Here is a 487,587-nt window from a genome sequence, read left to right as displayed (position 1 = left end):
CTTTACTTGTATTTAATAATTATGCATTCAAATATACGCGTTTTGCTAATTACTTATTTAACTTTACGTAATTTGCCTTTCATCTTTTTTTTCCCACCTTTTGTATATTCCTGAACTATACATATCTATATTAAATACAAATGCCCAAAGAATGGGAGAAAAGGAGAAGGTCATGCTAAGCTGTGAATTGAGTAGCAGCAATTCTGGCATTGACCGAAGACCGGATTGATCGATAAGTGTCGACATTCTATTACACGCGTGTTTTTCGGTACGTGACCTACTGCACCCATTCCCAAAATATCCATGTTAAGTTATTTTATTTACTAAGTTACTCTCTCTTTACGTTTACGAGTCAGCAGGTGAGAGGTTTAGATTAACGGTTAAATTCGAATATTTCATACATGAGTCAGTGAAACCTATGACTTAAGGGATTTACTTAATTCTCTCGAGATATACATATTTCGAAGGAGTTAGCCCAGGTGCTTTTCTTAAGGTTGAGCAGTTTCATGTTTTCGATTAGGCTCTTTGGTATTATTCTTGTTGTTGACACAATAGTTGGAACTGTCCGCACTTCTACTAGATCCTTGTACTTAACAATCTTTTCATTATGTTTCGCTTTTAGGTTGTTATTATTAGGAATCAATAAGGGTTGCTTTCCTAGAAATGTTATTGATTAGGATTAGGTCAGGCCTGTTGTTGTTACTTACTCGTTGTTCTGTAAGTACAGTGCGATCCCAATACAATTTGTATTGCTCATTTTCAAGAACTGTATGGTTCCGGCTTATAGTTATAATATGGTACCTTGGCTGCCGATAAGAGGTTTAGTTTTTCTGCGGCATGTAATTGCATGTATCTTTGCAACTAGATCATGTCGTTCCTTATATTCCGTTGGTGCAAAAGTTTGACATCTGATTGATCTTTTAAATCTGTCACTTTATACCGCCGGATACCACGACTTCACCTACGACAAACTTTAAATAGTTTCTTGTTGGTATTACTTGATCTTGGATAAACATAAGAAAACCCTTCAGTTTTGGGGAAAAGCTGTCCCAAAGTCAACCAGTAGTTCGACACCGCCATGTCGCCATACTCTTGTTGTTTCTTACTCAGTGCGATGGTGTACGGGCAGCTTAAGCTCCTGTAGTTTAAGTGGTGTTGAGTCGTCTGCTCCTTATATGGCACGATGAATGTGTAGTGTTTCAGCCTTTGGCTTCTCTATTTCGGCCTCTTCCTCCCATATGTCGAAGTAGCGTAGTTCGTTCTACGACACTCCGCGGATGATGCTTATTGGCTTTCGTTAGGAGTGCTCTAGCCTTTCTTTGCAAATATCCTTTTTAGTCCATCCTATAATACCAAAAGAGGAAGGTAATAAACTGACTCTATATCTATTAACAACTTTAAATAAGTGTCTGCTGTTAAGACTTGTTTTAGGAAGTCGTCGCATTCTTATAGTGAACTTAGTAGTCAGTTCATTCTTTATAGTTCTATGGTCTATTCTTTGCGCCTGCTTTATACCTAGATATTTGTAGGATTCTTTTTCCTCCATAACATTAATTATCTGACCGTTTTTTGTTTGAAAGTTACCTGGTTGTAGTTTACCCTTAATAATGTTTACAGTTCGGCACGTATCCATTCCAAAGATCATTCCTATATCATCAGAGAATTTTTCCTATTTTAAGCATCTGATCTAGTTGATTTCGTGTTGCTGCAAGAATTTTTAAGTCATTTATATAAAGTAGATGGTTAACTCTTGTTAGTTCTCTATTATCATTTTTTAGACCAAATCCATACCTAGTTGAATTGATTCGACTAGAGAGTGGATTATTATATATTTTAATCAAAAGTGGATATCGACCTTAAAGTAGCTCATACGTGATGCTACATACTAAACACCAGTGAAGAAGATGTGAAGTGTAACGTCAAATTTACGAAAAGAAAAGAAAAAAAGTGTGGTTAGGCTAAAAAGCATTTGGATTTGGAAAATAAAGTTTTTAAAAAGTATATAAATACCCCAAAAGTAGGAGCTATAACGTTTTGAATTCCTTTGGATAAAATATGGCTCTACGAGGTGCCGTAATTACTGTCAATAGTCGCTTGCTGCAGGTGAGCATTTGATTATAACAAAATACCCATTATTCCTTCTCTTCTCCTTTCTTAATGCTAAACATAAATTTAAGGAAAAACTAGCAGGGCTCTTGGCTCCAACTATCCCAAATCTGAACAGCCAAATTGTTAGACATAGACGGACAAAACACTGGGATCCAAAATGGAAGCTTCTCAGGCGTTTAAAAGTTTTTAAGGTTGAGCTGCCCAAGTTCAATGAAAATATAAAGGACATGTCTGAAGAAGAAGTTAGGTCCAAGATGAAGGAACAGGGCTTATTGCCGCCCAGGCCCTGGATGGAAACACAATATTACATTTCATCTACTGGTGCAGTGTTTGAACCTTACATCCCTCCAGAGGGAGATGGAAAGGTGTCTCCGGTGTCTAAACAGGTTGGTAATATTAATAAAAAAGAAACAATTGTGTGTGTGTGCTTTAATGTCTATTTATTTATTTATATATCAATTGAATCCATTCACATTGTACTTCTAGAAATATATAATAAATTACACCTAACTTTAGTGAAAAGTATCACACTCCATATCACTCTATCTAAAAACTCCATATCATATTGCTCAAAATCACAATAAGCAATAAGTACATCATTGAAGACAAATTAGTAACAAGACCAAGCATAAGACTATGATTGAAGAAACAACAATTTATGAAATTTGTTTTAGTTTTTACTTGAATGTGTACGGTGATATCAACTTCTAGATGCAGCAATTCTCAAAAATTTATTCTGGGCTTTTCCAAGCTGCTTAATGTAACAATTGTAAGATGGAGTTCAAACAACTGACCCATATTCCAAAATTGGTCTAACAAGGGAGTAATGAAGTATTTAATTCAGTATATTATGTTAATTAACCAATTTACAAAATAAATATAGTTTAAAAATATTCAATAAGTCAAGATATAAAATTATATTGCACTTAAGCAGATTTTAAAATTCATTGAAGTGAACTCAGAGAACAATGAAACAAATCTATACTGACACTATTTAAGTTAATTATCATTTTCTCCACTGCACAGTTTTCACTATACAGTGTATGATGTTGTTTAAGAGGGAATAATCTAGTCTGTCTAAGCACTGTACTAGGAGGAACATTTAAATTAAGCTGGCACAACAACTGAGAAGACTGTATTACATTGTTAAGAATCTTGTTGTTTTGTCAATATTGCAGTTTTTACGTCAAGTCTCCAACTTTTGAATGTTCAGCAATCTATACATTTCATTGTAATTAATATCAATACAAGGAATATTAAGCTTGTAAGCAATGTATCTTATGAATTTATGTTGAACTTTTTCTAGACACATTATATATTTAGCATAATAAGGTGACCATATACATGAATTCAACTCAAGTTGACTGCAAACCAATGAAAAATACAGAAGTACAGAGTACTGATGGAATGGTGGACTAAAACTCCTGGTAAATTGAATATATTTGCATTTTTTAGCATTTAGAACCATTCTATTGTTCTTGCACCATAATTAAAATTTGCGATTATCAGAACAAAATTCATAATGTGCCAAGTTACTGTCAATAATTCTAAAAATCTCAACATTATCAGCAAAAAGTAAGACATTACAATAATCAAAACAATGAACAACATCATTAATAAAAGGGTTAAATAATAAAGGGGCAAGATTGGCACCCTGAGCAACCCCAGAAGTCACTAGAATAAAAGTTATTTATCTTTACAATCTGTGACCTTCCAGACAACCACTGATGCCATAGAGTGACAATTTTGTAACCAGGAGAGAATGATTAACCCTGTCAAAGGCCTTCGAAAAGTCAGTATATATGGAATCAACCAACATACCATTCTCCAAGGCCACCAGCAAAGCTGTTTGGTAAAGCAACAAATTAGTGGTAATGGACCTACCCCTGACAAACACATGCTGCTTAGTTGAGATTCTGTTTTTAAATTTCTCTGATAAAAAATCTGTGACAAAACTTTCAAGAGCCTTTGCAAAGTGACAAGCCAGAGAAACAGGACGAGAGTTTTTCACATCATCCCTCTGACCAGTATTCTTAGATATAGGTGTCAAATAACTTAACTTCCATGAGGTTGGAAAACTACCTGTCTTGAAAGACAAATTATAAATCATCCCTAGTGGATGTGCCAAAGCAAAAGCACAGTGTTTTATGAAGACAGCTAGAATACAGTGAGGCGCAGGGCCCATATTAACATTGACATTGGGTAACTTTTCAGACTTCAGATATTTGTACATGCATTTCATTAATATCAAAAGAACATGCAATATCAGGCTGCGTAAATTTTCAAATATCAAAATCACAGGAGAGTAGACTGAAGAAAAATATTGTGCAAATAAAGATGCTATTTTGCAACAGATTAAAAATTAATATAGACAAAACCAAATATATGCTCTTCAAACAAAAAAACAAACAAGTAGGTAATATTCAACTGAACATAAATGGGATCAACCTGGAGAAAGTTGCTTTTATAAAATATCTCGGTCTGAATATTGATCAGTCATTGAATTGGCAAACTCATATAAACAAAATAACATCCAAAATAAATGCAATGATACCCTGTCTATATAGAAGCTGAAACTACCTAACAGATATTACAAAAATGAATATCTATAATGCCTTTTTCTTGTCCCACCTCAGATATTTGTTGCCTATATGGGGAACCTGTTCTAAGACTAAATTTGACAATGTCCAAATATTGCAAAATGGGGTCCTTAAAATATTATTTCAGTATGATATACTTACGAATACAAAATCGCTTTATAGAGAGCTTAAAGTTTTTAAATTAAATAAGTTAATGGAGTTTGAAAAATGTAAACTCATGTATAAAATTATAAACAAAAAATTAAAATGTAATACAACTGTTATATTCTCAAATGACATTCATAGACACAATACCAGAGGTCAGTTAAATTTACATGTCATGTATAATAGGACGATAATTGGATTGAATAGCCCCATGTACTCTGCATGTAAAGCATTTAATAGGCTACCAAATAATTTGAGAAATGTTCAAAATTTTTAAACTTTTGTAATAAAACAAAAAAAATACTTTTCTATTTAATCGGATTATTTTTGTGGCTACTTTTTCTAAAATTTATTTATAGTAATCTACTTACAATTTATTTGTATATACCTAACTATGATTTTTGTGTACACTCTTTTTGATTGTTATTCTTATTTCTCGAGGCCAGCGCTATAAGCACTGTTTAGTGTAAAAAAATTTTATGTAATATTTTTGAGTAATATAAAAGTGTTTTCAAAATTTCATGGCCATTTTCACCCACTGCATCTAAATATTTCACAGTAGATGGAATACTATTGTTTTCTGTCTTATCTCTTATATATTTCCAGAAATATTTAGGGTTACTGGAAATAGAACATTGGGTTTGTCTGAGTAGCACTGATCGGCCTGATTTTTACAGATTGCTCCTAGATTACTGAACATTTCATAGTCTTCAACTGGTTTAGACTGTTTATATTTTGCAAGTGCCAATCTTTTTTGCAAGACATTTGATTTAAATTCTGCGCTGAACCATATTGGAAACTTGAATTTATTGTTAATTTTTATGATAGCTACAAAATAGGTGAGAGCGTTGCTCAATGCATTCTACAAACAGTCCACATTAGCATTAACATCAGATGAGAATAACTATCCCAATCCGTATTAAGAAGGTAGCTGTTAAGAAAGCAAACAAGTCGACACTTGACCTTTGAATAAAACTAAGTAACTTCACTGTCCTATTTGTTACATGATTGATGTGACCCTCCAATAATAATTTTTAAATCCATCCTGATTCCCAAGTCTGACACTTCTGTTTTAAAGCCTATTGGAAGATTATTTATTACGTAAATCAAATTTATAGGTTTTCTCTGCCTTAAAAAAGTAATTGTAAGGCATTTATTAATATTAAGTGACATTCTGTTAAAATCACACGAATTAAAAAATGAGTGAAGATTCTCTTGTAGAAGAGCAGCATTATTAAAAGACTCAATACTTTGAGTTTTTCCTTGAAAAATTCTGATATCCACAGAGGGACAGGATCTGTAATACCTAAAACCTTCACATTATAGGGTAAATGAATATGGCAGATGTGTTTTGAGGAAAATTTTGAAAAAAAAGTGTAATTATTGTAGAAAAAAAGTAGTTGAGGTTGTTCAGTGTGCAAATTGCAGGAGTAGTTACTAAATTAGTTGTTCAGAACGGCAAAAAAAAATTCGATTACCAATGTAAAATTTGCCTGTTGTCACGACGCTGAAAAAAGTGAGGTTAAACAAAGAAAACAAACTGAAAAATCAGAAAATGTACATTCGGAAATGGATAAAAATAAGATAAAAAGTATTTTGAAACAGTGTTTCCGACAATATTTTTCATCAGTTGAGAAGAAAATGAACCAACAACTCAATAACCTGGACCAGTTGGCACAGTTTATGACCAATGCTTTCGAACAACAAAGAAAGGCTTATGAAGATGCTCTTGCTGAAATTAAAATGCTTAAAAAGGAGAACAACCAACTGAAAAGTAGGGTCCAGCTATTGGAAACTTCTTTGGATACATTAGAGCAGCAGGAAAAGGCCAATAATATTATTATTGTGCCAAAATTGTGTGCTCAGAGTGCCAAAGCAGACTGAGTCTAATTTACAAATAGTTACAAAAAAAATCTGTACTGCCTTGGATATAGGATTGGACAATCAGGACATTAAATAATGTTATCCATTGGAGAAGAGTGACAGTCGGAGTATTTTGATGAAGCTGGAAAGTCTTGTGAAAAAGAGGCAGATTATGGCACGAGTCAGGCAACTGTAGGGATCGACTGTGAAGGGGTGTAAACTGGAGGGTCAAGATGGGAAGATTTATTTTAATGATGATATGACGAGTTTTTAAAAGACAACTTTTTCAAAAAGCTTGGGAACTAATATCCAAGTTTAGTTTCAGTGCAGTCTATACATCAAATGGAAATATTTTCTTATAAAAATCTGATACTGATAGGCCTATTAGGTTGAAAACTGAGCAAGATCTATGAGACTTGAAAATAACTTAAAGTAGTTGTAAAACTTATGGAAAAGGGTAAGATTTCTGTTATGTACAAAAACTTGTTTTCTCTACTCTATATTCTGTACTTGATGAATATAAAAGGGCAACAATTTGTAAGATATAAGAAGGCAACAATTTGTGATAATCTTTCTCTTGTTCGTTTTTTGCCTGATTAAAGTCTAAATTTAATACACGTAAATATACAAAGCTTATATAAGAATTTTGACAATTTTTTGGTTTTTCTAGGGTCAATTGGGCAAAAATTTGGTATAATTGTTATGTCAGAAACGCATAACATTATTTTAATATTCCGGGATATTCTGTGTTCTGGAAGGAGAGTCTGTTAAATAAGGTTGACGGATGTGTAATTTATGCTAAAAGAGACATATATCAAGAATGTCATATTGTTGAAGTTAATAATGTTAAATGTCTTAAAGTTACAGTATCAAAATTATTAACGTTTTAATTAATTATTTACTTAATTAATCCTAACGATTTTATAAATAACTTAACTGATTATTATTTTGCAGAATATTAATGATAATAATAAACCCATGTACCTCTTTACTGGGGACATAAATTTAGATATATCAGATTCTAATAGGGGTACTGGATATAACTATTTAAGCTTGCTCTATAGTCATGAGTTCTCTAGTGTTATAAATGCACCTACCAGAGTACAAGGAAACTCAGCAACTTGTATTGACCATCTGTTTGTAAAATGCAGAAGTGAAACATATGAAAAAATTAACTCTTTTATTTTAAAAGAGATTTTACAGACCATTACCCCCATATTGTTCTTTATGAAAAAATGTTAACTACATTACCAAAAAATAATATACAAAGGGTTAATTATATCAAGCTGGGAAACTCATTGTCACAATTAAAATGGGATAATATATTAATAAATTCTGATGTTGAGTCCTGTACTTTGAAATTCGTGACTGTCTTGCAAAATCTGATAGTCTTGCACCTATAACTGTAAGATTAGTAGGAAAAATTTAAGATTGAGGACATGGATCACTCAAGGTCTTTTTATTTCAATCAGAAACAAAGAGACAAATATAAAAAACAATGTACTTTAAATCCAAATAATATAGAAATGCTAAACAACTATCAAACCTTTAGAAATAATCTAACAAAACTTATTAAAAAAGTAAATATCTCTATTAAAAAACAAAAATTTAAAATTGTAAATATGACCTTAAAAAGACCTGGAAAATTATAAGAGAAGTCATCAATTGTTGATGAAAGTAACAGAACCCTGACTGATCCTACCTTGATTGCAGAGGAGTTTAACAGTTATTTAAGTAAAGTAGTACAAAAGTTGGCAAGTAAAATTAAAAGGTCCAGTCCAAATTACATGGAGAAAACTAAAAATAATCTAAATTCTTTCTATTTCACACGTTTTACAGAAAACGAATTAATAAATCAAATTAAAACCTTAAAAAATAATACAGCAAGTGAGGATGACCTAATTACTTCTGAGGTTATAAAAAAATAGTCACAGACACCTTATAGTACCTCTTTTACATATTATTAATTAAATTTTTTACATCATTTCATTTTAAAGGGACAAAATATTTATCTCAAGTTTATTTTTAGGGTGCTAAACAGGGTTTACAATTCATAGAAAAAAAGACCAGAAGCATGATGAGCATCAGAAAAATCCGTCAGTTCGATGAGGACTTTGAATCCGCCCAATTCTGTAAGGAGGCAACACAGATTTACATCAAGATGCATGAAGCCATGGCAAACCAAGACGAGGACGGTATTATTAAGTATGTAACGGAGAGGGCCTATCCAGAAGTCATGCATAACATTAAAAATAAAACTATCCATTGGAAATATCTCAAAGATGTTGAGCTGCCTAGAATTGTCCATGCCAGACATACGAATATTGTTACCGACGATAATTTTTTTGCACAAATTACTGTGAGGTTTCACACGCAACAGGTATAATCACTTCATGTTTTATTAGTATAAGTTGCACACGAATCGATAAAATCGGAGTCCGATCCGGTAAGTTCCTTAATCGAAATCGGAAGAACGGAACACAGTTTCCGTATTGGCAAACCGATACCGGATAATAAGCTGGTAAAATGTTGCCAATTTGGGCAATACTGTTTGTGAAGTCATTCGGGTAAAAGCAGAATGCGTTTCGCTAAAAATAAGTGTTCGCAGATCTTATATTTACTGTATTTACGTAGAAAACATCGTTTAGCACAAAATAAAAGAGAATATTGGATTCATCCGTTACTTCAAGTGCGTTATGTAGAAGGAGCATTCTATATTTTATTTGAAAAACTACGTTTACATAGCGACCATTTTTTTCATTATTTCAGATTGAGCATTACCACGTTTGATTTCATTCTAGAAAGAATAAATATGCGTATACAAAAGCAAGATTCAGTTATGAGATTGTGTGTTCCTCCTAATGAGATGCTCGCAGTGTCTTTAAGGTAAGTAAAATAAAATATTTAAATAATAGTACATTGTATGCCTAGTACGAAAAGACGAACGATTTCTCCAAGGTTTTTGATTGTGTAAAGCATAACATCTTAATTGACAAAATGAATCACTATGGGTTCAGAGGAACGCCCCTTGAGTGGTTTAAATCGTATCTCAGTTACAGAAATCAGCTTGTAAAGGTTGATACGACGAAGTCTTCTTGCAAATCAATAGAATGTGGGGCACCTCAAGGTTCAGTCCTGGGCCTTATTTTGTTTCTGATCTTTATAAATAATGACATGGCCAATTTTAACATCAGTGGCAAAATCTGTCTTTTTGCTGACGATACTAGCTTTACATGGAGCAATCCGGATGCTAGGGCACTACATGCTACTATTTCTAATGACTTAATTACCATTAAATCGTGGTGCGATTCTAATCTTCTGTACCTAAATGTCTCAAAAACTAAAGTCTTATCATATAAAACTACTATTCAACCCTTTGTACTTAAAAACACCAGTTTGGACGTCGTTGAATCTGTGAAGTTCTTGGGACTTAATGTTGACTACTCCCTAAAATGGGACTTGCATATTGATGCCTTATATAAAAAATTAAGTTCAGCATGTTTTGCCTTAAGATCAGTTTCCAGGGAATTAAGTTTTCAAACATCAACAACAGTTTATTATGCCCTTTTTGAGTCACATTTACGTTACGCCATTCCATTCTGGGGCACATGCGGTGTGACTCAATTTGAGCGCATCTTTAAACTCCAAAAGAGAGCAGTTCGGTATCTGCTTGGACTTAATAGCAGAGCTCACTGTCAAGAAATCTTTAAAAAATATAAGATACTTACTCTTCCCTCTTTATTCATATTTGAATCTATTTGCTTAGTACGCAAACATAAGTCAGAAATGCCAAGTAGCCGTCTCACAATTATTCACTTCGCAACGCAGTGCATGATCTTTATCTGGAAACCCCTCGGTCCGAGTTAGTAAAAAGCTCTATTCTATACAGAGCCAAAAAGATGTATAATCATTTGCCTTTGGAAATTAAATCAATTACTTCTTTTCCTCGATTTCATAATGCTTTGAAGGCGTCCTTTTTGGAAAAAGCCTTGTACGCAGTGGAGGATTTTTGTCTAGGAAAACTTTTTGGGTATCACACACACACTGGCTCTTTTTATATCTTAAAATAGAGAATATATGAGTTTTTTTTTTTTTTTTTAGTAAATTAATTGCACTTTCATTCTGTATTTAATTAATTTACTGTTATTGGCTATTGTGTTTATTTTTATTGACATTTTATACATCATGATATATATTGACCAGGTACATTGTTTTTGTACAGTTTTGCATGTATTTATTTTGTTTGTATATTTATTTTTATTTTGTGTGTTTTGTTTTTATATGTTTTTTTTTATTAACTTTGTCTACAAAATTTTGTAATTTTTTGACAATAAAGCATATGATTGATTGATTGAGAAGGACGACCGTAAAAATTGCCTGTCAAGGTGCAAGCTGAGAGTGGGAATACAGAGTCCTAGAAGGTGGCTTTTCCTACGAGGCATACATACTATTTTTCAGAAAATTACTCAATTTTCGAAAACTCTTGTAACGTTGTTATATTTGACATTATAATGACAAATATAACTTCAGATCAAACCGTGGAAAAAATAATTTCCCACGGCTTGGTCTTCATTTCCATACTGTCTAAGAAATGCACGTTTTTGAAAGCTAGCTGCGGATGCGAAATATGTTCCTTTAGTATCTTAAAAAACAGACTTTATATCATCTAGATTTTTAAATTTTCATCTAAATATATATAGAGACAATCAAGACTTTATTTCACTTTTTTATTCAAAAGCGATACAAAGAAAAAAGCAGTGGCGGCTGGTGACAGTTCAGGGAGGTAGGGCCAAACCTTCATCTAATTTTATCATGACCGAACGAGTGATCGAAATGATTACATTTTATTATCAAAATCATAACGCAATAAGTTTTCTATTTTTTTTTGTAGATAAAAATATACATTTTAAAAATTTTGAAATTTAAGGCAATGAACTTACAAAAACTACGTGGAATGTCAATACTTCAAGTCACAGGCAACATACAGTTTTCCATATTTACAGTAAGGTACACAAATAAGTAATTTTTTTGTTTTTAATAACTAAAAAAAAAATTCGGGGCCTGGCGCGACAACTACGTCTTCGATTTCGCATTAGCGAAATTTGCGGAATCTTGCACTGGCTGCGTTCCAGTATTTTAATTTTATAATTGGTATTAAATGTTAATATACAGATATTTTTTTGGACTGAAGTAAAATTTAAAAAATAAATTATTTTTTTTATTTTCAACGTTTATTAGGTAGAGCCATGGCACTGTGGCTCTACCCCAAAAGCCGCCACTGGAAAAAAGTAAGAAGTATCATTAAATTTAAGTTAACATAAATTAATTAAGTCACCCAATAATATGGATTATCCTGTCTTGTATACATACAGTTAATTACGAATTTGTAGTACATGAACTGTATGTATACTGACGGGTCGCAAAAGGGTACTTGAGTCTGCGCAGGTTGCAAGACATGTAACGATGAGCTTAGGTGGCTGATTGTCGCTGAATTTGAACACTCCGGAACATTGTACGACTGATGGTATAGCTCGCTTGATGGGGTCGGTGGGTTTGAGTATTGAGAGATGTATGAATGAGGTGAATGCGGTTGTGACGTGACTGAGTTGGAGCTGGAGCCTACATGAATTGTTCATTTTGATTGTTTCCAAATTTCCTGAATTTTTTTTAATGACAGTAATGCGAAAATCAAACTTCTTCTAGTTCTAACAGTGGGTAGAAGCGAAGAAAAAAACGATTCATCTTCGTCTGGTTTTTCTGACAGTGCTTTTATTATGTCAGTTTCCAATTTATCAGGTTGGGTTTTCTTTGCCTTTTTTTAGGATGATTTATGTGACTCTGTGGTGTTTCAAACGGAACTTGTGTATCTGTCTCATTAGACATTCCTTCAATTTCTTCATGTTCGGTTGCAGGAATACTAGATTTAGTTTTGTCCTTTTCAACAAGTTTCATTAGAAATTGAAGATTTTCGTAATAAATGTATTTCTTTTTCGAGCCTTGCCCGCTCGTTTGTTTGAGTGATCTAACAAAGGCATCGCGAAGATTGTTCCATTTTGAAGTAATCAAATCACCTGAAAAAAAAAACACTAAATATAGATACCTAAGTTCTATATCTTTGTATCGTATTCATAATCTTTCCCTCCTCAACCCCCTTTGGTGTGTTAGGCAAATTTGGATAGGTAAAGTAGGTAGTGGCGAAAAGCCCAAAAAAACTTGTAAGCACTAAATATAATTGTTACTAATAATAGGTTACATTTACAAGTAAATGAAATTTACTAAATTAATACAAGGCTTTTTCCAGTCAGAGTTGTAAATAAATAAAAATAAATAGGCATTGTACAAAATTATAAGTTAATTAATTAATTTTTTTAGGTACCTAGCTAGTGGAAACACATTTCGAGACTTGCATTACACGTACAGATTGGGAGAATATACTATCCGAAATATTGTAAAATTGGTATGTCGCACTATATGGGTAGCATTCCATGAAGAATATCTTCCCCTGCCAAACCAAGAAAAATTTTTAGAAATAGCTGATGGATTCAGGAAGACAGCACAATCCCCTAACTGCATCGGTGCAGTAGACGGGAAACATGTACGTGTGAACAAGTTTTCTGGTAGTGGATCAATGAATCTGAATTATAAAGGGTACTTTTCAATAGTTTTAATGGCAGTAGTTGATTCAGATTACCGTTTTACTTTTATCGACGTCGGGGCCTACGGTAAAGACTGCGATTCCTCGGTATTTCAAGAAACCAACTTTTGGAAGTTCTTACAAAGAGGAGAGCTAAATATTCCAGAACCTCGACCTCTTCATCATACACTATCTGAAACTGCACCATTTGTCGTAGTAGGAGACGCAGCATTTGCTTTAAACAAAAATTTGTTGCGACCGTACGGTGGATATTCTTTGAGCATTGAGATAAAAGTTTTTAATTACCGTTTGATACGCGCTCGTAGGTTCGTCGAATGTGCTTTTGGCATCCTAGCCAACAAGTGGAGGATTTTTCACCGACCTATGAATGTTTCTAAATACTTCTGTAGAGATATAGTTAAAGCTAGTATAGCTCTTCACAACTTAGTAAGATTAAAGGATGGATCTAGAGTAGCAAATGATGATATATACAGTACTCCATCCACTGAATTGAGATCACCGTCAACCAAACGATGTTAGAAAAAAATTTTCTGAGTGATGTTGGTAGCTTGCCATGGCAACTAAACAAAATTTAGACTTAAAAAATACTACAAAATATGTTTTGCTTATCGTGCCATAATTTTATTTACTTACCTATCTTTTTCTGATCTTTTCCTGTTAAATTTTCGAAAGATTCTTCTAAAAATATATGCACTTCCCTCCACATTTTTTGTTTCTCTATTTTGTCTTTATAGCTGTCTAGACCTCCTTCGACCAGCTCAATTAATGTAAGCTAATCATATTTAAAAGTCATAGCGGTAGTACTCTTTTAAACACACACATACGACTGATCATAGACAAAAGGACTGACTAAATTAAAAAAGTCTACTAACAACAGCTACAACGCAGCCAGACGAGATCGGACTTGTTTTATCGAAAGTTGTGCGAATGCGCTATAAGTTCAAGTACATCTAGTGGTACCTCCGACTGTCGGATTATTTTGTTATGATCGAACTGCCACTTCCGACGTTTCCGACGGATCACATGGCGGTCCGATTTTTTATTCGGATCGGAAGAAGTGTGCGCATCTACATTTCGATGTGTTGAATTATCGTATATCCGATGACAGAATCGGAATCGGATCCGATTTTATCGGTTCGTGTGCAACGGGCCTAAAGAATTTTGTGTTACACTATGTCCCATTGTAGTTGCAGAAACTTTCTCTTTACTATTAAACTCTGCCATTTTTGCATCAAACTCTTAATGTCGCAAAGGAAAATCTTTTTTTGTTTCTACTATAAAAGATATAGGGCAGAAACGTTTTTAAATGATAGTTTTGAAAATAATAGGATTTTTGAGTAGTTAGGTTATGAAAAAAAGATCTGATTTGATATTAACCAGTCGCTTTAAGTCTGAAATTTCTTAGAAATTTAAAAAAAAGTATTGTAAGAAAATAGTTGAATACAAGTCCATATTTTGTAGGAGAATGTGTATATAAAGATTACAAAATGGGGAAGTCTTTATCTCCAAGAAATCTTTCTTTTTTTTAGTGTTTACTAACTGTTTTGCCAAGTTGTTTTTGGTTTTAATATACAGTGTGCTCCGTCTATAACGTACATGGGATGTCCACCGTGTAACGTACTTCCGGTTATTACGTACTTATAATTCGGAACCCGCCCAAATAGTCTTGTCATTTTACTGGATATAACGTACTAACTACGAGGCATGTCCAAGTAAGTGTACTGAGCCTGTCACGGCGGCAGGGAATTGTTTTTCCACATGTTGGCTGCACTGCCGCATAGCGTGATTTCTCCCCTCCACAACAAGACCGCTTCGAGGTCAGTACGTTGAGAACTATAGACGCAGCAACACGTTTAGTGAGAAATGTCAATCCAATCTCCCGCCAAGTGTGAAATACGCGGCGTTATCCGTTAACTCGTTTGGAAGGGATTAACTCCGGTTGAGGTTTGTAATGAGGTACAAACTGCATATGGTGATAAAGCTATGAATCGTACAAGTGTGTTCAAGTGGTGTCGCGAGTTTAAAAATGGTCGTACATCTGTGCATGATGATCAGAGGAGCGGAAGGCCTTCAATTGTGACTGAAGAAATTTTGGAAAAAATCGAAAATGCGATCCGTGACGATCGCAGATTGACCGTGGATGAATTTTCTGCAATGTTTCCACAAATCTCGAGATCTCTGGTACACGAAATCATCACAGAAACCCTCGGATATCGGAAACTGTCGGCGAGGTGGGTCCCAAAACAGCTGACAGACCAACACAAATTGAATAGAGTTGAGGCCGGGCAAGAGTTTTTGAGACGCTACACACTGCATGGCGATGAATTTCTCCGCTCCATCGTTACTGGAGATGAAACTTGGGTTGCCCACTACACACCAGAAACCAAAAGGCAGTCTCAACAATGGCGTCACACCTCTTCACCCTCTGCCAAAAAGTTCAAAACGACAATTTCATCCAAGAAAATCATGGCATCCGTGTTTTGGGACTGTCAAGGCATAATTCTTATTGAATATTTGCCTCAAGGGGAGACCATCAACGCTGCAAGATACTGTCAGACCCTAAGAAAATTACGGAGGGCAATTCAGAACAAGAGGAGAGGCATGCTGACAAAGGGAGTCTGCCTGCTGCACGACAATGCCAGACCACACACAGCTAACGCCACGAAAAACCTGCTCGCCTCGTTTAAATGGGATGTCCTGGACCATCCTGCGCGTTCCCCTGACCTAGCACCGTCAGATTACTACCTCTTTACCTCCCTGAAGCTGCACATGGGTGGAAAAAAGTTTTCAACCGACCAGGAGGTGAAGGAGGAGGTGGAGAAGTGGACGAAGGGATTGGCGAGAAACTACTTCGAGGAGGGCATCAAAAAACTGATACCCCGGTACACCACCTGCATTGAGAGGAATGGTGACTATGTCGAAAAATAGTTTAGATATGTACTAATGTAAACAGATATTTTTTTTGTTCAAATAAAAAAATTTATAACCTATAAAAATTTAGTACACTTATTTTCTGGACATGCCTCGTAAAATTTTAACTCCGGCTATAACGTTCAATATTTTTGCCCGATTGACAGTAATTTTCTGGTTGTTACGTACAAAGGTACGTTATAAGCAGAGTAATTTTCCACCTCTGTCGGGGATTTCCATTAATCGATACTGAGAAGTTTCTCTTTCGTCGCGCGTTGGCACCGAGGCCGCCGGGGATTTCCAGTTCTCGACTCTGAGAATTTTTATAGAACATGCAAAATGAGATGACCGGTAGTTTTAGATTGGACATTGCAGATGACCGGTAGTTTTAGATTGGACATTGCGTGTTATTGTGCGAGTGCGAGTTTTAGTAGTTTTTTTGGTAAAATGACGGATAAGCGCAGAGCTATAAATTTGAAAGAAAAAATAGACATCATTAAAAGTATTGAAAGTGGCATTAACAAATCGGAAATTGCGAGAAGGAAAAATATGGCAAAAACAACAGTTTCTACAATTTGGAGCAATCGTGAAAAAATCAAGCAAGCAAGTGAAAATAAATCGCAAAGAATTAAGAAAATTAGGAATCCCGTACGCCCAGATGTGGATCAAGCTCTTATTCGATGGTTTGAGGTGAGAAGAACCGAAAATATTCCTATAAGTGGACCACTTTTAAAAGCAAAAGCGGAAGATAAGGAATCTAAGGGATTACACGGTGGAGATTTTAAGTGCTCTACGGGTTGGCTCGAGCGTTTTAAAGTTCGTCACAACATCAATGTCGGCAAAGTGTCCGGTGAAGCAGGAGATGTTAGCAGGGAAGCTGTGGTGAACTGGTTAACCGAGAAATGGCCAGGTATTGCACAAAATTACAGCTGTGAAGATATTTTTAATGGGAATGAGACCGGACTATTTTACAAGATCACTCCAGACCGTACACTGAAATTTAGAGGAGAAAAGTGTGTGGGAGGCAAACAATCAAAGCTAAGATACACCGTTTGGGTTTGTGCAAATATGACAGGTAGTGAAAAATGTAAACTTCTTGTCATTGGTAAATACGAACGACCGAGGTGCATGAAAAATATTAAAAACCTGCCTACTATTTATAAATCGAATAGACGCGCATGGATGACTTCAGACATTTTTATTAATTATTTGAAAGAGTGGGATGAAAAACTAAGACGTCCAAAAAGGAAAATATTGCTTCTAGTGGACAATTGTGCAGCTCATCCAAAGAATGTAGATCTGACAAATATCAGATTAGAATTTTTGCCTCCCAATTGCACTTATGTCATACAACCAATGGATCAAGGCATAATAAAATGCCTGAAAACCTATTACCGTATATATTTTATGTATCGCCAAATTCAAGCATTGGATAGTGAGGAAACGTTCAATCTAGACTCGATAAAAATAATTGCGAAATCTTGGAATGAGGTTTCACAAAAAACGATTCAAAACTGCTTTTGACATGCTGGTCTAGTGAAATCGATCGAGGAGTTTGATTCAGATGATGACTTGCCTCTGAATCAGTAGTACGAGAAATATAAAAGTGTTGATGATGATGACTGGGATATTCCGCTGCTAAGTTATTGGTTGCAAAATCACTGCCAAGACGTAACTACTGTAGAAAAATATCTTCCTGAACTAGATAATTTTACGACCATCGACGATAATCTGGTAGCAACGGAGACGTTAACGGATTGCGACATTATTGCGGAAGTTATAGAATCAAACTGTTCAACGAATGATTTAAGTTCCGATAACGAAAGCGGCGATGATGATGGACCAGTGAACGAACCCATTCCAAGTTATTGTGAAGCACTTTGTGCTATTAAAACTATTACGAATTTCTTACAATATACTGATTACGGATCTGATGATACAATTTTACAAGCCTCGTTAAAAGATGAAAAGCACATCGAGAATTTCAATTTGTGTAAAAAAAATCAGCAAACAAAAATAACACGTTATTTTTTTTGAAAAATCGTAACTAATAAATAGTACAGATTTATTTTGATTACATATGTATATATATGTATTCTATTTGAATGTTATATGTTACATATTAATATTATATCTTTTTTTGTATTTAATACTTAGAATGTATTTTTTGTTAATTTAGTCCTTTAATTAAAACAAATAAATCTTTACATATTTATTTTTATGGGTTTCTTTTATAGCGTACCTCCGATTATAAAGTACTCATTTTATTCACCGTAGAGGGTACGTTATAACCGGAGTTCACTGTATTAGGTTTAGTGACAAATTCATTGGACTTAAAACACTGTGCAACACTAGAAGAGACGTTGCCAAAGTAAGTAATAGATGGATAAGATCCCAGGGTGTTGGGTTCACCGAGCAATGGTTTATTAAAAAGTTTTATTATTAATAACCTAGTTTGTTTATTAAAAATTAGTAAGTTGTTTGAAAAAATGTAATTATTGTGTCTTAATAACATTTATAGGATATCCATTGTTTCGAGCGATTTGTAAAATTATATTATATTCTTTTTTGAAATTAATATCGTTTAGTGGAATATTAAACAATCTGTGAAAAAAACAATTAAAAGCGGAAAATTTTTGGCTAAAGGGATGATTAGAGGTAAAGGGCATTACTGTGTCTGTGGCTGTAGGTTTACGATATATTTGAAATTCAAAATGATTATTGTGATTAGTGATTAAAAGGTCTAAAAATGGTAAACTTGATTCTTTCTCTAATTCATAGGTAAACTGTATGTTGGAATGAACAGAATTAATGAAATCAACAAAGTTTTCTAGGTCGTCAACGTAGCGAACCCATGTTTTTATATGTTTTTAAATAAATGGTGTAAGATAAGTTATTGTAAGAAAATTTAAAAAAATATAAATTTTTAAATTTTCTGTGCAAAGTTTATTTTGCATTCAAAGCAGTTTAAACAAATATTGTCATTTTTTAGTAGTAGGGTCTAAGCTCTAAGCTAAGAAGAATGTCTTTTCTAAAAGTGTAAAAATATTTCTATGAAGCAAAAAACAGAATCAAATCTATAAATGTTATGTTTAATCCAAACCAATTTGAATAACGATTTCAGAAATATTTGCATTTATGAAAATTTTAAAAAAAATTGTATGTATTAAAATTGATATTATGATATTCTTTTTTAGATTTATTGCTTTTGTTAAGCTTTTTTCTTATTAATTTTAAAATACTTTTATGATTTTTTTTCCTATTTTAGAGTTTTTATGAAAATTAAAGAAAATATTAAAATTTGTAGGGCTGGGCCAGCTTTCAGATATCGATACCGATACTTTCTACACCACCTTAGTCAATGCCGATACAATATACAGGGTGTCAATGTGAAAAATTTCAATGCGATTATCTCTCAAATTAACATAGTTAGAAAAACTAAATTTGGTACAAATGTTTTATAGCTAGGGGGAAGAACTACCATATAAATCATGGATTGAGCAACCCCTTAGGCTTTATGCTCCCCAATCTCTAAATCTACTAGTCCATACGCTAGGTAAGATCCTGTGTTTTTGAGAGCTCCCCGCAATGTTTTTGCATAATATTGTTGTGATATGAGTACTTATTACGAATCGGTTTGTTACCACGCCCAAATTTGGCACATTACGTTTTTATACAGGGTGGTCCCCTAACTACAGTCTAAAATTTTGCAAATAATATGGTTTGGCATATATAAAGTTTTTAGTTGCGATATAACTTTTATTGTGTCTTATAATTATTGTGAAATAGAGTGGACAATAATATATAGCAAAACAAATTTAATGATACAGGGTGGCCCAAATTTTAGAAAAATATTTGCAGTTAAAATAGTTTGAACACAATATACTTTTTACCTTTATTTATTTATTGTACGGATTTTTACACTGGTTTATTCCTCCTTTACAATAACAAAATGATCAACACTAACCCAGCAGCCCTACAACGGCAACTATTTTGCTGCGAACATTTTGTGCAATTGCAGCTTGGTAAAAGATCGTCACTCGGGGGAAAAAGGTTAGTTACTGATTTTGGTAAGAGGCAACCATTCTCGATCTTGTATTCAAAACAAAGCGGATCAAGCAAAGTGGTATGTTACAATGTATTTAAACAAAAGTTTTGATTATAAACAATAAAAAAAGCTCTTAAAATATGAAATCTAATATTTGCACTAGTTGGGGGTAACTTTTCTAAAGAAACATTTTTTTGGTGATGGTAAATCCAATATCTCAGTTCATTAAAATTTTTACACGAACTGTCCTTGCGGTATACTTTTACCAAAAACTCTTCTGCAAGCCGAACAGAGCTTTCAATTTCACTTTTGGTTAAACCTAAAAACAAAATAAATAAGTGGTATAATTTTATGGATTATAGTGGTTATATATTACACACATCGGAAAAGTCTAGGGATATTTTTATAAATTGACCTTATTTTTTTTTTAATTGTTCTGGATAAATAATAGCCGAATTATAGTAATTAAGACTCTTTTACTATTCTAAAAAAATAACCAAAATTACAAAAATAAAGAACTGCCTGTAACTAAAATTAAAAAAAAAGTCTACAATTTCTTTAAAAATTTATTGTTTTGTATAATGAAAAAAAAATGTTTTTTAAATTAGATACAAAAAAAAATATTTATAAAAAACGCAAATTAGTACAAAGTATGACCTCCACGCTGGTTTATGACGGCTCGATATCTATTGTTCATAGACAAAATAACGTAGTCGACGTTTTGTTGGGGTAAGTTTGCCCATTCCGCTATCAGTCGCTCCCGGAAACGAAAGGCAGTGTAAATGTCACCCATCTGTGGAGTCATTCTTCGTTGGAGCATATTCCATACATGCTCAATTGGATTAAGGTCAGGAGATTGTGCTGGCCATTGCAATACATCAATCCCCTCGTTCTCCAACCAGTCTCTCACTACGCGTGGGACATGTGGACGCGCATTATCATGCATTAGGTGGAAGTTTCGGCCAACAGCGCCAGCAAACGGACAAACAACAGGTTGAAGAATGGTATCGATGTACTGCTGAGCTGTAAGGAAGCGATCTGGAAAAACAAGGTCGATTTTACCGCCCATCATTATTCCAGCCCATACCATAATTGTACCCCCTCTGTATGTATACACTTCCTGGACATGTCTTAACCGTTCTGCATTTCCAGATCGTCTCCATACCCTCACTCGACGTGAATCTGGATGAAATTCAAATCTGGATTCGTCGGTGAATAAAACTGTAGCCCAATCATGTTCATTCCAGTTTTGATATTCTTGGCACCATTCTAATCTCACAGCGCGATTGCCTCTGGAAAGAGGTGGACATCTAAGTGGCCTTCGATTGTGGAGGTTGGCTTCATGGAGACGATTTCTTATAGTATCACGGTCTACGGTAATATTGTGTGCTCTCTGCAAGTTGATAACCAATTCAGGAGCTGTAATGTTAGGTTGCCTTCTAGCAGTTAAAACTAAAAATCTATCTTGAGCAGCTGTCGTAGCGCGGTCACGTCCTGGATGTTGTTCAGCTGGATTTCCAGTTTCACGAAAACACCGCCACAATCGACTTATAACGCTCTGAGAGACTTCTAGACGCTCAGCTACATCAATTTGCCGCATGCCTCCTCGAAGAAGTCCTACAGCTCTATTCATCCCGTCCAAAGTTAAATGGTGTCGTTCCATGTGTTACAGGTTAAAATTGGCATTTTATACTCTTTATTAAAAGCACTGATTACAGTTATATTTTCAAAATAGATATTTTACAAATATTAATGATTGATACTAGTAATGCCCTCTCTGTAATAGCCTCCCAAGTAACCCATAGTTCTGTTCTCTAGCCATTTCAAATTACAGTATTCTTTTTTTTTAATGACACATTTAGTCTTGTACATTTCAGCTTCATATTGTACTGGTTGTTAATGAAATTTTGTTTATACTCTTATAAAACCCGGTTCTGGACTAAAGAAATATTTTAGAATTTAAATTATATCCCATATTGCTTATTCCATACTTTATTTAATTATTTTATAACGAATAATGATTAATTGGGCATGTACAATTATTGTGTATGTTGTACTGTTCATAGTACAATATCTGATTTTGGCTTGACCATACCAGATATGCTGGTTGATTTTAGTCCGACTGACCTATCTAATTTTTGTCTCTTTTTATCTAATGTAAATATTAGTTTTCTTGGAAGATCGCAGGAAGTTGCTGGTCTAGGCAAAATCGAAATTGATTGTCATAGTGACACATATTTTCATTGCCAACTTCCTTGGGCCACAAATTTTGTTATTTATTTTTTATAAAAGGTTTTATGGTACTTATAAAAAAAGTTAAGTTATTTTCGATTGGCAATAAATACACTTTGTGCGTGATTGCTTAAATACGGGTTTGACCTCTGCGGTCGTCCCTTTTCCCAGACCGCCATCATGAAGTGAAAAGTGCTTTAGTTCTTTTTGAAATTCGTGTGAATTTTACCCATATGGGGATATAATTGACTAAATGTGGTGATAGTAAATCAACTTTTTGGGCGTAATGCTGTAATTTGTTGTTTTGTTGAATTTACTGGCCTTTATGGCGATTTAAAACCTAATAATTTTTCACGTGCCCTCGAACATCGGCAAAATAGCGGTTCTGATTGGCATTGGCAGCGGACAATTTAATTAGCAAAGCTACATAACATGGATTTTGAATGGATTTTTTTTGTACGGACCTGATTTCTTCATGCCACGTGGTGCTTTCGTTTTGGGGTTATGTACTCTACTGGCTCTAATCTAGAGGAGATTTTAAGCAACTGTGCGCTAACGTCTAACCTATACCACTACCAGAGCTTGTGAAGTGGAAGAGGTGAAGCTTGGAAGCCTGCAGTTTTTCTTTGACTGGGAATTGGATGTCTGGGAGAGTCTCGAATCTGAAGTAGTCTGCTGTGTGTGGAGCTAGGTGACACAACATAACATTTTTTTATTCACTTATTTTATTTTATTTTTATTATCACAACTTTTATCTATTGAATTGAGATACATACATATAGGACTTTACAATCTGAGCGGGGTGAAGCCGAATTGTGGTGGTTAGCGGATGTAATTATTTTTCTCATTCAAAGGCTGGATATATTTATATTATTCTGATAATCCAAAGACCCACCAGGTTCGACTGTACTTTGTCTCAGAAGTTTATTTAGAATTATATTGACATTATTTGATCGATGCTATTATAATTGAATATTACTGATAAGAGTACATATATATGTGATAAGTGACTCCTGTGAGGTAAGACGCAGCCGGCTTCGTAGTACTACGAGTATATACTTGGGTTATATTATTTATTTTCAGACTACTCCTAAGATGTCAAATTTTCTCAGATTAGCTAGTAAATATTAGAGTAAACTAATATAAAGGGTCATTTTGATTGGGGAAGCTTCAACAGTTAGGGTTGACATTTTTTTTTTGCTTAGGTCAATGTCCGTGGCGGGATATACCGGGCCATGTAAATTATTTTTTTTAATTCAAATTGAAGCTTCATTCCCCAAAAGGTTTGGGTGTAACATAATTTATTTTATTTTGACAACCACATTTTGATTGTGTTTTTTTTTTGTGTGATGTTGTGGTTCCTTATTACCAACTTAAATAATTATTCCTCTTAACGATAAATAACATAACATAATTCTCTGTGATAATCAAGACTTAAATAAATTGTTATTTTCTGTTGTTAATTTGTTTTTCACTTGAGTTGAGTAGGTTGGAATATCATAGGTAATTTGGAAACAATAGTGTATACTGATTTGACTTTGATCTTGTTTTCCAAGTTTCGTTTTGAACTTGCCTAAATAAATTTTGATAAATATTGGGCGTCCTTTGGGATTATATAAAATCCAAAACTTGGTGGCGCCATACTGATTTTGACATTTAGTTGGGTAACTCTTGGGTAGTTACTACCTAAGAAATTTTGGTTCATTTGGTTGAGAAAGAAGCTAGAACCCACATCGGCTTGAGCTAGCAGCATTGTGAAGGATTCCTTCTCTGAGCGTTTCGGTAAGAGGGGTTAAGTTCCTCCGGGCATCAAACAACTTTTGGAGACCCACTTAAGGCCATAAACCTTTCACTATTTTTAGTACTTCTTTTCTTTTGATTAACTTGGCATTCATCGCTTCACCATTATCAGTTCACCATTTTATTCATTTTAGAAAAAAAATATAACACATGATAAAACACAATTTTTTTATTCACTCTGCAAAGCAGTAACTCTGTACCATGAACGAAATCGAGACTACTAGAATATTTATTGCAATATAAAAACCATGGTTTTTTCTGTTTTGTGAAAAAATTCCTAAAATATTTGTTATCAGTGTTAAGATTCTGTTTGTCTCACAGAAATCTACAGGATGAGTCAATCTTCAAATTTGATTTAAATTGATCACCAAAAAAAATTTTTTTTTATAATTTTATTATTTTATAAAAATATCCTTAGACTTTTCCGATGTGTGTATTATACCTTGTGCAAGGTTCAAAAGATACTTTTCTAGTTCGGCTTGAAAAGCAGCACGTTTTGTGCCAACTTTGCTCGTATAATCCGCTCCAGTCAAGTGGTAAAGTGCAGGAAGTACCAAACAGGTTTCTGTGCCACAACGCAATGCCATAATATGTATTGCGATGTCTCGTTTTGTAGCCCCTGTTCCTGCTTTTATCCATAGTTCCTGATAAAGATTAAATTTAATATTTAAAACCAATAGTGTCGATAAAACCTTTACCTTTAATCCAACAGATTCAAATTTTCTAAAGTGATATAATGTTATGATTATAATGTCAGTATCAGATGACAAAATACATATTTTCTTATGATTTTCACGTGCTGCCTGAGCTATGTGAATCATTATTCTCATATCAGCTTCCTCAATCTCTCTTCTTTCCAACATATTTAACAAATCAGGAGAAGATGATGTTGATTGAAACGGTTCGGTATTTGTAGCACTACAAACCAGTTGAACGCCAAGCCAGAATTGGTAACCATTTTTCAAAATAAATAAACGCAGAAAGGATTAAAGTCGAATTTTATTTTTAGTAGAGCCCCAAAACTTTTTTTCTTGGACTGTAAGTAAATGTAAATTCCAGTCTGCCATGCGATCTGCTCGAATTAAACTGCATACCAATCCTATTAAAACTAAAACATTATTCCAGTAATTAAAAAGATTGGATTCATCGCATCTTTTAAGAATAAATGTTTTAAAATCTACTAAGAATTTTTCATTAATAGCATGTGCTTCGTCCAAATTTTTTTCAAGAAATGTGTCTTGTAAGTTTTGAATAAAAATTATTTCTTCTTCGTAATTAGATGAGTCATATTCTTTAAAAAATGCTTCGAATTGTAAACGTTGCAGCACTTGTTTGCGTGTTCGGGAGTTAAAGAAACAAAAGTCAGGTCATAGGCGCAGTTAAGTTATTAGACGAAGTAAAAATTTAATGTTAAAATATATTTTAAACATAATATATTAATTTAACACGTTAAATTAAAATTTAGATGTTAAACTCTAAGCATAATAATATGTATAGAAATTTGGTCTGTACTTTTCGCATATTTCGGCTTACGTTTCGCATTACTCTGCACACCCTCACTTAAAATGCACAAAATGTTTTTTAAATACTATTAGAATCATTTACAAACTTATTTAGAATTTAAACTACGGCCCAAATTAAATTTAAAGCACATAACATGCAAGTTTAATGCATCAGATTAAAAACGTCCATATAAAATGCATTGAAAAGTTCGAAAAACTTAATGTGCCAGAATCTTGAGAGGTAACAAACCAAAACATGCTTAAAATGGACTAAAAAAACATTATCAATTGTAATATTGCGGGGAGCTCTCAAAAACACAGGATGTTAGCTAGCGGTTGTAATATACTTCACTTCTGATACCACAAATTAAAGGTCTTTTTAAGTAGTATTCTTCTGCACATTTCTTTTTTAATTTAATATTAATAGGATCAAAAAAATAGATTAAAAAAAACTTAATTTTTGTAAAATACTGTTTTATTAAATAAGATGCTCAAAATGCCTCCATTTCTCATTTCTAACATTTTGTTCTCGGAATAGATGCACATTCTGTTATAATTCGTTGCCAAATATCACGACATAGACCTTTCTGTGCCAAATATTTAAACAACAAGAAATGTAGCAAAAAAATAAGCACGTTTGTTCCTCTACACTTTACGCTACTGGCAATTAAAAAAAAATTGTTTGTGAAGATTATGTCTAATGCAATTCTTTTTCCGTTTGCCATATTTCATAATATTGTGACGGTTAGTTCAAGAATTATGAGCAAAAAATCACTTTACCAGTGCCATCTTTAAATGGTCGTATCTTCCTTAGGAAAAATATATACTTGTCTTAAAAAACGTGTATGTTACGCCCTCTAAGTAGCGGCCCGGACTTTTGTAATATCCCTGTATAAGCTCATAGGCGGTTATGTTTATTACCCAAAAATAAATCATATTACTAAATTTGAAAGCATTTTCGATACCTATTTAAGCTCATATACACATTTCAGATCTTGGCATTGTATGACAGATTTGGTAGATTAATGCACGGCAGCGAGATCCTGGCAAAGGATGTCCTAGAATATGTTGTCTTTGAAAAACACCTTTCAAACCAGTATGGGATTTGGAGGGTTCATGCTAAGATAATTCCTTCATGGCTTCCCCCTAAAGAGCCTTCCAAGCGGACTTTCAAGGAGTTACCGGAACCAGTAGTTGACAGTACCGTGGTGCCTCATGATGAACCTAGCCAAGATTCAACTGCAAAGTTACCTGCTTGAGAATCGTAGATGTTTTTCACTTTGTAAATAAAAAGATTATATAGAGTATTTATAGTTGTTTTTTGTTTTTTTTCTATATTATAATATTATTACGAATAATAATAATATTTGTTAGAAATGCTCTTAAATAAATGAACGCCAATGAGTCTTGACTCAGTTAGTATTATTAATAGTCTACTAGTTTGTTTTTTATCTGCGGGGTAACAAGAAACCGTGCTATTTTTGGACTTAGGCGATACGATTTCGCCTAGACACATTCAGACGACATGCAGTTGCTCCACCAAAGATATACGCGTTTCATGTTTCCTACGTTAAGTTGTTCAGTTTAGTTCAAAATGTCATCGAGTGAAGACGAGGTTGTGGTTGCAATGTATTGGTATTTGCGGAATAGAAAAAAAAAATAAAAAGGCAAAAAAAAGAAAATAGTGGGTGCATACTTTTATTGAGAAAAATTTAAAAAAAAATGTTTGTTGCTGCTAAGAAGCTGCACAGACATCCATTAAAATCCAGTTCAGCATTTCGTTGTGTCATAATAAACAAAAAAACAAAACTTCGATAAATGAAAAAAAAACGTCAACACACACAGCTTGACACGTCCAGTCTCCCGGCAACACGAAGGCCACACGCATTTGGATGTGTCTTCGGCGCAGCGTTGGTGGGGACAAAATGATTTTAAAACATGGGTTCGACACGAAAGATACACGCTGGCGACATCGCGGCGATGTGGCGTCGCTGTCGTGTATCTTTGGTGGGACGACAGCCTTAGTGGGCTTCACCGGTTTAGTTCAAAACACATTAGTATTATTTTGTCGGGCGTATTTTTAAGTTATCTATATTATAAGTATAATAAAATTACCGTCGTGCAGTGTTGGGCACGAGTAAAAAAAAATGAATTCGTATAATGTACGAGTACTCAAAAAAATGTATTTGTAAGTATTTTACTCGTAAGTAACTTTACACACGCAGTCTACGGATACGGGTAGTACGAGTAAAGAGTACGAATACTTTTAAAAAACTGGAAAATGTAAAAAGATTTTGAAAAATAAACAAAAAAAAAATATCTTTATTTGCCATAGTACAGGGTGGCCAAATAAGAATGCGAGGTACTGTATCTGGGAAACTATTCATCGTAGAAGCTTGCGATAAAAAAATTTATTACTAAAATGGCCAAGAGAATGACCTGGAAAATATTTTCAAGTTTCTAAAATGGCCGCTAGTGGGCGCAACTGCAATCTTGAATCTAGAAAACGATGTTTCTGTAAATTTTGCTGAATTAACCTTACAAAAAAATAGCTGATTATTAAAGTAGAGACTAATCCGAACCTTTTTTATTTGAATAGTTTTGCTGTATCTTTAAAAATAAAGTGGTGGGGGGTGTTCAAAAGTTGGTTTAAAACACACCCTGTATACTAAAAACGCCTTAGCCGATTTTATCAAACTTGGGCTAGTTGAAAAGAGCTATTATTAAGCTACGAATATTATTATATTTCATGTTTTTTTAGTTTTACATCTCGCCGCTAGAGGGCTTTTTTCGGCTTTCTGACACAAATGACTAATTTTCCCAAAAAACTTAAATGCGTTGATATGATTTTTTTTTCATAGAAAAATAGCTAAATGACGTCTAAATAATCTTGCGAAAACCGCAACTCGATATCTTGTTCCTAACCTAAAATATAGGCCAAAGAATATTTTATACCCTTAAATTTTAATTTTTTTATACTAATTATTTTGGAATTTTTTAAAATTCACTACTTTTGAAAACAAAATTTACCATTTTTGAAAATATTACGTAATATCACTAAAAGGTAAGTATTAATAATGCTTATATCAAAAATCAGACCTATTTTATGTTATATATTCACTATGGATATAATACGAAAAAAATTATTATTAGAAAGCAGGCCATGGAATGCAACAAAACAAATGTCTACTCAAATTATAAACATTCCTCAAATTGTCAATAGTAAGTTGTCAAAAGTTTTACGTTACTTGAGCATTTTTTGTTTTTGCAAAATGCGTTTTACGAACGATGAAGCTGTTGATTTGCTTGCGCTTTATTTTGAATGTCTTCAAAATGCTGCAGTAGCAAAAAGAGTTTATGCTGCTCGTTATCCAAATCGAAGTCCTTGCGATGTTAGATTTTTTCCCCGATTAGTGGCGAACTTACGAGCCAATGGTAGTTTTCGGCCTAGGTTTCAACGGCCAAGAATTAGAAGAAATGTGGACAATATTAACAGCGTACTGGGATATATTGAAGGAAATCCTCATGTTAGCACAAGAGCATTATCCCTTGAATTAGGCATATCAAGAACAACGATTCAAAATATTTTGAAGGACAATAGGTAAATTCTAATAGCCATCGCCATATATGGATTTATTTAAGTTCAGCTTTTTTTTTAATATATTTATAGAATGCACCTATATCATGTTAATTTACATCAGGCATTGGAAGAAGCAGACTTTGACCGTAGGTTGGACTATTGCCATTGGATATTAGGCATGATACGCGAAGACAGAGATTTTTTATTTAAAATTCTTTGGACCGATGAAGCTACATTTAATAGTGACGGTAGAGTCAACCTGCATAACATGCATTATTGGTCTGCAGAAAATCCGCATTGGTTGCGTGAAGTTCAGCACCAAGGCCGCTGGAGTTTAAATATGTGGTGTGGTATACTTGGAGGCGACATTATTGGACCATATTTTTTTGAGCAATCTCTAAATGGCAATGTTTTTTTCGACTTTTTGGTAAATCAATTACCGTTGTTGCTGGAAGATGTGCCACTGGAAGTCCGGCAAAATTTGTTTTTGCAGTTGGATGGTTGTCCAGCACATTTTGCTAGGACTGTGCGAGAGCATATTAATAACATTTTTCAACAGCGGTGGATTGGAAGAGGAAGCCTGTTTCCAAGGCCTCCGCGATCCCCAGACTTAACCTGTCTTGATTTCTATTTATGGGGGCGGTTAAAGGACATTGTATTTCAGACTCAGCCTACGACTAGAGAAGATATGAAAAACCGCATTCGTAATGCAATGCATAGAGCGTGATGGTCAGCATTTCGAGCATTTACGGGGGCATTAAAACCCTTTCTTTTTAAAATCGGTCCTTTATAGGGCCACAACTTACATTATAAAAGAAATTTGAAATAAATTATTTTGTAGTTTTTATAAATATTAAGGGATTTCCATATAAAATTTTCTTTGGCCTAAATTTTAGGTTAGGATGAAGATATTAAGATGCGGTTTTCGCAAGCATATTTAGGCGTCATTAAGCTATTTTTTTGTATAAAAAAATTTATACCATTCAGTGGCGAAGCGTACGAGTAGACAAGGTAGACACTGTCTACCCAAAATTATCCAGTTATTTGTCATTCATTTATTACGTAATTATTTCATGTAATTGTTGAATTAAAATTTTAAAAAAATAACACAGAACGTAGTCGCTCTCCTTACTATTATTATATAGTATCTAAACGGCTATAATATCTATCTATCTATAATATCTAAGGCGCGCCCCGCCTGACACACTAATTAAAATAAAAATGCAGGGCTGACACCCAATTAATGTATACGAGCCCCAGGAAAACACATTGATATTTGTCTTCCGAAATTTGGAGCATTTAATCGAACCAAATATGCATCAAGCAGGTGACGGAGGTCCGGCCGCATCAGTATTCAGCCTATTACGTATGCAAAATTTACTCGCAAAAAGACATTCGAGCTTTTGTCTATCGAAGTCGACCAGCTATTTTATTATGCTGTTGAAGGTTATTGTTTATGAACACGCTTGATCTGGTCGACCGCAATACATCTCCGCATTTGGTGGGGCGCGTGCTATAGTAATTTAATAAATAGTATTTTTATTTTTGGATGTATAGAAGGTTATTTTATGAACGACTGTTCGATATTGGCAATTGTATTTTAGTTGTGTTTTTTTTGTAAGTAGTATTTATTTTTATCTATCTATCTTTTTATGCTAGTAGTAATTATTTTTTTCTTTTTTATATCACTACATAATTTTTCTCTTTGAGTTAATATTTCATGCGCATTCATTCTCTATTTTATTAAAGTGAATAATATTGAATACACATTTTTTTCTAATTAACGATTTTTATTGTTTGTCTACCCGAAAAAAAAGTTCACGCTTCGCCACTAATAACATTGCATTTAAGTTTTTTGAGAAAATTAGTCATTTGTGTCAGAAAGCCAAAAAAAGCCCTCTAGCGGCGAGATGTAAAATAAAAAAAACATGAAATATAATAATATTCGTAGCTTAATAATAGCTCTTTTCAACTAGCCCAAGTTTGGCAAAATCGGCTAAGGCGTTTTTAGTATACAGGGTGTGTTTTAAGCCAACTTTTGAACACCCCCCACCACTTTATTTTTAGAGATACAGCAAAACTATTCAAATAAAAAAGGTTTGGATTAGTCTCTACTTTAATAATCAGTTATTTTTTTGTTAGGTTATTTCAGCAAAATTTACAAAAACATCAGTTTTGTAGATTCAAGATTGCAGTTGCGTCCCCTAGCGGCCATTTTAGAAACTTAAAAATATTTTCCAGGTCATTCTCTTGGCCATTTTAGTCATAAATTTTTTATCGCAAGCTTCTACGGTGAATAGTTTCCCAGATACAGTACCTCGCATTCTTATTTGGCCACCCTATACAAACAGCTTTTTTTTACACAGCACATAGTTTTTTTAATAAACATTATAATTTAACAAAAATAAAACGAAAATTTTTTTTCTAAAAAAACTAAATAACGTTTATTTCTTAAATAACAAAAATATCACAACTTTTTGGGAAAGTTAGGAACTTGAAAACTATATAAACATAAATTCTTAAAATTAAACATTCGTAGAAAATAAGCACACTTTTGTATAATGGATTGCACAAACAAGTTATTCTTAAAACTAAACTAAACTTTTTAGTTTCTTTATAAAATAAAAAAAAATATCAAAAGCCTTTTTGGCAATACAACTACCTAAAAAACTAACAACGAAACATAAAATCCAAGCTAAACATAGTTCTTTAAAACGAAAACTTTTTCAAAATTGCCATCAGATAAAGCATGCCTCCTTGGATTATTAATTATTGTGGCAAACGAAAATAGTCTCTCAACGGGTGCGGAAGAAGTAAGTGGAGTATTAAAACATTTTTTTTATTGTCGGGTAATCTTCAAGCATATTTAAATTTGTTTGCGAATCACTAATATACCTTAAATACTCTAATTCGGCTTGGTTTTTAATTAAATTTGCTTTTTCCGAAAAACTGGATTCATTCTGAGGATAACTTGTCCACGGAACGTTCTCAGCAGCATCAGGTGCTTCAGAATTATCAAAGTCAAAAAAATTATGTACAGACTCACAAGCAATCCTTTTAGAATTTTCATCTATATTTTTTTTAATATCAATAAAATTATTTGCTTGGTTTACCACCATTTTTTCTATTGATGTTAAACTTGGAGACAAAGGGTATATTTTACTAATAACATTATACCAGCGTAATTTAAATTGAGGGTGTACAACCGAAGCTATAATAGCGCTATGTACTTGTTCGTCTATTGTAAAAAAAAGTTTAAACCTACTTTGCAATCCATCGAGGCATGCCTTAACTAACGGCGATGTGAATTTGAAATTGTTTTTTGCTTGTCTAGTTTATTTTTTAGTGAAGCTAAACATGGGAGCAAAAGACCATAAAACGTATTACTTTCGCCTTGCAACACATTTAAAGCAGCTGCTAATGGTTCCATCACTTGACAATATTCTTCCAAATATAAAAGTTCGTTTTCAAAAAAATAATTCTTTAAATTTAACCGTTTAAACAAATCAATCATTTTGATTTTGTCGTTTACAATTTTTTTAATGGAATCATAGTACGAATTCCAACGTGTGGCTCCAGGAAAAGAAAGTGTATGCCCTAGAATTTCTAAAATAACCTCTGAAGATTTCGGAAATGTCGCTTTCTTCCATAATGAATTGCATTTGGTCAATGCCTGCGAGTGTCTTAATTTTAAAACAGAGTTGCCATTTATAGCTTTATTGCAGTCAGTAGTGCAAATTAAATTAATAGTGTGACTTGCACAGCCTCAATAACTTCACCGTCATACCCAATGATTTCAAATGTAATTTCCTCAGCGTCTTGATCATCAAAATTCTTTTCATCAGACCCACTCCCACTACCTTCATTAATTTCGGTAATATCAAAAAAACTATCTTGCATATCAATATTAAGCATACCAGGTAGTGTAACTCCAAATTCTTTAAAAGACTTAACAAAATTTGACCCATTATCGGTGACAGTTGCAACGATTTTATTTGTGTCTAATCCGTATCTCATATGTATATCTACTAAGATACTAGCGATTCGATCGTATGAATGAGTACCTTTAAATCTCTGACAGGCCAGGACCACTTATTGACGGCTAAAGTCTTCATTTATCCAATGGCAGGTAACCCCAATAAAACTTCTTTTTTTTCCTGACCATATGTCAGCTATGTCAGCCGTTGTACAAACATATTGAATATTCAATAATTTGGATTTTAATTTTGCTTGCCTTTCTTTGAATAGTTCTGAGATACGTCTAGTCAAAGTGTTTCTGCTACCCAATTCAAGATTAAATCCATTAAATAACTGTCTAAAACTTGGATTTTCTACTATTGATAATGGACTCATGGTGTTAATTACAAATCTAATCAGTCTATTTTCGAATTCTGTTTTATTTATTGTTTTTGGCCCTTGTTGTCTTGCAAAATATCTTTGCAAAGTAGTTTGCTGCTCAGCTGCAGAACTAGTTATTGAATTTTTTAATTTATTTTCCTTTTTGTTTTTATTTTTAATTTTATATTTAATATACTCTGTATAGGCATTCTGATGAGTTGTTCTTAAGTGTTTGACGAAGTTGGTTGTGGTTATTACGGAACCCTTTATTTCTTTAATTTTTGGTTGGCAACTTTTACAAAGCGTCAAATATGGTTAAAATCTATAATTTGTTTGACCTAGAGAATAATTTTTATTTAAAATCATAATGCTCAAAAATAAAAGTAGTTCTTACCTCAAAAAATTTCCCGTCCAGAATGGCATTTTTTGCAATTCTTTTTCGGATGTTTTGCAGATTTATTATTAATACGACGGCGTCTTGTTAATAATAAACTTGTAATTCAAATATAAATGTGTAAAACTTGGAACTAATAATGTTAATAAACTGTTTTATTATTCGAATCGGATAGGTTTTTTACATCGTGACACAAAAATATTACTAGTATTATTAACACGTACAATTGTAAGCATGAGTTAAAAGGACTCTGAATTATTTATGAATATAAGTGGTTTTCATTGTCAAAAGTGTTATGGACACGAATTTATCTATATTAGAATCTGATTTTGTTTCAATTGTTTGAGTGTGGTCAGTTTCCCTTGGAATATTAGTCGAAGGACAATTGGATAAAAATCAATTCATATAAACTGCATTAGTATAGCCCATTGTAAAAGGGAACAATCAATTCTATTCACTAATTCTACATTTGTCTCCTTTTTATGGATTGAGGCTAATTTAACCATGCAGCCAGTTGCATTCTTGTATATATTAACATCTATTTATCTATTTTATTAGTTAAATTCGATTCAGAATAAACCTTCATCCATCTTTTAAAGAGTTGTAGCATAAAACATTTTTATTTGCTTCAATCTACAATCACCATATAATTAATTATGATTACTAGCTTCAGTCTATTTTAACATAAATGAGACAAGAGCACACTCTTTAAGCCGGCAGAGTGAGCTTTTTAATAAGACCCAAAGGAATAGACCACGGATAGATTTATAGGATAATATAAGATGACTTGGGATAATATGAGGTAAAAATAAAAATTCAATTTAAACTAAATACTGTAGCGTTTTTCCCGTTCGTTAGGTGTAAATTAAAACAGTCAACCACGATACACTCACACTTGTGAGTGTATCGTGCAGTCAACTAATTTATTTACACACTTCACGAAAATGTGATCACTCGCGACTACTTGAGATATCTATTTACAACTATTTAAATCTCGCGCCAATATTCCGACCTTCACTGAACCGGCGATCCGGTCCTTATATATTCGACAGAGCGCTGTTCTGGGAGATTTCCGCTAAGCTTCGAGAAGTCGTGCGGTGTACCACTTGTGTCATTCCGGAATGACGGAGAATCGGCTGGTTTCTCGGTGCTGGGACACTGCCTCCTCCTTAAGCTCATTTCATCCCAAAATTATTTCAAAAATATCGATCTCGGCAAAAGGTTTCTCTCATGCAACTATGGACGACATTGGGGAGTATAAACAGCACGCCTGTAGAATCATCCTCCAGTCCAGGTTCGACATGACCTGCGAGTTTTCTTCCCATCACTATTTGAGTCAGAGACTCCTGTGCTTTCAGGGAAAATTTCCTAAAAAAATAGTAAGTAAATTTTTTCCTTAATAAACATAAGCAAAGTCTGTGCGTATTTGTTTCATTTTAATTGAATACCAAATTGTAACCTAAGTTTTAAGGAAAATTGATAACTTTGACAACACTGTACATTAATTCTTAGATCAGTAAGCTTATGGCATAATTTCTCTCGAAAGACAAGGGGCTAGGTTGCAACCCTCTTGTGTCGATGTCAAAATTTCATGGCTGCACAATGGCCGTATGTCAAAATCATGAACCCTAGAAATTACGACGTTCGACGCTTATACTCGGCTCTGTATACAGCGAGTCGAAAATGGGGGCGCACGATCGTTTCCCCACTCGTTCTGTAGCACTCTACTGCACTCTTCTGTAGCAATATTATGTTTATAGAGAAAAGCCATTTTCAGCGTGGAATGGTTCTTAGCTTATATAGGAGCATCAGAGACTATACAGTGACGTCTCCTGATCAGCACCAAATGTTCGCTGTTTTTATGTCAAACATGCAACAGCAATTCATGCAGTCATTCTCCTCTGCTCCGCAACTCGCTTAATGGCTAACGCCCCACGTTTCAAACCATCGATCTTAAAAAACGCCTTTGTCAATATCAACAGTATTTTCAGAAAAAAGGCGGAAATCCAAAGGTTCCTCGAAGATCACGCCCTTGACGTTCTTCTGATTCAAGAGACGTTCTTAAAGCTCCAACACCGTTTCTCCCTGGCTAATTAAAACGTCATAAGGAATGACAAGCTAGACGAGAGAGATGGGGGGGACTCTAATAGCTATCAAAAAATCAGTCCACCACTTTCACTCCCCAAACCCAGATCTTGAAGAAGGCGACTTGAACGCCAAGCACCTTGATTCCGGATGCAGGCGCCAAAATCCTAAGGGTCTCCTCATACAGGAAATGGCAGAAACCATTCCATTTAATGTATGGCCCTACTCACGTCTCAACAAATGGTGCACCAGATATACTCGATATGTTCTTCTATAAAAATATTTCCATACCTACGCAAGCGCGGTCCCCCCTATTAACGAGGGCGCGTTACGGCCTTCGTTCTTTTCCAAGAGTAAAAAAGCACCTGCCGGCCATCTGAAATAGGGAACCACCAATCTCGGCTGGTCCGCTCAGGCCCGTTATTTAGGTATAATTTTAGACCGGAATCTGACCTGGAAAAAACACGCCAAGGCCCAGACTGGCAAGGTCAAAGGCCAGCTATCATCCCTATACTCCCTCCTCCACCCCAGGAACAAATTGTCACGAAAGACCAGAGATTCAGATCTACCAAATGTACATGCGTCCAATTATCACCTACGCCTCCCCCACTTGGGCAGACATCCAACCTCGCCACATGCAGAGGCTCCAAGCAGTGGAAAACAGGCCTTTCTGGATTATGTCAGGCGCACCATGGTACGTGCTCAACACTTACATCCTGCGAGATCTCCAAGCTCAACCCTTGGTAGATCACCTGACGAATTTGAAAGACAAGTACCTGACTACTGCTCTGGAGCACCGCGACTCCCTGATCCCTTCTTAAAAAAAAACATCTTCATTTAGATATATGTACAGAGGGACGTTTAATTTTGTATTTGACAAAGTTCTGTTAATCACCACCAGCTAAACTCACTTTTATATATCAAATGGAAACCCTCTTGTAATAGCTGGGTACTTAGGGCAAGTAAAACAAAGAAGATTCCTCATCTAAAACTGTTTATTGAATGAATTGAAAAATATTTCCATACAAAAGCAATTGAACAGCGTCACAGTTACCTAATTAGACACGAGCCGCGATATAGCTTATTTTGCAAATAGCTGCTATACTAGGTCGACTAATTATTGCAACCAACTATTAATGTTTATAATAAATAAAATGTAACCTACTTTGCTTTTAAAGAATTTAATAGCTTTGTTGTTAACAGCTGTGAACTCTCTCCTTTAATTTTTAAACGCAAAGTGTTTATAATTTCTGTAAGGGATGCTTCGGTAGTTATTAAACCTCGAGCCTTACTTGTAAGTCGTGTTTTAACGTAGGCTACTGCGTTTGCTCCATGATCGCCCGAATTTTCATTAAGCAATGTAAGAGCATCTAAAAATGATTGTAGCCTGTCATGTGAGCCATCAAACTCCTGAGGTACTATTTTCCCAGCTAAATTAAAAAACTCTAAATTTGACAAAGGCATATTTATTTCCTCCTCGTCGCTCGATGATATATAATACTCGTCCAAAATTAACGGATCAATTTTTTCTATACAACTTAATGGTACTTTATATGGAACTTTTAATATCTCAAATGCCCTAACTACTTTATCTCTAATAAAAAGGAATACGTCCTTAGTTTGATTCTTTTGCTGATTATCTAATTGCACCCAAATATCCTTAATAAAGGCTGTCGTTTCATTGAATAACTCTACTAAATTGTCCGTAATATCGACTCTTGTTTCCGGATTTTTTGGTACGGCCTTTTTTATAGCCCTTTTGGAATTATTTATAGCCCCTTGTTTAAATTCCAGTAAAGTTTTATTAGTCCTTTCCCAGTTTAAAGACATAGAACCCAATATTATTAGAATAGTTTGCTTAGATGCATAATATTGTCAATTAAAAAATATATAAAATTCACACGCATAAAATAGCATTCCCTTTTTTTCTTAAAAAAAAACAAAAAACATAAAGCATCACTAGACACACCCGTCTAGAATTATAAAAACAGGAATAAAAATAAAATTGAAAATTATGGCTTACTCAGTAGATTATCCTTGGTTGTCCGATAAAATTGCATTCGTATACCCGCACTACTATAGCTGCATTCGATTTACGCGCACTATTTTAGTCACTAAAAAAAAACTCGTGTCGTTTGTCGTTGGACTGGTTAAGGGTTAATAATAGGGTTTAAAGCGGCAGCATCTCTTCTTAACTGGGCCAAGTTAATCGTAGAAACAGCAAGCTCACGAGTTATTTGCTTCCTAATATGCTTCTTGTACATTTGAAAGGACTTTATGATCACCATCACAATAAGCAAAATAACTATTATGTACAAAACTGCTTTGACGTCTTTTGTAATGTTGTATTCTTGCTCCTGCACTACAAAGTTTGAATTGACTACCCCATTTTCTGTCAAATCTTGGTGAGTGGATTTGCTTTGCCCCATTTTGTTGATTTGCTTATCGCCAGTACACTGTATTTGGAAAAATGAGTAAAAAAGAAACACTTTACTTTTAATCGAGCCCAGAATAATCTTTTTCCTCAACAAAACTTATTATTTCTCCATGATTCGACTGGCCAAGGGTCGCCATGTAATAGCTGGGTACTTAGGGCAAGTAAAACAAAGAAGATTCCTCATCTAAAACTGTTTATTGAATGAATTGAAAAATATTTCCATACAAAAGCAATTGAACAGCGTCACAGTTACCTAATTAGACACGAGCCGCGATATAGCTTATTTTGCAAATAGCTGCTATACTAGGTCGACTAATTATTGCAACCAACTATTAATGTTTATAATAAATAAAATGTAACCTACTTTGCTTTTAAAGAATTTGCCTAATATTATAAATAATTCCTTTACACTCTTCGTGTGACACATCGTTGCAAGCGGCATTAAAATGTCTATTCTACCGCGTGAAAAAAATAAATCGGTTAACATACCAGCGAAAAGTGACCTAAAATGTCTAAAAATTATAAATATTTTATTGACGCCATACTTATGTCAAATGGCTATCTGTCTATAATGCTAATCTTATAGTGTGATACATAATTTTAAAGGGCATACGATCTACCACCTAACGGTGAATAAAAAAATGTAAGTTTATCGTTTTATAAACAGTAAGGGTGGAAAAAGGTTTAAAAAATAAACAATTTAATCAATTGACTTCATTTATTTTATTAAGCGCTTAAAATGTTCTCCATTATTTGCGAGTCAATAATAAAGTCCGTTTTGAAATTCCTCCCGAACATTGGCAAGTATTTGTCTGCTGATATCTTTACACTCGCGAATAATTCGATCCTTTAAATCTTTAATATCTGCAGGTGGGGTTTTATAAACTTTGGCTTTTAAATAGCCTCAAAGGAGAAAACTTTGTTGTTAAGTCTGGCGATTGTGCGGGTGGTTTAATTGCACCACGCCTGCCAATCCACATCCCCGGAAACTGTTCATTAATAGCTACTCTCGAACTGTCAAAGCGTAGTGCGGGGAACCTCCATGTTGTTGGAAATACAAATTATTTTCGTTTCGTATCCCAACATTCATTCATTCACTTCGCTTTCCAAGGATTGGACGATTGAAGGATATTTTATATTTTCGAGTAGATATAGATCAATTTGTCAAGTTACATTTTTTCCAAAAAAAAATGGCCCGATAATTTCGTTACCATAAATTTCTGTTCATACATTATAATTTTTTCAGGATACTGAGTATGATTCTCTCGAAAAAGGAGTGGATTTTTCTTATCCCAGTATCTACAGTTATGCCGGTTTACCATTTAGAAAAAAAGTTAACTCGTCACTGAAACAGACGTTCTTTACAAAATCGGGGTCCTCGTCAATTCGCACATTAGTCCGCAAAATTCAATTCTCCTCTCCAAATCGTGTTCTCCTAGTTGTTGAAGAGTTTGAATTCCTCGATACTACTTTTTTGCTATTGGCTGGAACTGAAGTATTGTATTTGATGTTTATGCAATGTATAAAATTTAATTTTTTTGAAGCTACGTTACCTTTGAAGGGATTTTCTGCAAACCTTTTTAAATTCGTAACTTAGAACTATATAAATACATTATGGTTTTTTAAAGTATCTTACCCCAAGAAGTAATCCTCTCTTAAATTTTGGCCCTTCGACTAATCAGATCTATTTACACCTGATAATTTTTACGTTTTGTAATAATTCCTTTCAAGCTCAAAAGTGACAAGACCTAAACATTCCAAACTAGGCTTGCATCTTATTGCTCTTGCCACAGCCGACTTTATTCAAGCTGCGAAATAACAGTTGGCAACGTGGCACCACGTGGGACATTCGGATCCGTTTTGGTGAATCCGTTTACGCTTTGAAAGCGCCGCTCTGCCGATATGGACGTTCAATTTTGATTTTGCTTTATTTACAAATGAGAATATTTTATTTATGTGATTGATTTATTATTTGAAATACGTATAGGCGCCGTTAAAAATTATATAATTGCATTATTAGACTTTTCCCCCTATAGTCTAGTCTTTTAGTTATATAAATTTCATCAATTAATAAATTACCAACTTTCTCAGTCAGTGCTAAAGAAGTGGATACAATGTTTAAATAATTAATCGATCCAACGAACTTACCTGAAGTGAAGTTCGATCGTAATTATACGAGGGTCCAGTCCGAAGACATCACTATAATTTGTTCACTATGTAGTCCGCCTCTGGAGTACTAATCGCGCACCAAGTTTAAAGAAATTCGTCTTCACCCACCCGCCCGGCCGGTCCCCGCGCGCCTCCGTGTTATGCATCATTTAGTTAAAAGAAAAGAGTGCTTGCTCGCAACTTTTGGGAGGGTTAGACTAAGGGTGGGAGTGATGTCTTCGGACTGGACCCTCGTATAATTACGATCGAACTTCACTTCAGGTAAGTTCGTTTGATCGATTAATTATACTTTGGGTCCAGTCCGAAGACATCACTATAATTTGTTCACTATGTAATTGTTTAAAGACAAACAAAGTTGCGAGCTATCTTATTCTATGGCAGCGTATGCGGCCAGAGAATAAATAAGTCTAACAGTAGCATATAAATGTTTATTATATAAGAAATAAGGCAACTTCTTGCAAAGGGAAAATCCCAAAATAATATTAACATTGTATTAATGCTAAAAAGGCAAACTTATATAAAAAGAGTTAGGATACTCTAGAAACAGAAGGGCTTATTTGCAGAATTGCGGGCTTATTTTCGACGCACGACAGTGGGGTGATTTATGTCTGATGAAGAGGAAGTCATTGTCCGGTTGTCTTAGTGACGCAGTTGTTTTGACGTATTTTTTTAAGGTGTTAACCACGCCGTTTCTGGCTTGGCATAAAGACCCAGGGTCTATAAATATCGATACTTTCACGATATCCTGGAATGAATATTATTTTTATGCCTTCGCTCCATTTACACTGATCCTTCGAACTTTACAAAAAATCGTTCAGGATAAGGCTGTTAGAATCTTAGTGGTACCATGGTGGCTATCACAACCATGGTTTCCATTTTTTCGCAAACTTATTGTTGACCAAGAAATATACTTACACCCTTCTCCTAATCTTCTCTCTTCTCCATTTTTTAGGACACACCCTTTGGCAAAAAGCCTTACCCTGGTGGGAGCGAAATTGTCAGGCAGGCATTTTTATACAGGGATTTTCCGGAATCGGCAACAGCTACTATGATTTCCTCAATTTCCAAATCTACATTAAGTCAATATGACAGCACATACAAGCTATGGTGGGCGTTTTGCATAACTAGCAATATCTTAATGTTTAAACCGACGACCAAAGACGTATTATCGTTCTTGCAAGAACTAATGAAGAACAAGAACCTTTTGTATGGAACGTTTAATTCCCATACCTCCGCTCTATCGCTAATTTGTGCAACTGATCTAGGCTCTGACCCAATTATAAAACGTTTCAAAAAAGGCATTTCTCAACTTCGACCCTCTAGGCCGAAATATACCTCCACCTGGGACCCAACACCTCTCTTAAGCTATCTTGAAAACTTGCCCCCTCCACTCAGCCTTCAAACTTTGTCGCACAAACTAGCATTTCTATTAGCTCTTACTACTGGCGAAAGACTTCAAACAATTTCACTCATCCGTCTCTCAAACATTACACATGGACCCGGAGAAACTGTTATCTACATATCAGACCCTATTAAGACAAGTCGTTTTGGCCATCCGCAACCCAGCCTTTACTTTCCCATTTTTCAAGAGAAACCTCTTCTTTGCTTGGTTAACACCTTAAAAGAATACGTCAAAACAACTGCGTCACTAAGACAACCGGCAATGACTTCCTCTTCATCACACATAAATCACCCCACGGTCGTGCGTCGAAGGATACCCTGAGCAGATGGGTAAAACAAATACTTGCCTCTACGGGGATTAATACAGATGTCTTCAAACCCCACTCAGTAAGACACGCAGCAACTTCTGTGGCCTTACGAAAGGGAGTGCCTGTCGACACTACTTGCAAAACGGTTGGCTGGACACAACATTCCACGTTTGCCAGGTTCTACAACCGCCCATTATAAGAAAACAATTGTCTTTTTAGCATTAATACAATGTTAATGTTATTTTGGGATTTTCCCAAGAAGTTGTCTTATTTCTTATATAATAAACATTTATATGCTACTGTTCATATAATAAACATTTATACGCTGCCATAGAATAAGATAGCTCGCAACTTTGTTTGTCTTTAAACAACTACATAGTGAACAAATTATAGTGATGTCTTCGGACTGGACCCAAAGTATAATTAATCGATCAAACGAACTTACCTGAAGTGAAGTTCGATCGTAATTATACGAGGGTCCAGTCCGAAGACATCACTCCCACCCTTAGTCTAACCCTCCCAAAAGTTGCGAGCAAGCACTCTTTTCTTTTAACTAAATGATGCATAACACGGAGGCGCGCGGGGACCGGCCAGACGGGTTGGTTGGGACGAATTTCTTTAAACTTGGTGCGCGATTAGTACTTCAGAACTTCCGAACATAGTGAACAAATTATAGTGATGTCTTCGGACTGGGCCCAAAGTATAATTAGCGATGTCGTTAGTTTTATTTAAGTCAGGGTTTGGTGACACATCAAAGCAAGAAGAAAGATATTGTAAAATTATAGGTACCTCTTGGTGGGTAGATTAAAATAATCTCCAAGCAATTCATATGCGCAAGGGGATATATTATATAACATAAAAGACATTACTATAGTTGATGACCAATAACGTTTTTGCTTTAAAATAAGTAAAGTTATTTGGTCTATTAAAAGTACTACTCGATTACGAATGTCACTATCTTTTTCATCCTCTAAGTTGTGTGAATCAGAACTTTCCAATAAATTTAACGCCTGTTTTAAGAAATCTGAATTTTGGTTAATGAAGTCATGAAACTTCTCTAGAGATGAAGAGTATGGTTTATTAACCTCACAATAATTAGAAGACTTATACCTAGTTAATAGATTTTCGAGTTAATTTCCACCTACTTAATTTCAATTCGAAAGTAAAATTCATTTTAGGTCATTTTGGCACAACTCATTGTCTTTTATTTTTATACTCATTTGACTTTAACATGTAGGTCGCTATCTATTGATATTTTATTAATAATGTTTATCCAAGCATCATTTAAGTTTAAAGTATAGAAATCCCTATCAATCCCTAATATAGTATCCCCAACAATTTTTACATTCCACAGGTCAGATATTAGAATTTTTTGAGAATAATTACTCATAAGATCTTGAAAATTTGTTATAAAATGAAGTTGCTCAGAGGCTTCATCGGTAAGTTCTTTATGTTTTTGTTGTTCACTATTTCTTTCGTCTGGACTTTTTTTAGGAAGAGGCATTGTTTTTGTTAAATATGCAGGTAAATTTGGAAAAAAATGAGGCACTGCTTAGCAAACTAATCTTGCTTTAACTCTAATCTTAGTGAGAGGGCCATCAGGTAAAGATAATCATCTTCACGGATAATATCATTTGGGTCAAAATGCTTGGCACAAACCACAGAATATTGAGTAGAAGCACAATTATCTCTAGCTATGGCTTTTAGCCATTTAAATTTAAGTTGTTTATCTTTGAAGAAGCCAAAAACAGAAATACTGCCTCCCCTGCTTTTCAACTACTTTTGTAGTTAGATTTACACTCGGGAAGACAGTCGTGACTTGGCATGTTTCAAAAGGCAAAAAAAATCTTCAATGAATTCCTATATATAAATAAAGCTTATAGATTGACCTATACTTACTATAATACTATATACTATAGCTATTCCTTACCAGATTTCCTCCAAATATAATTATAAATAAAACAAAACCTACATTTTTTGATGTGAACTAACCCTGGCTCTTAGGCATAAGTTTCTAGTTTTAGTGGGTGGTTTTCTTGTGTTTTAACACAAGATATTCACAAAAGATCCGAAATCACACAAATAAGAGCACAACACAAAAATCTTAAAAGTGATATGTAAAATAAACTTGAAAATCGATAAATAAAGCACAATGACCCACTTAAGAAGCCGGCCGGCTCCACCTGTTTCTGTTTACAAAGAAGGTAACCATTTATCACTGTTTTTATAGTATATAACTCACCGACACTGGCTGGGAGATATTACTAAAAGTTAGTAAGTTCTTAATAATAACTACGTTCACTTTCCTTTCCGAAATTTTACTTAAAAACTCAAATTTAAAAGAGGAATTCAAACGATCTCCATTAAGTTCCATGAGAACTGAAATACAAACTGATCTGAAAGCCATGTTGCCGATGTTATCATTTCGCGGCTTGAGAAAGTCGGCTGTGCTCTTGCCTCCACTGTTTGGAACTTTCCCACTCGTCAATATCGATACTGTACCTACATCCCTATATGACCTCGACGATCAAATTCGACACCGGTGGCGGTGAAGAAGAAGAAGAAGATAATCCGCTATCTGTCAATGAAGTCAATTTTTGTTTCTTATTCATTTCTTTACCTTTTGGACAGGTTCCACTCGTTCCAGGTTTGAGATTTTTTCCCACAACGAGGAGTTATTCTGCTAATCTGGTTTAAAATGTTGTTTTTGTCGCATGAATCAACAAGTATTTTCTTCAGGTAATCAATTTCCAGGCACATATTTTCCATTTTCAGCTTAATATTCGAGTTCGCATTGTTAACCTCATCACCACCGGTACCTGTTAAATTTACCGGCGCGGCCACAAACGATTTTTGTTGTATGGATTGTTATAATATTACCAGCCCGTTTTATTTAACTATTCTGATAAATAGAACATGTTATACACACGCATACACTGCAGCTATTCTTAGTACAACATTTAAAACCACTACTTTTTGGATCGGGTCCGGTAAAGTTAAAGAGACGGCTAAAAACCGTTTTTTTTTTTAATTTTTACATAGAATGTTGAGTATGGTCAAAATATTGATGAAAAAGTGAGGATGATTAAAAAAAATACAAAACTTTGCAAATTATGAACATTTTTCTGCATACGCTAAATACGTATTATTGCCGATGTGTGTGAAGCTAGCGTCCGATCGATATCCAGCAACTAAAATCGAGAACGCAGCATATGTCGGTTGCCAGCGACCAATTTATAGTCCGCGCTCCCTGTAATTTAATCAATATAATACCCGTATCTCCTGAAATTCCCACGGTATTTTAATAAATTTTTGTCCAGATATTCACAATGAATACCTAAATCGACTTACGATGGTCTCAAACCTCTACAAACTAAGGTTTTGTTGTGAAAATTAATTAAAACGTGAAATGATAAAGAAATGAAAAAGGCTCTAACTTGCAAAATTCCCAAAGGATTTAGATAAAACTTTTTTCTATAAAAAATAATAAATATCTAAATTGATTTTAGATGGTTGCAAACCTCTACAAACGAAAGTTTTTTGGTAAAAAACTGTTGAATTTTTAGATGTACCGGGTGGCCAACTAAGAATGAACGTCGGCGATATCTTAGGCCCTAATAGTCGTAGCGCCTTGAAAAAAAAATTTTTGTAATAAAAGTGGCCAAAAAAAAAGTTGGAAATTATTTTGAAGTTCATTGGCCAACCGCTAGAGGGCGCCACAGCTTCTTTAAATCTTAAAATTGCATTTTTGCCAAAAAACCTCCAATAACGTACACCTCAAAATATTATATTAATATTCTAGGAAGATTTCCTCACAAAAAAGTTTCTACAAAAATTTCTGTCAGTTGTCAAATAAAGTGGGGGGGAGCGTATTTAGCTTGAATAAAGAAAACAGCTGAAAATCAGCTATGACTGGACCGATTTTTTTTAAACATATTTTTTTTTAAGTCCATTGTTGCCTTATTTTTTCAACCAAAAAAAAAATGTTAAATTACTTTTCCTAAAATCCGCCAGAGGGCGTTGACTTGTGACTAACTCTTTCTGACGGATTATTTCAAAAAACTGAAATGCAACTATATATATTTTTTTTACGTCATTTAAAGCGGGGACGAAAACCAAAGAAACTGGTGAAAACGGCACTATGTAATGTAAACATCTGACTTTCGTGGGCGCTGCGTCGTTTGGCGACAAAATGTCCCAAAATATTACGTGAAAATCCAGGCATTTTTAAAATATTTATTCTAATGCGGGTTTTACAGACATGACAATGTGTAAAACCCGCATAGAATTGTAATCTTAAAATGTTTAATATGCTGTGTTTTGCATAATGAAAATTAAAGCGTTATTCTAATAAAAAATAAAATATCAACTCTGATAAAAATATAATAAAAAATCAGAAATAAAACTCTAATAAACAAACTTAACAACATATCATTTTTTAAATAAAAGGCTCAAATAAACCGCCTTCTTTCGCTAAACAAAAAACTTAACCTATCGTAAAAGCTATTTCGCACCTCCAAAAGAGTTTCGCGTAAAATGGAATTGGCACCATCGACAATTTTATTTCGCAACTCCTCTAAATTTGTTGGCCTACTAAATTCATGCTTGTAAATGGTCTGCTTAAGGTAACCCCACAGATAAAAGTCATTTGGAGACAAATCTGGAGATCTAGGAGGCCATTTAATATCGCCAGTCCCACTAATAAGGCGGTTAGGAACAGTATTTGTTAAAAATTCTTTTACCCTAGCCGCGTTATGAGCAGGACAGCCATCTTGCTGAAAATAAACCGATCCCAGGTCTACATCAGGTAGGATTTGAATGGCAGGAAGAACTTGGATTTGCAGCAACTGAAGGTACTTTTGGGCGTTTAAAGTGCCATCAATAAAAAATGGCTCTATAACATTGTCGCCCAAAATACCTGCCCAAACATTCAATTTCTGAGGATACTGGGTACGAAACTGAAAATTTCTATGCTCGTTTTCCTGAGACCAATAACGAACTATGGAAGGATTGTGTTTCCCATGTAATGGAAAAGAAGATTCATCAGAAAACAAAATATTTAAAAAAAAATATTCGTTTTCATTTGCCTTTTTCATTATGGTTTCACAGAATTCCATTCTTCGCCACTGGTCTTCAGGAAATATTTCCTGAGTTTTTAAATACTTGAAACATTTGTACCCATATTTTTTCCAGATACGAGCAACAGTTTTATTGCTCATTCCCAGTTCCTCTCCAACACTTCTAGTGGACCGTGTCGAATCAAGTTCTAGGGTACTGCAAACCATTTCTTCCCACCGTTCTATATCCTGGACCACTTCAACAGGTGGTTCTTGACGTTTTGTGTGGCATTTTTTACAATCTTGAAGACAAAAAGATGTCTCAAAACTTGTAACTACATTTAAAACCGTTTTTGTACAAGGAATCGGTCTATTCTCAAATATCATTGAAAACAAATCTCTACATTGTACTGCCGAATTGCCTCCATAAAACCATTTAATTAGTTGAACTCTTTCGGAAGGGGTATAAACAGCCATAGTGAAAAAAACACGAAAATAACGCTCAAAAGTTATTAATGCAACGTGCAGTAACACAGCAAGTAAGGTCTGCTGACTCCCGGTTCAAAAAATAAAAACGAAAAATTCCGCCGCCTCCAAGCCGCAACCAAGCGGTGTTGCCATTATTACGGGTAATACGTAGCTCACGATAACACGATCTATATATATATATATATATATATATATATATAGACTAGACGAACTAGACGAACTCAAAGAACGTATTAGGCAAGAAATCCGACAAATATCTCCAGAAGTGTCAGAAAATGTCAGAAACGAATTTTAATATCGTCTTGGGCTTTGCCAACAAGTAAATCGTGCTCATTTTGAGCATCTTATACATTAAACGCAACTTTTTAATAATTTATTGGTTTTTATTTTTTTTCGTATTTCTCCTTTAGATAATCACAAAAGTAAATAGGGCAATTTAATCAAGAAAAAGGGCTCTTTTCAATGAGAGTTTAAAAAAAGTGGCTTTCCATTTGAAAAAAAAAGTTGGTGTTAATTTGGACCCCCCCTGTAGGTGAAAAAATACAAAAACTATCTTGAAATGTGAAAAAAAATAGACAAAAATCGACGGGTCTCAGGAATTTTGCGAGATAAATTTTGATTAGTTTTAACTGAATTTATTCCAGATAAAGTCACCACACTGTATATTGAGGCAATTTTGAAACTTTTTGGGGGCTAAAATTTTAAATTGATATGTTTTTTTATCGCTTTGTATCCCTAGAATTACATATTTTGTAATTTACATACACGAAAAATAAAACGACAATCTTATTAACAAAAATGGGAGTGGCTTCAGTAAGTCCCCAGTAGTATGTTTTTGTTTTGTCTGGGGCACTTTTTAATTGGGTGGATTGGCTGTGGACTCAATTTTAGATAATAAAATCATAATATAGTTAGATTTTACGTTATTTTGTGAATAAAACACATTTATCAGGTTTTGAAAAATATGTATTATTTGATATTTTATGTAATTTAATAAATTATAAGTATAAATTTTAAAAAACATTTAAGATCATAACGATGAGGTTAAATGTATATAATATATATATATATATATATATATATATATAGATATATATCTATATATATATATATATATATATATATATAGATATATATATATATATATATATATATATATATATATACAGTGTGGTGACTTCAACTGGAATAAATTCAGTTAAAACTAATCAAATTTTATCTCGCAAAATTCCTGACACCCGTCGATTTGTTTATTTTTTTTCACATTTCAAGATAGTTTTTGTATTTTTTCACCTACAGGGGGGGTCCAAATTAACCCAAACTTTTTTTTTTCAAATGGCAAGCCACTTTTTTTAAACTCTCATTGAAAAGAACCCTTTTTCCTGATTGAATTGCCCTATTTACTTTTGTGATTATCTAAAGGAGAAATACGAAAAAAAAAACCATTGAATTATTAAAAGTCTCGAAATATTTTGTGTTGGTAAATTTTTGCGTGTTTGTTTATTTTATTGGTATCGAGACATTTCCTGACATTGTTGTAGTGTCACTGTTAAAGTGAATTTCAACCAGTTGTTAAATAAGTTAACTTATATTGAAAAAATGCCTTATTTATCCGAATCCCACAAGATTGAAATCTTAATGATGATTGGTTATAGGGACAGAAGTCGTACTCAGCTAGAGGTTGTCCACTTATTCAGGCAGAAATCTCCAGATTTGCCACCTATTAACCAAGGTACGGTTAGTAAAATCGAAAGCAGATTTCGAGAAGTTGGGCATGTGATAGATGTTTCAAGACAAAGGTCTTCTAAAATCGATGAAAACACCCAATTAAATGTATTGTTAGCGATGGAAGAGAATCCGGTAACTGCAGTCAGAAGAGTAGCTCGCGAAAACTCTATTCATCATAAATCTGTGCTAAAAATTTTAAAAAGTGCAAACAAACGACCTTATAAAATGCAACCCGTTCAAGAGTTATTGGAAGAAGATCCAGATCGCAGAGTTCAGTTCTGTGAATTAATGATGAACGCCATTGACGAAAATCGCATATCTTCGGAGTGGATCCTTTTTTCTGATGAGGCTACATTCACCCTAAATGGCCATGTTAATAAGCAGAACTGTCGCTACTGGTCTGACGAGAACCCACACTGGCTAAGGAAAACTAATACACAATATCCCCAGAAAACTAATGTTTGGGCTGGCATAATTGGCAGGCAAGTTATAGGGCCATATTCTTCAATGATACTTTAACTGGGGAAAGATATCTAGAATTTCTTGAACATGAACTAGTTCCAGTCTTACGTGCCTTATATCCGAGTCAGTTTGTTTCAGATTTGTTTATATCACGGCTTAGGAAATGATAAATTAGGTGGGACAGTATCTGATTAAACTATTTATTCGTAATACCCAATTTTATTTAAAAAAAAATTAAAAAACTAAACAATTTTCAAGTGGCTAAAATTAAATTGAGAAATTCAAAGCTTACTAAAGTAAAAATAAGTATAGAAAATTTAAAAGGTTTTATTTAATAATGCGTTGCATAGCCTCTATTTCTTCTCACTTCCACCAACCTTTTGGGCATTGACCTAATTAAATTGTCCATATAGGACGTGTCAATGGATATCCAGCATGCCTTCAAAGCTTCAAAAAGTTCTTGTTTATTTTTGAAATTTTTACATTGGATGTGACGATCAATGTAATCCCAAATGTTCTCGTTCGGATTTAGGTCCGGTGACTGTGACGGCCATTTGATAACATGAATTTTTTCTTGGGTCAACCATTGCTTAACGACCTTGGATGCGTGTTTCGAATCGTTATCATGTTGAAAGTAGTGGTTAAGTGGCATAACTTCATCAGCGTAAGGTACCATAACATCCTGCAGTATGTCTTTATACATGAAACGATCCATCGTGCCTTCTATCAAGTGTAGTGGACCCATCCCATAACCCGAAAAACATCCCCACACCATCACGGAACCACCTCCATGCTTGACTGTGGACACCGTATATTTGGGATCATACCTTTGGTTAACAGCACGCCTAACATATCTTTTGCCATCCGAATTAATCAAATTGAACTTTGATTCATCACTAAAAATAACCTTTTTCCATTCGGAGACTGTCCAGTGACTATGTTCTCGAGCAAGGCTCAATCGCTCCCGTACGTTTTTTAAACTTAGCAGTGGTTTCTTTGCAGGGCGTCTTGTTTTGAAATCACTATATTGTTGACTGAACCCACATCTTCTTCTTCCAAATGCAGCTTGATTTCTTTTGAAGTTGCGAATAGGTCAAGTTTTGCTTTTTTCAAAATTAATTTATCAACACGACTAGTGGTCTTCTTTGGTCGGCCAGTTTTTTTTAGAGGAACAACACTTCCACGGATATTAAAATGTTTTATTATTTGACTTACCGTTGCTCTCAAAAGAGAAAATTTTCGAGCAATATCCGCCTGTTTAACCCCTTTCCGGTAATCATCGATTATTCGCATCTTAATATCGATCGATAAAGTTATACCACGTGGCATTGTGAATATTTTTCAAAACTAATAGTAAGGAAAGTCAAATCAACAGAAACCAACGCATAAAACTCAGAGACTGAATAAATATGTTGTTTGTCAATCCAATTTTGGCCACCTAGCAGTCAAACAAAATTATTGGAATTTGATAAAAAAAATATTGAGAAAAAGTGCAAGCAATAAAAATATATGGAATTTGTTTCTTCAAACTATCTTGTTTACATTTCTGTCACACTAATAAGCTTAACACTAATAAACTATTTTGTTTACATTTCTGTAACACTAATAAGCTCAACCGGTTTTTCCTTTGCTTCAGATAAAATATATCCATAAAAATGGAATTTGTCAATCTACTTTTGGCCACCAGTGTATATCCAAAATTATAATCTAATGATTAAGCTATGGAATTAATTTCTAACTATTAATTGTTATTAACTGTTGTTCTATATACATGTCTAAAAGAACTTATATTGTACTAAGAAAATAAAATTAAGTAAATCAAATAACTTATAATCTATAAAATCAGGATTCACAAAAAAAATTGGCAAAGCATCATTTAAAAATTAAAAAAAGGGTAGATTATAGGACATAACGTCTGGCTATTTGCACTATTACGACCTGAAGAAGTTTTTCCATATCTCTGAAACCATAAAAATTGGCCATTGTATTCCGCTAAAAATGGGGAACTCATGACTCGACCTACGAAGAAACTTGCGATGCGCCCAATGTCCCTCTATAAAATTTGTGCAAGCCCCTGTTTGGAACTCCACAAAATTTCTTGAGTGATTGACTGTTTTGTAAACGTACTGTGAAATGTATTGAAGGTCCTCTATATTCTCTCCAGCAGCCTGTCCAGATTTCAGTGCCTGGCTTTACATGTCCTATAATCTCCCGCTTTAACGTTTTCTTCGACCTATCAATAATATACACAATATACGATCTTTTTGTTTGGACATGTATCATGGCCCAGTAAACACTTTTCCCTCACATAGCGACCCCTGTAGTATTTTTAGTATCGTCTTGAATTCAATGAAAAGTAAATGACCACTACTAGGGGGCCGCCATTTTGCGTGATTGTGTCCTTTCGATGTTGGTCACTCTGACAATTTTAGTTGTGCCAACTGTAGGGAAACAAAACAATTAAAGTTTTGGAGAGGTTATGTTTACAAAAATACAAAATAGAAAATTACATATAGTTAAGAATTTAAGATAGTTGCGTTAGATCTGCGATTTTTCTGGTACTTCTTTAAAAATTTCCTTAAAATTTATGAAAGAAAGTAATCCTCCTAAAATGAGACAAAGTTTCAATCAACTTGGAATAGATGCATGCACTTTAAAATATTTGTTTTATTATTCTAATAATCTTGAATCTTCAAATTCAGTTAAAAACACCTATTTTCTTTCTATTTTTACTATTACGACTTTTACTTTCCTTCTATGCACAGTATTTCCACATTAATAAGTAAAACCATCTATAAAAATCAAAATATAGATGACTTTATGAGGGTTTGTAATTAGCAAGGGTTAGTGTTGTAAAATGCTCGAGAATTTATTTTTTGAGAACGTTCCTCGAGCATGAACGAGCACGAACGAGAATTTTCAGCACTATAAATGAAAAAAATGCAAAGGAAGCATATTAGGAAAATATCTGAAATTAAAAATGTTTGTGTTTATTTATGTTCTATTTATTAAGTTAAACTTTCAAACAACCTATTTAGGAAGTCTCCTCCGAACTATCCTAGGATAAAGGACCGTTACTGCCGAAAACCGACACCAAACATTAACGCTATGGGAACGTTCACATTTTTAGGGAACGTTCCATTGCTCACAACACTAGCAAGGGTTTATATAGTAAAAATAAATAACTTTATATATTATTCTATCATAAACAACACAGACAGACAATTCACAATTATTCGGTTTTGAGTGTGACTGAACCAAATACATTTAAATAAGGATGGTGATACATTATCCACGTATTAAATAAGGAGGAAGCTATGGCGGCCACCATGCAGTGGTCATTTTTGGGTATCGTGGCCCTATGCATTAGCAGTCCAGGTATATTTATAAGTTCGTGCATTAGGGTAATTGGAATCCTCAAGATTACGTGACTAACGAAGCGGACATTACGCATCTCCTGTAACTCGTTCATGGTGGCATAGATCTAGGTTTCCCTTGTGGCAGTCAAAGTAGCTTGCTTATGCAGGCACCCTTGGAATTAGGCCGTCAAACTCTCTCGAGCCGCGATGTCTGGAACATCGAGGATCTGTCAGAATCCATCTCTCGATTGTAATCGGATGGCGTCGCGTCGAAAAGAACCTAAGCGCACACCAGAGGTCTGACTCTGGTGTCTGGCGAGTGTCATGTTGGTTCTGTAATAACTTATTCCGCTTGACTAAATATACAGATTGGCGGATGGATCACTACTCAAATAAAGTTCCTAACAGGCGTGATGTTGCAACGCCGCCGCCGCGACAGTACGCTGGTGTTCAAGGTTCGAGCTCGATTTTTTAAAATTTTATTTTAGTAAGCGTCTGACGTCGATGGGGCAAAATTTAAAAAAATATTACGCGGCATTGGTATAATATTTTTCTAATGCAGAAATTAGATGTCGAAATCCACAAATATTTGCAAATCCAATTTTTTATGCAGTGAACTGCATATTGCAAATTAAAGCGGTGTTCTTATTAAAATAAAATATAAACTGTTATAAAAATATAATGTAAACATTATAAAAAAAACAGAAAATAAAACTCTAAATTAACCTAACAAATAGTTCTTTAAATAAGAGGCTCAAAAATACCTCTTTCTTAATCTAAACAAAAGGTTAGCCTATCGTAAAAGCTGCTTCTTACTTCCAAAAGAATTGGAGAGAAAATGGAATTAGCAGATTAAACAATTTTGTTTCTCAACTCCTCTAAATTAGTTGGCCTATTATTATGACGTTAATAAATAGTCTCCTTAAGATAACCCCAAAAGTCATTTGGTGTCAAATCGGAAGATCTTGGAAGCCATTTAATATTGCCAGTCCCACTAATGAGGCGGTCAAAAAAGTATTTGTTAAAAATTCTTTTACTTTTGCCGCATTATGATCAGAACAGCTATTTTTTTATATAACAGGAAGGAGTTGAACGGCAGGAACAACTTTGACTAAGACAACGTTAGTCTTTAAAATAAAATTAATTGTGCCCCATTTTGGCCAAAAATTAAAAAAAAAATTGAAGGCTAAAGTAAAAAACCGGAAAAAATCTAATAAAAAAGGAAAAAATATATTACTCTTTAAATTTGAGGTAAAACAAAAAGGTACTATGCGTTTTAAATAGCTAGTAACCTCACCTATTCACCATTTCCGTTTGGCTACTCACCTTCCGACCACCCTATTTTATTCAGTAAACTTTGCTAAAATTCACGTTTGTTTTCAAGGGTAATGAATAAGATGAATAATAAGATGTTGTGATGGGGTGATAAATAAACAGAATAGTAAAAAAAAAAATCAGTTTGGGGGAAATCTGTAAATTCTTATAGGGAACTTTTTTTCATCTGGCAACGCTGTATCAATGTCAAGTGTCTAATCTAACTGTCTATGTCATTAGGAAATGGCGGTCATTTATTCATTTGGCTTATTATTGTTGATGTATTGATTATTGTTGATAAAATGAAATAAAAAAATGCTTTTTCGTAATTTTAGTTTATTTGACAAAATCGTAACATCCGCTTATCGTAATTATGTAAATAGTTAGTGAATTTATATTTAGGTCTTAAAGGTATTACATGTATTGATGGTAAACAAATTCCTTAATACTAAACTTTTCAGCATTTAATTGCAATTTATTAACTTTTTAGGTAACGGAAATAATGGAAGAAAAAAACATAGAATTTGCTGCTATATTGAAGCAGTTTGGCTTAGATGTGAGTTATATGACACTACAGTTCAAGAAGGATATAGACAAGAACATCAAGCAGTTAATTAATTTGGATACCCAGAAATTTTGTAGTGCCTTAGCTGATCTTTTTTATGAGTTTTCCACTAATACTGTATTATTTAGTAAGAGTTTAGAGGCAAAAATCATTGGTAAGTACCTACGATGGATGTTCATTTTAAAGTTACACTCAGTGAATAAGCAAGTAACACTTGAGCTTGTTAGCGCTTAATCATTTTACGCAAAGGTTTTAAAAAGAAGTTTTTATATTAATATTAAAAAGTTTTGAATAATCATTTTAGAAATGTTTAAATTATCTTATTCAGTGTCCAAAACAATTGTTAAGATTTTTTTTTTATTATTTCAATATTAAATTTCATTCTACAAACTATGTCTGTAATAACCTTTTCAAACCAATTACTAAAGATTGGTTAGAAAATTACTACTAATTTTCTAACCAATCTTTTTTGGCTAAAAAGTTACCTAAGCAAGAGAATTCAGTTTGTTTATATTAGGGGTTCACTCTCAATTCCAATTTTCATAACATCAGGGATCCCACAGGGTTCCCATGTGGGTCCTCTCCTTTTTACCTTATTTATTAATGACATTCATAGAATTTCCTATATTTATTATTTGCTGAAGATATAAAAACTATACTTACAAATTTTAAATTTATCTGATTGCCATAGAATCCAGGAGGATCTTAATTCACTGTGCAAGTGGTCACTATCTAATGGCTTGTATCTCATTAGAGATAAATGTTTTGTTATCTCCTTTATTAAATTCAAAACTGTTATTGCTTTTGACTATCATATTAATACATTGGTTCTTTTGAGGGTGACAGAAATTAGGGATTTGGCTGTACTGTTTGACAACTCTTTGACATTTATTCCCCATATTAATAATCTGTTATATAAAGTCGAAATTATACCCATTTGTAGTTATGTCATCAAGGTGAGAAAAAACGTATGGCATAGATATTTTTGCCATACATTCAAGCAATTCCTGTCTAACCGTATTTATATATTAATTAATTTATTAAAAATGAATCGTAATTTCAAATGCTGTCAAAAAAAGGAGTTTTCAAATTATTGCTGCATCTTTTGTATGTCTATATTCCACCCAAGTTGTTTGGATAGAAATTCTGATGCCATAAAAATGGGAGGCTACAAAATTTTATGCTCAGAAAAATGTCAAATAAATTTTAATGAAAATGAGAATGAAAAGAAGTCTTACGAGCAGAAGATTCATGAATTATTGATTGAACTAAAAGAAAAGGATAGGCATATAGAAAGAATGAGAAGAAACAGTTTGGTGTTTGAAGATGAAGTGTCAGAGGCCGAAAAGAAGTTTTCTTCCTCCCTAGATACCTAGGCTTCTTTTTGTGGGTGGAAACTGTAGTAGAGTGTTCCTGAAGAAATTGCGTCTGAAGTTTGAAGCTAACTACAAAGTCCAGTGTTTCCTGAAGCCAGGAAGTACAAACAATGAACTGATTTATACTGCATCATCTATGGTTAAGGAATTTACAGAAAATGATATGTTGATTTTAATGTTAAATGGTATTTGCTCATCATTCGATATTTAAAAAAAATTTATACATTTACACAGCAATAGTTTAGTGATGACAAGCCCTTACATGTATCCAAACCATAATGTAATTTATAATAGCAATAAGGCTCTCTATAGAATATTTCACGCCAATAATATTAATCTAAATAGAATTTTAGAGTCTAATCATGCCAGCAACTTTGGATCAGATTTGGCATTATTACTGTATACCCATATTTTAAAACATTTCAAAAGTAGCATTTCATCAAAAAATGTGTCCACAATAAAACCAAGTAATCAATCTGGACTTCTAGATACTGACTGTGATAGGGATTCTTTTTTATAGATAAATACACAGAAGATGAAGCTCACTCACATTCTATAAATAACATTGAAAATAAGCATGTGAAAAGTTTCAGTAGTTTTATTTTAAATATACAGTCTCTAAGAAATAAAATGGACGAGCTTCATCTTTTACTTGATTCATTTGATTTTCCTGATATTGTATTACTAACTGAGCACTGGTTAAAGCCTAACGAATGTTTCTTAATATCTGATTATATTCCTATATCAATTTTTTGTCGGCAACACTCCATACATGGAGGAACAGCTATTTTAGTTAAACAAACAATTGAAGCTTTTTTCTGTAAAATTAATAAGTATGATAGCTTTCTGTTGGAGAAGGTTTTTGAATTCTCCCTTTGTTTTTGTAAGCGATTTAATTTATATGTTCTTTGTGTTTATAGACCACCCACAGGAGATATTGGTATGTTCCTGGACAAACTTGATTCTCTATTATCCCAATTGTCTTTACACTCCATAGTTATATTGGCTGGTGACTTTAATATTAACTTCACTGATGTAAGCTTGCCATCATATCATACATCCCTTTTAAGTATATTGGAATCTTATGACTACAAGTCATAAGATGCATGTTCTTTCACCCACACGTATAACATCCTCATCTGCAACTACTATTGATTATTTATGTACAAATTTAAATGATGTGTCATGTAGAGTACTCTCATCTGGTATTTCTGACCATGAAGCCATTCTCGCTAGGATTCCATGCAACACTGTATTTCCTTCATCTCATTATATAGGAAGAATTTTCAGCAGAGCAAATTTTAATGCTTTTTCTTCTACTGCAGCTTTGGTTAATTGGAATGCAGTTGAAATGGCTCCTGACTCGTTTACTTTGTTATTTCATGTGCTATGTGACAAGATCAATCAGTGTTTTCCTAAAAAGAGGCTTAAAATGAAAAATAGGAAACCATGGGTCACAGCAGGCCTCAGAACTTCAGCTAAAAACCTCCGTTTTTTGGCTAAGCTGTGCAAGTTTACAACTAATGCAAACATTATTCTTTATCATCAGAAATATCGTAGTCTATATAGAAAGACGATAAAAGCAGCTAAGGTTAAATATTATAGTGACCGCTTGAATATGTCCTCAAATAGGCAGAGAGAATGTTGGTCAATTATAAATGACTTCAGGCATTCTCACAAGAAAGTTTCAGAACCAGAAGTAAGACCAAATAGTTTAAATGATTATTACTGTAATATTCCTCATTTATTGCTCAAGGATGTGAATACTAATATTGATCCATTGCATTATATTCTGTAAGTGTCAGTTCAAAATTCTTTTTTCTTTTATCCTGTTAGCCTTACTGATGTTAGAGATGCAATTAAAAGCTTAAAAAACCATAAATCAGCTGGAGCTGATGGAATATCATCAAAATTACTACTCCTTTTGCCTGACTCAGCATTGAATGCCTTAGCTTCTGCCATAAACAATTCCTTTCATAATGGCATCTTTCCAGCATGTTTGAAGAAGGCAGTGGTTATCCCTCTTTATAAGGGTGGAGATGTGAGTGAGCCTTGTAATTTCCGTCCAATTTCTATATTATCTACCCTCTCCAAGATAGTTGAAAATCTTGCAAAAATCAGAATTTTATCTTTTTTGCAACATAATTGCATTTTATCTGCAAATCAGTTTGGATTTCAAACGGGAAAAGGGACTCATGACGCTGTTTTCGGCTTTTTGGAGAGTGTCTATGTGTCCTTAAATTCTGGAGAGTCCGCGGCGGCAGTGTTTTGCGATTTATCCAAGGCATTTGATTGTGTAGATCATGGAATACTGCTGTCTAAGCTCAATAATTATGGCTTTAGAGGTGTGGCATTGCAATGGCTAGAATCCTATCTGTCTAATCGTACCCAAAGAGTTACAGTATTTGGATGTTTATCCGATTCCAGATCCCTTAAAACTGGAGTACCTCAGGGTTCAGTGTTAGGACCACTATTATTTTTGCTCTATGTAAATGATTTGGGTTCATTAAAACTGCAGGGCAAAGTGGTTCAGTTTGCTGATGATACCACCATTTTATAGAATCATAGAGATTCTGATAATGTAGAGCCCAGGTTTTTGAGGATCTTAAGATTTTATCGGAGTGGTGTGCTGCAAACAGGCTTGTATTTAATGTGAGCAAAACCTTTATTATGGGATTTAAGTGAGACGTTCAGGGCCTTATGTTTAGTGAAAACTCCCCCTTGCAAAACAAAGAAAGCTGTAAGTTCCTTGGTATTACCATTGATGGTCGCCTTCGCTTCAAAGATCATATCCTAAATCTTGCATCAAAATTATCCTCTGGATGCTTTGCAGTAAGAATGGCGGGGCATGAGCTGGGAGGGGTAGTTGCACGTTCTTGTACGTGTACTTTTCTCTTATTGAGTCCCACCTTCGTTATGGCTTGCCTTTTTGGGGTTTAAGCAACAAGGGATTATTAAACATAATTTTTGTGATTCAAAAAAAGGCAGTTAGATACCTATGTTCCGCTGGGTTAAGAGATTCTTGTAAACCTCTCTTTATATCTCAAAAAATCCTAACTCTTTTTTCTCTTTTTATCTTAGAAACAGCTACTCTTATTCATAAATGTCCTAAACCTCCCTCTAACACTGGTCATATGACTCGCCAGGTTAACGATTTTCCCTTACCAATCCCTACATCCTCCCTCACCAAGAACTCACTTATATACCTTAGCAAAAAAATTTACAACCATGTTCCTCTATGTATCAGACAAATTTTAGAAGTTAAGAGATTCAAAAAGGAATTAAAATCACTTTTATTATCCAGGGCATATTATAGCCTTGACGATTTTTTCAATGATACCTTTTAACCTGTGCTTTGACATCATTTTAGTGTTTGAGTTTTGTTTCCTGTTAAATAATTTAATTTACTTCTTCTAAATTCTGTTTTATTGACAGCTTTACTTATTTTTTAATGAAATTTATCAAAAAGATGCTTTTTTTTTTCTCAATCTGTTTTGTTATGATTAATTTTGGTAATGTGTGTAAATGTTATGGTAAAGTGTTTTAGATGTTATGTTTGTTTGAAATTTGAAATTTAAAGTAAATTTGGAATTTTTTAGTTTTTAGGATGCTTGTACACAAGATTTTGTTGTCTTACGTAATATAGCACATTTGCTTTCTTTCTTTCTTTCTATTAGGTTAGAAACTTTACCATCGCCTGCAGAAATTAATAGTCTGCTATGTATTTTTATACATTCAGAAATTAACAAATGATTTATTTTAGCAGAATATTATTATATTTTTATATTCGTGTATATACTTTCATTCCCAAAAAATTAAAAAAAAATCTTGTATTGTAGTATTTATTGTATTATTAACAAACTTAACAATTAACAAATATTATTATAATTAATCATAAATAATGGGACATAAACAACAAGTATGAAACGGAATTGTCAGAATGTCATAGGCATCACACACTTGTATTGCCTCCCAAGCCTTTTCAATTACCTTTTCTGTATGAAAAACATATTTTTGCCAATGATCTATAGAAATTTTGTTTATTACCCTTTCCCATGTAGTCAAAACTTCTGAAGGTGACCCCTTAAAATTGGAAATATATTGATCATATTTTCATTTACATTCCGACCATACCATTTTAATTGCATTAAACTGGCAATGATATGGTGGCAGTCGCAAAATTTTGTGTCCTAAAGGTTTAACATATTCATCAAGGAAGTATTTTTTTTCACTAGGGCAGTTTCTGCGTGCAATACTCCATATTTTATCTTTCATCTCTTCTTTTAGAAATCATTCTTCCAGAACATAAATTTAATATAATTAATAAGTAATGTTCCATGCACATACGAGTAGTGTATGGAGTTAAATTCCCTCATATTGTCTTAGAGAGAAATTATATGAAACTATGAAACAGATGAAATTATGAAGTTAGAGGGCCCTTACAAGGGCAATAGTTTTTATTAAAAAAAAAATCTAAAAAGATAACCAGATAATTTTTACCTTCACTGTTTTTCCTTGAATCAGTGTGCTTGGTGTCATCTTTATTTTATTATTTTTTATTATTATGTTGACAATAGCAGGCGGTGAGACCGATGAAGCTATTTTTTCTTCCGTATGTTTCAGGCTTGAGTAGGTGGACCTGCTCACATGCAGTAGTGGATCATTCTCTCCGAATTTTCTTGATTTTCTCGATTCTTGAAGATATTCGTATTTGGGGCCGTCACCGTTTCCTGATTTAACGAGTTCCACAAGTGCACTGCACGACTTGTTACAAAGTTTTTTCTGGGAAATTTTGCCGTTCTTTCTTTTTCAAACTTCCTTGTATGTCCTTGGAGATGAAGGTTTTGGCTATAGTGGAAAAGGTTCGCCAAATTGCACTGGTAATAATCACTGGTAATCTTGTAGATTTCGATGAGATCGCCTCTATGTCTTCGCTCTCTGAGAGTGGTCAAACCAAACCTGATTAATCTTTCTGGATATGGCACCTCACTTAATTTGCAAGGGATTTTTGTTACTTTGCGCTGTAATTTCTCCAATTGGTCTATATCTTTAATATAATATGGGTTCCATACAACAAAGGCATATTCTATTTTTGGTCTTATGTAACTTTTGTATAGAGTGGATATCATTTCAATAGAATGGTCCCTAAAAGCTTGTTTTATCAGATAGACTAGCAAGTTTGCTTTTTTACAAATTCTGGTTATATGACATTCCCATTTTAGGTCTGATGTTATTAGGACTCCTAGATCATTTTATTCGTTCACTGATTTCAAGGCACATCCATCCAGAAAATATTCATTATCAGGATTATCTGGACCGATCCTCAACACTGTGCATTTGGATGTGTTTAGTTTCATACCCCATTGCCTTGACCACATCTCAACATTTTGCAGGTCTGCCTGGAGCAGCTGGTTAGAGGATTAGCATATATTTTGCAGTCATCTGCAAACAGACTTGTGTCCATCTTTATAAGTCCAACTAGATCAAACAAATATGATGTAAAAAGCACTGGGCCAACTACCGATCCCTGGATAACGCCGCTGCTCACTCGATGTGGACTGGACAGCTCCCCATTGACTATAACCTGGTAGAATCTCTCATTCAGTAATGCCTTGATCAGATCAAGCAGCTTTCCTCTGACTCCAAAATGCTCCAGCTTTGCCATTAAGAGCTTTTGCGGGACTTTATCAAATGCCTTTTCATAGTCAGATACATTATGTCTGTTGGCTGGCCATTGTCGTGTTTTTGCATGCATTTGGCATGCATTCCTGCATTGCCCCCGAAAGCAAGGGACTGAGGGAATTTCTGCAATTTTGAAGGAAATTGGGATTTTATCTGGTCCTGGGCTTGAGTCCCTTTTCATATTTTCAAGCGCTTCTTCGACTTTCTCTTTTGTAAAATGAATAGTTACAATTGAGGGTTGCACCCTGCTGTGAGTAGGCAATAATGGAATTGGATATGAATCCTTCGTGAATGCTGTATCAAACTGTTCTGCGAATGTTTCCGCCATGGATTTGCTGTCTAGAAACTGCTGGGTTGCTATATCTTTTAGCGTTATGGTTGAGATTTTCGAGTTTAAGTTGCGATTTACATATTTAAATAGTTTCTTTGGCGAGGCCGAGTTTGCAAGACCATTTTCATATTTCTTTCTGGCGTCGACCAACTTATGTTTGGTAATATTATTTTGGCACATATAGGCTTGATATTTGTCCTGAGTTTTGTTTGTTATATACTTTTCCCATAGTTTCCGTTTTTTGTTAATTTCTTTGAAAATATTTTCATTTATCCATGGTTTTTGGGAGTTTGTTTTCACACGTCTGGTAGGAATGTATTGTTCGATAGCACCATTCACAACATTTTGAAAGTTTTCGAAGATCGATTTGTTTGCATGCGCTGGTTGTAGTTGAATGAAGTGGTTGATTTCTTCATAGTTTGCAGGGTAAAAGTTCCTTCTTACAATTGTTTATGTTTGTTTGGGTGGAATTTTTAGTTGTGTTTGTGTATTTGCTTTTATTACGACATGGTCGCTGCGGCCAATGGGCGGTTCTGAGCAAAGATCAAAGATGCTTTTAGGATCGTTGGTTATGAAGAGGTCCAAAAGGGACCTTTGGTCTTTTCTGTATCTTGTTGGGAAATCAATCAACTGCTGGGCTCCTATTTCTTGATACATGTTCATAAAATCCTGCGTCTTTTTGTCTGGTGGTGCAATTGAGAGACTTTTCCAGTTAATGTTGGGGTAGTTGAAGTCTCCCACAACAATTGTTGGACATTTTGATGATGTGTATGCCTTTTTTATAGTATCTATCATGTGGGTATTGACCTCTTCGCTAGTAGTTGTTCCCGGTCTGTATAAACAAGCAACAGACAAATTCACTTCACATATCTGGACATCCAGCCATACTGCATCAATTGGTGTTTGGAATTTGTGACTATCCGAGAAAATGCAATTTATTTTAAAGCCATTAATGTTTTCCTTGGCCAGAATATATACACCTCCCCCTTTTTGATTTTGACGGTCTCCGCGGTATGTATTATATCCATCTATGCTAATCAGGCTATCACTTATGCCGCCCTGCAGCCATGTTTCTGTCAGCATAATAAAAGTGGGATTCGCTGTTGCAACTCTTGCTTTCCATTCATCTTGTTCACCACCGAGTTCAAATTACTATACCAAAACGAAACATCAACTACCCCAGAGCAATTTAGTTTTTTTCGGCCTTTTCGATAATTGTAGGTATACCATTTAAGTACTTTATGATTAAATTGGTCCTTCCTTCGGCCTTTTGTTCCTCTAAGTCGGCCAGAACCCCCTTCAAGAACGTTCTCTGGGCCTCTGCTTGATCGTTTTTTATGTAAATGCCTGGTTGTTTCTCCTCAAGTAACTTCCTACTCTTTAGTGCCTTCAGAGCTTCTTCTTTTGTTGGCAGGATCACTCTAAGGGGTCTTCGTTTATCCGCAGCTTCTCTTCCCAACCTAAATAGCGACAGAGGCGAGATTCATGGTAGAGCGAGATTCATCGCCAAAAAAAGACCTGTTACCTTTTGTAGGTCATCTGTTGCTTTTTCTTGAGTGTTATCCTTGTTCGATTCTTTAACACCAAATATTAGGACGTTGGTCGCTCTTTGCTCTCTTTCCTTCAATCTCAAACAAGGTCGGTTCAATGCTTACTTTAGCTGGTGCTTTCATAGTATCCACCCTCTTCTCGAGTTTTTTTAAATTCACTCATATCATTTCTTACTTTTTTGATTTCCTTCCTAACTTCTTCAAATTCTCTTTTTCTTCTTTCCATGGAACCTTTCAGGGTATCCACCACATTCTTAAGCAAGGCCAGGTTCTCGGCCGTTTTGACACCCTGTTCCTTAATTGCTTTTAACTCAACGTCAGTCCTATCTGCTTTACTTTGTATTTGAGGTAGCTTTCTGATGGAATCCTTGCATTCCGGGCAAAAGTCCATAGTAGCTCGCACGGCACTGAGAATTACTCTCACTTCCTGTGCCATTAAGCCGGTACACTCCCCACATATGATCCTCTTGCAAAAATTACAAGGATACCCAAATAGTTTCTCCTTATTCTTCTTCAGAACGCAATGCTGATTGCATTTATAGCAATCATGCGACATTTTAAGCCTCGGTTTTAAAATAGAACAAAAAGTGTAAATAATATGCGGAGTCACCGTTCTTGTTGTTGTGCTACTACGAAATGATCCTTTGCTAAAAATCCACGTCTCGTCAATGAAAACTGGAGTAAAACCTTCCGGACCTCCATTTCTATTTTTGATAAACTCCCTTAAAAAATTGATTCTTTTATGAACAATATTTGGCAAGTCCATCAAATATTTTCTGTTATTTAATTTTTTCCAATTGAAGCCTATACTATTGATCCATCTTCTTAAGGAGTCAATGAAAACTCAAAATATTCAATTTCTTTCCTGAACTTTTCTCTTATTGTTGCCAATATTACATATTCTTTTCTGGCGTACATAGAATAAATTGTGTCCCGAAGTCTATGTTTCAAATATGTTGTAATTTTGGTTTTTGCTGTCTTTTGCTTGGAAGATATACGGGCTGCGTAATCCTGATCTGATTTTATCCCATTCTTCTTTATATTTGCGATCGTTGTTGTGCTCAATTTTGTTGCATCTGCGGCTCGCTGTATCACATTTTCAATTTGAAGTGCAATTCCGTTTCTGACTTGTTCCTTGAAAAAAAGCCAATATATTTAAAATGATCAGCTGCGATTGTTCATTATACCTATTATATCTTTTTTTAGGCATTATCTAACACTTTTCGAAATAACTTTCAAGAACAAGTTGACAAACCAATATTTTTGATTGACAGTGACGGATATTTTACATAACCTAGTATATAAAAGATGAATAATCATCAGACACCAATTTTTTTCAAAAGTTTGTTGTCGCCGCTGTTTGGAATATGCTAAACAAAGATAAACAAAAATGACGTCATTACAAATGGGTATAATTTCGACTTTAAAGCCTCTTGCATTCTTGGTTTTATTACAAGGAATTCTCATGATTTTTCTGACTCTGTATTTAGAGTTCTGTGTATTACTATTGTTCGCAATATTTTATCTTACTCTTCTGAAGTATGGTCCCCCTATTATTTAAACCACATTCATAGCCTTGAAAGAGTTTAAAATAGGTTTCTCAGAACCTGTACTTGGAGGCTAAATTTAATTTCACATGAGAATTATAGGACCAGATGTGATTTACTTGTTTTCTATAAACTTCTTAATGGTAGTATTAATTGTCCTGAATTATTAAGACTTATTGCTGTGATAATTTTGGTTTATAGACTGATTTTATCAAATTTCTTTGTTTTTTTTTCATATAAACAAGAATATCTCCGTTATATTCTTACCACCACAAAAAATATAGATATACCATCTGAAAGAGAATAAAATTTGCTATAAGATAGGTATATTTAAGTTTTTGAGTAATTTTTTATACTGGGTGTTATCAGGAGTAAAATGTAACATTTGGGAAATGTGCAAAATTAGTGGTATCTTCTTCGTTGTCGTTTTTCTAAAATTTGGTAAGTATTATCAGGAAGTATTACAGGCCCGAAAAAGCGACTTCTCATTAATCCTATCCATAGTTGACCCTTATCTCATGCTGATAATGTGAAACAACAGTTGCATGAGGGTTTTCTGTATGCCATATATGGTTATTTCTTAAATTCATTATTCCGGCTCTTGTAAATGTTGCTTCATCTGTCCAAAATATTTGATCTGTTCCCCACTCTTGCAACTTATTCAACTACCACCTACAGAATTCAAGCCTCACCTCACCATCCACTGGCAATAAATCCTGGACTTTTTTTAAATGAAACGGATGCAAATTATTTTTTTTTAATGTACAGTGGAATGGTGAATCCTTAATGCAGCACCAATGCGGCGAGTACTTCTAGATCTATCTTCTGTATCAGCTCTCATAATCGCAGGTTCTTGTCTCCAGCGTTGACCATTTTGACCACCTTCTCTAATTCGCAAACCTCGAAAGGAACCAGTTTCCCCACAGCGTCTGAACACTTCTGCAAATTTACTTTTATGGGGTTGCCGTCTATTAGGAAAACGAAGCGCATACTCCCTTGCTGCCTCCCGCGAGTTTTCATTTGCGACACCGTAAATAAATAAGATGTCCCGATATTCAACGTTTGTGAAACTAGGCATTATTTTTTTAAGCTTATTTAACTACTTTAAGTCGAAGTGAAAACTTAATGACAGTTCTTGTCAAATTGTAAATATCTATGCTTTTGTTTTAAAATCAAGTAATACATGGTTTGTGAATTTCCTTCTTTGCCATTTATAAAAGAAGGAAAACCTGCCTTTTTTCTTAAAGAATGAATATCGCGATATGTTATTTGTTTACGGCTTTTCTAATGGAAATTTGTGGAGTTATTGTGTTAGGGAAGATAGATCTACAAGTACTCACCACATTGGTGCTCAAAAGATCAAGAAATATAAAATTTGAAAATTTGAAAATTTTTGTGGTTTTCTTTCTTTTGCCCATGATATTGCTGTGAAAACATATAGCTATCACAAAAGTAAGTATATCATTGGAAAGCATATTAAATGCAGTAGTTTTTGCTGAAAAAAAAAACATGTCTCTATTTACCAAATTTTAGAAAAACGACAACGAAGAAGATACCACTATTTTACACATTTCCCAAATGTTACATTTAACTTCTGATAACACCCGGTATAAAAAATTACTCAAAAACTTAAATATACCCATCTTAGATGGTATATCTAAATTTTATGTGGTGGTAAGAATAACGGAGATATTCTTGTTTATATGAAAAAAAAAACAAAGAAATTTAATAAAATCAAAAAATGTCAAATACCAGAACTAACAACTTTTCGAAAAAATGTTATACGACTTTTTTGTTGCAAATGATTTGTATAATCACCTTAAAGTTTGGCGGTTTTTATAGTAGACACCCTGTATATAGTGATAAAAAGTGAAGCAAGTACTTTCATTTACAGTTAACTAAATCTATAAAAATTAAAAATTTTAAGTTAAAAGAAAAAATATTGGTGTTATTAACTGAAAATATTGGCCAGCCAGTTTTTCAAACATCCTAATGTATTTTTCACAAACATTTTCCAAATGTGAGGGCAAACGGGCAATGGTTAAAGTCATCATTGACGCATGGACCTTGCTAGAAATCGTTATTGGCCGATTTAAATCAATCAAGATCGGAAATTTAAACCATATTTTTTCCTGGACACTGTATTTTACCAAAATACGTTTTTGAATATTACAATATTCATAAACGTATTTTGGATAATTGACTTATTTTAATATATAATTTGTTTCCAGAGAGCGGCAATGAAGAAACTTACAAAGACATTATTTTGAAATTGCAAAAGCTTTCCGCTGATTATAACTGTACTTGTAATAAAGAACAACGTACTCCGATAGAACCTGATAGTTCAGCTCTAGACAAGGACACCCCTTCGACAGGTAAATGTACTATAAATATCAAGATTATTTCACTTTATGTACTTATTGTTACGGATTTCCCGTGGATTCAATAAATAGGCACACTAAACACTAAATTTTTATTCACTTACAATCACTTCTATTTCTAATCACTTATTGATTATTTGGCGTACTCAAGTCACAACTATAAACTTAAACTTAACATCGAATCAGGTCTCTATATACCGGGTGACAATTTGAAAACGAACAGCATTTAATATTTCCGCTACCAATAATGTACGAAAATTAGGCGAAACCCGTCAACTTACATATCAAGGGGAAGAATTTTAACAGTACCATGAAACAAAAATGTTTACGATTTACTGTACTGACCCATCTAATAAAGATTAAGTTTACTCAATGGGGAACCTTGGTCCCATTGATTCAGTTATGCCAACAATCATCAATATAGATACTTGCCATTCTGCCATACGATGCCATTCTGTATCTGAATAAATGCAAAGTACATTTGTATAAATGAAATTATTCAAAAAAAATTATAATAATTAATTTTTGTGTCATCTGTCATTCTGTCGTGATAATAATAATAATAATAATAATGAGACTTAATGAGAGGTTTATTTGTCACCAAGATATTACACCAATTAAGGACAAAAAATACTAATAGGTAGGTGTATTAACTTTATTATAACAAAATTTCAAATATTACAAAATTCCACTAAATATTGAGTATTTCATAATTTAACGCTAACAAAAAAAGATAGAAGAATTTCTAACTAAATAAAAAAGCTAATAATGCAAGGTGACCAACAGGCCATAATATGCAGATTTACAGAGATATCCCTTACACAAAAGGCTAACTGAATTCTGTTGAGGCCAAAAAAAAATTTTTAAAAAAAGACAATAATTTAAAAATTTAATAATAAATCTTCTACTGAAAAAAGGAAGAACATACCTTACAGGAGCATGGGAAGAGGATCAGGATATGAAAGAAAATATGAGAGGAAGGGAAGATGAGGAAATATAGCGATTTATGGTAACGTTTAATGCCTTTCAGGAACAAAATCATGAACAATATTATTCACAAAAACAAAAACGTTAAAAAAAATTCACTCATACACATAATTAACCAAGGAGAAGCAGCTTAATGTTAACTTTAAAAGTTTTTTCTGTCAATGTAACATCATTTATTTTAAACCTATTTATATAGTGTGAAATCAAGTATGAAATTGACTTTTCAAATAATTCCTTATTGTAAGATAGTCAGAGAATTTGCAGCAGTACAGCTTCAACATTACAAATCGACCTTGCTAGCCACAATGCAAACATTGCATCAAAGTAGAAAAACAGTAAGGTGTGGCATATACATATAAGAAGTCTTAAATTTGAGGCTAGTGGAGGATGGAATGTTAATAAGACAAAACGCGAAGACCAAGATATATCAGCAATTCTTCCGGAGAAGGAAAACGGCAGATCAACAATTTTAATTTTCTGAGAAAACTTGAAAGATACTTTAATTCCTTAGAGGATATTGAAAAAACGACCCTAAACACTTGGTCGTATTAAGTTTTGTGCCCTGGGGAAGCTGAAATATTAGACGAAACTTCAGTCAATTTAAATACATTTGGACATTTGTTTATAATTATAACAGCCTGGAAAAACTAGGAATGACTTCAATTGCCTGGAATAAATAAAGAATTACGTTCCCACCAAAAGTGTAAAGATTTTAATTACGAAAAGATCCCACAGGTTTTTTTCTCAGAAACCCCTTGTTAATTTCATAAGAAACTTTGATTTATATCAAATTTATAATGATCTACTAATAATTATTTTTTTAGACACCCCTAGTTCGTTTCATGATAAACTATTTTTAACCCACTTTGAATTATCTTCAATGTATGATGGATGATCTAGTCATTTCTTTACAAACCCCTAGTTTATTTATTCACACACTTATAAGGATCTTTAAGGAAGGAAAAAGTAGAAGTGCGTAATAAAAGATGTAAGAGTTCATAGTGCAATGATGTATGTAACTAGAATGATTTTTTTATTAAAATGTGAGTTAAGTTAATTAGTTATATGATCCTGATCCTCTTCCCATGCTCCTGTTAGGTATGTTCTTTCTTTTTTCAGTAGAATATTTATTACAAAATTTTTAATTTATTGTCTTTTTTTAATTTTTTTTTTGGCCTCAACAGAATTCAGGGAGCCTTTTGTGTAAGGGATATCTCTGTAAATCTGCATATTATGGTCTGTTGGTCAACTGGCATTAAAAGCTTTTTTATTTAGTTACAAATTCTTCGATTTTTTTTTGTTAGTGGTAAATTATGAAATACTCAATATTTAGTGGAATTTTGTAATATTTGAAATTTTGTAAAAGTTAATACACCTACCTACTTTGTGACCGTCGTCAATATCGTCAATAACGATACACGATGGTGTAAACTTATTTTATTTTATTTTTTTCTTCTTTTATTTATGTTAGTGTGAGTCAGTCTGTTTTTTAGATAGGTCTGATGATGCCCTAATGCGGCGAAACGCGTAACCTTTAATATACGGTTGATTTATGAGACTTGGACTTTGAGTTTACTTTCTCCCTCCTTTAATCATATACTTAAGTCTCTTTGAGAGAAATAGATGAGTATTTTGAATTACATGGTCATGAATGTCTATCGAAACAATAGCGCATTGTTTTTAAAAAGACCACGACAGAATGACAGATGACACAAAAATTAATTATTATAATTTTTTTTTAATAATTTTATTTATATAAATGTACTTTGCATTTATTCAGATACAGAATGGTAACAAAGAAAATTTTGAAAAATATGATATGCTAGTTTGCTACATAAGATGTAATGAAAATTCCCTCCAGGCGGCAGACTTATATTTTAATAGGTACCTATAATTTTTGTATCTAGTATATCCCTACTTATTAACGGGTTGCATTACCTTTTATATTTATCCCGAAAGAAGTTAACCTTTTCCCAACAGGTTTTTTAAACTAAAAGAAAATTTATGTAATCATGGTGCCTTTTCCAAACCAAGATCAAAAAGAGAATCAATCAAACACACAAATTTACCCTTACAGCGACGTTGAACCATGCTTATTTTTCTGTAATTGGTATATTGCCCAGACACAACGGAACATTAACTGGCCGATTTGTAATATGGAGCAATGAAGCCTATCTTTCATCAGATGGAATCTTTAATAGGAATAATAGCAGACATTGGCAACAAGAAAATACTCATATTACTCTTGAACGTCGTCGGTTTAGCGTTGCGTGTTTCATTTTGAGTGGGTAACTAATTTTTAGAACGTTTGCTAAAAACTAGTAGAATGGGTGCTAAAAGCAGATCGGTATTTAAAGAAGTTAATATTGAGCTTTTAGAAAATTTTCTTTTGGCCAATTTAAATAATATACAGGGTGTTTCATACTTAGTGGGACTAGTTATGAAGTTTGAGATACAGGGTGATACAATTTTAAGAAAATATGTTATTTTTAACATTAACAATGGTAAAAATTCACTTTCTGGTACCGAATTCCTGATAAAAAGCAAGTAATTTTTTTTTCTTATAATAAATACCGTAAATATTATCAAAAGGATGAAACTAAAAATTTAAATTTTAGCGAGAAATAAATTTCGAATAATGGATTTTATTTTCTTATGCAAAAACGGTGGAGAAAAAAATGCCAGGAGACGAAATTTACTCTAAATTAAATGAGGATTTCAAAAATATTTTTTATTTGAAGAAAAAATAGTGGCGTGCCATTTTTTTTTAAAGAGTTTACTAGGTTCTAGCCCGCATGGACGCCACTGGTCAAATAAAAAATTAAATTTTGTATTAAAAAATAGTACTAGATGCTTAACTACCTAAATAAAAAAAATAAATAAAAATATTGGGATTATTAGAGGCGTTCCGTTAAAAGCCGACTTTTTTTAACTTTAAAAGGCTATATAGTTCTGAATCTATTTAATTTAGAAAAAAACGATTTTCACTTTGCTGTTTTAACTTTGTAAGACCTTTTCATCGACCTACATTTTATTAAATTCAGGTGTCAAATTTTTGACAGTTATTTTGGCAAATAAAAAAATTTAATGTACATCATCCTAAAGTCTAAAAGATAAGATAGGAAACTGAAAACCGTTTTTTTCTAAGTTGAATAGATTTAGAAGTACAGCCTCTTAAATTCAAAAAAAGTCTATCTTCAACAGATTTTTTTTTACTCTGTAGTTTAGCCTTAATATTCTGTTTAGTAGGTCGTGAATAGCCCTGTATATGTATATTTCTTACTTCATCCTGTATTAAATTTAATTACATGCAATAATAATATTTTACCAAATTTTTAAGGCTGCTGTTAAATGTGTATACTTACGACATGGGTGCCTGCCTTTAAAGTAACTAAATAAATATTGTAGTCGTGGTACTTCAAAAAAAGGGGGAGGGTGGTTAGAGGGTGGCTGTTTTATACAGGGTGTTCCATTAGTGTGATAACGGACGATAGCTCCTTATACAGTGATACAAAAAAAAAAATTATACAAAGTTACTTTACTGTCTAAGGTGCATAACATAAAAATATTTTGGATATACAGGGTGATTCATAAATGTGATATGATACACAACTTTTTTAATTTAAATGGAACGCCCTATATTTTATTGCATTTTTGGATTGCTTTAAAAATTCTGCATACCTTTTATCAAGCATCGTCTATACCAAAACTTGTTAAAATTACCCGACAAAACTTACCCGTTTTGAGATATTTAATATTTTATCAAAAAATCGACGTTTGCAAGTCTCCACAAAAACAAAAATAATTCACTCATTTGGGATCCTACAAGCCAAATCTTTTGTAGGTTGTTAGTGCATACTTACACTTACTTTATGGTCCTATGAGAATTTGATAATATTCTACAGGGTGTTCGCAATACTCTATCCAAAACCAAAAAATGTAAACAACCATATCTTATTTTTTTCAAATGGAATGACCCATTTTTTTTATCTTAAAATGTTCACAATGTGATAAGCTTTCTTTTTTGTTAAGTAAGTTCCTATACCTATCTGTAATAGTTATCGAGTTTTTTACACTTTTTCCTAATTTCGCCCTTAAAATCCACAATAGTCGCGTTTTAATTTAAAAGAAGTTTGCTTAGTTGGCCATTGTAATAACAATTGCACAAAAATCAAGCAATTACTTTGACAGAAGATTTAATGTTGTCAGTTTATCACTAAAGCGAAACATTTTTGCATTAAAAATGAATTTTTCGAAAGAGGATATGGTGAAAATGATTTACTGTTTCAACTGTTTGGATGCAATTGAGGTAACTTTACTGTTTATTGGCAAGCACAGTTAGATAATTCAAAAATCCACTGTTAACAGAATCACATGTTTTTATGTAGGTACCTACAGATTATGCAAGAATTATCTGATAAAGATTTTGCTAAACGTTTAAAGACGTTTGAAAAAAACAATTTATTAAACCTTAAACTTTAAAAATAGTAAACGGAACGGATTGAAAAGCATTTTTAAATTTGGCATTTTATTAAATTACAACAAATTTAATGATACCAAAATATACAGAAAAGAATTTTTGTTTAAAATTTACCAAATAATAAAATCTTAAAACTAATCGAAAAATCAACAAAAAAATATTCCTTAAATAAAAAAAATTAAAATTGTGAACAATAACAACAACAAATGACTAAACCAAAAAGGTATGTACATTAAACTATAAATAATGTTCTACATATGCTTTTCAATCCGTTCCGTTTACTATTTTTAAAGTTTAAGGTTTAATAAATTGTTTTTTTCAAACGTCTTTAAACGTTTAGCAAAATCTTTATCAGATAATTCTTGCATAATCTGTAGGTACCTACATAAAAACATGTGATTCTGTTAACAGTGACATTAACAGATTTTTGAATTATCTAACTGTGCTTGCCAATAAACAGTAAAGTTACCTCAATTGCATCCAAACAGTTGAAACAGTAAATCATTTTCACCATATCCTCTTTCGAAAAATTCATTTTTAATGCAAAAATGTTTCGCTTTAGTGATAAACTGACAACATTAAATCTTCTGTCAAAGTAATTGCTTGATTTTTGTGCAATTGTTATTACAATGGCCAACTAAGCAAACTTCCTTTAAATTAAAACGCGATTATTGTGGATTTTAAGGGTGAAATTAGGAAAAAGTGTAAAAAACTCGATAACTATTACAGATAGGTATAGGACATGCTTAACAAAAAAGAAAGCTTATCACATTGTGAACATTTTAAGATAAAAAAATATGGGTCATTCCATTTGAAAAAAATAAGATATGGTTGTTTACATTTTTTGGTTTTGGATAGAGTATTGCGAACACCCTGTAGAATATTATCAAATTCTCATAGGACCATAAAGTAAGTGTAAGTATGCACTAACAACCTACAAAAGATTTGGCTTGTAGGATCCCAAATGAGTGAATTATTTTTGATTTTGTGGAGACGTGCAAACGTCGATTTTTTGATAAAATATTAAATATTTCACAAACGGGTAAGTTTTGGTATAGACGATGCTTGATAAAAGGTATGCAGAATTTTTAAAGCAATCCAAAAATGCAATAAAATATAGGGTGTTCCATTTAAATTAAAAAAGTTGTGTATCATATCACATTTATGAATCACCCTGTATATCCAAAAATATTTTTATGTTATGCACCTTAGACAGTAAAGTAACTTTGTATAAAATTTTTTTTTTGTATCACTCTATAAGGAGCTGTCGTCCGTTATCGCACTAATGGGACACCACGTATATGTAAGGTATAAATTCTTCAAAACATAGTAACTTCTACTGTTTTCATTAAGTTGGGAGAAAAGCAGGCCGAGACTTTTTTTGCGAGCTACCATAACACCATTTATTTAAATAAATCTATTTGCAATTAATAAAGTTTTTGGAAAAATACGAAAAAAACGCAAATTTTGAAGAGTTTTGAAGAGAAACATTTTTGAAGAGTTTATAAGAAAAAAATTACAAAACAGTTTTTCAGAGTTTTTTTGTAATCTGGCAATTTTGTAAAAAATTGTCAGTTTTTATAAATTTCTTTCTATACTGCCGCTGTTCCACTAATAACTCAAAAAAATCACCTTAAAAGAACACTTACTTATAATTGAAAATATTATTCAAAACTAAAAGCCTTAATATAAACAAAAATATTTTTCTTTATTTGGTATTTTTTTCTCGTGGAATATATAAATAAAAAAAATAGAAAATACTTTTATCGTCTTTTATAGGTGTTTCCCTAAACGTAACGCTATAAAACTTTAAAAAATCTGTACTGTAAATTTTGAATTTTGTCCATTGTACAAAACATTGTGCGTCGGTTCACCTACGATAAACTTTAAATAATTTCTTGTTGGTATTACTTATTATTTCTACTGGGAATTATTATTATTATTATTAATTTTAACCTAAATACAATAAATTATTTACTAATATTTTTTTCAGGTTGCACTAGAAATTGTGATTTAGTTTCTCAATTATCCGAACCAAGTAGTATTCATATAGAAGGTAAACATTTTTTTTTTTTAAACTTTCATATTCAAAGCTTTTAAGTTCCAATTAGATCTAACGGTCTAACAATTAAGTTGCAATTTTAATTTTTTAAATTAATTTTGGGTTTTTGTTTTAGATGTGAAGGACGAACTAGCCGCGGAGATATCAAATATCCCTGCTGAGTCTCAATCAGGTAATCTATTTTTTTTTCATTTGTACATCACTTTTCGTTTAATGTTTCATGAAACCTTTTACATTCACACCAACACCAAATCCCCTAGTTTTCATAGCAGACGTTTATACTGTTTAAATACATTTATAAATAAAGAAGACGCAATAATTTAATTTGTTTCTTCATCTTCGTCTCGCTTAATTTGTGTCTTTAACCTAACCACAAACTTTCAGGATCTCATCACTCTACAGTTGAATCTACTTCATCTACGGTCATCTATGACTGTAATTCTGCAGAGCTAATACAGCACGATCAACAGTCGACATCCCAAAATGACCAACTAGATATATTTGAACAACGCACAGTTCCTAACTCTCCTGTAAATGAGATCCAAAATGATAACAATAAACTTACGAATCTTAATGAATTGGTAGCAGCTAATTTAAAGGAATTATCCCAAATACAGAATGAAGACCCAGAAAACAATCAGCAAAATAGCAGTCCTAGGTCTAGCAAGGGGAAATTGTCCAGTATCGATGAGTCTGATGACTCCGATGTTGAATTTGTTCAGAATGATAAAGATTCTGGAAAAGACAAAAATGATAAGGCTGTAGCAAATAAGGAGCGAGAAGGCCCCTTAAACTGGGACTCTGATTCTACCATGGAAAATTTACCTAAAAGCAATGATGTCCAAGACACTAATAAATTACTAGACTCCGACTCGACTGCTGATGGTCTTTCTCCTGCCAGCAATTATTTAAGTGAAGATCGGGAAAATATTAAAAGTCCCGTTGAGGCAAGCCAGCAATTTTCTTTAAATACTGGAGTCATTTTTGATGCAGAGACTGAACCAAATATAAACACTGAAAAACCGCCAAACCAAAATTCAAATACTGAAAGTAATCATGAGAGTATTTTCGATGCGGTGACCCAAGTTAACGTACCTGAGAAAGTTAATGAAACAGATGTTTTTAATCAAGCAACGCAGGTTGCTACTAAAGAAACTGATGCCAATAAATTGGATACCAGTGATCATATTTTTGATGAAATGACTCAGTGTATCGAAAAGGAAAAGCTGTTAACCAAAGAAGCAATAGCACAGCCAACTATTTCAAATGAATTTAATCGAAATACTGATTCTCCTGATAGTTTTTCAAGTGACCCGGTCATCGTCACTGAGGCCGAGTTTGATAATTTTACGCAAGAAGTTATGGCTAATATTCGAACAGAAGGCCTAAATAGGCCGGACAACAGTGAGAGTAAAGAAAATGAAAGTAACACTAATAATACTGAAGATATTTTTAATGCGGCAACACAAGCCGTTTCGAATACAGGGGGAACAACTGATATCTTTGATGAGGAGACACAAGTTAACTCGTCTAAATCTGATAACCACGTTGCCACAACCGATATTTCTAAAGTTACCGATAACGTCACTAACCCAACCTCTTTGATTAATCCTACAGATGCTGAAAATGAGGACAAATCTGACGCCACAGACAATGAACATGGTACGGCGCCCGATGATGGTAAGTAGGTTTTATCTTGATTATATTAATTTTAGCTAGCTTCAACTATTTTTGAGTAGGGGGGGCCGGGGTTAGTTGAAACAATTTACAGAAATAATTTTTTTGTAAAACACTGAAAAAGGAGAAAAAATAATCAAAATGCATAAAGAATTGTAAAACCCTGTTTTATTAGAACACGCCTCTCGTTTATTAAAATATTTATTTTCCTACAAAATAACGAAAAAACTAAACTCGGGGTCAGTTGAAACTGGACTGGGGTTATTTGCAACAGTAGGTTTTATTAACCTATATTATTTTCTATAGATATTAAAAACTAAAAAAGGAACTGATAGGAATATAATACTTAAAAACATACAAAAGGACAAGACTAAATACGTTCTGTAGTTAGTCTGCAATCTACATGTCATCATCGGAGTCGCAATTCTGACATACGAAAAATGGCGTTTTGTTAGTACACTCCTCATGGGCCCAATAATGGCACTGAGTGCACTGCACCCATTTTTCTTTGGGGCGAGAATTATTAAAAGACTCGCCACAAATTAGGCAAAATGTTTCCTCTTCCTCCTCCTCTGAGCTGCAGGGTGCCTTCGATTTTCGAGAAGGGCGGAATTCTGTTGTAGTCTCTGATTTCGATATGTTTCTCTTTACATTTTTTTTGTTTTTCTTTTTATCTTTTGCTCATGTATAAGTTCAAGCTCTTGCTTATTTGGTGTGTCGGTCCAAATGGCGGATTTGCCGCGCTTTCTGCCTTTTCTTGTACCAGTGCGTTCTGCAGCCTGTGGAGTGAGTCGTAAATCTTCTGGAGTAAACCGATGCTTCTGAATACTAGTGGATGGACCAGGTTGTTCTATAACTTCTAACTCATCGTTGTTTGGAGTCTTCTCAGGAGTCTTTTCAAGGGTAACAAGAAGTGGGGGCAAGTGAGTCTGTGCTTCCCCATTTTCTTCTACCTCATGGGCAATTACCAGTGGTCGGTCACTAACTGCAGAAGGCAGAAACTCGTCCTCACTAAAGATATGCCCATTAAAAGGGTATATTCCCGATACTTTAAATCCAGCTTGGATGTTGCTCGGTGTTGACGCTAATGGTAATGCTTCTTTTGCAATCGCAGGAATGTTATATATCGTCATTGTATTGCCTGGATTATTTCGCATCTAGGCATCACTGGCAGCATTGACATATTTTTTTAAAGGCCCGTAGACAGAGCGGTCTAGTGGCTGTAATTTGTGGGAACAATGCGGGGGCAAACTAACCACTATTATCCCATTTTCTTTACAAAAATTAATATCGTTTAAGGATAAATGGGATTCGTGATTATCCAATAGCAGCAAGACAGGTTTTTCCTTTGTGGCTCTAGTGTGTTTTCCAAAATGTTTTAAGAAAATAACAAACTCAGTTTCTGTCATCCAGCCGGAAGGATTGGCTGCTCCAATACATCCAGGCGGTCCATTATTAACAAAATACTTCCTGTAGTTTTTTCTAGGGAACAAAAACATTGGAGGAATTGAGTTTCCATTTGCGTTAACTGCAAAGCAAAATGTGACCAGAGTCCCTCTTTCGGCCGACGTCATAAATCCTACTTGTTTCGTCCCACGTTTCGCAATTACCCTGTCCAGCTTTTGTACGGTCGTCATGCCCATTTCATCCACAGTATATAGTATATCTTGGGGCTCAAATGTATAGCGGTCCAAAACTTCCTGCAAAAGGTCAAAAAACTTTGCGACATTGTGTTTATTAAAGCTCGTTGCACGACTAAGGCTTGTTGCTTCAGGACACCTTAGAGATAATGTGGGATGACGTTTAAGGAAAGCCGACAGCCAATCTGTTGACGCCATATGATTATCTTTCCTATATGTTCTTACTTCTATATTATTGTGAACGGCATATTCATAGGCCAATCTGCGAACTTCGCGGGATGATAGGCCAAAGTATAATTTCGACTGTTCGATCAAATAAGATGCCAACTCTTCCTCCATGTCGTCAGGCAAAACCTGACGGGGTTGTTTGTATCCAACATGAAGCGGTATATCTAAATCTAAAAAAAATCAGCCGTGAAGACAAGACCAAAAAAAATAATCACTGGACAACACAACAAAACATTAAATTAAATATTCTTATTCTATAGGTAATGATTTACCTTCTTCATCCGTCTGCTGTTTTCTTTTGCAAAAACGTCGTAAGGTCGAATAATTAATGTTAAAATCAGCAGCCGCTGTTCTGAAAAATTTTCCGTTGTTTATAAGCTCATGGGCAGCCTGTTCAAAAACATCCACAGGCGTCTTCCCCCTTTCAGGTTTTCGCTTGTAAGTTCGCATTTCATACCTTAAAAAAACACATAAATTGTTGTGGGGAACATGCCAAAAACAGAGCTTCTGACGGTGTTAGTCTGCGACCCGATAGAGCTACAAATTTGTTACGCGCGCGATGAATATCGGTAATATCTCTCATGTGTATTATTCGTTCTCTCTATGTTTTATATATATATATATATATATATATATATATATATATATATATATATATAACGTACATACAAAATCGTTTGGGGGTAAGTTGAAACAAGTGTCAACTTATCCCCACAGGACGGCATTTTATTATATTTTTCATAACTAAAACTAAACCGAAAAAATCATGCATTTGAGAGTAGAATATCATAAAACATACCTTCGTTCACTATTTATCCAAAAATATTAATAATCCTTAAGGTTTTTACACTGTTATGAAAGAAAAACTGCGTCGCACTTTATTTACTCGACCAGCTTAATAACATAAAATGTGTGCTTGCTGTCACAGTTGGTAGCCGACTGATCTACGGGTACACTCGAAGGTAGAGGGTCCCAAGGCGAGCTAAATCGATATTTTTCGATACTCCTGCCATCTACCGTTTTCGCGTGAAACCGGATGTTTCAACTTGCCCCTGTGTCAACTAACCCCAGTCTCCCCTAAACCACTCTCAGCTTTTTTAGACTGTGTACTGTGCATAATATAATACATTTACAAATCTATTTTTCCTTTAGTTAACCTTTCGATACTCTCCACGTCATTTTCAGGGCTAAACAATTTATTTATTTATTTAGAAAATGTACAGGGTGTCCCATTTTGGGTACTTTTGCGGGATATCTCCGTTATTTTTAGAGATAGAGAGTTGCAGTTTTCGCGAGACTGCTACTTTTTCGTAAAATTAAAGATGCTGTTAACAAAATTTTCATAGCCCTTTTATTTTTTAAGATACAGGGCATTTTTGAAATTTTTGCATTTTGGGACTCACCTCGTATCTCCGTTATTTTAAAAGTTTTTGTAAAAGTAAAAACTCATTCTTATAATTTTTTTTTAGTACAATTTGGTGCTGTAGATATATATATTTTTTGATTAATAGTTTTTGAGTTATAGCCCAAACTTATGTTTTTTTAAATACACAAATAACTAACAATTTTTTAAACTAAATGCATAATTTAATAGTAGGTCATGAATAACAATAATAGACAAATAAAAAATTACAAATTAATAACGACGAATGGGGAATTGCATGGCAAAAGTTGCTCTTATAACTATTCTATCGATCTACCAAATTTCATTTGTTTATCTTGAAAAGTAACAAAGTTCCCTTTTTTCTGTGTCACCCGGTATTGTAGGAGTTACCCACATCAGATGAGCTGTTGGAATTTCAGCAGCCATTTTTCCCCCACATTTGCAAAGTACTTGTTACAGGTATTGGTTAGTTCCAGTTTGTCTGCAATTATTACGTCTAAAAAGTTTTAAAAAACTTATAAGCCAACTCTGCGTCCTGAGCAACTGTTACATGTTCCCAGGTTTCATTTTCCAGTGAATTAAGAAATTGATCATCATTATATGAGATATAGTTTTGATGGTCAAATGTTGGTGTTTGTTGGTTTTCATCTATGTCAAGCCATATGTTCAAATAAAGCGGAAAGTGGTCTGTTAAATCAGTTTCCAGTACAATACCATTATAGTTAATATTGTTAGTCCTTAATCAAAAAAGACATTTTAACATATCATATACAAGGTGATTTATTGGTAAATGTATGTACGTACCTTAACTGCTTATACCGATTATGTGGATGCTTCCAAATCAACCATATTAGTTCAATAATACAATACAAGGTCAATAATGCCTTTTTACGAAGATATTGTGTGTTTTACTGTTTTTACCCAAATTGATAATTGGTCCTATCTTTTGAAAAATTAAATTTAATGTATTGAGCCTAATCGATTAATTTTACTGATTTGTTAATCAATCAAATAAAAAAAAACAAAATGATCAAGACTAAAAGAACGGACCTTGTTAATACATCAGCCTGTATATCAAAATTCTGACAATATTTAGTAAGATTTTGAGAAAGCATAAAAATTAGTCAAATAGTAAATAATTACGTTTTATCATTAGCGGACGTCAAGAAAAAACACATAATTTTTCTTTAAAATTTTAAATAAAGTACAATGGCCCTCTTTTATTATATAAATAATTAAAAAAAAAACAGAAATCAATAACAAAAATTTCAGATCTAACGTTTAATTAATTTTTTTTTTGGGTCACCCTATCCCTATAAGATCATGAAAGTTTTCTAGAAAGAACAACAATAAAATAAAAATGTATTCTGTTTGTAATTTAGTTTTGGCAGATTTGTCCATTAATTTTATCTGGCTTATTAATCAATTCAAATTCAAAATATTTGATTTGCCTATAAAAAATGCAATTCTTATTACGTTTAGCAAACAGTACGGATTTGAGAGAAAAAAAGGAACGAATCACGATTATGAAAACCGATGCCACCTTACTCAAAGAGAAAGGCGGTGATACTACCCTATATCGTATGAAAGATATCGTAAGCTTAATATAATAATAATAAACAAAATTTATTACTTTTCATAAACAAGTACAAAATACAATATAAAAATTAAGAAATACACAATGTCTATGAAAAATAAAAGGCCGTGTTACGTCAGTATTCTGGTACGCAGACCAGATACTGTTCAAATGATGTAATTGTTAAGGAATTCAAGCTGGAAGCCAAATTATATGAAAAGCTTCGTTTAAGAAGTTCTTTTCTGTGTCGAGGAATAGTAAGAAGATGTAAATTGCGTAAGTAACGATTATTGTTGTTAATTCTAAAATCTGCTGATCATACAAGTATTGGGGAGATTTAAATTTTATTACCTTGTAGCCCAACGAAAGAAAGTGTAGTGTTCTGCGGTTATACATATTAAGCCAGCCGATGTCTATAAGCTTATGAGAGATCCAATTTCTGCGGCGTATCCCAAAATTAAGGCGAAGGCACGCATTTTGTACTTTCTGAATTCTACGAGAATCAAACTGATCCAAACATGGGCCATATACTGTCCCACAGTGGTTAAAGTTGGATAGCACTAAGGAGTCACATAGATGTTTTTTTAATTTTTGATTTTTTCATTGAATTTTCTTTGATTATAAATAAGTTTAAGAGCACCATAGGCTTTTCGGAGCTTTTCTGTGACATGCTCATGAAACCGAAGATCAGAGTCAATAACAAGTCCCAATGATTTGGACGTGTTAGTTAATGGAATGGTGACGTTATTAATTTGTATATTAAGCTGGTTGCTAACTCTCAATCTATTATTTTTATCTCCTCCGAATACAGTAACGGATGATTTTGAAGGGTTTATCTTTAGATCGTGACACGTTGAGATTTCTATTATACTTTTTAAATCCAAATTTATATTTCTATTGGCAATTTCTGTATTATTTGGGTGAAAGTGAAGATAGAGTTGGGTGTCGTCCGCATACAAATGATGGTGATGAATTTTAAATGGTCTTTAAATCGACATGTATAAATTGTGTACAACAAGGGCGCCAGGATACTTCCCTGAGGAACTGATAAAGGTGCTGAGTTAGATTTTATACCATTCAAAACGATCTGCTGGCTACGATTACCCAAAAATGATTTAAAAAATGGTATTGCATCTCTTGAAAATCCTATATAACTTAAAATTGATAATAAAAGCCTATGATTAATTAAGTCGAATGCCTTTAAGTAGTCAAGTAAAATTAAAGCAGTAAACTCCCCTTGATCCCACGCTCGGAAAATGTCAACATATTAACAGAACAAGAAAAATATAATAATTAATATTAAAGTTTTTCCCACAAACAGAATTAAACTTATAATTCTTAGGATTCTTGTAACGACAAGAACTTGAAGCGTTCATTTTTAATAATAAATCAAAGTAAGTAATAAATCTAAGTCAATATAAGACAAAATCATGGTAACCCAGCACACATTTTTTAATTGTTTCCGCTCTCCATTTAAGCTCAAGTGTTTGTGCGCACTTTCCCGTCCACACTGAATGCAATGCAACGTTGCACAACGTTTTGCGCGGTTCGGTGCACCCGGTCTGGACGCACCTTACCGATAAAAGGCAAGTGACAATATTTCCTGATGACACCACCATTTTATGAGAGGCATAAGAGGAATTTGACAGATTTCGAAATGACAGTAAAAACTGATCTTGAAGTAATTAAGGAGTGGTGTGATGCAAATAATTTTTGTTTTAATGCCTCAACAACAAACGTGTTGAGTTTTAAGTGCTCTATGGATAATGTTCTGTTAAACAATAAGCCTATTTTAAGGCACCATCCTAGCAGATTTTTGGGTTTTACAATTGAGAATGGCCTTAAATTTTAAGATCATAGTACCAAGTTATGCAATAAAGTTTCTTCTGGTTGCTATGCTCTTAGAGTAATTTTGAGAAAGTCATATACAACCGCATGTTTCCAGCAGTTCATAGACTCATCGCCACTCAGCAACATGGATTTATGCCCCAACGTTCTACAATGTCTAATCTGCTTCAATTTACTCAATTTTTAAGTCATGCTATTGATGACGTCGGCCAGACTGATGTAGTTTACACAGACTTCTCAAAGGCCCTTGACTGCATTGATCATTTTACTGTACTTAAAAAACTATGCTCTTTTGGATTTAGTCCATCACTTGTCTCTTTTTTCAGATCATATCTTACTTCAAGGCAACAATTTGTTTCTTATAACGGCTTCAAGCCTGAGTTGTATTTGGCTTCATCTGGGGTGCCTCAAGGATCGAATTTGGGGCCTTTACTGTTCTTTGAAAAAAACAAAATTGTTGTGTTACTACCAATTTTACAGCACCAAACAAATCACATAAAAACATTTTTCTTTCTAATGCTCTGTAGCGTAGTATAGTATGTAGTGATAAATAAGCGCATTTGTCAACTACATATTATACTGCAGTGCAGAGCCGCCGAGTTCTATGGTGCTCTGTGCTGTAGTATAGTATGTAAATACGCCTCCGGGTACTTATTGTTAAACAGATCCAAGACTTCGGCCTGTGTTCGAGTCTTGTCGCCATATCCTACCATCATCAAAATTTCAATTCTTTGTTTTTCAGTTAAACGCGCCATACTTTTAAACTTTGCAACTGCACTTGACATTTACGTAAAGTAATACATACTGTTTCCATGCGATTAAATGGTGACAAGTTATCAACAATCAACAATATACCTGTTAAAAAACTATGAAAAAACATGTTTGAATATGCTCAAATGACCCATACAGTTGCAAATTTATTAATAATGTTAGTATTAGGTATAAGACATGGTATACAAAATATACTTAAAATTCTATGCAAAATTTAAAAATGGAATAAAACATAGATGTTTCCATTTAAAAAATTGAAGTTGATGGTCGTTGCTTATTTTTGGTTCACCCTGTATACCTGAATTCATCATCAAAAAAATCACCAAAATTTATGCCAACCTGCGCGTCCTCACTGTATAATTAGGTTGTATTATTTTTTATGTATTTTAATATCGTTGAATTTTGAATGTATATTATACACACCTCTCATTTTTATACTCAAGAATATCGTTCTGTACTCCGTGATATTTTTATTTTATTAGGATTAATTTAGCTCATAGCCAGGTTTATTATCACAGAGTTGCTGATTGCTGACGCAACTCTGTGATAATAAAGCTAGTTTTTGAACTTGAATTGAATTTGAGTTTTTAAATTTGTTTCCTATTGGACTACAAAACTTTGAATTTAAATATATGTCTTTAAATTACACAACATTTCTGCTACTACAAGTTTATTTTTCGTTTTTTTAGGTGACGTTTCTGGCTCGGATAGCTCAGATGGTAAGAACTATTAAAGAACACGTTATAAGTTATATTGCTATGCATAATTTTATCGTAGGGAATTTAAATACTAGTAAGTCTAAGAAGAAACTGAAGGATAAGGATCGAAAGGCGCTTTTTAAGGTGATTCAACAATATTACATGAATCGAAGAAAAGAGAAGTTACAGCAATCTAAAAACATCGAGGATAGTCAAAGTAGCAGCGACGAGACAACCGTTGTAAAACCTATCCGCAAAACACCCCTTAAACGAGATAGAAAGTCGCCAAAAGGAACTTCAAAAAGCAGTGAGAAAATGGTCAAAACTACCGAATGTAAACCTGCAGATAAGGTCAAAAAATCCTTGTTTGACCATAATTCTGACACGAGTATTGCTAAAAAGAACATTGATTTTGCGTCAGAAAACTCAGACGATATGTTTAATGCCCCAACCCAGAAAGCTGATATTAGAGTGCTGAACAAGTTAAGCATAGAAGAAGCAGAGAAGTTAAGTGAAAGCGATAGCAGCCAGTCAGTCATTCTGAAGCGAAAGTCAGTTCGGCCATTATCAGAAACCCAGAGTGATTCAGATATGCGGCCAGATAGCGATGGTTCTGACGTGGCAAGTCCATTCAAGAAAAAAGCAGTACGACCGTTAAAATCCACGCAATCTGATTCGGAACCAGAAATTGAAGAAAAGGGAGGAACTAAACGGCTTCTAAGTGATAATGAGGTTGAAATTCAGGAAAAAGCAGGGTCAAAGTAAGTAAACAATAATCTTATAATTCATTAATATTAAGCTTATATTATCCGGATTATTAAATGATAATGCTATAAATATTAAATACAGTATTCAGTTCAAGATCCCAGGAAAAAAATAGGCTAAGTCATATTTGTCAAATTTTTCAGAAAACGAAATTTAAGCTAATTAAAAAAACTGTAATTTCAAAACGCTATAATTTTCAAAATGTTCGCAACATGCTCTTTTTAAAGCTTGTAAGTAAAATTTACTATACCGGGTGGTGCGTCGCCGAGCGGAACATAGCAAATCCCATGTAAATTTTAAGGGGGCCAATTATTGGCTTCCCTGTACCGGGTGGCCAACTAAGAATGAACGTCGGCGATATCTCAGGCCCTAATAGTCGTAGCGCCTTGAAAAAAAAATTTTTGTAATAAAAGTGGCCAAAAAAAAATGCTGGAAATTATTTTGAAGTTCATTGGTCAACCGCTAGAGGGCGCGACAGCTTCTTTAAATCTTAAAATTGCATTTTTGCCAAAAAACCTCCAATAACGTACACCTCAAAATATTATATTAATATTCTAGGAAGATTTCCTCACAAAAAAGTTTCTACAAAAATTTCTGTCAGTTGTCAAATAAAGTGGTGGGGGGCGTTTTTAGCTTGAATAAAGAAAACAGCTGAAAATCAGCTGTGACTGGACCGATTTTTCTTAAACATATATTTTTTTTAAGTCTATTGTTGTCTTATTTTTTCAACCAAAAAAAAAATTCAAATTACTTTTCCTAAAATCCGCTAGAGGGCGTTGACTTGTGACTAACCCTTTCTGACGGATTATTTAAAAAAACTCAAATGCAACTATATATATTTTCTTACGTCATTAAAAGCGGGGAAGAAAACCAAAGAAACTGGTGAAAACGGCACTTCGATATCACTTGTTAAACTAAACTTATTAACAAAATAGTGTCCATTCGAAAATAAAAGTGATAAAAATGCCCATAAATTACTATTTGCTTACACAAGCTGAATAAACTCGTATTAACTAAGTATTTTTAAAAAGAAACAAACTCAGTAGTGTTTTAGGAAATCCGAGTTATAGAATTGATCGTTATACGTTTATTTATTACAGGGTGTTAACTAAATAAAGTTGACCAAATTGGCCTATTTTGGGAAAACTGTGCATACAGTTTATAGTTGTTCTATAGGAAAGTTTTAAAAATTTGGCACCATACCATACCATAGAAAAGTTAATTAAAGATACAAAAATAAAATAATTTGACACTTTTAACAATTTTGATGATACCGGATGTAGATGAAAACTTGCTTATTTTAAATAGAACACTCTATAATATGTTATTTGATATTTAAATTCTACATACAATTTTAAGAAATCTTAGGTGGTACAATAAATAATATGTTATACATATAATTTATTTAGTGCCTCCCCAAATGTTAAAAATGCATTCCATCATTTTCTATGCACTGAAACATCTTTTGTTCGGTAGACAAAGCTGCAGTCTCTACCTCAGCAAATGAGAGAGTCTGCATGCAATCCCTAATCCGGCCAATCATATTTTGTCGCGTCGTAGGTCTTGTTGCAAAAACAATTTCTTTAACTCGACCCCATAAATAAAAATCCAGGCACGTTAGGTCTGGTGATCTAGCCGGCCATGGAAAGGTACCGCCCCGTCCTATCCATCTACCAGGGTAGGTAGCATCTAAAAACTCCCGAACATTTCGGGCGAAATGTGCTGGACAGCCACCGTGCTGGAACATCATTCGTTGACGAATTTCAAGTGGCACATCCTCTAATAAAATTGGCAATTCCTCCCTTAAAAACTGCAAATAATTTGCACCATTTAGTCCGTTGTTAAAAAAAAATTGGCCGATAATTCGACCTCCTAATATTCCTGCCCAACAATTTAAAGACCAACGGCCTTGATGCTGGACTTCTCGCATACAGTGCGGATTCGTTGGTGACCAGTAATGAATATTGTGGAGATTCACGTCTCCATTGCTGTGAAATGTAGCCTCATCTGTCCACAATATGTTTGAAAGCACCTGAGGATCCTCTACAATCATACCCAAAAGCCAGTGACAATGGTCTAGCCTTCGGTCAAAATCTTGTGCACTTAATTCTTGATGCAGGACTAAATGATATGGATGAAACCTGGAACAAGATGATGACTGCTGATTCAACAGAATAGACCAATCTGGTGCTTTTCGTGTAAAAATTAATTAATTTTACATTTAAAGCATCATCATCAAAAAATGAACTCTTCTTAGGAAAATTAAGTCTCATCGCGTATAGTGAAGATTAATATCCAAAAGATCGCTTACCTGTACTCCTTAAGAATATTCTGAACAGTAGTTCGATTTACTCCCAGGTCGTGCGCTATTGTTCTAGTACTTAAGTGAGGATTAAACTCGACGTAGGCTAAAACATTTATTATGTTGTCTTCGGTGCGTCCCCTGCGTTGTCTCCGAAACACGGGCAGCCGAACGTTTCCAGTCGTTCGCAAACGATGTATGGTCCGAAGAAAAACTTTTGCAGTAGGATGGCGTCTATCAGGATACTGATGCGCATACACCCTTGCAGCAACTGTGGCATTTCTCATACATTAAAAATAAGTACCTATTATGTCAAACGCCTCTTCGTTTGTGTAAAGCATTGTTAAACAAAGCAATACGAAAAACAGAGATAAAAAGTTAAGGAACAAAAAACTTGAACAAAACACAAAAAACTGGAACAAAACAGGAAAAACTGGAACAATACGAACAACTGGCACAACACGAAAAACTGGAACAACACGGAAAACTGGAAAAACAAAGTTCACAATACGGCGAACTAACAAGAAAACTATTGGATGTTATTAGCGAGACTTAAAAACGCTTTAACAATCGCAAGAAGAGATGCTAAAATGACATTTAACTGAAATATTTACATATTTTGCTTCCATGGTTACCTGCCACTTTTGTTTCCATAGCCTACTAACTCAACTTTCCTATGCACAGTTTTCCCAAAATAGGCCCATTTGGTCAACTTGGTTTAGTTAACACCCTGTATAAATAAACGTATAACGATCAATCCTGTATGTCGGATTTTCTAAAAGAGTACTATGAGTTTGTTTGTTTAAAAAAATACTTATATAAATGGAGTTTATTCAGTTTGTCTAAGCAAATAGAAGTTTATCGCCATTTTTGTCATTTTTATTTTCGAATGGACACTTTTTTTTTATAACTTTTGTTTAAGAAATGATATCGAAGTGCCGTTTTCACCAGTTTCTTTGGTTTTCTTCCCCGCTTTTAATGACGTAAAAAAATATATATACTTGCATTTGAGTTTTTTGAAATAATCCGCCAGAAAGGGTTAGTCACAAGTCAACGCCCTCTAGCGGATTTTAGGAAAAGTAATTTGAAATTTTTTTTTGGTTGAAAAAATAAGGCAACAATAGACATAAAAAAAAATATGTTTAAAAAAAATCGGTCCAATCATAGCTGATTTTCAGCTGTTTTCTTTATTCAAGCTAAAAACGCCCCCCACCACTTTATTTGACAACTGACAGAAATTTTTGTAGAAACTTTTTTGTGAGGAAATCTTCCTAGAATATTAATATAATATTTTGAGGTGTACGTTATGGGAGGTTTTTTGGCAAAAATGCAATTTTAAGATTTAAAAAAGCTGTCGCGCCCTCTAGCGGTTGACCAATGAACTTCAAAATAATTTCCAGCATTTTTTCTTGGCCACTTTTATTACAAAATTTTTTTTTGAAGTGGCTACGACTATTGGGGCCTGAGATATCGCCGACGTCCATTCTTAGTTGGCCACCCGGTACATTTTACAGAAAAAATGTATGATAACTTTTTGAAGAGACCAATCTGGCAAATCCTTGTGCAAAGTTTCAAAAAGTGTTAATAAGCGAATCTTGAATTATTCAATTAAATGTAATTGCAAAATTAGCAAATTTTCGGTTCAAGTAAAACCAGACACCAGACTGTGACTTGTTTGGCACCAACTTGCGGAGATTTTTCAATTTTTCAGCCGATATCGGTAAATCGTCTAAACAAGGGATATCAATAAAAAATTTAACTATGGTCGTTTATAGTAAAAAATTCTTACCATCGTAAGTAGTTGCTTGATTATTAAATTGGGAAGAGGAGGTCTAGTAATTTGTTTTCTTTTAGGTGGTAGGGGAGACCGGTGTCAATTGTAACAAAATATGCTTTTTTATTTTTCGTTGGTTAATCTTGCGCTCTAAAAAAGTAAATTTATTTTGCTAAGGATATGTTCTACGTTCGATAAAACTTGTCGGAATTTAAACTCATAAAATGTATACTAAAATAAAACTATACCACTTTTTAGGAGGCTATGACAACTGTTACAATTGGCACGGCACCTATCTGGTGTCAATAGTAACAAGCATAGTGTTAATTGTAACAACCATCTATACCGACGCAAAAAGTAAAGAAGGGGTTATAGTAAAATACTTCACCTTAAAATAAGTTTATTTTTTACGTAAAATAGGAAATATAAAAATATTAATCTTATAATTCATCATCAGAATTACAGTTTACGCAAACATAAAATGAGTTTTTATCTGTGCGGGTTTAATGCGCCCATTCTCTGCAAGTTCTACATTGTATCCATTCTTCTGAGCTTAAGGAATATAATCCAGAACACACTAAACAGAAAGTGTCATTATTAGAAGAATCTGAAGAGTAATTTTCCACCGGTTTTTTCTTAACTGTTTTATTCACTTTCTTCCTCTTATTTTTATTTGTTTTGGTGGTGTCATCTTTGGCAATTTGCCGTTTTACTGAAACTTTCTTCTTAGCAGTTTTTCTTTTCATTCGACCCCCTTTTTTCGCTTTAGAAAGATCGGCTTTGGGCAAAGGTGTAATAAATGCTACCGGTTGTAGTTGAGGCGAAGAAGTGGTGTCCCTGACAGTTGATGGTCCTGGCTGAGGTGAAGAATTAGTGTCTCTTGTCGTTGATTGTTCCAATTGACTTTCAGCTATTTCGGCAGGTTTAGCTGTAGGTGATTTTGCTGTAGATTGAGTTTGCTGTAGGGTTTCATCTAGTGGTCTATCAGTTACCATTGATGGTAAAAAATCTGAATCTTAAAAAATTCCACGGTTAAAGGGATAAATGCAGGTGCAAGAAAATCCTGATAAAATATTTGTTGGTGTAGTGGCTAAAGGTAAAGATCTGGATTGTTCTTCATCCATTGATCGGCGTAGTTGTTGAAATACTTTTTAAAAGGACCATATACACCACGATCCAGTGGTTGGAGATAGTGGGAAGTGTGTGGTGGAAAAGACAACAATGTTATGAAATTTGCTCTGCAATAATCTATTAATGAAATGGATACATGTGAAGAGTGTCTAATAAAACCAAAACTTTATTAGTCTCGCTGGGTTTAGCGTGTTTCACAAAGTGTTTAATAAAGTCAAGAAACTAATCATCTTGCATCCACCCGGACTTATTTCCTTTTCCTACGCATCCAACAGGTCCATCTCTAATAAAATAATCCTTGAAATGCAACCGGGGAAATACAAACATTGGCGGAAATGCACCAACAGCGTTTACAGCCACACACAGCGTAACAAGTGTTCCACGCTCCTGACTTGCTACTGATCCTACTTGCTTGGTTCCTTTTTTTGCAATGACCTTGGTTGGCTTTTGCACTGTGGACACACCAGTCTCGTCAATATTGTAAATATTTTGTGGCTCAAAATTGCGTCTTTCCATGGAAAAATTTCCATTGGAAAGTTTCCAAGACACTTGCCAGTTTATCAAAAAAGTTGAAGACATTTTCTTTGTTGAAATTCATGGCTCGCGCAAGACTTGTTGCTTGGGGTGTGCAAAGTGTTAAATGAGGATTTCTTCTCAGGAAAGCTACAAGCCAATCTTCACTAGCCTGTTCTACTTCATTCCATTTTTTAGGATAGTTAAGCCGATTGGCAGATGCAAACTGAAAGACTAGTTTACGAAGATCCCGTGTAGTGAGGCCAAAGTACAAATCGACAGTTTTTTCACAGTATTTGACTAGCTGTGACTCTTGCTCAACAGTAAATACCCTGTTGTAAGGATTGTACCCCACCTTGGGCTGTAAATTATTACGTAGAGCATTTACAAAGCGATTTAATGAAACATGGCACATTCCAACTTTTAGCCACTTTTCTCAGACTGCTCATTATCAATAACCTTTCTTGCTGCTTCTTCATAAATAACTTTAGGTATCAGTCCCCTGTCGGTCTTTCATGGTCTCGGTTTCGCCATTTTTTATAACTATAAAGAAGCAAATATTTTTTAAAGAAATCGTTAAATATTCTAAAAGACACTTAATAATTATTTGTTGTCGTATTGGCTTATAACAATAAGACAACAAATAATTTTGCCATATAAGGAGTCAACAGATAAATAAATAAAATCGGCATAAAGTTAAAAAACAAACTTACACGTACTAGTACGTGTTACAATCGACACCTGATCACACCCTTCAAAAGTAAAGTGTACATTTCTGTTTACTTAAGAAAAAACAGCCAACCGCTATCCACTAAAAAATAAAGCAAAAGCTTTATCAAAGTCTACCCTTACCTTAAAACATTGTCAATCTTAACACTTTGGGATTCACAAACAAAAATGTGACGACACGTTTATCTACTTTTTCGGCAGTTTATTAAAATTTGCCTACAGAACGAACGGCACGCACGAAAGATATATTCAAACTAATTACGGGTCAGCAGAACCGCATTTTGCTTTGGCCCATACGCGTGTTTCCATAAAATTCAAAAAGATGGCGCTGTTGTCGGTCGTGTTACTTTCGACACCTGTTACAATCGACACCGGTCTCCCCTATTATCACTGATGATTCCCATGAACTATTGTAGGAATTTCGGTGAAATAATAGTCGGGGATGTTTTTTGTCCACCTTTTACTTCTTGATTAGTCTTGTTTTAAAATGACATTTTTTAACATACATTACTGGAAAACATTCGTTCCACTTTCTAATTAAAACTCTGTCAGCTTTCTCAACTTTAAACGGTGCAGCTTTCACTCGAGCATTTTCAATATGATAAAACCAGTTTTCTGGAACTTCTTTTCGAAATTTTCCATTTAATAGCCCCATATCCTTATCGCACTCCATATAAGAATGTTTATGAATAAGAAATATTACTGTTACAGATTCATGTTTGGACATACCATCCTATGAACAATATCATGCAAAAATTTTAAAAACGTGTAATTCTTGTTTTGACTTGCGCAGGAATCACAAACCACTTTAAATGTTTAACCTCTCAGTAGGTAATTTATTGATTGTGTAGTCAAAGAAAAACAAGCTTACTTCATTGGTAGCTTTTTTTCCAACATTTTCTTGATATAAATAAGACAATACCTCAGAATCTGACAATCTATGGATAATGAACGAAAATAATGACAACTGAGGATTACTAGGACTATGTACTGCAGGTATCACTGCGTGGATAGCCAAAGGCAAAATTGAATTTGGTACAAAATATATGACGGTAACTTTCATAGCTTATATTCACGTCAAGATGTAGGTCTTTGAAAATTTGATGCATTTTTTTTACATTAAGTTCAGCAGGCCTTAAAAGATTTACTGCCCTTAAAAGATTTAGTGTGTTTAAAAATAAGTGTTTTCACAGCGTTGCTGAACTTGTTTTCCCTGTTTAAATTTTTACCCCTTTTATCCACAGGAGCATTTCTAGAGATCTGCATACCGCGCTGTATTGTTTCAATCCTTTGTCCAGTAATTCCATGCAGCGATATAAAAGCCTTCTTACAGACATGTACTTCAGTTGCCAGGTTGTAGAAGAAAGACTGCTTTTTAAATTTTCTTCTTCTGGCTGTCTTGGGCGCCTTTAAGAAATTGGACATAGTGAAATTAAGCTAGTAAGATAAGCAGATTGTGCATTCTAACAATCCATTATTCTTATTCCGAGATTTTACACTCTAAGGCATATTTTAAGTAAAAAAAATCTTACTAATGGTTTACAAGGCGTTGGTGGTCTGTACGACAATTCCCTTAAACAACTAAACGTAGTACAGAACTATATTATTAAAGTTATCTTAAAGAAGAACAAAAGGTACTCCACATCTCTCTTGTATTCTGAAGATGTTCCAAATATTAGAACTGTGTATATTTGTTCTGTGTGTCTACTTATTTATGCCAAGCCATCCTCTGCTGTAACAGTTCCATAGAACTAGAAATAACGTCAATAAACATCTTGTTATACCAAGCAGTAATTCTAATATTAATTTAAGATTCTTTAATTACCTCTCTAATTACCTACCTAGCCCCTAAGTTCTACAACTTGCTGCCTGTCAATATTAAGAACATACATAGAAAAAAATATTTTTAAGCAATAATGTTTACATTTTTTAGTTGAAAATTTAAATTTGTTTCTGGTCCTACTGCAGTTTTTGTTATACTGAATATATTTAAACTAGTTTTTTCTTCTCATTTAAACATTCACTGATTTTAGTTAAATTAGCTACTAATTTTAGAATGTATAAATCTATATAGTGATTATAACTGCACATGCAGATATTTATATCTATAAATAGATGTAGTGTAGATATTAAGACAAATGTAATTAATTCTAGAATTACCTATGTAACATATTCTAAATTATGTCAGTAATATATTCATTCATTCATTCATTCAAATTATCGGAAAAACAATGGCAACAACAGGCCAACATCAAAAATGCCAATATCTGATTCCAATAAATTGCTTAAAAATTTAAAACGAAGAATAGCTAACGCCATCTAGAAGCTCTTATTTTTTTACAAGGTCATTTACGTACTTTATACTAGATGTCGCGTGTATCAGTACTATTTTCATACAATATTAAATTATTACAAAAAAAATAAAAACACTACAATATTTTAGTCATCAGAATTTTATATTGGAAGATATTGTTAAACAATTTTTATTTTTTCATCAAAATGGTATTCATAAAAAAATTGATTAATATTCGGCTGAAGATGTTCACTGTAAAATTTATCTGGTTTCACATTTTAGACCTTCTGTAAGTACGCAGCCTTGACTAAAATTAGGGCTTACTTGAAAATTAGGACTTACTTCATTTACCAAATTGTTACTTGCAAAATATCGAGTAGAGATTGAGAGTATTGTGTAATGTGTGTAGCATTAGTGACTAATTGCTCCATTTTAACCAAGGAAGGCATAGACTTAAAACAGTTTGTAGGAGTTGCGTTTGCATCAAGAAAGTTAATATAACATCTCCCATACATAACACATTTGAGCTATGTGACATTGCAACTGTCAGCGACGCTTCTAACCAGTCTATAAAGATTTAAATAGTAAAACCCGTTACATGTTATTATTATAAATAAATTTTCGAGATCATCACCGGCATCCATTATTTCAATCTTAAAATGATTTTTGATAGATCTTTCTGATTTGATAGATCTTTTCTGACAACAGAATAACCATCAATATTAATTTACTATTTTGAATGTTACCACTAAGCCAGTTTCAGATATTCCTAAAATATCAAATTGTTTAAGAGAATTATTTTGTATAAGATACTGTATATTTAAGTGAAGTTTAACTAAGTTATTCGTATTACTATTACTAGTTACGTAATCATCAACATATTACAATTAGATTAAAAAAATAAGTACAATAATACACTTATTGAAAAACATTTCTCCATTCCGTTTTCAGTTTTTGCAAACATAATCAGCTAAGCCCTTTCGTTGGCATTTGTTGTGGCTAGTGACAAAAAATAATATCGAATAGAGACAGTTTTTGGGCAATTGCCTGTTTGTATTTCCAAATAAATATAAATAAATATAAAATCAATATTTTTACATTTTTAATCTTAACATAAAATTTACGTATTTAAGGCTCTTGGAAGGAACTGATTCCAATTCAGATACCGCCACCCAGCCTGTTAAAAAACGAAAGATGACACCTGGGAATCCTGAAGGTATATTTTAATTATTTCTTAAAGAAGTTTTTTTTTAACTATTCTTTTTCCACAGGAAATGGTCTAAATGAGAGCTTGGACCTTTTAGATATGCTTGAAGAACACGCAAATATTAATCACCCAAGTAGTCAAAATATTTTAAGCGTAGAACCAGAAGACAAACACGAGTCTAGTAAGGAATCGAGTCAGTTTAAGATGGGAGATGCAGATAGAGATTGCTTGCTAAATATGTTGCTAGAAAAAGAACGTGATAGTGATAAAAAAGAAGAAAACATGGAGGTGGATAGAGGTACAACCTCGAAACCGAGTAAACTGGATAAGGAGAGTTATGCAATTGATGATAATAGTTCAAATGACCAATCGGATCAAGCTGACAAAATGATGGGTAAGTTAATTTTTAAAATATATTCTTTTCAATAAATAGGGTAAAATTACAAAGTTTGAATAAAACATTTGTCATAATCTTACATCCATATTATTTGCAGACCTGATTGTTGACTCTCCGAGCTGACGTTAGGTCACGTGACTAAAGCCCACTCGCGCCATCTTTCTGTGTTATTTTAATTATGTGTATTTATACACAGTTTGTTGTATATTTTTTATCTGCATTATTTATTTTTATTATCTGGAAAATAAACATTTTGCTTGCAAATTGGGTTTTATTTTTTAACTGAATTTATGGTTTTTAAAGTAACTTTTATGGCGGTTTTGGCAAGTCATGTGACCTAAATGCTCTAATCTTTTATTACTCGTATGCTTTTATACAGCAATTTTTGCTATTTTACGCAAAGTTAAAAACGTTGTTTTTCTTCTAATACCTAAGAAATAATAGGGAAACATTTGTGAGACACCCTATGGCGTACCCATAAACAACAACAAACGTAAATATAAGCAATTTTAAACTGTTTCTTATCTATTAAATGAATTTGAATCTTTTCTTAAGATGTCAACCACTTAATATACAGGGTGCCTCCGATTAAGTCGGCCCTATTGGTATCTTTGTTAATATTTAAGATACAGGGTCTGCTAAATAAGCAGGATAGTAAGGATTTTTTCTGTTGATTAAAATGGTGAAAACAAAAAAGAAAATGAACATGGCGATTTCGAGAAAATGTGAAAAATTACATTTGTTAATTGGAATCTCCTGTATATTTTTACATAAATCAAAAGATAATATTTTTCTTAATAAAAAAGCTTATTTACATTATTAGCCTAAACCTAAAAAATAACAAAGTTATAGCGATATTAATAATTTTACCATATTGGCTTTGAAATATAAAAATAACATAATAGTGGAGTAAATTCTGGGGTCTAGGGTGTCATTTTTTTTTTTGGAAGTACAACCGGGTGAAACATGTTGGGTTTCATTAAGTATGTTACCCGGCATATGAAATAGTGTTTTACGACATTTTCCGGTGGTCGAGATGTTTTTTATCCGGAAAAATTCAAAAAAATTGATTTTATGAAATCCACGTTTTTTGTGTTTCCATCGCTCTATCTCTGAAAGTACTTGAGCCATCAAGTAAATTTTTTTTTTAGATTATAGCTGTAACAACAGCGCTTTAAACAACATCTCACGTTTATTCAAATTTGTTTTTTTTTTTAATTGGTAAATAATAGGAAACTAAAACTTGTTATTTTCAGAAGCATAATTTTGAGCAATCAACAAAAAAGTTTATTTATGAAAATTTGTCTATACATGCTGCGTATGAAATGAAGCCAATAGTTAATAAAAGTTTTTGAAAAAAACATTTTTCATATATCTTTGATAGTATTGAGTCAGTGAATTTTATTTTATGGGCAAAATTGGATTTGGGCACTTAGCGCGGCTATCATGTCGAGTCCGCTGCAACGATTGGGTATCGAAGTAATTGACGCATGATGGCGCAAAGTTTGTAATAATAAGTACGTACTGATGTGTTTCATTTTAAATATTTAGTTAGCTTTGTATATGTATAATATACCCATATATATTTACATAGGTACCGATCTATATATTATAATAAATAAGTGGTTTATCATTTTTAAAGTAAATTAAAAATAATAATTTACTGCTAAATAAATAAATGGATTAATTGCCTCACACATAGGTACATACCTACTTACATGTATTATTGAAGTAACAATGAGTATAAACAAGTTTTGCTGAAATAAAACTCTTATTTGGATAAATAAATATAGCTAAATATAATGGTTGTTTAATAAACGCTACATTAATAATATTCTAATTCGTTGTTATCATCCGCATCCATCTCGATATTTTCAAGAACGTTACTACAAAAACGGCATTTGCACTCGATACAACATTTTAAACCCTCTTTGATGCAAGTACATTTTTTATTGTTACAGTTTTTATCAGAACAATAAATATTTAATGATTTTCGAACAAAATCTGGAATTGGCTTATCCGAAAAAACTATTGTTTAGTACATACATCTTCAGTTAAATTCCATCCTGACGCGTTTGTATTTATACTTGGCATTGGGATATCACTGCTATAGCATATTCGAAGTTGATACATACACCTGCAGGAAATTTATGCATATTAAATTATAATATATATTATTATTCCTTAAAAATTTGTTTACCTAAAAAAATGCATTTACAATATAAGGTATATACGAATTTATTAAAAATAAAACTTTATATTTATTTAACTATTTACCTTAGCAAATAATTTTGTATCTATAATCCATGACACAAACAGGAGTAAAATTTGCGGAACATCATTTTCAAAGGCATTTACATTGATATCATCAGGTGTTGGAAACCTAGTTTTCTGTTCACATGAAACCGTCATTGCAATACGTAATATGGAGGCAGCTCTTAATAAAATTTGATTATCAGTCATTTCCTTTGAAAGTAAAAGATCATTTTCGTTATCATCACTAACACTTTCAGATGAGGTAGACATTGACGAATTATTTTCGTTATGGTAGTACTGACAACTGTTTTTTTTTCTCGGATTTTATATTTCTATGACTTATATAGAGGCTATAACATAGCTTATGATATTTCGCATCGAATGCAAATAAATCTTCATAGTCACTTAATTTTCATATCATTTCAATGTCATTTCTACTTTCAGCAGCTTTAATAATTTTGTCATAGGTAGATTTTCCATTGCCTAAAAAGATTGAACTATTAGGTATAAAATAAATAACGCAACCTAATTTGTTTTACTACAAAAAAAAAGAGGTATAAATAAGTACCGTTAAAACATCCTATAAATAACTAAAATAACTTATAGGTGCATAATATTACCTGTTTGAACGGCAACCAAGTTTTTCTTTTTTTAGTTCCACTACTGTTGCAAATAAGGCACATTTTCCTAACATCAAAACCATCGGACCTAAAACGCTTAGCGGAATAATTCGAAGGACCGGCACCACTTTCTAACTCCCTATTATTACTATTATCAATATTTTGAAAACTCATGTAAGATTTACGACAGTTTATATGATATTTTACTGTTAGTGGGCCATTTAAGATAGATTTTTTTTTGCCAGAATTTCTTTTCCAATATTATCTTGCTCTTTTTCTGCACTTGATATCAAAGACAGCAAACCTTGTATTCTTGGGTTTTGTATCACAGATTTGTCACTATTATACACAGTTTTCTTATATATAATGCACTCGATTGTCTCGGGCAAAAGTAAATAATAACACAAACATGAAACAACTCAGTCTAGTAGAAATTACTTCCGATTAATTAATATTTATAGCCCGCCGCCGCGCCGCCGACAGCGCTAAAGCGAAGCGCTCAAAAACACAACTCTGGCCTATAAAAAAAAATTCGCTGACTGAATACTATCAAAGATATTTGAATTTTTTTTTTTTAACTTTTATAAACTATTGCCTTCATTTCATGTGCTGCATGTATACACCAATTTTCATAAATAAACTTTTTTGTCGATTGCTCAAAATTATGCTTCTGAAAATAACAAGTTTTAGTTTCTTATTATTTAACAAATAAAAAAAAAACAAAATTGGGTAAACGTGAAATGTTATTTGAGGTGCTGTTGTTTTGACTTTAATTAAAAAAATATATAGCTTGATAGCACAAGTACTTTTAGAGATAGGGCGGTGGAGACGTAAAAAAACACGTTTTCTTAAAAAACGTTTTTTTTTTATTTTTGCGAAATAAAAAACATCTCGACCACCGAAAAATGTAAAAAAAGGTTTCATACGCACAATTACATTATTAATGGATTCCACCAAGTCTCCTTTGGTTGTACGCCGTTTTTTTTTTCTCAAGAACTAAGCGACTTTTCTCACCAAATTTACTCTACTATAACGTAAACCTACTTAATTTACAATAAATTAGCGAAAACATCCCCATCTTGTTCAATACATTTCTGAGCACACTTAAGCACGCGTCTTGTAGCTTTTAAGATTGATCTTCTATCTATTGATCCAATACAGTGCATCCCAAAAGTTATGTCTAAATTCATTTAAAATTCAGGGGTGTGTTCGAAAAAAAAACGCTCGGACCTGTCGATTTTTATTTCAAGCTGCGTATTTTGGTACGTGAAATTTTTATATAGGTACAGGGTTGCTCCAAAATAAATTACGACCATCAATTTCATTTTTTCAAATGAAAGCACCTTTTTTTATATTTCATCTTTGAATTTCGCGTGGAATTCTACGTATGTTTCATGCACCATGTCCTATACCTAAAGTCAACAGTTATCGAAAAAAAGACGATTCACGTAACAAATAAAAAAAGAACAAAAATTAAGTTAAATGTTCAAAATGGTTGCCATTCACGGCTTGACAATATCTCGTTGCAAGTCTCGTTGCACATTTTCAATCATTTCCGGAGTTATGGCGCGCACTTCTCTCTTTCAAGTCGTCTAGATTATTTGCAAATACCTTTGCAAATAACAAATACCTTTGACTTGAGGTATCTCCCACAAAAAAAAGTCCATTGGTGTTAGGTCAAGCGACCTAGCAGGCCATTAGATGAGTCCTTTCCTTCCTATCCACCGATTGGGAAAGGTTTGGGATTTGGAAATAAAGCTAGTAATGCTGGAACTAATTCAAATTGGAGAAAATCGAGATACACTTGTCCCATTAAAGTCTGTTCAAAGAAAAAGGGACTTATTGTTTACCTCCATCATCCAATGCGAATTTTCTGTTGCCCAATATCGACAATTTTGTCTGTTCACACTACCATTCAAACAGAACGTGGCTTCATTGGAAAAAATAATATTTGTTACTAAATTATTATTTAGATTGCACATGTTTTGTAAGCGTTCACAAAACTCATTTCGCCTATCGAAATCGTCATCAAATAACTCTTGCACAGGAATAACTTTGTAGGGGTGATATTTGTGCTTTTTAACTATTCAGTGAACTATAGATTTCGCCATGTGTAAATTTGCCCCAGTCTGCGACAGAGGAGTGCATGGATTTTCTTTCAAAGAAAGCAAAACGTCAAGTTGTTCATTTTCATCTCGAGCAGGACGCCCAGATTTCGGCAGATCTCTAACATGACCGAATTCTCTAAATTTAGCCTCTATTCTACTCACCACCTTTTGACATATCGGAGGACGATCAGGATGGATTTCATTGAATAATTGAGCTGCTTCTCTTTGAGTTCGTGTTCTATCACCAAACCCAACCGTGCACAGAATTTCTATTTTTTCTCGTTCTGTTCACTTTACCATTGTGAAAACCGCAACTTTGCTCGTACACCTCACACTTGACAATATATGTTTGGCGTACAACTGTCATACAGTTTCTATGAAAATACACGTCACCAGCCAACAATAAAAATACACGAATTAATGGAATTTTGCTCTGTATAAAAATTCTCAGAGATAAGGTGAACTTCAATAATAATGTTTGGTCGTCTTTTTTTCGACTGTTGACTTTAGGTATAGGACATGATGCATGAAACATACGTAGAATTTCACGCAAAATTCAAAAATGAAATAAAAAAAAGCTGCTTTCATTTGAAAAAATGAAGTTGATGGTCGTAATTTATTTTTTAGCAACCCTGTATATACAAACTTCACGTACAAAAATGCGCAACTTAAAATAAAAATGGACGGGCCCGAGCGTTTTTTTTTCGATCACAACCCTGAATTTTAAATGAATTTAGACATAACTTTTGGGATGCATATACATAGATGCAGATGTATATAGATGCAGATATTACTTATCCTACAAAAATAGATTTAATATTTATAACTCTTATTTTTTCTTCTTATTTATAGCTTTAAAGTAATGAAAACACTTACAGGAATAATGTCTAATAATAAGCAATTTACAATATTTAAAAAAAACCCTAACTTGGCAACGCAGCACTCAAATTGAAAAAATAAGGTGCCAAAATGTAGAGAATAAAAAGTTCTTTCAAATGAGGTTTCAGTTCTTTCAATCACTCAACCCCTGTTGCCATTTAAAATTTTCGAGAGGGGGGGTTCTGGGGGTAGGGGCTTGAAAGAGGCAAAGTGATTTCTACATAAAAATTGTTCCCCCTCGATAATAAAATTGACGATTTAAAATTGAGCGATTTTATAGAAACCTAAGAGATACCCTCTAAGATACCTCGAGATAATAGGTGGCGGGAAGTTTTCAAACTGACACCCTGTTTACAATGTTTGATTTATCTAATTTATTGTAGTAATTAAGTACAACTTTCCTACAGTCAATGTAAACACTGTCTAAATAAAATTGACGAAAAACAAAGAAAAACACAAAGTCACGGTCTCACAACATGTAATTAAACGGGCTACACGTGTTTAGCTCTAGTTAGAGCATCATAAACCAAAGGGTTTATTTATGTACTGTGTAGTGTGTGTATGGCTTCTAAAGGCCTGATGATGCTCTAACTAGAGCGAAACACGTGTAGCCCGTTTAATTACATGTTGTGAGACCGTGACTTTGTGTTTTTCCTTGTTTTTCGTCAATTTTGTATATAGGTCTCTTAGAGAATAATGGATGAGATTTTTGGACTGTCTAAATAGTTTATTGGTCTTGAGGCCAGAGCTATCAAAATCACTGCTTTGAGATTTTAAAAAAATTAAATGTTTAATATTATTGAATCAATAAAATTTAAATAAAGTTAAAGAAAACCGTCTGCACCCTTCAGTAAGGACTTAAGTGTGGCGAGCCAGTATGTATTATTTTCTAGCATTACTTCTACTGCTATTTTTTAATAATTTAAATACGCATAAAAATTTATAATACAGTTTACGGACTATTCATAAAAAAAACATACATAAAGTTTTTAATTCATACATAAAGAAATTTTTTAGCGAATTTTGAAATTTTCTGTTATTAGATAAAAAAGCGCTCTAGCGACATTACTAAGAATTAGACATATCACAGATAGGACGGATTTGATGAAGCAATAAATGTTTTTTCCAACGAGACCAAGTTTGTTAAAATCCGTTCAGTCGTTTAGGGAGTTACAGCTGTTTATTAAAAAAAAAAAAACATGGAATTACCCTCCCACCACTTTATTTTAATAGATAAGTCACAAAATGTTAAACAAAAATTACTTGAGTAAAGCTGAGCTTTTAAAAGCATATATTTTTTCATAACATTTACTGGGTAGATTTCAGTGAAAAATTACTTAAAAAGTTTAAGATGGCGGTTACGCCCCCTGGCGACCATCTTGGAAATCTGAAAATATTTTCCACGGTATTCTTTTGACCACTTTAGTCATAAAATTTTTTACCGCAAGTCTCTACGACGAATAGTTTCCAAAATACAGCACTTTGCTTTCTTATCTGGCCACCCTGTACAACTAAGGTTAAAACTTAGTTCGTTGTCAAAGTTTTGTTACAACCGTAGTAATATTGGTCGCGTAGATCGTTTTTGTTTTACATTTGTTGTGTATAGACACTACTACCAGATCATTTAATATTTATGTTGGCATTTGTCTTTATTTTCTAGAGAATGGCAAATCCGACTCAAATCAACCTAAGTCCACCAAGAAGAAAGCATCGACTAAAAAATCTCAGAAAATATTTAAACTGGACGAAACTGAAAAGGACGAACTAGTTAAAATATTGAGCGACCACTTGAAAGAAAAGGATACTGACAGTAGCAAGGAATCTTCAGATTCTGAAAAAGAAGTTAACGATCAGGTAGGCCACAAGAGGAAATCATCAAAGGAAGACAACACAAAAGATAAAAAAAGAATGAAGAAAGAGGTTGGAAGGGAGGAATTGTTGGAGCTAGTCAAGGATTTTGAAGAAGCTGTAAATAAGGAAAAAGGTATGACCTAATTTTGAATACTACTCTAGTCTTTTGAATAATATATTTTAACTTCCTGCTAACGTGATATTATTATTAGAGCGAAAAATCGGGACCCGAAGGACAAAAGTGCTTATAACTTTTTTTCTTATTAGGGTAGAGAAATCATTTTTACCTTTTCGTATTATAGATATATAAGACTTGGCCATTTACAATTCTTCATTTGTTTTTTTGTTTAGGAGGGGGAAGCCTTAGAACTGGAAAAAGAAATTTGTTCGATTTTTTCCGCGTGCTTCGATACAGGTCGCAACGGTTCTTTGAATTTTATTAAATTTAACGGGTCGATTAGAACTCATCTATAGATGGACTGTATACTAGGGTGGGTCGAAAAAAAATTTTTTTTTTGTTTATTTCCTAATAGCAAAATTATGTTGTATTATCATTTCAAGAGCAACCATTTAAAATATTATTGAAATATTTAAACTCTAAGAGCCCGCGCAAGGCCGCCGCATTATCGTCAAATTTGTAAAATAAGGTAATACCTTGCAAGACACTGCAAGTCTTCCTATATTCTAATTTAAGACGTTTGCTTTACAGTTAATTTATTTTATTCTTTTACAGACCTTTCATGACCTTGCATCTATTTTTAATACGCAATGCATGCTGTTTAGTCACTGCAGCCAATCGCGCCGCGGTCACTATAATGCTACATTTAGTGTGAATTAATCTCTGAACGCGTACGGTCCTGGTTATCTGTTTTGTTTATCAGAGCTTTACTTCGCGCTAATTTCTTACCAAATAGTATGGAAAGTAAAAGAATAAAGTACAAGTGTCCCATATTTGGAACTATTGGTGAACTAAAAGAAAATGTGTTACCAACTTTCCAAGATGTAATGAAGTTTTACGAATGGACGAGAATACAATTTAAAATTCAACAAGGAAGTAACAAAGAACCGTCTTTTTCTCAAATCGCAGACATAGTGGCTCAAAAAATTGACGATATTTGGAAAAAATCATCTATTCCTATGGTCTCACACACACGAACTATTCAGATTTTAAAAACGTACCACGGAAAGTGCAAAAATCACATCAAATCTCTAAAAAGGTTGACAGAAGAAAAGAAAGCCTTGTTTTTGCGCCAAAGTGAAGTTTTGTTTGATATTTGTTCCTGTAAATGTAAGGATCTTCTTCATCTCTGTAAATGCTCGCGTGAGTCGAAGGTACCCAAAGAAGAACACGCATTTTTGCTTGACCAGAGGGGCGAAAGAAAAATGCTTATCGGTGGAGTAGATCTTGTGCGCACTTTAGAACTGAAAAAAAAATTGGAGAGAAAACGTAAGAGTTTAAAGCCTTTTAATAAACTCATTCCTAGTTGTGATCAACCACAAAAAGAAGTGTCTTCCTCTGCTTTTACGGATTTTGAGGAACGTTATGTATCGCCCGTAAAACACAACGTAGAAGATTTGCCATCCACTTCACAAACCTCCAAAAAGGAATCTGTAAAACGTAAACGTTTTCCGACGCTATCGAAAACCGCTGACCGTTATGGTGTTTCTGATAGAGCGGCGGCTGCAATTGCTTCGGCGGTATTACATGACATATCTTCTGATGTAGAGGTAATAGATAAATCTAAATTAAGAAGGGAAAGACAAAAGTTACGGGATACGCTTTTGCAAGAACAAACCAATTTGCAGCTTCCCGCGTTGTACTTTGATGGGCGCAAGGACAAAACTTTAAAAGTCATGGCAAAAGCAGGCAAAAAATACAGAAAGGTGATAGTTGAAGAACACATTTCTGTCCTGAAAGAACCCGGTTCTTTGTATGTAGGTTATACTACACCATTACATGGTACTGCCAAAAGTATTGAAAGGTCTATTAGTGCACTTCTACAATCAAAACGTATTTGTTCTGACGAATTGGTGGCTATTGGTTGCGATGGGACAGCAACTAATACTGGAAAGAACGCAGGTGTAATTAGAGTGTTTGAGAAGAAGCTTCAGCGACCACTACAATGGATAATTTGCATGCTTCACTTAAATGAGTTACCTCTGAGGCATTTGTTCAACAAGCTAGATGGTAAAACAACTGGTCCACATTCGTATAATGGTCCTATTGGAAAAAAGTTGGAAAAATGTGAAATAAAACCCGTTATTGAGTACGAAATAATACCAAGTCAGCTACCAGTAATTAAAACAGAAGATTTAAGCATGGACCAAAAGTATTTGTACGCGATAACCACAGCCGTAATCACTGGAAACTGCCCCGCCGACTTAGCCCATAAATCGCCAGGGAAAATTTACCATGCTCGCTGGTTGACTACAGCCAATAGAATATTGAGACTTTATGTTGCTACAATACATCCGACTGAAAATTTATGTCACCTAGCGCAATTTATCGTCAAAGTATATGCCCCTGTATGGTTTCAGATAAAAACACATCCTTGTAAAGATGGGTCCCGCAATTTATGGAAATTGATACAAAATTCTCGATATCTATCAAAAGAGCTAAGAGACGTAATAGATCCAGTCATTCAACGAAATGCATATTTTTTCCATCCAGAGAATTTACTCTTAGCCATGTTAACAGATGAGCAAAAGAATATTAGGGAATTAGCTGCCAGAAGAATATTAAAGGCACGAGATTTATTGGCACTAAGAAGGCAACTATGTATATTTGAAGTACCGGCAGTAAATTTTAATGCTTCGTCTTATATTGATGTAATAGACTGGCAAGAAAATAACAACTGTGATCCTCCAATCCTCCGAAGCTTCTCAAATGATGACTTAAAAAAAATTGTTGCATCAAATGGTGACGAAGATTTAATTTTCATTAGACTACCATGTCACACACAAGCGGTAGAGCGGACGGTCAAATTAGTGACAGAAGCATCAATGTCTCTGTGTGACAAGAAGTCAAGGGAAGGCCTGATTCATGCTAAACTCTCATCTAGGAAAACAATGCCCAAACTTGAAAGTAAGCAAGATTTTCATGCATAATGGCATGTTATTAACAAGACTTTAGTTGTAATTTTGTGTGTTTTTTTATATTTAGCATTAACGATATGTTTCTACCATTAAATTCCTAATGTTTATAAAACTTATTATAATTAAAATTCTGGATTCACTATCGTCATGCCCTGAAACTATTTTGTCTTTTTTATCAAAATTTCAAAATTCATGCGCGGGCTAAAGATAAAAGTTAAATTAACTTTTTTTTTTCTTTTGTAACTTGTTTTTGTGCAATGCAACATAATACAGCTATTAGAAATTAATAAAACGATTTTTATTTTTTCCCTATATAAAGTGACCCACCCTACTGTATACTGTTTGGTTATTCTCAGCATACGGAAGGATTTTTTTTACCGTCCAAAGTTTCAGACATGTGTGATATTCTAGCCCCTCTGACGGCATAACGGTATCTTTCCAAAAATAATGACTCACAGAAGATATGTTCGCCCAATCGAGAACTACAATCTTTATTAAGGACTTTTTAAAAAAAAATGTTTTTTTTGGAGAAAAATAAAAAAACCCTTAAAAAATTTACTTTTTTTAGTTTTTTCTATGTAAAATTTTTATGGTGCAAAATTAAAAAAAAATATAAAAAATAGACTTTACGATAGCCCGAAGAAATAAAATTCGCTATTCAATTTGTTTAAAACAATTTATTAACCACTAATTTATAAATTCACAACATTTAACAGATACATATGTATGTATGTAGTACCTACACCAGTTTTAAGACTTGAAATAATCTGTGATTTTACTCTGTTTCTTTGTTCGAGTATCATAATAGATGAATTCATTTTTTTTATCTAAATTATTAACATGGTTTACCAATATTTCGTCCGATGAATAGCTTGTACAAAACAAATTTTAATAGTATTAGTGGCTTGAAGAGCTTCTGCTGCAGATGGAGGTTGAAATTCTTCCCCTTCTGAACCATCATCTTCGCTTTCCTCTTTGTCCTGAGAGAAGGATAAGATGTCGTCTACAATTTGTTCTTCACTTAGATTGTCGCATACTTCCAAACTATTTTCTGCATGTAAGAACTCGGTCCATTGATCATCTGACAATGCAGCAGACTTTTTTATTACAGCCAGCAGAACCTCATCTTCCTCTTCAAAATTACCATTAATTAATTTAGCCAGTGGAATGTCATCTTCTTCATCAAAGCTATCATTTCTAACATCCCCACTTTCTACGAAGCCTCTATGTCTAAAACAGTTGGCATTTGTTTTTGATGAAACTCTATCCCATACTTTAGCGATCATTGATACTGCATCTAAAAGGTTAATACAACACTCTTTGCCTTGTTCAGCATTTTCTATGATTTTCATTAAGTGAAACTTTTTAAAATGCACTTTTAATGATCGAATAATCCCTTGGTCGATTGGCTGCAGAACAGAGGTAGTGTTTGCTGGCAAAAACTCGAGTTTTATGTTTTTTAAATTATCAACTTTCGGATGAGCGGGACAGTTGTCTACTAAAAGTAAATTTTTTTTCTTGGTCTTCACCAACTTTGCATCCCATTCACGAAGAAAACTGAGAAATAAATTAGAAGTCATCCAGGCCTTTTTGTTGGACTTCTACACGATAGGTAAGCTCTTGATATGTTTGAAACATCGTGGATTTCTCGACTTGCCGATCACAATAAGTTTAGGTTTATCCGATCCTGTCATATTGGTAGCAACTAGGACTTTAATTCGTTCCTTTGATAATTTTCCGCCAGTACAAGTTTTACCCTTGAATTTTAATGTCTTATCTGGGGTCAGTTTATAAAAAAGTCCTGTCTCGTCGCCATCATATATTTCGTCATCCTTATATCCTTATCGTATTTCAAGCCAGACAGTTGTTAACCAGTTTTCACGTACTCCTTGAGGCACACTGGCAGCTTCGCCACTTATTTTCCCAAACACTATTCTGCCGTCGTAAAAGAGAGTGCCGTATCTGCAAAATGTCTGTTTTGAGAAAACGGTTAAAACGCGTATTCCTCTATAATGGCGTGAATTAAGTCCTAATGATTTCTAAAATATATTTTATTTGTTAATTTTGTGATAAAAAAATGAATAGAAATAATGTTAACATTCCTGAATTTTAACAGTAAGCTTAAAATGCACTTACGGCTTTTAAAGTTAATAAAGCAATATTTTTTAAGCCGCTCATTGTAACCAAAAAAGCTTAACTGCAAAACAAATTAATTACGGTATTTAAAGGTACTATATTCTATAAAAAATAGAAATTATTTTAGCTTTAAATCTTTCTTTGTAGTAAATATATATTTTTTTGCACCAATGAAATAAAATAATTTGTCTTTTTTAAAGAAATGCATTTATGTTATGCTATAACGCCTATAACATAGAAAAAACACAGAGTCCTTATATAAACTTAACTCTTACAAATTTGCCAAACAAAAATAATAATCGAAGAACAAACACATTCATCCTAAATTTTAATGTGGATATTAACAATCAGCTTTATTCAAAAGTTTCAATGAGGTCATTGGACGCATCAGAAATTGGAATATCCTCCCAAAATTTCAGTCTATCTTTGGGCATAACAGAAGACACATTTTTTAATATATTATCACGTTTTAACGTAGATATCCCCCGATTTTTTGTGTATTTCAGGTTCTGGCATTTGCTGCCTATTTTTAGCCAAAGAAACTTTTAAAAAATTTAGCTCTTTAAATTCCTCGTTCATAAAATGATCTTTGTATTTTAAGTGAAGACAGCCGCGTTTTGCAACTACTTCTACAAGATCTGCTATATACACTCTGGGCCTCAATCTATTCAAAACTGCCTTTGAGGAATGATCTATCCAATTAAAAAAATCAGAAAAATCCATTGATTTTGTAATAACTTTTTCAGAGTTCGCTTTTGATACTGCAGTTTCAAAATCTCGAAAGTCGTATGTTTTTTTTTGCTTTTTTAAGGAATTTTCTACCTGGTGGTGAAAATGGTCCGCAGACATGAAAGTATGTACAGGTTCAAAATATTTTAAGGTTATTCTTTCAGTTCTAACATGGTCTGAATTTATTAGGTACACTAGAAACGAAAACAACGCCCAGTTCTTGTTTTGTCCACTGCAATTGTCAAGCCAAAGCACAATGTCATTCTGATCCCGATGGTACAGAAAAAACTGAAAATAGGCGCTGATTATTTCCTCTTTTTTTCGGCCTGCAGTGGCTTCATGCCATATTACTGCAAAAGGTTTTTGTCTAGAATTTTTTCCGATTGGCACAAAACTTTCATTAAAAGCAATAATTCGTTGAGTGAAAAGAACACTTTTGAACATGTCCAGCCTAGGTAACATTATTACTTTCTGTAAGTCTGCGGAAAAATATAATGTTGTAGACTCGATGGAATTTTGAACATCATTTCTATACATCTGACGGGCAATATTGGGTTTTTTAATATGTTTGTCCCATTGTTGACAATTTTCGCAATCCAAACACAAATTTTCTTTTGAATGTGCTTCATTATGCAACTTATAGCATTCACATATTTCACATTCCTCGTGGCCGAAATGTGCAAATGAAATATTTTTTTCTTTAACCACAACATTTCTATAAAGTTCATATGAACATTCAATAGTGGGATTATTTTCAACAAAGTCAGAGTGCATTTGTTTAACTGTTATATCAGAGGGTAAGTATAATTTATTTGGGGCGTGTTCTCGCCTGTAGTGTGACACGCTTGGATGATATTTTTGAATATGATCATATATGGCTTGTCGATTAACTTTTTTGTGTTTTGGATGTAAGCCTCGTTTGTCTTTTTCTACTGACATAGCCGTGGAATTACACACTAGCTTTATAATTGTGTCATTATGACTGTTATACCCTAATGTTGACAAATAAAATGTCTTACATACTTGCAAAGAATCTCCTTTATCATCTTTCAGATAAAAGTTTATTGTTTTATTTCTCCTTGAGTCTTCTTTTAAGGTATTTGCCGTCCTTCTTTTTACATCTATTTTTTTAGTAGTGTGAAGAATAAATAACCTTCTTGGTATCCATTCTTGATTCCAAAATTCTTCGTTAATAACCTCTTGTCTAGCCGTAGTTATTTTTGTGGGACATTTTCTTATGCAAGTGTCTTTGCAGGGTGGTCTAACTTTATGCTTCTCTTTATTTTTTTGCTTTTTTTTTGCACATACTACATCTTTTGTTTCCCTTGCTTGCTTCATTTTCCGTTTTCGTGGTTTTCCTTTTTTTGTAACTTCCATATTTTCTACCTTGTTTCCATCACCGGTGTTTACGTCTGATTGCAGTTCTTCTCCATTTGTAGCTAAAGCTGTAGCTGTTGTTTTAGTAAATACGTCATTCGATTCAGTTATTGCTTGAGTGTCTTGGTTTTTATAGTTGGCTTCGGAATTTTTATCAGAAATAGAGTCAAGGTCAAACAACATATTTGCTGATTCAACTTCCGAGTTTGAAAATAATTCAATAGCTCCCAATAGGCTTGCATCGGTTAAGTCACATTTATCTTCTTTAACTATCTCAATAATAATTGGTATAACTTCCTCATCTTGAAAATTTGATGACTTGATTGGTGAAAGCCCGGGTGAGAGTAGGGCCGTAGCTTCCGGGTCACAGGTACTTAAAAACAGCGCTGATGGAGACATCACATTTTGCTCTTCAACAATTGGCGGTACCGGTAATAATGTTTGAAATATCTGTGGCTCTGCTTCACTATCTGAATTAGCAGGTTCAATAGCGGATGATGCATCTTGAATTTGATTAATTTTTCCTGGCTCAATGTTAGGTCTATTATGCTTGACAATTGTCGTATTTGAAAATTTAACATTAGAATTACCAGAAAGTTCCACTTGGTTTTCATTTACGAGGCGTAGGATCTTTTTAGTTCTCTGCATCTTTAAACGTCGCTGTCGTTGGTAACTGAAAAAAAAACAACAGCATTAACTAATAGCTAGCTACTTACTTTTCTAGCATCATAATATATTGTAGGGTGGTTCGTAATAAATGCGATTTAGAGTATTATATACGTGCAATAATAGATATAGTGAATAATTTACAAATGAAAAAATTGCAGCAAAAAAAGGGATTAGTGATGAATTCATTTCTAAGCAGTAAATAATTCATATCTAAGAGTCCTAATTAAAATTAATTAAAATTAACCTAAATAAAAACTAATCCCCTTTTCGCTGAAATTTTTTCATTTGTAAATTATCCACTATATCTATGGCGCGTATAATAACTGGCAATTGTTTAAGTGAAAAAAAAATGAGATTTGGCTAAATTTATATAATCCGAAAGTGACGATAGAAATATGTACTTACCGAGATACAGGTCGTCGAAACTTTTTAAAATTCTTAAATATAAATAGTTAATTTTTTAAATAATTTTTTTTAATATCTGATATCTAAAAAGTTTAATATCTTATAAATGCACCCAAACCAAAAATTTTAATAAGTTGCATCGATGCCGAAATTTGAAAATATCTCGAAAACGATCATATGTAGCTGTTTTAAAATTGGGTTGGGTTGGTACCTTTAAAAAAGATGTAGGAACGATAACAACTCATTAAAAATATCAAAAGATTACTGCCAAAAAAGTTAGAGCCAATTAAAAAGAAGAATATAGCGTACGTAGCGCCCTCTAAGTCTTACGTGAAAATTTAGTCCAAATTATGATTTCTCACCTCAAAAAACCCCCAATAATTGTCAAATTTTGGGTAAAAATTGAATTTTGTGTTAATTTTATGTTAAAAATTCGAAAATAGAATTTCATTTTCAACTCCCTGTATCTCGGTAAGTATCGACTTTTGGATTATAAACTTAGCCAAGCCAAATCGATTTTTTTTAACTAGAAGAATCTCCCGAAACTCTATATGTCGCATTCATTACAAACCATCCTGTACACATAAATAGTTACTTACCAGCTAATTTTTGGTATTTATTATTGTTTTTAAAACAAACTGGCACAAAAACTTTTTTCCAAATAACACAAAAAAATACAGATATATGTATAGGTAACATATATCGAAAGCTGATTGCTGCACGTGGTTTTTCTATTATTATTATGATTGGAAACAGCGTATGTATATCTGCACAGCTCGGTGGTCAAATTAAAATTAATACTAAATTATCCAAATTATCCTATCACTGGTAAATTTAAATATGGAACTGTAGCCTAAAAAGCCGTAACTGTTTTGCGCCAATGCAGTTGCGGTTTTTTAAACTAGTAATCCGCGTTACATCTTTCTAAGCTACAAACGTCTAATATATATTTGCGTTAACTGTAAAGTAAAAAGGTAAAAGTTTTAGATACGGGAATGTAAGCAACATTTGCTAGTTAGGGTTGTTTAAGTTATGAAATCGGAAAATTACGTCATTTTGTAGTAATCGTATGTACATTTAAGCAAACTTGCGATGCAGATACGCGTTTTTAAGGTACATCAATCGATTCCTCATGCCTCAAATACCCATATGCAGATACGGCTCTCTTTCTTACGACGGCAGTATTTTATGTCTTTGACGAAAACGCTTAATTCAACTTAAAGAACATTTAAAATCCACTTTACCCATAATTCTTCCAAAATCATTTGCTTTTGCCTGTAATATTGGACCGCTTATGGGAGTTCCACGACTTCGCTGACTTTTGAACCACTTGAGTAAGGCTTGATCGATATCTGCGTATTGAGATAACTTGAGTTTTTTCTTGCCTAATAAATTTTCGTTGAACGCTTCTTTAACTTTATCCTTGTTCTTCAAAATTGTGGATACACTTAAGTGAGATAAATCAAATTCAGTAGCTACAGTAGCATTACTTTCACCAGATTCGTCTTGCGATAATAAGACCTTTTTCTTCAATTGAAAGAACTTTTCTTTTCTTTGACACCGAAGCCATTGTACAATGTCTGTAATTACAAAAACACAATCAAAGCACATACGAAGATAAAACAACAATAAAAAGCAACATCAACCCTATGTAGGAACTGTTAATCCACGCTGGACTGGAATAAACTAAGCACAATACGTTTACGTCTATCATGCAGATGTTCAGAAATAGGGTATCCCCCGAAAACAACTCCTGTATTTCACCGCGGCGAGTCGTTGCTCGTCGGTTGTCACAGTAACCGGTCTACAAAATCCAAATTCAGCGAAATGAAGTCGTTAAAAGCGACTTTGTCACTATAACCGACGAGGCTATAGCCGGACTTTTTTACTATTGAAAATATAGAAATCCAACCAAGATACGGGCGTTTGGTCATTATATGCGACATTTCGTTATAAGCGACTTCGTTATTGGCGACTTTCACTGTATTAAGTTTAACGCTATCATTAATACAGGGCGAGCAGTGCTGAGTCGAAAATCCCCTTTTTCACACTTTTTTTTCCAGCTTTAATAACTTTTTAGTGGCGCCACCTAGAGTCAAATGGCTTATGGATGGTTTGTAGCGTGTGACAAGGAGAACATTTTGCAATATCAACTGTACTTCTAAGTAAAACCGTTTTTGAGTTTGAAATTTTTTTAATTTTTTGACTTTGGAAATTAATTTGCGCACCCTGTATGTGAAAGATAAACCAAAACCAATCGAGCAGATGCGCCATTGATTTTACTATAATATACTAAAATGTAATTTTTTTGCTATTTTTACAAGTGAAGGGTCAGGGGAAAAAGCAGGTAAGTCAATTGTTCACGAAACTGAGAAAACACAATTTAATGTTAAAAACGGTACAAAATCAGCATAAGAGCTTATCAAAAGACTGTTTATAAAAATAACTACAGTATTATGTTCTAAGAAAGTAAAAAGCGAGTTTCCATGATGTCGGTTGTATCCAGATTGATCCAGACCTGAAAAAAAACCACATCAATGTAAGGTGATTGTAATAAATTATATTTTAACTTGCATTTAATTAGTCATGGGGTAGATTGAGAAAGAACTTGACAGCAGAGGGGCTACAAAACTTCATTAAACTTTGCAAATCGTTGAATTTGGCTATGGAAATTGGCAGGAGGCCTAAAAAAATAAGATTTTGTTAAAACTAAGGAATATTTATTTACCTAGCTAGTTTGAAAAGTAATATTTTTCCACGCGATGCTGGTAAAAAAATATAATATTTAATATAACATACCATTGTAAGCTGGAGAGAGAAGCTCAAACAACCCCTTTGGTAATGACTGATTATGCCGCAGTGCTCTAATAATACCTGTCAGCATTTCTCCAAAGTACGTCGTGCGATATAGCCGTTTGTTGGCTATGGCTAGAAGAAGCTTGTATGACTTTGATAGGCTGCGTTCTAAAAGGGCATTTAGCGGCATATTTTGATAGCAACATTGTCTTTCAATACAATTCTTTTAGTAACACTGACCACAGTAAAAGGGGATGGTTTCGATCGTGATATTGTCACCATTTCTTCGAAATCTTTTGCTATTTCCATTGGTACTTTTATGTTCGAAAGACCAACATTTTTATCGCACTCCAAGTATGAGTGTCCACGTATAGGAAATGTAATTTTAATGTCTGTGAGGCCATGGATGCGATTGTTCGTTAAGTAATGAATGAATCTAAATATCGTGTAGTTTTTGTTCTGCCCTCCTGCAGAATCACGGAAAATTTCCAATTCCTGAACTTCGTCATTCAAATAGTTCCTAATAAAATGAAAAAGGAATGAGGCCACTTCGTTCGGTCCTTTTTTGGCAACACTTTCATCGTACACGTAAAAAATGGACTCGCCAGTTGCAAGAACGTGGACATTGTGGGAGTACATAGAAAGTTGACGTTTATAATATACATCGTTGGTAGCTATCTGCGGCAGGGAGACATTTTTAGCAAAACCTATGCAAATAGCTTCTTTCTTTTTATTTTTTCTTTCCTGGATTTTGGCTTTCTTCTTATGGTTGTAAAAACATTCCGCCCTCTTCTTATGAAGAATATTGTTTGTTGTTAGGTGTTGAATTTGTTGTTTATCAGTTTCCGCAGAAAAGCTTTAACTTTTGCTGTATATTCATCACAAGTTGCACAAGTGTCCGTGCGGGGATACCCAAAAGAAATATTAAATTTCGCGTTGAAAATCATCCGGTAAGTATCGTAAGATACCACTGCTGCAGGGTGTAATTCTTAGAATAGTTTATACATTTTCTTTATGTTTAGATTTTCTGGCAAATAAGTTTTACCTGAATCTTTAAGGCTTATGACTCTGGCGACTTTTAAAACTTTTGATATGGTTCTCAACCAGAGCTGCAGTGACCCTATTTAGCTGTCTGTGTTCCTTAGAATACTTACCCCTTCTATCCTTAGGTGCACAACCTATTGGTTTTAAACTTTTCTGCACATAGTAAATCTTATTTTAGCTAATGCCATGTAATGAGCAAAATGCCTTTGCACATACAGTAATATCAACCTTATTTCTCGCCTCGTCGGTGACTCGAACTCTATACGAAAAACTAGCATCACGCAACTTCGCCTCCTCTTCTTCCTTTCGAGGTCGTCTCTGTGCCACGTGTCCTACAGTAACTAGCCCAGCCCGGTACATATTTTGTTCATCGTGGGATTGTAACTGGTTAAAGTAGCGTAATATCTCTTTTCTGTTATGTTCAGAGATTGAATCATAACACTTAAATCGTTTACAATGGCAAGGGGGACCAGCTTTATGTGTCGCAAGTCTTCTCAATTTTTTATTTACATCAGACATCCGACCAGTTTTCTTCCTTTTTTTTTGGCTCACTATGAAGTTTATTACTTTCGTCCGAGCTTGACATTACGGTATAGTCACAAACACAAAGCTAAACAGATGATACAAAACTAACGAAACAATAGTAAACGAAAAACAATCTAACGGCTTTAAACGCTGTTGACACACTAATAATGCGGTAGCAGGAACCGTGCCAGGTGGCAATGGCGGCGGCGGCGTTTCGTAATAATTACTGACTTGCCTGGTTTTTTCCTCTTTTCGCTTGACTTACTTGCTTTTTTTCCCTTATAGTAAAACTTTGAAGCCGTATATCGACCGACTAGCCTGCTTTTTATTCAGTTTAAGTGTTTCTAAAGATACTTACGCTAATTCTGAACTGAATGCTCCCAATATCTCAATATATCAAAAAAATTGACTTACCTGCTTTTCTCCCCTAACCCTTCAAGTACCCTAAAAGTATTTTTTTTTTCAAAAAAGTCCCAAGCACGAAAAATCGCAACAAATCACCCTGTATATTGACTGACTATTTCTCAAAGCCACTCATGGCCGCTTCTCCATGGCAACGAAAACGGCGATTTTCACCGAAAAAAGACCCTTTTTATAATCGAAATTTAACTACTAAAACCAATTGGAATCGGTTCAGAATTGATGTCGTTCCTAAGGCTTTATACTATACCTTTTTTATACCCTAAAACATCGTCTGAAAATGGTCGATTTTGACGTCTACCAACACCCACTCAAAGACAAGGCCTTAGTGCTTGGCGCGTGACGTCATCGATGTGGGCCACCGATTTTTAAAAACCAAGGGATTTCATATGCTAATATCTCAATATTTGGCTTATTTTAAAAAATGCTAGGAATAGAATAGATTTCAGGAAACATTCAAAGGTATGTTTTAGTTCTGGTTGAATGTCAGGTTAAATATTATGGTGTAATATTAAATGCAGACTTCCAACTCCCCTACATCTGCGCCAAAATTCAACATATGTATTTAGGTATTTTTTATTTTTTTATACCATCAAGTAGTAAAAAATGTTATTATATACACATAAATACATATATTGACTTTAAAAGCTTAAAAAGCTTAGGTATACTCCAGTTCATGTAATTTTTTAATTGCAGAAAAAGAAGCACATTTTTTCTTTGAGGTGTAAAAATCAGGAAAATAAAATTTTTGGTCTGGTTTAGAGTTAAGCCAATTATTAAATACACATTTAAGTAAGTGAACTGTGTCAAATAGGTAAAATAATGGTCTCTGATTATCTATGGGATCAGGATAAACAATGCTAAGTTGGTCTGCAGTTGAAAAATGACTAATGGCTTTCCCGTTAATGGCATTATTATCACACTATTAAAAAACTATGTACCCAATCTCCTCTAAATTTTCAATAAATGTCTTAATAAAATTATGAAGTATGTCTGATGTAATTTTGGAGATGAGAGCTATATGAACTACTTCCTTAAAGCTGGAACACACACTTGTAATCATAAAAGTAAATGCCGAGGAAGCTAGAGACTTATTATTGACTGATGTTCCAGTGATATTACCACCTTTATAGTCCATGTAAGGGTCAATATGAATTTCATCAAAAAGTAGTGTCACAAATCTCTCATGATCCTTTAGTAAACTAAACACATTTCGGCATAAGTTAAAAACATTTTGTTTTCATCTATGTGGGAATCGGTCATGTGTTTGTTACAAATACCCATTATAGTTTGAGGATGTGATAAAATTAGGGATCCATAATCTCTTAAATACTTGTACGCATGAGGACTAATAGTATAGATTATAGAAGTCAAAATTATTGTACTACTTGAATATCTGTACCTTTCCTTTGCAGTTGCAAGCAAAGCTAATTGTTCACAAATAAAATCTAAAGAATGCACTATTTTGTTGTCTTCAATGTTTTTAAAACTTTTTAGTATGTTTGACACAAAATCGAACACACGTTTCATTTTATTTATGTCATTTGATGGTTTGACATGATCGAGAATAGTATTGCCAAGGGTATTGGTAGCAGTCTCGGTAGCAGTATTTGGATTTAAGTCACAGTCAGGGTTGTCATTATTGGTAACATTTTCCTCCAAAGGCAGGGTAATAATAGTAAGGTCTATTGCTTCAAGTATTGCATATAAATCATCTAAACTATGGGAAGTATATGGAGTTTTAAATTTTCATGTTAAAACACAAACTGGCTCGCTATATAAAAAAGTTTCAAAAGTTTCAGCCATGGTTTTAGTAATTCTATTGTAAAAATTTTACCTCTGTTGGAATCTTGAACTTAATATGTATAATAAAACATATAATAAAGTACTCTTTATTATACTACCTTCAGGAAAATGAGCTTCACATACTTTGGTGTTGTTTGTGGGCTCAAAGTCATCTTTGTGTATGGCTTTTACCCATTTTCCCCTTAGATTTAGGTATATTCTTAGGAAAACCGAAGACATGCACTTTAGGTCCGTTTTTATAGTTTCCGATACAACCCGGAACACAACACTTTTGAGGCATATTTACACTCTGGTATTAACTGCAAGGCGAACTAGGAGAAAAACATTAAATTAAACACGAACTAAAGTATTAAAGTTTGATATAAACAAATAAAACCGCGACCGAGAACCGGTTTTTCCGAGGATTTTTCTAGTCCGAAATTACGATTTTGCGATTTAAAAGTACGCGAAGAGTTTACATAAATATAACATACAGGTTTCGCGGAAATAAACAGTTCCGATTTTAGAAACACAAAAATGAGCTAATATTTACTGCGGATCCCGTCAGAAATACCGGCAACCACAGAACATAAATATAAACAACCTAACCTCTCGTTTCATCAGGTGGCACAACTAGTAGTGCGCCGTTGTCAGATTTATATAGAAAGAACTTCTATTGGCAAGTAACAAGGTATTAGATAAATGATAAAATTTGAAAAAATGGAAGTTTAAATTCTAAAAAGAGAAATAAGGATGCACTCTTTTTTTTAACTAAATTGTAAAGTAAGAGCAGTTAAAGATATAGATGTAATTATTTTAAGATAGTAATACATCATCCTAACGTTCACGGCAATCTGCAAAGTCTGGCAGCGTTGCAGGCAGCCTTCCGCGGACGAACAACGGCAGCGTCAACAGCTGAATTCACGCGAAAATCAACCTGAAGTGCATGGCCCAAACGTGTGACGTCACGAGCAAATTTTTTTGGAGCGCTTTGTCCTTTTGTAGAGGTGTTATTTTGCGTCTACGCGTGATTTTAATGCCGACTTTTACGGCGGTTTTGACAAAATGGCGTCAACGTGGATGAATCGGCTCTGTCTTGCTTCCTAATTTGATTAATAAAATGCTTAAAATAGCTTAGAACTTCCTGAAATTGGTATGGAAATATTCAAGAGACTCTGGACAATCCGAATATATGCATATCTTTTACCAAATCGGGTTCCTTTAGCCGTGATAATTCGGCAAAGTTTTGACGTTTCAGAATTTACAGTGTGCTTTTATGACACAGTGTCTATACAAGGCATTTTGCTAGACAAAAATTACAACACAGTGGGTCCTAATGATGAAAAAAATCTAATCGGGATTTAATGGGTATTATTATTTTATGTGGAATTTTTTTTTAACTTTTTTGTTATTTTGCCCGATTTGAATGAAATTTGGTATTTGGGTTTGGCTTAGGGTATAATTATTAATTTTTAAAAAAAATTTGAAATATTGACTTTTAAGGTTACGTGACTAACAAAACTTTTGGTAGTCACGTAACCAAACTAAATACGAAGCTCGTACTTGTTTATAGAATTGCTTCGTACATTGAAATATACAATTCTTTATGATAAAATTCATCAAGAGAATAAAAGGCCTTGCCTAACAATACTTTCTTGACCTATTTATTAAAAAGTCTCTCACTATCAAAATTTTTCGATCGACATTTCCAGAGGCAGATGGTTAAATATTTTTATTGCCTCATACATGATTGAACTTTTAGTAAAAAAATTTTGTGAAATGGGTAATCCCAAATTATTGTTTCCAAATCTTGTTACCATCAATGGCATTATTCTGCTATTTAGTGATCCTTCGTATTTTTTTAAAACCATATTTGCAGTCCTTAAGATAAAAAGTGAAGTCAAAGTCAATATTCTTTCGCGAATATACAGAGTCCTGAAAAATTTCCAGTTTACACTTGATAACGGTTGGAGATACTTACCAACCGAAAGGTCGTGTTACATTAAATAAATAAGACAATGCAAGTTCGACAAGATGTTTTCACTGTACCATTGTAGACCACCTTCAAAAACATACAGAGTCCTGCAGTGCTCCCGAGGGTCCACCTTACACAAGTAATTCAAAGCCCGTTTTCGTTCTTCAAAGTGAATCAAATGATTGCATGCAAAACTCCAAAATTGTATTTCATAAGTGGGACTCTGTTAAGGCAAAATACACTTTTCTTGAAACATTATGTCCCAAATTATTTTTGCTGCCCTTACCGCAAAGGATAATGTAAATTTTTTCTGAAAGATCTGCATATGGCCATTAAACATTAAATTATTATGGGATCAAAAACATCCCTGGCTCCCGCACTATAAGCAACTGTGATACTAAAGAATGCGGAATACTTATTTATATTTAAATACCAGTTTTAGTCTAAATTGTCCGTGCCAAACAAGAGCCTTAGGTCGTGGTTTTTAAAGTTGTTTTTACATTCAAATTTTCATATCGAACGGGAAGAATTTGTAAAAATACCGGTATTATCGGAAAAACTGAAAAGCGAGTGTAGAGTATTATTATATTTTATTCAATATAATAGTAGACAAAATATAATAGAGTGATAAATTAGTGGCTAGAATTGGTATATTCACTATAAAAATCCATTGTAAGCTGATGTTTCCCAACAACTGACATAAACATTTTCTCAAATGAAATAAGAAATCCTAAATTACTTTACGCACCATGGATACAAACAACACCGAAAGATTTTTAATAAGCTAAAGATTTTAACGTATAATAAATTCATTCATTTAAATATTTTAATACAAATGATATCAAATATTACTCTTATAAAAACCAAAACCGATCTGTCTACTAACCAACTAACATTTAAAAGAATAACGAAATATACAATTTTGCATGCAAATCGAATAGTATAACGACTATGCCAGGCATAGGAACAAGCAAATTTTTAGAACAAATTGTATCATATTGCAATTTTCTGTTTTTTCTTATGGATTTTTCAAACACAACCTTGTTAATTTTACTATGTTTATCAGAGCACCATGTTTCTTATGATTTGTTTTATTTAATCAATCTCCAATACTTATCACATACTTGTTGCTACAACAACTTATTTTTCCAGAATATTTTCATAACCTTGCTCCATAGTTCATGTTGATAGGCTTTGCAATATGAATTGGTATCTGTATTTTTGGTTAAACCCATTACAAGATCGATAAAGAGAAGTTTATAAAGATTTGTAGTGATTCAAGATAGAATTGATAGGAACAAAGAAGTTTTATCTGACTGAGCAAGTCTGCAGAGTCCATCTAATTATTTACTTATGTACCTATACGTATCTGACTCTTGTAGGGAGAAAACCATACTGTTAAGGAGTTGATGAGTTTGAATTGACAGATATATTATTAAACAAACTAATTTATTCGATCTGGTGTAGAAGTTCTTGAATTTGATGAACTTGCAAAAGCATTAACTATTATCTTAAGCGAGTTAAGAACTAAGCCATTGTATATAATCTATTCAATTACTAACAAAGTTTAATTACTAACAGAGCCCTTAAAAGTGTGTTTATTCGGTATACTACCAAAGGCTTTCATAGGGTTTTTAAAAGACCTAGATCTAACAAAACCTTCGGCCAAGTTAAGAAATCTTTTAGTAAACCCAAAAGATAAAATGACGACCAATGAAAAGTCCGGGATTTAAAATTAGTAAAACCAGTTAATAAAAATCAAAAATTAGATGCCTACGAAAGCTTCGAAATATTGAAAAATCAAAAAACGTTCTTATTAATTACATTTTTAGTATATAAAACCATTTATAAGCAGTTTTAGTTTAATTTTAATGTTCTCCCAAAGGTGGTAACATTAAAAGATCTTGAAGTGTTACATTACCTCCACCAATATTCTATTTTTTTTTTATTTTATGATTTATTTGTCAAAAGTGGTGCTCAAAGGCTCCGCCAGCGGCACCTTTGGTGATAGAAGACACCGCAACATAAATTGTCGTTGATAATAATTATACTTAGTTCAGTAGCGGATCTAAGGGAGAGTTCCGCCTCAAAAAATGTAATTGTGCTCAAATAAAATATAATGTTGATTACTGGTATATCGGTGGATATCCATAAACTTATATTAAACATTAATATTTTTTATATTTCTAAATATTTTCTTTGTTCAAGTTTCCCTTTGGACCTTTTCTTATGTCCATGACTTACGTAACTAAAAGGCAAAAAAATGCATTACTTAAGTAAGAACACATGGTATGCATTTTTTTTTATGGCATTTAACCATGCAGCCAGTTACAATTTTTATATTTTATTTAATTTGCAATTATTAACGTATCGCATATTTCTAACTATTCTGATAATAATTGATTTAACAATATTCTTTATCCTTTATGTAAATTATGCCTACATAAAGGATAAAGAACTACAACCTTGTATTTGTTTTTTTTTTTTAATTTTATTTATTATAGATAATTTGATATCTAGATATATCTAATTTATAGGACGGTTTTTAGCTATATTATCCTATCCTATAACATTTAAGACAGTGAGACACACTTCACGCCGCTGGGGTCTGTCAGGGCGACTTAATACAATACAAGGGATATTGACCACAGAAACATAAGGGAATGAGACTTGGAACTAGAATAACTATTCTAATTAAAAACCTAAACTAAATACTAAGTCTTACATTTTTGAGGAAGGTAATTGGATAATTAAATAATTTTGCATTTTCTAGTGCCAATAAATGCAAAATATTAAATGGACTAGCCACTTTATATTCCACTCGTAAATTAACCACTAGCATCTCGATTTCTTGAGTATATTTTTTACATTCAAAATATGTAATTTAAGTCACGTGTGACATTACAATTTGTGCACAGATCAGTAGGTAATACTTTAATTTTGTTGAGGTGTGCTGGGTAGCAAGCATGTCCTAATTTCATACGAATTATAGTTTTAATTACGTCTTGGCACGTTTAGTTCACTATGCCAGTGTGCAGAAGGTATTTTTGGAACTAATTTGCAATAACTTGTTGGCGATTCTTTGCAAATATTTTTCCAAATATCATTTGTATTTTTTCTACTTATTGCGTTTATATCAGTAAGACTAGGAAGATCAGGTATGTAGTTGCCGACGGCAATACTATTTTTGGCTAACAAATCTACCAGCTGATTACCTTTAATACCAGTATGAGCCTTAACGCATAGAAATGTTATGGGGTTAACTTTATAAAACCAAGCATACCTCCTTTCAATACCTCAGAAGTAAATATGCTACAATTTTTGTCAATTTTAAATTGATATTGAATGTCACGGATGTATATTGTGTGCTCCATTGCCTTCTTCAATCTTTGATGCATCTATAGTTAAAAAATATCCTTCGTTTACAGTAGCTCCATATTAAATAAAAACATACTTAATACAAAAATTCCTAAATACAGATCTTCTATATGACGTAAACAAATTAAACATTTAAGATTTAACATAAAGTATTGAATACATAAAAACTCCCCTCCATTTTGTGAGGTTTTTCGGGAGATACCGCCAATGTTAGATCTAATTGTAGCCTTTGAATTAACAAAATTTGAATTTTTTATCAATGTTGAAACGTGTAGTTAAAAAATATCCTTCTTTTACAGTAGCTCCATTTTAAATAAAAACATACTTAAATTGGAATTATCACAACATGATATATATATATATATATATATATATATGCTACTGTAAAAGAAGGATATTTTTTAACTACACGTTTCAACATTGATAAAAAATTCAAATTTTGTTAATTCAAAGGCTACAATTAGATCTAACATTGGCGGTATCTCCCGAAAAACCTCACAAAATGGAGGGGAGTTTTTATGTATTCAATACTTTATGTTCAATCTTGAATGTTTAATTTGTTTACGTCATATAGAAGATCTGTATTTAGGAATTTTTGTTTAATAAGGAACTTAGCACTAAGCATGCTTTTGCGCAAATAAAGAAAAGGTTCCAATGCTTCAAATAACTTCTTGCAATATAACACTTCATAATAACTTCTCAATGCTTCAAATAGCTTCTTGTAACCTCTTACTTTCTAACCTAATTTAACTTAAATTTTATAATATTCTAAATTTTAAGTGCCTAAAATTCCAGAATACAACAAATCATTCCAATGGAAAATATATAAATATACTAATCGTTATTACAATTTATAATCAATTACAAACCCTCAAAATTGGGCAAAATTGGGCATTTTACTGCTTTTACGTAAGGTAATCTAATATCATTCGTGAAGGAAACATAACTGATGGTTAGGAGTATTGTGACGTGTATACATACACTTGATTTTTTAATAGATATTTTAAAACCATTTATGACTGACTTCCTAATAATATTAAACATGTCACACAAACTGTTCAAACATTGGTCATATTTTTTAACAATACTGTATATACAAAAATCATCAGCGGACTGTACTAAACTATATTTACATAATAAGGTGTGTAAGTCGCTAGTGTACATGGTATGCTGTCTTTTTAGATTTGAACTTTTATCTCGGTTAGATGGCAAATCTGTTTTGCCCTATTTCAATCAAATTTTAAATCCCCATTTGTCAAATTTAATATCACGAGTCTCTTAAACCTTTATTTCTTATGTAATTAATTTTTTTTATTTTTGACTTAATGCATTTGCGTTTTAATTGTAATTTAATGTAAATTTTTTTAAATTAAGATTCAGATGCAGACTCAGTATTACTGGAAGTTCTAAGGGAAGAACCTTTGGAGCAAGATAAAACGAGTGGCGGTGATATATGGAATATTTATGATACACTGATAAATGATGATAAGGAATTGGTTGATGGATCGGAGTAAGTAATTGCATTTTTCTTATTAAATTTCCGTTAATAAACCAGAGTTTGTTACTGTAAATGCATATTTTTTTATAGATCAAATTTATCTGACGCGGAAGTGGAAAGGCTGTGCCTTTTCGAACGAGAAAAACACAAAAAATCCCAAAAACATCGATATATTGAATTGCGAAAACAATTCGGAATGGAAAAAGAGTTGTATGTTAAGGTCACTCGAGAAGATTTCTCTGAGTATGATGGGTATGAAAAGTTTAAACGTCGCAGAACCGGTTCTACGACTAAAGGAGTTACTAAAAGAGATGAAATAGAAAGGTAATTCAATATTTGTAAACCTAGCTTTCTTAGAACTTATTAAGAACACAGGAAAAAATGTGATTTCAATATTGCATTTTTTAAATACAGGGTTATTGTAGCCACCACATCTCCAAGATTCTGATTGATCTCGCCCGCTGGCGCCACCATAATACGGTCGTTTTAGAAGTTTGAGCAGTGTTTAATTCATGTATTTAAATGTCAATATATTCATCACTAAACTCAGCTTACTACCCTAAAGTATCTGAAAAAGCGATTATATAAAACAAAAATTACATTATTTGAAAAAAAACTTTTTGTGATAATTTAATGAGTCCCGCGCTCCAGTTAAACGCGAAATTTCACCGGACTAAGACATGAGTTTGCCCGCATCTAAGGGCAAACAATCCGCACCTAATTTTCCAAAAGAATTTCACTGTTTATTTAAATTTTATATAATTTGATATATTAATATTTATAATATGGACGAAAAAGAGTTTTTAGCAAAATATCATCAAATATTAGAGGTTTAATCGAGTTTAATCAGTTTCATCGAGTTAAACTAGATATGTAAATCCTGTGTCAATTTTTTAAATGCCGACATTTTTTCCCTTTTGAAACAAAATCGTAAATGATATACGTATATTCTACAGTTTAATAAATATATCTCGACCATATCCAGTTGATAAATATACCAAAAATTTACTAAAAAATCGTTGAATAAACATATATCTATATATATCTAACGATAATAACATATGATGTGTGTATTGCATGTATTTTGTTTTATAATAATAACATAGGTGAGTTTTTAAACCAAATTGTATTTTAAATTAAATTTCATATCTGGAGAATGAAATGATCTTTATCTTACAAATACTTGAATATTTGAATTCCTAATCTAAAATATTGTATAACGTTAAAACTATGTCCCATGTAAGTTTTACAACAATACATTTAATAGTATAAATTCTAAATCTGTTAAACCAAAAAACATATTCAGAACTGATAAAAATTTAATCAGATCAAAGCATTCAAAGTATTGAAAATATTTAGATTTTAGATTTTTTTATTATATTATCCAGCCGCTTTATAACAACGGCCTCTGACATGACGGTGGCAGAGTTCAATATATTTTTTGCGGCAGTTTAATATTTGGCTCCTTCAAGTAAAAATAAAAGGACTGTACAACCACCGTCTATAGATTACAAGTTGTAATATTACAGGTTTCTAGGCCTGCGAAAAATCTCCAGTATTTAAGGATGTATTGATAATATCCAAAAGACGATCACCTACAAAATAAGCAACATCGCAAAGAACCTGCTTAGATATGCCACTCTTCCCACCACCAACGTTTTTTAGATTTTATTCAACGTCTTTTAAGTATTTCCTTCGTTTTAGTCATAGAAACTTTAATAAATTGTGTCAAGGTATTATGGACTGCAGGTAGCCCAATGAAATATGTTTGCCCATTTGATGCTGGTGGAATATTTCAAGAATAAGATCAATCAAAAGAATATAGTATTTTAGTGGAGTATTTGAACCTTCTGATACACCAACTTTAATTAAGCCTACTCAATGTCAAGAATGTTTTGTAGTTAACAATATTGATATAAATGACATTAAATCCGCAGTTTCTATGGATCCTAAAAAGGGACCTGGCACAGATGGATTTCCTTCATTTTTTTTGAAGTCCTGTCCTAGCTTGTGCGAGCCTTTGCATATTTTGTACAATCAATGTTAATCCAGCGGCATGTTTCCCAATATTTGGAAAACGGCTCAAATTGTGCCAGTATTTAAGTCTGGAGAAAAAACTTTTGTACGGAATGACAGGCCTATTTCCCTACTTAGTCACTTTGGTCAACTATTTGAATCTTTGCTGTTAAAACAATTATTCTTTAAGTCAAAGAAGCTATTGATACCAACTTAATACCATTTATTCAGAGTATATACGAAAGCATGGGTAGGGGTCTGAAAACTTGTGCCGTGTACACCGACTTTTCCAAGGCTTTTGATAAGGTACATCATCCTACACTTTTCGTTAAGTTGGAGAATTTCGGTGTGCACGGGGCTCTACCCAAACTCATTATAAATTTTTAATGAATCGCTCTCAGTACGTTGTCATAAATAGAGTAAAGTCTTCTTGTACAACCGTAACTTCAAGAGTACCGCAAGGTTCTCGTTTGAGACCGATTTTGTTCTCAATCTTTTCAAACGACATTGGCAATGTTTTTCTATCTGTAAATATCTTGCATATACAGATGACCTAAAAATCTTTACATACTTACATTTTTTTTATATTGACCAAATTGAAAGGGTACAACGCAAATTTGTAAATATAGTAAATTTCCGATTTAATAGACATTAAGACATTTTTTTACTTACTATGATAACTTAAAGTTTTATGGTATGAATCCTTTAGAGAGTCATAGAAACAATTTGATTGATTTAATGTTGATTAATAAAATTATTAATAATTTAATAGACTGCCCTTTCTGTCTGGAAAATTTTCATATCAACGTTAATCCTTATATTTTGCGTAATAGACCTTTAGCATCTCAAGATATTCTTCAAACTATTTGTCTAACTCTCCATTGTTCAGATGCGCCCGTAGTTTTAATAATTTTCAAGAAACTAATTTGAATATTAATAGATTTTTCTCCAGTATGGCTTCATTTAAGCGATACTTAAGAAATTCTCCCTAATTTTGTATACAGGGTGTTCATTTGAAAACTTCCCACCACGGATTTATCGAAAACTACTGTTAAAAAAAAAAAAAAAAAAAAAACGTTACAAGGTTTGTCAAGGGGGACAACTTTCTAACCTAAAATTACTTCACCCCCTTTCACCCTCACCCCCCAGGGTCATCCCCTTAAAAATTTTAAATGGCAAGGAGTATCGAGTAATGGCTTGTTTAAAAGGTCTCTCGAAGTCTTTTATTTTGACGTTTGATTTTTTTAAATCGGTCGATTCGTTTTCGAGAAAATTAGAAAATTATTTGTTTATCTTAATTTGTTCTGATAGAAAACAAAAACATGAAAATATCAGTTTTTATTTTTATAAGTGTTCAAAATGTTGCCCGTTAGGGTTTGCCAAATCTACAATTCGTTTATAATTTAAAACGGAAACTACCAACATAAACAGCATTTCCGAAGATTAGACGTGGAAAAAACTAAATAACAACATGAATTTGTTCCCACATTCTTTTCATCAACACAGATATCCTGGGCGAACTGTACTTATTGTTATACATGCTTAGTTATTTATAGTTGCTAAGGAAAATACATAATTTATTTTGCCGTCAGTTACATTTGTGACAGTCTTGGAATAGTGAAAATTTATTTGTTGAATTAACGATTTTACTTCCAAAATGGTTTACTAGCCGAAAGGAAATTATTCTAATTTATGGTGCCCAAAATCAATGTGCTCGGCAAACTGCCGTCACGTTTAACGCCAGATACCCGGAGCAGACAACTTCGCCTAGGTATGTTTTGGACCTTGTTACTAAGTTTACTGAAACTGGATCTGTTGCAAATAAAAAACGTGATATCATCGGCGAATTTTGAATGAAGTCGCTCAAGTTGAAGTTTTGGGTCATTTTGGAATAAATCCTAATACTGCATTACGCAAAATTGTTGCTGCCAATGGTATTTCATTAGGCTCTGTTCACACAGTTACCAAACTCATAAATTTCATCCATTTTCATCCAACCGAAGACGATTTCGATAGGCGAGTTGAGTTTTGTGAAAAAATGACTGAAGCGAATAATGGTAATACTATTCATGTAAAGAATATCTGCTTCAGCGATGAATGCACATTTCATCTAAATGGATTTGTTAATAAGCATAACTGTAGATATTGGAGCAATGAAAATCCTCATGCATTTGTAGAAGGGCATGCCTAGTACCCTCAAAAAATTAATGTATGGGCAGGAATTTTAGAAAATAAAGTGATTGGGCCATTATTTATTAACGGAAATTTATATGGAGACATTTATTTGGACATGTTGGAAAATACCATCAATATCACTGAATCCATCGAAAATCAAATCGATAATGATGGAAAACCTATACTTGGTGAGGCTGAAATATATTTCCAGCAAGACGGCGCTCCTCCTCACTATGTTTTTTCCCGTTCGGCAATGGCTAGACGACGAATTTCCAGATAAATGGATAGGGCGAAGGGGGCCTTTAGAATGGCCTGCTAGATCTCCTGATATAACGCCCTTAGACTTTTTTCTATAGGGTTATTTGAAATCTATTGTGTTTACTCCCCAACCTGAAAGTTTGGATGAACTTCGTCAACGCATCATAGACAGCTGCCATGATATCCCACAACATGTTTTTGAAAATGTCCGTCAAGAATTTGAACATCGCCTATATCATTGTTTGGCCAAAAACGGGCAACATTTTGAACACTTTTATTAAAATAAAAACTGATATTTTCATGTTTTTGTTTTCTATCTGAACAAATTAAGATAAACAAAGATTTTTATAATTTTTTTGAAAACGAATCGACCGATTTAAAAAAATCAAACGTCAAAATAAAAGACTTCAAGAGACCTTTTAAATAAGCTATTACTCGATACCCCTTGTCATTTAAAATTTTTAAGGGGATGACCTTGGGGGGCAGAGGATGAAAGGGGGTGAAGTAATTTTAGGTTAGAGTCGTTGTCTCCCTTGACAAACCTTTTGACGTATTTCGGCGTTTTTTTTTTAAACAGTGGTTTTCGATAAATCCATGGTGGAAAGTTTTCAAATGAACACCCTGTATATACTTTTTTATTGTTTATAAGAGATACTATTAAATAGGTTAGTTAGGTTTATATTACTTGGTATATTTGTTAGGTTTGGTGAAAATGTAATGTTTGGCAAAGCGCTTACTTGTATTTCAATTCATAAGATATTTTGTGCTTTCCTGTTATTGGATTGCTTAGTCTATCTGTAGGAGGGCCTTGTGCTTAAAGAAATAAATACTGTTCACGAAATAAATATTAAATCTATGTGCAATATCAGCCTCCTGTATAATTATTTGATTTTCAAACTATTTCATTGGGCAAGCTTTGATTTTTTCCTAGCAAAAAAGCCTTCAGAATTTTCCAGAGTTCTTTTTGGTTATTTTTATTTAAATCTATGGTCTGCTCAAAAAATCTGTCCTTTTCCACTCTTATCTTGCTTACTATGTTATTTCTTATAGCCTTATATGCATTCCAAATGTTGTCGTTATTTTCTATGAGACTCCTTTTAAATAGTCGATCCCTTTCCTTTTTTCCTTCTTGAAAATAATATAATATACAAGGGGTACTGTTTATACAACCATGACTGTATATCTTGTAATAACCCATCGTAATAATCAGCACTTCCAATAACCTCAAGCCTTCACTATTAAGCTGCTGAGTTACTGTCTACAATCTTTTTGCTTAAATTATAGCTAACTGTAAAATTAGAAGCCACAACTTTCCAAACAACGTATCGTGTTGACGAAACTTGATGAAAGAACGTTGACATCTACATCTGTTATAACCAGAAATGGCAAAACTATCAAAATATTTTATTTTTTTGTTGCCAAATCTTCGATATTTTTCTATTTATCATTTTCCCACTCTATATTACCTTAACTGCAAATATAACTTTAGTATCTCTTTTTTATTTTTAGACTGTGTGACTTAACCGCATTGGAAAGGAGACATAAAAAACGAGTGCAGTCTAACCGAAGCTCCAGTTCCAATTCTACTTCTTCCAGTGACTCTGATAATTCTACTAGTTCAACAAATGCACCTAAATCAAAAGCCAAAACTCGTCGTCGTAAAGATTCCATATTTTCTGAACTGTCATGGAGTTATAATGAAGACTCTTCTCTGGAGGCAAATCACGGTTCATCTACGCATCTCAGTCCTTCAGTCCATCTGCTATCGGACAACGATGATGAATATGATTTGGTTCAAGCCTTAATGGACAATATTAGGGATAGTTCAGTGGAAAGAGATGATTCGTATAGCGATAATGCAGTTAGTAGTGATGATTCGCGTAAGAGAGCGGCTAAAAAAAGGAAGGAGAAAAGAGAAGCCGCTAAATTACTACAATCTGAGGAGTCCGCGGAGGGAAGTAATAAATCGAATACAGAAAGTGGAGACAGCAGTGGCAGTGATGACCAAAAAGAGAAAAAAACAAAGGTAATAAAGAACTGATTATTGAGGGATGATAACTGTATTAATATCTTAGAACATTGAAAGACTCGAATCAGTAAACAACAACTTTGTTTGAATTTAACATATTCTTAGGGGCAAGTTGGTGTTTTGTTAAAAAATACAAAAATATTCATCGATTCTCTGTTGTCAAGTTTACACACATTTTCAAAAGAGGACATTTTCAGCTATATATTAACACATATAACAATTTTTTTTTTATAAAAGGTAAAAAACACGAAATTTACAGCATCACAAATACATTTAATAAAATAACGAAGGTTACATGTTTCGTTACGTCGGCCAGTCTGGTAGGAAGATTTCTACTAGGATTAGTGAACACAAGACCCAATACAATAAATTTAAAAATACCGAAATCACAGTGACCAGATCAGCTTTTGCTAATCACCTTCTTGACTCCAAACATGATTTTCTCGACAGCCAAAATATAAAAATATTGCATCAATGCAACAAAAGTAAAAAACTAGACTTGTTGGAGACAATGGAGATTAGTAAAGCTTTCAAAAGCCCAGATCTGTCCTGTGTTAATGAAAGGTTTGATTTTGATGACCACCTAGTTTTTAATAACCTCAAGTGGTTCTAGACTCTTAAATGATGGTTAGATTTCTAAAATGTATAAAGTAATTTGATTGTTTAGTTGAGTTCTTTGTACATAGATAGTGCCACTTTATTGTAATCTTTGTTTACTTAAATATTAGGTATTTTGTGTATGTTATGGTAAGTTTTTGTTGAATTCTCCTTTTTTCGGGTTACATAATTTTAATTATTGTTTAGGTCTGATGATGCTCTAGTCGAGCGAAATATGTAACCTTCGTTATTTTATTAAATGTATTTGTGATGCTGTAGATTTCGTGTTTTTTACCTTTTATAAAAGTGTATGACCAGCATCTTTGGGATAATGGATGAGTTTTTCGAGTTACATATAACAATGTTAATTTAACTTTTATGTATTGGATTTTGCATTAAAAATAAAAAGTAGCAATGTGCCAAAACAAAAAATCATTTTTCTAAAATCAAAAATCGACGGGTGCGAGCGTTTTTGTTTTGTAAATCAAGAACCTCTAAAAACTAACGCTAAAAGTATTAAATACGTTTGAATTGCAATTGAATTCACTTTGCACTTTATTTATGTAGAATACCAGAATAAATGGTTAAATTAGATAGAAGGTCTTCTATTTGTAATTTTATTGGATATAATAATAATATTATAAATTTTGACTGATCAAATGCATTCTAATATTGACCACTAAATAAATGATGATCCATGTGAAAAAATAACCGTAAAAAAGTGTTGTAAGTAATTTTTTTGAAAATCTGCCATTGCAAGATTTTTCGTACTTGTTGGTTTCAACTTGATGAAACCCCGCCTCACTGTGGAGCAACAGCGTAACAAGAGAACTGCACGACATAAGCGATGATAGATGGTTTAGGCGTATGGAACTTTGGGATTGACCAGCAAGATAGCCAGATCTGATACCCCTTGATTTTTATTTGTATTTTTTGCCATACGGACTTTTTGCCATTTTAGTAAATGAAATATATTATTTTAATTTTCAATGGCTGTAAAGTTCTGATTAAATCAGGCTATGGGAAGTTAATCAAGATGATGATCTTTTAGAGTGATGTTTAAAAGTTAACCTTTTTAAGAACTTAAATAGCTAAGAAAGAAACAATTAGTTATTCCTCTGGTTTAAAAAAAAACACGCAAAATTATTTTTTTTCTCGAAAACTAGCTAGAAATAGGTATAGAGAAACATTATTAAAAAAGAAAACGACAAAACGAAACAGGGAATAAAAATGTCTAAAAATTTATAAGGTGTTCCATTTAAAAATTCAAAGATGTTGCCATTTTTCTTTATAAGCGGCAACGCTTCAGGGTTGCAAATATTTGAGAGCCATTGTCTGTTACCATGGCTACCAAATTTTCAGAAAAAGGCTACGTTCCGTTTTCCATATACGGCTAACGTACCATCGGTCGTCAATCACCCTGTAAATAGCATAAAAATCTTAATAAATAATAAATAAATAAATAAATAATGACTTTTATTAAAATAAAAATCTACGCAATGAATAAATGATAATACAATACCTCATTTCTGTTTTAATGCAGTTTAAGTCTGGCGCAAGTTTTGTTTAAAGCTACTCAACTGAACCAGACATAAACACTTTAATAATAATTATTAGGAGAGCTAGTGAACCCTCCGACTAACGGTCTTCCTGTAAGGCTAGAAATTTGTGGAGTGATGAGTCATAGTACACCAAGGCCAACAACAATGACCTGGCAGGCATCAGCCCTGCACGCCATTAGCCCTTTTATTTTTTTAAATGTAAAATAAATAAGATAAAAAAACTTACTTCTGTAAGCTTCAAAATTTAATAGTTTGTTTATTGATAATTGTGGAAAAAAATTGACAGGCGATTTTAGTAAGCAAAAGTATCTACCAGGTGAATTGAAAGGTGCATAGTTTAGGGGGTGAAATAAACTTTCTCCTGTAAAGTTGAAATTTAAGTATGTGTTTGAGTAAGTCTTTTCAAATAAATGTGTACAATGACAGGCGATTGTGAACAGCATAAGACCTTGACAGGCGAGGGGAAAGATGCTGAGAGCGTGCGAGTAAGAGGCGTAACGTGAATGCATATAGTGTGAATGTCACTAAATAAAATTAAAAATTATAGATGCAATATTTTTTATTAATTGTTTCGTAATCTACATTATTTTTTACATTAATTATCATCATCATCTGACACTTCTTCACTACTACTTCTTCCATCATAATCCGACTCTTCGATATCGTTTTCCTCCTCTGAAAAGAAAAAAAAAATTAATTAATTAATAATGTTATTAAGAATTGAATATCGCGCTCAATTATGTAAGACTGTATATTGAATCTTATTAAATCAAATAACTGTGTGTTACCTGAAATGTAATCTTCAGTTTCAGTTGACTGTGCTTTGGCAGTCTCAGCATTAGTAGGGTCTTGTAAAAGTATGTCGTATACAGACGCAGGAACTGTATGTCCCTCAAACCAATTGAAATCGTAGTGACCATCGATTAAGTTCCAACCATTATTTTCACGTTGGTTCCTTTAAATGACTAATCCGCCAGATATTTGAAATATATGCAGCTCTTAATAATTGTTGTTGCAGTTCGCGTTGGCACGGAGGTAGATTTGATGAATCATAACTTATTATTTTTTGCATAAATATGTTGATATTTTTCGTGTCATATGTGGCAAGGAACTTCTCATAACGTGCGTTATCCAATCTTTGACATTTTGATCCGTACATTTGGCACACAAATTTCTCAAGTATTGAAAAAATATCTTCTTTCTCCTCTATTATTTCTACACTTCCTAACGCTGCAAATGCCTTTTGATACTGATGAGATTTTTCTAATATTTTAAAAGGTCTTCTTTTTCCTCTTCTTAAAACCGACGGGTTAAAATCACAACCGGTCAATGCATGAAATCCTGGTAAGCTTTGATATACCGAGGGTCATAATTTTTCATACAATTCAGAAACATTTATCCATTTTTTGAAATTGTTGGTGCCATATTCCATGTAGATTTTTAAATGATTATTGCGGAGATGGTCCATGTTGCCGAGCATAAGTATTAAAATGTCTGTGTCGCACGTTTTTATTAACACGTCGGATACATCTTCATCCATTTGGCATATATGGTATATTATTTTTGTATCGGCTTCCTCATGATGTTGGCATGATAAATTTTCGTTGACATTGAAGATAACAGAGTTGTTGTGGACACTAAAAGTATGGCATTCTTTGTAATTTAAATTTATTATGGTATTCCCGATGAATGTTGTCATTTCAATAGAGCTCCAGTGTGTAATTAAAAAATCCACAAAAGCTTCTTTGAATTGTACATTGCGAAGTTCTTTAATGAAATCAACAGGTCTAACTTGTTCTGGACCAGTAATTAAATAATTTTATTCCGTACTTCATGGCGTTGGGCTCATTCATAATCTTTAATGGGCGACGAAAAATATTGGTCGAAAATAACATCAACTCGTGAAGCATGTGTAGCTGTTAATATCGACATAATTTTTTTCGAAATACCACTGATCGTTTTTGGGATATTTTTAAATGTATGCAGCAAGAAGAATCCATCGAAAATAACAACATCAAAACGTCCTGGTACTTCGTCACTGCTAACGTTTGCCTTCAAATCTTTAACCATTACTGATTTTTGAGTTTTATGTATTGTTCCATCTTCATGACACAGTAACATTGGAACATGTGTAATGGGGTATGATAATGTTTTTTCTACATCGATCTCACATTTCATTGACAGCGCTAGCAGACGGCCAAATAAATCACGTTGGACGCGGATTTCATGAACCTTACCACCTGCTTTGATTTAGTTCTTCTTTTTTTCAGAGGCAAAATTCATAATTTTCACCTGTTTAATTGTTTCTTCAAATCTTTTTCCATTCAGTGAACATTCGGTAATAAACTTTTTTTTCCACTTTTCGCCTGATTCTATAAAATTTAATAAATAATCTTGTACTGCGATCGAAGCTACTGCACCATTGCCAATATTATACAAACATTCTTTGTCTAGATTGAAATTAAATGGATTCGAAAATCTTTCGAAAGTATTTATGAACTTCCACAATTGAGCAGAATCTCTTTTTATTGCATGTTCTTCTAGGCCCGCTGATACATCATTTTTCCTTTGTAAACCTGTAATGTCCATTGTGTGGGATATTATTGTTGTTCTTATACCGTGACTTCTAGCCCATCGCTGACGAGCAGAAATAGAATTTGTAAACTAAATCACACCGGTTAATCTTCTGCCTGCGTCAGCATTAATGGTTTGTTCAAGGGCTAAATCTGTTGGCTGTCTAGAGAAAGATTTATCAGTTCGTTTGACTCCGAGGTATCCTTCTTTCATGAATTTTTCAATTGATGGGTGTGTAAGTCCCACTTTCAACAAAGTATCGTGATATTTTACCAATCATCGCGAATAATTGGGTTGATTTGTAACAAAAAATATACTTGCTATTTTTGACAAAATATATTTGTACAAAGAAATGTTTCCAGCCCTTATGCTTTGACTCAGTAACTGATAGTAATGAACAAGATCCATATAAGCTACATAAACTTAAATTACATTAAAAAAAATTAAATTTAACTTGAATGAATGATAAATTTAAATATAAATTATAAAATTTTATTGTTTTGATAAAAAAATTAAACAAGGAAGGATATATTTTACAAAATGTACCCGATTCAAGGTAATTTGACTTGAAATGTACCTTTGTACCATTAAAATAAAAATGTACCGAATTGCTTACCATTAGATAAACGGTCTTACTCACACTATGTGCATTCACGTTACGCCTCTTACTCGCACGCTCTCAGCATCTTTCCCCTCGCCTGTCAAGGTCTTATGCTGTTCAGAACCGCCTGTCATTGTACACATTTATTTGAAAAGACTTACTCAAACACATACTTAAATTTCAACTTTACAGGAGAAAGTTTATTTCACCCCCTAAACTATGCACCTTTCAATTCACCTGGTAGATACTTTTGCTTACTAAAATCGCCTGTTAATTTTTTTCCATAATTATCAATAAACAAACTAAATTGTATTGAATTTTGAAGCTTACAGAAGTAAGTTTTTTTATCTTATTTATTTTACATTTTAAAAAATAAAAGGGCTAATGGCGTGCAGGGCTGATGCCTGCCAGGTCATTGTTATTGGCCTTGGTGTACTATGACTCTCTATGACAAATTTCTAGCCTTACAGGAAGACCGTTAGTCTGAGGGTTCACTAGCTCTTGGACTAAATTTAGATATATCTATTAGCTAAACTAAAATAAGAAATATATAAATTTTACCTAAATTACTACACTATTAGTTCATTGATTCTTTGATTACACAGAAAATATATTAAAAACAATAATTTTTAGATAAGAAAAAAAAAATATATACATGCAAATATTCCAATAATCTTAAGGTTAAAGAAATGTTAATATTATTATTAAATTTGGTTACTTTGATTTAATAAGTAAGTCTTGTACTTTCTCTTGAAATTTTTAGGGCTTACAGTAAAATAACATTCCGGTATTGAATTGTATTGCGTTACAGCGTTATATGAAAAGGATCGCCGGAAAATTGCAGTGCTATGCAGCGGCATAGCAATTTTTTTTACATTTCTAGTATCAACATTGTGAATGGTATTTCGAATTACTAAATGCTCTTTTATTGAATTGCGAGAAGACAGATTATTACATATTATTTTGTCTTTAACCACCCAAGGTCCTTATATAAGTGTGAAATATGATCAAATTTGCGCAAACCACAGATAAACCTCAAGCAAGCATTCTGCACCTTCTGTAGGCGATTTTTGCTCTCCAAAATCCAAAGCAAAACCATAAATGTAGTCACAGTATGTAAAATTAGATAACACAAGAGTTTCACATAAGCTTTTTTTAAGGGATTTACTTAATATGTGCCTATTAGGGTATAAAATTTTCAAAGAAAAAAATGATTTTTGTATAAGTTTTCTTAAATGTTCTTGAAATCTTAGTTGAATATCGGTAACAACCCCCAAGTTTTTAGTACTGTGGATAAATGTTATTTTGAATTATTTATAAATATATTTAAATTATTCTTGAAAAACTTTTTTTTTGTTACCAAAAACCATAACATAAGATTTTTCCAGATTAAGCTTTAAATTTTTTGATGAAGGGGCCCAAAATTGATCTCTGGTGAACGCCAGATGCTATAGCTGCTCTATCAGAAAAAAATATTATTACAGCACAGCGATTGGAATCTGTTGGATAGATATTTTATACGCATACAAGATTCCTTGTAAAATCCATAATATTGCAATTTGGCCACCAACAGATCGTGATTTACAGTGTCAAATCCTTGTCAAATGCCTTCGAAAAGTCCAACAACACCAAAATTGTCATAATTTTTTATCTTGTGCTCTAAATATATAACAATACTAATAATAATAATAATAATAATAATTTATTCAACATAAGAAATACATGCTTAATACAGGACAGATGTAAACAAAATTAATTTGTAGTACCAATACAATAAAGTACACCTAGGTGCAAGCACCTGTATGTGTATAACTTAAAATTAATTATATTACTATACAATATAATTATATTTACTAGGGGCCCCATACCACTAATTTACATAAACCTGAGGGTAGTGCATTTAAAACACAGGTAAAACAACTATAAGACACAAATATTAAAAATTTCAGAAGAAAAGGAAAACGTTAATAGTTATTTATAGGTCAATTAAGGCATCATAACTTTCATAGATAAATCTTTTACAAAGTTCTGAAAATGTTTGGTCCTTTTACAGAATTACATCTTTGGCTTCCATCGAATCTGCGAAATGGTACATTAAAATGTCTTTCAGTTAGTTGTCTGGTTTCATGGTGGTGACTTATGTAGTTTTTATTTTTAAGTTTATACCAGAATACACAACTGGAGTATAGATATAAGGATCTGATATTAAGTATTTTGGTATCATACAAGAGCGAGGTGGGGTACAATCTGTCTTTTTTATAGATTATTTTGATAATATAATTTTGAACAGTTTTTAAGGATTCAAGAGCATTATTGTAGAGTCCACCCCAGGTCACTATACCATAGCATATCAGAGATTCCACAAATGATTGTTACAACATTATTAAAGTTTTTTTATCCAATATATTTCTAATAAGAAAAGATTTATGAATTAAGCTTTTCAGTTTAGATGTTAAGTTTTGAATGTGTGGTGTCCATTTTAATTTTTTGTCTATTATTATACCTTGATGTTTAGTGTTTTCTATTTATTTTATAAAAAAGTTTTGTTGTTCATCAATAAATATTTCCTTAAAATTTGGCCGATTTGCGTCTGTTAGAGAAAAGGCGACATAAACAGTTTTTAAGATATTTAGAGACAATTTATACTTGTTTAACCACATCTTTACCTTCCTCATGCCATTTATGAGTTTCGTTCTTACAAGAGTCCAAGTAACATCCTTAAATACAAGAACTGTGTCATCTCAGGGTCACTCAGGGAATCTCTAATTTTTACCATTTGCTTTCTTTCTTGTAGATAGTTGTTAAAGAGCCCCAACACTACACCCCTAATTCCATATCTTTCAAGATCATGAAGTAACTTAGAATGGGGTACAGTGTCGAAGGCCTTTCCTAGATCCATAAAAACCGCAACACATTTTTTTCCCTGCTCCACTCCATATTTTGTGTTTTCTATTAGACTATAAATTGCATCATTTGTACCAGTTTTTTTTTGAAAACCAAATTGATTTTTGTTAAGTACGTTATTTTTATTTAGGTAGTCATATAATCTTTCTTTTAAGCATTTTTCAAAAATTTTTCCAAATGTATTTATTAAGCTTATTGTTCTATAGTTAGAAACATCACTCTTACTTCCTTTTTTGTAAATTGGTGTAATAATTGAAGTTTTGAGTTCTTCAGGTATCTTTGCTGATGAGAAAATAAGGTTAAATATATATTTAAGTGGTTCAACAGTATATGGATGACACAGCTTTACCATCTCAGAAGTTATGCTATCTGGACCTGGGGAACTGTTTTTCTTTAAATTAATATGAAGTATTAGTTAATTTTTTTGTTATAGGCTTTAACGACATGGAGTTTAAGAAAGATGGATAATTTAGATTAAGCTTTGTGGTTGTATCAGGAATTTGACATGCCATACTAGTTCCTTTTAGAGAAATATTCATTACAAAAATTGGCCATCTCTGTGTCATTTTCAAAGTTTTTATTATTTAGATCTTTTATATAAATGTCTCGGTTGAATTTAACTTTAGTTTTTTTATTTTCTCTATTTCCTGTTGTGAGGTACATTTGATGATTATTCCACCATACTTGATGTTGCGCGTAGCTTTTATGCCCACTTGTAATTTAGCCGGGTGGATGTTTTTGTCGAGTTCTGCCCGTGTTGTATTCGCATCTTGAGTTCCCCTAGGCTTAACTATAACTGCCGGAATGTTTTTTTCGAATGATTTTGGTCTGGTCACATTGTTTTTTCCCTGAACGACCTCGGAAAAGAGGGTTTGTTTTTGTTTACTTTCTAGGTTATGTAGTTTTTCCTTAAGAAATTGTTTTTTTTCCTGTAGTAAAGAGTTTTTATCCTGTGTTTCTTTAATTAACTCATTTAGTAATGTCACTTCCCTTGTTTTGAAGTTGAGTTCTTTTATTAGATTTGATATACAGACTAGGCTTTATTAGATTTGATATTATCCAGTATATTTATTAAAGCTACCGATGTGTAATGTTATTGTTCATGCAATACCCGTACATTTACTCATACAGAATTCTTTCAACAATTTTTGACAAAGCCGGAAGGATACTGATAATGCGAAGTTTATTAAAGCCACTGGGATTTGGTGTTTTCGGCAGCGGTTTTCATACAGAAATTTTCCATTGATCGGGAAAGTAGCCAATCTCTATACAGCAATTTATGATATGGGTTATATACATATCAATATAAGGACTGCAATATTTCAGCATTAGTGGTGATACTTCATCTACTCCAGTAGCATTACTCTTCATATTATTTAATATTCTATGAACTGTCGATGCATCTGATACTCTGAAATTAAATTTTAAATTATTGTCGTAAAAATTATTTGAATAAAAGTTAATTTTATTTGTGCAGTTCGATTGATTTTGTAAGTATGTGGCAAAATAGTTATTGATATAATTGGGATTTGTCAAATTTTGTGATATTTCAAAATTTTTATTTGTGCCAACCTTTAAGTTTTTTAAGGCTGCCCAAGTTTTCTTTGAATTGCCACTCATCGAGTCCAAGTACTTCTTCTTTTCTTTTCTTATTGCAGCTAGAGTAAAATTTCTTAACTTTTTGTATGTTACCCAGTCCAAATCGAGTTTAGATCTTTTAAATTTTTGTAACGCCTTATCCCTTAAATATTTTTAAATTTTCATTTATCCATGGAGCCTTAGGTTTGGTTATAAGAGACTCTTGACAGGCGCACGATGATCAAATAAGGTTAAAATTAATTTTTTTAAAATAAGTGTTTTCGGGTCAATATTAGTTGCATATAATATGTTATCCTACAATTCCTTATATTAATGATTGGGATATAATAAAACATAAGTAAAATCTGTATTGTTGTGACGAATTCATAATGAGTTACTTATTATATTGGGTATTACGTCACTTATAGCAAAAATCAATTTAGAAATTTTTATCTCACACACTCAAAAATTGAAAAGAAGAAGAAAATAGACTTATTCACGTATTTAAAAGAAATATGAACTCAAATCTGTAACGATACCGTTCGATATACTTAATTTAATTTAAGTTCAATAAGTTTTAAATACAATAATTTAATTGAGGTATAATAGATTTTTTATATACCTAGGAGCTGAGGTTCAATCTATTAATCTCTGAGCTCGTTTCTTCTTTTCAATATCCTACCTAACTTTGTTATGAATATTAAAATTAAAAAACAACAAGAAGACCTACTTTTTTAAAATATACCTAATTTGAACCAACGTTTCGGTAGTTATATCTACTACCGTTATCAAGATAATTAAAATTAAATTAAATTAAAAATAAAAAATACTTATTTTTCAAATTTTCAGCTATGTAGTATCAGCAAAATTTCTTCCTAATTCGAAAATACTTTATATACTTTTTTATATGATTTATTAATAGTTTGACCAACTAAATTGAGTAAACAAACTAAACTAATCAATTTTTGAGCGTGTGAGATAAAAAATTTCTAAATTGATTTTCGCTATAAGTGACGTAATACCCAATATAATAAGTAACTCGTAATAAAACATTTAAGACTATATTTAATAATCTAAGAATTTATTACGTGACATTATCCAAAATGTCATAATTTCTTTCCTTATTAAAGTAATATTTTAATCGTTAAAGTATTTGGTTTTAACTTTTTTTTTCCAGGTAGTCGATCTGGACTCGAGCGATGAAGAAGATTTTGTGGGAGTTCGAAAATCTAGGCCAGCTTGGAAACGCGATCCTCTTTTAACGGGCAAACTTACAAGCTCGAGTGATAGCGAGGACGATTTTTCGAAAGAGCCAAAAAGGAGGTGAGTATTTTTCTGATAAAATCTTCTATTTTTGTGTCATGATATTGTTTTAGGACACGGAGACTTCGTCGAAAAAAAAATAATAGTGGTTCGTCTGAGGATGAAGAAGGGGAAGAAAACCCTGCAAAATCTAAAAAGAAGATTTTATTCTCAGATTTAAATGAATCCAGTGATTCTGATGATTCGGATATGTAAGCTTATAATATATCATTTTATATTGATGATACTTTATGAATAACTGTTTTCAGACCTGAAAAGGACAAAACTCCACAGAAACCGATCTTGATTACGGATGATGAAGATACACCAAGCAAAAAAGGTAAGCTAATTTGACTCAATATCAAAGCATTATGAATTGCATAAAATCATGTTTATTTTCTTATTTAACATTTTCTGCTGTAATTTTTGAGATTCCTGCACTAAACATAAAAAATTGACCCTGTTTATATTATATTACTTTGTATTTAGTTTTTTTAATTTTTTATCTATACAATTTTTTCTATGTTGATATAATATTATTCAGTGAGTATTTTCTAATTTGTGAAAAGAATTAGTAAAAAACGGCCGGAATTAAAAAAAACCTTCGTATTGAAATGTCAACGTTTCGACTTTTATAGGCTTCATTGCATAATTTTTTTCTGTTTCTTAAAAAAAATACAGTATAAATATTAATTTAACTTATTTGTATTGGATTTCGCATTAAAAATAAAAAGCAGAAATAAATATAATTTATTCTAAGAGCAAAAATAACATCTTCAAACCAAAAAAAAAATTAACTTTTTTATTCCTAAAACCGCTTCTAAAAAATTGGAGTGGCAACACCGCAAGCAATAATAGCTCAGTGATGCGCGAAATGTCATCTTGTCGGCTTACACTCGGCATTTATGAAGTTCTGTATTTTTTCTTTAGTTTTTGATTAAAAAAGGAAAAAGGTTGCGATGGTAAAAACTTGTGTCACACCATGGAAAAAAAGACGATTTAAGTCGATTTTCTCGCAAGGAAATACCATTACTGTCATAACATCATATCAAGGAAGAACCATCATCATGTTACAATATGAATCTGGTGTTGAAGATGTTGGAATTTCTGATCATTTTCTGACATATTGCAATATTAAAACAACTAAAAAAAACAAAAAACCTGTATGTTTTCAGTCTTAGAATTATTAAATGAGTTTTTAAATCTTACGCCCTTTCATAATATAATTTATTTACAAACTGTTAATGAAAAGGTTGCGGTTCTTAATAATAATTTTTTAATTAATATATTTGATGTTTTGGCGCCTGTGGTTCAATTTAAGTTTAAAAAACAAAAACCACCATGGTTAACTTTTACTATTAGAAAAATGATAACCTTAAAAGGCACGGCATATAAAAAAGACCAAAAGACAAAAACTGATGCAAACTGGAATTCCTACAAACAAATTAAAAATCAAACTAATGTTGCAATTCGTCAAGAGAAGAGACAGTATCTTGGTCATGCGGTGTCCTCTAGTTTTAATAACAAAAAACTTTTTGGCAAAACCTTAAAAAACCTTAACATTTATTCTAATAATATAGCCAGCCAAATACCTGAGCATTTAAATATTTCTAAGAATATAAATAATCATTTTTTCAAACATCAGTACAAAATAACCCAATAGATGTAGAACTTTTAGAGTTTTACAGAAACAATCAAAAACTTGAGATGCCAACAACTAAATTTAATTTTCGTGTCGTATCCACCGATGTTGTGCGAAAGTATTTGTTTGAAATAAAGTCGCTTGCTACCTTATCGGATCAAATAAATCTTGGTATGTTGCTATTGTGTGTGGATACGATTTTGCCGTACATAGTTCATATTGTCAATTCTTGTATTTTAGAAAATTGTTTTCCCGATGTTTGGAAGGTGTCAAAGATTTATTCACTTTTGAAAAAACAAAATATTAATGATTACAATGATCTTATGCCCATAAGTATATTGCCAGTTTTATCCAAGGTTATGGAGAAGATAATGAATGCTCAGATAAGGGAGTATTTTGATTCCCACAAAATCTTACCAGAATATCAGTCAGGGTTTAGATCGGGGTTTGGCTTGTACAGCCAAACTGTACGATACTTACGGAACTGTTGCTGTATACCCATATTTTAAAACATTTCAAAAGTAGCATTTCATCAAAAAATGTGTCCACAATAAAACCAAGTAATCAACCTGGACTTCTAGATACTGACTGTGATAGGGATTATTTTTTATAGATAAATACACAGAAGATGAAGCTCACTCACATTCTATAAATAACATTGAAAATAAGCATGCGAAAAGTTTCAGTAGTTTTATTTTAAATATACGGTCTCTAAGAAATAAAATGGACGAGCTTCATCTTTTACTTGATTCATGTGATTTTCCTGATATTGTATTACTAACTGAGCACTGGTTAAAGCCTAAAGAATGTTTCCTAATATCTGATTATATTCCTATATCAATTTTTTGTCGGCAACACTCCATACATGGAGGAACAGCTATTTTAGTTAAACAAACAATTGAAGCTTTTTTCTGTAAAATTAATAAGTATGATAGCTTTCTGTTGGAGAAGGTTTTTGAATTCTCCCTTTGTTTTTGTAAGCGATTTAATTTATATGTTCTTTGTGTTTATAGACCACCCACATGAGATATTGGTATGTTCCTGGACAAACTTGATTCTCTATTATCCCAATTGTCTCTACACTCCATAGTTATATTGGCTGGTGACTTTAATATTAACTTCACTGATGTAAGCTTGCCATCATATCATACATCCCTTTTAAGTATATTAGAATCTTATGACTTGAAGATGCATGTTCTTTCACCCACACGTATAACATCCTCATCTGCAACTACTATTGATTATTTGTGTACAAATTTAAATGATGTGTCATGTAGAGTACTCTCATCTGGTATTTCTGACCATGAAGTCATTCTCGCTAGGATTCCATGCAACACTGTATTTCATTCATCTCATTATAATATAGGAAGAATTTTCAGCAGAGCAAATTTTAATCCTTTTTCTTCTACTACAGCTTTGGTTAATTGGAATGCAGTTGAAATGGCTCCTGACCCGTTTACTTTGTTATTTCATGTGCTATGTGACAGGATCAATCAGTGTTTTCCTAAAAAGAGGCTTAAAATGAAAAATAGAAAACCATGGGTCACAGCAGGCTTCAGAACTTCAGCTAAAAACCTCCTTTTTGTGGCTAAGTTGTGCAAGTATACAACTAATGCAAACATTATTCTTTATCATCACAAATGTCGTAGTCTATACAGAAAGACGATAAAAGCAGCAAATGTTAAATATTATAGATATAGTGACCGCTTGAATGTGTCCTCAAATAGGCAGAGAGAATGTTGGTCAATTTTAAATGACTTCAGGCATTCTCACAGGAAAGTTTCAGAACCAGAAGTAAGACCAAATAGTTTAAATGATTATTACTGTAATGTTCCTCATTTATTGCTCAAGGATTTGAATACTAATATTGATCCTTTGCATTATATTCAACAAGTGTCAGTTCAAAATTCTTTTTTCTTTTATCCTGTTAGTCTTACTGACGTTAGAGATGCAATTAAAAGCTTAAAAAACCATAAATCAGCTGGGGCTGATGGGATATCATTAAAATTACTACTCCTTTTGCCTGACTCGCATCAGTGGCGAAGCGTACGAGTAGACAAAGTAGAAAAAAAAAATACTTTTATTACCATTCAAAATTATTAAACATTATTACAGAATATACGAAACTAAATTCCATGAATATACAAATAATTCAAAATTACAACAATTTGTTTGGTAATCGGAGTGCAACGCGATTTTTATAAAAAAAAAACCGATACACATGCAAATACATAGATTACTTGTACATGTGCTGTACAACCCGTGTTCCTAAATAAACTATTTTCTAAAAAACGTAATATGTATTTACAATAAGGTCCATACCAAAATCAGAAGGGACAATATATGCATTTTACAATGAACTAGCGAGTGGCTATGAAGCTGGGCAAAAAGAAAAACAAAAAAAAAAACAAAAGAATCCAAAGACGAGCGAGAACGGTATAGGGGCGGGCACGAAGGGTAGATAACAGGCGAGTGAGAATTTAATTTTAATGTAAATATTTGCAATTAGCAAGATCAGGTGTGCAGAACATTAATTAAAACAAAAATACCATTTTATAAAATACGGTCACATTAGGTTACCATAATTTGCGTGTTTAAGAGATATTTTTTTAAGTTTATAATAAATTTTTTAGGCGAACATTCCTTTATATAAATAGGTAGTTCATTCCACATCCGAATGCCCATATATAAAAAAGATTTTTTAAAGGTTGCTGTTCTATGTAAAGGAATTCTAAGCAAATGGGGATTTCTTGTATTATAAGGAATATCTTGATTAAAAAATAAATTTCTTAAATTTGCAGGCTGTCCGGTTTTCATTATTTTATAAATTAAATTAAACATATGCTTCTATTGTTATATCAATCAAGCAAATATCCTTCTATTGCTCATATTCAGAATTAAATTAGAATTTAAATATGGAGTTATGCGGTTTCTAGAGGCAATATTAAATGAATATCTCATGCAACTATTCTGAAGTGTTTGTATTTTGTTCGATAAGTAGTTAGTTAAAGAATCGCCGTATATAATATCCCCATAGTCAAGTAATGAAAGAACTAGTGTATCACACAGCCAATATTTTATTTTTGAAGGCAACATTTTCTTATACTGATAAAGGCCCTTTAATCTGATGTAGGCGGCTTGAAGTTTGACTTTAATATGGGAAGTAAAGTTAAGATTTGAATCAATAATTACACCTAAATTACGTTTTTCAGTTACTACTGGAACAGACTCGCCTTTAACAACTACTTTAAATCTGTTTGAAACCTCTTGCAGCTGACTCTTGTTATGTGTTACAAACATTACACACGATTTTGATGCGTTAAGTTTTAAGTTGTGATTCTCAGTAAACACGGCCAAGCTTTGTAGATCAGTATTTATTTTATTTTGGGTCTCATGCAGACCTGGAGTATCAAAAGCAATATATACCTGGGAATCGTCAGCATACTGTTGGAGTTTTGAATTTTGAAGACACTTTTCCATATCAGCCACATAGAGAGAAAACAGCAACGGTCCTAATATGGATCCTTGTGGAACACCCATGGTAAGAGGCAAGAAGTTGGAGAACTCATAATTTGACTTTTTGATTACCCGAACGCAGTGAGACCGACCCTCAAGATAAGATTGGAAAAATATAATGGCATTTGTAGACAACCCAAAATAGTGTAATTTAGCTAATAGTAATTTATGATCAATGGTGTCGAATGCTTTACTAAAATCAAGTAGGGTTAAGCAAGTTATCTGTTTTTTGTCTTCTTTAACTCTAATATCATTAATAAGGCTTATGAGACTTGTTGTAGTACTAAAAGATTTTCGAAATCCCGACTGACTATCAGGAATTATTTTAAACTTATATAAATATTTTGAGAGTTCATTATAAATGTGACGTTCTAATATTTTTGATATAACTGGTAAAATGCTTATTGGTCTTATGTCTTTAAATTCTTCAGGGGAGGAAATTTTAGGTAAAGGAATAAGAATAGCTTGTTTCCATTCACTAGGATAAATTTTCTGCAAAATACAACTATTAATAATATTAACTAAAGCCTCTAAACAATAAGGAAGACATATATTTAAATCTTTAATACAAATTCCATCAACTCCCATTGCATTACTTCCAATGTTTTTTATAATATTCGCAGTTTTTTCCTCATCAATTAAATTGATATAAAACTCTTCCTGATTAACATTTAGTTTATTATTTTTGTAGAAGTCAATTTTTTCATTTGAGGTTGATTTTGTAAAAGCCACGGAGTTAGAAAAAAATGAGTTTAGGTCAACTGCATTATTTAGTGTTTCTGGTAAAGGATTGGTTTTAGTTTTTGTAAAATTAAGTTTTTTAGCGGTATTCCAAAAATCTTTACCTTTTTTTAAGGAAAATTGTTTGAAATATGCCGCTTTCTCTCTACTTATGGCATGTTTAGTGAAATTTCGAAGCTGTCTGTAGTAATTTAAACTCCCAGGAGTTTTCTGTTTTAAATATTTGTGACGTGCCTTATCTCTAAGTTTCATTAAAAATTTTATATTGCTCGTGATCCAGGGAGTAAAAGGTTTTTCTTGTAATATTTTAGTTTTAAAAGGTGCATATTTATTAATTAAGTAAGTAATATTATTTTTTAGTATTGCAATTTTTTCACTAATATTATAAGTATAATATATATCATGCCACGGGAGTTGTTCTGCCTCATTTTTAAAAGCTATGGTATTAGTTTTAGTCACGATATTTTATAACTTTTTTGTATGCTTGATATTTAGGAATATTTAGCTCTATATATGTTAGGTTATGATCAGTTACACTCTCTGGCATGTATACAGATTTGGCATTTATGTATTCAAGGTTATCACTAATTATTATTAGATCCAAAAGGGTAGATGTATTTGAGGAAATATTTATTCTAGTTGGATCCATTATTTTCTGAGAAAGATTAAACGTTTCTAAAGTATTTTTAAATTTTTGAGTAATTGTAGTTTGTTTTAATAAGTCTATATTAAAGTCACCAAAAAGAATTACACTATCATAATATGGTACAGAGACACTTAACATGTCCTCAAAAAAATCAAGAAACCTAGATGTATTCGTAGAAGGAGGCTTGTATAAGTTTGTAACAAGGATATTTTTTTTATTTAACGTAAATTTAAAACTGAGATATTCAAAGTCATCTGTGGCATCTTCAAATGTGACTAACGAAAATTTTATATGTTTTTTTACGTAAATGCCCAAACCTCCTCCACGAGAACACCGATCTTTTCTTAAAAAATTGTATCCTGGAATATTAAAATATAAAGTGTTATCCTCAGGAGTAAGCCATGTTTCTGAAATCCCCAATATATCAAAATTAAAGTCAGAGGCATAATTTACAAATTCATCAAAGCCTGTTTTTATAGAACGTATGTTTACGTGACTAACACTGAACACAGTGTGCACCTGCTGATCTTGCATGGTACTATCATTCGCCATCACAGAATAAATACCCCAAACCACCCCACCGACCGCGCTCGCCAAAGTTTCCGCCCATTAAAAGCCATATAGAAAGCCAACCACTCCCCAAATGTAATACAAAAAATAAAAAATATATATTTTTTATTTTTTGTATTACACTATCTACCCAAAATTATCCAGTTGTCATTAATTTATCACGTAATTATTTCATGTAATTGTTGAATTAAAATTTTAAAAAAAATTAACACAGAACGTAGTCGCTATCTTTACTAATATTATATAGTATCTAAACATGATTAATCCGAAGGCGCGCCCCGCCTGCCGCACCGATTAAGATAAAAATACAGAGCTGACACACAATTAATGTATACGAGCCCACCGAACATAAACTAGAATAGAAGGATCACTCTAAGCGCCGCCCAAAATGTTGCCTTTCTCACTCGCTTTCTGATGCTACTCTTTTTTGCTGCCCGGTGGCGACTGCGTTATACAGGGGCGTCTTCAATATTAGAACTATAATAGCGTTGTGCGGAAATTTTGTACTTTAAAAATGCCGGCGATATGTTGCGTAGATGGCTGCAGGAGTAAAAGTGGATATACATTTTTTTAAAAATAAAAATGGATTAGTTTACAGAAAAAAATACACGCTTTTCTTCAGTATTTCTTAAATATCTCGGAAAATTGAGATCCTACAAAAAAATCTAATAAACAAAAGTTGGTTTAAAAACAAAAGATTGGCTTTTGTTTGATTTATCTAGGTGCTATAGGCGTTAAGATACAACTGTGTGAACATAACCCCTTTTTTTAGATAACAAAATATAATGACGTAAAATAATAACGTGAAATAATTTAAAAAAAAAAAAACGTTTTTTAGACAAATATCCAGCACATTTTTTCAAGTATGTACTATCAAAAACTTTAAAAATAAACTTGATTGTAGTCATTAGCATAAAAATTAAAAAAGTTAGGAATAAAAAAAAATAATAATAATAATAAAATAAAAGCAGTTTTAAAAACATTTATCATAAAAAATTATGTATTTATTTCAAAAATTAAAGCGTAGCCTTCTACAATGGACTATATATAGGTACTAATAATATGTTCAAAAAGTGTCAGCGATTTAGAGTACATATTTTTTTTAAATCGTGATTTTAACCTAAAAAAATGCAAAATTTTTGGTAATATTCTGTTATTAGTGGTGGTTTTTAATAGTGAAAGCTATCCGATTTATTATTAGTTGCATTGCAATCATTTGAATGATATAAATTTTAGCCACTTATACCGTCTAACCATACTTAAAACTGCATTTTTTTCGTCAGTAAGGGTGGTTTTTAAGGGTTTAAGTTTCAAAATATTGATGTGTACTATAATCCCCAATATTTATTTTGCATATTTATATGAATTCTAGGTTGTAAAACACCTATTTTCGTTTTATTTTAATTTTAGTGGTTTGTTCTTTCATCCCCTATTTAAAAAGCAAATAATTAGGCATTTATTAAGTTTTTTTTATTTAACTGCCTTTTTATATTTCACTGTTACCGAGTTCCATATGCTGAGTGTTGTTATCACATTATTATGTAAATTTTATTAAATATTTAAAAAATGGGCATATTAACGAAGTTATTATTAATTAAGTGTATGTAATATTAGGTAGATAGTTTCTTGGTCAGTTAAGAAAAGAGCATGAAAGGAACGTAAAGCTAAGATTTAATTGTGTACATTCTAATAAACTTAATTTTAAAGCTATCTACCAAGTGTTTTTCTTACAGTTATTTGTTCAAAAGAGATACTTAATAATATTCTTTCAATTTCATTTTAACAATAATACAAAGTGCCTTTAATTTCAAAAAATTCCATATATTACACGCTGCCCGCCGCGATGTACGAAAATATTCCTTATTAAAAATGTTTCAAACACCCCCCGTATCGTAAAGGATTGCCGTCGAAACTAAATAATGATTTACGACCGCGTAAAAAAAGTCGGCACTGTTTAGAAGTCCCTACTTCAAACGGCCGCAAGAGAGTAAAGGTTGGGACACACATATCCGGACCGTGCCAGGACCGAGACACGGCCGGGTGTCGGACGTCACCCGCTTCTGAATTAAAACAATTAAAATATATGGAAATGTTCACACATGATTGTGACGTATCCGGGTCACGTCGCCGATTCGTGTGCGGACCGGGCGGAATATCGTTAGTTTAATTTTTGACGTCCGGTGTATCGGAACGGAGCTCGAGTGCATTAATTTAAAGCTGTGTTTAATATGGACATAGAGAGGTTAATAGAAGAAGTACGAAAATTTCCTGTACTTTACGATCAAAAACATGGGAAATATAGGAATACTGAATATAAGGAACGAGTTTGGAAACAAATTGCAACAGACTTGCAAGTTAAAGGTAGGTAAACAAATTGCTTTTGAGATGACAAAAATATACAGGATGTTTCTTAATAATATGCTAATATTTAAGGGGGTAATTCTTGAAAACATTGGTTGGTGTATGGCGTTTATGTATGAAAGAGCATTTCTTGACCAAATACATTTTTCGAAAGCATGTTAAATATTATTAAAAAATATAGCCAATTCACTTTTATTATATAAGTGGGTAGATATCCTAGTTTTACTTAATACTACTTAATTTTTAATTTTACAAAAAAAAAAACAAAGTACGGTTGTGTAATTAAAGTCTCAACGCTACCTCCTCTTGCCATTCTACACTCCCTTCTGGTGAATTCAAAAAGGTTTTCAGTTGCTCTCGCACATCAAATGCAGCATCTGTAGATCTACCACGAAGCCGAGGTAGGTTTTGAAGATTTGAATATCTGTCAGATTTTCTATCTGCTTCACTTTCGTTCAACACCTGTTTAGAAACCTTATAACCTTCGATTTTTCGAATAAAGTTGTACAAAATACATGCAGTCATAACGATGTTTGTTAGATTTTCAGGATCTCCTTGGAGGGTTCTATTAAATATTCTAAATTTCTGTTGCAGGATACCAAAAGCATTTTCCGATATTCTTCTTGCCCGACTCAAACGATAATTAAAAATAGCTTTGTCATTTGTCAAGCCCCTTCCTGGATAAGGTCTCATTAAATATCTTTTCAGAGGAAAAGCTTCATCGCCAACAATTACCATTGGAAGTTCAATATTAGTGTTAGGTAATGCTTTAATTTTTGGTACATTAAGTTTGTTATTTTCTAATGACTTTCCAAGATTTGAGTTTGCCAAAATACCTCCATCTGAGTTTTTCCCATATGCTCCCAGATCTACTGCAATAAAGTTGTAGCACGGATCAACAAAGGCCAGCAGCACAATAGAATATGTCTTCTTGTAATTCCAATAAAGACTTTCTGAGTTTTTTGGAGCTTGTATTACAACATGCTTCCCATCTATGGCCCCGATGCAATTTGGAAACTGCCATTTTCTCCAAAATTCTTCCGCTATAGGATTCCATTCATTTTCTTTCGGTACAGGCATAACCTCATCTAACAAAACATTGATTATTGCTTTAGAGGTGTCATGGATAATGGATGCAACTGTTGATTTTCCCAGCCTGTAGCTAAAGAAAATGGTTTTGAAAGAATCTCCTGTAGCAAGGAATCTGAAACAGAAAAACGAGGTTAACCTTAAATTAAGAAATCTAGAATTAGTAACGATAACAATGTTTCACAATATTTGACATTCAACATTTTGTGATTTTCAGTAGGTAATATTTTTTATATTTTGTTGCAGGTGGAGTCGAGGAATGCAAGAAAAAGTGGACATCAGTTCGTGATCAGCTACGGGAGACTTTGCAGAAAAGGAAAACCAGCTCAGGACAAGCTGCTGTGCGTCAGCACAAATATAAGTACGAAGACCTCTTAATGTTCTTGCAACCCCACATTGCAGAACGAGAGACAATTTCCAATGTTCTATATAATCCCGAAGGAGAGGAGGGTGAACATGAATCTACTTTAGAAGAATCTCAAGACGAGGATTCTAATATTCAAGATTTTGCGCAAAAAAATAGTGGAAATGAGGAACCTATAACTGAAAATCAGGACAGTGAAACACAAAGTGGAATAACTGCTCAGTCTTCGCAAATGCCCCCGGCAGGGTCCTCCCTCTCTTCCAATAATAAAAACAAATTTGTAAGGCCGCCGTTAAAACGAAAATTTCAGCATGAGCGCCATCTACAACAATCACCGTCAAGCCAGCTCATGACTTATATTTTAGCAGTAAAAAAAGGAGCTGAAAAAGTAGCTAATAAACGTTCAAGAGAGAGGGAAGAGCAACATCCGGTTGATGCTTTTTTAGCGGGTATAGCACCAGCCCTTAAATCGCTGCATCCGATACTTTTCAATCAGGCGAAAGGAAGCATTTTTTCAATTGTACAAGAGTTTGAATTAAAGCAACTCACAAATAATAGTTACCCTCAGAATCAGTATATTCCTCCGATTTCGCCAGCATCTTCGTCGCTAACTGTTCCAACGCCAGAACCTTCACCTGTACAATCATTGTCTAGTCCTACATACTTTGAATTTTAGGCAAAATGCGGAAAAATATGTCACCACTACTAACGAGCCTTTTTTAAAAGTTTTTTGCTATAATAATATAATTTGTTTATTAAATATGCGCGTCTTTTAATTAACTAGCAATATGAAAAACAAATACATACCCTTAAATTAATTTTACTTACCTTAAAAATACAGCCAGGCGTTGTGTGGGAGAAATTGATGGACTCCAAAAAGTATCATTTTTTTTCAATTCTGCTTCAAGTTTGTTTAGTAGTTGATGGAATGTAAACTGTGTCATCCTGAAATACTCGTAAAATTTTGTCTCATCATCGATGAGAAGAGGGAATAGCGTTCGAAACTCCCCTTGTAGAGATCTTGTCTTCCATGCACTGTGAACCCATATATTTCTGTTACTTGGCTTTCTCATTCTTGTTTCATTCTCTTCCTCCTCTAAAGCAAGGGCTATCATGCCCAAGTCACTATTTCGAAAACTACTAAACATTTTAACTATTAAAAAAAAAATAAGACGACAGATATTTCAATGTCACAGTAATGGAAACGAACGGAACACTGGCGAGACCCGGAAGAGTGTGGCTTGAAGACAAACGTACCGAGGGACGAGCGCCACCCGGCCGCGTCTCGGTCCTGGCACGGTCCGGATATGTGTGTCCCAACCTTGAACCTACTCTCTTCTTCTTTATACTGTGACGAGCCCCAGGAAGACACATTGATATTTGTCTTCCGAAATTTGGAGCATTTAATCGAACCAAATACGCATCAAGCAGGCTACAGAGGTCCCGCCGCATCAGCGTTCAGCCTATTACGTATGCAAAATTTACTCGCGGAAAAGACATTCGAGCGTTTGTCTATCGAAGTCGACCAGCTATTTTATTATGCTGTTGAGGGTTATTGTTTATGGACACGCTTGATCTGGTCGGCCGCAATACATCTTCAGTTTTGTTTCGTTTTGATGAATCTGCATTTGGTGGGGGCGCGTGCTATATTAATTTAATACTTAGTATTTTTATTTTTGGGTGTATAGAAAAGGTTTTTTTAGTAAAAAATTCAATATCACTAAAATATCCAATTTTAGTGGTTATTTATGAACGACTGTTTGATATTGGCAATTGTATTTTAGTTGTGTTTTTTTGTAAGTAGTATTTATTTTTATCTATTTATCTTTTAATGCTAGTAGTAATTATTTTTTTCGTTTTTATATCACTACATAATTTTTCTCTTTGAGTTAATATTTCATGCGCTTTCATTCTCTATTTCATTAAAGTGAATAATATTGAATACACATTTTTTTCTAATTAACGATTTTTAAGGTTTGTCTACCCGAAAAAAAGTTCGCCACTGCTCAGCATTGAATGCCTTAGCTTCTGCCATAAACAATTCCTTGCATAATGGCATCTTTCCAGCATGTTTGAAGGAGGCAGTGGTTACCCCTCTTTATAAGGGTGGAGATTTGAGTGAGCCTTGTAATTTCCGTCCAATTTCTATATTATCTACCCTCTCCAAGATAGTTGAAAAACTTGCAAAAATCAGATTTTTTTCTTTTTTGCAACATAATTGCATTTTATCTGCAAATCAGTTTGGATTTCAAATGGGAAAAGGGACTCGTGACGCTGTTTTCGGCTTTTTGGAGAGTGTCTATGGGTCCTTAAATTCTGGAGAGTCCGCGGCGGCAGTGTTTTGCGATTTATCCAAGGCATTTGATTGTGTAGATCATGAAATACTGCTGTCTAAGTTCAATAATTATGGCTTTAGAGGTGTGGCATTGCAATGGCTGGAATCCTATCTGTCCAATCGTACCCAAAGAGTTACAGTATCTGGATGTTTATCCGATTCCAGATCCCTTAAAACTGGAGTACCTCAGGGTTTAGTGTTAGGACCACTATTATTTTTGCTCTATCTAAATAATTTGGGTTCATTAAAACTGCAGGGCAAAGTGGTTCAGTTTGCTAATGATACCACCATTTTATGGAATCATAGAGATTCTGATAATGTTGAGCCCAGGTTTTTAAGGATCTTAAGATTTTATCGGAGTGGTGTGCTGCAAACAGGCTTGTATTTAATGTAGGCAAAACCTTTATTATGGGATTTAAGTGTGACGTTCGGGGCCTTATGTTTAGTGAAAACTCCCCCTTGCAAAACAAAGAAAGCTGTAAGTTCTTTGGTATTACCATTGATGGTCGCCTTCGCTTCGAAGATCATATCCTAAATTTTGCATCAAAATTATCCTCTGGATGCTTTGCAGTAAGAATGGCGGGGCATGAGCTGGGAGGGGTAGTTGCACATTCAGTGTACTTTTCTCTTATTGAGTCCCATCTTCGTTATGGCTTGCCTTTTTGGGGTTTAAGCAACAAGGGATTATTAAACATAATTTTTGTGATTCAAAAAAGGCAGTTAGATACCTATGTTCCGCTAGGTTAAGAGATTCTTGTAAACCTCTCTTTATATCTCAAAAAATCCTAACTCTTTTTTCTTTTTTTATCTTAGAAACAGCTACTCTTATTCATAAATTTCCTAAACCTCCCTCTAACACTGGTCATATGACTCGCCAGGTTAACGATTTTCCCTTACCAATCCCTACATCCTCCCTCACCAAGAACTCACTTATAAACCTTAGCAAAAAAATTTACAACCATGTTCCTCTATGTATCAGACAAATTTTAGAAGTTAAGTAATTTAAAAAGGAATTAAAATGACTTTTATTATTCAGGGCATATTATAGCGTTGACGATTTTTTTGATGATAGCTTTTAACCTGTACTCTGACATCATTTTAGTGTTTTAGTTTTGTTTCCTATTAAATAATTTAATTTACTTTCTCTAAATTCTGTTTTACTGACAGCTTTACATATTTTTTATCAAATTTATCAAAAAGATGCTTTTTTTTTCTCAATCTGTTTTGTTATGATTAATGTTGGTAATGTGTGTAAATTTTATGGTAAAGTGTTTTAGATGTTATGTTTGTTTGAAATTTGAAATTTAAAGTGAATTTGGAATTTTTTAGTTTTTAGGATGCTTATACACAAGATTTTGTTGTCTTACGTAATATAACACATTTTCTTTTCTTTCTTTCTTTCTTTCTAAAACAGCACTTCTGAAAATTACAGATGATATAATTGAAGGTGATCGTGGAAAATTTACTGCACTAGTGCTGTTAGACTATAGCAAGGCATTTGATCGAATCAATCACAAACTGCTTTATGCCATTTTGAGCCGTGTGGGGTTTGACTATAATGCACTTTCTCTCATTAAAAATTATTTAACAAACCGGAAACAGTTTGTTGAAACCAGCAAAGGTGTATCATCCGAAGGTAAACTGGTGTGTGGGGTACCACAAGGCTCTATCCCATTTTGTTTTGCATTTATACTTGTAACCTTACTAGTTGCCTAAAATATTGCAAAGCTCATTTGTATGCAGATGATACACAACTATATTTTTCATTTTTTCCTGAGCAAAAAGTGCTACCAGCCAAATTAATAACGATCTGGAACGATTGATTAGTATTTCTATTAAACACAATTTAGTGACAAATGCATCAAAATTCTTAATTTTTGGTAAGGATCGGAGAGCACTTAAAGAAGATCTAATTTTAATGGCTTCTGCGGAACGCCTTCCGCATTCTGATTGTTCTCGTAATAGTAGAGGATCTCACCATACTACGACCTTCACCCATAACGTTACGGGATGAAACGTATATTTTCATAAAATGTAGTATATCTTAAAATGTATTCCGCAAAGGTTGCCTGAAAAATCTTGTGCAAAATATTAATTATTAATGATTAAAAATTATTATTTTTTAAACATTGCACTCATTCTGTTACGCATTAAATTATGTACTAATCGGAAGTACGTAACTTGTGAAATATGCATCCACTGGGTTGCCTTCTTTTTTCTTGTGCAGTTACTACGCAGCCAGGTGCGCGGAGGTGATTCGCAATAGTAATTTGCACCTATTGAGTTACGCAATAAAACATTATATTAAATTAAAGTTAATTTTATTGCAAACAATATGGCATAGGGTTGCTTGCGAAAAACCTGTGCATAATCCCGGTTGCCGATTTTTAAAAAGTTCAAATTCTCGCGCGGCTAATAATTCTTGGCTTGTATCTAATAAAATAATATAATAATATATAAATAATACTTGTCAAAATAAAAAGTTTCCATACATTTTTCCACCACCCTACTGACTTTCTACATTCACAGGGAATTTGGTATATGCAGTTCTTGGTGTCCAGGCATTCTGTAGTAAAATATCTAAAATAGTTTCAAAACTATTAATAAACTTGAAAACTGATTTTTTTTGGTTTGGTAGCCGAAACTGTACGACCTTGTATTTTTTTTTTTACAAAACAAAAACATATACATTTTTAAAATGTTATGAAGACAAACAATTACGACTCTTACATCCTAAAGATAATAGTAATAATAATAAGGTTATTTCCAAAATTATAAAATTTAAATACAAAATACTTATTCTACTTTACGTACAAGGAAGAAATAAATGATTAGTACCAAAGCTGCTCTATTTAGAAGCTTGTTGGTACTTTTTCTTTAGGGATATGTATAGTCCAATTCGGGTTTAAAGGTCAATATCGGGTTTTTCTTGTCTTCTGCAAAAAGCAGAATCTTGTCCTTTTTACATCATAATGGCATTTTGTCTGCAAATCAGTTTGGATTTCAAGCCGGTAAAGGGACTCATGATGCTGTTTTTAGCTTTTTGGAGAGCGTCTATGTGTCCTTGAATTCTGGAGAGTTATCGGCGGCAGTGTTTTGTGATCTATCCAAAGCATTTGACTGTGTGGATCATGGAATACTGTTATCTAAGCTCGATAAATATGGTTTTAGGGGCGTAGCGTTGCGATGGCTTGAGTCCTATCCATGAAATCGTACTCAGAAGGTTACAGTGTCAGGGCGTTTGTCTGCTTCTAGATCCCTAAAATGCGGCGTTCCCAGGGTTCAGTGTTGGGACCACTGTTATTTTTACTGTATGTGAATGACTTGAGTTCATTGAAACTGCAGGGCAAGGTGGTTCAGTTTGCTGATGATACCACCATACTATGGAGCCATAAAAATTCTGATTATATTAAGACTTGTATCCTTGAAGACCTTCAGATTTTATCAGGGGGTGTGCTTCCAACAGGCTCGTGTTTAATGTAAGAAAGACGTCTATTATGGGGTTTAAGTGCGATGTTCAGGGTCTGATGTTTGACAAAAATTCCTTCTTGCAGAATAAAGAGTGCTGCACGTTCAGTGTACTTTTCACTTATTGAATCTCATATTCGGTATGGCTTGCCTTTTTGGGGTTTAACCAATAAGGGGCTACTTAACATTGTCTTTGTTATTCAAAAAAAAGCAGTTAGATACCTGTGTTCTGCTGAGTTAAAAGATTCTTGCAAACCCCTCTTCATTTCTGAAAAAATTCTAACTCTTTTTTCACTCTTATCTTAGAAACAGCTGCTCTTATTCACAAAATTCCCAAACTACCCTCTGACACTGGCCATTTGACTCGTCGTGTAAATGATGTTCCCCTACCTATTTCTACGTCTTCCCTTACCAAATCTCATTGATTTACATAAGTAAAAAACTTACTAAAATTTAAGTAAAAATATTACAATCATGTTCCTCTATGTGTTAGACATATATCGGATGTTAAGAAATTTAAAAGAGAATTAAAGACGCTTTTCTTGGCTAAGGCATATTATAACCTGGATGACTTTTTTAATGATAGGTTTTAACCTTGGACATGTTGGAAAGTTTTTTCCTTTTTTCCTCTCTAGTTTTTGTCAACAAGTTTACCTTTATTAAGTAATTGATTGTTTTATTTAGTTATCTTTAATTCAAGTATGTTCAAAGAGTTTTGTCTTCTTGTGTTTAATTTTGTTCATTGTTTTGTCAATTTTTGAAATTGTATTTGTGTTTTGTTTTTTTAGCTTGTAGGATGCTTGTACACAAGATTATTCTTACGTAATATAGCACATTTTCTTCCTTTCTTTCTTTCTTTCAATTCACGCACACAGTAGCACATAGGAATCAACAAAAGAACATGGGAATTATCAAACGTTTAATTAAAGTTATCGCTCTGTTATTACAAAAATAATAAGAACAAGCTACAAGTTATTCACCAAACGATGAAATATAGCCGCATCGAATCCATTGCCTTACATAAACTTTAAACGTTGCTGTAGACATTTTTTCCTATATAGGTGGTATAATATTATAAAGTTTCGGTGCTAAATATTTGAAATGACGCTGACGATTATTTTTTTTGTTCTTATCAACACGTGCATTTTGATTAAGCCTATTTCTTGTGGGGTATGTGTGCAATAAAGTTTCAAGAATATTTTTTTTTATATATATTTATACTTGCATTGAAACAGTAAAGTTTCCTCATGTCCATTATTTTTCTTTCCTTATAAAGTAAATTGGTTGGAAATAGTCGATTTTGTTCAAAATAATTCTAGGTCTACAATAATACCCAAATATTTTATTGACGGTGATGCAGAAAATGCAGCAATTGACAACGATTGACTAATTTCTAAAGCCCCTATTTGGGAAAGATTTCTGGTAAAAAAGTAAAACTAATATATTTTGTTTTTTGCCCATTTAATGTTAGTTTGCTTTTCTTTAACGAATCGGCAAATAATTGAAAATAATTTTCGGCTGTTTGTTTTAGGGCTTGCCAGATCTCTCCTGTGTAGACAACAACTGTGTCGTCGGCGAAACTTATAATTCTTATAAAATAAGAAGAAACTTATAATTCTTACTTAATAAATAAAAGTAGTCTTATTACAGTGCCTTGGGGTACTCCACATTTGATATCTCTCATTTCGCTATAACTGTTGTTAACTTTTACCACTTGTTTCCCACCTGTCAAACAACTTTCGATAATTTTATTGGCTACGCCCCGAATGCCGCAACTTTTTAATTTTTTTAAAAGTGTTGAGTGGTTTACCGTGTCAAATGCTTTTGCTAGGTCTACAAATATACCTAAGATTGGATTATTTACATCCAATGCGTCCTACAGCAGTTCCGTTATTTTAATAACGTCATCCTCGGTTGACGTCTTCTCCCGCAACCCACATTGGTTTGGGGATAAGATCCTTTTTTTTTCTTAAAGTTATTTACTCTTTGTTTCAAAATCATTTCAATTATCTTGAATACATTCGAAATAAGGGAAACTGGTCTAAAATTATTAACATCATCCAAAGACCCCGATTTATGAAGTGGTATAACAGTGCCCATTTTTAGAATATCCGGAAAAACACCTGTACTGAAGCATACATTTGTTATTAGACATAAAGGCTGTGAAATATATTTAGACATTTTTTTTAAAATCAAGTCTCTGATCGAAGATTGTCATGCCTTGGTGCTTTATTATTTTTTAGTTGGTGTATAGTTTTTTCAACTTTTTGCTGATCGGTCAAAAGCAGGAACATAGACTCTTCCACAAATGTACCCTCAACAAAACTCTCTTGACAATTAAACTTTGAGGCTAATGTTGGTCCTATGTTACTAAAGAAGTCATTAAAATGTTCTGACAGTGCCTTATTTTCAGAAATAATATCGAAATTCTCGCTTTTTAAATTTGTTATCTGCCTTTGCTCGGTGTTCTTTCGGCCACACAAGCGATCAACATGTTTGTAAAGATATATATTCTTTTTTGGCTTTTTTTATGTTGCGATTAACCAAATTAATTCCACTTTTGTATTCTAATTTTAGCTGCTCATTATTTGGTTGTTGCATACATTTTTTAAAAAGATCGTTTTTATTATTTATCGCCTTAAGTAACTTCTTATCAACCCAAACTTGCTTACCACAATTTTTCCTTGTTCGTTTTATTGTATGCGTATTTTTTTCTATGTAAAATTTTAATTTAATAATAAAATGATCTGTGTAAATATTAACATCGTTATTACAAGTGGAAAAAGACCATCTCATAATTTATAAATTTTTGAATTCTATGATCTGGTATTTGAGTTTTTACTGATTTATTGTATTCCAATATCAATACTATTGGGTAGTGATCAGTGATATCATAATTAAGTATATAAGATTTGATATTAAAAAAAAAACGGTTTTTCCGCAATTTAACAAAATAATGGTCGATACATGTTGCTGATGTAGGTCTTGTAATTTCATTAATGTAAGATAGGAATCCAAAAAAAGAGAGAATGTTCTTGTATTCTTCATTTAGATATTCATTGGAAAAAAGGTTTATATTTAAACCCCCTGTTAAAATGTGTATATCATAGAATTATATAGATATAAGGATGACTCTCTAAAAGTCGAAACGTCGAAATTTAATTAAAAAAGGTTTTCTTTGATTTGGAAAACAATTTCTTTCCTAAATCTGTTATTGGGTTGTAAAAAATACGCATGTTTTTTTTCTAAATTAAGATTTTTTTATAAATTTATGTTTTTTTGATGTAGGCAAAGGACGTCGAAATATAAGAGCCCTCTTGGAAGAAGACGATTTAGCAGAGGCCACTCAGAGGGCACATAATGAAGAGAAAGAAAGAATCAAACGTCTTCAAGAAAGAGATAAGGCCAAAGAAGTGTACTCTCAATCTGTGTCCAGTTTTGCATCTCAAACCGAGGACGAAGTAAATCCTTTAAGTAAGTTAATTCAAGTAAATGCCATAGTGATTATAATTTAATTCTTTTTACTCAGTTTTGGATGCCTCCGACGAAATTACCATTAAAGTCCACCCGCAAATTGTTAAACGATTAAAACCGCATCAAAGGGACGGCATACAGTTTATGTGGGACTCGTGCTACGAAAGTGTCTCGCAGTTACAGAAAAGCTACAAAGGCTCTGGCTGTATTTTGGCTCATTGCATGGGACTCGGAAAAACTTTACAAGTATAATATTTTCATTTTCTTTTAAAACAATAACTGCATACGAAGTATTTTGATTTAGGCTTTGGCTTTGATCCAGACTCTATTTGCTTATCAAGAGCTAACTAAAACAAAGCACGTCTTAGTAGTGTGTCCACTCTCAACGGTTTCTAATTGGAGGAACGAGTATAAATTGGCCTACAAGCACATTAGAGATCCGCAAGTCAAGTTATACACTATTGAGTAAGTAATAAATTGTTTGTTTCTTGTTTTGTACCATCGCAGTTATTTAGAAATTATTGGGGAATAATATAGCAAAAAAAGACGTTTTGCTTATGCAGCATGATTTTTTGATCTTAGAAAATGAGACCCTTAAGGAGATTTATGAGAAAATGGAATATAGAGATATAGTTCATACGATATCAATCTGAACAGCAAAAAAAAAAAACAAAACTGTGGGCATAAGCGGCATCTTCTTTATGAGACATAGGCGTGCAACGGCAAATTTTTTATTTAATTAAATTTACATTAAATATTAGTATATTAATTTATAACAAGATAGTAAAGTAATTTTTTTTTTAAATTATCCCAGACTTGCTAATTCGAAATTGCAGTTTTTTTAATACTACTTTGATTTTTTTTTTATTTTCATCATGATAATGTGTAGTAGCATTTTTTTAAATATTATTACATATAAAATGGGTAAAAATAAGAACTTACATAAAAAAATTGTATTAAAGAAGTGTAGTCCCTTCTTGCAATGGAGTTAAATTAGAAATAAAACTATCAATCACTCTCAATTAATTTAATTTTCAAAAAACCAAAATGGGAGATGCCCGTCATCAGGGTTAAATTTGATTTGGTTCGCATGTCGAGGGTGAGATGAACAATACATTCACAATTAAAATAGAGTTATATTTATGTATCGAATAAATTAAAATTTTTCAAAATGTATGTAAAAGAGATGAAATATTGGTCAAATGTCACAAAACCTTCTTAACCTAAACATAGATGGCGATGACATAATTAATTTACATCACATACCAATTTAATAAAAATTTGGTATAAAACACTAATGTTTTCAGATATTCAATTATATAGCTACATAATTTTTCATTAATTTTACTTAGAATGCGGTTTTTTTGCATTTCTTCTAAAAATCTAAAATATACTAAGACTTAAAATTCACTATCAGAATTTTCTGAACTTGAGTCCAAATTTGGAGTTATAACAATAGGGTCAACAGCGGGTAAAATGCCATATTCATCTTCTTTTTTTCAACACTTCGGACACAATTCTTCCATATATCAGTTTTGTTTATTTCTTCAACAACTGCTCTTATGGTTTCTAAGACGAAAGCACTGTCAGTTGGGAAATGATTATATTTCCGTATTTTGTCCTTCAGAGTAGCCCAAATCATTTCAATAGGATTAAAAACGCAGTAATACGGAGGAAGACGTAAAATTGTATAACCATTTGCCTCGCAAATTTTGTCAAGGACTTATTCTTTTTAAAAAATTCTTTTTTTATTATTTCCAATAACGTCTTTTTTGTCGCCTTTTTAGGAATCTGCAAGTTTTTAATTTCCCTAAATTTCGAAATTTCTTCTTTTTTTGTGGAATTATTGGGAATTTTATTATGCAACCGGGAATGATATGATGCATTATCCATCACAACAACAGAATTTGGTGATAAATTTAGCAACAATTGCTTAGTAAACCATTTTTCAAACAGACTGGCTGTCATGTCTTCATGGTAGTCAGCAGAGGAGTTCTCAATGTTTTTCGCCGATAATAATAAGGCATTGGGAACAAAGCCGTTAATACCACCGGCGTGTAAAATAATGACGCGTTTGCCGCGAGAACAAGGTCCACTTAGTGTGCACATTTTGGTATTATCAACCCAACCACTCTTAAGAGGATTCATCAGCACGTGACCCCGCCAGAATCAGATTTCGGTCGTTCCGTCGGCCGGGTGAATATGTGACAACATTGCTTGGCGTTCGCGTTGCTTTGTTATTGTGCTTTGGTAGTTCAGTCGGCAGGATATTCTGGATAATTCGATACGGACAGACATCGCAAACTTTCGTGTTTGGCTGCGGAGTAACTGATCGTTTGATTATCTCGCAGGGTAGGTAGTAGATAATATCAGATTTTTCTTATTATTTGAAATTGTATTTTTTACAGCTTATACTTTATCTACTACCTACCTAGTTAAATGTACCTACTTCTATATATAAAAATAATTAGAAAACAAAAATTACACTGGTTTTCTGCGTGATGCGAGAATCATTTTAGCTATAAAATGTATAAATGATGCATAAAATATTAGTAAAAAAAACTAAAATATAAAATACATCAGTAAAAAAATAGTAATGGGATACTTTTTTATTGAAAAAAATTTTACCTATCCTATATTATTCGAAAAAGTGTTACATTCTTTATAGTTTGGCTACAAAAAATATACAAAAGCTATTAAACATTTTTTAGTATGATAATTACAGGAATATTTTAGGTGTATGATAACTATAAACAATAGTATAAAATTATTAATTAAAAAACTATGACGCTGGGAAAGTCCACAGCGAGTGACTTTCAAACCATACTGGTTTTCAAAATCTAAAATGGCTCGCGCTTCGCTATCATTGCCATATTTTGTAGCTTTATTTCCCATAAAATTTCCATACAACATGGAAGTTATTGTTTTGGAAGGTGACGTTTTAGCTCTCATCTTACAAATTTTGCCAAAATTTGAAGCTGTGATTCTAAGAGACCTTTCTTGCAACTATTTGGAATTAGAAGCCTGACCAATCGTCAATTTTTCAATATCCTTAATCTCGTCTGGACTTTTTTTTAATTCCTCTAAAAATGCTACTTTCTTGCTTATAAATAGGTCACTATCTATAGCTAAAGGTATATAGTTAGCGTCTGGGCCGTAATCCTTGTCGGGAAGTGATGTTTTTTTCTTTTTTTTAATAAACAAAGTTCTTTTTATTAGTTTTTGCTTCTTTAAAAGCCTTATTTTTTACACCTTTCTATATACCTCTTAGCGTATGATCGGGGACTTTTACCAGTTGCTGATTTATGAAGAATGCCATAATAGTCACCATCAGAGTTAAAAGATAATGCAGCAGCCTCGCACCGAGTTTGGTAGGAACCCCTTTTCGAAAAATCAATTCGCTTACCGCCAACGAATTTGCAAACGACATTATTATAGTGCTCCGCAAGATTATTATCCATGTTGAGGATTAGACTGCTGCTATTATCAACTACTCTTTGTAGTGCTGCTAGGACATCTTCATAAATGCCGCAATTTTGCATAATGGGAACCATATTTATTTCCTTATCACCTCTATCACACTTGAAGTAATTTCTTGCCTTGCACTGGGCGTGTTCTCCAAATACATGACTTGGAGCGTTATAAATGTCACCTCTGAGTAAGGAAATCTTTTCATCTATCAAGTTTTCCTCTTGCATTCTATATGCAGTAGCTTTTGTAATTGCAGCCCTTAGTCTCAAAAACCGGCTAAAAACTTCTTTCCTAAGTGCCAAAGGTACTGGTAAATTTTTGGAGCTACTTCGCTTTTCATCTAGAATAAATTAAAAATAAAATTTTTTTTTATAATATCTATATGTGAAAGGGTCTATAGTCTATACCTTAAAAATTATAAAAAAATATATCTATTATGTATATTAAGAATAGAAATACTTAATAAAATACCTATATTATATAAATAATTGTACTTAATATTTATGTTATAATCATGCAAATACTTACTACAGATTTGTCGAACTTTTTTTGCAAAATTTCGCAATAAATGATTTTTGCACTCCACTTTTTGAACCAAATTATTACCATAAGGTTTAGACTGCAACAATTTACGGTATACCGAAGAATCTCCATCTCCAATCATTTTAGTGTATTTTAGATTATAAAACTCTACACTTTTTTTAAAACCTTCCAAAATAATGTCCGCTTCCATTGAGGTCGATGTACCGCTCCAGTTTTTATAACATTTATGTACAGGAATTTCTCTTTTCTTATTTTGGTACCACGAGTACTGAGCAAAATTTGTTTCTTATTCCAAGAAACAATATTTTACCTGTTTTGTATCCTACAATGCAGGCCTACAAATTTGTTTGAGTTGTTTATTATGTTTTAAATTTTTTTTTTAATTGGATTTTAAACCAATATTATAATTACCACACCAGATGAAGAATCATAATTAACGTTATATGAACGCTTTCCCCATGCGCCATCAGTCACTACAGTAATACATGGAATGCCATTGGTATCAACTTCGCCCTCAGCTATTGCTATTTGTGCTTCTTCAGATGCTGCTTCCTGCATACTCTTCCATGAGGATTCTCTGACTAAGTCTGTAACTTTATCATGATAGCTGGTAAAAGTATTTCCACTCATAAACGGCATATTCAATATAGCAGCTATTTCATTTATTTGGGAATATCCAAGACCCGTAGAAATAGTACTTATAACTATAGCCGAATTAGCGTCAAGTTTTCGTTCATCTTTGTCCTCATTTGTAATTATTTTAGTAACGTTACACATCTTACATTTTAAAGTAAATGCACTATATAAGCCATTTCGGTTTTCTTTGACGATTTCCATATTAACTATGGAACAACCAAATGGCTCATGTGTTTCGTTGTTTAAAATTTGTCCGAAGAGATGGTTTATATCAAATATTCGCCGACCATCTATTAATTCCACATCATTACTAAAAATATAAATATTATTGCTATTAATTTTAATTGAAAATAAAACGATTCGTGCTTACCATTTTGCCTTTTTTTTCTTTGGTTCTAAGTTAACAACGGATTGCGGACTCTTGAGAGCGCTAATATTTTTAGATGTGTTATTACTGTCCATGCTAAAATAAAATGAAATATGAAAAAGAAAAAGTCTTAACTTAAACTATCCACCCCAAATAACTGCTCACCCTCCCCAAAAAACAACGATTTTCAGCTATGCATGCACCTATATTCAGCTTCGTCACTTCACCCTCAAGCGGGGGTGACATTCACCCCCAAAATATTAAATGGAAAGAAGGATTCAAGTGATATCTTATTTTGAATGTCTTTTGAATTTGAGTACAACTGCCAAGTTTGAGGCAGGATCGAGCGATCGAGCTCTAACCCACGATAGATATCCCTTTTTGCAAATCCAACGTAATAAACTAATAAACCAACCCAACCCAACAACAAAACAATTATAGAATTATTATATATGAAGCAATTTTTTTTGTAACTGATTTCCGCTAAAATAAGCTATTACAAAAATTTAAAAAAAAATATTTTCTTACAAAAACAAAAGGGGGCGAAAAAAAAATTACACTATACTAGCATATGTTTGTAGAATTAATATATGAAGCTATTTTTTCTGTAACTGATTTCCTCTAAAATAAACTATTATAAAAATTTAAAAAAATTAAGTTTTTAAAAAATAAAAGATTTGCGGGTGAAAAAAGTTCTACTATAGTAGGTACTAGTATATTTGTGTAAAATTATTATATGAAGCTATTTTTTTTGTAACTGATTTTTTCTAAACGAAACTTGAACCTAAATAACAAAAAAGTGGTACATACCTATAATTATTATATTAGTAACCTATAGATTCAGAACTTACTAAACTATTATTAGAATATAAATAATTAATAAGTATATGGCTACCTAATTTTTGTTTGTATACCTATTATGCTTTATTTAAAACAAAATAAAAGAATTGTCGCTAAATATAAAAAGTCTTTTTGTGTTTATTATTTGTCGATTATTCGACCTAATCATATCATATACCGACAAATAATAAATAAAAAAGCTTTTTTATACATATATAGTGACAATTGGTAGGTTGGTGGGTATACCAACCAATTATTATTACAAATTTATAAGTACATAGAACATACAACTTTGCACTAACCTTGTGTCTTCTTGATTATTCCTCTCAGAAAATTCTGTTGAGAAATTAATATCTTGCCTAGGAGATACACTTCTAAAGAAAACAAATTTATGTAAAATTAAAGTGGTAACTAATATCATATTTACCTTATATTTATTGTCCTCTTTGTTCGTTTATATTTTTGCTTCGACGACTTTCGTTTTGCGTAATACACATTCCTTTTACCGTCTTTTTGCTTTCCCATTTTTTTACTATAAAGTTAAATATATAACTATAAGCTCAAAGATTATAACATAACTAACATAACAGAACTCACATTTTCCACACGAAACAGTAATACAAATTACTCACCACAAACTCTCAACACTCACAACGTACCAGAGCCAGATAAAAACACAAATCTGAATTATTATAACTCAAATAATTATTATTCAAATCGAAAAAACAACTCGCCGGATTGCGGGAACCGTGTAAATTCCAGCGACGGATTCGTTTAAGGCAATGATGCCACGTACAGCTAACTATAGTAGCGCCTCAGAAATAGGGCGCAAATTGCTTCATTTTTGTTTTTCTCATTTTATCGTCTTCCTAATAAAAATGTAGTGTTTTACTATTGGAATATGTTTTCTAAAAATGGCCTGGCTTGACTGCTAACAAAGTATTTTATTGTTTTTTACATTATTAAAAAAAAAAAACTGATTTAAAAAAAAAAAGAAAAATCAGTTGATACCAGTCTTCCTACAAAAAAATAAAATACTATAGTAAAAACCGCATTAAAATATCTCTTAAAATAAATTAAAAAACCTGGAAAAACGAATACATGGGTGATGAATGCTCTTAACAAGGTCATGTATGTGATACCACGTTTCATCAAGGTAAACAACTTCCCTTTTTGATTAACGATATTCCTTTATTTCACTTAAATATTCCTGCCGCCAGGTTACAATTCGAGGAGATTCCATAATAACCATTCTTTTATCTAGTTTTTTATATTTAAAGCCACAATCTATTAAGACGCTACGTAAAGTATCAAGAGATTTATACTTATAATCAGGATAATCCATATTTAATTTATTTTGAATTGCTTCTAACGTTAGAGCGGTGTTTTTAGAATAAAATTGATAAACAGTTCGCCGTATAACATCTCTGTCAGTATTATCAATTTGCTTCAGTTTGTTATTGTTTTTTTTTCGTTTTACCGAATGATCGATCATAATCCCTACTTTTATTATAGTGTAGACGGTGGTACGAGTCAGTTTAGTGAGCTCACAAATCCTTTTTAGAATGTCATTTTGTGAGGCCTTGCTCATTTCTCTTTTTAAACAATTAAAAATATTTAATATAAGTCTTTGGGCTTGAACATGCAAGTCTTTATTTTTAAATTCGGATTGATCTTGGTTTATATTGGCATCCAAATTTTCCATTTCATAATCAGACACATTAAAAGGTCTCCACAACGCCATCTTGTTAATTTTAGGTATTAACAACACCAACAATAACAAAAACAACAACAAGAACAATAACAACAGCAGCAACAATTTAATAACAAAAAAACGCTAAATGAAAAGAGAAGCAACAAATACATAAACTAGAATTAAACGACACGCGACCAGCACACTTCAAAACACCTGCTATACAGACGAATATGAAATATAAATAAAAAAGTAAAAATCGCCTTTAAGCAAGACACTGGCGTTTACTTCCAGCCCGTTCACAATTCAAAACCTCTCTCGACTCGCCACTTGCCCTCTTCGTCTATTACACGGCATTCGCATGAATGTTAAGGGGGGGGTGGCTAAAAATCCCGGCGTTCGTCGCCTTAGAAATATATGAGGACTAATCACATATATTTCGCTTCTTATTTTAATACCTATTCATATTCATAGTTTATTCAATAGAACTACATATCTACATATAATATCTACATATAATTTTACAATAATTTACAATAATTTTACAAAACTCACAAAAGTATAAATAGATGTACACCTAGATTAGCATCTGTGTGTGTACAAAACAAAAGTAATTAAGAAGATAATATATATAATTCACAATTCACTTAAAGTTATATACTATATACCAAATATACCAATATACTATATACTATATACTATATTATACTATATACTAACTATATTAAAACCAAAGAATAAACCAAAATAATGATTAAATGAACTAATGATTTAAATCGCCCTAGTCAGAATAACAGATCTTAACCACAAATATACTGATAAAGCTGCATATACCCTATATTTAATTTGCAAATAAATAATTATCTACGCAACACCGTAGCAAAAACTTCAAAGTTTTCATGAAGCAACCTATTTATTTCTCTACTAAACATATGTATATTTCGAACTTCTCTAATACTACTTGGAAGAAGGTTAAAAAATTTTGGGCCAAGGTATGTTAAAAACCTTTAAGTAGTCGCTCTTGTCAGAAAAGGCACACTAACAGAATGCACTGCTTGGCTTCTAGTATAGCAACCCAAGTTCTCTATCGGTCGCCGCAAATCAGGATATTTATAGGCAAATATTAGCACTGACTTAGCATACATTTGCTGTATTGTAAAAACGCGCGCTTCTTGGTATAAACGGTTTGAGGAGTATCTGGGATGTTTTTTTAAAATTACTCGTAAAAGGTATTTTTGAGTAATGTTTAAAATATTTATGGTACCTATAGATGCGGAATATTGACTATTCCCCAATTTTGCCACCGTTCGGATTAAGATCGTATGCACTATACCAGATCCAGGAATGTTATTTTTATGATGTCCCTGAGAATAATGCCAAAGAATCTAAAGTTCGTTTAGATTACGACAAAAAGGATGTAACCGAGTCCAAGTTTTTAATTGAGTTTTAATGACAAAAACAAATTGAGACCTTTAAAAGTGGTTTTCATGTACCTTTCTACTATATAATTGGGTTGTGTTTCAATTAATTTTAGAGCGAATGGTTTTCCAAAAAATCTCTCTCTTAGACCAATAAAGTACCAAATCTGCCATTATTTCAGCAGAGTCGTCTCCACATTTTAAAGTCGCTAAATTATCTATGAACTCAGGTCCCTCAACTTGTTGTTCTCTGCTTAAATGAACACGATTATACTCCAAAGGATCCAATATATTTCCTGCCGAATGAATTGAGTGTATTGCCATTTGTTTCATTTGAGAAACACACATTTTTAATGTTTTTTCTTCTTGTTTTATTAATGGACTTAAAGATGATAGATAGATCTGGATTAGGTAAGTTGGTGGACTTCAACACTCTTTCACAGTCTACTAAAGTTTGCTCAGACACTGTTAGTCTATCAGACTGGTCAAAGTTGAAAACCCACTCTCAATAAAAACTCATATGAACTTACAAAAATTTAATAAAAACAGAAATACCCACTAGCTCATTTCTTGTTTCTATGAAATCTCGCATTTACCACGCTGTTACTCTTTCTCGCCGACCTTTGCATAAAGCTAATCCTACCTTTAACCTTGATGCATTTGTTCTTCCCAAAATTTGTGAAGAATTGCCAAGGCGTCGATTTAATATTGAAAATTGGTCACATATTTCTAATATTCGATTGGCTGATGAACGATTTCATTGCCCAGATGCTATGGATATTCTTCTAAGAGCTGATATATTTTCTAAGCTGCTACTAGATGGGCGCATTTGGGGTGAATCATCAGGTCAGCCTGATGCTGTAAATACTGTTTTTGGTTATATCTTAATGGGACCTATTTCAACCACCGGACCTTTATCAGTGACCACGTTATTTTGCCAAATTGATGATCCTATTTCATTGGAATCTCAAGTTAAACAATTTTGGGACCTTGAGCAAATTCTTCAACAACATCATTTATCGTCAGACGAGATTCAGTATGAAAAGATATTTTTAGATTCATACCAACGATCTGACTCTGGTAGATTTATTGTCAACTTGCCTTTTAAAGAGGAAAATCCTACATTTGGTAATATACGTTCATTAGCTCTCCATAGGTTTTATTCTTTAGAGCGCAAACTCATAAAGCATCGTCCAACCTATGAATTATATCGTCAGTTTATTAAGGAATTTCTTGACTTAGACCACATGGAGTCGGTATCTCCTTCGTTATCTAATTGCTTTTATCTTCCACATCATTGTGTAATTAGGCCTGAGAGCTTAACTACAAAATTACGAGTAGTTTTTAATGGATCTGCTCATTTGCCCAACCTACCCTCTTTAAATGAGACCTTGTATTGTGGTCCAAAACTGCAGAACGATTTGGTATTTATTTTTCTTCGTTTTTGTTACCACAAATTTGTTCTTACTGCTGATATTTATAAAATGTATCGGCAAATTGTTGTTGCTCCTGATCATCAGGACTATCAACGCATTCTTTGGCGATTCTCTCCAGATGAACCTGTCCAGGACTTCCGTATCAAAAGACTGGTTTATGGTTTAACTTGTTCCCCCTATATTGCTATTAAAACTTTATTAAAATTGGCCGATGATGAAGAAGCTTATCTAAGAAGACCTATCCATTGGCAGCTGAAGCTATTCGCTCTAGCATGTACGTAGATGATTACGTCGGGGGAACGTCATCGCTTGAATCTGCGCTGTCCCTTAAAACTGAACTTTCGATATTTCTAACCTATTTCCAAGCATCCCATCCGAAGATTGTCTATTATACACCCGAGAACTTCTCTTTTTACAAAGCAAGCTACCTACTCATATCATATTAGAAATTTGTTCTCTTATCGACAGTGTACTGAAGCAAAACTTCTTTCAAGTTAATAATAAATTATATTGTCAAAAGTCTGATGTTGCAATGGGTTCCAACATGTCACCTTTTCTGGCAGAAGTGTTTATGTTTTTTCTTGAGAGAGAAATATCAAATTGCGATTGGTTCCACCGAGGAATTTCAGGCATTTCTAAACTCTATCAATCCTTCTGTTCATTTCACTTTTGAACAGGAACAATCAGACAATCTACTTTTTTTAGACCTTTTACTTAAAAAAAACAAACAACATGAAACTCGAATTAGAAATTTATAGAAAACCAACGGCAACGGATAACGTTAAACTATAAAAAGCTTTCCGCATTTAACTCACTTTTCCATCGTCTTTTTAATGTCGGTCTATCTCAAAAACGCTAATTTTTCAAATTGCTCGGAACAATGATTATCCTGACAAAATAATACATTCTCTTTATTTTTAACATCTTTACAAACATTTAAATAAGCCACATATACAGTGTGGCCCAAATTGGGTGTACATGTATGGGTATCTTGGAAACTATAAGAGATAGAAAATTGGTTAAATAGGGAAAGTTGTAGGGCATTTAGTTACCAATTTAGTGCCGCTTTCAGAAGGATTTTATCTTCTTTCGATTTTAAAATATTTGGAAAAAATAAAAAAGTTGCATTTTTGAAAAGGGGCTGTATTTTTTTTATTTCAACGGATTTTTAATATCTGTAAAAACTTTATTAGGACAACTTTTTAAGGACAACACATACCTGATTTCAGTTTTTGTTTTCGACGTTTCGGTTCTGAGATTCCATCCTCAACTTCTTTTTTTTCTTATGGCGGCCATTTTGTTTTTTTGCTAAATTAAAAAGATATTTTTTTAAAATGATGTATAACACTTTACAAATATTTTTTTGCTGAAATTAGGTATTTCTTGACATTACCTTTTACCTTACAAACGAGTTTGAAAATTCTAATCGTCTTGGGTAGTCTGTATGCCTTAAACCTTGAACAATAGTAGGCTTATATGGACGATATTTATTTTTTTAAGAACTCTTTTAACAGTAGTTCAAATATATATAAATATATATCATATTACTCGAGCCTGAGGCGGATACCGAGGAACTCCACGTTTGTCAGAAGGGGTTAAAGTTGGATCTTCTGGAAAAAAATAAAGCCATCAAATCGCCCGTTTACACTTTCATTAATGATCAAACTAAATTTGAGAGCAACACTTTCTTTAATTCCTTAAAGTAACATTAACATCTGATTTTTCACTTATTGACATATTTAACACACATTTGTTTATTTATTTATTTATTTATTTACACCCTATAACACTACAAGGTCCGATGGTTCTCTCTCACTCGCTCCCAGTACTGAGTAGAAAAATTTGCTAATCCCAGAATGTTCAATTTTGTTATACGGCATTACTAGATGCCGTACAATGTACCATACAAGTATTATTTGTTATTGTTTAGAATTTGTGTTTGTGTTAAGTAACTATGTAAGTATTTTACAATTTTGTCTGCATTTTTGATGTCACCTGTCAGGAAAAAAAGTTCGTAAATGTTTTTGAACTGTTTGTAATATATTTTAGAGTCTGATGATGGCAAGAACACTTGCCGAAACGCATCACTCCTGAAATTTGAAATTAGAAGATTAGCATTTTATTTGTGGAGAAAAGACTTCCACTACTAACTTTTCAATATTAAAGATCAATTTTTATCTAGATGATTTTCTGTGTTAGAAAAATATTCAGTTACCTGACTTAGTCGACGCTCATCATCTAACTCGTTAGAAATATAGTCAACAATAAGCTTTATGAGAAGATATAATTTTCATACTCGTATCCAAAATATTTCTTAAGTCAAAATTAACTTTACAACCCGTTTACTATTAACATCTTCAATATTCTCACAAACCGCCAAAGTTATTAAAGCATGTTTTGCATCAAGGAGACTTTAAATTATACATAATTAATTCCCAACGAGTCAGTTTTAAAATAAGTGTTACCTTTGCTCTACTTTTTTTAACCTGATTTTGTTTTAAAGTGACTGACAAAATGTGACAGTTGAGCTATATTTTAGCGAGTAAGCGCTTCTAAGCGTCTTTAAGACATGTCATTCGGGCGATCAAGTCATGACGTCACCGTATAAGGCGCTTTAAGCGTTTGTTAGCGGTCTCCCGAGACCGCTAATAAACTCGATATGTGAAAGGGAAGCTATACAAACAATCATAAACAATAAATATTGATATCAATTTTTTGATATTCTTTTAGAGTTGAGAAGCATTATATTTTTTAGTATTAGTTTAGTATAGACAGTTAAGACATCCAAACCAAATAAAAATGCAGAAAAGAATAAATTATCAAAAGAGCGAATAGATTTGCAAAAATAGTGAAGAACGTAAAGGTGAGGTTGCACGGATATATTTTTAAATTGATTTTTGATTAGTTTGTGTTTATTTCTGTGGAAAAAAAAATGAGTGAGGTTGTGTTTACGCCAGTAACTTTTTTGTTTATTGTATTTCCTCTTGGACAAATGTCTGTCAACTTTAATAACGTTTTCAGGGCGAAATTAATTTGTATTTTGTTACAATCTAGATCTGATCCTAAAAATGTATAAGGTCAGATTTAGACTCAAAATGTTTTGAAAACTTAGACGAATGGGTGTTTTTATGGTTTAGGTCAGTCTTCAAAACCGATATAAGGTATATCTAATATTTAATAATATTTAGACTCTGACAGCTGTTAGACATGACGTCATTCGAGCGCAACCATATGATAATGTAACGCTTAAGATATCGTAAGGCAACCGAGTAAGGCGCTTACTCGCTAAAATATGGCTTTAATGATTTCTTTAATTATGGTTTTAATTTCTTCTTCTAAGAAGCATTAATTTTGTTTAAGAAGAAAAAAGCTAGCAGCGATTTACAGACTAAAGGACTATCGCCTTATAACGTAAACGTAATTAGAACATAATATTATTTAAAGTTTAACTACATAACACGCCCATAAACAGATATATGTTTGTAGTTGTTGTGGATTAAGTTCCTTGCCTTAACGATGGCACTAGCATTATCAGTGACCAAAGCTTGAAATTTTTGGATCCTATTTCTTCTAAAACTTGTCAGACATATTTTCTGTCGTATATCGATTAATGTCACTAAGGGAAGTTTTAAAAGATAGGAGATGGACTGGTTAACATAAAATTTGCAAGACTATATTGTTTTGTCTTGTACACTTTTAATTTTAAAGTAATTTCATGCTTCGCTTTTGGGTTTTATTTGTAGCAAATTTTGCTTTACTTCGATACATCGCTTCTCAAAAGTCACCAAACGATAAAAGATCCGCTTTTAGTATGCATTTAGAAGAATACGGTCATCTACTCAATACAGAAAATAAGTTTAAAGTTTTACACAACGTTAACAAAAGTAAAAAACTAACTATTGTAGAGAACATAGAAATAGACCCACATACTAATTGTCTCAATGAATTTTAGTTAACACATCCAAAAACGCTGAAATCCTGGGTAACATCTTCAATTCAGCATAAGCAGCTCCAATATTACCCGCGTTATTAGCGTTACGTGTCATAATTGGCGATGGTATTGCTCAGAAACAATATATTTATATTTCAGTTTCTGTGCTTTTGACGGTAAAAAATAGATCTCTTTTACTTGTGTGAACCAAGTAAAAGAGATCTATTTCTATTATTTCTCATTTCTATTTGACCAATCATCGCTCAAGATCGAAACTATAGTTTCAATGTCAATTATTCAAAATTTAGTGTTGGTTCGATTTTTTGCCGAAGATTTAATACAGATCTAATAAATAGTCGCTGAATAAGTGAGAATATGTTTGCTATCCTATTTCCCGATAATTTCCTTACTATTATCTATAAATTACGTTAACCATAAATGTAATTTGTTTAGAAATATTAAAGCAGCCCAACAGAGATTTGGAATTATAAATAAGTGGTATAGGACAGGAGGAGTGCTGGTGTTGGGCTACGAGTGCTTTGGCTTGTGTGTTAATGAGCAAAAGTTGCAAAAACTGAAGAAATATCATCTTATTGAAAAAGACAAGATTTTAGAGGCTCTGGTGGATCCAGGTAAAGTAAAAAATTCATACTTTGATGTTTATGATTGCGTTATTTTAAAATCGAAATGATAAGAGGGTAGAGCATGATATACATATCAGATTTTTAGTTATCAGAAAATTTTTCGATAACTTGGAAAAAAGTAATATTTGCATTGTTTAAGTTACAATAACTTTATTATCTATATTGTTTTTAAAACTAATTCTATATATCATAAAAAGCTTAAATAGTATTTTACATTCAAAACGTTGCTGAGACGTAGCATATAATATTTATAAATAATTTGACTGTAGTTTTGAGCACACTGTTTTTTGCTATATTTGATTTACAGGGTGTCAATTTTTTTTACAATCATCGTTTGTCGTAAAAATCTTTATAGGGTAAAAGGAGGAGAGATGGACTACATTTTTAAAAATTAAACGTGCTTCTTTAATTAAAAAAAATAACAAAATTGGAAAAAATATATCCAGGGTGTCCCGTAATTAATTGGACATAGGTTAATGTAGGATACCTGACAAGAAAATAAACCGTTTGAGCTCAATATCGCTTAGCAAAATGTTGGTTTTCGTTCTACAGGCTGTTAAAACTAATTTTTTACCAAACATTTATTGAAATTGACACATTGACCCATTGTCTAATTCTTTTATTTAAATTTTGCCTGACTCTAAACAATGATTCTTCTTGGGCCCTGATGGTATTGACTCCTTCCACAATCTTTTGCCACAATTCCTGACGGTTATTTATTTTATTTTTATACACAAGTGATTTCAAGTAGCCCCAGAAATAAAAATCTAAGGGATTAAGATCGGGACTACGCGCAGGCCACGGATATTCACTACCTCTACCAATCCATTTATGAGGATCAATTTCGTCCAAGTAATTTCTCACTTGCAGTGAATAATGTGCCGGTGCACCATCGTGCATATACCAACTGTCACGTCTTAAATTTAGGGGCACATCTTCTAGAAGAATGGATAGATCATTCCTCAAGAAATTTAGATAACTTTCTCCATTAAGCTTAGCTGGCAATTCAAACGGTCCCACAATACAATCCCCAAAGATACCACACCAAATATTTATTGAAAACTCATGTTGAAAATGGTGCTCTTGGAAAGCATGAGGATTTTCCATCGAATAGATATGATTGTTACGCCAATTAAAAACACCTCTTCTTGTGAACGTGGCTATTTATCCGTAAATAAAATTTTATTACAAAAAAATGGATCATTCAATTGGCGCTCTCTTAAAAATTGACTGAATTGGAGTCTTGCAGGAAAGTTTTGAGAAAGAAGATTTTGAACTGGAGTGAAATGATACGGATACAGTTTTTTTTGGCGTATAATTTTGGACACCGAAGGTTTCCTTACACCAGTGGCTGCCTCAATACGTCTTGTGCTGGTTTCAGGATTTTCGATAACACGAACCAAAATTTCATCTTCCATATTTGCTCCAATTATCCTTGGTCTTCCCGCATTTACATTTTTTGAACAAAATGAGCCCGTTTCGCCTAATCTATCGTACAATGCTTTAAATGTTTGATGATTTGGCTGCCTTCTATCCGCATACGGATCTAAATAACGCTGCGCTGCTCTTCGACTACGAACATTTTCTTGAGCATATACACATACCATATCCCGCATCTGAGCATTAGAAAAATCATTGTGACGCGGCATTTTTAAGCGAAAATAACACAACAAGAACACAAGCTTTAGCCAAATTAAAGACTTACTTATTAATACTTCACCTTGACACGTCGTAGTTATGATGTATTCATCCTAGGCAAAGCATACTTTGTAAAACTCCGATAATAATTTGTTCATACGCAACCTAATACAAAAATGCGTTTATTTCGAAAATGGTCTACTTTTTGGAGATCAAAGAAGTATACCTTTTTTGACTAGAATGAAATACTGTTTTATTATTTTCACTCGCAAATGTGCGTACAGGTAGGTCAAAAAAGTTATGACCATTTTAATCACTCAATGTGGCGCCATCTAGTGGTAATGGGAAAATAGATATCATATTCGTGTTCCTCATCCCAAATAATAAGAGTACACCAAATTTTAGATTAATCTGTCCAGTGGATTCCAAAATATTTCAATAATTGTTTGCTAAAAAATTAGTTTTAACACCCTGTAGAACGAAAACCAATAACATTTTGCTAAGCGATATTGAGCTCAAACAGTTTATTTTCATGTCAGGTATCCTACATTAACCTATGTCCAATTAATTACGGGACACCCTGTATAACATAACATAACATAACATTGGTATTTCTTTTGGTATAATTAGGAGTTAAAAATATTAATTCTAGGCACTAAAAAATATACATAATGACAGGTGTGCCATTTGTCCATCTATCCTGCTCTGTGGAGATGAGATGGACCACTAGGGGTAGGATAGACGGACCATGCTATACTTTCTTTTTTTTGGTGGCTACAGTCTTTCCACACTTATTGCAAAGGTTAACGAATAAAAAAATATAAACTAATCCTTTATATTATACATAGCTGTATTTTATATACATTAATTTACCTAAGTTTAATGTACTTTAATGTGCATCGCCATGTTTTAAGGCATTGGGACGATCGAACGTTTTTTGCCAAATTATGTGGCCGTTTGGCCCTTTTTCTTAAAGATTCGCATTGGGCTGGGCGGCCTATAGGAGCTCTTTTGCATCCCCTTACTACTCCTGGTTTTCGTCGAGCAACAGCAGTTGGTTGCACATTAATAGCTGTTCTCCTTTTAACTTTAAGTGGGCTGCAGCTTCCAGCTCTATTTAAGTTCATAAATCAATAACCTCAGTCGTGACATAAATTTGGTTGAACTTTGGGCAGTGGTACCAAATTTTACATGATATTTCTTCATTAAAATAATAAGTGAGGTAAACTGATCCTCACTAATGTTCTCCTCTTGCTCAAGGTCAGTTAATGTTTGGTGATTATTAACATTATTTTCCGATATTAAACCATTATTTAAGTTTACATCAGTAGCCAAATTTTTGTCAGCTTCACCCACTCGTTCAGTCATGTTTTGATTTGTAGATGTAAATGGCATATAAAAATCCTTTGAACATTCTCTCCTAAAAAAGCTTATAAAGCTAGCTGAGCCATTAAAAAACTTGATTCGACACTAAAACTTGCAGTATTTAAAGATGCTTTTTGAAAAGAATGCAGAACTCCAGCCTGGTGTTCACAAAAAGAGCCTAGCCGTCCAACTTCACAGCTGCAAACTCCGTTTGAAATATCAACGTCATACTTTTTATCCGAATTTTCACTCGGGACAGAAAATAGGGTACTAGATAACTGGGAAATGGCCTGTTTCTGCAAGTTTTTGCCATTCTGGCAATGAAGCAGAATTTAAAATTGCCAAGTTAAATTCCTCGTTAGCTCTATCTTCTGTAGACGCTACTAAAATATTATGAAAGTTTTGATAAAACTCTTTTCGATGATTTGCTGGAATACCATGTTTTTTCTCTTACAGCCAGCGCCATACCGCTTGTAACATATAGAACCGACAAAGCAAAGTTTTGGAATTGGGCCACACAGATTTTAAGGCCTATCTTTCAGAATTGGAGTCATCAGTCATAAAAATTTTCGGAAAACCTTGCCCGCAAAATGAATTTGGCACCGAGTTTTTTAGCAGTTCAAATCCTGCTTGATAATCACTTGCTGTCCTGAGGTTATAATTATTGCTAAAGGAACTGCACCAATTTAAGAAGGTGTCAGTAAAAACGTTAAGCAATGATTTAGTGAATCGCATGATGATGTACTGTCAACAAATACTATATCTTTGGCGAATGGCAAATTATGTGCTCTTTGCATAATTTTAGCTACTACTATGAGAGCAAATGGGTTTTTTAAATAATTTATAATTATCCCCTTTGATTGAAACTCTTCTTTTTCAACAATTTTCTAAAAAAAAAACACTATGCAGTTTTTGAAAACTAAATAAGTACTTATTTTTAGAAGAACTTTTTTTTTGAGGAAATTAAATTTTGTATTAATTTTATTATTATACCTACTCGTAAGTTGTAATAAAACTAAATAATATCAAGGGTCTAACTCAGTCAGAGGGGCGTATCCGCCAAAAAATAAATTTTACAGGAGAGATGAAAAACGTTTAATTAATTTATCGTAAATGTTTAATTATTCAAAAAAAGGTAAAAATGTACCCTTAAGGGGTATTATATACCCCTAAAAGGCATATTTCAAACTTTTATGATAAATTAATTAAATGTTTTTCATTTCTCCTGTAAAATTTACTTTTTGGCGCATACGCCCCTATGACGTTAGACCCTCGTTATGTAGGATGTAGGTATTTAAGCCAGTTCTCAATCAGAAAGCAAGATTTAGTTTTGTTTTAAGAGTTTATTTTTAAAATAAACTCTTCAACAATTTAGACTTTATGTTTTGAATAATATTAGTTTGATTTGTTTATTGTTTTACCGATTAAATTTAAATTTATAAATAAATTAACGTACTGTCGATTTATAGGTAATTTTTCAACTGTCAAAACTATACTAGATAAAAAATCACATATGTATGTACATTAAAATATAAAAGGTTAAAACAATAATAGCTATTTATATAACTAGTATTTATTGAACGAATGATATAAAATGATGAGTTAATGAAGCTTGTTTATGTATGCGTTATATACATATGTACATTATTTTACGTACGATTCTTTTTTACGATTCTTTTTTTGAATGGATTTTATATTATGTAGTTTATACTTTAACGTGGTACTCCGTGAAAAGGTGCGATATTTGTGCGGGTAACTCTTTTGAATCCTGTGTGGTGACAGTAAAATACACAACTAAAAACAAAACAAATAAACAAATAAGAACATATACTTATTTTTTTTTATAAATATATTTCTAAACAAAAATGACAGATAGGCGAACTATAGTGTAGGTATATCTAGTATCTTTGGTAAAATGTATAAAACTACTTACCTACTTACGAAACAGTGCGTATTATTTTTTTGCGATTTTATAATCCAACTAGTTGAGGTTAACTTTTCAAACTCTTTAATCCAACTTTTTATGTCGTTCTCGTATAGCAAGTTTGCACAAAAAGTATTTTCGCTTACATTTGAATACTCAAATATTAAAGGTAGTTTTGGTCATCATGAATAAATATCAATCTTAAATAAAAATGTCTTTGCATAAATGTTACCAAAACAAAAAACAATGAGCGGGAAATCGGCACAACACGCAACGCAACCAACGAACGCACTTCTAGCGGACAAGTGCATCCTCAAGCCTCGACAATCTCGACATTCTGACCCCTTATGTAGCGCATACAATAACATTATGCCACTCAAAGTAGCCACATCGATTTTGATTGGCCAAAATTTGGGGCTTTGGCTAGATTGTGTGGCAGAATGTTTTAATGCGAACGGGACAGGTTAGTCTTGCCTTGTTGCCAAACCTTGCCGGATATTTTGAGTGGACCGTCTACCCTCCTGGTCCATCTCCCATCCTTTTACCCTATTAGTCTTGCTATGGTTTTTTCTTTTTAGCAGTGATATTAATAGAAGAAAAGGGCTTATTTAGAACTAATTAAATTAAATTTATTAAAACGTGCTCTAATCAGTTTTTATGAAGCAAGTGAAAATACAACTTTTAGACCCCTTTTACTTTTTTGGTATCCTGTTTCGTTTTTGAGAAAAAAGTAATTTTATTGCCGGTTTATGGACAATAGATAAAATAAAATGTTCACTAATTAATGGAAATTATGACCCAGAGTTTTTAATATAATAATAGGACTATTATTATACAGGGTGATTCATTAAGAATGGGCAATCTCTGAACTGGAGATACTACACACCAAAATATGGCGATTGAGCGTAATCTGTCTTATACAAATGTTGCAGGTTTACGAGAAACAGGGTATTTAAAGTTGGAATTTTAATTGGAAATGTCTCTTCTTGAAAATTGGCGATATGTGTTTTGACATGAAAATTACGAATTTTGTGGTGAATTTAGCACTATTTATACAGGGCGTTAGTTACACCCTATTACTTAGGTAAATTACAACATATCTTTTTCACCTAATTAGCTATGGCTAAAACGACTATAAAATCTAAAAGGCAGTTAAATTTTGAATAAAAAAGGTACTATCAGTTTTTAAGTTATTTGCATTTTAAACATTCAGCGTAAAAAATCCTAAGCCACCGTTATTACATTGGCTTAATAGGAATTTATTGTTTTAAATTACTACTTTGCTGGCTAACAACGGTAAAGACAACAAATAACAATCAGTAACAATATTAAAGGAAAACGCTCAAAATGCCCGCCTTCCACTTCAAAACACTTTGTAAAGCGTCTCCTTAAAGATCTTTGAATAATTAATAACATTTGTCGATTATTTTTGATAATATTAGCAGCTTCTTGAGTTTTCTGTCGTATTTCTTCGATGGAATTAATTGTATCTTTGTAAACAATGTCCTTCATGTGTGACCGACTATATTGAGAAGTCTAGAGGGTTTAAGTCTGGACTTAGGTGGCCAAATAAATTCACTGCCACACCCAATCCACCGGTGAGGAGAATGTTCATTCAGGTATCGCCGTACTGACAGAGAAAAATGTAGCGGCGCCCCGTCTTGCATAAACCACATGTTCCGCCTTATGGGTATGGCTAGTGGTACATCTTCTACTAGTGGGTTTAACTGTTGTTCAATGAAGTTTAAATAGAGGGGCCCGTTCAGATTAGGGGGAAGTTCAAAAGGACGAATAAAAAAACCAGATATCACACCACACCAAATATTTATCTTGAATTCATGCTGAAAATGTCGTTCCTTTACAGCATGTGGATTTTCGGAGTCATACAAATGATTGTTTTTCCAATTAAAAACACCTCGTCTAGTAAACGTCGCCTCATCGGTGAAAAGGTCATAGTAAGAAATTTCTAGTTTCGGTGGCTTCTATACGCTGAATGTTTAAAATGCAAATAACTTAAAAACTGATAGAGTTAAATGAAATAAACAAGAGCACCTTTTTTATTTAAAATTGATGCCTTTTAGATTTTCTAGTTGTTTTAGCCATAACAGTTTCCTTGGATTACTGAAAATATTAGGCTGTTAATGAAATTTCGCGATAAAGCTAGACGAGCCTACAATAAGAACAGAACTCAACCAGAACTGGCTAGTCTTAACGATCTTAGACCTATCAGCATACTACCGACTATGTCAAAAGTTATTGAAAAATTTATCTCCGAACAAATTAGTCACTTCTCAGAAAAATTTAAAATAATTCCAAGCTGTCAGTCGGGCTTTAGAAAGCAGTTTAGTACGTCATCGTGATTGGTCAAAGTCCTTAACGACATTAAACATAAATTTGACACCTTGGATCACAAAATGATGCTTGCGAAACTGCAGTACTATAATTTTTTCAATCCCGTAATAAACTTTTTTTCTTTTTTAAATTTCTTGCTTAATAGAGCGTGTTGCGTGTCAATTGAAACCGAATCCGGTGTAAACAAATCAAAGTACAAACCAATAACAAAAGGCGTCCCCCAAGGATCAATTCTATCTCCACTTTTATTTTCTATTTATGTAGCAGATACGCATAGCTGCCTTTTTTATAGCACACTACATCAATATGCAGACGATTCGCAACTTTATATGTCAATTAACCGTGAAGATCTGACAGACTGTAATCTTAAAATAAATCAAGATTTAACGAGAATATTTATATATGCCAATGATCATAATCTTAACATCAATGCTACGAAATCCCAGGCAATTCTTATAAGCCAAAGTAAACAAGCAAGGGAGTACCTGAAGAATAATATGTCAATTATCTTAAATAACGAGCCCATCCATTCCTTTTAAATCGGAAGTAAAAAACTTGGGCATAATTATTGACGAAACAACAAAATTTGAAACACACATCAACAATAAATTAAAAGCAGATTACTATCACCTAAAAAACTGTTTACCCTCAAAAATTAAATACTTCCTTTGTGAAACTCTAATTTTATCATTATTTGATTATGGAGATGTGGTATACTCCGACTCTATAACAAGTTTATATAAAAAAAAAATCAGAAATTACAAAACACATGCATGAGATTTTCTTTCAACATCCCCAATAGAGATCATACAAGGTGTCCAAAAAGGGTATCAGCAATGTGATGTTTGCATAAACCAAATACACCATATTTCTATGATCATTTATTTATGGCAAATTAATGTACAGTCAATGGAAATTTATGAACCAAAAACAATGTTGTCTAAATCGTGTCCGTTGCGCTGTATGCACTCTTCAAATCGAAAACGAAGATTATTGATAACCCGTCCACACATTTCCCTTGATATTAATCTTATTTGCTCCTGGATACTTTGCTTTAATTGATTTATATCAGCTGGATTATTCACGTAGACCTTACTTTTGAGGTAACCCCATAAGAAATAATCAAGTGGCGATAGGTCCGGGCTCCTAGGAGACCAGTTAATATGGCCTTTTCTTGAAATGACTTTATTGGGGAATAATTGTTGAACAGGTTCAATTGCCCGATTTGACGTATGGCATGTCGCACCATCCTGCTGAAACCAGGTTTCTAAGTTAAAACCTTGAAACTGTCGGAGAGATAGTGCAAGAAAATCTTGTAACATTGCACAATACCACTCGGTATTAACGGTAAGGGTCCATTTTGATCTTCAAAAAAATACGGCCCAATTATGCCATCAGCAGACATAGCAGCCCATACGACCACTTTGGGGCTATGCAGTGGACGTTCGTGTTTTCTGCGAGGATTAACGTCAGGCCAGTACCTGCAATTTTGCTTATTTACGTGGCCATTTACATGAAAATTAGCCTCATCACTGAATAAAATGTTATTGAAATTGACGAATCGTTCCATCATTTCATTGACAAATTCTAACCGTGTATGTAATCCCTCGGTTTTAATTCCTGCACTAACTGTATCTTATATGCATGCAGAAGCAAGTCCATGGTCAAAATGTTATGTAAAGATGATCTTTTGAGAGTAGTCGTCTGACTTCGCTTCCGTACAGATAAGGTTGGATACAGATAAGGCTTCAAACATTCTGATCCATTTTCTAATAACATCAGGGCTAGGTGATAATTGAATATCATGTAATTGGTAATGAGCGCGATATAGACGGCGTGCTGTCACGATTGAATTATTGTTTTGGTAAAATGCACGTACACAAAAAGCGCGTTGCTCTCCGGTAAACGGCTCCATTGCAACTGAAATTCCTTGAACCCGTTTACATTTTGACTCCCACCGTAAGTGGCGGCATTGCCACGTCTGAGATTAAATGCACAAATAAAGCGCTGATACCCTATTTGGACACCTTGTATAACTCCACATCTATATAATAACGAAATTTTAACCATGGAAAATAGAAGAAAGCTTCATATGTACTGCTTTGTCTATAGAATTATCAAGACTGGGAAACCGGAGTATCTGCATGACTGTTTAATGCCACTACCACACACTGCTCATGAAACTAGAAACATTAATTTATATAGAGTTCCTCTTTACCGGACGACAAACTTTCAAAAATCATTACATACAGGGCGTGTAAGATTTGGAATGACCTTTCAAATACAATTAAATACTTGATTCGACGTGTCAGGTGTTTTTGTTTTCTATTTCTCGCGAAATTATTTATTTGTTATTGAAAATGGATCCCTCCATGTACTCTCTACTAGGGGTCAAGGGTAAGTTTTATTTTATGTATGTGTAAATAAACATTTTCCGCATTGATTACTAATTGAATCTTTATAAATAATGTTCAAAGAAAATAGTAAAGGTCATCGAACCCCTGATTTTGAAACCGCGTGTAAAATACGTTACTACATACATATGTTGTGTCCCTTATAAGGGACGCCAAGCGCTATGTCTCCTTTATTGCAGATTGACCTTAGCTCAACTAATGGACTGTTTAGAGGAGGATGACGACTTGCCGGAATCTAACATCTATATTTTACCTCCAAATGATGGAAATAAGACCGAAGTTGATAGCGACGAATCTGACGACGAGCATGCAGCGAATATAAATCACCTACCTCGCGGAATCCTATCTCAGGAATGTCAAATAGTTTACGTAAATGACTCTAACGATTCTGACCCTGAAAATTTACTGCCTTTATCTGTCCTTCAGAAAAACCTAAAAGGCAATAACAATACAAAGCAACAAACAGAGTACGCGTACCAAAAAACAAAGATGGCGGGAGCCTGATCCTGGCCGAGTAAATAATAGTGACCTTGTGATTGTCTGTAGCCCTAGTGAACCCTCACCGGATGCAAAAAGTCCAACTACCCCGGTTGATTTTTTCGAATTGTTTTTCAATAAAGAACTTTTGACGTTGATTATTACGGAAAGTAATAGGTATGCACGGCAGAAAAATGTAGAACTAAATTTTACTCTGGACGAACTGCATGTGGTACTAGGAGCGTTTTTTTTATGGGGATATGGAAAATATCCAAACAGAAGACTCTATTGGTCGAGTGAAGAAGATATCCCAAAAATATTACAAAACAGCATGCGTCGAAATCGGTTTGAGACTCAACTAAAGTATATTCACTTTAATGACAATTCAAAATTACCCCAAGACGACAGGCTTTATAAATTGAGACCCTTGAGAGATTATCTAAACCTGAATTTTAGAACACACAATAGCTTTGATGAGCATTTATCCATTGACGAGAGCATTGTGCCACATTATGGAAAACATTATGCCAAGCAATACATTCGGGGTAAGCCCATAAGATTTGGCTACAAAAATTGGGCTATTTGTTCGAGTAGCGGATACATGTATGGTTTTGAGATTTATACCGGAAAAAAGCAAAACAAAGAAAAAAAAAGAAATTTGGTTTGGGTGGAGATGTATTACTTTAATATGGAGATGTAATCTTTAATAGAGCAAGTCGAATTACCTTCAGGTAAGGGTTATAAAATTTTTATGGATAATTACTTTACAGGCCTTCCTCTCTTTGACTATTTATCGAAAAACAATTATTGTGCCACAGGCACAATAAGAGATAATCGTTTAGAGAAATGTCCGGTACAAACTAAGAAGGAATGGAATATAATATCAGCAAAGGGGAAGCTATAAGTATTATCGAAATGGCACCAGCATGCTCGTACAATGGAAAGATAATAAAGTTGTTTCTGTTGCATCCAATTTTGAAACCACTGAAGTAACTAACACACTTCGTTGGCACAGTGTCACCCGATCTAAGAAGACAATTCCTCAGCCGAAAATAGTAGCCAACTATAGTAAATATATGGATGGTGTGGACAAATTAGATGGTATTATTGCGGCTTATAGATCAATATTTCGACAAAGGAAATGGTATTGGCCACTAGTCTTATATTTATTAGATGTATCTGTTGTGAATGCTTGGTTACTTATGCGAAAATTGAAAACAAATCATCCTGACTCTGTTAGTTTATTTGGCGTTTCGACGATACATATCGCTAAGTTTTTTGAAAAGTTTTGGTACTAAACCCCTGCAAGGGGGTGAAAAACCAGAGTGCCTCGACCATTACATGACGTACGATTCGATAATATTGGGCATCTGATCTACAATGAAACCGACCGCCGATGTGTTCTATGTGGAAAAAAAACCAATTCATTTGCGAAAAGTGTAGCATTGCATTCTAAAATTTTACCATGATAACTAAAATATAATGTAATTATATACAAAACATAATAAACATGTTATCTTACTTTAATTATTTTTTTTCCTTTTGCCCAGCGTCCCTCTAAAGGGACGGCCTAAAACAAAGGCTCTAGTGAATTAAAACTTAAAAAACAATTTTTTTATGTTTATTAGACCCATAATAAGGTATTTTTTCTAATTATAATTTAAAAATAAAACAAAAACTAACTTTGGACACTAATGGGTTAAATAGTTTTAAAAAGCATGTGAAATTAATGCTCCTGCAGATTCAACTATAGGCTCGCAACTAACTAATATGTACATACATTTTTGTTTTATTCTTGTCTTTGGGTTTTCTTCTCTTTGTCTTTTTAACAATAGAGGTGCACGCATTCGCTTTTGACCTAAAATACATACAAGTAAACATTATCAAAAATTGTCTGGACCGTCCATCATTCGTCTCCCACCATTCGTCGTTTCCTCCGCCTCCCTCTAGCTCTAGCCTCAGGCTTCTAATTAATTCTTATAGAAAAATTATATTATAAATAAAAATTTATTAAAATATTAATTACTTATATTGATTCTTAGCACACACTCGTGCAAATCTGTTGTTATTCTTTCTGTAATAATTTATTTAGTTTGATGATTTTTTTTGGGGTTTTTTTTTATTAATTAACTTTAAGTTGACGGGTTTGTCCCACTCTTAGCTTTTTTTGTCAGTAGCTAAAGAGTATCGATTGTTGAAAATCGCGGGACAGACCTTTTTGCCGGAAGAAGATGTAATTTCGAATATTAAATATCTTTACATTTTGTTTCTAGGGATGTATTGACTCTTTATGGCAAATAAATTACTTTTGATTTGATTTGATTTGAATTGATTTGATTAGGCAAAAAAGATATGTCGTAATTTATCTAAGTAATAGGGTGTAACTAACGCCCTGTATAAATAATGCTAAATTCGCCACAAAGTTCGTAATTTACATGTCAAAACACATGAAGTCGCCAATTTTCAAGACAATACTTCTTAAAATCACAAAATTATTAAGAAATTTCCAATTAAAATTCCTACTTTAAATACCCTGTATCTCGTAAACCTGCAATATTTGTATAAGACGTGTTAAGCTCAATCGCCATATTTTGGTGTGTAGTATCTCCAGTTCAGAGTTTAGTCGGGTCGATTTAATAAAGCTTGAGTCCGTACAACGAAAATTTTGGAAATATTTAGCTTTCAAAGATGATGGTTTTTATCCTGCTAGGGGACTAGACAATGATTTTTTATTAGATAGGTTTGGAATGGTAAACCAGAATGGTAAATAATAAAATTGATTGTACCGAGTTACTAAATCAAATAAGGTACATAATATCCAGGTTAAACACAAGAAGTGCCTTAAATTTTTATGGTCAACATGCTAGAACTAATATGCTAACTAGAGCGCCAATAAATTATATATGTTATTTGTTTAATACTTATTGTACACATTGTGATATTTTCTATGATTCTTTGAAAGCAATAATTAGCAACGTTAATTAATCTATAACTGTCTTCTATTGTTTACTGATTTTATAGTTTAGGTTACGGTTATGATGTATTAAGTAATTTTATTAAAATATTTTTTGTTTCTTTTTCCTCTTTGGTTTTTTTTTATTTTTTTATGAACCTTATCAAGATTTATTTATTTTTATATTTCCTGTAATTGGGTGAGTTACCTGTTGGAAATATAATATGACTATTTATCTATTTATTTATAATAGGTTGGCTTGTAATATCTTAGTAATTTTTAGGTCCAGATTTAATTATTTGCGACGAAGGGCATTTGCTACGTAACAAACAAAGTCAAAGGACCTTAGCCCTTAATAAAGTTAAGACGAGAAGAAGAATAGTATTAACGGGGACCCCTCTACAGAATAATTTGCTAGAATGTAAGTGAATTAAATTAAAATATTTTGATGACTTTTATGTAACATTGTCTAGATTACTACATGGTCAACTTTGTAAAACCTGACCTGTTGGGCACTGAGAAAGAATATAAAATCAACTTCGTAAACCCCATAAATAATGGACAGTTTGAAGATTCTACTGCTGGCGATATTATGTTTATGAAGAAAAGAACGCATGTTTTACATAAGATTTTAACTAATACAGTTCAGGTAAGTGTATAATATGTATTTGACAATTTGTTAACATTTATTTTTTCTACTACCGTGCGCAAAGTACTTTCTTTTACACTCAATAGGGTTTATAGAAATTGCCTTTTTACTGTAGAGTGTTTGTTTAAAAAAATATACGACGTCATTTATGATGTTATGGGTAATCAGTATTAAATGTTAAAAAATGTATCTAGAGTTTGATATAAATTAAGATTTAAGATTTGTGAGAGAGATTTCTTTCCATATTTATTTAGATAATATTGCACAAAACTCGGTTAAGGCTATAGTATCACATTTTATTTAATTTTTTCCAAAAAACTACAATTTAGTAAACCGAATTTAACAGAGATGAAGGAAAGCTTAAGAAGCAAGATAAGAAAAATAAAATAAAATGCATACAAAGCCGAGCATAATCTTATACGAAATACAACAAAAAAATTTTGTATAAGAAATTATGCATACCTAAATATATTTTAAAAAATAATATAAAAAAGTCACATTAACTTGACGACTTGAAAATAAATAGGCTTAATATTGAAAGATGGTATGATAGTTTAGTAAATTATACGTTAAAGTTAAAAATAATGGTAAGAGGAATATAAAAGTTACTTTCTATAGAACTAAATATTTTTTCGTAAGCGTTTAACTAAAATTTCAAATATAGAAAAGTCAACATTAAAACAATAGTAAAATAAAGATTTGCTTTGTAAATCAAAGAAATATAATCTTTTTAGATTCAAAAAAGTAGTCCATTTTTCTCAAAGAGACCTCTTGATAATAAAAATTCAGAGATTAGAGGGACACAAAGTCAATGGTCTCCCTCTTTTGACTTTGTGTCCCTCTAATCTCTGAATTTTAATCTTTTTAGGTTAACGAATAATGTTTTCTTATTAGTTTTCTTTAAAAAAGGAATATCATCAGGCCAGTCATCCGTTTCAGTTGGGTGTATAATGCCTATATGTATAGTATTTAGTGTGTGGAATTGAACAACAACATAATCAGAGTTACAGTATATTTTTAAAATTTGTATTATAATATAAAATTAAATAATTTTTACATTAGGATAATAAAATGCATAATTATAAAGTCTAATTAGCTAAAATTGCTAATTACCTAATAAGTTTCAATGGAAACATCACAATTGTCAAATAATTAGAGCGGAAGTTTACAATATATCATATAATACTATTACAACTACCCATCTACATAAGTTGGAACACAATACATACAAAGAATCATAACAACAATTGACTCCAAACAGCTAATTTAAAACAGGCGTGAGTTTAGTGTCTGCAATATGTGGTTATAAAATTCATCAAGTGAATAAAAGAGATTTTAACACAAAAATTGTTTAAGTCTAGATTTAAATACTTTATTACGTGACAAATTTTTCATCAGGTAAAGCATTATACACACTAATGCAATTATAGTAGGGACATCTTTTAAACATTGCCGTTCGGTATGAGGGAATTCTAAAACTATTACATTGCCTTGCCGTCATCACATTATAGACATCTGAATTTTTTTGAAAGGACGTAAAATGATTTCTTGCTATCATGGAAATATGTAAAATGTACAAGCATGGCACTATCAATATTTTAAGTCTTTGAAAGTGTGAATCTACAAGATTCGGTATTTTTTTAGACCTAGCATGCATCTTATTACCCTTTTTTGGCTAATATGACTTTATCTGAACCAGCTGAGTTGTACTAAAATATTAAACTGTACTGAATAATTTGATTGTACATGTGCATAAGAGTACGATAATAAAGACTCCAAACACAACTGGTCTCTCAAATACCTTATTACATAACAAGCTGTGAATTTTCCCGGTTAACGCTTCAATTTCCCCGTTCCAGGAAAATTCCCGATCAATTAACACTCTCTGGAATCTGAGGGATACTCTTACCCTCTAAGGATGCATAAAGCGACCTATCATGATGTCTGTATTAGGTTACCTTACGTAAAAGCAGTAAAATATCTAGGCGTAATTTTAGACAAAAAATTTAATTGAAGAGAACAAATTAACAGCATCATTTCTAAATGTAATTGTTTAAAATGCAAATAACTTAACAACTGATAGAGTTACATGAAATAAACAAGAGTACCTTTTTTATTCAAAATTGAACTGCCTTTCAGATTTTTTAGTCGTTTTAGCCATAACTGTTTAGGCAAAAAGATATGTTGTAATTTACCTAAGTAACAGAGTGTAACTAACGCCCTGTATAAATAATGCTAAATTCACCACAAAATTCGTAATTTTCATGTCAAAAGACATAAAGACGCCAATTTTCAAGACAATACTGCTTAAAATCACAAAATTAATAAGAAATTTCAAATTAAAATTGCAACTTTAAATACCCTGTATCTCGTAAAACCTGCAACATTTGTATAAGACGTGTTAAGCTCAATCGCCATATTTTGGCATGTAGTATCTCCAGTTCATAGATTGCCCATTTTTAATTAATCACCCTGTATATAGAGAAACAATTAGTCATAACGTTTTCAAGGTTAGGGTAAAATAAGCTTAAGTCCCACCTAGGAGGTCGATATAAATTACCTTATCATCTATTAAAATCTTTCCCCTCACTACTTCAAGTTCAACCCAAATATGTTCTATAAAATCATTTGTTTCCCTTGAAAGAACACGAAAAACAATACTCGACTTTAGATAAAGCGTAACCTCACCACCTCTTTCCATACGGTCCTGCCTTACAAAATTATAGTTTTGCAATTCAATAACTTCATCAGCAATATCCTTGTGCAGCCAGGTCCCAGAGACTCGATCTCGGCAACATGATCTTGAAAAATATGAAAATTATTTAAAATTGATCTGGCATTGATAAGTGCCCGTGAAAAAATTATCTAAAACATTAGTTTACTCCACTTCTTAATGCTTTTCCTATCATATTCAAACTTAATATTTTAATAACAGAAATGTCTAAAAAAATCCGTGTGATAAAGAAGTAATGACTCGGAATACCAAAATAAATCTGTGACAAGATTAACTACTTACAATTACACTATGTTTACAATGGACCCCAATAAGATTATTCTGAGTGGCAAACATGGCGCGCAAATCAAATCTCGCATTCTTATGGAAATACCCTTTACTTGTAATTTCAGTATCATCAAGGTTGAAACCTCTTAAAATGTTAAGCTTAATACTATTTTTATGTTCTTTAACACTTATTTTTGATTAATTAGCGCGATTTTTGCCTATATAGGCTTCCTTTCTTCTATATTTACTGTTTATTTCTGTCCTTGTATAGGACTCCCAAAATGAACGCCAAATTATATGCCTTGTAAGTTGGATTTCTTTCTTGTACTAAAAAAGTGTTTTCTCTTAATTATCTAACCATCATTTTATTTAATCTAAAACCAACAACGCATAAAAACTAAATAACTCAGTTTTTTTTGTTTTTTTTCGGTAGTAGAAAAAATTTGATATTTTAATTGTGTGTAAAGTTTCTGGAAATTAAGTTTAAAAATGTTTTGACAATTTTTTATTTTTTAGAGAGTGGAAGATACTGAACTAAAGCAATACTTGCCCAAACTGATTGACCAGGCAGTATTTATAAAACTCAGCGATTTACAGGTGAAATTATATAATACTTACTTAGATTTTGTGAGCACGAAGCCGGTTACTCTCACCAAAGCTGGAAATGTTAGTCATAAAACCTTTTTGGCAGATGTCCAGATACTTACGGTAAGTAAAAGAATATACAATTATACATATAATTAAAATTATCTTTATTTTATCTTTATTTTAAAACATTCTTTATATAATAGTCTGCATTACTTTAATAGCAGTTTCTAGGACTAAAAAAAAGTATATTTTAATATAATTCGCCAATTGATTTCTAAGGTAGCCGAAATTGATCTGGATGCGCATACATTTTCAGATAAACGTAATTGGTATTTTCGACTTCAAAATCTAGAAATTTTTCATTTTTTAATATGTGCGAGTTTGAGCAATAATTATACCATTATTTGGCCAATAAGAAACAACTTGGTTTTATTCTTAAGACAAGAGCTGATTTTAGCAAAGAGTTAAATGCCAGAAGATAAACGTTAAAAGAAATTTTCGAATGAGCTCGTCTGAAAGCGGCCTTAGGTCGTTGGACAAAGTCACCGGTATAAAACTATCGCTCATCACTAATTAATGGAATATCTGTTTGTCCTTAACTATTATCTCAAATTAGTATAAATGTTCCTAACATATCTTTACGTTACCCAGCCTTATCTTATAGGCATTACCGTTCTGGATTGCCTTCTCCCACATATTCTTAGATTGTCACGCTTAGTCATAATTTAGACACTTTTAATGACATTTTTAAATTATCATTTAGAGTTATTTTTAATACCTGTTATAGGGTACACATGAAAGATGGTTGTCGCGGAGCTTTTTATCTTTTTTGAGATTTGTATATTAGTAGTATTAGACTCACCGGGAGAGGCTAAACCTCTGCATACATTTTGTGGGATTTATTTATATAAATTATTTAATGACTACAACTACTTTTCCTTATTCTTACACCAATATACGCCCTACATCAAACATTTGTAGAAACACCCACTGTATAACTGACTGGGTTTCAAAGTTACCTGACGACGGCAATTATGACTCCATTGCATAAAGGAGGTTGTAAAGATCAAATTTCGAATTATCGTATAATTACACTCCTTCCCACGTTCTCCAAAATTATCGAAAGATTACTTCCAATCAATTAGGATTTTTGAGTAATAAATGCACCAACGATGCTATGTTTTCCCTTTTTAGTAGAGTATACTCTGGTCTCAACTAAAGGATTACTCGACAGCAACAATTTTCTGCGATTTCTCTAAAGCTTTCGACTGTGTAAATCCTAATATCATTTCTAATTAACAAGTTATGGCACTTCAGATTCAGAGGAACACTTCTCAAAAGGTTTAAGTCATATCTTAATAACAGAAGACATATTGTAAGGGTTGATATGGTCAGGTCTTCTTATAATCCGATAGAATATAAGGTTTCTCAAGGTTCGCCAGGGCCTATTTTATTTCTATAAATCTTTATAAATGAGACGATACAAGTTTTACTTGGAGAAACCCGGATATCAGATCAGATGGCCTACTCACCATTAAATCTTCATGCGATTCAAATCTTCTGTGCCTTAACGTTTTTAAAACTAAAGTCTTGTCATACAAATTGAAAGAACTCGTCCATTAACTCAAAGAGACCTACGTAACTAGAGAAAAAAATGAAAACTCTAAGTCTCGGTCTCAAAATATCTTTTTATATCTATTAATCAGGTAACATGTACTTAGCAGGTCATCTAGCTATAAGGTAATTTTAACTAATTTTTAATATTTGATTTTGTTTTAGTGTAAGGTTTTATTGTAGTTATGTGTGTTTTTCTGTTTATTGTAGGTCTGTATGATGCTTTATTAGCGAAACATGTTACCTGATTAAAAAAAGATATTTTGAGACCGAGACTTTTTTCATTTTTTTCTCTTGTCATACAAATATAGTGTAACGATATTGTGAACACCGAGAAACTAGCTGATTCTCCGTTATTTCGAAATGACACAAATGGTATAGCGCACGATGTCTCGAAGATTAGCGGGAATCTTCCGGAACAGCGTTCCGCCGAGTATATAAGAAGCCGCATAGCCAAGAGTTTTTGCATAGCCAATTCAGTGAAGTAAAGTTCGGAATATTGGCACGAAATTTAAATAAAATCAATTAAGTAAATAGTTGTAAATAAATACAGTGAAAATAAAGATCTCTAATAGCCGTGAATGATTGGGTTTTAGTTAAGTGTGTAAATAAATAAGTTGACTATTTTCGACCTAACGAACAGGAAAAAATGCTACTATACGTTGCAACATTTTGTACTTCATAACACCAGCTTAGCTTTAATAGAATCTGTTAAGTTTTTGAGGCTTATTGTAGACAAGTCCTTAAAATAAGACTTGCACATCGATGCCTAACCAAAAATGAAGTTCTGCCTTTTGCAATTAGCTCGGGTTCCAGAGAGTTAAATTTGACAAAGTCTTAATCAGACTATTACGCACTTTTTGAGTAGCATCTTCTATACGCTAGTTAAATTCAGATATCGACAGAACAGACAGTTGTCTTTTAAAAAACTTTTATTTACACTAAAAGGGCCTTAAATTAAATTAATAAAAATATGAACAGCAACAGTATTAGCCGAAGCTTTGACACTATATTTGTTTAGAATACTCAGACTCAAAAAAACTTGGGAATCTCCAAAAACACGTTTGTTTAATTTCTCAAGACACAACAGCTCTTCTCATCATGGCGGCATGTGGACTGTCATACGGCACGGTAAAATAAATATTAGCCATCTAGCGGCGCAGCGCCAAGGCATGATTCACCAAACTATGTACAAAGCTGGTTAATACTGCATATTAAAGAAATATGGATTTATATAGATTATACATTTTAAATCTAATAAAGAAATGGAAACTAAACAATATTAATGTTACCGATATATTACCAGCGATACCTATAAAAATAGTCCTAAGCCAACCATATTATAATGTAATACGAGGTCTGGCTATAACGAGACTGGTTACGAAAAAGGGTTTTATTATAAAAATTATTATACATTCGAATGCTCCCCTTCAATATACTCCCTTCCCCTCGCCACACATCTTTCCATACGTTTTTTCCATTGATTTTATTTGCTAATAAAATATAAATAAATAATTTTAAATAAAATAATAATTTTAAAGAAGAAAATTGATTATTCTCAAGAAACACAAATAATAGTTCAACTTACAAGGTTTAAATCCAAGATTTTCTAGAATATTTAGGTTCTGATTGTTCCCTCTTAATTGTCCAAGAGTAGTCCGCCAACATCCGTGAGTTCCACCTACCCTGGGAGCGTTTTTCCATCTTTGAAATATCCTGATGGAACCTTTCCCCGTATTTATTGCTTACACCCCTCAGATTTTCACAAAAAAAAAAGATAGGAATCCAGGCAATGGATTTTAAGTGACATATTCCAAGCCAAATCTTTGTAGGCCAGTAAAAGCTTGTTAATCATAGTTATATATCTTTATAGTTGTTTTCTATGATTTTGCAAAAAATTTGCACCAACATTTTTAAAACAAAGCCTGCAATTAGCTGTTTTTTTCCAAAACGTTTAATTTTTCTTGAAATTTAGGATGTTCTATTAATTCTCTGATTTGAGGTCCCACAAAAATACCTTCTTTGATTTTAGCATCACTTATTCTGGGAAATTTTTCTTTAAAAATATAAAAAACCATTTCCATCGCGATCCAACTAATTTAATGTGTAGTGGCGGAAGAAACACATCAGAACACTTCACAAGCGTTAAATGCTTCACACTTTTCTGTCCTCGTACTAAGGATGTACGTGCACGCCATACTTTTATTATAATGATTTTTTTTCTCGATTGTCCCATTGGCATTAAAAGCAGCAGAATTTAGTAAGCCCTAATTACAGACCAAGTAGTAAAGCAATAACTTTTAAATCTCCTCAGATTTTAAAACAATATGCGTTATACTGTATCTTTTCGAGTAATACCTCCATATTTTCATAAAGTTTCTTTTATATTAGAAGCATGGACTACATGAACCGAAAGTAACATCATTTAAATCTCCTTGAATTTCAGTTTGACTAGATTATTTTAAGTGACAAGACATGTGTCTATGACAAATAGTGGCTACAGTCCGTGATCGTGACAAGAATCAGTAACATTAACAAGCATGAACTTAAAATTAAGTCAACTTGAAATACTGGTCAACAAAATACTAATCAACATGCTGCCAACACCTCTGCCCCCTGTGTAAATGTTGCACTCAATCTAAAGCAGCCAATATTTATTCTAGTGTATTCAATGTTCTAAGACTTGAATCTTATAAATCCTTATACTATGAAAATAATTATCTTCATTTAAATTTCTGCTAGTGTTTACTTCGCCAATTTAGTTAAAAACACTTTTATTTTCTGTCTAATTTTAATTTACGACTTTTACATCTATGTACAATGTTTCCACATTAATAGGTATGTACAACCATCTATAAAAATCAAAATATAGATGATTTCGTGAGGGTTTGCAATTAGCAAGGGTTTATATAGTAAAAATAAGCAATTATATATATTATTGTATGATAAACAACACGACAGACAATTCACAATAATTCGGTTTTAAGAAACAGTGAACCAAATACGTTTTAATAGGCATGCTTATATATTATCCATGTATTAAATAAAGTAAGCTATATCGACCGATGCAGAAGATATACCGAAGCGGGTCGCCAAGAACTAGACAATCCGCTATACTCACATGTCAAATGTCAGCGTCGTCAACTTCATTACCGTTAATTAATATATTTTTTGTTGGTAACACTAAAAATGTTCAGAGTGATCAACATCAAAAGGACACAACTATAAAAATGGCGGCCATCAGGCAGCGATCATTTTTGGGTATGATGGCCATATGAATTAGCAGTCCAGGTATATTTATTAAGTTCGTGGTAACAAGTATATCACAACGCTAAAACGTCAAATCATGTCGAACCTTTGTATCGATTTTTATCAAGTGGAACCGACGCAAAACTGGGTTAGGGTGAGAGTTTGTATATTGACATGATAGTAGGGCTGTAAAGAATTTAAATGTGAAAATAAAAAATAAATAAATTTAGAAAAACTAGTCTAAAAAATAAAACGCTACAAAATTTCTCTTTTGTTTTTTAAAAGTTATTTCTCCGCAAATTTAGAAAAATGTGTTAGGCTCATTAACACACCTTCTGGACATTTTCGCAGATGCACGAAAAGTAATAATAATAATAATAATCGAATCGTATAGTTGAAAAAAAAGGCGTCTAGTCTAGCCTAAGGATACTCAAACTTAACCCTAATAAATAATAAATAAATTTCGGTAATCATACATAATAATAATAAGAAAAATAATATAATAATATAAAGATGAAATATTATAAAGAAATAATTGTTCCCACCAAAAAAGTACTTATACCCTTCCTTATACCCAACACGGGGGGAGATATAAAACTCACAACCTGCACCAAAACAATACTGTACACAAACAAATACCCTTGTATGCAATCGTATACAACCATCATGCTACCTCTGGAGCACACGATACTAGTGAGTTAAAAAATAGGAGCTTCACTGTTCTCTAAACAAATATAACCTAAATCCTGACTTAGACTTCGTAATTTGTCAGCTGTCTCTGTCATCATTTTGTTTAATTGTAAATAATACCCCAGACGCCAGTAATGTTATATGTAATTAGTTCTTAAACATAAATATCAAAAAAGAAAACTTATTAGCCATAATAAATTTTCTGTCATCTTTAAGAAGGAAATAATTTGTTGTTTGTTTTAATTTTTCCCGCACTTATTTCAACATCTTTGACATTTGACGTTTAGAAAACAGCTCCGGACGTGGGTAATTACTGTTCCAAATTGATGACGTATAAAGGGCTAATTGGTGTCGTCACGTATCTCAACACGGTTATAACTATAACCGCTTGGACGTGTTTGGTTAATACCATTTAGGAACGGTAATTAACGATAGACCGTTTGGAATCGGTTTTAGGTAAATTATGAAGTAGTAAATCATTGTTTGGCAAAAGACATGTTTTAATCGCATTATAAGTAAAAGACTTCTTGTATGTTCTTGTATTATGTCGAGGAATAATATATTTAAATTTATTTCTGGTATTTATATCATGAACGCTCAAATTGGTTTTAAATTTATTTTTTAAAGAAATTCATTTTAAATTATTATCGTAAACAATTTCCTTATCTTCATTTTTAGCAACTGTTTATCGTTAAAATATGCGACTGAAACAAATTAAATCCGGTTTTGTAGTTTGAATAGGTGGCGTAAATAAAATTACCCATTAAAGTCCGTGTGGCATAAACTTTGTTGACCAGTGTAATCGATACCAAAAAAACAGATTCTAGAAGTTATATTGATTGATATTGGCAAATCGATTTTTTTTAGTATATCTGTTCCCATCCGAACTTATTAACTACTGCTGAAAAAAATCACAAATCAAAAATTAAGGAACAAGATGTCATAGATGAAATGATGGACGAGGCCGTCAACCAAAAAGTGTTTTCTAGAGCCGGTTGGTACAAAGATCTGCTGAGTCCCGAGGGAGTTAAAGAGCTGGAATTAGGAACTAAAATGAAAGTAGCCCTCAGTATCGTGGAGGAGGCTATACAAAATAATGAAAAAGTGTATGTTAGTATCTCATTTTTTTTTCTATGTTCTTAACTTTTATTTTATTTAGGTTAATTTTTGCGCATTCTTATGCGGAAATGGATAATCTGGAGCATTTTTTTGCACAGAACTTGAAATTTAAGAAAAACAAGGATTATTACAGAATGGATGGCACTATAATTCCAGAACTTCGAACTTCCATGTGTGATAAATTCAATGACAAACGAAATACTAGCATTAAGTAAGTTAATGCTATGTGTACTAATATATTTTTCAAATCTTTCTATTTTAGGGTGTTTATTATGTCAATTAAGGTCGGTGGCTTAGGATTAAATCTTACTGCTGCCAACAGAATAATACTTATGAATGTCAGTTGGAACCCCTCCTACGATACCCAGAGTGTCTTTAGAGCGTTCCGGTTTGGCCAAACCAAAGCTGTGTTCGTTTATAGACTGATAACTATAGTAAGTCCCTCCCTAGTCTTATAATTAATCTATCAGATTTATAGTGTTTGGTTCACTAACGTATATCCGACAAATTTTGATAAATGATGATACTGTAATCTCTTTAACTATGCCGGGTGACACAGGAGAAAGGGAACACTTAGTAACTATTTTACTCTTTAAGATAAACAAATGAAATTTGTATATATAATTCAATTAATATCCAGTAATTTTGAAAATTTCAACTTTTTACCTAAATAACCCCCCTTTTCCATTTTTTTTTCACAAAACCTTAACTAATAATACACCAAACTAGTAAATTAATTAATTATTACCTAACTATGCGCAGGGCCCTTTATGCACTAATTACTTACTTATGATATAATTTAGTTCTATTTTTATGGATTAGAATCTCTTTATTTTCTTTTTACAATTTTTACATTAGGAGATTAATCCTGAACGACTACATACGGCCCCAGGAAACAAGGACTGGCAATTTTATTACCATTATATTCATTTTTAACGAGAATTAAAGCTCCTTTCTTATATTCAATGGGATTTATATTTTTATCATAAGATATTTTTCTTTTTTCTTTTGAAAGTAAAATATTATTTCTTGCGTCATCATGAGCTTTCTGTAACCTGTATTTCAATTCAAATGGATAACTATCAAAATTGTAAATAGGTTTCACGATATTTTTTAAATTACTTGGTATCTGACATTTTTTCCCAAAAACAAGCTCAAAAGGAGTATATTTAGTTTCAGTATAAACTGCCGTATTATACGCAAAACACCAGTACGGAATCCATGAACTCCAAGCTGCGACATGGTTTTCTGACTGAATTCTTAAATATGCTCCTAAAGCCTTGTGTGAATTTTCCAATGACCCTATGCTTTCGTGATGGTATGCGGTGGAATCAACTTGTTCTATTTTTACATTTTTGCAAACTTCACTCATTGTAGAAGAAATGAATTCAGATCCCCTATCAGTTGCAATTTCCTGCGGAATTCCATATCTTAAGATAAAATTTTCCACAAATACCTTTGCAGCTGACACAGCAACTTTATTTTTTAATGGATATGCTTCCACGAATTTTGTTAATTCACAATGCAGGGTAAGAATATAGGAAAAATCATTGGTATCTGTAGGTAGCGGTCCTACAGTGTCTAGATAATTTTTTTGAAACGAAGAACTGGCTGTGGTAGTAATCACCATTGGCTGTTTTGTATAATGATTTGAATATTTTTGTTTTTGACACATACCACATCTTTTTACAAATGCCTTAACATCATTATACAAATTTGGCCAAAAGTAATACTTTTTTATATTATTTGTCATTCTATTTATACCTGCGTGTCCACTGGTTGGAAGTAAATGAAAATCATTTAAAATAACTCTTTTTTCATCATTGTCCACTACTTTGATAATTCCTTTTAAAATATTTATTCGAGGCCCCTGATAACTAATATTATTTTTTATTTCTTTCCCTATACATTAAATTAATTCTGCAGAATTTTCGTTTTTTAAAATATACAATTCTTTTATGTCAGCTCTCTTACCGATATTAGTATATCGGTCAAGTCTCTCAGCATTCCGTCTCGCGTCAATGTTGATCGAGAATTTTGACTTAAATATACAGTAAGATGTAGTGGTACATAATAAAAATTTCCTGATTGTTCAGTTATAATTTTTGACAAAGATTTTATTTTTGATGAGTCTATCAAGACTAACTCAGTGCAATTTTTTGGTTGTCTAAGGACTTCCACAATGTTTGCTTGATCAGGCCAAGCACTATGACTATTTGATGTTAGAATAATTCGAGATAACGCATCCGCTGTAACATTTTTACTCCCTTTTACATACTTTACATTAAAATCGTATTCTTCAAGACCTAAGCGAAATTTTGTTAAACGACTAGATGGGTCTGTAAGGCTAAATAAGTACAACAAGGGTTTATGGTCTGTCACTATTTTAAACCGGCGTCCGTATAAATGTGGGCGAAAATGTTTTACAGCCCAATAAATAGCTAAAAGTTCTTTGTGAATAGTTGGATAATTTATTTCGGCCTTATTTAAACTCCTGCTTGAATATGCTACTGGTTTATTATTTTTGTTCGAAAGCACTGCTCCAATAGCAAATTGTGAAGCATCTGTTTGAAGTATAAATTCATTCGTGTCCGTAAAATCTGGATACTCCAACACTGGATATCGAACCATTGCTTTCTTTAAAATTTCAAACGCACTATTACACTCATCTGTCCATTTAAACCTCGCATACTTTCTACATAGGATATTAATTTAAAGCTTTAATTTTTCCTGGATCAGGAGAAATGCCTTTATCGCTTACAATTTTTATGATGTTCTTTAAGATTTCTTCCAAAAACAATAAGATCATCAATATAAACAAAACATTTTTCATAATTTAGACCTGCCATCGCGATTGTCATTAATCTAGAAAATACGCTGGGACTAATTTTTAACCCCATTGGAAGTCTCATTTGCCATTGGCCGCGATCGGTAGTAAAAGCTGTTAATTTTCTGCTTTGCTCATCTAATTCGACTTGGTAATATCCCTGACTTAAATCTAAATGTGAAAAATAAAGTGCTCCTGCAAGAGAATCTAAAATGTCAACTACGTTTGCTATAGGCCATTTAATATCTACCAAATTGCGGTTTAAAAATCTGTAATCTAAAACAAGTCTGCTACGTTGTTCACCTGCTTTGTCTCCCTTTTTTGGAACAAGTAACACCGGAGAAGATTCGCTCTGCGCACTCTCGATGATATCATCCGAGCACATTTGAGAAATTTGCTTATTTATTTCCTCTTTTTGTGACTGAGGTAGTTTATATGGTTTTACATAAACGGGTTGAGTATTTGGCTTTATTTGAATAGACTGTTTATAAATATTTGTAACACCTAACTTATCCCCGGGCATATGAAACACATCTGGAAATTTCGCACATAATTGTTCAATAGAATCTTTTTCCTCTTTATTTAAATACCCAAGTTTAAGCAAATTAAACAAATCTTTTACTCGACTGCTTGATACAGCCTGCGAAGTAAATTAACAACAATTATAGTGGTTCAACTTTTCAATTTTTGGTAAGCAATTTCTCAAACGTACTTTTAATACTACTAAAAATTTTAACTGGAATTTTCCCATCTCTCGGTTGCGCAATCACACCTGCTACAAACACTCCCTGACACAATTCACTAGGCAACACTACACATTCTTCAACCAACCCTGTCTCGATGTATTGAATTCTTTCACATCTTGGAAGTAAGGTCATACTTTTATTGCTACTAGCATTCAGGTCTTATGCAATTTTATTTTCATCATTAAACAGTGATAATGTATTTTCCTCATAATTTATCGGTAACCCCTCTGAAAACGCTGACCAGGTAGACCAGTAGGAAAACAGGCAAATAACACAATGGACATTCGACACACTCCCGAAGCTTCCCCCGAAGCGACTCCGCGAGCGCCCGAACAGGGTGACCTCGACACATAACACACCGCTCGGAAATACTCGATTATGTTGAGACGAGAGAGACAACAAATCGGAAATCACTTACCAGAATACGTACCGAAAAAACCTTTCGAGACACTGAATTATCGGGGTTGCCAGCGCTATTATTTTCCGGTAATATATTATTTTTTTAGGTGATCGAATAGTGGATACCATTCGATAAATCCTTAAAAAAATAATTAAAAAACAGAACTAATTTCAATAACTGTCTTATTATTCTTTTTAGTATATGTTTCCTATTTAATGGTTGGGTTGAGTTGTATTGGGCTGGGTTGGGTTGGTTGGGGCTGAGCTGGGTTGGTAGTGATTTTTTTTTATATAAAAAGGCGCTGGGTGCAAAAAGGACCTGTTGGGTGAATAATCATTTTTCATAAGAAAAACTGATTGCGCAAAAAAAAAAACAGGGGTAAAATTTTAATATTTTTTATTTTCTTTTTTCAAAAGATTGACAAATGATTGAGTCTCCGACAACGTATTTGTAATAAATACGACATACATTAACTTTTGTAACTGTTTAATTTTTTAAATTCGTACAAAAAAACGGCCTTCGATAAGATAGTAAACTGTTACCGTAATTTGTATACATTCCAGCCCTGACAAAACTCAACAATATGAATGAAAACTTGGCTCAATCTAAATAAGGCTGTAATATATGATATTCTCTAAGAACCTGTTTCTTTTCCTACTTATAAATATTATTAACTAATAACTCATTGCACTTTTTTACGACACCAATTCAGAAATAATGTTAGTCACAAATTACTTGATAGCAATAAGTGTGTGTATAAGTAAATTAAAAACTGTATAGTCTATTACAGTCCTTTTGGTTATTCAGTATGTTATATTTAAGCTGACACACTATAGTTTATAATCCAAATATCTTCGGAGGCATATGACTTCATCAAAATCATTCAGTTTCTCCAGCATATTATCCTAAATTGCACTTTTTCAAGTTTATTAGTCAAAAGTAGTAAATATAAACACTATCTATATAAACATTATAAACACCACAAAAAACTTGCACTTTTCCAAGTGATGGTACGTTTTTTTGGCGTCAAATTCCTCTTCACTTCGCAATAAGTATAATGCAGGTATTTAATGTTCTAAGAAGAAGAATCACAGGATAGGAGGCCAAGTAAAAAATTACACAAAGTTAGTTATAATGTTTCTTAATCAGTATCAGAAAGTATCATCCCAGGTCCTTTGTAATTATATCTTAAAGCTTCAAATATACTGAAGAACTCACAACTCACAAATTAATAACTTTTGGCAAACTATCGATAAATATAAACTAATTATTGTAAGCACGACTCGAATGTAAATAAAATAATATACCTATACCTAACCCTATTTTGTGTTAGATGACAACACTACAGCTATTTCGAATAAAAATTGGCTGACGTGTAAAAGACCCAACCGATCATACTCGAACGTTTAAAATATTTCGCGGGTATTGTGGCGAATGTCCATTATGTCGAATGACGATTGTGTCGAATGCACCCGTCTCGACTCGTATTACCTCGGCTACTATTATTATAATGAAAATTCGGATTAGCATTATTATTAAAATTTCTAGAATTACAATTGTTATGTGTTTGTCTATTATAATTATTGCTTCTAAAAAATCTTCCTGTAGGTGGTAATCTATTACCGCCTCTGGCAAAACCTCTATTATGCCTTTGAAATAATTGAAAATTTGTTGATTATGATTTTGAAAAGAAATTTCTTCATCTTGTGCCGCTCTTATGGCATCTTTTAAAAATGTAAAATTTCTGGCTGATATGCTTTTGATTTCTAAGCCCGTTTGTAAACTGTTTTACAGCCGTTTTTTCATTTAAAGGTTTTAAAACGTCAAAAGCATTAGAATCACCCTCTGCCTGAGAAATTGTCAAATTTACAAAAATATCTTCGAGTTCTTTGCCAAAGTCAGAAATAGATTTATCTCCTTGTTTAGTGGCAAATAATTTAATCTGAAGGGCAGCATCGGATTTTTTAGTTAAAAGGTGTGTTCTTATGTCCCTGATTAGAGCCTCAACAGAACTATAACTAGTATTTAAACATAATTTTGCGCTACAAGAAATTCTTGTTTTCAAAATAAAACTAATTTACAAAGTCTTTCCCTCATCATTAAGCATAGAACTGTAAAATTTCGCAGTTTCACATAATTTATTGGTAATGGTATTGGTAATTACGGGCAAAAGGCTTGTGGCAACTTTAAGATAAAAAGAAGACATTTTCTCTGATATATCTTTGCTTAATCGAGAATAAACAGTTTTTGCTTTGCTTATTTTTGTTAAAGCTATTAGTGTTTTTCTCCTATCATAATTTAACTTTACTAAATAGGCTCTGATATCTTTTAAAGAATTTAGAATATCCTTTAAATTATCTCCCATTAAAATAAATACCTCACTACTTGTAATAAAAATTAAAATAATAATCCTTGTTAACTGGGTCCGTATTTAGACTAACAATCAAAATAATAATAGATACTATAAACAATTTAAAAACTTACATGTAGGTATACAACTAAATTAATATTAGCACTTTTTAACAGCTACTAAACATTTTTGCTCAATTTGTGGTTATAATATTCTTTTCCCATTCCATTTTCCATTCAGTTCTCCATTCCATTTTTCCATAGTTATATTTTTATTATTTCTTAATGTTTATAACACCTAAAAGAGAACCTAAAATTTTAAACTTGTTCCTCTTCGTCTAGCTCAGCTCTGGATCGTCTTAACTCATTTTTATGGATTTCTCTGCGAATAGTCTCCTTCAGTCCTCTTCTACAGCGTTTAACCAAAACGTATAAGGCAACAAGGGCCACGGTTGCTACTAGAATTACCAAAAGGCATTCTGAAAGTGAAAACCCCGTTTTTGATATTTCGCTTCTAGCATCTCCATTTGAAGCCTGGTTAATAACTATTTCCTCCTTAGACTTGGCGTTTCCCATTTTTTTAAATTATTGAAACTATTTTCTTCTTTTGTCCACCAACATCGTTTTTCTTCTTTTTTTTTTAATTTTTATTCTTTATATCCTGGCAGGATCGCCATGTAGTAAATTATGATTTAAGTAATTATGATTTAAGACATAGGGTTAAAATGAAACAACCTTCTTAGGGTTAAGTAGGATCTATAATAAAATATCAAAAAGCTACATCCAAGGATCGTTGAACTTCCCGTTGACCTGGTTTATGATAATGCTTACTAGACATTATAATGTTTTGCTATATAGAATTAATTAATGTATTATTACATTATAGTAGATTTCTATTTACACAATATTTGTTATACTGGGTGATACTTCCATACTACACCCGAAAAATATACGCAATTCTAAATTTGAGAAAGGAATATTTCCCGAACTCGAAAAAAATATTTTATACGACTATTGAGCATTTTAAAATAAACAAAACTAGTTTTGCGCAATATGAAATGAACAAAACTAGTTCTGTATATTTCTGTGTTATCAGCACTAGTTTTGCTTATTTTGCAGCCTCCCAAACTCAGCTAAAAAGTAGGATTATGTTTATGTTATTGTTTTAAATTTATTTCGTTTGTGCTCCTGAAATTATAAATATCACAATTATTTTAAGTACGATATTTAACCATTTACCTCTATAGAAATGCAAGCTGAATTCGAGTCACAATTAGTTCGGTTATTGGAGGCTTCAGGTACTCAAAAACATAATCTTATGGGGAAAGATCATTACCTCACTATACTTAATGATGTAAAGGAGGCAAACTTGTGCAAAGCCCAATCAAAACCCCTATCTGCTAAACAGTACAGAAGAATAAAGCGTTTTGATATAATAAGTATAAGTGGCGTGGAAAAGTTAATTAAAAAACGCAAAGAAGATTCTGATGCCATACTATATTTTGTTTCCACGGATGAAGTGTTTCCTATCGTTCACCAGGCACATATTTCTACGGGTCATAAACGGCATAAAGGTATGTCTCGAAACAACACTAATTATTTACTTAATCTAATGTTAATATTGTACAATGCAAGTACCGCCCCATTGGCTAGACAAGCCGTTAAAAAGCCTATCGGCTTTGTTTTGATTTAGCGTGTCGAATAATCAAAAAAACAAACTTAAACTAATCAAAACCAACCTGGACTAACACAAACTAATTTGTAAACTAAATCACCCAATAGAATCCTGAAATATGAAGCTGTTTTTAACGGCTTGTCTAGCCAATGGGACGGCACGCTATGGTGCGTCCGGGCGGTACATGAGCTGTACAATATTAAATTAATTTAGGCCACATTTGAGAATCGTTCATGGAAAACCGCGCCACTCACAGAGTCAAGGTTCTGTGGAACGGTGTAACACAGATGTGCGAGATGCTCTTATATGTTGGATGTTTGATGAAAATACAAAACACTGGGCCGATGGACTGTGTTTTGTCCAGTCAAAAAAAATAGAAGTTACCACAGTGCAATTAAGCGATCCCCATACGAGGCTATGTTTGGTTGCGCTCAGAGAAATGGTTTAAAGGATACTGACTTGCCCCAAGATTTAGTTACTTTTTGGAAACTGAAGACGATCTCGAAAAACTGTTAAATGAAAGCAACGAACTTCAAAATACTATAGGATCTATAGATGAAACCGAAACAGTTGAAGATGACGTGCAAGTTTCTATGATTCATAGAGAAAATATGGCAAATAGTAAAGTGCAAGTTCTTATAGTCAACAAGGATAATATGGATGATACCGAAGTGCAACTTTCTATTATCGATTTAAAAAATATGGCGGATAGTGAAGTGCAGGATTTTATTCAAGATAGAGAAAAAAAAGAAGAACAAACTTCTAAAGTTAATATAGCCATTGAAAACACGAGAAACGAAAATGAACTTTCGTTATGTACTGTGTGTCAAAAGCCTAATACCATCGTGGAAAATTACTCAAAGTGCAAAGGAAAAATTCATGCTGCCTGCAGCATTTTAAAAGTTAACAATGAGTTGGAATCAGAGTTTTAATGTTTTTTTCGCCAACGTTCCTGCGATATAATTACGAATCGTGAAAACGCTAAAAGAGGTTTGGAAGTACAAGCCAATTTAATGCTCGCACAATCAAATAAAAAATTTAAACCAGCCTCAGTTGGCGACAATGTCCTTGTACGCATACCAGACGTGGATCGTGGCAGATTAGCACCACGAAATGTAATGGCAGTTGTTCAATCAATTGATGATGGGTTTTATAAATTAGCAACAAAGTCTGGAATTTTACAAAAACATTTTTGTAGAAACGAGTTTCAGTTGACTGATAATAATAATATTTTTATAGAGAACAAAAATTTTGGCGATAAGATATAATAGGCGATAAGATAGAACAGCATCATCCAATATATCAGGGTCTAAATTTATTTCATGTATTTGCATTAAAAAGTGTATTAGCAGATCATGCTCTTGTCGAAAGAAAAATGTCCTCTGTAATTGTAAATGTCATCATTCAAGCTCTTGTTTAAATAAATAATATTTTTAAATTAACTGGATACTTACCAAAGAATAATTAATTATTGGATTTGGTATTTGTTAGAATATTTTTAAGTTAAATAAAATAAATTTAAATACCATTTCCAACTTTATATCTAATTTATTCCGATGCTGGCGCTAATTGAATAAAAAAAGCAGAATTAGAGCTGGTCTTAGAATTAGAGCTGGGTTTGAAATATTCAAAACTAGTTCTGTGCATTTTAAATTGCGCAAAACTAGTTTTGTTTATTTTGTAATGCTCAAAAGTCGTATAAAATATTTTTTTCGGGTTTGGGAAATATTTCTTGCTCAAAGCTAGAATTGCGTATTTTTTTCGGGCAATGCCCGAATTCGACTATTGAGCGTAACATATCGATGGAATTGTTATAAGAGCACCTTTTGACATATTCAGTTGTTCTTCATCACTTACTTATAACCGTTTTAAAAACTTACCAAAAAACAATTGTTATAAGACAAAAATAAACGAATCAAAAAACGATTATAAACAAATTTGGCGAGGGTACAAATGCACAAAAGACAAAGAAATAATATATATTAAACTTAAAAAAAAACAATTCATTCGGTTGATTATGAAGTGAGTAAAACATTTAGTGATTTTTTTTATTAATGTAGGAAAATGCACAAATCTAAATATTAAATATGTAAATAACCTAAAGGCATACTTTTTTTTCTGAGCTGTATATTTAAAATCCTATTATTTATAACCTTTGATATTTTATAACCTTTATTACATTTAATTAATTTATCGTTTAGATCCATGGTGTCCTTAAAATTATGAACATAAACCAAATAAAAATACACCTCGATGATAGAAAAGGGCATTGTTGGGTTATTTCCCAACAATAATAGACAGTTTTCGAAACCATTAAAAAGTATCACCGGTAACCATTAATTGACAAGTATGACATTTGAAGAGTCATTTATAGCATATCCCTATCGGCACCCTCCGCTATCTTACGTACAATAGATATAGCCATAAACATAGCGAAATGCATGCGCATTAATGTTGTTTACATTAATTCAAGAGAAGTAGGGTCAGATTTAATGATAAAGATGATCAAATATCCTAGCAAATAATCACTATATTGATCCAGCAAATTAGAACATAATAATTTTTATCTGATTCTAGACCTGCAAAATCCTCAATCATATTGTAACTTTAGGTACTTTTCAATTTTTAAATAACGCTACCTAATTAAATTAAATATAATATTGTAGACTAAACATTAATAAAATATCTATAGTTTCTTTAATATCAAATAAAAATGGGGTTAGAAAATTTAAGGACTAATAATTAAAGAAAACAATGAAAACGAATTTCTTGGAAATAATGCTTTTTGCTTTCGTTATAATAATACTTTATGCTAGGTTAGCTGTAAACGTGTCACCTATTTCGGAAACACTTTTTGGGGAGCTGTCAAACAGCGGCTAAGATAACGTTTATGTCTATGTTAAGGGTCAAAACATATGCGTCTTCGAAAATTGTCTAGTATCACCCAATATACTCGTCTATACATTTATTTTTTCTGGGTACTGTTTGTGTTCTCTGGAAACATGCAGGTTTTCGTGTCATCAGTACCTACAGTTACGTTTATTAACAGAACCATTTAAAAAAAAAGTACATTCGTCGGTAAAACCAATATTTTTAAACAACTCAGAAGTAATCTTCAACTTTTCATTTCCTCACAAAATTGAATTCTTTGATGCGGATCGTCTTCACACAATTCCTGAAGTATTTGCATTTTGCAGGGATGAAAATAATATCATTTTAGTACTTTCCAAACAGATTCATGAGGACTTCCTGTTAGCGCAGACCCATAAATAAAAACCATTCGAATTCTTTCAGTCTTGTCCACCATGTGGATTAGGGAATTCAATCCCGCACCAAAACTTCAATCCCGCAAACCTGCGGGATAAAAATCATCGATCCCGCGGATCCGCAAGAATGCGGGATTGTTAACAATATATATATAACTTTTTGCAATAAACCTATTAAACATGCTAATTGCTAAGAAAAGGTCTTATGTCTTATGCAATTATAAACAAACTATGGTAGATGCAAAAAAGTGTTTTTTTCATATACAAAATAGATTAGTTAGTGGTTCAATTACTTAGTTTAAAGGTCACTTGTCACTTGTCACATTGACTTTGGAAGTATTTTCGGAGAAAAGATAACATATCCAAGGTATCATCTTTTAAGTTTGATCTTAGTTTATTGCAAATATATCCTGCAGCTGAAAACGCATGCTCAGCTTCGACACTTTTCGGCGGAATAGACTTTACACAGTTGTAAACAGCTTCCAAGTATATACCCCTATTCCCTCCGCATTTAAACAGGGTCATTTCATGTTTTAGTAACTGGTCAAGTGTTACTCGTGCTCGTGCAGTCATAGGAGAAGCCTTTGATTCTGATACCCAGGCAGTACGAAGACTACGATTCAATTCTTCTTCTAAAATTAATGCCGATAGTTCACGTCTTGTTGTTAGATTAGATAAAGGTATATTATGCTCTTCATCCTCCTCAACAACCTCAACATAAGTGGTCTGGGCTTCGGTTTGGCCTTCTAAAGACTTCTCTATTTGCAGCCTCTCAATCAAACTCTTTATTTCTGTTCGTAGTCTTCATTTGCTATGAAGTAAAAATGTATCTTCTTGACCGTTGGTAGATGCTGACTGTTGTTCCAGAAATTCTAGATATTTGCCTGGATTTTCCAAATACAGTAACATACTTGTCAGTGATGAACGGCGCTCTTTTATCCTAGAACGTAAAGCTTTAGCCATTTCTTTACTCAATGCAGAATTATGATGACTTTCCAATTTGCTGTTCATGAATCGCAGTGTAGTTTCAGCAGTAACTAGTATTGCATCTTCGCGGCACAAAACGCTTACAGCCAGCTTCACTCGTTCTAATGCACGTTCAATATCTGTCAACGTATTATATTCATCCTCTGCGATGCGACTGCGGCGGTGTTTTGTGACTTGTCCAAAGCTTTTGATTGTGTGAGTCATAGGATACTGCTTCAGAAGCTTTCTGCTTATGAAGTTAGGGGTGTTGCACTGAAGTGGTTTGAGTGCTATTTGTCTAGTCGCGAGCAGTCTGTGGATTGTGGTGTTCCACAGGGGTCAGTTCTTGGTCCCCTTCTATTTCTTGTATACATTAATGATCTTATTACTCTTAGCATATGTGGACATTTTACATTGTTTGCTGACGGCACAACGGTTTTATGGTCGAATAAAGATCCCAAGCAGCTTGTTAGAGATGTTGCAGCCGATCTTCTGAAATTAAAGCAATGGTGTGATTCCAATCAACTTTGCTTAAATATGTCAAAGTCCTATATTATTGGTTTCAATTTTCAAGTCTTGATTTTGGTGAGAACGCATTGGACATGGTAGACAATTCTGCATTTCTTGGTTTAGTCATTGATAAAGATTTAAAGTTTTCTGACCATATAATAAAGTTAAATAAAAAACTTGCTTCTAGCTGCTTCTCTGTTAGGGCAACCGTTCATGAACTGGGGAGAGATGTTGCTCGTGATGTGTACTTTGCTTTGTTCGAGTCGCATTTAAGGTATGCTCTTCCATTTTGGGGTGCATGTTCAAATTATCTGTTTCAGTCTGTTTTTGTGCTGCAAAAGAGGGCTGTCAGAACCTACCTACCATCATTATTTAGTTTGGAAACTGCATGTTTAATATTCAAAAATAAGAACAGTTTTCCAATCCGACATTACAGTTATCCTACCAGACAGATTAATAATATTCCCCTTCCTATTCCTCATTTTACATCTATCAAAGATTCATTTATATATCGCGGTTTAATGATTTATAATCACATTAGCGTGGAATTAAGAAGTGTTCAGTCTTTGCGCCAGTTTCGTTGTAAACTGAAGTCATATTTGCTTCTAAAAGCCTTTTATTCGATTCAAGACTTTTTTAAGGCTGATGATGTTGTGTAGTAGATGCTAAGCTTTTAATCTGTTAATTTTAATTTTGAACATACCTTTATGTGTCCCTTTATCTCTGCTACCTTTGTCTACATGCATATATTTTGTTTTGTAAAGATTGTGTTTGTAACATTTTTCTCTTGCATTTTTTTTTTAGGCATTTTATATGTTGTATAAATTTTTTATATTTGTTTTGTAAAATCTGATTTGATTGTATTTATTTTCTGAAGCTGAAAAAAATTCGTGTACATGTACCAAATTTTCGACAATAAAGTACTTGAAAAAAAAATCCTCAGTAAATGAATATGAAGATAATGTAATTTTAAGATCAATAAGAGCTTTAAATAAACACTCTCTGACGAGGTTGAACCTTGAAATCATTGCTGCAAGGCTGCTCCAACGTGTTTTACAATCTTTGACCATTTGCAATTCTCTGCCATTTCCAATTCTCTTTTCCTTTAATATAATTTTGTAATAAGTCATTTCTTATGGGAGATTTTGAACTAAAATATTTTACAATTTGTCGTACTTTCTGAATCAGCGTCCTGAAACAAATATATTATTTAAGTTTATTTTAAGTTGAGAAATAGTTTTTTTTACCTGTAACTTGGTAGTAAATCTACCTCTGGAAATTCTTGATCTACGGAAAGGAAGTAGCACTGTTCTTCATCCTCGCTGTCACTGTTGTCAGGCTTGCTACTACAAGTTAAATCTGATCCACTATTTTCTTGTAGATATTCTTCCTCTTGATGTGTTTTTTTGTAAAGTACGTCGCAAACAGCTAGCTGCAGTCCATGAGCATAGCAAAGTTGATGATATACTGATAACAATCTGCCCACTTTCTTCATGACTGCAGCACCATCTGTCGTTGCTGCGACAATATCTCGTTCAAGGTGGATGCCGAACTCCTTCAGTTTTTTTTTCAATTTCTCTTACACATGATTTGGCAGGAAAGCTACCGAGGATTCTCACTAGTCCTAAGTTCCAAAGACTAACGGATCCAGCGTTATAAGCATGCAGATTGAGATTTAAATAGCGCCGATTTCTTAAGGATGACCACTCATCAAATGTTATTGTGAATCGCTGTTTGGATTTTTTTAGAGCCTCGAGTTCTTCCATAGTTTTCTTTTTAATTGATTCTCCGTAGGCCATTACCATACCTTGCACCGTACCGGCAGAAGAAGGCAATTTGTGGCCCTCTGATTCAAATAGTTGGCGCATATCGATCGATTTGATATAAACTTTCCAAACGGTATACCATATTTAGCTACCATTCGGGACACTCTTTCTTCCATCGACACATTTTTCTGAGATTGAAAATATTCCGTGATTTGTATTTTCTTAGGTAGCATAGAAGAACTAATGTCATCTGAGCCTGAGCGCTTAGAAATAAGGGTAGAACTAGTAAACGAACTCTTCGAGCTACTGGCAGTACTGGCACTATCAATGTCAATGTCAATAACATCACTCTCGCTGTTATTCTTGGATTTTAAATTCATATTATGCTACGTTTGTAAGTGGTTGTGAAGACCTCTGGTAGAACGAGCAGAGATTTTAATAATGCTTGGGCATAACTTACATTTAGCTGTAAAACCATCTTCAAATTTTAAGAAATGTTTCCAAACTAAACTTGAGCCTTTATTCTGTTTATAAACCACTCTGACACTCATTTTAGCGATTATTAGTTAATATTGATTCGCTCAGATCCTGCACTGTTGATCCCGCAATGTTGATCCTGCAATGTTGATCCCGCAGAAACTTGGAGGGATCCCGCATTTGCGGTATGATCCTGTATTGCGGAATTGGATTCCCTAATGTGGTTTAATACAATGTGGTTAACCATAAACCACTGAAAATATATTCAGACTTTCCTAAATTCTGTCCTTTTTAAATATACGTCGATAAACCAAACTCCCTGTATATCATACTAATATAAATGATTTACCTGCTATATTCTGCATTTTATAGGATACTGTAGAAGAAAAAATTTACCAAAGAGGCGTGACCAAATTAGCAGTAGCGCACAGGGTCGTTGATAAACATCAAATCACGCGCCACTATAATGCCGCTGATATTCAAGAATTTTATGCGGCCAGGCCGACTATTCAGAAAGACCGGCCTATGCCGAACGTACCCGAGGATAGGGTAAAAAAATAGCATTCATATTTGCGATAAATTATTTAATGAAATTATTTGCTAAATGTAGGTCTTAGCAAATTTGGTGCTTAAACATCAGTTCGTATATAAGTGGCACGAGCATCAGGATTTGCTCGCCAATAGGCCAGAAGAGGAGTTAGATGAACAGGAGAAAAATGCCGCCTGGGAAGAATATAACCAGAAAGAAGGTAAGTTTAAGATTTATTTTATTTTGTTAATTATGATCAACGATTAGACATTTTTTTTAAATATCAATATTTAATAGTCTTAATAATAGACATTATAAGCAAAAATATTTGAAAAAAGTTGATATAAGTAGTACATATATTCTTAGTCTATATATTTAATATAGATATAGTACATATAATATAACATAATATATACAGTGTGTGTCAGCCAAATGAAATAAATTACATAGCTAATAAATAGATGGGAGCGTGTTGGAAAAAAGGCTTGAACACGTCGATTGGTTTTTATAGTTGCGTATTTTTTTTCATAAAAACTTTATATACAGGGAGTATCAGATAACGGTGGTCGATACCAACTTGCTTAGTTTAAACATAACACCCTGTATGTTAATTAATTTTTAGATTCCTCAGATCATTTTAGACATATTTTGTATACAACGTTCTATAGCTATCTTTGACTGTTTCGGAAATATTAATTAAATTCAAAAAATAACATTTAGAAAAAAAAATATTTGTTTTTCAAGATTCTCTACAACTCACCTAATACTTCTTGCCCATTTAGGTCTTGGTAATGATAAAGCAAGCAAAAACTATTTCAGCATTCCTTTTTATTGATATGAGAATAAAAAAAAACTAAAAATTACTGTTTACTTACTGTGACTTAATGTTGGCTCATGTTGCATATCAGAAGTAGTCGTCAGTGCTATAGTCGTTTGAATTTCATTAACTACAGCCAGAAAAATGATTCACAAAATAACAATTCTACAGATGACTGGCTATGGAGATAATACACGAACGCAAATGGAAGTAGCTCGCTTATTTCACGAAAAATTTCCAAATTTGCCGCCTTTAACCCAAGGGACAATTAGTATAAATAGAAAAGCAATTCCGTGAGCTGGGCCATGTTAGGCAGATAAAAAAAGAAGCTGCCAATGCAATAAGTGAGGATACCTAATTGGCTGTTATGCTTGAGTTTGAGGAACACCCACATATAAATAAATATAATAAATTCAGATATCGACGAACGGACTTTTAAAAAACATTTATTGATACAAAAGTACAAAAGGGCCTTAAAACTAGGTGAACAGAAATATGAACAGCAACGGTATTAGCCGAGGCTTTGATACAATATTAATGCTAACGATATATTTATTACAAGCGATTTCTTAAATATAAAAATAGTCCTAAGCTAATCATTTCATAATGTATTATAAACAATTAATTGTGGTTTGAGGATATGTCTCCTCCACCCTCAGTTCTGTCAACGTCCTCGTTGACAAGTCTCTGCAGGATTCTCAAAGGAATGGCCTTCTTTCTTCCTTGTTTTTGCCAATGGTAAATGATCAATGCTAAGCAGCATAAAAGGATGATTGATATTGTCGTAAGAACATAATTGTGCATTGGAACATGTTGTGCTAGGTCATGGAAATGTATTGGTTTGATGATATCTTCTTGGATTTTCTTAGGATCTTGAAGATGTATAATTTCTAGATTGATTGAATTATTGGTGTTTGGGACTTTTACAATTTTTGGAATTATGACTGAAATATTGTTGATGGCTAATGAGTATTTGTGTTGATTAATTATTACGTCACATTGACTTTGAAGAAGGTTGCAGTCTTGGAGTATAATCTTCTGAAACTGGAAGCAATCTTCATAAATTGTTTCAGGGCTTTTTGTACAAAATAGGAGTGCATTCCTATAAGTTAAGGTATGTACCTTAAAATTGTTTAGAACAGTGGCATACTGACAATTTTTGGGTAAAATACATCCATTGGCAATTGGTCCAGAGCAGATCCATTGTGAGTTGACTTCTTCGCATTGGCTATACCATAGTTCGTTGCAATAGTATTTACTAGGGCTTATAATTAATTTTGATTCATTATTTGGCACAGGATAAACTAATTCTAAATTACATAAATTTTGTTCAAATATGGGTATCTTAATTGCTAGAATTGCCATTTCATTTAAAATTAAAAGGCCGGTTTTACAGATTAAGGTTAATTCCGATAAATGCTTAATTGGCTATAGTGCATTTTTAGGATAGTGAACTTTCAAGTATTGCCATATTTCATTAATTTGTTTTAATGTTAAAATTTCGAGATTTAAAGTTTCTAGGTGTCCAAAAGATAAAATACGTAATATTTTTTCTAAAAATTGATTTAAGTTGGTAATCTGAATATATTGACTTTGCAGATTTAACATTAAATTAGACTGGGTATTTGATTTAGAAATTTCATTACGTATGTTTTTCGAGTTCTCGTTAATCGTGTGAATATTATTTTTAAACTCTTGCATTATATTTCCTGCGAATGAACTAAGGTCGTTGATTTTGTGCATAGACTCAAGCTGATTAAATTTCAATATTAGCAAATTCTGGGTAATAACCTCTAGGTCATTGTTATCTAAGTTTCCTGTAATGAACTTGATACCACTTCCTAGGTAGTTTATTAAACCTCGTTTTTTTCGATTTTGCATAATATTTAAGTTATTTTCGTCAAATACATTTAACTTTGCGAAAGTGTCATATGTATCATTTAATGCTTTAGAAGTCAAATAAAATTGTGATTTAATTAAAATACTATTTGGATTATTTACAGAGGGTTGCATAATTAATAAATTGGTAAATAATTGGGATAACGAATACTTAAGGCTTCTTATATTAAAGGGTATATATGTAGTATGATATAGACTTATTACTAAAGAGGAAGCAACTTCTTCTATATAATATCCATTATTGTGGAGTTTGTGCACCTGAAGTGCTTGGCAAGGGCTCGTTTGATTGAGTAGGGCCAGGATCAGGGTCGGGATCAGGTGGAGTACAATCAAGGGATGACCCATAGAGCTTGCACAGTAGAGGTTCACAACCAAAAGAGTCCCTATAAAGGCGTGGCTTGAATCGTTCTGGTCCAGATGAGATGTTTGGGAAGGCAGCACTTGGATCAGCTAGGTCCCTGACAACACGGTAGGCGGCTTAGCAGTTTCTCGGCTTGGTCTTCTCCAAAAGGGTCGCAGTACCAAGGGTTGCGGTACTTGGGGTTGGTCGATGTCTTCAGATTCTTGATGGATAGTACACTAAGATTTGACAATCACTTTTACACAACGGTAAACCAATAAAGGGTAAAATTGCAATATCCTGTTCGCAGCGCCAGTTAAATTCAGATATCGACGAACGGACTTTTAAAAAACATTTATTGATACAAAAGGGCCTTAAAACTAGGTGAACAGAAATATGAACAGCAACGGTATTAGCCGAAGCTTTGACACAATATTAATGCTAACGATATATTACAAGCGATTTCTTAAATATAAAAATAGTCCTAAGCTAAGCATTTTATAATGTATTATAAACAATTAATTGTGGTTTGAGGATATGTCTAGCTATTCATCAGTTATTAGAATATTAAAAGAAAACGAAATGCATCCCTATAAAATTATACCCACCCAGGAGCTCACGGAAGACGATTTTGACAGGAGAATGTATTTTTGTAAACAAATGATGGCAATGTTAGACAGTAATGTGATCCAATTGAATCGGTAAGTTCGAAAACCATACATGTCCAGAATCCGCGTTTCGAGAAAATCAATAAAAACCTTTTAAAGCTAAAACTACTTAGCGTAGACTATCGGCATGCATAGAAAAGTTGTAGATCTCACGGTTGGCAATGTGTTTTTAAGGGTAGTTTTTCAGAAAAAAAAATGAACTACCAATGACAGATCAAAAGGGGGGACGGACTTGTACGGTTTTTGAACTCAATTCTGTATATAAAAAGATATAGGTAAACATTTATTGATTTTTTATATATTTATTCAATACAGAGGAAAAATACAACTTGAAAACTAATATCTCAATCATTTTAATCATCATTTTCAGCGTTTGTAGTTTTCCATGAAGTGTTGTGGTAATAAAATTCCAATGCTTCATCTTGGGTATAAGTCATTACTTTCTTGATGTCCAGAATTTTTTTTTTCATTAATCGGAACAGGTTCATTATATGCCTTATTATTGGCCAGAGGTGGGCTGTTCTGATGTTCTTTTAGCAATTTTAAAGTTTGGGAGTGTAAACCATCTATATATTCCCACGTTTTAACATATCCTGGATTTGAACTTTCATACAGGAACTGCCTATAGTTTGACACAGCAAACGTTCCTTCTTAGCACCGGTACCTCGAGTACTACATGTTTTTTTATAGTAATCAGGCCACCAGTTCTTAAAATTAGTAATATCAGTGTATCGGATCTGCTTCACAGTAAATGGCTGCTTGTTCCTGGAGGTCAATATTAAGCCCTCATATTCTTCTGGAGTGTAAATTCGATCATGTTTTTTAAAATTCCGTTTTACACAGCCAAAACCGGTTACACGGCAAAAACGAATGGCCTCTTACTTTAATAATGATAAATTTTGTTAAATCTCTTGGTTGTCTGTAATGCTAAGAGGAAACGAACCATTGTTTGGTTTCGGTTCTGCCCTGCAAATCCATCGGAAAATAAATGCAGTTCAGTGATTTCAAGGGGTATATGTTTCATTATGTAATCATTAAGAAATGTACACACTTCATTAGGTTCCTTTTGACCTTGACCTTCATGGTAAGTATAAAAATGGCCAGTATTATCCTTAAGGTTGTGAATTTGGAATGCGAATACCCAGAGCTGCCTAAAATAAAATATTTCCTGAACCGGAATATGCGGGAGTGGCATGTTTTGCATATAATCAAAGGCTAGTCCCATCACTTCTGGTCATTGAGTACAAAGGGTTTGCACTTCTTTAATTTTGTTATAAAAATTTTTCGCCCGCCTTTTATGAACTATTAGTTCAGCTGCAACCACTCTCTTTGCGTTATCGTTAAGGTTAACATCTTTAAGCCTCGTTCCATGTCTTTCGCATTCCGAACATACATCAACCTGGGATCTTCCGAACTTCAAATTGAAGTTTTCGTTGAAATACTTTAAATAGAATTCGTATTTAACTAAGTTTTCCAACTCTGGATATTTTTCGACAAAAAGGCTATGCATTTTCTTTACAGTCAAAGATGCATCTAAATAACGTACGGTTTTGGAGGAATAATGTGAAACTTTGACCGGAAACGCCTGAATGTGCTCTTTAATTTTTTGAGTCCATTCATCGCATAATGTACGAGGTCTATTATTATGCCTACCTCTAAGATCGTTTGGTGATTTACCTGCCAAAAGTAGGGTGTTCAGGCGCTGAACTTGCCAGTGCGATATGGCGTGAAGACTTATAAATGCCTGTTTGCATACGGAAATTCTATTTGAGCCTTTTACGACAAAGTACGAAAAGTTTGATTTTCTTTCTTGTTTGTTTTCCGCACTTCTTCACATTTGTTTAGCTTCCATTAGTCCTTGTAAATAAGTATCTTGTTCATTTTTTGTCGTACGGCTGAGTAGATTAGTTAACACACTTTTTCTTTCTTCCTCAGTAAACTGTTCCATGCATTTCTTTATACAACTAAAAAATAAAACAGCCATTTTGATTTAAACCCAACTTGTTGCTAAAATTTACTAGCCTGACTTATCCTCTCCTGACTAGCAGTACTTCGGGTGTAAGCGCATTATAAGTACATTGAGTGTACTTATTATGCGTTAAAAAAACTAACCATACTAACCCAAATTCCTATACAAAAATATTTATTTGTTCAAAAAAAAAAAAATAAAAGAATAAAAATAAATAAATAAATTAAGATTTAAAAAAATTAAGTCCACTAGGGTATCAAACGATATACGTATAATGCGTTCTTCCGAATTGCTGCTAGACAAAGTGTTAAACTTATTAACTTACCTACACGCAGGGCCTACAGTCTTTGCATTGACATGTTTACCCGTCTTAGAAACATAGGCCTGACCTTGCAAAGGTGCTGTTTTTATTGCATTATATTTTCAACTATCAACATTCCTTTTCCTTTTTCTGCTGGCCTACTAGTTTTACTAACTTCTTCATTATCACTGGATGACATAATTTTACTTTAAATTGTTAATAAAACGCTGCTACTAAGCTATTTTTTATGATAAACATACACACACAGTGAACGCTGTGCGTGCAAATAAGCAACTTTTTATTCTTGAGATGAAAAACCGTACGACATGGACATGTACGGTTTTTCTCCTGACTAGCAGCCGTGCTACGTTAACGACTAAGTATCTAGTACGGTTTTTAAGCTCAATCGATGAAAAGACAAATTTTAAACAAAATGGCTATCTTACTTACAAATGTCAAATTTTGGACTTGTACGGTTTTCGAACTCACCGATTCAATTGGAACATGTTATGTTTTCTGATGAGTGCACCTTTACTCTTCACGGTCATGCCAATCGTCAAAATTGCCGCTATTGGTCCAGGGAAAATCCTCGCTGGACGAGAAAAGACAATACTCAATACCCTGAAAAGGTTAACGTGTGGGCAGGAATTATTGAAGATCAGATCATAGGTCCCTTTTTTATTGAGGGCAATTTGAATGGCGATAATTATTTAGAATTGCTTTAAAATAATGTAGTGCCAACGTTGGTCAACTTGTATCCTGATCCAGGAAACCCACAAGTTCCAGCGAATATGAAATGGGTTCAACAAGATGGAGCACCACCCCACTACCAAATAAATGTCCGGCAGTACCTCAACCAAATATGAATAAAAATTATACTTATTAATAAATGTTCAATAGGTACTTAAGCTACTTCTTAAAAGTAAAATCTGCTCGACGGCCTTTCATATTTATAAATCTTTCCATTACTTTTTCGTCAAAATTGTTTATTTCCATCACTAAATTTCTATTGATGGACATCATGGTTAAAGCATTAAGTCTTTCATTAAGCGTAGTACTTCGCAGGAAGGTTTTTATTCGCTTAAGGGTGGAAAAATTGCGCTCGGCCTCCGCAGTTATCATTGGGTTCGTCACAATGATATTTAATAATTTTATTGTTTCGGCAAATGTTTCGCCAAGATTATTTTCTAAAATAAATGAAAGCAAGTTCATAGCTCCAATATTTTGTGAGAAATCTGGTCTTGAGTAAATGACTTCTAGTTCAGTTCTTAATCTAATTTTACATAACATTGGATAAAAAGTAACTACATTATCTAAAATATCCACTGGAAAGGTCTTGTTATATTTTGGATGGTACGCTTCTTTATCGAACAAGTTAGCTGCTTGAAGATGACCTCGATAGGAAAATCTGTCCTTCGCTTGGGTAACAACTGTATCACATACCTCTTTTGCAATAATACTTCTCAAGTTATCGTCAGTTCTTCTTCTTTTGACACTTTCAAAGTTTAATTCTACATTAGCCTTAATATTATCGGTGTTGTTTCTTATTTTGGCAATGCTTGATTCAAATATCGACAGGTCTTAGAGAGTAATATTTAAATCCGGCCGAAAAAAAAGGTCTGCCTAAAATCTAAATGTTTACTTTTCCTTCCAGTGAAAGATTTAAAAAATGACAGTTAATTAAAAAGCTTACTCGATTCATTATTAAATTTCAATAATAATTATTGTATTGTTCACTCTCGAAATACTCAGACACACACAAACCACCGATCACGGAACCGATTAAAAACAAAATTTTGCCGAATAAACAACAAAAAACGTCTTGCAGCCGCCTGCGGTCCGATTTACAAAACATTAAAACAAAAGCCGAATCCACGATAAAACTGGGACGCTAAATTTTTGCGCGGCTCGCTATCGGTAACGAGCGTGATAAAACAATAACACCTCTACAAAAGGACAAAGCGCTCCAAAAAATTTTGCTCGTGCCGTCACGCGTTTAGGCCATGCACTTCGGGTTGATTTTCGGGTGAATTCAGCTGTTGACGCTGCCGTTGTTCGTCCACGGAAGGCTGCCTGCAACGCTGCCAGACTTTGCAAATTGCCGTGAACGTTAGGATGCTCTATTACTATCTTAAAATAATTAAATCTATATCTTTAACTGCTCTTACTTTACAATTTAGTTAAAAAAAAAGAGTACATCCTTATTTCTATTTTTATAATTTAAACTTCCATTTTTCCAAATTTTATCATTTATCTAATACCTTGTTACTTGCCAATAGGAGTTCTTTCTATATAAATCTGACAGCGGCGCATCTACTAGTTGTGCCACCTGATGAAACGGAGGTTAGGTTGTTTGTATTTATGTTCTGTTGTTGCCGGTATTTCAGACGAGATCCGCAGTAAACATTAGCTAATTTTTGTGTTTTTTTTCTAAAATCAGTTTATTTCCGCGAAACGTGTATGTTATATTTATGTAAACTCTTCGCGTACTTTTAAATCGCAAAATCGTACTTTCGGACTTAAAAAATCCTCTGAAAAACCGAGTCTCCGGCGCGCCGCGGTTTTATTTGTTTATATCAGACTTTAATAGTTCAGTTCGTGTGTAATTTAATGTTTTTCTCCTAGTTCGGCTTGTAGTTTATACCAGGGTGTAAATATGCCTTAAATGTGTTGCGTTCCGGGTTGTAACGGAAACTATAAAAACGGACCTAAAGTGCATGTCTTCGGTTTTTCTAAGGATATACCTAAATCTAAGGGGAAAATGGGTAAAAGCCATACACAGAGATGACTTTGAGCCCACAAACAACACCAAAGTATGTGAAGCTCATTTTCCTGAAGGTAGTATAATAAAGAGTACTTTATTATACGTTTTATTATATATTTAAGTTCAAGATTCCAACACAGCTAAAATTTTTGCAATAGAATTACTAAAACTATGACTGAAACTTTTGAAACTTTCTTATAGCCAGTTTGTGTTTTAACATCAAAATTTAAAACTCCATATACTTCCCATAGTTTAGATGATTTATATGCAATACTTGAAGCAATAGACCTTACTATTATTACCCTGTCTTTGGAGGAAAATGTTACCAATAATGACAATCCTGACTGTGACTTAAATCTGCCACCTACAAATACTGCTACCGAGACTGCTACCAATACCCTTGGCAATACTATTCTCGATCATGCCAAACCATCAAATGACATAAATAAAATGAAATGTGTGTTCCATTTTGTGTCAAACATACTAAAAAGTTTTAAAAACATTGAAGACAACAAAATCGTGCATTCTTTAGATTTTATTTGTGAACAATTAGCTTTGTTTACAACTGCAAAGAAAAGGTACAGATATTCAAGTAGTTCAATAATTTTGACTTCTATAATCTATACTATTAGTCCTCATGCATACAAGTATTTAAGAGATTATGGATTCCTAATTTTACCACATCCTCAAACTATAATGGGTATTTGTAACAAATACATGACCGATTCCCACATAGATGAAAAAAAAATGTTTTTAACTTTTGCCTGAAATGTGTTTAGTTTACTAAAGGATCATGAGAGATTTGTGACACTACTTTTTGATGAAATTCATATTGACCCTTACATGGACTATAAAGGCGGTAATATCACTGGAACATCAGTCAATAATAAGTCTCTAGCTTCAACGGCATTTACTTTTATGATTACAAGTGTGTGTTCCAGCTTTAAGGAAGTAGTTCACATAGCTCACATCTTCAAAATTACATCAGACATACTTTATAATTTTATTAAGATAATTATTGAAAATTTAGAGAAGATTGGGTACATAGTTTTTTAATAGTGTGATAATAATGCCATTAGTCATTTTTCAACTGCAGACCAACTTAGCATTGTTTATCCTCATCCCATAGATAATCAGAGACCATTATTTTACCTATTTGACACAGTTCACTTACTTAAATGTGTATTTAATAATTGGCTTAACTCTAAACCAGACCAAAAATTTTATTTTCCTGATTTTGACACCTCCAAGAAAAAATGTGTTTCTTTTTCTGGAATTAAAAAATTACAAGAGCTGGAGTATACCTAAGCTTTCTAAGCTTTTAAAGTCAATATATGTATTTATGTGTATATAATAACATTTTTTTATACTTAATGGTATAAAAAAATACCTAAATACGTATGTTGAATTTTGGCGCAGATGTAGGGGAGTTGGGAGTCATTTAATATTGTTGCATTTAATATTACACCATAATATTTAACCTGACATTCAACCAGAACTAAAACATACCTTTAAATGTTTCCTGAACTCTATTCTATTCCTAGCATTTTTTAAAATAAGCCAAATATTGAGATATTAGCATATGAAATCCCTTGGTTTTTAAAAATCGGTGGCCCACATCGATGACGTCACGCGCCAAGCACTAAGGCCTTGTCTTTGAGTAGGTGTTGGATAAAAGCCGAGAAGATGGGTCGTCGAGAGTAGCTTTTCGGTCAAATTATGGACGCGGATGTAAGCGCGCCCCACGACAAATAGAGGAAGATAGATGAGCTGTACCTTGCGCGAGACAGAGAGCGGTATAGGTGGGATGCCAGGAGCACTTTGGTTGTTGATTTGAATATCGCATTATCTCCTATAGTACGGGCGCTTGTGTTATACGTTTAAACGCAGGTTGATAAAAAATATATCTAATATAATTAATAATTACTGCACACGAGTTTTATATTTAAAATAAGTAATTTTTAATGAAATTACTGGGGGGGCGCGCGCCCTTGCGCCCCTATTAGCAAGCCGCCAATGATCACACCTGAGATGTTGAGTAACGTTAGAAGAAATTTCTATTTACGGGTAGGGTGTTGCCAAGACGTTCGTGGCGAGCTAATATGTTGTAACAATTTTCGGCAAATAAATAATTTTCTTTTCTAAATGTTATTTTTTCAATTTTACTTAATATTTCCGAAACAGTCAAATATAGGTATAGGACATTGTATACAAAATATGTCTAAAATGATCTGAGGAATCTAAAAATTAATTAACATACTGGGTGTTATGTTTAAACTAAGCAAGCTGGTATGGGCCACCGTTATCTGATACTCCCTGTATAAAAAGTTTTTATGAAAAAAAATGCGCAACTATAAAAACCAATCGACGTGTTCGAGCGTTTTTTCCAACACGCTCTCGTCTATTTATTAGTTAATTTATTCCATTTGGTTGACACACACTGTATAATATAGATAAGTACCTATATCTTCAGTAGGCAGATCGGTATTCCATAATACATAGATATTTATAGGTAATAAAATTAACAATCTTAACGATATAAGAAAGGTGATGCTAACAGCTTAGCAATGTTCCCTGACTCTTTTTTTCCATGCCAATAGCAATCCTCACCAAACATGGAACCAAAGTCGATACAGCAATCATTAAGAATGGGCAATCTCTGAATTGGAGATACTACATACTAAAATATGGCGATTGGACTTAACATGTCTTATACAAATGTTGCAGGTTTACGATTACGATACAGGGTATTTAAAGTTGGAATCTTAATTTGAAATTTCTTAATAATTTTGTGATTTTAAGCAGTATCGTCTTGAAAATTGGCGACTTTATGTGTTTTGATATGAAAATTACGAATTTTGTGATGAACTTAGCATTATTTATACAGGGCGTTAGTTACACCCTGTTACTTAGGTAAATTACAACATATCTTTTTTGCCTAATCAGTTATGGCTAAAACGAGTAGAAAATCTAAAAGACAGTTCAATTTTGAATAAAAAAGGTACTCCTGTTTATTTCATGTAACTCTATCAGTTTTTAATTATTTGCATTTTAAATATTCAGTGTAAAAAATCCTAAGCCACCGTTATTACATTGGCTTAATAGGAATTAATTTTTTTTAAATTACTACTATGCTGAGTAACAACAGTAAAGACGACAAATAATAATCAGTAACAATATTAAAACGAACCATGTCCTTCATCTGTGACCCTATTGAGAAGTCTGGAGGGTTTAAGTCCGGACTTCTAGACGGCCAAAAAAAATCACTGCCACACCCAATCCACCGGTGACGAAAATGTTCATTCATAAACCACATGTTCCGCCTTATGGCTAGTGGTACATCTTCTAGTAGTGGGTTTAACTGTTGATCAAGGAAGTTTAAATAGGGGGGCTCGTTCAGATTAGGAGGAAGTCCAAAAGGACCAATAAAAAAAGGCTCACAAATGATTGTTTTTCCAATTAAAAACACCTCGTTTAGTAAACGTCGCCTCATCCGTGAAAAGAAGGTCATCAAAAAATTTTTGGTTTTTGAATTGTATGATTGTTCTATCTAGCATAAATTGAGCAAACTGTAGGGGAACTGGTAAATCTTGAGCTAGCAAATTTTAGACAGGAGTATAGTAATATGGACGGAGATTTTCTTTCTTTAAAATGCTCCAGATAGACAATTGGCTTATTCCTGTTTCCGTATTTAACCAACGAGTACTCAAATATGGATTTTCCGAAATCCGAGCTAAAACCTCTTCTTCATCATCGACGTTGATATTTTTTGGAGCACCATTTAAGGTTTTAGGACGAAAACACTCTCTTTCGCCTAGGCGGGTATAAATACGTCTGAATAGTTTGTGATTGGGTTGTCTTCGATTTGGGTATAATTTTAAATACCTTCTGGCTGCACCAGTCTACTATAATTTGACTGAGCAAAAACGCAAATCATATCACGCATTTCACTATTAGATTATTCATTATGATGTGGCATTTTTTTATTTTAGAATTTTTACTACAAATAATAATACACTCTTACTTAGTGACAGTACAATTGTCATATAATTTCTTTACACGAAAAACTGATAAGTGCTGACACAACCCTACTTGAAAAAAAGTCAATGTAATAATGGTGGCTTAGGATTCTTTATGGGGATAAATATCAATCTGTAATGCTATCTTAAAACTACGATTTGATGATTTTCGTGTAATCATATTGTAATACTGTGCATTATTATTCCTTATAAGTGTATACATATAATGTATATTTTTCTATCGTTTTTCATGTAATCTAAATTTTAAGTTTGGTATCCGTAATTGGCTTAATTGCTTTTGAGATTAACAAATAAATAAATAATTTTTCCTAGTACTACCATCGCATCAACATGGTCACCAAATTCAAAATAATATGGGACACATGGGTCAGCCGGGTCCTTCTGGAGTGCGAATTCAATATCCATATATTCCTCAGCAACCCAATCCATATATGTCTCAGGCACCCAACCAACCATATTTCAATCCAACTAACGTTAGGAGGTAAGTTTTTTTTAAATTCTATATTCGTCCCACCAAATGCCCAGTAGTAGTTGAATTTTAGTACAGTACATATTTGTGTTTTTTGAAAATTAAAAAAAAAACTGGTAAGCTGTATTAAATTACTCATCGTTACATGGAACATGGCTTTTATCAGGTAGGTTGTCTAATAAACAGGAAGTTTTTTAAAACTGATTTTTCTATTTATTTTCAGGAATCCGAGGCGAAATCAACAGGCTACTATAGACGAACTATATCTTAAGGCACAGGAAGTAAGTCAACATATTTTTAGTAATTATTATATTTTAAATGTGTTTTGGGTATTTTAGAAATCAAAAAAACTAGCCTTTAAAACGGAATCCGATGATCTAGATGCATTAGTACCTTACGAACTTAGGGACCTTACTATGTTAGTTCCAGGTAAGAAAAATAAGCTAATAAGTTATCTTCTCTTCCATCACTTATTGTTTCTTCTACTATGAGGCTAGGAGGTATTGATCAAAAAAGAAATATAGATATCTGACAAACAGCGACAAAGTCAAATCAAAAAAGTTACATTCTAAAAAGTGTACATTTTATCAAACGGTTTACGTCACATAAATGTTCTGTGTAGTTAAGTTGAAAAAAATATTATTAAAGGACGGTAGTATCATAGTGGGAACGTAAACAAATGTGAAAATTCAGAAATCTGTTTTAGAAAAAGCTGTTCTGGGAGCACTAAGTAGCTGTATAAAAATAAAACGATATTATTCTCATAATATTCAGTTTTTTCATAATATTCAGAGTTTCTTTATTAAGATCTTTAATCTGAGAGTAACGTTCTTCTCACTGGTGACGTATTCATTGTAGGAGCATGACCCTTTCGTTCATACACATAAAATTACTGAAATGTCTAGCAACATCCTTTTTAATAATCAATCCCACTATAAGGGGTTATTGGTGTTCGTACTTTCCATTAGCTGTTTCAGAATAATATAGGCCTCATCTTATCTCTCTTAATCTTATGATCTTAATACTCAATCTTCTCATTTCTAACAGCGTATTTTCAATTTTACCAGTTCAGACCATTGTGTTCATATCCCATGTGCATATTCTCTTAATTCGCTTTGTTTGCAGTTTTTTATTATTTATGTTTCCATTCTTATTTGCTCTCCCCGGAGATCCGATTGGAAATCAACCAATAAAATTAATCCGGGCTACGGGCAGGCCAATTTAGGGTGGGTATCTCGACCTCTTCTAAGTATTGCCGAACAACTCTAGCAGCGTGTGGACGAGCATTATCATGCATTCGCACAGAATTATCACCGATATGTGGCCTATAGGGCACTACATGGGGTTCTAGGATATCGGTTATGTACCTATCAGCATTTAGTCCTTCCATCATTCACTGGTACTAGCTCCGTGCGACCCTCAAAATAAATTCCTCCCCAAACCATGATAAAGCCACCACCAAAGCTTTCAGTTTGACAAAAATTAACCTGATCGTGCCGTTCACCACGTCGCCTATATACTGGTACACGCCTATCTGATGAATATAGACAAAATCTTGATTAATCCGTGAATAAAATATTGAACCAATCTTGAATATTCCAATTTGCGTGTTCTTTAGCAAATTGCAATCTTGCTACTCGATGTTCTCTGGTAAGACGTGGACCTCTAGCTGGCACTCTGGCTCGTAAACCTGCTTGTCTCAGCCTATTTTGAACTGTCTGTAGGCTTATTCGGACATTACGAGCAGCCAAACAAACAGATCTGTTTGCAGTCTTCTAGAGGTGGTATGCCTAATTCTAAAAGCCGTTAACCTTAAGTAACGATCATCTACTGCCGAAGTTACCCTTCTGCGGCCTTGTCCGGGTCGTCTGGATAGTGGTCCTGTTTCTTGATAGTGATTAACAACTCTGGATATGGTGCTTTGTTGAACTCCCATTATCCGAGCGACGTATCTTTGACTGCGGCCATCTTCTATGAGCGCAATGATTCTAGCGGTGTCTTCATTAGTCACATGTCTTGCTAAACGTTCAGGCACATCCATTATTAACAATAAATTTAAATTTTCACTTTAGAATAACACTATTTGCTTAGAACGTTTTCGATCTCAATGCATTCGCCAACACAGGAATAATCAACGCGAGCATTTTTGCTTCAAAAAAATATGTAAGAAATTCCGATCATTTTTTGTCCATGATACGAAACCAGAAATATCTTTTAAGTTGATACATATACAGATTGTCCCAAAAAATATTAAAAATATCTTAAAATACTAGTGATGCGATAATTTTTGTGGGGTGTGTAGTATTGGCAAAAAAATGTACGCCACTGCCTTTTTTTCAACTTTTATATTTGTTGTTTGATTAAGCATTTAAAAATACAACTTTTTTGCCTCTTGTATTTTTTTCGTATCTTACTGCGTTTTCGACAAAAAAAAATGAATACCGTTTTATTGCATGCGGCTGGACAAAATTGGTTTATTAATTTTGGTAAAAAAAATACAGGTGCCTTGGAAAACAAAAAATAATTTCTGCATGGAGGTTTGACATTGACAAGCGTCAGTTTTCCTAGAAAATAATTATTTACCTAATTTTCTTGGTGAAATTTCTCTAAAAAGTTTTTATCTCGGTTTTTGTGATGGAAAATTACAGTTTTGGGGAAATTACAGACATGCATGTAATATATGCTCGTGCTTACAGTAGAGGAAAGTCTCCTAATATGGGGTACTTTTTTTAAAAACACTGTTATAAAAAAACGAAGTTAATTTAAAACACTACTTCTTTATTTTACGATTTATTTTACACTGTTTAAGGATTTAATAAAAGGGAAGATGTTAAAAATTAAATGCAGAAGAAAACATGCAACATTAAAAAAAAGTTGCACCACCCCATATGTAGAAACTAAAAATAACCAAAATATGTTTGTTTTTTTTTGTATAAAAATATTATTTATTAAAAAAAAAACTAAAAAAATATCACGTATTATTTATTAAAGTAAATACCTAAAAGTCACATGCAACCAAAAAGACAAAACAAATCTATTTTGTAACGCAAAAGTCAAAGAAAATAGTAGCTTCTTTCACAACCAGCACTCTCAACGTGAGCCTACTTGAAGCAGCCTTGGCACTTCACCCATTCCTCGCCTCTGACATCTTCAGAAAATGGACTTTCGCAAAACATACAAATAGCATCTTCCTCAAAGTTTTCTACCTCGTCTTCTGAATCTTGATATTCCGGTTTAGGAGCCGATTCTGAAGAAGAAGAACAGCAGGATACTGATTTCCCATTTTTTCGTTTTTGTTTAGCCACTGACAATTAATTTTTTTTCTGTTGGAAAGATTTAATTTTTTTCTGTTGGTTTGGTTTTAAATAACCAATTTTTCTTTTAGTGTCCGAAATTGAAGGTAATTTTCTTTTTTCCATGCTGCTTTCCAATTCTTCTTTGTAGAGCGTGCTAGTTATAACCGCAGCTTTACCACTTCTTGTACTCTTTTTTTTAATAATATCCTTAGAAGTAGTTGGAACAAGCATTAAATTTGCAGGAGTAACCTGTTTCAAAGCAGTAATCTGTTTCTCTGGGGTAATCCGTCTTGTTGTCCATCTTTTGGCTCGTTGTTATCTAATTGTTACAGGTTTAATCTCCAACAGATATATTAATTGATTTATTAATTTTTTTTTTACCAAGATAAAGTAAATCGCAACCATAGTTTCATAAAATAATTTATTTAAAAATCATACATAAATATACATACTACACAGATATGATACCGTTAAGATGGTCCCTCCTAACATACCCGATCTGAAACGCAAGGAAAACCATTATTGGATGAGGAAAGTAAATAATAATATGGGATATTGTTTCATTGTTTTGTTGATTGAATAGAATTAGGAACTGCCATTGATTTTGCATTGATTTTACCTTGCAGGTCAATTTGGCCTATTTTAGATTTTAATGAATACTGAGCACTTATTAACTAATTGTTTATTTTGTTCAAATCATAAGGATCAATAGTGATAAGAATGTTAATGTCAATCTGGTCTGTCAGTTTTTTTTTTGTAAATTATTGTTGCTAAACCATGGCCTCAAGTTATAGATTGCTCCATAGTTGCAAATTACTTAAACCAATGTTGGTACCAGATAGTACCCAGTAGTTAAACCCAGCATGTCAACACCTAGGTACTTGACAGATAAATGCATTCCTTAAAATTTGGAGGGAACTGACAATCCTGTTTTTAATAGATTCATTCTTTATCTGGTTCTAGAGTATGACAGATAGTTTCGCTTAATGCGGATGTGAAAAGGTAGACCCTATCTTAGCCTAATTTTTTTTGTAGTTACTAGTATGTGCTAGGATAGCTTAATTGCTGATTTTCTAAGTAGGCCTAAGAGTTTATAGGGCTCCTTGTTTTTGTTGTGTTAAATAAACCCCAGAAAAGGCCACATTTCATCTTCGGTAAGTTAGCACATGTTACATGCCTAAGTCATTTTCCTATTTTTTTCATCTAATTAATTTCTTATTTGCATGCTTTTCGGTTTAACTCAAAAGAACATCAATGCATCCAACTTTTCAAAGAGCAATTTTATAAAATTTAACTTACTTACCCACACAAAAATGCCATAAAATTGACAGCCATCTCGAACCTCATGTGTGGTCCCCATTTTTAGGCCTTCCTGTACCTTCTGCTTATCCTCTGCTTCTGCTTTTGCTGCATTTTTATTGTTACTGCTTCCACCTCACTTGCTACTCCACGTGTTACCACATCAAGTCGCTTGGATCATCACCTCCGGAACCTGCATTCCTTCCAATCGGCTACACCTAATACCGATTGCCCTCCACTACCTGCTAGACATTCTGGAAGCATCCTAACTGGTCGATCTGCTGCTGCCTCTTTTGACCCAAACGTATAGCTGCCAACAAAGGAGCCCCATTCAGATCAGGTGGGCCCTGCTACCAGTCGGAGAGACTCAGAATTTCAGGTAGCCCCTTTTTCTTTTTGGCTTGGTTCTTCAGGTATTCATTTATCGGTTCGTCGCAATTTATAGATTATTTTTTTTGAGTTAATATGTAGAAATGATCACAGATTTTAAATTCAATTTAGCAAAATTGTTTATATAACCACCATCACTGATTTGATTTGAAATTGGGAACTGAGTATATACGTATATGCGAGGTATTATCAGATGTACATTTAAATAAGTATTAAGTGCTAAATTATACTTTATTTTCTTTCTCATAATTTTAAATTTCATAATCATAACTTAAGTATTAAACCATTACTGTCTTTGTATTTATTTTTTTTTTGAATTGAGGTTATAGATTAAATTAGTTGTCAATTATGACATTGATTTATCTTTCAATACTAAAGCTGGGTTTAACGATATAAAGCTGCGTTTTCTTTGCGTGCCCTAATAAAGGCTAATAATCATAACCCTGGAACCCACATTTAGGCATTGTGCGAGAAACAGTGCAATATAATTCATCCTCTATTGTTTCTATTTGTATATTTTCTTCCTGAACTGTTTCTGCTTCTACTAGTTCTTCACCAGACATATCCTGCACTTCTGCCACAAAGTCATGTTTTTTAAATATGTTTCTGTCAGGAGGGAACATTCCAGTTTTTCTAAAGCCGTTGATGGCCGTGTCCATGGTGGCCGCTTTTATGTAGGCTTTCCCAAAAAGTTCTTCTATCTGATAGCCTGTTACTACACGTCCGGGATTCAACCTTAGCCAGTTTGTAATTTCCTGTGTGTAGTACGTTTTAAACGGAGACATAAAAGCAACGTCCAATGGTTGCATCCAATGAGTTGAATGTGGTGGAAGGCATATTATGTGAACATAATTTTCTCGCGCCACAGTTATGACCTCCAAATTTTTTGTGTGGGAATAATGGCCGTCAAGTATTAAAACCACTGGATCATCAGAGCTAGGCTTTGTCAATTTTTGATTAATAAAATGATTAATAAAATGGCGAAACCATTCCACAAATATTTCTTGTTGGATCCAGCCAGATATATGGCACGCATATTTTGATCCTGGAGGAGTGCCATTCATAAGCTCCATTTTCATGTTTTTTCGTGGGAAAATTATAAAGGGCGGTATGTATACTCCTGTTGCACTAAAACACATAGCTGTGGTTAACAAAGACCCACGCTCAGAGGAGGTAATAGCACCGATTTATTTTTTCCTTTTTTTCCCACGACTTTAACGTGCTTGTGTTGAACTATGGTGAGGCCAGTTTCATCGCAGTTAAAAATTCTGGCTGGGTTATGATTTAGTTTTTCAAGAAGTGGCTCATACAAATCAAAAAATGCTGCAATATTTTCTCTAATGAAGGATTTAATTCGTGCATATGATATTGCTTGAGGAGTTCGTAATGATAATTCTTTGTGCCTTGACAGAAAGCTGGCAAACCATTTCTTCCCAGCAGATTCTTTGGCTGCGCTAAATGGATTTTTTATATTATTAGCTTTGCATAAGCTATATGCCAATCTGCACACATTTTTTTGTGTAATACCAAAAAAATTTCTTTCCATTTCTAAGCAGTGCTTTGCGAGCAGCGATTCCATTTCTTGTGAAAAGACAATTTTGCGTTCCAGAGAAGAATTCACAATATCTTCAGGATTGTCTTCCATTTTTACGTACCTTTCCAAGGTTGTTTGGGGCACATCGTGGGTTCTCGCACTCTTTTTGTAACCCATCTGACCTTGTCTGACAGCTAAAATTGCTGAAATCATTTGCTGCTTGTCCCAAACTTTCATTTTTTTAGGCATCTAAAATAAAATATTTGGTATTAATCAAAAAGTAAATAATTATTTCCTAATATGGGGTACCCCAAATAAGGAATTGATAGGTACCCCATATTAGGAGCAAATCAGATTTTTGGAAGGGGCGATTTTTCACAAAAATTAAGATGTTTTTTTAAAAATCATATTCATTTTCATAAACTACGCAAAATGTAATAAGGAATAGTATTATTAAAAGTTTTAAAACTTACCTTTAAGTTGCTTAACATATCCAAATCTACAACCGGCAAAAAAACTTTATTTTTCAAACAAACTTATTTTAACCTTATACGTCAAAAGTAACTACGTCTTTGTTTCAAGAAGGGAAGCGCTTCTGGCGCATCTTCGTGGTTAGTACGTAATGCAGATAATAGATGTGGCAACTAGTTTTAGCTCAAAATTGAGCTACCCCATATTAGGGACTATCCCCATATTAGGCGACTTTCCTCTAATTGTTATGCAGCGAGACGTCTGTATGCCGAAGCGTTTCCCCAACGGCAACTTCCAGATAGTAAAACCTTTGAAAGCGTAGACCGTAGATTGCGGGAAAGAGGTAAATTTTCTTATTTATTTTTCGTGATGTTTTTGACAATAAAGTTACTTAGGAAGTTTTGCCATTCCCACTAATGATAAAGGCCGGCCGAGGTCCGTAAGAACGCCTGAGTTTGAGAAGGCAGTTTTTCGTGCCGTGGAAGAAAATCCTGGTGTAAGTACCAGGACTATAGCAGCTCGAATCATGCCAACAGCACTGTCTGGCAGGTTCTCTCTGAGCAACTTTTGTATCCGTATGATGTTCAGCGTGTGCAGGCATTACTACCAAGAGATTTTCTGCCCCGTTTGCAGTTTTTCCAACGGTATTACGAAAAAGTTAATAATTACAGAAATTTTAATAATATATTTTATATTTATTAAAATTTTAATAATTTTAATAAAACCATACTTTTTACGGACGAAGCTGGATTTCGGCGTGGCGGTATTGTTAATTAATACTCATGTATGAAGTGACGAAAATCCCTATGCTTACGTACCATGTCACCATCAAGAGCAATTTTCTTTAAATGTGTGGATGGGTGTTGTTGGTGACGATTTAATTGGGCCTTTCTTTTTACCCTTAAAATTAAACGGCGAATCTTACTTAGAATTCCTTTAACAAGAATTGCCCGTACTGCTGGAAGAAGTTCCTCTAAATGTACGTAATCAAATAACTTTTATGCACGATGGAGCTCCTCCTCATTTTAGTATAGCGGTTAGAACTCATCTCAATAACACCTTTGGGGAAAATTGGGTTGGAAGAGGTGGACCAATTCAATAGCCACCTCGCTCCTCTGACTTAAATCCAATAGATTTTTATTTATGGGACACCTTAAAAGTCTGGTTTATGCTAATCCCATACAAACAATAGAAGAGTTAAGAAATAAAATTGTAAATGCTTGCGAAGAAGTGAGAAATAGACCTCGAATTTTAGCTCGAATGCGTCGTTCAAGATTCGTCGAGTGAGAAGGTGTACAGAAATGGATGGTGGACATTTCCAACGTTTGTTGCAGTTGTTGTTACAATAAAAAGCTCCAAGAAATGTTTTTGATTTTTTGTTTTCCAAGGCACCTGTGATTTTTTTACAAAAATTAATAAACCAATTTTGTTCAGTGGCATACAATAAAACGGTATTTATTTTTTATTATCTTGAAAACTGCATTTCCGGACCCATGTTTATAAAAACTTTGTCTTATATTTTTTTACAAGGAATCACCCATTGAAATATCTCCGTCTATTTTTCGAACACCCTGTATATAAAGATAAATATACTCTCTCGGCAACACAGAAAGTGTCTAACTAAACATAAAAGCACTTAAAGTTTCTGAAAATTTACATAGACATTAATTGAAATTATTATTAGATACAAAATTTAAATTCCAGTTATTAAATAAGTTGTCATATTAAGTTTAGGTTAAGATAGGAAACTAAGCTTCAAGTTTACGTATTCTATAGTGTTTTAACAGTCCGGAAAAAAACCGGTTTTATTCCGGAAGTGTTGAAAAAAACCAAAAAAAGGAAAAATTCAATTAGTTTTTTATTAAACTCTTTACAAAACAAAAGCAACTAAACGACAAAATACAAAAAACAAAAACTTAAAATGCACTCTAGAGAGAATTACAACAGGAACTACAACCAAAAATAAGAAATAAGTAAATTAATTAAATTATGAAGATTCATCAGAATTAGAACATTCAAAACTGGATTCTAGTTCTGAATCTTTTGAATCAAATGAATCTTCAAGATTAGGGGCCTCGTTTGAGGTATATTGACAGAGTAATTGGTCATCATCATCATAATCGATGACCAAAGAAGCGGCCTCCATTTGTAAGTAATACAGGTAATCTTCGCTGAAACATTTTTTTTTCGATGTTCTCATGGAATAGGTACAGGTTGCTTCTAACGGCTACTAATTTTTCCACTCGTTTACCTAACAATCGATTTCTTTTTTTGAGTGAATAAGTTGATATGTTGACCGGTTTCTTTCAGAGGCTGCCGATGATGGGATTAATTGTAGTAACCGAGTTGCTATTGGTTGCAGTAGTTGGTTTGCACAGAGACCTTTCCACCATGATACTGGATCACAATCGTTTTGACTTGCAACTTCCCACAAAATTGGTCTTTCGTAAAAACCTGATTTTGATTTATACATAGCCGCGTTGGCAATCACCTTATCAGCTGGTAGATCAATATGATTTGAAATATGTTTAATAACTTCAAGGCAGTTCAGGCAATCCTCGTCTGAAAGACCCTCTCCTCTAAATCGAGGATCTACAGAATAAGCGGCCTTGTGTAGATTCTTACAGCAAAAGTCAATTCTCTTTGCTACTTGTTTCAGTATAGTATTTGAAGTACTGCTATTTATTAATGATGAATGCCTTTTTAGGCTATTGATTGTTTGAACTTTTATGTCCATTACTACTCTTGGAACAAGTGATAAATTAGAAGAATCTCCCTCTAAAACTTTTATACCCCTGGCAATAGGCTTCAGAAGTTCGCCTGTTATAGTAATATCTTGCCAGAACGTATCGCCAAGGATTTCTCTTCGTACTGAATCTTCTATTTTGACATCTTCCGAAATTACAGTTTCTTGTAAGGCAGCTTTGTTAAGTTTTAAGGAGCTGTAAAGAACCTCGTCTCCTCCAAATCTGGTTGGATTTGGCATTTTTAAAGCAACGGCTTTATTTCTATACTTTTTCTTTTGTTTTTTGCGAAATACTGCAAGGGAGACTCGTTTGTTTTTAATGTTTTTTACAACCGTTTTAGCCTTATTTCTTAAATCAGATAGCCGAGGAATCCTCATGACTTGCTAATAAACTGAGCCCGAGGAAACTCAGATCTGCCCATATTCCATGCAACTCTCATATTGCTAGCATTATCTGTGACTATTAACAAAGCATTTGCGCTTCCAACATCATTAATAACATTAACGAATTGTTGCCCAATATATTGTCCAGTTTCTCTATTTTCTCCGGGCTCAATGGATTTGTAAAATACAACGTCGGGGGTGGCTAAAAGAAAATTTACTACTCCATCTCTACGAATATTAGTCCAACCATCTGATATGAGAGTTAAACATTGAGAGTTCTGAACCTTCTCTTCGGCTAATTTTATAATACGAGCATATTCTGCTTCTAGTAATGGTTTCCGTAAACTATGTAAGTTCGGTGGTTTATAGGACGGCCGCAAAATATTAAATGCGACATTCCACAAAGGGTTTTCAGAAAAAATGGAAAGCGGTAAGGCCCCAGCATAAATAGCTCTTGCAAAGGCGGCATCTACTGATATTTGCTCCATCTTTGAGATTCGATCTGTGAATGATATTATGCTCGATTGTTCCATACGTGAGTGTTTAATGATCTTCCTGCCGGTCATAACATTAATGTCCTTTCGTTTCCAGTGCTGCATCCAGCATCAACACCACTTAAAGTACTAAATGAACTTGTCGATATCCACAACTTCCATGTCAATGTTTGTATCATCATGACCTAAATTATTGTTGTCACCGCCTCCAGCATTTTCCTTATCAGCATCTTCATAAACATCAACATTACTACAAGACCCACGATTGAGCTTACCTAAAATGAAGTAAATATGATGCAAAGAATGCGCATTAAAATTCAAGTACAGGCATTAGCCTGGGCAGACATTTGGAAACGAATAGGTCTGTGAGCAAAATGCTATATGGTTCTCTCCTATTAAACTGTGGAGAAACGTAAACATAACCTTACATAAAATTTAGTGTACTTTTGGGTTTATTTTACAGTTTCAGTAATATTCTTTAGCAGTACAGTTTAAAAATATGAAAAACTTAGCTACAATAACCGTCACTACACTTTTAACACAATAATAACAAATTGATTGTCAGATTATTTTTGCAATTATCTTAAAGTTCATCAACCTCCTTCAGTAAATAAATCAAAGGGGCAATTAAGGAGCAGTACTACGTTATTGAAATAAATATCTTGTCGATACTCGATGCCAATAATAGTAAAAAATAAACTGATTTGTTATTGTTTCCCTTCTACACATTAATAAATATGAGGGTTTCAAAGCTGAATGGATACCACTGTAAAATGTGATTTTGAGTTTGAGTAAACAGCAGTTAAAGTTTTTTGCAACAATCAATTTTATACTATACTATACGTTTTATATAATTAATATAGGCATCTAGTGGTCAAAATGACAACTTTGGAGGTCAAAAATGTTATTTATAGCTAGCTATAAAAAAAAAAAACGAAAAAAGCTTTTCTTCCAATTAAAACGGTTTTTTTCGAAAAAAAAACAGTTTTTTTCGCGATTTTTTTCCGATTTAAAAAAAAAAAACGGTTTTTTTTAAAACACTAGTATTCTAATAATTTTTATTGCAATAAAGTTCTGACAGCAAAAATTGTACGAAATATTTTTCAGTTTACCAAATTCTTAATTTAATGAATGTGATAAGGTATGTTCAAAGAAATGTTCAACAAATAATAAACAATTGATCTTAGACACAATTTTTTTTATCTAAAAATAAAACGACTGGTAAAATAAAAGGTATCTGCCCTGTTTCCCCCCCCCCCATTACTTGAATTGAAACTACATTACATTACATTTGAAACACAGTTTACTTAATCTTCAACTTTTTAATCCTATTTTTAGAGATAATCCTAGATACTTCCAAGGATAAAAACGGAACAGCTTCCGTATCAGATAACTCGGACGTCGTTGAAGAGATAAATGAAGTGACAAATATAAGTGATGAGGACGAAAATCAAGTTATCGACTCACCACCTATTTGGATCGATGATGACATAGGCGAAACTCTAAAGAGTATTGAAATACACGACAGTGACAGTGAATAATATTGTGATAAGTGGTAATTAAATTTAGTGACAAATTGAAACCGAAAAATATTTGCAACGAATATTTTATTTGATAGTGTATTAATTCTCAACATCCATATTTTATATATAACTCATCTATTGATGGTGATGAATCCGCCACTATTATGACGTATTCCAGTCCTCTAGTAGGATAAATAGCTATATTTAGAAGTGGCAAAACTTAAGATGTAATATCTCGGCCAATTTTTATCTTACAGACCTTTGTGTCATTTTAATGAAAAAAGCGTCAGTTTTAAGTAAGGCAATGAATTATATCTTATTAAAAAACGAAGTTTTTACACTTTAATAGGAAAATTCATAATCTTTTAATACTTTCTCACATGTGTACCCAAAACTGAGAAAAATCAAAAGTAAGAAATCCAATACAATTTTAAAAACGCACACCTGAAATTAATTTAAAATTAAATTACACTGCGGTTTTATCATTGTTAGACGTTTCTTAAAAAAATATAAAATAAGATTTTTTTTTACAATGTATATATAAACGTTTAAAATGTTGCAGTGAAGTTTATACAATTCAGTAACACAACATGATAAAAATATTAAAATATTTTTTATTTTACCAAATAATATACAGGGTACTTAATTAAAAAAAAAAATTAAACTACCTATTGTTGGTCGCCTTACAACAACAACATTCGGTTGCTTACAACGGCTTAACAACATTCGGTTTTTTATTAACTCTTAAAGGTTATAGGGGAGAAGCAAAGTAACTTTTGTTTTATAAAGTTTATTACTATGCTTATGGTACATACAACATGTTAATTGTTTATTGTATGTGCTATATTTTGTATAACTTGATGATTTTACCGATTTTTATAGATTATTTCTACACCTATCAAGTAAGATAATGTTAAAATATTTGCTATTATTAATTAAATTTTATTTGTCCGGATTGTACTAGATTTAGATTTTGAAAAAACCTGAATCATACAGAGTGTCTCCGTTCAATTGGTTAAAAAATCCAAGAGGTTTTAAGTTTGAGATAGTCGGAAGTGCGTCGTTTCTAAAATACAATGTAGCGGGGGGTACTTACGTACTTGCCGTATGTCCACCCTCTAACCTTTGACGTCGCAGGGTATCCGTCAACCCCCCTCACTATTTCTTTACAGTTATAGGAGAAACAGTTGACAAAATGCCTCGGGCGCCACTCTAAGTAATTAAAGGAGCTTAGAGTCCCCTCTAGCCTCTCGGGTAAGCCTTTAGACAGTGGAGAAACCATGTAAAGATTGAAAGTAGACTGTCCGGTTATAATGAGATTTTATTGCTCTTAATCTTTATTATTACAAATACTAATAAGTAACAGGTTTGGTTGCTTAAAACTAAATGAACAAAAGTGTCCTTAAAATCTAACAATCCCCATTACCAATTTCTATGATTAAGCACAGGCAGTTATTTGGGAAAATGTACCGGAAAATTCAGCACTCTATTAATGACGCAAAATAGTATGCTTTAAGGGACGGGGTTATGATGTTTTGTACAAGCGGTTACGGATGACATTCGTTAAGCAAAGTCGGAAACTCAACACCAATCAAGCGAAGCAATCTCAATCAATCGGTCAACATTTACCTCTGCTCTGTTGCTATACGAATAGTAATTATGACATCATGGACTCGGTTATTACTCGTCTCTCACCATCTTGAGAAGCCAAGTAATAATTAATAAACGCGGCTACTGCCTGCCCTACAAAACACGAAGAAAGATAGTGTCCAAGCAGTAGTTTTCATCAATCAAACAATTAAACGGAACGGTACGGCCGCGGACAGAGTAGAAAATAAAACTATAGTCAACAATAAAAATTATCAATTAAATACAAAATAAATCCGCAGTGAGTGTTTCTCTGGTTGCAAACAAGAATGTAACTTTTCGCGAACGGAATTAATGAAACGTTGGTTCAATCACCCGTTTACTACCTGCCCTACAAAACACGAAGAAAGATAGTGTCCAGGCACCAGTTAATAATATTCGCGACTGTGGCTTGCCCTACAAAACACGAAGAAAGATAGTGTCCAAACCACAGTTTTAAAATTAAATAAAACGGAACGGGACGGAACGATATCAATAGCAACGGATTCGATAGAGATCTTAATACACGAGCTTGGAAGCGGCCGGTCAACTGTCAACAGGTGGCTCTTACCTAACCCAATGCACACTGTCAACGTCAAGACAAATTTAAACGTAAATATTGAAAATTTAACGGTATTGAAATATGGAAAAATTACTGGTACTTCGCTCGAAAGGTATGGTACGACCTTACTGCGACGAATGTGTATCATTGGTGGACCTGGAACCTTTTTATACCCATAGCAGGAATTTGGGTGCCGACGACTCACGAACATCCTCGGAACCAATCGTTGAATAAAAATGCAATTAGGAAAACTTAATGAAAATAGAGTTTTTCCTCATGAGAACGGTACGGATTTATAGGCTATGACCTTATATGGTAAACCAACTTAGTTTCAGCTCTCAAAACCGGGTATTTCTAGGTGAAAACAGGGGGACAAAAGCTGGCCACATGTGTACAAGAAAACCGGCTTTTCAGGAAAACCGCGGGAAACTGAATCATGATTTATATTATATTTTGCCACACCGAGCATGCCCCTTCATTTAACGGGGCTTCCCAAGGTAGGTAAACCTTGAAACTTGCAAAATAGAACATGTAAACAATACAGCAGCATGAAGGGAAAATTTCATGAAAATAACCGGAAAACTGGAAGCATAGTGATGAAAACCCTCTCAGTTTTAGGCATTTGTGGTTCTTTATTTACCTAAGAATAACCAGGGCTGAAAACAATAAGGCCAGAGACTACAACATAGTCAACGGAGAACTAGGCATAACCTATAAGAAATCAAACCTTTCCAGGATACTATCAAGCTAGAAACCTCTTTAAGTTGGTTTCTTTATATATGTTTACAATTATAAACCCCTCATGATTCACAGGTAAAGCTTAAAATGTATCTTTTTGTTATGTAAATTATAAATTTAGAGGTTAAAAGGTTAACGGAGCAAAATTATCTAAGTTGTCTTATAAAAGACTGCCTGGGCTTACCCTTATTACTATAAAATAAAGACAAAATCTTGTAACTTCGTTACAACAAAGTAATGACATTTTTCAAAAAAACTGCGAATTTTTTCCTTTGTATTAAAAACGCTTTCCGCTACCAGTATTTCATCTCAAACTACTTCTCTATGGTTTCTGTATATACTCTAGCATATTTGACTAGTTGAACAAAGACACCTTGTATACAATGTTATTAGTTAGAAACAAGTTATTATGCCATATTTTGCCTTTGCTTAACTAAATACACTAGAATAACTTTTAACTCATTTTAACTGGACTCGAGTGTCAAAAAATCTATTATTTTTTAGTAAACGTTAAACTTTAAAGAAATTGAATATTTTTTGTATGTGTTTGTAAATTACAATCTCTAATATTCATGATCTTACTCTGCATTATTTTTGTAGAATGTTGAGTGGCGCGCAAAATCAACTAGCAGCTTGAAATCAAAATCAAATATGCTTTATTTTCATAAATGCATGTCAATGTTATAAAGCCGATTTGTTATGAAACACACATTTTGTATTTATAAAAAATGCAGAAATATACGGATTTCATATAATTGATAAAAAAATTTTTGTAAGTAGAAGTCCATTCTTGAAGTGGAGTAGCTATAATCAAAGTTTACTGAATAAAATACAAGTTGCTTCACTGGGCTCCACACGCCGAATTACCTATTCACCGCTCCTCACTTCATTTGCCGGGCGACGCTCCTACAATCGAATCTGTTGGGTTACCAGTGAGTAGAGTTTAAATCGTTCTGATGTGCCAGCGTTTTATTACTAGTTGTACCGGGTGGACTCAGTGGACTGGCAAATTATTATAATCTATTATATTAAAATGTCGACTTATTGTTCGATAGACAGTTGTTTTACAAAGCGTGGAAGTGGTTTAATGTTTTTTAGATGTCCCAAAAATGAAAATATATATATTTATATATATATAATAAAATAAGAAATAAGGGTAACCAATTACATGCCAGGTTATAAAACCTCTCTGTCTTGAGAGGGTGTGTTGTGACCAAAATAACGTGCGCAGTTTCGTTTTCACATAAAATAAAATATGAAAGTTGGATTTTGGTCAACTTCTTATTTTATTCTTATATTATTTTGCTATATAAATGCGTTATGGAACTTTTGTACATTTAACTCTTATTTTATTATTATTTTACTTTATTTGTCTGTATAAATCCAGCTTAAGAGACTACATTGTTTACATTTTAAAATGGCAAAATATATTTTCCTCTCCATCTTTTGTCCTTCTTTTACAATATTGCACTTTTGCCAGAGCTATTTATCCGCTTTTTAAGTATTAAAAAATGTAATACCTTTTAAAGGTTATTTGAGTCGGAAACATAACTGAGCTTATAATGAAAAAAAACTAATCGAAAATTAATAAAATTCATAGAAAAATCGACTTAATTTAAAAGCAAAAATACTGATAAAAGCAGCAGTCAAAACAAAAATATCTTGGAGCATTAAAAAATTTAGTCACTTCGGCAACGTTGCGCTACAGTCTCACGCACGTTTTACTATTTTTTGAGTTCTGTCAAAAATTATGAATGAATGAATCCCGAGTGATGTTGCCAAGGAATTAAAACAAATAAACGCTTTAAATTATTGAGTCTAAGGGCGTGTTTTATCAGTTTTTTTGTTGTTTTCGTACTTTTTTGGAGAAAATTAATGCCAAAATAAACGATCATGGTGCATTCTTGTGTAGTAAAGAGAGTAGAGCATTAAAATCTAAATTTAACGTTTCATCGGTAAGTTTGTTTTTTACGTTTAAACAGCAAAATACTTTTGTAGTTTTACCACCAGCGTCGTCACATGAAAAATATTAAGGTTAATTAATTATGTAATGACATTTTTCGCCTCTATTTAAAATTGCACAAGAGCGACGAAAACAACACGTATAGATATAGAAAATTATTTGTACAGTACACAATCCTAACCCGATTTGTAAGGGAGGGAAAATGAAAATTACAAATTTGTCGATTATTATAATATTATTTGCACTAGTGCATAAGCTCTACCCCACTGGCAACAAACCAAACAAAAATTAATTGAAAATATGCATTGTTGCCAAGGGGTACTAACAACACTTTCTCCATCCTTTTCTTTCTCACTACTATATTTAAAACAATAAAATTCCACATTTTTGGGATGGTTATGAATGAAATATTACGTTTATTACTTATAATGTCTTTGGTAATGCTATTATTAGTCTGACAAAATAACAAAACGTCAAAAAGTATAGTAATCAATCATTTAAAATTCAAACATGTCATTACTTAGTAGTTATGTCTATCTTTAGTTGTTACGTTTAGTAACACTAATATATGCATTTTTTCACACAAACTTTTGACTTTGATTTAAAAATAAATCCTAATGAAACCAGTCGTACCAAAAAACAACCTTTAATAAGATACCTAAGTACCTAATTATTTTAACAAAAAAAATTTAACCATTAAGTTCTTGAATTGCGTAAACTTTGATAATGTAAAATTTATTTAGTTTGGTGGATATAATAATAAGCTTTATTTCCAACAGGTTACATATACCCAGTTACAGGAAAATCAATTAAATATATAAATGTACGAATGCATGAATTGTATTAGATTCATGCAACTAAACTATAAAAGAATTGCTATATAATAAAAAAAAAAAAGTAGTGAACTTGAGAAAATAAATAATAAAAAATCAACACTAAATTAGGATAAGAATCAAGAATTAATTTAAATCAAAAGAGCAAAAAAAAATGAGTAAATAAATGTATTCAAGCTAAAAACTAAATAACCAAAAACTAAATAACCTAGCCTCCCCCACCGACCATACGCAGGTGATTCAAGATAAGTGCCAAATCGTCATGGTGAATGTCACAAAAATCAGCAATAGTGTTAAAGTTTTGACACATAAAGTGAATAGGACTCTGGTACAGAATGTTGGACCTGGCTGTGTCCAAGTTAAAAGCTGGACCTTGTCTGGATCCTGGGCGTGGTATATGAAAGCAAATCCTTTGCAAAAGGGATGGGCAGTCAATCTTATGGTTAAGTAAATTAAACAAGAATTTCACCGAATGCACATAATTTAAACAATAAAATAAAAACATACAAATAAAAACAAATAATTTAAAGTATTATCAATTTACATATTTTTCCCAAGTAGGTACATTAAATAATAATTTTATGCCAGATAATAAAGTTATTATAAAATCGTGCTCCGTCTTCTTCCCCTACAGTTCGAATTAGACGAAACTCGTAAAATAATAGCTATTTTTTACCAGCATTCCACTTTACAAGTTTTGCTAGTTCCCCGTCGGCGAGGAGCTCGGCGGCCTGCCTTTGAGATCGAAATATAAAAGGTTTTTCGCCGAGTGAAGCAACTTGTATTTTATTCAGTAAACTATGCTATAATATAGCGGGTTGGGAAGGGTGGGAAGACCTTTCTTCACAAATGAAAATGCCAATCTTTTGTCAAAAGTTATGCATTTCGATGAGTTCACTTATCATCATCAGACTCTAAATTTATTTTTTCTTTTGAGTAACACATTAAAATAACAAACAGTAAGTCATAATTAAAAGGTACAACAAAAATTAACAAAGCTACAAATAAAAGTCAAAGTTTTAAAAAACCTTACCTAACACTACATAGCTGCGATGTTTACATGAAAAACAATAATTATGATAATGTAATCAACAAACAGTAAATGGCCCGACATCTAGTAAACGCAGGTTTGAACAACATGCAACTAAGGTTTGAACATGAAAGATAAATCTCTAACGATAAAGGCGAATAAGCTCGAATTATTATTGAACGTCGACAGAGTACTATAGTAGCGCGAGGAGAAGAGGTTATTTAGGAAAAGGCCAAAATTAAAAAGAAAGGGGGAGGGGAGGTATGAATGATAAGTATTTCTTAAGAAGGATATTATTTGGACGTAGTTATGTATAACGCGACCAAGAACCAGAATGACAATTGTGGGAAAACACAATTAAGTTTCGAATGCCCTTAAAAATCGATAAAATCTAATACAGATCTAATTTTTGCAAGCTATATCCAAGACACTATTTCAAATTATACTATGTAAGCTTTCAGCAAAAAATAATAAAGTTTAGAAGTTATGATAAAAAATGTCACCTAGTCTGGTTATGCTTTTTTACTTATTATTAGGTTTTTTATTTTACAAAATTGAATCACACGCCAAACTTGTCGCATAGCGCGTTTATGCAATGCCATGTATTTTCTTTTTAGACTATATATTTCGACTGACAGCCCTATTTTTCATTAAGGTAGTTTATGAACAGCTGAAAATTTTGTTAGAAACACCGACTTAAAATGAAAAGTGACTATTTAAAACCCTTACAGATCTTTTAGAAAATCCTGTAAAAGCACTTTTTATTTTAAAGTAAAAGAAACAACAAAATTACAGTAAAACTAAACCACTTTATTTACTAACATAATAAGCTAAGCAAATTACAACTGCATAGCTATAGCATACCTTAAAAATTTCAAATAAAACTAGAGTTTCTTTGTACCAACTAACGATTATCTAAAAAGTTCTATTACTGCCACATTTCATAGTGGCACTAGATAGTTTGGTATCTACTTACCTCTAAATTTATTTCATATGCGCGATTTAGGGCCAAATTACGGAGCAGCTGGTAAAGTTCCTCTGTGTTATTAGTAAGATAAATTCTATCCTCTCGGTAAACCTACTTGTAGCTGTAGGAGGAATTATGAAACAAACTTTAACCTGTTGTTAAGTTTACAATTTAAGAACAACGTAATTGTTCTGGTCGGCACAACAAAATCTTAAGAAAAAAAGAAAGATTAGGGCTATGAATCTCCGGTCCTGATAAAATAAATAAAATAAACAAAAATAATGAAAGTGTTTGGTTTTTAATTTGTGATAATAGTTACAGATACTTGCATACTTGTTTTGTGCCAAATCCGATATTCTTTCTGTTATGTTAAGTCGCTTTTGAGAAACTGTATACTGTGCAGTGAATTTGGTACAATTTTAATAAATTTTTTTATATTATTTTTTTAGAGGACAACCTGATAAAAAAAAAGGTCGGTAAACTTTTCTGAAAAAGAATAATAAATTATTTAGCTCTGTAATTTAGTAACCCATATTGACTTACTAAATTACAGAGCAAAATAATTTAATGTAAAAAACCCTGTGTCAGGGGCGGTTCGAACCCTGAATAATTTTCAGACAAAGTATAAGGGTATAAAAAAAGTAGCCAAAAACAAACAGGAAATATTTAAAACTGGTGGCGGTAGTGCAACCATAACACCTCTTACCACCTATGAGGAAATAATTTATAATTTAATAACACTGAGTGTTTAGGGACTGACTTTAAGATATCATGATGATAGTAAGTGACAGAATATAGTACTCATACAGATTAAGAACAAAATTTAGAATATTATACTTAAACTTCTTGCAAAACTATGCAAGCTCGAACTCTTTGAAAAATTTGAGGTTATAAATTTCCTGGTAAACCTTTTATACGCTGCTTTTTTCTGTTCTTAATTTATTCTACTGGTAAGCAAGAATTATACTGCTGGTAAGACAAACGAGATGTTCATAATTCAATTTTTAATGTTACCACCAGGATAACTTTTCCAGACACTTTACCAGCCGGTCCATAATTTGGCCCTTATTAAAATAGCAGTCAGCATTTTTTTTAAATTTAAATTAAATCACTCAAGAAACGTCTGTTGATATTTCCTAGCTAAGTTCGGTAAATGCTATGCGAGAAAAATGATCAAAATTTGACAAATATCACGTGATATATTACCTATTTTTCGGTGCCAGATCACGTGACCGAACTTAACTGCTATTTGCATTACTAAGCCAAGCGCCCAGTATCATGGCGTTTAATTGACCTATGCAATTTCGTATCATTTAGTCGGTTTATGCAAAATTCAACTAGTGTTATCAACCGTTTGGCGCTTAGTTTAATTTAAAATATATCCTTAACTATAGATTTCTAACGCTTGAGATTTTTTTCGTAGATGAACATGGTATTTGGCCGTCAGAAGACACAATAATAACAAAAAAACGAATTTGGCGCTTGGTCGCGTTATGCATAACTATGTCCATTTATTTATTGGAAGTCGGAAGGTTGTGTGTGAACTTAAGGACTTAAAAAATAGATTGCTATCAAACTTAGCCTGTTCATTGACACAAATAAAACCTGGTGATTTTATAGCTTTATTAATTTCGAGGATCTCTAAAAGGTCCAACCTTAAGCCTTTCTGACAAACATAAAGAACTTCTGTATCTGCCTCCGGTATGAACCTATATCTAGCCTCGATGATATGGTTGACGAAAGGTGAAGAAGTATTATTAATAAACTTATTTATATTAATTTAATATTAATTATTAATAAACTTATTTAAATAATGTAGTACCCATATGAATTTTTTTAAACCAAAATCCGTTATTGTTAGTAAATAGACGGTGTGATGAGATGATTATGTAAAATTAACTTATTGATAGTAGATTTTGGATTAAAAATAAAAAAATAGAAGTAGATATACAGTATCCGACTAAAATAGAGCGACGATACAGTTTTTTCTTTTATTAAAAAAGCAAAAACGCAAGAAGAATTAAAACTCAATAAAACAAATACACTCATTAATAAACATATATTTATTACATAACATACCAAAATTCTTCCGTATAAATAAGATTATAAAAAGAAAAAGAAAAGTTAAATATTTCTATACGACAAAAATTAAGCGACACTTACAATAAAAATAAAGAAAACATTATCAGATTGCGCCCTTAATATTTAGTCCACAAGCCAAGGATATATTTATACTTAAACCTATCCATAATGCCCTCAATTTGGTAAATTGGTCCCATTTCATAGCCAGAGAAACAACCCCACACTAACACGTTGCCACCTCCATGTTTTACAGTACCTTGGACATACTTTGGGTCAAGTCTTTTACCTGCAATACGACGAACATATTGAACACTTTTATACTCACACATCACTTTTATACAAATTAAACTTTGACTCATCACTAAAAAGTACTTTTTTTCATTGCTCTGGTGTCCAGTGAGCATGTTGATCTGCAAACAGAAGACGTGCTTTAATATTCTTCTTACTAAGAAGCGGTTTTTTGGCAGGTTTGCATGCTTTTAAGCCTGCTTCAACTAGCCTGCACTGTATCGTTCGAGAGGAAACATTAGAGCCCCCAGCTTCAGCCAGAATTTGCTTTGCTGACTGAAAAGGATTTGCCTGGGAGATCCTTTTAATATTTTTCTATCCAGTTTCTTTGAATTTTTTCTCGGTCTACCCGTCTGTTTTCGGTTAACTACTTTTCCCCTAATTCGATAGTTCTGAATGGTCCTCGACACAACAGATTTTGAAACCCTTAGTTTTTGTTTTATTACGTATTGTCGTCTCCCATCTTATACGATGCAATAATTCTTTCTTTAAGATTAATAGAAAAACTTTTACCACTAGGCATTTTTAAACAAAATATAGATTTGATATCGACCAAAACCGATGTTTATCTACTAATGGTATGAACAATATCGAACAAGTCGCTTTATTTTTGTCCATGAAAAAATGCATAAAAACATACAACAATTTACTAATCTCTTGCTATTCATCACAAGAGGCAAAGAATGTTTAAATACGATTAACAAAGGTATGTACTGATACTACATAATTGTTCCTAATTATACGAGGTAGAGTCACAAAGTTTTTTAGGAATATTATAGCGTCGCTTAATTTTTGTCCGATACTGTATGTTATTCAAAGCGCAACTTTACTCTAATGATGCACGTTAAAAAAACGTATAAAGAGTTCCTAACATTCAACAATATCCAACAAGAGTTCCGGTATCATTGTTTATAATTTAAAGCATATTCAAATAATAATAAATATTTATCATGTAGATAATTTTTTGACGACGTCACTGGTGAAGATTACTTCTGTCGATGAAATCAACAATGCAATCGAGCGGCGTTGCGATGTTGTTACCTTTTTCTCTAATATACGTTATCTATCTAACTTTTAATGTTGACTCTTATCCTATTCTATGAAAAAAAATGCTTCATATTTTATTAAAAAGGAATAGTATTGTATCGCGCCTGTCAGAATAAGTGAAAAATGTTTATGATATTACAAAATGTTTTTTTTTTCCATTTCGACATAAGTATTTGGCATCATTGCCTCAGAAATATTGCAAGCAAACAAACTGTCCATAGTTCCACAGCAGTTGCTAAGTCTAGCCTTTCAATGTTCTAAGGCTGAAAATGACTTATCCGATAATATATCATAGTTAGATTAAGCTTAAAAAGGTGTTAAATATTTTATTTAATAGACTTATCTACTTTATTATAATATCTATACAGGGTAGCCATTTGAAAACGAAACAGAGCCTATTTTGGGTCCCTCAGAACATTTGCGAAAAATTCTCGGACCCGTCAATTTTTGATTTAAGGGGGAACCATTTTTTTGCTAGTTTCGCCTCCCTGAGGGCAAAGCCCTAGCGGGGGTGACAAGGGCCCCAAAATTTTAAATGGAACAGGGGGTCGAGTGATACCTTATTTTGAAGGTATTTTTATGTGGATTATAACCTTAAAGTTTTAAATCGATACTATTTGCCTAGTCGATACAGGGGCTAATAAAAGTTACAAAAACATGTCAACATTTTTTATGGAAAAAAATGCTTGTAAATTTAGCAGTTAAATAAATACAAATTTTTTTTTCTCCTACATTGTCAACCGTACTTGTTTTTTTTTAATACCCGTAGGTATCTATGCCAATTCTGCAAGGGAACTCTTGGTTATTGTTGAGACTGTTATTATAGCAACATTTTGAAGTTTAATAGTGGTTGTCATTTACTGCTGTCAGATCATAGTGTGTCAAACAAATAGCTCTTTAAAGTTAGTTAGTTACAACATTGAGTGTGATAATGGTTTCTTCACTTGCTGAAAGAGTTGAAATAATTTCTCTTTTCTTTGCGAACAATGAAAATGCTAATAGAACTGCCCAGCTCTTTAACACACTACAACACCCTAATCGACAGGTCCATCGCAAGTACATTTTGAAATTGGTTCAAAAATTTAGGGAAACTGGGTCTGTGGCTAATAAAAAGGGCGAAATGGATAATCCAGTGGTGAATGAAGCTTCAGAAGTAGCTATTTTAGGCCATATTGTGCAAGATCCTACACTGAGCACAAAGAAGTTATCAACCGTGTCTGGTATTAAGAGAAGCAGCATTCAGAAGATATTTTAAAAAAAAAAAGTTTCATCCGTACAAAATGCATCTCGTACAAGAACTAAACGAAGACGATTTTGATAGGCGAGTACAATTTTGTGAAATTATATCTGAACAAGCCGCCAATGATCCACACTTTCTATTTAATGTATGTTTTTCTGACGAATGCTCCTTTTTCCTAAACGGTACTGTGAATCGTCACAACTGTCGCTATTGGGCTGATTCAAATCCCAGAATATTTCGTGAGGTGCATACAGAACATCCTGAAAAATTAAATGTTTGGGCTGGCATTTTTGGTAAACATATCGTAGGCCCCTTTTTTTTACCTGGCATTTTAACAGGAGAGATGTACCTGGAGTTATTAGAAAATACAATTCATCCAGCATTAGTGGAGATGCTAGAAAATAACAACGAGTACTTGGAAAATCGTCTAGTATTTCAGCACTGGCGCCGGGGCGCCACCCCACTATGCTGCAAGGGTTCGTCAATATTTGGACCAAACGTTTCCAGGTCAATGGATTGGAAGAAGAGGAGCTATTGAATGGTCTCCTCGTTCCCCGGACTTAAGCCCGTTAAATTTTTTTTTATGGGGCCATTTAAAAACTAAAATTTATGCTAGTCAGCCAACATCGCTAGACCATTTGCGACAAAGAATAATTGATGAATGTCGTCAAATCACCCCAGAAATTTTGCACAATGTACGGGAAAGGTTTGAACAAAACCTGTATTATTGTATGGAAGTCGAAGGCCAACATTTTGAACATTTACTTGATTGATTTTATCTTTAGGCCCTTTATTTAAAATTATACTTTTTAACATTTTTTTGTAACTTTTATTAGCCCCTGTATCGACTAGGGAAATAGTATCGATTTAAAACTTTAAGGTTATAATCCACATAAAAATACCTTCAAAATAAGGTATTACTCGACCCCCCGTTCCATTTAAAATTTTGGGGTCCTTGTCACCCCCGCTAGGGCTTTGCCCTCAGGGAGGCGAAACTAGCAAAAAAATGGTTCCCCCTTAAATCAAAAATTGACGGGTCCGAGGATTTTTTCGCAAATGTCTGAGGGACCCAAAATAGGCTCTGTTTCGTTTTCAAATGACCACCCTGTATAATATAATATCTATAAATATATTTTTTTATATATTAGGTAATTTAATATTTTTAAGTACTCATATTATATAAAATAACAGCTTTATAGCATTGCAAATTTTTCGTTATTTTCAATGGAAAATAAAAATGCTATAGCATATAGTCGACAGCTATTAACGCTACTTGCGATAATATTCTTTTAATGTACTCATGTTTGAATGACTTCTTAGTACGTTTGAATGGACTCTTCAGCTATCGCTATGCACTTAGCAGTGCCATTTTGTCACTCTTTGGACTTTTATTTTCATTTAGCTTCTCACATTGATTTGCTATCGAACTTTGCCCTAATTTAACTATCTCTTATAGATCCCGAGGTCCTTATACTGAGGGTCGAATTTGAAACAGAAACTATTATTTATATTTTCTTAAATATTGATTAATTAATATTGATGGATTCAACTAAAATTTATTTATCCTAAGTTTCAAGACAATAAATAATCAAAATTGATATATCCTATGCAAAACAGGGTTAATTTTGTGTGCCATTACTCATGTATAATGTATTTCATATGTAAGTTTTTCTGTAATTTGTGTACGAAAACAGTTATTGTATAATAAATACTTGTATTTTCTTTTAAGTATGTTTTTTTTCTTTCAAAACCACTTCTGGGCGTTTGGTTTTATCTAGGTAAACTTTTTTGTAAAATAATCATTAACTTAATTATATTCTAGCCAAGTCAAACCAGGTGGCTATACCTTCAACCCAGACCACAGCTATTCCAGTCCCAAAAATATGTAAGTATAATAGTATGTAATGTGGAAAAAGTCATTATTTCTTCATAATTTAGCAGACTTTGCCTTGAGCCATTTTAGAACTTAGAGGTGGTACAGGATGACCAATATATGACTTTTCTCCGAATCTATAAGAAAACTGAAACAATCTTAAATAAAATTGTGTACATGATTTTGACATGAGAAAATTCAGGGACGTGTTCCTTCTTCCTTATAAAAAAATAAAAACCATTTTTCTACCTTTGTCAATTTCTAATTTAATAGTAATTACTGTAAATTTATTGAAAGGGTAATAATGCATTGTAATTATTTATATCGATTTAACAGTCGCGCCAATATTCAGATTTGAACACGCCTCCTAGCGGCGAGGGTCCTTTATACACTTGCGTGCAACTATATCTTTTTTCCATTATTTATCAGATCAAAAAAAGAATTATGTTGTTTGAAAGACAATTTAATGTGAGCATAAATTTATAAACACTTATTTCGATTTCCTATGTTTAACATAGTGAAATTAATGCATTAAGCAAATTAAGCTTTTTTATTATTAACATTAATAGGGTTATCGACAATTTAGAACTTAATTTTTTTAATAATGGGTATGACTTCCTAATAACATCTCTCATACGATTAGAAAGAAGAAAGAAAAAACGTTGATTTGCCATTAAAAAAATTAAAATATTCGAAATAATTTAATTTAATAAAAGAAGAGTGCATCTCAATAAAAAAAAAACCATGCCACAGTAACACCTTGGCAAGGAGTTACGTGTGATGCATCCTTATGATGATGTACATGACTGCTTAGGAAATATATTAAATATATACAACACAATATTTCAGGTAAAAAGGAAAAAAAATATAATTTTGAAGATAAAACGAAAATACAAATATATAAGGCAATACAGGCACCGGATGTCCACAAAACGTAAGGAGAGGAAAGAAAAGTATTAATATTGGAAAATTAGTGCATAAATTATTAATAGACATAAGGTTTTTCTTTTAAATGGTAGATTTACAGTTAGGTGGTATATTCTAAACTATCATAATCCGCAAACAAAGAATAAATTATCAAACAGATTGTTCTTGCGACAAAATTGTTTTAATTTATTTCTAAGTTCTGAAAAAACTAGTGCAGGTTGGCTGCAGGGTCTAGCTCGTCTGGATACCTGGCCATGCAGGTAATGAGGAAGCGGACTCTCTTGCCAGACTGGGATCCGCGAATGTGCCGATGGGGCCGGAACCCATAGTTGGTATCGCCAAATGCGTTGCGGTCGCGTCAATGAAGGGTCTGCTGGACAAGTGGACCCACCGAAGATGGACTGAGTCCCCTGGTATGAGACAGGCCAAAGCGCACATAGATGGGCCCTCTGCCTGTCTCACCAAAAATCTACTGCGCCTAAAAAGACGCGAAATTCGGCTAGTGACAGGTCTTTTAACCGGTCACTGGCACTTAAGAAGCCATCTCCATACTATCGGTATTGCGGACAACCCGGAATGCCGATGGTGCTGTGAGGAGGATGAAACCGTTGACCATGTAGTCGGGGAGTGCCCAGCACTCACGCGCGCCAGGTTCAAATACTTGGGTAACACTTTCAGTGTACCGAGTGACTTTAAGTTCTTCAGACCAGAGAGCCTTATCGGTTTCTCTAAGGCCGTTGGGCTCTGGTAACTTCCGGTGCACAACTGCCTTGGCATCCCACTCTTCCGACAATTCACAATTCAAAGGTATAATTCAGACGTTCTTTGACAGATCCATTTGCCCAGCAGCAAAGCTAAACAAACGTTTGTGAGTTTTTTAATTGATTTTGATATAGCTAAAGTGTAGTAGTAGTAAGTGTAGTAGAGAAGAAAAAAGGAAAAAAAGAAAACTTTCCAACATGTCCAAGGTTAAAACCTATCATTAAAAAAGTCATCCAGGTTATAATATGCCTTAGCCAATAAAAGCGACTTTAATTCTCTTTTAAATTTCTTAACATCCGATATATGTCTAACACACAGAGGAACATGATTGTAAATTCTTTTACTTATGTAAATTAATGAGTTTTTGGTAAGGGAAGACGTAGGAATAGGTAGGGGAACATCATTTACACGACGAGTCAAATGGCCAGTGTCAGAGGGTAGTTTGGGAATTTTGTGAATAAGAGCAGCTGTTTCTAAGATAATGAGTGAAAAAAGAGTTAGGATTTTTTCAAAAATGAAGAGGGGTTTGCAAGAATCTCTTAACTTAGCAGAACACAGGTATCTAACTGCTTTTTTTTGAATAACAAAGATAATGTTAAGTAGCCCCTTATTGGTTAAACCCCAAAAAGGCAAGCCATACCGAATATGAGATTCAATAAGTGAAAAGTACACTGAACGTGCAACCACCCCTCCCAGCTCTTGTTTTGCCATTCTTACTGCGAAACATCCAGAAGATAATTTCCCAGCTAAATGTAAAATATGATCTTCAAACCGAAGGCGACCATCAATGGTAATTCCTAGGAACTTGCAGCACTCTTTATTCTGGAAGAAAGAATTTTCGTCAAACATCAGACCCTGAACATCGCACTTAAACCCCATAATAGACGCCTTTTTTACATTAAACACGAGCCTGTTGGAAGCACACCACCCTGATAAAATCTGAAGGTCTTCAAGGATACAAGTCTTAATATAGTCAGAATTTTTATGGCTCCATAGTATGGTGGTATCATCAGCAAACTGAACCACCTTGCCCTGCAGTTTCAATGAACTCAAGTCATCCACATACAGTAAAAATAACAGTGGTCCCAACACTGAACCCTGGGGAACGCCGCATTTTAGGGATCTAGAAGCAGACAAACGCCCAGACACTGAAACCTTCTGAGTACGATTTGATAGATAGGACTCAAGCCATCGCAATGCTACGCCTCTAAAACCGTATTTATCGAGCATCGATAACAGTATTCCATGATCCACAAAGTCAAATGCTTTGGATAGATCACAAAACACTGCCGCCGATGACTCTCCAGAATTCAAGAACACATAGACGCTCTCCAAAAAGCTAAAAACAGCATCATGAGTCCCTTTACCGGCTTGAAATCCAAACTGATTTGCAGACAAAATGCCATTATAATGTAAAAAGGACAAAATTCTGCTTTTTGCAAGTTTTTCAACTATCTTAGAGAGGGTAGAGAAAATAGAAATGGGACGGAAATTACAAGGCTGATCCAAATCTCCACCCTTATGAAGAGGGATAACCACTGCCTCTTTTAAACATGAAGGAAAAATGCCATTATGTAAAGAATTGTTTATGGCAGAAACTAAAGCATTTAAGGCTGAATCAGGCAAAAAGAGTAACAACCTCGAAGATATCCCATCAGCTCCAGATGATTTATGGTTTTTTAGGCGTTTGATTTCATTTTTTACTTCGGTAAGTTCGACAGGATGAAAGAAAAATGAATGCTCAACCGACACTTGTTGAAGATAGTGTAAGGGATCAATGTTACTACGAATGCCCTTGAGCAAGATATTAGGTATATCACAATAATAGTCGTTTAAAATGTCAGGTCTTAACTCCGGTTCCGATACTTTTCTATGGCAATGTCTAAAATCATTAATAATCGACCAACACTCTCTTTGCCTATTTGATGACATATTTAAGCGATCCCTATAATAATTAGATTTTGCTGCTTTAATTGTCTTTCTGTACAGACTACGGTATTTCTGATGATATACAAGGATATTTTCATTTGTGGTATATTTGCACAATTTAGTCAAAAAACGGAGGTTTTTAGCAGAAATTCGAAGGCCTCTTGTAACCCATGGTTTTCGTTTCTTAGTTTTAAGCCTCATTTTAGGAAAGCACTGATTGATCTTATCACACAGAAGTTGAAAAAATAAAGTAAGTGGGTCAGAAGCCGTTTCAAGTGCATTCCAATTTACCGAAGCTGTAGCAGCAGAAAAAGCATTGAAATTTCTCCTGCTGAAAATTCTTCCCATATAATGAGATGAAGATGATACAGTATTATATGGCATTTTAGCAAGAATAGCTTCATGGTCGGAAATACCAGATGGGAGTACTGTGCATAAAACGTCATCAAAATTTGTACAGAAATAGTCAATTGTAGTTGCAGATGAAGAAGTTATTCGTGTGGGAGAAAGAACGTGCATTTTCAAGTCGTAAGAATTTAAAATACTTAAAAGAGAAGTACGTGGCAAGGTTTCATCAGTGTAGTTGATATTAAAGTCACCAGCCAATATAACCTTAGAGTGTAGGGACAACAGGGATAAAATAGAATCAAGTTTGTCCAGAAACGTAGCAATATCTCCTGTAGGTGGCCTATAAACACAAAGAATATATAAATTAAAACGCTTACAAAAAGAAAGAAAGAATTCAAAAACATTCTCTAACAGAAGATTATCATACTTATCAATATTACAAAAAATCGTTTCAATTGTTTGCCTAGCCAAGATCATGGTTCCTCCATGTATAGATTGTTGACGACAAAAATTTGATATAGAAAGATAATCAGATATTAAAAAACATTCACTAGGCCTCAACCAGTGCTCAGTCAGAAGTACAATATCAGGAAAATTACATGTGTCCAGCAAAAGATGAAGCTCATCCATCTTGTTTCTTAGGGATTGTATATTAAGAATAAAGATACTTAAGTTTTTCGAAGAGCTAATTTCAATTTTACTAGTAGAATATGAACATGAATGAGATTCAACTTTCGTGGACATGTCTATAAATTCTATGTTGTGAAACTCCAGTTTTAATTAAAACATAGTTAGATTTTAAAATATAAGGATTGTTGTTGTCCTGAAAAACCATAATATTAAAGTTTAGCAAGCAACATAATATCACTAATAGTATCAAAAGCTTTGGTGAAATCAAGAAGACACAAAGCAGTTATTTCCTTTTTGTCGTCATTGAATCTTCCCCGGATTCGCATTAAATGAATTAAAATATTAAAGATGAATCTAACATGGATTATCCTCGTACATAGAGTTATTCTGAAATATACAGCAATTAATGATATTCAACAGAGGTTGAATTGAGATAAAATGGCGACCAAAAAGTTAAATCCTTTTTTAATAATTCATCTTCCTCTTTAGAGCCAGAACTAATAGAGTTTATAAATTTAATTAAATCAGATTCATCAAGTATTGTAAAATTTAATTTATCAGATAAAGTATTAGAGACAATATTATTATTGTAAAACAAAGACTGCTCACTTGAGTGACCAAAATGTTTATTAAGTAATTCAGGATCAGCCAAATTATGAGGTATTTCAGAATCTTTGTTATGGCAGTGGACCAAAAGATTTTAGCGGTCGTATTTTTAAAATATGAGTTTTTCTCATGTATTATGGCATGCTTTGTAAATTTTCCTAAAACTCGATAATATTGAAAATATTGATTTTCTGTTTTATGTTCTAAATAAATTAAATTAGGCGTATATCTAATCAAGTTTGCTATTGTTTCTTGTGGGATGTTAAGCCACTTTTCTACTACTGCAACAATAAGCTCTGGGATCGAGTTTGGGGTATGAAGTCTAGCTCATTTTATTCTTCGTTTTAGATCATCCTAAAAGTGTTTATTTGATTTAGGTCAGGACTGTATGCTGGCCACTCCATAATCCGAAAATCTACTTCTTCAATATAATTTATTTTGCCAATTCAGTAAAAAACAGATTAGATGATTTAAAATTAACCAATAAAAATTATAGTGTTCCACAACAATATATAACAAATATTTTTTATTTTAAGCCTTGTCGAGGTCTCAGCAAAAATTGAAGAACAGTGCTGTGACTTCGTTACTAATGAACAATTTTGTGGCAGAGGTTGTGCTCCCTACAAAATTGAAATATTCGAAAGTTATTCCGGTGTTTAAAAAAGGTGATCCATTTGCGTTTTAATTAGCTTTTGCAAAATATTTAAAAAACGTATGTACGATCGATCAGTTTCCTAATAAATATAATATTCTACATTCACGCAACATGGTTTTCGAAAAAATATGTCTATCCAAAGATAATACTACTACGGGTAGTATTCGTAGTATTATCTATATATTATCTACTTCGTAGTAATATTTTCTTTGGTCTATCGAAACAGCTTCTCTGGAATTAATTGAGTATGTCTGCGATAATATTGATAAATTAACTCTAGTGGCTTTTCTGTTCTACCTATCTCGAGCTTTTGAAACGATTAATTCAATTTTTATTAAGCATAAATTACAGGTGTAGGTACGAGGTTTTTCTATTATCTGCTAACGATCTCTCAGAAAACATTGGCGATGTTAAATTTTTCATGTTCGCAGACGATACTACTATTATAGTTGGAGGAGAAAGTATGAAGGAAATCGAATTCAAGGCCTGCTTCTTTATAAAGAAGTTTAAGGATTGGTGTGAGGAAAATCACGTTATAATAAATTCGGAAAAAAGCTAAATGCATAAATAAATTTTTCAAGAAATGTGTTGGATGTTAAAAGTTTTTCTGTAAATTTAAATACTGTGTCACTTGTCTGCAAATCGTCAGTTCAATTTTTGGCATGCATAATAGACCAACATCTATCTTTTCTTTGTCAAATTGACGAGATATACAGCAAACTATCTAGCCTTTATTTTTCATTGTTTACCTTTAAAAGGCATCTGGGAATGAAAGAGTGAATTATGCTTTTTGAAAGCATAATTCACTAAAGAAATTGAAAGACTAGAATTAGTAAAAAAACAACTTTGAGTTAAACATGTGCACAGAAGCAAGGGGAGTGTTTTGTTTACAAACATATTCGTCGATTCTCTGTCAAGTTTACACACATTTTCAAAAGAGGAAATTGTCAGCTACATATCAACATGTGACATATAATGTTAATTTAACTTATCGGTGTTAGATTTTGAGTTCAAAATAAAAAATAAAAATAGATGTATCTTATTTTAAGCGTAAAAATAACATCTTCAAAACAAATCAAAAATTAAAATGTTTATTTCTAAAACTGTTTCCAAAAAATTTGGAATGGTAACACCGCAAGCAAATGCTGCGGTGTCATCTTGCGAAATGTCATCTTGTCAAACGGCTATTATCTCTATGAGTATGAGTCATCGAGATTCAAACCCGGTACCTCAAGATTCAAAGTTTTCAAGTATTCATCATTCAGTAAGATTCAAGATTAGTGTATGCAAATTTCAGTTGCAATCAGAATAATTTTAATATTTGGTAAATGTGTTATTTTCGTTATAATCATCAGTTTATAAATCATTAATATAAATGATAAGCCTTCTAAATAACTTTAAACTCACATTAACGCATGCTAAATTGTGTTTCAAACAGCATTTTTTTTTGATCTGATGATAAATTTAAAAACAATATAGTTAAAATTAAAAGTTTACAGTGTGCTGGTTTTTATGCGTGCATAAAAACTACGATTCCCAAATGCCATAGAACACTTGGTATATTCACGGCTAATAACATCGTTACATTATAAAAACATATAATTAAAAACTTCGTTTTAAACTACAAACATCTTTTTACGATTTTCTTGTATAAGCTTTTTCTTGTATATGAGAAAAGTATAGAATTATATTGGCCACTCTCTACTCATTTTAATGTATGAATGGCATAATTTTTATTTGCTACCCGATTTTAACCCTCCTACTACTCCTGTTTCCAGTGTGTTCGTTGATCGTACCTCCTCGTTTGATGATTTCAATTATTTTCCTACTAAAGGAAAAATACTGTTAGGAAATCCTCAACTTTTAGCTCTTGTGAAAACTGGGTAACTTAGTTATTTGTCTAATAATTTTTGTTTTTTATTTCTTCCTAAATTAAAATTTGGCCATTTAAGTAAATGTAATATTAATTTTATTTAGGAAACAACCTGCATTTGCTCCTGTAGCGCCAAATATACCTAAACTGAATCCACGTTCTTTGTTTAACGATGGAAAACAAGGAACTAATCAAGTGACCCCTCCTCAGGTAAGAACTAGATAAGGTTTTAAAATTATATGTATTCGATGGATTTGGTTTTCTAGGTATTGTAATATAACTAAAGCCAGGACGGGTCCTTTAAAATTAAGTATTTATCATATTTCTTTTGAATTTATTATAAAGGTCTCAGAAGTTAAGTTTACAAAATTTGTAAACTTATAATATAATATATATAATAATAATATAATGAATACAAGAATTTAAGATTTGCGACCTTGAGATACAAATTCTAAGGATCGCAAATAAAAAAACAACATACATAAATCTAAATAAAATAAAAGTAGACCTTTTAAATTTAAACAGGCCATTTTCCAAAAATATTGTAGTTCACGAAAGCCATGATAATACAATGCGAGTCGGTAACTTGGAATATATTCGATAATAAATAAATTAAAACGTGTTCGGAAAAACGCTCGGACACGTCAATTGAGATTGTAAGTTGCGCATTTTTTACAATAATTTTTTTTATACAGGGTGTGCCATGTAGGCGGGGCTAATACCAACCTAAACCTTCTTATTTTAAATGAGACATCCTATATGTTATTATATTTTTGGATTCTACATGGGATACCTTTATTCACCTGTTTTTAAGTTTTGATTTTAAAAATGTTTTAAATTCAAAAATGCGTTTTAGTAAACAGTTTTTTTTTCGTAATGTATTTCATGAATGTCCTATAAAAATGCCGCATTTTTATAATTTTGTCATTGCTACAAGACGTGCCTTTACTGACTGGATAATCACATTTAAGTTTCTTTTAATTTTTTTACGAAATTGGCTATTTAAGTGAAAAGCACAAGATTGAAATCTTAATGATGATTGGATACGGAGATAGAACAAGAATCCAAAATGAAGTTTGGCATTTATTCAGACAGAAGTACCCTGATTTAACATCTATATCTCAAAGTACTATAAGCAAGATTTAAAAACAGTTTTGGGAAAATGGTCACGTAAGAACAATAACTAGTTCTCGTCGATCTGCGCTTAATGAAGACACCAAAATAAATGTGTTATTTTAGCCATTGAAGAAAATCCTAATATCCCTACTAGGCAGGTAGAGCGCGAATTGGAAGTGAGCCAGTTCAGTAGTAAGGGCTCTTGAAGCAGAAAAATTTCATTCCTATAAACTAACAATTCTCCAGGAACTCAATGAGGAGGATGCAGATAGAAGGATTGAATTTTGTGAACAATTAATGGAATTAATGCAGAATAATAATCTTATTACAGAAAACATTCTCTTTTCCGATGAGTCGACATTTATGCTGGACGGTACTTCTCCGTCGTTAAAATTGTCGTTATTGGGCACAAGAAAATCCATGTTGGATGAGGCAAGGCCACACAACACCCAGAAAAAGTAAATGTTTGGGCAGGAATTCTAGGTCAGCAAGTTATAGGCCCAATTTTCTTCGAGGAAAATTCAAATGGAGCAAGGTACTTACAGTTTTTACTAGCTGTTCTTTTCCCTGATGCAATAGAAGCTGATATGCCGAAGAGAAACATCTGATTTCAGCAAGATGGTGCGCCTCCCCATTTTGCAAGACCCGTTCAAAACTGTCTGGATACTATGTTTCCAGGCAGGAAAGGACCTTTTGAATGGCCACCAAGATCGCCCGATTTGACTCCGCTGGATTTTTTCCTATGGGGATATTTGAAATCCAAAGTTTATGTGACCAAGCCGGCAAATATTGGGAAGTTGAAATCTAGAATAAGGCAAGAGTGTCGAAACTCTCCAAAATGCATAAGAAACGTTCAAAATGAATTTTTAATACGTTTAGGGCATTGCAAAATAGTAAATAGTTTACATTTTGAACACTTATTAAAGAAAAAGATTTAAAAGAACCCTCTTTAAGTTTATGAAATACGTTTTCTTTAACGCCCTGTATCTTAAAAACAATCGAATAAAGGTATAAAATATAATAACATATGGGGTGTCCCATTTAAAATAAGAAAGTTGGTATTAGCCCCGCCTACATGGCACACCCTGTATAAAAAAAATTATTGTAAAAAATGCGCAACTTACAATCTCAATTGACGTGTCCGACCGTTTTTCCGAACACGCCCTCATTTATTTATTAGTTACAGACTCACGCTGTATAGTAAAGTGCTTTACAAATAATACTAGCTTGAAAGAAATGAAAAAATGATTTCCGCAGTTCATAAAAGTATTGAATGCCCTAAATCTGCAGGATCATTATTATAGCAGCCAGAAAATTAATATTTAAAAATGGCTTACAAAAATTCACAAAAAAAACAATAAAAAAAGGAAGTTGGATGTGGGATAAATAAACCTCAGGTTTAAATTTTTATTACTGTCGATGTTGCGACCTATATTAGGCCATCCTCAGGGCGCTACAATGGATATAATTGGTGCTTATTTAAATTATAAAATATTTACTGTTTTTTTTTCTAAACTTTAAAATTTTACAAAATCAAATTTAATATACATTATTTACACATTTGCACTGCATAAACGGATATACACAATTAAGAAGATTAAAAAAAAATAATAAAAAAAGGTCAAGATAAAGTTTAAAACAAATTCATAATAAAAAATTAAGAATTAAGAAAAGGCAATGGTTTTTTTGCTTTTTAAAAAGAAGTGGGACTAACTAATTATTTAATTATAATAAAATTTTACTGTCTTTAAATTTGGTTCACGAGCTATACGGATATTCCTTAGATAGCGCAACATAATAGAGGGTGTCCATTTATAAACTGACACATTTTAACTGCTTATAAGTCGAGAACGGAAAATGACAACAATGTGCGGTTTTCACAGAACTTCATCAATATTTTTAAAGTTTTTTTTGACAGTGTTGCCAAGTTTCAAAATTTACCTGAAATAGGGGGGAAAAAATTGATGATTTTCAAAGGCCGATTTCTCAAAAATTTTAAATGTAACACCCTGTACTTTTTAATTTCACATGAAAGCCTGTTAAATCCCCTTTCCGAAAATGTATAAATTGTCTTAAATTCATTATTTTTTTTACAGAGTAAATTTTAGTAAATGACACCTTTTTGAAAATTTTCCTAGAATACATATTCGGTGATTGATGAACATTTTCTGGTAATTGCCTATGTATCGCTTTAGCATGATCATAATTAAATAATTTGCGCTATTGCCATGTCTATAACAAGTGTTTATTCTATGTATTAAATTACAACTATTTACAACAATTTTAACAACAAACAATTGAAGAAATTGATTTTAATTTATAACTAATAAATTAGCTGCTGAATATGACCCCCATTTTGCTCGGAATACAAATGTAGACGGAGAAATAAGTTGCCGAAGGCGTTTTGTAGCGTTTCGCACATTAAATATCTTTTTTTAAGGGCGCGATTTTCTATTTTTTGGAATATTTAAATTTTGTAGGGTTTAAACTTAATTATTTTTAGAATTTTTTGTACTTTACTTTTTGACATATTTGTCGTTTGAGCTATCTTCCTAATAGATATTTGGTTATTGTTTAAGGACAACACTTCTTTTACCAGCAAAATATCATCCAACAGATTATCTTGTGCATTTAGGTTTGTTCTAACTTTTCTTTTAACTGTTCCCTCCTGGGAAAATTGGCGTACCCAATGAAGTATAGAATTACGTGAAGGTGGAGCCCTTTCAAAAATCAGCCTAAATCTTCTTCTCGTCTGCGTAAGTGATTTGCATTCACTAAATAATAACACGCAACGTGCCTTTTCCCGGGTGGTAAACATATTTAAACCTTTCAAAATCTTTAAAAAATGCAAAAATACATATAGAAATCAAATTATTGGGACTGCCCAACGAATGACGTTAAAAAGATTTGACAGTAGTTGAAGCCACAAAACAAATTGTGTGACTCACAGCCTCCTTGACAAGCTACAATTGTTATTGTTGTCACTTGATACCGAGAATGTTATTTAATAGGTATTTATTGTAGGAAAATTTTCAAAAAGGTGTCATTTACTAAAATAGGCTTGGAAAATTAAAAAAATATATATATATATTTTCCTAAAAATAAATACAACATAAGTTTATAAGAACAATGACGTTTATTTCAAGTTTTTAGGGTAAGTATTTGCAAATTTATAAGGCTGCTAGTCTGGGGTTTTTTATACCTCCCGAGATTCCGTCCCAATTACGCGCTACGTCATAGACGCTAGACGCCGACGCGACGGTGTATAAAGGCTAGCGTCCACTATACGGATCGCATCGGACCTTATCGCAACGCAATAATACTCTTACGTGGAAACAAATGAGAGTGCGTCCACTCGAGGCGCGTCGCATCGGGGCGGAACGCAACGGATTTTTGTTTTGCCCCATAGGCGGATTTTTGCGGACGGCACGTTGCGACCCGTCTCAAGTTAACGTAGAGCGATAGCAGCACAAACGCATTTTAGTATTTTTGGTTAATTATTTATTGCTTTGCCCACAAATTAATTAGGAATGGACGAAGAATTGCTAATATCATTAGTGTCCCAGTATAAGGAACTGTACGACACGGGAGATGCGAGGTACCACGACGAACAGAGGAGAAACAATATGTGGCAAGAAATTGCAGATTTAATGAAATTAAGGGGTAAGTACATAGGTATTTCAGACACATGTATTTACCTAATTAAATAATAATATGTCAGATACATATATGTAAAATAGGCAGTAGCGAAGTATATATTATTTGTTATGACGAAATCCTCGACTTACGACCTGTAATTACCAAGGTAGTGATCCGAAATTCGATACAAAATATTGTTTAAACTTGTCCCGAATACTGAGAGCAAGTTGTGTTGCATTTCCACCAAAGTGTGGTAAATTCACTAATCCTTCCAATGTTTCATTATTTTCTTTTAAATCGTCTTGTAACCCCACATTGGTAATTAAAAATTTATGTAAACAACACGTTGCTGCCACTACAATATTAATATGTTCAGGGGTCATGAATAATCGTCTTTCGTATATTCTAAACCTTCTGCATAGTATGCCAAACGCATTTTCACTGACCCGTCGTGCTCGGCTTAGCCTATAATTAAACACTTTCTTCTCTTCAGAGGCTAAAGTGTGGTTACCAGGATATGGTCTCATTAAATGCCTTCCCAAAGGAAATGCTGCATCTCCAATGATAACATGAGGCATAGCATCTTCAGTGCCAGGAAGTGGTTTGTCATGAGGAATGTTCAGTCTGTTCTCTGCTAGCGCTTTTCCGAAATTGGAATTCGAAAAAATATTTCCATCGGAGTTTTTCCCTAGGCCGCCAATGTCGACCACCAGAAATTTATAATCGGCGCCTACCAAAGCTAATAAAACCACACAAAATGTTTTTTTATAGCCAAAGTATTTCGATCCACTTTTTGCGGGACATTCTATAACAACTTATTTCCCGCCTAACGCACCTATACAGTTGGGAAAATTCTATTTATCCCAAAACTGACAAACTATTGTTTCCCATTGTTCTGCCGAAGGTGTGTCAATTTTTATTCTCTGCCATATTGATGTACAAGTTTCGTAGACTATAGCTCTTACAGTCTTTTCTCCTAAACGAAAACTGAAAGCAAGTGATCGAAAAGAGTTGCCAGTAGTCAAAAACCTGGAAAAGAATTTAATTATTAGTGTTTATACCCGCAAAAAAAATGAATATTGTTTATTTAATATATCCATACATTTTCTTTTTAGCATCCGAATGTCGGGACCGCTGGAAAAGGCTAAGAGACAACTTTAGGCGCGCAAAAAATTTGCGAAAAACCAAGAGTAGACAAGCCGCTACAAAGAATAAGCCTATTAAATATGAGAAAGAAATGCAATTTCTAACTTGTTATTTGGAAACTCAGGAAAAATGTTTAACAAACATTTCGAGACAGTCGAGTGATGATGAAGAAGCTGTGCTTGATAACATGTCGCCACCATCTACACCAGGGTCCTAATCACAAATGAGTTCCAATTCAACTGCTTCATGTTCAAAAAAAAGAAAGTACAGGACGAATATGGCCCTTCCTCAACCTCGGCAAAAACACTGTTTCAGTCCTATATTAAGAAAAAGTATGACCAACCTCGCCAAGAACCTGACACAGTTCTTGACTTTTTTACTAATTTGGGGCGTACAGTGAAAACTTTTCCTGAAGACATCCAAATTCGTGTGAACGGTTCCGTCTTTAAAATTATAAATGACGCTAAATTGGAAATATTACAGCGAAAAGCAAGCCATGAACAATATTTTAATCGTCCTACTGTGCAGAGCCATTATCAAGAACCAGTCCGAATGCCAGTGTTACAGACAGGTCAAATTGCAAGGACTGGATCAAATACTATGGTCCAAAGTAATGAACTTAGTTATTCGTTAGGATCGCAAATTTATTCTCCAGTTTCACCTGGACAATCCTCACCAGTCGCACAAGCTGGACCAGCTGATCACGCAAACAAGACATATATGCAGATGGGAGAATTTCTAACGTTTCCTGAACGTTGATGTTAGTAGACTAAAAACTTAATACATGTATATAAAAATTAGAATAAAATGTAGTAAGTATAAAGAATATGAATTAAAGTTTATCATCGCAGAAATAATAGTTTTTGATTTCATGCCGTGGAACATTAAAAAATTAGCTATGATCACTTTGCATAAAATTATTCTGATGCATGTTTCTTAATAAGAATACTACTTACCTGAGACAGACAGCCAGATATGGCTCTACTGGTTCTCTAAATTTAGATTTTTCATTCATAAGGTCGTTATTTAAAATATGCAGTGATTCTTTAAGTTTTTCTTCTGACATACGAAAATATTCAACAAATTTTGTAGGGTCTTTTTTCAAATCTGGAATTAAATGGTGAAATTCTCCGTATAGTTTTCTTTGCCTGCATATATCGTGAACACACATTTTATGTTTTCTTTTTTTTTTCGTTTTTTCTTCCTCTTCCCGCAATATTTGAAACAGAAACAACTCTTCATCAGACGTATCTATTTCCATTTCAGGACTTTTTTATCAGTTCAATGATTAAAATAACTCAAATTTCAATAGTGTCGAAAACGCTCGCCCCACCCCATCTACAATAAACACAAAAACGACTAAACTGAAACTGGCTAAACATACAGTATACCTAAAAATATCCGTTTTGCTACGTCTATAGTGAACGCAGTTGCAAGAAATGCGGCCCGGTTCGCCCCGCCGCGATCCGTCTGAAGTGGACGCTAGCCTTTATAGAGCGCTAGCTAGCCAGCCAGCCACAGCCTAGTGCCCAGGCGTTATTTTGACAGGTGTGGTGACACGCTTACTTGTTTTTGAGTGTATTTTAAGAGATTCTTGGTTTTTTTTAAGTAAAATTTTTGGTTAAATCTATACTTTTTGGATATTACATCACGTGGTGTGTTTTTTAATTTACTGTAGTAACCATGAAAGTAATGTAAAAATATCAAAAATTGGGTAATTTTCTATTGGGTTATGCTATTGAATCAAAAAACTGATGCAACCAGATTGACGCAACCAGTGACCAACCCTCATATTAGTATTTATTTTATCCCACTTCCAAAAAAAACCTGGAAAACGGAGCATTTGAAAAAAATTGTTATGCATAGTATTCTTATGTAGAATCATTCTAAAAAACATTTTTTTTCGTAACCTGCTATTTCCGCTTAGCGAAACTTTAAATTTTAATAAACGTCTCTATTTTTTTATTATACTAAAATATCCATAAAAACTAACTATTCAAATGAATTTTTATCGATCCTATACCTATTATGACAAGACATTTTAATTTAGTAATAGCAGACCCTGTAAGTTGTAAGTTTACTAGTATGTAATAGTAAAAAGACTGCCGTCATAGCTATCTTAAATAATTTTAAATTAACTTACCTCAAAATGATCCTCAGAGCAAAACCGATTACAAGTACTCGAAAGAATTTTGTTTATTTTATTGTCGCTCTTCATTGCATTACACCACTGTTTCCGTATTTTCTCTCCTCTGGGTACACTAATAAATACTTTATTTGGAGTAGTTTTTGTCGTATTTCTATACCTTGGCACAATACAATATTTATAGCGGGTATGTGGAGCAGACATTTTGAAAAACACGAATAACAGCAAAAACATGCATAATATTAACAAAGCAGCGTGCGCGGTCGACATGCTAGCGTCGGTCGTCGCGTCCACTTGGGCGCCTGTGACGTATCATCCCGGCCGCGCTGGTACAAGGAAAAAATCAAACATTGCCTATTTATTCGAACTTTGAAAATTAGTTGTGAAGTAACTATAAATGCTAGAGAACTGAAATAAATTGCTAAATTTAAGTTGGAGCCTGCTCTTTTTTACTAAAAAATTATCGAATTGTCGTTTCCAAGCTCATTGGCTCTGTAAAAAAAAATAATGAATTTAAGACAATTTATACATTTTCGGAAAGGGGATTTAAGGCTTTCATGTGAAATTAAAAAGTATAGGGTGTTACATTTAAAATTTTTGAGAAATCGGTCTTTGAAAATCATCAATTTTTTCCTCCTATTTCAGGTAAATTTTGAAACTTGGCACCACTGTCAAAAAAAACTTTAAAGATATTGATGAAGTTCTGTGAAAACCGCACATTGTTGTCATTTTCCGTTCTCGACTTATAAGCAGTTAAAATGTGTCAGGTTATAGATGGAAACCCTGTATTATATATAGTTAGGATTTGTCTTGTTGACTGACATTAATAAATAAAACTGCAATTATTAAATAAATAAAATATGGATGGATGGATCTTTTTTTGTATACCGGGGATATCTAAGAATTATATTTTAACCATTTGGTTTTATTGTTTTAATAAGGTTGACATACGATATACTTAAATTATTTGTGTCTTGCTTTTTATTAATGCTTTTATTGTGTTTTTTTAATGTTGATGTTGAAAATGGAATTGGTGTAATTTTATATATATAGGCATGTTCAAGAGCCGATTTATTTTTTGATGTTAAAAGATTTTCTGGTCACCTTTTTATGTTCTATGTTAGTCTAAGGTACTTTTATGTTCTGTAATTATTGTTCTTATGTATCTCCCGGTTTGTCCAATATAAACTCCTTCACGGTCTGAACAAGTTTTATAATTAGGTAATAATTTATCTTATAATTATCTCAGTAGTTCTTTAAGAGTAGGTGTTTTTTGTGAAGTGTACAACTGTTTGATGGTATTTTCACATTTTAAAACTTTAGTAAAATTTTCCTTATTAAGTGTAATAGCCACTAGTTCCGACAATTTTCTGACACAAGGAATTTTGAACAACTTTTTTGTGTTAGTGCATTTACTATTTGACGTTTTTAGAAAGTCATGTTTTTATGTGTTTAATGTTTTTTTATGTGAAAATCTGGATGTACCAGTTTTAAAGCTCTATGTTTTAGGTTTCTTATTATGTTTATTTTTTGTGTAAAGGGATGCAAAGACTGGACGTTAACAAATAGTTCGAAAAAGGTGGGTTAGTGTAACCAGTCCATTTTAGTTGTTTTATTTTCAGTTCTCATAAGTAATACATTCAAAAATGATATCTTATTATTTTTTTCTGTTTTAGTGGTAAATTATAATTTAGGGTGAAAAGAGTTTTAAGAATAGTTTAAATTTCATTAGCTGGGACACAAATAATGATATCATCCATTAAAAGGTCCATCCATAAAAGGCAGTTGTGACAAGCAAATTACAAATTTAGAAGAAAAACCAGACAGAGTAACTACTTACATTAGTAATATTATAGAGCACTTAAAACGTAAGCTATAAAATACAAAAATAATCTTTATCACATGCCTAATAGTATAATTATTTACCAAAACTGAATATCAACTAAATCAATATTTTTCAAGGAACACTCCTAATCAAACTCACAAATCACTTGTAAGGCATGCTGAAGAGTTCAATATCTATAGGAAGAGAATTCGCTAATTTAGAGGATCTTGAAATTAATGAGTTTAAGCCCAGATTAGTGCGCCTGTAGGGTTGGTTAAATGTTTGAACATATCTCGTTTGCTTTGTTGAAACATAAGTCAACAGTAGAGGACTATCCACTAGAGAGTTCATATGTTTAAAAAACATTTTTAAAAGCTTCATCTCTTCTAGCTTTCAGAGTAGGCAGAGAAAAGCGCTCATTAAGAATTCCATAGTCATAATGAAAACCCCCCAGAGGCATAATATCAAACTTAAAAGCCATAAAACGTAAAAAGTTTCTTTGTAGCTGTCCAATTCTGTGAATGTGACAAGATAAGTGTTATTCCATACAGAGGAACAGTACTTAATAATAGATCAAATTAACACAGAATATATTTGGCTCATAGATAAAGGATCAATGAAATCAACAGTACAACGTTTCCCAAATCGTAACATCCTTAGAGTATTGGATATCATTTTGTCAATATGTTCTACAAAAGATAGCGAGCGATCAATTGTGACTCCCAAGTCCACAATAGAGGGCACTCCACTCAATCAGTTGTTGATTTTATACTCATAAATCATATTATTTTTCTTTTTGAGACACAAAGAAAATGGTACTTAGATGTATTCAATTTCATACCATTACATTGACACCACAGCACCAGTCTTTCAAAAAAGGGATCTCTGAGAAACACCAAGCACAGTGATTTCTTTAGATTTGAACTTGTGTACCCTTGCTATTTGAGTGCGATCTTTAAGGTAACTTTGAATCCACATCAACATACTACCGCCAATATCAGCAGCTTCAAATTTCTGAACCAAAATAGTATGATTGACCCTGTCGAATGCCTTAGAGAAATCGGTATGTACTGCGTGAACCTCACCGGAACAATCCAAAATTAATATAATAATTAACAAATTAAAATCAGTAGATTTTCTTCTGAGGAACCCATATTCTACCTCCATGAGTGCAATATAATAAGTTCCATAAAGATGCAGTGTCAGTTTTTTCAAATAACTTATAAATGATGCTAATGTTACATACTGGCCTGTAGTTTGTAATATCTTTCCTATTTCTAGATTTGTATATTTCTGACCTTGCAAGATGTAGGAAATATTAAAGTTGATAATGATTTGTTGAAAACAATGTGTAAAGGTCGAGAGATTATAAAACTGCACTGTAATAAAGCTCGCAGTACTCTATTAGGACCAGGATTCTTATATGTTTTTAACTTTATGATCTCTGCGTATAAAGAAGAAATCGGAATTTTCAGATTGGCAAAAGAAACTGGGCCAAAACATAAATCTTCAGGTCTATTCAAGTCAGTCATCAATACTATAAACAGACCTAAAATATTCTGGAAAAAGGTCGGGCAGCTCAGAACACAAATTACAGTGATTGTTGTCATAGAACATAACAGATGGAAAGTTTTCAGCCCTACGTTTGGATTTCATAAACATCCAATACTGTCGGATCTTTCTGTCAATCAAAAAAGAAACACTCACAACGAATATTCTCTGTAACAATGTTTCACACTCATTTTGGAGCCTACAAAAATTTAAGTAATCCAAATGCCCACCAGTATCCTTAAAAATCACGTGAGCCCACTTTTTTGCGATAGTAACCTTTTGCAGTTGGGGATTAAACCACTTAGGAAATTTTCGTCTAATAACTTTTTTCTTTGGAACACTAATATCAAGGATAAAATACAAAATCCTGTAAAAAATTTCAGGCATATGATGGCAGGAGAATGAGGCTGTACGATAAATTGTTCCATCCTACTAGACCCAAATAGTAATTAAAAAGAGGTATATTGATAGCCTTAAAATCATAGTAATACTCATCACTACTAAATGGTCCATTAGAGTTAATATGGCAAGTCGAGCCATTGACCTGAACAAGCAGAGGAGGATAATCATCTACAGGTATCAATGGATCATCAGCAAGATTGACTACCAAGTCAGCATTGGAGCTAAGCACAAGGTCCAGAATCCGGCGCAGTCTTTTGGAAATTTGATTTATTTGGAATAGATTGTGAAATGCACACGTCACCAATAACTTGTGCAGCTCCACGTTTGTAAGGCAGACCATCCTGGGTTAGGGAAATAACAGAACAATACTCTTGCATAGACATTGACATTGGATTGATTGATTGACAAGTCATTGGATTTTATTTTATCTTTTAACGACTTGAGATGGAACCTGTTGTGGTTACTGTGGTTTGTGTTAAAAGAATTTAGAAAGGAAATCAATTTAGCTCTCAAGATATTCTTAATAGACATATCAGTACTTTGTATGATGTTTTCGGCCTCCACTGCTAGAATTTCTTTACATTCTACTGTCAAATCTTTGTGGAAAATTGAACTTTAAATTAGTGTTTAAAATGTTCTCCTCATTTGGAGTGAAATTGATACCTGACTGATTTAGGAAACGATTATTAAAGGAAAAGTGACACTTACTTATTGCAAGTTGATTTGACTGATTATTAAAATTACGTGGTATTTGATGTTTTAGGTTTACAATTTTCTAATTTAGTTTTAAAAATCTTTCTCGGCCAGCATTTAATTTCTTCCTTGATCCAAAGTATCCTGGCACTCTTAAAGCTTATATTAAATAGTAATGCACCAAACTCCAAGTCAGAGGTTTCATATTTATTAAAATAAAAGTCAAAGGATTACAATTTTGAGACCTGTGACTTGGAGTTTGGTTCATTACTATTTAATATAAGCCGGTCTCTTTGAGAAAAGATGGACTATTTCTTGTAATTTGAAAATGCTAGTCAGCCTAAACTAGTCCACTCATACAGAAGAATCCTTTTTACACGAAAGAATCTGCTGTTAAAAATTTGGTTCTTTCAACAATGCCTCCTGTTTAGGATTGCCTTTTGTTTCTATTAACCACTATTTAATTTTAGTTTTATTTAGAATAGAATTTTTTGATTTATTTAAGAATACTAAATAATTATTTTCTTCTAGCTACCAACATCTCACGCCCTGAACTCATCTGTTACACTAACACCAATAACCACTTCTGTGAGAACCCCAAGCGCAACCCGGAACAACAACATAAATACAACATTCTCAAAGCAGTTCGAAAAATCAATTACTTTGGGAAGAGCAACGGCTAACAATCCGCATAACTACACACGACAGCAACCAAGAAATACTCATCCAATTCAAAAACCTGCGTTAAACTCTGTAGTTCAAAATTCATCACCTATTCAGAAGCGTCTTGATCCGGACGTACAGCGGATTCTCGACAAGCAGATCAGAGATTTGGCAGAGAAGAATCGACAGGAGCTAATACAGAATCAGAACAAGAACTTCAATAATAATGTAATTAACAAACCTGCGGGATTAAAGGAATCGCAGAATTATATTAACCTGCCGAAAATGAGACCTTCAGAAACAGTGGTAAGTTTTTACAAAAAGGTGGAGTAATTTTTTTAATTTTTATCAGTCATTTCGCAAAATAAATCAAAGGTATTATAAATTTAATAATGTAATAATTATATGGGTTGAGTCTGATATTGTCAAACTGTGATCTAGATAAAACTGAGCCACCAGAGAAAAATCAATGCGAACTGAACCTCTATGCCTAGGATATTTCGTTGATAATATGCAAAGGATATTTCGTTGAGTAGTGTTTTTAAGTTTTTTTTACCTACAGCTAAGGAAGATTTTTTTTATAAAGACAGGCGATATACAGTTTGTCCAAAAAGTCTGGAAAAATACGTTTTACAGGTAAACGATTACCTGGTTGAAAAACGCTCCCACACATCAGTTCTCTTTTATTTTTTGCATGTTTTCAGATTTTTGAAAAATATTCAGGGTGTGTCAAGAAGACTGGGCAGCTGTCAAGTTTATTATTTTAACTAGAACAATTCATTTATTAACGCACTTTTGGATTCTATGGTAAATTGTACACAATTGTAACACATTTCATGTACAAAAATCTCATCCATTCTCCAAGAGACCAACATACAAAATTGACGAAAACAAAGAAAAACACAAGCTTACACGTGTTTCGCTCTAGTTAGAGCATCATCAGGTCTAAAGTTAAAAATATTACTTAAACAAAACTAAAAACTTATATAAAAACACTAAAAAACCTTTAAAAGCCATTCACACACTTCACAGTACATAAATAAACAATAATTTTTAGGTTATAATTGTACAAAACAAAAAATTGAAAAGTGGAACGCAACAACATAGACTCATCGAGAATCAAACCCGGTACCATAAGGTTAGAAGTATGGGTGTAAAACCTATCGACTATACGGCGCTAATGCTAAACAACTTAACAAGTTAACCACAGTTAACTGAAGAAAATGACTAAAAGGAAAATGTTAAAAAATACTTAGCTAAATTAAATTAGGTTCAAAAGTAAACACGTCATTCACACACATACGAGAACAGGACTCTTTTTAGCTTTTGTAATTTCCATTTTCTCCAGAAGGTCAAGCTTCTTACCTTTAGGGCATTCATAAGGATTTCAGCTCCCACCCCTGGAGAAAAATTATGTGTTGAGGCCAGCAAATGGTTAGCAAACGCCGATTTGGTATCACTGACATTGGTATTTTTAAATTTTTCAAAAAGCGCTACGTGTTCTTTAATGCGTGTAGAGATTTTTCTTCCAGATTAGCCAATGTATACTGCGTTTCAATCGCCACATTTTAAGGAATAAACTCCCGATTTAGAAAAAACGCTTGCTTTGTCCACTGCACTGACTAATTGGTTCTTTAAATTATTGACTGTCAAAAATAAAAGCGATTTTTACATTTAGAGATTTTAAGAATCTTGCTAAATTTAAGGAGGTTGAACCAAAAAAGGACAATGATCTAAAGGAGCTTTTTGTGTCGTTATTATGAACTATATTGTAGGTCAATTTATATTTATTTAAAAATTTGTAATAAATTTTGTCTATTAAATGGAGGGGAAATCCGTTGTTGAGAGCAATATGTTTTATAATATTCAGTTCTTTAGCGAAAGCTTCTTTTGGCAAGGGAATATTAAACAATCTATAGAAAAATGAATTGAAGGAAGCAAATTTGTATGAGTAGGGAGAATTTGAAGAGTACTGAATTACATTATCGGTAGTGGTGGTCTTACGATATATTTCAAAAATAAGTGATTGTTGCATTTCTTAATTAGAAGGTCAAGAAAAGACAAAAAAAATCTCTTTCTTTTTCCATGGTGAATGAAATGTTGTGGGTGTAAGGAATTTACAAAACTAAAAAAAATTTCCATTCCAGATTATAAAAATGTCATCCACATATCTCTAATATCTCTTAGCGGCGCCTAATTTAGTTGGTAAAAAAATACCTAGCGGAGACAAAATATTTTTTTATGAATTTTTATATTTTTTGTAAAATTGTAGTAATTTAATACATTAGTAATAATAAAAAAATGAAAATCTGCCAATCAGTTTTTTGTTAAAGTAATTAACAAAAGAGTTAAGAGTAAGATAACAAATTTATTTAAAAACTCATACAAACTTGGGTACTAAAAATTACGCTGCATGATAACTTTGGAAACACTCTTTACGTTTTCCCAAGCACAAAGGGACTTTACATAGGGAACACACCCAATCCGTCCTTACTGGGTTAGCCTTAGTGATACAAAGCGCGCATCTTCTTCTGGTACCCCTTGTAGGTTGATGAGCAGATGACTGCTGTCTTATCTCTAAGGGTACGTAAGGTTTGTATTTTTTTATTTCAACATCTGATGGTGCATCCAAATTTCTCTTTCGATTTACAAGCGTTTCTAAGATTAAACCGTTTATGACACTTCGTCTAAAATCTTTAGCAGACATTTTTGGTAACTCCAACCTATTATAAATAATATTGGAATTTACAATTGATGCATCTAATAAGTAAAAAAATATTCGATGCCACCACTTTTTACTGCGACCGTCAATCTTGTAGTTAGAAAGTCTTTGGTCAAATATGTCGACTCCATTCATATTAGAATTGTAATCGATTATAGATTGAGGACATGGAATTTCAGTAATTTGTCCACTTCTTTCTTTTCTTTTTACTGTTCTACATCTTCTGGCTGATGAAAATTTGATAAGATGTGAACACATCGACGGTCTTTCCATTTTGCATCTAACAATCCGGTACTGCTTGTACACCATTGCACATCACCGCGTTTCAAATTCTTGACTGGTTTAAATTTTGGCATATGACGACGATTAACATTTACGGTTCCAACAGCATGAATTTTTCTTTCTTTCAATTGTTGAAATTGATCGACGCTAGTAAAAAAATTGTCAACATATAACACATGGTCTTTATTTTCTAAGTGTTTAATCAAATTTGTAACGACTCTTAAACCAAGGCACTTTTCTATCTCACCAGTAGGTGATTTTCCAGTGTACAAATCAAATTTTAGACAATAACCAAATTTATCAGCTAACATCCACTTCTTATACCCCCTTTTGATTGGTTTTTTTGGCATGTACTGCTTAAGCTACTACGACCCTTAAATTTAATCATTGACTCATCAACTACAACTACTTGATTAGGAATTAGGCATTTTTCAAAGCTATGAGTCAATAGTTCTAGCATAGGGCGAATTTTATAGAGCTTATCATAGTCTGGGGAAGATTTTGGAGGCATCAGATAATTATTATTCAGATGGAGATGACTCAAGAGCCATCCAAATCTTTTTTGGGTCATTACTGAGTTGATAAAAGCATCATGTAATTCGGGAGCAGTTGACCAATAATCCTTATAGATGGGACTACGTTTGATACCCATTAACAAATTTATGCCCAGAAAAGCATTAATTTCACACTGATTTGTAGGGACATAGCTTTTCCCAGTTGAAAGTTTTTCCTGCTCGGCATAAAGATTTGTTTGAAACATTAAAGTATCAATAAATTCCTTAGTAATAAACAGTTCAAAAATCTTATACGGTGTTGGATTATTAATGTCTTTGATAAACTGAGGAATTCCAGAAGGTTCGGTAAATTGAGGAAGAGGTTCAGGTCTATGAACATTAGACCAAACAGGAATTTTACCTTTTGACCACTGTTGTTGTAGTTCGGCAAGGGAGATATTATCACTTGGATCTTCCTCCTCAGAAACCGGCAGATCTTCTTCCATATCTGTAATAACTGTAGGAACTAAAGTTTCGTCTTCTATATCGGAGGAGTCCATATCAAGTTCTGACTCAGACCCCGAAGGCAGTGTCTCGACATAAAATGTGTCGATTTGTGTGTTGACTTCATCGTAAGTCAAACCTCCTACCGTCTTAAATGGCAATGGCTCCATACCTGCAAGAAAATATTATAGGTGTTTTATAATTAGTGAAACTCAATATTCTAAGTGGAGCGGTGGTAGTAAAAAAGGACCACATAAAAACCATGTTTTTTTTACAACATACAATATAAATATACGTATAAATATATGTAAATTGAATATCTATACTTACTGGAATGATGTAAGCTATCACTTTTTGCAGGATCTAATAGTATTTATCAATTTAGACACAGATAACTAACTTTTGTTTATTTTAACCTCAAATTTAACTCGTAACAGGTGTTTCATCAATGCTGCTATCCACCGAATAAGAAATCTAACCGCCAAAGTAAAAAAGAAAACGTTAAAATGTCCACGGAGCGAGCTCCAATAGGTGGTTTAAATTTTGTGCTTCGGCAGTGCATTGCAAAGCAACATCAGAATATGGTCTATTTTTTGAACCACCTAGCCTTTAAATCAGGGTGGTTTAAATTTTCGATTATGAATACTTAAAGAGATATACCGTGAGACAATCTCTAAACCTACCCTCAACTATTTCTCTTTCTAGATGAAAATCTCGCTTAGGAGAGGGGAAAGACATGAACCCATAGCCAAACCTGAAATGAGACCTGCCTGAAAATGTTATTGTCAAACTGGAAAAAATTTTGGTTGATCACTATATCGAGTAAGTCTAAAAGACCCTCAATGACTATTCGACTAAGAGAAGTTTTTAATAGGAGAGTTCTCACTAACTTTAAACAGTCTTTGGGAGGGATGCTGGGAAAAAGATTTTTTACATCCAAGGAAATAAGGGATACCTCATGGATCTAAGATTTTTCAAACTGTTGGTTAGATCAACAGAATTCTTAGTCGAATAAATAGTTTTAAAGTTGGTCACATCCCTGAGAACGTTATTCAACCAAGAGGAGAAATTATAGCATAGGGAGTTAATAAAGGAAACCACTGGTCTTATGGGAAAATTGGTCTTATGGATTTTGGGGAGACCATAAAGGATCAGAGTTCTAGGATTTATAGGATACAGTTTTTTTTTTTAGTGTTAAAGAAATCGAGAGTTAAGCTACACCTGTCCAATGTTTGCTTAACTTTCGTAAAATACGACGATACATGCCTTCTCCATTTGTTTCTACTACTACCATTAAAACATTTCTAAAGTCGCCCCTTCCCCTATCTACATCGGGTATTTTCAGGCGCACGGTATCCCTCACATTACATGGAGGAAATTTAATTGCCGATATTCTTTTCATGTTTTCAGCTTGGATTTCCAAGTTTCTTTTAGCTAATATTGAAAGAATTTGTTTATTTTTGTCACAAAATATACAAATTCCATCGACTAATGGACTTTGTTCCCTGCAAACTGAGCAAGCATTAAGTACATTGTCCTGACTTGTACTTGGAGCATTTTCATTTTCTCCGATGGTCTCCTCTTCATGGCGAAATTCATTAATGATTTTTTCCAAGTCCTCTTCGGTTTCAAGATCTTTTATAACCTGTTAAAATAAAACATTTTTATGGAACATATCCTATAACTAAACCCTCTCACAAAAAACTGGTTTACCTTTTTTATATTAGTGTAATTTAATTTAAAAATAACAAGAAATATTTGATAAATAATTTTTAGTATCTAATTATAAAATACGTTTTACCTTTTGCGGTAGCGAGGAAGATTTAAGTCCAACTTTAATTTCAGATCCAAACATTGCCTTATATGGTAACAGTTTAATTCCGTCATGATATGCCCGATTCTTCATGAGTTGGACAAATCTTAACCCTTCTGACCAAGTAGTAGTATTTTGGTCACTCATCCAGGTCATAAGCATATTTTGGATGTCTTGATTCGCTCGCTCAACACTTGCTTGGGATTGGCTATGCCTAGGCTTTCCATGTACTATTTTAAGTCCATGCCACATCAAACACAACTCCTCAATAATACGATTAGCAAATTCTTGGCCTAGTTAAAAAAAATTACTTTAATATTTATATATATGCCAATTAATAGTTCAAAAAAGGTTAAAATAGAAAAGTAAAAACTATTGTTGTCATCAATCATCCTATATAAGGAATTTTTTTATAGTATCTACTCACCGTTATCTGATTGTAAAATCGACGGTGCCCCAAATATACAAAATATGTCCAATACATTTTTAGCAACTTCCTCGACTGTTTTTGCTTGTAAGGGCCTAATTTGTTCGAATTTTGTTAGGTGGTCTTGGTAGACCATTATAAACTTATAACCTTGATCTGGATTCGACTGCATGTCTATTAAATCCACTTGGCATCGACTATTCATTTCCGAAAACACCATGGGTTTGACGACAATACCTTTTTTCGCAGATTTCTGTTTCTTTTGACATGCCATACAAAGTTTTAGGTATGTCATGATGATTTTCTGTGTTATGTTTTTATACATTTTATTTATCTCATTCAACATGCGATGCTTTCCGCCATGACCGATAGCCAAGTGAGTCTCATGTAGAATATCAAAAATTTCATCAATTTTAATGAAATACCTTATATTTGTTTCACCTTCGGCAACAGGAGCAATAAGCCTTTCAACACCACCAACTACACAGACATCAAATCTTTTTAAGTGACGATATTGTAATGTCGATTTAGATTTAGCATTTTTTGCCACTTTTACCGATTCCAAAATATCAGTATATTGTGTAGCATTCATACAAGAGTATTTAAGTCTTTACGTGACACCAAATTACAAAGCATTTCATTAAATCGCGCCTTAAAACGTGAAAATGACTTTAAATCACTCATTTTCTTGCGCTGTCGGAAACGTAACTAAATAATACTTATTGCGTCATTCACATGCAGCATTATCCAAAAGCAGTTGGAGAAAGCTAGTATTAACCGGATAAAACTAAAATTCAACGAAATTTCGGGTTTTATCCACTTTGTTTGGATGATTCGAGCTTTATCCGGGTAATTCTAGAATTATCTAATATTCGGGTTTTATCCGTAACATATATAGCTCCAAAATAACCGATGAGAAGTTTGAAAGATTCTTTGATATGCTATTACAAGAAGACATAACTGGCGACTTTTTAATAATTGGCGATTTCAATGTACCCAATTATGTAACTAATCAAGGCCAGCGGGATAGAAAGAGCACCTATGTTAATTCATTTTTTGTAATTTTTTGAGTTAAAGTAATACGTTAAATAAGTCTAACAGGCTGTTAGATTTAGTGTATTGTATGAATGCAGAGTCAGCCAAGATGAATTACCAATTCTTGGTTATTGAGATTTTTGTATACAAATATATATTCTTTTTTAGGGTTTATAATTTGTGGTTGCTTATTTTTATATAAGTTTGGAATTATTACTATAAATTATTAAAATATAGTTTATACTGTGATATTGCGGAGAATATATTGGTTTATGTATGTTTTTACTATATCTTAAAAATTATTAAAACATTATTGTAACCTTTAGCTCTGTAAATGGTTTATACTCTTGGGCTGTACTGCTGAAAATAAAATAAATAATAAAATAAACTAAAACAAGTGTTCACTTACTAAGTATGCATTTCCTATTTTCGTTTTGTTTGTACCTGTTAACAAATGTCTGCATGTCAATTAGATAAATGAATAAATAAACTCAAAGTAATAATAAACGTAAAATATTTATTTGTCAGAACTTTTAATAAACTGACTCCATTTAGAAGATATACACCATAAAATTATTTTTTCTATTACTCGGCACCAAACTAATTTTTTAAATTATAGTTTGAATAGTTTTTTGTCAATGGACTTATTTAATTTTATATTTTTAGATCAATGCAACTCCTAGTACTTCTAGTTCAAGCGCTTCACCAAACAAACAGCATCGTCCGCCACAATTAAATAGTAAAATAACACCTCCACACTCAACTTCTGTTACACCTGTTCTGTCCAACCCGAGATTGGCGCCTTCCTCACGCCCCACACCACCAACATCGGCAAACAAATTGGTGTATCCCAATGGCAAACAAATGACCACACCACAACCCAAGACTATAGTAAGAACTATGAAAATGACCAGTCCGAAACCTCTTAAGACCAAAGCGACGCCTGTCAAAATTACATCTACCGCCAACGTGCCTTCGACAAGTGTTCCGATAGTGGATTTGTCACAAGTTGATTCTCCGGAAAAAGGTGGTCAAAAAACGCTTCCGCAGTCACCAGTATTTCAGCAGCAAGTGCGTAAATTCATGGATCATTTGCATCAGTTACAAGCGACTCACGCGAACGGTCAAGTTACATTGCCAACAACTAGTAGTTTAGGTAAGTTCATATTTAAGAAAATTCTATCAGTTGTCTCTTAATTTTAATTTTACTCTAATAATTCTGATATGAAGAAGTGCTATTTCTGTACAAAAATTTACCATTTTTTTTACAAACCTATTATCGGTTATCGATTTATAAAATCGATTTTAAATACATATAATAGATATCCCACTACGGGGCACGTATCTCGATATTCATGTATCGTAGAATTTAGGGAATCATTAGTATCTGCCGAGCTTGTAGAGTAGAGCAAAGAGTTGCTGTAAGATAATTTAAATGAGACTCACACAGTTTTTCTCCACTAATAAACATAAAAGGTTTGTTCTCACTGCCATTCTTGATGCGCATGAGTAAAATATTACCTTCTGATCGATTTGAAACCGTCTGTGCGAACCTCAAATATGGGTGGAGTGGAGTCCATGTAGAAAGAAGAGTAAGAAAAATAATATCGTTTGGATTATTGTTGGGTTTAGGGATCAATAAAATAAAAGGCCAAGCTTATTTAAGTTTGCCGACGTTTCGCAAAATATATTTGTATCCTCAGGGCGCTAAAATACAACAATAATAATTAAGATAATATAAAAAAAGTGTTTGTACAGTTAAAACTTAATTATAATTAAAATTAAAATAAATAAAACCTGATTTTCCTAATATTGATACAACCAACCTTAGACACACCTTTAATACAAACGAGAGAAGAAAAAAAAGGGACGGATATTATAACAATGAGAAAAAAAAAATACTTACAATTCAATACGTTGGACTTAAGTCAAAAAAAAATTATAAAAATGAACATTTATACAGAAACATTTTTTTAGTTACGTGACATTAGAAAATACAAGGATATACAATACTCTCAATACTTAAAATATAATTTATCACAGTAAAATAATTCAGTTCTTTAAGGTGTAAACAGTGCATTTTATACCAACACACTTCTTATCAGTAGATAATTGTTGTTAATGTTTTTTTTTTCTTTTATTAGCAACGTCGATATTTGTTTGTAGGTCGAGAACCGATATACTTTCAAAGTCAAAACTATGTCCTGTTTCTGTCTGTATGGTACTAAAGCAGTTAAATTTGTTTTTGATTAAAAGTTTTTTTGGTCATTTTTGTGTTCTCTTATTCTGCCTTTTAAATATCGCGAGGTTTGTCCTATGTAGCATTTATCACATTCATCACATGGAATCCGATAAATTATATTTGATTGTAATGAGTTTTTTGTTTTTGCTTTTAACTTTGAGAAATACTTAGTTTTCATGGTGTTGCAACATTTTAGTGTTACTGTTATTTGTTTGTTATTAAAAGTTGGATATTTTTCGATCGTCATTTTTAGTTTTTCTTTTAGTCCTTGTACGTATGGTAATTTTATAATATTTTCTTATCGTTTGTCGCTGGTTGTCGTGTACTGTTTATGCCGTATTTTTTTATTAGTGAGAATGGGTTATTAATTATTAATGTTAATTATTAATGTATTCTAAATTTGAATTGTAAAAGTGTTCAGATGCTAGTACAAGAGATCTGTATTTTAAATTCTTAATTATATATAAAAATAACCTTACTTTTTAATGCCAGTGAGACATGATAAGATAAATAAAACATAAGTCATAAACAAAAAAAAAATTACAATACAACCTTGAAATAGGTGTATATTATTTGATAACATAATAGTGTTCTACTAAAAATTCTATCAAAAGCATTTTTAATACGTTAAACAATAACGGATATACAAGGGGAGTACCAAAATCCAAAATGTTCAAAATCACTGTAAATTAACAACTATGACAGCTGTCAAATTTTTGACAACGACATATTTCGTTTCATATCTCTATCTCCTCTAGTAACCGAGATAACCTACAAAAGTGTCCAAATTTGGACACCCTGTACATACTCATACTTTTTGATTTTTAAAAATAAATAATAAAGAGTAACTTCTTACATACTTACCACTCTATAAACCTGGTGTCAATTGCAGATGTAAGAAATTATTAAATATTGAAAAAGGTTACCGAAAAATATTTTAAGAGTTTAAGATATATCATTTTATAACAATCACTTCCACCAATAGTTATGCCAGAATTCGCCAATACTATAATCATAGAAAAACTGTGCAGTTCTTGTTTAAATATTTTAAATTTAAATTTTGATCTTATTATTTTCTGTATCATATATTCGTAAATATTAACTAACTTTACAAAATGTCATATTTAGTAAACAACTCCGCAAGCCCGATAACAACCTCTAGGACCTATACCCCAGCAAATAGAGTTACAAATATCAATAGCTTACCGAAAGTTTCTCCTGGACGAAAACTTAAAAAGCCATTAATTGCTGCACGTAATTTGTCTGGATTGCAATCGAGCGGCTCATTATCTGCCACGAATAATAATAAAGGTAAGTGTTTTTTAAACCTTAAAATCTGATTTGTATATAAAACTAGTATATCGTTTGTAATAAACGTTTATATTTGGGATTTGTGAAACTAGTATCCTTAACTTGTCGAGTGGTTAACCTTGTTTTAGGAGTATTTTGTTTGATATGGCGTCTGTATATTATAATTATTCTATATAGGAAATAATCAACAGGAACAAGAACTACCTCGATTGAAAAAAATTGACAAAAAATATATGTAAAAATCATACGTCCTTTGAAGGCGGCGAAGAATGGCTTTGGAATTATTTTTATTTATAATTTTTTTTTACAATTTATATTGAAAGTAACGCTCGTATTAACAGGAAGCAAAACTAAATTAGCCGCGTGGCATTTCTCAAGAATCAGTGTTTTCTGCTTGCTGTTGCCTAATTTCGACAAATTCACATAGTTCTATTTCGTCAATCAATTGTGCAATCAGAAGTGGATAAAAAGAACTTATCTCTTCATCTACTTTTTGGGTCTAGAGCTTTTTCACTGGAATCTATATATGACCATTCTAAGGACCTGCATCGGCTCCAGTTTTACATAATAAGATATTGTTGAGTTATTTTTTCAATCCAACAAGAGCAATCATTTGCCTTGAAAACTTTTGTCATTCTTATCCTTTCCTGCACACCTAGGGTAATACAGGTTTTCATTTATGATCTACATTTGTTTTATGTAAACAGATTAATCTTAAAATCATTTATTAAAGAAGATTATTTATTAAAGAAAGATCGAATTATATGGATAATAATGTACTGAGCTTTGTATGTATATCAACAAGTAACAAATGAATAAGTTACAAATCAAAATAATAAAATAGAAGAAATTTTGGACGACCTGTCATAGACGTAAACCAGATGTTAAAGTTGTTTAATGATCATTATTAAATCTGGGGAAAAATTGTGGCAAACAAAATAAAAGCAGCGCCCTTCTCAAGTAAATATTCCATCTGTTAATACCATATGTCTATTTAACATAATAACTATAGAAATACTACAAAAAATAAAGAACTTTCAAAGTAGAAAGTTTGTTTTTTATGCCAGAGTATACTATTTAGTAGACATATTGCTGAACAACCTCGTCCAATTCTAATTGCTATATCCTTTGTGTTCCGATCATCATTTGTAATGCTTATACCGAGGTATTGTCAGTACTTTCGAATTGTATCTCTCAGATTTCTAACTACCTTACTTCACCTCTTAGAACATTGAATGCCTAGAATAAGCCTAGCTGCACACCATAGGCGTGATTGTTTGAGTTCAGCATCTCTCAGACAATGATGTAAAATCGACTTTTCAATTTTTCATTCAATATATAATTTTCTTAAGCCACTACATATTTTTTTAATTTGTATTTTGTAACAGGTAAAAAATGTACTCTTTAAAAGTTTCGTTTATTTGCTGACTAATAATATATGTATATTTTGAGAGTAATCAACAAAGTTTTCAGAATAAAAAAAGATTCCTGACATAAAAGTTAATGAAAAAAAAAAGCAACTTGGCAACGTAGAATACCTCTATGTTTACAATGCAAGTATCCGATGTCGCCACTTTGTATTTTTTTTCTAGATATTATTATAATCTAGTATTTATTATAATCTTTATTTTATAATAAATACCTAAACGCATTTGAGATGGTTGCAAACCTCAACAAACAAAAGTTTTTTAGTAAAAAATTATTGAATTGTTAGATGTTAAAAAATATAAAGGGCTATGTAACTCCTAACGGTTATAAAGTTTTATCAATATCTTTTGGCACTTATATCCGTCTATAACAATAATTTTTAATCAAAAAACTTTCGTTTGCAGAAATTTTCAACCATCTCAAATTCGTTTAGGTATTTATTATATATTACAGAAAAAAGTTTAATTCAAATCCTTTGGAAGTTAACCTTTTAATTGAAGGCCTTGGCGTGAAAACGATGTATGCCACATGCAGTAGGTTTTGAGAAATCGCCTCTGGAAAATCATTTTTAATCCACAAAATCAAAATTAAATTCTTTTTATTTGAATTCGGTTGTAAAAGATAAAACACCTTACCTAGTCTTATACCAATAAAAAGGTTTTTAAAAAAATCACTAGATTTACTTTTTAGGAATTTAATTTGCAAAAAAAGGTGGCTTGTATCCTTTTACATGATAAACTAAAGGTAAACTGAAAAAACATAAAAGTTAAATGAAAAATAAATTAATTGTCATCACTTAATGGGTAGTCTTCATCCAAATGCTCTATATCCATCGGTAATGCCCCTTCTTGACTAACCAGTTTTTTTGCGCCAATATCCAAAAAAAAATGATGGCTTACTTCAGGTATATACGGTAGCAAAAGTGATAAATTATCAAGTTTTTTGGGGTTTATTTTTATTGGCTCCATATATTTTTGTTTTAAACATTCTGTTAAACATTGCCTTCTAATACCTTTTTTTCCAATATTTACATTTTTAAAATTTTCATTTAAGTAATGTTTTATCTTTAAAAGGTTGGGATTTACGCTGTCAAACTTAAAGATACAAATTTTGCTAAAGGCAACTTTTTCTTTTTCATCGGTAAGCTTTTTTTTAGTAATATTTCCTTCTAAAGATTTTAATGAAAAGAAGTCTTCTCTCTTCATTACAGTAACTTTAAACGGATTGGTTCTCTTACACTTACTTACTGCCTCATACCAATCTGCTGGTTCATATACTGCCTTTATCTTCTTTTTATATTTCTCTATAATAGCAAGTCCCTATCGGACGGAAGATGAGTATGCCCCACTACTAAGAATCTATGCTCTATGGATTCAAATACACCTTCTGTAACCAACTGCTTCCACAAGCTCATTAAGACCCAGTTCTTATTTTGACCACCGCAATTATCTGTATATACAATAAGGTTTTTGGGGAGGTGTTCTCTCTGAAATATTTAAAGAGAATACCGGAAATCTCACCGCTACCTCTTTTACCAGTATTCTCAGACCACATGTACATATTGCCCTTATCATTCACACAGTCATGGACTCCAAGATTATAGACCCATGCCTTCCTTAAGTAAAAAGCAGGACCAGTTGTTAAAGAGGGTACAGGGAGTGCTTGCTGAAGGTCAAATGATAATACGTATGTATCCTTTAAAGCAGCCATTTTTATTTCATCCTTTAAAGTATTTTGCATTGCTTCAGCGCGCCTTAAATGCAGCTCCTTTTCTGTCTTGAACTTCTTTAGAGATTCTTCATCTTCTTTAGAATTCTCAATGTTTACATCTAGTTCATCGCATATCTTGCAGGAATCGCTTCTTGGTTGCTTAAATCCTATATTAAACTCAGAACAAAATATCCTTCTGTATTTATCCTGAATTATAGGTATTATATTTTTTTCAACACACCAAGGCTTATAATAATCATAGTATAAAGAAGATATATTGAGGTCATGATTAATGTAAGTTTTATGAGGATTTTTTTTCCTACTGTAATGGCTTGTGTATTTTGGAATAATATTAATATGGTCTCGAGCTGACTGGCAGGCCTCCTCCGGTATTTTATTATAACGCACTAGAAACTTCCCTCGTTGATCTGGTTTAGGTGTGGTTAGGCCTTCAAGCATTTGTTTGTGCAGAAGCTGTAATCGCTTCTGAGACGTCAGATCATGACTGGAAATAAATTCTCTTTTACATATTTTTACATCAAAGCAATTGACCCTCACAAAATAGTGAAAACTAAACTTCCGAGAAGAGACAGCTCTCTTTGTTTTCTTGGGGTATGAACTTTTTTTTGGCAACTGCTTTATGTTATGAAATAAATACGCGTTTTGCTTGTAATAATCGCCAATATTCCAAAAATCGTCAAAAATTTTATTTTCTGTACATTGAAGCAACATCCTACAGTTTTTGTTGCAACCACATGGTGGACCTAAGACTCTGGCTTCAATATTTTTGCCTTTTTTATTTATATAGGGCGAACCAAGATTTCGACGTATTTTTTTTAATTCAGATCTTTCGACGTTTTTTTTCGCCTTCTAGTTTTGTTCCTTTTTTCAGGGGTAGGAAGCTCAGCACGGCGTTTTTTTCTGGATTCCTGTAAACAAAAAATCCGCTATATATGGTTATTTTAGTACTCTGACAAACATATTGGGATGATGATAACAAACAAAGTAAATGTTATGTCAAAAAAAATAATGTTATACCTGTGAAAAATGTCATATTCCCGTAAGGGAATTGCCATAAACATTATTACAGATATTTTAAGAAAATACACAAAAATAATGGCAAAAATACATATCTATAATTTTCAGAAAAAAGGTACAGTTATGGTCATATAAATAGCACACTTTTCTAAATTGCGATAAAAAATATTAAATACCATTTTCTATTTTTTTTATAATATATTTAGCTTAGATGTTCTACAAAGAGTTGTATTTAATTAAAATTAAAAGAGTATTTTAAATATATAAGAAACATAACAAAAAAACTAAACAAATGCTGGCCATTTAAATAGCACACTTAAAAAATATTTACTTTCACCAAAACCAATTTAATATTTTGTTGGGTATCCTTTATTTTTTATAACTTCACTTAATCGCTTGGGTATTGACTCCACCAATTTTGCACACACGCTTGCCGGAATACTGTTCCAAGCCTCTTGGAAGTTTTGCCATAGTTCATCCAGATTTGAGGGATTTAATACCTTAATTTTGGTTTTAACGTGATCCCACAAATTTTCCAGAGGGTTCAGGTCTGGGCTTTGTGGCGGCCATTCCAAAACATCTATCACATTTTTAGTAAACCATCGTTTATTGATTTTGCAGAATGTTTTGGATCATTATCGTGCATGAACTAATTGGCATAAAATGCTCCATGTATGGTTCGATAACATTCTGCAAAATCTCCCTATACTTGTATTGGTCCATTATTCCCTCTATACGATGAATAGGTCCAACACCATGCCATGACATTGCTCCCCATATCATAATTGATCCTCCTCCATGCTTAACAGTTTTAATTGTGTACCTAGGGTTTAAGGCACGATTGGGAGGACGTCTAACATAGCATTTTCCATCATTTCCAAATCTATTAATCTTGGTTTAATCGCTCCATAATATGGTTTTCCAAAAATTAATGTCCTTATTTATATGTTGTTTAGCAAATGCCAATCTTTTTTTAATATTTCTTTTTGAAACAAGTGGTTTTTTCCTAGCTACACAACCTTTGAGATCTTTTTCACATAATCTTCTTCTTATTGTTCTTGCAGAAATATTGACGCCATATTGGTCTGCTATTTCACGTTTTATTTGGGCGGAACTTAAAAATGGATTACCCTTGCTTATTCTAATAATAATTTTATCCATGTTATACGTGGTTTTTCGAGGCCTTGTTAATCTTTTCTTGTTCATTGTGCTTTGAGTGGTCTCATAGAGAGCCAGAGCATTATAAACCATTTTCCTAGAGCAATTTAAATCTTTTGCTATAGCAGAAATAGAAAAGCCTTGATTTTTCTTTTCTATAATAAGAGCTCTCCTCTCTGGTCCACAATGTTTCTTTCTACCCACTAAAAACAAAACTACTCTTGACAATATTCAAAAATTTAAAAGTTAAAATAATACTTACTAATTAACACTCGATATATTTAATAAGAATGAAAGGTGTGCTATTTATGTGTCCAGCCTTAAAACGTTAATATTGGAATGAAATTCTGTATGTGCATATATTTTTAAAATAAACATAAAGTCTTGCATATTAGGAGGAGATTAACTGCTTAAATATTTTCTTATCAGTCAGGAATTTGTTTTTTGTAAGTAATATATGAAAAGGCTAAGTGTGCTATTTATGTGACCACAACTGTATATGCCACAAAATAAGCCAAATAAGTTTCAAAATAGCATAACTAAAATTTTCAGTAAAAGGGTTTAAGCCACATAACCTCAAATACATACCTGTTGCTCTTCACAGGATGATGATACTTTTTTTCGTTTTCACGCAAAAAACTTAATTTTTCCGCATTTTTTTCCTTTAAAAAATAAAAATACTATACAATGCTTCTCCTCTTTACATTTTCTTCAAAAAACGTTTACTTTTGATTGCACTAATATTAAATAGACCCCTAAAATGAGTTAAAAATTGATAAAGGTACCTACTACGATTTCAATGAACTCATAATGTAATAAAATCACATGCCATTATTTTATTCAACCATTCATGAGATAAATGTGTTGAAAATTGTGCTTGCTCTTGCTATGACTAGGAAACTGTGCAGGATTCTAAAGATGGTAAAAACATATTGCACTTTTCTGAATGTAACCATTAACCTTTGAATTGCTAATTTTTAGGATTTTCAATTTAACATTCTATATAGGTAATAATTAGGCACACCTTTACACACCTTTTATGTATATGCGCAATTTGCTATTTTAATATATTAATATTATTAAACCGTAACCCTAATAATATTTACGTCGTTATTCTTACTATGCGTTTTTAAATGTTGTTTCCAACGATTTCTGATCGTAAACACTTCTTCACAATGCAAACATTTAAAATTGTCAGTTCTTCCCGTAACTCCGGGTGAAATTTCTTGACATGCACTCGTAAATGAGTGGTTCTTGTAAACAAGCGATTACAAACTGTACATAATTTATTGGGTTTGGAGTCCATATCATCACCGTTGTATAACCTACTTAATATGAATAAATAAAAAACAAAAATTACCTTTGTTTATCAAACCTACCCAAGCAAAAAAACTGTACCTCGACTAATAATTTTTCTTTATTGCAATTCAAAAACACCCTGCGCGCCAAAATCACTTTATATCAATACTTCCTGCCTCCTGCCTCCGAAAAATCCTAACGAGAAGTGCGAGTCTGCGAGCAAGCACATGCATGCATAACGGCTCACCCAGAATGCGTTTTAATCATAAAATATGATATCTTTGATCAAAGCGGCAACATTGGCTTTGCCGCGAGAGCGACGCCGGCGGCACAAGGAACGGTGGTTCCGCAGACGCTAGTTTCATTTTCACTCTCTACGTACTACTATGTCTCTGTCTTTTACACTAGCGTCAGAATTCCATCCACCGCTATTTTTTTCACTAGAATTACTTGAAAACTCTCGAGAACATCCGGCACGTGGGCTACTCATGGCCCACGTGCCGGATTGTAACCTTAAACCGAAAATTTTCATCACACAGCAGATTTTGTGAAAACGACACTTTAGCACAGTAGCGCTTTAGGTTAGGCTAGCACAAAAGGCTTCAATTAATTTTTCCAAAAAATCCTTAGTTTGTCGCGGTTTATACCCACTATAAACCGATTTTGGTATCCATTGTTAATATCTAGAGAAAAGATCATTAAAACACCTTTGGAATTCCAGGAGATACGGGCATTGTATTGATTAAATAATAATGGGCGCCGACTATAAATATAATGCTGGCAAACGAAATATGCTGCGTTCTCGATTTTGGTTGCTGGATATCGACCAGACACTACCTTAATTTTTTTACACATTAATTTTGCGGCATTTCGAGTTTGAATAAGCAATTGCTATGCAATGCTAGATTATAATAATATACTTAATTACACATTTTTATTAATATTTTGGTATGCAATACTTAATAGATACTTCACAAATATGTCGTCTTTTATAATATTCTAACCTAGAAGGATGACACATTTGACACCTAACTCGCCTGCGAGAGGAACAATTTGAATTTTCTTTTTTTCAACATATGTGACCCACTTCAGACTTCTTTATCATTTTTTAGCAAAAAGGGAGTTTTAAGTCTTAATAAACAAAACAATCTTTTTAATACTAATTGGATTGAACAATGCCTCCTTGCTTCGCTTTGGGTAATTGTTCTGTATTTTAAACGATGAACAATGAACACTTTGGTCAGTTCTTGATGATGAATTTATTTTAAATTTTTATACAAGAGTTTAATTTTTAAGTTAACAAAATTTAATTTATATGGTTGCTTGCTTGTTCTTGACAGGAGAGGAGTCGAGGCGTCCCGTCAGGGGCGCTGTGATCTCAAGGTAAGTGGCGCGTTACAAACGCCGTCCGATAGATGGCGTCAGTAGGACTGAACTTTGAATGAAATAAAGTTGAGGGTACACTCGTAGTCCGAACATCCCGCCGCCTTTGAAAGGCTGACCTTTCAACATAACTTGAGCGTTACAAAACATCAATAGGCAACAAACAAACCTTCGTTGTTGCTCTCTTCAAGAAACCATTCTTAGTCTTAATGGTGACCACCCTAACGAGGCCATCAGCACCGGGATGGACTGCAGAAATTCTACCCAAGGTCCAGTAGGCTGGGGGAGTATTTTCTTCCTTAACAATCACCAAGGCACCAATTTGTAAGTTGGGATCCTTATTGAAACGCCATTTACTGCGTTCCTGGAGGGTGTGAAGGTAATCATGGCTCCATCGTCTCCAGAACTGCTGGAAAAGCTTCTGAACATGAAGAAGTCGCTTTACCAAATTAGTGTGAGAATCTTCCAGGTTTCTCTGAGGCAATGCCGTCATTGGCTGTCCAATAATGAAATGGGCTGGGGTAAGAGCCTCCAGGTCATTAGGATCAGGAGAAAGGCTTATAAGGGGCCGAGAGTTTAAGACGGCTTCCACCTGTACCAATAATGTATACATTTCCTCGAAATTAAGAGGATGATCATTATGTAAAACACGCTTGAGATGATGCTTGCAAGATTTCACAGCACTCTCCCAAAGACCTCCAAATGTTGGGGATCTAGCTGGAATAAAATGCCAATTTATCTGAGTTTGGTTCAAATAATCTCTTAAGACACCGCCATTAACAATGTTTTGCAAACGTTTCAACTCATTGTCTGCGCCAACGAAAGCAGTAGCGTTATCTGAGTAAATATCTGTGCACAAACCTCTACGCGAAACAAAACGTTTCAGCAAATTTAAGAAAGCATCTGTGGACAAATCCGTGACTAAATCTATGTGCAAAGCTTTCGTAGCCATACACACAAAAATCGCGACATAACATTTTATTATTTTTCTGGTTTTGGTTTGGCCATCCTTTAAATTAAAGGGGCCTGCATAATCGATTCCAACAGAAAGAAACACTTTAGAAGGTTTTACGCGGACAGAAGGCAAATCGCCCATTTTATAAGTCAAATTAGGAGGGTTGGCTCGGAAACATTTGATACAATTTCTAATACAGGATTTGACTGCCATTTTGCCGTCAATAATCCAATAATTTTGGCGTATATGTGATAACGTTCCTTGATTTCCGGCGTGTAAAGCTCTTAAATGCTCGGAATGTATCAGTAAACTTGTAAATTTATGTTTTTTCGGCAATAAAATTTGATGTTTTTGATCGTAATTTAAGTCAGAAAACTTTAATCTTCCGCCCACTCTCAAAATACCATCAGGGTCTAAAAAGGGCGCTAAAGCTTTTAGCTTACTCCTTTTCAATACTTCACGGTGGGTTCTTAAATGGCAAATGTCCGCATTAAACTCAGAACTTTGAATTAATTTGATTAGACGTAAAGAAGTCTTTGAAAATTCAGAATTTGACACAACATTATTAATAAAAGTTTGAACATCATGTCGACCTTTAGAGCGATCTATGAATCTAAAGACGTAGGCCGCAACTCTTATTAATTGACTAAAAGAAGAAAATTTAGAAAAAAGTTCATCAAAATTAAACAGGTTATCGGTCTGACATAGAAAATTCATATTTTGATTCTTGAATTCGGGAACATCTACAGGATTTTTGGAAAAATATGAAATATTGGTGGCTTCAGGCCAATTTTCTTTATCCTGTCTAAGGAACGAAGGACCATTCCAATATAAACTATTGGACAAAAAATCGTTAGTTTGAGAACCTCTAGACAATATATCAGCTGGGTTTTCATGAGTTGAAATATGATTCCAATCAGTTATATTGGTCAACTGTTGGATTTCAGAGACACGATTGCATATAAAAGTTTGCCAAGTTTTAGGCTCTCTTGACAACCAAGCTAACACTATGGTTGAATCAGTCCATAGATATATATTCTGAATCTCAAAGGAAATAGTACTTAAACACTTGCTCACTAATCTAGCTAAGAGCACTGCAGCTTGGAGCTCAAGTCTTGGAATACTAATTGCCTGTACAGGAGCTACTCTTGTTTTGGCAAAGTACAAACGACAATCTATGGCTCCAACATTATTAATAGATCTTAGATAAACGCTACAGCCATAAGCACTCTCACTAGAGTCAGAAAACCCATGTAATTCGACCAAATTAGCACCTTTAATTAAAACTTGTCGAGGTATTTGTATAGTATTAATATTAAATAATTGTTTCTTATATTCACACCATTGGGAATGTAATTCTATGGGTAAATTTTCATCCCATGATAATTGAAGTTTCCACAACTGTTGAATGATTAATTTTGCTCGGATAATTATGGGTCCAAGGAATCCCAATGGATCATATATTTTTGAAATGAAACTCAATATTGATCTCTTGGTAACGGAATTTGTCAGAGAATCTTCAAGTTGAAGTTTATAAATAAAACAATCAGACGTGGGTATCCAAGAAATTCCCAATGTTTTAGTGGTATTCTCATCTGATATGACATATTCTGATAAAGAATAATCATCATTACCTTCTAAAAACACACGGGAGTCATTTGACTTAAATTTTCTAATTTCAAATCCATAACCAGACAAGATTTTAGTAATGTTGTTTTTTACTTGAATTAAAGACTCTAAAGAAGGGTGACTAAGTAAAAAATCATCCACATAAAAATTTGAGCCTATAAAATCACTTTCAATAGGATAATTGGTTCGGATATCATCAGAAATTTGCTTAAGGCATCTAGTGGCTAAAAATGAACTTGAAGCTAAACCATAAGTTACCGTATTTAGGCAAAACTCTTTAACAGGCAATGAAGGATCTTCACGCCAAAGTATCCGCTGCAAATTTCTGTGTTCCGGATGTACATTTATTTGTCTGTACATTTTGGTTAAATCTCCTGTCAACGCATAATCATGATGACGGAATTTCAAAAGAATGGAACATAAGTCAGGTTGAACAGTGGCACCAACCTTTAAAACATCATTTAAACTTATATTGGTTGATGACTTTTGGCTACCATTAAAAACAACACGCAATTTAGTAGTGGTGCTTTCAGCCTTTTCAACACAATGATGAGGCAAATAGAAACATAAATCGTTTCCAACATTGTACTCGACTTCAGACATGTGAGTCAAAGTTTCATATTCTCTCATGAATGAAGTATACATTTCACACATCGGGGAATTTTTTGAAAGTTTTCTCTCAACAGAATACAAAGTACGTAAAGCTATACCTTTAGTTTCACCTAAATCGGTATAATTATCCTTTAGAGGTAATTTTACTACAAAACGCCCTGCAACATCTCTTGTTGTATTATCTAAAAAATGCCTTTCAACTTCTGCTTCTTCTTGGGTGAGTACAGGCTCATTTAAATGAATTTCTTCGACAGACCAAAACCTTTCCAGCTGCTTAGCCAAATCAATAGTAGACAACATACTCTGAGAAGCAAGATGATTTTTCTTTTGCATTTGCAAATTTCCACTGACAAGATACCCAAATAAAGATTTTTGCAAAACAGGTAAATTCCTACCTAATTTTATTTGTCCTACAGATAGCAAATCATAAAAAATGCTTGCACCAATAAGCATGTCAATTTTTTGAGGGGAATTAAAATCAGGATCAGCCAGAATGATGTTTTTTGGAATATGCAAATCTGAAATATTAAAGGGTATTTGTGGATAGTGCTCAGAGATTTTATCTATTACCAAACAGGAAAGTCTGGTCGAATAATTATTATACAAAGAAGAAATTTTAACTTTGATTCTTTTATTTATATTGGTGGAAACTTGACCAATTCCTATTAGAGGAAGATTAATATTTTTTATAGGGCAATGATAAAATATCTGCAAATTCTTTGGTTATCAAATTAGATTGGGAGCCTGAGTCCAAAAATATGCGACATTTTATAGGTCTGTTATCTTTATCAAAAGCATGAACAATTGCTGTAGATAGCAAGACAAAATTTTCCCTGGCAAACAAGGAAATTGGCTGAACAATATTAGTGTTTAGATCAGAAGTATTTTTAGTAAAATTCTCAGTTTGAATACAATTGACTTTAGGGGAAATAGAATTTAATTCTGCATTTTTTGATGCCTGTGAAACAGTTTCATGTTGGCATGATACCTCATTATTTTAAAATAATAATAGTAAAGTCCTAAGTAAAATAATAAAGTCCTTTTTATTTATTTATTTATAAGGAAGAAGTCCATTCTGAAGTGGAGTCAATATAAGGGAGGAGGAGTAGGAGAATAGGAGTCAATATGCCGTATTGTTTGTTATTGTTTAGAATTTGTGTATGTGTTAAGTAACTCAAGTCTGATGATGGCAAGAACACTTGACGAAAAGCATCACTCCTGAAATTAGAATTAGCATTTTATTTGTGGAGAAAAGACTTCGCCTACTAACTTTTCAAAATTCTTATAAGGGGTTATAGGAAGATATGACTAGTTCAATAAAGATTAGACAAAGAGTGACAGAGGGGATAAAGGTCACTAAAGGACTTTGCCACGGCAGCTGCATTGCACCTATACTCTAAGATTTATTGGGAGAAGGTTTTGGAAACTTGAAAAAAAATTGGAACCTATGGGTATGCCAATTAAAGATCATAAACTGTACAGCTTGCATTTTGTGGATGACCAGTAATACTTGCAGAAGATCAGGATGATATCCACTACATATTACGGAAAATAGATAATACACCGAGTGGGGTTTATCAATTAACCCATCAAAAACAGAGTATGTTGTGGTGGGAGGTAAAGTAAGGTAGTTAGAAATCTGAGAGATACAATTTGAAAGTACTGACAGGTATAAATATCTCGGTGAAGGCATTACAAATGATCTTAGAACATTGAATACACTAGAATAAACATTGGCTGCTTTGGATTGAGCGCAACATCTACACAGGGGGCAGAGGGGACTTTTTGTTGATAAACATGCTCTCAATATTAACAGAAGAAAATAAAGTGATATAATAAATTATTATAATTAACAGAAACTGAGTTGCATTCTTTATGATAAAGCAAGAGAAAGAGTGAAACTCGTTTAATAATCAAAACTATTTTGTCCTATATTTACATTAAACACTAATAATAATTAATATTTTTTATTTAGATTCTTTAAATCACGAAATTTCCACACACAGCGGCAACGCTGTAGATTTTGCCCAGAAATAGTCTCGCAATAAAAGTATTAGTGTTCGGACTACGAGTGTACCCTCAACTTTATTTCATTCAAAGTTCAGTCCTACTGACGCCATCTATCGGACGGCGTTTGTAACGCGCCACTTACCTTGAGATCACAGCGCCCCTGACGGGACGCCTCGACTCCTCTCCTGTCAAGAACAAGCAAGCAACCATATAAATTAAATTTTGTTAACTTAAAAATTAAACTCTTGTATAAAAATTTAAAATAAATTCATCATCAAGAACTGACCAAAGTGTTCATTGTTCATCGTTTAAAATACAGAACAATTACCCAAAGCGAAGCAAGGAGGCATTGTTCAATCCATTTGATCCCTCGACCGGATGAAGCCATTACGCAGTGCTGGCTCAGCAACAAGAAAATTCTTGTGAATTGTAATTTGGAAGGATTTGCAGCCCAATATCGAAGGAAATAAAGCTTTAAAGTTCCCATTATCTTCCTGAGGGCATTCACCTGTTGCCTTTTTTCTTTTAAATATTTTCACAATAAAAAAGTGGAAAACTATTTCCATGCTTATCAGCGCTCGGGAGATGATGCTTGATGGTTTCACGGGTAAGTTTTTGCATTGCATTTGTCTGGGTTGGTTTAAATAAAGTTTTATTGTTGTGTTTTTATTTCGCCCTATTTAAAGGTCAAATATTGATTATATTTATGTGTTTTAAAAAAGTAAATAAAATTAAAAATCTTTATGCAAGGTAAGTTCTGTGCACAAGCCCTATTGTAGTATTGTACATCATTTGTATTTTGATTTAGAGAGGTCATACGTACTGTATTACTGCACAGATTATAATTCATATGCATTTATTATTTTCTATTTGGTTGCTTGTTTTTAAAACATATTGTACTGTACAGAGTGACAGATTTTTTATGTACTGAACATAAGGTGTAGATATCGCCTATTTTATGAGTCATTTTCGTCCTGTACTGCTCGCTCCTGTACAGATTATTTAGTTTTGATTGGGAGAGTAGCAAGTTCATTCTTTATAACTCGAACTGCACACTGTGTTGCAGATCATTTTATTTGTTGTATTGCACATTGCGTTGCAAATTATTTATGTTTTGTACTGTACACCATAGTGCAGATTATTAGATTTATAACTTGTACTGCACACTACGTTGCAGATTATTTATATCTTTGTGTACTGCATACTGTACTGCAGATTATTAAAATTATATTTCTTTGTCGAGCTGCATACTGTAGTGCAGACCATTTTAGTTGAACCACACAGTGTAGTGTGGACATTCTAGATTTGTAATACACAATTTAGATTCAATCATTTATATTAAAAGTTTTAATGTATTGCACATTTAAAGGCTAATCAAAATATTTATATTTTATAATAGTGTATTGCACATTATAAGGCAGGCTTTATTAATTTGTTTCATTGTACGTAAAGTACAAATTATTTGTTGGTGTGACACATAAAGGTGAAAATTTTGGTAAAATTATATATTGAGCCGCCTACTATTTTATGTGATAATTACAGATTATCTTATTTAATTTCAGTTTTACATTTTGTCTTACATTAAACAGGTATTTTTATTTTCATGTGCAGGGTTTAACTATTAATGCACCTGATTTTAACTCAAATTTAAACAAATCTTTTATTATTTAAAATGGCAGAAGAAATAGATCATATTAGTGAAATTAAAAGGCTTAATATAACTAGAGGCCAAATTAAGGCTGAATTGACTCGTTTTGAGAATTTTTTAAACAAACAACCACAGAACCCTGTTTCAAAAATTAAAAGTCGTTTAGAGATAATTTCTCCCAAGCTTATTGAAGAGTTTAAAGTGGTTCAAGGTGAAATTGAGTCTCATTACATCTTGGGCAACATTGTCCATGATGAGAATAAATGGGCCACAGAAAGGGAAAATTTTGAAACCCAATTTTTTGATTGTGTATCTTCTGCTCAGGATTTAATACAGGGGCAAACTTTAAATAATTCAATGTGGCCACCTGCCAATGCTAATGATTTTGCTCCAAGTCCAGAAAATAATATTTTTGTTGAGCCCATCGCTAATCTTCCAAAGCTAAATTTATTTAAATTTTCTGGGGATTTCGGGGATTGGCGTCGATTTAAAGACACTTTTGATGCTTTGGTGCATTCTAAGCCCAGAAGCAAAATTGAGAAATTTCACTATTTGATTGATTGTTTAGTGGGGGAAGCTGCTAATGTAATTGCTTCTTTACAGATAACTGAAAATAATTATGACACAGCTTTAGAGCTTTTAGAAAATCGTTATGAAAATAGTAAAATTATAACAAATTTTCATATTAAAGAAATTTTAAATTTACCTAATGTACCTAGGGAAAATTCAAGGGACCTTAGATGTTTCTTGGATAATTTTCTAAAAAATTATAGATCTTTGGAACTATTAGATGAGTCTGTTAAACATTGGGATTTGATTTTGATCTATTTACTGACTGAAAAAATTGATTTTCAATCTCGTCGTGAGTGGGAAACTTGTAGTAAAGATATCGTAAAGCCCACTATTGAAGACTTTAAAAAATTTCTCACTAAACGTTGTGAAATTCTAGAAGCAGTGCAATCAATATCGTATCATAATAATAACCCCAGCAATTTTAATAAAACAGCATCTAGCAATAGTTTCAAACACAAAATGAATGAATCCAAGAGAGTTAATTTGGTGTCAGAATTGATTTGTCCTTTGTGTAAGGGAAATCATTTCCTGTTCAAATGTCATATATTTAGAGACATGTCTGTTAATGATCGATTTGAAAAGGCAAAATCATTAAATATTTGTATTTGCTGTCTAAAATCAGGCAATCATAAAGCTTCAAATTGCACTACTTTTTCCTGTAGATTTTGTCACAAAAAGCATAACTCTTTGTTGCATTATTTTGCTTGCCATTTTAAATAATAAAAGATTTGTTTAAATTTGAGTTAAAATCAGGTGCATTAATAGTTAAACCCTGCACATGAAAATAAAAATACCTGTTTAATGTAAGACAAAATGTAAAACTGAAATTAAATAAGATAATCTGTAATTATCACATAAAATAGTAGGCGGCTCAATATATAATTTTACCAAAATTTTCACCTTTATGTGTCACACCAACAAATAATTTGTACTTTACGTACAATGAAACAAATTAATAAAGCCTGCCTTATAATGTGCAATACACTATTATAAAATATAAATATTTTGATTAGCCTTTAAATGTGCAATACATTAAAACTTTTAATATAAATGATTGAATCTAAATTGTGTATTACAAATCTAGAATGTCCACACTACACTGTGTGGTTCAACTAAAATGGTCTGCACTACAGTATGCAGCTCGACAAAGAAATATAATTTTAATAATCTGCAGTACAGTATGCAGTACACAAAGATATAAATAATCTGCAACGTAGTGTGCAGTACAAGTTATAAATCTAATAATCTGCACTATGGTGTACAGTACAAAACATAAATAATTTGCAACGCAATGTGCAATACAACAAATAAAATGATCTGCAACACAGTGTGCAGTTCGAGTTATAAAGAATGAACTTGCTACTCTCCCAATCAAAACTAAATAATCTGTACAGGAGCGAGCAGTACAGGACGAAAATGACTCATAAAATAGGCGATATCTACACCTTATGTTCAGTACATAAAAAATCTGTCACTCTGTACAGTACAATATGTTTTAAAAACAAGCAACCAAATAGAAAATAATAAATGCATATGAATTATAATCTGTGCAGTAATACAGTACGTATGACCTCTCTAAATCAAAATACAAATGATGTACAATACTACAATAGGGCTTGTGCACAGAACTTACCTTGCATAAAGATTTTTAATTTTATTTACTTTTTTAAAACACATAAATATAATCAATATTTGACCTTTAAATAGGGCGAAATAAAAACACAACAATAAAACTTTATTTAAACCAACCCAGACAAATGCAATGCAAAAACTTACCCGTGAAACCATCAAGCATCATCTCCCGAGCGCTGATAAGCATGGAAATAGTTTTCCACTTTTTTATTGTGAAAATATTTAAAAGAAAAAAGGCAACAGGTGAATGCCCTCAGGAAGATAATGGGAACTTTAAAGCTTTATTTCCTTCGATATTGGGCTGCAAATCCTTCCAAATTACAATTCACAAGAATTTTCTTGTTGCTGAGCCAGCACTGCGTAATGGCTTCATCCGGTCGAGGGATCAAATGGATTGAACAATGCCTCCTTGCTTCGCTTTGGGTAATTGTTCTGTATTTTAAACGATGAACAATGAACACTTTGGTCAGTTCTTGATGATGAATTTATTTTAAATTTTTATACAAGAGTTTAATTTTTAAGTTAACAAAATTTAATTTATATGGTTGCTTGCTTGTTCTTGACAGGAGAGGAGTCGAGGCGTCCCGTCAGGGGCGCTGTGATCTCAAGGTAAGTGGCGCGTTACAAACGCCGTCCGATAGATGGCGTCAGTAGGACTGAACTTTGAATGAAATAAAGTTGAGGGTACACTCGTAGTCCGAACACTAATACTTTTATTGCGAGACTATTTCTGGGCAAAATCTACAGCGTTGCCGCTGTGTGTGGAAATTTCGTGATTTAAAGAATCTAAATAAAAAATATTAATTATTATTAGTGTTTAATGTAAATATAGGACAAAATAGTTTTGATTATTAAACGAGTTTCACTCTTTCTCTTGCTTTATCATAAAGAATGCAACTCAGTTTCTGTTAATTATAATAATTTATTATATCACTTTATTTTCTTCTGTTAATATTGAGAGCATGTTTATCAACAAAAAGTCCCCTCTGCCCCCTGTGTAGATGTTGCGCTCAATCCAAAGCAGCCAATGTTTATTCTAGTGTATTCAATGTTCTAAGATCATTTGTAATGCCTTCACCGAGATATTTATACCTGTCAGTACTTTCAAATTGTATCTCTCAGATTTCTAACTACCTTACTTTACCTCCCACCACAACATACTCTGTTTTTGATGGGTTAATTGATAAACCCCACTCGGTGTATTATCTATTTTCCGTAATATGTAGTGGATATCATCCTGATCTTCTGCAAGTATTACTGGTCATCCACAAAATGCAAGCTGTACAGTTTATGATCTTTAATTGGCATACCCATAGGTTCCAATTTTTTTTCAAGTTTCCAAAACCTTCTCCCAATAAATCTTAGAGTATAGGTGCAATGCAGCTGCCGTGGCAAAGTCCTTTAGTGACCTTTATCCCCTCTGTCACTCTTTGTCTAATCTTTATTGAACTAGTCATATCTTCCTATAACCCCTTATAAGAATTTTGAAAAGTTAGTAGGCGAAGTCTTTTCTCCACAAATAAAATGCTAATTCTAATTTCAGGAGTGATGCTTTTCGTCAAGTGTTCTTGCCATCATCAGACTTGAGTTACTTAACACATACACAAATTCTAAACAATAACAAACAATACGGCATATTGACTCCTATTCTCCTACTCCTCCTCCCTTATATTGACTCCACTTCAGAATGGACTTCTTCCTTATAAATAAATAAATAAAAAGGACTTTATTTTTGACTCGGCGAATTTCAGCAATGCTGCTTTTAACCGAGTACATAAATGATCAGTATACATAATAGATAATGTTTGGAATTCAAAAATATAAAAGATTACCACTGTATCTAAATTCACAATCTTAATAATTATAAAGAAAAACAGAAAAAAATATATAGGTAAATCCAAAATAATGAATCATAAAAATTAATTATGAATTTAACGAACTAAACCATAAATTATAACAAATAACAATAATCCATGCATACAAAACAGTAATGGGCAAGAAGTTCAATGTAATATCTAATTAAAAGACACAAGAAATAAGCAATAAGATGGAAAAAAAAAATCATGTAATAAAAATGCATTTTTATTAATCTAATAAAGTCTGTTTGTACTTTTTTTTAAAAGCTTGTCTTTGCAAACCTATCAAGCTGGATGGTATTTCGTTTAAAAGTTTGCTGGCCTGGTAGCTAAAACAACCTCTGAAAAGGCTTGTTTGGTTCTTTGGTATTTCCAGTCGATTTCTGTACCGTGTATTTAAGTTGTGTACAGAAGTTCTATATGATAGTTTGTCTATTAAATACTGGGGTGTTTGTCTTGTTATGAAATTATTTAGAAAGGAAGCAAAATGCAAATGCAAAAAATGCAAGAATTGTTGAATATGTGTTCCTTATTTTTTAGCAGTGAAAATCAATTCTTTCTAATAAATGACCTTTAGTGGTAAAAAGAAAAAAATCTAAGGAGATTATCGTAAATGGGTTTTAAAATAAAATAAATTAATTGTTATTGTGTATCTATTTGTCTGGCAAAATCTGTGATTTTACATATTTTTCTAAAATAATATTAGAGTTACGCTTGAATTCTACATCTATTTAAGTTTTGATACTTGATATCAATATATATTATTGTTGTTAATTAGTATATATTCCTTTAGTGTCTAAACCACCAGCAGTTCGAATAATTAGTTCCGCTCCTTCTACATCAAGTAGTGCAACGCCATCAATAGTAAATTATACAAATCCATTACCAGTTACCAATTTACACACCGCAGGACCTAGTAATAATCAAACTACTACAAAATTAGTAAAGATACCAAATGGTGTAATGCAAAACCCTAACGGAAAAAAGAAGGTAAATTATAAAATATTTTTAAACGTGTTATTTTATTCTAAGTTTATTTTCAGATCATCATTTCAGCCAAACCGAGTTCAGTTCAAAATCAGCAAGTGCCAAAATCCCCTATAAGAATCGGTTCTACAGCTATTAGTAATAGTGGTTCCTTACAGAAACTAACGGTAAGAAGATAAATAAGTGGAGCCTAATATATTTAAATTTCTACGAATTATTTTTATGTTTTTAGCCAACAGGATGGATGTCAAATCATAGACCCATGAGTCAAAACTCACCCGGCAGAATGAACCAGAAAAATGTAAGTTTTAAAAATATCGTATTTAACAAGAAATATTCATCAGTTTGTTATCGTTAATAATTTTCTCTCTTAGATTGTCGGCTCTTTTGGGGCAATGGCAACATCTTACCTCCATTGTGTGTCTAGGTGTGGTATATACACCCTGGGTTAGGTTATCTATGTGTTGTTTTTTTACAATTTTATGTTGTTTTGATTGAATATTCGGTTACGGACAAAGTGGCTTTGGAATTGGATCGACTCAGCACATCCATCACCCCGGATGGTCCTTTTATTTCACTTCTGGGTATATTGTATTTTTTTTCATTAATTACCAGTCAAATAGGGTATGATTGAGACTTCATTCTTGACCACAGATACAGTTTGGCGTATCGTTTATGCTTATCTTATTTAGATGTATTGGTGTCAGGAAGTGGCTGGTTCTCATCCTTGTCAGCAAGCTTATGATGTCTCTACTTTAGTAGTTTATGTCATTAAACCATGGTTTCTCTCGCGGCTTTGGTTCTAATTTAGCGTATTTTCGTCCCTTCGTAACGGCCAGTTTTTATACAGTTGTTACCAGTTTTTCCCTATTCTTTGTGTCACTTGTTAAAGTTTTCTTCCTAGGTTTGCCAATCATTCGCCAATCGTTCGCCATCCGCTATGTCATTTCCTCGAATGTTTATATGGCTTGGAACCCACAGCAGCCTTATATCCATGCCTTTATTCAAATCCTACTTAGAAAACAGACTGCAGCAGGTATAGGAGTCGAAGATTTATTGAGTGATTTTTCTCCGGTAGGGCATGGTACCACAGGACACGGTGCTTGGTCCGGTTCTTTATATCATCAAGTGGTTTTAAACCGCTTTAAACTACCGTGTCACCACTCAACTGATTTAACTCCCAGTGCTACCAACACAAATGTGCAAATACCTTAGAAAAATAAACAAACTGATATTTTAAGGTTAGACGTTAATTTTTTTGCCTACTTTTCAAGTAATCAACTAACTAGTCAGCTCAACCAATATTTTTTAAAATTCTTAGGTTGGCAACGGTAAACAGCTGTTTAATCTTAAGGTGGAATCCCTTTTTTAATCTTCTCATTTAAACACTAGCCAAACTGAATTATCTCTAAACCGGTTTAGCCGCTAAAGTGGCTTAGTTGCCCGTTTAAACTTGGTAATAGATAGAAAATTTAACATCCTACCCAACGGTAGTACTGTTTGCTACGTTTCCTAATTTAAGAAAAATCATAGCATGAGATATATAAAAAAGCTGAAACTTTGATTAGTTTAATTAAGGAATGGTTTCTGTATAGCTTACTATCTCTGAATAATGAAAAATCAATTTTTATTTGCTATCTAAAATCTCAGCTGCGTATATTGATGTGCTATTACTAAATCTTTAATAGATATCTACAGACGGTTTTTCGCAAAACATCCCTATTCCATATATTTTACTTTTAGGGTCTACTGAGGCATCTGTGAATGTTATTGTGTGTTCGGGTTAACGTGAGATCAGTTGATGAAATTCTTGGGTATCGTTGTTCCGTTTTTCTAATGGTGTTTTAATGAATTTTATTTTATGGGCTTGATCTTCATGGAAAACTTATAGCATGGCAGTGTCTTTGATTTGGATATTAGATCATGTTCTTAAAATCATTGTGCTTTCAGGACTGCCGCATTATTTAACGAAATAAATCCTGGAAATAATGTATGTCATACTTACGTGACTTTGAACCTAATTCTTAAATTTGAAGAAATAGGATCGGTGGAAAAAAAAGAGTTCAGCGTAGAGTACTTGAAGAAGCGGTACAAGTAGAAGTAATAGGACATTTTGCAATGAATCCTGCATGTTTCTGCGATAAGCTTCAGCGATAACAGGAATTTGCCATTATTCTATTCGTCAGGTACTTTCAAACAAAATGCAAATTCTTCAGGAATTGCGTGAACACGATCCTGACCGAAAAATAGAATTTTGCGAGGAAATGACTAATTATGTCATGAAAAATTCCGTATTACTTCTGACATACTATTGTCAGGCCTCTATTTATTAATTGTAACATTAATGGCGAAACTTACTTGAAAATGTTGGAAATCACCATTCAACCTAAAATTGTTGAAGAAATAGAAAAAAAGATTAGATTTTCAACAAAATAGAGCGCCACCCCACTATGGTCTTCCTGTGAGGCAATTTTTATATGATGCGTTTCCAGGTCAGTGGATTGAGAGCAAAGGTCCAATGGCTGGCAAGATCACCAGATGTAATACCCCTCGACTTTTTTCTCTAGGCTTACTTAAAAACTGTTGTGCTTAAAACGCAACCAGCTTTACTCGATGATCTTCGGCAACGGATTATTACAGAAATGTAAAGTGTAGTATGATATTAAATGGTTCGATTAGTGCGGGTCTCGTGTCTATTCTAATGTGGAGTTTCGTGGTTTATTGCCGTATAGATGTCCAGTAAATTTGGAAATAGTTCGCTTTGAGAATTGCTTTTATGTTCCAGGCCAAATTTTTATGCAAGCTATATTTTTTTTATATCCAGTAGTGTTTCTCCTACTTCCGATAATAACGCTCTTAATGTTAGATTGCATTATTCCTACTGTTATATTAATATAATTATACCTGTATACTGTATTCTAGCCAGTTTTCTTTGGAGGTTTTTGGTGTACATTGCGATCCATTATCCAAGTATGCTCTAGCAATTCCTGTGTATATCATTACTAATGTTTTTGGATCATAGCCCCGCCAAATTTATCAGGCACTTCATTGATTCCTATTAAAGCCTCCATTGCTGGTTCTTCTACAGTGTTTTCACTTCAAAACGATCCACCCTTAATACCTTTCATAAAAAAAAAAAAAAAAAACACGTCAAATTAGATATACAGGGGGCCGTTTAATTATGCATTTGAAGTTCTGTCAATCACCTCCTCACATCCAGGTAACCTCACTTTAATATGTCAAATGGGAGCCCCCATCGTGTGATACATTATAGTAAGCAGCGTAAAATTCTCTATTCAACGGTACCAAAAAAAATGAAAACGGTAAATGTGTAAGCAAATAGTTAGCGAAAATGTCTAGAAATAATGAATATTTTATTTACGCCAAACTTTGGTATGTCAATCCCATGGTGTGATACATTATTTTAAAGGGCATCCATTATGCTATCAATGGTTGTAAAAAAAAATAAAATTGATTGACCAAGAAGCAATTAAAGTGTAAATCGGTAGGGTAGAAAAACAAATTTAATTAGTTTAACAAATTTATTTTATTAAATGTTCAAAATGCGCGCCGTTATTAGCAAGACAATAAAAAAGCCCATTTTCAAACTCCTTACGAATATTGGCAAGGGTCTGCCCGCTAATTTCTCTGCATTGAAATATTCTATTTTTTAAATTTTCAATACTCTCAGGTGTTTTATAAACTTTCCTTTTTAAGTAGCCCCAAAGAAAAAAATCTAGTGGGGTTAGGTTCGGAGACCGCGCAGGCCATTCGATTGCACCACGTCTGCCAATCCACTTTTCTCAAAAATTTTCATCAAGCCACTCTCGAACAACCAAAGTGTAGTGCGCGGGAGCTCCATCCTGCTGAAAATGTATATTATTTTCATTCAATAATATAGCACCATGTTGATCTACTTGATTTTCCATAGATTGGATGATGGAAGGGTATATAGCATTTTCTAAAAGGTTTAAATAAATTTCGCCAGTCAAATTTTCTTCCAAAAAAAATGGCCCGAATATTTCATTCCCATTAATTCCTGCCCAAAACATTATTTTTTTGGGGATATTGGGAATGTCCTTCCCGAAAAACATGCGGATTTTCATTATCCCAGTATCATCTACGGTTATGTTTGTTCACCAGGCCATTTAAAAAAAAGGTCGATTCGTCACTGAAGCAAATGTTCTTCAATAAATGGGGTTCGTCGTCAATTCGCTGGCACATCACTTCACAAAATTGAATTCTCCTATTAAAATCATCTTCTCCGAGTTCATGAAGAATATGAATTTTATAAAGAAAGAACTTTTTTTTTTAAAACTTTATGTACGGAACCAGTGGAAATATTTGTTAGTTTTGCGGCCTTTGGTATAGACAAAGTTGGATCCATAGCAAATTGTCCTAGTACTTCAACTTGGCATGCTTCATCGACAACTCTATTTTCATATTTTTTCTTATTGCAAATCGATCCCGTCTCTTCAAATTTTCGTATCAATTCTAATACGTATTTATGGCTCACGTTTTTATCTTGATACCTTTCATTAAATGCTCTCGCGGTTCTGCGAGCACACCGATCTTGAGCTCCATAAAGGAAAATTATTTCTATTCTTTTGGCTAGCGTATACACCATTTTATTTACTCACTGTTTTAACTAAAATTGAAAAATTGCACGCGTCAAACTGACAGTTTTAACAATAATAAATCGCCTGCGTTTTAAACGCCTTAAAAATGTAAGGTATTGCAGTGTTTTTTTGTACCTATTAGGTAGGTTTCGCAAAAAATATAAGTGAAATAAATACACATACAAAGTTATAAGACTGCAAAGATTTTTGCAAAAAATTTGAAGACACTCTTTTTTCTCGCAAATAACGGTACACATTCTTTACTTAAAAAAATAAATAATTTGCTTGAACTAAACGTACTGTTTGTTACCACACATTTTAAGTTTTAAATTGCTTGTATTTTTTTTTTTTTTTTTGATGATCTATTATAAAAAATGTAAGAATTTTAAAATGATGTAGGTACCACACTAAAAGTATTTATTTAAAATACCAAAGTTTGGCGTAAATAAAATATTCATTATTTCTAGACATTTTCGCTAACTACTTGCTTACACATTTACCTATTTGGTTTTTTTTATACCGTTGAATAGAGAATTATACGCTGCTTACTATGATGTATCACACGATAGGGGTTCCCATGTGACATATTAAAGTGAGGTTAGCTGGAGGTGAGGAGATGATTGACAGAACTTCAGTAAATGCATAATTAAACGTCCCCCGGTATATTTAATTTGACGTTTTTTTTTTTTTTTTTTTTTTTTTTTTTTAAGAAAGTTATTAAGGGTGGATCGTTTTGAAATAAAAGCCCTGTATAGTTTATTTTAAGTGGTTGTCAAATGTCACTTCTAGATATTTATATTGTGATACCCATTCTATGTTTTTGTTGTTTATTTGAGGGTTGGAAAATTACCTTCTTATGGTGCCTTTTGAGAACATCATTGCTCTAATCTTTTGCTCGGATATTTTTAAATTGTGGCCATTTCTGTCCATATCTTTGCCCGGCGTCATTATTACCAGCTCATCAGCGTATAGGAGAATTTTTACTTCATTTGTGCTTAATGCATTTAATGATGCGATGTAGATGTTAAATAAAAGTGGGATATGTGATGACCCTTGTATCAAGCCTCTATTTGTCTATCTGGGCCTTATGCATATTTTCCTGTTGCATATCAGTTGTTCTATAATTTGAATTATGGTTTTATTGATGTCATAACTGTCTAAGTAGTAGCTAATGAGTATTGGAATTGATAGATTGTCATATGCTGCTGATATGTCTCTGAAGATTTCTCTTAATTTTATCATTTCCAAATGCTTTGTAAGTTTTTGTAGCTCTCTTCTTTTTCTCTAATATGTGGTCTAGTTTGCTTGCTATTTCTCCATTACTTTTCCAATATACCTATACCGATATACCTCTCTCCTTGTTATGTTCAATGTGTTGTCCGAGTCTGTTATGTAACAGACCAGACCCGTAATTCAGGATTTTACACAGGGTGTTACAAAATTCGGTGCAAAGATTTTAAGAGCGTATTGTTGGAGTTAAAATAAAACATTTTTCCGATAAACATGTGTCCTTAAATGCATCCCCTCAGAGCTACAGCCCGCGCAAATTGCATCAAGTAACTGCTGGAATTGTAACTACAATTATGAATCAATGCTTCTGAAAATTTGCATGTGCCCATTTTTTGGGTGCTCTTTTTATTGTCTGTCCCAAAAATGGTGTAAATCCAATTTTAGGAGAGGATTCAGGGGAGCTTACCCTTCTGATGACTTAGGTTTCCTATAAGAAATTTAAAATTAATTTGTTGGCACTACCAATATCCCATGAATGTGATTCGTCTCTTCGATTGATATATTTTTAAACTTATATTAAGCTTGTGCGCCCCTTCAAAGATAAACAAATAAATAAAATTCCTAAAAAAAATAGTATTTAACTGGCTGTGTTATATTATTTTCGAAGGTGGTAGACCATAGAGAAGTATTGTCTTGTAAATATTGCCCTATTTACGCTTTAAAAAAATTTCTATTTAATATTCTCTTGTGATGTCTCAATAAAATGTATAGTTTTTACTTTTTTTGGACCTAATATAATGTGAAAACAATATTATATATGTTGTATTTCAGATATCCAAGTCTACGAATGACCTCTCAAAACAACCCCCACCTCAGAACCAGGCAAAACGGATTGTGGTTACTCCTAAGAGGGATCATATATTAAACAGACATGTAAGAGTTATCCGGATTTTATCTGATAACCAATATAAACATTTTGATATTTTCAGAATGTACCTCCCTCCAGAGCCAATTCTCTTCCAACGATCTCAGTTCCTCAAGCTACTTCGAACTCAAGACTGGATAAAGAAAATAGAAGTAAAAGAAGGTAAGTAAAATTAACACAAATATTGTTTATAAATAATTTAACAGGCAAGAACTTATTTATTGAGAATTAGGACACTATGTCTTTAATTAAATAATAAGTAGATAAATAGATATTATATGCTTAATTATTAAAAATACAAAGAAAAAAAGGTTTTAGAAAAATTATAATTTCACACCGTTAACGTTACCTTTCATAACTTAGTCATTAATGTGTCTTGGATTATGTTTTTATCTCATGTGGCTGTGCCAAGTCCATCTTCGTTTCCTTTTGCTTTAAAGTCTTCCATAATTACACAGGCACGGCCCACTTAACAAATATTTTAATCTGAAGTAGGAAAATATAATGTTATCTTCAACTAATTAAAAACTTTAAATGTAACTAGGTCGAAAAGGGTGAATAGTGTTGTTAATCAGTGGAAATCTAGTAATTAAGGGATAAATAAATCACACGGTTCAGTTAAGCATCATGAAACGACTGACTAGTTTATTAATATTGACAGTTTGACAAAGAATCTGGAGTGTAGTATAGGCAACACGGTACACAGCATATTAAGTATCTAAACAATAATATGTTTAGATCCTTAATATCAACAAAGAGTAGCGCGATTTTTAAAATATACCTTTTTTAAGCGAAACTGTTTGCACAATGCATATTTTAAATAAAAAAAATACATTATGCCAAGCCTAAAATAATTACCGAGTTTAAAAAACAAAAGTGTTGCTGGTGGTGGATTATACAGATCGTGTTTTCGTTCGTTACTTATAGGAAACCACATAGAGGCGACAGAGCACCGCCCCGGCCGGCCCAAGGACGGGATTAGTAAACATCTGACTTTCGTGGGAGCTGTGTTGTTTGGCGACAAAATGTCCCAAAATATTATGCGAAAATCCAGGCATTTTTAAAATATTTATTCTAATGCGGGTTTTACAGACATGACAATGTGTAAAACCCGCATAGAATTGTAATCTTAAAATGTTTAATATGCTGTGTTTTGCATAATGAAAATTAAAGCGTTATTCTAATAAAAAATAAAATATTAACTCTGATAAAAATATAATAAAAAATCAGAAATAAAACTCTAATAAACAAACTTAACAACATATTATTTTTTAAATAAAAGGCTCAAATAAACCGCCTTCTTTCGCTAAACAAAAACTTAACCTATCGTAAAAGCTATTTCGCACCTCCAAAAGAGTTTCAGGTAAAATGGAAGTGGCACCTTCGACAATTTTATTTCGCAACTCCTCTAAATTTGTTGGCCTACTAAATTCATGCTTGCGTTGATTGAAAAGGGAAAAGATGCGCAAATACTGTATAAAATTTCGTGACCGCGGCAGCCAGCCGTTCTTTGCTTTATCTAGCAATTTAGAAGCTAAAAGGTGGCGCCCCCATACGTAGGAATGATGAAACTCGCTTGGCAGCCTTGGTATTAAAAATTACGAGATATAATATCGCAGAGAAATGGGAGTTTTCGCATTGCGCTATTTCTGTTTGAGGACATATTCGCATATTCCATAGTATACATTTGGGAGAAAATATTGAAAGGTTTAGTTTCATATTTTGTTTTTTTTCTAATTTTTAAGTATAAAATCTAATAAGTAATATAATTTTGCTTATTTTTAAAAGTACAGTATATTATAGAGTTTGCCTACATTTCGGCAGAACCAGAGGCTGTTATTTTTTATACAAGGTGCAAAAATATACATATGGTAAAGTGTTTTAAGCTTTTGGGCCTACAGCTTATAAATTTAAAAAAAAAATACCTTGAAAAAAATTAACCTTAAAAACATATACAGGATGTTCCGTTGATCATGTTACAAACTTCTATGGCAGATAGAAAACGTCAAAAGAAAAATAAAAGTTCATATAAACATGGGTCCAAAAAAACTTCCTCAGGGAGCTAGAGCTCTTTGAAAATAACCTTTAAAAACTAGTTTTTTTTTTAATAGCTCCGGAAATACTTTAACTACCGCAACCAATTTTGGGAGGTAAATTATTGTTAGTAAGTTTATTCTTTTGAACCTACTAAATAAAAAAAATATTTACCAGGGGCTTCAGAATTAGGGGTAATTTAGTTTGGTAAATTTAGGCCCATTTCTTTAAGACTTTAATTTCTGCCCGTTTGGGTATTAGATTATGATGTTCCTATGCTTTTTACATAAAAAAGGTGCTCTTAGTAAAAATCGGTAAATGGCAAATATCACCGTTTTTGTGAAAATTAACGAAAAGCAAGTTATGAGATACAAAAATGAATTATCTATTATTATTAATAAACAATTAAAAAAAAAAATCTGGCGTAAATAAAAAATAAATGTTTAAAAAAAGTTAAGGTAGCCACTTTATTAAATTGGTACTCAAATTAATTAACTGTCACTTTAATTACCTTGAGGCATAAAATGTTTAAATGATTTTAAGTGTAATAAAAAACCAACAAATTAACAATTTTAGAAACGTAAACAAATTTTATTAAAGATTGGTATTACAAAAATAAACTTAAAATATTAATTGCTCAAAATGCCGGCCGCCGCGATCGATACATTTATTGTATCTACGCACCATATTAAGGTTGACGTGGTTAAGAATATCAGGCGTGGTTTGGATTACTTCAGCAGCTGCGGAAATTCTGGCCACCAGGTCTTCCTTTGACTCGACTGGAGTTTCACGAGACTTCATATGCCCCAAAGAAAAAAATCTTAGGGTGTCAAATCTGGTGAGCGCGCTGGCCAGGTGACAGGGCCTCCGCGGCCAATCCAGCGCCTTCCAAAATTTTCATTTATAAACTCGCGGACAATAAGTGGAAAATGAGCTGGCGCTCCATCGTGTTGTAGCCATAAGTTCTGTCGTATATTTAGGGGCAGATCATCTAATAGTTCTGGCAGTATATTTCTTTGAGAAATTAAATAAATATTTCCCGTTAAACGAGGAGGCAACATAATTGGACCAATTAATCGTTCTCCAACAATGCCGGCCCACAAATGATCGAAAACTTATGTTAATAGCTGCTAAAATGCATTGGTGGATTTTAGCAGCTATTGGTGGATGATGAATACCCATGGTATTATTCATCATCCACCACAATTAAAAATACCTTCTTTTGTAAATAAAGCCTCGTCAGTAAAAAGGATATATTTTGAAAATTGAGGTTCTTCTGTACACCGGTCAAGAAACCACTGGCAAAAATTCACGCGGGGCATAAAATCATTGGGTCCTAATGATTGCACCTTTTGCAGGTGGTAGGGCCGATGAAGCTGTTCATTAACAACGTTCCATACCCTAACATGATTTACATGCATCGCATCAGCAACTGCTCGAGTACTAACTGATGGGTTATCTTCAAATCGCTGAAGCACTTCTTCCTCAAAATCCGGGATTCGGATGTTCCTTTGCGCGCCATTATCTTGGCGTTTTATTTTAACAGAGCCAGTCTCCCTGAGCCGTTGATTGACCCTTTCAAAAAGTGTGTGAGCTGGGATTCGCCTTTCGGGAAACCACTCTTCATATAGTCCAGAAGCAGCTCTACCATTACATCGAACTTCCCCATAAATTAAAAGCATATCGGCGTATTCAGCAAAAGTGTAATCCATTACTTAACCGTAATAAAAAGGGAATTAATTTCATGTAAAAAATACTGACAGTGACAAATTTAAAAAATACTGACAGTGCCAATGAATTAGCATTATTATTATTATTAAAATAATTAATTCAAGATACAGCATCTTAGTTTGGTTTTAGTCAATTTCCACAAAAACGGTGATATTTACCGACTTTTACTAAGAGCACCTTTTTTTATGTAAAAAGTATAGGAACATCATAATCTAATGTCCAAACGGGCAGAAATTAAAGTCTTAAAGAAATGGGCCCAAATTTACCAAATACTCCCCTGATTCTGAAGCCCCTGGTAAATTTTTTTTTTTTATTTAGTAGGTTCAAAAGAATAAACGTACTAACAATAATTTACCTCCCAAAATTGGTTGCGGTAGCTAAAGTAGTTCCAGAGCTATTAAAAAAAAACTAGTTTTTAAAGGTTATTTTCAAAGAGCTCTAGCTCCCTGAGGAAGCTCCGGACCCATGTTTATATGAACTTTTGTTTTTCTTTTGACGTTTTCTATCTGCCCTAGAATTTTGTAACATGATCAACGGAACACCCTGTATATGTTACTCACCTTTAGATTGACTTTTATGTTTTATAGGGTAAGCTTTTAGCTGAAAACTTTTAAATGTATTTTTTTTAAATCTAAAAATGTCTATTGTAGATTTGATAAAGGTCAAGAATATGAAGACCGAAACGTTATTAAAATTATATGTTAAAGCAAGATAAATTTTATGTTTTAACAATTACCAATATCCAAGAAAATAATTTATTTTAAAAATACATAAGCAGCATACATAACCCAAAAACAATCCAACCCTATATATCCAACCAAAGAAAATGGTAAAATTGGATTATTTTTGGGTTAATATTCTGCTTTGATAAATAGCATCATATTTCTTAACTTGCCCGGGCATTGGGCATTATGAATAATCGCCATGTAATTACATTGTTCATAACATACGAGCCCCGTCCCACTTCAGTTGGCCCAATTGAAAATTCTTAATAATTTCTGTTTAAACCCCCCAAAAAACAGACAAATTTTATAGTGTTATATAGTTTTAAACAAATAATAAGCTTTACTTACTCTATAAACACAACAAAATGGGAAAGTAAACTCATTTATATTGAACATATATTTATTTTTTAAAACAGTCGCAATTCTTTGAGGCATGGTGTTTATTAAGTTCTGATACTACCCCTGATTAAAACTATCCCAAATTTCTTGCTAGTGGATTTCAGACCTAATGAATAGAACCCTTGTATATGCCTAAAGAGTTAAAATAAAATAAAAAATAGAAACAAGAAATTTATTTCTACTATTTAAAATATCATTCAAAAATTTATCAATCAACCAAAATCTAATTTTAGAGATAACACATAATGTTTATATGAGATACTTTTTGGTATTGTAATATTGTGGAATAAAGATTCGATAAAAGAATAATAAATTGATTTTTTACTAAGCGGGCCAACTAAAATAAGACGGGGCTCGTATATACTTTTAGCAGAAAATGTTACATAACGAAATAATCATAAATAAATGGTAGTAAAAGTATTTATTTAAAATTTTCTTTAAACAATCTTTATCAATATTTTTTATTTTATTTGTTTAAACATTGACTGAAGAGGCAAGATTTAATTTTCAGTCATTGATTAGATACAATACGTATTTTGCTATGCGGCTTCTTAGAAGTTTGTTTTTCTCTCGTTTGCTGGTATTTTTTAGTTTCCTATTTAAAAAAACTAAAAGAATTTTCAAAAAACTAAGAGAATTGTTTTTCCTCTTCCTAGTATTAGTACATCCCCGATAAGCACACTCGTTAATTTTGCTTGAATTTGACATAATTCAAAACAATAATAATACAAAATAATACGCCAAACATGCAAAAACTCCCTTAGACGATGCTGGCGAGCTCCGCTAAACAATAATGAGACACAAACGGCAAAAAGATTTCCGCGCGCGTTTGAGCGTGGCGCCATCTACCCGCCGCGCGCTTTTTGGGTCACGTTTTTGCCCGTAAATCTGCGTATCTTCTCGCCTCTTCAATCAACGATGCTTGTAAATGGTCTGCTTAAGGTAACTCCACAGATAAAAGTCATTTGGAGACAAATCTGGAGATCTAGGAGGCCATTTAATATCGCCAGTCCCACTAATAAGGCGGTTAGGAAAAGTATTTGTTAAAAATTCTTTTACCCTAGCAGCGTTATGAGCAGGACAGCCATCTTGCTGAAAATAAACCGATCCCAGGTCTACATCATGTAGGATTTGAATGGCAGGAAGAACTTGGTTTTGCAGCAACTCAAGGTAGGGGAAGTCTACCTAAAATAGGATACTTAAGACTTGGGCGTTAAAATTTTTTTCATAAATTAAATTAAAGGCGAAGTGAGACTGCCATTTAATTTTTGTGACATTACTTTATTAAACGTAGAAAAAACGTACCAAAATAACAGTACATTCTTCCAAAAAAAAAATAGTTAAATATGAAGAATATATCTCGTTTTAGAAACATAGTGGCGCTAAAATGGGATAGCCCTTATTTTTAAAATGGGATACGTTTTTCTTAACAAAAACAACGTGTACATATGAAAAAGTCATAGTCACTATCCGCGTTTCCACATACTTCGTGAAGCCACTTTTTACATGATTGAACCCATCCTTCTCCCTTTGTGTCTTTGGAGTAAGACCTCTTGCAGTAAAAACATGTGGGGTCGTCTTCATTCTCTGAACTGCTTGAGGTTTCTTCTTTAAATACGGCTCTGCTGACTCTTTTGGCTTTTCCTTTAACTTTCTGTTTATTTTTGTTTTTAGCCCTTCCTTCCAAACTGGCATTTAGTTCCTCTTTATAGGGTGTGCTGGTTAAAATTGCAGCTTTTCCTCTGTTCTTCCTAAAAGTTCTTTTTCTTTTGGTCGCTTTAGGGTAAAGGCAAATAGCAACAGGAGAAATAAATTTTGGTTTTTTTAGGTTGGCCAGGGGTTGGTTATCATCATTACTATCTGATTCTCTTCTAAAATTATTATTATATTCTGTGTGTGCCTTCTCGGTATGTCTGTTTGGGACGTAGAAGGAGGTGGAGTAACGCAATTTCTAGATTTAGGTGAGGTTGAATTGTTGTTAACAGTTTTAACTTTTGCTCAGATTTTGTTATAGGATTCGGTATTATTACATCACTAATTATGTTGACTCTACTGCATAAAGGTAAAATCACTAAACTCTGATCAGGCTCTGAAACTTCAGTGCTATCTGTCGGAGCAAACAATGAACTCTGTTCGGGCTCGGGAACATCAGTGGGATTTTCTGGAGCAAACACTAAATTCTGATCTGGAACATCGGTGGGAACTGCTGAAGCAAACATGTCTTCCGTAAACACATGTCTATTAATCGGAAAAAGTCCGCTTTTTTCGAAACCATGGAGTGCTGTTAAAGGATTTGCAGCCCTTAAATATGCTCTTCCAAACAATTTTGGCACGTGATAAATTGATATAACATGTCCTGGGTTGTTTCGTAAGTAAGTTTCAACTTCCTAACTATAAAAAGTAGAAAGAGGGGCCATAAATGAAACATCCAGGGGTTGCATTTTATGGCTGCAGTGTGGTGGAATACACAATATAGTCACACCATGTTCTCTTGCTTTGTCAATGACAGCTATGTTTTGCGTATGTGTTTTGTGACCGTCCAAAATTAGCAGCGATGGATTTTCATTTGACGAAGAAGTGCATTTTAAGAAATGGTCAAACCATTTCTCAAATAAATGAAGCTGCATCCAGCCGGACGGGTAACAAGCTGCTATGGAACCTGGGGGAGCCCCATTAAGAAACTCTGCCTTCATTCGAGCTCGAGGATAAATAACCATATGAACCTTCAGCATTCATGCAAATAACTGCGGTGCAAAGCGTACCTCTCTCGGCGGAAGTTAGCGTTCCTACTTATTTGCTTCCTCTTAAAGCGATCACTTTTGATGGTCGGCCTTGCACAGTGGTAACCCCTGTCTCACCTACATTCCACACTCTAACAGCAGAAAAATTATGTTTGTCTTGTAAGGCCTCATACATGTCAAAAAAGGAATATACATTTTGTTTATTGAATCCCCTGGCTCTTGCCGCCGATGTTTGTTCTGGTACCCTCAGAGATAAATTATTTCTTCTCAGAAATGAGTTAAGCCACACCCAGCCTGCTTTTTCTTTAGGGGGATTAAAAAAGTTTTTTAAATTATTACGGACTGCTAGTTGGTAAGCCAGTGATCTCACAGCACTTGTAGTCAAGCCAAATAGCATTGATTCCATATTTTTTATATCCGATACCAAATCACGTTCAATTTCTGGAGGAAGTCATTTGTCGGCTACCCAGGCCTTTTTTTGAACCTTGAACAACTTTATTAAAATTTTTAACTCTTCTTTCTAGTGTACTCTTTGGAACCGAAAAAACTTTTGACGCTTTCAGGTATCCATATTGTCCAGATGAAACCGATTCTATAGCTGCATCCATTGCTTCCTCACTCCAGGATTGCCTGTTAGTTTTCCTATGGTATGGCGACATCGTTGGGAATTTTGTTATCTAAAAAAATTAAAATGGCAATAATTTCTGGTCAATCACAAAAGAAATAAATAAAAAAAACTAAAACCTTTGAAGTTATTAACTTAAGTAAAATACAAATTTTTATTTATTTATTTGTTAAATTCAAATTCAAAATTGTTTATTTTGCCAAAAGTAAAAAATACACGTATCATTTAGTTACACATAATATACACAGTTAACAAAAAAGGACCAATTCACGATTACAAAACCGGTAACAGTGACCGCTGAGCGGACGCCTGCGAAAGGACCCTTAACCTAATAAATAGCTACTATAATAAATATAAAAAATAAATTAAAAAAATAGTACATATAAAGTATGCAAAGAGAAATAAATAAAAAACTACTTAATAAAATAATTCCCAAAAAAAAAAAACAAAAGAAAACAAAAAACAAAAATACAAATTAAAAGTAAGAGTTCTGAAGAGAATGGGAGCGCGCAGAAGGAAAACGAGTCTTGATGACAGTTAGATTTTAGGGATAAGTCAGGGCGTGGCAGAATATTAGTCAAAATAATTTAGTGATACCATTATTTTTATGCGTTAATATAAAACGGGATACAATTAATATATTGGTCTAAAATGGGATAGTGGATGTAGAATGGGGCGTTCTGTTTTATGCGTTATATTTTATTGCATAAACTACGTTTATTAAAATTAAAATATTTTTCACCACCTAACCTCAAATAATATTAGAACCGCTCTTTTACCAAGTATAAAACAACTGTTAGAACTATTATATTACATGCTTTTATTATTAAAATATAGCTACACAAAGGTGTTATACTTACGATTTTTTAACGCAGATATTACAAAAAACTACAAGAAAATAATTTCACGTTTGTAACAACAATATCAAAGAGCCGAAAATGCCGGGAATTTCTGTGCAGCAAGTAAACATTCTAAGGACCTTAGTTATGCGTTCATTCGTCAGATGTCCCACAAGACGGCAGCAATATGGCTGGTATCTCGTATTATCAAGTATCCCATTTTAAATAGAATTCCCCTACTTTTGGGCGTTTAAAGTGCCATCAATAAAAAATGGCCCTATAACATTGTCGCCCAAAATACCTGCCCAAACATTCAATTTCTGAGGATACTGGGTACGAAACTGAAAACTTCTGTGCTCGTTTTCCTGAGACCAATAACGAACAATGGAAGGATTGTGTTTGCCATGTAATGGAAAAGAAGATTCATCAGAAAACAAAATATTTTTTTAAAAATATTCGTTTTCATTTGCCTTTTCCATCATGGTTTCACAAAATTCCATTCTTCGCCACTGGTCTTCAGGAAATATTTCCTGAGTTTTTGAATACTTGAAACATTTGAACCCATATTTTTTCCAGATGCGAGCAACAGTTTTATTGCTCATTCCCAGTTCCTTTCCAACACTTCTAGTGGACCGTGTCGAATCAAGTTCTACGGTACTGCAAACCATTTCTTCCCGCCGTATTATATCCTGGACCACTTCAACAGGTGGTTCTCGACGTTTTGTGTGGCATTTTTTACAATCTTGAAGACAAAAAGATGTCTCAAAATTTGTAACCACATTTAAAACCGTTTTTGCACAAGGAATCGGTCTATTCGCAAATGTCACTGAAAACAAATCTCTACATTGTACTGCCGAATTGCCTCCGTAAAACCATTTAATTAGTTGAACTCTTTCTGAAGGGGTATAAACAGCCATAGTGAAAAAAACACAAAAATAACGCTCAAAAATTATTAACGCAACGTGCAGTAACACAGCAAAGTGAGGTCTGCTGACTCCCGGTTTAAAAAATAAAAACGAAAAATTCCGCCGCCTGCAAACCGCAACCAAGCGGTGTTGCCATTATTTTGGGTAATACGTAGCTCACGATAACACGATCTGCATACTCAAGAAACGTGAATTCTATATTATGCCTTAATTCAAATTAAATTCACCAAGAAATCCAAAAATCAATAAATTATTATCGAAATAAAGGATCAATATAGGTATTAGCAACGTGAAAGTGCAATGTATTAGCAAGGTGCGTTTAGAAAACCAAAAAATGCCGATAAAAACATGTTTGTTTACATTCTTTTTTAGGTGGTTTTTTTAAGAACCGCGCCGCATTTTTTAAACATGTACTTTTTCAGATTAAACAACTTAAAATGGAACTTCTCTGTTGTTTGAGTAACTGTCGCATCGCTGAAAAAAACGAACATATCATGGTTCTTTTTAATTAAAATAAAACATTCCTTAATTTTTTTTCTCCAAAACGGTTTATTTTATCGATAATGAACAAAAGTGCCTTTTCTTTGGTTTCAGGTTCAAGCTATCCATATTTATTATTTCATAGTCTTTATCAAACAGGATGTTAAAAATTTAAGCATTATAGCATTACAACCTTAGTCAGCCTCTGGTAAAACAAAACAAGGTAAATGTGTTTTAAGGACTCTGTTTTAAGAAGTCCTTAGTAGTTATGTTTACGTTGATCACGTAAAATTTTTATTAAATTATACCAAGTACTTCAAAAGTTATTCAAGAAAAACCGATTTCCAGCGGCGTTAAGGGGCCGTATCTTCGTAGGAAGAGCCTATAGGTAATTTTTATATAGGCAAGTTCCATATAATTTTTTTTATTTTTTACCCGAATCCGAGAGATTTCCTACATTTTCCGGGACACCCGGTATACTAAAAATGTCTGTAGAAATGTATGACGTCTAATCATGCGTGAAGCGCTTTAGATCTTGCAGTGCCCTGACAGTAGGAGTCATTGAATGTTAAGAATATGAACACTGACCTGGCTAAAGATTGCTTGGTTTTCCATGATGTAAGCTGCTTCCAGGTATCGTTTTTCTTCCAGTGTTACTCCTTGCACAAAATATTTGCTTCTGTTCAATGTGAGTTGTGGTCATTGAACCAAGCGTGTTCTGCTATTCCTGATTTGGAAACCTCTTCTGTTCAAGTCTACTTTCGATGTTCTTTTGTTCTCACTTCCATGGTTGCCTGGTGGTTCCAATCTTTATCTTACTTATAATCACTATCCACATTTACAGGTGATTTGGTATACGCAGTTCATGGTGCCTATTAGGCATTCTGACTTGGTCCTCGATGACTAAACCTCGTAATATACAACTATTATAACATCGGTAGTCTTCGAAGTCAAAGCTGTCTAGATGTTAACTTTTCTGGAAGTTGTGCTTCCCTTTCCCTTGATGTACGGAATCGTCACAAATCAATGGCTCTTTCCTTGTAATCTCTGCTGCTTTCCTAATAGTTGTCTTTATTAGTTTCATTAGATACCCGTTCTGCTGTCTTTGGCGATGTTTTCGATTTCCCTGCTGAGGTCAACACTGTTATTGCATATTGTAACTGCCCTCCTATAGATGCTTTTAATAACTCCCAAAACGTTGAATTGGCATGATTGTTAAGTTGTAGTGTAGGTATTGTCCAGGGTGTGTTGGCTTGTGATAGACTGATATCCTTGGGCATTGTTGTTCTTTGCAACAAGATTTAAGAAGGCCAGTGCTGACTCAGTTGCGAACTCCATCCTTGAATATAGCGTGTACCTCGAACCATTCATGTACACTACCGCTCAAAAGTATTTGCCAACATATGACTGTTTTAAAGTTATAACTAAGAATAATAAACCCATCAGTTATTCTTATGAAACGGTTTATTTATAACAAAATGAATATAAACAATGTATTTTTCAATTAATTAAATTTAAGAAAATCAAATTTTGGATTCATCTACATGTCCGCCTCGATTTTTAAAAACAGCTTCACAGAGTTTCGGTAGTCTTCTAATTAATTTGTCCAAAGTTTCCTGAGGTATTTTGTGCCACTCTTCTTGGATGATCCTCCACAAGTCTTCTTTTGATGTGGGGCATGATTTTCGCACTTGTCTATCCAGTTCATCCCACAGTAATTCGATAGGATTGAGGTCCGGTGATTGTGGGGGCCATACCATAACTTTCAGAAGATGTTGCCTTTGTAATTGACCTAAATATTGCTTGCACAATTTTGACGTGTGCTTGGGGTCATTGTCATGTTGAAAGATGAAGTTTTCCCCAATTATTCGAGTACCAGAAGAAAGTACATTGTCACTTAAAATTGTTTTGTAACCCTCTTTTCGAAGAATTCCCTCTATTCTAATTAGATCGCCCACTGCAGATCCTCCGAAAAAACCCCACACCATCACCGAACCACCAACGTGTTTAACTGAGGCCACTGTACAGTTCTCAGCGACCCTTTCATTGGCATAACGGCGAACAAAAACTCGCCTCTTCGTTCCAAAAACCTCGAATTTCGACTCGTCACTCCAGAGAACTTCTTCCAGTCCATTATTTGTGTGATTGGGCCCACTCAAGTCTTTTCTTCTTATTAACATCCTTCAGTAGCGGTTTTGATACAGCTAAACGTCCTTTAAGACCAGCATTAGATATAAAGTCGCCGTTTTACTGTCGAAACACTGACCGCTTTTTTAAGCTCCTTGTTGATTTTTGCTGTGATATCAGGGGCGGTAAGGCGTCTATTGCGTTTGTTTGTAATTATAATATTTAAATCCTCCTTTGAAGTTTTTGCCTTTGGCCTTCCCGATCGAGGTTTGTTGCTAATAGTCCCTTCTCTGGTGAATTTCACTAAAAACCTTGGTCACAAAAACACTCAAAAACCATTTTAGAAATTATTATCAGTGAGTTAGTTAATCGATTTTTAATTTTTATTGTTGATTTTCTAATCAATAAGAATTTGTCTCGTGAGGAATTTGTTAATTTGTTGATATGATATATGCCCTTGGAGCTGCTGAAAGAAATAACCTTTTGGCATCTAGAATTTATGCGCAACTTTACCCTGCACGCCGCACGGAAATTTTGAAAACATTATACCAAAGTAAAGTACTCTTTTTGCCTCACATTTTAGTACCATAATATACAGGGCGTACCATTTTAAAAAAAATCATATTTTATAGTAACTTTTTTGTGACTAGTACACCCAGTATACATAAAAAAAATTTTAGTTCGTAGGTTTTTGTCAACCCTACAACTTTGCTGTAGAATGTTTTGCTCTAGTCTGTGAGCACAAATGATGCTATCTTTAGCTTTCTAGAGCACCTGTACAACCGACTGAATGTTGGTGAAGTTGCAGCAGCGGTATTCTGTGACTTGTCCAAGGCATTTGACTGCGTGAGTCACAGAGTGCTGCTGATGAAACTGGAGCTCTATGGTTTCAGAGGAACTGCCCTTGAGTGGTTTCGTTCCTACTTATCAAATCGTGTCCAGGCTGTCAAATTTAATGGTGGTATCTCTAAGGAACTTAATATAAATGTGGGTGTTCCGCAAAGATCAGTACTTGGTCCTTTACTTTTTCTCATTTATGTGAACGATCTGCCACAATTGCAGGTGACTGGCAAATTTACATTGTTTGCCGATGATACCACCATCCTCTGGCACGACTCTGATGTTTCTCAAATGGAGGCCAATATACGTGCAGATTTGTTAAAAATAAAAGACTGGTGTGATGCAAATTTTTTTGACATTTAATGTTTCCAAAACAAACATCCTTAATTTTAAATGTAATACAAATGATATATGTTTGAATAATGAAGCCATCACCATGCCACCGTTCAGTAAGTTTTTGGGTCTTTCCATAGACAAGTTCCTTAAATTTGAAGACCATATTGTGAATGTATGTAGAAAAGTCTCATCAGGCTGCTACGCCCTAAGGGTTATTGCCACCAGTCTTAATTTCTCCATCGCCAGATCTGCATACTTCGCGATTATCGAGTCGCACCTTCGATATGGAATTTGCTTTTGGGGTTCATGTTCAAATTCACTTTTTAGTTCAGTGTTTGTACTCCAGAAAAGGGCCATTAGATATCTAGTGCCAAGCCTCGTGACTCATGTCGCCCGCTTTTTGTAAGTCATAATATTTTAACCCTGTGTTGTATCTTTATTCTGGAAACAGTTTGCTTAGTTTTTAGAAAATATAAACAGGAACTCCACTTAGGAAGCCACTATAATACGCGACAAAATTATTTGTTGAGGCTACCCATTCCTCATGTTGAACTTGTCCGTAGCTCTATCATATATGGAGGTAGAAAGCTGTTTAATAAACTTCCACTAGAAATAAGACAACTTAAGACTGAAAAAAGCCTACGTACAAGGACGAAAATATTTCTTGCTAGTAAAGCGTACTATAGTTTAAGTGAATTTTTTAATGATTAGCATTTAAGTATTTTTCAAAGTTTTATATAATTTTATTTTATTTTAAATTAGTTTCTCGTTTTTATTCATTTAATGTACAGTCTATTGGCTTTGTCTACAACTTCTATGTTTATATTGACAATAAAGCATTTTTGAGTTTGAGTTTGAGTTTACCTCGTATAGTTAAGGTGCTATCTTAGCCGTACACCTTGTTGGCACACCCTGTATATATTATAGACATCGAAACGTCGACAAAATATATAATTGATTGTAGTTTTTTTTACCTATATTCAACAAAAGCAAAAATTAAGAAAAATAAATACAATAATATTTCATTTAGTTTTGGTCTCTTTACATTTGTTGCTTGTACCGACATTGTCAACTTTTTTGTTTAAACAAAACACTGAAATATAAAAAAAACATTACGCACCAAGCATTGTTTTATAGTAATCTTTACCTTTAACGCTTCACCAAACGTGAAAATAGGAAAAAGTGCTAGAACAAAGTTTTTCTTCTTTTCTTTCGATTAAATTAAAATCGATATCGATTGTATTATTAGATTTTATTGTTTTTTTTTTGATCGTATATATTTTGATGCATTTTCTTGAATAATAATTAATTTATTTTGATTATTTTCAGACCCTCGCTTAAATCAATCAGCCCTAGAGTTGAGGCATCTATAGACTTATCACAAGAGCGCCCCACTGAGACGAGAAATTCTTTATCACCTCAAATAGTTAAGACACTTAAAGAAAAGGGGGTCAGTATTAGGCGGAATGTAAGCCAAGGTAAAATATAACAGTATTGGTATGTTTTTATTTTTTATTATACAGGATCTTAGTAAATAAGTGCGACAAACTTCAGAGGGTGATTCTCCATGGAAAAATAATGACAGCTTGCTATATAAACGTATGTCCGCAAATGCTTCATTTTCCGAGATACGGGGTGTTACAGTTTTTCTTAAAAATTGACGATTTACTTATTGCTTTGAAACCGGTCGAGATATGCAAATGAAATTTGGAGGGTTTTAAGAAGTTATCGCGCATTTTTTGACATGCAATTAAAAATGTTATGTTCATCATTATGGTAATGATCTCAATTTTTTTAAAGAAAAAATTGGTACGCCACTGAGATATTTCAAATTAAAACTAATTTTTGAATTCTTCGTTCAATTCGTAACAAAAAACCTCTCTTATCTTTTTTTCGTATGTGGCGTCGTTTTTATGCAAAAAAAAATCTTGACGCGTATTTTTCATTTCTTTAATACATTATCTAGTAGGCTACTGTCAACATTTATCTAAAATTAAATACAAAATGTCAACATTCATCTGCGAAATACGAAATGTCAAATTAGCGTTCCTTCACTATTAACTTTAATATAATTAATAAGTAATTAATTTTTCTTTTATTGAAAAAAATTGAAAGTTTTACAAGTGTAGAACTGTCAGCTATGCATTTTATCTATGACCGAAGTAATGGAAATGGTTGGCAAGCTCGACGATTGTATGCTGAGTTGTGTCCAGGACGTAGAGTACCCCATCACACAATATTTGCTCGTCTTCACCAACGTTTGCATGAAAATGGTACGTTTAAGCAACAAACGGCTGACTGCGGGCGCCCTCGACAAGTAAGAACGGTGCAACTAGAAGAAGCAGTTCTAGAGTTAAGTGCGGACTCACCTGAAACAAGTACTCGAAAAATTGACAACAAATTGAACGTAAGCAACTTCACTGTATTCATATTCAACGTGCAAGCTCTACTACCTAGAGACTTTTTCCCCGTCTATTTTTGCCAATGGATTTTTCATCAAATCGCTCAAATTCCTAATTTTTTAAATGGTATTTTGTTTACTAATGAGTCTACTTTTCGAGGACATTGCGTACGAAATTTCCATAACAATCACGAGGAGAATCCACATGGAATCTTTGAGGCTCATTTTCAGCATCAGTTTTTAGTAAATGTATGGCTTGGATTAATTGACGATCATTTAATCGCCCGATATTCCCTCCCAGAACGCCTAACAGGAGAATCTTACCTTCATTTCCTACAGGAAGAGTTACCTGTTCTTTTTGAAGGAATTCCTCTACAGCTGAGGCAACACTTATAGTTCATGCATGATGGTGCACCAGCCCATTTTAGTATCAATGTACGTAATAACTTAGATACAGTATTTCCAAATTGTTGGATAGGTAGGGAAGGTACAGAACATTAGCCTGCTCGATCGCCAGATTTAAATCCTCTAGATTTTTGCATTTAGGGTTTTCTTAAGTCATTAGTTTATTTCACTCCCGTCGAAAATGTTGATGACCTGAAGAATCGAATTATAGCCGGCTGTGAGATAATAAAAAATACATTAGGAATATTTGCGCGAATACGAGAATGAATGAGGCGAAGAGTTGAATCTTGTGTAACGTCTGAGGGAGGTCATTTTGACCATGTTGTAGTTTTGCGCCTATTTAACATTTTAGTATTGGTATTTTCTTTTATTGTTCTGGTTTAATGTTATTGTATTAGATAGTTCTTGATAATGTATTCAAGAAATGAAAAATACGCGTCAAGATGTTTTTTTTGCATAAAAACGGCGCTACATACGAAAAAAAGGTGAGAGAGGTTTTTTGTCACAAATTGAACGAGGAATTCAACAATTATTTTTAATTTAAAATATCTCAGTGGCGCACCATTTTTTTCTTTAAAAAAATTTATATCATTACCCGTATGCGCGCCGCGCCAATGGCGAACATAAAATTCATGTCAAAAAATGCACGATAACTACCTTTTAAAACCCTCGAAATTTCATTTGCATATGTCAACCAGTTTCAGAGCAATAAATAAATCATCAATTTTTAAGAAAAACTTTAAAGCCCGTGTATCTCGGAAAACGAAGCATTTGCAGACATAAGTACGTTTATATAGCAAGCTGTTTATTTTTCCATGGAGAATCACCCCCTGAAGTTTGTCGCACTTATTTACTAACACCCTGTTATTGAATTTGAATGTAATTTACGACATAAACCGCATATATCGAAAATATGCGCGACAAATCAATAAAAAGCAAGATAAAGTATATAGGGTGGTTCAAATTCTAGCCAATAATCTACTCTGACATTGTAAGAGATATTAGGGACATACAGGGTGATTGATGGTTGATGGTACCTTAGACGTTTACGGAGAACGGAAAATAATTTTTTTTTGAAAATTTGGCAACATGGGTTTTAGCTGATGATCTAACGATTAAAAAATATTTTTAGCGATGCAGCGTTGCCGCTTATACCAAAAAGTAGTAGCAACTTTGTTATTTTAAATAGAATACCCTGTATATTTTTTTATTTTCCGATCCGCTGTCACTTTATGATTGGTTTTGTATGAGGTATTCGTATACCTATCTTTAGTGGTTTTCGAGAAATTAATTATTTTCTTTATTTTTTGACCAAAACATAGCTCCAAATAAATTTGTATTGTCCACTGGAACGCGCAGAACCTTGAAATTATAAACATAATTTATGGAAGTATTGTACATTATTTTTCACTATGAAAATTTGTTGTACGTTATACAGGGTTGCTCAAAATTAGTGATTTTACCGCTAGATACAAAAATGGTATAAAGTGCATTTTTTTAAATGGAACACACTGTATATTATAACATATTCTAAAAGGAAATTAAAATCCCTGTCTAAAGAGGTATTATGTTCCTATATCGAAGTAGTTCGGTTTCGGAAATAAAAGCAATTTTCTGTAAAAATCGGAATATTTTGACATATTTGCTTTAGTTGGCCATGAAAGGTCATGATGAAACAATGCTATGCTATTGATGTTTGACAGTGACATTTAGTTGATTAATAGTAAATACGCTTGGGTGTTTTTTTAAAATAGTGACCTAAAAATTTATTAAAATGGAAAGAAATAGTTATTCAAATGAAGTTTTGATGAATCTATTTATTATTCATGGACAAGGTGACAAAATTGTAGCAAGAACATGCAGAAAGTTCAATGAAATGTAGCCGAATTTACAAAAAAATGGATAAAAGAAAATTTGTGCGAATACAAAATAACTTTATACAATTTGGTACACAACTTAAAAATGATACAAGATTATAAGTAATTTACAATAAATTTTCAAAATGATTGCCATTGACTTCTAAGCAATTCAAAATCCTGCGTTGTACAGCATGTGTTGTCGCTGCTTGTATTTCAGAAGGATCTAGTTGACCAATGCAATTGATAACTCGTTGACGTAGTTCCTGTTTACCTGTGTCTTGTATATCATTTGCTTCAAATTACCCCAAAAGTAAAAATCAAGTGGTGTAAGATCAGGTGATCTCGCAGGCCAGTCCCATGGTCCCAAGCGCTTAAACCAGCGATCATCGAATTTCTCAAATAACTCACGTGTCACCTCCTCAGTGCAATGAGCAGGTGCCCCATTCAATTGGAACCAGCAAGTCCGATATTCTTCAAGCGTTAAATTTTCCCAGAAACCGCGACATATTACAGGATACGATGTTACCTTATGCTGAAAAAGAAATGCCGCTTTTGTGGAGATATCAACAAGATATTGATCCCAAACACTCAACCCGCTTGAAAAAGTTGGTTTTTAGAGAAAAGCGTTGAATACCGAGAGTGTCCTCAATCGTCGGAGCTAAATCCGATTGAACACCTTTGGGAACGCTTAAAATTAGGGAAAGAATAATACATAATGAAAATCATTTATGGGAGGTTTAACATGAGTTATGAGTGGAAGAGCTGAATATTCCAGTTGAAGTGTGTCAGAATCTTGTAGATTCAATGCCAAGAAAAAGTTATTAAGGCAAAGGATTTTTCAACAAAATATTGAATTTTGCTTTTTTAATTTGTGTAAATTTAAAAAATTTTGTAGTCTTTCTATACATTTGCTCACAGATTTTTTTTTGTTTCATAAGATCCCATTGTTTTAATTTGTATTTTTATTTCTCGAATAAAAGTTCATTTATTTAGTTGTGTTGGTTTATATCTTGACGTAAAATCTGTCAGACTTAGGGATTCATAATAAGTTACTTATTTTATTGAATATTTCGTCCCTTATAGCAAAAATCAAATTAGAAAATAGCATCTCACACGTTCAAAAAATCGGAAACAAAGAAGAAAATAGACTTATTCACGTATTTAGAAGAAATATGAACTTAAATTTTTAATGATACCTTTCTTTATACTTAATTTAAGTTCAATAAGTTTTAAATATAATAATTTACTTAAGGTATAAAAGATTTTTTTATATACCTAGGAGCTGATGTTTAATCTACTAATCTCTGAGCTCGTTTCTTCTTTTTAATATCCTACCTAACTTTGTTGTGATTAAATATTAAAATTAAAAACGATAAAAACAACGAGAAGACCTACTTTTTTAAAAAAAATATCTAATTTGAACCAACGTTTCGGTAGTTATATCTACTACCGTTATCAAGGTAAATAAAGTTAAATTAAAATAAATATATGAACAAAATATACTTATCTTTTAAATTTCTCGTTAATACTTCCTTCAAAACTCCTTCCTAACTCGACAATATTTTAAATACTTTTTTATATAGAAATCCATTTTTAGCAAAGAAATCCATGTATTATTAAAATCAACCAATAAAAGTAGCTAAACATTTATCTTCATTTAACATTATAAATGCACTATCCTTTAATTTAGGTAATTTTGAAATAGGTTCCTTGAATTAGTAAAATCTGTTATTGATGAACAGTTATTAAAGATATATACAAAAAAATCTTTCCATACTTTTGTCCATGACTGTACGTCTATTTTGCAATTTTGGTATTCGGAGAACTAATCGTATCTTTCAAAAAGCCTCGGTGTAATGTGACAAACAGAAAAATAACAAATTTGGCTTTTAAATAATTTTTTATCAAGACTTAGTATACTCGAAACCTTTTGCAAAATGATTTTCCCATAGTCGCTAGATGCAATCTACATAGAACCACCCGGTATACCAATCTGCATCTTTGATTATTATAATTTGCCTAATTTGAAATGCAAATTGATTCATTAAAAGCTACATGCGACCACGGTCTTTATAAATTGAATCAATGTGCAACAAAAATAGCCTAGGTAAATTATTAAATGTGTTTTTTTTTTCAGATGTAATCAAGCTGGATTGACGTTCTTTGTGCTCTAGTTAAATAAAGTTAGTTTTATTCAGTTTTGTATTGTTACAAAGTCACTTAACTATATTATAATTTTGTTAATTTACGATCTAAACAAACCACAAGTTGTAATAGTATATCATATATAATTGAATTATAATATATAATTTATTCAATTATAAGATTTCTAAAATCAATTTTTGTTTATAGTAAAACCTGTTGTTGTAAAAATTAAGGACAACATTGTAATAAAGAAACTAGTTAAAAAATACTGTTTTTATTGACACTTAAATTAGGAAACATGTTTATCACATTTCTTTCATACAATGTAAAAAATAGCTAAAAAATTAGAAAAAGTATCAAGATGGGATATTACAAAACTTTAAGGAAGAGGGCGAGTAGCTTCCAAAAGGCAGTTATTTTGTTTAATCACGGGCGTCTTCTTTTGCTACACCGAATGGCTCTGGCACTTCTTCAACTCCACAGTCTGCTATTACTACATCTTTCTCGGGACGATCTCTGAAACAAAAAGAATAAGACCTATGATACAAACTGTTCCAAAATACCAAATTAAAACTGTCTTTATTTATTTAAAAAAATCTTCAAGCTACAAGAACTACAATACAATTGAATGTAATAGCGTCAGTCTTTTCTAAAAAGAATCGAATTAGTGTGCAAAATGTCTCTAAATAGTTCGCGAACAAAAAGTCCTCCGTCAACTGTGTTGTGAACCTGGTCTACGTTATTTTCAGTCCTGGTTATTCTTAGGATAATGAGAAGCACTGAGTGCCTAGAACCGATAGTTCTTCAACACTTACACACAGAGTTTAGTTATTTTCAAGAATTTTCTTTCATTTTGTATACACTGTTTGCATCTCCTTTTCTACAGGTTCTGGAGCCTGCATACCTTAGAAAGGCCTCCTAAAAGCAGATACCTGACCTTTCGTGCAGTAGGCATGATAAATTATGGTATTCCGTATTTGCACAAACATCGTTCTTATGATCAACAGTTCTTTGAAAGCGTTAACGTTCAATGTTGCAATTCTGTTTTTTAGTAAAGAAGTTTTTTCCATCATTTCCTTTTTTAAATTCCCTTTTTAAATGCCATGGCATTAAAATGACATTGTTTTCCAAAATCTTTTCTTTCAACCTGGCAGAATTTTGTCTTAGTTTTTCCCCAACAACGTCTGATTTGATGGTTTTCGATAATTTTTGCATTGACATGGAAACGGGTTGACTGATTTTTGATAGTTTAAAAACAATTTTTTACTGACACACCTAAAATATCCAGTAAAATGTTTAGAATTCCATGGCTTGGCGAAGCGATGTTTGACTCAAAATTTAAAAAACAAAGCGCTATTGTAAAGAAAATTGAATCCCGTTTCAAAAGATGTATCACAACACACCCCTTCCCATTTAAAAAATATGGGTGAACGTCGCCCCCGCTAGGGTGTTGAAGTTGTAGGGTTAAAAATTTAAATAAAAAATCGTTTTTCTAAACTCAGAAATCGACGGGTGCGAGCGTTTTTGTTTTGTAAATCCAGAACCTCTAAAAACCAGCGCTAAAATTATTAAACAATGGTATTGTCTCAAAATCTTTGACAAGCTGTCATACTGCGAAAACTCAAGTTAGCAATTTCAAACTTGGCAGTTGTAATTAGAATAAAAAGACCTTTAAAATAAGATCACTTGACCCTCACCCGCCAAGGGGTTGATTTTAAGGGGTTGAAAGTATTAAAAAAAATTGTCCTCCTAAAATCAAAAATCGACGGGTCCAAGTATTTTTTCTAAATTTTTAAAAAAAGGCTCCCAACCCTTGCTGGACTGTTTTCGATGGGCCATCCTGTATTTGGAACCTTTGAAAGATTTTATAGTTGAATTTCTCTCTCTACCTTAAAGCATGGGTAAAGTGTCTTCAATCTTTATCTTGTGGTGGTATTGGTTGTAATAGTCCAGTGCTTGTATGGAACCTCTAATCCTTTGCAGGCGTTATTGCATTGCGAACAATGTCTCTGAACCACCTGGTGTAGGGAACGTCACGGTTCTGTATCATTCAGCATTATTATTAACCATCGTTCAAAAATGGATACTAAAAATTATATTTGAAAAAAATATATTTCCAACCAATTTACTTTATAAGGAAACAAAAATAATGAACAAGAGGAACCTTTACTGTTTCAATTTCAGTATGAATATATATAGGAAAAAAATTATTCTTGAAACTTTACCGCACACATACCCCACAAGAAATAGGCTTAATCAAAATGCGCATGTTGTTAGGGACAAAAAAGTATTGGTCAGCGTCATTTCGAAATATTTAGCACCGAAACTTTATAATATTATACCAAGACCCATACAGGAAAAAAATGTCTACAGCAACGTTTTAAGTTTATGTAGGGCAATGGATTGCACAGACAGATGCGGCTCTATTTCATTGTTTGGTGAATAACTTGTAGCTTGTTCTTATTATTTTTGTAATAACAGAGCGATAACTTTTATTAAACGTTTGATAATTCCCATGTCTTTTTATTGATTCCTATGTGCGACTGCGAGTATGTATTTGAATTTAAATAGTTTTGTCTTTTCTTATTGTATGTATTGTGCAAGATGTGGTTGTCCTTATTTTTAATGTTGTTTTAAAACTGGCAATAAGAATAATTGAATATGGACAGATACAAATAAATTATGAGTGATTTATTGAAATACCATTGATGGAATATTTTCTCGGACTTGACAAGAAACACCCGATATTGACGTTTAAACCCGAATTGGACTATACAGTGACCGCCTAAAGTTCCGCATAAATTCGATAAAAATTAAATAAAGAGACATGATTTTTTGAGAAAACGCTCAGAGTGGCCTGCTAGGTTACCAGACCTAAATCCCTGCAACTATTTTCTATGGGGGTACCTGAAAAGTAAAGTTTATATTGAGAAGCCAAACAACGTAGAAGATTTGAAAAATAGAATTAGATATGAAATTAGACGTATATCACCCGAAACAATTGATAGTGTTTTACATGAGTTTGTAAACCGTCTTGCTTTCTGCCAAGAAGTAAATGGGGATTAGTATGAACACTTAATACATTAATAAGAGTTTTCACAGTTTATAACATTTTATCCTCCATTTTATCTTAATTTGTAAATAGACGTACTTACTTGCTTTCTTGTTGGTTAAATGTAAATATTTCTGAAACAGTTGAGTTTTGAGATAAGGTGTGTTATACGAAACTTGCTTGGAATTTCGCCTATATTTCATAAATGCAATAAAAAATATAGCATTCCATTTAAAAAAATTACCGATGACGTCATATCTTTTTTTTTGTTCCACCTTGTATACAAAAATTTATGTGAAATAATGCGCAAATTAAAATAAAACTCGACGGGTCCGAGCGTTTTCTCAAAAAACCATGTCTCTAATTTTTATCGAATTTATGCGGAACTTTAAGCGGTCACTGTATATATCCCTAAAGAAAAAGCACCAACAAGCTTCTAAATAGAGCAGCTTCGGTACTAATCGTTTATTTCTTCCTTGTACTTGTACGTAAAGTAGAATAAGTATTTTGTATTTAAATTTTGTAATTTTGGAAATAAACGTATTATTATTATTATGTCAAATTTGTCTAGTGCGCCTGATACGGATCCGCAAAATATGCCATTAAAATATTTTAAACATGCAGTGCATTCACTATGAAATAAACAAATTCATTTACAGTGGTTATCCCTCTTTATAAGGGTGGAGATGTGAGTGAGCCTTGTAATTTCCGTCCAATTTCTATATTATCTACCCTCTCCAAGATAGTTGAAAAACTTGCAAAAATCAGAATTTTATCTTTTTTGCAACATAATTGCATTTTATCTGCAAATCAGTTTGGATTTCAAACGGGAAAAGGAACTCATGACGCTGTTTTCGGCTTTTTGGAGAGTGTCTGTGTCCTCAAATTCTGGAGAGTCCGCGGCGGCAGTGTTTTGCGATTTATCCAAGGCATTTGATTGTGTAGATCATGGAATACTGCTGTCTAAGCTCAATAATTATGGCTTTAGAGGTGTGGCATTGCGATGGCTGGAATCCTATCTGTCTAATCGTACCCAAAGAGTTACAGTATCTGGATGTTTATCCGATTCCAGATCCCTTAAAACTGGAGTACCTCAGGGTTCAGTGTTAGGACCGCTATTATTTTTGCTCTATGTAAATGATTTGGGTTCATTAAAACTGCAGGGCAAAGTGGTTCAGTTTGCTGATGATACCACCATTTTATGGAATCATAGAGATTCTAATAATGTTAGAGCCCAGGTTTTTAAGGATCTTAAGATTTTATCGGAGTGGTGTGCTGCAAACAGGCTTGTATTTAATGTGGGCAAAACCTTTATTATGGGATTTAAGTGTGACGTTCAGGGCCTTATGTTTAGTGAAAACTCCCCCTTGCAAAACAAAGAAAGCTGTAAGTTCCTTGGTATTACCATTGATGGTCGCCTTCGCTTCGAAGATCATATCCTAAATCTTGCATCAAAATTATCCTCTGGATGCTTTGCAGTAAGAATGGCGGGGCATGAGCTGGGAGGGGTAGTTGCACGTTCAGTGTACTTTTCTCTTATTGAGTCCCACCTTCGTTATGGCTTGCCTTTTTGGGGTTTAAGCAACAAGGGATTATTAAACATAATTTTTGTAATTCAAAAAAAGGCAGTTAGATACCTATGTTCCGCTGGGTTAAGAGATTCTTGTAAACCTCTCTTTATATCTCAAAAAATCCCAACTCTTTTTTCTCTTTTTATCTTAGAAACAGCTACTCTTATTCATAAATGTCCTAAACCTCCCTCTAACACTGGTCATATGACTCGCCAGGTTAACGATTTTCCCTTACCAAACCCTACATCCTCCCTCACCAAGAACTCACTTATATACCTCAGCAAAAAAATTTACAACCATGTTCCTCTATGTATGAGACAAATTTTAGAAGTTAAAAGATTCAAAAAGGAATTAAAATCACTTTTATTATCCAGGGCATATTATAGCCTTGACGATTTTTTTAATGATACCTTTTAACCTGTGCTCTGACACCATTTTAGTGTTTTAGTTTTGTTTCCTGTTAAATAATTTAATTTACTTCTTCTAAATTCTGTTTTATTAACAGCTTTACTTATTTTTTAATGAAATTTATCAAAAAGATGCTTTTTTTTTCTCAATCTGTTTTGTTATGATTAATTTTGGTAATGTGTGTAAATTTTATGGTAAAGTGTTTTAGATGTTATGTTTGTTTGAAATTTGAAATTTAAAGTGAATTTGGAATTTTTTAGTTTTTAGGATGCTTGTACACAAGATTTTGTTGTCTTACGTAATATAGCACATTTTCTTTCTTTCTTTCTTTCTTTCTTTCGTAAAATACATTTTTTGGGCACATCAATTAATATTGCCTCGATTAATCTCCTCACTTTGTCATCGCCGTTCGACAATTTCTTGATGCAACTTTTCCTTGATGAATTTTTGTCGTTCTTTGTCTAATTTTTGGGAATTTTACTTGGATCATTTAGCCGGATTGTTTTCGTTCTTTGCCAGGTTTTGGGCATTTTACTTTCATTTTTTTACTATCATTTTGCCGCACTTTGTGTAGTAGAGTTTCGTTGGGTTTATTTTCTCCCTTAACTTTCCAGGACTTCTTTGCTTTTTGCGAAACTTCTTTTAAACATATAGACCAGGAGAACCGATTGAGTGGCCCCCAAGGTTACCGGATATAATCCCAATAGATTTTTTCTTATGGGGCTATTGTCCGAAGTTTATGAGAATAGACCAAATAATATTGATGATTTAAAGCAAAGAAATCGCCAAGAAATTAGACTCACCGATCCGCACGTGATTGAAAATATGCAATTGGAAGTTATTGACCCACTTCAAAAATGCATTGAAGTAAATGGACAACAAATTGAATATCAGTTGCAATAAATATATGAATTTTTATCTTTTAATGTCGTATGTTTCATTAGTCTCCTTTAATGTTAGGTGATCTCCCCTTGTAGTGATAAAATTATTTGAAAAAGTTTTTTTTATCTAAAATCTATAAAAAATGTATATTTTACCTGCTATCAGTCCTGGTGCTTTCAATCTTCCTAACGACATCCATGCCCTTGAGCACTTTACCAAAAACGACGTGCCTGTTGTCCAGCCAGGAGGTCTGCTTAGTGGTAATAAAGAACTGAGACCCGTTGGTATCTTTTCCAGCGTTGGCCATCGACAGCCAACCAGCTCCATAATGTTTCAGTTTGAAATTTTCGTCGGCAAAACGTTCACCATAAATTGAGCGACCTGAAAAAAAAATTATAAATAAAACGTGTTAGTACAGGTATACACTATGCGGTGAAACCGGTCCGGTTTTGCCCATAGATGTATATATTATAATTTAGTTTATGTATTGTCTCAATATACCTTCCCATTTCAACCTATCAGTTTCACTTTAAATAATTTGTAATTTTTTCAATTCATTATCTGTATTAAACAAATATAACAAGAAAATCTCAAGAGGCAGATTTTTTCATTATAACAGCATCATCGGCAACTAGGAGAGGGTTCAGAAAGTACCCGTTACTGTTTATGCCGACTATGGTGATTTAAAGTAATTGGTGAATAATTTTGGATATATGGTATCGCCTTGATGTACTCGATCTGTTTTTAGATCTTCGTTAATGTTGATATTCATAGTGGCATTTTTGTATACATTTTTTAATAGATTTGTATAAAGAGAATCTATTCTCGCCTCATGCAATGCTTGAATGATCGCCCACGTCTCATTTGAATCAAATGCCCTATGAAAGTCTATAAATGCCAGGTGGAGAGGTACGTATTCTATTATTTATATTTTTATTATTATTTATTCAGGTATTGTATTCTATTTTTTTTTCTATTAATGTTCTCACTTAAGAGTCCATTGGTCTGGTACTGAACCCTTGCGAAGCCATGCTTGGTTATTGTTCTAATAAGCAGCAACATGCAAGAACTGACATAGTTCTAACATTCAATATCTTCAACATGGATTGCATCAGAGGTCCATTCTTGGTCCCATACTTTTCGCCCTTTTTATTGCTGACTTACCATCTCAGATTTATCAATGCTCATCACATTCAGCTTCTGTCATCATTTTAGCCTAAAGATTCTTGCAGGGGACTTACTAGTGTCAATGTTGATCTGGACAATGTCTCCTACTGGTCTTCTGGGCATGGTTTGTTGCTTAATGCCAAAAAAAGTGTACACCTGATTATTGGGTGCAAGGCAGTCAGAGCTAAGTTCATTAGGTTCAATTTTACAACCATTCATATAAAAGGAGTAATTATCCTGTCTATTGAATATGCTAAAAATCTGGGACTTGTAATGGATGTTGAGATGAATTTTCGGCACCATGTTTTGAAGAAGGTGTGCTCTGTTTACTTAAAATTGAAGAACCTTTATTTTTCTAAATATGTTCTTTCCGACCATATTATATAGCTCTCAGACTACTGTAACTCGGTTTACAGCTACCTCACAGAAGAGTATAAAACAAAAATACAATAGGCTCAACATATGTGTATGCATTTTGCTTATGGAGGTTGTAAGTTTAACCACATCACTCCATTATATTTTAATAATAAACATTTAAAATACAATTTTCGTGTTGACCTCCACTTTGCTATGTTTGTATATCGAATTGTAAAACACAACTCTCCATTTTATCTTACAGAATACTTAACTGCAAGGAGCGTTTTACATAAGCTGAAAAATCTGGCTAATTTTGTTATTCCTTTTCTTCACAAAATAAAATTTGAAAACTGCTTTGCCTACCGTGCGGTGGAATCTCTCAACGCAAATTATTTGCTAGTGACTGACCCTGGTCCCTATTCTTTTAAAAATCAATACAGTAAGTTTTTACAACAGCTGATAATTTAATTTTTTTTCTCTTCTCAACACTGTACATCTGGGTTGTGTTAGTAGGCTTAACTTATTATATGTATATTTATTTTTATTTAACTGTTTGCTTCTTATTATTGTTTTTTAACAGTACCATATGTATAATGTATGGTGTTATGGAAGATCGTTTTACGCGAATAACGCGTTTATTGTACATTAATATATGCTATATTAATGTACAATAAACTTGATTTTCACTTTTGACTAAGTGGTATGCTGGAAGAACTTAATAATGATCGAAGAATGTGGGGTTAAAAATGAATATTTCAAAAACTAAAGCGGTAACACCATAGAACTCATATACAGAGTGTCTCTAAAAGGTGTGTACAAAATCCTAAGACATATTCTTGAGATCAAAACAAGCCAATTTAAAGTAACTACCTTAGTCCAAAGTTGCTTCGTTTCTTAGTTATAGGATGTTAAATTTAAAAAATAAAAATCTATTTTATTTAATTTTTTTAACATTTTGCGACATGCCACTTCGAAAATTGGTACCTGGGATCTTTTTACTAGGGTCGATAGAGGTCGCTCCATATTGCACTGCTGAGGGTGTAAAATTGATCTGAACACAATTATATTTAGTTGGACATACCAACCATCTTTATGGGCCGTAATTATTAAAATTACATATTACCCGAATTTCATGAGTATTAGGATTTTTGAAATTACTTATAAATTCTATATCAGTGTAGACTGGTTAAGGCAAAGATTAGTCAATTAGTTTTTTAAATTTGAAATAAAATGTAGCTTAGCAAGATGAAATACATAACAAACCTAGATTTTGGAAGGAATTACAAACTTGTTACCTCCAGTGCCATCTCCTTTAGTAAAATCACCACCTTGGATCATAAAGTCTTTGATGACCCTGTGGAATTTGCTACCCTTGAATCCTTCGCCGGCTGGTTTCAGGGCTAATTGTTTGAAGTTCTCTGCAGTTTTAGGAACAGTTTTGCCGAACAGGCCGATTTCGATACGACCGAGAGGTTCATCGCCCACAGTTATTTCAAACCAAACCTGTAAAAAAAAGTAGGGATTGAGGCTTGTATAATAATGTAAGTCAATGGTGACCAAATAATTAACCAATAATTAATTCATGAGAAAATAGCAGGCAGTTATCCATTTAATTTTTTTTTTAATTTATTTATTTAATCAATCAATAACATTATCATCAAATTCAGAAATATTAAATTGACTAAATACTAATTAGTTATAATTTAATAGAAGTTAATGGCACGCTTGATGGAATTTATGTTATCTTTAATCCATGAGTACAATTTTTTCTTTACAGTATAATATTTTTTAAAGTTGAAGAAGGTCCATACTTGCAGTGGAGTTAATATGTGAATGGGTAACTAAAAATGCTTCAGTCATCCTCCACTAAATTTATTTAAAAATTAATAATCCTACATGTTTTGGACATATAACATGTCCATCATCGGGGATCTATAAAGAACCAAGGAAACTTATAAGATAAAGATTCAAAGTGTTAAATTACAAGGTATTAAAATTACTTACACAAATTGAGGGAAGCATTTTTAGTTACCCATTGATAATATTTTTTGTTTTTAAATTGTTCCAGCAACATATTTAATATTTTGGGAGCTATATATGTTAGACATTTTCGAGTTACACTAAACTGGGGGATGGGTATTATTAGATGTTGATGTGTATTTGCTCTAGTATTAACTACAAATTGAGAATCTAAGTACATTTTTAATATAAAGTTGGGTAACAGTAAATATTCCAGATTGTTCAAATAAAAGGTTGGAGAGAAACAGTCTGGATTTAAATAAAATAACTTTTAAGAGATATTTCTGTACAATATTAATATTCTTTAAAGTTTCATTGTAGGCAGCACCCGAACATATTATACCATAGCTTAGGCATGATTCTGCTAGTGCTTTGTACATATTTATTATTATTTTTTTACTGAGTATATTACGTAACTCATAAAATTTATATATTAGTGTTTTTAGTTTGTTTTGAACATAATCACTATGATGCTGCCATTTTAAATAATTGTCGTGAGTTAATATCCATCCATGTTTGAACACTACACATTGCATAAATAATAATACCTAAGTTTAATATTAGTTAGTTATTTTCTTTATTTTTCTTTTGCTAATTAAGAATGATCTTTGTTTAAGGTTTTTTTTAAGTAAGATGTACATACTATATATGTATAGTATGTACTTAGAGGTTTTAAGTTTCCCAGTTGTTTATTTATTTATCTATTTATTTAATCACAGTATCAACAGCCAAAAGCTACTTACAGATACCAACCTAAATACTAAGTAATATAAAGTATACTAAGTTAATAGGAAAAAAAAACTAAACACTAAAGTAAAATGTACCGACTAAGTCATATCTGACATCTACATAACACACATATTAAAATAATAAGGTAACAATGATTAGAATTGCTGTCCTAAATTGATTGAGGCTAGTTGAATCAATATCTATATCAGAAGCATATAAATTAAAATAATAGCAGAGTTGATATATGGGTGAGTTTTTGTAAAGGTTTGTACGTGGATACGCTAGGTAAAACATTCTGGAATTACGAGAATTTAATCTGTTAATGGCAAAGAGGAGATCACGAAGAATGTCAGTACAACCAATATTGTATTTCAATATTTTATAAGTGGTTAACAAGAATATCTTAATTCTCCTCTTACTCAAAGAGAGCCTGTCAGACACCGACAATAAGTGTTCATTGTCGGTGAGCATAGAGGTTGCTCTATTTTTATTTTATTTATTTTTATTAATTTATTAACGGGATGTCCCCATTCTAAAAAAATTACAAAATAAATTATATCCTAACCCTAAATGTGTATAATTATTCTGCCATCAACAAATATATTAATAAGATATTGTATAATGAACTTAATCTATTAAGTAACCAAATTTTCTATATCTATCTAAATGTGTATAAATATGTAGCAGCCCAAGATATACAAATAAGATAAAACTGCCAATAACTTAACCAAAAACTTCCAAAAAAAATATAAAGCAACTAAAAACATACCATTAAAATAATCAAAATAAGAAAAGTAAAAGCAATCAAATTTATTTGATACTTGACACACGTACTCAACGAGTAAACTCACTCAGACACCTTTTAAGTTTTGAAGGCTTTAAATCCACTAAGTCAAAAGCCTGATTAAATCTATTTCCCAACATGTGGAGTCGATTAATTGGAGAAAATTTACCATAGTTTGTATGGTGATACTAAACCAGAAAAAGGGACGTCTCTCTAAGGACTCTGATATTTCATCTAAAGTTTATCCGCGATAACAATTCAGGGCAATCAATAGCATTATTAATCAACTTGTAAAGAAATATCACATCACACCTAGTTCGATAGTCCTCAAGAGAAGTTATATTTAGCCTTGACTTAAGTTCCAATAAAGACTCATCTCGTACATGATTAAATGTATGGCGATTCCAGGCACAAGTCCTGAGAAATTTATTTTAGACCTTATCAAGACTGTAAATATGGTTAGCATAATAAGGGGACAAGACTATGGAAGAATAAGACATGACACTACAAATAAGTGTAAGATATAAAACTCTGAAGGCAGCTACTGAAAAGTCTTGAGTATTTCTAGTTATAAAACCAAGAGTACGAAGGGCTTTACTAGACAAACTATCTATATGGGGTATGAAAGTCAGGGAACTGTCAAACAACACCCCCAAATCTTTAATTAGTGATACTCTTGAAAGTATATTATTATCATTTATGTGGTAGTCAAATGGGACAACTTTTCTAGATTTAGTAAAAGAAATTATAAAACACTTATCCTTATTAAGATGTAAGCCATTAGAGACAGACCAATTATATAGAGAATCTATGTCTGATTGTATCATCAGGCAATCAGACAAGTTTAAAATATGTAAAAATAGCTTCAGGTCGTCTGCAAATAATAGGAATTTGCAAAATTTGATAATACTAAAAATATCGTTAATAAATAAATTAAAGAGTAGAAGCCCCAAATGTGACCCCTGAGGCACCCCTGAAGTAACCAAAATAGGAACTGAAAGTGAACCCCTTACATTAACAAATTGTATCCTTTTATGTAGGTAACTATTTAGCCAAGAAAGAAACCACTTAGGGAAACCATAGCATCTTAATTTAAAAATGAGCAATGAGTGGATGACTGTGTCAAAGGCGACTGTGTCGAGTCGACCTGATGGCCCTTCTCGAAAGCCCTGACGATGAAGTCATGATATAATGACAGGATAGGTTTGTAGAAGTAGATTTACCCTGCCTAAACCCATGTTGATCAAGAGACCCCTACAATGCCAAGTAAGATATTTGTTCAGGATAAGCTCAAAAAGCTTAGGGATAGCAGATAACATAACAATAGGCCTGTAATTTTTTATATCATCCCTGTCACCAATCATCAAAAATACTAATCCAATCCACTAAAGAAAAATAATCATTCAAACTTACAAAATCAGCATTTTTAAAATCAAAATATATTGTACTATAATCCAACCTTTCAATCCTATCACTAACCCTAATATCGCAAATTGTTGCTAAGTGGTGAAAGTTGTTTGGAAGAAGATTGTCTAAAGCTTGTTGAACAGTTATTTTATGGCACTCGTCAATACTGTTAAAAATCAGATCCAGAAATACACCATGATTGTTCGGAATAATGTTAGATTGTCACATATTCAGATAAGAAAATGATTCACAAACTATTTTGGCTGGATAGGTCAGGGCGCACTCAACTAACAGACCCTCTTCAATTGAGTAATTCCAAGTGGCTAAGGGTAAATTGTAATCTCCAAATAGAAATACAGGTATATTGGCAAAATTGTCCTTAATACTTTCAACTGCTGAGCAATGGGCATGGTAGACTTCTTCTGAAGAATTAGGAGGAATGTAAACACAACCCAAAATATTAGATAGCTCACCATAATCCACTTGAACAAAAATGTGCTCCACATTTAAGATATCAGTCTTGAGTTGTTTGGCTTTAGGGAGATAAATACCAAATTTTCTGTAATACAAACACTTCAGAAACCTCCTTTGCACCTCCTCAATCAGAGCCATCCAAATGTTATATAGGGAAGACTCCAAGATTGGCAACAGCAAGCTATCAAACAGATGAGAGGCTGACATCAATGCTAAGATGCTTGGTGGTTCTAGCAATAAAGCCGGAAATCTTTTGGGCACTGTCAACCTTGGAGAAAATATGGGAAGAAAAATGATAAATTACTATCAAAAATAACTCCAAGTCCTTTTTTTCAGTTACTCTTTCTAGTTCCGCATCATTTAATACATAACTGAACGCTATACGGCTACTATTGAGGGTAAATGAGATGCAAGCACACTTACTGATATTTAATTTAAAGCTATGAATGTCACACCAGTAAGCAACATCAGAGAAATCATTTTGTAAGTTGTGACAGTCTTCAATGTAGTCAATCTGTAAGAAACACTTGAAATCATCAGCGAGTAGAAGACCCTTTGCTTTTTTAATGTTGCATATTGGAACCCTGAGGAACCCCAGAGGTGCTCTTAAAGATAAATGACCTAGATCCCTTAATCTCAACATATTGGAACCTCTTATTCAAGTATGACCTTATCAATTCAATAATGTATGTAGCTACATCTAAGTCTGACAAAGATTTTAAAATCATGCAGGGTCTCACTCTATCAAAAGCCTTTTCCATGTCAGTATATATAACGTCAACTTGTGAGTTTTTGTTGATAGCTTCATGACATATTGACGAAAGGCGGTGAGATTTGTCAAGGTGGATTTTCTTGATAAAAACCCGTGTTGACATGAAGTAATGGGGCCTGAGATGACCCATGAAATAGACGCTCAAAGAAAATCAACTCGAAGATCTTTGATCTGGGGCTCATAATAATAATAATAATAATAATAATAATAATAATAATAATAATAATAATAATAATAATAATATATATAACTATTAATATAAATAACTTAAATTAAAATAAATAACTATTAATATTATATAAAAACCCAATTATAAAAGTTTAACAAGAATCACATATTCAACAAAATTAACTTAACTGCAATATACCTACTAACTATAACTTACAAACATGGGTCTGAAAAGAATGTGTCTTATTCCCAAGAGTGTAATGATCCACCAAAATATCGACAATTACATGAACAGGAGAGAAATTTATATCACACATGTGACAGATCGAATTAAATGTAGCACATATTGTATATAGCGGCGATTTCAACATGATGTTAGTATGAGGCCTTGCCAGAAAGTTAGGGGATTTCTAGCATTAAGGCACCATGAAAACTACACCAGAAAAAAGTACAGGACTATCAATTAATCCATTCAGTAAGCCATGCAGGAATTTTACAGAGAAGATCATTCTTCTGAGATGTAATGGATATAGATTGTAGCGTTCTAATAGTTGTCGATGATCAAACCCTCTAACTGGATATATGCCATCCTGCCTGAAGGCCAAAAACTTAGGAATTCTAGACTGAACAGATTCAAGGAGTTTCAGGTTCATTCAGTTCCATCTAATGTAACCAAACTCCAGTTTTGATCTCTCAAAGCAACAGAAAAGTAGTCTTAATGTAGATTCTAAAGTAAAACTCTGAGAACTTCTAATTATGAACCCAAGCTTTCTCAGAGCTGACATAACTATGTTGTTGAAATGTGGAACGAATGTAAATTCGAAAATGTAAGTATCATTAACAAAGTAATTAAAATACTATATATAATATGGCCATAATGATAGGGCCATAACTTTTTATTGCATGTCTAGAGCTGAATTTGTGAATAGGAAGAATTTTACTAATCTTCCACTTGTCTGGAAGAGTTGAGATTTTGATGAATAAATCAAAAAGATGTTTAAATGGTTGTAGCAAACAAGTTGTATTCAATTACGTTTTAACAATGAGAATATTTAAATTCCATCAATTTGGCTCTCAAATTGATAATATTTTCAGCAATTTGGCTAAATGTCAGGTAACAAGTAATACATTATTCTCAGATGTATCAGATCATTATGATCAGAAACTCCATATAGAAATACCTAAAGAGAGTAAAAAGCCAGTATTTATAAAGAAACGTTCATACACAGAAAACAACATTAAGAAGTTTAATGATCTTTTAACACATGAATCCTGGGAAGATGTATATAACTGCACTGAAGTCGATCTAAAATATGATTGCTTTTATAATATTTTCTATTACTATTTTAATGTAACATTTCCTCTAAGTAGCCACAGAATAAAGGATCCTGATAAAAATGGGTAAACTCTGAAATTAAAAATTATTCTAGTCATATTAAAGATCTGTATGTATGGTACAAGGAAACAAATAGTGAGGCAGCTTATAATCAATATAAAAAAGAAAAAAAAGAATATAAAAAATTTATTTCTAACTATAAAACTTCTTTAAATGAAAACAAGATTATCTGTTCAAATAATAAAACTAAAACTGCTTGGACTATTTTCAATCAATGCTCAAATAAGTCAAAGTCATCTAAACCTGTCACCCTAAATTCTAGCAATAATGAAATAATTGAAAATTTGGATGAGATAGCCAACATATTTTTGAAGAAATTTAAAGCTTCATCTCTTACTCCTTCATTTTCTGGTCAATTGCCTAAAGGAAGTCACATCCCCACTATTTTCCTCTTTCCCACAGATTCAAAGGAAGTTCAGCATATTCTATTGGCCTTGCCAAATAAATACTCTGCTGGTCTTGATGAAATACCAATAAACATACTCAAAAAAGCTAGTCACCATATAAATGTGCCTCTAGCTCACATAATAAATGCCTGTCTGCACATGGGAATCTTTCCATCTAAATTAAAAAAGGCGAAAGTTCTTCCAATTTTTAAAAATAAGGGTGATGAGCAGGATGTAGAAACCTATCGACCAATATCTCTCCTTTCTTCAATATCAAAAATCTTTGAGCGAGTCATTTATATCCGTATTATGAACTTTTTAAAAAGGCAAACTATTCTTTCAGATAGCCAGTTTGGTTTTAGGCCCAATCATTCAACCCAGTTGGCAGTTTTCAAGCTTATATCCTTTGTGATTGAAAATGTTGACAAAAAAGAAAAAGTTGCTGGACTCTTTTTCGGTTTATCGAAAGCATTCGACACAATCAACCATGGTCTACTGCTGTCAATCCTAGAAAATTATGGACTGAGGGGAAACTGTGCCAGACTTATAGCCTCTTATTTAGATCAGAGGGAACAAACAGTTTGCCTTGGCTCTGGTAATGGTACATATGTTTACTCAGCGTCATCCTTGGTGGTATAGGGAGTGCCTCAGGGTTCAATTCTAGGCCCAGTACTATTCATATTATATGTAAATGGTCTCAATGAGTGTTTTCCAGGGTGTTTTATCAACCAATATGCTGATGACACTTCCAGAATCTTGTCAGAACATCTGATTGGAAAACTATCTGTCAGAGCTTCTCAGGTGGTAGAGAGGATGCAGGAGTGGGGTGACAATCATGCTCTGAAGCTAAATGCTGATAAAACCGGGCTACTGACATTCTCCAAAATTTTACCTCAAAATTCCCTACTAGTAAAGTTTGAAAAAAAGTCTCTTCGAGAGGTAGCTTCCTTAAAATTCCTTGGTATACAAATTGACTCCTGTCTCGCATGGGTCCCACACATAGACACTCTTGGCAAAAAACTAAATAGTTTCTGCGCGTTAATAAGGCGTCTACGAGAAGAGCTTTCCCTAAATTGTCTGAAGCAACTTTACTATGCATCCGTGCAATCTCTAATCACTTATAGTGTGATGTTTTGGGGATCTTCAACTGACGCCGTGTCAGTCTTTATAGCACAAAAACGCATCACAAGATGCATGCTCAGACTCACACCACAAACATCTTGTAGGACTTATTTTACTAAGCTTGGTCTACTCACTGTTCCAGCTCTGTACATTCTTATGTTAGCTATTTTTGCAAAGAAACACCTGCATCTTTTTCAAACTAATGAAGATCATTATGTTGAGGGTATGTCTATTGTGACAAGGGGGAGAGCTGAACTGAGTGTCCCAACTCATCACTCTGCCTTTTTTCAAAGATCTCCTGCCTTTGCTGCTATTAAAACATATAATAGATTACCTATCGCCCTAAGGCAAGAGAAAAATATCATGAAGTTTAGGAAAGACACTGCAAGGTATCTGTTGGGCAAGTGTATCTATAGTTTCGATTTACAATTTTAAATGTGTATTATGATTAATATTAAGGGTTTGTTTACTAATTTATTTATCTTCATAATGTATCATACTTGAGATACAAGTGGTAAGGTAATGCACCCATTATTATGTCCAACATTATCTTTTTGTTCTTTTTGTTCTTACTATTTTTATTAGCAGTATGTACTATGTAAATGTTATCAAATTTTAATTAGATCTTGAAAGCAATAAAGAAATTATTATTATTATTTATTATTATTATTATTATTAAATGCTCCAGTTAATTTACATAAAAATTTGTAACCTATACCTAAAATATACGTATTTTCCTTTATATATAAATTATTGTTCTTTTAAAGTTTCAATTAACTTGGAGTTAAGACATTTTATTCCATATTCCAGGTTAACTAAAATTAATTCAGTTACAAAAACTAAAAGTGGAACCTTGGCCTACACATCTAAATATTGGCAGATTTTATTTTTACTTTCTCTCGTCTCGAAAATATAGGACGTCCTTAACAGTGAAATTGAAAAATCGCACTGCAATTTTGGCAAGAGTTCAAAAACCTTTACATGTGTCTCTAATGAGGCTTTGTTTACAAAAGCAGAAATTTCTTTATGTAGCTTAGGGAACAGATATTCTCCAAACAAACAAAGAGGTATAAACAAAACAATTTATCTTTGGAAATTTACAGGACATGATTCAAATTCTTCGTCTATTATATTAAGAATGTAAAATGTGTTTCTCTGTAAAAAGTCAAAAATATGTGCCTGTAAGATTTTAAAAAATATAGAAAGTTCTATCTAGATTAATTTCACAATGGATTTAATGTAATGATAAATGTTTAAAGTTTTTTCTAAAGCTTAAGGATCTCTTAAAGCAATAGATAGATAGTAAAGGAATATTGATGAGCCAGCTCTGTCTTCTAGTAAAGAAAGTGTTACAGCCATAATCCGCGCGAGACTATATGCTATTTGTCTTTGTAAGATATGGTCTCCAATTGTGGGTATAGACATAGAGAGTGTAAAATATAGAAAACTGACAAATCCTCCAAATCCTTTGTTTCATTACATAGCCTTATATAATATGTACATGTGTATATAGATAAACCGTTTGAGAACTGACAGATTTGTGAGTTGAGGTATTTTTCAATTTCTGTACCCAAAGTAGGTGCAGATATTTGAGGATTCTGTTTAACTTTATGTAAAATCCACCATTCATCCACATTCTCTGCCGGGGTTTTCCCGAATAAACTTAAAAACAAGAAAACGTCCCAGTTTATAAAAAAGGGCCACCCCAATAATGCAGAAAACTATAGTATAATACTTTATTATCATCCTTTTCTAAAATAATTGAGAGGGCCTTATACAGTTTTGTACCCATGTCAAGAGCATTTGATATGATAAATCATGGGCTGTTGCTGGATAAGCTTAGTTTGGTTGGTTTGCGAGGTACCTGCTTATCCCTATTAGACAGTTACCTGAGAGAAAGAAAGCAGGTGGTAAGTATCACCCAGAATGGGAAAACATATTTTTCAGAACCAACAGCAGTAGAGCAGGGTGTTCCTCAGGGATCTATTATGAGACCACTTCAATTTCTGACAGATCAGTTATACTGTCAAGTGGCTCCGTGGCTGGTCTATCAGATGCTTGTTCAGGAATATTGAATGAAATGGAGAATTGGTCCACGGGTTACTTGCTGAAACTTAATACGGATTAAACTGCAATAATACACTTTAATAAAGTCCAATCTAATGAATCCTATATGTCATAGGATAATATGTCAATTTCAATAGTGGAATCCTTTAAGTTTCTTGGGATGCATGTTGATCCATTGCTAAATTGGAGTCAGCATTGCAAGACACTAATTTCCAGACTAAACAGTAAATGTGCTCTGGTCCGCAGACTGAGATACAATTTATGCACTGATACCATTAAATTGTACTATGTGTCTTGCATTCAGTCAATATTAAATTTTAGAATTTTATTTTGGGGGTCGTCTGTTGAGGCAATAAATGTTTTTAGGGTACAGAAATGCATGATTAGATGTGTTTTTGGTGTTTCAGCAAAAACTAGCTGTAGGCCATATTTTAAAAAACTGGGGGTTTTAACTGCTCCATCTTTGTATTTTTTGGCATTGGTCATGTTTGTCAAAAAGCAGCCAGATCTCTTTCAGAGAAATGATCAACACTATTCAGAGGAAATGTCAATGATTACAAGGGGTCGTAGTGATTTAAGCATTCCTCTACAATCTATATCATTCAGCTTTTTTTGAAAAAGGGTCTAAGTTCAGGGCAATAAAAGCCTACCACTCCTTGCCACAGTGCATTTGAGAAATAAACAGTGTCAAAAAAATTTAGGGAGGAAACAATGAAATTTCTTCAAGAAAAATGTTTCTATAGTTTTAATATGTGGTAAATATTACAGTATGTGAGTGCATAGGTATTAGTACTATTAGTTGTTTTTTCTTTTATTTCTATAGATAAATAAATCTTTGTTATTAACTATTAACTGCCTGGTTGATGAATCTTAATTGTGTGTTTGTATTTTATCTTTTTTAGCAAATTTTAAATTTTAGCATATTACTCAATTTTAATTATGCTAAGTGTGAAAGTAAGCATTATATATATATTTTTATATTTTTTAGGTTTTTAAAGTATATCACACACAGCACTATAATGGTGCACCATCATGATGTTGTTTTGTGATTAGAAATAATTTTGTTGGCAATAAAGGATATTATTATTATTGGTGGGCAATTTTTTGGAACTAGATAATCAGTTATAATTGTAAATAATTTAAATGTGTGTAAGATATATGTTATTATACTCTATTTCAGAAGTGTGTAGAGCAATAAAACCTCATTAGGTATGCAAAAGTGGTACCTGGTGATCCACCAATATTTTATGCCAGTACCTTAGTTGGGTATTAGTTTCAATGTAAAATTCTTTCTTTTCGTTGATTGCAGGTAGTGCCACCCGGTTTTGGGTCAATTTATGAGTTTTGCCCATTGTTACCCACTGATAAACATTGAAAACGGTTCGCCAAAGGCGTGCAACTGGGACTTGTTTTTTACCTTATAATTAATGTACTTAAATGCTATTTTATTTTAGAAAGTTACTTTTGTTTAAATGGAATAATATATTTTTTTCACAAATTTATTGAACATAATATGTAGAGTAAAACAGTTGAAAATGTCACTTTTGGATCTGGCACTTTTTGAACAGTGTATAACAATTTTAAATTATAATAGATTGTAGTCTTCTTCGTCATCTGACGAACTGTCATCACCTCTTGACATTATAATTAAAGGATCGACTGTCTGATCGATGAGGTTGTCAAGATCCCACATTTTGTCCTCTTGCTTAATTACATGCTGGACTGCTTTTTGCCAATTCTCTGGTGTCGCTTCCGTAATGGCTTGATCAAACAGTAGCTTAACATCTTTCATTTTAAAAGTCGTGTTTTGTCTTGCTACAAATCCTTTTACCTGCGCCCATATCAGTTCTATAGGATTTAGTTCGCAATGATATGGCGGTAAGCGCAGTACAGTTATATTATATTTTTCGGCTAAATCTTCCACGGCGTATTTCATGAAACGAGTTTTGTGTAAGTTTGCTATTGCCAGCAGTTCTTTTTTTATCAAATTTGCTTCAAACGCAATACCTTTTGCAGTCAGCCAATCGATAATTTCTTGCTTTCTCCAACTTGAAGTTGGCGTCTTCTCTATTCGCCGTGAATGATAGCTTGCGTTATCCATAACCACCACCGAATTAGCCGGAAGAAATTATATCATTTCACCAAAATAGTCCTCGAAAACGTCTGAGTTCATGTCTTCATGGTAATCTCCTGTGCGAGTCGACTCAAAGGTTAGCAGACCTTCTTTTAAAAATCCCTCTTCGCTTCCAATATGTGTGATTATAAGTCTTTTTCCTTTTCACGAAGGTACTTTAATACCCGTAGACAGGCCTATGAAAGCTTGGCGAGCACTGGTTATATTTTTGTCTTGCCACATTTTTTGGACTATATAACCTTCGTTAATCCACGTCTCATCAAGATAAAAAACTTTCTTTTGCTCCCTGCGGTACTGCTTGATACTTCTCAAGTATTGTCGTCTCCAACAAACAATTTCGTCGCTCTCCAGTAAAAGTGCTTTGCGGTTATGCTTTTCCCAGGCAAAATCCATATTTTTTAAAGTTTTCCATAAAAGTTTTCTACTTATCAACAGAATACTGTCATCTCGGCCAAGCTCCATTAAAATTTTGTCTAGGGTGGGTATTTCCTTTTTAAAATAAAAAGAGTGAACTTTTCTTCGAATTATACATTTAGCATTTTCTTCAAGGACTTTTGTAGGTCGTCCTGGCTTTTGCTTGGGAGATTCCACTTGACCTGCTACTTTTCTTTCCCGCAACAATTTGAAAATGGTGGACTTTCCAATTCCACTTATTCGAGAACATTTTTCAACAATTTCTTGCACAGTAAAACTAGGGTAATCGTGTTTTATGCAATCATGTACATTTAAAATAATAACTTTTTCACTCAACGATAGTGGAGAATTTTTAGTACATCTTTTCGTTCGACTGAATACCTCCATTTTTTAAATATTGGGATAATAATATTGTGATTACACTACAGCGTAGCAGTGACTACTAACGTTTAAAATATGATTTAAAAGTATTTATAGTCTGTATATATTACCTGAACCCATTTTTGCATGTTACAAAGCGTTAAAAGATAGGTACCTATACAAAAGGATTAAAAGTATTTAATCTCTTTCAAAATAAAGGCATTTAATCCGTGAAAATTAAATTCATAAATATTATAAGTACCTGCGCCTATGAACTACCACGAAATGTAGCCAAACAGAACGGAATTCCCCAGTTTATTGCTCTATACACTTCTGAAATAGAGTATAGATGTTTAATATTTGTATTTTTTCTTGCACTGTGAATATCAATTTATGAGGAATTTGCCTCTACATCCATGGATCTTGTGAGTGTTCATACTAGTTGTGATATTCTATTTTGTGGTGATTTTAATCTGCCACATGTGGTATGGAGGAACTCTGTGAACGGACTGCATGTTGAGACGGCTGAGTCTATAACATCTGCAAATGTGCTATGTAGTTGTTGTAACTATCTTAATCTTAAGCAGGTGAATGGCTTGCCAAATTTGTTTGGTACATTTCTTGATCTGTTTTTCTCAAGTTTGTCAAATGTTAAAGTCATATATGCTACTGAAAATTTATCACCGGCATCAAACCACCATCCTGCTTATGAAATAAGTATTCCTATTAATTGTGATTTTAGTCTTAAGTATGATGTTTATTATTATGATTTTATAAACTGTGATTTTGTTGCCATTAATAATTACCTTGCTTGCATGAATTGGGATACTGCTTTTAATCGAAGGATATTAATAAATGCATTGATATTTTTTACAATGCTCTCTATTTTGCTATTGAGATGTTTGTTCCAATTAAACATTTTAAATCATCTAATTTTCCCACTTGGTTTAGTAGAAAATTACAGAATCTTGTTATTCAAAAAAAGATTGCTCACACAAAATTCAAAAATAGTAAGAATCCCATGGATTATGTTAATTTTTCAAATTTGAGGAATAAATGTAAAACTCTTCGTGATGAATGTTTTAGGTCATATATTGAAAGGCTAAATACTGAAATTTCTCATGATCCTTCTTCATTTTGGAAACACATCAATAGATTACATAGGTCTGATTCATACCCCAATAGCATGCATATGGAAGCCGAGGTTGCTGGTAATGGTCAAGATATTGTAAACTTATTTGCTAGGTATTTTGAAACTACATACAGGCAACCTGTCCGCAAGGCTCCTGACTATAAATTTGATTACAGTCTGGATTTAAATTGCATCTCTTTTTCTTTATTGGACATATTTGATGAAATCTTACGCCTTCCGAACAAACATTCTTTTGGACCTGATGGTATCCCATCTGTTTTTCTTAAAAACTGTGTGTGCCCTCTGAGTAAGCCTCTGCATCACCTTTTCAATCTTTGCTTGACATCAGGCAAATTTCCTGATTATTGGAAGGTAAGCTTTTTAACGCCAATTCATAAAAATGGGGATAGAACTGATATTTGTAACTATAGAGGTGTGTGTATTTAGTCTGTAGTTCCTAAACTGTTTGACAGGTTGTTTTCTGTGCAATTTTCGTGGCACTGTAGGCGATTGCTTAGTGATCATCAGCATGGTTTTTGTCAGGGTAGATCTACGGTGACTAACCTGTTGACTTACCAGTATGATTTGATTGGTGCTTTTGAGAGGTCTGTACAGGTCGATAGTGTGCACACAGACTTCTCAAAGGCCTTTGATAGGGTTGGTCATGAACATCTGGTTCAGAAGTTTGGGCTATCTATGGGCCTTGGTAGGACTCGAATTTTGTCACAGTTTTTTGACTGGTCGCACACAGTTGATCAGGATAAGTAATTATATTTCTAATGGTATTGAAGTATCTTCAGGCATGCCTCAAGGTTCGCATATTGGACCGGTCTTTTTTAACTTGTTCATAAGAGATTTGAGTGATGTAATTGTTCATTTAAAACATCTTGCTTTTGCTGATGATTTTAAACTTTATAAAGCCATTGAGTCATATCTTGATGCTGAGCTACTTCAATTGGATTTAAATAGTGTTGCTGAGTGGTGTAATAGCAATAGTCTGGAACTGAATGTAAAGAAGTGTGTATGTATTTCGTTCTAATAAAATTATTAATTATCAATACACAATCAACAATAACGAAGTCAAGTCAGTTTATACAGTTAAAGATTTAGGTGTTCTTTTGATACCAAGCTAACTTTTTTGCCGCACATTTTGGATATTATTAACAGGAGTATGCGTAGTCTTGGTTTTATCACTAGAGATAGTGTACATCTTTCACCTTATTGTTTCAAATTACTTTATTACTCTTTGGTATGTTCCTTGCTTGAGTATGCGTCTGTAATTTGGTCCCCTTATTATGATTCTCATATTGAACACCTTGAGGCTGTACAAAGAAGATTCTTAAGATCCCTTGCTTATAGAGCTGAAGTTAATATTTTTCGTAATTATTACATCGACTATAATGCTATCAGTGTCCAATTTAATATCCATAATCTTGAAGTCAGACGGCATTATTCTGATGCTTTAACGTTTTATAAGATCTTAAATGGTTTATATCATTGTCCTACCATCTTGGAAGCAATTCCTTTTAACACCTGTCAAAGAAGGATCAACTCTTCTATGTTTCGTTTACCCTTTCATTCAGCCAACTATGGGTTTTTTTCTCCACTGACTAGGACTTTGCGTTTCTTTAATGAAAATAGTTTGGATCCATTTTCCGGAGGCTGTAGCGGAACGACCTCTACTTTGCTATAGTTTGTTCTATTAGAATATCGGGCGTCTTAAATATTTTCTTTATTTGTGGAAATGTATGACATTCTTTAAACCCTACATTTCTGCTCGGAGTATTCTTATGATTATTACTTCGTTTGTCACCATTTAATAAAGAAGTGTGGCGCCTTTGACTCCGTGATTCCGTTAAAGGGTTTAATCCGGGTCAGTGCTTTTATTATTGAAAGGTGTTAAAACTAAGCCCGTAACTGAGGTAAATAAACTGAGATTTCCCTGCATTAGTGGTTTCTTTGACCTACGAACCCCCGGGACTAAAAATCCCATTACAACTTGGCGCCCAACGTGGGGCAAAGAATCCACGTCTATGGGTAATCCACGACCTCCAGTAGTTCATTCACCGAGGAACTTAAGATCTCGAAGACCATCAAACATGGATGGATCTAGGAACTTTTTAATCGAAGAGAGGAATACGACAGGACCATTACCGACAGTCGCTTCGGGGGCGAGTCCAGAAGACAACGCATCTACAGGAGCAGGCCAAATAAACACCTCTACGAGAGCGAGTGCGGAAACGGGCGCAATCCGTAGAAATAATGGACAAACAGCCGCAGCAAGAGGGTTGCCGTCATACCCGGAACCCCCAGGAACACCGATTATAGCGTCTGCTACAGGTAACCCCTCTCCAAACTATTATCAGGGATTTAAGAGCCAACCATTTTTATCAACGATGGGTCCAGCTACTAATCAATGTAATTTTATTCATCAACCACCGTTACAAAATATCCATAACATATTAAATTCAGATATTTTTAGTAGTGTAGGAGATTTCGATAATAACGGTAGCATTCATCCTATTGATTTTGTAAACCAAATTGAATTTGTATGTAGAGCATATCAGGTACTATTTAACCAAATTAGTTTTTTACTAGTTAAGAAATTTATAGGAAAGACAAAGTCTTGGGCTGAGTCTTTTCTTACAACATTTATTGATTTTTATAGTTTTAAGACAGCTTTTGTTAATTTTTTTTGGAATGAGACAAGACAGTTGGACGTGACCTTTCAAATAAAAGCTGCGCGTTATGAGGGTGGTTCATATTCAGAGCATTTTACTAAGTATATAGCAATGGCAAAACACTTACAACCGGCTTTTTCCGAAATTTCACTGATTTGCATTATAGCCAGGCATTTTCCACCTCATATTTCGTCCCTTTTAGTGGGCATAAATAATTTTTCGGATGCATTAGCAAGGCTACAACAGGCCGATTGTTTTAGCTCAAATTATAATAATAGTAATAATACTTATGGTTCAGCTGGTGGAAACTGTCGCTACTCATATCAATCAAATATGCCTCAAAGGAGTGAAAAGTCGGAAAGACCACCATTTCTAAGTGGTAATTTTAATAAACATGGGCCTAAACAAAATGTCCGGACCGCGACCATAGGTCTCCACCAAGATATTTTGGAAGAGACGCAGGAAAACTAGAAAGATCTCTGTCTTTCCGCCCGGAGGCAGAGCAGATAAAATTAAAAGGGGCCATGAATTGTAATTATAATAATAATAATCCCATTGATGAATTGTTGTATGAATGTGATTTTGAACACTCAGTTTTAGACACACGTTCTCCAGTGATTTCTCTTAAAATTTTCAATTTTAATTTTCCAGCGCTTATTGATACGGGATCAGAATGTTCGTGTTTATCTGGAGAAGTTTACGAACAACTCGGAAATCTGCAAAATCAAATACCATCTTTTTCAGTAACGGGTGTAAAGATTACTGGGGCTTTTAAAAGTAATGAAAAGCGGGTAACTCAGCAATTACTTGTGGAATTTTTAGTTTTGGATAAGTACATGTTTATTCATGAATTTTTACTAATTTCAAATTTATTATATCCTATTATTTTGGGTGCAGATTTTTTACGTATAGTAAACGCTAAAATAAACTTAAAAGATAATTTAATTTCGGTGTATATTGATAAACAAGAGATTAACATTCCAGAGATAAACGTTCAACACGAGTATGAAGTGCCAAGAGAATTGTTAAATATTCGACCGGTCGCTGTACGCAAAAATAGTTTTAAAGATAACAATGTTGTTATTAGTGAAAGAAACATTTCTTTCAATACCGAGTTCATAGATTCTTTGAATTATCTTTTCGACACACAAAAGCTTGGCCTGAAAAATATTTTAAATAAATTTAAACACATATTTTCGGATATCCCCGGTAGAACAAACTTTTATACACACGAAATAAAATTATTTGATGAAACCCCGTTTAAAATTAAACAGTACCCGATACCAATGGCGCATCGCGAAGCGGTGTTTCGTGAAATCGATAAAATGGTAAGCTGGGGTATTATTGAGAGGGCCGCTACCGCTTACGTGAGTCCGCTGCTGTGTACAGTCAAATCTGACGGGAATGTCCGAGTATGCTTGGATGCTCGCCATTTGAATACACGTATGGTGAAGGATCATGAAATGCCGCGTCCTATAGATGAAATTTTAAAATTGTTTTCTGGCGCGAAATTTAAAACTTGTTTGGATTTATCGGCGGGTTATTGGCAAATTCCTTTATCTGAAAATAGTAAAAAATATACTGGGTTTTTAGTAGGAAATAAAACTTACGTGTTTAATGTCTTACCTTTTGGTATTTGTACTGCCGTAGGGTCTTTTTCAAGAGCGATTTCAAAAGTAATAGGGGATTCATGTGCGGAATTTTGTGTAAATTACTTAGATGATCTTCTTGTTTTTTCGAGGACTTTTGAGGAACACATGGAACATTTGAGCGAAATTTTTGAAAGATTAGCGAACGCCGGGTTTACACTTAAGTTTAAGAAATGTTCTTTTGTACCGGAATGTTTATCGTTTTTGGGATATACTTTAACCACCGAAGGAATAAAGCCAGATAAATCGCGAGTTGAGGCAATCGAATTTTTTCCGCGACCAAATAATAAAAAAGAGGTACAGTCTTTTTTGGGACTCTGTAATTTCGATAGAGCGTTTTGCGCTCAATTTTCTACACTGGCAGAACCACTTACGCAGTTATTACGTAAGTCCTCTAAGTGGAACTGGAAAGAAGAGCAAGAAATTTCCTTTTTAAAATTAAAACAAAAGTTAACCAACGATGTGCTCTTATATCATCCCCACGAAGGTTTTGAATATTGCGTTCAGACTGATGCCAGTGACGTAGGATTGGGGGCACAGCTTTTCCAAAATATCGAGGGCAAAAGAAAGGTTATTGCTTATGCAAGTCGTCTTTTGCTAGACAGAGAAAAAAATTACAGTTCTTGTGAGAAAGAGGTATTAGCTATCGTTTGGGCAGTACATAAGTGGAGGATATTCCTTTTGGGAAGGCATTTCCAGGTTTTCACAGATAACAAAGCATTAGTATACATCCAGTCTTGTCGGCTGCTCACTCCACGAATTTCTCGATGGGCTCTTGCTCTGCAAGAGTTTGATTATACGATTCATTATGTTAAGGGCTCTGAAAATATAATTGCAGATACTTTGTCTCGATACCCTCATTCTAGGTTATCGACTCCATCGAGCAAGCGATTTAGACTGATGTCCTCCCTCTGTTGTTCTGGGGAATTTACGAGTCAACTGAGAGATTTGAGTAAACTTCAATTGAGTGATCCTGTTTTCGGTGAGATTATTAGATCCTTGCAAAAGGGTAATTTAATTAAGCAATACGTAATGCATGGGGATCTGTTGTTCATCCGTAAAGCTTTCGATGATCCGTACGTTTTGTGCATACCATCAGTTTTACAGGAAGCTTTTATCCAGCATTATCATGAAACTCTGGGGCATTTTGGTGTGTATAAGACTTGGACATTGCTACGGCGGGATGTATGGTGGAAAAATATGTATAAAGGAATTAAAAGCGTTGTGAAGAAATGTGACATCTGTCAAAGAACAAAAGTTTCTATTCTGGCGAGGCCTCCTTTACAATCAATCATCGCTAATAAAGTTAATGAGTTAATTTCTCTTGATCTTTATGGGCCGCTACCGAGGTCTCGAGGAGGTGTAACTTATGTTTGCGTAATCGTCGACGTTTTTTCTAAATTTATTACATTGTATCCTCTTAGAAAGGCCACTACTAGAGCTATCCTAAATCGCTTGCTGCTCGAATATTTTCCTAAGCATGGGGTAGTTCAACAAATTTTGACTGATCATGGTACTCAATTTACCGCCAAATCTTGGAAGGATACTCTTCTACCCTTAGGGGTAACTGCGGTGTTCTGTTCCGTTCGCCATCCTCAGGCCAATCCTGTCGAGAGGTACATGAGAGAATTGTCTCGTCTTCTACGTACTTATTGCAATGAAAATCATCGCCGGTGGGCGTACGAGTTGCCAAAGTTTTCCGAATTCTTAAATTCGGTTATCCATGAATCCACCGGGTTTTCCCCTCGAGAACTACATTTAGGCTTACCGCCTTTATCCCTATTAAGAGAAACTGTTAGTTTCCCTGACCTTCCGCCAGATTGCCCTGAGCGAAAGTTGGTGTTAGCCCGTGAAATGTTACAAAGTCGAGCGGAAAAAAGAAAAATGTCTTATCCATCGCGTCCTTCACCGAAATATAATGTAGGCGATTTAGTATTGCTTAAAGCAAATCCGGTATCCATAGCATTGGCTGCTGAAACGAAAAAAATGATGTTGTTGTTTGAGGGACCTTACAGAGTAAAAGCTCAGATTAGGCCTTTCACTTACATTTTAGAAAATCCAAGTACGGGAAAAGAGCGGGGACAATTTCATACCAGTCATTTAAAGATATATAATGCCTAACCACCTAATTTCATAGGTGATTACGCCGGGGGCGGTTGTAGCGGAACGACCTCTACTTTGCTATAGTTTGTTCTATTAGAATATCGGGCGTCTTAAATATTTTCTTTATTTGTGGAAATGTATGACATTCTTTAAACCCTACATTTCTGCTCGGAGTATTCTTATGATTATTACTTCGTTTGTCACCATTTAATAAAGAAGTGTGGCGCCTTTGACTCCGTGATTCCGTTAAAGGGTTTAATCCGGGTCAGTGCTTTTATTATTGAAAGGTGTTAAAACTAAGCCCGTAACTGAGGTAAATAAACTGAGATTTCCCTGCATTAGTGGTTTCTTTGACCTACGAACCCCCGGGACTAAAAATCCCATTACAAGGCTTACGGTCATTCAAATCAAAAATAAATAATCTTACACTTTAACCTACTTTCCTTGGATAGTACTTAGTTAGCTTAAGTTTTTAGCCCTGTTGATGACTGTTTTTTCAGAGGTTTTATCTTGGTATATATATATTTTTTTTGTAATTCTAGTATTGTATTTATATTGCTATATTGTCTAGTATTTTGTATTATCTATTTTGTTTTTGTAAACTGGCTCTGCCGTATATTGAAATAAATAAATATGACTTCTTCAGTTAGAGAACGTTAAGTAGGTATGTATTTGTGCTAAGAAAATAAACAATATTATTACTAGTAACCCATCCTAGGCCAACATGACTATAAAAGCATCAGAAAATAAATTCTTGAGAAATTATACCTATTACTGTAAAAAATGTACTCACTATCATAAAACGACTTTATGAGAACATTTCCTTGCATCTTAGTGTCAAAAATAGACTCTATTTTCCCATAATTTTAAGTGTGTTTTTTAAAAAAGTCAAGTTGGGTTTATAATTCCCAAAAAAAATCCACTTGAAAATTTGCTACTGTACCATCAGAATATTGTTTCTGATAAAATTACACAAATTTTAAGCCTTTGCCTATAATTTTAAGTGTGATTTTCAGAAAAGTTGCCAAACTGGACCTTTACCAACATTAAACAATTTGATCTTTTTGGATTGATCCTTCTTTAGTTATTATGTTTTCATTTTTAAAGAAATCTTTAGCATATGTAATAATTATTACTTTAATTTACATTATTTTTTAGGCATTACCCTATAATTTTAATACACATGTAGGACAAATTAAGCTAATTTTGTGATATTGTTAATTTTGCGGCTTGTGAAAAAAATTTAGACCTAAAAAACCACTTAACTTTAAGGAAATATTTAATTTTTCTTTTAAAAGTCTTACTGGTTTTTAAGGTCAATAATTCAAGAATGTACTTGTCTTGAAAAGCAAAATAAAAAAATTATATAGAATTTAGCACATTCATAGTTCAAACATTTTTTTGAATAAAAGGTGGAATTCTAGTCAATTTTTCTGTAGAATGTATGAAATACAATGAAATATTTACATATTATCTATACAAAAGTGCTATAGGCTATTGAAGCCAACTCATCAGATCTGAACCTAAAGAAACATAATTTATAACCTTAAAATAGACTAAGTACTTAACTAACCTTATCGGTAACTTTGGGTCCCTTTTTGGCAGCCTCATCGCCACCCGCCTGAACAAGGGCAAAAAGGGCGAGAAGCCCTACAGTAACCAGAGCGAAGAATTTGGTCATTTTCGATTGCTGCTGCCAAAATCTGCGGAGTTTGACACAAACTGAGAGGATGACGCTCTTTGTCATGACACTATAGGGAATGTGGCCGCTATAGCTACGTTGCCAGATTTAATATTCAATGTGATATATCAATAGTGGAGCGGATATTCATTTTTAATTTTTGAAATAAAAAATTTTTATTTCGCAAATCTCTTAGAGACGCCACTAAAGAGCACCCGATTCCCGCCAGTGATCGTGTATGTTCGGAGAAAAATTCGGTCGTTTGACTTGAATGACAAGAATAACGACACGAATATTCCCGCTTTTTTTGCGTTTGTTGGTTGTTTACTTTCGTAAAAAAGCTCTTACTAATTTTTTGATCGATTATTGCGATTATACTGAACTTCCCTTTGTTTCTTTGTGAAATATTGACCATATTGTTGCTCATAGTGTTTTAAAATAATACCTGAAAAGCTGTATTAATTCCAATTCAGCGATTTTAGCTGAAAAGATGGAAGGCCCTACTCAAAACTATCAGAATCAGGACCAAACTATCAACAAAAATATGTGCCACTTATGCAGTAAAATGTTTTCTTCCATTTCAGCTAACAACAAACAAAAAGACTAAGTATTCCTGTGAGACTTTCACTCCTGTGATCAAAAACTTGAAGCTCATTTACAGGTAAGTCATGACATCAAAATAGAGTCCTTAACTTTCCATTTTTCCAGCGAAGAAAAGAAAGATTTGAGGAATGGTTGAGAGAGCATAAAATAAGCACAAACTATGCACTTGTTTGCACAAGGAAAATGGAAGACAAGATTGAAAAAGTATATTGTTGCAATCGAAGCGATTTTAAAGGTAAATTTGTAGCAATTTCAATTCTGGCAAAGTATTTATTACATACTGTACATATTCATGGTACTATTTAGTGAAAGATTGTTAAACATGTACTTAATGTATAGCTGTTTCTAGGATTTGAAAGCAAATGTAGTAAGAGAACAATAAAATGTAGTGATCCCATTAAAATTAATGGTGTATGTCCTTCTTGTTTAAATGTCAAGATTTATGGTGCAGGTTACATTATATAGTCCTTTAGGGTATCCACACAACGGGCCTGGATGATCACCAGTACCATGGCTGTAAGCCTTATTTTTGTATTGTCTTTATGGTGTGTGAGCAAAGGAAGGGAAGCTATTCTGTTTTAGGTGAACTCCTTGGGGAATGTTCTTCCAATAATATTGAAGCTAGCCATAGTGTAGAAATTGAAACATTTGTTAATGAGAAGACAACTGAAAATCAACAAGTAGCAGTACAATGATTGAACAAGCAATCAATAAGAGAGATTGAAATTGAGAGTGTATCAAACTTTTTAAGATCTTTAAATGATGAAACTTATGATAAGTAAGTTATCTTTTTATAAAATTATATAAGATGTATTAACATATACCTGTAAATGTCTAGGGGCATGAGACAACTGACATCAATGATGGAACAGGTAAATAAGACAGGTAAACTAAAAATGGACAAACAAGTTTATTTTCCATCAAGGAAGAAGAAGAAGGAGCAGTAAATAAAAATAATAAATTGTATATTTTTTTCTATTTATCAGTATTTTCTTTATATAATAGTAGGTATATTTTTATAGGGTTAAGTATATATGTATATGTGTATTATAATTTTTTATGTAAGTTTTAGGCAAATATTTGTAAAAACATTACCTATCTCATAAGTTTCTTGCAGTTTCTTCTTATGAGTATTTGTTATAAGCAGGAATAGGAGCCTAAGTTTGATGTGCGTGACATCATCGGCTGTTCCATTGCCGCCGGTATGAATAATAATAAACAATATTGTGCTGATCCATAGTAAAGAATAAGTGTTATTTAAGCAGATTTAGGTTTATGTGTGAGATCGCTTACTTGTTAGATATTATTATTATTAATTCGACCGTTCTCGTTCAGAGAGTTAAGTTGACTTTTGTATCCCTACATTATAAAATAAAAACTTTTAAATAAAATATAATATATCATTATAAACTATATAAAAACCGTGTTTTTATAATATATTAATCGAAACTGCGAATTGTAAATTAATATTTTAGCATAAAATAATTACGTTTCTTTTGAAATCAGTCATATACTTGCAGCATTTATAAAATAAAACTTTTAATATATGGTACATTTATATAACAGTATAACTAATTAAATCCATTGTGTTTTCACTTACCAAAATTACCTCTCTACCTAGGTATAAAAGTTATTTAAAAAAATATGTACTTATTTCAAAAAGATTAATAACATTTATATATTTAAAATTAAAATTAAAGTACAATACTACAATATTTTATAAATTTTGTTTTCCATTTATTTATTTTTTCTAAATATACAATACCCTATTATTTAAGTTGGGCTTTTCCTTTTGATATGTCCACATATAGAGAACTTAAAAAAATAATAGTTATTTGTATAACAAAAGGGAGCAAAGTGCATAAATTCCTTATGTGGATGAAGTTTGATCCAGCAAAAGCATCCACAGTGAGGAAATGACACTGCTCCTACAGTATTCATATAATGTTTTATACTTTCATTTAAAAATAATAAGCTTCAAAATAATAAGCAAGATATAGTCAAATAAAAAAATTCAATTAGGCAGGGAAATAAAATTAAAAATTTTCTTATAAGGTAGTAAAAAAATAATTCATTTTCCATTTCATTGGATCGTTCAACAAAACTGCATTTTTTTGATACTTACATTAGGGTGTTATGTATAAAATTAATAATTCAATTTTCTTGTTTGCATCCTTTATTTATATTTAATTTATTTAAAGAATCAATAATTATTATTATTCCAGAAAGGCTATTTTTTATTTTAATTAAATTATTATTCCATTAATTATTATTTACATTAATTCTTATTGCCAGAAACCGCTGCTTCTAGCAGCAAACATTTCTCTTTGGTTAGTTGCCCGCCATTCACATAATATTTAAATATCCGAATGGTGACGGGAATCGGGTGCTTTTTAGTGGCGTCTATCTCTTAGAACATTGAAAGGCTAGAATTAGTAAACAATAACTTTGAGTTCAACATGTGCACAGGGGCAAGAGGGGTGTTTCGTTTACAAACGCATTTTCAAAAGAGGAAATTTTCCAATTTTTTTTTATATATCAACACAATAATAATGTTAATTTAACTTATTGATGTTGATTTTGGATTAAAAATAAAAAGTAGAAATAGATATATGTTATTCTAAGCGCAAAACTAACATCTTCAAAGCAAAAAAAAAAAATTAACATTCTATTCCTAAAAACGCTTCTAAAAAATTTGGAATGGTAACACCGCAAGCAAAAGCTGATGTAATCTTGCGAAATGTCATCTTGACAAACGGCTTGTGTTGACATTCGGCATTTGTGAAGTTCTGTGTTTTTTCTTTAGTTTTTGGTTAAAAAAGGAAAAAAGTTGAGTCATTTCAGTGTTTTTGTGAACTGTCGCGATAGTAAAAACTTGTGCCGTTTGTGACGCACCATAGGAAAAAAGCGATTTAAGTCGATCTTTTCACAAGTAAATATCGATATGTCTTTGTCAGCTATCTTTCTGGTCGAACGCAGCATGTAAAGAATGGAAGCGTTATTAGTGAGGCGGAAACTATAACATGTGGAGTACCGCAGAGAACCGTCCTGGGTCCAACACTTTTTAATATATATAATAATTCCTTGTGTGAACTAAACATACTAAACGCAGAAATTTTTGCATATGCAGATGACACCGCCATTATTTTTTGGAGAAACTCGTGGTATGATGCTAAAGAAAAACTTAAGGCCGGTTTTGAAGTTGTAAAAAATTATTTTAACACATTTAAACTATCACTTAACATAGACAAAACTTGCTGTATGGCTTTTTCACTAACCGAAGCGAACCGTCCGGATTATAGTTCAATAGAAATAAACAACACATCACGAATTAAAGAAACTAAGTCAATAAAATACCTGGGTATAGTAATTGATTCACACCTAAAGTGGGATCAACATGTGCTATGTTGGCGGAATAAAATAAGAAGTTTAATTCCAAAATTTTATATTTTGCGTGAAATATTAAGCAAAAAAACAACTATTATGACATACAAAGCATTTGTTGAACCATTACTTGCCTATGGGATATTGGTGTGGGGCGGTATGTATTCTAGAAATCTAGAACAGCTAAGGACTAGTCAAAACTATATTCTTAAAGTTAATTTTAAAAAAGCAAGACTGTTTCCAACCTCTCACCTTTACTCTACTGAAACCTGCAGTATTCATGCACTGTACGTATTGTCTCTTTGTAAATTTACTTATTTAAAATATTGGATTAAAACAAATTTTACAACACAAACACAACACTAGGCAAAATATTAACAAACACTTAAAAATACCTTCATCAAAAAGAAATCTCAATCTCAGATTTGCAACCTATTTAGCACCCAAATTTTACAACCTAATTCCACTAGATATCGGGAATTTAAAAAACAAAAAACTTTTTAATAAAAATGTCAAACAATTCATTTGTAATAACTTAAGTCTTTTTTTGAAGTTTCTCTAATACATCAATAAGTATGTAGTACGCTATTTTCGTGTAAAATAATTAAATTGTTTTGATATTTACATATTATATAGATGCCAATTTTGATCCAATTCGTTATACGATATTTATTTATTGCACACACAGGTATGCTTACCTAGGTGCAATTTAAGAATTTACCTGTAAGAATTTATAATAATAATAATAATGTTTACTAGTATGTAAGTATTGATTTGTAAATTTCTTGAATAAAGAATAAAGAATTCTTGAATAAAGAATATTGTTATAACATCAAATTAAGGGACAACTGCCGTCATAAACGTAGAATAATAAAAACTTATTAAGAAATCTATAATAATTATAAAATACTTAATTTCCATAACAATGCTTACTTTATTAGATAAGTACCTTTACTCTAATGAAGCACGTTAAAAAAACGCATAAAGAGTTCATAAACAGTAATATTGTTTATAATTTAAAGCATAATCTATTAATAATAAATATTTATCATGTAAATATTTTTTGACGACGTCACTGGTAAAGATAGTACCGTTGATTGAATATTTGGGAATATAAACCCAAATATTCAATCAACGATAGTACATAACACAAGTACTTGTGTGGGTGGAATCAACAATGCACTCAAGCGGCGTTGCAATGTGGTTGCCTTTTTCATTAATATATAATAATAATTAATAAAGCAGAAGTTATCCATAGCAGTACCTAGGTGTTATCTATAGAGTAGGTAATAATGTATTAGAATGTGTAATTATCTTGCATAGAATATTACCTAAAATCTTGCCTGTAGATGAGTATGTTTTAGTTTTTGGTGATTTAAACATCAATATGATGAATATTCAAAACCCAGTCAGCAAATTATTTGATAGCTATGATTTTTGTCAGGTAATTGATGAACCAACTTGTCTGACTGATACAACAGCCACTTTACTAGACCCAATTTTTATTAACGATAAAAATATTGTAACTCAGAGTGGTACATTAGATTCAAATGGGATAAGTGATCACCTATTGACATTTTACTATATAAACATAACATGTATTATAAAAACTGAAAAATTTTTGACAATAAGGAATTTCAATAATTTCGATGAACCTGAATATGGTGGGATGAATTGTTCTACCTTCATGATATAGATAGTAAAGTTGAGTATCTGACTCATAATATAAAGTATTTATTTGATAAGCATGCTCCCTTAAGGTCCATTAGAGTGACTAAGCCTTATGCACCATGGTTGACTTATGCAATAAGAGGTTTAATGAGGGAAAGGGACAAGGCTAGGCTCAAATGTAAATTAAACAATTTAACAGAAAATTTTGGACATTATAAAATGCTTCGAAATCTTACTAAGAATTCTATACGTAAGGAAAAGTATGCTTATTTGTATTTGCAATATTTGTAGACTTAAAAGGATCAACCAAAAGTTTGTCTAACTTTAAGAGACCTTAATGTTTATGTTCCTACAATTACAGTTATTCAGATTCCTCCTGAATTGGTAAATGTGGAAGAGATAAATACATATTTCAGTAGCATTTTTTAAAAATCAAACAACTGTGATAATAAAGTAGCATATTATAATAATAATAAAATAAGGGAAGGCATACAATTTACTTTCAAATTGGTCGATCCCTCTGATGTGTTTAAGTATGTGCAGAGAGGTTAAATGCTGCAGGTATTGATGGCATAACGCTTCAGATGGTGAAACTGTGTTTGTATGTGATAATATTACATATAACTCATATTGTCTATACTGCCCAATTATGGAGAAACGCAGTAACTGCCAAAAAATGTGAAAATCGTTTTTTTGCTTTGCTGGAAAGATATGCAAATTTTACATCCTAAACCAATGCAAAAAAGCAGTAAAATCATTTACTTAATAAGAAAAATATGAAAAATACTTACTGCCTTTTAAATAAGTAAAGCATTTACAACAGAAGAAAGCAGTAAATATATAATACAAAGCAAATAGGCAGTATCTTTTTGTAAAAAAATAGTTGCTGCTTTCTTGTGTTGGATTAAGTGACTTTTGTGACAACAGAAAAAAGCTACACAACACAATACAACACAAGTAGGCAGTTTCTTTGGGTAAACAAATAGATGTTGTTTTCTTGCAATGCATCAGGTGGTTTTGTAAAGTTACAAACTGAATAACTTTACTATTTAGTGTCTGCGGCCCTTGCAAAAATAATACCTCGTATTCAATCAGTCATACTTGCACACAGTGACAACGAGCGTTGATTAGTTTTTTTAGTTAGTAAGTAGTTGTAAACTCACAGTGAAAATGGACAAGATAAAGGTAAATGTAAAAGAGATAATTATTTATTTATGTGGATTTGAAGAAGTAAAATAAATAAAAAATTTTTTCAATAAAATGCTCCTTACGTGAAATACCTGCCCAGCGATGTAACCATTATTTCTATGCATCAAGATTTTATAGAAAAGCACCCAGAATACAAATGTGGATATGAAGCATATAGAAAAATATTATTTGCAGAAAACATTAGATTTACAAAACTGGGCCATGAAGAATGTGAAAGTTGCGAAGTTATGAATTTTCATGAGCACCAAAGTGAAAATTTAAACCCAGAGTGCTCAGTTTGCAAGAAATGGTCAGATCACATAAATAAGGCCAAAATCGCCAAAAAACTATATAAAGCACATGCAAACACTGACTACGATTGTAAAACAGTTTGCGTTTGAGCAGATTTAGAAAAAGTCATCATGCTTCCAAGGATGGAAGGTTTTAAAAAAGTTTTGTTTACTCAAAGGTTAGTAGCTTACAACGAAACTTTTGCACCCCTTGGCACCCCAAAAAAATCCAATGCGAAAAAGGTATTACCATTTGCAGTTACTTGGCATGAAGCCATACGGGGAAGAGGGAAAGAGGAGTTGATATGTTGTTTCTTTCAGTTCATACTTCGACATAGAGACGCTGGAAATTTTATATTTTGGCTCGATAACTGCTCTTCCCAAAATAAAAATTGGGCAATAATGACATTTCTTGTTTGCATTGTCAATTCTTTAAGAGTGGCAGCTCAGACTATTGATTTTTTTTATTTTGAGGCCGGTCATACGTTTATGTCAGCTGACTCCCTACACCATCGTGTCAAAAAAAAACTTGTGACTTTAATGATTTCGTCACCGCTATTCAAAAAGCAAACGGAGGAAAAATTGAAACAAAAGAAATGATGATAACTGATTTTTATGAGTTTAAAGCCTTGTCATCAGTTAATAAGAGAAATATGACAACTAACAAAGAAAAGATATTGCTATCGGATATTGTCCATATAAAAGCAACACGAAGATCTTTTCACTTGATGGTCCAATGTGATCTAGAAAGTGAAAACTTAAAACACTTAATTTCCTTCGGAGTGATGTATTTAAAATAAAAACAATTTCTGACCCTCTTCAGTTTACTATTCCATGTGGAATTAGTGAGGAAAAAAAAGCAACTATTATAAAAAATTTGTTGAGCCTAATGACCGAAAATCGAAAAGAATTCTGGTTTAATTTACCTGTGTTTACCGCTCCACAAAAAACACAAAATATTAGAAGAAAATGTAACAAAAAAAGAGTGACTCAATAAACAAAAATGTTCAAAGTTTACCTGTGTTATTTTTCATTATTACCCAACACTTAAAAGCAGTATAAAAAAAAATCAATGCAGAAAAGCAGTATGTGACACTTACTGCTTTATGGTTGCCTCAAAAGGATATTTAATACAATGGAGAAAAGCAGTAATTGGCTTAATTAATTACTGTAGAACTAAACAATGTTTTTGCTTATTGAAAAAACATTTCTGATATTGTCTTTAAGATAAGAACATATTTTTGTTTAAAGTTTGCTTTAAAAAAAGCTTGGCAAATGATCTTAAAGTTTTTGCCCTTTTCCCACAAATTTGCTGATTAGCAGATACTGCCTTTTTCCATAGTTGGGCAGTATAGTTGTCTCGAACATGGTGATTTCCCAAATTGCTGGAAAGAATCTCTTGTTACCCCACAACCTAAAAAACATGATCCTGTCAGTTTTATGAATTTGAGGCCTCTTAGTCTGCTTCCTGTAATATCAAAGGTTCTGGAAAGAGTGGTTCATGTTCAGATCACTGATTACTTTAATACAAATGGCTTTTTTCCTGTGCATCACTCGGGCTTTAGAGCTAGTCATAGTACAACAGCTGCACTTCTAAATATTACTGACGACATTGTAAAAATTAAAGATAGGCAAATGGCTGCTATTTTGATTTTGATAGACTACTCTAAGGCCTTTGATGTTTTTGATCATGAGTTGATGTGTGCCAAGGTTATATTTAACAGGTCGAAAGCAGGTAGTTAGAATAGGTGGTCAAACATTGCAGAGTAGAAATATTACTTCAGGAGTGCCACAAGGCTCCATACTTGGCCCTTTGTTGTATGTTATTTATACTGCATATATGTTTTCTATTGTATCAACGCACATGCAAGCATATGCAGATGATACACAATTACTATTTCAGTTTAATCCAGATTGTCCTGATAATGCTGCTGAGATTTTAAATTCAGATTTATCTAATATTTTGCAATACTCAACGGAACATAATCTGGCAATTAATCCTGCAAAAACTACAATGTTACTGTTTTGTTCTGAAAAGAAACGGGGCATACTCATGAATCAACTTAATATTCAGATTGAAAATACTCGGTTGACTTTTGCTAACTGCGGGAAAAATTTGGGTTTGTGTATAGATGTACAGCTTAATTTTGAACAACATTTAAAATCTTAACTAAAAAGAAATTAAGTGAGAATGAACCTTTTATATGCTAGCAGACACCTTTTAAATTTTAATACCAGAAAAAAATTGTGTGAGTCACTTATTATGTCTATTTATTCATATTGTTTCATAGTATATTATCCATTCTTAAATGTTGTAAATAAAAAATTGATACAATACGTTCAGAACACATGCTGTAGATTTGTTTATAAATTAAGAAAATTTGATCATGTCTCAGAAAATATAAAAGAGTTGGGTTGGCTTAAGTGTGATAACTGGTATAATTTTAACTTGACTCTATTTTCTAGAAAACTAAATATGTGTCAACAACCAGTATATTTGTTTAAAAAACTAATTTGTAGGGAGGCTGTGCATAATCGCTCTTTGCGAGATAAAAATTATTTAACAATGCCACAACATAGAACTTCTTTTTTTAAAAAGAGCTTCAGTTATAATTGTGTTAACTTAAATAATAACTTACCTCTTCAATTTAAGGTATGCAATACTGGTTATTTACGGTCTAAGTACAAGAGGTATTTATTAGATGTGCAGTAGATTTTTAGAACTTTTTTAGTGACAGATATTTTGTATGTATATATGTACTGGATTCTTATATTGTTATGGTTGGTTAAAACTGTTTTATCCTCAGTGTTATTTCTTAAAAGTGTTCTATTGGACTTTCTCTGTTAACATTTAAAGATGGTGAACTTAATATCCGGCGAATTGGTTAAGTGGAAGAATGGCCAGGAGGCTAAGCTTCACCAGTTGCGCTATTCTTGTGCATTATGATGTGAGTGTTCCTTTTTGATGTTTTTGCATTGTATGTACAAAGAAATACTTGAATAAAGGCGTTATTTATTTATTTATAATAATAATAATAATAATAATAACGTTTATTAATCCGCATATACATATATTTACAAAGCTGTAAAAAAACATCATTGTAACAAGAAATGACAAACAAAATGCAGATTAAAAGGCATAATTTCAGCTTCTCAACGCAGTTGTAGCATTGCAGCTGTTCTAGCCTTTTAATGTTCTAAGGATTACCCGAGGTTCTAAGGAATATAGGCACGACTACGCCCTCTCAATTACCTGATAAAATATACATTGCAGTCCTAAATTTAGATTTGTATATTTAATGTATATAGTGATATTCGCTACACTAAGCCAACAATTCTAGATTTTTGTAGACATGTGGCAACATTGTGTGCATTTACTAACGATTGCCGCAAAACGAGATAGCTATATGGGAAGAATATTGAATGCGAAAGAGATCTTGCAGCCAATCCGAGTGAGACACGATGAAAGACTGAGGACCAATATTTTTATGTGGGAGGAAAAAGGATGTATTGATAAACATTTTAGCGCTTTGAAATTAGAATCGGATAAAGATATTTTTCGTGTTATTGACTCAAGTCATGCTTGTATAACGGTTATTTTATTTTAATTTACATTTTTTTTTATTATTAGAATAACAGTCATATTCAATATCTACATAAATTCATGATCACTTTGTAGTACAGTTGTGCTGTATGAGAATGGGTGCAAAATTAGATAGAGGATGAAATTTTGACAGTAAGTTGTATGGGTTGAGAGAGTGCAAAAATCAAAAATGGGTGGTGTGTAATTTGCTGACCAAGAATAAAAACGTGCTACCAAAGCTATTTACAGACAGAAACTGTTCAAACTTAATATTTAATAGCAGTATAAGTATGACAGCCTGCTACCAAAAAACAATTTGAAGTACCACCCCTCTAAGGGGTAGTTTATTATTGACAATTTCTGATAAAAACGTGCTACCAAAACTATTTACCGTCGAAAACTATTCAAAATCGATAACTGATGTTACTATACATATAAGTGCTTGCTACCAAAAAATAATTGAAATAGCAACTATTAAAGCATACTCAAATATAGGAAACTACTGCCTGAATGAAAACTTTAATCATCTATATCGAGATCCAAAAGATATAGCTTTTCCGACGCAACATTTACCTACCTACCATAGATAAAATACCATATATTTTTCAAAATAAAGATTTCATACCAAAACCATCTTTGGAAGACGATAGTGAATTTCTCAATACTAAATATACAGCTGCCAAAATGATAATTCTGCAAGGCAGCGTAACTCTCGTACCTGAAGAGCAAGTTTTTGTAATTTCCACAATAAACAATAAGAAACATATGGTGACTTGGTTTCCCCAAGAAACTTGTACCTGTAAGGGAAAGAGAAACTGCCACTACATTGAGGCAGCCCGTCTGTCTGTTGGTAACATAACTTATTCTTAGAAAAATGTAAAATTATCTACAATCATCAGGAGGAACAGAGGACACAAGTACGTACCTATAATAAGAAATTATCTCTTAACACTTAACTTTGTTTATTGTTCCAGGTCAGGAAGAAAAAGAGCTCCCCAGAAGGTGACAGTGGTTGAAGCTGCTAAAGATGCTGAAATAAACTATGCAAATTCAGACAGTACTCTTGGAACTACCATCCTCATTCCAACGGTAACACCAACGGGTGTTTCTAAAAAACGTTTTCTGGCTCCTTTCTCGTCGACTCCTTCAAAATTTGTAAAACGTTTTTATGAGAACAAAATGAATATATTTAGAGAAGCTTCTTCTTGAACGATCGATGGAGAGGCAAACATCTTTTCCCAGCGACGGTAACGAGTCAGATTTTGAGGAAATGGCTTCAGATTTGAATGTTACAAAAACATTTAAATTTGAGAGTAATAAACAGTGCATCATCTATGGTAGACAGATATATCCTAAGGATTTAGAATGTCTTGTGAAAGTTGAAGGAGGTGTAAACTTCAAAGACCTTTATTTGTCAGATGTGATAATTGATGTTTATTTAGCTTTTCTAGTAAACGAAAAAAAGATAAAAGCATCGGTTGATATCTTTCCAGTGGAAGGATATTTAGTTAATTTCTTAGAATCAGATAATAATAGTTTCAAGACTGCTGCAAATTATTTTCTAAAATTTGGACTTTACGAGAAGGATATTTTATTAATTTCGGTTTGTAAAAATGAACATTTTGTTTTGATAGTGGTGCTGAAAAAGTTCAATACTATACTATGCTTAAATAGTATAAGAAGTGATATAGTATATCGCAATGAAATTTTTTTCGTCATGGAAGTACTGCAGTTCGTTCATCAACAAAAGTTTATCCGAAAATTGGAATCTCTACCGGCCAACAGATTTACCTGTTCAGTATAACTCATATGACTGTGACATCATTACCGGATCTTCCAAGGTTTAAGCATACCATCAATCTCGAGAAATCAACAATTACAGAATTCACATTAAAAAACAATTGACTGATTTATTTTACGCTACAACTTCAAATTTCCGTACCTTTGCTTATGATAAAAATATAGTAGAGAAAGGTACAGCTAACTACCCCACCTAAGCAGAAAATCTCTGATGACATCATTACAATTTCTACAGTGTGTATCAGTTAATTATTGGGATGAGGATATGGACGGTTTCTGTCATATTGGTGCAGCTAAGTGTTCCAATATTTTTAAAGAGATGATCTTGTGTATGAAATGCTATCATTGGTACCACGACAACTGCATAGGTCTTCAACAAAAGCCCAAACAACTTATCTGTTCAACATGCCAGGATTCATAAATATAATTAGTTAGTTTTAATACTCGCATAACGAATAAAATACATGTTATACCAGGAAATGTTAATATATTATAAATTACGTACCAGAAAGTTTATATTGCGTTTATTTTACTTCTTCAAATTTTCTAATGCCCAACAACAACAACAAAAATTAAAAATCATGATTAAATAGTCTCTTAGGGTAAATAGGAAGCAAGATTTATAGTTTAGGTAGCTAATGAAAATTGTCAAAGATAAACCATTCCCTGGTGGCGTGCAACTCCTATTATGATATTCTGGTAGAGAGCATTTATACATATTATAACAGATACCAAGTTTGAATAGTTTCCTACTGTAGGTTACTTTAGTAGTACGTTTTTAGTAATAATTGTCAAGAACAAACTACCCCTTAGAGGGGTGCTAGTTCGATTATTTTTTGGTAGCAAGCACTTATATGTATAGTAACATCAGTTATCTATTTTGAATAGTTTCCGGCGGTAAATAGCTTTGGTAGCACGTTTTTATTAGAAATTGACAGATACAAACTACCCCTTAGAGGGGTGTTATTTTGATTATTTTCTGGTAGCAAGCACTAATATGTATAGTAACATCATTTATCGATTTCGCATAGTTTTTGATGATAAATAGCTTTGATAGCACATTTTCATTTTTGGTCAGCAAATTATTTTTACCCTCAAAAATGCTTGCAAAAATTCCGAGGGTTTTTTTTAGGAGATGATTTGGGATGATTGGCGCTACCTCTTTGCATTTACAACTTTGACTCCATGAGATAAATTGTTCAGAAAAATCAGAGCTACCTTTTCTTCCACAGAGCCGAATTCATCCAAGTTGATTTAGAGGGTGTAAAAAGGGGGTGAAGTTTTGAAAAATTGGTTTTAAATTAATAACTTTCTTGGAAAAAATCTCACGAATTTTGTTCAAAAAGTAAGGGGCACATAGGTATTAGGGTATTAGAAACCAGTTCCTTCGAGTTATCTCTTTGGGTAAGAATTTTTCAACTTTGTCTTAAATAGGAAAGTTAAGTAGAATTGCATAACAGCTTGCATAGTTAAGTAGAAAACGCTTCGATTGATTATGAAATCATCCCTTTGTCTCAATTCTTACACCCTTAATAAGAGGGGTGAAATATTCGAAACTGTGTTTCTCAAATAATTTTTAAACCAGGCATTACGCGAGAACATTCTGATTGTTCTTGATAGACGACTCGACTATCAAAATATTTCGGGGTGAAAACAACCCCTGACATATCATCCCCCTTCAACTTTTACACAATATTTATTTTATTTTGTCTTCAACTGACGAGAAATTTGGAAACTCATTACTTTCATACTCTACGATTGCTACTTATGCTTTTGGCTACTTTTTGCATGATCAACTAAGCGTGTATATTGTATTTTAAAGGGTGAACATAAGATTGTATCTGTTTTCGAGGGTCTTGTAAATAACGTTTAGGCAATTCGATGTGAAAGTACATCACAAAGGTGATAAGCTAAAAAGAACGCATCCAAGGATTATAATATCAACCCTCTTTCAACACACACGCATCCCCCTGATGGGGGTAAAGTGTAAAGTAAAAGAAAGTTTAGTTATTTGATAGCTCGGGAACAATCTATTTATTCAAGGTAGTATAATGTAATACTTGGCTATCGGTACACCTTCAAACTAAGGGTAAGGTTAATAAGTATTATTATTTTTATGAAAAATTCTTACCCGAAGAGATAACTCGAAAAAACAAATCAAATCTCAAAAATCACCTCTTTGCTGTGGAAGACATGATAGCTTAAGGTACCCATTCACATACAGTTTTCCTTCAGTTTTAGGACTGTACGATCTGAACTGAAGATTAGAACTTTCACAGGCCACACACAATTCAGTTAACTCAAACGATGCAGCCTTCAGTTTTAAGACTGTCAGTTTTTGAACTGCAGGAAAACTGAACGTTCGCCACACACATAAACATTTTGCCAGGTCGTATCGAGCGATAAACAATGTTTTAAAAAAATAGAAAACAAAAATTTGCGGCGCTTCTTGTGCTATTATTCTTAGTGGAGCCAATAAAGGCAAAGAAACGTTTTTGGGTAAAAGATTGGTTGCTACAACGTGATAAATGATCTCATGTGAAGTTGGTGCGGAAATTAAGAACTAGTGCAACTGACGACCTTAAAAATTACCTCAGAATGGATGACATATGCTTTAAAGAGCTTTTAAATATGGTTAAGCCCTTAATAGCAAAGAAAACTACAAAAACGAGAAAATCAATAACAGCCGAAGAACGATAAGTAGTAATACTTCTATATCTGGCAACAGGGCGAAGCTTAGAAGATTTAAAATTTTCGGCAATTATTTCTCCACAAGCCCTGAGAAAAATTATTCCAGAAACTTGTCTTTGTATTTATAGGGCCCTAAAGAAACAATGTTTAAGGGTAAGCCAACGATAATAACAGCTAATATAAAAGAAAACTAACTTTTTATTATGTTTTAATTATCGTGCAAGAAAAATTTAGTGCTCTATAATCTTTCAAAACGAATAAATTCTGATAGTTCATGCTGCTGCTAGTCTTGGCAAGACTCCGCTTGATTGTTTTCAGTATAAACTTGCGTCCTGGTATTAGAAGCTCCTGCTGAATATTGTTGTTGCTGATTATTATAATAGTTGTAGGTTGTTTTTTGTCCGCTTACAATTGCTTGTCCTGTAGTAGCACTAGTACTGTAGACGTTGGGTTGACTTGCATTGTAGTTTGTATAATTTAGCAAAGCGCCACACGATTGAAGACTGTTTGAAGTACTATTTGCACATAAAACATCAGTGTAATCATTTAATTTGTTCTGAATTCCAAGGAAAACTATTTTATTTATTAAATGCTCCGCGAGTATTTTTTGATTCTCGTTCATCCGACGTAATTTGCAAGCTACATTATTTCCTACTGCATCAAATTCGTCCTGGTTGTGTGCATATTAGACTTTCACATGCTTTTTCGATTATGCTTTCCCTTGACCTTTTCCGATTTGTTTTATTGGTTGTTGTTGCTGTTGATGTTCTGCTTGGTGTTCGCGATGGCAATCATCGTCTTCCATAGTGATAGTATTATTATCAATTTCTGATCCCTCAGGGTCGCTGTGAAGCTCGCTCTAAAACAAAATTTTAATAAATAAATATTGTTATACTTAAGTAGGTACGTAATATTTAAATGTGTAATTTTTTTATTTTAGTTACCGAATGGGAGAAAATTGCTCAAGATTATAACAGCAGATAGAATTTCCCCAATTGTGGGGGTTCGATCGATGGTAAACATATAGATAGTGAAGCCTGCGAACAGTGGATCCTATTACTTTAATTATAAAGAATATTTAAGTACCGTTTTAATGGCTATTGTAGACGCAAATTATGAGTTCATTTATGTAGATGTTGGCTGGAATGAACGTATTTCGGACGGAGGCGTCATTGAAAATACCCGGTTTTATGACAAGCTATTAGCAAAAAAACTAAACATACCGTCTAATGATAAAACAATAAACAACATGAATTTTGTTTTTGTGGCAGATGATGCTTTTGGCTTACATGAAAATATCGTAAAACCGTTTACTGAAAAAAACGTTACTAAAGTTAATTATCGTTTAAGTCGAGCTCGCCGCACCGTGGAAAATGCTTTCGGGATTTTAGCCAATAAATTTCGAGTATTTATTTCACACATCAATTCATATGAAACCTGAAAAAGTTAACAAAATAGTATTAGCGGCAGTCGTTCTACATTATTTTTTAAGGCGAAAAGGAAAAAATTCTATTTTCAAAAATTACGTAGACTTTGAAGTTTTGGACACTGGTGACATCGTCCAGGGCGACTGGCGCATTGAACTAATTCTAGATGGTTTAAAGCCTATTTTAAATCGCAATCCGTCTAACGAGGCCAAAAAAAACCGAGAAGGTTACAAAAATTTTTTAGTACCATGGCAGGAAAATTTTCTATAAAAAATTAATTTTTCTTAAATGTTCCTAGACCTTAATATTTAAATATGTATATACATATTCTTACAATAAATTCGATTTAGAGATGTATTTTTGAAGGAATGTTTATTTCTTTTTAAACTTAATATACAGGGTCCGGCAGGGTCCTTCTCTGCTGCGTAAACAAATGACGTTGGATTTAATTGGTTGGATGGTTGGTGCTCCAAAATGCACCATTGCTCGACTCGGACATCTTTGCTACAGACCAAAACTTCCAACTAGTTTAAAGATCGAAACGTACAATTTGAACTGACGATTTTTGTCCACACACTTCAGTCCGTGGTGCGATTCAAGTTAACTGCGGGCTTAGACCTGTCGGTGGCCTGTATGTGTATGGACAAATTTTAACTGTCGATTTGCAAATCGGCAGTTCCGGACTGAAGAAAAACTATATGTGAATGGGTACCTTTAGACTTTTTGCTTCAATTTGTTGCGTAAAAGCAACATCGTACAGTCGATAGTTTCTCTAAAAAAGGTTTTTAAAATTTTCACCCCCCATAAGGGTGGTTTACGTACGGAGTTGGGGGTTGCTTTTACTATCAAATTGAAGGTAACATTTTTCTCCACCTTCTGTACATCTAACACTTTTTTCTTTTATGTATAGTTTTCGAGTTATTTCAAAATGAAAATTTTTTGGATTTTTTGATAATTTTTTTGGGGGTGTCAAAATTTTTTTGCATACCCAATATATATATATATATATATATATATATCAATGTACGCGTCTTTTTGAGAGCTATAACTTTGCTATTTGAACAAAATTCGTGAGGAAGTTATTAACTTAAAACCAATTTTTCAAATCTTCACCCCCTTTTTACACCCTCTAAATCAACTTGGATGAATTCGGCTCTATGGAAGAAAAGATAGCTCTGATTTTTTTGAACAATTTATCTCATGGAGTCAAAGTTGTAAGTGCAAAGGGGTAGCGCCAATCCAAGATCATCCTCAATCATCCCCCAAAAAAAAATCCCCTCGGAAATTTTGTTAGCATTTTTGGTTTTTGCACTATCTCAACCAATACAACTTACTGTCAAAATTTCATCCTCTATCTAATTTTTGCATTCATTCGACCATTTCTAATGACAGCACGACTGTATACTATTGGAATCTTAAGTAAGATATATTCTATTAAACACAGTAATATTACAAGCAGTAATACGATAGATAGTAACCAGGTTGGCGGGGTTAAATGTAAGTTCAATGCTATATTGCTATAAAATTTGAAAGTTACTATTCTTATCAATTTCCTACGATTTTTGCGTGAAATGGTTTTTTTTATTGAATTTGTCTTTGTATTTAACAGGCAAGTAAGGCTTCAATATACATATAAAATTTGTTGGCTCAGAAAGAATTTTCTCTCCTTCCTGAGCCGGAAAACATCTGGAGGTAGATTGAAAAAACACTTTAAAGATAATAGTGACATTTTAACGTCGATTTCGACTTTAGAAGATATCAATATAATAACACACATCTGATGTAGACTCTAATATTGTATTAAACTTGCTAGATCAGGAAAGAGACAAACCAACAACATGAGGATCTCGGTACCTAAAAAATGAAAATATAGCTAGGAAAATGTTGCGTTCTTTGAAGCGTATTTACATGTAGATAAAATCAGTCAAATTATTAAAGAACAGTAGTTGAGTCATTCCGGGGCTCAAATGGGTAAAACATGCATGAGTGGAATCATAATACCTTTTACTTCTCTATATATAGTATAATTAGGTATGTTGATATTACATCTGTAAGACGTCCGAGTTATGGTTTTGGCCACATGGGAAACTAAAAATATAATCGATCTATTTAAATGTGTAATCACATTAATGAAGATTAATAAATCTATATAAGCTAAAAAAATATATTCCCTCTAGTCAAAAGTATTTGTTGTGTGACACTTTATTTCTGTCTCTTTTTGATTATGGTGACACTGTATACAATAATTAATTGCTGTCACACGTAAAAAGAATGATACAATACAAAAGGTAAAAAATACCTGTCTAAGACTTTCTTTTAATATAAATTTTAGAGAACACATTACACCACATATGAATAGAGTAAATATTTTAAATATGGAAAACCGGAGAAAACTTCATATGTATAATTTTATTTACAGCATTATAAATAATAATAAGCCTCCCTATTTAAGAAATATTTTAAGGCCTGCCAGTAATATTCGCAACACTAGGTTTAATCACAAATTTGTCATCTCTCAGCATCATAAGGCATCATTTCAACTCTCATTCTCTTTTGTTGTTGCGCACTTGTGGAACCAACTGCCGGAACAGATCAAAACACGTAGCAAGAAGGGTTTCTCAAAGCATGAGTTATGTGACGAGCCACCCTGTACAACCATGGAAGCCACTAGCTGACCCTGCATTTTATTATAAAAAAACTGTTTCATTGTTTATTATCGAGTCAGTCAACTGAAGTCGCTAAGACAATTAGCATGTAATTTTGTATTAATTAATTTTGAAATAAAATAATATTTTTTAAAAAGGCATTTTGGTTGTTAAGTTAGTTGAATGGCGCAGTCGGTAGAATAGTCCGGAGTTAGATCGGTTAGTGTATCGAACGTTCGTTTTAACGATTAATCGGACTATACGAAACTTGATGAAAATTCGGTGGCGGTATCTGCAGTGAATTTATCGAAAATTGCTGAAACAAGAAGACCACTATTGGAGATTCATCAGTGATTAGATGCAAATCATCTAATTACGCAAGGAGGCAAAATATTAGACTGTCCCTTATAGAAATGACCGACGCCTTTATGTAAGTACAGCTCATTAAGTTAATGTCCAATATAGACGAATTAAGCGTTATATTGAATAATCTTAAAATCTCTTCAGTTGACTCACCATTAGGTAATAATTTAAACTTAGAAAATTTACACTTAAATACTAGGATGCCCACTTTTAAACCAGAATATTTAAATTATATCCAGAATTTTGATGGGAACCCTAATGATCTTAATCGATGTCTCGTAAACTGTGAAACTTTAATTAAGCACTTTTATGATCAAACGGATCCTAATAAATTTGAAAATGTTTATTTACTTAATTGCTTAATAGGTAAATTAATTGGAAATGCTAAAATTGTGGTAAATATTCAAAATGTGAGTACTTGGAATGATCTTAAACTAACTCTTGAAAGAAATTTTGCTAGTCAAAGAGATGAGGCTTGCCTCAATCGCGCCTTGTTTGATGCTTGGGCAAAATTCAAATGAAAATCCCAATCAGTTTTATGATAAAGTACTGCACTTATTGAATTTACTTTGTTCATATATTGATAGTCACGAAATTACAGATGTTGCTAAAAATTTAAAACGTACAATGTACTCAGAATTAGTACTTAAAACTTTTGTATCAGGTCTTAAAGAGCCTTTAGGGACAAATATTCGGTGTATGCGGCCAAGAACCCTAGCCGAAGCTTCTCAATTTGTAAATTAAGAAAACTAATAATTTAACCTTAGTATTAGAAAATGATAAGAATTTTTATAAAAATGATTCTCTTAATCAGCTTAAAATTTTAAGTTTAATTAAAGGTAAGGTAGATATAAAGCTTCATGAAATATTACCTAATGTTAGAGTAAAAAGAGGTTTAATCAATGGACTAGGGTCAATATTTAAATCAATTAGTGGTAATTTAGATGCATTAGATGGAGAGCGGTATGATACGTTAATAAAACAACTAGAACTAAACCAAGAGAAATTAGCAAATAACTTGTATTATCAATATAAAATATCTTTAAATGTTATTGATCAATTTAATGTTACGATAAGCAAAATTATAAATAATCAAAAATATTGGAAAATAAAATTAATGATATTTACTCATTGATTTTAGGGTCTGAAGGACATTATTTGTTTATCAAAGATTACTTAGATTAATTAATTATTCTATATGAAGTTATTAATTCTGTTTTACAAGATATTGAAAATTCTATCTCTTTTGCAAAAATAAATGTGATACATCCAAGTGTTATAAAAACAAAAGATTTATATCATGAACTCCTTAAACTCGAAAAACAATTAAATAATAAAAAGTTATCTTTTGCAGTAATATTAGAAAACACATTTTTAATTCAAAAGTTTATCGATATAGAATGTTATATTGTAAAAATTATAATAACATATTTCCTAAAAATACCAATTATGCAACCTTTCACTTTTACATATTATCATTTATATTCTGCACCAATATTTAATGGGAGTCAATTTAAGGCGATTGTACCATGACATAAATTTTTGCTTAAAAATGAGCTATACTATTCCTTCACGAGGGACCCTTGTAAGAAAGCTACCAGACAACAATATATATGCCAGAAGATGACACTTTAAGATATTACTGATGAAGCACCCTCCGAGATCCTGCTTTTGGAGAATAAAAATACTTCCACCTGCGAAAAGGTCAGTTCGTTTAAAAGGCAGTTTCCATTTTAACGTACCTCAAAAAATCGTAAATTGTGAAATTGTTACCAATCAAGTTCCTGATCGATAAGCCAATTGTAAGCAGCCAATCAATGATACTTCCAAGAATCGTGGAACCAACATTCGAAGAAAAATCTTCAAGTTTCAAAATCCACCTTGACGACATCAGATTGGATGAACTTCATGCTGTAAAACATCAAATTTTACAAAATCCGCCTTTTCATCTAATCGAACAACAGTCAATAATTGGAAGCCCTAGTTTATGGACGATATTTATTTATTTATTATTAATAATTGTAACTAGTTATTTCTGCTACAAGAAGTTCCCGTATACCAGATGTTCGAAAAGGTCGACCAATCCAGAAGCTGCCAATGTTGGAGATGTTCAACTTCCACCCTAGTCTATGAAGTTGAATTTTATGAGGGAGGAGTTATGTGACGAGCCACCCTGTACAACCATGGAAGCCACTAGCTGACCCTGCATTTTATTATAAAAAAACTGTTTCATTGTTTATTATCGAGTCAGTCAACTGAAGTCGCTAAGACAATTAGCATGTAATTTTGTATTAATTAAATTTCAAATAAAATAATATTTTTTAAAAAGGCGTTTTGGTTGTTAAGTTAGTTAAATCATGTCAGATTAAAGTTACTCTATGAACAAGGTTCTCAAGCTTAGTAAATCAAAAAGTCAAAAATAATACGACATACTGACTTCAGCGTCATATCATATTATATTATAATAATCTTTTTTTTTCTCGCTTTTCCCGCGGCCAGGCTGCCCTTATTGTCGCTGCTTCATAGACTAAATACTAATGATAGTGCTTGCTTCTGTCATGCATTGATTCTTTTTTTTTTTAGTTTAGTTTTTATATGGAATTTTCTTTATATGGAATTATTTACAAATATTTAGCTGTTTTGTTTGTTATGTATAGGAGAGTTCACATATGCTTTCCTTAATATAAGGAGCATGTGAAGCGGTTTTTTTTTATAATCGATGAACTGTTCTTTTTGTCATACTTTTTTTTTCTTGATAAGATGTATTCTTTTTTTTCTTATTTTGACAAATAAACGATTTGTATTTGAAGACTTGAAATAAATATTGTGCTAAGTGCCAAAAACTCAGTTTTCCATTTTATACTTGTAAAATGTTCTAGGTGCCATAACCAACAACATATAAAAAGCGCTAAGTGCCATGATTATTAAATTGTACTTTAAAAAATCCCACAGAGTGCGTCGTTGTCAAACGCCGAAACGCCGCCAGTTAAAAATTAGCTAAGTGCCAATAAATATAATCTTGTTTTCTGTGCTACATGCGGCAGTTTCTACGCTGTTTTGGTGGTTTGTTTGTTATTTTTTTCCCGTTCTCGTTCTGTACAGTTTCACGATAATACAAGAATGAATACTAATACTGATACTACTACTAGACAGGGCAGTAAGCAAAAGCAACGACAGAAAAAAAGAAGTGCTGGAGAAGAATATTTTACAAGAAAAAATAACTGAAAACAATGTTTTTGAGTCGAGCATTGTTTTTATTTTTTGACAGTGATTTTGCAATTTTATTTACTTTGTTTTAGATATTGTGCAAATGCAAGTTAATGTCAATGAGTCCAGTGGCGGTTCGTGGCTTATGCTAAAGGGGGTTCACAAAAAGGTGTAAATTATATATATTTTTTCTACTATCAAAAAATCTTTTAGGCATCGTAAAAGAAAACATAACTAAAAAAGCAATTAAGGATTTTTTTATTTTTTAACTTAACCAAAAAAGATACATTTATAAAAAAACCATTAATTAGTACAGTTGTCGAGTGCGGCCCTGTAGCCCAAATCACCTCACGCGAGAGCGCTAGCAACGCCACCAACGGCGAGCGCCACTCCAAGTTGCGACGCAGCCAAGCAACACGTCAACCAATTCTTTTGATTAAAATTATATAAAATTAAGGCAATAAAAGTTTATTTAATTCTTTTAATATACATATTTGTATTAATACGAGTCAAGTGCATCTTTCCAACCAGTGATACAGTCCAACATGGTCCATTCGACCCGATAATCGAGAAAATTTGATACGTTTATTCGGCGTTTTGCAAACGACCGACAGCCATCTTTACGACGTCGAAGCAGCAGCGAAACCGATCAAGGTTAAATACGAGCGGACGGCCGATTTGAGTGCGGTAAGTCATTTCATTCCTTCTTTCTTCTTCCCATTTGTGGTCCGTTTTTTTGTCGCATCACGAAAACGGTGCGCCGCAAAAACACAGTTTTAGCGTGCAGGCAGTGGAATTTGGATTCAGAGACAGGCACGTATTCAGTAAAATTTTTAAGTATTGGTTTTTAATCGTTTTATTGAACTTTTGTGGTTTTATGCAGATATATTGCTAATAAAGTATTGTTTGTGTTTATTTAGCAAGTAAGATATTTCAACCATTTGTACGAAGATTTTCGGTTGACATTTGGGTGAGGATTTGATTTTTTTTTTTTAATTTTAACATAATAAATCAAGTATTATGGAGAACGAAGTCAAAGCTCTAGTAAAGAAACGTGGTTCATTAAAGGCCAAAATAACATTGTTCGAAAGGTTTATTAAGAGCTTGCAAGCAATCGAAGCTACATTGAATCGTGCTAAGGTAATAGAGTTGGAGCAAAGGCTAAATGATACCGAAACATTAATGTCTCAATTTGATGACGTGCAAAACGATATAGAGCGCATAGTCGAAGATGTAAATTCGCAAATTTTAGAAAGGGAAGAATTTGACAACCGGTTTTATTCAGTATTATCCACGGGTAAAGAAATTTTAGAGAAACATAGTCAAACAGACAATAAAAGTGTTGCTTCCGCGGATAACGAAAACGGCGCGAATCAAAATTCTAATCCAACAGAAGGGGTTAAGTTACCAGAGATCCATTTACCCAAATTCGACGGATCTTTTCAGAATTGGTTAGATTTCCGTGATATCTTCCAATCATTGATACACGAAAACGCAAAATTAAACAAAATACAGAAATTTCACTACTTGCGAGCGTCTTTAATCGGTACGGCTCCGCAGGTAATAAAAACAATCGAATTTTCCGCGAATAATTACGAATTTGCATGGAAAACATTATACGAAAGATTTAACAATAAGAATCTTCTTATTCAGAATCACATCAATTCGATTTTTAAAATGCATTCTTTGACAGTTGAATCGGCAGTTCAAATCAGAAATCTAAGCGACAATTTATTCAAAAATTTGACAAGTCTTAAGCAGTTAGGTGAACCAACAGAGTATTGGGACACGTTAGTCATTTACATAGTCTCTACCAAACTAGACTTTAACACGGCACGGGAATGGGAGAGGATTAAGGCTAAGCATAGCCATCCTTGCACCCTCGAAGATTTTAAATTATTTTTAAGGCAACGGGCAGACTTGTTAGAAAACATGGAGATGAATTGTCAAAAATTGTCTAGCGAAAAACGGGTTTCACGCGAGAATTATGTTCCAAGAAATAATAACCGCGGTAATTCACGAGGCTTATTCGTAAATGCAAATAGCGACAATGCAGTTAGTAACAAACCGAAGTATACATGTCCATATTGTAAATCAGATCATAACCTCTTTTATTGCACGGAATTTTTGAAGCTTTCTATACCCGAGCGTATTAAAAATGTAAAGGAATTAAAGTTATGCATTAATTGCTTACGTCCTAATCATTCATTCAAAGATTGTAGGTGGACTAACTGTAAGCTTTGCGGTGCGAAACATAACACCATTTTACACAAAACCGAGCAAAGAACAGAGCAACTCAATGCAGCAGTTGGGGTGCATACACCATCGAACATTACCGATACACAACATACGAACATTAATCTCGATACGCAGTATACGGACATACAAACGACAAATTGTAATTTCGCGGTAGCAAAAAACGCAATTTTATGTACAGCCAGGGTTCTGGTACGAGACTTTGCAGGAAACTTTGTAGCGGCACGCGCACTTTTAGACTGTGGTGCACAGTCTAGTTTCATGACTACAGAACTATGCGATCGATTAAAACTAACAACAGAAAATGCTAGTTTAACCATTTCCGGAATATCGGACAAGGTTTCTCGTGCTAGCTCTCGATGTCATTTAAAAATTCGTTCGTTGGTTAATTCGTACAATTTTAATGTAACGTGTTTCGTTTTAGACAAAATAACCAGTGATTTACCAGATTATCCTATTAATCGTAAATTATTTAACATTCCACCGGACCTTCAGTTAGCAGACCCTAACTTTGATGTGACGGATAAAATCGACTTACTACTCGGTGCCGACGTTTTTTGGCAACTTTTAAACACGGAAAAATACGAACTTGGCGCGAACGGTCCTATCATGCAAAGTACTCGCCTTGGATGGATTGTCGCAGGCCCTCTATCAGGTTTCAATAATCGAACAATTTGCAATTTAAGTAAAAATGTATCCGTTCAAGAACAGCTAACGAAATTTTGGGAGGTAGAGGAAGTTTCCTACAATAAGCCTTTGTCAAACGAAGAAGTTTTATGTGAAAAGCATTTTGTAGAGAATCTGACTTATTCAACAGACGGTCGATTTATAGTGTCACTCCCTCTCAAAAGCTCGCCTCATAAACTCGGAAACTCACGCGACATTGCGATTAAAAGATTTCTTTGCCTTGAAAAAAGACTTCAGACAAACGATTCACTAAGAAATTTATATACGAACTTTTTACATGAATACGAGACACTCGGACACATGACTAAAGTAAAAGACGAAGACAATCATAACCCTGAATACTACTTTCCTCACCATGGGGTCCTTAGGGAAGCCAGTAGTACAACCAAGCTTCGGGTTGTGTTCAATGCATCAGCATCATCATGGTCTGGCGTTTCCCTAAATAATTTACTCATGAATGGCCCTATTATCCAATCTGATTTAATATCAATCCTTTTAAGATTCAGGATTCGTGCGATTGTCATTTCAGGCGATATAAAAATGATGTACAGGCAGGTACTCATTAATCCTAAGCAACGAAGCTTACAAAAAATAGTATGGCGACCTACTCCTAGTGAGCCAATTAAAACATACCAACTGAATACAGTGACATACGGTACCACTTCAGGATCATTTTTAGCAATTCGAAGCCTTCATGAGATTGCAAACGAATGTTTGGAATATTATCCTAATATTTCAAATATTATCAAACAAGATATGTATGTCGATGATCTTCTCACGTCAGTGGATTCATCAGACGAAGCAAAGTATATAATTAACAGACTTTCAGAGGTTTTGCTCAAAAGGGGTTTCGAATTGCGAAAGTGGAAGTCGAATCGATCAGACATTATACGAAAATTAAATCTACATTCAGACGACAACACAGTACACTTTTCAGAAAACAAGGAATACGATACGAAAATCTTAGGTCTTTCCTGGAAAAGCGAACAAGACATACTTACCTATAAAGTAGTAAATCATTCAAACGAAGTCGAGCCAATTACTAAACGAGTAATCTTATCACGAATCGCAACCATATTTGATCCTCTTGGGTTGGTAAGCCCTTGCATAATAATTGCCAAGATTCTGTTACAGAAATTGTGGGCAGAGAATCTTACCTGGGATCAACCTTTACCGAGTTACATTATGACTAAATGGTTAGAATTTTCGTTAGAATTGAATCTTCTGAATTCTCTCTATTCAACGAAAGGTTACTTGCAGCAACCCTAGTTTCATTTCTTTGCACGGATTTTCAGACGCGTCAGAATCAAGCTATGGTGCTTGTATTTACATAATCTCTTATACTAGCGATGGTAATTCAGAATCCCATTTGTTATGCGCGAAATCCAAGGTAGCACCTTTGAAATCCCTAACTATGCCGCGTCTCGAATTATGTGCAGCACTTTTGCTCGCTCAGCTTATTTCCAAAGTTTTAAAATCTATACAAATTAAATATAATGAAATATATTGCTGGTCAGACTCAACCATAGTTTTGGGATGGCTACAGACTTCTCCGAACTTACTAAAACCATTTGTCGACAACCGCGTAGCGGAGATACAAAAATTAACGGGTAATTTTAAATGGCGACATGTTTATAGTTCGGATAACCCAGCAGACTTAGTCTCACGGGGTGTTCAGCCTAAGAACCTTTTGGGTTTAGACATGTGGTGGAACGGACCCGTCTGGCTTCTTAAAGATCAAAGTGAGTGGCCAATTAACCGATTTGTTATAGACGATTTGCCAGAAATGCGACAACATTGTTTTACCGTTAAATCACCTATCAGTTTTCCGTTTTCCGGATTTAACAGTTTACTAAAATTAAAACGAACTGCGGCATTTATTTTCAGATTTTACTCGAATTGTAAAATTTCTATCAAACACCGAACTTTCACACGTATTACTTTCGCGGAAGTCGAGTACGCGTTTCACCGACTCATTAAAATTGCGCAAATGGAATCTTTTTCAGATGAGTATTCCATTTTATCACGAAAAGCCGAAATGCCAAGTAATAGTAAAATACTTAGTTTAAAACCATTCCTGGATAACCAAGGGTTGTTAAGAGTGGGAGGAAGACTGTCCAATTCCGACTTTTCTTATTCAAAGAAGTATCCAATCCTGTTATGTCCCAATCATCCTTTGACAAAGCTAATCATGCAGTATGAACACGAGAATTTGTTACATGCGGGACCTCAGTTGCTTTTAGCTAATATTCGTGACAAATTTTGGCCCATATCGGGAAGGAACTTAGCGCGAAAGGTTGTTCATACTTGCGTTAAATGTTCCCGTTACAACCCGACAAATTTTCAACCCATCATGGGAGATTTACCCGCGTCTAGGGTTCAGCGGGCTTTACCATTTGTAAAGGTAGGAGTAGACTATGCGGGACCTTTTATGGTCAAGGATAGACGCGGACGCGGTTGCAAAGTTATCAAATGTTGGGTATCATTATTCATTTGTTTTATTACTCGAGCAATCCATTTGGAAATTGTAATGTCTTTGAGCTCTGATGAATTTTTGCAAGCTCTTAATCGGTTTATTGGTAGGCGAGGAAAACCAACAGAGATTTTTTCCGACAACGGAACCAACTTTATTAGAGCTAATAAGGATTTACAGTCCATGGGTCAATTTTTACTGGATAATAACGAGAATATTACTGAGTCAGTTAAAAATATGGGTATTAAGTGGCACTTTATTCCTCCGAATTCTCCACATTTCGGTGGAATTTGGGAGGCGGGTGTTAGGAGCTTGAAATATCATTTAAAAAGGGTAGTGGGTTCTTATACGTTGCTAATCTTTGATTTCCAAACCCTACTTGTACGCATTGAAGCTGTGTTGAATTCGAGACCTCTTTCCCCTTTGAGCTCTCATCCTGATGATCATTCCCCTCTTACCCCCGCACACATTCTAATCGGCCGCAGTACTACAGCTGTTTTGGAGCCATCAGTTAAGGCTATGCCAGAAAACCAACTGTCGCAGTATCAATTGCTGCAGAAGGTTTACGAGCAATTTTGGAATCGCTGGCAACACGAGTATATAAGCGAGCTCCAAGAGAGGCAGAAATGGAAGAAAACCAAGGGCAATTTGAAGATTGGCCAGATAGTCCTAATCAAGGATAATAACGTTCCCCCAATGAAGTGGCGATTAGGACGAGTTTTGGACCTCATCAAAGGTGCAGATGGAATCTCAAGAGTCGCATCTGTGAAGACCGCAGATGGAGTCCTGACGAGGGCAGTTGTTCGCTTGTGTCCTCTTCCAGTTCCAGTTGAAAGCAGTTGAGCTTCCAAGGCCGGCGGCATGTCGAGTGCGGCCCTGTAGCCCAAATCACCTCACGCGAGAGCGCTAGCAACGCCACCAACGGCGAGCGCCACTCCAAGTTGCGACGCAGCCAAGCAACACGTCAACCAATTCTTTTGATTAAAATTATATAAAATTAAGGCAATAAAAGTTTATTTAATTCTTTTAATATACATATTTGTATTAATACGAGTCAAGTGCATCTTTCCAACCAGTGATACAGTCCAACAACAGTGCTTAAACGTAAAGTCGATTCTTCTATTTTTATTTTCAGAAAATTTATCAATAACAGCCTCATTAAAGTTTGATATATTCTCTATAAACTTTTTTTCAATAGATAGCATTGCTAGGGCTGACAGTCTCTCTTCATTCATAGAACTTCGCAAAAAAGTTTTTATTCTCTTCAGTGTTGAAAAACATCGTTCACCTTCGGTCGTAGTCATTGGTATGGTAATAATTATTACCATAAAAAGTGTAAAAGTAGCAGAAAATATGCTTTGAAGATTATTTTCTATAAAAAACTGCAGCAAACTAATAGCACTACTTATATTTCTGAAATCAGTTCTTCGGTAAATTAATTCTAATTCAGTCTGTAGGCGAACTTTATCTAAAAACGAATATGCTTCTACTACATTTTCCAAACATTGCAAAGGAAAATGCCTCTCAAATTGTGGAAATTTGTCACAGGAAAAAAGAATAGATGCATTTAAATGATTTGTAAAAGAAAATCTATCTTTCACGTGTGTAATTATCGTATCACACACTTCCTTGGCTGCTACGGTTCTGCTAATATGAGGGTCTTCCTTTGTACGTCGCCTTTTAGTTTCAGTCATAGTAGTTGTATCATCACAAATTTCATTTTCAACTGTTTCTAAACTGTTTCTCTCTTTTTGAATGCAGGTTTCAAAACACTTTATGGCTGTGTGAATTTGCACTGGGTCAGTCGCCGTTTTTTGTAACTGATTATATAAAATATCAGCATGTGGTAATATTCTATGAAATACAGTTAGCCAGAACACAAACTTAGAGTCCTGTAACATACGGCCAATACCAGTAGCTTGATTTATAGTAAGAGTCTGTTTTGAAGTAACTTCTATTTTTTCCATATATTTTATTAACAATTCGCGATATTCATATACAGTATTTATCGATCTGCTTTTAAAATTCCATCTTGTAGCAGACGATCTAGGAATTCTTGTACCGACAATTTCATCCAAAACTGCAAGTCGTTGTGGAGAGTGAGCGAAAAAAATTGAAATATCACTTAAATTTGAAAAAAATACCCGCACTTCTTGATTTAGGCTAGTAGCTTGAGACAAATCAAGTTAAGCTGGTGTGCATAACAGTGAACAAAAAAAGCATAAATATAATCACGTTGAATTAAGGCTTGAACACCTCCAACACGACCACTCATTACGCTGGCGCCATCATAACTTTGCTCTATAAGTTTCTCTGGTTTATTTAACACTTGTACTAAATGAGTTTTGATACATTCTGAGAGATTAACTGCATCATGGTCAGGTGGGTTGACAAAGTTCCAACGTTCAACCGGTCTTCCATCTGGTAAAATATACCTAAATACTGTAGCCATTTGGTAACAGTTAGCTATATCGGTCGTTTCGTCGGCCATGACAGCAACAAATAGTTAATTTCTTTTTTTATATTTTCTTGGGTCACATGTAACATACAATCTAACAATTCATTTTGAATGATTTTTGAGATCCCTTTAAAGACTGTAGATTTTTCAAAATGTTCTTTAAGTGCTATGTCTAATTCGGCAGTAAAATTTATTAATCCTCTAAAAATACCAGGATTTGATGAACCATCTTTTTCGTCGTGACCTCGGAGGGCTAATTCAAAAGCTCCGCAAAATTTTATGCAATCAATAATTTTTGAAAGCACATATCTGTTTTTTCTAACTTGTTCGTTTTGCTGCTGGATATTCCGCCTATATGCACTGTCCAACTGCTGTCGTATATCTTTATATTTTCCCAAAAGTTGTATTTCTAATTGCGCATTGATATGAGCTTGCGTATTTTCATGCTTCTTAATTTTTTGTGCTAAATGTCCCAAGTCGGCTATTCCATTTTTTGTCCAAGCAGTCTCCGCAACCCCACGACCAAACAACAAACAGGAAAAACAAAATACACGGTTAGTCGTGTTGCATCCACAAATCCAGTTATTTTTTTGATATATTTCCATTTTAAACTTTCTAATAAAGTGTCTAGATTAACCCTTTGTAGTCTGCGTTAAATTAATTTCTGGTGTAGGTCTTCCCGCTTTTTTTATTTCAATTTTTTGTTCCAAACTTAAAGAGCTAAAGTTATTTTTTAAATATTCTACAGTCGAACTACTCATTTTTATTTACTAACTTAGAGGAAACAACTTGCTACACACATAAAATTTGAAAACAACTCCAATTACTTCATATAAAGAGCCCGTTTCAACGAGAAATGATATCTGGCGCACACCAAAACTGTGCGACTTTTCTACGTTAAATTGCAATACCCCCCGGAAGTTCACGCGGGAAGATAAAGCACTGGTTATTGGTCATATAAACGAATTCCCAGAGACTTAGGACATTACAACCGTTCAAAAAGCGAGAAGCAGTATCTGAGCTCCGATCTTAATATAAATAGACTTTACTCTGCGTTTAAGGTTGCTCATCCTGATTCAACAGTGAGTTATCGTTTTTATTTTGAAATTTTCAAAAATAATTTTCCCAAGTTAAGTTTTTGCAAGCCTAGAACTGATACCTGCGCTACCTGTGATTTACTGCACATACAAACAAAAGATCCCACAAAGGCAGATGCTAAAATTAAATTAGAACTCCACCACAGGAAAGCTGAAGCAGCTGTAAAAGCAATGAGAAAAGACCATCAAAACTGCCAGCAACCCACCAGTGACAGCATGACAGTCTCAATGGACTTAGAGCAGGTCTTATTATTGCCAATTTAATCTCATAGTCAGATGTATTACATGCGACAGCTCTCCAACTACAACCTTTGTGTTCACCTAGGGGACAATAACACTGGCTTCATGTCTTTGTGGCAGGAAGGTATAACAGGACGTGGAGGGAACGAAATTGCGTCGTGTGTACTGAAAGCTTTCACTAATATACCCACACAGAAGCGGAAGTTAACAATCTGGAGTGACAACTGCGCTGAACAAAATAAAAACAAAATGTTATCAATCATAAATATCTAGGGTCCTACCTATGGATTTAGTGAAAATTATGATAGCAGCAGTGAAAAAAAACCATTTCTGGTTACAATAATGAACTGTGAGGACTTTTTCGATTTTAAAGTTGCTTCTGAAAGTACAATCAATACATCTAAGCTTCAAATTTCGAAAGCTCAATGGATTAAGATTAACCGAGAAAATCCGGGATTTGTCTAAATCCGAGAAACTGAACGAAATAGAGTCTTGGAAAGCAACGCAGGTTTTGAAGAAAAATGTGACAATTGAAGCTATCGCAGAAATGACTCTGCCAAACCTAACCTACCAGAGTAGAATTTCTGAAGAGAAAAAACAAAATCTGCTGGCAATGATTCCTTATTTGAAGGAAGAAAACAGACAATTTTATGAGGATCTATTGAATCCTAACATTAATTAGAAGCTACATTTTTTTTGTTTTTTCGTTATTTACTTACCACAATATTTATATTTTTGTAATAGCACTTCGCACATTCTATGAACTTGTAACTTGTCACTTTTTTTTGGAGTTTTTTCTTATACATTGATTGTATAAAAAACATTGTTTATCTCGAAATAATAATTAGGGCACTTAGCACATTATTTATTTCAAGTCTTCATTTGTATTTGTATGATCCGGGGATAAGTTATGTAATAGAGTGGTTTTTATTTTTAAAGTCAGTGGCATTTTTCTGTGAATAACGTTGATTAAACTGTGTAATTTGTGTATTTTGTATCACTATACAAAGGTGGTACATATCCTGTCTATAAAATACAAAAAAACTACAACAATATGTGGGATGAGTTTTCTATTTATTTGTTTTCTCTTTTCATTGTTATAAATTAATATTATCTATATACATATAAACATATATGTACCTGGTAAAACTTTCAATCCGTCCGTTTTATTGTTACATGAAAATTAATTCTGAGACCCACTGCATACTGTATATAAGCTTGTTTGACAAATTTTTAAACATATATTGCTTATAAAGTGTTTTTACAAGGATAAACTGTGAATAATTAGGTATATTCGTATAAAATGATTCCTACGTTAGTTCATATCACAGTCAGGTGTAAAAAAAATGGTAAAGCTCATTCATAGACTATGCCGAATACGGCATACCTTTCAAGTGAAAAATCGTGATTTCTGAATCCCAGCTTTCGATACAAGGTATGTATAATGAGTTTTTGATAACAAGCACATCGAAAATTCGTGGTTTGACATCTTGCGGATTGTAAAAATGATTTTGTCAGTGGAACATAAATCAATTGGAAGGCGAAATTTTGTTTGATCCGGGCCGATAATCAATTTAAAAAATATATTTATTAGGAGAAAAAACTTGTTTCTAAGAAAGTATCTTCCTTATAAAAACTATTTTTAATGAGGCCGTGCTTAAAGGCAATGGCGGTTCATGAATTTTTAATTTGGGGGCGCAAGTAAATGGTAATATGAAATGAGGGACAAAAAAGAGGTGGCGTAGATGATCCGCCGGAAGCTTAAAAAACTGATGAATCCGTGCCCATATTCTTGACCGAAAGTCATTAAAAAAAATGTGCACGCGCACTCCTCTCTTTTGCTCCTACAAAAAAAAATTCCTAGGCCCTCCCTATGAAGATACGACTCCTTAAAAACGCCGATGGAAATCGGTGTTTCTTGAATAACTGTTGAAGTAGGTACTTGGTATAATTTAATACAAATTTTACGTGATCAACACTACTAAGGACCTCTTTAAACTCATGTATCTACCTTGTTTATTTTACTAGGGGCGGCCTAGGTTGTACAGCGTGTCCCATTTTGAGTACTTTTGCGGGATATCTCCGTTATTTTTAGAGATAGAGAGTTGCGGTTTTCGCTACACTGTGCTACTTTTCCGTAAAACTAAAGATGCCGTCAACAAAATTTTCATAGCCCTTTTAGTTTTTAAGATACAGGGCGTTTTTGAAAATTTTGCATTTCAGGACCCCCATCGTACCTCCGTTATCTTTAAAGTTAAAGTAAAAACTCATTCTTATTAATTTTTTTCCGTAGAATCCAGTGGTGTAGATATATATTTTTTTTGATTAACAGTTTTTGAGTTATAACCCAACCTTATGTTTTTTTAAACGGAACACCCTGTATATTTATAGTTCATAATATTGGCCTTTTTTTACCTTTTTAAAAACATATAAGCAAAGACTAGTCTGCTTGGTAATTACTGGACTACCGGACCTTCCAGTGGATTGAGAGGGAGACCATGACGGCACATAAGAGGATGAAGGATAGCGGAGAGTGGCGCAATATTCACAGGACAAGAGCATATGACGATTGCTCTCAGGATGTGTAAGAACATACCAATTCTGACATCCAGATGCACTACAGAAAGTGGCAAACTAAGGTTAAAGAAGGGGTTTCAAGTCGAAATCCCGACAAGAGAAAAATGGTCGGCGAACCAAATGGTTTCCAGGCCTGGTACACAGATGGATCTTGGATGAAAAGCACCAATTCGGCCGGAGCCGGAGTGTACAGGATGAAAACGAACGTAGGGGAATTCTTTCCGCTAGGGAAACATGCCACAGTTTTCCAAGCGGAGGTGTTTGCTATACTCGAAGTAGCAAACAAACGAGAGGCATTGGAAGGTAACGGGGGAATTTGCATCTACTCTGATAGTCAAGCAGCCCACAAGGCGATTTAGAAACCCAGGGCCAGCTCAGCGCTACTCCAGGAATACAGAGACAGGGAGTGAGACTGAGGTTGGTCCCAGAACACCAGGGTGTCGAGGGCAATGAGCGGGCCGACGAACTGGCAAGACAAAGTTCCGTAAACACATAGCAAAAAACAAATCTTCCAGGCCGTTAATAATTGGGCTTGGGAAGAAAAGAAAACAAGGGAAGGACAGAAGGATGTAGAGAGGTCAAGGACATGATACCAGACCATGATGGCTCTAAAGCAAGGCGACTGCTAACAAAGCCCCGACAGAGTATCAAAGACTTGGTGGGAATCCTGACTGGGCACAACAGTCTAAACAGGCGTCTATAGTATAAGAGACTACCTTCTTAGTAAAAGAGAAAGCCCACTCTGTCCGAATTGCGGTACAGACGAGGAAACTTCGTACCACATACTAGGTATCTGTGATAGGTAGAGTCGCCTGAGAAGGAAAACTTTCGGAGCAACGACACTCCAACGGGAAGATCTTAAAGATCTGGACCGGGACAACATGTAAGCCTTTATTAAAAGAACGGGCCGACTCAGAAAAGACCGCGCATTGGGAGTGGAGGCGTAGGGATGGGTGATTCGCCAACCCCAGTTGGCGAAAAGGGACTGTTTAGGCCTACTTGCCCAGTTCTAGCTTCCCCACCCTTACTACTACTACCTACTAAAAGTCCAGTGCAACGATATATTAGTATGGTCACCCGTCAAAACACCAGCATTTTACTTCTCAAACAATGTAAATAGAAGGTGGATGACATTGTTTGGCAGGTGGAATGCTGGTGTTTAGACGGGTGACCATTCTAATATATCGTTGCACTGGACTTTACCTATGGATATACATATACAGGGTGTTTCATAACTATGGGATCAAACTTCTGGGGGTTGTTCAGTGCAGAAGAAGAATCCATTTCAGTATAGGAACCCATGTCCGGAAATGCGTCACTACACCACTACGGCCCTAAGAAGAGTTAAAATTTATAAAAAACATTAATTACATAAATAGGATCCGCTGCATTTATTTTTACCTTTTGTACATGATACCATAACAACAATTGTTTAAAATCAACGCTTATCAATGTCAATTCACAATGTCATATTTAAAAACTTTATAGCTTACAATTTTTAAACATTTATTGCTAATGGAAAACTTTACCAATCAAGAATTGGCGGATATGCATTTGGCATACGGAGCAACAAACTGCAATGCACGAGCACCATCGTTATCCCGAACGACAACATCCTGGATACAAAAAGTTTATTGCGGTTCATCGGCGGCTCGCTGAGACAGGCATGTTCAAGACCAAGATGCATGATACTGGTGTTGCTCGAACCGTAAGAACGGTCGAATTTGAAGAAGAGGTGCTTCAGCGAGTTGCCGATGAACCATCAAATAGCACACGTGACGTCGCTAAGAATATGAATACGAGTTACGCTTCTGTCTGGCGGGTACTACACGAGCAACAACTTCATCCTTTCCACTTCCAGAAAGTTCAAGGTATGACTACAGCCGATTATCCAGTGTTGCCACCTCTAACGATTTTTTACTTTAAACAGAGACAATGTTTAAAGTAAGAGAAGCAGAGGAATCGCCTTGAAACAAAAACGATTTCTGGTCTGCTATATACCAAACAATTTATTGACAAAATTAATCTTGCCATACTTTTCTTATTAAAATTAATCTTATTTCAAAAATGACAGATTTCAATTTAAAAGGAAAAAACTCCTACGAGGATTAAATTAAAAGCTTATTTTTTTATATCAATTTTTTATAAGATTATTTAACTTATGGCATCTATGTGTTCTTTACTTACTCATTTAATGAATTAAAAAATAAATGTAACTTTAATTTGTACAGTTTAATAAACCAGCTAATAAAAAGTTGCTTTTTTTAATATACCCAGCTTAATTCTTTATTTAAATAAGATTAATATGGCCACTTGCACCTATTTAAGGATGACTTAACATTAGGAACAACTTAAACCTAACCATAATAAATTATATATTAAAACATGGGAAAAACCCATGTTTTTTTATGTGAACTGTGATTTTTCCAAGTAGAGAAACGCCAACACTGCCTAATATAATATAATACGTTATCAATTACATTTATAGAATCTACCGAAATCTACCGATTTTTTACGAAGCCTTTTACCGACTTCGTTAGGGTCGAGGGTGGCAACACTGCGATTATCATCCTAGAGTTCAATTTTGTCGATGGCTTCTGGATCATATCATCGCACAACCAAATTTTTTACGATATGTTTTGTGGACCGATGAAGCCTTTTTCACAAAAGACGGTATTTTTAATAGTAGGAATAGCCATGTTTGGGACGAAGAAAATCCTTATGCAATTTTTCCAAGAAAACATCAGAATCATTGGTCTGTCAACGTATGGGCAGGCATTGTTAATGATTATTTAATTGGGCCATACCTTCTACCGGAACGGTTAACAGGACCTATTTATCTGCGTTTCTTGGAGGAAGTTTTCCCAGAATTCCTTGAAAATGTTCCACTAAATGTTAGACAGCAAATGTGGTTTCAGCATGACGGAGCGCCAGCTCACTTTGCTGTACAAGTATGCGAGTATTTGGCTCAGCGGTTTGGGCACCGTTGGATTGCCAGAGGTGGAGCAGTTTCTTGGCCTCCTAGGTCACCCGATTTAACGTCGCTCGATCTTTTCTTGTGGGGACATGTAAAGTCTTTAGTCTACGAAACTCCAGTAGAATCAGAGCTAGACTTAATTGGACGAAAACCAGCAGCATTTGAAATCATTCAAAACGAGGATCAAATTTTTAGTGTAGTCCGCCGAAATCATGTGCGGCGTTAAAATCGGTGTATTGAGGTTGGAGGAAGACATTTTGAACAATTGTTGTGATGGTATCATATACAAAAGGTAAAAATAAATGCATCAGATCCTATTTAGGTAATTAATATTTTTTCTAAATTTAAACGCGTCTTAGGGCCGTATCTTGAGCCTCTGTTGCTTATATACCGGGTAGTGCGTCGCCGAGCGGAACATAGGAAAACCCATGTAAATTTTAAGGGGATCAATTATTGGCTTCCCTGTACATTTTATAGAAAAAATGTAATTGCAAAATTAGCAAATTTTCGGTTCAGGTAAAACCAAACCGGCACCAGTAAAATGAATATTGTCACTGACGTCAGGAAAAGTGACAATAAATCAGTGACAGTCGATATTTGAAAACAAGTATGAATTATTCAATCGACGAAAAAATAGCCATACTTAAGTGGCATTATGTGGGAAACAGTTTTAGAGCAGTATCTGAAATGTTTTCAGTTTATTTCCCCACCAAGCCCATTCCGTTCATTCCAACTATTAAACGTATTGTCAATAAGTTCGAGTCCAAATGTACCGTAATAAATAATTGTAAATATTCAATTCAGGATATCGAAAATAGAGCCGAAGAAAGAGAGAACAGAGATCTTAATATTCTACTGAGTGTGGAGGAAAACAAGATGGTTAGTACGAGGATTCTTGGGCAAGAGGTAAATAAACATCATACAACGGTATTGCACACTTTAAAAAAACACAAATATTATTCGTATAAATTCGAAAAACATCAAGAGCTGCAGGAAGGAGATGAATAGCGAAGAATGGCATTTTGTTTTGAAATGATGGAAAGAGCAAATAATGATAGGAATTTTTTAAGAAATATTTGTTTTACCTATGAATGTACATTTACACTCAACAATGAACCAAATGTTCAGAATTGCCGGTATTGGAGCCAAGAAAATGTACATCGCTTTGTTCATACTCGGACACAATATCCCCAAAAAACAAATGTATTCGTGGAAATTATCGGACACCATAGGTTTGTTCTCACAGCAGTAAGAAACAAGTTTTCGACAAATACACATGCGCAATAGAGTAAAATGCGTTCGCACAGGAACTTCTGATCGGTTTCAAATCAAAAGTTTGATGTTCTTACACAAATTTCTGATCATCAGAATCTCATGACTATCAGAATAGTCAGACTTGTTTTCGGATTTATTTCAAGCAAAGTGTCAGAGAATTCGTGTAGCCAGTCAACGCCGATCTTCGGAATATGAACATAACCTCTATATTGTCGTTTGTATTTCCTCGTTTTGTATACTCCTTGATATTCGTTTTGAAAATTGTATTTTAAATTGTTGGATTAGTCTAAAAATAAACATTAAGGAAATAGTGATTTTGAATCGTCGGAAGAATCTGATCAGAATTTTGTTGATTCCGAGTTATGTTGATTCTGACACAGACTTTTAAAGAAGATTTAATTGAAGAACGGATAAAGCCCAAAAATCAAAACTATTTTGATGAAACTATGTCCAAATTTAATAGAATAGAATTTCTCGACTATTTTAGAGTAAGTCTTGAAGTAGCAAATAATCACATAACCTTAAACTCTATTAATAATATACAGTTATTTCTAGGATGTAGTATAATTTTTTTTTGTTTATGTTTGATTTATTTTCCCATTTTCCACTGGCATAAAAAAGTGATTATTATGATTATAGAAGTGTTATTTTTCTTCTCCACTCAACCCGTATTTGATGTTCGCACAGACGGTTTTAAATCAATCAGAAGTTGTAATATTTTACGCATGCTCATCAAGAATGGTTTGGAAACAGTTTCAAACTTGTAAGAAATTTGCAGTGAGAACAAACCTCATATCATTGGACCCTTTTTTATAAACCATAACCTGAAAAACAACTATGTCCAAACAGCTGAAACCTCTTTGGACTTATTTCAAAATCAAATTGGACCCGCCTTGGAAGAAGTTGTTCAGGAAGATCAAATGATCTGGTACCAAATGGATGGTTGCCCGGCCCATAATGCCCGTATGGCTAGAGAGTGCTTGGAAAATACTTTTAACGGCAATATTATTGGTCCACGGTACCGGATATTTTGGCCAGCCAGGTCACCTGATCTTTCACCGAATGACTTCTTTTTGTGGGGTCATTTAAAAAGTGTCATTTATAAAAGTGTAAAATTTGAGAATCTAAACCAGTTACAAAACGCTATTTCATTAGAATGTAATAAAATTTCTCAATATCAACTTAGTAACGTTAGAAATGAATTTTATGATCGGTTAGGATATTGTTTAGCTGTTAATGGGGGATTGTTTGAACATTTGATTAATTGATGTTTTTATGTAATTCTCTATTATTTTTAAAAAAGTTATTGTATTTTATTTTATTTTTCCACAGTTCCAGTAAAATATTAAGAGTTCTGTTCTCTCTTTTTTCGGATCTATTTTCGATCTTCTGAGTTAAACATTTACAATTATTTATTGCAATGTCTTTGGACTCGAATTTACTAACAATAGGTTTAATGGTTGAAATGGACCAGATAGGCTTGATGGGAAAATAAATTGAAAATATATAGAAGATACTGCTATTGGTCTAATAAAATTCTAAGTATGATAAAATTATTTTTTTTTATAATCGATAATAATAATTGTTATTGGTTTAACTTCATCGTTATATTAAATCAAAGTTTAGATAAAAAGGTAATGTTAACGTGCCTTACTTTGAATGTATGGTTGTGAGATTGATAAAAAGAAAAAAAAAACATTTCTTGTATTCGGCTGTACGTCAGATTTGACAAAGCCTTATAACAAATTGTTTGCTGGTGGCTGGTTTTACCTGAACCGAAAATTTGGTAATTTTGCAATTACATTTAATTGAATAATTCAAGATTTGCTTATTAAAATTTTTTAAAACTTTGCACGAGAGTTTGCCAGATTGGTTTCTTCAAAAAGTTATTTTAAATTTTTTCTATAAAATGTACAGGGAAGCCAATAATTGACCCCTTTAAATTTACATGGGATTTCCTATGTACCGGGTTGTGCGTCGCCGCATACGCACAACCCGGTATACTCGAAATAATAACTGTGGTCTTCAAAAAGCACAAGCAGGAATTTCTATGAGGCAGTTTGTTTGGAACGCGTCTTACATACACCCTTTGGTTGCCCATTCCATATTCAGAACAAGTCAGAAGTTGTTTTATTTACATAGGTAAGAAAATATTCAATCACCTTCCTCTTCGAATAAGAAAACTTTAACTCTTATAAAGCATTAAAAAAGATTGTTAGTTACTAAGGGATATTATACTATCATATTATACTCTATTTTGCTTTCTGATATCTACTAGTTTTAAGGTTTACTGTCTTAGATTAAATAAGGCTTTGTCAATAACACTGTTTAGGACAATAAAGCTACTTTTTCAATATCTCGGTCTCATGTTTCGTAGTATTTAATAGTTATTTCAAGTAAGGTAATTAGTTTAAAGCAAATAAAGAAATAAACACAATAAACTTAAGTGTAATTTAACTAAAAATTAAATATACGTTCCACTAAAGGAAACGAGAACCAGCCGGCATAAATACTCCCAAGGCGTCCGCTGGGCCGACGATTTACTTCAAATGAGGAGGTTATTGAGGAAACAAATGCTTATTGCAGGACTTTTAAAATAATATTTTTTGAAAGGTATAACAAATTTGGAAAAACGGCTGGAAAAGTTTATAGAGCTAAGAGGAAATAATCTTAAAAAAACTTTTTCTACTTGAACGACCGTCGTAATCTCACACTCACCTTAAACTTAACCGAACCACATGAGATAAAACCTTCTCGATCAATACCTTATTTGATATTTTAGTTTAACAAAAAATATTAGTAATCATATTTTTACAACGAAGGAGAACAAAGTAACAATGCGGATGATATTTCTTATCACCACACGGGGCAAAAATATTTTTTTGTTTTCCCAACTGATTTATATTCGATGAAAGATGCGCAATTTTGCACCGCTCTCTAACCAAAAACTTTCAATATGCATGTTACGAAACAATATATCCAAACTATCAATTTATCCCTAAATTTTGTTCTTCGTTTCTAGAACTCTCGGTGACTTCTTCAGAATTATCCAAAATATTATAAGAGGTTCTTCCTTGAAAAATTAAAACCGCTCTAAAAAATAAATAAAATTGTAGCAACCAAATTTATTCAATTAATGTTAGCACTTACAATAGGCAAAGGACATTCACGGTCATCAAAGAGCAGGTCAGATAATTAAAAATTCCAGGCTCTTGATCTAACGTTGAATTATAAAGAGTGGTATACAATGGAGTCCCTACTAAACCTATAATATAAAATTAATTATAATAGTTATTGCAATAATTATCAATTATACAGTGTGTCCAAGATAAGGGTGTCTATCAAGGGGATCTCGGCAGCTATAGGAGATACGAGGTTGATTAAATTAGAGAAAAGTTGCGCATTTTAGAGCCTAACAATACGCCGTTTAGAAAGTTTTAAAATTTTGAGTAGTTCCGGAGACATTCGAGAAAAACCGAAATTTGCCGATTTCGTTTTTATTTTTTCCTAGCGTTATTTAAAGAGATATGGAAAAACAAAAAAAAATTCTCGTGGCCACTTTTTAAGCTCTAAAAAATAACATTGCAATATTTTTCGTAGGACGTTTCGTTTCGAAGAAACCATCATCAACTTAATTTTTTTTTATGGCGCGTAAAAAACACCCTGTATAAAATAGCATATTTTTTTTTGATTACAACGATGTATGACACAATATGTTTCTACAATATTTAAATTGTAAAATATTATTTTTTATTAAATTCCGATAGTTTTGATGTAGTAGGCTGTGAAATAATGACGTTGAGAAAATGTCAAAATTAAATAAAAAATAAATGTCAAAGTAGTTATTATTATTATAACCATTATTTTTTATTTTTTTTATCTTAAGTGAAGTAAATAGTTTTAATTATTTGATAAATTTAGTTGACATTGTGTTTTTGAACTGTGTTTTTGCGTCTTGTTGCTAGTTTTTTTTTAAATACAAAATGGAAGACGCTTTTTTACCTGAGGAAAAGTTTGATATGTTGAAATGTTATATCCTATGCTACAGCAACGCGGTTGAAGCTGGTTGTACGTATTTAAATAACTATCCAGACAGGAAACGATGTAGTAGAAAAATTTTCGGACGATTCGTTTTCAATCTTAAGCAGTATGCTGCGTTTAAGAAGCCAGTTTTGTCAAGAAATAAGACCTGCAATGAAGAAAAAGAAAATAATGTGGTATTAGCTGTAACTGAAAATCCGGAAATATCTGTTAGAAAAATTGAAAATACCACTAGAATACCAAAATCTACTGCCCATTTCATTTTGAAAAACATAAATACCACCCGTTTAAATTAAGAATCTGTCAAGGCCTCAGACCTGGTGACGAAGAAAGGCGCAGAACATTTTGTGAATGGTACACCAGGAAGTGTCAGGACGATGAAACATTTCTCCATAGAATTATCTGGTCCGACGAGAGCATGGTTCTGAAATTTTTAACCGGATGAACACCCATTACTGGTCAAGAGATAATCCCCGAGTACACCGAATGGCTAGACATCAGCACCGTTTCGGTTTTAATATGTGGGTTGGCATTTTTGGAACAGATTTAATAGGCCCCTTTTTTTACAACAATTCCCTTACCTCGGAGCGGTATCGCAACTTATTGAGAGGAATCCTTGGACAACTTACCGCTTGCCAAGGTTACAAACTGTTGGTTTCAGCAGGATGGTGCGCCCGCACACAATGCCCTAATCGTGCGAGAGTATCTATCGAACAGATTTCCAGAAAAATTGATAGGGACACATTCAACAGTTCCGTGGCCTCCTCGTTCCCCAGACATAACTCCGCTCGACTTTTTTCTCTGGGGCTATTGCAAAAATTATGTTTACAGTCGTGTTTTTGAATCTGAGGATCAGCTGAGGAGAATAGTTCTTGAAGCATTTGAGGCATAACACCTGATGATGTTAAGAATTGTTTTAAACTCGACTGTTAAAAGATGTTATCTGTGTTTGGAGAATAATGGTAATTTGTTTGAACATTTATTACTATGATTTAAATTAGTATTTTTGGGTTTCTAGTAGGTAGTTTTTTATTTAATAATGTGTTTAATTCTTTAAAATAATCACGTGACCTAGCTACATGACGGTATATGAATAAAGTTTTTAAGTTACAAAAACTAAAACCAATCCTTTACCAGAAACACTAAATAATGCAGTTGACCTAAACTCATTTTTTTCTAACTCCGTGGCTTTTACAAAATCAACCTCAAATAAAAAAATTGACTTCTACAAAAATAATAAACTAAATGTTAATCAGGAAGAGTTTTATATCAATTTAATTGATGAGGAAAAAACTGCGAATATTATAAAAAACATTGGAAGTAATGCAATGGGAGTTGATGAAATTTGTATTAAAGATTTAAATATATGTCTTCCTTATTGTTTAGAGGCTTTAGTTAATATTATTAATAGTTGTATTTTGCAGAAAATTTATCCTAGTGAATGGAAACAAGCTATTCTTATTCCTTTACCTAAAATTTCCTCCCCTGAAGAATTTAAAGACATAAGACCAATAAGCATTTTACCAGTTATATCAAAAATATTAGAACGTCACATTTATAATGAACTCTCTAAGTTTAAAATAATTCCTGATTGTCAGTCGGGATTTCGAAAATCTTTTAGTACTACAACAAGTCTCATAAGCCTTATTAATGATATTAGAATTAAAGAAGACAAAAAACAGATAACTTGCTTAACCCTACTTGATTTTAGTAAAGCATTCGACACCATTGATCATAAATTACTATTAGCTAAATTACACTATTTTGGGTTGTCTACAAATGCCATTATATTTTTCCAATCTTATCTTGAGGGTCGGTCTCACTGCGTTCGGGTAATCAAAAAGTCAAATTATGAGTTCTCCAACTTCTTGCCTCTTACCATGGGTGTTCCACATATTAGGACCGTTGCTGTTTTCTCTCTATGTGGCTGATATGGAAAAGTGTCTTCAAAATTCAAAACTCCAACAGTATGCTGACGATTCCCAGGTATATATTGCTTTTGATACTCCAGGTCTGCATGAGGCGCAAAATAAAATAAATACTGATCTACAGAGCTTGGCCGTGTTTACTGAGAATCATAACTTAAAACTTAACGCATCAAAATCGTGTGTAATGTTTGTAACACATAACAAGAGTCAGCTGCAAGAGGTTTCAAACAGATTTAAAGTAGTTGTTAAAGGCGAGTCTGTTCCAGTTGTAACTGAAAAACGTAATTTAGGTGTAGTTATTGATTCAAATCTTAACTTTACTTCCCATATTAAAGTCAAACTTCAAGCCGCCTACATCAGATTAAAGGGCCTTTATCAGTATAAGAAAATGTTGCCTTCAAAAATAAAATATTGGCTGTGTGATACACTAGTTCTTTCATTACTTGACTATGGGGATATTGTATACGGCGATTCTTTAACTAAATACTTATCGAACAAAATACAAAAACTTCAGAATAGTTGCATGAGATATTCATTTAATATTGCCTCTAGAAACCGCATAACTCCATATTTAAATTCTAATTTAATTCTGAATATGAGCAATAGAAGGAAAGTCCATATGTTTAATTTAATTTATAAAATAATAAAAACCGGACAGCCTGCAAATTTAAGAAATTTATTTTTTAATCAAGATATTCCTTATAATACAAGAAATCCCCATTTGCTTAGAATTCCTTTACATAGAACAGCAACCTTTAAAAAATCTTTTTTATATATGGGCATTCGGATGTGGAATGAACTACCTATTTATATAAAGGAATGTTCGTCTAAAAAATTTATTATAAACTTAAAAAAATATCTCTTAAACACGCAAATTATGGTAACCTAATGTGACCGTATTTTATAAAATGGTATTTTTGTTTTAATTAATGTTCTGCACACCTGATCTTGCTAATTGCAAATATTTACATTAAAATTAAATTCTCACTTGCCTGTTATCTACCCTTCGTGCTCGCCCCTATACCGTTCTCGCTCGTCTTTGGATTCTTTTATTTTATTTTTTTGTTTTTCTTTTTGCCCAGCTTCATAGCCACTCGCTAGTTCATTGTAAAATGCATATAATGTCCCTTTTGATTTTGGTATGGACCTTATTGTAAATACATAATATTACGTTTTTTAGAAAATAGTTTATTTAGGAACACGGGTTGTACAGCACATGTACAAGTAATCTATGTACTTGCATGTGTATCGGTTTTTTTTTTATAAAAATCGCGTTGTACTCCGATTACCAAACAAATTGTTGTAATTTTGAATTATTTGTATATTCATGGAATTTAGTTTCGTATATTCTGTAATAATGTTTAATAATTTTGAATGGTAATAAAAGTATTTTTTTTTTTTTTTTTTTTTTTTTTTTTTTTAAGTTGTCAATAACGTGGTTTTTATTTAGTATTTCAAAATATGAGTAATAGCAGCCTACTACACCATATTCAGCATCATTATTTCACCGCCTACTACATCAAAACACATACACAAGGAACATATTGTGCTATACATCGTTATAATCGTAATAAAATATGCTATTTTATACAGAGTGTACTTTTTTTATGCGCCATATAAAAAAATTAAGTTGATGATGACGAAACGAAACGTCGTACGAAAAATCTCGCAATGTTATTTTTTAGAGCTTAAAAACCGGCCATGAGAAAGTGTCTTTTGTTTTTCCATATCTCTTTAAATAACGCCAGAAAAAAATTAAAACGAAATCGGCAAATTTCGGTTTTTCTCGAATATCTCCGGAACTACTCAAAATTTTAAAACTAGTTTAATCAACCTCGTATCTCCTATAGCTGCCGAGATCCCCATGATAGACATCCTTATCTTGGACACACTGTATACCTAATAAATTTTGGGTCAAAGTCAGAACTGCAAATATTTTTCCGATCTCATCGGGACTGACTGATTTTGAGAGCAAGGAACGGGTCATCGGACTAATCCCGCTGCTCGGTAATTTTACAACTGATGCTAAAAATTTGGATTAAAAAAGGATTATTATATTTATAACGACACATTCAGGATACTTACCAACATACATTAACCAGTCAATTTTTGCTATGCCTTGTATAAAAGCCCCAACTGTTAAACTCAAAAATCCGGCGAAGACTAGAATAGACTCTTTTACATGGAGTTTGTAGTTTATGATATAAACTATAAACATTGTTCCTAAAAGGGAAAAAATTAAAAATTTAAATTAAGATAGAATTTTGCTGTACAGGGTGTCCCAAATTTGAGGGCGACCATTGGGATCTCGGAAACCATAAGAGTTACGGTGTCGGTTAAATGGAGGCAAAGTTGCGCAATTTGGAGCTTAATAAAACGACGTTTAAAAAATTTTAAAATTCCCGATACTTCCGGAGATATCTAAAAAAAACCGAAATTTGTCAAAATCGTTTTTACTTTTTACCGACTTTATTTAAAGAGATATCCGAAAACTAAAAACAGTTTTTCATTGCCACTTTTTATGCCCTACGAAATGACGTTTTTTTTTCGATCATCAACTTTATTTTTTCTTATGGGCACCATATTGGATTTTCTCATTTTTAAAAATATTTTTAATTGCCTTTAAAATGAGGTATCGCACTTCACTGAATTGATTAAAAAAAAACTATATCAAACACAGAGTATTTTATAGCTTCAGTTTATATAAAATCAATTTATTTGGAAATCCCATTGATATATCTTTCTCTCTTGCACTTATGGAGTTCTTATGGGAAGTATTAGAAGGAGTAATCGGACATGCAAGTGCGATACCTCATTTTAAAGGCAATTAAAAATATTTTTAAAAATGAAAAAATCCAATATGGTGATCATAAGAAAAAATAAAGTTGATGATGATCGAAAAAAACGAAACGTCGGATTAATTTTTTGTTGTTGTAGGACATAAAAAGTGGCAAAGAAAAACTGTTTTTAGTTTTCCGATGTCTCTTTAAATAAAGTCGATAGACGGTAAAAACGATTTTGACAATTTTCGATTTTTTTCGGGTAACTCCGGAAGTATCCGGAATTTTAAAATTCTTGAAAAGTCATTTTATTAAGCTCCAAATTGTTTGCCTCCATTTAACCGACCTTGTAACTCTTACGGTTTCCGAGATTCCAATCACCACCCTCGAATTTGGGACTCCCTGTACAAATAAAATAGCTATAATATAGTAACTAATAGTTAAATAAACTAAATAACCTTTAATACGGAGCAGTTTTATATGAGAGTGGCGACATATTTTATTCTTTAAGTGGTAATCATCATACCTAAACATTATTTTTTTAACATAAGTTGTTTGGACGTTTTGAAGTATAATTTCTTTTGAATGAAGCATAATTTTTAAAGTTACAGCTAAAGTTTTACATAACTTTTCAACCAACAAGGTTCTATGCTACGTTACAGAATAAATAAATAAAAATGTCGTACTTATTTTAAACTCGGAGAAGGTCAGCTATTTTGTTAACTTACCCGAGCATTTAGAAAGACACAATAAGCTATAAAGAAATATTACTGACAAATAAAAAAAAAGCTTTACATTGCAGAGCTTTAAAAGAATGAAGAACTTAAAAAAAATAATTACATATATGCACATAAAGAAAACAACTCTCTTTAGAAGAATGGATGAGATATTTGTATTTGTATTAAAGGGACTCAGTGCTGATTTTGATGTTGGCGACAAGGGACTTTTTAGGCCTACTTGCTGAGCTCTAGCTCCCCCACCCTTACTACTAGTTATTTAATAAGTAGTTCATAGAGTAAATTAAGGCATTGTAACGAAGTTACTAAATTATCTGTAATTCTCTTATTTTTCTATAGAATTACTTGGTTCTTTTTCCAATTTAAATTAATAATGTTTAACATTCATATTGAAAACTAAGCTTTGCCCAGTAAATTTAAGAAAGTTTCTATTTTGTTAATAAGCGCGCGACCACGTTAATTATTAATTTATCATGGCATTTAATACCTCAGCACCGTTTGTGTTCGTACCACCACTACTGTTAGAGTACCGCGCATGTCCGTTCTCGATATAATGCGATGCACTAACCGGAAGTGGGCAGCACAGAACATCCCCCTTTCGAAATGAAAGTGAATGGAACAAATGTGTCGAGTTGTTTTAAGTTGTCCGTTCGATCGAAAGATGGTGCAGCACGTCATCGATTTGCATTACAGAAGCTGTTTTGTTTCATTCATTTTCCGACAGATAGAAGCACTGTATGTTTTATTATGTGTTTTCCCGATTTGCTTTCGGTTCTGGCTGCAGTCTTATTAATCTAATAAAAAAATGTGAATAATTTTTTTTTATTGTAAAAAAAAATCCTAAGATATCGTAGGTGTGGTAATTAAAAAGCATTTTAATTTAATATTATATTTAGAAACAAAAATATTCTATTTAGACATAAAATTAATTATGTTCAGTACTAAAAAAGAATAATAATTATAGAATATATGGCCATCCATATATTCTAATTATTATTGAGTGATTCATGGTTGATGGTACCTTTTCGAAAACGGAAAATGGAATTTTTTTGAAAATTTGGCATCATGGATTTTAGCTAGTGATCTAAGGATTACAAATATTTTTATCGATTCGAAAAGGGTTAATCGTGGCTAGATTTTTAAAGTATACATTTTTTAAGCAAAACTATTTGTACGGACGGAGTAAGTCAAAATGTTGCTGGTGGTGCCCATTATGATATAATTTAAAAAAAGGCTAATTTTAAGATTTGCCATATAAAAAAAAAATATTGTCCAAATTTTATTAAATACTTTTGGCCAAAACTAAAAAAAAAAATACATTAAGTTTATCTTCAATTTCGTGTTTGTGACCCAATATCTTCAATATTGCGGAGGGTTGTTGGGTGGGGTCAGAAATAAAACAGAAACCTGTTTACCTAAATGTCGACGTTTCGACTTATATTAAGTCATCCTCAGGACACTGAAATGGATTCAAGTAATTACAGGGATAAAACAAAGTAATTTCAAGTACATAAAAAACAAACATTAAAACAAAATTACAAAAATTAAAACAACAAAAAACAAGAAACCACGACACAGTTAAAATTACATTCAGGCACAATCCGTTAAAAAAATTTTTTTTATAAAAAAAAACAGTATAAAATTATTTTTTTTTTCTTTTTTTTTTTTTTTATATACATTACACCTCTTACCTAAGTCTAGGTTTCTTAAGTTATAATTAAAATAGGAGCGTAGAGTTATTTTTAACATGGGTTAAATTGTAGGTGTTACTGTGGGCAAACTAGAATCAACAATAAGCCAAGAAACAAATGTTTTTATTCTTCCGAGCGTTTATTTATTTAATTTTTATGATTCAATGTTATGTTGATAAGTTAAGGATTAGTAGATAAGGAAGATGTATGTATCTATACGTTCAAAACCAGAAACTTAATTTGTTAATACACTGTGTGATCTAAATTTGGGACATACACTCTTTGACAAAAATAAATTTTATGTTTTAGTTTTATCTTTTTGGTAGTAAATTAATTAAATTATAGTAACTTGCATTTAGATCATCGGTGTCTTGTTTTTTATTTATGCTTTCTTTATACTTTTTTATATAAACCGTTTCTAGTAAAATTCTTTTTTTATAATTTGATTCTCTGCCAATGATCCGAGTGCTGTTAAAATCAAATTGGTGTTGTTGATTGAAGGAGTGTTCTGCTAGAGCAGTCTTCCCAAATGCTGCGTAGTTCGTTGGTTTTACGCTTCTTTCGTGTTCGCTAATTCTGGTTTTTAAGTACCTGCCCGTTTGACCCACATACAGACCTTGACAATCAGAACAGAGTATTTTATAAACCACGCCACTTTGTAACTCATTTGGTGTTTTATCTTTTAGTTTTGAGAAGTATTTGTTGATGGTATTTTCATTTTTGAACGCTATTCTGACTTCATCATCAGAAACAACTCCTGATAGCCTTTCAGACAAACCTTTGACATAAGGAATTTTTGCAAATTTATGGTTTTGGTTTTCTTTGACTTTAAGTCTTAAGTCTTTGACTTTGACTTTGGCAGAGAATCAAATTATAAAAAAAGAATTTTACTAGAAATGGTTAATATAAAAAAGTATAAAGAAAGCATAAATAAAAAACAAGACACCGATGATCTAAATGCAAGTTACTATAATTTAATTAATTTACTACCAAAAAGATAAAACTAAAACATAAAATTTATTTTTGTCAAAGAGTGTATGTCCCAAATTTAGATCACACAGTGTATTAACAAATTAAGTTTCTGGTTTTGAACGTATAGATACATACATCTTCCTTATCTACTAATCCTTAACTTATCAACATAACATTGAATCATAAAAATTAAATAAATAAACGCTCGGAAGAATAAAAACATTTGTTTCTTGGCTTATTGTTGATTCTAGTTTGCCCACAGTAACACCTACAATTTAACCCATGTTAAAAATAACTCTACGCTCCTATTTTAATTATAACTTAAGAAACCTAGACTTAGGTAAGAGGTGTAATGTATATAAAAAAAAAAGAAAAAAAAAATTAATTTTATACTGTTTTTTTTTTATAAAAAAATTTTTTTTAACGGATTGTACCTGAATGTAATTTTAACTGTGTCGTGGTTTTTGTTTTTTGTTGTTTTAATTTTTGTAACTTAAAGAACATTTATTTTAATAGTGTTTTTTATGTACTTGAAATTACTTTGTTTTATCTCTGTAATTACTTGAATCCATTTCAGTGTCCTGAGGATGACTTAATATAAGTCGAAACGTCGACATTTAGGTAAACAGGTTTCTGTTTTATTTCTGACCCCACCCAACAACCCTCCGCAATATTAAGTTTATCACCCGCCTTATTTATAGGACACCTTATACAATACAGTAACGAAACGTCGCTGACTGAAGAGTAGTATTTTATTGCATCCTCCCATAACCCTCCATTTACAAACTATGTAGTTGAATACTAAATACATTTCATTATTCAATTCATCTTACTTTAAAGTTAGTATAAAATCTCTATTTTACCTTAATTTTAAGCAAAAATTTATTATACCTACTATCCATAGACCGTTGGTGGCGCTACTATACAAAGTGTACTGCTGTAAAGTCCAGTTGAACTTCCTTCTCATAAACAAAAACATAACGCTAACATCCCCGGATACGGTAACAAAATATAAGGCTAGTGCAAACATGATAAGGAGTATGACAGCCCGATCAAACCTCGGTCTATTTCTAAAAGTGGTTCGAAACATATCCACCACATTTTCGACTTGGAAAATGCCTTTCATTCGATTCTGAAATTTGAATAATACATTAAAGGTTTTAAGGTTTATTTCATAAAGACTCACATTGGTTTCTCTATCTTGAAGCGACTCCGGAATAAAAAACCAAGTGTAAACCAGTGCTAAAAAGCAAGTGGCCGTTGCAATGGAGTATATAGTCACGTAACTAGTTGCATTGAATATATAAGAGCTTGACGAGGAACCTAGAAGGACTGATATTGCCATTATTACTTCAAACAAGCCCATTCTGCAAAAAGCGTAAGAACTCAATTAAATCGGATATTGAAAAGGTTACTACTTACTTACTAACCTACCTAAATCCCCTCTCTTCATCCGAAGTGATATCTGATAAATATGACAAGAATGTACTCAACAAGGAAGCTCCGCCTCCAGTTAAGTAGATTGGTATTGAGCAAGTCATCATCAGCCATGGCGATGCCTTTTCAAAAACCGAATAAACTACCATTACCAGGTTCATTAAAACATATCCTAAATAGATAAGAAATAGATTGAAGCGCATGGTGCAGTGGCCGTGAACGATAACCTATTTTCTTTGATCTGAGCGGAGTAGTCCAAGCGTGTATGAATTTCTATCTACTGTATATTTAAGATGTATTAACCCAGCCTAGCGTTACCGTATGGTCACAAGTGTTTAACCTCCCTGTAATGGGTGGTACAGCTCTATTTTTCGATCGGTTGAAGAGATGGCTTTGTTAGTCTCTTGAAAATAGTTAAACTTGCTGATTAGTTTGTAAGAGGTGTATTCGTATAAGGCACCAATAAGTCTAATTTTAAAATTCTAAAGAACAAGCAGCATCCAAGCAACACGTTTCTTAAATCTTAAAGAGAAGAAAATATTAAAAAATTATAAAAAAATTGAAAAACAAAAAATCTGGATTTAATGGTATACGTATCGAAATTTTAAAATTAATAGACAGGCAACTTTCACACCCATTAACGTTTTTTATAAATAAATGTATAAACAAAGGCTATTTTCCAAAAGATTTAAAAATAGGTGTTATTTCTCCATTGATAAAATTTGGAAGTAGACTGGACATTATACATTATAGACCACTTTCTCTGATATCAAATATAGCAAAAAATCTAATATGGGTTCATAGAGGGTAGGTCGACGGAGTATATCTTTGTTGATCTGGCCAAGGCGTTCGATACAGTTTCACATTCCTTATTTCTGGAAAAAATTAAAAAATATGGCCTTAGAGGAATAATATTTGATATCATAAAAAGCTACTTAAGTGACAGAATATAATATACAAAGATCGGTGGAGTACTATGTGAAGCTGGATCCGTAGCTTGTGGCGTTTCCTAGGGGACTGTTCTGGGACCACTTCTGTTTGTTTTGTATATAAATGGCTTGCTAATATTGACTATAAACGGGAAATTTGCTGATGATACTGCTATTTTGTTTAAGGGGAAAACATGAAAGGGAATTTGCACTAATTAAGAAATGTTTTGATTTTAATTTTTTAACTATTAATTTTGAAAAAACTAAATGCATATTATTCTCTCCCAGTGATAAAACCATAAATTGTCAAGGTATAATAGTCGATAATCAAGTTTAGTAATACTTGCTACAAAAACTATAAAGTACTTACGAAAAAAGTATCACAGTTGTTAATAAACATACATTCGCGTAAAGAATTAAATAGTTTTGTGAATCAAAAGGACAGCAAATACTGAATTATAGACCTAGAGACCTGAATTGTTGCTGTACTTTGCCTTATTATTTAATTTGAATTGTATTTTATGCTTAATAAAATGCCATACTTTAGGTAAGATTCACTCAATGAAAAGTATACCGATCTGCCAAACTCAACTCCCAGCTCCTGAGTATGTTACAGGATTAATTACGCTTTAGACGGGATCTGGAGAATCCTAACTTTTATTCATTTGGTTAAAATATTTAAAAATGACCTTGTTATAAATCTTTCTTTCAAAACTATAAGTACGAGACTGCTGACTGAGGCACCCACCATAATTACAATTGCCTTCGATTTTTAATGGAATTTGCCAATGTTTTTCATTGAACCACTATCAACGTTATCTCCATTTTAATTATTTGTTATTGTTTACAATATGCTGTGCATGGAGAAGATTTCACGGCAATTAAATTGGTCAACCGGTTTACTAAAGCGGACGCCAGTGGCGCCGCATGTCGAATTATTACGATTTGTCCCGTATTTGTACTTTCTACTAGGCACTTTTCTTATTAGTGATCTATGTATGGGTTTTGGTTGGGCCCATAGCAGCTTAACCCATAAAGTAACGAGCAAAGTTCCTCAATTTCCGGTCTTGCGCCCAGACGTCTTTTGGACTGCTACTTAAGCAGTTCCGCGACGCATCTGGGGGGTCTTTCCAGCTCCTGTGTCTGTCAAAGGTGAACCGTGCTGTCCGCTGTGACGGACAGAGATTAGTCGTGTCGAGAAATAAATCTAGTATCATCTCTCTCCGCCAGCACATTTTTAGCTAAATTAATACTAAAAACTGAAATTCATTAGTGTTTGTTTATTTTCAATCAAATATTTTTTGAAGCAGGATGGTTCTTAGTGGTTCGATGCCTCTTGAAACTTCGTAAGTAGTTTTCACCGTTGGTGACATTTTATTTGGTGTACCGTGTTTCCATTGAGAAATCTCTCTTAGGGCTCCTTGAATATGAATTTGTAAACCGCTAGCCATGACCCAGCTGTGATGAGGATTTCGCCCTGAAGCCAAAAAGTAGATAATTTCAACCCCCGTCAACCCATATCATGCCTTAAGCCCTATATGGTGAAAAATAACCCATACATTAAATTAAGGTGTTTTACTACTGAGTGAGTGAGTGTGACTGAGACAACTGACCATACAGAGAACCCACGAAGCCGGCCTGACAGGTTCTTTTTTTTTATCATTTAAATTTAACAGGGTTTCTGGAACCTATGAGATCTAGGGAGTTGTTCTTGTTAAGAACTTTTAAATCAAGACTGTCGAACAAACTCAACTCCCTAGAAATAGTCCCTGTAAACCGGTTAGTCTTGCCGGACTATTATTTTTGTCATAACAAGTAGCCACCCTAACAAGAGTATGAACGAAAAATGGCGGGAGACGACGTTTCAAGTGCGAAAAAATGTGAAAGTTGTGGACGTTTGGTGACTGCAAATATTAAGTGCAGGGTGTGTAATGGAATTTAAAATGCCGCGTGTGCCGTATGAGTAAAGGGAATACGAGTTGTGGGTTTTAACGAACTTACTTGCCGGGATTGTGATTCCCATTCATACGAAAGCGACCTAACCTTGCTAAATGAGCGCTGTGACTTTTTAAACAGTCTAGTTTTAGAAATTCAAGATAAGAACCACCTCTTGCTTAAAAATAAACACCTTCTTATGGAAAAAGTTCTTTTCCTTGAAGAAAAACTACAACGTTTGGAAAAATCTAATTCATGGCGAGAAGTACCCTCTGAAAATATAAATAAACAAAGATCAGCTGGTTCTGATAAGTCATTATCAGATGTCATTGCCTCCTCTTCTTCTTCTTCTTCCGGAACATTGGTTAGCAACTCCGGAGCCGTTGATCATACAAACGTGGAGCAAAGAAATAACAGGGATCCTAAAATTTCGAATTTGAATATTAACGCGGCAGTCAAAACGCCGCACGAAGCTCTCACAAAGACACCTAGGAGAAAGAAACATTTCGTTAAAGGTACTGGAACATTTTCTAATAACTTTGGAGCTGAGTTAAAAAGCAAATTCACTCCAGATAAAGCCTTCATATATATATTGGTAACATTAAACCTGGTGTTTCGCCAAAATTTATTTATGACCATGTTCGCAGCCACTGTCCACAGGTCCAAGATGCCATTCTGATAGAAAGTTTACCTACAAACGGCTGTAATTTGTCCTTTAAAGTATGTACAAATTTCAGCGAAAAGGATTTAAAGGATAATGGTAGGATCCATAACTATCCTACCATTTGACCAACAGGAACGATCATCAGGAAATTTTATGACAAAAATGATGCTATGCCACTAGGGTCACAGGATTTTCTTCAAGCAGCTTTCAGCAGAACAAAGAGGAAGGTAATCGATAATGATACTAATAAAAGTTCTTGTTTAGTATATTATCAGAATGCGGGTGGTTTTAAATTCAAATTGCGATCGTTTCAGCAGGCAGTTAATTCTGGATGATATTTTGGCTTTTCGTGAATCCTGGCTGAGTGATGATGTCTAAAAGCTAGGAGTATCGAGCTGAAGGAAAAAGGCATAGAACCAGTATTTGTCCCGATAGAAAATGGCACAAAAGTCTGGGTTTTTGGGTGTCCTTTCCGCCGGCTTCAAGAGATGAAATCTATCAGAGGCATTGCGACAACGTAGAAGATCTAAAAGATTCATATCCGGAAGCTAAGATGGTCATCGTTGGTGATTACAATCTACCCGAGGCCAAGTCGAGTTTGGATGAGTTCGGTCTTATTGTGGACTGTCCGGAGAGATCGGCAGCCAAAATTGTGGCAAGTAGTTATGCTTTTATGGCTCTTTTACAATATAATACAATTTTTAATAGTGGAGGAGTAATGTTAAATTTAGGTTTTAGTGATTTTGCCAGAATAATCTTAGCAGAAGCTATTGATAATATCTTCGAAAATAGTCTTCATCATAATGCGATTGTACTTGATATATGTTTCTCTTAACCATTTAAAAATATTATATGTGACAAGTATGTTTACGATTTTAGGAATAGTAATTTTATATTAATTAATTACGGCTAAGCATGTATGGATTGGCATGAATTATTCAGAGGTGCAAGTATTGACGATGCTGATGCTGCATTTTATTATATTTTAAATACCTTGGTTTGTTTGTATTTTCCTCAAAAGAGAATCAAACAGTCTTCTTTTCCATTGTGGTTTGATGCACATGTTGGTGTTTACCTTATCTTCGAGAAAAAGATAGCTCATAATACATACAAATGTCACAAGTCAGATGTGTTGTATAGAGAATTCTCTGACCTAAGAAAGCAGTGTAAGGTCTGTCGGCAGGAATGTTACCGGAGGTATCTTAGCCGACTGGAGGCAAATTTTTGTGAAACCCCTAGGTACTTCTGGTCTTTTGCCCGTGACCATCAATCGGGTAATGATGTCCCCGAATCAGTGGTTTCTAAGAATGGCCAGCATACTAAAACTCTTGAGGAGACGGTGAATGTCTTTTCCACATATTTCTCCTCCTCTATAGTGCAGTCTATAGTGCACCAAATAGTGCAGTTCAGATACCGGCTTACAATTTCCAAGATAAAGTGGAAAGCAATACTTATCATATTGAGTTCACCGAGTTTTTTGATGCAATCGTTAAGCTCACAAACAAGTACAGTTCTGGTCCAGATGGTATTCCAGCCATTCTTTTGAAAAGCTGTGTCTGTACCATAGTTAAGCCACTTTGCATGTTGTTTAACTTCTCTTTCAACATTCATTTACCCTTTGAAACTTATTGGAAATCTAGCTATTTAAAACCTTTAAAAGTGGTCGTAGAGATTGCGTGGAGAACTACAGGGCGATTTCTCTACAATTCCCAAGCTGTTAGATTCTCTGATTAGTCATAAGTTAGCCTGGGATGTAAGAGAAATAATAAACATGGAACAACACGGATTTGTGTCTGAGAGATCCACTGCCACTAACCTCGCGCTTTGCCAGCGTTTCATAATCAATAATCTTGAACACCACAATCAGGATGACTCTGTCTAGAGCACCGGGGCTCCGCGGACCACACTTTGACTAACGCTGGTCTATACGGACTTTTCAAAGGCATTTGACAGAGTCAATCATAATTTGCTTCTTGCAAAACTTGAGGCTGTTGGTTTTGGTGCTGCTCTATTAGGTTGGATCCGAAGTTTTTTAAAAGGTAGAATTCAATATGTAAAATTGGGCGATTGTATCTCCGATCCAATTAAAATTTCCTGTGGCGTCCCGCAGGGGTCTCATTCAGGACCAATTTTATTCATATTATTTTTGCTAGACCTTTTGCTGTGCATTATCAGGAGCAAAGTATTAATGTTTGCTGATGACATAAAGTTCTTTTGCCCAATGGAATCAGATGGCGATTGTCTACTTTTGCAAGCAGACCTAGACAGATTCCAGCAGTAGTGCATCTTAAACAGGTTGGATCTGAATGTTTCCAAATGTAGTGTTTTGTCTTTTTGTAGGGGGACATTTACTGCAAATGACTACAAACAGGCTGCTATTAAATGAAAATAAGACCTAGTAGATGCTATTTGCAATGCGTTCACTGAATGAATAGGAGGGCATCACTCAATGGGCAGAATTACTTAGAGTAACCTTGGACACTAAATTACAATAGGGGCATTACACACAACAAAAGTTGGCGCGAAAGTGTCTATAGGGGTCTATAGTCTATCTAAGGACTATACATGTTCTTAGGGGTCTCTCGAACAATCTACCTCTTGAAATTCACTTCCTATTTTGCACTTATCCAGGCATACTTGTCCTGTGGAGTCACTTATCTGGGGCTCATGGATTGTTTGAATTACAGAGGAGAGCTGTTAGGGTATTAGCTGGTCTAGGTTACCGGGATGAATGTGGAGAGGCTTTTGTACATTTTCGACTCCTCACACTACCATGACATTTAAAAAATTTGACATTTAAAATCACAGCTCGTTGCCCATAGCAATGAGCAATAAGAACCATGTATAGGCAACTCCGCGACTTTATTTGCGTTAAACAAAGACGCGTTACGGCACTTTTTATTCCCATTTACTTTTTAAACACGTTAAAAACATGAGTATTTCTTAAATCATTAAAATTTTTTAACTTTTCATACTTCTTGTAATAAATCTGATCCCTTAATTTGCTTGCAATCGACGAACAAACATCTTCACACCGCATCAGATTTTTAGGGAAGTAAAATTGTTTTTATTTTTTTAAGCGAAAATCATACGTCGAACGAAAAAAAAGCACGAGATTAAATTTGCTAAAAAGTGATTGAGGATTTTAAAAATAATTTTTATTTTAAGAAAAAGCAGTGGCGTAAAATTTTTTTTCTCATCAAAAAACACGTCTTGATGCATAGAATACATGTATCAAATTTCATAAAAATGTTTACAATATTGTTTAAGTTATTATTAAAAAACTGATTTTTTTAGGAACTTTTGTTCTTAAAATGGGTCCAGAAATCACCCCCTTAAATATTAGCACGTCTTTAAGGAACACCCTGTATACCGAGTGACACAGGAAAAAGGGAACACTTAATAACTATTTCACTATTTAAGATAAACAAATGAAATTTGGTATATTGATAGAATTATTATAAAAGTATTTTTTGACATATTCAGTTGATTTCCGTCACTTCCAGTTTAACCGGAAGTGACACTAACCTTATTTTAAATGGGGCACTTGGTATATTATGACGTATTTCGAGAGAAAATAATATTCTGAGAATAATGATACTGCATTTGCTACTTTTTGTTTTATACTTAAAAAATCATTTTTTTAAATTTTAAAATAGGGTGTCATGAATGCGTTAAAAGTTTCAATTTTTAATCAAGTAATCACAGAAAAATAATTTTAGTTACTTTTTATGTTTTAAATCATTTTTACACGTCTATTTAAAATGTCCAATCCATTAATTTTGGCATTTACTTTTTTTTTAATTGCACATTATTGGGAACAACCACTTTTAAAACGCAGTTTCTTTTTCCCAATAATTTAATATAATAATTTTTAAATCGGTTGATTAATAAGCCCATAAGAAGAAAAAAAATAAATCATATAAATAAACGCGTTTAGTTAATAGAAATAGCATAGAAGGCTTTGGTTTCTTGACTAGGAGGCTGCGTTTTGACGCATTCTTGAGTTATTTTTCAATTCACAAGTTCAATTATTATTTGTTATTAAAATAAATTGGCCGTAGTTTTTGAAAGAATTCAATGTTTACTAATATTTAAAATGTTTGCTGACTGTATTTCTGAAAAACTGATTTAAGTAATAAAACACAATGTAAATTATTATTTTTCCGTGATTACTTGATTAAAAATTTAAATTTTCAATGCATTTATGACACCTTCTTCTAAATTTAAAAAAAAAAGATTTTTTCTATGAGCATAAAACAAAAAGTGGCAAATGCGGTATCATTATTCTCAGAATATTATTTTCTATCAAAATACGTAATAATATACCAATTGTCCCATTTAAAATAAAAAAGTTAGTATCACTTCCTGTTAAACTAGAAGTAACAAAAAATAATAGAATATGTCAAAAGATGCTCTTATAACTATTCTATTGATATACTAAATTTCATTTGTTTATCTTAAAAAGTAAAAAGTTATTAAGTGTTTAAATTTTTTAGAATTTGTGTACATGCTTGCTTTAACTGTCAGTATTCTTCTAAAATTATTGTCTCTTTCGGCAAAAACAATGTAGAAATTTTAAATATTTCGAAACTGTTTCATGGGGCTTTAAAAAAAGACGCGCTTCGTGACATTGGATTCAGTTTTTAATTGTTTAGTTAGTTAGTTAATTGTTTTTACTTTGGAAACAATTAAACGACAGTCAAGGCGAGTTAGGTCAGAGTTTTTGACATTGCCAATAAAAGTGTGTTCCCGAATTTCGTTACAATTATGTTCCACCTCGTAAAAAATTGACATTTAAATTGGTTAAATGCATTGAATTAAAATACTATATACCCCCAGATTATTCCGGCTTTAGATCACAGAAAATAGATTATAGTTGACGACACCTATAAACAAATATCAATAAATTTAAAAAGTTACCAATCAGACTGATAAGAATCACAGGTCTGCGTCCAAACCGATCACTCCAAGCACCTACGAATAAACAAAAAAAGGCACCGATGAAAGTGTCGCTTAGTGATTTGACCATCATAATGTAGTCTGCCTTGGGTTGGACTATTTCTTCTAACTCACGTGTGATATTACTTGCTGTTTTACTATTGCCTAACAATGAGCAATTGAATTTATCGTACCCCATAGTGACGTAGCAGGTACGGAATATCATCAGGTTCGTGTTGATGCTCACTAAAAGAAAAACATATTAGAACGACATTTGTAAGGGTAATGTTTCTTCCATCAATATGAATGTAGAAGATATTACAACTTTTGTGTTATAACGACAATTATAAAATACTAACAAATAATCCTACAGTTCAAATCCAAGATAAATGTAATAGGATTATCAAGAAAATGCGAGTCATATATTCATGTTAATCTATATACAAATCTTAAATGCCCTAATGTCAAATTCTGTAAAATATATGTCCTCATAAAAACTCAAATCCAAAGCACGTGTGCTTTTTCTTTAAGCCATTTTTGGGTCAATACATTTTCAATGACAAGATTATTCTTTTCAGTCCACCTGATGGCTAGGAAAAACGTATTGACTGCATTGGATGGAAGAGCTTCTTCTGTATTTTGAGCATTATTCCCTAATGCATGTTGAGTTGGCTCTTCTTATGTTAAATCGATGCCAATTTCTTTTCCTCTCACAACCCATTTAGTAATGTCCTCGCTGTTGAAGTTATTTTCTGGATCAATGACTTTCAAAGATTGGGCCATTTATTTCAAATTTTCTCAGCTTAATTGACAATGTTTTATTTTGAAGCTAAAATAGTATATTTTCGTGATCCGATTCTAATATTCTTTGAAGTTATGGTCTCCAAGACTGATCCAGATTGTTTAGAGCATCTTTCAAATTATACTCGGGTTAGTATGACGTCTTCGCCTTCATGAAATATGATATGTTTAAAAGTACGTTTTATAAACGACACTTTTTGTCCTCCGGTGTAAAAGATTGGCCAAACTTTGGACTAGCTGTTATTGCTCTTGCCGGTCTTCTCAGTTGCAACTGCGTGCTATGGTACTTTGATCTCCTATACTACTTTTCTCTGTAGTAGCAACATGTCTAACGGTATTCGATATTTTCTTACATGGTGCAGATTATTCATCTTAATAAACAGCTTTTATCAGGTTTAAACGAATTATGTAAAAATAAAGGTGAATTGGCTGAACATGGGTGATTCCAACGTTTAAGTAGGCAAAGACAAAGGCGAAGCACAAACGGGGGGTTTTGTGAGAAAGGACTAATAGGAAAAATCTACTGATGGTAGAATTCCGGTAAGTTACAATCTAATAAATACTTTCTTTAAACTACCTGAGCGTAGATTGTACACCTGGAAATCTGCGGATAACCCAGAAAATACATTTAGAAACCCGATAGATTACATCCTCATTAATATCCGTTATAACTCCATCAAATTTGCAAAAACCTATCCAGGTGCTGACGTTAATTCCGACCATAACCTAGTCTACCTAAGTTCAATATAAAAATAAAAGAGCTAACAAAGCGTCAAAACAACTATACGGATGCAAAACACCCTAAGAAACCTAAAATCCGCGACATAGTAAAGAAATAGGTTAACGATTGTACAAGAGATTCTAATTAATCAAATGAAGTCAATGTAGATGAAGCAATACAAACAGGGTTATATTTAGAAACATCCAAAAAGTAAAAAAGCAAGGAAAAGTCCAAGATGACATCAGAAATTCTAGATCTTATGGAAGAAATGAGAAAAAACAAAGGCAACAAAGGACACCAAATAAAAAGGCGCAGAGAAAAACTAAGGAAGCAAAAGAACAATATCTGAGGATTCGATGTGAAGAAATAGAAGTACTAGAAAAAAAAATTGGCAGCATTCCATGCCCAAAAAGATATTGGAAATGGCTAGATGTATTAAGCCAACTAGTAATATTATCAAGGGTAAAAATACGCAAATAATATCTGACATGGAAAAAGTAGAAAGCATACCTGTCGTTTGACAAAGAAAAGAGGGAAAAACCGGTCTTGGAAGTAAGCAATATGCACTTAAAAATATTAAAATTAAATACTATATGCCTTGGAGCCTTTAAATCCCGGTAAAGCTACTGGTCCTAATCAGATACCCATAGACCTTTTTAAACTTTTTCTGAACCTTTTCAGCCATATTTATGATAAGGGAGAAATTCCTAAACAATGGGTATCATTCAATTTTGTGCTTATAATGAAGAAATCGAATCTAAAAGAATGCTCAGATTACCGAACCATCGCACTTACGAGCCACACTTTGAAGTTGTACTTAAAGATCGTCCTCAAAAAAATTTACAGAAGACTCGAGAAAAACATTAGCAATATACAATTTGGATTCCGCAAAGAACTTGGAACACGACATGATCTTTTTAAAATTAAGGCTCTTTTCCAAGGTTGTATCGATATAAACCAAGAGGTGTATGCATGTTACATCGGTTTCGAGGTGCTGGTTAGCAAAAACATTGACTCTGAGGTGTCAAAATAATTACTAATGTATTGGATTCAATTGGAAAATATTGGATTCAAAAAGCTAACACAATGGTTGTTAACAATTAACCAACAGAAGAAATGGAGATTCGTCGTGGCGTGAGACAAGGTTGCATCCTATCACCCCTGGTATTTAACCTCTATATCGAGGCTATTTTTAGGAAAATCCTAAAGGATGAGTTAGTGAAAATAGTTATAAATGGAGAAAACAGTAATAACATAAGGCATGCTGATGAGAGCGTTTTGTTAAAAAGCAATCTTAAAGACGCACAACACCTGTTAGACAAATTTAATGATCAATGTAATAAATACGGGCTAAAAAAAAAAGAAAACCAATATAATGGTAGTTATAAAAATTCCCCTCTGATCTGAAGAAGATCTGAACCGTGTAGACCTTCTGGTGGTCAATCACAATAGAGCATGTAATAACTCACATATAATTATCTAGGATAGAGCAATCAGGTGACCAAACAAGAGAAATAAGAATAGAATGAGGATAGAGAAGCCAGATCAATATTGATAAAAATGAAAAAGTTATTTACTAAACAGACTAAACTGACATAAAACTTAGGATGAAAATGTTGCGCTGTTGCATTTTTTCCATGCTTTTGTACGGAGCTGAAATATTGACCATCAAGATAAACCACATGGACAAACTACAAGCCCTTGAAATGTGGTTCTACCGTTGAAGTGGCGTATTCCTTGGACCGACGAAATTACAAATGTTGAAGGACTGAACTGAATACAGAAGGAAATGTGATATTATTAACACCATAAAAGAAACCTTCAATATCTAGGTCATATAATGAGAGGACAGATATATACACTTCTCTAACTGATAGTCCAGGTAAAGATTAGTGAAAAGCGGAAAATTGACAGACGCCTGGTGTCCTGGCTAAAGAAAGAGAGTGGTTTGATTGTAGCAATATGCAAATATTAAGAGCTGCAGTCAACAAGGCCTGGCAACATTGCTGCGATGTGAGCAAACCTCCAATAGAAAATGCACTACAAGAAGAAGAAGAAAAGGTGAATTCTTTTTCTTCTGGTGCCGTACGCTTCTTAGCGCGTTGTCGTTGTGTTCATTGGGCCATGTAAAGTGTGCCTTGCTCGGCGCTTCTGAATATTGTGGCACCATCAGCGATATTACACCAGTGCCGGATATACGTGCTAGCTTTTACGATGTCTAGCATTTATCGGTCGATATTTGTTTAGAATTGCTTATTAGTTTACACATTTCGAAGGCCTCTATCTTTTGAAGTGACTAGACCTTTAGTGACGAGGTTTATACTCCATGTTACAGTATAGGCTATATAAAACACTCAAAGCCGGATCGAAGTGGTACCTCTTGTCGAAAAAGGTAGGTATTCAACTTGACAAACGTGTTTCGAGCAGTGGCTATGCGTATTTTTATCTCTTCGTCGTTCAGTGTTGTAAGTAATTATTTAAATTTATTCAGCCTGTCGATCTAGTTATTGTCGATATAGAGTTCTGCGTTGTCGTGGGGTTGTCTGCTTACGATCATCAGTTTTGTTTATATGGTGTTGATATTAAGGCCAAATTCCTTTCCTTTTGCGTTTATTGTATTTACGGTGGTTTGTAGATGTTCAATATTATCTGTTAAGGTCGCCGTATCGTCAGCGTATCTTAAATTATTGATAGGAATACCATTTACCTTGGACTATTCTCCAGTGCTAGTTGGAAAAGCGGTGACAATACGCATATTATATCCCTTAGTTATACAAGGTGTTCAGGGTGTCCCCACAAAATAGTCCACCCTGAAAATCTTGAAATTTCTCAGACATTCTATATTATCCGTGTAATGTGAATCATAAGTTGATAAGTTCTGCTTTTTGGTTCCAGTACAGTTCGTGTATTATTTGAATAATAAAAGTGAATTAACGCACTTAAAAAGGACATATATTGGGTAATAAGTGGTGGTTTAGGGACAAATTTTCGGAACCATTTAAATTTCTTCGAATGCGACTTAAACAATCACGTCGTAAGTAGTATTAAGCTACAAATATCGTTTTTTTTTTCTAATTGATATACATTTATTTTATAATTTGTTATAATAAAAAAATAAAATAATTGTGTTGTTATAATGTTGTGAATACAATCGGCATGAAAAATATATTATTTCGTGGTTAAATTTAATCATAAGCTGTTTGAATTTACATTATAAATGTAATGAAAAAAATACTTACTTGTAAGGAGGAACCCATAAAATGACAAGAACAGAGGCACTTCGACTGTAAGTTTGAAGGACATGCTGTATGTTGTTATGCTTTGCTAAAATATTTAAATGTGTATTAAAGTACTAGGCATTTACTTAATTATGACTACACTATGAGTCAATTTATTACTTTTATTTTATAATGTAATGTTATAGTGCGAAAACATTGATAAATGCTATTAAAAATCAGAGATAAGTTAATTGCCCAGCCACAGGATAATTCTTGTGTCATTTATTTGTTGTGAATAATGTGACCTAAATCAAGTAACATAACAAACCATCATTTCTAATCAAGTTTCTCAGTTTTGAAGGAGATTATCAGAAGAAAAAAATATTGATAAGGTTGCGGAAGAGAAATACTAAATTTTTATTAGGTAAGTTACTTATATGTACAGGGTGAATTTTCAGAAACCGCATCGATCAATTGCGGAAAAACTATAATTGGGGAAAACCTGAACATTTGACAATATACTAAAATGGATGGAGGCAACTCGGCTAAAATGCACTTTGGGTATACCCGAAAGTGTCGCCCTCTTTCTTTAGTATATGATCATACATACGATCGATACCGTTCCTAAAGACTAATCCTATATATATACAAGGGCGTACCCAGGATTTCAGATAGGGGGAGGGGCAGCTCATACCGAGAAGCTCATTCGAGAAGATGGTCCGTCGGGTATATTAAAACAAAAAATCATGAAAATTTACTTTTATTAATTAGGTTGATTGACACAAAACATTATAACAAAACATGTATATAATAAAATATTATATACACTACCGCTCAAAAGTATTTACCCACCATGTATTTTTTTAATATTTTAAAAAAATAAATCTTTATACCTATATTTAGATTGTATCTCTTTTGTAAATTGCATATATGCTTAAACAGCATACCTATCAACTATGGTTCGTTGAAAAACACTGAGTATTTAAAAATAGTCTTGCAAATAACAAACAATGTAGTGAAAATATGCACTTTTTCTAAAAAATTAATCTGTTTACAGCTCGTTTCCGATGAAATTTGAAACAAGGTGTTTAGTCTTCAAGAATTGATTTTGTGTAACATTGGTATATAATTTCGCTTGCTTATTGACGATTGTCACAATTTCTTTGCTGGTTTTTCAACATTCATTAAAATAGCTAAAACAAAAGAGTTATCGGTAGAAACAAAAGGTATTATCATTGGACTTCATAAGGCTGGAAAGACTAACCGTCAAATTTCGACGGATTTGGGAATTCCAAGACGGACTGTCGATTATAATGTTAGGAAATTCACCAGAGAAGAACTATTAGCAACAAACCTAGATCGGGAAGGCCAAAGGCAACAAGTTCAAAGGAGGATTTAAATATTATAATTACAAGCAAACGCAATAAACGCCTTACCGCCCCTGAAATCACAGCAAAAATCAACAAGGAGCGTAAAAAAGCGGTCAGTTTCGACAGTAAAACGGCGACTTTATAATGCTGGTCTTAAAGGACGTTTAGCTGTATCAAAACCGCTACTGAAGGATGTTAATAAGAAGAAAAGACTTGAGTGGGCCCAATCACACAAAGAATGGACCATTGATGACTGGAAGAATGTTCTCTGGAGTGACGAGTCGAAGTTCGAGGTTTTTGGAACGAAGAGGCGAGTTTTTGTTCGCAGTTATGCCAATGAAAGGGTCACTGAGAACTGTACGGTGTATTCAGTTAAACACGGTGGTGGTTCGGTAATGGTGTGGGGTTGTTTCGGAGGATCTGCAGTGGGCGATCTAATTAGAATAGAGGGAATTCTTCGAAAAGAGGGTTACAAAACAATTTTAAATGACAATGTACTTCCTTCTGGTACTCGAATAATTGGGGAAAACTTCATCTTTTAACATGACAATGACCCCAAGCACACGTCGAAATTGTGCAAGCAATATTTAGGCCAATTACAAAGGCAACATCTTCTGAATGTTATGGTATGGCCCTCTACAATCACCGGACCTCAATCCTATCGAATTACTGTGGGAAGAACTGGATAGACAAGTGCGAAAATCATGACCCACATCAAAAGAAGACTTGTGGAGGATCATCCAAGAAGAGTGGCACAAGATACCTTAGGAAACTTTGGACAAATTAATTAGAAGACTACCGAAACTCTGTGAAGCTGTTATTAAAAATCGAGGCGGACATGTAGATGAATCCAAAATTTGATTTTCTTAAATTTAATTAATAGAAAAATGTATTGTTTATATTCATTTTGTTATAAATAAACCGTGTCATAAGAATAACTGATGGGTTTATTATTTTTAGTTATAACTTTAAAACAGTCATATGTGGGCAAATACTTTTGAGCGGTAGTGTATATATAATAATTATAATATATATGTATATTAATTTAACAGTAATCTTCTCGGATTTGTCGAAAATTTGTCTATGACAGTCATTAAAATAAACTCACTGCTTTCTTTTAAATAATTGCGATGATGTTGTTTTAACTCTTCGCAGCGTACTGAAGGACCCTTCTACGGTCGCCGTGGTGCATGGGATAGTGCTTAAAATAATCAATGCCTTTCTGACAGCAAGGCAAAAAATGTTATAGCTTTGTTGAACAGTTCAACTACTTCTATGTCCCTTAATTGATTATCTGATAAAGCCTTCTTCACCCATAAATTATGCCAAAGGTTCAGTTTCCCGGTGATATCCAGCTTATAAAATTCTTGGAATGATTTTGCGTTCTTGTGTAAGTCTGTAATGCTGGTTTTGGTCTTGGTCATATACAAAGGATGTAGCTTACTTAAAGCAAATGCCAGATGTTTTTTTGAGAGAATCGAATATTCAATGACGAAATGAGTGAATCAATGTATGGTATTATTAGGGAACGACGCCAATATTCGTTATCATTATCCGATGGTGGATTACTTATATGTGTTTGCTTGTGAGCAAGACGCGGAACCGAAATTTCTATGATCAAATCCATTGTAACAGCTATTTTTTTCTCATAATGGCTTGTACGCCACCCTTTTTCGCTGCCATTGTAGAACAGCCAACGAAACCAAACCCTACGCAGTCTTCGGTTAGAATTAATAAAAAAAATTATCAATTGCTTCGGCAATTGCTGAAGCGTTATGTGCTTTTAGTTCAACGAACCCTTCAAATTCTTCTCTGATTTTCCTTTTGCTTTCGTCGTAGAATTGCACGCCTATTAACAGCTGTTCTTTCATAGCTACGTCTGTTGTTTCATCAGCTAAGACTGCGTAAACCATGGTCTTCTAAACCTCCTAGTGGCTTGGATCACTATCAAAATCGTAATTTCTGGGCGGGCTCCAAGGATTTTGTAAAAACTTTCTCTTCTTTTCCGTCGATAGCTGGGTAACCAACTCAACATAACGACCCAGATCATTTTCATGATAGCCATCGTCCACTATTATTTCAGGATCGACGTTGATGTTCTAAGTTTGTAGGGACGTCGATGGAGAAGAATAGTCGGCAACAGATATATTTACAGGTTCTGCTGGAGAATGTGACGCTTGCCCAGTATTAGCATGCAATGATCTTGGCATTACATAAGTAGTTTTATCATGGTTGTCATTTTCAAAGTTTCCGCTTCCACTGCTACTTTCCCGACCTTTTTTTTCTTTTTTTGCGTGTTGTCCCTAAAAAATGAATACACAAAATTATTCTTACGGTGTTTAGGCATAGGACAAAAATACCGAAAATAAAGATCAAGATACCTATAATAACATCACATTCACTTCATCATTTACTTCGGACTTCCTATCAGTAAAAGTAAAATTGCGATATTCAAAATTCGTTAACCTTGTGGTTTCAACAAAAAAGAAATCAAATAATCATATTAGGTTTTGTTTTGTTTTGACTCACCTCTTTCAAAGAATTTCTTGATATCCATTTAACACAGTAATATTTCCAGTCTCCAATTGTTACGCAGTAAACGTAAATTAAATGCAATGCGCATGAAATATTCGCTCGTAAAGTCGAGTTCGGAGATCTATTAGAATCTTTGTTGTGTCGCAGATGCCGCACTAACTAGTCTGTACACCTATGTCGCATGATACACATGTTTAAATGGCAAAATTTTCTAGAAAATCATTTTAAATTAACGCAAAACCTCATCCATTTTACAGTATTTTTTATTTTTCTTTCAAAAATGTCAATTTATATAAAGAAAATAATATCACAAGAAAATAATATCAAAAAATTGACCGCGGACTAATATCCAAGCATCTTACAAAATATTTTAAACACTTTCAGCACTCACAGACGTCTCACCTCTTTTTAGCCAGTCTATTAAACAAAGATAAAACACCTACGTTCTGGCGATTCCTACTTTAGGCTGTGAAAGTGATTCTGTATCTCTCTCTATCTCTCACAGATTTTAAGGATTACGGGGCCGTACCCAAATAAATTTTTGGGTTGTTTTTGTATTATTTTCGTCGTGTCTTTAAAGAGATCTTTAAGGATGGGTCTATCGCCTTTAAAATAGTTGTTAAATGGGCCTATCACCTTTAATAGTTGGGAGGGATGTCATGTTAGGTTATTATTTTGTGTTTGTGTTTTTTTTTTGGTATTTTACCTAAAGATCTTAAAATGTTTCGACCCTGAAACAGTAGGCAGGAAAATTTGATAAATGAAGAAAAAAGTGTTCTGCGGACTTATGGAGACCGTGGGTGCATAATAACATTTGTGATGAAAACAATAAAAGTGATCTGGACAGTGATTTAGACTTTGACATAGTTCTGATAGTTAATTTTCTAGTATTGAGGAAGCAAAAAGAAGCAAGGGAAGTAGAAGCTACAGGGGAAATTTAAACAGTTTTAAAACGTAATTGTTTAAGTACAGACGCCAAACAAATTCATCTAAATGTCTATTCAATCTAAGGAATGATCCTTAGTTCACAAATGATTCTAGTGCTTTGCAAAAAACAGCATTTTTGAGGGTTCCCTATAGTACAATATGCTATTTTGTAAAAAAAGGGATTAAAGACAGAAAAAAAAAGAAAGATGCAGGACAATCAAAGGAACTTGACACGGATATTGCCAAATTGCTAAGGGAAGGTGTGTATTCTAAATACAAAAACAATGAGGTCCTGACCATAGAGATGGTTAAGGACACCTTATCGGCAAGGGACAAACATTTCTCAGTCTCAACCTTGATACCTGATAAAACTTGGATTTAAGCTTAAGATGGTTAACAAAAGAGCTGCTGTAATGGAATTGTCAGGTGGTGTATAGAATATTTGGAGAATTTATGATTGATGTATGATTTCCATTCTCTGGGAAAATGTCCCTTTTTGCCATAGTAAGAAACCCATATTTTTATTAATTGAACAAGTTTAAAATTTTAATTTTTACAGCTTATTGCCCCTGTTGTTCTTCAGGGACACAATAAAGTCTGCCTCTTTCTCCATTCTCTGGGAAAAACCCTTTTTTGCTATGGTAAGAAAAACACTGTTATTATTAAGAAAACAAGTTTAAAATTTTGTTTTTTACAGTTTTTTGTCCATGATTTGTCTTATAGAGACACTATAAAACCAGTTTAATTATTTTTTTACAGTTATTGCCACACTTGTCCTATCCTAAAAAGGCAAGACTACTTCTTCCATAATTCACTGGAAAAAAAGGCTATTTTACATCTGAGTTGTAATTATTTAAAAAAAATTATTGTAAATTTATTATTATTAATTAAATTAAAAAATTATTTCTGCTACTCGTGTACACTTTTAAAATTGATGAGATGAAGTTGGAATCCATAGCGGCGACAGAGAAACTGTTTCCTTCCTTAATGGAAGAAACTGCATTTAAACTGAGTTTAGAAAATTGTATTAACTCCAGATTCAAAAGAGTGGTTAAATTTATAAACGTATTTAGTATCCTCGGTGTAGTTTTAGGATCCAGTATATTTAAAATGTAATGTTTTGTAAAAGATTTTTAGTTTTTAGTGTAAGCATTTATTTTTGTCATCTAATCTCTCCTATTAAGCACAATAACTAAATCTGAGGCACATAAATTAATAAATATTACATTCAGGATGTAAGATGTGTTTTTTTATAAGTAAAACTTGTGCAAAGGTTAATTTTAAAAAATATACTTCCACTTTTCTGACTACATAATTACTTTTTATCAAAAGATGTTGGTACTAAATATAGAGATGGGGTTTTCATCGGGAAGTTATTATAATAATATATCATAATATATATAAATTAAAAAAGAAAACAATAATAAAGGAGATTGAATGTGGCAGCCAAAATCTCCGTAAATAATAACTATCAAATAAAAATAAATTTCAATACCCAAAAAAAGGAAATATATAAAATTTAAAGACAAACCAAAACATTTTACCCTTTTGTATCAAAAAGTAAATCTTTAATGCCTTAATCCACAGAATAAATGGGCCTAAGTCATTTGTACCACCTATTATAAACACCCCACTGATGGCGCTAAAAACTAAACTTATTAAATTAAAATATTTGGTTAAGCTGATTTTACGTACTTAAATCTTAACTTTAAAGTCAAATTTTACGAATCAAATGTATAACTTTAAAAAAATATGTTTAAAACATTTATTTATTTAATGCAATGATTAAATATCGCTTAGAATATTACTTTATGACTCTTATCACATAAAATATTGCGATTTAAACATGCATGCCATGTGACAATACAAGCAACACCGGCTCACGGACTATTCGCGGCACATCAAAGATTCTAATAGATCTCTGAACTGGACTTTATATATACTCTACTTATACAGGGTGTCCCGAAATTACATCGCAATATTTTACCAGCCGCATCTTTGTCTAAAAATAAGACAAAAAGTCCATATACAGTATGGTTCAAAAGTGCATCGTTTTTAAGTTACAGGGTGTTTTATATTATAAGGTGTTAAAACTTTTTTTCTAGCAACTCCGTAATAATTTTGGTATTAGAATTGAAAAGAACAAACATTTTTACATAAAAAAGTTAAAAATTACATAATAAAATTAAAAAGCATCTTAAAAATCCGTTGGGGATAAACATGACCTAAGACTATCACAAATACTTTATTTAAGATCAAAAATTGTTTTTCGAGTTAAATTGTTTTTTTTTTTAATGTAATTGAATAGGTAAAAAAAATGAACAATTAAGTTATTACGTTAAAAAAAACATAAAAACACCAAACAAAAAAGCACAAATTACAACAAATGTTCAAAGTGGTTTCCATTTTGCTGAAGATACAATCTTGCCCTACGCGTTATTGCACGAGTAGCCCTTAAAACAAAAAATGGATTTCTCTTTATTTCATTAACAGCCCAATTAATCCTTTGCATCAGTTGTTCACGGGTATTTATCTCCACGGCATATACCAACTCATTTAAATGTCCCCATAAATAATAATCTAACGAAGTTAGATCTGGAGATCGAGGAGGCCAATTTATAGGACCAGCTCGACCAATCCAACGTTCAGGAAAATGGTTATTCATCCACTCACGCAAATTGCGACCAAAATGAGCAGCGGTCTTATTGAAAAATCATGTATTGGCGTAAGATAAGGGGGCACTTCTTCCAGAAGCTCCACAAGATTATTTTCCAGCATATGAAGATAATTCTCCGAAGTTAGCCGATTGGGTAATTCTATCAGGCCAATAAGTTGGTCCCCGATTAATCCCGCCCACAAATTTACCGAAAACCTTCTTTAAAAATTACTACTATGCCAATTACTACGCCTTATGGCTCTTGGATGTTGATCTGCCCAAAAATGCATATTATGCATGTTAAATGAACCATTTCGGGTGAAAGTGGCTTCGTCCGTCCATAAAATCGAAGGAATTAAGTTTGGATTAATAATTACCCATTGACAAAATTGGATCCCCAACGGAAAATCGTCTGGCTCTAAATCTTGGACCCGCTGGTAATGAAACGGATGTAACCCTTGGGATCTTAGCATTCTTCCAATCTAATAAAAATTAAATTACTATCGTAACAATAAGTAATTTTTTTAATTACTTACTATAGAGCGAGGGATATGTGTGGCTCTTGACACATTTCTTATACTTGCCCCTGGATTTTCTTCAAAAACATTTAAAACATTTTCTAAATTATAATCTTCTTGTGGTCTGCCTTGTCCACGAGTTCTTTGAAAACTTCCGTTATTGCATAAATTTCGGTGAGTGTTTATATAAACTTGACGATCTGGAACATGTCTTAGGGGAAATCTTCGGCGATACTCACGGACAGCCGCTAAAGAACTGCCATTACACAAACCATAAACAAAATGCATGTCAGCTAACTGTTGATTTGTAAATCTATCCATAATTTTTGAAAAATGAATCACAAAAAAGAACTAATTTACTTTGCTAAAGCAAATTTAAAAAATGTGAAATGACAACAAAACGTTAAACAAAATTTAACAAATAAACTAATTGTCAACAAACACAGCCAACTATTATTTTACAAGATGTTATTTGTAGTTACTTTTTGAAATACCAATTCATGATTTATTAATAATTCATATATAATTAATTTTTTCGAAAACGGAAGCTCCTATCGAAATTAGACAAGAGCACCTTTTTTACGTAAAAATGCTTGCTCTTTTCAATTCTAATACCAAAATTATCACGGAGTTGCTAGAAAAAAAGTTTTAACAATTTAAACTTTACCGACCACTTATTTTACACGACCCTGTATACATTTTGGCAAAAATGGTTGCAATATCAGTTTTTAATAAAACCAATAGTAAATGATGAAAATTTCAAAAGATTACAACTAGGCGTTCCGGATATATTAACAAAAAACCATCTTTAACATGATTCATAAAACACCCTGTAACTTAAAAACGATGCACTTTTGAACCATACTGTATATGGACTTTTTGTCCTATTTTTAGACAAAGATGCGGCGGGTAAAATATTGCGATGTAATTTCGGGAGACCCTGTATATATATATAAAACATTTGTTAATTATTTTATCTAATTATTTTTTTGTTATAAACCTCAGTGTGTATTTCATAGATATAAAACACGTACTGGAATCTACATTTGATAAAAAAATTTTGAAACAATGGAAAACCAAATCAAATATTTTCAAAAACTTCCTTTATCTTTAATTCTTTTCATTTTTATATCACATTCCAACAGAAAATGCTGCCTTTTTTATTGCCAGCAGTGTAGAGATGTGGATCAGTTTTTAAAATTTTAATTTTGGTGTTGCTCGTTGCTCCTTAGTAACGGACTACCTCATCTTTTATGATTTTTACCTATGCATAAAATATTTACGTCTAACCAATAATTTAGTTGCTTTTGCGTTTTTTTTTTCAATTTCATATAGTAGTAAATATTAAGGTTGGTGCATATGTAAATTGACACAATACTGTTTATTTTTAGAAATAAAGTATTATAAATATGCATTTTTGTATTTGTATGTAAATTCAAAATTGATGTATAGGAGGAAATATGATTAATAAATAAAATATAAGGCATAGTTTTTTCCTTTCTGTGACTTGTGCCCAGAGAAGAAATGGATTTGTATGGCATCTTTTTTCAACAAGATGATGTCACTTCTATTACATCCTATATTAGAAAAACCTATGATTTTTTGAAAGTAAAGTTTGTTGATACATCAAATTCTTGTGATGCAAGAGATTTAAGGGGAAGTCAAAACGTTCGATCTGCTACGCATCCAAGAATTAATTGAATATTCTTTGATTATTTGTTTTGGGGTTATCACGTTAGTCCTAAGACAATGAAGAAAAAATGCAAATATTATTAGAAAGAGACATTTAATTAAAAGTATTACATTCTTGTGTAAAGTCAGATGGTATATCCATGTTGTACTTAGAAAATGTCATTCTTTCTTTTCAGGAAATACAATAATTGCTATACAAATAATGACTATATTTATTGTTTTTTAGCTTTGCAGTTTCATTGCAAAATGAAATTTTCCTTAAAAAACCTGCTATTAGTGTTCTAGATTTTCATATCGAAAACAGAATATACGGACCATCATAAGCCCCCCTAAATCCTTCCCTAAAATTGGGCTTAGACCATTTTTGGGATAGAAAATGTCAAGAGCAGTCCAAAAAAAATAGAATTGAGAGATGCATTTTCTGACACCAATAATATGCTCTTAAAATATTTGCACCAAATTTTGTATTTGTACCCCTGTATATATTATTTATTAAAAATTGGATCGATAGTAATATAGATATTTGATTTTTATAATTGTTTAAAAGCCCTGAAGAAAGGCTAATAAAGGGCGCAATGCTGGCATAAAGAAAAATTTAAAAGGCTTGGAGTTTTATTTGGCCTCATATCCAACTAAATCTAAAAAACTAAAAACAATTAGCTGGATCACTAAAATAATTTTCTTTAATATTAAAATAATTACTCCCTATCAACATGGTCTTGTGGAAAATAAAAACACAGAAAGTGCATTATATGAGAGTGTAAACTATATACTTCATTTATCAGAAAAAAAAAGAAACTTGCGTTTTTGACACAACATGCTCCAACCTTATTCTTTGTTATGAATAATGACTTACCCGCAATTATGGAGCCCAAATATTTTTAGAAGACTATATGCAAATGATTCAAACTTTATCCTTTAAATAAGCAAAGCAACTTTTAAAATCGTTTGCAAAGCCTAGTCTGTAATATAATAACCTGGGCGGAATATAATATGCACGCATAAACACTTAATACAAAAAAACTCAACTAATGCATTTTTTGAAAATGGTAAAAATATAGATCAAGCAGTTCTACAGTTCCACAGACAACTCTACCCATTTTTTGGAGGTAAAGATAAATAATAAATTATCATGGGAGGCACATAGTAAGCAAGTTTGCTCAAAGATTAATTCATATTATTATCTTTTCAGACAGCTGCAAAACTATCATTTATCTTTCGGATGACAATATGTTTACTTTATATTATGGTCAAGTATTCCCTCATTCAAGATATGGGATCATCTGTTGGGAAAATCTATCGTCAATAAACTCCATACTAGGGTCACAAAAAAATTTATTAGGGAAATTTGTCAAAATTTGTAGGACGGAACATGGATAATTGTAGAGAGTATTTTATTTCTTTTATTTATTTATTTATTTACAATACGGGAAAACCCCATTAACTGTAAATTTTACAAAGCAATAATATTTACATAAACAACTGTCATAATCTAAACCTACTTAAAAAATTTATACTAAAGTAAAAAACACCTATACTACATATACTAGAAACAACCTTAATAATTTATATGCAAGAATGTAAATACAAAATTTTATGCACAATTATGAAGTAAGTGACCTCTTTAGATGCATTAAGGAACTTATGTTAAACACATCAATATTCGAATTGTTTAACAAATTCATATACCTATCCATAGGATTATTAATTCCATAGGATGTTTTGTGGAATGGAATGTTAAAGTTTACATTATGGCGCAACCCGTGATGAGGAACATTAAATCGTATGCGACCCAACATATCAGGGCAATCAATAAGCCTATTAACGATCTTATATATAAAACTAGCACCAGAAATATTACGGCGTTGCGACAGTGTCGGAATAGATAATTGACTTTCAATATAAGAATAGTCATGGTTCTCAATAACAGTTAAAGTTCTATGAGCACAATATCTCAGGAATTTATGTTGAACTCTTTCTAAAGCATCGATATGAATCTGGTGGTATGGAGACCAAACTACAGAGCAGTACTCCAATATAGTTCTTACTAGGGAGCAATAAACCCTTCTTGTTGAAGAGACTGAGAAATATGAACAGTTTCTCATAACAAACCCTAGCAATTTTGATGCTTTTACAGAAATTGAATTAATATGATCAATAAATGTGAGTTTCTCATCAAAAATAACTCCCAAATCCCTAATAGATGCAACATAATTCAGTGGCTCATTATTAATGAAGTAATTGGATTGAAACCGGTTGATCCTGCGAGTAAAACTAATAACACAACATTTCTTAACATTTAAATGAAGATTGTTTTGTTCACACCAATTATTTAAGCGATCCATATCTGCTTGTAGTAATTCTTGATCCACAATACTACCAACCACCCTCCAAAATTTTAAGTCGCCTGCAAACATCAAACACTGACTATACAGGAAATAGTTAACTATATCATTAATAAATAAATTAAATAATAAGGGTGATGTATGCCCTCCCTGAGAGAGACCTGATGTTACGCTGATAGGATCAGAAAGATGTCCACCTACCCTGACCCTTTGAATACGGCCAGTTAAAGAATTTTTAATCCAACTGACAAAATCAACATGAAACCCTACGGAGATCAGTTTTGACAGAAGAATTTGATGATCAATACGATCAAACGCCTTACTAAAATCGGTGTATATAGAATCAATTTGTTTATGATCCTCTAATTTACTCATAAGATCAGATTGGTAACAGATCAAGTTAGTGGCAGTAGACTTATTCTTGCAAAACCCATGCTGTGAATCTGATATTAAGCCTTTGCATAACCAAGAAAGTTCATTAGCTATAAGGCTATCAAAAAGTTTAGGTATTGAAGATTGAATGCAAATACTTCTATAATTATCTATGACATCCCGACGGCCAGCTTTAAACAATGGCACAATAAAACTTTCCCTCCAGGCAATTGGAAATGTGGATGTTTGTAAGGAAGCATTAAATAACAAAGATAAAGGAATGGCAAGAGTACATACACATTTCCTCAAGAGAAAATTCGGAATCCCATCTGGGCCTGCAGTAATCTTGTTAGGGAGTGAGCTAATACCTTCAAATATATCATATGTTAAGATCTTAGTAATGTTTAAATTTAAACCATTAGCGGGACCATTTTGCAGCTGATTATCATCAATACCAGGAGAATAAACAGTTTGGAAAAATTCTTTAAACGTGTTTGCAATATCCAAACCACTGGACGCTTGCTTGTCACCATAAAAGAGGGTATTGGGAAGGGTATAATTGGACCTCTTATCATTGATATATTTCCAAAATGATTTAGGGTCATTCTGTAAGCTGGAATCTATCCCTTCAATATATTGTCGGAAGCACAAATCAGAAATACGTTTGCATTCAGACCTAAGGCGAGAAAATTTTATATAGTTTTCGTCTGTATTATCTCTCATATATAATGAATGAGCACTCCTTTTGTTCCTAGTTAACTTTCTAAGTTCAGGAGAGAACCATTTAGGAAATTAGGAAGTTCTATATTTCTTTAAAGGAATAAAATATGCAATCCCCATAGAGAGATATTCAAAAAAAAAAACGCTGATTGATAAGTTAAGATCACTATGAGATAAACACTCGTTCCAATTAATTGAGGATAGAAAGATATTAAGCTCATTGTAGTTACCGTTTCGGAAATCATAAAAAAATTCTTCATAAGATTTGAAAAATTGAGTTATTTGCTGTTGAAATATTCAAATGACACTCATATCCAATATGATGAAAATTAGCTTCAAAAAGAGGGTCAGAAGCTTTAAGAACATTTAAATCCTTAACATTAGAAAAAACTAGATCTAAAAATACATTTTTATCATTAGGAATCAAATTACATTGATAAAATTTTAAATAACCAAATCTTTGTGCAACATCTACAGCTGGGTCACCTCTTGGGCATTGAACCAGGAGACCATACTCGTCATTGCCCCATGCAGCCCTTGGTAGGTTGTAATCTCCAAACAGATATACATTTAGGTTGGCATATTGAGTAGTAACACACTCCATGGTTTGACAATGCCAGATATAAGTATCCCGAGGTGATTGTGGAGGTATATAAACACCACCAATAATGAACTTAGTCCCATTACACTGGCATAGAATCAGAATTTGCTCAATACGGATCAATACAATTCAATTTCTTACATGATTCTTACAGTTATTTCAATTTATATATATTTATGTGCCTTATATATTAAAACCAACATAAGAACTTGCCCCTCTAGAGAATTGATTCATTCATATTAGCTATAAACAAACAGCAACTATTTACACCACAGTACCATTTTTAATGTGGTTTGCAATTTTTTTTTCCAAATTATAAGTGAAATATCCAAGGTCCTAGCAGCTCCTTCTTCTGAGGGTAGCTGAAACATGACCTTTATTTCATTATTACTGTTGCATACTGAATTAATACACACTGATGGATTTTTTTTTCTTTGTATTTATATATATACAGTGCATTTTTTTTATCTCGGGTCATAGGGTTTTACGTGTAATATTATACAATCCCATGTCAGAACCTGTTCTATTTAATCGATAGGATTGAAACTTGGAACAAGTGAAGTTTAAGTTAACAGACTTTAAAAAATCCCATTATATTGCAAAAAAATTTGCTTTTTCTGCACCTCGTAACCTTCATTACCTTTACACTTCAAAGTAGGTAGACAATTATCTGACAGTGACACAAAATAATTTTCTCAAAAAATAGGTTTCTCGCAAATTTTTTTGTAAAATAATGGGATTTTTTAAAGTCTGTTAATTTAAACTTCACTTGTTCCAAGTTTCAATCCTATCGATTAAATAGAACAGGTTCTAACATAGGGTTGGAAATATTACACGTAAAACCCTATGACCCAAGATGAAAAAAATGCACTGTATTGTAAGCTTATCTATCTATCAGTGAGCATATTATGTAATATCTTATGAGGAAATATAAACTGTTAATTATTATTATTATTATTTACATGCTACCCTCATGGGGCCATATTCTATGTCAATAAAAAATTATAACCATTTGCCAGAACATATTAAAGTAATAAATAATATAAATTCTTTTAAAAAACAACTTACATTGTTTTTAATTTCTAAGGCTTTTTAATCACTCAATTAATGTTTTAAATAAAGAAAAGTAATATTTGTAAAGTGTCTTCAAAGTAATTTTCTATCTATTTTTGTTGATCTTTTGAATTTTGTATTTGTATTATTAGAAAATATTGAGGAAAATATAAAAAATTATAAATTATTTAAAAAATAAATAAAATCAAATCAAGATATATTATAAAGACTATTCCATATACATATAAAATTCAATACTGTTAAATAGTATCCATATGTGTAACATTCTCAAGGCCAGAGCTTTTGAAGCATTGTTTAGGGAATTATAATCATTAGCGATGATAAATAGTCTGTTATATTGGTATAGTTTTTACTTATATCCTTCATTACCTTCTAACCTACCTAATCCATTAATGTCAAGGCAAAATTTATCATTATACTATATGTGTATGCTATCAACACCAATTTAAGACCCAAGCTTTACTCAATTTATTTATTAAATTTAGTCTCAAGACTTTTAATTACTAAATTTCATTAAATGCTTATATTAAAGTGTTTTTGTCTAAGCAAATATTTTTGTTTCAAAAGTTTTCTTCATAATATGCAAAAGGCACACATTTTACATGATTTTACTATGTCTAAGTCTCTGACTAGAGCTAGTAAATCATCCTTTAAATCTTGTTTAAATCCCATATTTTATATTTAGGCAGGCTTAAATTATTTCTATACACAACATAGGAATACAAAAAATTATAAATTACCTGAATGACTGCTTCAACCAGATATTCAAACAATGACTGCTTTTTTATCTGAACACTAATATACTTTTCTATAATTTCTAATTACTAGACTGATTGGTGATACTTTTTAGCAACATAAACATAAGCATTTTATAAAAAAACTGGTTTTTGTTAGGCGTTTACACTAACATGACTTATAACAAAGGATACTAGTGGCTATAACATATTATCTACATATGTTTAATAATCGACTCTAATTCCATATTTACTTGTAAGAATTATTTATAAGCGCGCCTAGGTTAGGTATTTACATTTTACAATATGTCAACATCAGCTGATCGAAACATATACAAAGCAATGTAGAATAGGTGCTGACGCCTATGAAAAGTATGACGTACCTAGTGACTTACAGACAACTATTTTGAAAGAATTACAGAAATCTACATAAGTTTTCGAATGTTAGTTTTCTATTATGAATACAGATGAACACATTTAGAAAAAAATATTAGAATATACATGGTGGACAATCGAAAACGGTTTGGCAACAGTTGTGTGGAAGGATGGCAGAATTATATATGATTCGTAGTTTTCAGTAGAGCAGTTTAAGCACATGGATGAAACTTGTATGGTGAAAATCGGAATCGTATATCGGGCCATCTTGCTTGGCAAAATTGACAGGGAGCTGATAGACAGTTGTTGACATTGACTGATAGAACATCATTTGTCATTGTCATACCATTTGAGTTTGTTTTTCATTTCAATGAATGCAAGCGTGGGTTGAGTTTGCTATTTGTTTTAAGGATGTTATTTTAAATTTATGACTTTTTTTCTAAAAAGTTCTCTTTCAATATTGGGAGTAGTGTTTTAATTAATTTGCGGCAAACAATTCCAGGTTTCTGGTAAGAAAATCTGATTTTATTTATTACTATTATGTTTTTGTATTGTCGATCTTTAGTCTTTAATAAAATCAAATTCAGTTGATTTCAATGAAGAAGTTTCACTTTTCAAGTATTTAATTTTTATCTTGATTATTATAAATATATATTACAAAATGTCTGGCCTCTCATTTTCTATTCAACAATTAAAAATTGATTGAAATTTTCCTGACCTTGATGTAAGAGAATGTATATTTTAAATGTTTCTGAGAAACAGTAATAAAAGATTTTTTTAATTTCCTTCAGTTCATATTACAAGAAAAACATGGAGAGGGATATGCAATGTAAATATTATTAAGATTTTGAGCTATAGAATTTCTTCTGATCAGTTCTCCACAAATTTTAATAATGCTGATACCGCTGGCTTTACACTACAATACATATTTATTTAAACATTTATTTTGTCTTTTTTTTACATGAATCATTTAGCAAATTGATTTATAAGGTTTGCACTGTCTATTTTTTTATTTTATTTCCTGCTCGTATCATACCACTTCCTGTATTCACTGAGACAAGACATAGGTATAGCGGCTAAGAGACCTGAGCACCCGCAATGGATCAGAATTAATGTTTTTCTTACAACTTGTTTTTTTAAGAGTTTCTTTTTATTTTATGTAAACATCTATCCTTGAATTAAGTTTTTAGTAATATTATAATTCCAAGATTTGTTGTTAGTATTATAAGAGACCAACAAATATATTCTATGTAAGTGATATATGTTTATACTAAAAAGTTGTTTTCATTTTGAAAGATTTTATTTTGTTTTGTCGATGGATATATTGTTTCTTTCGATAATACTCTGCTATAGAATTTTTAATTAATTCTAAAAATTAATATTTAGATTATAATTTAAATAATTTTAAAATCTGTTTAATTTTTCTTTAGGAAACAGATACAAGTACATATTAAATAAGAATAATTCATCCTCTATTGACTCTATGTGTTAATAAAATGAGGATATTATTAACCTAATGGGAATGCCTTTAGATGTATTATGAGAAAATAGCACAAAAATGTTGACAACCTTTTCTAATCGGTATAAAATTAGGGTAGTTAAGTGCTAACAAAATAATTTTAAACATTTTTAGATTAATTCTAATTTATATAATGTCTGTTATAATGAATTATTGAATATTATGTATATCATTTTAAGTAATTTTTTTTCCAGGAAAATTAAATAATAAATGTATTAAAGCAAAAAAAACATTGTTTTATTTCCATTTGTCCAATTGGTGATATGTCGTACACTATTGTTAGTACACTTTCGTAGATTATTGCAGAAAATTAACCTATTTAGATATTTAAAATAAAGCTGAAAAGTTTTATTTTTGTTCAGATCAATATCTGATGCTAACACCTAAACAAAAAGGCTCTTTTCTCTGTGAGTAACCTTTTTGATTAGGCGTTTGCTTTAGATATTAGGATTAAATGATAAGATTGTCAGATTAAATAAAATGTGATTTCCCGCCTTAATTTGGCCACGCCTTTCTACCATTTCGATTGGTCTAATTAGACACGTCAAACTGTCAAGTTAGTTACAGCAGTTTCCGCTGCCAAGCGAGAGGCCGCTAGCTGATTTGTCAGAAGAATTTCTTTCAGTTTGTATGCAACCACCACTTCTCTATATATTTGTGTTCTGTGAGTTTAAGTTTTAAAGCTGAATTCGGTAATAAAAGTTATTGTTACAGTACACTTAGGGGACCCCTGCTCCCCAGTAATCGCGAACAGCAAATAATGTCGAACACTAATTTATGGCTTAAGGAGGGCGCCCACTGAATCGGATCGGCTCGGTCGGTTCGGCACGTTCGGTCCGTTCAGTCGGTAGCTAGCACATGGATGAAACTTGTATGGTGAAAATCGGAATCGTATATCGGCCATCTAGCTTGGCAAAATTGACAGGGAGCTGACAGACAGTTGTTGACATTGACTGATAGAACATCATTTCTCATTGTCATACCATTTGAGTTTGTTTTTCATTTCAATGAATGCCAGCGTGGGTTGAGTTTGCTATTTGTTTTAAGGATGTTATTTTAAATTTATGACTTTTTTTCTAAAAAGTTCTCTTTCAATATTGGGAGTAGTGTTTTAATTAATTTGCGGCAAGCAATTCCAGGTTTCTGGTAAGAAAATCTGATTTTATTTATTACTATTATGTTTTTGTATTGTCAATCTTTAGTCTTTAATAAAATCAAATATAGGGTGAACTGCCCAGTTCTCGGCCACCTAACTGAATTTTTGACTTTGACTGAGAAATAAAATTAGAAAAAGGACAAAATTTGTTTTTTTTGTTTTTTTATGTGAAACCTTATAGTGTTCTTAATTGTTTCCTTTGGTCTAAAAAGGATAAAATATTCCCAGTTTTTATAAATAAATTAAAATTTAAAAAATGTGCATTCTGCCAGATCTCGGCCAGGTGGAATTTTTCTCGGCCTCAAAATGCCGGTTCTCGGCCGGGGTGGCCGAAAAATACTGACTTTCGACCGATCTAAATAAATAAAGTCCAGAAGCAATTAAAAAAGATTGTTTTAATTTTATTATAAGTCGTACAAGTAAAAATGTAATATGTTTTTATTCTTGTATTGAAAAATAAAAAAACGCAACTAAAGAAGCAAATAACAGGGTATATATTTAATACCAACTTAGTACAAACATACTTAGTAGGTACCTACCTAGTTTTGTAGGAACTTCAAATCTCTATAGTTAACAAAAATATAAAAAATTGCTTATAACTAATAGTAAATAGTAAAACTAATACCTTACCTACTATAATGTAGGTTCCTAATATTAGGTACATACACAAACAAATAACAGACAGATACTTTGAACAAAAACTTAAGTTCTTTTAAACTCTATAGACAAACAAAAAAAGAAACAAAACTCTAACAAAAATAAAAAAAACATTGCTTCTTTTAAAACTTTTCTTAAAACTATTGATACCTAAATTATAAGTACCTACTATAATAACTAGGTAAGTAACGGCAAGGAACATATACATAGGTAGGTAGGTATTTTACTGGCAAGAAATACATATAAAATCTTTGCTTGCAGCTTCTGAATATGATAAATGGGACAATTCAGTGCACGCTAAATGGTACCACTTAGGACAGATATCACAGCCTACATTTTTCAAATTGTCATCTTCTGTATCACTTATAAGTTCGTCCTCGCAAAGAGAACACATAAGTTTAATTTTTTTACTTTTTTTGTTATTTTTCGAGACACTCATATTTTTAGCTATCAGTGTCTTTTTCTCCTGTCTTTCTTCTTTTTTCTTCTTCTGGACATCCAGTTTATTCTGTTTTTCTTTTTCTTGTTTTTGAATATGTTCCCTCCAAGCTTTGGAGGAAATTGCACTTGGCAGTTTATCTCGTTTTTTACTTTCGTTATTTTTTTTAATAGGTTCGGGAAGCTTCAGATGTTGAGAAAATGGACTTAAAACTTCAACGTCGTTCATAGATTTTTGGGGGGTTTTTTCGCCAATCTGGATTTTATCTAGTTCATTTTCGATACTTTTTAATGGTCTTTCTTCTCTTGTTATTGCATCTTCTCCTTTAACTTCACATGCTGTTTGGTTGTTAATATTTTCTTTACTACTATTTATGTCATATCCAAGTTCTTCAGGAATATTATTTTTAGATTCTTTAAATAATAATGGTTGCTTGAACTCTTCAGTTTGATTGATGGTATGGCCTTCTTTAATGATAGTTAAGGCATCATTGTCTGCAAGATTTCTTTGGTTTTCTGGTTCACTTTTATTGTCATCTAAACTTTTAGTCTCTTCAATTGGATTAGTAGAGTCGTGACTTTCTTCAATGGTAGCAAGGGTTTCATTTTCTGGTGGATTCTGATCATCTTCTTCACATTTTTTGTCATCATTTTTTATTTTTTTACCGAATTCTTCAATTGGACTGGTAAATTCATGAGTTTCTTTGGTGATAGCAGATGTATAATTTCCTTGTGTATCTTTTTTATTATCATGTTCGGGTTTTTTTTCAATTGCTTCATCTTTGTTATCATTGTCATTTGGTCCTTTCTGTTTGTAATTGTCTTGATAAATATTTATAGAATCATTATAGTTGTGTCTATGCTCTGGTTCTTTGGCTCCAAATATGTCAGTGACAGATATATCCAACGGCAAATCTGTCAATGTTAAATTTAAATCCTCAAAGGGAATTATACTCAAAGAATCCATTGGGACAATACTACCAATAGGTAGTGACTCTGACAATGAATTATCTTTATGTATTGTTATTTCCATGTCATTAACAGTTATGTCACTTATAATATTTATCGTTTCATGCTCAGTCTTTACCTTTATTTCATCTATGGTTTGGTAAATGATTTTTGCGTCAACACCTTTGGCAGCTAAGTTTGTTTCGATAAGATTTATCACTTTTTTGGCATTATCAATTTCTTCTTGTTTAATGTCATATTCTTTTTGGACTGGGCGTTTGTTTTTTTCTAAAACATTTTGGACACACTTTGTGTAATCCACATTGTCCGGATTTAATGGAAAGAGTTCTCATTTACGAAATCCATTTTTAATGCAAGGCATCATATCTACCTTATCTAAACTTTGCTGAAATATTTTACAAAAATTCACTTTTGTAATTAAACTGGTTACATCATCCTGTGTACTTTGCCATTCCCTGACGGTTTTTTTCCATTGGTGTTTCAATGGCCTAAACACGCTTACATCTGCGGGCTGGAGTACATGGGTGGTGTTGGGTGGTAGTGAGTAAAGAATAATTCCATTTTTTTCACAGAATTCGCTTAAAAATATATTTAAATGTGAGCGATGTCCGTCTATAAATAATATGATGGCTTTTTAATATTGCCATTCTCAAGCCATTTATTGAAATCATTGCAAACATATTCATAGAATACGTCGCTCTTCATCCACCCACTGTCGGATTTACCAAGAACCCAATTATCAGGCATATTCATAATAACTGATTTCGGGGGCCTTACATACGGAAATACAACTAGTGGGGGGCAAATATCTCCATGTGCATTAAATGTAATAAGAACTGTCAGTGTTTCCTTTTCATTGCCTTTTTTAACTGAATATACGTTCTTAAGACCCCGAGGAGCAAGAACTTTTCCTGTTTTAGGATCTAATGAAAATCCTGATTCATCTCCGTTGAAAATACGGGTAGGATCCTCCATAACCTCTTGAAGATTATTCTCTTCCAAAAAATTACTCAATTCCCTAAACCATGACCTAATATACTCTTCGGTGACTACTGCCCGTGCTTTATTAATGCTTTCAGACTCACGCAATTTTAGTTCTGGATGTCTCGAGAGAAATCGCAAGTACCATTTCTCTCCAACCCTATTATTTTTAAAAGAATCGATTTTTCCATTACTAATGGCAACTTTAGTAACGGTCTCCATCAACTCATGTTTTTTTATTGGAAATCCGGACTTAGCAAGCGCTATAGCCCACTCTTTTATGCGTTTCTCACCTTCAATTGTCATAATTGGTTCTGGCTCAGTTTTTTTCAATTCATCTGGTTTTCTTCCAGCCACTCTATCTTGGATAGTGCTCCTGGGAACGCCAAATTCTTTTGAAGCTGCTCTAACGCTCAAGGTTCCTTCCCTCACATGTTTAAGGGCTACATTGAGATTTTCTTCATTGTAGGTGAACATCTTACGGGGTTTTGAAACGTTTAACTTTACGCCTTTCTTGGTAGCCATCTAAATAAAAATAAAAAACACAGAATGTAAATAGGTATAGGCTAGCAAACGGATCTGAAACACCAAAAGAAATGTTTGTTTTTATTTTTTAATTTTTTTTTTTTTTTTAATATTGTTTGTGAAATTTAATTTAAATGCGTATATAATTATATTATAAATGTATTTAAATTAAATTTTAAAATAATAATTTGAAGATAAAATTAAAAAAAATAAAAACAAACATTGCGTCCGGTGTTTCAGATCCGTTTGCCAGACCTACAAGTAGGTACATCTGTTTTTTTTTTTTAATATTTAAGATCTTAATTTTTTTAAAATTAATAAAGTAAAAAAACAATATGTTCATTGCAAGAAACTAATTTTTTGCATGCATTTTAATGGCAAAATATAAAAATGGCCGAAAAATAGGCGGATTCACCAGTTCTCGGCCCCCTTTCAAAATATTTATATCTCCCTTGATTTTCGTAAAAACCCGGCCGAGATCTGGCTTGATCTACTAACCAACTGAATATTATTAAAAAGAGAAACCCACTCTAGTCCCTAACTATCAGTAAGTTAAAAAAAGATAAAGAAAAATATTTATATTAGACCGCTTCTCGGCCACCCTGGCCGAGAAATGGCAGAAAAGGTTTTTTTGACCGGTTTTCCGGCCACGTATTTTTCTTTTTAAATATTAAGTTTTCTTGTATATTTTAATCTAATTATTAAAGATTAACCCCTTAGTAACTAAAAAGTCACAAAACTTACCTCAAAACTCGATGTTTTCAGAAATTATATTCTATTTACTTTCGAGCTGCACACTACACTAAACGTAAGAAAACGGCAAATGCAACGCACTCCTGGAGGTACATGTTTTGACTGAATTTTTCTTAAGCCTGCTTTGGCCTATAAGGATGTTGGTGCGTGAATATGGTGCGCGAAGAACTACATTAGTCAGGGGCGATATGTTCATATAAATAAATTGTAGAATGCTCTATTTATTAACTATTTTGTGAAAAAGTGGCCGAGAACTAGGGGTGGCCGGCTAACTGGGCAGTTCACCCTAGTTGATTTCAATGAAGACATTTCACTTTTCAAGTATTTAATTTTTAACTTGATTATTATAAATACATATTACAAAATGTGTGGCCTCTCATTTTCTATTCAACAATTAAAAATTGATTGAAATTTTCCTGACCTTGATGTAATAGTATGTATATTTTAAATGTTTCTGAGAAACAGTAATAAAAGATTTTTTTAATTTCCTTCAGTTCATATTACAAGAAAAACATGGAGAGGGATATGCAATGTAAATATTATTAAGTCTTTGAGCTATAGAATTTTCTGATCAGTTCTCCACAAATTTTAATAATGCTGATACCCCTGGCTTTACACTACAATACATATTTATTTAAACATTTATTTTGTCTTTTTTTACATGAATCATTTAGTAAATTGATTTATAAGGTTTGCACTGTCAATTTTTTTATTTTATTTCCTGCTTGTATCATACCATTTCCTGTGTTCACTGAGACAAGACATAGGTATAGCGGCTAAGAGACCTGAGCACCCGGAATGGATCAGAATTAATGTTTTTCTGACAACTTGTTTTTTTAAGAGTTTCTTTTTATTTTATGTAAACATCTATCCTTGAATTAAGTTTTTAGTAATATTATAGTTCCAAGATATGTTGTTAGTATTATAAGACCAACAAATATATTCTATGTAAGTGATATATATGTTTATACTAAAAAGTTGTTTTCATTTTGAAAGAGTTTATTTTGTTTTGTCGATGGATATATTGTTTCTTTCAATAATACTCTGTTATAGAATTTTTAATTAATTTTAAAAATTAATATTTAGATTATAATTTAAATTATTTTAAAATAAAATAAGATACATATAAAATAAGAATAATTCATCAGGTGATGTGATTTAGATGTATTATGAGAAAATACCACAAAAATGTTGATCTTTTCTAATCTGCATAAAATTAGGGTAGTTCAGTGCTAACAAAATAATTTTAAACATTTTTAGATTAATTCTAATTTATATAATGTCTGTTATAATGAATTATTGAATATTATGTATATCATTTTAAGTATTTTTTTTCCAGGAAAATTAAATAATAAATGTATTAAAGCAAAAAAAACATTGTTTTATTTCCATTTGTCCAATTGGTAAAATGTCGTCCACTATTGTTAGTACACTTTCGTAGATTATTGCAGTAAATTAACCTATTTAGATATGTAAAATAAAGCTGAAAAGTTTTATTTTTGTTCAGATCAATATCTGATGCTAACACCTAAACAAAAAGGCTCTTTTCTCTATGAGTAACCTTTTTGATTAGGCGTTTGCTTTAGATATTACGATTAAATGATAGGATTGTCAGATTAAATAGAATGTGATTTCCCGCCTTAATTTGGCCACACCTTTCTACCATTTCGATTGGTCCAATTAGACACGTCAAACTGTCAAGTTAGTTACAACAGTTTCCGCTGCCAAGCGAGAGGCCGCTAGCTGATTTGTCAGAAGAATTTCTTTCAGTTTGTATGCAACCACCACTTCTCTATATATTTGTGTTCTGTGGTAGCTAGCGCTCATACAATCGGCAGAATGAAGACACGACGACGTTTAAAAGTGGTTCGACTATTCGAGCATATAGAAGTATTGTGATTAAGCTCCCGTTTAAGCGTTTTAAAAAAAAATTAGCAGTTCCTGAGATTCTGAAGAGGATGTTATGATTGCAGTAGCCTGTGCTGAAGTAGAAGCGGTAGAAAAGCGTACGATATTTTGGGTGCATATTTTTTTGAAAAGAAGAGATTTCGGAGAATATCATCATTTCTTTTATGATTTGCTGGAGGACGAAGCAATGTTTTTCAAATATTTTAGAATGAAAATATGTTCAGGGTGATTTTGTATAGTGTCATGCCTCCGCCTTCTTAATTTTTTGATATCCCACTATTTAGAAAATAATTTAAAGAGGATGGTTGTATCATTACGAGAACTGGTTTTTGCGCCATCTCAAAATTATTTTAGCTGAATTGCACCTCAACGTTGGTATACTGTCAAATTTTAAAAGTTTCTGAACTCTACGAGATATAGATAGCCGGCATTCGTTGTGGGACACCCTGTATAGAGTCAAATAAAATAAATTATAACATAACATTCCAACGTGCATTTGAATGCGTGAACTATATAATAAGCAATCGTTTCTACCTGAGGGTAGAGGATCAGCACGAAGTGGTTATCGAATAACTGATGATTTCCCTATTACTTACTTTAGAACTGACAATTATTTAAAATATTTACATATACAGGTTAATTCTAAGTCTTATACCTACTTAATTAAATAGATTATTACTTAAATAAGTAAGGAAATGACTATATACAAAGAATGATGGCCTTTGCGCGGAGTGTGTGGGTTGCTAGACTCTTACTGGGTGAATACTTTGCAGCAGCATTTGGAACTGCTGCTGCATGGAAGCAAATAATGTTTGCAGCACGACGTTCGGGTTTGTACCAGGCGGAGAGGGGACGGCAGCTGCGGCTGATTGCGGAGATGTGGTGGGCGCGGCGAGGCGGCTGTTATCCTGGGTGCCCCAGGTGAATGGACGATCCCGTCTGGCAGCTTTTGCCTTGAGGATCTGATTCGGGTTCCTGGGGCATCCCAGGTAGTTCGCAGTGTGCGGACCTCCACAGTTGGCACATGTGTCTGACTGATCTCGTGGTTTGGTGCACTTGGCGGTAGCGTGAAGCTGGCCACCTTCACGCATTTGTGTGCCGCCGTGCACCTAGCCTGGGCATGTCCATGGAGTTGGCACCTGTGTCACTGGATCCTCCTGGACTTGTTATGATTTCCCTAGATTTCGAGCTTGTATTTAAACCTAAAAATTATGTCAATGACCCATAGTAAAATAAAGATGAAATACGCACAATTGCTAAGGTTGCATTTTGTGCTTCGTAAATTCGGTTGTAAAATTGATTAGTAATTATTAATTGTTTAGAAATTATAACAGTGGAAATTATTTGTTTTATACTGAGTGTAATTAATTTGGTTGACAGTATATTGCCATCTTCTCAAAGCCATTACTTCAAAGGAGTTATACCAAGACAAGTATATGTATATGCATAATTTTAAGCAAGTAGTAATGAATCCCACTAGGTTTTCAAGGGAAAAAGCTAGCTTAATTGATGTCATAATTCTGTCAAATAAAAATCTACTAATAGGTAATGTTGAACATAGAGATATGCATGAGCACTCTGACCATCAACTTATTTATTGCACTCTTGCAATTAATGCTCCAAAGATTTTCCCAAAGTTTGTTACGTTTAGAAATTATCCTATAAAAATGTGCGTAACATGTTTACAACCGCAGTCAGAAACGAAAAAAAGGGATATATAAATTTTCTGCATAGAGACAAGAATAAAAAAGCCCTCTGGAACGGTTTGGCCAATCTTAATATCTATAGTAAGACAAAAGGCACTTCTACATCAAATCTACCAGATAGCCTAAAAGATCCGGAAGCAATTAACCAGTTTTTTGTTGAGTCGGTACGTCAGGTATCCACGCCAGTTTCAGCGGAGACCATTCGGGAATACCTGGGTAGAAGAGCCACGGATCAAAGGTTCGATCTGGAGCTGGTGGATACTGGAGGAGTATATGAAGCTATTTCGCAAATAAAATCAAATGCCAGTGGCATTGATAAAATATCATTAGAAATGGTTAAGATGTGCTGTCCTCGTGTCATTCCGGTGCTAACTCATATTTTTAATACTTGCATCGAGATAGGTAAATTTCCCTCTTTGTGGAAAAAGGCAATAGTGTTGCCGCTACCTAAGGTCTCTAACCCGGATGGCTTTTCTGACTTACGACCAATAAGCCTACTTTCTGTATTGTCCAAGATTTTTGAGAAACTCATATACAACCAGATGATTGAATATATCGTGAAAAATAATTTGCTCTCGGAAACGCAATCGGGGTTTCGCCGTGGCTTTAATACTGCTTCAGCCCTTCTTGGAGTCTTGGATGATATTATTGATGCTTAGGATAAGGGTGAGACGACAGCTTTGGTTCTGTTAGATTTCAGCAAGGCATTCGATACTCTACATCATAACTTACTTTTAGCGAAGCTCTCCTATTACGGATTCTTACCGAAAGCTGTGCGTTTTTGCAGTAATTATCTTACAAATAGATCCCAGATAACAAGAGTGGAAGACTCGTTCTCTGAGCCAGCCGATTTAAAAAGAGGTGTTCCCCAGGGATCCATTCTGGGCCCTTTGCTGTTTATACTTTATATAAATGACCTAAAAAATAAAATTCGCGACTGTCGTATGGCTCAATACTGTGATGATACACAAATTTATAAACAGTTTACTAAGAATAACGTTGATGAATCTATGCAATCATTGGGTCAGTGCTTGGATACAATTCACCATTATTCAAAAAAAAATGGTTTAAAATTAAACCCAAAAAAATCGGCTGTAATTTACATTGGCCCCTTGGCATCATAGTCTCGTATGAACTGTGATCTTGTGATAGATAGTGAAAAAATTCTGAATTTAAAAGAACACAAAAACTTAGGTGTAACTTTTGATACAAATTTGAGGTTTAAAACACAAGTATCTAAAGTAGTTCAAAGAGCATATATGTCCCTGAGAAATTTGTATAAAAGTAAGGATCTATTAAGTATTACACTAAAAAGGCAGCTTTGTGAAGCTCTAATTTTATCACATTGTAATTACTCTAATTTTGTTTATGGACCATGTCTTGATGCTTCTAGTAGGTACAAACTGCAAAAAATACAGAACTCTTGCATTCGCTTTGTTTATGGGTTGAGAGGAAGGGATCATGTAACTTGCAAGCTAAAAAAATTGAAGTGGCTTAATGTGCAAAATAGAGAAAAACTTCATTACTGCAGTTTCCTATTCAAACTTTTAAAAAACAATAGTCCCTCCTACTTACGAAATAAACTTAAAACAGGAACTACCAGACATAATCGAACAACACGCACGGTTTTAAAATTTGATATCCCCCGACATAGCACTGCGATTTTTTCAAAGATCATTTTCTTTCTGTGCTTCAAAGCTAATAAATCTTAGAACATTGAAAGGCTAGAAGTAGCATGCCGTGGAACTATGGGCAGGTTTGTTTGCTTGCAACATCTCTGATACAATGATGCCAAATGCTTATAGAGAAATGGCAAAAATCACTTTATAATATCATAAAAGTTTTCAGTTTTTTTCCGAAAGCTTAAAACAATACTACTGCTCCCCTATAATAAAATATCAAGCATTTTTTAAAAATAAATTTGATAAGATACTCTATATCGAAGTCAATATACGTGAAATATGAAAATAAAGTACGAAGAAACGAGAAAACGGTAATTTTATCGCAACGCCGCTCGATCGCATTGTTGATGCCACCGATACAAGCACTCTCTACCAGTGACGTCGTCAACAAATATTTACCTGATAAATTTTTATTAATTATTATAGAGTTTAAGTATAAGTAATATTACCATTTATGAGCCATTTATGTGTTTTTTTAACGGATTTCGTTAAAGGAAGGTCCTAATAAAAGGCAGCATTTTTGTCAAAGCATTTTTATGGAAATAAAATATTTTATTAATATAATATTATAGATTACTTAATAAATCATATTTTAAGACACAAATTTTTAACACTTTGCAAAATTTTATTATTGTTATATTGGACAAAACTCAGTTTTACATCACTTACTTTAAATCACATAATATATACTTCTATGGTGCTGACTTTTTCAAAGGGACAGTATTGCTTCAGCGGAAAGAGTTAAAACTACAAGGATGTTCAAATTGTGAAGGAGTTGCAAGTTTTTTATAGGTTATAAGATTTTTATTATGAGTATTTAGCCTGTACAATGGTTTTGAGACATTTAACAGTGACATATATAATACCTAATACTAATTATATCATTAATTTATACTAAAAAACAAAGCTTACCTAAGAATAAAGACTATGTACAATAGATTAGATAGTTTATTAGTAGTAATATACAAACAAGTACTTTTACAAGTCAAATAAAATATGTAATATGTTGGGCTTTTTCGAAAATCATGTTATTATTTCTTAAGTATTTTAATAATAACTTGAGACATCTAATTCTTTGGCGCAAATTTGTTTGTTGCAATCTTCGAATTTTAATTTTTTGTTCTTTATTTTTTTTTTCCATAATTTGGTGACAAGTAATTTAGCTTTTAAAAGGTCCTCAGGATATCATTTTGATTTTACCCTAGAGTAATATACATAAAAATATAGTATTACCAATATTAAAAAGAAAAAGTTAAAAAAAATTATTATGATAATCCAATTGATCAATAAAATGTATGTTATTATAAAGAATCTTTGAAATATCATACAACTGATTAATTGCATTTAATTACAAATATAACACAATAAAATACTATATCACTTTTAAATAAGATATATAGAATAAGATGATACATGGCATAAAAGTCTTATTTGTACTTAGAGAAAGAATTGAACAATAATTTTTAAATGTGCTATAATGATGTCTATTTTGAGTGTATTTTTACCTTTTCCTTGGCAGAGTCAGGGAATGTGTAGCAGTTAAACAAAAACGGATTGGATGAGAAATAGTAATTGTTGACCTAGACCCACAGTAACTATTAATCTCAGATGCAGTTATTGTTGATGATGAATGATCAGATCTGTAATTATACAAAATTTGGTGTATCAAGAATATTAATTTATTTTAATTATCCATACTTGTCTATATTAGCTTCACTGTTTGTACTATATACCATTTTGGAAGCTAAAGAAGTTTTTGCACTCTTCAGGAAAACTACCCTTGCAGCTTTGAAGGGTAAATCACTTGGTAAATTAACTGAATTATCGGCTGCTGTGTTTTTAACCAGTGCATCAGAAATCCTAGTAAAAAAATAGTTTTACACACATACCTAATTTAATAAGTATTAGGTATAAATAAAGCTTATAATATAGTATAAATAAGTAACACTAATACTTTTTGTGACGATTTTTTTAAACTAGAAAAATATATTAAAAAAAAAAATTACCTTTAAGGTAGAGCTGATTTTTTTAATAAAGTCTGGCTACTGATAATATTATCTTTCTTATATAATAAATCACTTCTAAGGATGTGATCTGAACAAATATATTCTTTTTAATTGTGTTAATTTCGATTAATGAAATCCAGTAAGTATTATAAGTTGCAATATGGTAAAACAAAAAAAAATTATCGACCAAATTTTAGGGAAAGACAAAATTAACTATACATAGATATCAATATCGAAATAAATTTCAAAATTCTTTAAAGGCAATAAAAAATTAGTAATTTCATCTATCTACCTAATGTCTATATTAAAAAACATGACTATATATAGATAGGTATATGGGTATTATGCCATCTTTCTGCCAAAACAACAAAAAAAACATAAAATCCTGCAATAAAACTAGGGACAAAATTCTAGTTTTATATTTTTTATAGCCTGTTGATAGATGAATATGTTCAAAAATATATTTAGATTTAAAAATATAAATATTTTGGTATTTTACACACACTTTCACATTCAAGTTTTTATTAGGTTTATATCTATAAGATCCCCTATTCTACGTTTATGATGATGGTTACCCCATGATGTGATGTTATGAAAGTATCGGTACTTACTTGTGAAAAGATCGGCTTGAATCACCTTTTTTCATTCAAACAGGCTTTTTATCATGATACGGCACAAACGACACAAGTTTTTGCCATCCTAGCAATTTCAAAAAAACACTAAAATGTGGCCTTTTTCCTTTTGACACCAAAAAACTAAAGAAAATACACGAATCCCGAACATAAACAAAAAGCCGTTTGACAGATGACACTACGCGTATGGCTCAGGCGCTTAAGTCCGGTGTTGTCGCTTCAAATTTTTTAGAAACGTTTTTAGGGATAAGAATGTTAATAATTTTGTTTTTTTTTTTGCTTAAGGATATTATATTTATTCTTAAAATAGGTTAATTGTAGTATTTATATTTTTTAATTTAAATTTTCCTATAAAATACAACACAAGTAAGTTAAATTAACGTTATAATGGTTGTTAAAATATAGCAAAAAATTTCCTCCGTTGGAAATTCGCGTCGACTTGACAACAGAGAATCGGCAAATATGTTTGTAAACAACACACCCCTCTTGCCCCTGTGCACATGTTGGACTCAAACAAAGTTGTTGTTTACTAATTCTAGCCTTTCAATGTTCTAAGTAATAAATAAATATATTATTAGTCACTGTACTGATAAGTCTTTCCAATCCTTTAAAAACAACCTAAAAAAGATATTGGTTGAAAGCCAACAATAAATATCGAGAAAAATAGCAATAATATAAAGTAATAACTTAGAATTAAACAGTCAACTGGATGATTTTATTTCAACTTTTTTTGGGATTGTTTTTTTTTAATTTTATTTCTATTGTTCTATTTAATTTTTTTAATAAGTATTTGTATTGTTAAATCGGTCATGCATGTATATAGTATTATGATGTCAAGTAGTCGTTAAGCTGTAAAATTTGTATTTTTCTTTGTAAGTTATAGTTAATTTTTTTTTTGTCTTCTGTATATTTTAACATTTTCTATTAGTAACTACTTAATAATTATGTGTACTCGTTTAAGTTAACAGCATGCTGCCCTTCGCCGAGTATAAAATAAAGGCCTTTTTATTTATTTATTTATTTATTTTTTTATTATATGTATATGGTATTCCAAACGTAAGATATCGCTATTTTAATTATATTTGCTTTTGACATTATGTAATAATATAATAGATAAATATCTATAGCATATCTTATGTTGCCATCTTATAGATCTCGTTCCAAGAAATATATACAGTGCATCCCAAAAGTTATGTCTAAATTAATTTAAAATTCCGGGGTGTGTTCGAAAAAAAAACGCTCGAAACCGGTTTTTATACGTGAAGTTTGTATATACAGGGTTGCTCAAAAATAAATTACAACCATCAACTTCATTCTTTCAAATGAAAGCACCTTTTTTTATTTCATTTTTAAATTTCGCGTGGAATTCTACGTATGTTTCATGCATCATGTCCTATACCTAAAGTCTAGGACTGGTCAATGTTTATCTATGTTTTTGATATCGATCTTCTTGATCGATGTTTTATTTCTATGCATTATCCAGACCCAGACTAAGTTTCAATTTATAAGTGAAGTGTTTGTTTATTTAATTTTGATTAAGTCGGTCTTCGATGTTTTCCTGACATCGATGAGGAAAACACCGATGTTTTTAAGGCATCAACATCGATGTTTCACTGCGATGTTCCAGCACTAGACCATACCAATGGCGGCCATGATCATTAGACAATCGGCGCAGGTCTTGGCCCATTCTACCCTTTCTCTATTTCTATGTATACATCGTTTGAAAGCTCCCACTGAATGCTTTATGGTTGTAGAATATTAAGTCATTAGTTCTACCCATAACAAAATGACAGTCTTTCAAAATCTTATTTTTCGTATTTTTAGTTATTTTTATTTTCTTTACTACACCTGTTCAAGTGTAATATGTTTGTAGGTGTATTGTTGTTTTTAGAGTTTGTATTTTTTGTCAATGTCACATCACATTATTATCATAAAAGTTACTGTTCCACCCAAAAACTTGATTGGTTTACCAATACCTTTAAAAGCGGATAATACCGAAAGGAGAATATTTTTGCTATTTCGTTCAGTGCAATTTTATTTGTACCTTGATTTAATAATGTAATGAGACGAAAAGAATTTTTAATGTTCGCTTTCCTGGCTGTAGTATTTCGAAAGTATATTCGGGAGCTAATTCAGAAATTTACCGAGACGGGTAGTATTGCCAGCAGGAAGAATCCAGGGCGTCCCAGCCATCCAGAAGAAAAACAGGTGCATATTATAGCAGCTTACAATAGCTGCCTTGATATTATAGCTGCTTAGGTGGATATTATAGCAGCTTACCATAGCTGCTATAATATCCAAATATGCTATGAGATCCAAAACAGTCTACTTCCACAGTTGGTAACACGTGTGATTGACAGAAGATGATCCTGATCGACGTATGGAATTCTACGAAGTAATGACCGAGAGAATAGGACGTCAGCCTGCTTATGTAAAGAACATTTGTTTGAGTGTTAAATGTACTTTTTTTTTTAATGGTAATGCTCTGAGACAAAATATCCGTTATTGGAGCGACGTAAATTCCCACATATTTCGTGAAACACACACACTTTACCCAGAGAAAATAAATATGTGGGCTGGCATATTAGGGAATCAAATTGTTGGGCCTCTCTTTTTAAACCAAAATTTGACAGGGGACCTTTAGCTAAATATGTTGGCAAATGCAGTAGAACCACTGATCCTTGAGATTATTGAAGACAATCTTCATGAATTTGAGTTGGAAACAGTTTTTCAACAAGATGGGTCACCGCCTCACTTTAGCAGAAATGTTATTGACTCATAGTTACCATAATCGGTGGATTGGTCGTCGAGGGCCTACCGAGTGACCAGCCAGGTCGCCCAATCTTAAACCTCTGGACTTTTTTTATGGGGCTACTTAAAACAAAAAGTCTACGTCACCTAGCCAGAATCTTTATTTGATCTACGTCAAAGAATAATTGATGCATGTCGCAATATTGATTTTACCACTTTCCGAGATGTTCGTGAAGAGTTCTTCAATAGATTATTTTACTGTCTTGAAGTTAATGGTGCACATTTTCAACATCGTTTGTAGTGAAATAGTTACATGTTTATATTACCTAAAGTTTAATTATTTTTGAATGGAAATAAAAATGCGAAAAATAAGATTTTGAAAGGCTGCCATTTTGCTATGGGTAGAAATAACGACTTAATATTCTAGGACCATAAAGCATTCAGTGGGAGTTTTCAAACGATGTATCGTATGACCTGAGCGACCCGCCGCCATTTTGAAGTTTTGCAAAATGAGCTACGGACCAAAAAGTACTATTTAGGTTGCTAATGATGTAGGTCAAATTTCAAATTTTTATATAACCGCATTCAAAAGATAAGAAGGGGAGAAGATAATTAAGAGCCGCACTGTATATGTTTTTGTCATTTTATCACAAATTTATAGTTCTGTGAATATAGATAGTATATATGGTAGTATAATAATATAGAAAGTGAAAATTTGAAAAAAATCTTCGGACCTGTATAGTTTTGGTTTTAGGAGGACATATTTACAGACCTCTTGACAGGGGCAGCTTTTATCCTTATTTTTAAATAGTTCCCTTTAATTGGAAGGAGTATGGTATAATACATCGTTGAAAAGTTATAAAATTATCTTTTAAATGGTCCTTTTTTATAATAAAGTTTCAGTCATTTTACTGGAAACATTTTCAACCACTTTCTTGAGATGACCGGCAAGATCATACAATTTTCTCTTGAATTCACATAATATTTACGGAACCGCATACTATACTGAATTATGCCATCAAATCACACTAGATATTCTTCATAATGCTTATCAAGGTTAACGGCATATGGCTATAGTAATATTGTATATGGAGGTGAACGGCAGACATTTTTATTACTTATTAAGATAAAACATAAGTACTAATAAACATTAAAAATCAAATTCTATTTGTAGGCAACTCTAGTTCCGGCACAAATCCTCTAACACCTTCCCTCTAACACCTTACCTAGGAAATCATTTTCGAAGTTTTATGGTTTGCTTCGTACGATTAAGTCTTTTATCAAGCATTTCAGGTAATGTGAGAATTTAAGGATTTTTAAAAATTTATTTACAAGAAAATCATTGGTTCACATCCATCAAACATCTAAATTTTTTTTTCATCATATAAAAACATGGATGGCCATCACATTGTTTTTCCCAAGACACAATGTCATATTTCCGTCAAGAATAAACTTCTAAATAGTACGAAAAGCAAAACTAATTGGGTCAATACTGGAACTTCCTTTAAGTTTAAAAAAAAAGTAATATAACCAGGATATTTTATTTTAAGAAACACAACAGTGTATTCTAATTCAAAACTAAATCCCTAAATTTATATTTAATGCCTTATCATTAATCTGCCAATCTGGGCCACTTCAAGTTTCAAGTAATTTTTATTTTATAATGATCGAACTCGTATAAAATTAGCATTTGTTGATACATTAAGTATAAACTGTTGGTAGCAATCTAAGAAGCTGCTATAAAAATGCGATTAGTTGAGCATTGAAATTTACTTCTATGAGGCATAATTAAAGATCTGATCAGCATATAAGGTTACGTGAAATACAGGGTATTACAAAACTCGGTGCAAATATTTTAAGAGCGTATTGTTGGAGTTAAAGTAATACTTTTCTTCCCTAGAAACATGTGTTCTAAAATGCACCCCCTCAGAGCTACAGCCCGCGCAAATTTCTTGAAGAAAATAGATTATTTGGACCACTGACTACAGTTATGCGTCAACTCTTTTGAAAATTCTCCATTGTTTTGGATTCTCTTGACATTTTCCGTCCCAAAAATGGTGTAGACCCAATTTTAGGGAAGGATTCAGAGAGGCTTACCCTTTTGATGGCCCATATCTTATGTTTCCATTAAAAAACTTGAAAATCTAGGACACTATTTAATTAGCTATGAAAAAATATAAAGTTAACGATTTTTGACAAAAATTGAAGCAGTCACAGCCCACTTCGTTTTTTTTTTTAAATTTAATAGTTAATTTGGGTTTAATAATGCTCGGCTTTCGTTTATCAGCGATTTTCTCGAAAACGCTTAATTATATCGAAAAAATGCAATAGACAAAAGGTTTAGATTTCTTCATGGCTAACTAGATGGTGTTATTGAATTTTTAGATTTCTTATAGAAAGATTTCTCATAAGATACGGACCATCAGAAGCGTATGCTTTCCTAGAACCCTCCACTAAAATTCGATTTTTACTATTTTTTGGACCGAAAATAAATAGGGCACTCCAAAAATGCGAAGATGTCAATTTTTTGAAAAATTGATACATAATTATAGTTACGGTTCCAAATAATCGTTTTTTTTCAAGCAATTTGCGTGGGCTGTAGCTCTGAGGGGAGGCATTTTAAGATACATGTTTATAAGAAAAAAAGTCTTACTTTAATTCCAACAATACGCTCTTAAAATATTTGTATTGAATTTTGTAACACCCTCTAATAAAAGCAAAACTCCAGGCCGTTGACGAAAATAAAAGAAAACATAGAACCCATGCATTAACATGCAACAGCAATCATAGCAAAAGCCTCGATTCTTCGATAAGTGAAGTGATACCGCTGAGAAGCTTCCCTAGGTTATTTGGGAGTTAATAGTAAATATTTCCCTGATCGGCTTTACAATATTTGAGCCGATCATAAAATTTCATTCTAACATTCGATAGTGTCTCTGGTCTAAATTTGCAAATGAAAAACGTTTAAAATCGCTTGAATGGCACTTGTTGATCCGGGTACTCAAACTTCTTCTATATTTTCACTCTTAAATTAAATTTAAAGTAATTAACTTTTTATTCAAGGGAATATACTTTCGATTTTTAGAATTTCTGTTTATTATTTCGTTTGTTACTTGCAAAAGCCTAAAGTAAATAAACGAAATCATAGTGAGTCACGAAACAACGCGACATGGATGCATCTGACGCCCGATTTCTGTCAGTCCTCTTTCGTCATTCGGCCTTCTTGATTTTTTTTTCGGAATAGGTTGGCACAAAAGGGCCAACCCTATGGTGCTAGAGTTTCACAAGGTAGCGCCAGTACTACAAAGGTGTTAAAGGTCTACAAATCTTAATGGTCGGGAAATACATGCTTTGGGAGTTTACAGTGACATTCTAGGCGTCTGGAGATGCACTCTGAGATTCATGAGTCGCATCTGCCTGTCGAGTAGATCTTGCATGTATAGAGAGAAATAAGAAGAGCATTGATCATCATGGTATCGATAAAACCAATCGATAAAGACAGGTCCGCCACCTTTCTTCTATGCTCAAAACTGTCCGAGCTTCTACTTATCTCCTATTAGATGTGAGGCCGTGTATCGATAGAATCAAGCAGTTTCAAAATGTGTTTGAGTGCAGAGCTCCATATGTGAGAGCAATACTTAAGAGATGGACAAATCTGAGCCTTGTAAAACGTTAAAGGGTGTTGCGGTGTATACAGCCTTTTCGTTTAAAAGAGAGCACCAAGAAGAAAAGTGGAGCATTCTTGAGCATTCTTAGAGAGAACATTCTTATTCCCAGTTAGAATATTAAAAGACAAAAAGGCATTTTTGAAGATGTATAAGTATTTTCTGCTCATACTTTACAAAAGCAAATTAAACCATGACGGATTTGAGTTAAAACAAAATATGTATATTTGTTAATTAAAATTAAAAAATCACATCGTTCGTTGACCATGCGACCAATTTTGAACCGAAACAAAAATAAAATCAAAACAAAAACAACGAGTAACCATAGATGTAAAGTTATTTGTTATTTTAATTTAACTAACATTTATGTCGTCTTGTCCTTGAATCTAATGTAGATTTAAGGTAAATTTATAATAATTAATTCTCGAGGATCACCTTGTGATGTTGGATTGTCGTTGACGTCTGTTAATAAATTATACCCAATCTATAATGGACACAATCGCCATAAGCTTTATATAATAATATATCCTCTAAAATACGTCAATTCCGACTTTGGTTGTTGACCTGAACAGTAGAAAACAAAACCGACGTCAGAATACGTCCTAAACATTTCATCGTATTTACCAACGGTGGGTTGTTTTTATGTGGCGGAACATTTTTCATTAAATTACAGCAAAAAGAAGCATGAACACCTGAGGAAATTATTTGTTGTTTTTTCAAATTGTACAAACCTATTATATCATTAGCATATGGTGGCTAATATTATGGTAAATATCAGAATATTAACCAATTAAAATAAGAGAAGAGGAGAATTACTAATAATATAAGGAAACTGAAGTCTACCAAATTAACTCATAAAACTTAAAGCGAAAACTGATGAGATCCGAAATATAATGTAAGCTGCTACCAGGAATCTTCTTTTCTTCCAATATTTCTCCTTGCACAAAATATTTGCTTCTATCCAATGTATGTCGTGTCTATTGGACCAAGTGCGTTCTGCTATTTCTTATCTGGAAATCTCACCTGTTCGGGTCTTTCAATGCTCTTTTATCCTGATTTCCAGTGGTCGCTTTGTATCATCTATTCATACCTCTCCACATTTATAGGCGACTTGGTATACGCAGTTCTTGGTGTCTAGTAGAAATTCTGGTTTGGTCTTCGATACTTAACTTCCTATGGTTGATTCTGATGATGTTTTCTATTTCCCTGTTTGGGTCAACATTGTTGTTGCATATTTTGAGTGCCCCTCCTATACATTAATGATTCCCACCTTTGTTACATCACCAGGATGATTCGAGTTGTAGTGTAGGTATTGTCCGGTACTTATTTGTTAGTTTGGGTTCGGATTAAACTGTCTATCTACTATGCCATCACTGAATATATCGACGAGACCATTAGAAGTCCTTCGCCCTGGGCGTGAAACCTATATTTGAATTGAAAGTAGAGTTACGAAGACAAACCGCCAAACAGTCCATCATCCCCTCGAGTGAAAGTCCAATAAGTTCTGCAACTGTTTGCGTCCTGCGTCCTACCTGAGTCTTTCCCTGATGATGTTAAGGGATTCATCGATGGGTACATTTGTACACAGACTTTCAACATCAAATTTTACTTATGATAATCAGTGATTCGATTTTGACGAATCCTTGCTGGAGCTGTTAATAGATCGCCAAAGACAATCACAAAGACATGCTGACAAAGACGTCCCTACTTATTTTGAGGAAGCCCGTAGAAATAAACAAATTAATAAATAAATATAAAAAATTACAAAACATAAACCAAGATTTCGACAAAAATATTGTAGCTGTGCACTTCGTAATATTATTTAATTTTTTCCAATTTAATTTAAAATATTCATACATACATACCCGTATTTTTGTGAACATAACAAACGCAAAATACAATAATAATTAGAGGAATAACCCGCAACGGGTTATTTACTTATTGCTTGGTAAAAACCATTATAGAACTTTACGTTATAAATATGCTAATTTCAGTCAGTGATAAATCCACATTATTATGTAACAAACAACTAGTTTTCTAATAATTAAATAAAGTTAATATTTATTAAAACTGATTTCTCGGTATCTAATGAACTTTTTAACAAATTCCAAAAAGTGCAATCGATAACTAGGTCGACGTCCCTTTTAGTGAGTTTAAACGGGTCAGGGGGTCACTACAAACCTCGCCAGATTATTTAATAGTTCCCGATTAACAGCTGCTGGGCATCGATATTTCACTGGAACTCACGCTATATGGATTACGTACCTGGAAAAGCGGCAAAATGCTGTTTCCAGAAACTAGTTTTCTCGGTTTTCTCTGCACGCCTTATTAGATTTATCCTTTACGGTTAGTGTTCCATTTTATCGTTTTTACAAGCATAAATGTTTAACGAGTTTTTTTAGCTCTCTTTTGCGATTTTGATAGCAGAGCGATCAAGATAAAAGAGTCAAAAGTTACCCTGGATATCATTATTTAAAATACAGTTTAAATTAAAAGTTTATGTAAAACATCTGTAACTTAGTTGAAATATTTAATGTTTCAGGTGGCACAGGATAACGGGACAATTCTATAATTTTGTTGCATTTGATCTATGTTAAGGCGAATTTAGACTAATCACTTTAGATGAGCATAGCAGATGACAGATGTCTAGTGAAAGTTGAGATGAAAAGGGAAGCTATTTACATTTTCACGGACACAGTTCGATTCGAAGAATTGATTATGAGTATCAGCGTGTAGTTATTAAGTATATACTACTAGAAGAATGTAGGAAATTAGAAAAAAATCAGAAACGTCGTCGATGGTGGATAAAGCCGTGGATTTAAAAGCGGGAATAACTGGGAGCATCGACTCGGTTGTTACTCGAACTTGCAGAAGTAGATCCAAGAAGCCATCGGTTATCATGTAAGAATGAGTCAGGCTCAATTTAATTTCCTTTTGAAAAAAGTTGTTTTTCCATTTAGAGAAATGACACATGAGAGCAGCATTGCCCGCAAAACTAAAATTGCTAAGTTACACTTTATTACTTTTCTACTGGAAGTTGTTAGAAAATGTAAGTGCTTTGTATAGAATATCGACTTGTAGTATATTACTTATGATGCCAGAAATTTTGCAAAGTAATTTATGAAGTTCTAGCAGAACTTATTAAAGTAAGTAAGGTAACAAAGGACATATAAAGCAAAAAAAAATTGTATTGAAAAACAAAGTTACTTAACTTTCGATGCTACATCTACTATTGCTAGCTAAATCTGTAATTGCATTGGCTAAAATAGGAGAATATCCGTTAAATTCATCTGCAGTAAAGTTACTGTACACATTTGGGAATAGACATGAGGTAATGATGAAAAACTCGGCAAAGGGGAACTATTTATAAAATAATTACAATTAAGAGATAAACGATTATTGTCATGACAGATTCAAGTTTTTCTTGGAATCGTAAAAGTTCCTAAAAAGGGACTTCTTTAGTTGAATGGCCAGGCTGTTGCAAAATACATTAAACTCATGTATTTTTGCCTTTGAAATTCTCTATTGCTCCATATGTTGATTTCATACTACTTATAGACCTTCTTTCCTTAATCTTTTAATAGTAGGAGTAGGAATAAATTTATTGGTTTCTTGACGTTCATCGCCGGTGGAACTGGCATCATTTGGTTGTTGCAATCCCTCAACTTCGGCGTTGTCTTGAGAATTACCAGATTATGCAGCTTCTTCCATAGATTTGAGTGGTTTTTTTTAAGCCTTTCTGCAATTTCTAAAAATGGTCTGTTATTAGCTTGACTTGAAAAAAATTATTTGAAAAATTCTAAATCTTAATCTAGGAGTTAAATTATATCGATATTAAATATTAAAAAAGTTGAGTTTATTAAGAAAATTAGATTTCAGGTTCCAAAAACCACGAAGGAGTAGACGAAATATTTTGAGACTTTTCCCGGCACCTGTTAAGCCATTGGATATCCAATGGCTGTCCCCTTTTGGATATACTGTCTATTCTATGGACATCCAAAAATGGTCCAAATAATGTCCAGTAGATTTCCAATTGACAGTCGAACGACAGACTCTTGAACGTCGATTTAGAATCCATTATTTGGGCACATTTTCTTAATGGGTCTAAAACTGGAAAAAAAATTTAAATGGGTTGCCTGTTAAAAAACATATAGCTAAAATGAATTTATTCTCTATTTTTCTCTTTATTTTTTGAATGGTATCTTATGATTAGCGCGTCGAAGATATGCAAGCAGCTGAAAAAAAAACTTGGAATATTAATTATGATTTGATTAATATTGAAATATAAATATCGGAGGGTATACCCGAAAAATGAAAAATTCCACACTTTGGAGGGCGATATCTTGGCTTCTATTTGTACTATCGACAAAATTCTAACAGTTTTTGACTTAGTTTCGTGCTTTTGAATCCAACGTGACTATTCGCAAGGTTGCAGCTTTCATATTAGCCGAGATTTCGTATTTTTAGAGCCTATTTTTGGGCTCAAAAACGAGGTAAAAAAATTACTTTTTATGTATTAGTGTATTATAACATGCTGTTTTTATGATGTAGGTGATGGGAATAAGGCGCTGGTATAGTTAGTTCGAATTCGAAAAAAATCAATTTTTGATAAAATGTGATACAGGGGTATATCCGAAAAAATGAAAAATCCCAAACTTTGGAGGTCGATATCTGGGCTTCTATTTGCACTATTGAGACAATTATAACCGTTTTGACATAGTCTCGTCCTTTAGAACCTAACAATACCAACTGCAAGGTTGTAGCTCGCATATTAGCTGAAATCTCGCATTTTTAGAGCCCTGTATTGGGCTCAAATTCGATGCGAGGGAGAATATTCGAAAAATAAAAAATCCCAAACTTTGGAGGTCGATATTTCGGATTCTATAGGCACTATCGAGAAAATTTTAACGGTTTTGAAATAGTTTCGTCCTACTGAATCCAACGAAACTATCCGCAAGGCCATGGCTCTCATATGAAGATCTCGCATTTTTAGGGCTTATTTTTGAGCTCAAAAACGAGATCAAAAAATGAAGTTTTTCGAATTTTTAAAGTGCTCTCAGTCCCTAAGTTCTGGTCGAATCCCATTATAACCCGGTGTTTTAGTGATGTAGGTGATGGAAATAAGCCGCTGGTTTAGTTAGTTTGAATTCAAAAAAACTCAATTTTTGGTATAATAAGTTATAACTAAAGGTTCCTTAAACAAGCTAACATGTACTGCAACCCTGTCGGGTACAGAAGCGACACAAAATACTCCAAGTTCATCCTGCAGTCGATATACGGTATTATTAAATTCATCTGGTTAGCAATGGCAATTTACATTACCACCAGAACAAGACTCTAATCAACAGGGGCAGGTTTTGTCACCTTCGGATTAAGAGTCCAATCAATAGTGGCAGATTACATCGTCACACAGCAACAAAACAAGCAGTCCTTCTTGCAGAACCTCTTCAACAAATATAGTGAAACTTTATAACACTGTGTAATACGTAGATAGATGCGTAAAAACCCTACCTATCAGCAAACATCTTTTTAAAATTGTTCTTTTCATTTTTTTACTGCCCTAAAAATTATGGCACATGACCATAGCTTTGTCTTAGATTTTTAATAGCGGAATGTGACCAAATTTGTTACGATCCTCCAGACATTTTTTACTCATATTTTTCTTTTCCTATTATTATTTATAAAATTTATTTGCACAGCCATACAAAGCGCCACTTTTAAGTTATGCCGCCTTATTTTGTACATTTTTTTAACAGAACTGTTGCATTTTTTTTTTAGTACCCGGGCACTCCACTCTTGGAACGCCGTTCAAACCACACGCGAAAGAGGGTGTAAATATCAAGGTACCTATGGAAGTTCAAATACATTTGCTCGATAAATTGCTACTGCATCTGCCATGCCTAAAAGTACCGTTCACAAAATTTTAAAATTCCACAAATTTCGTGCCTACAAAATCAAACGAATACATGAGCTAAATGAAGATGATTTTGATCGTTGTGTACAATTTTGTGAGTATTTTAGTGATAGGTTAAATCATAACAGTAATTTTGCTGTACAATATCTGTTTCTCGGACGAATGCTCATTGTATTTACATAGTGAAGTCAATAAACACAACTGTCGATAATAATGGAGCGACACTAATCCTCATTTATTTCGAGAAACATACACGCAGCGACCTCAAAAACTTAATGTGTGGGCTGGTATCCTGGGGGATCATATTGTTGGATCTTTTTTTATTAATACAAATTTTAATGCTGAAAATTAATTTCTTGAACTTTTGCAGGACGCCATCAATCCCAGAATAACTGAGCTACTTGAATAAGCTATTCTACAAGTATTTCCTGGACTTGGATGGATTGGCCGGAAAGGTATCGTAGAATGGCCTGCTAGATCTCCCGATCTTACTTCTTTGGATTTTTTATGGGGTCATCTAAAAACATTAATTTCTTGAAGATCTTATCGAAATAGAATTGTTAACGAATGTCAGTTAATAACGCCCGAAATGTTCGTAACGTGCACAGACGTTTTGAACAACAATTGTTTTTTTATATGGAGATTCAAAATTTAATAAAATAAGTGTTAGTTACTTTTTATTTTTTTCATGTTAAATAAGATTTACTTTTTTATCCACATTTATTCTAGTTTCTTAATAACGAATTAATAAAATAAAAAAATATAAGTAAGGTATATGGAGAATAACGCGGCGTCCTACGTGAGCGGTAATCTTTTTTAAGGTTTTTACATAATAAAACAAAATCTTGTGTATATATACAGGGTGGTCTAGTTTAAACGTCCTTAATTTTAATACGTGATAAAGAATTTAAAAATAAATAATTTCATTAAGCTTTTTTTCTCAAAAACGTTTAATATCAATTCTCTGTCACATATTAAAGTTAATAACCTTTAAACACTTTAAACTGGACCACCCTGTAGAAGTTAATTTTTTCCTCTAGCTACAATTAAAGTTAAATTTTTATTTTCAATTTTAATTTGAGTATTGAAATTGATTTTTTTTTTAAAAAAGGTAAATTGAATTGAAGTAAATTATAAATAAAACTAGCTGATAATCATAAAGAAAGTAAAAGAAATAAAAACAATAAGACTGAACTAAACATTTATTTATTGAAAAGAAGTTAAGAAAGGCCAGCTAAAATAATGCTATTCATGATTTAAGGGGCGAAGTGTGAAAAATCTGCAAAATTTCATTCTGGCCAATATGGTACCCCTTGATGATGCATTATGCCTTCTGCTGGGTCTCATACAATTTTTTCTATCGATCGTAACGCTTCTATAATTGACCAACTCCACTTCAGATATGCCTTCAAGGTCTTTAATGATATTATGCAATAAAGTTATTGCTTTAACTATATGCACAACGTTTTCGACATTTGTTTCGATTGCTTATTGTAGTATTCTAAACGTAGGACGTAATTGCTCCAAATGAGCACTCTACTACTATCCTAGCACGGCAAAGTGTGTAGTTGAACATGTCATTTTCCTCCTCTTCTTGTAATTGTGCTCGTGGAAATGGTCTCATTAAATATTCCGTAAGGGAAAAGGCTTCATCACCGAGAAATACGTAGGGTGCAGTAATGGTTGAACCAGGCAATGTACTTTCTTCTGGTAGTACAATTGAGCCACTCTCAATTGCTTGGCGCAGAGGACAGTTTCCAAATACTCCAGCATCACTGTCTTTGTCATAAGATCCTACATTTACCATTATAAATTTATAGTTCGCATCTGTCAGTGCTAGCAGACCAATTGAAAAAAAATGTTTGTAACAATAGTACATTGATCCAGATTTCGGAGGCCGTTTTATCCTTATATGTTTGCCATCTAAACATCCGATGCAATTTGGAAACTGCCACCGTGTCTAAAAATCAGTAGCAATATTTTTAAAGTCTTCTGTTGTGGGTTGAGGCATGTGCTTCTGTACCAACGTTTTCCAAATTGCTTTGCACACTTCAAATATAATAGTAGCTACGGCAATCTTAGATATCCTGAAGGAATATTGAAGTTGTCTGAATTGCATCCCAGTTGCTAAATATCTGAAAAATTAAAACCAAAATACTTAAAAATAAAATTTTAAAATACTATTCTTTTGTTTTAGAAGAAGTGGTAAAAAATAAATGGAAGAATATAAGGGACGGATTTAAAAAAAAGCTAAACAAAATAGCCAAATCCCGATCGGGAGACGAAGGAGAAAACGCCTTTCGGTACAACGGCACATGGTGTCATTTTAAAGCAATGCTGTTTTTGAAACACATATTAACACCTAAGGTGAAATATAGGAGGTTCTGGAAATAGCTCTCATGCTGACGAGTTGTCCCAGGAACGTGAAACTGAACACGATATATTATCACAGTCTTCACAAGCAAAATCTAATGAAGAAGAAGTTGATGATGACGAACTACCACAGCCCAGAACTGTTTCTTCACAACCAGCAACAAAACGAGTTACACGTGTGCCCCGACAACAACCAAATGATGACTTGAAAAATGCATTACCGGGATTAGACACCCCAATTACTCCTATAGTAATACAACGGAAGCGAAAGGCACCAGCAAAAAACGAAGGCAACCTAGATGAGGAATTTTTACGATTAGAAGCTAAAAAGATTGCCTTATTAGAAAAAAATGATGATGATGATGAAGATATCAATTTTTTCAAATCGCTTCTTCCTCACGTAAGGCAACTTCCGTCTTTGAATATATTATCTTTTAGAAGCCAGGTTCAGAATCTTTTGGCTGCGGAATTGTGGAAAGTACAGAACAATCGACATCCCTATAATACAAATCCAGCATCCGTCTCATCTTATCACCAACCTTCATATCCTTCTTATGCACAATCACCTGCCTCAAACAATTCAACCTGCTTCTCTGGACCTATCCCACCTGTCGAAAATAGTCGACGGAATCGACGTCTGGATATCAACAGTACCGAGGATTTCAAAGTGATAACTTCCTATAATATTTTTAAATTAGTTTTGTGTTCTCCTAGTGTTCATCATGTATAGTACTGTGTTAATAAAATAAAGTTTGTATTTGGCTTACCTCAAAGTTAGAATTAACCTCTCTGAAACTGAAATAGGGCGTTGAAAATTGGTTTCAGAATGTTTCAATTCGGAGGTGATTGCTTTTACAATGTAGTCAAAAGTTTCAGGTAACACTCTGCTATAACCGCGAAATAAAGCTGGACCTTTTGGGCAAGACCTTCATTTTTCATACAAATGATGAAATTTGCTGTATTTAGCTCTTTCCAAAAATATGGTATTCGTCTTGTGTCTTTTGTTGAGCCTTTTTTTACGCAATTTTAGAATTTTTTGACAGTAAGTGGTCTCAGTTAAAAGAATCGCGCGCGTCTTGTTCCACGACATTTCGAAAACTGCGAAACAAAACGCGGCGTGCATTTATAAGTAGGACAGCCTGGCCGCATATGCCGTCGACCGCGCCGGTCGCGCCGGCCGCGGATTACTGCTCACGTAGGACGCCGCGTAAAATTACGTTTAATTCAAAATATTACTCGGCCCTATTCCCATTAAAAAAAATTGACAAGGGAGCTCTGGGAGGTGAGGGAAGGACGTCAGAGAAACGCAATTTCTGTCAATAAATGTCTCCTTCAATATTAAATTTGACGTATTCGGCCGTTTTTGGGTAAGCAATTTATTTTTCAAGATTTTTAGATAATCATAAAAAAAAACAATATAACGCAAGATATTACGTTATGTAACATGCTAGCTGGGTTGGTAGAGTACATATGGGGATATGCTGAATCTAGATATTGTTAGAATTTGTTGCCGTCTCCTTCTCTTTAAAGTCCTTGTTCAGACCCTTTCCTATGCCTAGACGATGGTCAACTGAGCCTAGCCTATTCATAGCGTTAATCAGGCCAGGTATAAATGCATCGTGGTAGAAGTAGATGATTGCTTCCTGAAATAGAAAAGTGTTACTACACAATAGGGTGTGACTCAAAATTGAGAAAATACTCTCCAAGATCAGATTAATAATATTAAAGAAAATATGTTATTTATAAGTCATTTGATATTTCATATATCTGACAATTGCACTGAATCAGTACGGAAATGCCGGGTCTTTTGATGTGAAAGAGATGCAGTTAAATATGTGTAACATTGTCAGAAAAAGTTGAAAACATAAATTGAAATAGCAGAATGTATAATAAACATCGTGGGATAACAGATAAAATTTTATTCCATTCTTTATCCCAGAAGTGAAAGTATTTTTTTGGGTAATTTGCAGTTAAATTGCTGTTAAATAACTCTAACCAGAGAAAAAATAGTTTGCGATGAAATCAGCCTAGGTAGTAGAACTTCTTTAGCATTTCTTGAAAGGCTATTCCTTTGCCTAGTTGCCTTGCGACTAGTTGAGTATATGGTATCACTTACAGGTTACTAGTAGTAATGCCTAGCCCCGTACTGCAATGGCTCCAATACAATTATTTCAAAGCGCCAATAATATTCTAACAAAGCCCCCATCTTTCACCCGATCTTTTACCCATTAAACACGCTTGGTATATGAGGGGTAGAAGGGTGAAATGCCGAACCACCAATGACCAGCTGCGTGATGCTCTACAAGTTATCTAGGATTACACACTTCGAACTTAGGCAAACAGCAGAATGAATTTGTTTCACTGAAATGCATTATTAAAATTGGCTAAGGAAGAATGCCAATTTTCCAATGAAAATCTAAACAGTTATTATACTCTTATAAATGGGTTTGTACTAGAACAAATTATTCTCCAGATTTATATTTCTGTTAAAGAATATATTTTTTCACTGGTGTGGAGCTTTTTAAATTTAACTTTGCTTGTCTTGAAAAACCGAACGGATTTAGTGAATGCGAGAGTCTAAACATAGATCATATAAATACATACAGATCGTGTTATCGTGAGCTACGTATTACTCAAAATAATGGCAACACCGCTTGGTTGCGGCTTGCAGGCGGCGGAATTTTTCGTTTTTATTTTTCGAACCGGGAGTCAGCAGACCTCACTTTGCTGTGTTACTGCGCGTTGCATTAATAATTTTTGAGCGTTATTTTCGTGTTTTTTTCACTATGGCTGTTTATACCCCTTCCGAAAGAGTTCAACTAATTAAATGGTTTTATGGAGGCAATTCGGCAGTACAATGTAGAGATTTGTTTTCAGTGACATTTGAGAATAGATCGATTCCTTGTGCAAAAACGGTTTTAAATGTGGTTACAAATTTTGAGACATCTTTTTGTCTTCAAGATTGTAAAAAATGCCACACAAAACGTCAAGAACCACCTGTTGAAGTAGTCCAGGATATAGAACGGCGGGAAGAAATGATTTGCAGTACCCTAGAACTTGATTCGACACGGTCCACTAGAAGTGTTAAAGAGGAACTGGGAATGAGCAATAAAACTGTTGCTCGTATCTGGAAAAAATATGGATCCAAATGTTTCAAGTATTCAAAAACTCCTGAAGACCAGTGGCGAAGAATGGAATTTTGTGAAACCATGATGGAAAAGGCAAATGAAAATGAATATTTTTTAAAAAATATTTTGTTTTCTAATGAATCTTCTTTTCCATTACATGACAAACACAATCCTTCCATTATTCGTTATTGGTCTCAGGAAAACGAGCACAGAAGTTTTCAGTTTCGTACCCAGTATCCTCAGAAATTGAATGTTTCAGCAGGTATTTTGGGCAACAATGGTATAGGGCCATTTTTTATTGATGGCACTTTAAACGCCCAAAAGTACTTTGAGTTGCTGCAAAACCAAGTTCTTCCTGCCATTCAAATCCTACCTGATGTAGACCTGGGATCGGTTTATTTTCAGCAAGATGGCTGTCCTGCTCATAATGCGGCTAGGTTAAAAGAATTTTTAACAATACTTTTCCTAGCCGCCTTATTAGTGGGACTGGCGATAATAAATTGCCCCCTAGATCTCCAGATTTGTCTCCAAATGACTTTTATCTGTGGGGTTACCTTAAGCAGACCATTTACAAGTATGAATTTAGTAGGCCGACGAATTTAGAGGAGTTGCGAACTAAAATTGTCGAAGGTGCCAATTCCATTTTACCTGAAACTCTTTTGGAGGTGCGAAATAGCTTTTACGATAGGTTAAGTTTTTGTTTAGCGAAAGAAGGCGGTTTATTTCAGCCTTTTATTTAAAAAATGATATGTTGTTAAGTTTGTTTATTAGAGTTTTATTTCTGATTTTTTATTATATTTTTATCAGAGTTGATATTTTATTTTTTATTAGTATAACGCTTTAATTTTTATTATGCAAAACACAGCATATTAAACATTTTAAGATTACAATTCTATGCGGGTTTTACACATTGTCATGTCTGTAAAACCCGCATTAGAATAAATATTTAAAAAATGCCTGGATTTTCGCGTAATATTTTGGGACATTTTGTCGCCAAACGATGCAGCTCCTACGAAAGTCAGATGTTTACTAATCCCGTCTAGGGATGTACGATCCAAATCGATTTTATTCAAAGATCGATCTATTCCCCCAAAAAATCGATTAAAATCGATCGATTTCTTTCCAGGCGATCTTTTCGAGAATCGATCTAGTCTTTCAATTCTCTCAAAAAATCGAAGATCGATTCCTAAATTATCTTACAAGTTTATCAGTAAAAATAACAGAAATACAGTCATAGGAAAAATAATGGAAAAGAAGCGCCAACTAACCGTGCATAGTTTAGTTTTAATCTTACTATCCACCGATAGATGGCTCTTTCAATTTTAAAAGAATTGGAAGCGGGGAATTTTTGCCTGGGAGACACAAAATTGCAAATCTGCTTGAAGAGAAGTATACTGCTTTGTCCAATATTATTAAAAATGAACTTAAAAATGTGGAATTTCTGTGTATGACATGCGATGTTTGGACCGAGACTATGTCAACAACTAGCTTCTTGGGAGTCACTGTTCATTATTTAGATAAAGAAAATATTAAGTCTATTGGTATTGGTGTAAAAGAACTTAGTTCTAATCATACTGCACAATATTTAAGCAAATGTTTGCAATCTGTTTGTCTAGAGTGGGAAATTGATTTGTCAAAAGTAAGTGCTATTATCACTTATAATGGGGCGAATATTACCAAATGTGTTACTGATACTTTTGGTAAAAATAAACACTTACCCTGCTTTGCACATACAGTAAATTTAGTTGCAACAAAAATTACAGAAGATCCTGCTATAAAACAAATTATTGACAAAATAAAGTCTATAGTTACTTATTTTAAACAAAGTGTATCTGCTGCAGATCAACTAAGAGCAGCACAAAACTTTGAAAAAAAATTAAAACTTATTCAGTCGGTTTCAACCAGGTGGAATAGACTGAAAAGTTAAAACAAACTGTGCTAGCAGAGCTTTTGAAACGTTTTGCTGCTATTGAAGAAAACAGCATTTTAAGAGAAAGAGCAATAGAAAGACAAAAGAAAGAGAGAGAAAAGAGCAATAAATTTAGTAGATAAATTATTAAAATATAATACTCAAAATAGCTCTCAACAAGGGGTGGATTTTAAAAAGCAGGTTACTGTCCCTGCCAATAATGAAAACTCTGATAGTATATGGTCTTATCACAAAAAATTGGTCACTTCCGAAAAAAGTTGCAAGCAGGAAATATTATAACTCAGACTAGGAATAGGTTAAGTGGAACACATTTATCTCAACTGCTCTTTCTTCATTCCTTAGATAGTTCCTACTGGTAAGACTCTAAATTAGATTAATGATTGACTTTGTTTGTGATTTTTTTTGCATATTTTATTACTGTGTTAATCCTATAACCTATTATTATCATAGTTTTTAGGAATATAACGTTATTTTTGGTATGACTATATGTATATTATATGTTTTTTGTATTTGTATTTTCTTTTTTTTTATTGTTTTGGTTAATATACTTTATATAATTATACATGTATTTTTATTTTAAAAAAAGTGCACATAAACAATTATCAGAATCAAATATCGATTTTTAATGAGATCGATCTTTTGTTGCCGATTTATTTCTGGATCGATCTTGATATGTACGATCTTGAATCGATTCAAAATATCGATTTATTTTGTTTTTCGGACACCCCTAATCCCATTCTCGACCTCGGGCCGGCCGAGGCGGTGCTCTGTCGCAGGCACTCGTACACGCGCGACGTTGCAAAATTTGGCCTCTATGCGGTTTCCTATAAGTAACGAATGAAAACACGATCTGTATATCATTCACCAGCAAAACGAGAAAGAAAGAAAATTTCACATCTATATTTATATGCCGATTACTTAGATAGAAGTCATGGTAAGTCCTAAATATTAGAGATAAAAATATAGATATTCGACCTGTCCAATTCCTGAAACATTACTATTCCAACCAATAAATAACCTGCCTATGAACGATATATATAGGTTACTGAAATCCGCTTACAGAAACTATGATATTTCTAAGTGCAACGCATTTTGTACTTTACTGATTTTTCAAAATAATTTAGATAAATGACTAGTCACAATCACAAGAAATAATCCTACGTATACAAAAAAATATATACTAAATCAACGTTGACGCAATTGACGTAACGTATGTGTGAAGTTAAATTAAACTAAATTCTCTCCGTGATGACTTTCACGTACTAGTAGTTAAATTTATGAAGACCATTCAGCACTTTTATTGATACCAATCACTTAGCCACAACGGATCCGTAATCACGTACGCATTTAGATGCAGTAAAAAACGAACTCGGGCGGGCTATAAATAAAGTATAGTAAATAGCAGCTTTTGTATAAAAAATATAATCTAATATGTTAGGTCTTATTATTATAACAACATATTTACCAACTACTTTGATGCGCTAAGGAAAAAATAGTAAATTAAGATCAAATGGCATCAAATGAAAAAGTGAATAAATTTTTCCTAATAAAAAAAGAAAAGTTTGTAGTTTGAAGTAGATTTGTAAAGTTTTGTAGGTTGACGTAGGTACCATTATAGGATAATGCATTGATCCCAGGGTTAAGTTGTTCACCGTTACAATCATCGTAATTTCGCTTTTATTCTTAAGGATAAACTGCTAATTTACAAAAACAAGGTGTTTCATTTTAATTCCACCACGCGAATGACTGTAAAGACGAGTAATATCAAATTTAGAATTAGTCCTGTGTAGAACCCACTCCAAATTTTACATTACTCCCAAAGGAAATAATGGGAAACAGTATAAGAGAGAGAATATACGTTTTCCCTTTGCCTGTTTTGCGGTGAAATTTAAATAAGTTGCTCAGAAGAGAAAAATAGACTGATGATAGATTTTACATTAAATAAATTAAACTTTATAAGAAAACAATTAAAGACAGTAAAATGCGCAGCCTTAAAATGACGTACAATGTAAAATGTACCTGAACACAACGTAGTTATCTTCCTTGGTTGTTCTATAAATAAAAGGCTTCGAAAGACCTTTTAAACAAGCTATTACTCGATACCTCTTGTCATTTAAAATTTTTATGGGGATGACCCTGGGAGGCAGAGGGTGACAGGGGTGAAGTAATTTTAGGTTAGAAAGTTGTCCCCCTTGACAAACCTTTTGACGTATTTCGGCCAGTCGAAAACAGTGGTTTTCGATAATCCGTGGTGGGAAGTTTTCAAATGAACACCCTGTATATTGTTATGAAAATGTAAATACGTTAATTATTCTCCTAGTTTTTGTACTATTTTTTTAGTATTCTGTAGTTAAAGTTGATTCACAGGGTTTATTTAGGGTTCTACTTACGTTTGATTTAATATTTTTATCTATAGTGTGTAGTTTTTAAGTAGTTTATCTTGTTTGAGGGCCTCATTTTGCCCCCAATTTAGGTTATTTAGGTACTTGCTTGCTTTAACTGTCAGTATTTTCCTAAAATTATTAGTTTCTTTCGGCAAAAACAATGAAGAGAATTCTAAATATTTCGAAACTGTTCCATCGGGCTTTAAAAAGGACGCGCTTCGTGACATTTCATTCAGTTTTAATAGTTTAGTCAGTTTTTTACCTTGGAAACAATTAAACGGCAGTTAAAGCGAGTTAGGTTAGTATTTTTGACGTTGCCAACAAAAGTGTGCTCCTGAATTTCGTTACAATATAATTTCAAATGATCTTGGCCGTTGATATAGATCTTACTTGACCTTACGTTCATGTCACTTTTCACATATTTGTTTTACTTCTTAATTTTTACTTTAGTTTTTTTAAATTATTTTACATTAATTAGAAAAATTTAGAATGTCTTACGTACTGTTGCACAATTTTGAAGGTTTGTTATTGATTATAAAT

At 33.1% G+C, this 487,587-nt stretch overlaps 9 protein-coding genes and 3 long non-coding RNA genes across 18 annotated transcripts; 8 read left to right on the top strand and 4 right to left on the bottom strand.

Moving 5' to 3' along the window:
- The first annotated feature begins 1,932 nt into the window (after positions 1–1,932).
- Positions 1,933–27,170, top strand: LOC126736371 (probable 39S ribosomal protein L45, mitochondrial). The gene is made up of 4 exons (XM_050440696.1): positions 1,933–2,103; positions 2,178–2,495; positions 8,746–9,096; positions 26,856–27,170. The coding sequence occupies exons 1-4, from the start codon at positions 2,056–2,058 to the stop codon at positions 27,120–27,122; spliced, it is 984 nt and encodes a 327-aa protein (XP_050296653.1). The 5' UTR covers positions 1,933–2,055; the 3' UTR covers positions 27,123–27,170.
- Positions 9,107–15,278, top strand: LOC126736368 (uncharacterized). The gene is made up of 2 exons (XM_050440694.1): positions 9,107–9,602; positions 13,089–15,278. The coding sequence occupies exons 1-2, from the start codon at positions 9,295–9,297 to the stop codon at positions 13,888–13,890; spliced, it is 1,110 nt and encodes a 369-aa protein (XP_050296651.1). The 5' UTR covers positions 9,107–9,294; the 3' UTR covers positions 13,891–15,278.
- A 1,893-nt stretch (positions 27,171–29,063) lies between the features above and the next one.
- LOC126736372 (uncharacterized) lies at positions 29,064–30,185 on the top strand. The gene is made up of 2 exons (XM_050440697.1): positions 29,064–29,464; positions 29,534–30,185. Exons 1-2 carry the CDS (start codon positions 29,136–29,138, stop codon positions 30,168–30,170), a joined length of 966 nt encoding a protein of 321 aa, XP_050296654.1. The 5' UTR covers positions 29,064–29,135; the 3' UTR covers positions 30,171–30,185.
- Positions 30,186–45,197: 15,012 nt separating this feature from the next.
- LOC126736366 (transcriptional regulator ATRX-like) lies at positions 45,198–337,643 on the top strand. Of its 7 annotated transcripts, none has more exons than XM_050440688.1 (43): positions 45,198–45,314; positions 55,475–55,703; positions 68,267–68,410; positions 75,877–75,939; positions 76,061–76,117; positions 76,330–77,625; positions 85,759–85,788; positions 85,847–86,528; positions 96,408–96,490; positions 96,546–96,875; positions 104,402–104,725; positions 126,302–126,437; positions 126,516–126,749; positions 132,384–132,900; positions 143,897–144,042; positions 144,096–144,233; positions 144,291–144,361; positions 164,042–164,227; positions 164,283–164,473; positions 164,532–164,692; positions 179,016–179,194; positions 192,613–192,750; positions 192,803–192,978; positions 196,496–196,687; positions 202,988–203,226; positions 203,280–203,450; positions 203,502–203,673; positions 218,594–218,770; positions 218,832–218,970; positions 231,861–232,029; positions 258,353–258,415; positions 266,039–266,143; positions 266,238–266,343; positions 279,183–279,620; positions 287,258–287,747; positions 289,962–290,144; positions 309,869–310,065; positions 310,119–310,229; positions 310,295–310,363; positions 316,743–316,844; positions 316,901–316,998; positions 331,969–332,117; positions 337,442–337,643. In XM_050440688.1, the coding sequence occupies exons 2-43, from the start codon at positions 55,487–55,489 to the stop codon at positions 337,459–337,461; spliced, it is 8,889 nt and encodes a 2,962-aa protein (XP_050296645.1). In that variant the 5' UTR covers positions 45,198–45,314; positions 55,475–55,486; the 3' UTR covers positions 337,462–337,643. The 7 variants fall into 7 exon arrangements, with proteins under 7 accessions (XP_050296645.1, XP_050296649.1, XP_050296643.1 ...); XM_050440686.1 differs by lacking the exon at positions 45,198–45,314 and adding an exon at positions 55,241–55,413 and having other exon boundaries at positions 331,969–332,136; XM_050440687.1 differs by lacking the exon at positions 45,198–45,314 and adding an exon at positions 55,241–55,414.
- LOC126736370 (uncharacterized) lies at positions 87,938–89,661 on the bottom strand. Its single transcript, XM_050440695.1, has 2 exons — positions 88,844–89,661; positions 87,938–88,673 (listed from the first exon to the last, which is right to left on the bottom strand). Exons 1-2 carry the CDS (start codon positions 89,119–89,121, stop codon positions 87,956–87,958), a joined length of 996 nt encoding a protein of 331 aa, XP_050296652.1. The 5' UTR covers positions 89,122–89,661; the 3' UTR covers positions 87,938–87,955.
- On the top strand, positions 152,740–155,712 carry LOC126736373 (transcription factor Adf-1-like). The gene is made up of 2 exons (XM_050440699.1): positions 152,740–153,497; positions 154,833–155,712. The coding sequence occupies exons 1-2, from the start codon at positions 153,365–153,367 to the stop codon at positions 155,624–155,626; spliced, it is 927 nt and encodes a 308-aa protein (XP_050296656.1). The 5' UTR covers positions 152,740–153,364; the 3' UTR covers positions 155,627–155,712.
- Positions 270,436–272,793, top strand: LOC126736375 (transcription factor Adf-1-like). Its single transcript, XM_050440701.1, has 2 exons — positions 270,436–270,912; positions 272,004–272,793. The coding sequence occupies exons 1-2, from the start codon at positions 270,780–270,782 to the stop codon at positions 272,249–272,251; spliced, it is 381 nt and encodes a 126-aa protein (XP_050296658.1). The 5' UTR covers positions 270,436–270,779; the 3' UTR covers positions 272,252–272,793.
- LOC126736367 (uncharacterized) lies at positions 297,588–301,564 on the bottom strand. Its single transcript, XM_050440693.1, has 2 exons — positions 298,330–301,564; positions 297,588–298,279 (listed from the first exon to the last, which is right to left on the bottom strand). Exons 1-2 carry the CDS (start codon positions 301,396–301,398, stop codon positions 298,199–298,201), a joined length of 3,150 nt encoding a protein of 1,049 aa, XP_050296650.1. The 5' UTR covers positions 301,399–301,564; the 3' UTR covers positions 297,588–298,198.
- Positions 337,644–337,707: 64 nt separating the features above from the next.
- Positions 337,708–368,425, bottom strand: LOC126736374 (peptidyl-prolyl cis-trans isomerase B). The gene is made up of 4 exons (XM_050440700.1): positions 368,257–368,425; positions 346,182–346,389; positions 343,518–343,743; positions 337,708–337,965 (listed from the first exon to the last, which is right to left on the bottom strand). Exons 1-4 carry the CDS (start codon positions 368,362–368,364, stop codon positions 337,872–337,874), a joined length of 636 nt encoding a protein of 211 aa, XP_050296657.1. The 5' UTR covers positions 368,365–368,425; the 3' UTR covers positions 337,708–337,871.
- Positions 368,426–383,124: 14,699 nt separating this feature from the next.
- LOC126736828 (uncharacterized) lies at positions 383,125–384,834 on the top strand. Its single transcript, XR_007660794.1, has 2 exons — positions 383,125–383,727; positions 384,515–384,834. It is a non-coding gene; the product is annotated as an uncharacterized LOC126736828 (long non-coding RNA).
- Positions 384,835–473,435: 88,601 nt separating this feature from the next.
- On the top strand, positions 473,436–474,457 carry LOC126736825 (uncharacterized). The gene is made up of 3 exons (XR_007660791.1): positions 473,436–473,664; positions 473,861–474,219; positions 474,279–474,457. It is a non-coding gene; the product is annotated as an uncharacterized LOC126736825 (long non-coding RNA).
- Positions 474,458–480,936: 6,479 nt separating this feature from the next.
- Positions 480,937–485,762, bottom strand: LOC126736829 (uncharacterized). Its single transcript, XR_007660795.1, has 2 exons — positions 485,724–485,762; positions 480,937–481,248 (listed from the first exon to the last, which is right to left on the bottom strand). It is a non-coding gene; the product is annotated as an uncharacterized LOC126736829 (long non-coding RNA).
- Positions 485,763–487,587: the final 1,825 nt, after the last annotated feature.

The sequence above is a fragment of the Anthonomus grandis genome, chromosome 5 (assembly GCF_022605725.1).
Source record: "Anthonomus grandis grandis chromosome 5, icAntGran1.3, whole genome shotgun sequence".
Taxonomy (NCBI): domain Eukaryota; kingdom Metazoa; phylum Arthropoda; class Insecta; order Coleoptera; family Curculionidae; genus Anthonomus; species Anthonomus grandis.
Note: the sequence above shows the minus strand (reverse complement) of the source record. Positions and strands in the feature narration are given on the sequence as shown.

Excerpts from the sequence above, each read along its gene's own strand:
- LOC126736374 (XM_050440700.1), bottom strand. The coding sequence starts at position 368,364 with ATGACCAAATTCTTCGCTCTGGTTACTGTAGGGCTTCTCGCCCTTTTT. Across the intron at positions 346,390-368,256 it reads GACCCAAAGTTACCGATAAG|GTTTGGTTTGAAATAACTGT; the intron begins GTTAGTTAAGTA and ends TTTTTTTTACAG. Across the intron at positions 343,744-346,181 it reads TAAAGGAGATGGCACTGGAG|GTCGCTCAATTTATGGTGAA; the intron begins GTAACAAGTTTG and ends TTTTTTTTTCAG.
- LOC126736370 (XM_050440695.1), bottom strand. The coding sequence starts at position 89,121 with ATGAGAAATGCCACAGTTGCTGCAAGGGTGTATGCGCATCAGTATCCT. Across the intron at positions 88,674-88,843 it reads AATATTCTTAAGGAGTACAG|GTTTCATCCATATCATTTAG; the intron begins GTAAGCGATCTT and ends ATCTTGTTCCAG.
- LOC126736371 (XM_050440696.1), top strand. The coding sequence starts at position 2,056 with ATGGCTCTACGAGGTGCCGTAATTACTGTCAATAGTCGCTTGCTGCAG. Across the intron at positions 2,104-2,177 it reads TCAATAGTCGCTTGCTGCAG|GAAAAACTAGCAGGGCTCTT; the intron begins GTGAGCATTTGA and ends CATAAATTTAAG. Across the intron at positions 2,496-8,745 it reads TGTCTCCGGTGTCTAAACAG|GGTGCTAAACAGGGTTTACA; the intron begins GTTGGTAATATT and ends GTTTATTTTTAG.
- LOC126736375 (XM_050440701.1), top strand. The coding sequence starts at position 270,780 with ATGGACGAAGAATTGCTAATATCATTAGTGTCCCAGTATAAGGAACTG. Across the intron at positions 270,913-272,003 it reads AGATTTAATGAAATTAAGGG|CATCCGAATGTCGGGACCGC; the intron begins GTAAGTACATAG and ends TTTTCTTTTTAG.
- LOC126736367 (XM_050440693.1), bottom strand. The coding sequence starts at position 301,398 with ATGTGTGAAATGTATACTTCATTCATGAGAGAATATGAAACTTTGACT. Across the intron at positions 298,280-298,329 it reads TGAAGAGAGCAACAACGAAG|GTCAGCCTTTCAAAGGCGGC; the intron begins GTTTGTTTGTTG and ends TTATGTTGAAAG.
- LOC126736372 (XM_050440697.1), top strand. The coding sequence starts at position 29,136 with ATGCGTTTTACGAACGATGAAGCTGTTGATTTGCTTGCGCTTTATTTT. Across the intron at positions 29,465-29,533 it reads AATATTTTGAAGGACAATAG|AATGCACCTATATCATGTTA; the intron begins GTAAATTCTAAT and ends ATATATTTATAG.
- LOC126736366 (XM_050440686.1), top strand. Across the intron at positions 232,030-258,352 it reads AATCCAACTAACGTTAGGAG|CCAAGTCAAACCAGGTGGCT; the intron begins GTAAGTTTTTTT and ends ATTATATTCTAG. Across the intron at positions 258,416-266,038 it reads TATTCCAGTCCCAAAAATAT|TGTGTTCGTTGATCGTACCT; the intron begins GTAAGTATAATA and ends TCCTGTTTCCAG.
- LOC126736368 (XM_050440694.1), top strand. The coding sequence starts at position 9,295 with ATGCGTTTCGCTAAAAATAAGTGTTCGCAGATCTTATATTTACTGTAT. Across the intron at positions 9,603-13,088 it reads ATGCTCGCAGTGTCTTTAAG|GTACCTAGCTAGTGGAAACA; the intron begins GTAAGTAAAATA and ends TAATTTTTTTAG.
- LOC126736373 (XM_050440699.1), top strand. The coding sequence starts at position 153,365 with ATGGACATAGAGAGGTTAATAGAAGAAGTACGAAAATTTCCTGTACTT. Across the intron at positions 153,498-154,832 it reads AACAGACTTGCAAGTTAAAG|GTGGAGTCGAGGAATGCAAG; the intron begins GTAGGTAAACAA and ends ATTTTGTTGCAG.